This window comes from Rhodnius prolixus, unplaced genomic scaffold, assembly GCF_049639745.1.
Source record: "Rhodnius prolixus isolate KJV_2025 unplaced genomic scaffold, Rpr scaffold_3, whole genome shotgun sequence".
NCBI classification, from domain to species: Eukaryota; Metazoa; Arthropoda; class Insecta; order Hemiptera; family Reduviidae; genus Rhodnius; species Rhodnius prolixus.
The window spans coordinates 10,139,702-10,607,529 of record NW_027411603.1 but is presented as its reverse complement, the minus strand read 5'-3'; the positions used below and the strand labels follow the sequence as shown (position 1 = coordinate 10,607,529).

Sequence of the window (467,828 nt, the reverse complement as noted above, 5' to 3'; positions counted from 1 at the left end):
ATGTCAAAATTAAAAATTTCTTTTTTTTGGCAATAGTAGTTTAATGCAATATATGTTTGGTGCTCAGCACTATAAACTAATTTCTTTTTGGATGTTCTTTTTTCACTAAGTGGGTAATATCTACTATAGCTAATTTAAATAAAAAGTGGCTTAGGTTGTTAGCGACATTTTTGATTTGGCTTGAAACTTGTCTCTGTTTAGTTATGTTTATAATGCTGGTATTATAAACTTCTTTAAGCGTCGTTTCCTTTTTAAGCGAAGTGAATCCTACACCATTACGAATTGTGATATGTATACAAAGGTATTTCCTGCACTGATAAAGTATCAAATATATTTATTGGGGTTTCTCAGTCGTTTGAAAGAATTTGTTTAATGTAATATTTCTTGAACTGCCTTCAGACAGGGCTACTCTCCACACAAGACAATTTGCCAGTTTTAACAATGCCATTTCATAAAAATTTTTGAAAAAGGTGCAAAATATTTCTTTGTGTATTCTTGATAGCCTTTGATCGGCTTATTTGTGAAGTTCTTGTTTTTAGGCTTATGTAAAAATTTATTTTCGTCGTTAATATTTTTGATTGAATAACTTGATGGCTGATAGAACTAAAGATGGAGAAAGTCGGCAGCTAATTGGCAGCCTATACTATGTTTCAGGTTTCTTTCGTAGAAAAATATTCTTTGAACCAAAAACAACCAATGGTTCGCTCTGTCTCTAGATCCATTTCCTGCTGAGCATCCCAAGTGTGGGAATTTCAGCAATTTGATGTTAGTTGTTAAAATAATTAAATATTGTTAATAAAAAAAATCATGTATTCATTTGCTCCAAACTTGCGGTATTTCCGATGACTGTTACGGACTTAATTCATGTTTACTTTCTAGAGTAATCTTTTTGATCAACGCCTTTCTTAATTTTAAGGATTTAATTTTGGTAATTATTAGAAGAAGACCTCATTGGTCCGTACTTCCACAAAAGTATAGTTGTGATTTTGGTTTTTGTAATTATAATTTGTCTTTATGAAAGGTTGAATGCCGTCATTAATAAAGAGAATAGGTTTGGCTCTTCGAGGAGGAAGAGGAGCTGTGAGCAAGAATGTCTTTGCGTTTTACTTTCTATAAGCAAATGACCATTCAGGCTATTCGACTTAAAGAAAGGATCTCGCACTGAGCCTATTTATAAGAAATTGCGTTGTCGAAAGGTGGGCTATGCTATTGTAACTGAAAAATGCCCGATGAATAGTGTGAGATCTATAAAATCTTAGGGCAGTTAAAGACTATTGCTCATGCTATAAGCGTGCCATATATTGGCGAATAGGGATGTCGTTAGTCTCGTTCAGAAATTTAGTTTCTGATTGTCTCATTTTTTTTATTTATTTATTTATCTTGTTTTATTGTACTAATTGGTGTTTTAATTTAATTCAACATTATTATCTCTGTTATAATTGTAATATCTTTTAATTTGTTAATTTATCAAAACTTTTGAAGTAATTTTTTGTAGTATTTGCGAGGTAATTAATTTTTTTTTTTGGTACATTCTATTATCTTTCTTATCTTTTGTCGATGTGTACTACTCCTTTTATCAGATATTTTTTATTAATATAAATTTGTTTTAGCTTTGTGTACTATAAGTTCGTAGTTTGCATGGTAATGTTTTTTTTTTTTTATTTATCTACATTTTGAATTTGTTACATTCAAAATTTATTGCTAAGGCTGACGGAATATCTAAGCATAAAAATTAAAAAATTGCATAAATTCAGATAAAAGAGGCTTATGATTGTTAAAATCAGATATCTTACACCTCGAGAAGGAATTATTCCTTCACCAGAAATATATTTTTAAGGTTTCCAGAACACGAACAGTGGTTTTCACAAATTCTACTCACTCTCACTTTCTCTTTGTTTGTCGTAACCATATGTGCGTTTTAAATCTAATAAAAACGTGAAATTGCAGATAGTTAATATTTTAAATTTCTCTGTTAACAAAGTATAAATTAGAAGTTAATTCTGCCAAAACAAAAATTTGATTAAAAGTAAAAGAGTTCTATTCTAGCGGTATAAACCAGAAGAATGTAGTCGAGTAATAATGCCTGAGAGTCCTATCTATTTTACTAGTTCTACTTTTTGTGCCGCTACTTGCAACGTTATCGCAATTCAAGTGAAATCTAAATATATTTTTTGATTGGTAAAGAATAAGTTTGATTATTCAGTTAAATATAAGGCTGAGGTATGGTCACAACATTTGGACAAAATTGATACTGTCCGTGCAAGATACTCAACATACATGTGTTTCACTCGCTCATGAGTATAACGTACTAATTTTCACATTTTTGGATGCGAAATAGGTTATATGGTAAGTGCCAAATAATGAAACACTAAAATGATTTCGAATGAAATGAACGATTCATTATACTATTAGGCACTCAAATAAAATAGTTGCTCAAATAAAACAACGTTACTGGGTATATTCGGCTAGAGGAGTCATCACATCCTATATTAATAGTACAAAAAGTAGAAAACCAGCTGTAAGTTTAAAAAGATTTGGCTTGAAGTGATTGGGGAGTTATAAAAGCTCTAAGGCTTAATGACTTTAGCAGTCAATGCGAAAAGAAATCTTTAATACGGCCGTCTTTATTTACATTTTGAAACTATACTGGGTAAGTAGCAAGGAATACTTCTATTTAAATGTCCCTAATAAAGTTACATTACTGACTAATCAACTGAAACCAATAACAAATATCTTTCTATATTCATTTGGAAAGTTAGATACTGTTGGTTTGCATATCTAAATTTTCATTCTAGCATCTGGTACGCAAATCTTTTAAGTTTCAGGGATATGAGGGGTTGGCCCACAGTATTTTAGCGTTGTGGAGAGGCTCCCTTTCCGCCCAGATGGATCGCTTTCTGGAGAAAGTAGCCCCAGGTTGTGTACTGTTTTGCAAACCCGTGGGGGGTCGCTAATCGTTACCTGCATGCAACAGGCCCGTCTTGCGGGGCCAATGAAGATTCAAATTAGAAAAATTACCTATAATAATTACAAAGCACAATGGCTAATTTGGATTAGAACGGAAAACCAATAATAAGAAATTAAAAAAAAGCACATCTCACGGGCTTCCAGCTTGTATCTATCATTATACATTAAGTAATAATTAAAATTCAATTATTCTTGAATGATCAGCTTTTTTTAATGTTTTACAGCAAAATATTACTGACTGTAGTTACTTAAAATCTCATTTGCGAAGTTACCTCTCGAAATTAAATAATGAATGCTTAAGCATACTTTATCCACCTTCCGTATTTGCAAAGTTCATTTAAAAGCCTGTGTTTAGTTTAGTTTAGGTGCTGGTACTTTCCGAATAAAATGTTTTATTTTGGTATTGGTACTTTCTGAAGAAAATATTTCTCTTCTTAAATCAAATACACTCTTTATCGATAGTACTATCGAAAAGTATTTCTCTCAAACTATTTAAAGGCACTCCTACCTTTTAGAAAGTTGAGAAAAGAGATTGTGAAACCGAGACTGTGAGTTGTTCTGTGATATCCGTCGAGGAACTAGCATGAACAGAATTAACCTGAACCTAGTTTTCTAATTTTTGTTGCTTTGTAGAATATAATTGTTTAATATTGGTTTTACCAATTTGTGCCTTATTTTTCACTACCATAAGGTAATGAAGCACAGTTTTCTTGTGATTTTTTGTATTAATTTTTCCATCTTGTTTTGATTTGATTTACCCATTTTTATTTACAGATTAATTTTTGTTTCAGTCATGTGTCCTTTATGGCCTCTGCATATAGTACTTTTGTACTTGTTAGCCCTATGCCCTCTATGGTTTGTTGCTTGCAATTTATTGCCGAAAGCTGCCAATCACGTTTGGGGAGTGACATTCACACCTTCAGAGTTAAAAGCACTTGCAATGTATAAAACGAGTACGGTCATCGCTTCGACTTCTGACTGGCAGAATAATTCAGATGCTGTTGTCATCAGAGCTTTAGTTGAGGATCCAGAGATTGCTTCTATAAAACCAGACAAATTAAAGTTTGAGAAGGGTGAAAATTCTACTTGGGTAGCAAAATTTAATGTTACAGGAGAGTTCCTTGGGTACACTTCGGTGAACTTATGCCAGATCGCTAAAGAAGGTGAGTGATTTTCATTGTTATAACTTTGTTTGTTATAATCCTTAATGAAAGCCATCTTTCTCTCTTCTGTTGAATATTTCGCCATTGGTTGAGTTTACGAGTTTAACCAAAAACGCACTCCAGTTTCAGCTTTGGTGAGTTATTTAATTTCTTCTTTATTGTGTAGAACTTTGAAACAATCGGTGGTAGGACGGAGCTCAGTCTTGGCTATAGAGCGAGTATAAAATAAGTTCAGTGATATACAGAAAACGTTCAGTATAGATCAGTGATGGCGAACCTTTTGAGCTCGGCGTGTCAAAATTTTGGAAAACCCTACCTAACCTCTGGTGCCGTGTCAATATAGAAATATTCATAATTTTTTGATATTTGCAATCACAGTAAAAAAAAAGAGAAAATATTTATTAAATGACCCACATTATGGTAATTGATCTGAGGAAAATTTACAAGATACTTATTCTCAATTATTACCGTAATTTCTTCAAATACCCCACTAATCGCTATATTATTTAAAATTATATAATAATTTTTTGTCTCTATTAATGCGTGTTACCCAAAATGAGTTCGCGTGTCATAGGTTCGCCATCACTGGTATAGATTGTTGTTGAAGTGGTTAAGAGATGGCGATCTATTATTTTAGAGTTGCCATTCATTAGTAAGTTAACAATATTCTTTGAAGTCACTAAACTTCCTCCATTACTAATAAGTTTTAGAGGTGTCTGAATTCCTAATGACTGTACTTAACACCTCTTCTTTTTTACCTTTCTCATGATGTGCAAGTAACGTCTTACTCTCTTATTAGTAGCATTTTCTTCTCTAAGCTCATCTTCCTCTAAGATTTGCCATAGAGTAGCTAAACTTTTAAAGTTATACAAGCGTTGGGGGTGGACCTTGTATTTTTACAGGTAAATAGTAATTAACGGTTCTCCGTAGAAGCTGATAATTGAACAGGCTATAAGAGAGTGTATAGAAACTATCTTTTAAAAAAAGTACGGAAGTAGATTTAATATAGTAGATTTTTTGTAAAAATCTTTGAAATGTGAATGATTTAAAAAAATAATAATAATTTGAAAAATGTAATTTATTATATACATTGGATAAAAGTACTTTTAAATTTTACAGGTGTAGTAAACAACAGTGAAAAGTGTTTGAAACAAAGTAATAAGCTGAGTGTCAGTGTTACCCGAGAGAATCGCATTTTAGATAAAATATTTACTGGGAGTGTGATTACATTAGTGTCAATCATTTTCATAAATTTTGGATGTGCCTTAGATATAAGAAGTCTTAAACAGGCTATTATCCGCCCCATAGGTCCTGTAATTGGGCTTGCCAACCATTTCTTACTGTTACCTTTGGTAAGTACATTTTATATTAAATATTAGTGTTAGTAAATTAGATAGAGAAGTGAGAAAGTGGCGATAAGCGAATAAATTTTTTCATTCACGTATTCTGAACGTTGTTACGTGCATGCAAAATTTAAAAATTATGTGTTAAAAGTAAAAGGAGTGTAGAAGAATGGAGATCTCAATATTGTCATTTATTTTAAGTAAGATATTCAATCCAAAATTTAGGAACTGGTCTTCTGGCAAAAAACATTTCCCTTCCAGAGAGAGACAAAAAAATAGTATATCCTCTTAAAAACTTACTAACTTGGCGGCTTTCTGGAGAAGTTTTCAACGCTCTCCCAAGTCTACGTTTAGGGGAAAAAAGTTCTCAATTATTACCTTTGTGGCATTCAAGCTTCAGCGGTGTTGCATGACCCTGAGGGAGATAAAGTTTGCTTATGGGTTTGTTTAAAAGTAGTTCACACATCAATTATATCTGCAGGTCATACGTATGTATAGTGTTGGGCGTCAGTATTAATGCTATTTGTGTGATTACGCTGTTTCCTGATCTTTGAAGAAAAGGAGAATTATCTTGCATTTATACGAGTATTTAAAATCTTAAAATAAAATCGGCAGAATGGTTGTATTAAGCCATATTTGTGATTATTCTTGTAACAGAACTTGTTCTTCGGAATGTTCACTTACCATTTAATAATAATGAATTCCCTGCAATTATTGCTTTAAAAAAAATAAACTTTTTTTGCGGTACAGGTTTTGAAAAGCAGGTACATTTTAAATTTATGTGTCTTATATTCGATGCAATACATACAAAATGGAAAACATTTTTGTTTGAGATAACTATTATAATCTGGCGTTATTTTTAATTAATGAAATGTTTTAATTTTATTCCTCGTTAATCAGATAAGTTATGGATTGGGTCTAATACTTTTTCCTGAAAATCGCCCTCTAAGGCTTGGCTTTTTTTTTGCCGGCGTATCGCCCGCAGGAGGTGCTTCAAATATATGGACTTATGCACTTGGTGGCAATCTTAATTTAAGTGTCACTATGACAGCAGTTTCTACACTTGCCTCATTTGGTGAGTTTATTCGTGTATCAAATGTTCTATTTAACTGCATATAAGGATAAACATAACCTTTCGTTTATTGTGAAATAATTACAGAAACTATAAAATGTGTTTTTATAATAAATTTTCATACGAGATTCTTTTTATGAGGAAGTAAAGTGAAACTGTCGAATATTGGCGAAAACTATTTTCCTAAAGTATCGGAACCATTCTTTAGAAATATTTAAGAAAAGTCTCTATTAAAAAGCTAGTAACGGTTGAAAGATTTTACCCACTAATGATCGGATGGATCAAGTTGAGATATCCAAACGAAATATAAAGCGACTTTCCCAGCAGTGTTTTGATTTTGAAATATTTTGTTCTCAGATATGTACACGTTTCAAGGGATATCAAAACTGTTTGCCTGGGGAAATTCGATACCTAAAAAACTCTGGCCACGATAGTAAAATTTCTTCTTCTAAAAATTGAAAAAAGAAAAAAATGTATTATTAAGTTTACATAAAGTTAAAATAAACCCATTTAAGAGCCAACAATTTGCTCCCTTCTTAAAAGCTCTCTTTGGAGGAATAAAAAACATCCCGTTTCCATCTAATGCGAAATGAATAACTTTGATCCCAACATAAAGAGGATCAGCGATTTTTATTTTTAATGTATTTTGTTTTCACACAGCATTTAAAAAAAAAAAAAAAAATCGTACATACGTTTTATAAGAATTACAAAGACAGATATTGTATGTGAAAACCGTTCTCTAAATCTTTGATACGTTCGCTACTTCCTCTAACTATTGTAAGAAAAAATAAAAAATAGAGTGTAAACATTTATATACTCCAGATTATAGTATTTAATAAAATATTTTGGCCTTACAGCATTCATTCCGATTTGGGTGTTCACCTTGGGTGCTGCAATATTCTCTGGAGGTACTTTAGGTGTACCATATGAAAGAATCATGACATCCACCGTTGGATTGCTTATTCCGCTAGCTATTGGATATGCACTACAGTTATATTGCAAAAGATTAGCAGCAATTATGGTCAGAATATTGAAGCCATTTTCAGCACTACTTATACTTTTTATTGTGGTTTTCGCAATTGTTACCAACTTCTATCTCTTCAGGCTTTTTACGTGGGAGGTTAGTAACTGTTTAACGTTAATGTAAATCCATATTTTTGTAATTAAAATGCAATATGCATTAAACTTTGAAAATTTCACTTCATTTTTTGAAATATTTACTATCTTTTTTAAGACTCAGCAGCTGTGTAGGTAGCTTCTTCAGCTTCTTACTTGGCAGTATACTCATTAAAAGAAAAAGAGCTTATTTATCTAAATATTTCATGCACTTCTACGAACAACAATTTGCCAATTAATAACAATGAAATCCAACTGATTTTGCGAACGAAACAAGATAAAAATCCATTTGTTTACACCTGCAAGTTTTTGTGAAATCATGTAGATATTTCTTCGTAAATGGACTTCTTTAAGAAACCTTCCTTTACAAACAGCAGATTTTAATCATCTTTACCTAAACCTTGAGAATAGAATACAAAAACAAGATGGATGTATTCTTGTACTACTGTAGCGTAAGGAGACCATGCAGTGTGGAGAATCTAAAGCTCCATTGCTCTATACTGGTATGGATATACACCCACATTGAGATGGAACATTTTAAATTTGAACTTTTAAAACTGATGTAATGAATATAAGTTTATAATCACTGCAAGAACCTAAATCGATTGAATTGCTTCTTCCCAGTTATTCTCTTAGAAGCGTCTAAGATTTTTCTGTCTAAATGGTACATACATGATTTTCGCCTATTATTATTTGTTGCCAAGCTTATTCCAGATTTATCTGGGAAAACCACAACAAATTATGATGGGCACATTACTTACAGCGGTAATGGATAGACGTTTTTCTACATGTCGGGAGTAAAACAAGCATACGGGGGCTTGACGCTGAGCAAAACCTGTATGACAGGTTACATTATAAATATTTTACCTCCTTAATCATATTTTTAGGGATTCTATTTTCGTTTGATGGTTTTTATTTTTCTTTAAGTTTCATTTACTTTTTTTCACCTAGCCTACAGAGCGTTATTAAACTTGGTTATGCCTTATTCAATAACAGAACTAAATAATTTTTTTCTGAAAATGTGTTGATATCTAACGTTTAACAAGATAAGTATGCATTTACTTAGATGCGTTGAAAGGATGTTTTTTTTTTATCCTTCACTTTTAAGGAATATAGATTTTCAAGGCAATTGTTTCTTATTTTTTAAAACTTCGTTTTGATAATTTCTAGCAGAAAAATTAACTATTTTTTTTCTTTTATAGATCCTGGTTGCAGGTTTATTACTTCCTTTTATTGGTTATACGATAGGTTGGACATTGGCAAGTTTGTTAAAACAAGTTCCTGAGGATAAACTTGCCATTTGCATAGAGACAGGAGTTCAAAATACAGGTGTTGCTATTTTTCTGCTGAAATTTTGTTTACCGCAACCAGCAGCAGACATTACTACAGGTTTGTATTTTCATTTATTTGTTTAGCTGGGTGTACAGTTATTAAATGAAAATTGTGCTTTCTTAGCTAATTTTTTGAATGACTTACATCCTAAGCTGGAACTATGATTTTTTATTATTTACTATTTCTATCGCCTCTAGTTTATTGAAAACGAGTTTTTTGCCTCAAGTACATATTTAGGAAAAACGTTTATAACGCATAGTCTGAATGTGTACTGTTTTTGTGCTATTAGGGAATAGTAAGGTTTCTGCTGAAATTCTTCAACTGAAAGTGGTATTTTCATTAAAATGGCTCATGTTTAAATTTTTATTCTTTTTTATTTAAATTTAGAATGTTTGTAATCCACCTGGAAATCTATCAGTTTTATTTAAAATATTTTCCAAAAAATAAAAGCTTTTCTGGGAAATGCAAACATTAGCTATATCCATGACATTGTTGAGGAAACAAGTTTGATCGGTTAACAAGAAATGCGGTTTTTGCAGAATATATTTTTGAGTTATTTACTTTTAGCGGAAAATGATCCCAACGCTTTAGACTAAAGAGTCTAAACTGAAGGTAATATTTATAAAAATCTATTGCTTTTAGTTAAAATATTTTCTGGAAAATGCTTATTTTCTGATAGTTCTTTAGTAAAGAATATTAGGTTAATTCGCTAAGAGGAAAACTGAGACTGTTGAGTACAAAGTTAACACTTTTCGCTTAGTCTTGAGAAAATTAGTAAATTAGTATTGTGAAACTAAAGTTGCTATTACAGTTTTAAGTCTTCACGCCTGTATTTTTCTTTTTTTTTCAGTTGCTCCAGTAGCCGTGGCTTTGATGACACCGCTTCCTGTGATAGTCTTTTATTTGGTAAGAATGTGCCGGAAATCAGGTGCTACCATTGAAGAAAAGTTACCTACTTTGGTGGATGAACACATTTACTTATAACACTTTATCAGTATTCAAATGATCGACTTACTGATAGTTTAGTCTGCATTTAGTTTTAGGAATTTTCAGTGGTTTTTCCTACAGTAAATTAGGGAGTTTTCGATTTCATTATATTCCTACAACTGCAAAACTAAAGTTCAATTATTGTTTGGTAAAAATTCCGTCTTGTCTGGTTTATTAAATTTGATGCTAATCTGCAATAGAGTATGAAAAAATAAGTATGAACTTTCCTTTAAACGGCTTTTAAGAAGACATTAATTGCCGATTGATACGATGTACCTTAAACAAACTTTTTTGGACCATTGTTCCTATTGAACTGCCACATCTTAACTTCTCTTAAAATTAATCATATATATTAGTACCTCGTTAAATATGTGCAGATATTAGATAATAGATATTTCTCATGATTTTTTTTTTATATTACTGACTGAATGAACGCTCACCAATTGTGTTTGTATTTTAAAAATATCTGAAAATATTTTTAGGTAGAAATTCTACTGTATGTAAAATAATTACTGCCTTAGGAACCGCAAGTGTAATTTAAGAGAACTTTATATTGTCAAACAAATGGACCAAGATACATTTAATATATTTTTTTTTCTACGTTCGAAGTTTACGACTGCACTTTTTCTCCTTATTTTTCTCTACCAATTGTGATACTTAAAACTATTCTGAAAATTCGGAAGTTTTGTATCCTATGTTGTGAGGTAAGGGAAATTCCTTTTGACCATGACAAAAAAAATATATTCATTTTTCAATACTAATTGTAATTCAAATATTACACTAGTTTTTATACTGAATTTTTTGAGCTTTAAAATAAATTTAAAAAAGTTACTAAATTATATAATACATGCAGATTATTATATATTGAATGTCTATTGGAAAAGTGATTTCCACTGTAATGTGTTCAAAAGACAAAAAACATCAAAACTTTCAATAGTGTAAGTCTAAAATATATTATTTTTGTAATGAAGAGAAATTATGTATTTCCTGATAACTTCAACATGTCATAAATGAAAAATCTTGAAATAAAAAAGTAAGATACATATTGCTTTAAAACTAGGAATTTACACCAAAATTAAAGTGAGAATTTGCCGACGTTTCAGCCACCAGAAGTCATTTCTGCATTTATAGCAAGCAGCCTTATATAATGCAAATCGTAGACTTCTTGTCTTATATTCCACATCAGCCAATTAGCTTTTGGAGGAGATATTTTCGGCTAATCATGGAAGTGATGAGAAGGCTTCTTTTGCGCACTTAGCAAGATCCTAGGGAATCGCTTTCTACAGGAAAACACACCTAATCCACAGATCTGACAGATAATGTTCGCGATTCCGAGGTTAGATTCTTTTCTTCACCTAACGAATTTGAAATGTCACAAGAAGTAAATCTATTTTGTTAACCAACATCTTCCACAACTTAAGATAGTTAGATGGAAAAGTCCACCTGAAAAATAAATAGTTCTTTATTAATACTTTTTCATGACTTTAAGTTGTGAATTTTCATAAACGGTTTCTTCAAAATACATGTTACTTTTTGGCTTTCTTTTATTAACGGGTAGCAATCTAATGCTGCTACTGATAGTGGGTGTAATAACTATGGTCTGAAACTAAATTTACCTTTTTTTACGAAAGAAACAAGTCAACTTACACTGAACTCATAAGATCAGATTTTCAACGTAAACAATACAAATGACTCTCTCTCCGCTAAGTGTAACACTGTTCCATATTTAATAAAAATAAATAAATAAAAAACAACCAAAGAACATTGATTAATAATTCAATTCAGGCTGTAAATCATTTATTTTACATACCTGTACATAACAAATTGGGGCTAATTTGATCCATTTGTTATTATGCCTTTAATCTAGGACCTAACGAAGTTAATTAGCAGAAAAAATGGCACCTTTTACAATTGCTCATTTTCCTAAGAAATGCAGTTTTTTCATGCGGGCCACGCAGTAAACATATCTCTACCATAATTCTCCAAGTTTTATCACTTAAATCGGGTAGGTCGCATCTTACCTTAAGGAATCCAGCGCAGTGCGTGCAGGCCAATCACTGTCTTTAAATAATCTTGCCCTTCGGCACATTACGGACTGCTTTCAGAAAGCTGGCATTTTTGCAGTCCAAGTTAGCTGCCTTTCTTAATTTGCAACAGCGAGGCCCAGTTCAGATAAATTTCCCAGTAAGTTAATGGTACTCCGCATTCCTTGGACACATCTACCCATTCACCGACCTAGAATAGCATCCTTAAGGCCTCTGTGGCTAAGATAAATGGGAGAAGATTTAATGGCATTTCTAAAACGTTTTACTATGTATTCGAAGTGTAATTTGAGCGATCAGAAGTAAATAGGTAGAAAACTCAAAATGAGGTAGGAAGTGAAGCATGGCAAACAGAATTTCTTAAAGAAGTACCAATTTTTTAAACCCCTCACTTGGGCTGCGAATGTTATTATAACACAATAAACTGAATTAAACGCTTCATATTTTACTCCCATCACATATTTTACAAACTGTGTGTCTTGCATATCAAATTGATAAAAATGAAAAGATTGTTTTACATTATTCTCATTTCTTGCACAGACATTTAAAAAGATGCTTTTTTTTTTTTACATTTTTGAGAGGCAAATAATAAATAACATATTATACCATTATAAAATTCATGAACTCCTTATAATACCTATCAGATGGAATTTTAAGTAGTTATATTTTTCATATCCGTGGGATTCTCATCTTCTCCCGAGCTTGGTAGTTTTATGTTGGCTTTCTGTTATTCTTATGTGTTTATAAATTCCATGTTGTGCCTGAAAATTAACCGCAAACTAGTATTATTTTATGGTTTAGGGAGGAGTTATTAAACATTAAAAAAAAGTGAAAATAAAGTATTACCTGCCAATTGAGTATTATTATAGCAACCGGATAGCCCTCAGTGGGAACGTCTCCATATTCCTACTTGATTTTTATATTAAAATTATTTATAAATTTCATTTTATTGACTTGATATAGTGACAAAACAACGAGTTAATAAACCAATTTCCTTCGCTACACAGGTGTCCGTGCCTCCTGTAGGTAATGAAAAACATAAAAACGATCCCCGTCCATCTATGTATGGTGTAAATATCATACTGTAGCTGAGTTGTCGACAATATGAAAGAAATTGTAATCATGAACATTAGGGACAATTGCACTAGTTTAAAAACACGTTGCAATTAAATGGATAGTATAAAATTAAATTTTTGATACAAATAAAGTGCTTATTAACCTTGCTACATCACTGATAACAATGATGAGTAATGCAGGTTACAATCTTTTACTTAGTAGTGATTCTACACTACAGTTTTTATATCGAAAACCTTTCATCGGTCTATTTTTTTATTAAACCTAAAAAATTTGATAATTAGTATGTAAACGTAATATTATAGAAGAATTTTGATTATTAGATCTTCTAAACGTTGAAAAGTCTCTAACTCTTTTTGTTTGCCAATTAGTAAGTGTAATTTTCAGTTTTATCTTTCTGAATTTTGGTAAGAAATAAGTAATTCCTTTTAGCCAGTGAATTAAAAACTACATATTTTCTTTTTTGTAGGGATGTCTTCTAATAAGTTAATAAAACAAGCAGACATTTGCGCTGATTGTGGATCTCTAGGTAATTTTTTAGTTGAATAATTAATGCAATGTAATAATCATAATCTTCATTGTAGCATTAACATATTTTATTATTATTAGATCCACCATGGGCTTTGATAAATAGAGGATTGCTTGTTTGCGACGAGTGTTGCAGTATTCATCGAAGTTTAGGTCGTAACATATCTGTGGTGAAGTCATTAAAAAGATCTCCATGGAGTATATCTCAATTAAAGGTGAATACCAATTTATAAAAAAAAAATGATTTTTGTGGAAGATTAAAAAGTTACTTTAATATACGGTTGCCAATTTCTTACTGATTTGTTTTTTTAATCGTAGATGTTACATGCTCTTAATAATGCTGGGGTTAACAGTATTTGGGAACACTCATTAAGTGAAATGAAATCTAAAAAAAAACCAATACCAAAAGACCCTCTGCTGTAAGGAATTATGCATTTATTTAATCCACCTTCATTTTATTATCATACTCACTTGAAAGATTATTTGGTAACATTGAAATGGTTTTAATTTAAATTTTAGCCCGAACAAAGCCGATTTCATTAGAGCAAAACATCAAGATCTTCAGTTCATTTCAAAAAGTAGCGATACCGAAGAGGAATTAAATCTACAATTACATTCAATTGTTAGGACTGCCAATTTAGAAACTACTTTGCGATTGTTGGCACAAGGTGCTGATCCTAATTTTCTTCATCCCGTAAGTATTTTCTTTATTTTAATTTACTCGCATTGTGTCTGCAATTATTTTCTGTTAGATTTGGAAAAAGTCAAATTAAATTATATAGTTTTGATAAGAGGTTTTAAATTGATTGATAAACTTCCAATATAATTTGTACAAAATCTGTTTCCATAATTGCAGAATATAGATTGTACTACTCTTAATAACAATAAACTGTTGCGCTCAGTTCTTATAATGTTATTTTATGAATGATTACAAAAAAACCTGGTAGAGCCGATCAAAGATTTGGCATATTATGTAGAGTGATATTATGAAGCAATGAAGTACTAGAGAATTAGGGAAGGTTTTTCTTCATGGAGTATTACAATGTACATGAGGGTTTTGCATAAAGCCAATTGACGTAATTGGGGTCGTTACGAAAATTATAGTGTAATCCACCAATCGGGTTATTCTATCTCGGTCCGTTTTGAAGTTATGATTTTTCGGTATTTTTTAAAAATATCCCAATCTTATAAATAACATCAATCCTATTAAGGTTCAAGTGTACAAATTTCCTTTTTAAATCACATTTCGATCTCAAAATTAAATTCTTCTTACATTAATATATTTTCATTTTTATTAAACTTCAAAAGTAATTATTAAATCAGGTGAAATTTGTTTATAAAATTATAAAAATGCCGCTCTTTTAATTAAGAGATTATCAAAATAAGAGTCTCTAGACTAGAGGTTGTCAAATCTCACAAAGGCCTCTGGTTTTAAAAAACACTCATAACGTATATTGGAAGATCAGAAAATTTCCAGCTTTTGACAAAAACATGCACTTGGAAGGTACTAAATGTGGTTGACGAATTCAATTCTGGAATTCAGGTTGAAATTCAGGACTTTGGAATATCGAATATTTGTATCATAAATGTCAGTGATGAATGATATTATGATGATAGTTGTTGATGATTTTTTATTCATAATCACAGTTGTTATACGGTCTATATTTTTAGTTAGGTTTTAAGCTAATTAATTGAAACATTAAAACAATTGCAGCTGAAGAAAGTTTTTTCTTCACCTCATTTTTTACTTCACCATTTTCTTTTTTTTTAAATTAGGATAATTGTTAACTGGATTTGACCATTTTCTATAATACGTTTTTGTTTGGTTCTAACTAGAAATATTGTGTTCAAGGAAAAAGGAAGCCGCGTATTACACGTTGCAGCCAAAGCAGGACAACTGTACCAAGTAGAATTGTTATTTATCAACGGAGCGGATATTATGGGTTGGGATTCCCTTGGTAATACGGCGGCACACGTAGCGAGGTATCTTTTATTTATTTTAATGTTTTAGTGTTATTATTTAGGTATGTTTTGTGGCAGTGGACGGGAATAATTTACCATGAATTTATGAAATTATTCTCTATTAATAAAATTTAATTATAAAGTCTACAATGCTAAGTTCCTAATATAAGTACATTGTTTCATGATCATTCAGAGCCGCTGGTCATCGTGAAGTTATGATGCGAATGGTTGAAATGATGTACACAGTGACAGATAAGTTGTTGTACTTCTTAACTAGGCTAAAACCAGATCATAACGTAGGACAACACTTTATACAGCCAACAGAAAGAGATTGTCTGGTAAATCCAGTTTTCCCACCTGGTGCTGCTAGAGTTTTTCAGGTTAATCTTTTGTCTGATTTAATCAACTATGTATTATACATCATCGATTTTATCCACCTGAGCTAGCATGTTTTTGTATATTATGAATCTTGTTTCAGTTCATAGGTTTTCGCTTTTTGCTTTCTCTTCATGCTGCAAGCCCGGAAGTATGGCTAAAAAATATTTGTCGTTTTTTGCGGTGTTCTTTTAACATTTTAAGTCATGTATTTTACCAATTCCCTCCGAAGAAATTATAAGATCTTGGCGTTTCTTACTAGTATCCTAAACGCACATAAATATTACTGAGGAAAAATCATTTTAATTTTAAATGAGAAAAAAGTTAATAAATGTAATAGATGAAGCAAACCTCATCTGACATAAACGCATAGATTTTATATATTAGATATTTGGCTACAGTAAACATTAGCTCAATTTGAATGTTCGAATTTGCGTTCTTTTATTATTAATATATATATATTTTTTTTTTTGCTTTGTGCAACTTGAACTGGGACTGGTCTGTTAGCCATCATAGGCATATTCCTCAAGTAATTGCTAGGGTGCGAAAATAAAAAAGCCCTTTTTCACATTCCTTTGCGATTGTGTCGGCAATGTATCCGGCTTAATTTGTTATTAAGATTAATCACTCAGCATCGTGGAACTAAAATGTAATAGCCATCAACTTGATAATACGTCTGCTATCACATCAACGTTACTGGTTGAGTTTCCGGGAAGAACATATTTTTTGGCGAACTGTGTACGAAAATAGCTAATTGTAAAATATGAACTCTTCTCAGTAAATCTTCAGATAATTTTTATTAATTTTCAGTTAACTAATGAACAGTTTGAGGAACTCGTAATGGATGTGTACGATGAAGTAGATCGAAGAGAGACTGAAACAAGTAAGATTATATTTTTTTTATTACCGTTTTATTTGTTGATAATTGATTTTAGTAAAGGACCGCTTAATAACACTTGGAAAAATTAGTCCTATCTTGAACTATTTCCACTACTTTAATCAATTTTTTAGTTAAAGTTTACTTTCCAGAAACCAGAAATTATATAAAGTTCATTTATTTCTGCATTTTGTTTAATTCTTTAAATATTTTCAGTATGGTTGTCAAGTGGCGCTTCTTTGGAATATTCTACAGTACCTTTCTTACCAGTTGACCCATATCTCTCTCCTACTAGAAACCAGGGAAGGCAGAAGCTTGCACGCTTAACTCCAAATGAGTTTTCTGCGCTTGTACTGGATGTATTACAAGATGCTTATACCAGGCAATCAGATAATTCTGGTATGGGTGCATTATCTTTAATAAATTTTGATTTGTTTCACCTGGATTATTTATTATTATTTACAAACATTTCTTTAATATTGTACAAAAATTATATTCTTTCTTAGAAAAATTACCTCTTCTCATTGTTGTTTGCTGACACAAAATATATAAATAAAACCCTTGTAAAAACTGATCACAAACGTTTATTTAAAATTTTAAAAGTTTATATCTTTACATCGTTCTTAATTTTTTCGATATCTCTATTTTAACCAAATCTGTATTCTTCGTAATTAGATCTGCATAATTTGAAAAACTTCTTGGTAGCCCTTCTTTCTGAATGAATTCTTCGGGAATACTTTTCCAAAACAATATGCTTAAAAAGCGAAATCAGAATTTGTATTTCCATTTTTTTAGGTTTCTTTATAAAAGAAGTAATCGAATAATCAAATACGACATTGAATCGACTTTAACTCAGTTGATTTGCAAGTTTTACTCAATTAAATGTACGAATGAACCAAAATTTTCAGCTCCTGTTTTTTCAGAAGCCTATAAATTTTTGATATATTAACTTCATTTTTAAATTAATTTAAATTGTAATTAAAACCAATCAGTAAGTGCGTGAGCTTTAAATACAAACTTAAGTTCACAAACACTTAAACTTGTCTATGAAAACTATATAGGTGTTTAATACGTTAACCTTTTCCGATCCTTTATCACACCAGTATTCTGCCTTGATGTTCTCTACCATCTGTAGAACTCTGGAAGTTATGTATGGAGCCCTTCTTTCTAATAAATTCTTCAGGTGCGCTTTGCTTACTATTCACATGCTAGAAAATACCCTTTTTTTTATGTATCGTTAAAATAAAGACTGTTGGTAAAGGTGAACCTGTACACTACTAATATTGATACTTAGACATATCTTTAGCAGAGGCCAAACTCTTGCTATAGAAATGTATCATTTCTTATAAGCAATAAAACGAGTAAATAAATACTTAGACATATCTAATATGACCAATCTTTGAGAAACGTTGTGAAACAAACATTTTTTGTAGGTGTGAGAACTGATGAAGAACCACTTTATGATAGTGTTGCTTCAGATGATGATTACGCCACAGCAGAACAGTTAGCAATAATGGTTTGTAATTTTCATGTTTGCAATAATTTTTATAAATCCTTATAGAATTTGAAACTAAAGCAAAATAATAATGTTTATTGAATAATCATCAAATATAGTTGATTCTGTGAGTTGATCATGAATTATATTAAATTGAAAGTTAAAGCAAAATTTTATAATGAACGGTGTATGGAATATCGATCAACTTTAAAATTTTCTATTTCTCACGTACATGTATTATTTGTCATTTCTCGCTCAACTGAATATTATTTGGCATTTCGGTTAAATTTGCTGGTTAACCAAAAATATTGAGACGATAACTACGTGTAAGAAATGAGACAGAACAAAAAAAAAACAAAAAAAAAACGTTAGTTTTATATTTATTAGATGTATATTTGTTTTTTATATTAAGAACAAATTGTTTGCTTTAAATAATATACAAATCATGATTTATTTTTACTAGAAGGGTAATAAATTAAATTCAAAGCGATGACAGTAGTGTTAAAGAATATTTTTCTCATTATAGTAGTTTATCTTACTTCTGCTTTGTTTTTAGGTCGCTCAGAATTCACGTGGGTTACCACTTATGTTGTCGGAGCCAGCAAAGAGTTCCTCAGCTAAAACTGAAAGTGCAGCTGAAAGAGAGTTACGAGAAAAATTGGTAGCGGCTCAAGCTAGGGAAGCCCAACTTTCAGCTCAAATACAGAGGCTTAATAAAAGGGTAAGAGCTTACGCTTTTTGTAAATCGATAGTCCATAATTTTTATTAATATAATGTCATTAGATTAGATTGCTTAAGACGGGCGGTTCCACCAAAAAGGGGAAGGAACGCAGGCAATCCTAATGCCCATTGTTCCCCGCCCACCCCTCATCTCATGAGAGATACCGGGGTTTAAAAAACAAATCCGGCTAAAAGTTGCCAGATGCTAATATAATAAACTAATAAAGTAGTAACAGGGCACTAGGGAGCATGGCGACTCAATCGCCCAGTGCACTGAATAAACCTAGAAAGTTCGTTAAGATTACCAGATGCCACAGTCTCCGGTAGGGAAACATTTACCCTACCGAAGACGAGAAATCTAGTTTTAGAATAAACTGGACACACCTCAACAAAGTGCCTCACAGTTTCATAATATAATGTCATAATAAAACATCCACCATTTGTCGTTCGAAAATTTCTTCTAGATGTAAATTTATTTTCACCTCTTTTTGTATTGTTTTGAGCAGATTTTCGATTTTGGCGTTTTCATAATAAGTTCAAGTTTAAAATAGTTCGAAAAAGTGATATTTAGAAATTTTATTTGAAAATGTTTAGAAAAATTCATTGTATTCAGTTATGAAAGTGAAGATATTTAGCCCCCTCCAATTATGCCATTTTAGTTTGATGCATATATATGTTCTATCTTGTATAATATTAAAGAGAATTAAATGTATTCTGAAATTCTAAGTTAGACTTAAATTGCTTTACCAGAAGTTTAAATAAAAAAATCAAGTATTAATAAATTAATTAATAAAAATAATTTCTTTCTTTGTTTCTGTAGGTAGATGAAGCCAACATAGAGAATGAAAGATTGAAGAGATCATTGAAGTCCTCAGTTGTTGATTCTTCGTCGCCAGCTGATCCAGTGAGTGAGATGAGAGTTTTGAGCAGTGTAGGAGTTAGTGGTATGCCATCACCGAGCCATGGTCTTCAGCCTGGTCATTCTGGAAGACCGGTTTCAATGTATGAAGCTCGAGACTCTCTAAGAGTTCAGGTACTTTGCTTTACTCTAAGCAATATCTTAAATAGAAGAAATTTAAAGCAAGTTCTCAAGGAGTTGGAAGTTCACGGTCTTAAAAAGATATTTAAAAAAAAAATGGCGTTTTATTGATAGTGTTTTATCCAGATTTGATTTCAATTTCAAATGCATTTATTCATAAAATTTGATTCTTTAAGATTCTGGGAGCAGTTATTGATAAAGTAAACTACTCCGTCAACAATCCCGTTAATATAGGTTCATAAAAATTAATGAAGTAATAAAAATAAAATAAGTGTAAATGCATTATTATTAATTTTTCAGTCAATTTTTAATGAGCTTAGCTTTTTTTTTTAAACCTCAATGATTTTTTAAGGAAATTCATCTTAAAAGTATTAGGTCCTTGTGCTCGTCTGTATCAGCAATTTTACTTTCTAAGAAATGTGTTAAGAAAATAATCTTTTTTTAATGTTTGGTTTTCATTGAAAATTTGACAAAGGTGAAAAAAAAGAGTAAATTGTAATATGACACTTATAGTTTTTAATTTATTCTTATGCTGTTCCATTATATCCAATTTGTATTAGGTTGGAAAATAAGTTGGGTGGGTTTCTTAGTGAGTGCTTTAATGTCGGCAACTCGAAAAATAATTCATTCAAGATAATCGAAATAAGCACCATTAGAATTATTAATATGTCTTCATCAACAAGAAACATGTCGAAATTTCCCACTACCTCAATCTAAATTTATGTCTAAATAAGATACATTAGAAAGTATTGAAAAAGGTCCATTACTTGTCCTGAAAAGTACTAAAAGTTACTCGAACTATTAGGTGTTGTTCTTCTAGATTAAAAACAATAGTCATCGGGATCATGAAATTCGATGTGCAGTTGTTGATTTGTCTTCTATTGTGAAGGGAGTACCTGTAAGTTAGTTATCTAGTTGGTTGGAAAGGTGATTATCCTTCGGGGTGAGGTCCGGATAGTATGGAGGGCAAGTTAGAACTTGAATCTACAATGCATTCCATTTTTGTTGAACATCTGAACGTGTATAGGACCCCTCTGTTGACCAATGCAGGTTGTAAGAGTAATTTCCAGTACATTTCGTCGTTTTCTTGACAATACCCTTTGCATTAATGGTTTTATCGATTTTAACTAATACGTAGTAGATGATACCAATCGCCGACCGTCATACTATTTTTTATGGGCAGTGTTTTTATTGGAAAGTGTTGGTTTGAGGCCAGCTTTCTTTCAAATTTTAAAACATCATCATCGTTAGGTTAAGCGGTACATAGACTGTCTTTGAGTGTAAAACCTACATACCGAAATTTCTGCAATCAACGCAAAGAAACTGCATTAAGTTTTCCAACCCATTCAGCATTGTGGTCGTAGTTTGAACTTTTAAAATAAGATCTTTCAAAATTGCTTCCTAAGAAGTCGCAATGGTTTCGAAAAAATGGAAAAACTGATTTAATTCAGAAAAGGCAAAGTGAACTGAAAAACTTTTCTTCCTACATAATAAAATCAATAAATTTTACCTCAAAAGTAGTACTAAATTGTGTAATTCAAACTAATGTGAAATTTCGTTGCCAAGAATGTATTACCACTCTCCGAAGAAGTAGTGAGGAGGACGAATTTGGTGACGAAGAGAATTCAAGAACTTTGGAGCGCTGTCAAACCACCTGAATCCAATTTTGTTTATGTGCCATGCGCAGAGAGAATAAGGGTCGCAGTGGCAGAGCTTACAGCAATATTTCCTCAGGTATTTAAAAATTTAGTGATTATTAAGAAATTATCAATTATTATTAATTAATTAATTTATTAGGTTAATTTTATACAAATAAAAAAATGTCAAATGAGAAGTAATTTATCATACAGTCATGTATGATTAGTTGATGCTGATATTATTTGGTTTAGAAATAGATGTGTGATTTTGTTAACAGAAACCTCAAGAAGAAATAGTTCGAAATGCCTTATATCAATTGAATACGAGCACAGCACGTCTACAAGTTGAATGTGCTGAACTAGAAAAATGTGCAGAATCTGTTCGTAGTTTAGCATTCAACATTGCAGATGCCAACCGTCAGCTAGTAACCAGATTTAAGTGACATAGGCGTTCTAGGCGGCCTTTGCCACCTGTTCCTCCACCGCAAAGTGATGTTGTTGGAGTATGCAATTCTACGTTACCACTCAGTGCCATCCGCCGTGCTCCATCTTCACGATATTATTATACAAATTAATCGTAGAAACAGTAGGTTCATAATATTTATGAACATTGTAGGCTCGAGGGTTCTTTAAAACTTAAAAATTGCTCCAGACAAATATGAGATTATTAAGTACCAACAATTTGTAGAATTGAGCAGACTTTCAAGTAGTAATAAAAATAAGTCAACTGCCAAAGAACATTTGAAGATTAGAAAGGTATCATACTTCATACTGTTATATTTCAGTGACAACTGAAACACGAAAGAATACTTAAATTTTTGAGACGAGCATATTATATCTTAAAATAATGTAAACGATAAAATATTTTAATCATAAAAGTATTTCAGTCAGAAATACTTATTCAATTAACTAATAGCAATAAGATAACTTTATGATATGAATAAGATGATTCAATTAGATCTTGTTTGTAGGATAGAATGGATTTTAGTACTATTTCCAGGGCTTCACATGCCATTGGAAAACTAGAGAAAAAGAGAAACCCCTAAAAAAGGAGAGATAATAAATACTTCTTCACATTTTAAAGCTCCAGAATCATCTTATTCGGTCATTAGAACAGCAGAGTACTCCAATAGAGCTGATTAACTCTGTTGGCAATAAAAAAGACAGTTTGTATGGTATTATTGTAGAATATTCTAAACGTATATGTTTTATAACTAGCCTATTAGCGCTTTAGATTAAGCAGTTCCTCGTTGTCATACTTTTTTTAAGTAGGCCGCGACATCATCATACATACCAAGAATTTTGTCAGAGCATTGCCAATCTCTGGAAAAGTTCTCTTGTAGCAGGATCCAGTCCATTACCAAGCAGTGAACAGTAGATGCTTCTAAGAAGGCGTTTTACGTTTCATCTGTTCATATTAAACGAGGTATTCGTTTAAAAATTATTTCTTATTGTATTATCTATTATTTGATTATTGTGTAATATAGCTTTATTCAATTAAAACATATTTATTAAGCCATATTAAAAATATAAGAAACATTAACGTGGCATTTTTATAAATTTAGTAGAGGCTAAGTGTCTGGTCAGTGCTAACCTTATAAGACTGAATCGATCATTTGGTTTGTAACCATAAATTGATTACTTCATTGTTACTAAGTTTTATTTAGGTACATTAAATTAAAACGTTTTCTACAGTATTCTCTCCAACAGCATCACTTCTATTTGTAAATGTTCGTTTAAGTAAAAGAGAAAAGTTCAGAGTAAGGTAATACTTTAGCGCACTTTGAAGAGGCCTGGTTTAGACAAAAAAGCACAAAACAATTTTCTTTAGAAAAAAAATTTATAAGCTAATTCCTCTTTTTAACTTTAATTTACTTCAGGAACTTGTGAATAAAATTAGTTGATAATTTTAGATATTACTTCATAAAATATATGCTTTTCTGTACTGGTTATAAAATCGAAATTGACATTCCATTTTAAAACAAAGTTTATTCTGAACGTTATCAGTAAATTTGTTAGATAATCAATAATTTTTTAGGTACCAGGTCCAGAGTGCAATTGCAAATGAATTTTGTTGTTAACATTCAGTATTATTACTTCCTATGATGGAAAAAATGTACATGTTTAATTCTGTTAGTACAAATCGATTCTTCCTTTTCTCTCGCAAAATTTCTCGCGTTTATATTGTATCTCTTAAAAATTAAGATAAGTAATGTAGATAACATATGTGCAGTTATTTTGTCAAGAATTGATTTTGTCAGTTTTAAAAAGCTATACAAATTTCATGTTCTGGAGGCGGATATTAAAGGTCGCTTTGTTCAAATAAATAAATTTGGTCGTGATACATATATTTAACGAAGTAATATAATGAAGACCAATTTAATAATGACAATATATTAAAATATAATTACGGTATTATATCGTTTAATTGCAATAAAATAGAACCTTTGTGATATTAATTTTTATTGTCACTAAGGTAATATAAATGCATGATTAATTTAATACATTTATGTAATTGAAATGATTTTTTTCTTTTATTAAATTTATCCACATCCTCCCCCTTTCTTACAACAGCTCCTCTTTGGTGGTTTGTACCTGCTGCCGGAATCATTCATTAACGGATTATAATCTGTAATGAACAAAGTATCTTCTTTTTAATGTAACATTAAAAATTTAAATCATTTAGATTTTAAAATCTAAATAAATAATAAAAGGCCGCTGTTACTGGCTCTAAACAATTTATCCGTAAAATTGCCAGTAATGTCGTAAACAAAAAAAGGAAAGTTAGGTAAAACTCTATGTCGGGACATTTAAATTTTTCGGTAGTACAAAAGTTTCTAACACATTAATAATTCTAAGTTCACATCAATTTTTCGTTTCGCAACAGTCAGATCTGGAATCCCGCAAAAAGTAATATGTTGTTTATGTATACATGGCTTTAATATTGTACTTTGGGAGACTGATGCTCGAAAAGTAACAGAAAACGTAAGAGTAAGAGAGTAAGAGTTTCACTCATCACAAATAATCACCTGCAACATTTATTAAAACACAAGACCCAAAAACGCAGAATCTAGTCTGCGAATGTAAGGATACGTCTTGCCACAAACAAAATACTTACAAAATTATTAATCAGCACTAAGCACTAAGTAAAAAAATTAAATTTAAATTTAAAAAAAAAAATAGCCACAAAGATTTTTACTGAAGTAAGAAATTATTGTATTCAATAATCAAATGCTTTGAAAGATAAGTGTTGCGAAGAAAATGATATCTTTCTTTAGAGCTGAAATGTAGATATGTATTCATTCATTTTTAATTCCACAAATTAATATAGTTATTCATTTATAGTGCAACTATAAATCATATATTACTACTTTTTTAATTTAAAGTGCTTATCATCTTAATTGTACAATTAAGGTGTTATTACCTGACTTGTAAGTGTTTTTGCTAGTTGAAGCTCCTCCCAAACGATTTCCTTCATTATAGATCGATTTGCTCAACTTTTCTAGACGTTTCTTCTCTTCAAGCTTAACATTATTAATAATTGGAACTAAATATTTGTAGTTTTAATTGATCGAGAAGGAATAAGGCTATTCGTAGCGTAACAAAGCACATTTTAAAACTTTCACTGTTACCCAAGGTTGAATTTTTTCTTTTTAGAAATTGCTCTTTTACGCTACCTCTCAGAATTAAAAAGAACTTTATTTCAAATCCACTGAAAGACTTGGGTTCATATAAGTATTATTAAAGCCGAACAACTAAGAAAAGATTTAAAAACAACGCAATGAAAATTATACTGTTGAATGCAATAAACTAAAATAATATAGGCTGGTCTGCAAACCTCCTAAGGGTATACATCATGATTCAAGAAGATAACAGTTAGAAAAAGAATAAGGCTCGTTACGTCTGTTGTAGTGTCCTTATAAACATAAGGATTTAATTATTTTATTTATATGAGTGGAAGAAAAAATTGAACCTTTTGAAAGAGATAGAATAGTTGCTAGTCACTTCTGTTCAACAATTAATAAAAATACAAACGACAAATACCTCTTTTTTTTTAATTTCAGCTTCCACTGCTTTTTTGTTTATCTCTTCTTGCATCCTCATACGGGCAGCTTCTAAACCATCCAACCTAGCTTTTGCTAGATCTGGATCTATAACAATTGTAAGAATATATTATGTGGAATTATGCAAAACATTTAATAACTATTCTAATTGATTTTAAACTTCTCAAGTGGTTTAAATTATTCTTACTTTTGTGATATTTTGCATCATATTTGCTCTGCTCTCTCTTTTCATACCACTCATCCAATAATTTGTTAATTTTCTCTTTAAATATCAAATAAAATATTCCAAGGCCAACAAAGTACCACCCATAGTTCATCAAAAATGAACTACCTAAAAAAAATATAAATGTCAGATTTCCAAAAGTTTAAAATTGTAAAGAAAAAATTCTACTTACCTTGAAGAAGAATATTAGAAGATTCTTCTAGATCGTTGTCAAGATCAAGAGTGGCCATAGTTTCTCTTAAATTTAACCATAAAAGTCCAATTCCTTCTTCCAAACAAAAAATATTACGTCCTTGTAAACATTGAAATACCTTCCTTGCTTCAACTAACTACTTTAATCAGCTGATCACCATGACCAGCTAAATATATGATTTGTAGTTCACCTTCAAATTTCTGAGAATAAGAATATTTGGAACTAAGTTTTAAATATTTTAGTTTATAATTATGTCCCTTAGAAAATCCTTAAATTTCAGATTTTAGGTAAAAGTCTTTTTTTTTGGTGAATCAAAGGATTATCTCCTACTTCAGTTGTGCCCTAGAAGGCTTAGATCTTTGATCCTGGAGGACCCAGGATTCTAGCTTCTCTGTCTGTGATCAGCAAGTTGACAGTCATGTTTATTCTTAAGGAACGTTATAAAATAACGATATTTATTTGTCTTATTTTTTGAGCAGATATGTGACTTGTGCCATTTTCAAATGGATAACGCGGGTGTAACGAAACATAATAGTTGCGGAGGAATTAAAAGCATGAAGTATACTAAGTTGTGATTGTGTGTAGGCCATAGGCCTAGTATTATTATTAGTGTGTAAAGTGTTTATAAGTCTTGGTGAAAATGGCTGATTTAGAAGCGGTACTTGCAGATGTGAGCTATTTAATGGCCATGGAGAAGAGCAAATGCACTCCAGCTGCTAGAGCCAGTAAGAAGATAATCCTTCCCGATCCGAGGTATGTTGTCACTTTGATCTCATGATGTGTCAGTTTGTGAGAACTAGAAAATTTTATTTCTCAAATATGTATTGATGTTTACTCCTCCAAGATTTTAATTTTCTCTGAACATTATTTGCAAAATTTGTTCTCTGGGAAAATTATTGTTTGCTATCTTATGTAAGGTAGAAACGTATAGTTGTAAACAGAAGTTGTCTTAATTTTGTATTAACAAAATTGGCGACTTGGTGTGTATAGATACATGGTACTTTTTTAAAATAAACAGGTAACTGTGCCTTATTTTACGAAATAAAATTGGTACTCAAGATTCTAAAATGCTTGAAAATTATGCTATTGTGATGATTATAAGGGCTTAAGGCTGGCAATGATATGTTAGCAATTTGGATTGTTTCTAAACCTATCTGGTCTGAATCATGCTGCCTCCTATGTAAATAAACATTTATGTATATGTTTCTGCCTTCTTCGCTCATCGTTTATTGGGATATTTGTGGCAGTGTGTTGTATTCTAAGAAAGACATGTATCTTATTTCTTTTGTTCAACTTACATATTTGCCTTCCAAAATAGATACTAGACCAATCGTCATAAGTTGGTGTTCATTGTTTTAACTCAAGTTTAACTTGGGTGTTATTAATTTTTTCATCACATGAGTTGTTTAATATTTTCAGTTATATTTTTTTGTAACTGCCTATTATAATTGATTTATTTTTTTAAAGAACCTTGTGTTAGGTAACTTGCCGTATTTTGTTCTAGTCTAGAATTGGTTTACTTTGTTGACAAGTACTTATTAACTTAAAACTTAAGTGTAAAGTTTGTTAAGTATAAAAAGAATATTTAGCATTTTGTGAAGCGCAGAAATTCTCTTAGTTTATTAGTAATGTCATTTCAGGGGTGGGTCATTAATGATCTGGCATATTTTTTGTCAATTAGTAATATTAACAGTTGCTTTGCCTTTAGAAATTGAATTTCAAACCAGTCAGTTTTATTGATTGCATAAAGTATTTGTTAATTAGAGTGTTAGATTTATTAAATTTGTTTGCATGAAAATTCATTTACCTAAGTATTGTACTTTATGTAGAAAATCATTTGCGAGTTAGAACAAACTATAAAACAGAACAAAAAATTTAGAGAAAGACATTAGCTCAGTTTAACCTCCCATGAAGAGACGACTTCGCGACCAAAGCTACCTTTCCCACGAGTTTATCTTCGTAGCGGTCGCTTGCAACTCATTGTCCAGTGATGAAAATTGTCTGTAATGTGAGAATCCAACCAGTCCCTGTCCTAAGTCTTTTTATTTCGAGTCGGTTGTATTAGACTAGATGGGATGGCTATAAAGCCTAATCAACTGACTAAAATATCTTTTGTATTGTCTTTAAGTGTCATAGTTTTTGTTTATTTTTTAATGTAGGTCCCTGTTCTGTTCAACAATTGTGTGGGTAGTGGTCGTGAGCTAGAGTATGTGGGTTTTTAATTTCCCTTCGGATTTGTTCTTTTCCATAGTATTCCCAAGGCGACTTCTTACAGATCTTTATTTTGAAAGGCTTGCAACTCGTTCATTGATGTCTTAACTAAACTGGACTATCTTGCCAGTAAAGTTATCATCACAATTAGTTTAATGTAATTAATTGTAAACCAAAATATAAGTATTCATTAGTATTAATCAACATTACTAAGTTGAATTCGTTGAAATTTAAATAAATCACAGGACAAAGTATTTTCTTTCCGACAGTTGAATACAACCACAACGTTGAAAATACTGTGGAAAGGGACAGGGTTAACTTTAGATATCATGGTTGACCTATTGGCTTACGACTTTCGCTCCTTTCAAAAGGATGGATGTTAGTTGTATAAGATGCAGGTTTTCCAAAATACTTCGTACTTCGTATCCCTTTGGGAGTACCACGGTTCTTTTAAAGATAAAAGTAGAAGGTTGACTTCATTAATGAATATGGAGATTTTATATATTGTCCTTTGCGTAAATTTTCAGGCGTCGTCGAACTTTGATAATGTTGACGTGGAGTTTTAATTAAATATTGAAACAATAGGAGATAAACAGAAACAAAAATAAATACAATAAACTATAAAAATAAATAGTGTAAAGTAATAGTGTCTGTGTATAATGTAGATAAACTTTAATTTTATAAAGATAAATGTTGCCTTTGAGGCCCCTTTAAAGGTTAATTTTGTAGCTTTCTTTCTCTTTATTGCTCTACATCATCCTATTACATTTTTGTAGTTTGTGAGCAAATTAAATTGTGAAATTGATTTCATAAGAAATATTTTGAAGTGATCTAAGAACGAAAAATAAAAGTTTAATTTTTTGGACTACTACTAACATGTAACTACATATAAGGCAGCCAACGGTCCAATTTTTGCACTCCATAAACAAATTTGTAAAAAATCATTTTTTCCTTACTCAATTGTTTTTCTAAACGGATACTTTCCGTAAAACTCAGAATAGAAAATCTTCCTGATTTGACATAATCTGGTAATGTTCTCCTACCATTACTATCTCAGCAATATGGCATGTTTAAATACTGGGATCGCAAAGAGTGAGTGCGCCTGTGAATAGTATGAATTGGTGGAAGTCTTCCTATTATAAATAACATACTTTTATTTTTTATTATTTTCTTGTAATTTTTGTTCGTATGAAACAAATCACTTGATTTTTACTGATTCTATCTTACAAGAAATGTAAAAGTAAACATGACCTTTATTGGAAACCAGAAACATGTAAATAATGACATCGTTGGCGATAATATCGATAGTTTCCTCTTTAAAAGGCTAGTCAGTCATAAAGTGCTTTTATATCTACGGTCACCTTTCTTCCCATCTGAGAGATTCAGTCGTAGCACACGATTACCTGTTATAGAAAGGTGGCTCTTATCAAATGATCTACCCTTTATATTGACTACGTTTACATGCAAAATTTCTTCTCTTTACGGTAAGATGTTTGTCAGTAATGAGAAAAACGTGACGAAGATAATGAAAATTATTTGTCTCGTAACGTTTGTTTATTTGAAGTAAAATATACCTTAAAACGTAATGAAGTTATCAGTTTTGGTTTCTGTTACTACAATGCTTGTCAGTACTATTTTCAGTGCCTCTGACGTGATTACAATGCATCTGTTCCGTGCTGAACGGCACAAGCGTGCGACAGCACCAGTCTATGCTTCAGTTTCACCCTCAGAAATGCAAGGCACCTAGATTTCCCTACTAAAACGAATCCAAATAACAATTTTCAACCATTTTTCCTTACAGATTGTACCAACTTGGACCATTTTTTGCTTCCTTTTCCAAGTTATTCAATCCCAAAGGCTATGTTTCATTTTCCAACTCTACAAGTTCAAATCCTCGATCCATTCTCGTAATACTAGATCTCGTTCCTCTGATCTCTATATTCCCTTACACCGTACTTTATCCTTTGAAAATCCTTCAAAATACGCGCTACCATTTCTGGAACTCCTTACCTTCATCTGTCCTCCATTCTCCTACCCTTTCCATCTTTAAATCCCTTTTGTTTATTTATATCCTTTCTACCCAGCTTCCTCGGAAAAAATAATTGAATTTCATTTATTTCTCTAATTTTAATTCTTATTTTTGTAAATACTTACTTATTTTTTATAAATAAATATCTAAATTACAGGGTAAACCAATAGGGCATCCAATTGTACATGTTTTTATTCTTAGGAGACTATAATCCCAGGATTATAAATTAATTTTTTTTTTTTCTTTAACTTTTACCATCATCGTGTTCTATGCTCTGGAATTTCTGCATGATAATAAATGAACGGAGACTCCCATAGAGGAAGTTTACGTTTGCAATACAGAAGTGAATGATTTTTAAATTCATTTTTACTTCCGATTTTCTACTAATCTAACCTTTTTTTTCCAGTTCTGTCAACATTCAATCGAAGAAACATTTCACAGACATTGAGAAGTTTGTAGTTTTTCAATTAAGTTAATAGTGGACTTGGTAGCTCAGATATTTTCGAAAAAGGTGACTGTAAGAATGATGGTTCATAGCTTGTTGCCGTCTGTATGTCCGTAACAGAATCGAGGTAGAGATTTGGCGGAGCAACCCGACGCAGCTTTGCGACAATCTAAAAAATTAATTTTACAATAATTCAGCGTTAAAGAACAAAAGGCTTTTTACTTAATTTATTTACTGGCTAAAATGCAATATATTACCAATTATGCTTCCGAATTATTCCAAACTTGAAGATTTTAATTATGACTGCTTATTTTTTTCTTTTGCTAGTAATTTTGTTTGTTAAGACTGTCAAATAAGAGTAGTACTACAGAACCAGAGATAAATTTACTCATTCAGTACATTAACTAGAACTTGGTAAAGGCCATTCATTTAGGTTGGAAGAAACATTATTGTTCTGCTGTTGATAGAAGAAAGAGAAGGACCACATTTATTTAATCGACTGGAAGTATTTCCATGGTTGCTGGTGTTCTAGGAAATTCTAACTTGTCATGATATTATTTGTACAGTTGATTTCATTAGTTCTGTTTAACCAATAAAATAAAATCTTTGGAATGATTCTCTTGAAATCAACTTTTCCCCACTTAAATTTTAATTTCTACTGAACGATTAAGCGATAAGCAAAGCTGTTAAGGACACTTACATGGTTCATCATACTGACATTCCATGACTGTTTCAATCCACTTCAATTCTTTATCAGCATTTTTCTTACTTAAGTCTATCACTCCATCAGTTTTTTATCAGTACAGTAACACACACCCTCCCTACTAGCTAATTTTCTGAGAGGTTTATTTGATACTAAAAACTTAAAGCTTAGTACATGGCTGAACTTTTAGATTAGAAGAAAATAGAAAGTGAAATTCGCCTTTTGAATAGCCTAAAAAGGAAAATTTTTCAGTGAAAATATAATTACTTATAAGTTTCTACTTTTGGAAATCTTTTGAATTTAATAATATTTCGCTATTTTTTTTGCAAAAGTGAAACGTGAGATTCCTCTCTGAGGGTCTCCGTTCGTACATTATCTAGCAGTAATTTTAGGGCATAGGACATCATGATCTTAGTTTGTTAAAACCGGCTCCAACGATTTCTTTTAAACTTGACACACTCATATTTACAGTACCTACATACATAGGTGGGAGGTGCACGATTATGGTTTTTCTAAAGTTCCATTTTATCTCAAATTATGGTTCTAGAACTTGTGCAATATTTAAAAGGTATTTTGGAAATGCAAATTTTCTGATTTTTTTTTTTTTTCAATTCTCTGTGATTTTCAGCCAAACCAATTTAAATAACTTATTAAATCAGCTGTTGTAAATATTCACGTAAAGAATTTTATCAATTAGACTTTTTTCCAAAAAGGGAAATTAGGAGTATTTCCGAGAATGGGTTGTATTTTTTTATTTCCGCTGAAGGGCTATTTTTGTGAATTTTATTTATTGACAACCTGTTCATCGTAATTTGGATTAAATTTGATTCTGCAGTTTTGCAGAATGTTCGTTAATTATGATTATAAAAATTATAAGTAACTTTTTTGAAGAACTACTTCCCTCTTTCTCATTCTCAATAGCTTTTACCTACCAATGAATGAGGTTAGTCAACATAAAATTCTGGAAGAAAATAGTCGAACAAAGACCACATAAACAATTATGGTGGCGACCTCATCAGTTATAATGATGGGTGTTAATTATTATAATGCATGTTTAAATACTGTTGTTACTGATGTAATAGTGCTGGTAAATTAAATCCATAAGGTCTCTGCTCCCTTTCTTGCAAGGTCGCTAACACCCCATATTCATGCACATCATTTCATACACTTCACTGGTCCATAAAATACCTGAATAAATGAAGGTTCCTGGGGGAAAGTAATTCAAAGAAAGGTGATCGGCTTAGATGTACAAATAAAAAGTTTGGAGAAGATATTGTCTTTGACGAATTACTGATTAAATCGTCTAGTAAAGCCTACATTTCGAATGCCATTGGTGCCCCTTTAGGGATGGAGAGATGTTTTAATTTCCAACAGTGTAAATACTCCTGTTTTTGTCGGAATTCATACCATGTTTTTTTTCCCTAGAATTTTTCTTCCAATCTTCTCAGGTTAAATTGGAGTATTTCCTCGATGCAAGGCCATCTGTAAAAGCGGAAAGTTAGAGGCGGTAAAATGAATTGTATTCTATATCTACATAAGTGTCCACTTATGATAGACTCATTGTTTGTTCTAAAAGGGATGGACGATTGTACATTTCTAAGAACTCAGCAAAAATTCATTTTTTTTTTTTCCTAAGAAAAAGTTAAAAATTCGAAATGATACGCCTTTATGGAGTATTCTTAATGTACGAAGTTGAAATGAAATGTTGAGTCGTTTTCTTGAAAATCATCTTTGTAAACTTGCACTTGCGATTAACAGATTTAAAGTAAAAACCTACGTATCCGAAACTACGTTTAAGTGACCAATTCTCAAAATTTCTGTGGTAAAATTGCGATTATGAAAATTTGACAATCGCAGTACTTGCCTCTTACAAGTGATCAGAGAAAGTAATTAACATTGGCTGTAAAAGAAAGTTGAATTAGGGGTTCTGGACCTATTCAATAATAAAATTCTTCCCACATCTCTAGAGTACAGTTATACCATTTCTACATAAAAACCGATGTTACTGGTTCAGTAGATAAAGAGGAAAAAGAATTTAACATCTAATTAATTCAATAAAAGAAACAATTCAACTGAAAATAATTAGATTGCGAGACAGTCATAATAAAGGAACAATTGGTTTATTATTTGTTTAAAAGTTTCATTATTTCTTTGTTATCCATTATTTTACGTGAATGTAATGATTGTGCTGCGTTGATTACGTAAATTAGCTCTGACGTCACTGTATATCAAGTTTGGCGCTGTGTTTTTGTTCTTGAATTTTTTTTCTGGTCTCAATGATTTCTTATGGTATTCAACCAGGGAATTATTTTTAAAAAAAGTATGGATTTATAACAAGCGTTAAATAAATCATATTGTATGTTTAGTTATTTCTATTGTATAAACTATTATCTTAGCATATATTATATTCAAATCAGTATTTGAGATATATACATACTGTTGCGTAAAGAAAATTTATCTCTCCAGAGAAGAAAGAATATACTTGTCTTCCAAGAGCCCATTATGGTCGTATTGCTTTTAGATTTATGATTATTTGTTTTCGCTTGGATTAGTTGGTCTTATTTATTTATTTTCTCGGTGCTAAATCATTTCTCTCCTCTTTACTGGTCTCATGAAGGCAAATTCAAGTGAATGGAACGCTTGTGAAATTTTATTAGTGGCCTTCATAATTCATATTCCCTCCTCCTAAATTTCAGAACACAAAATCCAAATGGATTAGTAAAGAATTGAGTGGGTGTCAGTCTTAACTATACCAGTCCCCTACGAACTGTAAGATCGTCATTAGGTAATGTTTGTACAAGAAGAAGTTTTTTTTTTTTGAAAATGTTATGAATTCGATGGTCCACATTCTTAAATTATTACTCCATAGGTTTGTACCAAGGTGGAAAAGACCAGATCTTTTGTCAAATAAGTCCAAAAACCACATCTCTGAACTACCAACATATTCACCAGATTTTACTTCTCATTCTTCTCATTTATACGTTGTCACCAAACCTAAAACTGAAAGCGATTTCAGAAGCTTTCCAAGACCGCTCCAAACAATAGAAGTATCGTTGGGACTAGTGAATTTGGTTGGGCAGATGGATTAAGACTAGAGTAAGCTTGCAAATATGTACTCTGTGCTTTAGTAAAGTTCAGTTTGTTGAACAGATCTTCGTTTTGTACAAGCTTGGAAGTAAATTAATAAGAGCAAAGAACAAATTTATGAAGATCAAAGAAAAGGATATCATTAAGAAGAAACGATGGCTATAAGATCGCAAAATAGTATTTAACTTACTTTTGATAGATGCTGCATTTTACAGAATGAAAGGTAATGAAGGAGGAAAAAAGGTTATGGAAAAAGTTATAATTCTGGATAAAAAGAGATAGAAAAGTCACGATTCAATTGTAATGGCCGATTAAAAAATTAAAGTTTTGGCTGTGAAAGAGAATGATGGGATACATGAGAAATTCCATCGCTTGCACCAGGTTCTTTTACCACAGTTTACATGATCGACTCTTAACTAGAATTCATACGAAAAAAATAGCCTGAGATCAATGCATTTAAAAAGTGGCGTTTCAGCCGCGCAGATTTCTATCATTTAATGTTGAATTACTATTAACATTATAAACAATAATGCAGACATAGTGCAGAATTCTTTAAAATAACCTAGCAAATTTTATAAAAAGATTATTTCTAGAAGAAAATTAAAGCGCAAAGTGTTCATTCTAGGAAATCAATTCTAAATTTATGCATTGTAACTTATTTTATCTTTACGCCTGTTTTCTAGCGAGTAAAGAAAGTGACTGATAGACGACTTTCTTGCTTGACAAGTGCTGCTGCCTAACATCACCAGCTTGCTAGCTTATATATAGTTCTATCTTGCTTTGTTTAGCGGCCACAGAGATTAATTTATTTGAGTTTATATGGCTGCAATGTTTGTGTAAAATAAGGGGTGATTAGGCGTACAGCCAGTACTGGTAACCAATAGTTCAGCAATCTACTCGCAAAGAACTGTATTCTTACCAGTTAAACAATTGAAAGTATGCGAAATAAAAAAAGAGAAAAATAAATGTTTAAAAAAAAAAACAAGCAAGCAGTTAAAGAAAACTGAAGTGGACCGTATAATATCAAAAGAATGTTTTAGTGTTCAATTTTACCTGACTTCCAAGTTTTACAATGTAAGATTTAGAGGAGCAGAGTGGACAGAGGCTGTACTGGCTAGGTTCATGGTTGGGCGGGTGGTTTATTTTATCAGAGGTTTGTTTTTCTCCAGTGGTGGGTAAGTTATTTGCACACATACTGCCTGTTCTAGATAAATACAAAGTTTTACTTTGTAAACAACCTAGACTCTCTTTTTTTAGTTCGATCCGCTAAAATCGATAAGTTAATTTAAAGATTCTCGGTGATTTTTCTTCTTTCTCTTTCTCTCTATCTCCCCTCGTTTTGACTTTTCCACTCTCCCACCACAAACATACAAGTATTGCGATTCTGTGACGTTGACTTTTTTTTTTACAGGACAGAGGCCCCTCCAAGAGCTTAAATAACAAAACAAATGACCAGAAACTTTCTATTTCGTTTAGGTAGGAAAAGCTAGTGATCAGAACGCATAACCCTGAAGTACCACTTACCTGAGTTGAATTAGGCTTCAACTCTAAAGTGTGGTATTTCGCTTAAATGTCAGCCTTTAGTCTCCTGTCTAATACAATTTGGATTATGTTTGTTGTACATTCAAATAAAAAGTTTTAAGAAATTGTGATAATCAGATTGGTAAATTTACTTTTTATTTATTTATTTTTTCCTAGATTTTTCTGGCAAACCTTACCAGCAGTTTCTTTAAAAACTCAATAGATTTTGGATGAACTCCAACTATCCAGATAAGGAAATATTAGATTTGCTTGGAAATTCTTTTCGTGGAAAGAGATATTTTTTAAGAGGGTGGCGATGGAGGAAAGATTTTCAGGGATTTCCAGTTTTCTGTAGTTGTTCTTGTAAAATTTACTATTGGAATTGAAAATGGTGCTAACTTCCTGAAGTAAATTTTCACTTAAAACTACGAGAATTATGTTAATAAAATTTATTTAATTTCTGAGGCACTGTTAAAGTGAATAGTACTGAAAGACATGGCAACTTCTTGGATACCACTATGGGGTTTAAAGAATTCTGCTATCTCGTAGTCCATTTTGACTCTTCAGTCGCTTATTACTCTTTCTTAAACAGGAGAATACGAAGGAGGGTAAGTAGAATATTACTCGGCCTGCCAGTAAGAGACTATTTTCTTAGTTCAAATTTGGATTTATTTTTCCATGAAATTCCCTTTTTCTTTAATGCCCTAGCACAGGGGTGGGCAACCTTTTTTAAGTAGAGAGCCATTTCTCCTTAAATAATTTTAATAAATCTTAACAAGAGCCGCAAGGACGATAGAGTAAACAAACTCTGTAGATCATTTGTATTCACAGATTATTATTTTATAATATTCAATAACATTTAATTGTTTTATATATTTATTTCCACATATTGCTAAGTAAATAAAGAATAAATAATAACTAAACCTGTGTTTGAATGAAAATGGCGGCAGTCCTATATATTACGTACTTTATTTTAATATAATTCAATTCAATTTCAAACCTATCACATTTAAAATTCTTTTTGAAAAAATATCTTTAATAAATGAAATTTTCACTTGTCTCAATAAAATCAAAATATACAATTTATTTTGGACAGGCTGAAGAGCCACACAATTTAGAGCTCGCGAGCCACGGGTTGCTGACCCCTGCCCTAGCATTATTAGCTTCACTTGGCCCTAGTTTTTAAAAAAGTCCAGTTTTTGCAGTATTTTGTAGTTTCCAGCAACATGTATTTCTTATTTTAAAAATTGCGAAGAAGAAATCTCGTTAAGTAGCTGGTAGTTTTACACAACTTACATGTTCTCTCTACGTGATCTGGCAATTTAAAAAACTGAATAGCAGTTATTCTCCACCATTATAATGATGTCACTGTTTCTAAGTTCATACTCATTTGGAAATCGTTTCTTGTACCAAACAGTTAATGTTTATGCATATCTAAACATTATTTAAATTAATAAAAGTGTTTGTTAAATGAGTGTTACAGATATTTTAAATGGTAATTTAATAGCATCTTAAGAATCTTTGTAGCTTTTTGAATAGTTTAGACTGGTTATTATAGATATTATTCTTTGTGGGAGTGTCCAATAATAGAAGTTTTCCTAACCTGTTTCTTTTTTAAAGCTGTTTATTTGGTTAGAGAAATAAAGTTAAAAGGTAAACAATGGAATGGTCGGCTCTCTCTTTCATCTAGTTGACCTCATTCCATTTCACAAAAGAACGTAATTGTTGCCTTTACAATTGAATCAATTCTCTCTTATTCCTGTTATCTCCGAACTGAAGTTTCTCTTAATGACGTTTCATGAAACTGATTTATATGTGTTAAACGATTACTCAATAACGTTAACCTTAAGTACAAAAATATTGATTGCAAATTTCAATACTAAATTGGAAATCAATGGTCCCGAAGAAGCGGCTGAAAATAATTATTTCTAATTTAGTAAGCAAGGATGAAGTGTGATGAGGTGTAGAAAAGAAAGTATAAGTTCGCTCGTATAGATCTGCTTTTTAGATTTTCTTTAAATTTTCTAGACAGTTGCTAAGTGTTTTTGGTCTTAGCAACTTATATCCTAAGTCTGTGACTTTGGCTTACATCAAACATCAAATTTCATCATAATATACAATTTTATTATTGAAACCATCATTTTGGTAAAAATTTTAGTATTCTTAGAAGTATAATTGATAGTTAAAGGCAGTCTTGTGTGTGTTTACACCAATTTTAATATTATTATTGTTGTTCAAGTGACCTCATAAAATGTATTTAAGTAAAAATTCAATTTCGTAAATGATCTAACCATTACATCAATACTTCATGTAAGTGAAAGAGAAAAAAAAGGTTTTTAATTTTGCTGTGTGTGTATGGCAACGCATGCAAACTTAATGAGTTACAAGTTTTATTCGTAAAATTCCAAGTGTATTCTGAATGGGTCTATCGCTCATTAATTTACTGGATTCAAGTACTTTTAGAGTTCCCCTGGCGCTGCACGCCATTTTGCAGGTTTCATTAATGTATATCTAAACGGTTGGAAATGTCACATCAATTTTGATTCATTTTATTAAATATTAATTTTCAATTTGGGTGGTTCTCGCTTACTACATTTAGTCTAATTACAGGTATTCAGGTTTAGATTATTTCTCAATTATATTCTCAATATACTCGGGAATGTTCCTAGGGAACGCCATGTGGATGGATGTACATCTGATATATTGGTTTCAAAGTTTTTAAGGAACATTATGGAATAATTTAATGTTATTGAAATTGCTTTCAGATTATGGTTACCACGCTAAGTTGAGCAATAGTGAAGTAAGTCTCCAGAATAGATGACTCCCTGCCGTCTTCTTCATTCTTTCCACTAGAGGTGGCTGAAAGAAATCTTTTCGTCACATTATAGACTAGCAGAATGGTCTACATCTTGGCATAATCGTTAAAAGTCCGCAAATCTTATGCTCCGCATTTTAAAGAGTTACGATTGGCAGCTATCCAAATAGGGTTTAATGAAATTAAAACAGGAGAAGGTGGTCTCCAGTTGAAGCGCCCTTAATAGAGAAAATGTGTTGAGCCCAGGGAAAGTTTTTGCCCTTAGAGTAGATAGCTCGAGAGCCCTTCAGCTATCACAGTCTTATAGGTTGCCTACTGATCAACACTTAAATCACATCGCCCTAATAAAAAATAAAGCTTTCCTCTTATCTCTGGAGTCTTCGTTAGTACTCTTGTCATATCCTCTTAAATGTAGGTCAATTAATTTATATTGTCACATGTTTCTAGCAAACTTTATTGAAAGGGGGTTCATGATGAGGGGTAAAGCTAGGCTCGTTTCCTCTTAGATGTAGATTCCGTCTGGTTATAATAAGTATATATTATTTATAAGTGCTTTTGTACTTAGAAATGTGACTTTTTAGTCACATCTCTTTGGCTCAAGCAGGGAACTGCGCCAGAGAATTCTTAGTCTCATAATTCGACTAAGTTTGGCCCTATGGTCATTTTTGAAAGCTCAAAAACCATACCGCCCAGCACTTACGAGCTTCTTAAACTAACTGACAATTCCAAGTAATCCAAAACTCTTGCGGGGATACCACAAGAAGGAGTTCTAGCTCACCTTCTCTACATAGTGTATACTGTCATTTGCTGACCTCCTGCCATTCCCTTCACATGTCCTGATTATGGATTGCTGTTCCCTCTCAACAATCTCATCGTCTTGCACTGCAACCTTAGCTACAGTAGAGCACATTCAAATTATCGCAGCCAAATCTAAATAGAACATCTTCACTCTGGAACGATAGATTCTTTTCCCGGTCTTCTTGTTCAATAGTTCCTATTCCACCAACTGATTATTTGCGCTACCTAGATGTTTACAGGGTTTAAAGAAAGTATATGTGCTCGCAACATGTAACATTTCACCAAATAAAAAAAATGCTTCTTTAGGATGGACTTGTTATTTTGAAAGAAAGAGTTGGAAAGAATTCGTACATTCAAGTTCCCGAACATAGAGAATCTTATATTAGATGGCTGCTGCTAGAGATTTGATTTATTTCCGTTTAGAAGAGCAAAAAAAGGCTGTGCTCCAATAATATTAGGGCACATCGCCTTCCATTTTTTTTTTGTTTTTTTAAGAAAATATATTATTTTCTTTCTTTCTCTGGTGATTTGTTTGATTCTTAATAAATATATTTTCTAAATATTTTAAATATTAAAAATAAATCCGTAATAAAATATTAAGTTAATTAAATAAAATAATTTAGTCAATATGATTGATCAGAAATCCCAAAGAGTCTGTCTGTTTATGATAAATAATTTCATTTATAAATTATTACAGCCCCTGAGGATGTAAAAAATTATTTTCGAAGCGACGGCAAGAATTTAGTGTATTCTTTATCGTTAGATGATCTATTCTCTAATTGAATAAAATTATCTACATTAGTGAACGTTTATTAAAAACAGCAATTAAGGTATGAACTTTAATTTCAACAAATCTTACTGGCGTTTCTAAAAAAGATTTAGTGTTCCACAATTCGTGGCGAAAATAGTTTATAATCTGTTATCAGAGGATGTGTGAACTTACTAGTTAGTTTGGAATTTCCTTATCAGTTCTACTAATAATGAAAGTAAAACATTTTATTTCCGCTCACATGGTAACTTTGCACTTTTGATAACTTTTATGCGATAATAAATACCAATTTTGACCGATTTATGGTGAACCCTTAATTTCACGCCTCCGGGTGGTACTTCTAAACGTAATATTGTATTTGAACTTGCCGTAACATAATACACAGAAATTTTTAAAGATCACTTTTTAATAAACATGGATCTATAAACGAATATTTTCGGTAGTAATTCAAAATCGAACTTAAGAAGAGTAAAAGACTTCAATGATGAAAAAAGGTTATCTTTGATTATGTTTTTTACCTCAGAAATGGACCTAATTTAAGAATGGGTCACGCTTTCTTAATAACAATTTACTTAAGTCCATTGCTAGAGTATCCTAACAGCTTTCAATCTCAATCCTTCTCACAGAGATGTCGAGTTTAAAATTAAACAAACCTTAAGTACAGAAAAAAAAACAGAAAAGATAAGTGAAAAGTAAAATGTTTAAATGCAGTCAAGATCAATAATAAGTAAGCTGGTCTATTAGAGGCGGCAAGCAGGACGAAGAACAGATTTTCCATTAGTGCTATTAAAGTACCCAATGGGTAGATAGCAAAAAAAGCAAGAAAAAACGGGATAATATTTCTGGTAACTGTAGAAGGAGCTAATATTAACGGTGCCTAATGGGGTCCTAAGAGTGGCAGATAAGAAAGAGCTGTCAATATTAAGAATATTGGACAGATGTTAATTAGTAATTAGTATAGAATTTTAAACATTAATAACGTCTATACTAATAATTTAGTAATTACTATCGTAAAGGCATTTTTTGTGGAGGAAGTAGTTATGGTTTTTAAAAAACTGGTTTGAAACAATGTTATTTTCTTCAGATTGAATTTGTTTTAAATATTTAATTGCTTTTCATGGATTTTTTTTTTCCAGAGAGACGTTTATCATTTTTATAGAGTCATGTAGCTATTAACGGTTAGTTTAGATTCCCGGTAGGTTTATTGTGGTCTGACTGGACTTACACCTCTTAACTATCTCTACCCGATATACCCGATGGGATGATTTAAACAGCATGGAGGAAGCTGTTGGTTCGTTTTGAAATGGGAGATCACTTGGCATTGTGCCTTGGTTTGAAAGAGGTTTCTTAGTTAGGTATACCTCGTATGACCGGGTACGGAACTCGGTAATCTTTTCGGAATGTCACGCTACAATAAATGCTTATTTTACATCTTAAATTAGTGCTGGCATGTTCTACAAGCATGGACATAGCCAATTCAATCAAGAATTTTTGTAGGTGCCAGGGCACCAAAAGATTTTACGATATTGGGAAGGAATCTCAATTGAGATTGATCTCTCAGATGGACAGCTTCTCAGCATTCGTTTCAGTTGATGAGCTCAGTCGAAAATGTCCCTTAAGAAGCTAAAAGTAAGTAAGATTTTTAGAGAGACAAAGAGAGGAATCGCCAATTTACCTCATGATTGATTGGATTATGAGCAAGATTAGATGATGTTCATGATTTATTGTCGGAATACTATCTAAGCCGAAGAATTTCCGCAACGTCCTGGCTATACTTTTGCTTCAACTCAGTGTCACTAAGTTTCAGTATTGATTTTACCCCGTACAGACTCCATTTCATTCAATTATGGGTTTTATATATTCTTGAAATTTCTACTAAGGGGTCCATACACGTTACAATCTATCGGTCAAATCGTTCTTAAAAATCGTCCAATTAGTTGAGCGAACAATCAGAAAGCAGTTATTTGGCTTGAAGGTGAGTTTAGTTCTCTAATTTGAATCAAACAACTCAGTTATTGTCTAAATGAGATCATAGCCGGATTAGAGGCTGAATGTACCACAAGTTTGGCGATGCCTTCAGCACTTAACCCTACGCCTATTTAGAGACTTGTTCTCCTCCTCCTTAATGTTAATCTTCCATCCTTCTACATTATTATTTCTTATCCGGCTTCCATTCGTGATGCAAACATCAGTTCTAAGATCTAAGTAGGACGAGTTTAAAAGACTTTCACCGAGTTCTTATTGCAATCCTGATATCAAATGATTTTAATGAAATCGACTCTTATGCTATATTCTTGTCACTCTAGATCAGATAATAGTTTACAGCTATAGTTTGCTTAGATATTAATGTGCAGTTAACAATTTAATCAACTAATAGATGTGGATGTGAATAGTTTTATGTTAGATGTGGGAGAGAGGAGAGATTGGGACAAGGAGGAGAGCTGATGATTGCCATCATGTCCTGGCGGCCTGCACTCCTTGTTTGCTGCTGCTAAGTCGATAAAACATCTTTATTTTCTATTTTATTTACCGCCCACTGAGAGCTGTTATGGAGCGAACAGTTTGTTTAACCGGCGTCCTATACGTAGTTGTCCTCGTAGTTGTCAAGAAATAAACAGTCAGCGCTCCTTTTCCTTATTTGTCAAAATTCATTTAGTTTTCACTTTTTTTTTTTCTTCTTCTTCTTTTTTCTTGTACAATTCCTTGTCTCTTTACTCAGAGACAAGTTGTTTTTATTTCTTTACATGTACTTTGTTCTATGTTCTATCAAGTAAATTATCTTATTTACTGTTGATGTATTTCTTGATGAAAGAAACAAATAAATCTTTATTTAAGTTCATTTTTATTCATTCTTATGGGAAGGGTGAATATTCTGCTGTAATGAAACCTAGCGTCTTTTTAACATTTAAGATTCTCATTTTTTTATGTTCTATTCACATTTGGATGACGTTAGTTCCGGCTCGAGAATAATGGACGTTTACCAGCCAAGCTATTCGACCACTCGTTATCGAATTGTTTCTCTTGTAATGGAACAAAAAGATATGGATGATGCAGAGGATGAATAAGACAGTTCAAGCCTTACTATCGAGTTTCACAATCTGAATCCACGTGCCATCTAGATCCATTCAGATATTATTTCTATTTAAAAAGATTTAGTCTGTTTGGCGATTCTGTGTACCAGGTGAAATTATCAGAGTGATATGAAATTACAGCGTAAGATTCGTGACGCACACAGTCCATATTTCTATTTCTATTTATTTCTACAGCCCTCAAATCTATTGCTAGGTCCCTAAATATTTATTGTCGATTTCATATTGTCACAAAAACCAGAAGATATTATTGGCTGTTATTTTTTATTCGTCCTTATCAATCATGTCAGTTCAACTAGTTCAATTAGGGTAGTTAAACATTGCATCATAAAATTCTTTCAGTGTAATTTTCAGTAGCATAATATTTAGATCGTATATACAATATATAAATTGTAATTGACATATATTTATTGAATATACATGTGTATATAAAATTAGTAATCTATTTGCAGAAAATACTAGAGTTTAATAATTTTAAGTTCAATAACATTCTCTTCTTTTTTTCAAGTTAAGGCGCGTTAACATGCGAGGGCGTTGAGGACATCCAAGACCTAATTTCAATGCTCTGTCTGGCCCCCTGACCCGTTGCTGACATTATTTTCCATCGTCAGGCAGTGTTTTTGTCTGAAAGAGGAAGAGAAAAAAAATCTAAGGGTAGGCAGCTGATCCGGATCTGGGAACTCCAAGTGGGAATTCTAATATGGTAACTAACCATTCTGTAACTAACCTCTTTTCTTCCTAGAAATCTCAGGTTCTGAGAGAGAGCTCCAGGGATTTCTACAGCTCAGCATCTGATAATTCACAATCTTATTGTCTTATATATTATATATAATTCAATTTAAAAGAAACTGGCTTGAACGTAAACTCACATTACCAGCCCTTATGAGCGGATTCCCATTTTAACAAGTAACTGTATCGCAGTAAGTTAGAAGATTTATTGCCGTTTCCACCAATCTCCTGAAGAACCTGAAATTGCCAACAAGATCCAGGTTTCTAACTTCTTTAAATGTCCTCTGAGTTGACATTGCGCCCTGTAAGGAAACCTCTCAGTTAGTTAGATATTCAGCTTTACACTGAGCACATCAAAGTAGTGTTGAAGGTTTCTTTCTATGTCTAAATCTTGACTTCCTCTCACTGATATTTTGCTTTTCTGTTGCCTCCTGCTATTATAGTAACCGTTGATAAAGCGAAGTCACATTCGTTAAAAGTTGAACAAAACTTTGTCTGTGAATTCACACACATATTTTTTCTTCTTGTTTTATTTTATTATTTCTAACTGCAGTGAAAATATGTTTTTTTTTCTTTTCAAACAAGATTTATGGAGTACAGCTGGACAACCTACAAATGGTACTTGAGGGCGGACATGAATGACGTCACTACAAACCACATCTGTACATACATTACTGGAGCATGTCAAGTTTTATGTTAGCTGCATGTTTGTTGAATATTCGAACCCACTCTACCTGAATTTGCATATAAGCTATAAAGATTAAACAAAATATTAACTAAAAATAACTTCTTCATTTCACTAAACTAATATTATTTTTTAAAAAATAAAACAAATTCAATTCTGAAATGGAAACTTTTTTGGTGTTGATGAATGGGTTAACGATAAGCTATCAAAATGTTTGTTCTGATTATTTTAAGATGTTTCATTTTGTTTTATTTATTCATAAAAATTAGTAATTTCTTAAAATATATTTGTTTAACTTACTCGATGTAATATTTTCATTTTAATTCTTAGTAGAGTCTCTCATGTGATTTAATGATGGAATAGTGTGATTTTGCGAGAAACATTCCGATAGGCGGATGTAGCTGAATTTCCCGTGTAATTTGTTAACATTTCATTCGTTGCTTTAGACCAAAGATAAGCGTTCTCAATTTATCCATCTGTGATCATTCCGTCAATCAATATTCCATCCTAAGCAATCAAATAGGAAAGCTGCTAACAGACTTTGAATGTCTTGTGAGATATGGATTATTTATTCTCCGCGTTGGAATCCAGTTTACGCTAACTGGGCTAATTCCTTTCCCAACAAATGTTATTGTTGTCTAATCGACTTTCACCACTTCTTTGGGTTTTGAAATACCTCAAAACTTATATCCGGTGCGGCGTGAACCCGAAATAGAACCTAAATGTGCACGAATACAAGTACTTCTCCTTACGTTAAGAAAGAGCAAATAATAATTTGGCTCTTTCATTTTATCTTTGCATTATTTATTGAAAACTTCGTAATAATATAATATATAAAACTCCTTTTAAAGTAGATGGATAATTTATTTACTAAAAGGTATAATTTAAAATTAAGGAGCACAAATGTTAAAACTTACAGAAAATTCAGGTACAAAATTGAACTATGACAAGCTAATAAAGTAATTATAAAAAGAAAGAAAGAAATTTTTAAGCGAGAGCCGTCTTCTTGGGCAGAGATTTACCTTTATCTCTAATCTAAATCGCACATTAGAGCGAAGGAGCATCATCCACTTCTAAATCATGGATTATCTCTTATCTTTTATCAAAGTATGTTTATATAATTCAATTTACTGAGGAATTTAGAAGGAACTGACGAAAACGTAGACTCACTCTCTTGTGCGAGGTTTTTTAAAAATTTTATATTCTTTATTAGGCCTTCAAAGATGGAGAATTCATTTCTGAGAGAGGGAATAGATTTAAGCTTCTATTTAAAAGGGTGCTTACTCAACTCAGTAAGGCGCCACGGTAGCCGAGCGGTTAGAGGCGAGACCTGCGACGCTAATATGTATTGTGGTACTGGGTTCGATTCCCCGGTCTCTAGGTCTTGGATTTTATTTAATGGTTAATATAAGGGAATTTACAGTAAAGTATGTTTGCTAGTCGCCTCCGTCCACGACACCTAATTGGTAGTTCGACGTTAAGCCCCGCCTGAAAAAATAGGCGATTACTTTACTTTACTTTACTTTTTTTACTCAACTCAGTATTGAAATGAGTTGAATTCCGAGTTTAAAGGATCAGCTGTTTCAGAAAGCTTTTCCAATTTTCTGCTAATTTTATTTATTTCATTTTTTAACACTAACTGAAGTCTTTAATTTTGGTATTCTAAGAGTGTTCTGATGACGATTTGTTTTTACTTTAGTTTGTGTTCGTTCCAACAGTAACTTTGTTCGTCTGGACAATACTAAAAAAAATCAACACCGAATTCTCATTATGCATGCCCTGTCTATTCACAAATTAGTCCAGATTTTCAATTTGGAAAAAGCTTTGTTTTGATGTACGTACTCTTTATGAAAAGTGATATTAAGCTGTAGTAACTAGACTGTGAGGCAGTTTTATTTTAGTAAATCTATTAAAGCCAACTCTAAAAATTCCAAATTTGGAGATTATGTATAAGTAAGGACGTAGAGAATTCATTTAAAAAGAAGTAGTGTTAGTCAGATTATTTGTTGTGCTGCTTCTTCTAAGAGTATCTAAACAGTGTCAGTCTTCTGTCAACCTTCACTTTAATGTCTGGAAATGTTTGAAAAAGATTCCCCTAACTATTTACTCTATTTTCTATAATGAATTTGGATTTTTATTTTTAAAAAATTGAATTAAATATTGAACGTTTAGCCTCCTTAGATCAGTGGTTTCCACACCTTCTTTTTTGGCCCTCTTGCATCTTTCTAAGAATTAAATTGTATAAATACTATTCTTATGTTACTTTATCAAGTATAACTTATTCATTTCAAAGTTGGCATTATTTGCACTTGTTCAGTCAATTACAGTGTTTTCTGATGCTGTCGTCAGGAGGTAATTGATATCGCTAAGGCTAGTAAGGAAATGGAATTACTGTGGGTTCTGACATATAACTGGATGTATGATTACGAATGAATTATGAATGATTAATTGATAAAGAAAAGAAAATTATTAAAATAGATGATCTAAATATTTGCGCCAAATACACTGATGGACAAAATTAACGCACCACCCTTATTTTTTTATGATTTCCAATTTGTGCAAATTTTGGACTTTCAAAATATTGTTGGCTGAAAAATAAGCCATTTGTAACTACGGCCATCTGAAGAATTTAGGCCTATTCTCACCTCATCTGTGATGAGAACTCTCTTCCAGTTGTCTTAAGTCCAATTCACACGTTCACGTGCAAACTGAAGCCTGGTCATTTTGTGAACTGTGGTAAGGAGAGGGCCACGAGCAGGATGTCGGGCTCTAAGGTTACTTTCATTAAGTCTTCTTCTAACAGTCCTGCTGGAGATGGAAACATTTCGAACTTGCCTTATGAGACTTTTTATCTCATTTCTCGTTATGCTTCTGTTTCGCAAAGCCAGGTGCCGGATGTTCCTATCGTCTCTGTCTCTGCTGTACATCTCTTCTTGAATGACATCTTGTCTCCATAAATCGCTTTAGACAAGTGATGTACGTCCAAAACAAAAGCGGAAAATAATTTATTTAATTTTAACTAAACAAAAACTGAGTGGTGCGCTAATTTTGTCCACCAGTATATTTGGAGCAATACATGAAATTATGTAAAATCAGGAAAATAAATTAAAGTAAAATTTAAAACATTAAATAAGTACTTTGTTCAAAAATAAAAAACAAACGACCACAAGAGAATTTGGTTGAGCATACAATTCCTTCGATTGCCTTATTATCAGAGCGTATTTCAATCAATCAATAACGACCCATTACTTTCACTACCAAGGCAAAGGGGTCACGCTCTGCTCGCTGTTACAGGACCTCTTTTTAACGTTGTTTAATGATCAAAATACAAACTGGAGTATCACTATACCAAATGGAAAACTTAGGGTTCCTTTCAACTTCTCGTAATAATTATTATTTGGTGCTCTGTACCAGTTCTTTTAATTAAGTTGTTTTTTCTAACAGATCACTTTAAAGAACTCCTCTGATCTAATTAATTAGGAAATATTTTGGGCCTTTTTATTTTTGAGAACTTTTGTTTATTCAATTTCTTGAGCTTGTGTAGGTCTGCTTATATTTTTAACAGTTGAACTTAACAGGAATTACAACACCACTAGGGGTTCTTGTACAGAAGCTTTTGTCCAATATTCTCTAATTATTACTTCTAAATTTTTGCAAGAGTTTACTCGCCTGAAATGCATTTTATAGCAACTTCCAAACCATTCTAAATTGAATCTAAAATAATTGAAATATTAAAACTAATATTACAAAATACAATAGGCCGGCACAATTTTGGAACTATTATTTTTCTTAAAAATTCTATAAAATTTTCGGTACTAACAAACTGAAAGAACGATTTCCAAAATAGGAGATTTAACAAGTGCTTCTGTTTTCTTAACAGAAGTAAAAAAAACAAAAAAAAAGCAGAAATTTTATTTCAAAAAACTAGCCTGTGAAAATGCTAAACAGTAACTTATTTATTTGCAGCACTAATTACGGCGATGATGGTGCTAATAATGTTGCAGAATATTTTTTGAATAAACTCTCTGCGAGCAAGATACGTAATGATTAATAAACTGAATAGACGTTTATTAAGTGTACGGTTATTGTGTACGCCTCACAATTATAGTATGATCACATTCTGTAATTAAACTACATTGGATGCTCTTTATTTTGCAGTTATTAAATATATTTGAAAGAATTTTTAGAACAATATTGTGATCAAACTTGCAGATTTCAATAACATTTATTTTATAACAAGTTTAAAAAAACAAAAACAAATTCTCTTTCCCGGAAAAGCAATAAGCAGAGTGTTTTCTCTTTTTGATGTTGAAGATCTTATGGTGTAGCCTCTTAGAGAATAGGTCATTGCCGCTTGGCGTGCTTGCAGGCGTGAATAATCTTGCAGGATTCATCGTTTTGGATGTGAGCAGACTAAGATGTTAATTCGAAGTCTGTCCAGGATTGTTTGTGATATTTTATCTAACAACTAATTCATTTTAGACACCTATTGCTAATTTTACTGGACATTTTATACAGTTTGTGTTAAAACCAATCAATGTGAAGAGGTTAAGTTCAGGTTTTTTTTTTTTTTAGTACAGGTCGAAAAAGTCAAAGTCTATGCTCTAAATCTTAACTAACCTAATAACCGGTTGCAGTTATTATTATTATTATTATTATTCTATGGAGTCCATTTTCATTGAGTTATTTTTCATTGTGGCTATTTTATGTGGACCTAAAAGGCACTTTGGATGACGTACGGTCCCTTTCACTTGCCTAATCAGTATGCTCTTGAGAAGAATTATTTTTGCATAAACCTCCAATTTTTGAACTTGGAATGTGAATGGAAATGATGTGCGATTAGCTAATGAAGGAATGAAAAATCATAGGAATCAATGCTTAAAACAATTTTGTTCTGACAACTAAAGTTAATTGTCGGTTTTCTTAGATGAAACTCTGAAGGTGTGTGTATGTAAACTTGAGTTTTCTGTAACTTTCGCAAACCCTCATAATTTTCAAAAATCCACTTATTTTCTGATACTACTTCAAAATCTGTATTCCCAGTAACATTAAACAGGTAAATAGTGTTTCTCTTAAGTGGAGAGAGGAAGGAAGTAAGTATGAGCAAGTGGATAGATTTTCAGACTGGAAAACTTGAGAAAAGTTACTCAAACACTGAGACATTCTCTCTCTCTCTATAAATAGTGTAAAATTGGAGTGAATACAAAGAACGGCAGTCTAGCGGTGGTAATAGCGACAGCCCATGGTCGGCTGAACACAGGAAATCCATATAGTTCAGTGAAGTGTACAAGTCACCACATCAATCTTCAGTCTACACTTCTTAAACTCGAAACATTTTAACTAGAAAATTGTTATTGTAAACTTGTCAAAATTTTCAATTTATTTAACAAAAATAAAAAAAGAATCTATTGCAGTAACTCAGATCACTTTCTTTCTCTTACAAACAATTTGATCTGGAAGTTAGGTGAAAATTAATGGTTAAGTCTGGGCAAACTTTTTTTTTCTTAGTTGAATTTTAGTTGTAGTGAGGTGAATACTTTTAAAATATAAGAATAAAGTTAAAAACATTTCTTATAAATGTTAAATTCTGGCCAGAAATATTTCTTAGTTGCAAGAAACGAATTATCCAGGACTTGTAGTCACCCTTTTTCTAATTTTGAAGGGAAAAGATGGCTTCAAGCCGAAGTGTTAGTCTCCTAAGGAGCGAGCTCTAAGGAGAAATGATTAAATTGCTTTTAGATATTCCTGCCATCTAGTTTTCCATAAATATCAACCAGAAATAATGTTTTGAGGTCGACTGAATTCGAGCAAATCGAACGGACGTTCCCTATGTTTTTTCTTCTTTTCTTTTTCGCAACTTTCACAAAAACAACTCCATTGACTTACTTTAATCTTGACATATTATTCTTTTCTTCTCCACCGAAGTAGAATGGGAACACTGCAAATAGGCTGTTCTCTCTAATTCACTTCACTTCTCTAGACAGCTTTTATAATTTTATTACATTAGATCATTATTACTGTTATGTTATGAATAATATTATGTTTTTCTTTGTGTTCACAGTGTGCGGAGTGTGATGCACAAGTATTTGGAGAAGAAGAACGAAGTTAATTTTGATAAAATTTTCAATCAAGTTCTTGGTATGTTACAATTTTTTTTAAAAAATAAAAAATTTATCCAAATTTAAATAAAAAAGAAATTGCACTTCGCAGAAGAAATAATGTTACAGGCTAGAAACTTTCACAGATCATTGAATTCAATTTTTGAGAAAGTAGTGGCCGAAGACTGTGGTACTGCAGTTAGCACACTGCGCAGAAAGGGCAAATTGCGAACATTTCCGCATTGTTTGGAATAAAACGTTCTACTGTGCCACAAGAACGCAAAATCTTGGCTAAGCAATGGGCGATTCATTCTGGAAGTTTCCAACTAAATTTGGCCTCCGACAAAACAAATTTTATGGAAGAGATTTTCATAAGAAGTTAATAGACGAAGGAGCTTAACGTCGAATAACAAATTTGTCTTCACTTCTAACTAAAACCATCAATTGTACATAACGTAGTCTTGCTTCAGTGATGCCAAGAGATTCGAACAATAGGACCATGCTTGCTTTATTAACACTTCCTGTTTTGGCTTTTGTCTAAGATTGATCGTGAGAAGATACCGCAGGCCAGCGCTAAGGAAGTGTAGCAAAGGTTCCATTTAACTTCCCCAGCAAAGATTTCTTGTCTTATCTTATATCTTAAAAATGCAAGAAGTAATCACAGCTTTCCTCCAAACAGATGAATGTTTTGCTTGATTTTACCTTTATCAGCTCGAAGTCTCCATTGAATACCAATAGAACAAGTACGCTATAGGTCGGGTTAGCGATTTAATTGACCGCTACATCACCAATAATTTCCCAATAAATTGGATGTAAAACACCCATTGATCTCCTCATTCTGCGTAGTTATACAGAATCAATTGTTAACCATAGTAACGCAGCACAGTATTAAACTATTATCATCCCTTCACCTTTGAAATCGTCACCATCGTAACCAACTGGAGATCTCCGGTTATTGTCAATGTACTGTGAATGTTTTGAGCCTAAATTTAATTTTTGGGCGAACAATGTTTCTTTTTGGACATGCAGTTCAAAACTGTAATTATATTTAGTTTCTTATTTGTGAAATCTTTTGAAATTAAATAATTATTTTTAGGGTATCTCCTTTTTAAAGACTATTGTGAAAACATATCGGAAGAAGCGGTTCCTCAGTTGAAGTTTTACGAAGAGGTAATATTTTTTGTATTTTATTATTTTTATTCATAACTATACTGACGATAATTTTTTTTTTAACTTTATTTTCATAACTGCAGTATATTTCTGCATTAAATGAAGCTGAAACAACATTATACTTAGTATAATCTTGAGGGGAGGATTTACCCATTGGTGAAACTCCCAAAGAAGAACAGTTCACTATTGTGCACTGGCACTTATTTCATTGAGTAGATCATGTGGCCACCCGCGCTTCAACCGATTTAGAGGATTTCCTGGTAATGTAGTAAGTTGGGATACAAGAGGATTAGGATGTGAGATAATTGAAATGTGGAATTTAAAGGGATCTTACAGCTTCTGAAATATATGGAACAAGGAAATCTCGGTGCAAGGTAGAGTTTAATACAAAATAAGGAGCTCGACTGAGTGTTTTTTGACTGTAAAGATTAGTTTCTGTAGATATTGGAAGCTTTGGCTGAGATGCAAAGTTCAATTCTGTAAGTCCAGACAGGTTTCAGTATCATTATATAGATAAGACGTTTGTTGTTTAGTCAAGAAGTCTAGAGAGAAGCTTGAATCGTCCGTTTAGTTCTTTCCGTTTAAGTCTAATTTGTGGATTCCAGGTCAGGCAAGTTCATGGAGAGTCCTAGGTACTTAACACAATCTGTTGTAGAAAGAGGAGTGAGGTTTAGGTAAACGGGTGGAAGGATAGTTCGCCTTACGGAGAATGTAATGTAATTACTTTTGCTTTTGTTTATTTTAATTTTCCATTTCTTTAGCCAAGTATGAAAAGATTCAATATGGGTTGAAGGGAGCGTTAAGCAAGGACCAGGTCTTTATGAGAAGAGCGGATTGCCGATAATTTTTTAATCTCATAAATGAAACCAGCCTGCCCTAACAGGGATCATCCGCGATTTTCTTGACATATTCTTTGTACAAAAAGACCTCAGACATCTTTTTTGTATTCATTGCAACCGAAAACCAGGAAAAACTCAAAATTTTGAAAATGGGATATGATGATAATACCTGTCATTCTGTGCCAGGGCCTCCATAGTGTTTGCCGGGACCGGAGCAAACAGAGATAAAATTGTTAAATTATTCCTAAACAATGCCAGATATCAGATTTAATTCTACACACTAAGTTTATTTCATAGTTGCTACAAAATAATAATAATCATCATAAAATAAGAAAGAATAATTTTTTTAATGCAAAAAAAGTAAAGTAATGCCTATATTTTCAGGCGGAGCTTAGCTAAGTTGTCGTGGACTCATACTTTACTATAATTTGTTTTTCTAACAAATAAAAAGTAGTAATACGCGGGATTCGAACTGGAGATCTCCCAACCCTTTCAATAGCTAATCTTCTACTTTCAGTTTACGCTTAATCAGCCCATGAAAAGATTTTGAAAAATGTTCGAAATTTGGTCGGGATTTTGCGATGACCGCGCACAATTTCTGTAATTGATGAAAAAGAGCCGAAACCTTCTCAGGTCCTGGATTAAAACACTTCAAAAGGGTATTAAGTGTCAACTAGATAAGTAAGCATTATCCAGGCACTTTTTACGGTAGCTATGGAAACTTAGGAGCCTAGGAAAATTGCCAAATAATTAGGCGTGCCTTATTCAGGTTTAAATTGCTTTTATGTCGCCTTTCTTTTTGTGTCCAGAACATTATGATGAACAGCTTGGTTGACCCAAATCATGAGATCCCCCAACCTACCGCTAGAATTATATTGTAAATGTAGTATTATTGTTCCAGAAAGAGGCTTATTGAAAGAAGTAGTATAAAGTTGGGTCATATTTAAGTGTGAATGACAGCCTAAAAGTGAGGAAGAAAAGTGTTTGGTTTATTTTCACTAATGGAGGAGTGAAAATAAAATTTAATGTTAGTAAATGATGACGAACGTTAAAGTGATAGCGTTGAACTAGTTGTTGGTTGGCAAATGGAGTGTGGAGCTTAACTGTTCTGTTTGCTCACTGCCAACTCTTCCAGCATATCTTTATTCATTTATTAAATCTTCTTGACTCCCAGTCCAGCCAATTGACCCTCATTATTGTGTCCAATATTCTCACCAGTTATCATCCTTAGTTAGCAGTATTAATAATCTACAATCTATTTTTAGAAAATCTCATATATCTCAATAAATAATCCATAGATGTACGTTTCTACATACATGATGACGAGCAACGATCACATGCTCTCATTGTATACGTGTCCTGGATCTCTTATTGCATCACACTATTTTAGGGCGCGCCACTTCTTCCACTCACGCACACAGACAAATCTTGCAGAATGTTTTTATTGCGCGCTCTTTTAATCAAATTTAAATTACCAAATCGTGAATTAACCAAAAATATCGAAAGTGTGAACACTCGCCTGACTTTCTCTTACTACTATTATCGATATTATAAGTGAAAAATCTAGTAGAGTTTGTTTCGTTCATTTTTATGGAAAGAATTTTGGAAGGTATGGGAAATTAAAGAGGTCCTCTTTCCTGGAGTTAGGAAGAGAATTTCAACAAGTTCTTAAAGATAGAGCGACCGTAAAGTGTACAGCTATTTCCAGAGTCGTGTCCACTTCCATCTTTATAGAATGTACAGCTTTCAAAATTAAATTTTAAGAAAAAGGAAATTGTAAGCCTTACAAAGTTGCCCAAGGTGTATGATCACATTTGGCAAATAATTCCTCAAGAAACCCAAAATCTGTATTTACACACCCAAAAAAAAAATCAAAATAGAAGAGCTTAACAATTACAAAACTTCTTCCAAAGAGGTTTTTTTTTTTTTAGAGAGAGAGAGATTAAAGAAGTGGTAAAGTATGCTTTGTGAGGATGAGATAGAACTTTAATGTAAGAAGATTGCTAGATAGAAGATGGTATTCCATGAAGCAAACTATGTCAAGGAGCTCTTCAAGTTTTTATTGCGTGTATATTGAAACCTTAAAATGACCACGACCGTACATAAAGTATAAGCGAATCTTCTGCATTCTCAGTGTCTGTTCTAGATGAAGAAGTAGCGTGTGCAGCAGTTAGATCGATAGTTAGAATCTCTTTCTCTGTATTTTATATCTGTGCATACACATGTGTATAGATGGCCGTTCTTTTGGTTAATAGTTTAGTGTCTAGACATGTCGCTTGCATTCAGCCTTCCACAACTAATTACTATATACTTGAGTTCTTAAGTTTTTACTATTTGTATTTTCTTTCTTGTTTATAATTTTAAATTAGAAGCATGAGTAAAATTTATAAACAAAAATTTATATGTATTGGAATGATAATATTGTGCTAAATGGCTTTTAGCTTCCCTTTAGGCTAAGAAAACCAAAATTCAACAGATATTTTAATGCAATTACCATCTTTTATTTAAATAGGGCTGTGCAATGTTGGAATAAAAACAATTGAAATTTGTTGATGAAACAGCAATAGTTACTAAACAATAGTTGTTTATTTCAAGCGGCCATCTACAATCCCATTTCCGTTTCTTTACATAAGTTGTGAGAAAAGAAGAGAAAGTTGTATTCAAAATCTTTCTTTAAGCTTATCGGCAAATTACCATTTACAAAAAAAAGAAAAACGTTACGCGTGTATTTGTGCAAGAAAATTAAAAATAAAACTGGAAATGAACTATTATTGTAATGTTGAAGAGAAATGTTATGGTATTTGCAACGCAGAGAGTTGTGTATATGGTGTACATTTACAGCAGAGAGCTTCATTGTAGCCTCCTTTCTGTATATATGTGTTATCACTTCACCAACTTATCACCGCCAAATCTTGTTTCCTTTCTTCACGTTTCTAGTTCTATTTTCATTCATTTAACTTCCCTGGCATGTATACGCCTTATAAATACCACAAACCTACCCCATTTACAGCGCAGTTCTTGTTATAGTATTTTATAATATTATTTTCATATGAACATATTTTTTTTATTTCTCACGTACTCCAATTTAGCGGAAGCATTGAGATTGTGTCAAATTTCCATAATTTAGTTTTCACCCTTAATTTCATATTTTGTGCCTCATCAGCTGTTTCGTCTGATTGTTAGCACTATATGGATCTAACCTATAAAAATCTGTTTAGTTGTCTATACTCTTAAAAGTGACTAAATGCACAAAAGTTCTCCTCTTCTTCCTTGCTGAATGTGGGCAAATATCTCCAGGATCAACTGGTGCCTTTGGAGATATGGGAATAACAGCAAGATGCATCGGGATGCTGTAAGAGCAAGTCTTTGTATTAACAGAACATCGCTCCCTTTCTCTCACACGCACTCACTCATACCAAAAGAAGTCGCAGCAAGATCAATCTTAGTCATACGATATTGGGCATAATGACGCTTCCAACACTTGAGGGTTTTGACCAATCAGCGAACCGAAAGTGCTACTTTACTGATTTAATTTACAGTTTTTCTTGTCGATTCAATGTATTCTTTTTGTACTACATTCCCCTATATGCATTCCTCTTTCTTTTTCTTTGTTTTCTGTTACTTAGATTTTTTTAGGCATCTCCAGAAAACTACAACCTTAAACACCTTTCTCTAAAGGCATTTTGAGGATTCTAATTTTGAGACTTCTAAAGTTGGTTAACCAAAAATGCAACTGAACAGATTAGGTTTCTGCTTTATATTATTTTTTGTCATTTTCTCATTAATGACGCCGATAGTTACTACTACGAAACTGCCACTTGTATCTACCAATAGGTAAAAGTTAAGGAACTTGAGAAGTTAAGCTTTGTTAAACATAATATAACTCTCTCAGTAAAATTTCTTATTGGTAGATAATTTGCCAGTTGGAATATGGACAAAAATGCAGTTTGAGTGCATTTTTAGTGCTGTGCGTAACCATTAATGATTGTACGCTTTAGTAAGTTATTAATTTAAATAATTTGAATTTTGGTCTACTATTAAAATAATAATTAAACCTGGCATATGCTTACGTCTTTACTTTCATTACGTTTGCAGTGCCCTTGGCTTGCATTTCTAGCACGTTGCATGCTATCATTATTGGTAATAATAAAATTCTTTAATTGTCATTGCTGAATTTTGATTTGTTTAAATTAACCTCTATTTTATTTAGATTTAAACATATTTTTGCTCAAATAAGTAGTGTGAGTCAGGGGGTGCCATCTAGATGGTTGTTTGAGAAGGAAATTCATTACTTCTCCCCCATTCCCAAAAATGAGGATTATCTCCTCCAAAAATTTGTACTTTATTGATACTTCTGTCTTTCTCTCTTTATTCCTTCTTGTCTATCCATTTCAAGATCCAACTAGGCATTCTGTACTCGATCATTCTTAAGGTATGCCCGATCAGATCTAATCTTAGTTCACTCACCTTCAGGAGAATGTCCTTCTTTACTTCCGAAATTTTTCTTAATATTTTTTGTTTTCTATAAGAGATTTTCTACCATCCGGATGGCCAAGTTTTACTAGTTTTTGGCTTATAGAAGTCTCATTTCTCTACCGTTTACCATTATGCTTTAGATTATGGAGTAATATGTACATACGCATTTTTGTGAATGCATTGATTTTTCGTTTAACGTAACTATTCATTCAATTTAGGGAATTATCATATTCTCTAATGAGGCTGTCTCTGAGATTAACTTTAAAAATAATTTAGGCCTAAAGTGGTATAAAACCTTAAAGATATAAATGTTGTTGAGAATGTTTAATAATTAAGTTAGTATTTCCGGTCGATTGCCTTGGTAATATTTCTTTTCTTTCCTGGGTTCTTCTGAGCTCTTTTGTTCTGGAAGCTCCAGAGGGTCAATGGCAGATTTTTAACACCGTTTCTTTTCAGAATCTTCGACGCTCTTTTCCTTTTATAACTTACATACAAAACTTTTGACCTTCATCTATTTCTGTGAAACTGAGTGATATAATTTATAATTGTGATTGTTTATATATTTATTCTATTCTTTTTTCTAATTATTTCAATTATATTCATAAAAATAGCAGTATATTTTTTGCATATTTTTGTAAAATAACCTTATTTAAAAAACAAAAATAAAAACTAGTTATTTATACCTGTATATAAATATAATCACACATATCTGTTATTTAAATAGTACTGCATTTACGTCATTTAAGTGTTTCAGTAAACACTGTTTATTTTTTTAAATGTACTTGAAAACAATTCTTTTTTCCGCTATACATTTATTTATTTTTTAATTATTTGTTGGTGAATGAGGAGTAGTTATCAATTTAAAAAAACTTATTTTTTACCACCTTTTTGATAAATGATTTATGTATCCATATTAGTAAATTTTTATTAATTGATTTATACAGAACCTGAAGAATGCCTTAAGTCTGCCGTTAAGTTAGGTAAAAATGAAAGTGCTTTACATTTATGGCTTCTCAATATCCAAAAAATAATTCCACTATAATAAAAACTATAAAAAATAATATTAAGGTGGATAATAAAAACTCTTGTATTTCTGGTATTATAATTTTATTTAAAATTTATTAGATGGCATTTTATTACAAGTCCTGCTCCAGTCGGTTCAAATTTGATTCTTACCACTTTGTTCTGGAAATTAGGATCATACTATGTGTCACTTTAAGGGGCACCGAGATCACCCTTCTCCAGAACACCTAAAACCATATTGTCCTAATATACGGAGTATCATCACATTAAACTTACTGTGTTCTTATTGTTTTTACACCCTCAGTTTCAGATAGATACCTGAATGAGCCGACATTAAATAAGGCAAAAAATCGTAGTATATAGGATCTGATAGGGAAAGAAATAAATGTCAAAGGTCAAAAAACAGCAATCATTCAATAATAAAAGTGAAAATCCAGTAAAAAGGCCAATGATTAGTGTATGGAGAACTCTGTTACAGTAATCCAAATCAATTAGATAAAATGTCAACCAAAATGATTTGGTTGGTTTGGCTTTAACCATGACAACAAACTAGCATGGGCGGAATCATGGATATCTAGGAAGTCATTGAAAGAACTGCGTTCCAGGAACGGGTCTTCACATAATGGGATCAATGAAAACTTTATTGTTCCCAATGTGGCAACACAGGTGGAATAAAGAACAAAGAGTCCCTGTTAACGTTCTGTCCCTATTTTTAAACTCCTATCTCGGAAAATAGTTATTCATGTTCAGTCTAAATTAATATTAATTAGTGATATATTTTATCCAAAATCATTGTTTATTATTATATTATCAGTTATCGCGTCAAGTTTAATCAATTTATTGTAGTATACAGAATTTTTAAAATCTTTTTTCCTGGGGGGGGAGCACTGTTATTAAAAAGGTGTTTTAGGGCGAACGTTTGCATTATAATCTCAAACGACGCAAAATAAATATTGCTAGCTGACAATGTTGCACAATTGTATCCAACCGGCCTTTGTCGTCTTAAGTTGTACGATTAATGGTTCCGAAATACTAGAAATTCGTTGATTTTGTACGTCATAGTACACATATTTTCCTTGTTTCTGCCAGATTTCCTATTTGCATTCATTATTAGATATTGGTTTATTTAATGGTGGTAGACTATAAAGTTTGACGCTGATTCGCTGATTTGGTGCCGGCTGGTATCTTTTTAAGTGGAAGTCAAACTCTACTAATTCTATTAAATGAACCCGAGATGATGGATGAGAACATAAGTGCTATGATAATGAAACCAAGTAATTATATAATTGTTTAATTACTTAATATTTATATTTGTATACTTGTAAAATACTGAACTAAAAATAAAACGAATTTGTGTTTAAGTATTCAGTTTTATAGATAGGATATTAAATCTTTTGAATAAAAGTACGCGGGTACTTAGCGATGTATTGGTTAATGGATTAAATTTGAAGTTAAATAGTTGTACGGGTTTTTCTATATATTTCTAACCGTAAACATTAGTACAGTTCAACATCAAGTATAATTAAGATATAGCCTGTGATAATGGCTCCATAAAACGCCCATTTACATCTAACCAATTTAGCCTTTCTAAACTTACATATTATAACAAGGCAGTCTGGTATTTATGTACAGTAAACTTTGTGTTTTTAGTGTTCGTACTGTTGACAAATACTTGCCTAGTTTTATAATATTATGTTAATTTTAAATTGATTACACTTTATGATAATTTGAATAGAAATTTTATTATATAAACATTTACCCACCCTTTATTATTTTGAATAAATTTATTAACGATTGTTTTGTAAAGTAAATAATTTTATTGTACAATGAGTAAACTGGAAAGTCATCTTATTGTCCACATTTTGTTGGCACGAGCTTGACAATAACTAGTGAGGGTCGTGAGTCGGTGACCTGGAATAAAATACCATTTAAAAGCTTTGTCACTAAAATAATACATATTACATTTACTTAGTCCTGCGGGAAATCCATTTCTCTATCTTTTTTTGAAGCGAAACTAACCGTAATTGTTCCTAAAAAATTAAAGATTGTTTTTTTTTCTTTTCTTTTCATTTATACTCGATAGTTGTTCCAATGATCTCAAAAATCTAGAATTATCTTCTGAAAGAAGGAAAACAATTTAAAAGGGATAGATTTTGTTCTCACACTTCCTTTACAGGTCATTTGTATAAATCAAAGGGATAAAAAGGAACATTTTCCTGCATGCACTACAGTCATGTACTTATGCCCTTTTGACCTGCTGTGCTTGATTACAATATTCTGCCAGCTCTTATACATTTATTCACGGATTACAAGTACTATTTATATCCACTATATTTTAAAAGGGATTACTTACTTTCAACGATGCAATCTCACAATTCTGTTATTAGATTTATTTCTATTTTTTAAAAAAGTCCGTTTTATTGATTATTATATATTTATATGCAACAAATGTATTTTGTCAATTTGCCGCCATACAAGACGAAGTTACTTATTTTTATTTTTATAGTTTGGGCAGTTAGTAATGTTTAGATAAGATAAAGAAATTATTGCGCCAAATTTCTTCTATTTTACTATATTTTAGTGGATTTAATTCCACACCTACATTTTGCACAATCGTCATATTCAATAACCAAAGGGTTTTTACTTCTTCCTTATCTCTTTTCTAAATTAAAGCGTCTCAACATGTAAATAGCGCCTAACTATGGCGTAGCTAGTTGTTTGGGAGCTAACCCAAAAAGCACGTTATGTGGAGGGATGTTTATAGTAAACAAGCGGCGTTAGATTCAATTCTATGCATAATTTTGACCAAACCGAACATAATATTTTGGATGATGCGCATTAACCGTTTGTTCTTTTTTATTTAACCGGCATGAAAAAACTATCAACATTTTGCATTTTGTTCTCGTTTTACGATTGAATATTTAGAATGACCCTATAAATATTAAGACAAAAAAAATGGTTTAATGTATTATATAAATAAAATATTTTATTCTCAGTTCTAGAAGGCCGATTTGACGGAACGCCGGACGTGGGTCTAAATGATAGGATCTTACAGTATGAGAAAAGAAATAATTGTGGAAGTGGTTCACCCTCAACTCTAGACCAATCCCTTTGTCAGTAATTAATTAATTTCTTTACAAAAAGCAAAGGGATTTTTTTTTTGCTTCCCTTAATGATGTAATAATTAAAGGCGGATATTTTTTTTTTTTTTTTTTTTTATGATTTAAGGCGCGTCAACATCTAAGGTTATTGATCCGGATCTAGTGAGCTGTAAGAAGCTCCTAGGAAGAGAAAATCTAAGGGTCAGCTGCTGGATTCGAACCCGGGACCTCCGCGTGGGAGTCCAGTATGCTAACCTCATAGCTAATCCCTTCCCTCGGATATTATATTAAACTTCTTTCTGATCTATTTGGTCATCTTTTAAAATAACTTATTTATTATAGATGAATATTTTAGTAACAGTAAGTAGTTTGCTACACTTTTGCAGGAAACAGTGAAACAAATTTAAAATCTAATAAGTCATTAATTCATTCCCTTCTGGAGCTGCATTGTCACTTTCTGTAAACCTGGAATGAGTCCACCACAAGAGGACCTAGATTATCTCTAGGAAGTATTAACTCCTGACAAGTTAGTGGCTGTATTGTTAAACACGGTGGTCTAATGAACATTACACGTCTTTAATAGTTTTTCATTCGACCCTAATGGAATCATTAATACCTTAATTTACATCCTTACTGCGAGTGCACCAAATCATTCAAAGTGGTTATTTATTTGTAAATCGATAAAAATTTGAAAAATATTTGTCAATTAAAATTTTGCTAATTAGGGTAAGTAAAAGTCGAATGTATGTTAGGATCAGCCGAACGATTATAGAGACGACAGAGTTAAAATGTATAATAGTACTGGGTTCGATTACTGATTTAAGCCTTAGATTTCATTTATGTCCTGTGAAAGGGTTACATTAAAATATGTTAGCTATCCGTCTCCGTTCATCTCACCTAATCAGCAGGACTGGGACGTAAAGCCCTTCTGAAATAATGTGCGCGCTTTTCTTTATTTATGGCGTTACTGTTACCTGGTTTTTTTTTTTTTTTTTATCAATGAATGACGCAGTTTTGAGTCATCACTGCACTTATATTTTCCGCATTCACGTCAAATGACTCATTTGCTTTCCAGAAACTGTCGCATAATGTTCTTTAATTTCCGCAACCTCTTAATGACATTTTTCCACTTCAGAGACCAATTACAGCCTGTTATTATCGTGTTTGTTTAATGTTTTATTTTTTCCTCAGAATGGAGTCAGTTGAGAAGTGAACATAACATTGAGGGGAAATATATTTTTAGTATAAACTCTTCAGTTTCTAGAGAATTTTAATTACCTCAGATGTGATAAGAGAAAATCGTTTTATATTTAGATTCAGATATTTCTTCATTTATTTTGCGAATGGTAACACAATCTGATTATTGCAATCTAGCAGGAACTAGAGCCTTCTCAGACAAGCTTTTGGGCCTTAGTTGATGTTTCTCTTTGTAGAGAAAACAGTAAATCTGATAGTCTTGTTTTGGTTAGAGTCATTCAGTTGGAAAATCTGTAGATAATGGAGGTAGAGGGATAGGTGGTCGTTATCTGTCAGTCTACAAGACTCATTCTTGTCGGTGGTTTGTTGACTTTTTATTATTCACTTATTCACACGTACGGTAAACTACTTAGTAGTAGATCTATGGCAATATTAGGTATTGTTTGTTTGCCATGTAGGTAACTGTTACTTTTTATTGTGAAATGAACAGCGATTAAGCTAAGAGTAAGAATCTGCTCGAGAAAATCCTCCCCCCCAAAATATAATCAGTAAATTGACGCTTCCACATCCAATTTGTCTAGGAGGAAGTAAAAATGTTTGTTGTAACTGATAACAATACGAGCATCTTTTTTCTGAAATGTATGTTATGTATGCTCCAGGATGATTTTCAATATTACTAGAAACTTGCTTTTCCGCTATTTAGATCGTGCTTACTTAAAGATAGAAAATGGTTCTATTCTGAACCGTATGGTAAACCCAAGTTTCGTTCTGTGGGCAGAGAAAAAATCTGGCTGAAGAATCTATTATTGCGCGTTATTCGTTTAGAGAACTGTGAGAGATTGTTAGAAGGTAACGAAGCACACTTAATGTAGCCATTTAGACCAGCTTGGCAACCTGGATTAGAACCTAGCTAGAACAATGCCTGCTGTTTTGTTCTTAAGGTTTTGTTATCTAAATTATTGTTACAGTTATAACAAATTTTGTGATAAAATAAAAGAAAATGTTAATAACTGGTTATTTGTTTTTATCTTTAGATAAGTTCTATTTCTCTCAACTTGTTCTCTGTTTGGCCACAGCTTTTTCTGGATGCTCTGATTTCTTTCTATTATTTAAGTAAAGTAGTCCATTTGGCTAAAATTTAACGGAAATATTTGTTCTGTGGAATTTTTCTTTAACAGCCACACGATGCTGCAATTACAACAGCTACAGTGATACTGTTCACAGTTTCCAGTAATTAATTACATTTACGGAAGGAATTTAGTAGGAGTTAGTGGTGGAGGAAACGATGGGTTTAATCTTCTTTTGATTTCAATTTTTACGCCTTATCCGAAAGTAAATTTTTCTAGGAAATTTGCGAATAGTTCCGTACAGTATGGTTGTCTTTTTAGATTTTTTGTACTTTCTATTTGGGTATAATCGTGTTTTCTGTTTGGATATTATCTTTCATTTTTATTTAACTTATTTTGCTAATTTTTTTTTTTTACTTATTTTCTAAAATATTTCCCAACCTCCGCTCTTTAATCTGTAACTGCTTTTATGTAATCTTATTTCCTTAAACATTTTTTTAGCGAGATAATTTGTAACAAAATTTCTATCAAAATTCTCTCATATTTTAGAATGGCCTGATGATGAGATCTCATTTCTGTAGATCTGTAGGAAATTAGTAATATCCGGTTCGATATTGCCAAGCTTCCTTATTAATGATTTCAGTTTCATATAAAATAATTTATTCTTAAAAGAAATTAGAACTTATATTTCTGATTTGGGCTCTTTGCAAACAAACATAATTTTAATAATAGTTGTTTTTCCCCCTGTTGGTTATTTGGTAAAACGTTTATTTCCGGTGTAGATAATTTAGAAAATCTGAGAGAAATATCTTGTTTACGTAAGAAGAGCCATTCAATGAGTGAAGAACTAAATGTTTACCGGTCAAATGTGAGATGTATGGAGCATGTTGCCTATTTTTCAGTAGAATCTCCTAATATGTTTACCTATATATCTAATAGTTATTTTCTTTTAAGCTGTCAATAAAAAATTCTTCTTGTAAGCCAGTTTTGTACGCTTGTTTTCACTTCTTACTTCTGTTAAAAGAAACTAGTCGCCATACTAATGACTATATGGAGGAGGTCAATCAAATAGAAATGTGGTCTATGCGATTTACAAACTGTTAGATAGCTTTAGTAGAAGTATCCTGCCTGATTACTTTTCTTATATGTTCCCATATTACTAAAGAAAAACACAACTTAGAAGAAAACTCTCTTTGCTATTTTAAAGTAAATCTTAGTTCACGTAACATATGTAATCATTCAATGTCTTTTAAAAACCACACGTGATTTTCTTCTACATACTATAGGATCCTTACAATTGCGCAATCTGAAAAACTAAACTAAAAACCAATTTATAAAATCAAAATTTACAAGGTGTCTTTAGTGTATGTGCTATCTAAGGTACACTGTAAACACATTTTTAAATCTTAATTTGTGATTTGGTTTTTTACTTAGTTTGATTTATTATTTTTATTGATTTTTTTTTATGATTTATGATTTAAGGCGCGTCAACATCTAAGGTTATTGGCGCCCGTAGCTTTTTTCAGTGCACTGCCGGCCTCCGGACAGTAATCTCTAGTTACAGACAACCACTGTCCATCACCGGACAGTGAGCTGTAAGAAACTCCTAGGAAGAGAAAATCTAAGGGTCAGCAGCTGGATTCGAACCCGGGACCTCCGCGTGGGCGTCCAGTACGCTAACCGCATAGCTAATCCCTTCCCTTATTATTATTATTTTATTTTATTTTTTTTTTTTTGGCGCATCAACAGCTGAGATCATTAGCGCCCGGAGCTTTTTCCAGTGCGCTGCCGGCCTCCGGACAGTGTTCTCTCGTTACAGACAACACTGTCCATCACCGGACAGTGAGCTGTAAGAAATTATTATTATTATTATTATTATTATTAACACCAATCTTAGAATCCCCCTGAAGCTGTGAGACAAAGCTTATCGGAAACTAATTTTTAACTTAAAGAATTTTCAGATTGCTACAGCCTCTGCTGTCAAGGCAAAGCTCTTGTTCCTGTGCTTTCAATATAATGTCAATAATAGTGAGTGATACCTCGGTCAAGAGATGACCTTCTCTACCGCTGCTACTAGAGATGGGGATCACAACTCTTCTGCTGCTCAAGTGTACGCCAGTCTGAGAAGAGGTGTGTACAATGAATCAGTGAAGAGGAAGACATGAGTACTGAAATATCGCAGTGAAATTAGCGAATCGCCAATATTTTCCTATACGGCCATTTCTCTCCTAGTTTTTTGATTCCTCATACCTGAAGTCTTAAACCATGAGAATTTGAACTCTGCTTTAGGCAGAAGATATACCTGATTCTTTTGTGAATAGCCGTTTTATTTAGAAGAGTGTATTTTTTTCGCTATAGTTACGTATATATATTTTTAAAAAAAAATGGTAAGAGGTGGTAAATGCAGAAGAGTAGGCCACAGGGAGTAAGGTCGGTTGATTGGCTCCGGCCGAACCAGTAGAGCTTAAAGCCTGCTGCTGTAGGACGCGGTAGCTGGCCTCAGACTCCTTTGGTAGACAGTCAACAGCGTAGCACAGCCTCTGGCCACTGCGCAGCCTTTAATGCATTTAGCCGTAATAGAATACCTTCAAGCTCTTATCGCACACATCATGTACCCATGTCTGTGTGTTCGTCGGCAAACACAAACTAGCATCGTTCTTCCATACGGCTGGCTTTAATTATCTTTAAAAGATCCTGAAACTGCAGAGAGAGAGAGAGAGAACACTCTTTCAACCAAAATAATCCTTGCTCAGAAATAGCTATTCCATATTTACAACCTCTCACTGCTGGAGGCGATATTAAGTTTGTGTGAGTGCGATCGACTAAGCAGCTCAGAAATGAAATTATCTCTGTAAAGTAAGTCTTCAAAAAGTGTTGTGTCCAAACTGCAAATTAGAGAAAAGAGATTCAGTTCATGTGGCTGGCTCAAAGCAAAGGACAGCCCTTCCAAAACAAGGTCAAAGAGATCTTAATTAATTAGCAGCTAGGTGCAAGAACATTAAGGTTTTCTTTTTCTACTGGCCATCCTTTCCGAGATTGACCCATAGTATAGCCTCGTGATAGTACATCGAACATTGAGAAAACAGTTTCCTGAAGCTAGCAGTTCTGGACGATTGAAGACTACAGGTTTCTTCCTGAAAAGTGTTAGTAGTATGACAAAAGAAAACCTCTTAATTGTGAAATGTTAGACAATTAAATATTCGGGCGATTCTTATGGTATCTTTATCATTATTATGGTAATCAGTTTAATAGCGTAGGAACGTCTGTGAGAAGGTTTAATTAAAAAACGTGACTCACCTTAAGTTTATAACCAACATTCTTGATTAATTCTAACTTAAAACCGACAGGTGACATGAAAATCAATAAAGTAAACAACTTTATACTTACCGTGTAGAGCTGTATAATGTGAAATATACTGGAAAAGAACTTTCCTAGCGAAAAAGCTGGCGTGAAAAACCATATTTCTTTACATCATCATTCTAATTGATTAAAATTAAACAATTTAAAAAAATAAGTGTTGATTTGAAGGAAAAAATGTTTCATGTCCTAAAATGTTAAATACATTGTAAGGATATCTCCAATAAATTTCATGTTTGTAACAGGTTCTTTCGAGACTGACTTATTTTTTTACTTTCTTGATTTTTACGATTTTTTTTTTAATTTTGGACATGTAAGATACTTGTTTACTTGCTAAATATTTAGTCAAGCTCTATTCTGGTTGTTAAGCATCTCATTTTGAGCGTTATTTCCGATAGTCATTTACATAAAAAACTGTTCATTTTGTTCTAAAAAGGAAGGCACTCTATTTCATCAATAATTAAGTCAAAGCAAATAGTAGAGAAGGGATAATTGGTTTGCGAATACTGGATTCGAATTCAGCTGCTGGTCCGTAGATTTTTTTCTTGCTAGGAGCTTCTGTCCGGCGATGAACGTCTGTAACAAGAGGTTACAAATCTATGTGGAGGCCGACAGGGCACAGAAGAACCTCTAGGAGCCAATAATCTGATGCTAAATAAATACAAATAAAAAAAAATAAGAAGTAAAAATTTTGAGCAATCGAAAAAACAAAATTTTGAATTAAAACTGCTAAATGAAGTCATTAATAAGCTGCATTAGATAAAGTCAGGTACGCTGCAGCTTCCATTAGTCCTATAGTCGCTTTTCTCTCTCTCACGTGAAAATGACAGTTGTTTTGTGTAACAATGCGGTTGTTGAAATGACAGTTATTATCTCAACAGATTCATATAAAACTATGGCATTTGACAATTACTAACATCACTGCAAAGCTTTATGTTTTTACTAGAGTGAAATTCCTTTATTATTCAGGGTAAAATAAGTCATTTTTCTACAAAAGTAGCCAATCAAATGAGCAATGGTAAACATTTAAAAGTTTTCCTTGAAATTTGTTGTATAAATTTATAAATTCCAGATTTAAATAATAATAATTTCGACTCTGAAACATTGCGGCATGGATATTTTAGGTACGTAATGGTAAAAGAGTGATTCATGCTCTCTTTTGGGGTCATCAAACGAGGCGGATCTACACTTGGTTCTTTTGCAGCCACTAATATCATCGCATTTCTCAATGATAAGATGTGGTCATCCACAATATTCATCCCTAAGAGTTGGAAGAAACATGTGCTCTGAAATAGAGCGATTTTTTTGTTGATCTTTGGCAGATTTCTGTTGATGCGCATATAGTTAGTACAGACTGATTACCAATGTTAATCCTGCGCTTCTCTCGAACATACCTCTCTTTCTTCGTCATCCCTATCTATCCAGTTATGAAAGCTTTAATTGTTGATTAGCGAAGTCGTTATCCACAGTATGAAGGTCCGCTACAGTACAATTGCATTCCCTTTGTCAATTAAACGCTCATGAAGACACTGGGAGATAAGTCTGATAGCTGAAATTAGTAACAATGTTAAAAAGGTGCCTACTCTTGCCAAAAGGATCCTTCCTACTGTTCTTTTAAAAGCTTGAAGATCTGTATGATTTCAGACTAAATCTATGTAAGTGCCCAAATCAGGGCTGTTCGATTAATGAATCTCTCTTAGCGGCAGAAAAAAAAATATTAGAAGTTTTGGAATCCACCTTTGCTTAGAATTTTTGCGAAATATCGGAGCATCTACAGTCAGATAGAAGGGCTGAGAAGCGAACAAGTAGCATAATCCTCTACACTCCAGAATAACCTGTCCATCGGCTGTGATCTTCTTCACCATCAATCTCGTTTTCTTCTCTTTTTTTCTCCCTCGCTGTGTATTAGTCGCTTCTTTACTTGCTCTCATACATCGTTAGTAAATTCTACTTGTTGTATTTGTAACAATTTTATAAAAAATGAATTCGAATTCATCTTTCATAATATGTAATTTCATATTTATAAGATTTTGCATTAAAAAATAAACATGAGGAACTCTTATTGAAATTCTAATTCTACTCGCAATTGCTGTACGAACATGATTATGTATAAAAATTCGAAATGAATTAATGTAAATTAAAACAAAAAGTATTTCTGCTGGGAAGCTTGATCAGAAATTCATTTAAACGTCATTAACAAATTCTATTTCCCATCTATTGAAATTGAAAATATTATTACCGGTTTGCATAGTGATTTCATATTCTCATGTCCTGTATTTTATGACTATTTCAAATTAGTATTGCGTCTAAAAATAAAAAAAACTGAAGTGTCACCTAGAAATTGGAAATAAATAAATAAATAAACGAAACTGCTACTCAGAAAAGTCGAAAACTCTTTTAAATATCCAGAATAAACTAAATTTGCGCAGTTACCATGTTATATTATGTAACTTAACTTTAATAATCATACTCACATCACTTCAAATTAAGTTTTGCTAATCTTGGACAAGAACAAACCGTTGTGATTTTTAGAATATTTAGTCTAAGGGCTTGAAAATAGTTAAAGAGTGAACTGTTGTTTTATATCATTTTAAAAGAAAATGTTCCAACGAAGGAAAGTTTTTGTTAGTATAACTTCCATTCATCACATTTAATGTGGCAAAAGTGTTTGTCATAATGTTCTACCAGACTTTAAATGAAAATGTAGCAAATGAGATAATTTCTGTGCGAAGCGCCATTAAACTCACATAGAGAAAGAGTAAGGAAACGGGCTGGGGGCAACGTCCTTCTTTTAGTGCGCAAGGACGAAGAGCCCCCAAGTTGGTGCTGAAAGAGGTGGAGGAGGAGGAAACTGTGTAGTACGTAGAGAGTACAGCATCCAGAGCCACGGCAACCTGAATCAATAGAGAGAGTGAGAGAGTGCTGCGGGCGGCCATCGCCAACAAAACGCAGTTACTCACTACTCGCTCTAGTTCTGTACGGAGATCGGACTCCCAGCTTCCAGTTGCCTCCATTCACACAATACCACCTCCACGTGTTGCCTGCCAACCATCTTCGCTTAGGATCTCACCCTTGTCATCATCATTTTTACACTTTTCCACTCCTAGCATTGTGTTCATATATATAATTTTTAAAATAATAAAGGTTTTCACCGAATTTCGTTAAATTGAAATGAGATTTTTTTCGTTGTTTCATCATTTCATGAAAATGGCTTCAATAGGTGAACATAATAAAGAGACCTACCTCTTTTATTTGCAACTTAGACTTCAGAAATGTTTATATTTGATTCGAAAATAGCTTAAAGATATTTATTTTTAGCTGTTTTAATTTAATGGCTACAAGAAATAAGATTATTCTTCACAGTTTTAATTCCTAGTTATCATTTCATCCCATCTTTGTTTCAGTAATTCAATTGCCTCTCAGTAAAATAAAGTTTTGTTGGAAGCAAAGAAGTCACAGCAATCTGCATTCACCTCCTTATCTTTAGTAAAGTTTTACCCTGAAAATTATTAGATGGAAATAAGCTGAAAAAGCTGAGGGTGAGCAAGAAGAACTCCAGCTGTTTAAAGCAGGCTGGCGCGAAGTGAGAGATAGTTGTCTGTATAAAGAGAAGTATTTTTTTTTGTGCCAAAAACAACACCTGGAAACCGTACTTTATAAGGTTCACTTGAATTCTGGAATGTTTAATTCTAATAAATACCATATAATGCAGAGGATGAGAGGATGAGACCGCACGTTGCATGCACAATTGTCAAGCGCACCTCTTGTGCCTTTAGGTGATTATTACTGGTATTGGTTTTCTAATTAAAGTTATAGATCACATGCATTTAATTAGTACTCTAAGTTTAAAGAAAATCATTAGCGCCATCTTCAGAGAAAACCAAAAAACTAACCAGGTCGATTCAGTAAATTAGCATTTCCGGGTAGCAGATTTTGAAGAAAAGCCTACAATGTATTGCCTGACGGGGGGGGGGCATAAGTGAAGTTGAAAGCTCTACATCAAACTGAATAATTTCTATCTCTGATAATGCATGGAAGTTCGAAAAACTAGCCAGCGATACAATAACCATGCATGCTATGACGAATAAAATGAAACAGTAAAAGGTTTCTTGTTGAGTAATGAATCAGTCACTAAAAAAAGATGAACAATACTGTTCAAAGTAAATATTAGATTTATAAAACTAACAAGTCATGATTTTACAGTTCATTACTTCCCCAGCAAGACAGACATTGATCTCAAACAGTTGTTTGGATGAGATGATTTCTATAACAATTATTTATGGTCTTTTTACTAGCTTCCATTTAGTGGAAGGCATTGCCAAAGATCCGTTACCACTTAAGATTCTTCTTTTTTCATTTGTTTGTCTTTTTATAAATATTTGTAGCAAGAGTTAGCATTAACCAGAATGCTATTTGTATTTAAAGAAAAATATTTCTCTCATTGACAGTATTACAATTATTTCTTGGCAGTTGTACTTATTTGAATTAACTTAAGGTTTTGTGCGCTTTTTTTAAAAAGAAAATTGAAGAGTACTTTTAATTTTTAATATTAGATGAATAAAATATTAAAATTCTTCAAATTCCACCACTTTATTCCCACAGTTTATTAAATACACTTACTCAATATTGTTCTCTTTCATTTATTAAGTAAGAGGTAATGTACAATATGAGGGTACGACGAAAAGTTGGTAATTTGGAAAATGTCTATATTTCAGAAAACTTGAAATACAGCCAAAAAATGTCAAAATTCCTCAACCATGAAAGTATTTTACTGAGTGAATTCAATTTGAAAAAGGACAGATAAAGACTTTTCTAAAAACGATTTTTTGTTTAGCAACTCACTGTTTACACATAGATCATCAACTTTTATTTGAAACAGTTTACCAGAAATATCACATCAAAGGCCTTAACCGAAACGAAAAGGGGTGATTCCAGTAGGGCGGCCTTAAAGGTCTGCGCCACCGCGACTTAATGCATTTATCATGGCTCAACAATGAATTGCTATAATTCGGAGTTAGTTAAAAAAAAACTGCTGTAAAAACTGACACTCACAAACTACATCAAAGATTTTTTCCATTCCCAAAAGATCTCAAAAAACATACACATATTCTGGGCGGAGCGTAAACAATTTTTTGAAAATAGAACCACAATATATATTCTCACAAAAGTAAGAGAAATAAGAACAATTTGTTATTTTATTTAATTCTTTGGACTGGCTCTTTCTTTTTCTTCTTTTTAAAAGAGAAACTAATAAATCAGAAATAAAGATTCTCAAGCTTTTGCATAACTAACTTCTGCATCACTTAAAAGGAAAAAAATAAATTAGTAAACTCCTTTGAAAGTAATTGGAAAACTTTAATAAAAACTTGCTTTTTACCTACTAAATTAAACATTAAGCTGCCCGCATAAAAAGTGTAAGAACTTTTTGGAAATGGCAGCCTCTCTTTTGCTTGTTCACTCTGTTCACTATTCCATCTTAAGATCAACTTCTATACGAGTGAGTAACTCTGGTCTAACGCTAACGTTTTCTTCTTAAATTATACAGACATGTTAAGTTTCTCGCTTCTCCATCTTTAATTTATCCTACTCCTATTTTAAGTTGTCTGAAGTAGCGACAGAGGTAGGCTTTGCTTTGAAGTGTCAATTCTGTAATTTTAAAGTATGTTGATTAAAAGGATTCTTTCTACATTATAATTCCTAGTTCCTAAATTATAGTTTCTATGTAATTAATTACCACTTAGTGTAGAATAAATTCAAAAGAAAATGAGAGAAAGCTCTTAGAAAGCAAGTGTTGTGATGAATGGCAGTAGCAATGAGCAGAGGAACATCAACCGAAATTATTTGGAAAATATTTCCACGCCATGCTGCGACTATTTTTGTAAATGGAAAATATTCGATTTTTCTTCAGTACCAAAAATAAAGTATTCTTTTACGCAAAAAAGAAAGGTTCCTTTGTCAGCATTTTTACTTTTTTGTTTTTATTATTATTTTGTTTAGTATGTTTCGATAAGATGGCGACTACATATCTTGTTTTCAGTACTTCTAGTTTAGGATAAGAAAAGTTTCCTCCTAATGTGTAACTTTCAGCCTTGAATATCATGGGATATTGCCTCTTAGGTGCCGAGTTCTAATTCTACAGCCTCAGTCCTCTTATAGCTTCTAAAGCCATTCACACTGCACTTAAATGAACAAGGAGCTTTACTGCTATGTAGTACTTGAAATACTCAATAGTTGTTTCTCTAATTCCTATTGGCTGGAGTATAGATGAGAAAATGCGACATTATTTCATTGTAAATGTAGAGTTTTACAATCTGAAAAATGGTCGTGTGATTTAAATGTTTTAAAATTCGATTTTATAAAAAATGTATAATTCTGGACCACAAAAAAAAAAAAAAAAGAGTAAGAGAAAGTCATATCAAATATCAACATCAGATTTTGTATAATACAAAAAATTTCTTTTACATTTTAATCTAAAAGTTAAAAACTACTTTAGTTCAGCACGATCTCATAATTGTTAACCTAATTTTTTTTAAAACTAAAATTGTGTTATTTGTAAAAGTAGAACATCTAGATATGCAAATAAATTTATTCTTCTTTTTTAGTGTTACTAAGGGATGGAAAAATTCTAAAAGGTTTACTTGCAGTGGGAAGAAAAAAAAAAACACTAAAAAATTAATTTTCTGTTTCAGATAAAAGAATATGAAAAATTGGATAATCCTGAGGACAGGCGAAAGTCGGCCAGACAGATATACGATAAGTTCATCATGAAGGAGCTGTTAGCACATGCACATGTTAGTGTTTATTAAAGATTTACTTGCTCCATCTCCAAAATGTGGAAATTAACGCGATAGTTTCTGGAAATTAGTCTCTCCTGTTGATGATAGTAACCTCAACACTAAAGAGTTTATTGGACAATCTTCATTTACATATTGCATGCATGTCTATGGCATTTAATATTACTCCTTAACACAAAATTAAGAAAACGTTAGAAAAAAAAAAAGGTGGTGACATAAATTAGGACTGATCAGAGTCATTACACGAAGTTGCGAATATCGCTGAGCAAAAAGCGAATTACGCATGCAAAAACTGTGGAATAGCACTGCAGAATTAATTTCCGTGTTTCTGCCAAGCTGATTTTGGCCAGTACTGATGCTCAACAGAGTAAGTACAGTTTCCCGTAGTCCCAGGCAATTGAATCATTCACCATGGAATGTACCTCGTTTAAAAAGAATTTCTAAACCCTACAATAAACGTAACTTTTACAGTTACTCATCCATCTTAGTATGCCAACGAGTATGCCAATTTTTTTCTGCAATCTTCTGCAGTATGGCCTGTACTAACCATCCCAGTACATTTGTATTTTGGTAATCTACGAAAAAAGTGGGCAGAAATAAATCGATAAGAATTTAAAGACGTCGGAGTTAGGCTGTTCAAAATTTTTGGGAGCTCAAAACATGTATTTACGCGTGCCAATTTTCGGTTAATCTAGGAGAAAAGAAAATAAAGAAGTCTAGTTCTTCTGCTGAACTTAAGCACTTGTTGATGTCCGAACCTGAAACCATTTAGAAAGAACGTTTCTGACTCTATGTTATATTCCCGTAAATGTTGCTATTACTCTATATTTGTTATTGTTTAATCTAAAATGTAATAAATATATTTCCAGGATTACCCAAAGGATGCAGTGGCTCATGTGCAAAAGTATCTAATGAAGAATGAAGTTCCAGTTAATTTATTCGAGGTAAATTAAATATTCCTCATTTTTTTAAATTTTATTTGGTCAAAAGGTACACTGCAAAGTGTACAACACAAAAATTATTATTTGTAAAAAGTAACCATTTTTATTCTTTATTCTTCAGCCATATATTCAAGAAATATTCAACCATCTCAGAGGGGAACCATTTAGGAAATTTTTAGAAAGGTGAAAACACTGTTTGAAATTCACTATATTTTCTTTCTTTAAATAATATTTTGGGTTTATTTATATTTATAATATATTCTTGTTCTGTTGTAGTGAAAAGTATACTAGATTTTGTCAATGGAAGAATCTAGAGTTGAATATACAAGTAAATATATTTGGATAATTTTGAATGTTAACGTAACATCAAAAGGAATTTACATTTATGAGCATATTTATTTTTTGTAGCTTACTATGAACGACTTTAGCGTACATCGTATTATTGGCCGGGGTGGTTTCGGAGAGGTGTACGGTTGCAGAAAAGCGGACACTGGCAAGATGTATGCTATGAAATGTCTAGATAAGAAGAGAATCAAGATGAAGCAGGGGGAAACATTGGCTCTTAATGAGAGGATTATGCTTTCTCTAGTCAGCACTGGGGTAATTACCTTTTTTAATGCTTTATTGCAGGTATCCATTGTGTTCATGCTCCCAAAATTTATAGATAAAACACAATAGCTTGTATTAAATCTTATATAAATCATAAAGTACCTGATAAATAATCATAACGTCGATAAGAATTATACTTTCAGAATTCATTACATTACATTCATAGCTTGAATAGAATCTTACAATTCGTGATTTGTTTTTATCACTTTCAATTTATTTTCTTGCCTTATATGGCGGGTATTTCAAAAGTAATTAACTAAGAACCAAATTTTTATTTTAGGTAGATTGTCCCTTCATTGTTTGTATGACCTATGCTTTTCATACACCTGATAAATTATGTTTTATACTGGATCTAATGAACGGCGGAGATCTGCATTATCATCTTTCGCAACATGGTGTCTTCAACGAAGTTGAAATGAAATTTTATGCTGCAGAAGTTATTCTAGGTAAATACTATTTCATACTTTATGAAATAAAATTATTTTTAAAAAAACCAAAACGCTGATATTTCAAGTTAGTTTATAAGAAAATCTGCAATTTTAAACTGAATTTTGAGGCAATCTGATAACACTCCATTTTTCGCCGGAGTTGGCCCGAAGGCAGTAGTTTGCCCATCAATGATTTAGAACATCCTCAACAAAAGTAACCTGAACAAATTTTAATTTTGATGAAATATCAGCTCGTCAACAAACCGTGTGACAGTGCAACAATGGGGAAAATACTGTCTAGTAGTCTGTCTCTCCTCTCCCTCCTTATTAGAGTCTATCTTACCTTCACGTTCCGCCTTTCTGTTGCCATTTCTAAATACATACAAGTATGAGTTTGTGATTAAAAAAAAAAGAAGAAAAGTTTTTCACCTCACAGACAAACAATAATGTACTAAAAGTTCTATCAGCAGTTTTATCTTATGTTTATTGATAATGAGATCTAAATATTTGTGGTGTACCCAACTCACTTCTTCTATAACAAAATAGTATACTTATATATAAAGGGTACATGTTTTTATAAATGTATGTCTAAATATATCAATCATGATTGTTTTTATTTTACAAGTCACTTATTAAAGGAATGAACTTATGCGGCATAACGTGATTTTTCCTCTCACATGCAAACTACATTTTACAAGGAAATTTGGTTCTTTTTATACTTGGTTCAAAAATTATTATTTCATGTTACTATTATATATATTATTTATCGTCTTATTTGACTATATTTCATAAGTTTTATATTTTGGGTTGTGCAGGACTGCCGCTAGGGCCGGGTGCGTTATGCATAACGCTTGAGTAAATCATGGAAGAATCAGGAAGTTTTACTTGAAACAAAATAACCTTTTCCTTGTTGATTACAGGTTTGGAACATATGCACAGGAGATATATCGTTTATAGGGATTTGAAACCTGCAAATATATTGCTTGATGAACATGGACACGTACGAATTTCGGATTTGGGTCTTGCCTGTGATTTTAGTAAAAAGAAACCTCATGCCTCTGTGTAAGTTATCGAAACTATTCAAATACATTGGACTGTTATTACTTCATTATAAATCGCACAGTTTAGTGAAATGCTATACAATTAATTTTCTGTTTTTCTATTTATGGCGATTCGTAGCAAATACGTTAAGCTTACTGTTATTTTAATAGGCCAGCTAGTAGGTCAACTAGTGATTCGTTTGTTTTAACAAATTAATTATACGTTACCAAAATATGATTAGCCAAAATCATATTTCGCAATATGATCTTGCTGATTTTTTCAGTAGTCGGCATCTTTCTCGAGAACCACTTTAAAGTTTTTTGCACAGAGGATAAAGCACGTTGTGATGGGTAAAATCTTAGTTATCTCCCACCATTATGGATCCTACCTCATATTTCTCTTGGCCAAAGGAGACACTCTGGAAGTGCCACTAAACTGAATCGTTTGATACATTTTATGCTATTTTTGTCAAAAACAGTTCCATGGATTTTCTGTAAAGTTTAATAAAGGTAGTTAAACCATTTATTTGAAACATTTTACCCGAAAACATATTCAGGGCACACTTGAAGAAAGCACTGATTGAATCTAAGGTTCCAATTGATTATTATTAATGGATCTGTACTTTGATATAAAATTAAAGAGGATTGAATGAGTCGTTGACTTTAAAGAAAATGGCGTGACAGGAAACGTTAATTTTCTGAAAGGTTTTTGTCAGTTTCCATGCATTTTTGAAATCTGTTTCGAACGCGTTAGATTAGGTGTCTAGTGAAGGGCTCCACTAACTAAAAATATGTAGACTTAAGACGTAAGGACTCCTCTCTCTCTCTCTCTCTCTCTGGTATTTTTTTTTTTTTCACTCTTAGGTTTTGAAGGATCGCAAGGTTAGTAAAAATTCAACTTCGAAGCAGTTTATTAGTAAACTAATTGTACTTCGGTGAGAAAAAATAGAATGTTTTGCATTTTGCCCTATATGATTTTTTGAAAGAAATTGTTCGATCTAGGAACTTGAACCGATAAGAACAACAATTTTCCAAAAAAAAAATAGAAAATATTTAATACTTTTAATTACACTTGTCTCATAGCAATTTTTCCGGGTGCAATAATCCAACATAATTATTTTTCTCATTTATCAGTATACTTATTTAGAAAAGTCTTATAATGAAAACCTTCTCTTTTTAGTGGTACTCATGGGTACATGGCTCCAGAGGTTCTGTCCAAAGGTACTGCCTATGATTCCAGTGCAGATTGGTTCTCATTTGGGTGTATGCTTTACAAATTATTAAAAGGTCACTCACCTTTCAGGCAGCATAAAACAAAAGACAAACATGAAATCGATAGGATGACGTTGACAATGGTAAGTTTTTGTATTTACTTAAAAATAATTAATTTACCATAAAATTTTAATGTTCGTTGTCATGAAGATGAATAAGTAGAAAAAAAGTAATTCATACAGTTAATTACTGGATATGGTTGTAGATACCAATGATCGGATGATAGTTGGATCATAAAGCCCGTATGAAAATATAGGCATTAATTACTGTTCTTAAAATCAGCTATTACAGAGCTTTTGCATCCAACGATCCAGAAGAATGTGATCTAGCCCGTTCAAGGTGATACGTTTGATACCCGTGCGTGCATCTGTTGAAAGTATATGTTGGAGAATGCCGCCTCCACAGTTCCAAAAACATCTACATCGTTGTCTGAGATCAGTTCCTTAAATTCTGTAAAATTTATCGTGCTCAAGCCATCCGCATTCCAAAATAATATAATCTTTAGCAGGGCTTTGTCTAACTGGTATGGTTGTGGCCGATTCATTGTTGCCATTAAAACAAAAAATACTCTTTGGCTACTGGGTTTCAGCGCAGATCGTCTAGCCACAAAATTTGCGTTTCCAGGCAGCACGACGAGGACGCTATCTACTTGACCCCCCTGGTTTGAAATAGTTGAAAAGAAACTTGTAGAAGGGAAGCACCTGGCTTTCCAGTGGATTCTAGCACATTGTGGATTATCAAGGAACGAGCAGGCCGATAAACTTGCGTGGCAGGAGAGTCAATGTGATCAGCCCGACCGCGAAGTGTTATCGGCTAAAAGAGTTATAGGTAGCCACTTTAAGAGGAAATTACTCGCTGAATTTAAGAGCATCGCCGCTGGAAAGAAGAGGGTAACACTGCTAGAAGATAGGATACCTGGCGGCCTCCCAATAAAAGAGTCTGTTGTGCTCACCCGACGAACTACAGGGCACGATATAATAATAATAACAATTGAAGAATTTGGAAATTCCGATAGAAGTTTTTCATCAGTATAAACTGTTCCAATTTACGAAGTTAGGAACAAAAGATCATTAAGAGAAAATATATTCGTAGAGAAAGGCATTGTTAAAGATAACAAGCAAAGAAACAAACAATTTATGTAATCTTTATAACTACATTAGTTGTGAAATTTTTTTCATCTCACTGTGTGAGATAGAACGTAGTAATCCTGCAAAATTTGGAATAACGTATACATAAATTATATTCTTTAAATGTAAGCATTTCAACTTTTATATTCCTAAGCTTCAGTTGTTTTTCTGTAAATCGATTTCCTTAACAGTTGAAATAAATTCAAGTTAACTGTATTATCTTTTCAGATTTTTTTTTTTTTTATCTTATGAGATCCGTTCAATCTTTCAGAATTGAAAGCTTAAAAAACTTGAATATTTATTATATTTGAAAATAGATTTCTCTTTTTACTAGTACCTAATTTTTTTTTTTTTTTTCATTCAAATGATGAGCAGAATGTGGAATTGCCAGATTCCTTCTCACCGGAATTAAGAGATCTGTTGGAAAGGCTGTTGATGAGAGACATAGATAAGCGACTTGGATGTAAAGGAAGAGGGTAATTATATACTAAATGATTATGCTTTAGAATACTTTATTTATTTATTATTTTTATTTGACCACCTTTTGTTTCAACCACATTTTATAATGACTAAGAATGTCATACTATTGATAATTAATCAGTCAGTGTCATGTTTGGAAATGGACGATTTGTTTGCATTTACAAAGCGGATGCCAAATTTTTCTTTATTCAACCAAGTTTTTAACTGAAGTTTCCAGATCTTTGGTTTTATATGTTGTAGTACGAATGCGTATTGTATTCCGGACCGGTTTCGGATTTTCAACCATGATCTGAGGTAGATTAATCTATCTGGTGTAGAAATTTCGACTTTACTTATGTTTTCGAATGATACTACACTTGCTGAGTGAGGAAGGTTACACGATATGTGTGTTATTAGAAATATTACTGAATCGTAAAACATTTTCTTACTTATGCAACATGTTTTATTATTCAGTAACCATTTTACTGTGTTACACTATGTAACCTTCCTCAATCAGTCAGCAAGTGTTGGGCGAGTTGAAACTCTATACCAATCAGATTAATTCTATTTCTGATGATGGGTTAAAGTTAGGAACTGGTCAGGGATACAATAAATATTCGTAGTAGAATAAAAGACATAGGATAAAATCAAAGATATAATCCAGCGTTGCGAACCAACCACATTTTTAAAAGTTTCCAAACAACGTTCAAATAATTTATTACTCTGTTTAAGTACTTTGTATATATTTGGAGGCATTGTGTATACATACTAAATAATCCAAAAATAGGTAAAAATTTACTATGTAAATACAAATTTACATCCTGTGATACAAAAGGATGTACAGTTAATGACAGTCATATTCATACACCAGGTTGTTGTTTCTTTATCTGTTTTTATTTTATTTTTGGTGAGTCAGGGTGAACAAATAACGCACACATATTAAGTAAAATTTTATTTTTCACAATATAACACTTTTTTCAATTCACAAACTGTAAAAATTTAGCCAAAATAGGTAATTGTTTCGAAATAACTTCGTCACCAACGAGACTTTCATATTCATAGATTTGCAACAATAAACATTTCTTGATCATAAAAAAAAAACTCAATATTTCGTTGGGTAGTCTTTTCTCTTAATTACTTCAGATAACCTCCTAGGCATCGACTCAACAAGTTTCTTGGTGGTTTCCGGAGTAATGCTGTACCATTCTTCAATTGCTTTCTCCTTCAGCTGACTTACATTTTGGATCTGATGATTTTTCAATTTTTTTTAAACTCTGCCCACAAATGCTCGATTGGCTTAAAAATGTTAATTTTAGTTTCATCTGTAAATAAAACAATTCTCAATGCGATGGAAACAGTTAAGTTAGGAGGAAAAGACATGAAAGCCTTTCTGTAAAGAATCTTCAACAGACAGTACAGTTTGCAGGTGGTGATGATTTGGAGGTGCTTCTCGGCTTCTGTGGTAGGGAAAATTCAATTTATCAACGGCATTATGAATGCTGAGAAGTAGGTAGATATTTTAAGAAAAAATTTAAAAGAATCGTTCAAAAATTTGGGAATTGAAAGGAATTTTATTTTCTATCAGGATAATGATCCCAACCACAAGGCCCTTAAAACCAGAGAATGGCTATTATATTATTGTCCCAAAGTGATGGCAATACCCCCACAGTCATCAGATCTAAATCCAATCGAGCATTTGTGGGCAGAGTTTAAAAAAAATTGAAAAATCATCAGATCCAAAATGCAAGTCAGCTGAAGGAGAAAGCAATTGAGGAATGGTACAGCATTACTCCGGAAACCACCAAGAAACTTGTTGAGTCGATGCCTAGGAGGTTATCTGAAGTAATTAAGAGAAAAGACTACCCAACAAAATATTGAGTTTTTTTTTTATGATCAAGAAATGTTTATTGTTGCAATTGTATGAATATGAAAGTATCGTTGGTGACGGAGTTATTTCGAAACAATTACCTATTTTGGCTAAATTTTTACAGTTTATGAATTGAAAAAAGTGTTATATTGTGAAAAATAAAATTTTACTTAATATGTGAGTGTTATTTGTTCACCCTGACTCACCAAAAATAAAATAAAGACAGATAAAGAAACAAAACCCTGGTGTATGAATATGACTGTCCTTAACTGTATATATTTGTACTTTTTATTGATGTTCCCTGTCTCTTCTCTTTTTTAGAGCTGACGAAGTTAAAGAACATTCTTTCTTCGCCGGAGTAGATTGGCAACAAGTATACGTGCAGAAATATCCACCTCCTTTGATTCCTCCAAGAGGAGAAGTGAATGCAGCAGATGCTTTCGACATTGGCTCATTCGATGAAGAAGACACAAAAGGGATTAAAGTAAATTTATGAATTAGCTTTGTCTTTAGTGAATCGTTTATGTAATGGTTAGTGTAATTTGGATAATTTCTGTTGGGGTACAAAACATTGCGTTTGTAAAATTCAATATCCGTATAGTCTTCCTTGTACTTACAACCCGCTTTTCTAAGTCCAATCCCAAAGTATTATCTATTTTTGAAATTAAACCCCAAGAATTTAAAGTACTTTTTCATTTTGTTTTCAGTGATTACCCATGCATTTTACATTCATTGCAAACATCTAACTTTAATACTTAAGCATTTTAATTGCAGAATAAGTATAAAAATAAATAAATAGTTACAGAGGCATTCGTTAAACAACTTTGATAACAAAATTCATATTTAAAAAAGGATGTAGGAACTTCCAATAAATGTTAATCCATTGATTTTTTTTGTACAGTTAACAGAAGCAGATCAAGAACTGTATAAGAATTTTCCTTTAGTTATTTCTGAAAGATGGCAAGGTGAAGTTGCTGAAACTGTATTCGAAACCATCAATTTCGAAGCAGATAGGGTAGAACAGAAGAAGAAGGCAAAACAGAAACAGCGTTTTGATACAGATGAAAAAGGTAAAGTATTCTTTGATAACATTCAAAAGAAAAAGCCTCTACAGCGCAGTGTTTGTTGATGGACATTGTTGACTTACAGTGGCACACTTAGAAGCTTCTGAGCTTCAAATACCTTAGATGTTGACGCGCCTTAAGGGATCAACCTGAATAATTGCTTATTTTAAATTGTGGTTGGGTCTGATCAAATTGCTAAATAATCTCGTTTTATCCCTCATTGCACAAATGTTTTTTTCCTGACAGGTTCTGTGTTTCATCCGTCATCAGAGGTCAATTATCAGAGGCCACAAAATTACATATAGTACTACTGAATAATATATTTTATGTAAAAACTCAATTATGAAAATAGAACACGATTGTAATAATTTCCTAACTAGGACTTTTGGTCATGCTTTTTTTTTTACAAATATGTTCATATTTGTGTAATGATAATAAGGAATAATGTAACCATAACTTGTTCACAAGATTTATCTGGTTGTTTACAGAATCTGATTGCATTCTTCATGGATATATAAAGAAGTTAGGTGGTCCATTCGCTTCAGCTTGGCAAACAAGATATGCAAAATTATATCCTAATAGATTAGAACTGCATGCAGAATCTGGATCAGCTAAACCGGAGCTTGTTTTTATGGATCAGGTGGAAGAAGTGTCTCCAGATCTAGTCACCGTCAAAGGGGAACAGTGTATCAATATTAAGACAAGGGATGCCAAGATTGTTCTTACTAATTCGGTAAATATTTTAACTATAGTACGTTTTGTTTTTAGTAAATAAATGAATTAATTAAAAAATCAAAAGTTGTTATTAATAGATAATAAATGAATATACTTGTAGTCAGAGTTGGGCACTGATTAAAAAAAAATTAAATTCTAAATTTAATTCATTAAATTTTTTAATGCATTAATTTATTTTTAATTTTAATCAGAATTTAATCGGCGAATTTAATCGTAATTTTAATCATATGACAATTATTTAATCAATTAAATTTCAGATTTAATCGTTAATCAAACTAATTTAATCAAACTAAAAAAATTATGATTAAATCTAAGAATTAAATTGAACTTTACTTTTAATCACCGAATTAGTTCCATTTCAATCGTTAATCAAACTAATTTAATCATCCGCTTTTATGGCTTTTCAACCAATGGTTCGAACCACGTTTTGGCGAGGCCATTTTTCTAAGCGTCTTCAATAAATACTTTTCGGTTTATTTTTGTAGACTTGGACATCTTCACGAGTCTCTAGACCAGTGGTTCTTAACCGGTGTTCCGCGAATATCGTCCAAGTGTTACGCGAAATTTCAATTTTAAATGTATTGAAATTTAGAAACTTAGGAAAGATACGAAAACAAAAAATTGTTCCTTTTTTTTATTAATTTGAATTTAATTTTACCTTCTTGCTAAATACCTAATTTCAAATTATTTAATGTTAGTGTTCCGCGAGAAAAATATATACGAGTACATATAATTGTGTTCCGCGTCTATGAAAAGGTTAAGAACCACTGATATAAAGGGTTAAAAATTTTTTGGGTCATGAAATTCTGTAAAATTATGGCCGTTCTATATCTCCCGCTATGAACCACGTATTGATATGGAATTTTTTTCTCTTATACACTTCGTTTTTCTCAATTAAAAACTATAGTTATTTTGTGCATAGATCTATAAATGTAGAAGATATAAAGGGTTGAAAATTTTGTGGGTCATGAAATTCTGTAAAATTATAGCCGTTCTATATCTCCCACTGTGAACCACGTATTCGTATAAAATTTTCTTTTCTTGTACACTTTGTTTTTCTCAATTATAAACTACAGTTATTTTGTGCACAGATCTAAAAAGGTAGAAGATATAAAGGGTTGAAAATTTTTTGGGTCATGAAATTCTGTAAAATTGTGGCCATTCTATATCTCCCACTGTGAACCACGTATTCGTATGAAATTTTGTTCTCTTGTACACTTTGTTTTTCTCAATTATAAACTATAGTTATTTTGTGCACAGATCTAAAAAGGTAGAAGATATAAAGGGTTGAAAATTTTTTGGGTCATGAAATTCTGTAAAATTGTGGCCCTTCTATATCTCCCACTGTGAACCACGCATTCATATGAAATTTTGTTCTCTTATACACTTTGTTTTTCTCAATTATAAACTACAGTTCTTTTGTGCACAGATCTAAAAAGGTAGAAGATATAAAGGGTTGAAAATTTTTTGGGTCATGAAATTCTGTAAAATTGTGGCCATTCTATATCTCCCACTGTGAACCACGTATTCGTATGAAATTTTGTTCTCTTATACACTTTGTTTTTCTCAATTATAAACTATAGTTATTTTGTGCACAGATCAATAAATGTAGAAGATATAAAGGGTTGAAAATTTTTTGGGTCATGAAATTCTGTAAAATTATGGCTGTTCTATATCTCCCACTGTGAACCACGTATTCGTATGAAATTTTGTTCTCTTGTACACTTTGTTTTTCTCAATTATAAACTACAGTTATTATGTGCACAGATCAATAAATGTAGAAGATATAAAGGGTTGAAAATTTTGTGGGTCATGAAATTCTGTAAAATTGTGGCCATTCTATATCTCCCACTATGAACCACGTATTCGTATGAAATTTTGTTCTCATATACACTTTGTTTTTCTCAATTTTAAACTATAGTTATTATTTGCACAGATCAATAAATGTAGAAGATATAAAGGGTTGAAAATTTTTTGGGTCATGAAATTCTGTAAAATTATGGCTGTTCTATATCTTTCACTGTGAACCACGTATTCGTATGAAATTTTGTTCTCTTGTACTCTTTGTTTTTCTCAATTATAAACTACAGTTATTTTGTGCACAGATCTAAAAAGGAAGAAGATATAAAGGGTTGAAAATTTATTGGGTCATGAAATTCTGTAAAATTGTGGCCATTCTATATCTCCCACTGTGAACCACGTATTCGTATGAAATTTGGTTCTCTTATACACTTTGTTTTTCTCAATTATAAACTATAGTTATTTTGTGCCTGTGCACAATTTCAACCCTGTATCAATAAATGTAGAAGATATAAAGGGTTGAAAATTTTGTGGGTCATGAAATTCTGTAAAATTGTGGCTGTTCTATATCTTTCACTGTGAACCACGTATTGATATGGAATTTTGTTCTCTTGTACACTTTGTTTTTCTCAATTATAAACTACAGTTATTTTGTGCACAGATCTAAAAAGGTAGAAGATATAAAGGGTTGAATATTTTTTGGGTCATGAAATTCTGTAAAATTATGGCTGTTCTATATCTCCCACTGTGAACCACGTATTGATATGGAATTTTGTTCTCTTGTACACTTTGTTTTTCTCAATTATAAACTATAGTTATTTTGTGCACAGATCAATAAATGTAGAAGATATAAAAGGTTGAAAATTTTTTGGGTCATGAAATTCTGTGAAATTATGGCCGTTCTATATCTCCCACAGTGAACCACGTATTGATATGGAATTTTGTTCTCTTGTACACTTTGTTTTTCTCAATTATAATCTACAGTTATTTTGTGCACAGATCTAAAAAAGTAGAAGATATAAAGGGTTGAATATTTTTTGGGTCATGAAATTCTGTAAAATTATGGCTGTTCTATATCTCCCACTGTGAACCACGTATTCGTATGAAATTTTGTTATCTTATACACTTATTTTTTCTCAATTATAAACTATAGTTATTTTGTGCACAGATCAATAAATGTAGGAGATATAAAGGGTTGAAAATTTTGTGGGTCATGAAATTCTGTAAAATTGTGGCCATTCTATATCTCCCACTATGAACCACGTATTGATATGGAATTTTGTTCTCTTGTACACTTTGTTTTTCTCAATTATAAACGACAGTTATTTTGTGCACAGATCTAAAAAGGTAGAAGATATAAAGGGTTGAATATTTTTTGGGTCATGAAATTCTGTAAAATTATGGCTGTTCTATATCTCCCACTGTGAACCACGTATTGATATGGAATTTTGTTCTCTTGTACACTTTGTTTTGTTAATTATAAACTGTAGTTATTTTGTGCACAGATCTAATAAAGTAGAAGATATAAAGGGTTGAAAATTTTTTGGGTCATGAAATTCTGTAAAATTGTGGCCATTCTATATCTCCCACTGTGAACCACGTATTCGTATGAAATTTGGTTCTCTTATACACTTTGTTTTTCTCAATTATAAACTATAGTTATTTTGTGCACAGATCAATAAATGTAGAAGATATAAAAGGTTGAAAATTTTTTGGGTCATGAAATTCTGTAAAATTGTGGCCATTCTGTATCTCCCACTGTGAACCACGTATTCGTATGAAATTTGGTTCTCTTATACACTTTGTTTTTCTCAATTATAAACTATAGTTATTTTGTGCACAGATCTAAAAAGGTAGAAGATATAAAGGGTTGAAAATTTTTTGGGTCATGAAATTCGGTAAATTGTGGCCATTCTATATCTCCCACTATGAACCACGTATTCGTATGAAATTTTGTTCTCTTATACACTTTGTTTTTCTCAATTATAAACTATAGTTATTTTTTGCACAGATCAATAAATGTAGAAGATATAAAGAGTTGAATATTTATTGGGTCATGAAATTCTGTAAAATTATGGCTGTTCAATATCTCCCACTGTGAACCACGTATTGATATGGAATTTTGTTCTCTTATACACTTTGTTTTTCTCAATTATAAACTATAGTTATTTTGTGCACAGATCAATAAATGTAGAAGATATAAAGGGTTGAATATTTTTTGGGTCATGAAATTCTGTAAAATTATGGCTGTTCTATATCTTTCACTGTGAACCACGTATTGATATGGAATTTTGTTCTCTTGTACACTTTGTTTTTCTCAATTATAAACTACAGTTATTTTGTGCACAGATCTAAAAAGGTAGAAGATATAAAGGGTTGAAAATTTTGTGGGTCATGAAATTCTGTAAAATTGTGGCCATTCTATATCTCCCACTGTGAACCACGCATTCGTATGAAATTTTGTTCTCTTGTACACTTTGTTTTTCTCAATTATAAACTATAGTTATTTTGTGCACAGATCAATAAATGTAGAAGATATAAAAGGTTGAAAATTTTTTGGGTCATGAAATTCTGTAAAATTATGGCCGTTCTATATCTCCCACTGTGAACCACGTATTGATATGGAATTTTGTTCTCTTGTACACTTTGTTTTTCTCAATTATAAACTACAGTTATTTTGTGCACAGATCTAAAAAAGTAGAAGATATAAAGGGTTGAATATTTTTTGGGTCATGAAATTCTGTAAAATTATGGCTGTTCTATATCTCCCACTGTGAACCACGTATTCGTATGAAATTTTGTTATCTTATACACTTATTTTTTCTCAATTATAAACTATAGTTATTTTGTGCACAGATCAATAAATGTAGGAGATATAAAAGGTTGAAAATTTTGTGGGTCATGAAATTCTGTAAAATTGTGGCCATTCTATATCTCCCACTATGAACCACGTATTGATATGGAATTTTGTTCTCTTGTACACTTTGTTTTTCTCAATTATAAACGACAGTTATTTTGTGCACATATCTAAAAAGGTAGAAGATATAAAGGGTTGAATATTTTTTGGGTCATGAAATTCTGTAAAATTATGGCTGTTCTATATCTCCCACTGTGAACCACGTATTCGTATGAAATTTTGTTATCTTATACACTTATTTTTTCTCAATTATAAACTATAGTTATTTTGTGCACAGATCAATAAATGTAGGAGATATAAAGGGTTGAAAATTTTGTGGGTCATGAAATTCTGTAAAATTGTGGCCATTCTATATCTCCCACTATGAACCACGTATTGATATGGAATTTTGTTCTCTTGTACACTTTGTTTTTCTCAATTATAAACGACAGTTATTTTGTGCACAGATCTAAAAAGGTAGAAGATATAAAGGGTTGAATATTTTTTGGGTCATGAAATTCTGTAAAATTATGGCTGTTCTATATCTCCCACTGTGAACCACGTATTGATATGGAATTTTGTTCTCTTGTACTCTTTGTTTTTCTCAATTATAAACTAGAGTTATTTTGTGCACAGATCTAAAAAGGTAGAAGATATAAAGGGTTGAAAATTTTTTGGGTCATGAAATTCTGTAAAATTGTGGCCATTCTGTATCTCCCACTGTGAACCACGTATTCGTATGAAATTTGGTTCTCTTATACACTTTGTTTTTCTCAATTATAAACTATAGTTATTTTTTGCACAGATCAATAAATGTAGAAGATATAAAAGGTTGAAAATTTTGTGGGTCATGAAATTCTGTAAAATTGTGGCCCTTCTATATCTCCCACTGTGAACCACGCATTCGTATGAAATTTTGTTCTCTTGTACACTTTGTTTTTCTCAATTATAAACTATAGTTATTTTGTGCACAGATCAATAAATGTAGAAGATATAAAAGGTTGAAAATTTTTTGGGTCATGAAATTCTGTAAAATTATGGCCGTTCTATATCTCCCACTGTGAACCACGTATTGATATGGAATTTTGTTCTCTTGTACACTTTGTTTTTCTCAATTATAAACTACAGTTATTTTGTGCACAGATCTAAAAAAGTAGAAGATATAAAGGGTTGAATATTTTTTGGGTCATGAAATTCTGTAAAATTATGGCTGTTCTATATCTCCCACTGTGAACCACGCATTCGTATGAAATTTGGTTCTCTTATACACTTTGTTTTTCTCAATTATAAACTATAGTTATTTTGTGCACAGATCAATAAATGTAGAAGATATAAAAGGTTGAAAATTTTTTGGGTCATGAAATTCTGTGAAATTATGGCCGTTCTATATCTCCCACTGTGAACCACGTATTGATATGGAATTTTGTTCTCTTGTACACTTTGTTTTTCTCAATTATAAACTACAGTTATTTTGTGCACAGATCTAAAAAAGTAGAAGATATAAAGGGTTGAATATTTTTTGGGTCATGAAATTCTGTAAAATTATGGCTGTTCTATATCTCCCACTGTGAACCACGTATTCGTATGAAATTTTGTTATCTTATACACTTATTTTTTCTCAATTATAAACTATAGTTATTTTGTGCACAGATCAATAAATGTAGGAGATATAAAGGGTTGAAAATTTTGTGGGTCATGAAATTCTGTAAAATTGTGGCCATTCTATATCTCCCACTGTGAACCACGTATTGATATGGAATTTTGTTCTCTTGTACACTTTGTTTTTCTCAATTATAAACTGTAGTTATTTTGTGCACAGATCTAATAAAGTAGAAGATATAAAGGGTTGAAAATTTTTTGGGTCATGAAATTCTGTAAAATTGTGGCCATTCTATATCTCCCACTGTGAACCACGTATTCGTATGAAATTTGGTTCTCTTATACACTTTGTTTTTCTCAATTATAAACTATAGTTATTTTGTGCACAGATCAATAAATGTAGAAGATATAAAGGGTTGAAAATTTTTTGGGTCATGAAATTCTGTAAAATTATGGCTGTTCTATATCTCCCACTGTGAACCACGTATTGATATGGAATTTTTTTCTCTTGTACACTTTGTTTTTCTCAATTATAAACTACAGTTATTTTGTGCACAGATCAATAAATGTAGAAGATATAAAGGGTTAAAAATTTTTTGGGTCATGAAATTCTGTAAAATTATGGCTGTTCTTTATCTCCCACTGTGAACCACGTATTGATATGGAATTTTGTATTTGTTTGGAATTTGTTTGTGTAAGGTGGTCCTATATAAGTCTTGAGAGTCACCAACATAGTACAGGTGAGACACCAGACTGGTAGAATGATGGTGCCAAGTTTGGGAAAGGTGATAATATTGATAGAGAAGGGGCACCAGCTAGGCGGAATAAAGATGCATTGGTCTGATTCTGGTTTAACCATTGGCAGTGTTTGGTTTTAAAAATTTAATCTCTTAAATTTTGATTAAATTAAAAAATTTAATCGTCTAAAGTGATTAAAACTAAATTTGGAATTTAATTCAATCAATTAAAATTATTATTATTTAATTTTAATTTTAATCTTAATTTTTAGTTATGATTAAAAATTTTAATTGATTAAATTCCGATTAAATTAAAAGTGAATTTAATTTTAATCAACTAATTTTGGCGGATTAAATTTTTTAATTTTAATTATGATTAAAATTAAATTTCGGTTTAATTCAATTGTTTTTTAATTGATTAAATTTTTCCCCAACTCTGCTTAGTAGCCTTTGTAGTGAGTGACCTTTTCTGCGACTTTTTTGATTTTTTTAAAAGATTCCAATAGTTTTCAATCATAGCCTTCGAACTATTTTTAAGTAAATCTATAATTCTAGAATACGTTGTTTGATCCGCAGCATTGGCTATTTATTTGATTTATCCTTCAAAAAATTTTCCCAAACAATATTAACTAGATAAGTCAACATTATATTATGCATTATCACACTATTTTTCAATATTTTATCATGATTGTTATTTTTATTTTCTTAATTATTACATTTTTTTTCATTACGAACATAATGATCCTTATTGTACAGAAGTTTCTCCATAAGTCACTGTGCTCAGGAAGGGTATCCAACTCGTAGTCCTTTGCTGATCATAAAATACATAGAATCATCTTATCAGAGCTTACCGAACTCCAATCAGCCTTTGTTGTGCTGTGCGTCAGTTGATGCACAAGGATGAATGCTGTGAAAGCCAGACAGACGTACGTCAAAGACACGTCTAATGCAGGATCGGAACAATAATGGGAAGAGAGCCACCAATCTAATTTGGCCGACCTCATTACCCCTCCTTCATTTTCCAATCACTTATGTGTTTTCGACACCCAGGCCAGAAGAACATCCTAGTAAAGGATAGTACCTCCAGACCACTGCAAAATTTCAGCCTCAGTTTCAAGATGAAAGCAAAGAACTTAGTGTTTTTATTGCAGTCCATGCTTTCTGAGCAAATGCAAATCTATCCCTATTACGTAAGTTGAATTCCGTACACAATACAATGAGTAGTGTGGAACTCAAGACTGGAAGGCCATTCGCCAAACGGTATGGTCAATTGCTCTCTTCGTAAAGTATGCCGTTGTTCCTGATCTTCTGTCCATGCTCGCAACGATTAACACCTTAAGTGAACATTAGTTGTTATCACTTGGATCTATCCAGTTAATCGGTCTAATCTAAAGCTGTGGATTGATCCACAAACAAATCTCTGTTACTCTAACTCTGTTAAAAAAATAAAAAAAAAACTGTTTCTTACTAACTTATTTTTCTCTCTTTCAGGATGATATTGGCCTAAAGGAATGGTTGCAATCATTAAGATCAACGCATAAATGTTCCTTAGAACTATTAGGCAATATGGCAAAAAAGGCTGGTAAGATCTATGGAACTGAACGTGATAAAGGTGACAAAGTAATTACAACTTCTGCAACAACGGCCGCCACAGCTGGCACAAGAACTACCAATGGCAATTAAATAATATTGGACTTTTAAAAAGAAACAAAGAAAAGCGTGGCACAAGTGAATTAGCACAACGCATACAGGTACAAAAGAAAATTTAGTGCAATATCTTAGGAATTGAAACAAAATTGAAGATTTTAAAAAAGACTTTCAAGAAAAAAAAAATAGTGAATAACATGCTCTTTTTTTTAAATCCTTAGAAAATTTTTCTGGCTTGCTAATTTCGCCAAATATTAGATGGGCCTAAAATAAAACCAAGTTCTTCTAAATTTTCTTTTTTGTTAACAAAAAAAACTTGAAATATTGTTCTCTTTTTTTTAAACTAAGAAAACAATGGTTTTTTTTCATCTTTTCTTTTGTGTTTAAGAAAATTTATTTTTAATCTCCTTTACTGCTTAACTAATAACTACATAATATGTACTGAACTTTTAAGGCCTGCGAAAAAAGAGTTATTTTGTTTGGCAGGTTTCATTTAATAGTAAGCTTTAATTAATGATGTCCTCCATTTGAAAATTAATAAAAATGCCTAGAATAAAAAAAAACTAAAATTAAAAAACAAGAAAAGTAAAATTTAGATAAAGGGCCATTATCTAAATAAATATATATTCAGAAAATAAGGTTGCTAATAAAAAGAATGTCCAATAAATAAATACATAATTTTTTGTATAAATAAATATGTCTTGCCTCACAAAAAATTAATGGATTGAAATAAACCATTTTTGATGAATATAAAAACAAAAAATTGTAAAGAGCTCTCTATTTAAATATTAATTTAGGTAAAATGGACTAGAGGAAAAACAGAAAATGTATTGTATAACGCAGATATAGAAACAAATAACTTTAGCTTCGTTTAAAAGGGTACCTTTTAATCATTTACTAGAGCTATATTATTATTATTCCTTCATTTGGTGTAACATTTCGAATACGCCTCCTTCTTAAAATATATATTTGTTACTTACAGGAAGGAAGTTGTTTAAGTCCCTTTCTTATATTATTGAAAAAAAAAAATCCAAATATTCATATAAAAAATGGAGTGAAAAGAGATCTTAAATCACAGTTGTAAGAAAAAAAAGGACCCATCTAGTCAAAACAGGTATTCTGTTTTTACGTAGTAAATAAAAAGTTCGGATTCCTTATATATTAAAAAATAATTTAAAAAAGTACCATAATGAGTTTTTTTAAAAAAGGTTTTAAATCATACTAGGGAGATTCAAATATAAGCCGGATTTTGACCTGGGGTATAGAACTTTCTTCGTCAGCAGCCAAATATCCGAACAACGGAAAATTATGCGATTTTCTACCATTGAGTGCGTCAATTCATCCAAGCTAATACTTCGGAAACAGTTTGTGAAACCTACCTGCGCTACCTACGCTAACTTTTGTTGATTAGAGTATAAGTCATAAATCTCGTCCTCGGTCCAGCATCAGTTACTGGATGCTGACAACATTCAGGCAATTTCTGAGCTTGTAGAAAAATGGTGAATAAAAAAGGGATGGCAACCAATCGCAACAATCGACGCCTGCAGCCTATCCACGACGTATTGCTTCACCACGATAAGGCGTGCTAGCATAAAACGGTAATTAACTCTCTGAAAGTTTACTGCGGCATTAAACTTATTATACTGCGACAGAACTGCGGTATAAACTGTTCCACCACAATCCCATCGAAGAATTATTTCCTTCCTCGTGAATGTGACATGTGGAAATAGTGCACATGAGGGTTTAAAAAACTTCCCACCCTGGCAAAAATGTATTTTTGTAGAAAAACATTTATTAAAAAAATAAGATCTTTATTTTGTAACTTTATCTGTTACAAATATATTAGCGAAGAAACAAGAAATATGGTTTTTACGTTTGAGTGCCCTCCTTTCTTAAAATTAATAAAATAAAAACTTGAGTTAAGCAACAAATATCACAATTTTAAATGGAAAGGAAAAGAGATTCTATTTATTGTTAACGATGAATTTTGTATATATTTATTATCAAATAACAACTAACCCATCTTGTTTGTGAAGAAGTAAAAAAAAAAAAGAAAGAAAAATTATTGAAACAATAATCTTGACGTCATATATATATATGCTTACAGCTGATGTAAGTCTTAATGGTGCGCCAGTCAATCAACGTTTGTTTTGGTTTTCTATTTAAATTTAACTTTTAAAAGTAAAAAAAAAATACATGTGTATAAATAAATATATAGGAAAGAGATTCACGTCATTTTTTCGTTTCTATTTTTTAATTAGTCTTTACTATTGTGATTGTAATATCATTTTGTACATATTTTTTTTCCAATTAAGTATTTATTATTTAATTTTTAAGGTTTTTCTATTTTTTTTTTTAATTTTCACTGAAAAAAAAATGAAGTGTAATAAAAAAGATTACGGATTGAGAAAGTGTACACTGTTCTGAGCACAGTCATAGAAACAAATCTATTAATCGTTTTAAGAAAATCAACAAGTTCGTTATTCAGAGGGGGTTGTGTGTTACCATGTTTTCGAAAACTCATTAAAAGTTTATTTTTCTGTCAAAAATTAAGATTTTCTCGTACATCATATCTATAAAGATAACTTACTGGTATGTTTGGAAATTAAACTAAATTAATATAATGTTAAAAACTTCAATGATTGTTAAATCAGTCTTTGCTTCATGAGTTGTGAGCGGCAGCTCTCCTACCGTGTAAGAATCATGTCCAAATAGGATCGGGTTCTATGTTTATACTGACGGGGTTCTAGGTTTATACGGGGCATTAAGCCCGTAAGTGGAGAGACTAGTGCTGTGCTGGCTTTTATTAGTTGGCACTTTGAGGGTTAAGCGCTTCTTGATTAAACTTTGATTGATAAATGAGTGGAGTGACTAGTGCCTGTTAAACGATTGTCAGAAATTTATCAGCTGAGTCCTGCTAACCTGGAAGTTGGAAATAGAAACCTACTGTTGGAGATCTCATCTGCATTTTTGCAGAAAAAAAAACTGTCACATCTTGTTAACCAATTGCTTTGAACTAGTTTTTCTGTTTTTTCCCCCAGCCATGTGGGGGAATTGCCAGAAATGATATGGCATTGTGGGATGCATTGGGAAAAAATAGGTATTGTACTACTACAGCCAGTAGTATCTCCAACTCTGAGCACAGCAAAATAAATTGCTGGAGAATTGAATCAATTCTCTGTTAAGTTGCATATATATGAAGGTGATGTTTCTATTTCGAGAACGCACCTTAGTGCGATACTCTTAAGTAACTGAAACAACCATCCATCATTTAATGGACGCACAAAGCAGAACGTCTACTTGCCAAGGGCGGGAGTTAATTTAAAATAAATAAATAAATAAAATACTCTTACAATTTCACGAATCTGGATATTGTCAGTTGACAACAGTACTGGGGAAGTCTCAATATAGAAGAAAAGAAGGCCTTCTCAGCTACAAATATACTTCAAATAAGTTCTTTAAGAACAGTAAAGATTAAGATTATTGTGTTGTTTCAAGAGAGAATAATTTTTATTATTGTTCACTGAAAAATTCAAAGTGTTTCTATAATTGTGCTCTCAATAGAAAAAAAAGAGAACTGTACATGTTAATATTCTTAAGTTTTCTTTAATTACTATTATTTATTTTCCTAAAAATTGGATTTTATATATTTATGTCTGTATAAAAAAAATAAATAAATGTATAAAATCAAAATTCCACAACAAAAACTTGAAATAAAAAAAAAAATTAAAGTTTTAAAAACAAAAAATATACGTATATTGTGTATTGTAGATTATTAAATAAAATAAAATAAAAATTTAGTGTATATAGTGTTAATCGTTGTTGTGAAATACTAATAATAAAAAATACAGACTGCTTTTTGTTTGTGCGCGCTACTTGGAGCTGTGTAAAAATTTACTATTTACAGTATTTTACATAGAAATCAAAGTATTAAAATATAAATAATTCTTTGAAAAATTAAAGAATATAAAATAAGGAATGAGGAATATAACTTTTATAAAATATTATTTCTATTGTTGGCTAAGGTATCCTCAAAATTATGAAGCTTATTTGATGAATTTAAACGAAAAAACTCATACTTGGGTTCTCCTTCAAAGACTAAAAATAAAAGCCAAAATAGGACTTTTTTAGTGTTAAAGCCAAATATATTTCACACAAAGTAATTTAGATGGAAAAAGTAAGAAAAAAACTGTAATAGAAAGTTAGAAAGATAAAATTAAGATAACAGATATGTATAAATATATTATTGTAACACCAGTGTAAGAATTAATTTATATTAATAATAATAATAATTAAAACAAAAAACACGCATACATTATAACAAAAAGAAATTAAAATTTAGATCAAATGGTTGTCTTACCAAGAATAATTTAAATAAATAAACCAAAATTAATTTCATTATTATAAATAACATATATTTAAATATATTAAGCCTTTTATAAGTTTTCGTTGTTATGTGTAACATTTTTTCAAAATGGAACTTCTCATTTTATTTTACTTAAATTGATTTTTTAGTCTACTTCTTGTGAAAAAAAGTTCAAATTTTTGCATTTACGTGAAGAAAGCTTTGTAAAGTATGTGTTGTATATATTTATATATATATATATATATATAAATATATTTATTAAACCAGTTGTTAGTGTAATCTGAATTTTTTTTTCTTTATTCTTTTATTTTAGTTGGCAAAATAATATTTGTTTTTTCCAACTACCTTAAAATATCAGGGGAATCACTTACGTTACCATCTCGCACTAAACTAAAAATTTTATTTCTGATGATGGATGGAAGTCCGAACCGGTCAGGGACTTGAGCAATATGCGCACCACTCCGGATAAACTCAAAGATATTGTCCAACACTGCCGACCTAACTACATTTTCAACAGTATATGTGAGTTCATACACGTTTAAAATAACTATTTCATTCAAATAGAAGCATTCTTCAGACTGATTAACCCACCCTTTTTTTCAAAAGTATTCTATTTTCTATTCTATTTATCTATTATCTATCTATAGGATCTATTTTTTTTTAAATAAATTTCCTTAAAAAAGATACAATTTTTCTGGAAAATGGCAATATTTAAAGCAAATACAAATTAAATTTTACTTTTTAAACTAATTCACCCAATAGAAAATAGTATGGTATATTTATGAAAATAATTCATATATATTAATAAAAATTGTTTAATTTCTTTATTTGTGTACATATCAAATGTATATCTTTTATCATCAAATAAAACTATTACTCACTCAACTTGAGCTTTTTCCCACAATACTGTTTCTGTTTTTAAAGCCATACTTTTTTTTTTAATTTAATGAAAATTTTATTAAATTTCATTTTTACATTCAGAAAAGGTAATATACGAAGGGAAAGGAATATTTTATAGCCAGACTAACCCAATCCTAGCAGTTCCAACGTTGGTAATTTTTTCTAATTTGATAAAAATATTAAACGTAAGATGTTTTAATTTTTGCCTTAAATTCTTGTAAGATAAAACTGTATCTTTAAAAAAGGTTGAGTTTTAATTTGTAGCATCTTTAGATAGAACACTTTTTAATTCAAGATTAACTATAAACATTTTATTTCATTGAATAATACACTTTTCAAATTGAAACTGTTCATCACAAGAAACTAAAGTGAAAAAGACGAGAAAACATCCAATGAAAATATAGAAACAACTTTTGTTAAGACGCAATTACTAATAAACTTATCATGTTAATGACACAATGTAATTAATTGTGAGAATGTTTTATATTTTTAAAAGTTATGTATAGCTTAGAGAAGAAGAAAAAGAAAAACACTCACTATTCACATGTTCTTTACATAGACTTAATATTTATATTCTTTTATTGGATAAAAATATATATAAATTAATAAAATGAAAAAAAAAGTGCTTAAAAAGTTCAAACTTGAAAAAACTTGTAAAAATTTGTATTTAAAACTTGAAAAATGGAAAATTAGTTCTTAAAAATTCCTTCAGAGTGCACAAAATATCGAAAAAGTTAAAAAAGTAATAAATTAGTTCTTGGAAATTCCTTCAGAGCGCACAAAATATCGAAATAGTTAAAAAAGTAAAAATTAGTTCTAAAGAAATCCGTCAGAGAGCACAAAATATAAAAAAGATAAAAAATAAAAAATTAGTTTTAAAAAAATCCGTCAAAGAGCGCCACTATCAGACATGTTAAAAAATAGTTTACATATTTGCCACTAGGTAGCACTAAATCTATTCAACTGTAAACAATTTTTCTTCAGTACGACTTGAGCGACGTAGAGGGGAGGTGGCACTGCTTTTCGTCATTCCAAGTATGACTGACTACCCTTAGCCCTACTCCCTCAAGAATGACGATTAGTTAAGGGTGTGTGTTATTTATTGCTAGCAAATATTCGCACCAGCAGGCTTGTCACTCCAAATATATCTAGCCTTAAATTTCTCTCCCTCAAAAAATGTGTTCGCTTCGTGTTAATTGAAAATAATTAGGTCCGTCACACCAAATATATCTAGTCTTAAATCTCTCTCTCTCCTCAAAAATAATGGTTAGGTGTATGTATGTATTATTGTAAGCAAATATGTTCGCTTCGTGTTAATTGCAAATAATTAGTCCCACCCACCACGCCCTGCGCGCGATACTTACCTAAGTACTCTGATATTACTACTGCTCACTCGAGAAGGTAGATTGCATTTTATGCAATTTTTTCAGCAAAAAAAATTTATATCAGCTTACTTCCATTATAATTATTTAATAATAACCTAATACCACGTAATTATAATATTTTTAATTATAAAAAAAGCTCAAATTGCAAAATAATTAAATAAACAAACTAATAAAAAGAAAATCCAGGTAGCACTAAATGTCTATATACAACTGTAAAAAGAAATTTTTCAACACTACGACTTGAGAGTTAGGTGCTCTGCTGTTCGTCATTCCAAATATGTCTCGTACTCTTTCTCCAATTCTCTCTCCCACAAAAATGATAGGTATGCATTTTAAGCAAACATACGCACCAGCCGTGAGGTAGACATGATCGCCTCAACGGTAGGAAGGCAAATACTCGTTTAACCCTACCCACCCCAACGGCGAGTTCCTTTCTATACCTCTCCGATCCAAGATGGCCGCGCGTAATATCACCATGACAACAGCTTTTAGTTCAATAAACTGCCACTAGATCGCTCGCTCTGCCCTATTTTAACTTGTTATTGCTACTACAAACTCTCACGACTCGGCTGCGATGTTTAACCTTCTTTTTAGGTTTTCCTTTCAATATTTCGTATTTTAATTATTTTTAAAGTCGAATACAATTTCTTTATATTATTATTTTTTTCATTTTAATTAGGAAATTAAAAGAAAAAATAAATACAGTATTAATTAATTCATTTTTTTTTCTTAAAATTTATTCACTTTTTTACATTAAATTTTTTGGAACTCTTTACAAACATTTGAAACAGATTATTTTGTTAATAAATGAACACAAATTATCAAAACTTAGTGGAACATCCTCATTTTACAAAGAAAAAATTTTTAATCATCTTAGCAACTCAGTAGACCTATAAAGAGCTTTTTTTTAATTCTAGTATTTCCACTAATAATATAGCCTCCTTAATAAAAACTTTCATTTTAAAAATTCAAATATAAGGATTGATAACGACAAAAGGTACACAAATCAGCAAATACCAATTCACTTATACCTGACTAGTAATTTCAGCATTAGAAATGTACGAATAAAGCTTGTCTTTTATTCAAGTTTGTTTCTAATATTTTCCCCCATTCATATGACCTGATTTCTCTAAATACTATAGCGTTTACTAAGCATTTAAACATTGTTTTTACGAATCCTTACAATATACATTAAAAACACATCTTAACCCAATGCATTCTTGGAAATTTCAAAACAACTGACATCATTTAAGTAATTTAACTGCATTAAATTTACATTATTTTTTAGAATTTAGTAGATGTCTCAAACTCTTATACTATTCCTTTTCTTAAGTAAAATATTATTAGTTTAGAATAACATTCGCCACTTAATTTAAATTGATGGAAAAACAAGATATCAAAGTTTAAACTCTCTCTCAGTAAACTTAGTTTATGTTCTTATAGAACTCTCAAAGAACAAATTCTTTGAAAAAGTTTTTAACAAAATTGTTAAAACTTTAACAGTTAAAATGTAAAATCATAGATACATGAAATTTCGAATCGAATGTTGCCTGCCTCATTCATTATGATGGGTTCACGCAGTTGGGCACTATGTTGTTTAGAAAGAAGCAAGTAAATTTAAAGGAGCTTCTTCAGCTCACTGTCCGGTGATGGATGGTGTTGTCTGTAACAAGAGAACACTGACCGGAGTCCGGCAGTGCACTGAAAAAAGCTCCGGGCACTAATAACCTCAGATGTTGACGCGCCTTAAAACATTTTAAAAAATACACAGTAAGTACACGTCTTTTGAAGGTTGATCTATTACAGATTAGATAACAAATGAATCATTACTGTAATAATTATTGAATTAGTTAATAAGGAAAATGAATGTTTATAAACGAAAGCCAAAAAATATGTCCGTTCGATTAGTTAAAATAAGAGTAAACCAAGTGAAAACCCATTAGCTTCTTTGATTAATGAATACTTCACGAGATGAATTTTATACAGAAGCATTAATTTAACGATTGGATATTTATAGATAATTTTTTTTCATGTCATAATTTAGTTTTTTTATATAAGATTCCGAACGTTAAATAACCTCCACAATCAAGAACTGTTTCATAATCAGAAAATAACGCAAACATACTAACCGTGTTTAACAGTTCTAATGTCCTAATGTAATCTAAAACGTAATCATTAACTCAAACTTTGGGGCTTAATAATGTAAAAGATTGTTCTAACAATCACCTGCACAAGCCCTGCACCACGCAAGGCTCCATAGAATGTAAAGATTATAGAACACTGCCGGCTTCGCCATCAGGTACAGAAAGCACTGTTATAGTCACTGTTGCCGACCAAGTCAACAGTCGACACTACATTGTCGTAGTGCAAAAGAAGTAGGAAAATGAAAAGTATATAAATTTTGTATTGTAGAGTAATTTGATGTATCGATATTGTATTAATCGTAAATTTTTGGTCAGAGCAGTCTTAAGTTTAAAACTTCAATTAAAACATTATACCATTTCAAACACTTTAAGAACTTACAATTGAAATCTCTCTCTTGGACATACATCTTTGTGATAACTATAACATATACTTAACATCTCAGATGTAGATTATAATTACGAATCGAAGTGGTTTATTTATTATTTTTAAATTTGGTTGTTTATTTTATTCTTTTGAACTAAAGTTATCGCGAAGTTTTACTGGACGTAATAAATAAGTTATTTTTAAGTTAGATTTAAACATTTTTTTTTGCTATGATTATTGTAGCAGTCGCTCTTCTCCAAATTAAATAAGAACTCTTTAGTTGAGTTAGAGCTTATTAAAAAGAAGGTTTAGTTGAATTAGTTATGCTTATCCAAGGTATGGGTATGTGATATTGGAATTAGAAAACTTGGATATTGGGATTTTTATATTAATTTTTTGCTCGTTTTTTTTATCATGTAATAACCTTCCTCTCTTCAGTATCAGTAATTTCATGCTTTTCTTAAAACAAGTGTTGTCAAAAGTAAGAATTGAATCAAAAATTAAAACAATGCTTGCGGCTACGAATAAGTTTATGTTGTCTGATTACGATGCTATTGCTTTAGATTTCGATAACACTTTAGTGCAATATAATCTTACCAATTTGTTCCCCCTTCAGTATTCAACCATGACGAAATATTTGATACAAAAGTACAATTACCAAGGATTACAAACTATGATGAACCTTGATGACATTGATTTTATTAGAAGAGGATTATTTATGGACTTTAAAGGTGGTAATGTGCTAGATATATCCGCGGAAGGACTTATTATGACCGCTAGCCACGGCACCAAAAAACTTAGTAAAGAGGAAATCATCAGTATTTATGGCGAGGAAATGCGTTGGTCTCTTACTGATTTGTTCATTAAAGATAAGTTGGCACTGTGGGAAGGAGAGGCTTCTCTCAAAACACGTACATTTCTAGATTATACTGACATAATTGGTACACTTGTTTTTGCCAAAACCATAGATTTATTCGATGAGAAAATAATAAGTGATTACAGTGATGTCTGGCCGCACCTTTTAAATGCTATAATTGATATGTACAGATTGGATTCAGATTTTACAAGAACAGTTTTCAGTAATGTACCCCATTACGTTCATAAATGTGATTTGAAAGTAACTGAAGTATTAAAAATATTAAAGAAGAATTGTAAATTGCTATTAATTACAGGAAGTCCACCCAATTTGGTCAGTAAAATAGCTGAATATGCGTTGGGCGCTGAGTGGGAAAACTTCTTTCACACTATTGTTTTCAATGCCAAGAAGCCAGCATTCTTCACGACCAACAATGCTCCCTTTCTAGACATAAATGATCACGAAATTAAATTGAGTTTTTCCCAAGGACATTATATGCGTGGTAATTGGTTTGAACTGTATAAAACGTTGGAACAAGAATTGGGAAGACCTGCAAAGTGTGTTTATCTGGGTGATAATGTCATCCAAGATGTTTATGCAACGTTTGTTTCTATAAGTCCGATTGATTCCGTCGCTGTTATAGAGGAAGCTTTAACAGAGTCACTCTTTCCAGGAGAACATCCGCATCAGGATTACTTGAAATCAAATTATTGGGGATCTTATTTTGGTGAAACTAAGAAGAGTACAGTAATGGGGGATATTATTAAAAAATATTCTAAATTGTGTGTTCCATCAGTAACACACTTAGCTGACAAACCTATTGACTATCAACATATACCTTTTTGGATTGCAAATTAAATATTTTATTATGTATTTGTCATATACCTTTATATTTTATTGGTTAATCTTAAATATATGTCGCTACTATAAATTTTAATGTTAAAATGGCGAAAAAATAACAAATATAATTTTGCATGCACTGTGAAAATGATCAAAATCATCCTTTATTTTATTTAAATAATGTTGGCTTTCAAGGGAAAAAACATTAGCTAAAATTTCATTGTCATCATGGACTTCTGATTATATTTCTTTCAAGGTGAGGTAGGGGTTGTCATCTCAAACTTCAGAGCAACGGGACTTGCACGTCAGAACTGCCGTGGTTTAAGTCTTGGTGGTGTCAATATATATATAACTTTTTTATTTCTCTGGAGCCTCTACTAATCACTGTCCGGGCAGAACTGATACAGAGGTGCCACCAATGCACTGAGATCAACATGTTGGCCAATGTTTGCAAGTCTACTTTAAATGCTCAAAGTACATAATACAGATGATAATAAAACGTTCTTTAAAAAAGTGAAGTGAATCATTCAAATACTTCTGTTAGATTCAAGGCATTTCTATTTTAATTTTTTGTTTTGAAAATAAATGGTGTAGACGGTTACGAGACTGAGTGAAATTGGTATACACTTAAGTATACGTTGGATCTACTTTCCTTCCCCTGTTTCCTACGAATTTTGTTCCGAGTTTTTTTTTGCCTGGAACAATATTCCAAATAAAACTATACCATTTTTTTAAAAAAGCTGCGTGAAATTTTCCATTAAATTATCCACAAAACCTTACAAGTGGAATTCGGAATATTTCGTCAACGCCCTTGTAACATTGATAAAAGCAAGCAATTTTGAGCAGTCTTTTAGCAAGGCTAATACTGAACTTCCCATGAACCTAAAATAAATAAATGATCTTGAAAAACTGTTTCTAATAAAAGCGCCCCATGTCAGAATAAATTTAATGAAAACTAAAGAAAATTGTGAGAGCTATTTCGAGCATGTGATGAAGAAATGCGATTCTACAAAGTTGCAATACCGTTTGACGGTTTCCGACCAACACTAAGTATCAGAAGTCGGAATACTGATAATTTTGAATTTTCAGTGTTTTTTGAAGAATACTGCCCCTTCACAATATAACCCTTTTTTTTCAGGGGACCGCAACAACTGGAATTTTAGGAAGAACTCAATTTCGATCGATCATTTGAATAGTCAAAATTTTTAAAACAAGTTTAGTTGAATTGAAAACTTACCAATGATAGGGTTAATAAAAGTATTTCATAATATTGATATTTTATATTTTGCAATTTAAGAAGTGCTTTATACAGATTTTGTTTTCCAACTTTGTATTATATACGTAATTGGTATATTTACATATTAAAACAACTGCAAGTTTTTATAATAAAAAATACTCAAGTATATAATATTACTAAACTTGGAATACATACAATAAAATGAGCATCACTGTTGGTTTCAAACCTCAGGATTCTTACCTAGAGAAGAGGGAGGACAGATCTTAATTAAATTGTACTAAATTTTTGTGTTAGTATTAGATGTTATAAATGCTATTTCTTTCTTTCGACTAACTAAAAACTAGGAGTATAGTAATCACCTACACTTTTAATTGAATTTCTAAAAACTAAATGCTACTTATATCACAAAGTAGCTGGGTCAAAATAAAATACTATCTTAAATGTTGCAATAAAAATAAATTAGATATGCACTCTTCGTATAGAACTTCCTATTTTTATTTTTTAATATATAATTCATTTGATGTATAATTACATTGTTCATAGGTTTCTAAACATGTAGATATATATTATGTATCACAAAGAAAATTTTTTTTGTTCTTAAATTACGTTGGGACATGCAGTAGAATTAATATAAAAATAGAATACATAATGAAGAAATCATTATGCAAATACCCAAAAGATGTTCCCCTCTCTTATAAAATGGAATATTGAAAATATGGTTAGGTCCGCAGTGCTGGATAATATCTTTGATTTTATAAATTTTCGCACTTCTCTTATTCCTGACCACTTTCGGAGTTTCATCCATTATCAGAGGTAGCTTAATCAGTTAGGTTGTAGATATTTTAACTTCACTTTTGGAGTTACCCTCTTGCAAGGGGACTGATTAATCTACCTTCGGATAAAAGTCCGAAACCGGTCAGGGATGCAATAAAAATGGTCACGGATAAAATAAAAACTGTATGTTTTCATAGATATTCGAGCTGTTATTGAAAATTTCATTTTTCCACAAATGTGTCTTGTAGTTTTATTCCATGCAATTCGATTTGCAATTTGTGGCGATCAAGAACCTATCAAGTTTTGGTATTTATATATTTCTATAATTTATAAGTTTACATATATTATATGTATACTATCGGTCAAGTTACCCTAGTATCTTAACCCATCCAATTTGCTTTTCGTTTTAACCCCAATGTTATAATTTTGTTTACCTAATATAATTGTTAATTATTAAAGTTTAATGGAGGTGTCAAAATAAAAAACGCGATTTTCTTGAAAGTAAAAATTATTTAAAAAATGAAACGTAAACTATCAATCTTAATATTAACAAGATATTTTTGGCTAATTTTCAATTGTTTTGACTCCTTTATTTACTGCCACAAAGCCGTTAATCTGAAAAACTATGTTGCCATGAATCCACGTAGCTTATTTTCCTTTTACATGATATAATGCAAGCAACATTGTTTCTTATTTTGTCTAATTTCACCCGGTATCATCATTAAAGAACGTCGCAAAATAAAATAAAATATACATACGAATCGAGAAATGAGAGATCGGTCTTATTGTAACAAAACGAGACCCTTCATAAGCAACGAAACGGGAGGACATATCAGCCTGTTCCTCTTAAAGCAATTTAGTCGTACCATTTCTTACATCTGCGTGAAAAAAAATCGCCAAACAAATGGTTGATTGGTGCCGACGCGTTGCTTTGTACCATATTTTGATGCGGATCGAAGCAAATTTTAAACAACATTTTGCAACAAAATGGAATAAGCCTTTAAAAATAAATAAAAATCAAATAAAAAGTATTTTTGCGTTTATAAATTAAGAAAATATGGTTAATAAAATGAAACACAGATAATTATTTAAAAAACCAAATGTAAACATTTGACTTAACTCTAAAATTGATTGCTTAGTTATTCGATTCATTTGATCACTAAATTTGCGGCACCGAAACTCGTTAGATAAATGAGGATACATTTTCAATAAGGGAGGAGACAGGGACCGACTTATTTTATTATTAATATTAATTACAGGTAACTTCTTTCTCTTTTAATTCCTTTAACAGAGATAAAATTTTTATATTAAAACTAGTTTATTTTCGCATGAAAATGGCGAACTGCAATACCCATTGAGCATTTTTCATTTAAAAAAAAAATCAATAATAATCATATTGAAAAATCTAATTTGTCACTTTTATAACAACCATAAAATATTATGAATGTATTTTTTTCTTGCTTCATCTAAAACTAAATTTACCATACTACTTTATAATATTTATATTCTCTAATTAAATATCTCGACAACAATAAATTTTATAACAATTATGAAAAAAAAAGATTTACAGATCTTTAAACAATCACATAATTTCTATTTTCTTTATTTTGCTTTAAATTTCCGATAATTAATTATTCTAAAAATTGAAGGCCGCATAACATAATTTTAATTCATTTTCTTTAGGACCATCTTTTAAAAATCTTTAAAAAATAAAATTATTTGATAAGTAGTTGGAGCGTTTAACTATGAGAAATAAAAAAAAAAGTGAATGAGCCAATTTTGGGGCGTAATATTTATTTTTTATTCAGCTAAATTCATTACTTTTTGTTTGTAGGACAGGTAATTTCACTGGATAAATATTTGTCTATTCATTTGCAACTTGTCTTTTCATTTTATGTTGGCGAATTTCAAATAATGCGCAGGTATCACTTCTGGCGAAATCAAAATAACATAATTAAAAAAATAAGTACATCTAAAGTACCAAAGATTCGCCAGACAATAAAATAAAATTTCAAGATTATGCAGGACAATTCCTATTTCAGGCTTAAAAATATAAAACACTGCCTATTTTTTTTATATATGTTCTTTTATAATTATTTATGTATAAGAAACTGTACTTTCGTGTTTTCTGTGTTGAAGGGATACCAAATTTAAAAATCACTTCTATAATTATCCAAAACTACACAGATGAAACATTATACTTATAAAGATAATTCCTCTTCTGGTAGTGTGTTGGAAGAGGCCATATCTGCATATCATCTCAAGCTAGATGTAGCTATTGTGCCGGTACAAGAAGTACTTAACGCCGAGAAAGAACTGTTCCCCGACTGCAGACTTGACATTGAACCTCTGAGGCGTAAAATTTGAAAAACAATAATAGAGATAAAATTTATATGTCACTTAAATACTAAGAAAAAGAGAAATTTAGGAAACATTCTTAGTTTGATGATTCTAGGTCTTGGAGCTGGGTTATCATGTCCCGGATGGTAATTTAAAACTAATCTTTCACTTCAGACTATTTATTTTATTTTTACTTTTTCTCTCATAGAAGACTGTTTGCCCTTTATAAGTTCAGTGCAGTCGAGAAAATTTTCGTATTGAGTATGAATACCTGTAATATAAGTCGTGAGGGTTGTCAGAAAAGTGTTGTTAATATTGATAGACTAGATATTCGTGTGGACCCACAGGGAGACTTCAAGTATTAGCATTTTTCTAAGAAATACTTATGAGCTATTTGGATAATCCTAATGAATCCTATGGAAGTCTTTAACTAGAGACGATCGAAAATCTTTAAAAGATTTGATTAATTCATATCACAATGTTAGGAACTTATTAAAAATAGAAAAAAGATTCAATATAAAAAATCAAATTATCAATATAAAGAAAAAAAAACAAAATTTTTCAAATATACTCCTCTCCTTCAACGTTCCAAAACCTTAGGATCTAGAATACAAATAAAAACATAAAACCCATATTGGCTGAGCGTATGATAACAGATTTATTTCTGCACAAAAATTTGTGAAAAAAGATTGAAATGAAATTGTGTTTAAGACCTGTAATCGGCTGAATTCAATATTTCATAGTAGTACATGAGCATAGCCTTGTGGTCGCCGGTTGTATGTGACCAGTTAAGTAGGTAGATGCCTGGCGAAGAGCACACGTGAGATCCCTGGACACTTTCTCCATCTCGACAAGTTATGGGACCTTCAACCTTCTCACGCTCTTCCAATGCGCCTACACCGTTGTCACCTAGAGCAAATTAACTGCAGTTATTTCATAAACTGAAATTTATGTCGGCAATACTATCCGAAATATTTATGCAATATTTTGAGAAAACGTTACAAAATTGAAGGTGAAATTCGTGTAGCATTTAAATATGTTGTTACATAAGCAATTTACGAGTATTGACTAACCTAAATAGACTTCATCCCAACATATTAAATTTCATACACGAATATGAAAATAAAAAACTCTTAACTTCCTTATAACAATTACTATAACAGATATCAACCTAGAAAACGAAATATGAGAAAGCCCACGTTCACTGACAATAATATACTCAGCAGTTATCCAACACAACTTAAACTAGCAGCTTTCAGGCACCTGACAGATTGTAACACTTTTCTCTTGTTACGACCAAATATAAGCGGGAACATTCGCTAAAAAGCCACAATAACGGTTATACTACGAAATTATTAATAAATTAGTAAATATAAAGTAACGTTGCCCAAACCATGACGAAAACAATAACCCATCCAACTTATTCGTCACTTTTACTTACTTTTCAACTAAGTCTCAAAACCACGTTTAAGACCAACAGTAAACTGGAAAGCAGGATACAAGCTCATATTGCATTAAACAATCCTTATGACAACAGTGCATTTACAAACTAGTTATCCAGACTGACTGTGCCAATATTGGCCAGAGCGAGAGATAAATCCAAGAACACAAACGCTCTTACACATTCAACAAAACAGACTCAACTAACTCAAACCATCTTTGCAAACAAATAAAACAAACAAATAAAAATTTGTAAAATTTACATTACGAACTGTTTACTAGGTTAATTATTTTATTACACACATGTCTAATAAAATTTCAAAATTAGAATGAAAACAAGGCACACAATTACCCTGTGACATATGATTCCCTTGTTTTGCAACTCGAAGAACAGAAAACGTAACAGCCTCTCTAATTATATCGAAGTCCCATGTGATTACACATCCTGCATCGGTTATATTCAAATTAACTTCATGACTCTGTGAAAAAATAAAACAGGTTAATTTATTATTGTACACAATTTATTAGTATTAAGAAGAAATTACTTATTTATGTATTTTCATTTATCTACTTTGTTTTCGGTTAAAATAAATTATAATACAGAACTTAAATGCTGAACCAAATATCAGAAAATAACAATCTGTTGGAATGTTTATATACAAAAAAATTTCCGTGTCATTACGAACTAATAATACAACTTAATTTGACGCGTAAAGGAAAACTAAATTACCTGTCCTTTGGCTATACTGACAGAACTGTAAATGGAGTCATCTGTGATATGATGGCCTTCTCGACCCAGCTCTCCTTCAGTCAGATATAAACTCTTAGGAACAAGGCTACCCTCTTTCACTGCAGTCTTTAAAGCAAGAATACGTTAAAATAAAAACTAAAGAGAAATAAAGTAAAATACACGAGTGTGTTGCTTATAAGAAAAATTAATTTAATACTGCAAGGTTTGTACCGTAATAAATATATTATATTTAAATACAATATATAAATAATATATATTTTATAATAATATATTATATTTAAGTACAATATAAATAATATATTTATATACAATAACATAAAAAAAAAATCGTTATTGCAATATCAAGGGAATTTTGAAGTATTTTGGTTTGTCAAAAGCGTCTTTAATAAAGAATGGAAGCTAGAATCCTTATTTTGAATACTCAAAAGAGATGGAGGTGCATAATAATACAAATTTCTTAAGATCGTATGTTTAGTGTTTGCGTGAGCTTTGTTCTTGTATAGACGCCAAGCACCTGACGAAATGATACTTCCCTCTAAGAGCTCAAACACTAACAACTAACTGCAAATTTTGCTTTCCTACGTTTTGATAATCAAATAAAAATTTTAAACACCTTGCACGGTCCTCCAAGAAAATCAGGTACTACTTCCTTTGGAATATAATCAACAAGGCCACCTGGTTCTTGATAATCATTGCCTCCGTAAAAAAGGAACTTCGTACGAGTGATATCATCTATAAAAAAATCAAAAGATAAATAAATATTTTTATTTAAATATTGTCTTTTAGTTCCTTCTCTGGATTATATAACTCGTAGGAGGTGATCATTATTGAAACTTTTCCGTCAATTGTATTTTCCAAGGCTTTTGTTAGGGAGAGCGCCAACTTCTTCAGTGGATTAATAAGTTTTTTTACTTTCTCTTACTAGCTTTGTTAAAGGTTAACTTCTAACTGGACATCAACATAGATTCAAAAATTAGGAATATAAACATGTAATTAGAATTTAAGAAAAAAAAAAATCATTTACCTAACGAAGAAGGTTTGGCTTTGGAACCACCGAAAAAAAGGAGAAATAAAACTTAATAACAATACGGACGGAATAGTTTCGTAATATAGCATTCCCATAATCGTTTATTTTTCTGTACAACTGGTTTAAATTTGTATGCTAACTATAATTAAATTTATAATTTTATAAAACATACCTATAAATGTAGAAACCAAAGTCCATAATATTGGAAAAACTCTAGGGGCTCGAATAATTAAAACCCTACCAAGTGTTTCTGGATAATTTGCTTCCACAATTTCAATTATATGCAACAAGGCCTGTAAGATATTTAAATTGTTAAAAAGAAGATAAAATTAGAATTAACACACAAAATTGAAAAGTATTAGATTTTTATTCATTTAAAATCAAACTGTGATAAATACTTAAAGCACTAAATATATGAAATATCTAAATTATAATTATAACTAAGGTTATAAAGAAAAAGTTACATTGTACGACCCAGTTGAACCTAGAACAGTTCTAAAGTTCTGAAAACGTCCGTTCATGACAAATAATCAATGATTTTAATGAAATTCCTCAAATAATTATCAATATGATGTAAATTATTAGCGCAACACAATAAGTGTTCCCTAACGCTTCTAGTTGTAAAGTATCTCCAAAAATAATAATCTTTTAACTCCAATTTGTTAATTCGAGAAAGGAAAGATAGAAAGAAACTAACATTAACAGAAACTTTACCTTTATTCCAGGACGCCAAAGATGTCGCATATTAAGACCCTCAAGATCTACGAGTAAACACCAAGTAGAAATAGGTTTTCCACAATTTAAGGTTGCCTCTTCGGTTAAACGTAAACCTTCTTCACAAACATGAAGTGTCTAAAGAAAATAAATTTATGCATTTTATTATGCAAAGTAAAAATTCATTTTGTCAAATAATTGTACAAAATATTCAGGTAACCTAACTGGTAAGATTTCAATATCTGGCAACGTGGCAGAGGAATCTTAAATAATTGGAACAAAAAACAATTACACAATTGCTTGAGTTTTTAACGAATATATCCAGATGGATTTTTTTAAATTTCACTTCGCAACAGACGCGAAGTTATTACATGGGATGTAAGGTAAACGGAAAGGTAAATTCAGATTCAATAATGTGTGGAAATATTTCCCTTATGGAAGACCTTACCTTTTTTTATTTTTTGCCAAACTAGTTCATATTTCACAGTGACAGAATTACAAAGTACATTAATTTGATATTAAAAATAGTTCTCAAAGAATGATTTAACTTATGATGTAAACTATTAAAATAATTTTTGCATTGTTAAGGTTGTATCTTCTGCCCTGTATGTTAATATACTCGTATTTGAATTGGCTACATTCTTTCTTCCTTTTGGATTGATGAATCAGTAACAAAAAACAATAACCAATACTCTACAATTGTCCCTTATGTATTATAAAATAGGAGGTTAATTTACAATATTCTGGTTTGTGAACAGGTCAGTGCTGCCAATTTTACATCCGACCTCACTCAAATATCAGATTAAACAAAGAAGACACCTAAATGAAACAATATAAAAATTATTAAAAATGTTAACGTACTTTACAATTCTGTTACTGTGAAATATGTTCCACAACCTTGAAGATGACCTAATCCCTAGGTCAAAAGCTTGAAGAAAATAAATAGAAAAATAATTTAAAAAATTTACAATGTTCTTTCTTCCTTTTGGAATAATGAATCAATCACAGAAAACGATTGCTCTACAATTGTCCCTTATAAAAACAATGAGGTTAATTTAATATAAATAATTGAAATGCTGAGATAATTTTCAGCTTTCTGAATGAATTGGCGTAACCTCAGTTGATTTAACCTAAGGAAATATTTTTCACCAAGGCGCCGAGGTAGCCGAGCGGTTGCAGGCGAGGCCCGCAAAGCTAAGAAGTGTGGTACTTGGTTCGATTCACGGTTTCAGCTTTGAATTTTATTTAATGCGTACTATGAGAAATTAATAGTAAAGTTAAGTTTGCTAGTCTCCTCCGTCGACGACACCTAATTCGATAGTTGGACGAATAGCACAGCTGATTTTTTTTTTTTTTTTTTTAAATTTCTGACCAGATGGGTGCATGAAAGAACTATTATAAAATTTAAAAAAAAATTAAATAAAATCAATTGTTACACATTCCTCATCGGTAGTTGGACGTGAAGCTTCCTGAAAAGTACGCGTCTCAGATTTCTCATAGATCTTAATCAAAACAGAAAAAAGATCTTCCGAATGGAAGTGGTTTGTTTAGTTGCACCTCCTTTGTAAAAGTCCGTCAGAAGGGTACGATCCAATGACCCTGTAATTACTTTTATTCATCATTGAGAAAGTCTCATGGAATTTATTCAAAAATAGAAATTATTTTTTTAAAGAAGTTCAGGAAATATTAGAGCACTTAAATTAAAAAGAAATTTTTTCCATCACATAATTATTCTAGGTCAGACTAACAAGTTTTAGCAGACCGTCTTCTCCAATTGTCTTAAGCAGACCTTTAACATCCATTTGTCCTAATCTGAGGAGGTAGATTGGTCTTCCATCTGTAGAAAAAAAAGGTATTTGATGTAAATCAAAAATTTACAATAATTAAGATTGCCTGAAATTGTTTAAAACAAACGTTACCCTTATCATGGTGATGCCAGCCACCAGGAAAATAGTCTTTCACTATTTGTGGCATTTGGTACTCCGACAGTACTTTATCTACACCATGTTTTTTCCGCCAACTGAGCGATTCAGATAGTAAGTGTCTAGCTTTCTCAACATTAAAATCTCTGGCTCGTAGAAATCGCAGAAGCATGGTATCATTGGGTATCTAGAAAATTCAAAGAACTTTTACATCGTTTTATAAATTACAATGAACTTGCAATAAAAAATTAATTCTTATATGTGTTTGCTTAACACTTATAGCACATCTGGATCTTAAGTTTTTACACCCTGAAAAGTGCTAAACATATAATGATCGTGGTACCGAATCATTAGAGCAGCTATGTTTTTAAGATAGATTCTAGAAGATTTGTAGCTTTAAATGAGATGCTTCCACTTTTCGCGTTTAGTCGCCGCCACCAGCTGACCTAAACTACCGTCTTACCACTTTTCCTAGAAGTGCCTTAAAGTATCGGAATATCTGGTGTTGGAGGAAATATGAAACCTTTCGTAAACCTTCTTAGAACCCGCATATACTCTGAGATTTCTTATACACCTTAATTAGAAAGGTGGTAGGGGCTCAATAGACATATGTTCGGACATATAGACACGGTCGGAGTGCAGTATTTCCTGTTCAGAAAAAAAAAACTTTCTGAACAGAAATCAGTCTTTGTTGAATTACTATCATTAAATTTGCCTATTACAATTAATTATTTTATATTACGGAATTCCTAATATGTAACTAAGGTAAACTTTAAATAAGCGTTCTCATACCTTTCCCTTATGTAACTGAGCAAATGATTTTCTCAACTGGACCAATCTAGATTCTTGCATAAGAGTCAGCTCCCCAAGATACCTTTGGATGTACTCCGTATCCAACTGAGATTGGCATTCTGCAATTAAATTACAAATTTAATTAAAGTAAGAATCAAAATGGAATAAAAAAAATTAGTCCAGCCAAACAAAGTATTTATAACCTTACAATAAACTAGAAGAGAACGACTAAAACTAGGTTCACAAAATAAACTAAACAAAATAAACGCATTTTGTACTTTTCAAAGCTTTAAGTTCAATTTTTGAGTATTATGCAAAAAACATTTCACATAATTCAAAATTATATTTTTATAAACTACATGTTTTCGGTTGAATTAAAGCTCCTTAAAATGAAAACACTAGAAGTTTCATTAATGTACTCATTAACAAAAATAAATAAATAAAATCAAGATTAAAACGATAAATGCAAAAAAACATTATATGTTCTGGGTAATTTGATTTTACCTTTCGATGTCTGTTGCCCAGAATTTCTTCTAGGTTTTGAACAAAGAGAAACAGGACTGACTGTTCCATCAAAAGAAGAATCATTGCTTTCTTCCCTGAAATATTACAAATTTTAAAACTGAAATTTGGAGGAATTAGTCACATTTAGCAAGTAAGTGAATAAGACATACAGTTGGATAGATTCAGGACCATCAGGGGACGGTAACCATCGAGGTACGTGTGTAATGCCTTCAGTTCTTAATTCGGCCATAAAATGCTCTAAAACTTCCTTCCCTTTAGCTATGTTCGCAGAATACTGTTTCATTGCCAACTTTTCTATCGTATTTTCAAAACCGAAAAATGATTTAATATCAACTTCGGCACATTGCTCAAAGCAGGTCCAATCGCTGTTTTCTGGATGTACCTTACATAAAAACGAAAAATAATTTAATAAGATAATAATAACGAAAATTTAATTAAAAAAATACTTGAAAAATTGTAACTCAAAAATTTATAAATGAATATTTTTATTTCTTTCAAATGCTGTAAAAAGAAAAAGGGGTTTATACAAATTATATTTAGGAGAAGAGTATTACATCTCAATAAGACAGGATGATACATTAACTAAGTAGTCAGATTTCTGGAGACAGAAAGCAAAGAATCTTGGAAGAAGCAAAAAAAATTTAAAATCACTATTATATCTCAAAATCGACAATTTTATATATATATATATATAGAATCATTATTAAATATTTATATGATTAATAAAAGGATTATCTTAACACCCAATTCTGCAACAAATAATACGAATTTTTAACTCTATTAATTATTTTACGCAGTTATAATTGCAGCACTTTTAAACTTTTTCTTGAAATAGCCTTTTTAGAACGAGAAAAGTTTTGTGGCTATTTCAAGGATATTTACATTCCTGCGGTCTTTCTATCGATCGTCATTTTCTACACACTTAATACTGACTGATATGCTATACTTCTTGCATTTAACATTCAATTAAATCCAACGCTTTCAAATAAAGGAGAACTGATGAATATGTTGGCGAAATAATAATTACTATTATTAACAATTTGTATAAGTAATAATTACTTTGTCAACCTTTATAAGTAAAATTAAAGTTCTGAATTACTAAATTTGTAAAAATTATTAAAGCTTGGTACGAACAAACAGAAGCAGTAGTACGATTGAAAGACGGCATTTCAGAGACATTCAGTACTTCAATGGGGGTCAGACAGGGTTGTTTACTAAGTCCTACGTTGTTTTCAGTTTACTTAAATGATTTAGCCGATTTCCTGGGTGAAGGTCTCAAAGTAGGAAATGTAACAATTAACACGCTTTTATTTGCAGATGACATAGTTTTAATAACAGATGAACCATTTAAAATGAAAAATATGATAAGGAAGCTAGAAGAGTTTACAGAAATGTGGAACTTGACCGTAAATCTGGAAAAGTCGAAAATAGTGGTTTTTCGAAAAAATAGGGGACGACTAAAAAGAAGTGAAAGATGGTATTATAAGGGACATCCCGTAGAAATTGTGAATAATTACAAATATTTGGGTGTGACCCTAACCGCTCACTTGCAGTTTAACACTCATTTAGATGAAAGATGCAGGGTTGCTAAGAAAAGTATAAACAGTATTTGGTCTAAAGTATTTATGAATGAGCATATCCCTATTTCGTCTAAGTGTCAAATTTTTAATACAATAGTATTGACCTCTTTGTGTTATGGTTGTGAGGTTTGGGGATACAAGTTGTACGAACAGCTAGAAAAGATACAGAGATTTTTTCTAAAGAAGATGCTCCGTATCCCAAAGGTGACGCCAAATTATATACTTTATTTGGAAACCGAGCAGAGTCTGATTTTTTACAGAACTTTAAAGTTACATAGCAATTATATCAGAAAAATTTGTAATTATGACGATAATAGATTTCCAAAAATACTGGCGAAAATAGTAATTGAAAATAAAATTGCTTGGTTTAGAGAGTGGCAGAGATTGGCAAGCACATATAACTGTGAAAGAAAAGCACAGCAATCACAATATCACAGGTTGTACAAAGAACTGTTACCGCTTAATTATAGTTATATTAATGATGACCATAAAATAGATTTCATCAGGACAGTGTTTAAGGTAAGGGGAGAATTATTAGATTTGAATTACAAGCCCTGGATACCCAATCGAATTTACTATTGTGCACTTTGTAATATGAGGGAGGAAGAAGATACTTTGCATTTCATAACCAGATGCCCTGTTTTAGGTTTTATTAGAAAATTATACTTGGGTGAAAAGGTAATCTCAAAAGAGCACTTTATAGAAATATTAAAATCTGGCAATTTACATAATTTATATAAATACGCTAAGCAAGCAGAAGAATACAGGAAATTTTTAGTAGAGCAATTTAATTATAATTAATCTTTTATTGTACATATAAACCCATCAATGATATTAACTGTTTACAATCTTATAATCTTATTACATTAATATTATGTGTCCCGGTATATCTAAATACTTTCTTTTGTACTTTGGTCATTAATAGTTCTGTTTTTCAATGTAGTTAACTCTAGTAACATAACTTTGTTTTATATATTGTATATGTATATATATTTATATTTTTGTGATACATTTATTTATTTTTAGTTAATGAATAAATAAATAAAAAAAAAAAAAAAATAGAGAAAAAGAATTTGTGTTTGCCCTAAAGTAAAGGAACTTTTTTCTGTTTAAGTTAGTTAATTATTATTATTGTTTATTTCCATTTTTACTTGATTAAGACAGACTCCTGGCAGACGGCTGGTAAGCCATTGCCAATTTATGCTTAAGGATAAATTTTCTTTTGTAAACATAATTTGTATAAATAAAGCAATTTTCTATTCTATTCTATTCTATTCTAAAGTTCTGAATTGTGAGAAACATTCACATGAAATACTATCATTGTAAATATTATACCAAATTCTAATAGAACACTTTTCTTCGCATAAGGAAAGTTTAGTAGACACATAAATACAATGCGGTGTTAATATAGGAATCTACGAGTACTGGCTTAGTTAGGATCATTTTCAACAGGAAAATATTTTGGTTAATTTCTATACTTTTAAATACAAAATAGGTTACTTAGAAATATGTTCCCTTCAGTCGTATTATTAACTACCGATTACAGTAATTTCGATGACCAATTTTCTCAAACATGTAATTCCACAAATATAAAATGAACCACAATAATATATGGTTATAGAACAATGATTACAAACCGACTAACACCAAATTGCAATACCATTTTAAAATACAATCACAGTTGCAAATTAAAAAAGGTCCTGTGTTAGACCGGAAATGGCAGTTGGAATATTACTTTGAGAATAATTTAAAGATATTGAAATGAGTGCAAAACAAGTTCTTAAGGTTTGCTAATTTGCGTAAAATACTTACAAAATATCTACATGTTTCCAAGACAACAACTCTGGACTGAAAGCTTTCATTGTAAGCTTCAATATCTAAAGTTCTACTTCTTAAGTTGAGTGAATTTTTTTGTATGAAATAAACATGATCGACTCCAATTATCTGGAAAAAATTAAATAAATAAAATAAATGCATACTCTAATCTTACTTATATCCAAATAAACAAAATTATTTATTGAGGGGTAAATGAGTATGTCTACTTATGTGCACTGACTTTAAGAAGTGGAGAAATCTAAAATTTTAACCATCTTTTAGTCCCGTTCCCCTAACCAAATCCACTAACTTTAAATAGTAGTTGTTTTATAGATTTTAATTTTAATATAGTTTCAGGCAGAATGTATCAAATCTTTCGTGGCTACTCTCTTCACTTCCGTGTTGTAGTGGTAGCAGAAAATGTAGTCAAAAAGAGGTAGCAGTGAATAGATTTTATGTCTATTCTGGTATGCCTACTATGAGTTAGAGCCGATGAAGATATGGTGATTAGACCGCTCCAACACTGACATGTTAACGAAGACTTGATGTGCAGGGAACTAGATCCCCGTTCAGTCGGAAATTTAAAAAAACAGCCCTATAGAGGTAATTAATCAGGCAATCATGCAAGAAAACATTGGTGTAAGAAGTAGAGGTTCCTCTTACTACAAGGAATCTACTCAATAAAACTCTTTTGTCTGCAGTACTTGAGTAACAGGAACGCAAGTGTTCTCTAATCTAATTATATTAGTATATACGATACTCCATTAATTTTTAGTAATAAAGTATTCATTTTCATACTAAATTTACTAACACTTCTAAAAGGACTGAATTACCAGTAGTTACATTCCTTAAAAAAAATAATAAAATAAATAACAAGGCCCGTTGTTTCTCATTAAATTTGACCTCTTTTTATATTGTCATGTAAATAAAAGGAATTTACTGTCCTTGCTATTTCCTTGCGGTGGGAGAATGATGCATATCGACTAACCCTTCTAGGCAGAACTTACGACTGAAATATGTAGCGGAAAAAAGCAATTCTTCTACATTTATGTAACAACTTTTATGTGATATTATATTAAAAAGTTTTTTTGCGATTCTCCTGAAAAAAGAGTGACTAGATGCTATCTCCTAATAAATCAGCATTCCAACATTCAAGTCATGTTTGTAAAAGTAATATATTTACATTTTGAGAAATAAATCCTTCTCATACATTTTTCAAGGACTAAATGACATATTTGATACTTCAGTTTTAGTGCGACATCAAATTTGATCTATTTTTAAGAGGATCCCTTATCAAGTTAACTTAATAATAAAAATTGAAATAAATATTTAACTTTTTTGTTTGTTTTTTGAAACTCCTTTTTTTTAAAATATTTTATTTGAAATTACTTGACACAGGGATTCATGAGAATGAATTATTACGACAATAGAATAGAAGAGAAGATGACTGGGGGATAGAGTGACTATTGCTGATAATAAAGCCGAAAATATCGGGACATTCTAAAGCCTTTAAAAGTTACTCATTCAATGGCCTGATTTCGTGATGTACATTTATTAAAAGAAAGAGTATTTTGCTATTTACTCTGGTGCTACTCTAAAGAAAATAAAAATTGGTAGAAATGGTCAATTAAAATTCTGTAGCTCTGCCTTTTGTGATATAATGCTATTCTTAGACAGCATCGTTGTCTCCTACATTGATTTTAATTAAGTAATTAATTATGTTTAACTCTACGTTACTATATTTCAATTATATTTCATTATAGCGGTCGTTTGCACTGACGAACACTTCCTCTATTAGAATACTTCCTACTAATACGAGGGCAAGGTGAAACGTACCTGGCAGTGAAATACTAGCTTATTTTAATTTAAAAAATGCCTTTACTTTTCCCGTAATCTTCTTTAAGTTGAATGCACTTTGTCATTTCCTTATAAATAATTTTTTTTTTTTCAACGAAAATATTCCATCCCTTAAGTGCATTTCTATAAAATGAACATCATACCCCTGGTAAAGCTGCTTTTGACAATTGACAAACTTTTGATAAATTGACTAATATTTTTTCTTGAAATTAAATTTCGGACAAGGACAAGTGAAGTCAACTTAAGCAAAATATGTGAATGGAGCGGATGTTCCAAAAATTTTGCTCAAATTACTCATTTTTCTAAATATCAGAACTCTGTGTGAGAAGTTATTGAGACCTTGAATTTTGTTTTATTTATCTTTCCTGCTTTAAAGTTTTTCATGCAGTCCAAAAGTCTTGAGTAGTACTCGATGGTTAATATTTTACCATTTGCAAGAGAATCAATAAAACAAAAACTAAAAGCCTTATGCATTCCCGAAAACTGGTTAAGACGATTGCTACAGATGTAAACAAACTTCGCCAATTTTAATGCAGGACCACCGGCTTTGCTCCCTATTTAGTTTTTGGCATTTGACATGTGACAGGGGATTGTCTCATCCAATGAAACAAATGGCTCTCAAATCAATTAATAATTTCTTTAAAACGCCCAAATATACTTTTCGCCTTTGGTTTTATTCGACAAGTAACAAATGCGCATTAATCGAGTACAAAACTGATTCTTCTGATATGCCTACGATATCAGATATCTCATCCTCACACCTTCAACGGCCGATCGTCCTGCACCTTGCACTTATCTGTGGATGTTTTGGACCCTTCTTGAAGAGTAGTACATTATGTAAATTCCGCAACCAATTTCTTCAATCTTTAAAATGAGCAACAAAAGCTCATTAAGAGCCTTCACTAGCAATAAATTTGTCTTTCAGTATTCTTTTCAACGAAATACACATAACTTGACTACTTAAAAAAGATATAAAAAAAAGTTGACCATCATTGACGAACGATACTGCAACTGATAGCAACGCCAACTCTGTGCACAAACAAGAACTTTTCAACTTGCCTCGCTAGCCCTATGATACAATTTTCGAATTTGCTTACTTGGGTATTCACTTCTTAAAAAAAAATTAGTGGTAGTTTTAGATGTATAGTTTCAAGGCCTTATATTTATTTCCTGTATTTAAATACCATAGTACCCATTAGTGCCTACTAATAAAGTAAGTACGCTAAATTGAATTAACACTCTTTGACGCGCCTTAAATCATAAAAAAAAAAAAACCATACTCTTTATATTTACAAATTAATCATGGACCAGCTTATTAGGAGCTTTACACATATTGTTAATATTTCAAATGATATATCTTGGTTTCAGTCTTCTTGAAAGTGTAAGCCTCGTCATGATGGTGATCAGAAATTCACTTACAAGTTTAATATTTTTAAAACCCTAAGTTCTCCAATTGGCCTAGTTCGATGTAAGATAAGTACTAGGGTCTTCTTAAATTCAGTAAATTATAAAATTAACATACTTTGTATTTCTTATAATTTCCTGAACTTTAGATAAATTTTCAAACATGGAAAGCAAATAAATGTATCTTTGTTCAAATTTAGAATATTCGTAACCATTAGTAATTTAATTTTTTTATTTTTGTGGAAATGTAATCAAGGTTCAGATAACAATATTTTCTTATCTATCACTCATTTCCTGATCGACTAACTAGAAATGCTGATAGATCGTTACATTATAATGTTCATTTATTACAAGAGCTGAGGAAAAAAAAAAAATCTAATAATTTATTACAAATCTAAAAAATAACAAGAACTATCCATAAATAATATTTAAACAAACAAAATATAATAATAAACCAATATTTTACCTTTTTCAAAATGTATGGTGCATCTACATGCAGTTTACATCTACGCTCAGTTTTCCTCAGAGTACTGTCTCCAGATGACCAGTCTGAAATTATTTCACAATTGATAACTACAGGTATCTGAGGACAGGATGGAAAACGTCTTTCATAGGCCTGTAACAAAAGACAGTTATTAAAGATATAGTTATATTTTCATCATTATGCCTTTCAATCAAAATTAACATTTTAAAATAACATTCAGACAGGGCTGGTTTACCGAAACTACAGCTCATACATTTAGATGGGACGGTTAATGCGGTGGCAGAACACTAAATGTACAAAATAAAAAATTGAACGTTCATTTTTTCCCCTGAAACAGACAGTTTGTTTTCCAATCGAGGATCGCAAAGGTATCAGAGGAGAAAACATTAGCATAAATTTTCTAACATCATATTTTATTTATTTGGTATCTATTGTGACAAGAGACGATCTGTGGTTTAAAAAAAATAATAATAATAATTTCCACAATTATGATGGGTCGTACATTTAGTTAGTGACGCAAATTCTTGGGACTTTTTAAGTTCTTTCGTTTTAGAGTTTCGCTAAATCACAAAAACATGAATAGGAGAAGAGGAAGGGAGGCCAACTTAAATTACTTGGGTGGGGCAAACTCCCTTCCTTATGAGGCACAGCGTCGAGGCTTTTAAAGTGCAAATCTGTACAAAATTTCGATTCGAATGACACTTCATTCATGAAAATCGGTTCACGTGTCGATAATTTGAAACGATTGTTATACTTCCTCTTAACAAGTGTAAGAGCTGATCGCCGCTTTAATGTTACGTAGGGGAGCCCTAACCCTATCATCCACCAAATTTTATCAAAATCGGGCCAAGATTTACAGAGTAATTAGTAATAATAATTTTGAAGGAGGCCTTACATAAAGGGGGCTAACTCCTCTCCCATTCGATGTACAGCGTCGAGACCCCCAAAAGGCACATCTACATAAAATTCCGAATCGAATGATACCTCATTCATAAAAATCGGCTACGTTGTTTACAAGAAAGGTAACAACAACAACAAGAAGAAGAAGAACAACAACAATTTTTGAAAATGCCGTTTTTGCTCATTTTCGGCAACTTTTTTCTCGAAACCCATAAGATCTAGGTTGTTGCAAAAAAATTACAGTTATAAAGGAGGATTTGCCCTTTATTTTAAAGAAAATAAGAGAATTTTATCTTTTATAGAAAAAGAGAAAAAAATTGTCAAAGTTGGGTGTTTTTCAACGTTACGCTTTTCCGTGCAGTTTTTGATGATCAACCCTTATACAACTGTCCTACCGGACAGTTTTAATAAATTACTTTTTTGCTGATACGAAATACTTATATGCCTGATATTAGTCAAAAATTAAAAAAAAAATGTGAATGTATACTACGCTTTCCTTTACACGGTTTGAAGAAGGAATGGCGATGGCCAATTAGATTTTTTTAATGTACTTTGAACCCAATATGAACAATCACCTGACAGAAAAGTAAGCCAATGGCTTTCTTAAGGATGAAAGTACACTTAAGGTTAGAAATTTTGATTGCAAACAAATCACATTAGCCAGCCAGTATCTTTTAAAAAATGCTATGGCAAGACAGTATTCCTTCCCCAAGGTATTGCAGCAATCTTCAAAAATAGGTTACAAGTCTAATAAACGCAATCCCAAAAAAGAGAAAACTTGGTTTTAAACCTTTTGGCCATGTTTCCAACAAGGTGTCAATCAAATTATTTCACCTTTTGCAAATATTTTCTCTGAAGGAAGGAAACGTTTGGCACACCAGTACAGAAATCCCACATTAATTGACTTTCATACTCAAGGAAAAAATACCTGGTCAGGTTCTCTAAAAATATGGACAACTACAGGTCTCGAAATGCTTTTCCATGGAAGCTATTTTTCAAAGGCGCCACTACTGGAAATTCCAGGATAAAAAAATTTCAATTAAGGATAGTGAACACATTATCTTATTCCTTTTCAAAGTTTTTGACAAATATCTTTAAAGAGGCTGAACCATATCAGAGCTACACGAGCGTTATTAATCTAATAACAAAGTCTAATATGAATTTAATGAAACTGTTGCTCTTTACACTCAATCATTTTGGTTATCTTCTTTGTTTATCTCGTGCGGAAGAAAAAAAATTAGAATAACATTAAACATTAATTTAATAATCTTTAAAAATTTCGGTCATATAATTTTAATTTTATCAAAACATTGACTTTGATTAAAGTAAGCAAAAAAATAGCAGTAATTCAAGAAAATGGAATTTACTGCTACAACAATTTATTGTAATATCTCACAACTATGTCATACAAAATTTTATAAAAAGTGAATAATTATTAAAACAAAATTTCTAGTTTACCAATTATAGTAGTAATTATTTCTATAGTCATTCTTTTTTTTTGCGTTTATTTTTTCTACAATCAGCGCGTTGGCGCTATAAGTAACTGTGATAACAGAAACAACGAAGCATACCCAGTAGTAACACTCCAAAACAGTAGGCTGTTAGTCACTCTCTTCACTTGAGAGGAGATCACGAGGACACTGTCTCTTAAGGCGTCTTGTCGGGTTATCAAGAAGAGTTCTTGAAAAAAGATTTTGAGCTAGAGGATTTATATGAGATTGCAGGTTAAAATGGAGTTTTCTGTATCATGTTTTAGTGACTGGTGCGATAAAAGGAATGTTAAGGTCAGTGTGTATAATCAGGATGGAGACATAAAATAGAGCGTTTACAAACAATAGTTCAACAATATAGTCATTCGAAAAGGCATCCATGTTTGTGGCATCCACGCGATTTTTTGTTTTCGACATTTTGTCCATGCAATAATGCATATAATCTGTAATTCCATATCTGGAATGAAGAGCAAAACGCGATTTCATACAATTTCCAAAAAGTTATTACAATTTTCTGTTAACTTGGCTTTCCTCTAAATATTACATATTAAAAACTCATGGTTGAGAAATTGTGACCAATTTTTGGTCGTAAAATTAATCCTTTTGCAGAGCAACATCACTTTCCATCTGTTATTTTTGCCCTGATGCAAAAATTTCCTTCTTTCTGACATTCATCAGCATTTGAAGCAGTTTTGATAGTTTGAATTATATGTCATCTGTCCTGGTGTTTTACGCTTGTCCAAGTGTCTTGGCTCGTAATCGCAATATTTAAGTTAATTATCATACCCAGAGTTTTTGCAACTTCCTTAACTCTTGCCGCAACTCTTCGAGGTAACACCGCATTTGACCTTGCTGAAAACGCAATATCATCGACATACGCCACAAATTAGGTGATCACCCAACATTTTTCTACCAGGATTTGAGCTTTATAGACTTTTACAAGATCAAGTTGCACAGTCTTGATGTTTAATAGCTAGGCAAAATCTACATTAAAATCTTCAGTTAGGAGGCCTTCTAACTTCACTTTACCAAGAGCCTATTGAGGACATTTTGATTTTTTGTTTTCTTTTTTAGCTTTGGCTATACTAGCCTCTATTAAAAACTATTTTAATAAAAGAAACTGGAAAAAGTAAGAAATAATATGGACGTTTCTCGAAACGCCTAAAGGCCTTAAAAACCTCTAGGAGCTAGTGTCTGACATCGATAACGAAGGCCTTAAAACAATTTTTGTTAGTTTAGGCAAAACAAAACAATAAAAAAAAGTACTTTACTCTCTGATTACATTAACTTTCCTGATTCCTCAAAAACTGGTGTTATATATTGTATATAAAATAATGATAAGCTTTGCCCCATTTCAAGTACATTGGGTTTGCCAATGGTCAGGAAGATAAAATTATTTCAAAATAAAATTTGAAATATTCGACATTAGACAGAGAACATTAACTAATGATTGGTTCGTTAATCGGATAATAAGCCAATTAGCAGGCTGAAATAGTAGCAAAATGAATAAATTATCTACAGTTCCCTATCATTGATGATTTAATTACTCTGAACCTAAACAAACAAGAAACAGTTTCATTTTTACACACATTTTATGTATATTAAAAAAAAATCTTTTATTGTGAAAATTATGCAAACAATATACATTCTTTCATGTATTACAAGGTGTTTGATACAGTCAGTTAGTGCTTCAGTAGATGTAATAAACCTGGCATGATTGGAGTGACCTTCAGACGGCGACAAAACAGGTGCAAGAGGAAATTAGTCTATCATTACCTTATTAAATCAAATCTATCGCTAAGTGAATCAGGAGATGTGCTACATACAAGCAATCTAGTGTGATTTCTTTTTAACTTATTTATGCAAGCGCGGACCTGCAATTTTTTTTTGCAGCACTGAAAGATAGCAACTTTCTCTGATTCTAGTTCAGAACACCTTTCGGAATGATTTTACTTTCACTTAGTATATAAGGATAAAGGAACAATTGAGGTCATGAGGATGTTTTGAAATTGATTTTTCATATGAATACTATTTTTGAGATTCTATAAGAAAAAAATTAATAAAATCCAGTGGGACCCATATCACGATTTTTTCCTTTCTGCAGTTGTATAATATTCATTTCTACAAAATTTACCTTCAATCATCGCAATATAATTAAGTGTTGAATTTGATGTGATTATACTTTCTTATTATTGGTACGAAAAGTCATCAATTTTTTTTTATTTGCATCATACAGCATTTCTTCATGTTCAAATGAAAGGGGCAGACTTCCCTTCAACCTTTATCAACTTTTAGAGATTTCTGAAAAACCTCAGAATTAGGGATGGTTCAAGGGCCCATCCTTCTACAACAACTGGTAATTCTAAGTCTAATCCTAATCAAGAAGACAGAGCCGCAAGCGGCACTCTATATGGTGAGTGCCACAACAGCTCGTTGTGTCGCCGTGGCCTAGGCTGACTGGCCAACCACGAAATCAACTCAAATTCTGTGACCTTACGCTAAAACCAATCAACATTATTTCTTATCCCCTGTACCTGTGAGTTAATTTATTTTATACGTTCAAAAATACTCAAGCAAATTTAAAATTCCATTATAATTACAATAAGATTAGGTTTAGTGAGCCACCAAAGGGGGTAACTTCAATTTCAAGTTAATAAAAAACTAAATAAAAAAGTTGAAGTAGTGTGAATTACACCAAATATGTAGAAATGAACCATCGCATTTTTTGGAAATGTAAATGTACAAAAAGAAAGACACTATCTTCTGATTGAATAAATAAATTCAAAATATTATAAAGTAAATGTTAGACATTTAATTAAAAGATACAATAATTGAAAAAAGAAAGAAGAAAAAACATGTAAAAAAGAAATAGTGTCTATTTCTATTGTACTTCTACTACAATACAATCGATTAAAATATAGGACACTAATAATTCAGTGTGATTAGCTTTTATCTAAAACAATATACAAACATAAAATTAAAGTAGTCCAATTTTTAATAATACTTGAAATATATAAATAATTGAATTTAATTTAGACAAAAATATAGTGTTCACTTTTATAATTTTCAGCATAAAATAAATGTTTCAACACAACAGATCAATATTATTTTATATAAAAATCGAATAAGTTAGACGAGAAATAATAACTATATAACGTGAATAGCAATATTTGTCAGAGAAAAATTGTAAAAGTGAGTTCCGTGAGCTATGACGATTGATAGTTTTTGTAATTTTTCACACGATATCGTTAAATCATTAGTGAAATTCAAGGGAAAGATTAAAATTCTTCAAACACTTTTACAACTAACTTTAGAATAAAAATCTAGAATTTTAGCAACTAATTGTAACAGCTGAAAGACAAATTATTTTTTAATAATTTCTAAAAGAAATGGGAAGAAAATAATGAATTAACTCCAACCAGCAGGACTGGAAACCCAATATAATTTGATACTGGAGCCATTAGCTGTCTAGAAAATTACAACTCAGAAATTGATTATCCTTTTCTTATAATCTCAGTAGCGTAAATGAATTGAAATCAGCTCTGCCTGAAAGACTGATTAGTTCTCCTAGGTTTATCGAGACATCTATTTCAGATACGAGTCTTATGAAAAGGCGAAAATTTTCCTACTAAAAAAGGGTAATCACATTTACAGAGCATCTTTTCTTCACAAGGTAGGATTGATAATCTGGAGTCCTTTTACGCAGTAATAGTTAGATCTTATAGTTAATAATGTAAGATCTTTGAAACCCTCGAGAGAGAGTTTCAAATCACAAAAACTAAAATGGAACTTAGAGGAGGCTTTACCTATCAAACATTCAGTGAGATGATAAGCGTTTTCAAGTGTTGTGCCTTGGGGGACAGGACCAAGGTTCTAATCTAATTTTATTTTGTATGGTTATCTCAAGTCAAGAAATTAAAATCGCAAAACAATCAAATTTAATACTTCCTTTTGTTTTTGCCAAGGGATCTAGCAATAAAAAGTGAAATTATTTATTTGGAAAACATCGATTCAGCTGAAATGATTTATCGAACAAATAGTTGAAAGAAAATATAACGTTACAGCTGCCAGAGAAAATCATGTGAGAGACTTGACACCAGCCATCTAATTTTTGCTGTTAATTAAATACGAATTCCCCACTTGCTACAAGTTTTGTTTGTTACTTCCATATCCATAACCGCTAAAATAATAACTAGCTGTATCCGCTAAATTTTTAATAAATTTGCATCGATTAATGATTTCCTCTTATAAAAGGAACTGTAGTTTTATGTAACACATCGGATCTCAAACTTAACAATTTATTATTTGATTGCAAATTTAATTTCTATATCTCATAACACTTACGCATTATATCTATATAAATAAAAATAAAATTATAAATATCGAAAAAAGCAACAATTAAACAAACGAAACAATCACATGTAAAATAATAAAAAATATTGAGTTACTTTTATACAAGTTTCTGTAACTATAATTAATCGCAAATATATGCTTTGAATTCTTTCACGTGTGAAAGATAATAAAAGGTATTAACAATATCTCTGTTGGTTTTGTGATGGCATAAGAATATTTTAAAATGAAAAATTAATATTGAAAATGTTTAAGTATTGCCACATCATGTAAACTACAGTTTTGGACAACCATTTGAAAACTCGGAAAAGCTAGTTTAACATTTTTTCAATCTCAATTAAATTTCTATTTTGAAGTACACACTAAAAATTTATTATTATTTTATTCTTTGTAACATTTACCTACCTAGAAATAAAAGAAAGGCGTTTTTAAAGAACTGAACTCTTAAAAAACTCTACGATGCAAACATGATTTAAATGTGCGAATGTACTACCAGAAATATGCAAAAAATATACTTCCCTAATGTGCAAGTTTGCGGAATGGATTATCCTGTTTTGAGATTTTCCCGAAAATGGTTTCTAAATTGGAATACTGACTGGACGGTTATTTCTGACACTTTGTCAGGTTATTCTTTTAGGGCAGCTATGTTGAGGAATGGAGGTAAGCTTTCTTATAAGTACTATTTCAGCATTATTAGAGTTTAACTGTCTACGTATGTTCATGGAAATTTGCATGGAGTTAAATTTCCAATTTTACAAAAAATCTTAAGACAATTTTATAACTACAACTGAGGTTGAAAAGTCAATTAATAAAAGTCAAAGTCGAAAATTGGTAATGATTGCACTATTTTCTATTAAGAGCATTAAGAGAAAGTGCACATATCGATTTAAAATTGTAAAATTTAAATTACTATTTTATTCAGACAATGAAAAGTGCAATTTATCCTTTCACACTGATTAAATAATTAATTAACATTCTTATCTAAAAAAAATTGAAGGTACACATGTACATTGCAAAACATAAAACAATAAATAAATACTTAAATAAGATTTATGATCTAAAAAGATAAATAAGATTTAAATGAAGAAAAAATATGAAAAACAAATGACATGATCAACTGTCTGGGTAAGTGGACTCTCACAAGTAAATCCCTATCTGCCCATTTTTCCTCTAGGAGCCTCCTAAAGTCCCTAAAGTAGAGTGTGACACATCATAGGCAAGTGATTGATTATTCACTTAATAAAAGTATTTTGAGAATTAATAGAACAATTCTCGTACACAATAACAAAGTTGAATTTATCTAGCTGAAAAACCATCGCCCACGCTCCAAACTTTTCAAGAACTCAAGTGAAAAAATTGCTGGTTTGAGAGAAGTTCATTCCGTGACAGTAGATAGCTAAAGATTATTAGATTAAAATGACTGACGTCATCAACACCTGCGCAAACTCATCCCAAGAATAGTCATTGTTCTTTCTTGTATTTATCTTATATTTAACAAAACGATGAGGGTATTTCTGTCCTGGATATAAAAATAAATTTTTCAATAAAAACCTAGAGAGCTGGTGTCATTCCAGTCGGAATCTTATCTTAAGTAATAAGTCAAATAATAACTTCAATTAGGGAGGGGATTAGCTATGCGGTTAGCGTATTGAATTCCCACACGGAGGTCCCGGGTTCGAATCCAACTGCTGGCCCTCCCGGCAGTGCACAGAAAAAAGCTCCAGGCGCCAATAACCTCAGATGTTGACGTTATGCCTTAAATCATTAAAAAAGTAATAATAAAATAACTTCAGTTGTTTGTCCTCAAGGGCAACCTGAAAGATGACCGAAACTTGTCGAATAGCCATTGCGGTAAGAACATTTTGTTAAACTCGCAAAGAAGAAAATGGCAGAAAAATGAAATTTAAGTCTTATTGTCATTCGTTGCTTCAACCAACCAAAAATACCAACTTTTTATCACGGTCTTAATATGATTTACATAAAAAGTAAATTCAAGGTACATTCTTATAAAAAAAAACTATTCAAAAATCAATAAATAAAATCTAAAAATGAACGGCACGAAATTTATTACGACTGATGTCAGAATATTTAATTTCTATTTTAAAATATTTTTCTTTATTGCTTTTGGTGAGTTTTATAATTAAGCTTAAGGAATTACATACATTTGACAGATGTAATTCTTATTGAGTAAGAAAATAATATTTACATACATTTGAAAAGCCGTTTTTGTTTTTCACAAGCTTATAGAGTTATCTATATATAACAGATAATTAAAAACCTTCTAACTTTTTAGGTGTTACTTTTCCTCTACAACTGTATAAATGTTTTTATATAACACTTCATATAACAGCGCATTATACAATTCTAGGAAGAATGTGCATTAGATGGTTAAATTATTTTCATTTCAACATTACATTTTGTTTGAAATAATTGTTTGAATGCGATAGAAAAAATTTGAAGTATGAATGAATACAATGACATTATTTACTTCTTTGTTTTATTAGGATGGTCAATATTCTTTATTGATAAGAAAATCTAGAAGAAGAAGAAGAGAGAAAAAAAATGAACATTTCGTAATATCTTGCTGCTGCTTATAGCACACTCAAATTAACTGTATTTTGGTGTGTTAAAAATTGAATTTTGAAATTAGATTTTATGTTTTTACTTCTAAAGGAAAAAAAAAATCTTTTAGTAAATTTGCTGTTTCCCATCACACGTAGCTAAAATGTTTACCAAACGCATTATTTTATTATTCGATTAAAGCTGATATGAAGAAGGAATAGAAATTATTTTTTTAATTATTATTCTACGTGGGCAAGAACCAGTTCTTTGAAAGCTTTTGCAGATGCAACTGTTCAAATTTCAGACAAGTATTAGCAATTAATGAAGATACATATTTGTTTGTTTCAATAAAAGGCAACCGTATTTAGATAAGAAATCAACGTCACTGGCAATTAGTGCCTATCATTTGTACAAATGAGACATCAAATGTGAAACAATTTATTAAAAAGCACAATTAAATGCACTTTTGGTAAATTTTATTAATGAGAAGTGTGTGAACTCACTTATGAAGCTTTTTCCTTCTTACAGGTTGCCATCTGGTCAAATCTCAAAAACTGTCGATAGTTCCAATTTTTGTTTGACTTCTAGCAGCCATTAGTCCTCCGATATCATCCTCTTTTTGAGGGTCTGCTTCCTGTTCGTTTTCAGAACCCACTTCCTAATATTTAACGCAATCTCTAAAAACGTATTCTTCTTAAATGACCGCAACACCTGCACTTCTTTTTTTCAATCTTCTTCGCTGATTCAGTTACTTCCATATCCAGACGGATCGCATTATTTCTTATTTTATCCATTTTTGTATTCTATAGACTACACTTGTTTCCCATTTCCACCACTCTGCAAGGGTTTGTAAGTGGGAGACGAGGTTTCTGAGCCATACATATGGATCGTTCGACAAGTGAGGAAATATACATTTCTTATTTCTTAAGCAAAACCTCTACTCCACAGGCTCGGTGAAGCATTTTTACAGCAGGCGTCGCCAACACTCTTTTTTCTTAACTACAACCTCCTTTACTTTCAAGCACAAAACGAAATATCTGAATCCTTCTACTATTTATTATAACCTTTTCCCATTCACTACCAATCTTCGGCCCTTCACGGCACTTCCAGACATTCAATCTTTTCATAATTACCCATTCCCAAGTATGAATTATGGTCCTTTAGATTCCTCATAATTAATTCTAAGTCATCCTTACCCTGAGCAATCACCACTATATCATCCGCAAAAAAATACTGAAGACAAATCTTAACGTACAAATCTATAATGTAGCTGATTACAAAAAAAAAAAAAAAAAAAAAAAGAAAAAAAAGCAGAGCCAGAGAGAAAATTGAATAAACTCCTAATTCTCCCAAACGATAATTTTAAATAGAAATCAACTTCTATAGTTTGAATGAAAAATCTTAAAAATATATATAATTTTAACAGTTTTATTAAATGTACTGATAAGGGTAATATTATGAAGTCTAAATCACATCTATTCTTTAACAATTATTTAGTTACAACTGAACTTATAACGTTTAAAATAAAGTATGAATGAAAAACAAAGTGGTAGCATATTTTTTTGCAATTTACTTTCTAAATAATTCAAAATCTCGAATAATTAAAGCTAAATCACAAAACACTTATTTACAAAATTTAAGTTACTCGGATTTAAAAAAAAAAAAAAAAGTAGGAATATCATTGTTATATGACGAAAATTATTAACAAAACATAGCAATAAGTAAGTTACGAAAATGGCATAAAGGAAGTTATCAAAGCAAATATAAATTAATAAGTTAGAAAATGGTTAGACATATTATTTGTTTCTTTCAGCTTTAAAAGAAATGGAAATAAATAAACGAACTAGGATCTCTCAAACATGAGGAAAAAAGAAACTCCAAATGTAAAAAATTTTCACTTTCAAGCACTAGTAATAAAAATAACCTGATGAAAGTAACCACAAATTATTTACAAATCGTAACATGTGCTAAATATGTACTATCCTTAACAGTAGTTAAGAAGGTTCCCTAAATGTTTCAAAAATTTGGTAACTTATTAATTTTAAATATTTGCACCTAAAAGTAATTAGAAATTTCAATCTGGAACCTAAGATAGACAGCTCTTTTAAATAACAATTTCAATTTTCTTTATAAATAGGTGACAAAAGAATAATTAACAACTTAAATTCTAAAAACTTTATTTCATATGAGTAGAACTTCTCTTACCTTCATTACGAGTTCAAAAGGGTACTTGTAAACCCTTACTGGAGACTGGTATTTCTGTACCATTGTTAATACCGTACTGAATGCTCAATAAATGCGCACCATATTACAACTGCAAAGATTATAACTTACATTCAAGGATAAATAAAAACTAGAATAAAATACTGATCGTAAGACACCAGGCTACTACTCACAAATTTTTTAAGCATTCAGATAAGAAGCTGTCTGAATGCAGTAATGTCAAATATGTCAATCCCGCCTACACAAGCGCTCCTACCACTGTTTCACACAACTATTGATTACAAATACAAAAAGTACATTGGAATTATTAATTATTAACTTGTTGATCTTTCGTACGTCTTTACATTCATAATTAACAAGCACATTATTAGAAAAGTATAACTACTTCTTGAATTAACATTTCAGAAGATGAAATAAACTACCGAATTTTCTAGTTCAACATGAGAAATGATAACCTTCTTATCTCATCAGCTGATAGTGGTATTGACTTGAGTAAAGTGAGGGGAGATTGTACGCACCTTCTCAGATCTAAAGAATTATAGGCAATTTATTTCTTTTTATTGCCAGATCAGTTAACTCTATGGAAACTCCAACTAAATCTGAAAGTTTTCATAACTTCTCTTCTCCGGAAGGGAGTCCATCTGTACATGTTCCTAGCCCCATTATAACAAGAAGAAACAGAACAGATTCCACGTGAGTGTTTTACAGTTTTATGTTATACATACATTTGTGCTTGTTTCTTTTCTGTATTCAGGTTTGTGTTTCATCAATCATCACAGTTCGGCTAGAGCCTTGCTGAACCCTCAAGAAACTGGCATCGTTCAGTCTTTTAGCAGATCAAAAGGGCATGGTTTTATCCAGAGAAGTGTGAGCAGTGAACCAATTTTTGTACATATCTCTGAGTAAGTAATGGTGTATTTCTTACATAGTTATTTCACACCGTTAATTATAATAACTCTTTAATTTTAAACATGTACTTAAGCATTGAAGGAGAATATGTACCACTACCAGGGGATAAAGTGAAGTACCGACTGTGCCCTATTCCTCCTAAATTTGAAAAGTGCCAAGCTGTTCATGTTGAAATAATAAATTACACACCAGAAGTTCATCTAAGGTGGGACTCTCCTGCTGAAAGTTAAATTGAAAATGCTGTCATAATAAACACCACTTCACCTATTTGGTAATAAAAAGCATTAACTTTATTATGAAAATATGAAAGACTAAAAATTATTTTATAGAAAGCGGCAAAAATAATATTTTTTGAAGTTAGCTCAAATTTCAATATGCAAATATTTTTTCAGAAAATCGCTTACAATATTTTTATAAATATGTTTGTAAAACAGTTTAATAATTATCAACATGAAATCAAATAAGGAATTTCAAACATTAATTAATTATGAGATTTATGCGGGTAAAGCGTTTTTGTTTATTTTTTGTATACTTAAGTGAAGTTTTTGAATTTGTTAGAATAAGATTTACTAATAATAATTTGCATCGTCTGATGCTTTAGAGTAGAAAACTAATTGAAGTTTATTTAAAAAAATTGAGTATTAAAAGTATCATGGATTGTTTTCAATAGAATTTAGCAACAACAGAACTTACTAGAATGACTATTTGTAACAAATTAATATTAGTTGCTTCTCTAAAACTTGCGTCATAACAGTAAGCGTTTCGGTGAATTTAATTTTTTATCGAAATTTAGCTTGTTGAATATTATTGGGGTTCTTGACGATTTTAGCTTTCTTATCCGTTTATGGGTTTTTGTTTCCACACTGGGCACTATGCTAAGGCGACTTCATAATACATGATATTTTACGTACAATCATCCAATTCAAATAATGATTTTTTTAATGAAATACCAGGCAAGAAATAAATATTTTGTTGATATTGTACAGAACTAAGTTTCAGTTTGAAGTAAAAAAAAACAAAAGAAAAGGAAGAATTTCTTTACAAAAACATACTTTTTAAGCCTGTCAGACATACAAGCACGGCAGATGATATGTGTATTCGAATACCAATATTGGCCTATACCATCAACGTGGAATAACAGCCTTTTTTTTTGCCCTGAAGAGTGCTTCCTCTCTCTTTACAAAAAGTAGAAACTTCAACAGGTCTTTTTTAATTCTTTATTTAAGTAATATAGCCCGTTGTGATTGACTGTTAGTAAATCCGTCTAACAGCTGTTGGATCCTTACTCCCGCCACTCCTTGGGTTTGGAATTTAAAAAAATTCAGCACTCTAGTTTGATCTTCAAAAGTCTGGGTATCCAGAACATCCTTTTCCATTTCACATAGAGCATATGTGCTTCGGCTGTTATTCTCTTGGTTTTGTTGGTATGAAGCAAAATTGCTTAAATTAATTAAAAATCTCAGTCGTAAGCTTATGAACAGAAAATATCAACTAAAAGAGGTGAGATTTTGAGCTTTGAAGTAGATAAATAGAAATTTGTTTTATGCAGCCCAATCATTAATAATTTTTATGCAAAGTCTACGTGTTGTTACTAAAAACTTAGTTTTTGGAAAATATGGTCTGAAACATTATATTTTTTAAGAATTTCTTGTTTGAATCTTCACAAAATACACTTTTCTTTAAACAGCTTCAAAGGGTTTTTATCAAATTGTTGAATTTTCTTTTACCATCTTTACCGCAGCATTTATGAAAACAAAAACAAAAAAAATGAATTCTTTTACTATTGGAAACTGAAAAGATGGTTTGTAAAGCCTTTAGATTGAAAAAAGTTCAATCAGATTTTCGAAATATAAACAGGAAATTGTAAAATATTGAATTTACTTAAAGTAAGCTAAAAATGATTGATCTGTAATATACATTATAATTAGATTATTATTTTACTCGGAACTCGTAGCTAATATTAGGGAATGAATTTAATCAGTATAAAGTAGGAAATTAATTAAAACATTAGGCCTATTAAAAAAAAATTATATCACATCTTTAGTTATAATTAATTATTGTTTCACATCACTTCACATAAAGCTCCAGTGCCTTTAACACCCATTTTTAAGTAGAACACCCAATTTGAGAGTTTAAATCAAGATTCAATTTTTTTCAGATACCAAAGTTTTACAATTTTTCATAAAAAGCTCATTTTCCATTGATTTTCTCAATTAAGTTGCTAAATAAAATGCTAATTACAAAGGGCATAATGTTTACTGCTTAAATGAAAATTAAGACTTAACCCGTTCGTTTTTTTTTTAAACATCAATTTTTCTTCCAGTGTTTTTTTATTTACTGTGATTAAATCTATTTGAAGGAATGGATTAGCTGAGTGGCTGGTGCTGCAGTCTCCCATGCCTGTTGCTTGCCCTCACTATGTAGATTTCTTTCTTCCTTGGATTTTTTTTACATCCTACTGTTCAGTAATGAACAGTGTTGTCTGTAGTGTGAGAACACTATGCCGACAGTTCCCTGGGAAAGAAATTCAGTTCCATTGATCTCTGAAAAACTACATTACCACTTCTATCTTTTATGTTTAACAATCCTATATAGGAATCTTCTAAATCTAAAGTAGGTTTTTAATAAATTCGTAATTGTTTTCTTTGGTAAAAAACAGGTTTTTCGCGTTCTTAATTGCAATTCATAATCAACAAAAAACTTGATCACTCATTTTCAGGAAGCTTTGATTCTAACTATATATCTTGTTCGCTTTCCGCGTACTTTCAAGATTTAATTACTTAAATTTATACATTTAGCACCTTTAATTTGTCTTCTCTTTTGGATTAGCCTTTTAAACAATTTTACCCAATTTATAATTTATTTATGTACGTAAGTCTCATGGCTGTAAATGTTCTGTTCAATAAAGTACCTAAGCCTCCGCCAACGTTACTTAGCCGTCTCTGACTATCGCAGACGTTCTTCATATTTACTGATCAAAGGGCTCCAACGAAGTGAGGTTTGTCCACAGCCTTATCACTGCATGATGTTCTTCCTTTTGGAACCTCTCATCCTCTTTCGGGTGCAAGTGTCCCAGCCATCTCAAACCTTTATTACTTAATTTGATGTTGGCTACAACATCCGGTTTTCCAAACGTCTCCTCTATCTGATGTCCCCACTTATAGGGTTGATAAAAATTAAAACTGCTCGCAGAAAAATTTAAAGCTCTGAACTAACTTTTAGAGGTAAAGAGGAGTTCCTTATTAGTATATGAGGAATACCATGTATCACCTATTTTGATCCCAGCACACCCATAGTACTTTAAACAATTTTTTTTTTAATGAATCAGAGAAGTTAATAAATTTTTAGCATAAGTATTTGTAGTAGATCTTATATTCATCGTCTTCACAAAAATTGGTTAATTTTTTATTTTAACATAGCTGACCGATCTTAGTTGAACTGATGAATTAATTGAATATCTTTTATTTTATCCATCACTGTGGACTTAACCACATTTTTAAATAAATGTTTTCGTCTTATTACAACACATGTTTGGTCTTTACAACTAAAACGCATATATTCTAATTTATTGTTCAAATATTACATAATTCACAAATTATAAAAATAATTTGGCCTTTTATAAATTTAAAACGTTTTTGCGGAATTTCTTCAATTTAAAAATTATTTTAGGGAAGGAATTAGATATGAGGTTAGCCCACGCGGAGGTGCCGGATTCGAATCCAGCTGCTGACCCTTAGATTTTCTCTTCCTAGGAGCTTCTTACAGCTCACACTGTACGGAAGCTGGAAGTGTACTGCAAAAAGCTCCGGGCGCTAATAACCTCATATGTTGTCTTAAATAAATAAATTAAAAAAAATAAATAAATTATTTTGGGTACACATTGAGCCTTATTACAATACGTTTGCACAATCTATTTGCAATTAATCCACATTTGGTTATTACAGTGAAAGTAACCGTTAAATAATGAATTTATAGTGAATGGATAAATAATAAGACAATCTTATTTTGGTATGTACACAAACAAAGTGCATTAATTAATATTGTATACTGTAGCTAACCATATTATGACAATGAAGCTTAATGTTATATTAGTTTAAAGTAACTTAATAAATTAAAACTGGCTGGAGTAAAACAATATTTGGAACAAACTTAAAAAGAACACCAACAAATGTTTGTATTGCTTTATTTATTTTGTGTGTCTACTTTAATTTATTGCGATTTAAGAATTAGAAATAATTGTAGGAAATGTTTTATTTTTTAGAAGACCTTCAATTTTTAAAAGAGTAACAAAGAACAGATTATTACGATTTTAGTTTTCTATATATTTAGATTGAAAAAGTTAAGTATTAGATGTTTTGGTAGTATAGTTTATTTTTACTTAGAAAAGTATGTTACTAATTAATAGCAATAACATTCAATTGAATATTAAGAGCGTTAAAATTTGTTACGTACTTTCTTAAAGTGTGCCATTACAGGTTTTAAAAGTCAGTGGAAATTTCATGTGAATTAGTTAAAATTAAAAAAATTTAATCAGCTTTCATTATGTACTTGTTTTCAAACCAGTTGTACTCCTGAACAGATTTATAAGTAAGTGGAAGGGGGGATAAGTAGGTGGAAGAATAAACTCACTGGATTTGAATTTGAGTCTTTTAAGTTTACACTCAAATTTAAAAAATGCTTATTTTATTTCTTTTGTAAGCACTAATGTCAAATTGTACAAAATTTGGAATCAGGAGTAAAAATGAATTTTTAACATATTTTGTTACGCTGTTGTTTAAGAATAAATGATTTAATAAATAACAATATGAATTTATTTATTTGTTTTTTATCACAAAAACAATTCAGCTTTTTAAGTCATCGAAGTAGATTATCACAACGTTTAACATGTCACAAGATTTTTGACTAATATCGCAGCTAGAGACCGTGCGCATTATTGTAATAATGTTGAGAATATAAATAAAGATCGTTTTCCAGATTTCTTATTAAAAAGGTACATTCCCTATTAAGTATTACGAAGCTTAAATGTCTTTTTTACATGAAATAGGTAAATGGAATAGTTAATACACTTTATGAATTCGGTTAAAAACATTTATTTCACATGTTTTATAAAATCTTCCACAAGGCTGAAATGAAATACTGCACATAAAAAAACATGATCAAATAAATATTTCCAGTAATCCACTTAATAAATAAAGGAATTTTCTTTAAAAAACACAAGTAACAATAATGATCACAGACAAATGAATGAAGAAGCAGTCTCAAAATGCTGACAGCCTACGTTCCAAGTAAACTGGAGGAATATGTTATAGTTTACCAAACCCATTCTGGTCGATGTGGCTGGAAATTCCATACATCTACCTGACCGTAGTGTGGTATTTTCTTTAAGTAACTGGTTGACCAACGAAAAGGTTCAACATGGTATGATGCGTTGTACGGTGGTCCAGCGATTCCAATATACCTAATCAGACAATAGATTTATACCAAATCAAGAACTATAAGCTTACATAAGCAGGTAAGAACAAGTAAACGAAAACTTCAAAAAAAAAAAAAAATCGTAAATGCTTTTCACGCAGTGCTTATTTCAAAGACAAATTTTTATTAGGAAATAGCAACTCATTACTTACTCATCATGTCCACTAGACACTTTAAGATCTATTATACCAGCATAATCTTGAACAACAATGTCTCTGACCAGCTCGTCTTGAGGAATTGCACTATGATTCTTGTCCCACATGCGACGATTTTCTAATGACCTTACTCTATCCTTTGTATCTTTTTCATCAGTCATTCCTTTAATGAAATCATGAAAGCCTCCTTGACCGGTAAGCTAGAGTAAAAAAAGTGTAAATGGATGAACAAGTATTTTACTTTGGCAAGATATACAAATAAGAGAAGAAAAAATGCCGTCTATCAGAGGTGTTTTATTGTAATTAAAATCTTTTACCAGATGTTTAAAAAAAAAGTATGGCTAAGCAACAAACTACTCAACTTGTGATATCAGATGTTAAGTAAACCTACTTGATCGGACGAAGGGCCAGTTTTATTGTCTTCTTCACCATTGTATTCGTAATGTACAGAGAAACCATCATCACCCACTATTCTTGGCATGTCACCAGTCCCAGCGGAATTATTGACGTTTATTAATATTACATCACTTCGTCCAAATGCAGTTAATATCGGATGCCGCATAAGAGATATCATAGATTCTGCATCCTTCACTTCAGTTGATCCTAAACATTTCAAAACATTTGATTGATATAACGTTTCAAAAACATTCGAACTAACAGATTTGTTAAATAAATTCAATTTTTTTTTTTTGGTGTGGCGGTCTCTTAGAGAAAATCAAAGGGGTAATATCTGAAATTTGAGCAAATTAAATATTATTCTTCAGCAAGAATTGGCTTAGTTATTGAATATAAATTTTAAATATTTGTGAAACGAAAAGAGACTGCGGGTCTGAAATTTGAACTCCTCACATTTCAGATGGAAGGAGCAGGTCGTGATGGAGATAAGAACAAAATACATTATAGAGAACAAGTGAAAGTTTTATTCAAACTGTCCTATGTAAAAGTTTTATTTTTATTTCTCATTTGACTTCAAATTAGAGATAAAATTAAACGTAACAACTACGATTAAATATGAATTTGGTATATTTCACAAAAAATCAAAATCACCACAGATGATTACGAGAACCTAGTCTCGTTCCAAGTTCAATGCTATCTTCTTTACAATATTCTACAATATGTAAGAAAGATAAAGCAATTTCTGTTCTATTTGATGATAGATAGATAGTGTTTTTATTTACAAATTACAAAATACAAAAAAAAGTTCATATACTCATATACACTGTTATAGACAGTGGACATTTGTCCGTCTGCCATGTTAACCTTATAGAACTTGTTTGCAGAAAATATGTTAAATGTAATTTTAACCTTGTTTTTTGAAAGTCACGTTACGGAGTAATGAATCTTTAACGAAAAAGGGTCACACATTTTTTTTTTTTTCTATTTAAGGAGCATTAACATTTGAGGTTATGGACCCCCGGAGTTTTTTTCAGTGTAACTGTCTGGACAGTAGACAGGGTTCTCTCGTACACAACACTGTCCGTCACTGGACAATGAGCTGTAATAAACTCCTAGGAAGTGAAAATCTAAGAGCCAGCAGCTGTAACTCGAATCCGTGATCTCCACTAACCTGATCTCCGCTAAACCCTTCCCTGAGCTCACATATCATCCTAAATTTGGAATTTCAAGAATGGATGCTATTTCGAATATTTCAGAAAAAACATTGAACACTTAGTAACAGTAAAGTTTGTTGTCAATTATATAAAGAATATTATTTACCTTCAACCAATAAATTGACGATTGGTTTAAGAAATTTTTCTTTATATTCTGCTCCTTCATTCTCTTCAGAATCGTATCCAGATAACTCACGGATTTTCTGTAAATTTTTAAGAATTTAAGCTGGTAACAAAATTACAAATTTTATCTATTTTTATTCCCAAGAAATTGCAGAAACGAAGATGAAAAATAGAGATCATGAATGCTTTAGTCAGTGTTTCAAATTTCTTTCAACTGCGATAGATTAAATAATTTCTATTTGTAATTTTGGAACAAACCTTCTGAACATTACTATTATATAACTAAAGCATATACTATAAAAAACGTCTTTGGTGATTCTTTTAAAAAAAGTTGATTGATTTTATCTACTATAAGTAGAATCAACCAAGCAATATATCAAATATGGAAGTTTTTCTTGATTGTACCCACCTCATCATAAGGAACTCCAACATTAATCCAATAACCCTGATTCTTCAACACATCTGTCTTGTTACTCATTACTGTAAGATGTGGTATTTGTTCGACGATCCAAAGAGTAAGTGGTGTTGACTGTTTGTCCGGTCCCGAAATCACTAACCACTGTTTGTTACCTGTACCACTGTTTTTTAAAGCAACCGTTTTGCCCCATTCCTTTCCATTTGTTGCAAGTCGATTAGCAGCAATAACTCGTGGTGCCATCAAAACCTGCAAAGATTACAATTAACTTTTATTGGTAAAATTTGATGTGAAGAGTATTGATTTACTTAACTGGTGAAAATAACAGCGAAGAACTGATGGGCTTTAAAATTTTCCTTTAAAAAAATAAAAACAAATCATTGTTCTTCTGATCATCAATCTTAGATATTTGATTTCGTTCATAACATAACGGTTCAAGCGTAACTACCTATATAGTATTTGATTTCGTTCATAACATAACGGTTCAAGCGTAACTATCTGTATTTCGGAAAGATAGATGAGACAGGCGAAGATGTTTGTTATTTGGATGTTAAAGTAAATAAATCGTGTAACCATTTTATCCTTACTCTTTATCAAAGATAACGTTGCAAAGAAACAACACTGTAGTAGATACTTATAAGTGGTGGTAAATAAGAAGTTTGTGAGTTTCAAATGAATCTTCATTATCCATTAATGATTTAATTTAATAAAGTTAAGTTAAGTAATGGCCAATTTTTTTACGCAGGACTTTACATCCAACTACCAAATAAAGTGTCTGGAACGGGGGTGGAATCACATACTTTTCTATTAACAATTTTTAATAGAAAGTAACTAAATGCGGGATGGATTCGAGCTAAAGAAGTTATTATGAATGATAGCTCATATCTCAATGCGAATCGTGAATACTTTAATCCCAGCCAGGTAAAAACTTTGCATTTATTATAATTAAACTTAGTTACCTTTTCTGTAAAATTTGTTTCACTCCATAATGACCTATTATAGTCAGTGACTGCCACACCCGCAATTGAAAATTTCACTGATCCAGAAATCTGATAAAAGTCATCTCTGGAATAAAGTGCTGCCGGATAGGAAGTGAATGTCATTCTCTGACCAGGAGTCAGATGACTTTTAAAGTCTCCAGTCATATGATAACCGAAACTGTAGCACTTATGCAACCGCAACATTTCACTGTAACTGCGCACGATTGATTTTTCCAATAAATAAAATTATATCAAGAAAAGCTTAATTAGTAATTTTTGGTATACATATATACTTACAATCCAGCTGATTCATGAGCAAGAAGAAACTGATTTGTAGTGTTGGGTGCATATTTTAGAAAAGCAATATCGATTAGAGGTTTAGCACTGTCTATTATTGCTGTCGCATTGTACTGATACTCCAGATACCGGAGGTCGCTGCCACTGTTCATCCAACTGTTAATTGAATCAATTAAAAATATAAATTTATTTAAGGCATTATAATAAATGGAGAGAATAATAAAGAGCAATTTAAAGCATTAATTCTACTCTTTGCTAATAGAAATTTAATTTTTATCTTATTTTCTAAAAACAGTTTTTCGGCGAAAGATATGCGGGAAGCCAAGAAAGAAGTACAAAAATCAATTAAGACGTCATTAAAATTGATGAATGGGAGTGGTTAAGTAAAGTAAGTAAGTAAAGTAATAGCCTATTTTTTCAGGCGGGCTTTACGTCCAACTACCAATTAGGCGTCGCGGACGTAGGCGACTAGCAAACATACTTTACTGTAAATTTCTGTTATTAACCATTAAATCAAATCCAAGGTCTAAGACCGGGAATCGAATCCAGTACCACAATACATATTTGCTTTACAGGTCTCTCCTCTAACCACTCGGCTACCGTGTTGCCTAGGAAGTGATTATGACTTAAAAACATTTTACTAGTTTAAGCTCTCTGCGACTTTTCGATATAGAGTTGGGCTGTACACAGCACATCTAATCCAATTCGCACTCAAAAAAAAAAAAAAACTTAGACATAAACATAACCCTTATATTGTCCAAATGTTAATTGAAGTTAGCCAATATTTGGATTTAGAGAGCTCAAAATTTGGCATTTTTGAAATTTATAGACTCCAGTTCGTCACTACACACATTTATCCTCTAAACATTTTAGCGTCTATTAAATACTACAATGAAACATTGACATCCAAGGGAACTGCATAAGTTCTTTATTCGCAGAGGCAACCTAATAGCCAATTCCAGAATGCTTCTCCGTTTATGCCTTTCCATTTTCAGCAAAAAATTAATACGAATAAATGTCTTACCTCTTCAACTGAATGTTGCATTGAAAGAAAAAGTAAAATATTATTAATTCATAAATATAAAAAATTAATAAATATTTGATTTACAAGAGACTTCTATTTCACTTACAGAAAGTCTATTCTGGGAATACTTGTAATCTTGGCTTTCCTGCTTCTAATAACCCCGTTGCGCCATCCTGATTCCAATCCATCAAGCTGAGTGTAAAATAAATTGACCTGCAAAAAAAAAATCAAGTAAATAGCCGAAATGTGTTTAGAATCTAAAAGCTTAAAAACAAAAGGAAGTATTTTCTTAATTAACTAAATGCCAAAAATTCTATTTGTGAACAAAAATTGACTATTAGAATGTTAGGAACAAGAGATGCCTAAGTATGTGACAGACTGAGACAAATGAGAAGTGAGTCTAAATTATTGTGTAATATTTTTGACATTGTAAACATAATATATTAGAGTGAAACAGAATTTACTTCTCTAGATATTTACTAAAGTAAATATTTATTCAGCAAAATAGGTCCTAATCTTTGGCAACATATTGAATCATATTGCGTAATGGATACAAGCTATAATGCGTATTGGGCCCACGACAACATTGCCCAGGGAAACGAGACAAATTATTAATGTATTCTTTTAGATTTGTATAGTTTATTGAACAAACTTATTGGCTTATCGTTACATTCAAGTATGAAGGAAATCGAGTAAGTCAAGATATTTAAGAAAGAGATAAGGTAGTAGTAGCAGATAACAATTCAAAACAAATAAATATTAGGGTAAAATAAGTACGCTTAGAACAAAAAATCATACAATGATTAAAATATTCTGCATTATTAGAGAATGCTTATCTTTAATTAAAGAGGAGCTTATAGACCATAACTTGGAAATATCAGATAATGTTTCAAATTCTATGTGCTTTCCAAAAATTTCCATTTTATTATCCTATTTTTAGACCAGGTGAAGCACTTTCATTTTAAACCAACGCTCTCCATCTAAGAAAGCCAACAATGTCTGCCCTGTACATATTTGTATAAATTTGATTGAGAACTATTGATTTGGATGATATATTTCTAATATTAGGGATTTAACGAACCCATAAACAAAGCTCACAACATTCACAAACTCACGTAATGATTATTTTTTGACTTTTCACACACTGCCACAGTGAGAAACTGCAATAGCCCACTTGGAACATTGGGAATCAGAAGAGTTCGAGAGACGTCTAAAGTAAGTAGACAGTAATAGTGTCGGTTGCTCCTGTTTTACTATGCTTGTGGGCATTGCTGAAATCATTACGTTTACAAGAGAAAGGGTCACGGGGCCCTTATTAAATGTTTAAGAGTATTAAATGTTGGTCGAGAGTACTGCAAAACAGAGAACTGTACTGATTAAAAAAAAATTAATACTTAAGTTTTTACTTATCCCTTTTAGAAACTCTACTTTTTCCCATCGGCCATTGGGAATTCGTTCGATACTATATTTTTATTTTAAATATGTAATTAACGAAGAAAATAAGGCCATAATAATGTTATTAAATATTGATAATCTGACCTGATGCCAATATGGGCTAATTTTATCATTTCCTATTGCTTGCTCTCTTGCACGGTTAGAATTCTCTTCCAGTTGTTTCCGTACTTTATCACAGAATTCTTCTTTATGCTTGCAAAGAGTTGCTACAGTGTTTTGCCAATGCCAGTAAATTAACTGCCAACAAAGGCTACCTTCCAGAAGTCCAGCTGCATAAGCTTGCACCCAGTCTGGATAATTTGGCTGAGTTTCAATCTCTAATGTGGACCAACTGGAAGAAACAAAACCCTTGTTAAAGGATATTGAATAAAAATGTTTATTTTTTCCAATTATTAAATTTTTACAAAAATTGACAAATACTGAATTTTATAGATTTCTCCATTAATCAACAAAATACTTATTGGATAAATTATGTTTACATTATAGTAATAAACGTGAGCGTATCCTTTCGACCCCAAATGCCGCCGTCAAATCCCAAGTTTATTTCAATTTATATAAAATGTCTTTGATTAATCAGTTTTTTATTTTTATCCACGCATGTTTATTGTATATCCCTGACTACTTTCATCCATCACCGGAGTTTTTGATTTCATTTCTAACTTAGGAAAAAAAAAATCAGAAACCTATTCTGTAAGTCGCACTACTTATTAATCAATTTTCTTAAAATTTGAAATTACAGCAATGCCTTGGGGATCCTTAAAATTACAAACCGAATAAAACCGTGCACTATTTCGACGTGGCACTTTAAAAGAGGTGCTTGTGACACCTGAATCATTGTTTCGGGGAGAAAAAAAGATTCAAATACAAGAGATAGCTTTTACGTCTGTCAGAAATGGAAGAAGATTAAAGAAAATTTCAAAGCCATCTTAAGATAAAATCTCTCATGACTGAAAAATTGCATTAGTTAAGTCGAACATCTGGGTGCAGTGTTTTCGATTTGAACTAATTTTCAAGTTTTTAAAATAAAGGAGTTTAGGTTTACTGAATCATCAAATTTATTGCTGTGGGAGCGTAAGAGTTATGTAAATAAGTTGCAATTTGTAAAGGTAATAAAATAGGACATTATGAGTAGTTACCATTAATTATTCTTAAGTATCTTAAATAAAACTCAAAATGCCTGAATTTCTTAGTCACCTGGATATTAAAATTGTCCGGTCGACTGTTTTATAAGGGCTGATCGTCAACAGCTGCACGTAAAAGCAGATCATATGTTGAAAAACATATGATCAGTTTAAAATGAAATATTTTCTATGCTCACACACACACACACACACAAACACACGCACCAATTGTTATCTCAAAAAGGTTCTATGTTTATTAAAAATATATTGTGGCTATTACAAGAAAAAGATATACATATATGTAAAGATGTATGATTGATAAAATATAATACCCTGTTTTGATCATATCAGGCTTATAATAAGCACGGGCAACTCCTTTGCTTATAGATTTGGGATCATTGTTCTGTCCCCAGTAGATCTCTCTGAAACCAGTAGTTTTTGTCCAAAGAACAGAAGCTGAATAATAACCATCATTGTCTTCCCTGTTATTAAAAAAACAAAAAACATATTATGTTTTACATCTTAATCTCATTTACTGTATGTTTATCATACTTAATTATTATTGTTTTTTATGTATAGATACAATTATGTAGTTTATGTTTAAATGTTTAAACGTTTAACTTTTAATTTTCCATACTTTTAAACACAAGCATCTTGAAGTATGCAAAAGTATTTTTTTTAGGAAAAAAATTAAATCGTAATTATTCGATACTGAAAGTATAAACATTAAATATTTCGAAATTGAATTTTCATTAATGACTTGAGGTTCCTCAAGTGGAAAAAATAGAAGTACGCTTTTAAGAGCTGTTTTATCAAAGTGGATTTTTTAACGTTTAAATTAATGATAAGGGTCAAGTTTGTTAGAAAAATACTATTATATGATAATACGTTCTTCTTCATATGTATGATAATTTTTTTTTAGACTTTTTATTTTGTTTCACTTTGTTTGTTGATTATAGGAACAGATAGTGCAGGCGATCGAAAAAGAATTAAATGTTTCCATCTGCCAGACTTCGGAATTTTGTTCTAATTATATTCCATAAAATACTGCAACATCCAACTACGGATAGATTGCAATAATGGCCTCCCAAGAAGAAGATGGCTCCAACTATTCTCGTCAAGCAGTAATGAAATGCTGTCATCCATCCAGCTTACCATTTTAACTCTATCAAGCTTTAAGAAGCAAGACTTGCTCTAAAATTCTATTCCACCCTTCTGTATCTTGAGACTCTTTTCTATAATTTCGCACTTCCATCCTCCAGTCCAGAATATCGTCCAATCATCTTTGTCGTCTTCTTGCACTTCCCACTATATTATTCATCATCTTTTTTCTGGTCTCTTATCGGTTCCATCCACTCTTCACGGTCTACTAACCGTCTCATTACACCTTTCTTTACATAAAAGCGAATATTCTCTGTAGTGAGCTTCTGTGGACTCCTTCCGAATTTATAGAGCAGGTAAATACGAATTCAAAGAAGTATTAAAAGTACTGAAAGAATTTTTGCATTTTTGATGTTCAAACGTGAAATTCTAAGTTCAGTTCAGGCACCTCGAAGACATTAATAAAGCATTATTGACTTTGATTTTAGATTAATAAATAGAAGTTTTCACTCACGGCGGTACTTCATAGAAGAAAATAGCAAAAACCGCGATAAGGATTACAGCAACAAGCATGATAGTGGTCCACCTGGTTTGCTGCCAGGAAGCGCCTACCACCTTCAACATTTTTGCAGGTCTCCGTCTCCGCTCAGAAAATGCTAAAATAAGAAGTAATAAAATTAATTACAATTATTTTAAAAGAATTTCAATATGAAGAGCAACATGAAAGGAAAATGAAGAAATTAAGCTGAATATTATCCTAAAGCTCAACAATGTTGCAATAATTAAGGGGAATTTTAGGAGAGATAAGGAGGTCGGTGAAAATTCTGAGAGAAGCAGATAGGAACAATGAGGAGCAACTGAAGGAAAGTTATGGAGGAAAAAGGAAGAGGAATATCAATCATGAAACCTCACACAACTTTCTGTCACTGAATGTATACTTCTTTAGACTTGGATTTTTCATTAAATAATTATTTCATTGCAGTATCATTTCGCCTAAATTGATCCTACGAATAAAACACCTAATACTTAAATTACATTTAAGTGACAGCACTTAATGTCAGTATAACATATTTATGTTACAGCCGATTTGTATGTAAAATGAGAGAGAATTTCAAAATGAGTTACGATATCTCATATTTGTAAATACTAACTAACTAACTAACTCCCTGGCACTACAGGTCTGTCCGACCCTTGGCCTGCCGAATTAAGTCTCTCCATCTATCTATATCCTGCGCCTCACGCTTCCAATTCCTTATTCCCAACTTCCTGGCGTCCCTATCGATTTCATCCTTCCATCTGCCTCTGGGTCTTCCTCTTCTTCTTTTCCCGTACAACCATGCTACACACCCTACACTACAGACAAAGGCATTACCAGTACACACGCTAGGGCTACCGACCCTAGTGAGGCCAATGGCCATGGGGAGTAAACCCCTTAAAATCCTGGTCCTCCAGGTTGGGGGTTGAGCGTTGGGTTGACACCCCACCTTGTAAAAAAAACCTATCGTTACGAAGACCGAATTAAAGAAAAAGCTGGACGAATATAATGGCAATAGTCAAAGGCGAACCCAACGGAAAAGATTACAATGGAAAGCATTTGACGTCTCATTAGCCACATGGAATGTAAATACAATTTTAAGACCGGGTAGAATGAAAGAAATTACCGACGAATTGATTAAGTTTAAAATCGATATTGCTGCGCTGCAAGAGACAAGATGGAAAGGAAATGGAAGGATCGACAAGAAAGAATACTCTATTCTTTACAGTGGCCCGGAAAGCAGAACTGGACAAACTGGAACTGGATTTTTCATTAATCATAAACTAAGAAAGTCAATGCTTAATTTTGAACCAATATCAGACAGACTATGTAAATTAAGGATCAAAGGTAGATTTCGAAACATATCCATATTTGCGATTTATGCCCCAACGCTGAGGACTCTATTAAGGAAGAATTTTATGATTGTCTTGGAAATTGTATAGAAAAAGTTCCCCAGTACGATACTCTGATCCTGATGGGGGATTTTAATGCTAAAATTGGCAAAGAAGAGGCTCTAAAAAGAGTCGCAGGAAAGTATTCGTTGCACGATACAACTAGTGAAAACGGCATGTTAATGGCTCAATGCGCCGAAATGTACAGGTTACATATTAAAAGCACAAGTTTTCCTCATAAAATTATACATAGGGGAACTTGGAGAGCACCTGGGAGAAATATAGTTAACCAGATTGATCATGTGTTGATTTCAGCGAGGCACTCGTCTGATATCATTGATTTTCGAAGTTTGCGCGGACCTTACTGTGACTCGGATCATTATCTGGTGAAGGCTAAACTAAGACAAAAAATAGCCCAAGTTGAAAGACCAGGTACTGTCAAGAGAACAAAATGGTGCACTGATAAATTAAGGATGTCTGAAGTATGTAAAAAGTATCAAGAAAGTATTGACAGGGAAATGGAAAAGGAAATAAGTTTGGAAAATGATATAAGTATGGGAATTGATACAAGATGGAAAGTGGTGAAGGAAGTAATGCGAAGAGCAGCAGAAGAAACTATAGGAGAGACAAAAACTGGAAGAAATGAAGAGTGGTTTAGTGAAAGATGTAAAAACAGTATAGAGAAAAGAAATCAGGCCAGATTGAAACTACTACAAAGATACACTAGGCAGAATTTGGAGGATTATAATGCCAAAAGAAGGGAAGCTAAAAGAATTTGTAGGGAAGAAAAAAGGAAATCGATCAACAAGCGCTTGGAAAATATTGAAAACATGAACGGTGAACATAATACCAGAAAATTCTATAAGGAGCTGGACTGGTTTAGAAAGGGATACCAGCCTAGGATAAATGATTGTAGGAGTAAAACTGGAGAGTTGTAGGAGGGTGAGAAGGAGATGATGGATAGATGGACGGAGTACTTCGCTGAGCTGCTGAATGTGGACCTGGTTGATGTGGACAGTACTGAATTTGATATTAACAATGAGGAATTTTGCTGTCAGCCACAACCTCTGATAGAGGAGCCGGATAAGGATGATGTTTTAATGGCTATCTCAGATTTAAAAAATTGTAAAGCTCCTGGTGAAGACGGGCTGATTGCGGAATTAATAAAAAACTGTTCTAAAAAAATGCAGGATTTTATATATGAGTTGATCAAAGATATCTGGGGGAAAGAGGAAATGCCAACTGATTGGAAGATGGGGCTGATATGCCCTATCTTTAAAAAAGGCAGCAAGAACCAGTGTGAAAATTACAGAGGGATAACTCTGCTTGGGGTACTTTATAAGGTTCTCTCTTGTATAATTCTTAAAAAATTAACAAAGTACGCTGAAGAGATTCTTGGAGATTATCAATGTGGATTTAGAGGTGGACGGAGTACTACTGACCAGATATTTGTGCTTCGACAAACAATGGAAAAATGTTTTGAATTCGATGTCGACTTACACCTCTTATTCATTGATTACAAACAAGCATTTGATAGCGTTAAGAGAACAGCGTTACTAAGGATACTGGCCAGAAACGGCGTGCCTCAAAAGCTGGTGAATTTGGTGAGAATGTCCTTGGAAAATACATCCGCTAAAGTAATTGTTGGTAACAAGGTTGGAGATGCATTTCATGTACAATCTGGAGTGAGGCAGGGGGATGCACTTTCGGCTACCTTATTTAATATCGCTCTGCACGATGCTGTGAAAGATGCAATCAAACATGGCACTGTTGCTGAAAAAACATGGCAAATATGCGCATACGCTGATGACCTTGTTGTTGTGGCCAGAAGCGAAGCAGCATTAAAAGAGGCAGGTGAAATAATAATAAACAGTGGTGCCAAAGTGGGACTTGTTATCAACGAAAACAAAACAAAGTATTTAAAGATGTCATCGGCAGAGCACAGGAGATCCGTTAAGGATATTGAAATTATGAATTTTAGATTTGAAGGTATCCCTGGTGAATAATGAGAATAAGGTTAGTGTTGAGATCGATCGAAGAATAATGGCAGCCAACAGAGCTTACTTTGCAAATCTAAGACTTCTCAAGTCAAAATTGCTCTCTAGGGCAACAAAATTGAGACTTTATAAATCCCATATTTGTAAATATTACAAATAATTCTATTAAATGCAAAAAAGACGAAGAGTCAAATAGAAACTGCACTATAAGTATACCTGAAAGTTTGGAGAAGTGGAGGCATTGGTAATGATTACTTGTTTAGTTTTCCCATGATCGTATTACAGTGTGAAAACCCCTTTTCTTAAATCTAGAAACATCTTATATAACTCTTATCACTTCCTTTTAACCAGAAGTGAGTGAGGTTTTTCCTCACTACTGTCACTGGCCGCAACAAATTTTGTAGACAAATTTGTCAATTCCTCAAACTGCAAAGCAGGAAAAGAAAAAAAGTGTTTCCGTTTTATTTACTTCACCAATATGAGCAATCATCGCTGAGAAGTATAAGAAAAAAAAAAAAATACACTTCAAAAACCAGTAATGTCTCTATTATTTAACAAGGACGATATCAAGACGAAAATGATTATTCATTTAATGAGTACTCTGGGATTTTTGTTTTTTCATTCTTAATAAATAAGAAATATTATCCGACGAGTGTTATCATTTTATACAAAACTGAATTATTTAATTAAATTATTAATCTAAAAAATTAAAAATTTTGTGTCCAACTAAAATGTTATTTAGCCAAAAAAAAAGAAAAGAAAAAAGAATTATTAACAGTGAACAAAAAAATCGTTGATTGCATTGAATCTATATAATGGAGGTGTTGGGGAAAGCGTTAAGATCAGGATGTCTTCTAAAGTTTTATTCATAAGTTATGGTTATTGTTAACATTTCGAATTTGGTGACAAAATTGTTTTGCTGTTCTACTTAACTGATATTTTTTTTTTACTTTCTCTTACCCCAGTAAGAAATTTGTGACTATTTTAGCTTCTAAAAAATAAAATGTTAAAACTGATGCGAGTGTCGTTTTTCATTATTTCTTGAAAATAAAAACATTCTTTAAACTTCGTTAACTATTTACCCCAACCTATTTAATTTGTATCACTTTTATTTGAAACATATTTTCAAAAAATTGATATTTTAAGGAGGTATTTTTTAATGTCTGCTATGTTAAGCTTCTAATCACAAACTGTTTTCTTCAGATTAACTGTCGTAGGTGCTTGTTTTTTTATCATTCTAATACCGTTAGGTTGCTTTCTAGCGTGATCCAGTTGACGATGAGTACGTCTGCTGAAATACCAGGTAATAAATAGAACCCAGCTCAAAGAAAAGATTTTGGAGTCGATCGTTGTTATTTTCCCTGACTTTGATACATCCTGACTCTGTGAATTTGTGCACTTTCATTATACTGGCAAAGGCCTGCAATATGACAACGCGCTGCAACATCACCGTTTGGATCGTAGACCTTGGATCAGTTGATCTTATTATAACAACTAGAACATTAGAACAAGAGACAATACTTTTCATTCTAAGGCAGTAATGTATGAAGAAATAATGAGCAAAATCTTGTTGCTTATCAAATGTAAGCAGTTCTCCGCAAGAAATAAATTTAGTTTAAAAAACTTTACTGTTTTATTTCTCTCTCTAATCTCCTTACCCATGCAAAAAAAAAACAAAACTAAATTTGTCGAAGTATGTGTACAAGATATCTAAAGGGACTTAACAAAACTTAAGAAATATCCGATAATTCAGTTAAGAAGGCGGTCATTTTTTTTCTTTCACAACAGGACCTCAATGCACGTATTAAGTATTTGTATGAATTGCGCCCTGGCCTCAATAACTTTCTCAAAAGGAACGTCAGAACATTTAAACCCAAGGAACAGCTAAACCAAATATTTAAACTTTTGCTAGTTTTATAAAGACCGTTCTAAAGACCATAGTCACACAAGACATCAGATCAATTCTTTAAAACTACTAATTCGTGTTCGAGGGACCTGAAGACGTTTTTCCAGCAAAAACTCAAAATAGAAAATCCGCTGACTTTCTCTTGCAAGAGAAATATGTCCTAACGAATCTAAACTTACAATTTAGTTTGAATCGATTTACGTTTATACTCGATAAAACACTGGAATTTGATGTTTAGAGAAAATTAGATTTCTATTAACGACGCCATTGTGACACCAGACACAGATTGTTATTTCGCTTTTAGTCAAATTTACTCTAAACAAACCAAACTCTGGAGATGGATGAAAATTAGAAACCGGACAGTATGAATGGAAACATGCAGAAATTATTGGCGTTATATTATTGATTTTTTTACGTTACTAATTTGGCTTCCCTACCTTTATCTAACCTCATTTTTTAAGCAATACCTATTATTAAAACACACACACATATTTGTTATCATTTTTATATACAGAAAAACATTAACCTTGATAGCTTCTTGGTTAAACGAAAATTTCATTAACATAGTTTTCATTTTAAAGTTTTTAAAATATCTTTTAGTTTATTTTTTTTTAAATTTATTATTTTAAACAAAGCCAACAACAAATATTAAGAATACTTTCCTTATTGAAAGTAGTGGCACTATTAGTTATTATTAGGTCGGTATTCTAACAGGAATTTGTAGTGTACATTATTTATTACCACTACAGGAATTCACCTTTTTTCGACACTTAATAAATCTTATCTTTAAATAAACGAGTTCATGTTGAAGTACTATCTATTAATTTAGAAATATTTCCCTAAAAAAAATGCGAATAAATGAGAAAACAGTTTTTGGGTAAATTATGTAGGTTTATAAGAAAACTAGCCAATTAATTGGACAAGACACGATACACTCAGCTCTCTCGCCGTATAATGAACTATTAGGAAGTACTTAAAAGGTTCTAAGATCTGTACCCTTTAATTTAACTGATAAAAACAAGCAACAAGTCGAAGGAAAACTACCGCGTGAGGCTTTTCAGTTTTGAGTTTTCATCAGAAAACATGAGTACATGTTTTAAAGGGACTCCCGGAACCGTGGAAAATGTGTGTTTTTTTGTTTTGCAAACGAGTTCACGGTTATAAGACAGCATAATACAATAAAATCAGTGGAGAACATTCAAAAGAATGTCAATATTTAAGGGATTCAGTAAAAAACTTTAAATGTTTGGTTCATTCCTATTTTTAGTTTTCCAGATTGTGATCGCTGGAAAAACCGAATGCTGCTGCTCGCTGGAGAAATGAACTAAGAATATTTTTCAGTCAGACTAAACTGAAGGTGTTAAACATCGCACAGGAGACAGAATCGGCAATATTAGACGTGTTTAGAAGGCCAGACAATATGGGAACAATATGGTACGCAGTTAGTTTCGTTATGAGAAAGTAAACTCTCAACTGAATTAAAATTATTTGAAATTGTTTGCGAACCGTAAGGCTGCTTCTGACGAAGGTTTTTAGGGATTACTTGGCTAATGGGATTAGAAATAATAATTTATAGCATGGTATTAAATGCTTTTTAAAATAACAACTAAGTTTGCAGTCGAAACCTAGATTCTACTCAAAAAGTAAAAAATCCCTTTAATTACAACGAGCAACCCCGGTAGAGAAATTTTAACTACGTATGAAACGAATAAAATTATGAAATAATTAGTCAAGTCATAATATTATAATTAAAACAGACTAAAATAAAGTTTAGAACAAATAAATAAATAAGACAATGAGACAAATGAAAGTGTTTACTTTTTTTTTTTACAAGAAATTGATTATAGAAAAAATCAACATATAAAGTTCAAAAAATAAAAACTTACCAAATTATAAGTACAACGAGTACTTTCCTGTACATTCGCTAGGAAACACGAAAGAATTGGACACGCATTTTTTAATTGCAAAACAAAATATACATTTATTCCGTAATTAAAAACGTCTTATTTTAACTAGCTGTGTCTGCAATTAATGATCAATTGGTAATGAAGAAATCACTCCACAGGAATTTATTAGATAAAGTGTTTATTAATTTTTTTTAACAATTATACAAACAAGATTTCAAAAGATTTCTTTTTGAAGTAGCAATTAGTCTTAATGGGTAAGTTTTCGATTAAATCTTTCAAATAATCATCTTTATTCGACAACTACCTAGAATTGATCGATCATTCGGCAGTACTTATCTAAACTGATTGTGTATTGAAGTCCAAAAAAAACAATCTAGGTTTGAAACCCAAAAAAATCTGAACATAACATTCAGAAAAACTTCTTTTTATTAGTATTTCAGTTTCCAATAAACAGACTGTTCTCTAAATGACTTTCACATCCTATGTAATTCTGCACAATATTAAGAAACCGCGCGTTACTCTTTCTACTTTCGTAGAGGACGTACAAAAAAATAAGCTCATGCAAAATCGCTAGAACAAATGAAAAAAATCGTTGGACTTGTATTTTCAATATGATTAAACTACTTTTTCCACTTTTTGGCTTGACAAGATTGTTTTACAGTAAGCTTCGAATTGTTCGCTGAGGAAATATATCGAGATATAATTTCCTACGATTTTTAGGTTTTAATATAGGAGTAGCTAGGTGAACTGAAGCAACCATGAGTATCAAATAAATTATGAGTCCAAGGATGAAAGTAGTTAAAAAAGAAATGGGTATAAGAAAAGAAGCGATTCAAACATTTATTAAATTCTGGAGCTTTGGAGCAAAAAGCACCAATCATGTTATATGTAGCTACTTTGATAGAGAAGAGATTGTCAGGAACAAAATCAAAATAAGAAACATGGAGTTAAAAGGGACCGAAACATCTTTTAGCCAGAAGAGATTTTATACATTGCATTTGAATTAATAACTTCATAACTAAGTATTAAGAAAATTGTTGGGACCATGTTGGGCCTACTCAAGGAAAATAGTGGGGGACACATGAGGGGCAGAAAAAACAAAAACAAAAATTACCGTAAAGGTTGGCTTAAAATCGCTCCCTCTACAAATTCATATCCCGTGCTGCGATATCATAAAACAAATCATTCGTTAAATTCACTCTTTCATAATTAAGAAAAGTTTCAAAATGATAACGAAAACTAGTTCAAAAATTTAAACAACAAACTTCTCCCGCAAAAGTTTTTCATAAATTTATAAAGCACTATTCACAAAATTTTGCTAAAATGAAAATTAAAAAAAAAACTGGTTGAATTGAAAATAAATCATGACAATTTAAAATCTTTAACGAATTCACACGGCTAAATAATTGTATTTATTTATTTGTTTTATTCTAATAAGATTATTTACTATAAAAGTGCGTTCAAACAAAACACCTAACAAACATAGTATATCATTTAAATAAAGGTGAAAATAAAAAACAAATGGTGTCAAATAATATTAGAAATAGAACTGTTTAAAAAAGAATAAAGGGTTGTGTCAGTTTGAAACAGGTGGGAGGTGTGAGGGTCGCATGTGATACCAAGGTGGCGTACCACCACCAATAAAATGCTGTATCAATACAATTAGATCTACAACCGCTTGTAAATGGTAATGAAAGTACAACGTCATGTCCAAATTCCAATTTTTGACACGAAAGAAATTCCGCAGGAAGTGAAAACATGTGAAGTAAGCCTACTCAGTGCCCAACATCAGGATTAGATGCCATGGGTAGGAGCAGTTTTAGCATACTATTAACATTTTATTAACAAACCACTGCTTAAAAAGTTCATGCTCATTTGAGCTAACGGAGCCTTTTTAAACACATTCAGTATTCATTCATTCATTCAGTGATCAGCACTGACCGCAAGATTTGAGTTCGTCCAATTGCATTGAGTAACTGTGGAGAAGTGCCGCGAAAAATTCACTTTTTTGTTTTACGTATTCATAAAATTGGAATATTGGAACATTTTTCTAGTACCAACTAGCTAATAAATAATTTCAAACAATTAATACTTCAACTTAATTTAATTAACTATTAAGTAAAGCAAAAGAAAAAAAAATGGGAAAGATTACACAAACAAAATGTGCTATTTTTCCATAATTTTTTTTATTTATATTTAAATGAATAATTATTTTGAAAATTTTTGTAATTATGTAAATGCAAACGTAATACGTATTTTAATTAAACTGAAACCTAATAAAAAAATTACCTACCATCAGTTTCCCATTTCAAATCAGTTTTCAAATTCTAAGGAGAATTAACAATAAAAAAAAAAATGGTTTAACCGGTAAACTATTTTCATTTATAATAATAAATATTCGATGTATACGAAACGATTACCTGATTGAATTTGGAACAATAATATATTATATCTCATAATATATGTTTGATTATGAAGACAATTTATTTTTTATATTATTAACTATTGGCAACTATCCTAAGGTCAAGTGATGTGCACCATGTTCTAATAAGATACAATTAGCTAGACAATCACTTTATGTCTAGAATGTTCTCTCTAATTTTACTTTTGTCTGGTTGTCATACTGCTAAATTTTGTAAAAGAGCTGAATGTACATTTTTGAGTCGTCATTTATTATTGATCATTATTGAACATAACAAAGATTTGAGGAAACGACTTACTTAATTGAAAGTCAATAATTAAACCAAAGCTACTGATTATTACATGTAACTGAAATTGTTGACGATCCTACCAGTAATGTTTTGCTGGGTTTCATAAGCATGGGCATTCAATTGTTCTTTAAATTAAAAAAGTGAAATTTATATAAAGCAGTTCTTCTACCCCGTTAACTGATCCGTAACTGGAATTACAAAATTCATTTTAAAAATAAGAATGACTTTACTTTTTTTTGTATTATTCTTTGTGAAATTGAATATATCAAAATTCATAATTAATAAGGAGTAACTTTAGTTCTTTACAAAGTTTGTCAATAAGAAAATTAATCAATAAGTAAAGTAAAACAAATACATTTAAGGCAAATGCAGTTGTTGGAAGTCGAGCAGGAATAATTGGGGTTAGCAGCCACTGCAATTTATAGTTCCAAATAAAAATGAAATATTTCATTTATAAATATTTCTACTTTTATTTTAAAAGTTATGAAATTTCCAAAAGCGATATGCGCTAATAGAAACATGATGTAGACCCTTTAAAAAATATATTTTTAAAATGATCCCCTTCTGTTGGATAAAGTTACGGAACATGTACTGAGATAGGGACTTGCAAACTCACAAACTTGCCCTAACTTGGTGCTCAAATAATTCAAGTAATTGATTACCTAACAATATTTTCATAAATATTTGATTACTGAAAAATACATCGTTTTGGCACAAATTATTGTTGAAAGCGTGGTTTAAACTTGCTAAAACATATTTTTAATTATTAGCTGGGATACGTGAAATGTGCTTAAAAGTAGATCTACCTACTCTCTCTCTTAAAAATCTCTTAAAAAGACTCCTTTACAATTAATTATAAATGCATGAATTTTCTGCAATATTTGCAACAGATATGAACAAGAAAAACGTGCAATATCTCTTCTTTACTCGCCCAAGTTTTCGGTCTTACACTACAAACCTTTTACTTTCCACCTATTTATTTGCTTATGAATTAGACAAAACGCTCGCTCATCAGTTAGGCGCCTGACTATCAGGGGAAAAATTAAATAAAATATTTTAGGTAACTTATCATCTGATCTAACCAACTTTTATTCAAACTTGCAGACATTATCAAGTAAAATTAGAAAGTAAATTAGTGCCTATCATTGCCGGCAGGTTTTATGTTCATCAAGCTTGATGGGCGTCGTGGATGGAACTTCTTATATTAACACATTAATATAATCTAAGACCCGAACCGATCCAGCACCACAATACCAGCTTTATGGTCTTCAAACCACTCAGCTATCGTGGCGCCTGATGTAAACAAGAAAGAAACAAATCATTCCTTAAGTATTTTGTTTCATTAAGATTACATAACAGACTTTGATAATAAATTGTTCAGTTCATAATTGTATACGTCAAATAGATAATACGAGTCCTTATACACTCTTTTTTCTTCGACGGGTTCATCAAATCAGTGATAACTTGTAATTAAGATCTATAACTCTCACCACACTTCCTTATTTGTATTTTTCTTTCTTAAGAGAAAGTATTGCGACCGAGTCAAATTTTATTTTTATTTTTTCCTTCACTAAAACAAGTTTTTTCTGTCCTTTTATAAAGTGCAGCTCAATAATGCTCAACAACAGTGAATGGAATCGTCAGGCTGAATGTATTCCGTAACTCCATCATAATCATAATCTCCACATCCTTACAGAAATGCTGATTTATGAAGACGAAGCTAGAGAAAGTAATGGCCAGGATGCGCCTAAAGCAAGCCTACGACTTCTGTTAGGTTTAATGGGAGTCGCTTTAGGCCTTATAAATATCAGCAAGCTTCTGACAGTAAATTTTTTGTAGGTTTGTTTTTTAGGTTTTCACAAGTGGGGGATAAATTATTTTTTACAACTTCCTTAAAATTCTGTATTTATGTTACATTCAATATTATGGTTGAAAACATTTTTCCCACCCGAGATAATTGATTTTAGAGATTTTCGTGAAACTTCCTAAGCCACAGAATCATTTTTTGTTTCAGTTTCTCAGCCGCCACATTACTACAAGAAATTGTTGCAAATTCTTAATAAACAATCAACTGAGATTGTGAGCCAGAATAATATTTAAAACAATAGATTTCAGCTGAAGAAGGTAACTAAATTTTCAATGCATTGTAACACAAAGAAATTGACAGCTAGCTAGGATTCCTTATTAGGTCAAGGATATTTATAAAAATAGTAATAATTAGTGCTCGGGCCATGACAACCGAACTAATTTATGAATATTTATACATTACAAACTTTTATTTAAATTCAAGTTTTTTTGTTCTTATCAACAGATGAAAAGTATGCGACACTAACGTTAGAGGCCGTTTTAAAAAGTAACCGACTTTCTTTTTCTTTTCAATTAAAAAAGCATTTCAAGATTATTGGTGACTGAAGCTGTGCTGGATTCGACTCCGAGAACACCGCGTTAGAACACCCGTTACACTAACACTGAGCTAATCCCTTCCCTAGTTAAAAAAAGCTGGAGTTCCTGGCAAATTAAATAAACAGAAAGACGTTTTTCTCTTAACGCCATTTGCGGGACCTTCAAAAGTCTTGAGGCTGAAGCGCTTTCCACGACTCTACTAAATTTTAAATAAAAGGCCTTTCACGTAAATGATAGTAAAATTTAACATTCTCTTTCTCAACTTAAATCAACCGCCAGCTGCATTATGTCAATTCCTTTATAGCTGTTTGCAGTTTACAGTACTCGATTTAAGAATTAGTTAAAAGCGTTTGAGGATTAGGAAATTAGAAAGAAAATCCTAGCTAGAAATAAGACATATTTTGCGCTCGCCTGGGTCTTAAAAAGTCACCTTTAAAGTAGCTACACGAAAATAAGGATTTAAAAAACCTTAACAAGATTAGATGTCACTTATGCAATGGAAAGTTGGACGCTAAAGCCCACGAGAACTAATATGTTGGTTGTATTTGAAGCGAATTTTACAGACCCTCTAAGGGAATAAGATATGAGCAAAGGTCTTAAAAAATATACGAAACATTCAAAGATGTTATCGTTTGTAGAAAGTGCGCAGTAACTTAAATGGGTAGGACAAAATAGGTTCCTGAGGATGGAGCATGATAGAAGTGCCAATTGTGGTCAACATATGGAAGAACTTAGTGCGTTAGGATGTGAAACAGCTAAAAATAAGTGTAAATAAGGCATTGTAAGGGACTTAAGGACAGCTTCATGCATCTGCTGAGAGAAAGAGGAAGAAGACTTTTGACAATCTCTCCAGATTGTAAGGTCAGTAGCCAAAACTATGCCACGGAAATGAAGTTTTATTTTATTTTTTGCCACTGTAGCACACATCATAGTTAAAAACTCTAAAAAGTCAATCTAGGTCTTCACCTATATGTATTAATTGGAGCAATTTTTGGAAAAATTCAAAACAGAGCAAACCTTTTTTTGCTTTTACCAAATAGTTCAGTTATTTGATTTGAAATATCAAAAATATTTAAAAAAAAAAAATAAATAAAAACAATTTCACCTTTTAAAATATATTTAGGAGTCGGCGCCACCTGCTGATACTGGAAGTTTCTTATTCCAGACATATTTATCTCAATCCTAATCCCTTTTTTTGCTTTTTTTCTTCAAACTGTTTGCACAATAAGTGACATATTAAAAAAATAAAGAAATAGAATTATTCACCAATTTAATCTAAAATAAAATTGTGCATGCAGTTAGTTTTAAGTCCTTTATTTTATTTTATTTAAAGGTCAAATAATGTAACTTATTACTGGAAATATAAGTGCGCAACCCAAAGTCTATCACCAATGAAATATGGTCAATTGACAAGATTGCGTTTTACCTGAAACTGTATTACGCTAAACCTGCTTTCTTTTGATTATTTCTGGTCGGTCTGGGATATTCAACTTGCTTTAAATTAAAGTTTGATATCAGATCATGAAGTAATTTCAAAGGAATGATTTAGATATCCCGCACATTCTGTTATACCAAACTGCAATGTTGGATGAATAGTATCTTCAACCAGCGAAATAAGAAAATGAAGTCTCATTCTCAGGTTTTGATCAGCACATAGACACTGTGCATAGGAAACATGTTTTTTGTTTCTTTTTTGCATTTTTTTTTTAAAAAAAACATTTTTATGCTTACTGTGTTTCAAGCACCAACTCAGCTCTCAGGATGTTCCGCTTCAGCCCATGTAAACGACGTCCCTTCCAGGATCCTTTGAGTCCCACCACCAGGTTAGGCAGCAATTCACAATTGGAAGCACTCCTATCAGATAAATATATAATTAAAATACTAGGCAAAACAAATGTAATTAATTTCATTTAGTACGAGCAAAGCAGAAAAAGTAATTATTGCCAATAAAATAATTGAGCGTTATTTTATTTTATTCTTATTCATCATTATTTATTGTGCTAAAATCAGAATTTTATTACACCATTCAATTCAGACATTAAAATTTAAAACATTTCTTTCATACAACAATTTAATATAATTAGTTAAGTCAATCAAATTCTGAAATCTACACCGTTAAATCTGAAATCTGAATCTAAGGTAAATCTGCAAAATAGCTCCTATCAGCTTTTTATTCCAAAATAAAATTTATAATAAATAAATACATTTATTTTATTCCAGAATACCAGGACCTAATTGGGAGAGAACCCCTGATGAACTGATCTACCAAGGGAAGAACTAGAATTATACTTCATGAAACCGAAACCCATTAATTACTTACTGTTGGAAGACCACGCGCAAATACTTGCATCTTTTCAAACAGCAAGAAGAATTTGAGATAGAAGTTTAAGAAACAAATAAATCTAATGGATCTATAAACACATCTCTTCTCAATGAGTTCAAATACTTTATTTTTACTTAGCAACAGATATAGCCAAATAAGAAACTCGATATACTAAAGAAAAATATTTACAGGAAGCTGTATTACTGTATTTACAGCTAAAAAAATCCGCTGAAATTGTCTAACCTAATCGTCCAGTTGTTTTATCCCTATATTGATCAATTATTTAGCTACTAAAGTATTGTTTTTGGCTATCAGCCATTCAAAGGAGCCTTAGTTCAGATATCCGATTAGCATTGTAGCAAGGAAGTTCGTGCCTAATTTAAAGTATATGGTTTCCAAATGTAGAGTGAATGACGCACTCAAAGAAGGGTTGATTCTTCCCACTCCTAAATATTGTGAAAATGAATAAACGTTTTCTAATGAGCTTGAAAAATCATCACACATCACTCGCACTGCTGTTTTTTATGTTTGTCCTCTATACTATACGTGCTATACGTTTTAAGACCTATGGAATAAATAAATGCGTTTCCAAGTCTACAGTGATTTGTATGGAGGCCTGTTTGAAACATCCTTCACGATTTTTTGGAGGTTGTTTAGGAAACTGCAACATTAACAACTGACTAAAGAGCCATTTGAGTAAAATGAATAATTCTGCAACATACTTAATACGATTAAATAAACACTAAAATCGCCGGAACTTCAAATTTGAAAAAAAAAACTGATAATCAAGGGCGCAACTTAACTAAACTGGTTTCTCCAGTTCAAAAAACAAAATCCTGAAAACATCACCAATAAATCTATAATCTTGAAGAATTAGCTCTTTGTATTATTAACAATCATTTTTATATGCAAAAGTATTCCAAATACAATTAATAATAATACTTAATAATATAATAATAATAGATTCAGATGAGCAAAGGATCTGGTCTTGAATTGCTTCCAGATTCAATTGTTTTATTATATGCTGTAACACTAATGCTCATATATTTTGAATTGTAATATATAAATTTGCACCGTGTATTACTTAAGCAAACAAATCGTTTACATTATCAGATTCTAATGTAAAATTATTCATACTGTTGACCATTCCTTCTAAAAAATCAGAATCACCTACTTTTAAAGTATCATTATCACTCTATTTCAGTTTTAGCAGTAATGGTGTGTACATTTAATTCTAGATTTAAATCAAATTAATAGATGCATTGTCAGAAAAAACTGGAGGTTCTCTTATTATCTCCCATTAACAAAATAAATAAAAAGTAACTTAAAGAAAGCTCAACCAGCTAAGAATGTAATTAATAACACATGGTCAAAAAGTTAAAATTCAGTATGAGCAAAAAATCTGACAACAAATAACAGTATAATTGCAGTAAATTAAATTCTTGTAAGTGTTTCACAAGGTTTTGTTAAAAGGGTTTAGACTACTATAAAAAGAATCTCTGCATCTCAGCAACCAACTACCGGTATCACAGGTTTCCATCAAAAGGTGCAAAATAATAATATGGTATAAGTTTTTCCATAAAAATTCTGAAATGAGAAGGGCTGACAAAACCATATCTACATGGTAAACACGGTAAGTGCAGTGGGTCTTATCTAATTGTGAACATATTCCACGCTGACAAATCATAAATGGAGTATGCATATACGTTTATACAAAGAGGATAAACTGTTCTCTTATCACTAGCATGCGCTTTTACTTTAGTGTAATCTATTGGAACACAAGACTATTCTATCAAGTACTGCACTACTACTTTTAAAAAAATCTTAGACCACTATCCTAAAAGTACTTATTATTTTGCATTATCTACATGGTTATTTTTTTTATTCTATTTATTTTTGTTGTGCAATTCAATTTTTACATCAATCAATCACATGATTAGTCAATCTGTAGACGTTTATCTCCTCATACATATATTGCGAAATGTTTAACATACGTATAATCATATATATCTTCAAAAAAAAGTTCTTTCAAGGAAAAGTTATAACAATAAAGAATTTCTTTATCAAATTTACCAAATTTTTCCTACTATGACTTGATTTACTCATTTGACTTTCACTAAAACGTTTAATTAAAAACCGTCTTGACAGATCTTCCTGCTCGTTTTTTGGATGCCACACTAGTGATGAATTAAAAAAAAAACTATCCACACAACCATCTCTACAAAAATAAGTTTTTAGTATTTTCAAATATATTTTAAAGAGACTAGAAGCTACTTTTCCTGGAAAGGTTTTTTGGATAAATTATAACTATTTCACCAAATAACGTACCTTAACTTTTTTTAGGATAATTTTTTTTGGATTTATTAAATGTGTTGTGCTAACTTCTATCGATATTAATAAACAGAATACAATGATTCATCAATGTGATCGTTTTGAAGGATTTTTGGTGAAATATAACACCTTTTACATCCCTACTTAATATATAATACCACTTTAATGGGAGATGATTCACGTTGCAGTTACCTAAGACACTGAAAACAATTCTTGTTTTCCTGGGCAAATGGTTAAATAAAAGCATTATCTTACTTGACAGTAAGACCACAAATTAAATTAACAAAAAAAAAGTATAGATATAGAAATGTTTACAATATTTTGTAATCGCCATAAAATAACAAAATAAAAAATAAATAGAAATAGTTTCACTAAGTGTTGACCTAAGGATTACCTTGAGAAATACACAATAATGCATCAATTTCCACTTTCGACTTTAGATAAAATATATTATTTACTTTGTTTTAAGGTTATCAATATATTTTTAGTTTTTAAGAAGTTATGTCCTATTAAATAATTATTACCGTGCCAGATCGATAATTTATTTATAATAGTCTAATAATAATTATGTTGTAATTAAAATAAAATTTAAAATAAGGTGCTTCAAACAAGGCTAACAGATCATACAAAACAGTATGGCTACTTTCTAAGATAATGTGTTTTTCTTTTCTTTTTTTGTTTTGCCTTTTTAAAGAGCGTTTTCCTTTTAAGAGTTTAGTATATTTTTTAAGTTGTCGAATAGATAAGAACTTCCACTTTCTGATAAATTGTTCGGTAAAGTGCTTGTGACTGCATCTTTGCAAATAGAAGTCTTGGAAAGTATTAGTTTTTAGTGTTAGTATTAGTTTTTCAACTTTAGGAGAGGAATGGGAATGTGCATCCCTCTGAAGTGTATTTTCGAGTAATTATGGTCTTATCTCTTATGGATAGTATTACAAATTAATTAACGTTTTAACATAAATAACCAAATTCGAAGAAAATCGACCTAGGAAGTGACAGTTAGATTCAAACTCGAGATCTCCGTTAGGGAGTACAATGCACTAACCACTAAATCAATCTTTCACCTAAGGATGCCTATGACTTTTGTCTAAAACATTTTTCTAGGAAATATTATTTCAGCTTGGTTCCTGGAAAAGTCCAAAAAAAAGAAGCCTTTTATTATCTCTTTAACAAAAACTCACAGTTTAAAATGTTAAGTATAAGGGTTGATTAAACGCCAAAAGGTACACAAATCAGCTAGTACCCAACATTTCATTAATACTTCATTGATATTATTTTAAGTAATTTTACTACATTAATTTTCATTAATATTTTTTTGAATTTATTAGATGTTTCACAGACCTTATACTGGCCATTTTAATCTACAAAATATTTGTTCAAGTAGAACACCTTTTAACTTAGATTGACTGTAATATCTAATCAACAAACTATTAATCACAGGTTAAAAAGAAAAACTTTATTAAAAAAAATAAAAAAAAATATGAGGCTAAAAAATTCAAAAACTTTTTAAAAAAAAATGCTAACACCAATATTCATCAATGATTTCATTTATTTATTTTTATTTTTAAATAAAAATCGTAGGTTTAAGTTCATTCTTCGATTAAAGTGATTGTTATTTTATGTAGTAGTCAAACGTTTATAATAATAGGTAATAATTATCTGGCTTTATCGCAAATAATATAGTTTTCTTCAATTACATTCTCAATCTAGGTATTCTTCCCACAGTGTTATATATTTGGAATATAAGATAAATAAGATATGCATATTTTTATGACAGCTAACATAATTATTCCAGTATTTTACTATAAGTAAAATTAGAGGGACTACATTAAATTACAATTGAGAAATGAATAATTGTTGTTGAATAATTTACTTGATATTACCTACACGTTATTTGTGCTCACAAATACTTCGGTAAGACGAATTCTAGACTGAAATATTGTTTTAAATCCGTGATTCAAATTTAAATAGTAGCCGACTCTGCCTTTGTCTTTTTCTACTTTAACGTGCATGTACGATACATTCATATACACGTATGTGACTACTCAGAATACATATATGTGACTACTCAGAATAAAGAGCATAATAAAGATAAATCAGTAGAATAATTTGGAATAAAGCTAAAATAAAGTACCTATTTAATTACGAAGATATAATACACATTTTATCATAATTATAACAAAAAAATAAAATATTATGAATGAACAAAGGGAAGGGATTAGCTATGCGGTTAGCGTATTGGATTCCCACGTGGAGGTTCCGGGTTTGAATCCAGCTGCAGACCCTTAGATTTTCTCTTTCTAAGAGCTTCTTACAGCTCACTGTGCGGGTGATTGATTAATAGTTGTCTGTAACGAGAGAACACTGTCCGGAGGCCGGCAGTGCACTGAAAAAAGCTCCTGGCGCCAATAACCTTAGATGTTGACGCGACTTAAATCATAAAGAAAAAGAAAATGAATGAACTGGCCAGCATAAGGGTCTGTGAAACATCTAATAAATTCAAAAAAATATTAATGAAAATTAATGTAGTAAAATTACTTAAAATAATATCAATGAAGTACTAATGAAATGTTCGGTACTGCTGATTTGTGTACATTTTGGCGTTTAATCAACCCTTATACTTAACATTTTAAACTGTGAGTTTTTGTTAAAGAGATTTTTGTACCTTTTGGATAGATTTTCCTTTTTGTATGTTTTGCAAAGTTACATATCTGCTTTACAGATTTTATTAAAATTGGGAATAATAAATTTAATTTTATCATTATAACCCGAAAAGGTGTTAAGCCGGAGTTACTACCACTGGAGAGATCTTTTTAAAGAATGATTATAGTTGCGGTCCCCAAACCATCCTCAATTTTTTTGAGAAAGCGTTTTGAATAAAATAGGAAGGTAATTTGTACGTAAATAGCAAAATTAAACTGCGATTTCAGTACTTCCCTTTAAGAGTAAGAAAAATAAACTACGATTACAGTACTTCTCCCTAAAAGGGAAAGAGGCAAAGATTTTGAATCGAACGACAATTCATTGATGTAAATCGGTTTACTCATTGATAATTTTAACGATTGCAGTACTTCCTCTTAGTAGGTGTAAGAGTATGATGGCACTTCACAGCCACGAAGAGGAGCTTTAACCACTTCTTCTTGCTAAATTTTATCAAAATCGGACTAAGCGTTATAGAAATATTGGTAATAATAGTTTTAGAAAGGGCCTTACTTGGGTGGGGCAAACTCCCCTCCTTATGACGCACAGCGTCGAGACTTTTAAAGTGCAAAACTGTACAAAATTTCGATTCGAATGACACTTCATTCATGAAAATCGGTTCACGTTTCGATAATTTGAAACGATTCCTATACTTCCCCTTAACAAGTGTAAGAGCAGATCGTCGCTTTAATGTTACGTAGGGGAGCCCTAACCCTGTCATCCTACCAAATTTTATCAAAATCGGGCTAAGATTTACAGAGTAATTAATGATAATAATTTTGGAGGGGGCCTTACATAAAGGGGGCTAACTCCTCTCCCATTTCATGTACAGCGTCGAGACCCCCAAAAGGCACATCTACATAAAATTCCGACTCGAATGATACCTCATTCATGAAAATCGGTTTACGCGTTTTGGCGCTACGTTGTTTACAAAAAAGGTAACAACAACAACAACAACAACAACAACAACAACAACAAGAACAATTTTTGAAAATGCCGTTTTTGCTCATTTTCGGCAACTTTTTTCTCAAAATCTATCAAATCTGGGTTGTTGCAAAAAAATTACAGTTTTAAGGGAGGATTTGCCCTATATTTTAAAGAAAATTTGATCTTTTATAGAAAAAGAGAAAAAAAATGTCAAAGTTGGGTGTTTTTCAACGTTGCGCTTTTTCGTGCAGTTTTTGATGATCAACCCTTGTACAACTGTCCTACCGGACAGTTTTAATTTATGGGTATGAAATGTGTTATAAAACACAGCTGATATGTGAATGAACCCACACTTTCAATAACTATAACTTCTGAGCGAACTTTAAGGTTTCATTTGATATCGAGGACATAACATATTAGATGTTTAAAAATAAATTTTTATACTTTTCATCTTCTAGGGAAGATGTAGCTTTGATGAACATTCTTTATTAATAAATATGTAATGAAACTATGAGAATCGAGGTAAGAGCCGAGTGAGTGTACAACAGAATTTTTCGAATTATGGAAACCGCTATGAGAAAGTTAAGAACATAAATTCATTGCTAACAATCACACAATCGTTTGCAAGAAATGCTGTATGCGCATAATTCTATCACTTAAACAAGATCATTCACTGGGATGCTCTCCAAGGTACAACACGTGTTAGGTGTTAATAATTTATTACTGGTAGTTAAGCAATAAGCGAAAGTGTTAAATTTTTGAGACTGATACTCTTGTTTCAGTTTATTTATTATTATTTTTTCTATTTTTTTTGCAAACGACACCCAATGAATTTATGGTTGGATCACTAAATAGTGATTAAATTATAATTTAATAGGCGATTAAACAATGTAAATACATGAGAAGTACCTTAATAAACTTGGACTTTCTGCGTTTTTAAATTTTAAGCTGAGTGTTCATATCCACCGATATATTTTCTAAAAAAAGTATTTTCTCTTCAAGCTATCTTAAAACTTGCATTTCCAGTGAAAAATCAAGATCCAAAGTTAAAATAGCAATAATTCCTCTTCCTGGCAGTAAGAGAAAGGGAAAATGTTTGTTTCGAGAGATAAACAAAAGTCTAAAAATCCAAATATTCCCAGAAAGTAAACAAATTTAAATCTGTATCCATTACATAAAACATGAAGGTTAAGAAAAATCCAAGGATAGAAAGTGCAACATAGGAGTTTCCTAAAACTCGCAATTAAATCATTAAATTTCTTAATAAATCTGCGTTTTCCAACTGAATAATTAAATAAAACTTTAACGCGTAACATAAATTATTACACAAATGATGTAAACATACTTATAAGGAAATCAAAAACTAATGAGAAAAAAATCCGCTAAATGTTGTTTAATTTAAATTTTACAAGTAATGAGGAAAAAAAAATCCCATGAACAAAGAACTCTTATATCTCAATCTCTTTCTCAGAATGAACTGAAACGCTGTATGACTCATCGCACAGTTATTCTCATGAAGGTATAAAAGATATGTCTTCCTGGCTAAATGTTCCTGGTTGGTAGTATATGCAGCCTCCAATAAAAACTTGCTTAAAAACTTAAAAAATAATAAAAGCTGGGATTAACAAACAAAGAATATTTATAATTATTCTTCTTCATGGGGAAGCTTTATCCCAATTACTTCTTGATCGGCGGAACACTACTTAATGGTTGGAAAAAATAATTCACCTTTACTTGGTGATAACAGGTATATTCTTTTTCGATGGTTTTTAAAAAAAAAAAGAAGCAACATTTTTCGGTAAAGGTGAAGTAAAAAACATAAATAGAAACTGCAGTGCTAACGCTCTCAAGCAAGGCAAACTAATTCTAAAAGAATATTCCCAGTATTATTTCCTTGCCACTCAAGCGGTGAAAGTTAGAAAGAATCATTTTGGAAAAGAAAATGAATAAAATACACTATACGAAAACCAATGACCCCCCATGAAGAGGGGTCTGACAAAATATAGCTTCGTCTCTTGAAAATCTAACATATATTAAACGTCTCGCAGAGGATGGTCAGGAGTTTAATTTATTAATCAATAACATAGTTTTTTTTTAAAATAAGAGTTTATGATTTTGAAGAGGCTCCATTCAAGCCAAGGGACTATTAAAAAAGGGTTCCCTAACCTAGGTACAGAAAAAATCTAAAGTCCCCTCCAAAAAAAGTTTAATAAACTTTTAATATGGCTATTTTTGGCTTTTCTCTCATATGAATAAAAATAATATCAGTGAAACATCTATTTCAGTAAAGCTGACTCTTTTGAAAATCGGACAAGACCAGGAGGAGAAAGTTAGTGTATTAATAACGCATTTAAAACAAAACAAAAAAATTTAAATCTTCATAAATTTAGTTTTTAGAAAGTTCACTTTCGGCATCCGGACAGTGTTCTCTCTTGCATACAACACTGTCCATCACTGGACATCCATCAGTTTAGTTGCGAACCTTGAAGAAGAAATAGTTTTAACATTCCATTGATGTTAAACAAAAAAAAAATCATCAGGCCCAATAAACTTACACTGTGATGAATAATTGGGCATACAAAGCTCAAGGGCGAAGATACTTAGTGGGCTTTACAAAAGATCGAAACTGATAAAGGGATGCCTAAAATAGGTTGAGCCCAAATCTGGTTACCTTAGATAAAAGAGCAACAATTCGTTTTTTTGAAAGTTGACACTGTCAACCCTTGCTTAAAACGAGGGGTCGCAAAAATAAGAAAAAGATCAGAATAAACTCGATTCATAGGTTCTTATGATAAAAGTTAAATTCTCAAAAGTACTGGATGATGGTGCTCTTCCCCAGTAACAGACTAATTTCACAGTTCACTCTGATGTTTCCAGATGAAACTGAGAAAGTTTCTCGGAATTTCAATACAAACACTTTCAGAATATATGAACTAATGAAAGTAAAAAGGAATAATTCATCAGAAAACCATAAAATCCATTGAACTTTAAATTCACTCTGCTTCCATAAACTTACTACTAACATAAAATGGATAAATTAAATATGAATAACATTTTTTCTACTTTTTTTATTTAAAGGAACTGACAAAAGCTGGAAATACTCATGAATTGTCCTAAACAACGTCAACAAGCTCTCAAAAGAGTGTTTCATTTTCGATAAAAATGTTTGGTGCCAAAGAAGTACACAAAATTAAACGAAAATTCGCTAAGCAATAATATCTCAGTGCGAACTAATTAAATATGAAAAAACTGCGCGCCATACTTGAAGGTAACCAGCCTAACCGTGCGCCTATTAGCACAAGTCAGTTATTGATAATTTCTTAGTAACTTTCACAAAAACTACCCATTAAATTTACCAAGGTGAGGAAATTTGGTTCTAATTAATAATCTAGAGTGGAAATTAACTAATATTCTGGCAGGAAAGGCACACGATTTTCGCTTGCTTTATTTATTAGGTCTGATAAATCTGCTTCAGAAAGCATTCTTACCTAACATTTTTCTAATTTATTTTATTATTAAAATAAAGAAAATTCGTGTTTCAAAAGGTATCAAAAATATCATAAGGAGTTTAATTGACCTAATCACAAGGCTATAGAAAACTTTTTGGTCAATGTAGTGATGTTCATCACACTCAGTTTCTGATAAAAATGTAACTTCTGGGAAGATTGTTATGGGACAATAAGTAAAAGAAATAAAAAAATCAAAGAGAATTTATGTAATACAACATTGATGGTGACCATGAGAATCAATAAGAGCATTTAACCAAAACTAGAAGGCAAATCTGTTCCCAATATACTTTTCTATACAAATTGAATAGCAACACGTGCTCTAATCGGAGGCTGGAATATCACTTTATACAGTTCTTTTCATTTGATAAGGAATTCTGCGAATAATACGCATTATTCCATTAGTCCAGTTTGGTTCATTCAACTTCATAATTTCTGATTTAGTTAACAAACTATGGTTAAATAAGTATGTTTTTCGTGAAATATTAACTCTCTTAAATAAAATTTGAGAAACATGAACGAAATTTTCAATACGTTAAATATCATTTTCTTTCATAATTTCATCCCCGTTAAAATAAACTAAATAATTCTAAAAAAGGAAGGTGTTTTTCTAAGGCACGACTTTAGAAAGTCGACAAGGGAAGTAAACAAGATATACTTTACATTAAATGGATAAAGCGAAGTTAAAACTTAAAAGACGGATAATTTAAAAATCCCTTAGAACCAGTATCAAAAATTCATATAAAAAATAAAATATGAAAAAGATACAATAAAACCACTATAAAACAATAAAACTACATTCTGAAAAACTTAAAACAGATAATAGTAGTGGTAACTTCCATGATGGTTAGAACATTTCCACTAGATCCTAACTTAGATTGATCGAAACTGGTTTACACTAAGAATTCAAGATCATATTTTAATTTTTAAGAACATCTACTAGCTGGTATTTTCAGATTTCATAATTTTCTCAAAAGTTTGTTCTACCGTTTGCATATACTTGCGTAGGCCACCTTTCTAAAAAAAAAAATATTTTTTTGAGTTCTTTTGAGTTACACTAGAAATGACAACTCTTTCATAACGGATTAGAACTTCCAGCTAATTAGTAACAATGCAACTTTTAAAGTATGTCATCTTTTTAATGTTTCTTTTGCAGTAAAAGAAACTCTTTTAAGAGTATTTCACATTAAAAGAAAATATTATTAACTTCTAATATTAAAGCAAGTACGCATTAAATTTCTTTTCTTTTAAAGAAAAATATGATGTGTAACTGAATACTGTACAGATGATCAGCAGTGGCCCACGTGTTAATATGAGAAACACACTGTTGTAAATTTTTTCTTTTATGAACAGCTTTAAAACATTTTTTGCAATTAAAAACAAAATAATACTATAATAATTAAATAATGAAATTATATTAAAATATTGGGATAATAATATTTACATAACTTTCTAATTATTAATTACACTTATTATACACCTATTAATTAATTAATTTTGAAAATAATTATAATCTTATCAACATAATTTTCTTTTATTTAAATTTTTTAATAATTAAGAAAATCTCTTACCAATGATTCCAAAAGCGAATATCTGTTCAAAAATTATCATTACAATAGCACTCCACTATATTGATGTGAACCACTTCAATGCCGAAGTGTTACTGGCTTGGCAAAGGTCTGAGCAGACTGAGGTCTATTACCAAGGCGCCTATCCAACCACCAAGGGAAGTCCCACCACATTTCAACATGCGTCACAACATATTCGCGCTCCCAAAACTATATTTTCTGTAATAAAATATTATTTTTGTTTGTTAGTTTATTTGATTTGTATTATTAAATAGAACTGTAAAATATATATAATACTTATTTTAAGTAATTCAAAGATAATGTAAAAGTTTATTGTTCATTTGATTTTCTCCAAAGAAACTGATCTAACTGATGATATGATTGCACTGTTAGTCTATGTCATTGAATGCTTTTATATGTAGTCGAATTCATTGTGTAATAAAGAAAAAAAAACGCATACATAGGAGTTATAACCACCCCAATCGTTCAGTGCACCTGAAGATAATCAGACGTCGTTAATTTAGAATTTTTGGTGGCAACTTTCCTAAAAAATAACATAATTCTACGATTCTTGAGTTTTAATCAATAGAAAAAAAACTCTTCAACAACGTTTCGATCTATACCTAGTTCTACAACAGGACTACAAAACAGAGAGAGGAAGAGAGAAAAAGAGAGAGAGAGACTCGAGATTTCTACAATGCAACTAAAAAATTAAAACATTATTATTAATCCTTATTGATGAACACTGTTGTTAATTAAAATTTAAATTAATATTTTAGAGTGGTTATTAATGATAAATAATTCTGCAAGGTGGTAACTGATTTTCAGCCTGAATAATGAATTTCTAACGAAACAATACTCAAGAATCGTATAAATTCATTTTTTATAAACTGATCATTATGCTTCTTGCTTATTTTCATAAAATAGCCTGATAAGGAACAAAGTGTTGGCAGGTTGAAGTATTTTGACCCATCAGCTTATGATCAGAAGCTATAATAAAAATGAAAACAGATTACTAATTTTGAGTTACACACATTCTCACTCTATCTCTTTCCGAGAGTGATTTTGCAGACCGTGCGCTTAAAAAAAAATTTCGTGGTCAGGCATTCAGGGGCTTTAAAACATAAACAAATTTTCTGTGGAAACTCAATTTCACAAATTAGACTCTATCAAAATACTCACTATGAGTACGGCATACATAAAAGCAGGTTACATAAGAAACAAAAGAAAATAGTCAAATGAACATAACAATCACTGCATAACGGCACTTAGTTCTTTCAAAAATTGTACAAAGAATCATTGCTTTGTTAATACGAATTTACTATCAAATTCTACAGAAAAATATAAAATAGCTTTATGTTCAATACTGTTTAACGAAACAAGAAATGGCCGATTATTTCAACACAAAGCCATTACTAACAAAATTGATAGTTTTTACAAATTCTCTTCAAACATTCAAAATATAGGTTTTTGTAGGTACAATAAAAAAATGCTATCAAATGCTAAAACATAATTAAATTAAATCAATTTATTGTAACAAGAATTTTTTAAAGAAATATTTAAATGTAATAGACAAATTACAGTCAGAAAGTTGAATTTGTTACGGAAAGTTCACCAGGCAGTGACTTTATTACCCAGAATGCGCTGGTTAATGTGGTACTAAAATTTGAATAGAAATAATAAATTTTGATATTTCATGGGAGAATTACATTCATGTAATTATTTAACAAACTTATCAAGATGGGTATGTTTCAATATTAAATTAATATTTCAACATATTAAATCGAATGCTTTGAACTATGATAAAATATTAATACTATGATTTCAGTGATAAAATTCTACAACATCGACTCAGCTTTCACCCCAGGGGAATGGTACAGCTTTTTTTACAAAGAAAAAAAGAAAAATTCAAAAAAAACACGCCTGTTAAGCGATTGTTTTCAACACTTCGTTCTAAATTATCCATTTCTAGATGAAACACAACAGTGGGGAAAAGTTTATCAATTTTTAGGAATTCCACAGATTTGCGGAAAAATTGACAAGTAAATTTTGATTTTAATTTTTTTAATCAAACATTTTCTCACATAAAACACACGTTGTAATGCTTGAAACATTTTTTATGCATGGTTAGAGGAGTAACTAGGGACAGCACGAAATCCTTAAATAAGTCTATGAAATTAAAATTAAAAGAAAATGACAGCCAGAGCAATCTATTGTATCAATTTAAAATATTAATTAAAAATCTGCATTCTTTCTCAGAATCAAAATCAGAGATGACTATTTAGTAAAAAAATAATTTAGACAATTTCCCTTGCCTAATAGGATAACTTGTGTTCTTGACTTTCCCCAAGGTTCTTTGGCTAAATATCTGTACTTATATTAAATCTAATATTAGAAATTATGCGCATAAAATATTCCTCTCATTTGGTTTCCATTTAAGAATGCCAAGGTCTCATTTTTGAAAATTTCAAGCACAATGCAGTATTGGAAGTGGATCTAATAATGCTTTACTCTCAGAAATAGGCCCAAAAATTTTCTTTACTCTAATTACATTCAATAAATAGTTTATTGCTTTAAAAATATTAAAACTTTCCGGTAAGATAGTTGTACAAGGGTTTATTTTAAGTTTTGACTTCCTCTTGAAGGGAATCGTCTGATTATTTCTATCGTTAGAAAAATGTTATGTCTCCTTGTAATTATTAACTAATCAATGTTAAGTAATAATGTTGATGTAGTGAAAACTGCAGTAAATAAAAGGAATTTCAGAGTGCACCATGGAATTAAGTAATATTGAAAGTTTTGTTACAGAGCGAAGCTGAAAAAATTGTTTGCAGTAGAGAAAAAAGAAAACGCAAGATTAAAGAAACTGAAATTACAAATTACCCAAATAAAAATTCGGGATAACAATCACATCGATAAAAAGGACAGTAAACTGGTTAAGAATGATAAGCAGAATGCTAGGAAACTGCAAAACCTAATACAAGAAACAGAAACAGCAGAAATCCTGGGAAAGCCAAATTCAGTGGGCAACCGTAAACAATTAGCACTTAAGAAGAAAAACATAAATGAGGGTGTTGGCTCTGTGTTAGATTACGTTCGCAAATCAGAAATTCAGTTGAAGAAAAGGGTAAGATTTAAGAATGTACAAGTTCTTTGCTACGATAAATCCAATTCGACAGAATCAGAGATAAGTTCAAGCTCATTACTAATTAATGACAACTCTGAAGAGGTAGTAAACAATAATCACGAAAAAGCAGTTCATAAACCTTATTTTGAGCGTTTAAATGACAGCCTAAGCAGTGAATCAAATATTGACATTGAAGGAAATCATGCACACTTGAAAACTGCTCCTCCCATTAGATTAATAGAAAAAGAAATTGATCTTGCCTTAAATAAAGAAAAATCACTTCCAGAAAATAATAAAGAAATGCGTACACGAGACAATCATTCGAAAGAAGGAGATATTAGAAATATTTTAGACATTTTAGGCAGAGAACAGGACAACAGAGTTAAGTCGCTATGTGATCAAATGTACAATAAAGATTATGATAATTATTCAAGTAGTGACAATGAGATAAGAATAATTCCGCCATTTCCTACTGGCTATGAAGACGACAATTCACAGTCTTCAGATAGTTTAATAAATGACCACGACACAGGTGTCATGTCACCAAGTTATCCTTCTGATGATGAATCAAACCATGATATAGTTATAATAAGGGAACGAGATGGAATGAAAGATGACAATAAACTAAATAATATTAAAATAAAAGCCAAAACATCTTGGGAGATAGGAAATTCTTCAGGCGAAGAATTATCAGAAGCGGGTATTAAAAACACAGTAGAATCAGGAAATGAACCAAATGCAGCTCATGATGAACACCAAATGCAAGTTGAATCTTTGGTTTGCTCTAACCTGGTGCAGAGTGAAGACGACACATCTGCTAATAGACATTTATCAGTACACAGCGCTTCAGGTGACCGCACGTCCAACATGGATTATCAATTTACAGATGAAATAGATATTGCAGAGAAAAATAATGCAGATAATGAATTTTCGGCACTGAAGTCACAAAATTACGACCAAGTGAAACAAAAAGAAAACAATAATAACTCAGGAGGTATATTTGAACCAAATGCAGCTCATGATGAATGTCAAATGCAAGTTGAATCTTTGGTTTGCTCCAACCTGGTGCAGAGTGAACACGACCCATCTGTTAATAGACATTTATCGGAACTAGAAATACAATGCGATGCAATTTCACCGTTATCATCAGATTCTTCAGAAATTGGACATTTAATGCACTTAACACCTTCAGGCAAGCTTCTGACTGCAATTGGTAACATAGAAAAGTTTCGACTAAGCAGTTCGGCTTCTTTTAGTCTTGAAAGTTCTGATATACAACATGAATTCGGTTTTAGTACTGGGACTATTTATAAAAGTTTTGTGTTGGACAAAGATGGTAAAAAAGAACTAACATTCAGTTCTGATAGTTTTAACCAAAACAATACAAAAGAAGAAGCTCGGACGAAAGAAAATAATTTAATTTCACTATCAATTCAAGAAAGACTAAACTCCTCAGATAAGATGAACAGATTAAATACAAAAGAAGAATTGCTAAACGAACATGTTGAGATAAATATGGTTGAAATTGAAAAAGAAAATTATATAAGCAAAAAAGATTATCCAACAATCATTTCTAACAGTGATGCGACTACAGTAACAGGCAGTTCTGAGAACACCGTTCCATCATCAATAATTGTTGAACCTAGGGGAAAAAGAGAACCTTTGAAGTTATTAAGCAATGTTAGGGCTAAAGAAAATCATTCTAAAGCAAGGAACGTAACTAGAAATGGAAATAATAATACAGACAAAGAAAACATGTCTCCCGAAATATCAGATCAAACTTTCCCAAAGAAAAGTATTTCTAGAAAAACTCCAAAGAAGGACATTTTTTTTTCAGAAAGTAGTTCATGTGAACTGGATAAAATTGTAGAATTAATGGACTTATCAAGCCACGATGAAAACAGATTACGTTTATCTAATACTAGTATAATTAAAACACCCAATAAAACAGGGGGAAAGTTATCAGAAAGTGATGCTGGCAAAAAGAATTCTTCTTTAATTTCTGAATTTGGCACGCATAAAAAACACAATAAATTAAAGAAATCCACCGACGAGAATCCAGTCACTGATAAAAGCCAAATAACATTGCCAAGAGAAGCTAACAGCCCTAGAGAAACTGGAGGAAATGATTTTGCAGTTCAAGAAATACATTTTTCTAGAAGTTCAGATGAGTTATCAGAAACTCCAGATGTTTTAAATAATAATGAAGAGTATAAATTGCGTGAAAATTCAAATGAAACCCCCAAAGTTTTTTTTAGTAAGCTAGAAAATATGATTAATAAAAATATAAGTTTAGAAAATAACTCAAAAGAGAGAAACTCTGAGTTTACAACAAGAAAATGTTTTTCGTTTAAATCTCCGTCAACGACAATAAATTCTAGTGATTCCTGGTCAGGAAAAGAATATCTTTTGAAGAATTTTAATGAACGTGCATCTAAAATAAGAAAACAGGATGCACCGAAAAAAACGTTAGATGACGTTCGGAAGACATATTTTAACGTAAACAAAAATTTTACCAAAATCAAATCTAGAGAATCAACAATAAGGAAAGTTAAATCTATATTGAATAATTCCAGTCAGTCATCTCCAGAGTTATTAGATTCAGATAACGAAATGCATGAATCCAATGAATATCATTCAATCAGCGATTTATCAACACAATCTGTAATTACTGACCTTGGCGTAAAGGCATATTTCAATGATCCGGTGATAATTCCTTTTGATTCTTCATCAGACAACAGTATCAACTTAATTCCTGATTATAATTCTAGATCTTCCACAGCTGCTCAACGGATAAAAAATTTAAATTTAATAAGTCCCCACGTTTCTTCTAGACATTATAATGCACATTTAAACTATGATACAGGACTAAGCGTAAAGTTACTTGGTTCAAATGAAGATGCTGAAATGCAAGAAATCGATAACAATACACGAGAAAGTATAACAAATATGAATATTTCTAATCTTAAAGAAGAAGAAATGGAAACTGTTAAACCGCTTAACCAAAATAAGCGGAAAGCATCATCCTCAAGCATCAGGATGACTACTGGTTTAAATAACGATCACGATGCTGATTCTAGTTCAGATGGTTGCATTGCGTTGTCGCATAAAAAAAATAAAAGAAGGCGAAAGAAAGCTAGTAGAGTGGCAGCTAAATTGAAAAATCATCGAAGAGGAGGGAATAACGAGGATCAATTAACATCCTCTGACGAGATGGAAATAATAAATGAAATATTAATGGATCAAAAAAGGGAGAAACGTAAACTAACTGGGAAGAAATCTACTACGACAAACACCATATTAATAAATGCAATCAATGATTTAAGAAACGAGAAAACTACCGACAACTACCAACATTCACAGAAGCTATCAGATGATGATAATAATAAATCTTCATTGGATGAATGTGACACTAGTAAAGAGGCTATCGATTCTATTGGTGGACAGCGCATTACCAACAAAACGTTAAAATTAAGGAAAACCTCTATAGTAAAACAGAAAATTAACAGTTCAGATACGTCGACCACAAGTGAGTTCATAAATTCTGCTCTGGCCAGAAGAATTTATTATTTATAAATGGAACCGGAAGTTTGTACTACAAATTATAATTTAACTTTCTCTTCAATTATTTCATTAATATGTTTTATTTATTTTATATTGAAGGATATTACTACTTCTTTCTTTTATTAAGAAAATATGTTATATTTATATTTAAAATATACATATCTATTTTCTGAAAAAATTTAAATATAAGATAATAGTTGTTAAATAGAAATCTATTATTTATTTTAACTTTACCTGCAATAATTACTCAATTTATTATAAACTAATATTTAACATAAACTTATAAATATAAGAGTAAGAGGCCGAAGCGCTAGGTCCCTCCCTAGATAATAACCATAATTTCACTTAATTTCGAAATAAGTGTAAACAGTGCTAATAGAAACGAATAAAAATCACAGATTACCCCAGGGCACTGAACTAACGAAAGTAAATACAAGACCAATTCAACAGGTAAGTTTTTCAAGAAAACAAAAAGTACAGGAAAATTCCCAAATAATGAACTTAAATAAAGTTCTTTATTGATTAACATTTAAATATTCAATAACAGATCCATTTCTATTAATTTTTCATTTTTTTTGTTATATGTACATCTATTTTTCAAGATCCTTGACATAGATATAATTAAAAGTTGCACCCGGTCTTAATAAGTTTAAAATAAACTGCGATTGAGGCCCACAAGATAGTAGCTATCTCAACTGTATTGCAATTTACCCTCCTTCCTCAAAGATAAAAAAATAAGGGCCTTAATAATGGGTTTTAATTTTTTCTAACAGCCAAATATTTATTATTTACAAACAATCATTTTTTCATTGAGTTTCCTCGCCCCACCAACATTTCCAATAGAGTCAATTTCTTTACCACTTGAAGGGCTTGCAATAAATAAGAAGCGTCTCTCAAGAGCTACAATTTTTTTATTACATCTGCGAGTATTAGAGTAACATTGCATAATAGTTCCATTACTCTTAGTTCTTAAATGAATGGTAGGACTAATCGAAATGCTTGTGAAATCAAAATATTATTTCTCGACTATTTATGGAAATATAATTACTCTTATTTTTAATAAATCTAACAAATGTGCCAAACAATAAAAAACACTCTATAGTGAAGATAAATAATGCCACTAAGAACTTAATAAACCCTAAACTCAAAGCAATTACACGCCTTTAAGCTTCGAACCAGATTATAATATCTCTAGCCATCAATCTTGTGATCCACCATCTTACTCGCCAATGACGCTCTATTACATATCTTGTAATCTCTTCTGTTCTGATTTCCATCAAACTTCCTAACGTCCTCTCTTCTTGATCTGAATTCCTGCCTTCATGATTCGAATAAGGATCTTGAGTTTGTCTTTTTTTTTCTGTGGTTTTAACAATTTTAGAATAAACACGTCAGAAAAAGATTTACTGACATACGATATGATTAAAGTAAAGAAACATGAAGATAAGCCAGTCAAACGGCAATCTGAAAAGTGGTGTTTATTGAGTACTTCTATTACCACAAAGTGGTTTTGCCGAAAATTCTTGAAAAGTAAAGACAATACTCTTAACTCCAGCTGGATTGAGGATGAATTGTTGCCCAAAATACGTAAATATAATCTGTTTTTGTTTGTTTTTTTCATAACGTAAATAAAAACTTGCTTTTTTATATCTGAAGATGCTTTCTTTCCAAGTACAATTAATACAATGCACATAATTTTTTTATATATAATTGTTAGTTGGATGATAAGCCCGCCCGAAAAAATAGACGATTATTTTTACTTTTCTAGATTTAAGAGGAATATATAATTTATGTCAAACGAAATAACATCCGTCACCAATCTTTCACGTAAGCGCTCTAATTTGGCGCAAACCTTCTCTTAACCGATTAAGAAGATGCAATTGGGTTGTTAAGGTGCTATAAAAAATTGGACATACATATTTAAAAAGCATTCTAACAAAACTGAAAGTAGGTCACAAAAAAAAATTGAAAAGAAAAGAAAGGTTTGTTGCTGTTCTCATGAGAGGGGATTGCAACTAGGAAATCTCCAGATCGAAACTCGCATTTAATTGAATTGATGCCAAACTAATTTATTCCATACATTTCATTAATTCGGGTTGAGACAATTTCATAAAACTTTCTTGACTCATTATTTATTTCCGTCCATCATTAAACGTATCTTTTTTATACGTATATGTATTATATTCTAATATAGTTAGGAACTTACATATAATTGTACATTATAAATATAATACTTATTACACTTATTTAATTTGCCCTATACTACTTACAAAATGTAAAGTTTTTCTATCAGAATGAACTAACTTACATACCTTCGGAGCAACATTTAAAATTTCTTATGTTGTTGGTTCAAATACACACCATCTAATCCTCGTTTACAATAAACATCAGTACTTCCCTCTTTCGTGGATATCTTCAACGTGTGTCTTTTAAACTGGAACTTTTCACACTGGCTCTGCAGACCTGTACACAAGTAGTTATATTTGCATATATTTTAAAGGGAGAAGGGCATTGAAACCATTGAGTATTGGGTAAGTTCAATGATTTCAATACGTTAATTAATCAGTGGTGTATAACTACATTTCGGACGTACGCTACAATTGTTGACTGCCTGTCTGTAAACTTCAGAGTATATAAAAACAGAGTTTAAGTCAAATTTTCTAATTAAACTGATGAATTAAACTCCGGTGATTTATATGAAAACCAAAACCGGTGTACGGCGCCAATCTGAGGTATGATACTTTGGTAAGTTTACGAAAACAAGTTTTTCATTCCGAGCTTGTTGCATTTGCGCTGTTTAGATTACAAGAGATCATAAACAATTGCAAAATCATAGTTTTCTCAGACTTCAAGTCGATTCTACTAGATGTTAAGCCTTAACTGATGTAAGGCTATTACTTCATAGTAATACACTTTCATAAGTGTACGGTCATTTAGGATAACACCGTCAAGAGAAGACAGTTTGTGTAGCTTAGGAATCCTCTCCGTGATAACCTCAAAGGATCTCGCCATTTAGGCGAAGGAAAAGGCCCTGGAAAACAGTTATCAAAGCTTTAGAATATACTTAGCGATAGGAGGGTTTTTATTAAAGTTCACAGCCAATGTATGATCATGACAACACTTTCACAAGACCGAAAGGCTATTCGGGCGATCGCAAGCATCTTGAAGGGTAACGCACGCATCGCATTAGCCTGTGAGAACAGGTGGCGTTTGTAGACTTGTTAAAAATAATAAAAAACTATTGAATTTGTCTGTCTATTATGGCACTTTTGAGTAACTCTGGAAGTTGAAACAAATCGAGAGAGCTTCTGAGCACTACAACTACTTTTATTAGTCATGGTGACTCTCATGTTTAGTGATGTAATACTAACCAATAATAGAATGTTTTTCCTGTTATACTTTTTTCAGTTAGGTTTAATGCCCTCGGACATAGATCTAAATATTTTCTTTATTGCATTCTTGACAAACAGATCCCATTTCAAAATTGATGGCATATTCTTTGTAATGAATTTAGCTTTAATCCCTCATTCCGTTTTTCCTTTTCACGTTTAAGGAGTAAGTATCGATATTTACATTCTATTTGAGATCAGATTTTTGAATTTACTGTCGAGAATACATATATTAGCCATCTTTTAAATTATATCACTTACTAGTTAAATTTCAGACTCATGCCCGGACCGGTTTATGAATTCTATAGAAAGAGGGTTTGGGTTATTTTTTTATTAACAAAGCACAATAACCAATCTGTCATTCTACTGATCTGTGATAGTTCTCCGGAAACGATTCTGAAGTCTTACCTGACAAACATCCTTCTACGACCTTTTCTTCCACTGAAAATTCTAAACATCATTCACTTACTACATCAATTAAATTGCATCAATCGAATGACGTACCGTTTCCCATGCAATGTGTGGAATAAGAGTACAGCAGATAACCATAACTGAAGGTTTAACCATTTCGATTTTTCTGTATCTTTAATTTGAATCTATTTTCAAGAAGAGGCTTTATGAAAAAAGATGTAATGCTTCACTTTTAAAAAAATGCCATTTCAATAAATAATGTAATATTAACAACGGCAACATATAATAAAAACTAAAGAAATTACAAAAATTCGGATTTTGAAGAAAATCATTCAATTAAAGTGGATCATTTCTGAATAGGTTTTTCAATTTTCGCAATTTTATACATAGATAATGGCGTAACTTTCTTAAAAAGTAAAAAATTATGTAGATCTTTTAATAAATCGTGCTCTTTTGATCCTTAGAAAGTTCTTTCAGGTGATGCAATCAAATTCTATACCACGCTAGGTTTTTTGTTTTATTATTATTTATGGAGCACTTAAAAAGAATCATCAGCTTAAGAAAGTTACCTTCTTTGGAATACCACTTTGTAAAGCAATGTAAAGTTATAGGGATAACAATGTAAGTGCAGAAATTTTTTGTTTGTGTTGAAAATTCTTAAGAGGATTTTTAAAGTTCACGCAAAACATAAATACTTTTTTGATAGGTTGAAAGTTCTTAAAACTTTCTTCCAATATATTTTGTTGAATATGTAGAGTCTAATCTTCAGACACCTACTCACATTTAAGATAAAACAAAAATTCTTTTTTAACAGGGTACAGTACTTACATCCAATGAAGTTAATCAAGCAGGAATCAGAAAGAATGTCTAGTTAATAATCGTTAGTAATTTTTACATACATTTGTATGTACCATAAGATTTAATTTATTCTAAGGGTTACTAAGGTTCACTAGAAATCTTAATGTGGCCATGCAATTAAAATCTATATCCAGTTAAAAAACTTTTGTACTTTATTTGCCCCATAAGATTTTAATGCATATTATGTGTATTACGCAGTATAAAGTTTTTTATAAAATGTATTAATAGTTATCAATTTATAAATACAACTAAATACGTATTTTTATTAATTTTACAAATAAAAAAATTACTGATTCCTACCAATATTAAACGACTTTATATGAACGAATAATAAAGCAATCGTATAAAAATCACACAAATAATTTATTACTTAACAATTACTGTCATTAGTTTAATTTATTCAATTATTTCTATTTAGAAAAATTCAATATAAAAACTGTATGCACATACCATCTGAACTCAGCATGAGGAATTCAGGAGCAATTTATTTTGAAAACCATTTCTTTTGGACATTTTTCTTATCTAGTTCTATTCATTTGTTACGTGGAATAGTATGCCTGAAAGTTCTTCCACCTTCAACTATCCTCTGATCGAGGATCTTGAATCCTGCCTTCTCACCCTCAAAAAGCCGGCATAAGAAGAATGATTCTGTTTTCCTTCTACCTCACAAACTATAAAAAAAGAAACTGATACAAGTCCCATTATGTTGAGGTGTTTCCTTAAACTTAACTAGTCATCTTAAAAGTCTCCTTTGCAGTTATTCATTGTAGTCGGACAGACATGCTTCCAAAGGCTCGTCAAACAAGGTTTCAAGCCCAATAAAGGGCAGAGAGGAGCGTAATTTGGGTTCAACCGAACTAGTCCACTTCTGAAAATACCTATTTGAGCGAGCACCAGACTAAAAGAGTATCAGGGGGGGGAAGTTTCTTTTTGAAGCTGAGTTCTCTACCCACTCAACCGAAATGCAAGGTGAGAGCACACACCTGAGTACTTAAAAAGTGCATGCTATAAGTCTACTAACCAGCAACTAATGCTGGTTAAACAGTCTTATTGTCAGAATTAAATCCTGTTCAAACGTTTGGCAATCATCGTCCAAATCCTTTAAAAGAAACAAAACGATTTACATTGTTTTCATTCTTCAGAAATATTAATACTTACCCCTTTTGCATTTAAAAAAAAAAGAAGGAAATTATGTGTATTATAGATTTATAAAATCTTACTTTGTATATATTTTATTTCAGTCATTAAATAAGACTATTTTCATCTTAATTTTTTTCATTAATAGATATCACATTACTATAAATTTAGTGCCCATTGTGAACAGGTAAATAAATGAGACTATTCTTCAAAAAAAATAAAACAGAAAAATCACAAAAAGTTGCATAAAAGAAAAGAAGGAAAATACTTTAATAATTTATTATTTGCAAATAGTTTGAAACTGATGTTTGTGCAGATAACTTCACATTTTTATTACAAAAAGAAAATAATTAAAATAAAAATTTATATTTTTTATTGAATAAAAATTAATGATAATCTCGTGCACAACAGGCTCTATTATAGAAATTCGCGCAGTTAACACACTTCTTATAAGTAAAATTAAAAATTTCTTACTTTTTTCTTTACAAAATTTGTGGGTCCTTTATTTATTGTTTGGCTTTTCCTAGTTCTCTTTTATATTAACTTAATAATATAATTTCAATATCTTTAAAAAAAGGGAAACTTAATTCATCTGCAAATTTTCAACTTAAAAAACAAAATTATTTACTCAGTATGTTAGGGCAATAATAAAATAATTTTAAAATTAACGTTTAGGGAAGTTATTTAAGAAATCGTGTGTGTTTTGCAAAATATTCTTATAATTATTATTATTATATTAAAATTAATAATATAAACACAATAAACGAATCTCTTATTCGTTAGAGATAAGAGATTAATAATAAAATAAAAACACACCTATCCCCCGATTTACACGACTTCGGTCTCACACGGTAAAAATGTATGCTGCTCGCGCTTATTCTGCCACTTTTTTGTACCATCCTTTGGTACCAATGACAAAGCTAAAAATTACTAGAGCAAGAATTCACCCAATATATGCCGCCACTGGGCAATGAATTTTCGAAAACTATCTATTGTTAGATACTTTTAAATGTGTGGCGAATGAAAATGTGAATCATTTAATCACTAAGATTCAAATTATGACTAAACCAATCCAAAAAAAGCTATAATTACGAGTTTCATTAACAAACCTGTCCAACATGAAAAAAGTCAATAGGCAACCATCAAACCAGAATTGCTTCCCAAAGGAGTTGAATAAGAAAACCAACTACAAAAATAACAATTATGTAATGGAAATAAGTTCATCTCTAATTTCCTTACAATGATTGCTTGTGTGTAACAGATATTCTCATAAATATTTTTTATTTATTGTATTTAGGGTTATTTTTTGTTATTTGCTATTACGTTGAAATAAATGGATTTTAAACTTGCATTATACTTTCATTTAAAAAGCCAATATTTCAGATTTATAAAGTATTTGAGTAACCACTTTTTCGTGTAAATCGAAGGATAATTGCAAAATATTAATATTCGTTTTAAAAATAAAATATAGTTCTGTTCATATATTCAAAGATTAAATTTGGAAATTGAATTTTTTTTATAAAAGAAAAAAAAAGCATGTCTTGTTATAAAAAGCAAAAACAAAGCACCTACACATACTTTTTTTTGTTATTTTTAAATACAATATATAACTTTATTTTTTAAATTTTTACAAAGTATGCTTAAATATTTTTATACATTTATTTTGGTAATTTTATATATACAACATATAGCATACAAAATAATTATTAATACATAATTTTCTTCATTCACACACACAATTTTAACCAATATTATTAATATTGTTCTTTTACCTTGTAGTATATTTTGAATAGGACACATTTACACACAGCCCATTCCTAATTTAAGCAGAAGTAAAATAAAAAATAAAATAATACAGTCTGCGATAATAATAATAAAAATAATGAATTCGCTCCCTAACATACAAACATTTTTAAGCAACAACATGTGAAAAAACATGTCACCAATCATCAATAATTTAAATAATTTAACCATAAACACCACCATCTCCCAAGATTTTTTTTTTCACTTTTTAAAATTTATGTAAAAATACTGCCTTATAAAAATTACGTTATTCTTTAACCTAGAACAAATTTCTAAAATATTAATAGTATGCTTCATATAAAAAATTGGGGAGAATTGCATGTTTTTTCTTTTTCATGTGCATACCTTAATAAGAGGAATAAAAGTTATATGCACATATTCGTTCAAATATATTGCGACAGACTTCTAACAATTCAAGAGTCCCTAATTGAGCGCTTGAACAACCTGCTGATAAGCAATTTCAACTGGCGACGATTCCTCATTACTGAGACCATTTTCAACATGGCCATTAGTTGTGGTGACGGTCGGTTCTTGTGTCAATGGTTCGATTATTTTCGTCTCGTTTGTTGTTGGTTTTGCTGCTTTAGCTTCCGTGTTTTTTTTAACTGCAGCCGCTTGTTTGGAAGCTGATAACTTATTGTTTGTAGCGTCCTTTATATTTTTTTCGTTGGCTAGAGGTTTTTTCACAGCTGTTGGAGCAGCCGGTTTTGTTTTTGATATTGGTGCCTTAGCTGCAGCACTGCTTGCAGTACCTTGTTTGGCAGCGGTTGTTGTTTTCGTAGTCACCGATGCCTTTGCAGTTGTAGTCCTTGCTGTTGCTGTGGTTGTAGTTTTTGCAGCAGGTTTTGCTGTTGTAGTAGATGTGGCATTCGGTTTCGCGGTTACTGCTGCGGGTGTAGGTGGTTTATTAGCCAGTGATTTTGATCCGGCACCAGCAGAGCCTGGTTTTGTTGCAGAAAATTTGTTAGCTGTTGCAGGTTTTGGTGGTGCAGAAGTTTTAGCTGCAGTAACCGTAGCTTTCACAGTTGTTGTATTAGTTGCCTGCTTTTTGATTGTTGCAGGCTCTGGTTTTTTAGTTGCTGTAATAGGCGCAGGCTTGCTTGAACTTGTTTGTGAGGCTGGTTTTGCAGATTTGGCTGCGGATGCACCTACCAGAGGTTTGGCAGTAGCAGCAGGTGCTGGTTTAGCGCTAGTAGACGTGCGTACCTTTGGAGGTGTCTTGGCTGTGGCAGATATCGAGGAAGTTTTGGTGGTGGGGGTGGATGGTTTAGCTGAAGGAGGTCTGGTAGTTGGAGCAACCTTACTGATTGGAGTGGAATTCTTGCTGGAAGCTAAAGATGGCTTAGCAGCAGTACCAGCTGGCTTGGTCGTTTTCGTTAAAGCAGTTGGCTTTTTGGTGGCAGTAGATGTAGGCGCACCCGATTTAGGAGAAGATTTTGCAGTAACTGAAGAGGGTTTTGTAGGAGTCTTGGATGTATCAATTTTTTTGACAGCAGTCACACCAGTTGTGGCAGAAGTCTTCTTCTGAACGACTGCGACCTTCTCTTCTACCTTTGAAGATTCCGCAGCTGAAACTGCCACAACTGCTGCTCCAGCACCAGCTACTGCAACACCTGGAAGAAAGAAATGAAAATTTGCAATTGTTTTGAATTTGCAAGAAAAATTTCGTGTAAATAATTCACAATCTTAGTAAAAATAATGTATTTATATTATCTTAGGTTAAGGTTCAATTGTACATTTTACTTTACTAATTACTATAAGTGTTATTTCTAAGCAGGACTCAACTTTAAGCCCTTTTGCCCTCATCTAATGTTAAAAATGTAATGTTACAAATAACAACATGAAGAGCCATAACATCTATGTACAAACGAAAAAAATTGATTCAGTGAAGTATTACTTTCAGTCAAGAAATTTCCTTAAAATTCTCAAATTTTGCCACATTTAATCCTTATTAGTTCTTAAATGATGCTAACATACTTAAACGATTCACTCACTCTACTTCACTCTTCCAGAAGTGTCCTGTTACTAGAATATTAGGGAAAATTTGCAGTTAAGTTAAAAAAAAAGAAAAAGTAATGTCTGTTTTTTTTAGACGGGCTTTACTTCTAACTATCAAATTAGGTATCGTGGTCGTAGGCGACTGGCAAACAGCCTTTAATTATAAATTTTCTTATTAACCATATGATAAAATCCAAGCCTAGACAGGAAATCGAACCCAATACCAAAATACATCTTAGCTTTGCGGATCTCGCCTTTAACCGCTCGGTATCATGGCATCCTACAAATAAAAATCGTTTAAGCCGTTTTCGAGAAAATTAAACAAAAAATAAAGATGGTACTTGAATTTGTGATACATTCTTTGCAATATTCCGCGAGGGTACTCAAACAAGAAATAAAGTCTGAGCTTTCAACGATTTTTCGTTTTTGGGCTAGGGTTCACATTTTCTATCTTCTCACTTATGCACGCACCCAAGCTTCTACAATACCCATTTTTCGGATACAGGATAATACCACCTTAAGGTAATTCCGGTGAAAATATGAAACGATCGAATCCTTCCTCTCACCTAGTAAAAAAAAGTAAAAATTAGACGAATTTAAAGTCTCAAGGGTGTCTTACGAACGAAATTTAAAGAACATTCTCTTCCGATAGACGAATTTCGATTAACCTCCCCAAATAAACCAAAATTTGTCAAAATAAAGGTACTAGACTTCGGAAGTAATAAGTAATTTTGATTAAGTTATTAGATCAATATCTAGGCGACTTTTTTTCCCCCTTGAGTGTATTTATTAATGATGTACCTGCAGCGGCTATTGCAGCAGCGATAAGGTCTTGTCCTTCATCCTGTAGTGTTACCCCTGGTGCTGGTGTACTAGGAGGTGTTGGTTGAAGAGGTATCCCTTCCTCATATTTGGCTTTGTCTTCGTCTACTGGTGGTGGTGCATCTTTTACTTCTTCCACAGCTTTGCTTTCATCCTCCAAAAAAGGTTTACTTATATCTTTTAAAACACAAATCTCTTCCCTCTCTGTAGGTACGGCGAATACAGGTTGTTCCTTAATTTCTTCCTTCACAACATCTACGGACAGAAGTTGTTCTTTAATTTCCACTTTTCCAATTTCATTTTCAGCTATCAACGTTTCCGACACAATTTTTTCTTCAATATTATTTGCAAAAATAGGTGATTTGCTGCACAATTCTTCTTCAATGGGCGATTCTCCCATTTCTGTGCTCTTATCTACTTCTACAGAATTAGTTTCCTTTACAACCTCCTTAACTTCATCTACATGATAAAAATCAAGAACTTGTTCCTTAGGAGAGAAAGTTTTTTCAAATTCTTCAAACACAACAGTTTGGGGAGATTCAATAATTTCCTCTTTATTCTCTAACAATGAAATAGGCATTTTGAACATTTCTAATTCGTGAGCGTTTTCTGTCAATGCCGTTTCTGCCAATTCATTTTTATCTGGTTCTGCTGGTAGAGGTGATTTTTTTAAGTCAAGGTGTCCAACTTTGTCTTCTTCGAAGAACAGTGGCGATTTAGTACCTTCCAAATTTTGTTCTGTTATTTCTCTTTCATCAGCTACCAGAGCAGTAACTTCTACCATGGTTTGTTCCATGGGTGGGGTACTATCTAACATAGCTCCTTCGAGATCAGCAATAATATCTCCTGTCCCCGTTCCAATGGGGGATGCTTGTCTATCTGTATCGGTTTCGGAAGGCTGCAGTAAAAGATCTGGAACGGAATTTGATGTAATACAATTTGAGGCTACACTGTCTTCAACAGTTTCCTGCTGTCGATTTAACGGTTCGTTTTCAATTAAATTTGGTTCGTTTGAGGCCTCGCTGGCATTAATTATTTCAAAGCCTGAATCACTCTCCGGTTCTTCTTCTTTAGTTTTATTGACTTGATTGAATTGCAATTCTTGCACTAAGTCAAATAACTGCTGTGGTGAAATACCTTTAATTAATATTTCCCTTTCTGATACCTCAACTTTTTCGTCTTTTGAACCGGACTTTTGAACAGGGAGGTATAAAGGTTCCACAATATTTGCTGCTGGCGTTTCTGTTTCTTCTTCAACGAATTGCAACATTGATTCATTAGCTTTAGAAGTAACCGGTGATTCCAAAGGAGAAGTAATCTTTTCTTCTTGAACGTCCATTTCAACTTGTTCCTTCACTTCTAAATCAGCCTTTAATTCATCAACTTCTTTCTCTTCTAGATCCTCCTTTGCAGTTAAGACAGGCAATGGAGATAACGAAGGGCTTAGAGTTTGTTCAATTTTCTCAATTGGATGAGAATCTTCGATTAAGGACATTGACTTTGTATTATTGACAATATCTTCAATGTTTATGTCCTCACCAAATGAAATACCAACAGCTGCAGCAGCAGCTGCTAGATTACACTGTTCTGCAGGTATATGGTCCCCATCATCTGGCCCACTTTCTGAATCGAAACCAGAACTGGATGTCTGCGCTTCAAGAGCTTCATTAGCTTCTGCCCCACCAATGGGTACTTGATTTGTTTCTGGAGATAATAAATCTGGTTTACCTGAAGACATGAAATCTACATCTGGTGAGGTTTCGTCTTCATGCTGCCCTTCATCTTCCATAACTGATTGAGTCATCGGATCAAAGGGTTTAAATCCTAGACTAAAATGATCTTGAACCATTTGGTCTTGAATGGTATCTGCAGCATTCACAATAACTGGTTCCGCAGGAACGTGAGTTGGTGAAAAAGGATTAGTATCATTCAAAGGCACGGAAATTTCAATGGCTTCGTCATCTTCGTCTCCGGGATTGGGTGCTGCTGAATTAGACAGGAAATTTAATGTATCATCGCCTCCATAAACTGCTTTTGTAGAAATGCCAGTAGTATCCACACCATTCAGAGTTGCCTCACTAAAGGATTTGTTCGAGTCTTCATCTAGAAAAATAAATAATAATAATAATAATAAAAAATAAAAGAGAATAAGTTGATCAATGGATAAGAATAGTCATGAAATAAAATTATAAAAAATGTTTATAAACTACTTCTTAAAGCCATTTGTAGATCTGATTTTGCGCACAATTTGCTTCAGTTCTATGTCAAGAATTTCGATGAATCAAGTTATCAATGAAAAAAGAAGAAGACGAACAAGAAGTATGAGCTCCTTTATAAGGAATGTTGAGATTGTCTTTTTCTAAGACATTGCATTTTTTGGCATGGTGAATCAAGTGTTGTATATTTAGTAGATAATGAGAATAATGAATTATAAAATCGCTAGACATTTCTTTTTTTAAATTTACCTTCAAGCTTAATATAAGTTTATAGAACAATACTTACTTAAACTTTCTAATTCTGAAGGTCTTTTCGAAATTTCGCTATAAAATTCTTTCACACTTGGCACATCAATATTTTCAAGGGATTGTTCAGCTCCCTTAGCTGGGGAAGATGATAAGTCTTTTTCTAATGCGGCTGTACTGCTTGGTGGAATAAATACCGGCACAAATTCGGCAGCGTTGGGATTCAATTGAGATTCCATATCTTCGTCATCAACATTCAACTCCTTGAAATAAAAAAATTATCGATTTTTAAACTTTTATTTATTTTTAATAAAGGCAAAACGTACATTATATATTTGAATATTATATTATAATAATTATATTATATTCTATTTAACTGGGCAAAGAGAATAGAAATGGGTACATGAGCTAAAATGATGAATTAGTGGAAGACAACAAATCGAAATACAAGCTCTGAAAAAACTGTAACTCTGAATGCATTTGGCTGACTACGAAATAATGCAACCGTCTTAGGGAATAATAAATAAAAAACAGATAGTTTAGGAATTGTATAATTCAGATATAAATGAAATTCTGAAATATTAAAAAAATATATAATAAATTATGAAAATGTTATAAAAAGAAGAAACAGCAGTATTTTTAGATAGATAATAAATAGTTAGGACAAGTGGCGCAACCAGAAGTACAAGAAGCTGTAATCTCTCCCGAAAATTTGTAAAAAAGTTTTCTAATATGCTTAAAAAAAAAAAAAAAACCAAAGTAATGCTGGCTTAAGATTTAAGAAATTCAACCACTAATAATAATTTTAACACTCCTGCAATGACTCCAGCCGTTTGATATTTAAAAATAAGGGCAAAAAACAACTAATATTAGATCTGTTTCTGTGACTATTCAGCCTACTTCTGCGCGAGTAACCCAGGGATTCTATCTGGCACCCAATGGGGTTAAGCACCTCTTAGTATGACTTTTTCTCCCCAAGAAGCAGAAGACGTATGCAGTATCTTTTCATTCAAGACGAACCCTACTTAGGCTAGCTGTTTCCATATTTGGGTTTCATTGTCTTAGGCCATGAGCCACAAGGAGATCAGACAGCCATTAATCGAATGCCACTTGGTCTTGTTGAAATGCGTTCTTTAGTAAAACAGCGTACTCGCTAGCTAGCTAGTACCGATAGATTTTTCAACCCATCTCCCTGTACACTGTACACCCATAATTTGTTGACAGATCATTTTGGCATGCGAGGGATCTTGGAAAAAAAACTCCTAGTCTAGGCTTATTATCACACATAGGGCATTGTAGCCTAAATGAAAGGAATTGAAAAAGAAATACTTCACAAGTTATAAACTCTCTCTTCCGATAAACTTCTGGATGCGCCACTGATTTTGTCCCACCTTGAATAAATACTGATTCGGGGGACATCAAAAGCATGCATATAATGATTAAAACTTTATTTAAAAAATATCTTCTTCTTGGACTCTTTTTGTTTGTTTACATTTTTGCCTATGGGAGGATGAAACTTTTAATAATAAATGAGAAACTGATGCAACTAACTTTAAATCTTTCCCGAATAATAACGATTTAACATCAAACTAAATAAAATAAATTCGTTAAATGAAAAACAAAAAATCTGACCTGCATTATCAAAAAATTTTAAAATAATCTCTTTACAGTTTTAGATAAATTATTATCTTTTTTGTTCAATGAAATTGTTGGATGAAAATTAACACTTCCAAGACATTTTCTAACGTTAATTTGGAGTTACACTGTTAACGAAGAAAAAAACATACGCAAATGGTGATGTTACTGGACGCCACGATACTCCACTCTTTAACCAAATGAGCAAACTCAAAGTAATGCAGTACTTAATTGAGAAGTTCTATCTCTGTGAGTTCAAACCACTCTTCGTTCAATGTCCTTCATTCTTTCCATGAATATGGCGAATGGGTTGGAATTATCTTCAAATAATTTTAAAGACTTCAAGCGTCCCAGCTACAGGAAACTTTCTTAGACATCTTTACTTTACCTACTCTTGATCACGAACTTCTGCTGATAATCCTCTCTACTGAGAGTTGCATATCTTTAGTTAGTATGCTACAATGCTTCTAACTGGCAATATATAGGTAACTTCTTGCTTTTCTCTAATATTAACGACTCTTCGTTTTTTCGCTTCTATGTAGGATGCTTAATTCAAATGCAACTCGTACGAAATGACTAAGACCTTTCTCATTCAGAAGTACAAGTTAAGGCCTCATTTCTTCCTTTAAATAAATAATGTTTATTTTGTTCGGCTCTCTCTAAGTAGCGCACATATGTATCTCTAAAACTCCCTGCTAGTTTGAATACCTATTCCACTGGGCGCACGCTTCCCCTCTGCATTTCGCAAGTGTGTTCGCAGAACGGAGCGGCTCGATTTATATCAATATCAGACAATGTTCGGCAGGGATTGGCCAAAATCGGAGCCAAAAGAACGAGTTACAAGGAGCAGTATAGAAGGTTTCACAAACATAACCCCGGGTTATCTACGACTGAACTTAGAAAATATCAGTTACCATAATTATGTTATTTAAAGTTTGCAATTGCTTTACAATTTATTTAGTAAGAATTATTGATATTAAAATTGGATAAATTATAAATTTGGATTTAAATCTTTTAATTGCTCTCCAAAAAACGTTGCTGAAAGGCTCAATATTGAAACTGAACTTTGGAAGTTAGCACAAAAACTATGTTGCCCTTGTTGATTGTTCATTTCAGGATAAACTTTTTATGTGTGAGCCTGTGGGTAGCCATCATGCATCAAATTTTAAAAATACATTTTAAGAGATGTAATCTAAACCAAAGTGTAATAGGTAATTTATCAACACAAACACTGAATATGACCAAACCACTAGATCGTAAGCTTGACAAAAATAATTAATAAGACTGAAATTGGCAATAGTTTTCCTTCCATAAAAAAATAACATTTATTTTTTACAAAAAAAAACAAAACTCAATTTAATGAGGTTTTTCGTGCATCCCTTACTTACTTGAAAAATGTTATCTACACAAATCACAGTTTATGTAAGTCCAATTTAATTAATTTCAATTTCTAGACTTTTATGTGAGTGGATTACGAACAGTAAGAACATAAATATCTTTTCTAAAATTTGAAGTTTAAGACTTCGTGGTGTGTAGGTGTCAACTAAAAACAATTGGAAAACAACTACAAACTTAAGCTGATAAATTTGATTCTCCTATCTTATATATAATATACATTCTAAATTAAGGAAACGGTGTGAGTCATATGTGTATTTTTTCTTTCAACTTTTTTTTTTTTTTTGCAGACTGCATATTTTTTTTCATGGAACTTTTATGGTTCTGAAGCTCCAATTTAGGTATCAGTACAACAATTTAGGTATGTAAGCAAAACAATAATAGGTTTTTCCTAGGCCCCATAAACACAACAATAATAGGTTTATAAATGTTGACTTTTTCGTGTGTGTGAGTCATTCATCGTTGATAAAGATAGATCAATAACAAAATTACATTACAAGATAAGATAAAAAATATTGTAATTTTTAGATTTTGTCAATTTTCTCATACCTTGCCACAAAATCTTCTGATAATTTAATTTCTACCTAAAATTTTAATTTTTAGAAACAATTATTAACTGTCAGTATCAGGTAGTCACAATGGACGGATGCACAGGTAAACAAATAGAAAAGGGTTTTTTGTGCAGGTAACCAAGGGCAGGGTAGCATCTAACTATAGATTAGAAAAAATAAATTAATTCAAAAAAAGAAAAAGGCAATTTTATACCTATTAATCGAGGATTCGTTAATTACGAATGAAAATAAATTCCGCTTATTTTTATTACCATTGGCAGCGTTTTGCTAAAAAAACAACAAAAATTATAATTTTTAAAAAAATTAAAATTATATTTTGTGGTAAACCTATAATACTGATTGTTGAGCATGAAGGTATTATCAGAACGTTATCATTGCCTTAATATCTTCGTTCACTTTTGCATTAGGTGTAATAAAGTAATAAAAATTAGCCATTACAAAAAGAAAAACACCAGGGAGTTTGGTTGATTCTACTGCAAGAAAATGAGGACATAAGTCATATTTACACCAGGTGGAATCCAGTTTCTTTTCTCTAGAAAAGCAGAAAACACAAATTCGTTTTAGATAAGAGTGTCTAAATTAAATTTTCAACTGATGTGTAATAGTTATATATATTTTCCTCTACAATAGTTATATATATTTTTTTCTTTAAAGTATTTTACTATTTTTTATTTATCAAAAAAACATTGCATGACACTCAATTTCATATTGTTACGATGTTAGAATATCGATTGATGTTAGGTATTTGGGTTGAATTACTGGAAACATAAAATTCGTCGGGTTCTTCTCATAATATCTTGCTATTTTTAACAAATAAGATCCCATAGTTTTTGCTAATGTGATTTATTACTAACTGACAAGCATTTAATAATTACGAATTAATTTTTTTTGAAAATTCATTTTAAAGTTTTTTTTAAGGAATTAACAAGTCTTTTCTTCTACCATCATATATTTTAAGCATGACAATAATAATTTTTTCCTGCTTGTAGATAGGTCATTGATTGTATAGCTAAGAGCACCAAAATAAAGGCAAAACTTTTATATGGACACCCGGGGAGGAGGGAGCGCTAGAATTCGTCCCAGGATAAGATGGTTAGATGAAGCAGAAAGTGATCTGCAAAAGGCAGGTATTAGAAGATGGCACCAAAAAGCCGAAGATAGGGAAGAGTGGCACCCTTCTTTGAATGTGGTCTATAGGACTGTAGCACCAAAATAAGAATGTTTACGATAGATTCAATAACAGTCCAGAAATTACCTGGAATCAAAGAGAACTAGGAGTTTTGCGCTATCATAAGGCGTGATCCATGTCCACACGTCAATTCAGGATACAGCAAGCACACATCCGACTGGAATAACATTGACCAAACAGCTGCAGTCTTTTCAAATTAAAGTTTTTCATATTGCACTAAATATCCTTTGATTAATCACCAGAACCCATGAATTTAAAGAGATTTGGACTTAACACCATTCACATTCATGACTCAATTAACCGAATAATTCTTCTTAATCCTTTATATATTATCAAAACATCTAAGACAATCAATTTCATTTACCAACCCACATCTTCAAGAAGCCTAAGACTTGATTTTTCTGAGATACCAGAAAATACCCACACAACATATCTTCTTGTCAAAACGAAAGTTTGGCTGTGGATTTTCCAACCCAGAGAGCATTTACCCTTTGAGGAAACAACCGCATTAAGACCATCTTCTGGCGCACAGACATTAATGTTAGTGTGTCCACAATTTGGAGTCAAACTAAGAGGAAAGGATGAAACCCATGATTGACTTTGCATTTTTGAATGATAAAGCACTGATGTGATTTGTTTTTAAAGGGACAGATATATCAGGCCTTAAGTAAAAGTGTACGTACAATTTTCTTTTTAAAAGAGGCCAGTTAAAAATTGGATGAGAAGAGAATGTAAAAGCGATGAATTTGACGAGGGTATCGCCGAAATAGAATAGTTGAGCTACCTAAGCAGGCCCTCTGTAAGTTGTGTGCTTTTGGTAGTGTTGTTAAGGCCATGATATCCGCAGAAGGTTCCTGAGATATAGTTCCCCTATTGATCTACCTAAGAAAAAAGCCTTCATAAAATACTTCTCTTGAAAAGAAGTTTTTTTGTCCCCGCCCAGGTTTATAATAAAGTTCGAAGTATAAAAGTAAAAAGTTTCAAAGGAAACGTAGATTTTTTAAAAAACGAAAAACTTAGAAATAAGAAAACTTACGATGCACGCACAGCACATATCTTCTTGTCAAAACGAAAGTTTGGCTGTGGATTTTCAAAAAACAATGCGTTTAAATCCCCCTCTCACCCTTTCGTGAGGGAATATTGCAATCGTGCAGAATTCAATTTTGAATTTTTATCGGAAATATCCGTTTTGATGTCCACGTTTGTATCAAAGTATTTTGTTTCAGAGTAAGTAAAAAAATAAAAATCTCAGAAAGTTTCAATTTGATATTTACTAGGATGCCACCAGAGAATGTGACAAAATTTTCAGCAAAATAGCTCGCTAAAAGAGCCACTTCACTACTTCACTAAATTGATATATTGGTGCAATGGATTCCCTTCAAAACTAATGTGACATTTCAGTGAATTTCATGAAGTTGTAGACTTGTGATTGTATAAGTGTTCACAACAGATTTCGAACACAGAAGTCATCATAACTTTTTTTTTGTGTGTAAAATTTATCACATGACTGGGTCTACCTCAAACCTTGCACTATTTCAGGACCATCTAAGCTAATCTGCAGGAAAGTAATTGTTTGTTTACTTTAATTACGTCCAAGTTACAAAGAGAAGAATTACCTGTTGGATTTGTTGAATCTGCTTTTGATTCTCTTTTCCCGGTATATAGTTCCACTCTTCTTCAGATTCTTCACCACTATCTACTACTACGTCGTTATCGCCTACATAATTCTTTATCTCTTCGCCTGTTTATTGACATACAAAAAATCAATGTTACTTAATAAATAAGGTTTATTTATTATTTAAAAATAAATGAACGAAAAATTGGAAATGTTTGAATGTATACAGCTGTAGAAATCATTTGTTTGTAATTTTTTCTACTAGGTTGCCAAAGATAAAATATACGCAGGTAAAAAAAAAGAAGAAGAAAATTCGTAAGTTGGAGGGGAATAGTCGCTTCAGCTCGCTATATAACATAGAGTGGGGTATAAAGGTGAGCGTTAAAGGAACTGATCTATATATAGAGGCGATATATCGAGGTCTGAGGCGAGGTTTGTATTTACGTTCCGCACCAAGAATACACTAATTCCTCTGATCAGTAAATTTCTTTTCTACCTATAAACAAGTATTTAACCACAAATATAAAAAACAATCAAGTCATGTCATTACGTGGAAGGGCGGAGCCTTGAGGATAAATTTTATGTTGCTAGTCCAAAACTAAGTGTATGGTGTATGTAGTAACTGTTAACATGAAAACTATTTTTCCTGTAATTTATTCAACAAAAATAAAATAAAAATAACAGTAAAAAATCGATTCGATGGATAAAATAACTTGTAACAAAGACTCACTTTTTTCTTAAGTTAAAGAACAATTGCATCCGAAACATATAACAGGAAGAAAACCTACACACTACTCAAAACTTGAATGACAACTTACTCAATTATGTCACATTCACGATAAATTTAAATAAAACGTTAATTTTAATCTAAAAAGAAATTCGAATTTCATTCATTTCCGAATTTCATTTTTTTTTTTTCATCTAAAATTAATCGCATATAAGCAAAATTAACAGTAAAGGGATAATTATAATGGAACCAAATAACTATATCAATGACTTGTTATACAATGCACAAAACAGATGATAGAAATAAAGATTTTCATAGTTAGCCAACAAAGGGATTGTCAGTTATGTACAGCTTGCCAAAGTCAACAATCTTAACAAATCTTAGGAGGATGCCAGAACAATATTTTTTGGGCCGGCAGTGAACATGCGACAGATATTTTCTACTTGATTTTTCTCATTTTTCCTACCTTATTCACGTTTTAAAGTGTTCTGTGAATGAATAAATAAGTATATGGTGCAGATATACTAAGAATATCACTCACACATAAGTTTATACTCATAAATATGTAAAAATTAAGTACGACTGTCAACTCACCGAACAAATTTAAAACAACATCCTAACACTTCTAATGCAACTTCCTCCTAACCAATCTACTAAACAACTGAGTTAGATGTTTCGTTTTGTCAAGTGCAGCGCTGTTATCGTTCTCTACAATACTCGTACTTCCCCACCCCCTTTTCTGGCAATTTTTCCTTCACTTTCTCCCCGATTCTGGTCAGCATCTGCACCGATCAGGTGTAGCAGAATGAAAGGACAATTGCAATTTCCACTTGAACATCTAAGTGACCTCATACCTATAACCCAAATATTTTTAGACAACCATTGTTTTCTTCACATTCCTTAACTGTGAACGTTTTAAAGTGTTTTTAGAAAATTGTGGGTAAATGGATAGATGAACATTTTAGCACAAAAAGGGATAGAATCGTGGAAACTTTGCATTTCTCTGGGAAGTCAGAATGTTAATTGAAAATAATAATATGTAGCACTAATTAAAAATTTGAAAAAACTCTTGACCGAAAGTACAAATTACCCGAACCGTCCAATTATTTACATCAAATAATTACTATGATGTATTTTCTATATTTTATATGCGTAGGTCCCTTAATGGGTCAAAAAACTTCGGCGAAAACTGTCTTTTCCTTAAGGAACGCCATAAAATACTCTGTTTTACGAATTAATACTTGGGCGAAAGTTATTAAACACATACACAATTCTTATTTTTATAGTGAATACTTGCAAAACATACCAAATATTTAAAAAATAAATAAATAAAAGAAGAAATGGTGCACGTTTCTCATTGATGGAAATTCCACGTAGGTAGGCTTTCTTTTGGGTATTCAACTGAAACGTGTTTTAATTCAGGTGTTGGGTTACTGAACCGGAAGTACTACTCCGCTGAAAGTGTGTTTTTTAACTATTTTGAAATTTTATAGAAATAATTCCTACTTTAGGTACGAATGAAATACAAGGATCTACTCGTATTACTTTAATTTGAACATTTTTTAAGGTCAGTTTAGAGAAGAAAGAAGGTAGGTTTTCCTCTTGTGTTCTTTTTAGTTTGAATCCTGTTACCAAGAATGAAAACATTCATTCTTTTATACTTTACTTCACTGATTGAAGAAAATTTAAACTTAGAGAACTGTTAATATGAGATGTAAACCACGATACACACTCATTTCCTAACAACTGTGCTGAGTGGATTGGTAGGTAACCATAAATAATTAACAATATACCGGTTGTCAGTTAAAACGTGGACTTCATCATCTAAAGAATGCTGAAGTCCTAACAAGAGAAAATAAATAGCAAAAGAATCACCTGGGCCGATACTTTAGGAGACTAAGTGAACTTAAAGATGAAATGATGAGCGAGCACTACGAGAGAACTTTCTCAAAAAATTATTGTTTTCACTATAAAATTGTTCTAAAAAATATTTACATTCGAAGAAATAGGCTATTAACTTCAAGAGCATCATATAAGTTTGTAAACAATGCCTGATAGCTAGCAAAAAATAAACCTATTTATGAATACTACTGCAAATGCTTGCATAATACTAGTAACTGCTACTATGCAGCGCCAGTGTTTGATACGGCACAAGAATTCCCAAGCGAGTACCTACATTACACAGACTTCACTGCTTTTTATTATATTAATATTTCTATTTTGATATTGCTTACTCATGATATAAACATTTTAATTGAAACATTTACTAGGAAAATTAATTCTTTAATTAATAATAGGGGAAGGAAAGTGCAGGCTTTCCCCAGGTCATGGGAGTGCCATTACAGTTTAATACTCTGCTGTAAAGTATTAGTAGGCTGTCAACATATAAGTCAAATTTACAATTTCAAGCAAATTGGTTGTTCTAAAGTTCAAAAATTGTTTCAATGATTTCTCTAGTACTGTGCTTGTTTTCCCGTCTAAATTAGTCTATAGACTACTAATCTTGAGAATAATATATAACGATTCTGCTCCATAAACATTGTTTGCCCCAATTAAGTAATATTTGGCTGAGTTGCTGTGAGACGAATATCTTTTCCTATCTGGGATATGTGATATGAGGTTTATTACTGAGCATTATTTAACAACTCTAGGGCGTTCGACGGGGCTAAGGGGCTGATTAGATGTATGCATAAGGCTTGTAAACCTTAGCGCGTTTTCTGTAAGGACCTATTTATTTCCTGTCGGTATGATGAGCTGTAGGACCAAAAGTTCTGCTCTCTGAAGAGGAAAAACCTGTGCCTTCAAGCATTATCCAGCAGTCTCTTTCCAAATACTTGTCTTCTTGGTCAACATTGGGCGGATACTTCAACTATAGGCAAATAAAATCTCAGGAGGCGGTCGCGGTGGGAATACTGAATAGGCTACTTTCACCGTATCTGATCTAAATTAGTTTCAATGTTTAAATTAGAAAATTAAGTATAGAATGCAGAGAAACAACATTAGGATTTGTGTTTCTATACAAATATGTAATGCTTTTAGGTATCTGTGTTTCCAATATGTACTTAAATAATAAGAAAATTGAATTTTTAAAATATTACTTATACTTTCGGTGGGAGAAATCGTAAATCAAAGGCAAGGGCTTCAAGAACTTTTTAAGAGGCCAATTAATTTTAATAATATATTAGAATAAAACTAATGATACATATAAAGCAAAATAAGGAAAGTTAAATTAAGGATTAGTTTTAACTATAAAATAATGTAGGAAGCCGTAATAGAGAAAATTGATGCTCCTAAAGACAGCCGTAAGTTAGTGGGGAGACGAACATCTTAACTAAAGGAACTGCTCTTCTAATTCATGGCTTCCAGAAGAATGCCATCACAAATCTAATTTTTTAGGGACACAGGAATAACACAATAAATTTAAATGAATTGAAAGATGAACAAATAGAATATGATTTCTTTATTTGTTAGAAGCAATATTACTAATGTATCAATAGGCAGGAGGAGGACGAACTTCCTAGTAGAGCCACGTGGGAAGTTGTGTGCGGGAGGGCGAAATATAGCGGTCCTAAGATACTTTTATATCAATAACTGTAACTTCCACGTTTTAAATAAAATGTGGCGTGACATTCTACGGATTTATTCTAACTACAATAATTTATACTTAATGGACAAATTTTCTCCCAACATGGATTTTTATCATTTCTTACTCCTATAAAAGAAATGATAGTACAGTATTACGACTGTACAGCTTATAAATTTTGAACTTTCACAGGGAGCGCAGGTTTTGAGATCTAATTAACATGAAAAAGTAGTTTTTACAAGCTGATCTACCTGGCTGCATATGGCCTACTAACTGATAAACAGAAATCGAATGACGGTTGGCAGAAATTTCGTTTAGATAACTCCTTAATAAGGTTTAGATAAAAAAAATGGAGTAGTTGATTTTACAGAATCAATTTTTTAGTTTTCAAAATGTTTTACTGCAGAAAGAAAATTCATTTTACTGCAGCTGTACGGGAAAAGTGTTGAGTAGGCTTCCCATTTTACAAAATTCAAGGTGTTTATCTTCTTTGAACAAGATAAACAGTTCTCGGCCTGGCACTCAAAGCATTTTTTTTAGTTCATATATGCATTTCTCCCTTTCTAACTATAAAATAGGGTCTAACAGAACCTTCGATTTCAAGTTATATCCTTATATAACCTTTTATGAATATCCTAAATAAAACTGCAACCTATTTTATGGATTGTAGAGTTGTGGAAATGATAATAACAACGTCTCGATCAATATTTCTCTAACTCCATCCTACACTGCATTATACTTCTTCATTATTTATGTACTTCACGATAGTATAATGTTTAAACTGCTTATACTAAATACATAACAAAATTAGGTGTAATGTGTTGTGTTGCACGTGTTGTGCAAGCGTTGCCAGAAGCAGAGGGGAGGAAAAACTTCTATTTGGTGGAGAATGGGGCGTGGCAACCAGCTGCATCCGACTTAGGATGCCATAGCAACAGTCTCTGCTTGCGGCATCTCAACACCTTCACTTATCAGTAGGCCAGAAAAGTGTTTTGACTTTAAGAACCAAATGACTAATTTACTGTGGAAACTTGCAACAAAATATGTATACTCAATTTTAATAAAATGACACAACAAAAAGGGCGCCCCTAGATTTCATCGATATTGTACTGAAATCAATATTCCTTGCACAAGCTACACTAGTTACTCAAAAACTATAATGAATAACACACTCTGAAAAAAAAAAAAAAAATACTCAACTTAATTAGAATTTTAATTTTTAAGAAGTGCCACAATTTGGTAGTTTGAATGTTATACAGAGGAAAATAAATCATACAATTGAAATTGTGGCTAGGTCCAAAGAATTGCAAAAAAACAAGCAAAAATTGTATTACGTTCCACAATTAACTAGCGAAAATACTTCTCATTTTCTGACGACTTGACATATTAAGAATTTGAGACACCAGATTCCCACATTCACCACACTGCTCCTATTATAAATATCAAACAATACACAAAACTATAATAAAATAAGCTCATTCACACACATGCAGCTCATGCGCATTGATAAACTGTCTGTGTCATTGAGTTACAAGATGATGTAACTGTTGTATTTCCGTCGCTAATTAGAAACGGAAAAACGTTAAAATGTACCATTTGTAATGAGGAGTGAATCGAACTCATTTTAACATTACAAAATGATTGGGATGGTAACAAAGAAAACCTCATTTCAAATTTCCAATTTTGGGCATTGTCCATTCGCTAATAAAACCAACTAATCGATCAATTCCATCCCTGGTGGTAGATTTTACGATTACTGCCTTCACTAAAACAATGCAACGGGCTGTACTTCAAACAGAAGGCATTGATAGAAGGAAAATGACAGTGCAGTACCCTGAACGTGGTGGAAAGGAAAATTTCAAAGTAAATGCCTAGGAAGAACATTCACACAATAAAGTACTCTGATTATAAAACAAAAAAGTATCATCCAAATTCTTCACGAAAGTTCTAGGAAGAGCTAGGGGAGCACTACTCACACCCTGATGCCAAATTCTTAGGTCCCTTTAAACTTATATGTTTTAGAAAACTATGTCATGATATATTACTAAATTAAATTAAGTAAAGCAATGCCTATTCTTCTGGTAGGCTTTAAATCCATCTCCCAAGCTTTTCGTTGATAAAGGCGACTAGCAAACCGATCAGATAAATATGTCCAATAAGAATGGCACTTGAATATTTTATACATCTACCAGATTCTGCTCTATCCAAATACCATTAGTTAAGAACAATAGCACTTTTTTCCCGCGGGAGGAAATTTATCGAAGTTGAAACGACTGTACTTTTTTTTTTATCTCAAATCTAAGGAATGGTGTCCAATAGCTTCCTGAAAAAAAGATGCCTGAACCAAATTAAGACCTAAAGCGAATATGTTAATTTTTTAAAGAAATTTAAATGTGTGCAACCTTAGTCACATTGAAAGTGGTTGTGTTGTTACCTGATTATTTTGCAGCGTAAATAAAGCGAAAAGAGGTAAAGTAGGGTGAAATGTGGCCAATGTACGTAGGCCAGAGATAGATGGTTTTGAGTGAGACAGGCGGAAAAGTTAGTAATCAGTAAAACCGCACACGAAAACAATTAACAGCGCCGTTAGTAAGGAAAATCAGAAATATGTATACATTTTGCTGAGAAAACTGTCCTATACAAACACGACATTATGTGGGTTTTGGTTCTCGCTTTTCTTTACCTTTTGCAATGACTGCTGGATCCTGCAGCATTGGTTCTTCAGTCGCTACTTGAATATCTTCTACTTGCACCTCCTTCTGTTCATCACCAAATACCATTTCTTGTTCTAAAACAGGCGGTATTGGTGTCTCTGGTTGTGGCAAGACATTAACTTTTATTTCTTCTTGTACGGCTGGTTGTTGTTTCTTTGGAGGACTTTTACGTACAGCATCAGCGTAAGACCAGGGTAATGTCTGCAACCACACCTGCTGCTCCTTTTCCAAGCGCTCTTGAGGCCATACTGTATATAATGGATATTGGGCCTTATCATTTTTGTGTTTATATCTTTTCATCAGAAAATAGAAGTATATTGTTGGAAGAAGACAAAGCAAGCGGTTAGCGAATGAAAAAACAAATGAAGAAATTGGCCAAACTGATGAAGAAGTAGAAAAAATAAGAAGAAAATGCATTTACCGTGAACTTCAGATCATTGAACGCCTGACAAGAAAGATAGAAACAGTCACACCAACCACCACAAATGAAATAGAAAATTAGAAGAAGACAAAGTAGTAACACTAATTAATTTAAGAAAACAGATCAATTCTTCTTATCGGCCAAATTCATCATTAGTACACTTAAAACAAATAAAAATAAAAAATAAAATAATTCCTACAATTACGCAACAAGTACATTCAATTGAAATGAACTAACTTGCCCCAAATATTATTGTTACAACAAATTTTGTGGTTATTAGGTTAAAAACAAAAAGGGATAGGTTTTAACTAAAAATTAAATTGATTAAAATCAAACTTGCCGAGCTTTCAAGAAACATCCGTAAATTATGGATAAAAATCATTTTTGTGCTTTAAGCAAGGAGCTATTGCTGTTCTGAAGAAAGGTAAAGCGAAACCGTCGTTCTGGGAGAACAAAGTTTGAGGGAGAGATTTCGGTCACTCTCCTCATTTGATAATTTACTGCTTGAGTAAAAAAAAGTAAACTGTAAAACTGTCATGTTCGTAACTTCACTCCTTCAGGGTGATGCATTTTTTGGCAAGTAGTTAGGAGATGAGGGCATAGGGAACAAATGAGCCAACCAAGTAACGATAAGCCATCACTCATGTCCAAGAAGTCCCTGCCGATTAGAGAATTACTTGAGATTATTGGGATACCACCACGAACATCTCAGTAGGCTTTTAGGTACTTTTCCCGATTTTAAGTATAGCTATATTTTTGCCGATTCCTTTGCGTCTTATTCTACTAAAGCTCAACAAATTTTCTTCGTATACGTACAAGATGAAGTTTTTCAATGTCTAATTTTTTCAATAATCAGTTTCAGGCTTTATCTACAGCAACTTTTTAACAGTTAATACCTCACAGTTGTACTTTTAATTACATTTGTTGGAAAAATGAAACAAAAAACAGTTTGCTACTGAACTTTTATAAGTGACTTTAAAGTTTAATCTTTTATCGTGATGAGCAGAAGAATAATTAAGGAACACAGAAATGAAATGTAAACGCATGCAAAATATTTGTCCAATTTCTCTTCCCTACTTTAATATTTTAATGATTATTAATTATGGTCCAATATTTAAAACATTGATTTACAATTATGTTAAAATATAAATTAAAAAACATGAATCCCAATAAATAATTAAGAAAAATATTTTCAGGAGTATTGCCAATATTTCTGCTATTATTTGAAATCATAACATGCTACAAAACGTGAATTAGACGCAAATTTTCATAAATGAATAATAGACAACTACTTGAAGAAAAACGAAAAACTGGAAAATACACTGGAAAAAAACTGGAAACTGGTTACTACAAAAAGTGATTTTTAAATTTTTTTTCTCGCATTTATACATACAAGCCATGTATCCACTTGTGGTAAATATTCGTAACATATCAGTACTGATTATATCGTATTATTAGATGGCACAGTAAGCGTTGCTTCGTACCAAATACAGCAATACAAAGTAACGCATCGGTATTGATTGGTAATCGGGCGATAGATGTGATAAGATACATTGGTTTTTTAGCGGAGATGGGTTTGCAATCTCGTTTTGACTGAGTCTAAAGATACATTTTTTGTGTATATCGTATAATATACACACATTTTTGTTCTATTCATTATTATTATTATTATTATTATCATTTATACAATTGTACATTACAAAGTGGAGTCATAAGAAAAAAAAAATGAATGTTAATTTATCAAAAATATGAAACTGTAGAATTCCGAACACTATGAATGAATAACATTAAGAAAAACACAAAATCACTAAGGTGAATTCTTATCAAAACATTTATATGTCCAATAACAGATTGAAAATGCCTGCTAAGCTTATTCTCATCTACGATTTTAATTAAGTCCACGAAGAAAGTACTTCTGTTTCATTATATTTCATGAAATGATGTAAACAAATATTAGGTGGCAGCATCTATTGAGGCCGAGTCAACCTATTGTTCATCCCGATCGTATTACTGTGTCATGCAATGCAGTATTTGACAGAGTCAAATTCGACAAATCAAGACAAACTATTACATAGGATCCTACGATAAACCCTTTTGCGAGAAGTGGATAGATGACTTAGTGGAAAGTTAGTTTAAAAGTAAAATATCGTGCAATTTTATCAATTAAACCAAAATACATGTAAAACACATTTAAAATGATCCATATCTCGCTGCATGTTGTATTTTGTACAATCATAGTGGTTATTACAGCAATATTTAATTTATAGGCTTTACACATTACTTTTCACAATTCACTTGTTTAATTAAATAATTTTTCAAGATTTTAAGTAGGCAAAAGATTAGAACTTGAGCTTAAATAGGCAACTGCCTTTTAAGGACGATTCAGACACTATTTTCTTATGTTATCCAGAAACTACATATTTCCTTCATTAAATAAAGGAATTTTTTAAAAAATGAGCTTTTTGTTTCCTCAAAAAAAGAGTTTTACCATAATTTTTTGAAACTGATTAATGCTGACTAATTATACAATTCAAAAACGGAAAATTGCAGGAGAAATGATGACTTATTACTGCGATTGAGCACTACCATCCCATTTGCAACTAGGATTTATGTCAGTATTAGGTAATAAAAATTTAGAATTTTTTTGATAATTTCGATTTTAAGGTACATGGTGTCAACGATTCATTCAAAATTTGATTATACAATTTTTCTATTAGCGATAAGCAAAAGATTAAGAATGGAATAAGGTGCATTATTTCCATTACCTTTGATGCAAAAATCTAACCATCAAAAAACCTAACGTTAGTTAAAAAAAAAACAGTTCTCAAACGAAATTGGGCCAAATTGTTTTTATTATTATTAAAGAAACTACATAATTGAAAGTTATATATTTTTTAAAAGATAGTTTAACGTTAGTCTCTACTAAACTATAAAAATTGGAACATACTAGGATAGAGTGAAAGGTACAGTAGATAATAAGCAGTTAAGGTTAATATGGAATAGTTGAGAATGGGGCGTCATGCAGCGAGATGGAACCAGGCGTTAAAAGCGTACCTCCTTTACGACCTCTTTCTATTTAAGGATATTTTTCTAAATGGATTAACAGAAATCTAAGTGCTGAGAGATGTACCATTCATTGGTTTATGTAACCGCAACTTTTTGCTATCGGTGGCACAACCAAATTTATATTCCACTCTGCTTAGCAACCACAAAGTTTTCAATTTATTACTGAGATTATTAGTGGGATTTACTGCTTTTAGACCAAAATAGATTTATTAGCGAAACACTGTTGAGATCATACACCCTATCAACCTACAGCACTAAAACCGATGAAACCATTCAGCCAGATTCTCTAGGAAAGTCCAAGAAAAAAACACTAATCACTCACTACCAATCCCTTTCTCTCCAGTGCCTTCCATGATATTCAAAAGAAGATGTCTTCAAATTAAAAGAAACTGGATAGATGCTAAGTCAAATCAAGTTTCTCCACGTAATGTTCAGGAAGGGCGGAGAGCAGCTGCGGTTAAAAAAAACAAACCTCTTTCCCGAGGAAGAATACTAACACCTCCAGCAAGTCGGTCAGGTATTCAACTCGAAAAAAGACAAGGAATGGAAGTCTTGCTAAAGTCAGATTTTTCCGTACCTTGGAAATGAGAATTTAATTTTTCTGTTTAGCAAATTACCAATCTTAAAAAAAATCCCGTTTTCAGTCTTTCAAAAATTAATCTTTCAACATGAAATGACACACTAGTTGCGGAACTCTGCTTTAGAGATCGAAGTATTTCGGTTAGCATGTTTTTCTAACCAGCTGCTGCATCGTGACCATGTGGACACGATAGAAACTGTAACGAAATAGGAAATCTCTCAGAAAATATGACGCTTCTAAGTTAAAATGTTTTTCGTCTCATCTCGTCAGACATCTGTTTTTTTTTTGGAGGGTCCAACATTCAACACAATTTATTTGTTATTTCAAGGTTCAAACAATGAAAGGGTAAAAAAAAAACTATTCATAATGTAACATGACTTAGGTAACTTTTATCTAATCGTTTATTTACTATTTCAATTATTTGAAAGCGTCGTAAAGAGAGGTACGCATTAAAACATAAAGATACAATTTAGAGTAAACAAAGTGAGTATATGAAATTACCAGGTGCCTGTGATACCATTGCCTTAGCAGCGGCAATACTAGGCGATAGTAGAATATCGTCTACAGAGTCCACATCAGTTTCCGGACCCATATCATCGTCATCCATACGACCATTATGTCGTCCACCGCCTACCGCCTCGTTTGGGGATGTGTGATGTCTCATCCACAGCTGATCCACTACGGACGCTGGCTGTTCCAAATCGTGCACCTCCATACTATTACCACTACTGCAAGAAGTCAATTCACTAGGATCACGCAGGAAGATGGTAATACAGGAAATATTGTCTCTTGATAACTGTTTCTTTGCCAATTGTACCAGATGTTTGCTTACCCCTCCGGCCACCCCTGTAACAAAAAATTATTATTTTTATATATGCAATTATTATTTTATAATTATATCATGTCACAGGTAAATTTCAAATTTCCACTACTAATCAGGATGGTGTCAATAATTTGTTGAGTCAGCATGCTAACGTTTTTATTTGGGGACTACGAATTAAGAGCAAGTTTTGGTGAATGTTAGCTTCTATGCATAGCGCAACATTGTTTCTTTTTCTAACTTTTCTTCGTATAAGTGGGAAGTGAGTTATGATTCTTCTCAATGAAACGCCAATTCAACCATTCATTCAATTTAGCTATTGCAAGAATTAGAAAATTTAAAAAATACAGGCGCGTAACTTTTAATCAAAACATATTATGTTCCTTAGTTAGTCATAGAGTACCCATTACTCAAATTTGTTAAGAATATTAGCTGTTGTATGTAACATATTAGTTACAAGAGTTAAGTAACCAAGCTCAATGTATAGGATCATATAACTATGCTACAAGCGGAAATTCCAAGGACAGTTAAATTTAGAAATGGTAATTAATATGCACTAATAACAAAAATGTCCTCGGTAAACATTGTCTAGTCAGTGTGTAGGTAGGTATTTTTCACTATCCCCTGTTGTCTTGGGAATCTGTGCAGTTGAAGGAATTTAAAATTTTTACAAATATTAACTTTACCAACGTCTTGCTTATTTGTATTAAGTACTCTGATTGTATGCTTAGATTTTCTCTTAAAATAACGAATATACAGACATTTAAAAATCCTTTTTACCTACAAATAAAAGCAAAACCGATTTAAGGTTGAGACATTTTTAAGAAAATTTTATAACAATAAAAAAAAAGTTTTATGTTGAACATGTCGCGGGTATTGGGGTATGTGACACAGCTTCCTATGCTCAAGAGAGGAAGGGGGAAATAAGATTTAAAAGAATTCCTCACATCTCTTCATGGTACGGATCTCCTTTCACAACTGTTCTCCTGCTGCAAGAGAAGAGAGGTCAACAGCCCGCCCACCTTAGTAACAGATTTTTAACAACCACAAGAGAAAGGTAGGTTGGAGGAAGCACGACTGCAGGATGTCTCTTATTCTTGTCAGTCCTGAAAGGTCGGCACTATGTATTACTACTTCTTGCGGGAAACTTCTACCTTTTCCTTCTGGGAGAGGTCGTGAACCGTAAGCAACCGTAATAACTCATGGAAATGTCATGAGTGCTTTGATACTGACAAAAAAGAAAACCTGCTATGGAAATATTCACACTATTGGTACAATAAATGGACTCATTTTTTCGAATTACGAATTTCCAACGAATAACTGAACTCCATTGGATTTTATACATACACTTCCTTAATTATCAATCTAGAATAATCAATTGTGCTTCACATTGTTTACTAAAATGAGCATTTATTTTCTCCTTCTTCAGAATGTCAATATTACTCAATTAAGTGTTTGCGCAAGACTTTCGACATACCGTCTGAATGAGGATGGCGAATCATTTTTAATAATTTCCATAACTGGAAATCAATACACTAGAACCTTCTCAGGACACTTATCTTTCCAACGATCTGAGACATGCGAAAGTACTAAGATTAGCTGGTTCTACTTAAAAGAAATTTGCCAAGCGTATTACAGTCAAGAATAAGTTAAATAATACAGTTTTACACAATTTTAAATAAAAACTATTATAGTTAATTACACAATACATTGAATAATGATGCAGGAAAGACCTTTATGGTTATTTTAAGAAAAGGTTAACAACTTTTTCCTTTCTAAAGTGCAGCGAAAAACTGGATCTAGCCCAAACTCTCCTGCGTGAGCTTAATAGACGGGTTTGTTTGACGGTTGGTAATTAATCACGATTTGAAGCTTTAGGACTGAGATATAGTCAAAAATGTGTAGTGTACAATCTCTGAGACATCTAGTACGTCTCTAAAACAGAATGTTAATAAATATTGTGCCTTATAAATATTTTATTAAAATTATTTATGAAAGTAATATTTTATTAAAAATTCATCTTTATTTATGATAAAACTAAGATGAAAATCAAAATAGAGAAAATTATTAATAATCATCATCACATTCATCCTAAGTATCTCTAGAGTTTTTAGCCAATTCATTTAAGGGGCTTCTTCCGTCAACTATTCCTAGAATCCTGGTTTAATTTTTTGTTTCAAGTCTGACCAGTTTCTGTTTTCCTCGCCGCCAGACATTTGACTAAATGAGACGATAAGCTCAGTGGTTAGTGAACTGGACTCCAATGCAAAGATGCCGTTTTTAAGTTCAGTTGCCTGCTCTTAGACAGATTCCAGGAGCCATCAAAAATCAGTACGGTGGCACATTTCCAGTGGATGGATTTGGAATCAAACGTAAAAGGAGATTATAGTTATAAGTTTGAACTATTACTTCTACGTGTGCTTACACAGATTCTTAAATGTAACTTTTTTTTAGCTATTCCTCCAAAGAACTGGCATTTCTCGTAAAAAGTCAACTTCAAAAAACTATCACGAATGCGATAGTTCTCTTAAGAAAAGGAAGTAGAAAATAAAAAGAGGTCTGTAAATCTTCCTATTACAATGTTCTTTCTCTGGACTACTTAAACAGTGTACTATCTGCCCTAGAGGATGCTATTTCTACCAGACGGCTTTCCAAAACAAACATGCTCTCACACACTAGGATTTTTTCATTACTTGGCCAACCCTTTCAAAATAACTTCCCAAAGGTCTACAGCAGTATGCAAGCATTTTTTTTTTTCAGCTTGACTAGAGTGTTACAAATGTTTCTTTCTCTTTAACTTTTAAAAGAAGATGATTACTTGGAAATTCACCGACATATTTTATTATTATAATACACGTAAGTAATGAGGCGCTCTTTAAGCCCAAAAAAAATCTTTAAAAAGATGTGTTACCTATCTCTCACCCAGAATTGAAATGTCTAGTAATGGTAATCTGATAAAGTGCTGCCTGTTAATAAAAAACAAGACAGTCCGAAGATGGGCAGAACACTGAAAAAAGTTCTAGGCGCTATGACCTCAGATAATGCCGTGCTTTAAATTAAAAAGAAAGAAATATGTAAAACCAATTCAATTTTGAACACATGATTGGAAGTGCCATTTTACTGATAGTTGTTTTTTAGCTTTATTCGATAGATTTTTCGAAAATAGTCCCTAATGATTTATTTATTATTATTTTTTTTTAACTAAAAATGATAATCATACGGAATAGATTTTATCTAAATCTATTTCAATTTATTTGCCTTCTAAAATGAATTTCAGGGGTAATTCTGGAGACTGGTTCCACTAGAAATTTTATAAGTTAGAACCTTCAGCATTGTAAGAGAAATTCCTGTGAGAATTCACTTCGAATTTAATTTCCTTTTATAATAATAGCGAGAAAAAATGCTCGGCCAATTGAATTATTTCATCAATGAATGTAAGAATCCAACGCTACTACTTACAACCCATCGGTATTCAAGGCATACAACACACTGAACAATAGAAAGACTGTGAATGTAGGTAATATGTCACATAGGATTTAATTTGCATTGAATGAGGGCAACCAGAAGGGAACAAAAATGTTTCTATTAAAATTCTAAGAGCGAGTTACTGCAGATGGATGACGTCAAAAGAATAAAATCGTCACAAGTTATTTTTAATTACTAGTTAACGGACTTATTATCATTATCTAGAAAAAAAAATGAAAAAATTGTGTCAAGAGTCACTCAAAATTTTCTTTTAACGAAGTTATTTAAATTCTAATTGATTAGTTTTCTTCCAAACTTCGCCAGTATAGTTTTAAAGAACAACTACTGCAAATAATTTAAATTAAGTATATTTATGCTAAACAAAACAAGGCACTAGGAACACCGCAACTTGGTGCATTAGAACTCATTATATCTTTCCAAGTTTTAAAGTTTGAATACGTTTTTTTGGGTATATAGTAGGTCTTTGAAGACTCGTATTCTTACTCTAGTTAATAGACGTTTTAATATGACTTTAATTAAATATCATGTGACTTTAACATTCTCTTTCTTCCCACAATCGTTTCAATACTCTTTTTTGAAATTTTCTGTAAACTCCATATTTATATTTCATGTAAGTAGATTTATAACTTATATTTACTCATTTTGCTGGGCGGATTCTTTTACCTAGTTCAATTCGAAGAGAAGAATTGACACTCGATCCTATCTATACTGCGTAATTATGTACGGTTTGACAAACTATACAGTGAGAGTAAGAATGTAATTGTTTTAAATTATAAAGTTGAAGAAAATGAAAAAGTCAGTACTTCGAGAATTGTAGTAATGCGAAAGTTGAGTGAGAGTTTACCAATCAGTTTTTCTCAATAACCATCCATCATCATTGAGGAAAATCCTTATTGAGGAAAATCGTTAGAGAAAAAACTAAGAATTGATATTATATATACTTATAGCCATTCTGAACATCCGTCAGCGCTTCAACTTAATATCCATTTTCTGAACTTCTGGCAGCTTTTGATTTACAGATACAATTTTTTTTTTCTTCTCAAATTCTAGAAACCATCAATTGAAAAGCCAATATCATAACTCTAACAAATATTACAACCTTCAAACAAACACTATTTACTAAAGTAATCATTCTTTATATGAGAGAGCAAATAAGAATTTAAACTATTGAGAAAATTACCAGAGAAATGCAGAAAATACAAGAGACTTTAGTTCCCCAGTTTTTTTTCTATTGTAAAGTACCTGTGAAGTGACAGAATGGTGGAAGGAGAGACAGCCTGTGGTTTATGTGCTCTTAAAGTTTGGTGCCCTGATGTAACATCAAGAGGTAAACTAAAATTTGTTGTACCACATCTGTGTATATTTAAAATTTACAGAAGGTAGGTTAACAGATATAATGGGCACAAGGGATTTGATAAATTATACTACCTCACAGACTGTACAATTCTTTATACAGACGAAGCGAGATTATAAAATAGATAATATACAACCTACCTCAAGAATCTATATTACGTCGACAATGGGCCTATCGTAAATATTTATAATTTACTACTTCTCAATACAATAAAAATATGGACATTTAAGTCTTAATGTATTTAATATAATAAATGTATAATATGTATATTAATCAAACAAATACCAATAGAAAGGCAGGGAGAAATACATTACATCAACACTATTCTATTGAACATAAGGATCATTCCTTTAGAGAAATGTTCGTCACGTATCTGTATGCAATTGTAAAGAATTTATCTTAGTAGAATTTTATGATAGCGTGCGCTAATAGGATTGGATACATTCCCCGACGTTGGGATTCTATTCTTAAAACAGTCAAGTGTTACTGACCTGCCTTCCCCCATCTCAGTAAATGTGAACAGAAATGTAGGGGAACTTAAGCATCTTTCTGCTTAAGTGATGGTCTTTTGCAGGAGAGTTTTATGCACTTCATCTCTTACAAAATAATAAATAGGCCTCAATTAAAATAAAACCAGTCAAAAGAAACACACACAAATGAAAATAACACTATTTCTATGAATTTTCGAGGCCTAAATTAAAAATGGGTATTTTAGTTGGTTCGTTATCTCCAGATACGGATGAGCGTAGAAAAGGAATGATAAATAGAGTATTCAGGGTTGATTACAAATCAAGAATTGCGGAAGAGAGCCATTGAGGAAAATATTCACAGTGAATACTGCAGATAAATCCAGTTATAAATATCAGACCCAGCAGAACCTCCAAGTAGACGTGGGAAGTTTCGAGAAAATCAAGAAAGTGAAGTCTCTAGAAAAAATGTGTAAGTACTCATTAAATGAGTGGGTACTTACACTTCCTTATTACTCTAAGATTCTCTGGTGTGACTCTACCAAATTATGAAGTCCCAATTATTGCGATTTATCGTTTACGTGTTGTTGAGATAAAATTTTCACCACTCTTTCAGACTCTGAGAATCTCTCAAAACTCGCTATTGAAAATTTATCAAAATCGCAATACTTTTTTTTTACTAATAGTAAAAGAAAGCAATATAATTGGAATAGAAGCAGAGCTTACACTTATTACAATCGACCGAGATACAACCATACATTTGGCTATTTCAAGCCCCGAAATATCCAAACATTGATTTCCATGTTGGAGTAAAAGAGAAAATATGGTTACATAATTTAATGGAAAGCGTGAAGATTTAAGTGGGAGAGATAGCAGCCGACTGGAACCCAAAAAAATTATTTAACAGGCGATGAATAACTTTACATTAATATTAAAAGATTGTTTAAAGTAAACTGGTTAATATATATATATATATATATATATATATATATATTTGTATTCCGCAGTAAACACAAAACAAAATTCTTGTGTTTACTGCGGAATACAAATTTACTAATGATTTTTGTACAGTTACAATGAGGGCAGTACATTAGATCCGCAGTTCGAGTCCTGAGTGTAGGTAATTTTTATTTGCTAGAAAAATTTTAATAAATATATTATAAAGAAAATTTGGGAATTTTATCTTTTATAGAAAAATAGAAAAAAATTGTCAAAGTTGGGTGTTTTTCAACGTTACACTTTTTCGTGCAGTTTTTGATGGTCAACCCTTATACAACTGTCCTACCGGACAGTTTTAATGTGTCTCGGTCCTAGTCCAAGACTTCTAATTTGGTAGCTGGACGTTAAGCATTAAATGTGATGCATGAAAGTCCAAAACCGGTTAGGGATACAATAAACATGCCTGCTACAACGGATAAAAACAAAGATACCTACCCACTTCTATGTATTCTACTGTATTGCATCCTATCCTATGTTACTTCAAATTAAATTTGTAGCAAATTGAAACAGAAAAAAATGAGTATATATTTTAAATTATTTACTAGCGAAGAAGGGAAGAACCAGGCACTTAATGTTTTTCTGCACTAATTCTTTATAAATTTGGGGGCAATTAATTTTCTCTAAATACCGTAATTTTAAAATTGAGACAATTTTTCTCAATGAACCACAAATAATATCTAACTTATAATGGAAGATTTAATCTAGAGAAATAATTTGTACCTAAATTATTTGTATTACACATTCTAAAAAGAAAAGAATGGTGGAAAAAACTGCACGCTGGCAGTAATCTTTGGGAAAGTTTATTGTTATCATAATGTTACTTTTTAGCCTAGGTTAATCACGAATGTTGTAAGCTTACAAAGCTTTATGTGCGATATAATGTAGGGCATTGTTGGCCCACTGCATTTTACTAACCTAAGATAATGCACAGAGCAATGTGTGTAAACGTTTTCTCACGTTGGTGTTTGGATCTGCAATCTCATCATCACTGGCTAGAGTCCGGACTCAAGAAGAAACTGTTCTTTCTTTCTGTCACTATTCCTAACGTCGGTCGAATTAATTAATTAATGAGTGACTTAAAGCCCATGAGTTCAGATAAAGACCTTGAGCTTTTGGTTGACTCCCTTCCATTAAAATTCCTATTGAAATGAATCAAAACAGAAACCAATGTACTTTTTTTTTAATACTTAATTTTAAACCTCTTTTTTTTTTATAAAGTTTTGAGGGAATCTGAGCTCGTTTATTTCCGATAAAACGTTCTTCAAATATCTAATACAATATTTTCTATCATCAAGCAGTTGTAAAAAATTAAACAGAGGAAAAAATAATATAAAAAATTAAATAAAGAAATATATTTCTAGTAAGGTTTACATTCTACTGCCCAGCAATAAAACTTAACTAATGGAATGAAGTGAGCACGTTTAACAGAGATAACGAGTATTTTATTAGTAAATCTAGAATGAGTTTCTAGTAACCACTAACAACTGCTGAAAATAAGATCAGAGTAATTTGGAGGAGGTAACTAGTAAAATCAAAACTGGTTATAGCCATGGTTACATTAAGTTCTACGCCCTTATTACGATAACATTTAGGCATACTGCTTACTGTTAAGTGATGAAAATTTTTATCAGCTTTTTTTATTAAGCACCTTCCATCGCTTTCCTTCGTTCTAAATTCAGTTTTACATTAAAACCAAAATTCTAAGAGTATCTTACATATTTTTATCTTGAAAATATTGGTTAAATAGGTTGATACGAAAAATCACAAAGAAGCTTTGAAAAATCAACTTTTGATGTGATATAGTTACTCGACTTTCCCTTACCCCTTGAAATAGGAGGAGGGTTATTTAGTACTTAAGAACATTAAGTTCTTGGTTTCTTGCTTTATAAAAGAAAATAATTTATTTCAATTTTTCTACTAATTTGTTTTGTACCTTATTTAATTTTCACTAAATTATGCAGGCGATTGCATTAAAAGACAATAAATCGCGGCAAACCTAAGAAACCTTTTCTTCATGAAGTATGACTTCTGTTAAGTGCATTTATTTTTCAGGTCGTCTTCACGTTGTATGAACACTTTTTTCTAAATAACTTCACCTAAACACATCTTGAAAAAAATGTGAAAAAGTTTGTTTTTCTTCTCTTTAACAGGTCCAATATTGTCGATTTTAAGTGCACTAAAGAGAGAGAGAATAAATAAACTGCGCAAGATCTCAAAACAACATCATGTTGACATTTAAAAGTTCAACTCTTGCGCCAACCATTGAAAGATCAATAACATTCAGGAGTAGAGCTTCATTTGTGTGAAGGTGGAGAAGGTCACCGACTTCTGCTCTAACTGAAGTATCAGATCGGGTTTACTGTTATTAAAGTGATTATAATAAAAGCTAGCTCAGTATTTTGCCATGGAAGTAATTTTGTTGGGTAAAAACTTATTTCAAAGTTGAAAGAAATGTGTGTGTCTTGCCATAAGAGGGTGAAAGATGAGGGAACCATCTCCCAAGGGAAATGTGACGGGTTTTCTTCTTCAATAGAAGAATCTTTCCTTTCTCCCCAAATAGAAAAATATCCGCATTACGGTAGATAAAAACAATGGAATAAGAAGAAAACTTGTATCAAGATGATAGTGGAGGTCACAGCGATGTGAAAAGTGAAAAATAATCCAACAGCTTCACTCTTCAATGAAATTCTGCGCACAAATAAACCCAACATTTATTTTCACATTTCTAAACCGCAAGCCTGGTTTTGCGGATCTTATGAAACAAAAATTTTTAAAAAAAATCTTGAGCATGAAAAAATGATAAAATAAAAACAAATTAAGCAGGGAGATAATTTATCGTTACTTGCATGTGGCCACATTTTTCTTTGTAACACTTAGCAGAACTAAAGAGCTTCCACAAAGTGGACGGTTGGATTAAAACAACAAAATAAGTTTTATCCACAAGAAGTACATGGTAAGAGTTCATCTATGTGTATTAGCACTTCATTGATAATGCTGGCTTAGAGGCGTTGAACTAGAATAAAGTATGGAGATCTATCACTGAGCTGGAGACAGTAACAACTGCCCTAAGTATGCAAGCTGGTACCATGTAGTACAAATGCTCTCGTACAAAAAGAGCAATGGAATCCAATTGAGATTGAGTCTATTGGTACTTCCAGGTTGCTGAAACAAAACAAGGCGCTGTAAAATACAAACAGCAATAAAACATAAATCAACGCCACAAATACGAACATCGGCAGGATTAGTTTGTTTAATTAAAACCAGGAAACAAGACCTTGCTCGAAAAAATGACCACTAATTGGGCGTAGTAATTAATTTGGTAGAAGTTGGAATTTTCTACTAAATTTATTAAATTTGTATTTAGTTCTGCAACCTTCAGTGGAAAGTGGAGAGTCTAAGGGGTTATAAAGGTGAGCCTAACGACGCCATTCAGACACAGAACAATCCTAAATCAATATATATAGTATAAGTTTTATTAGAAAAAGATTTATGGAGCTTTAGGTTACGGTTATTAACAATGGAGGCGGACTACTGAAGACACCTTCGTCAAAAACAGTGATTACACTGAGAGCGCATTCTTCGTTACAGAAATTAAAATTTAGGGGTCAGCGTAACTTCGTAGTTCCTTAAAAACCATTTTCCATTTAAAATTGATTACACAGTTATCGCTTTTTATTCGTTTAGTTGCTTAATTTAAGGGGAATCTGTAATAAGTATTAAAAATCTTTCACCTACTACTTGATAATTCATTTTGATTGGAATGAAATTTCATTGAAAGCTTACTGATACCATAGGCCAGAATCATGGACCATAGAAATGGTACCTATTGGACTGTTAAATTTGAATTTTCTGTGATTTACTGTTTAAGAGTTATTCTGTTATATACATATATTATCCTTTTTAGAAAAAGAGAAAACAGAAGAGACTCAGAAGAACTTTACACTGAGATACTACCGTTTTTCAAAACACACAATAAAATATTTTTACGATCGCAATATCTTCTTTTATTAATACCAAGAGAAAGTAATAAATATGAAGAATATTTATTCAATTGTGGAGGAAACCTGGAAACTTGAAAAAACTAAATTTCAATCTTTGACCTAGAATATGACATTTCCTGAATCAAAGCTTTAATTACACCTCATAATTGTTAAGTGCATAAAACAGGCTACCACTCCAGAAAATCCTAGAAGCAATTAAGTTTGCTATAAACTAGGAAGAACTTCATTATAAAGTCATTATAATGGTATAGTAACATAGGTAGGTAAATAGAGAGAGAGACCACATGTTATTTCATGAACCCCTCCACTTCGGGTGAATGCAGCCGGGAGAAATACTCTTAATACACGTGGCTGTGGTAGACAAGCCCCCGTTTAGTTTCCGGTTATTGATTTTTAAAACGGACCAAGTTGAGAGTAGAGCAGACAGCCTCCCATAGTGTCTCGATTACCTCCAGCGCTTCACAACCCAGTCTGCTTGCCCACATTTATAACCAGTACGTGTTCTACTACCAGCCCTCCTTGCAAAGCACTATATCCACAGAGTGCAGTTCAAGCGTATGCAATAAGGGCGAAACATAATCAGTAGACTGAACCAGAATAGTTCTTGTCTAGTAATAGACCACAACTGAACCACCGCCACTTCTCAGGAAACTATTCTAGATTCTAGTATTTCATTGCTACACAAAACTTCAAAGCGACGTACTCACACGACTTATTCAAATCTCTTAAAGTATTTACTAAGCAACTTTAACAGTAATGTAGGTGCTGGCCCTTGGATTTTCCCATCTTAGGATCTTCTTACAGTTTACTGTCCGGTAACGGCAGTGCGCTGAAAAAAAGCTCAGGCGCCAATACACTCTGATGTTGCGCCTTAAATTAAAAATAAAAGAAAGAAACAAAAAAGTTGTATAAGGAACCTCAGACATTTACTTCTTAAAACAATTCAATGCTGAATGTTGTTGACTCAATAACAATATTTATACTCAAAGATTCTGCTTAGACAGAAGAAAAGTATGAAAATAGAAAAACGAAAGGTAAAATCACAATTATATTCCTAAGATATGGGAAAATATACGGATGTATATTGCAAGGTGACTGTCACATAGAACTAGATGGCGTTTGCTTTAAATTGATGAACCTATAGCATGGAGAATCCAATCAATCTTCTGCAACGTCTACACTAAATCATCTCCATTCTTCACACATCTCAAGACACAATGCCAAGTTTACCTGCGAGCTCGAGATAGCTAGCTATCACAATGTCCGCACACAGCTCTACTAAAATACTTTCATCACTATTGACAGCTGGTATTGCCACTCAAGTAATCCTTCCTAAAACCGTAATAATCACAAATGTTTACTTCTATCTCTCTCTCTCTCTCTCTCTCTTAATGGCATCGATTTTAACAATATTTCTAGGATAAAAATTGGTAACATTGATCTACCTTATGTGGATTCTGCTAAGTTTTTGGGAGTTACCTTCAATAGCACCTTAACTTGGCATAATCATGTGGGTGATGTTGTCAATAGAATGAACAAAGCTCTGTATCAACTGAAGTACCATAAAGAAATCTTGCCTGTGTCACTAAGAAAGCAGTTGGTTCAAACACTCATCCTCCCGCATGTAGATTATTGCTGTCTTGTTTATTTGGACCTGACTTCAGAACTGAATACAAGGATACAAAGAGCTCTAAACTCGGGTGTTCGTTTCATTTTTGATGTCAGGAGAGATGAACATATTACTCCTTATTACCATCGTCTGAACTGGCTAAATGTTGAATACAGAAGGCAATATTTTTTAGGTGCCTTTATTTATTTTCTGTTCAAAAATAGAGCACCAGATTATCTGTATTCACTATTTAGTAGCAAAGAACAGTTACACTTGAGGACCACTCGACAAGTGGATACAAAGTTGTACACGCCCACACCTAGGACTGCAACCTATCAAAATTCTTTTTATTTAAAAGCTTGTAGGTTATGGAACTCACTTCCGATTGGTTTGCGTGCAAAGTCTGTCAATACGTTTAAACCTCATTTATACGAACATTTTATCAAAAGTTATCTAAATCAGTGATTTATTATTAAAGTTATTATTATCATTACTATTATTACTTCTTTGTTCCAATTATTATCTTTATTTCGTCATGTTTTCCTCTACTTATTATCACTATCACTATTACTATTATTATTGATATTATTGTTATTAATGTTATTATTATCATTATATAATTATTATATTGTAAGCAGTAGACCTATTCTTTTCTTTTATGTTAACATTTTTATTTATGTATTTATTTGTGTATATATTTAAAACGGAAATGGAATTTTAGTTTTATTTTTTATCTTTTTGTTTTACTCTGTATATATTGTAAATATTAATTTGGCAGCAACTCAGAAGAGAAATTTTAGTTTATTAAATTTATGTATATACTTTTTGTTGTCCTTAAGGGACTAATGTCCCAGGACATTAATAAACGTATTTCTTTCTTTCTTCTTTCTTTCTAACCTTACTCATTGTCACTAGGAAACAACTCTGTACATGCCAACTCTAGTCCACGAATTTGCCAGAAGTCCGGTTGAAGGATTTCATTTTAGTTTTGGAAAAATGTTGTTTAAAGGGTAACAAAAACAAATATAGACTAAGTTTAAGAATTGATTTTACTATTTTATTTAAGATAATAAGAGTTTCCTCAGATTCAAATAAATAGGGGAAGCAATGAAGAAAAAAAACTAAGTAACAAATATATTATGTTAATATGGAACGCAATGAGATACAGCGTTAGGATGAAGCGTTATAGTGCAACTGGCAAGGGATTAATTACAATTATTCAAGATGATGCAACCGTGATAGATAACAGAATCAAATATTCACCACTAAACTGCTTAGAATATCATTAAAAAAATATATAAATAAAACCATTGCCCTCATCTCAAAGTGCGATTATACAAATTTTGTTTAGTTAGAATTTCTGAGAATATTAAAACAAATCATCCACAGCAAAAAAATGCAAACTAATTGGAAAGATAAGTATGGAATTTGTATAGTACACGAGTAGAAATATTCCTTTTATATTTCTCTCTCCACCAAAATTTTTGATCATAATTCCACTCAAAATTTAATAAAATTAGATTGGAAAATATTTAAACACTTAGTTTATGTAAAATTTTATATACTTCTTAAATTATCAATAAAATGTTCAAGATATGACAATCAGAAGTGCAGAACTAACAAAACTGGAAAACTAGAAGCAGAAAAATCTTATATATGTCTCAAAACTAAAAAAAAAATCAAATCAACCAAAGCCAATGCATTTCTATAGTTTACGAGGGGGAAATGTGGCCTTCACATTCATGAACCCCAATTCACTGGTGTTATGTATGGTCAATTGAAGGACGAGGACAGTTCACAATGTGTACCACATATTAGAGCTGTTGCAACGTAATATGGTTACTGTCATAAGTAAGAATTCAGTTTTGATCATCTTAATTTTGACTAGTCAAAAAGAGGTAACTAACGCCCACGATTTTCTCCTTTAACATATTATTTTCATACTAACTGATAAAGGTCAATAAAACTAAAAGAGGGATTAGTGCTTAGAATTAACCTAGTATATTCCCAGGATTCAATTCAATTAGAGGTCCAAATATTATTAGGTTCGCAGGTTGCACAGGCCGGGTTAAAACCATTAACTGATTTATATTAAGACGTTTAGGACCACCACACGCTTATCCACAAGTCTATTAAAACAATTGCAAAAAAAAGTACCAATAATGTATAAAATGTATTTACAAATGCAAGCCAAACTCAAAAATAATAAAAATCAAATCAACAAAAGCCAATGCATTTTTACAGTTTACTAGGTGGGGATATGGCCTTCACAATCATGAACCCCAATTCAATTAAGACAAGAAAAGATATAAGATATCTATATAAAATAAATAAATGAAATGATAGAAAGTAGAGTTCACTAATTGATAAACCATGTGAAAGTTTACAGATTAATCGCAGCATATATGGAGGAAAAAAAATCCAATTCAGATAAATGGCATTCCAGAAAACTTATTTACATCAAATTTAGAATTCTGATTTTATATTTCAGTCTACTAATTTTGTGCCGGCGATAAGACCTTACAAAGCACTAGAATGGCATTTTCTATAGAAAAGGCTGCCCTTGTGCTTACAAAGAAAAGAGAGTATTATCAATATTTGCATTTCAGAGCACACAAAAACAGAAACCGATAAAAATAATTTTCAAAAAACAAACCTCTTTGAAAGCCCAATGCAGAAAGACTGAAACTAGCTCAATATATCTCAATAGTAGGTAAACTTACAAATTATGGTGCTTTTTGATACAAAATTCTTGTAGATAATTTTTTTATTAAAACAAAAATTAAAACTATAAACAAAGGAAAATAGAAAACTATTTGAAATAATTTGGGAAATCGTGCTTATAAATGAGAGTTGTTAATGCAGGAAAAACCCAAAGAAAATAATTTAAAAATATCAATCTATAAAAAACGAAAAATACATCCAATAAAGGTTTCAAAAGTTAATGAACAAAAATTAGACATTAAAAATTAAAGAAAAAAAAAACAAAGAAAATTTGTAACTCACGTATGAGAAATCCAGATAGGAGGTGAATAAAAGAGACGCGATCAAGAGCAGGTCGTATAATGTACAATTTCAATATTTACTTCTATAAATAATATTTCAGTAAAATAATACTTTGTACTTTTACTTAAAACACACTATGAGCTAGAATCTTCAAAAGTTTTTCAAATAAACATTTATAAATACAATGAATTAACAGGGAACTTTAAAAAGAAGTTTTGAATTCAGAATTTTTTTTTTTTTTTTTTTTTTTTATAGAATAATTTATTTTAAGTTAATCATACTATTGTTTTAGAAAAAAATAATTTGTTGAGCATCTTAATTTACTAGTAATGAAAAGTTCTATATGTTCCTAATGACAAAAAAGTACAACTAAAAATTCGACTAATATTAAAAGTAAGGGAAGGGATTAGCTATGAGGTTAGCATACTGGACTCCCACGCGGAGGTCCCGGGTTCGAATCCAGCAGCTGACCCTTAGATTTTCTCTTCCTAGGAGCTTCTTACAGCTCACTGTCCGGTGATGGACAGTGTTGTCTGTGACGAGAGAACACTGTCCGGAGGCCGGCAGTGCACTGGAAAAGCTCCGGGCGCTAATAACCTCAGCTGTTGATGCGCAAAAAAAAAAAAAAAAAAAAAAAAATATTAAAAGTAATGTGGGGAAAAATTCATGCATGGGAAAAAAATAATTGCACATGCCCTAGAATTGAATTTAAAAAACCCTATTTTTTTTCGGAATAGTGTTGCATAAACAAAAAATTGGATGATAACATTACTATGATGCAAAAAAATCTGGAGAAAAACTATTATCAAATCGAATCTCGGTTACAAAATTAAGTGAATTATTAAAAGAAATAAAACATCCTGCAATCAAAAATAATTCTTTAAAATCAAGAAAGCTCTATTAATTTTTGATGACCTTTCCTAAAATCTAAAAAACCCGTAAATTTTTAGAAATAAAATGAAAATAACTTTAAAAAAGCTTGAAATTTCATACAAGATACTTGCGATCAAAAAGTTAACTGCTTAACTAGCAAGTGCTGCAATCTATTGGCTATATCATATAGGAAATCTCCACTATTATTTTCCTAGCAATTTTTGTCAAATACTGTTGTGTTGGTATTGTTTTCTAGTTAATGCTGAGAACCAATAATAGTGAAATTCTGGAAATGTATTCATTAAGCGAGAAAATAAAGCAAATTTGCTTAATGACAAAGCGAAATTACAATTTATATTCATTATTGCTACTGTAAGTGTACGAGTATATCTAAGTATGGTACACATATGTATCTCGTATATCTAAGTGTGGTACACATATATATACACATTTCTAACTATCTTAACAAAAAATATATAAATAAACAAACCTTAAATTAATACAGATTAACTGCCTGCTCTTGTAATAGTTGATTTAAATTCTGAGATAAAAACAGCGCTTTCATATACACCAAGTCTGAAACCTCAATGTAATGTTAAATAAAAAGTAGAGGTGAGACCGATCTCGCGAATCCAGACACTCAGTTTTAGCAGCTCAGTTTTCAGGTACGGAGAGAAGATCCGTCTTTTACTGATGTCTAGTTCTGAATCGAACGTGTTCTTGCCAACTTTTTTTTTTTAAATCGTTCTCTTACTTTTTTAGGGTATTTCTCTGGTGGGTTAATATAGTACGAAGGCTTTCATAATTCTGCACCCACCTATTATTTTAGTGCAGTCGCTATTATAGTTACTCGTCAGTGGAGAGAGAATCCCTACACTATTCAAGGTCGTTTAGTGTCCACATAGCTATACCAAAGAAAAACTGTAACAACTTCACATTATTTGTAGGATGAAAATCGGTTTTCGGACTGGGCCACCTGAAATTCACAGATGTCCGAACAAATCGAGCAATAATTTTCCAAAGATCTAATTACTCCTACTAAAGTTCCTCAATTCCTAAAAAATCCATGCTAGGAAGTTCTCTTCACCGTCTATAAAACTCAACAAAAATGGTTGGACACAATGCCCTGAACCCGTTAAGTAGAGTTGTCTCGTTAACCTGCAAAGTTCAGTAAGAGAACCAGAAACATGAAGAGATTAGTGATAGAACCCACCCATCTCACTAACCACTACGATTGGATGTTATGATGCACTGTCCACTCCTGGTACCCAATATGCATGTACTGGAGTCTATAACTTCCACAAAAAACATTTTTCCCAGGTGTCTTCTTCCAGTTTAGAAGATATCTATCTAACTTTTATTTAAAAAAACTTAAGGACGTTACAAGGTTAAGCCAGTTATAGCATTAAATTTTGATGTGTGTTACTTTATTTACCGTACACTTTACAGGAAGCGCATAGTGAAGGGTAAGTATATAATATTAAATTCAATGTTGCTTTTATTAATGTGCCCAACTTAAGTACATACTCGCATTACAAAGCATTTAAGAGAAGGTTTGTGTGAATGTTCTCAACAGATTTGTTACTTGCTTTGCTAGTTAAATAAATTAATTCTATTTTCAGGATATCAGATTTATGCCATAAATTACTACAATGAACGATGAGACTTGCTCATGAGGCCCAGAGTTAAATGAATAATAACTAACCTCCAATGAAAACCATCATATTAGATACATTATTAATATGACCATATATCCTTTCATGGTCACCGCGTACAGTCAATTACATTATATACTGAGTATATACGTATCTGGTCCTGTTATGCAACGAAATCTAGATGCATACAACTATAATTAAAATTTCATTTTCAAGACTCGATTACATTCTTGCTACTTTGATTCAATTCATGATTGTTTTGCGCTTTATAATAGAAAATTAATTTGAGAATTTTTTTCTATAATTTTTCACAATTCTATTAGAATATATATTTTATTTTAATATTTATCTTTAACTGCATGCTCCAAACGTCGCCAACACAATGCGAACCCTAATTAGCTGATATTGTTAATTATAATTGTTCACTTATTATATATTGTTAATTATTGTTCTCTTGGCTATAAAAAATATAAATAAAAGATAACGATAATTTGTTTCAAATCTTTATTAATTTTAGGTTTATTTATTAATTTATTTTTTGAAAAGATGACTAGAAGTGGTAAATATACACAAACCTGAAACCTCAATGTAATATTTCTTTTGTGCATTTACTAATGAGTGTATAATTTGTGTTGAATTGAATTTCTATTCGATGAAAGAATTTTTTCTGGAACGATATATTTATGTTTTAAAAATAAATTGATAACTGACACGATATTGAGCATAATACACGCCGGAAATTGATTTGGACTTACAGATAAGAACACGGAATGAGCCAAGTAACATTCCTCCATCAATCTTCACAATCTGAAATTCCTCGCCAAATAACAAATATACCAAACTTTAATAAAAGTATTCATGATGATTTAAAAACGTGCTCCCATTCTTCAAATACTTCATCTCAAATCGATACAAAAAATTTCATGTTCACCTCTCCGGAATCCAAATCCTCTTAATTCATCATCACACTCTTTCTTTAAAGAGCACATTCTGGAATCAATTTGGGGATAAAAACGTAAGAATTACTGTCCTTCAAAATACCGACTGAAAACAATTCCATATTGACATTAGACTAGATACAGTGGAACATTCTCGTAAGTGATATCAGGTGACTAAATTAACCGCAGCTCCACACCTACTACAGGTGTCACACTTGACGGATTCAACCCTACCCTACAAAGGAACTTAATACTATAAAAAACTAGAAAAAAAATCTTTGTTATTGTCCAAAATTAACTCCGTAATAGGACTCTATGAGCCATTTCAGGCGAGTATGTTTCCCTTATCAAAATATAGACCTATCAGTAATGATCAAGGTGAGGCAACATAAGGCGTCTTTTCGACATGATCGTTAACTAAGTAAAAGCAAGGGGACGTAAAAACTGAGTAAGTGAAACAAACCTAAACGTTCAGGTCCCATCATATCAGAATAAATATATTTTTTTACTATTTCCATCATTATAATAAATATATTAATACAATAAATAGAATAGCGTTCTGGATCCCCACGTGGAATTCCCGGGATCGCATCTAGGTGATGACCCTTTTTAGATGTTTTTTTTTTTATTTTAGAAGCGGGACCCACGCCCCACGGGACCGCAGCCACAAGAGGCTTATTGTGACTCTCCCTGTAAGTATAATAGATGAAACCTTCCCTTCTAAAAAGGTTGAGGACTTTCCCTACCAGTTCCTTCTGCGCTACAATCTCCCCTGGCCTCAGAGTTCCAAACATATCGTAGCGCAGCCGCTCGATTTCAACGCAATCGAATAAAAGGTGAGAGGAGCTGATGACCCTTAGATTTTCTTTTGCTAGAAGTTTCTTCCAGCTGACTATCCGGTACTAGGCAGTGATTCTTTAACGGATTGAACACTGTTCGAAAGTCGAATGTACACTGAAAAAAGCCACAGTCGCTAATGACCTCAGATGTAAATAAATAAAAATTTACAATAAAAATAATATAATTATTATTATTGTATAAAAACCGAGCGAGACTTTTAACACTTTCTATCTATAAATAGTGCTCTCAGACTGCCTTACTCTCCAAGTGCAATGAACTCACAAACAGTATATCAGATGTAGAACTTTACTTCTTGTTCAAAAAGTGCATGTGATTGTGAAATTTTTAATCAATTTTGTTTTGTCTTCTCTTCTTTCTTCGAAGATGAGTATTTCCTACTTTTAAATGGATATTTCTTTTAACGAAATTTTGTATTAATATGATTTGGTTGAATTTGGAGTAGCGAGATCTAGAAAGCTCAAATACGGATGGGACTAATTTGAAGTAGAAATAGTAGTCCTTTTACTGTTATGAATATGTTATAGTTTTATATATTACATATATGCTATACTTCTAAGGAAAACACTACGATAAAAGGAAACAATGTTTCAAATAGCAAAACATAAAACATCCAATTCCAGTCAGCAAATAGATGAAGGGGCAAATATCTGAAATTGTATTTTATTAACTTTGACCACACCGAGTAAAAAACAAAACAGAAACACGTAAAATTGGTGAACAAAAGGTTTCTGGCTCCAGAACGGCGCCATTTGCAACAACTGAGGGCAACAGTTGCATCAGATGGTTGCTTTGAATTATTGTACATTCTATTGCATTGAGGGTTAGCCTACATGTTTATATTTCTTGAGTTGACATTTCTGCGATAAAATTATGGCACTATTACAATATTAGAGCAAGAGGAATTCTAAGCTCATTATAAATAAAATAATAGGCAGCACCAGGAGGTATCAGCTAAAAGCAAGCCACTTCTAGCAAGCCACTACACAATCTATTAAGGTAATGGAGAGAATAGATTAAAAGTCCATTTTTAGAATAATCATACATCATGACCATCTGCAGTAAGAGAACTTGCACCAAACTGCCCCAGCAGTAAACCGATGTGTTCGATGACAATGTGACAGGGGCCACACTGACATCCCACCAAAAATGTGAAGACGACAGAGTACTGCTGACCTCCTCACAAAATACACATACCACTCAAAGCGAAGAGTGTGTGAGAGAGAAAGGAAATTCTTATTAAAACTTTTACTTTTTCTTACTCAGGGAAGATCAAAACGATCATTTTACTTTCCCTTACTTCTTGTAAGAAAATTTAAACTGAGGATCTGCAGAAAAAAAAAAAATCTATGGATTGCGATGTGAGGTAAAAGAAGTCCAACCAATAGTATTAGTAGAGACAGTCTTAGTGGTTACGAGTCGAAGTTCTCATTATTAGAGTATGCTTTGGGTTTCAATTCCCTAAGAAACCATTAAATCTAATTTTTGTAGAAAAAGGTTTTAAACTAGTAGCCTCATAACTTTAAGTTTATACATAACATTTAAAGAAAAACGGACCTCAACGCCTGCGACTAACCATTACTTGAGGTGCTCCTTTCCTAATTTATCGAGGTTCCTATTCTAGAAGTCTTGTAGGCTAACGATATTCTTCCATTGTTTTTATACGTCTGCGAACCTCTTTAGACATCAAACATCTTTCTCCTTAGTACATTACTTTTCAAATTCTCATTTCCAAACAGCTAACATATGTGAATCGGGAAAACTTTGGTGGAAACTCATTTTGAAAATTTGACACTGACGCAATACTTCCTTAAACATAAACAAGAGAAAGTAAATTTTCATAGCAAACTAAAAAACTTTTTTAAACTTTAAAAGGAAGTTTTAGAAAGGTATAAAGCGGCGAGTTGAAACTGAGCAAATTAAATTAAAGAAACCAATTTCTATTTATTTGTTTTGTTTCCTGAATTAATGGATACTTTCTTATGTAAATAAGCCGATAAGAACAATAAGATAACTGGAAGTTGACCATGCTAGTGGTCCACAATGAAACAGCTGAAACATGGGATATTCTTAACAAGAAATAATCTTGTTATAAAAAGGAATGTAACTTAAAATTTCCAGGCCATTTCCAGTAAACAATTTCTCGTTTCCATCTTTATTTCTTCTTTTTTCTACATGTTATCTCCTCAATAATTCTTCCGTTAATAAAAAAAGTTGTAACTGTAATTAACATTTAAATCTGTCAGTAAATTGATAAAATGAATGTTGCATAAGGAGTGATAAGCAAAAACTGCATGAAAAAGTGTAATATTGAAAAACACCAAACTTAAGACTATCTAATATTAACAGAAATGGATCAAATTAAACGGGACGAATTTAAAAGATACCTTGGTTGGTTATTTACTTATCAAATACAAGGCCTTTATTTACTCAGAATTGCTTACAAAGAGAGAAAGCGCGACAAATTGAACGATAATAATAAAAGTCCAGGAGACTTTGTGTAGCTACTATTATCAAGAATCTTACACCCATTCTTTAAACTCTGATTAAACATATTTACTTCTAACATAATTTAGTTTTGAGAAACAATAGTTTAAATTAGAATGACTCCCCAGTTCTGTTCTAAAAACAATTTCTTCAAAAATGTATTTAAATAGATCTGCTTTGTGTACTAATCTATAAACAAGTTTAGAGAAACTCGGAGAAGCGATTTTTTATTGAGAAGTAAATCCGAAGTGTTTCATTTCAGGACTTTCTCCGGTGAGAATGGTAACAAAGTGAACTTAACCGCTAGGTAATCCCTATAAGCAAGAACAAACTTTCCTTTTATTTCGTCGGGCCAAATCCAAATTTTGTTTTATTTTGAATAAAACCATCTTCGGACTCCTCCCTTCACGAACCACTCTCCCCCCTCTTGTGGTACCTGATACGAAGTTACCCACATTTTCTTTGAGCTTATATTTCTCCTGAAACTGAAGGAGCACTTCTTTGATGTAAGCAAGTTTATTCCTCCAACTATTCAGTAAGGAAAAAGAGAGTAAAGTGCCCCTTATAGTTTTACATAATGAGTCATGTAAACATTGTTCAGAACATTTCTGAATTGAAACATGATTCCTTCCTTCTTAAAAAAAATACAAAAAAATAAATAAAAAACAAAGACACCTTAAGGAAGTATCTTTACCCTTCCTGAATGACTGCGAAGTTATTTCCCTTTAATTTTGTACGTCTTCAACCACTTCCGTTCCTCAAGTTTTATCTTGCACCACATTATCTTCCAGAAAATCAAATTATTTTCTTCTTATCACCCTTAAAAGGGTGTTGAAACCATTAATTGATATGTAATTATTAACTAAAATGAGACGGCCAACGCCATTAGTAAGGTCCAAGGCAATCTGTCCTTCTCTAAAGAGTCTCAATCCAGGTAAAAGCTCACTTCAGACAGGAAGGAAAAGCCTGCAGAGCCTCGTTCTGGGCTAGCCTCCCAGTTTTCTACAAAGATCTCATGGATAATTAACGGATGAGACGATGCATGCGTGGGTCTGAGTAAAAATATTATGCCTTTTATGTAAAAGGTTTTCTTAAGAGGCACTGTAGATTTAAGAATTACCTAGAACTTGATAAGGCACCTATTATTTCAGTGGAATGTTAGAGGAAACCCCAGTAAACTTTCTGATTGACAAAGAAGCTATCATTCAGAGAAGAACCAGGTGACGGTGGAGAAAATGTCTTCATTACATTCCTCCCACATTCTAAGACTTCTAAGATATCTCGAATTGGGGAAAGTGTTATATTCTTTATATTCTTACCTCACAACTTTATCATAGAGAACCCTTTCTCTCAAACCTATTAAGAGTAAATTATGGACAACCTTTAATACCCAAACTGTATTATTGATTACAATTCTAATTGTAGGAATTTGAACGAATAATGAGCAGCCTAATCTCCCCAAAAATATTATGTTTTAAAAGTTCTGAGGACCTTAAACTAAATTGTATTTCTAACCAAAATTAAATCAAACGCCTTTCAAGAGAAGATGATAAATATTAATAAGATTTAGCAATAGTGATTGTAAATTTTGCTCATATTTTGTACAATGCCCTAGAGGGGAGCCTCCCGGCTGACGTAGGCAAAACAATAAATTTAACTTTTTACCGAAAAATAATATTTTCATAACTAACCGGAAACAAAGAGATGGATAGGCTCGAAAGAGAGTTAACTTCAAGCCAAACACCCTAAACTATATATTCCAATTAAGTTTGAAATTACTAGACATGAAAGTTGCCTAGGCTATTAAAATCTATGTCTCCTTTAACACCTTTACTACCATAATATAATAGTAAACTTTCCCAAAGTAGTCAGGGAGTGAGCCAGCCTATTGTTACTGTAAATTAAATTAGCACACTTTTATTTTATGTTTATTGGTGAACTTTCCAGCCAGTGTCTGTTTCATTAATGATACGTACTAGTAGTTCCCTTACAGTATATAATACAAATAAACTAAATAACATTAATTTGAACATAAAATGAATACATCCACAGAATATTAAAAATAGAAAGAGGATATTAAGTTCTTGACGATATGAATATTTAATAACTAACTATTTGAAAACCTGCGTGACATAAATAAAACTGTCACAACTTGTTATTCTAACGTCTGAGTTTGAGTATTGTCAGTCTCTTAGTGCACCGTTCTTATTTTATATTTGTTTATACGTCAATCATAATATCTCGCTATCATTTTTAATAAGAAATACATATTTGTACAACATTATAAGTACACAAAAAATTATTTGAACTTGAATTATATTAAACATTGTACACTTACGGAAAAATTAACCTTTCCTTTACAGTTCAAATCAAGTGGAAACATTCTCACCTGAAAAAAAAAAATCCGAATAAGTCTTAAAAGTTGTAAACTAGAAGGCACATAGTACATGGACATAGAGGGCAGGTTGGTCGCCAGCTAGAGCCTTAGACTAATTAATAATGGCCAATAAAATAAAAAATACAAGAAGAATTTACAAAAGAAATACTTTTATATAAGAAAGGCAATAACAATAAACTCTATGTTTATTTTTAAGTGCTGGACTCGCGCAATATGCGATTAAATTCATATCTGCTAAAACCTTAGATATGACACCAAAATATATAAGCTACTTGTAGTAATTGAATAGGATTTATAATTAAATATGGTCAAAAAATAAAAGTAAGAAGAAAATCTTGGAAGTTAAAACCTTGCAAACCGTAGTAAAAGAAAGCATTGTGAGTTCTCATCAGATATGCTTTATTATACTGACCACACTTCACGTTCGTAAGTAACAAAATTACTAAAAACCACTATTCCCACCGGATTATGGGTCCAGAAAACTTATATTTCTGGTAAAATTGTACTTTAGAGAACAAGGCATTCTAAAAAAAAAAGAAGAAAAAAAAAGAAACACTATTTTTATGGGTGGCAGAGCGTAAAAAGTAAAGCATCACTCCTTACAGATACTAAGCTGATAGAAATTATTCGCCCAACTCTTGAAATATCTTCAGATAAAAATAAAAGAGAGGTGGCAGAGTGAATAGGCGGAATATGGCAGACTGATGGCCATTATTCAAATTCTATAAAAGTAAAGTGTAATGTATAAATGTCTGTAAGCAATAAACTAGAGAAGTAAAGTGGTTGTACAGATATAAAGCTGCCTGAGACAGCTAGCAACATCAATTTTCATATGCGTATGGTACATATGTTATAAAAAGATACAAAAAGAAGAAATGAGATCTCCTATCTAACATTCGAGTTCATACTCAATACTTTATGTAATATAACAATAAACGCTGCTTGTACTTAGAAGTAAGTACAAATGAATTCGAAATAGGTAAATAAAATATCTAGGAGGTTTGAAACGTGTACAATGGAATTTTTGGTGTATTAGTTTGTAAACAACGTTCAGTGGATAATTTGGGAAGAAACATAATTACGGACTTCTACTATGTTAGTAGGATTTTGGATGTGATTGACATTAGAAAGATAGATTGAATCCCACGATTTGATCATAAAGTCTAGAAAGGTTTTATAAGTGATGAGTATAGTAAAGATTCGTTTCATAATGACTATCAACATCCAAACTAGTTTATTGTCCAGTAACATCTCAAGATAGCGGAGAACTCTTCGAAGGGTGAAGTAATGTGACTCACGTTCCACTAAATTCTTCATTTTGTAAACCAAGCAAATTATTGAGTTGGCTCTGAATATTTCTGTGGAAATTAAGTTGATTGGATCCGAGAAGAGTTGAGTAGCATTGTCTGCATAAGCAGAAGGAATGTTTTTTTTTAGTTTGGTTGGGATGTCTGTCGTTTTTATGGTGACTGGAACAATTCTCGCCAGAGATATTTAGAAAAAAAGAAAGACTTTCTGTAGCTTTGAGGATTAGAAAGACCTTTCTGTAGGACTTGAGGATTAGCCCTTGGCTGGAGTCCAAGTATAGACACACTAGAGCGAAGGTTTGTATCACATATAGAAATCATGTGAACTTTCAAAAAAAAGGAAAGCGATTATATCAAGGTACACTCAGAATCTGCCAAACTGATGGTCAGGAACAACACTGGAGACTCTGAGATAATGAAATGTCTGTTTTAAGAAGAGTTTAAAGATGGGTAACAGACCAACAGGATGAGAGAATGAGGGAAGGTAATGTGATTTGTGAAACTTTAGGATCATTTGGATGATGGAAAATTTACCACTGAATAAGAATGAATGTTGTTCTTAGGATAGAAATGAGAAACTGTGGGAATCGTACAGCCTTTTCTGAAATAGAGCTCAAGTGGAAATAGATAAAATCAAAACCAGACGCTTTTTGTTTAAGAAGTTTCTATAAATGTACAGCTCATCAAATTTATATAACTAAATCAAATTTAACCTCTAACAATACTTATTACAAAACACAATTTCACAAACCTAAGAAAATCGGGTAGCCTCGTTCACATTAAATAAAAGAAACTAGAAGTTGCACAATACTATGCACTTCCGGTCGCTCTATTCTTACATGCAAGTTCTCTCCCACTTCTTCACCATTCTATTGTTTAATTTTCTCCCTTGCTTGCTAATTTTTCACACATCAAGAATTCCTTGTTTTATTTCTCTCTTTTTATAGTTCTTGTTTTGTTTAATTGTGCGCAAGCAATTATATATTGTTTTCTAAGTGTTAACTTGGTATTACTATACAATAGTGAACTTCATAAGAATCTACCATGGTAAATTTCTGTTGATGCTGCTTACTATGTCAAATGCGCTGCTGTATCGGACCTTTTTTTTCAACAATTATAGCAATCGTATTAATTTTTTTCATTTAATTTTATTGTTTAACTTAAGGCAGTCAACATTTGAAGGTCATTTGAGTCCAGAATCTTTTTCAGTGTTTTCCCGGCGTCCGGGTAATGTTTTCTCGTAGCAGACAACACAGTCCCTCACCAGACAGTAAGCTATAAGAAGCTCCTGGAAAGAGCAACCATAAGAAAACGAGATTTTTCAGGTTTGCTTGAAAACGGCTGCAAAATTTAGTCCACTACCCGCCCAAATGTGCTTTAGTAGTTTTATTTACAACTAAATTTGACTGTGGGTTTTGAATTTTGAAGCATCTATGGTTTAAAGAGTTACATAGATATGACATTGAACTATCAGACATTCTGAAATATCAGAAACTTTCCTAAGATTAATACCTGCAAGGGATTATCCATATAACATAGGTAATCAATTAAAAAACCGCATTTATTTTAGAGAATCTAAAAAAAACTGCATTTATAATTTTTGTGATAATTAGAGTACAAGGAAGTCGAGTAAGTGTTCAGTCTTGATTTTTTGCTCTAAATTCCACCCCAGATGTATGTAAAGATAACCAAATAACACAGAATGCCTCTTGCAGTTTAGGCTTATGCACCTACCGTTCACTGGCCAAGGTAGTGAACGACGGAATTTATACACGTAAACTGTACGCTGTGGAATGGAAAGCCATGAAGAGATAACGTTCGAACATTAAACGTGAGACGACATCGGCAGGCTTTCACATTACCAAAAACACGTGTTACCAACCGTGTGTTACTTCAGTTTACTACATTCTTTATTTTAAATAATTGTTCAGGTTATTTTAAAATACAGAGATTGTTTTTAACAAACAAATAACTCCTGTTACTTCGTCATCATAGCATGATCCTAAGAATTCTTTTTGCTCAAATTTATCATTTTTGACTATTTAAACAACTTTTCAGAAGGATAATTTTTTCCATCGACTTAAATTTTTCTCGCATACAGCATGTTAGTGATAAAATCGATGAATCATCTACTTTTTTACGAAGTAGGAAAAGCTCGACAAAAATAAAAGAAAATGGTCAGAATACCACTCAATGTACTGAAATAATTTGTAGATTCAGGAGCGTCGAGCCAAGGTTTTCATATTTTGTGATATAAAATCAGTAAAAAAGAGTTGATTGAACTGTGGTACCCCGACACTGTACTTACTCCTTTTAATTTCTGTTTGGATAATTCTTGATCATTACCGATAATATTACCAGACTATAGGATTACTTAAGAATAGAGATACTCGAGGATGAGAGAATCATCCTCATATCGCCCTCATTAGAAAGGAACAATAGACCTTTTTAGGCCGCACTATAACACATTCACAAAATTAGAATTCAAGGTTTCTTTCTATTCAGACTACATGTCAGCTGCTTAAGGATTTGTTTTAACAAATTCAATTGTCATTTAAAAACCAAAACAAAAAATACAAGAAAACAATATTGTCCCCAATTAGTAATTCATTTAGACTCCACCTAAAAATAATAACCAGAAATGTTAACAGTATTAGTCAGCAAACTCAGAACACTAAGTGGTTGGAATGACATTATTATATGTAGATAGTTATAGAGAAAAGTTTAGGTCATTTCCGTTTTGTTAAGATGTAATATAATATATATTTTAGAGGTAACTTATGTGTAAAGCACTGTTATTATGATGATGACAACATGACATTAATATAGATACGTACACAGTTGTTGGTGATGGTAGCAGTCGACCCGTAGTTTTATGATACGGGTAGTGTACTAACACTCTCAGCAGTTATGGCTGTCCTGTTTAGTAACGTCACATACATAACGTTAACTAAGTACTGTTCGTTTACTAGATATATGTATACACTAGTTTCCTTTATATCCAATTCACACTGCAATGCCATGTCCTTAATACTTAATGTTAGAAGAACAAAAAAAGCCAAGTTCAATAACACTGTTGCTAACTGGACTTTAAATTTAAACAACAAAATTTTCAAGTCAACACGCATCTTTTTTTTCTGCAATTTCTAATAGAGGTAATTGACAAAATTTCTTAAAAATAAACATGAATACTAACGATTTTTTAAAATACACAAACAACTGTCGATTTAGCGCTTTAGAAGCCCGAGACTTTATTGACAATTTGAGTATTCTAGAAAAGGAGCTGAATGAGAACACTGAATCTGTGGTGGTGACTCGAAGGACCGAATTATTGTACCTACAAACTGCTCTCTCTACTACCATTATATCCCATGTATTTCTTAACTCTCAAGGGTGTTCTGAATCGTTAGATAAAAAGTCCATCAAGCCAGGAGAAGCAGGCTCTCATGTTTACAAAGAATTGCATATTAGTGAACTAGGTGAAGGAAAACTAGGAGACATGGCGTACATTAGACAAGAACTGAATGAACTTAAGGGGTTACTCTTTGTAAGTGAGGCCTACACCCAGATGCGGAGAGGGGAAGATGACGTAAACGTAATTTAAATCGATAAGTGCTCGGGAGGGGGGATAAATAAATACAAAGAAAATATTTAGTAATGAAAATGGTCAAGAAAACCCTTACCTTTAACGCACCGGAAGCGAGCGCACACAGCATCCGCCAGGCGGTGAAGGATCTCTAATTAAGCGGTAGAAGGGAATAGGAACTATTAAGGAGCTTAGGTAAACTAGTGTGTAAAGATGTGTGTGTGTGTAATGTGTAGCTGAGCTCCTAGAAGCGTAAGAAATATTGGGGTTCAAGCCCAAAGAGGCGTATTAGAATTGGAAGTGAGGTAAGCGGAAGAGGGAAGGGTAATAGTGCACCAAGTGCACTAGATGCGGATGAGGAAGAGGTAATAGTACAATCAATGCACTAGATGCGGATGAAGCGAAGTGCTAGATATCAGCGGAAGTGACTCTTAGCAGGTTGAGGTGCAGTAAGAAGTACACCAGCAGGCAGACTCGAGTGACGTAGGGCCGGAAGCAGCCGATGATGAAGCGTTGCGGAAGTACGAAAAGCTGTACTTGAAGCGTTGGTCCAGCGGACGCGTACTATATCTGATGCAGAGCAGGGCCAGACGTCGACTCGTTATGAAGCGGTGTGGAATTGAGGAGCACTAACTTATTAGCACAGAGTAAGCGGCGTACTGAACTACAGCAGACGGAAAAACTCCACGGGTAAGAGAGGATAGAGAAGGGGAAGGTTGAAACCATGGGAACTGAGAAATAAACAAAACTACAAAATAGCAGAAAAATAAGATATTGGCGGCGACAACAAAGGAAACGATTAAAGAAAAATAACGCGTACTACGAGAATTGGGATAAGGAGAGAGAGAGAGAAATAGAAAAAGGCGAGATGGAGCACTGTCAAACGGTACCGCCGAGATAGGACGGTACGCGGCTTAACACTGTTAATTGCCAAACACGACGATCTTACGAAAAGAGAAAGCTTTATTTTCCCAATCGCAAAAACTTTTGTTCTAGAATAGGTGAAACAAACCACCACAAACAGGCGCATACAACACAGATAAGTGATGGGTGAGAGCGGAATCAATTAAGTGGAACACCGAACTAACATCTGGATTAGCTGGTGGATCAGAGACCTGATGAATTAATTATAGGCGACCTATAGTCATGCCAAGGTCAGACTAGAGTTAAGTTTTAGTCTGGAATGCTGGTTACAATGGAATGCCTGCTACTATGAGGAAAGTCTCTTGGATACTTGTTGGACATCCAGCTCTGAGAGATTCCACTTTTTCGAATCCAAAGACGATGACATAAAGTCTGTTCCTTTGGGAAAACCCATATCTCCTGTTGTGAGGTGAAGTAGTTTTTATGGCCAGTTGTGACTTCCAAATTCGGTGGTAGTAGTAGTAGGTGTACTATCCCCAGCTAGACAAGGCAAATGGTACTCCTCGTAGGAGACCAGCCGTAACTGCCACATTAGTTTAATGATAACAGAACTATTTGTTAAAAATAAATCAAACACAATCTCCTTCCAAAAATAAATATTCGGGAAAATTTTTTCCAATAAAAGTGAGACATTAAGGAGGGTAAACAAAACATGAAGTTCAAATTTATAACTTTGGAATCGAAGAAGTAAAGTGAAGGAAATAAACTATTTTCATTCTTAATTGAAACTGATAACGGTCTATAAGAACCCACATCTGAAAACTATAATACTTGTTTATTTAATTTGTGTAACATGTTAAGATAGCTAGTAGAGGAAAAGGATTAAGGCAGACTAGAAAGGAGGCTAGTTTAGATAGAGAGACGGCCTACACAATTTAAATAAACAAATATGTAGCTGAAGTATTTAGGGAAAGCAATGAGGAGCCATGTGGCCTACTCCTACACGGGGCCTCGACTAGACATTGAAACTCCCAAAACTAGCAAGTTGAATAATAAACTTTGTTCAAACTGTAACAGATTTCGAATAAGTATTACCATTATTAATATCATCATATAAAATTTTAATTTTATTTATCTAATCTCTCACGTCTGATTTGAGGAAAAATGGTGGATCCTTGTTAGTGGCGCCAACTGTTCTATTTAGAAGCTAAGCTTTTTAGCAATGTAGTAGTATCAGCTTAACACTAGCACGAAAGGTCTACCTCTACGGTAAACATCTAGATCGAGAGATATCCATTGAAATCCTCAGAAATTAGTTATAAGTTTGCCGCAGGAAGGGGCAGCGCTGGCAAAACCATCTAGCTTAAAAGATTTAAGCAACTATCAAAGAGGAAAGCCGTGCTTACAGATAAATTTTAATCTCGAGAATATTTTTTACCATTTTCAATTATTATTCTACCACAGCTCCACAGATTTACAGTCAATTCAGTTATTCAAAAAAAAATCCAGTAGACCATACATTAATTATGAAATTCTTTTTAAAGAATTTGAAACCATATAAATAACAAAACAATCTAATTTGAAACAAAACCTTAACATTCTTATTTTTGAAAAGTAATAAAATAAGAAATTGATTTTCAGACATTAAAGAAGATCATTTTAAGCGACTCAGTAGTTTGCGCATCACGCTTGAGAAAATGACTAAGTTGTTCACACAGCCAGGTGTACTCTATCGTTAAATTGGACGTGATCGGCTGGTTTCGTTCTCCAGTAATTTTATAAAACATTTGTGTCCAATCACCATGTTCTTATTGCCAGTTAAAAAAATAGTTATTTAAGAGTTAATTACGTTACAGAAAAATGAATCATTTCTTTTATCTGAAAAAAGATTATTTTTAGTTTTATTATCTGTGTTAATATTTTCATATTTTAACGACCACTCAAAAACATTTAAAAAATTGTCACAATAAATTGATATGTAAAAACTTGTCATTGGTTTTGAGATTAAAATAAATAGTTCAATTTTTGCCATAAACACTTCTCTTTCATACTTCAAATGAATAACTGATAATTACATGTTTTAAATTTTTCCAAATTGAGTTTTCTCCGGTAAGATTAAATAAAGTTTTATTGCTTCAGAATGTGAAGATGTGTATTCTGTATTGGGTAGTTACGAGGCTTTTTCAGAGAACTTGAAAAAACTGTATAAGATTTTATAGAATGAAGTTTAATAAAAATCGATTTAATAGGAGTCATTTCAGAGATTTTTAGAATTTTATGGAAAACGATATAAAGTTTTTAACCTCGTGTACTATTTTATCTTTCAGTAGTGTATTCAGGTGGTTGCTATAGCAAATTGTCTTGATGTAGGGGTGTAAAACTAAAGGACAACCGGGGAGCACATAACAGTTGTGTGTTTAAGAATTTTGAAGTACTAGACTAGAGCAACTAAATTAAGATATTAATTAAGATAATTCCCAAGAGATTAATTAAGTGATTACAATAGGTTCGAGGTAACTATTGCTGTGACCCTCTGGCTTGCAACTTACAATATTTAGTGAAGTAAGATGGTGAGCAAAAGTTATAAGACAGAGTTGTAGATAGATTAAGAAGTGACAAATTGAGTCCATTCTGACTAAGGGGTGTACGTTTGGCTCCCTCTGCGAGGTTCACCCGTTACCAACTTGTCCGCACTTGAGAGTTGACCACTCTCCCTCTACTTTTAAGTGTAAGTTCGGATGTTACGGCTCTACTTCGGCTGCTGAAATAACTAAAAGCTTTATACTTAGATTAGATTCTACAAGGTTGACCAAAAAGCCTACACCACTGTGATCCAGAGGCTCTAAAGAACGCTTATCACTTAATTTGAAAAAAACGTTTTCAGAAAAAGTGGTTTTATACTCCTATACTTGAGGCACATGGTAGGAAAGTATGGTTTTTTCTATACGATGGAATCACTATACACTAAACCCGCTACAGATCAATAATATTTAGTTAGAGAAAGTAAAAATTTTAGTAAGATAAAATTGCATGAGTGTTTCAAATAATTTTATGGTGCAAATCAAGCCATAATTAGCAATCAGAATAAAATTTGTCAAATTCTAAATATTGATAGAACAAGAGTTTTTCAGTTTCGATGTTGGTCATTTTGACGATAGATATGTCACGAAAACTCGTACAGCACTGAAAGCTTGATGAATAAGCAGAACCCTTTACTGTACAAATAACATTCTACAACCTTCCCCACACTCATGAATGAAATACAGACAAACCTAACACATTTCTTCAACAGCATCCCTCCGCCCACTCACATTTATAATAAAAAGTGACCATTAACAGCGTCAGAGCGATACAATAAAAGCTGACGATTTGTAACGTTTAATTGTACAATAACTCTCTATTAGAAAGAACATTCTCTCCCCTCTTAATACCAAATTTCAGATCACCCTTCTCCAATATCTTCCCATACTGCTCTTACAGTAAATGTAGTGGAAAAATTCTATCCAGTTACCATTCAACCACTACAGATCACCCTCTGTTTAAACAAGACACAGCCTTATAGTCCATGTTGTCTCTAGATTTGTGAGTACCATCACAACTCACGTGAGATTATAAGCATATCTACGAAGTTTGATTAATATCTATAAAAGAGTAACAGAAGTCTTAGCGCTATTTGGTTGTTTTATTTTAATGAGTGTAAAAAAAAAAAAAAAAAATCAATGAATAATTAAGTGCCTATTTATGGATGTGTGACAACTATTAGGTAAATAAAATAGTGTTACATGCTAAAAAATGAAAAGCGACACGATATTCGAACGGTTTGAGTTAGTTTAAATGAAGGGGGGAAACTCACACCCCTAAATTTCATGTTCAATCAATCATATGTGCGGCATGCTTCTCTGAGGAGGCGCCGAACTTCCGAAGAAGAATATATAACATATATAGGCACACACAGAGCAGAATCTACACTATTAGAATCTAAAACGAATCTATTATCCACTCTTCTAATCGTAAACGGAATCCATCGCCGTCAAAACACCTTTCAACTTGTCACTATTAGTGACCAAATAAGAGAAAAATAGCTCAGGATAGACCAGCCGTTTGTCATTGAACAATAAATGTAGTAACATAAATTGCAAGTTACATCACATACCGCAGCAAATGAAAAATTGTCATTAAACAATTTAGGACAGGGATATCAATAGCAGAGTTTCGTTATCAACATCTTTATGGCCTTTTATTATCTTTTAGTGACTATAAACTGTTAATATTTAGAATTAAACTAGCGAGGATTCGGTCAAAATGAAGAACAACAACTTATGTCTTTATGCCAACGTTTCGACAAATCTATTGTCTTCCTCAGGACATTGCTATATTAAGTTGGTTGAGTTACAGAAAAAACATGTACAGATTTTTTATCATTTTACAAGAACTTAATAAAATATCTGCACATTTCTTTATACTCTAGATTTATGGATTGATTTTCACGGTTCACTGTTTGATTGAACGAATTCCCTTAACACCTAAAAATCCAAGTCACCCAAGGTTTTGTGGGCGGCACGATTTTTTCGAGGAACATACGAAATGCGTAAATCGAGCGATGGGTGTTAATAGTAAGTTCATGACGTAGCAGCAACATATTGATTGTTTAGCAATCTTGTTTAAACATTGCAAAATATTAATACATTTGTAAACAATAAAAAGCTATTATTTGAAAAATAATATGAAGCAGTGGAGATTCAATTGTTCTTCCAAACATATAAGGTTTAAATAGGCTATTTATATGTTCTGTGAGAAAATATAAATTTCATATGTACTATGTGTAGGAGAGAAATAAGTTTACTGCGAGCATTAAATATGTTTCATAGCATTAAAATTCATATCTATAAATATCGTATAATTTATGGGGAAGGAAAGAATTCAATACCATTAAAGGTATATAATCACATAGGATTACTACTTATGGCAACACATTAAGCTGCGTCTTGCATTTAGGGCTTATAATAATGATATAAATAGAGGAGGTCCGCGTTTGTCTTATGTCCCAAACAGTGTCTAGCAGTAAAACTTAAAAAAGCGATGACTTCATTTTCTTTTTCTGTTTGAGGTGACTAATTATTATTACATGTTTGTTTGGTCTACCACTAGAGAGTGGCAGAGTAAAAGGAAAACAAAACAATACAAAATGATTTTGTAATAAAGCTGTCGCAATGAGTCATTAAAAAGTTATTTAAAAATTATTAACGACAATATTATATAATGTTTCAAAGAAAAAGTTGTTTTCCTTTTTATTATTAAATATAAGAAAATTGTTATCAGTAAATAAAGATTAAGTTAAATTTAACAGTTATTCAGTGTGGTCAGTTATCTTCATTAAACAAATTCATGTTCATGGCTCTCTTGTCTACAAGGCTGAGTGAGTTAAAATGAAATAGTATAGCGGTTCCAGTTTCATTTTAACAATTTAAGATTTTCCGATTAAGTTATTTTAAATTAAGTTCTGGATTTTTTTTTCCAACTTTAAATCACATATTAAAGACATTACAGAAGAACTCCTCAAAAATAATTCCTGTATTACTTTCGCTCTATAAGTTTTCACTATCTGTAACCGAGCAGAGTTCATCTTACTCTGAAATGACCCTCTACAAAAATTGTGACAAAGAGAGAACAAACCTTTGTCTCAATATGTTGTTGAGGATTATCGCAACTCAATCTTTGGAAAAGGTTCTGATGACGTCTCTATTGACGTATAGCTGGAGCAATTGTTTGTATGGGGGGAATCATGACCAATAGGATTTTTGCAAAAACAAATAGCCATAAATAGATAGTTTACTAGAGCAGTAACAAGTAATACTTTTAACTTGTAAAGTGTTACCAGCTCTTGGAAAACTCCGATAAATGAGGAATAAAACACATCCCCTCTATCCGCATTGTGTAACCAATTCGGTTAAAAAAAATGAAAACGTAGGTTACATTAAAAGTAGTATTCGCCTACTTTTATAAATGGTCAATCCAAGTAACAATTTTCAGGTATTTTAAAAACTGAGATTGTCACCATTTGGAGAATTTAATTATGGAAAGTATTATCTAAATAAAAACAAATTACTTAAAACTCACCTCTAAAAGTGCAAGAATAAATGCGTAGTTTATCATTAAGAATGTTTATAAGAAACAAGTAATTACTAAAATTGTACTAATGTAAATATTTACTCGATGTTAAATTTAAGGACTCCACACTAAACTACAATGAAACTTTTATAATAGGACAGAAGACGGGTATTTTCCCACAATATATTGGTATAATGTTCCGGCCGGTCTTTTGGGGGCAGTGCACAAACTGAGGGAAAGCACGTGTAAGCATGATTCACTATATGAATCATCCAAGAGAGACCAATACTGCACGACCCTGTTCAGCGGAAACCTCATTATCAGATGGCCAGCTGACACGAAACTTAAATTCTAACAAGCTCAATGCATTTAATTCGATGATAAAAATTACCACGGCGAAATTGAATGGGACAACAAAGTAAGTAAAGTGGAAAATATGTAGATGAAACATTCATACGGCTATCAGTTAACTCCAAATAGATGGACAAATTTTCTGCAAATTCTGAAATTCACCTACACATTTAATTTTCAGCAACATTACCTACATTTATTTGACCAGACCAGATGTTCTTAGTTTTGAAAGGGCTCCCAAGTTCGAGTTCCGCGTGCAGCTACTTTTTATTTGTAGGAAGTGTAAATAGTAAAGTACGAGCGGCCATGATAATTGCATGTAGGAAATACTCACCTGTAAAATACAGAAAAAATATTGAGATTTTTGTAAAACCAAATTATCTACAATGTACACTATGAGAATTAATTAAAACCAATTAAAATTAAAAAATATGAGGTTGACGTTTTAAGTGCATGTAATAGTTATTTGTATCTACAATCTTTTGTAAAAGAAACAAAATATTTCAAAATTTCCTCTCACTTATACCGGAAATAATAATTATAAAACCAAATGATGCAACAAATAAAATCTGGCGTGATCGACATAGTTTTCTCGTACCGCAGTTTACGAAATTAAATTACTTGATACATAGAATTTGTACTGAAGTGATAGTGCACTTCAGTATTATTCATGTCTTATAAGAAATATTTTTGAAGAAAAACAATTCTGTAAAATGGCCCTTCCGTCAGCTAAATTGTACATCTATAAAAATTTTTAAAAAAGTAAAGTAATGCCTATTTTTAACGCCCAACCACCTACAGGTATCGTGGACGGAGGCAACCAGCAGACATACTTTACTATAAGTCCTCTTATTAAACATTAATTGAAATCCAAGCCAGACTGTGAATGAAAACCAGTACCACAATGCATCATAGCTTGCTCTAAACGCTTGACTAAGTGGTGCCTTGTGAATTGAATATATCACTAAGAAATGTTATAACTATAAGTCTCCTGCATGTTAATAATTTTAATTAAATTAAAAACTATTTTCAGTCATAAAATTAAATAATGAAATATATGTACGTACAGAAATATATTGTGCAATTAACTGCCAAAACTCCAATACACAAGAATGTACAGATCAATTTTTTTCTATTATTTAAACATTTTTATTTATTTTCTCCATTTTTTTGTAAATTTGCCACACACGCTGCACTCAATGTCTATAAAATCCCAAAAATAAAACAGTAAAAAATCTTTTTTAGCCAAGTGTGAAGAAACCGGTTTTTTAAAGACAAAACAATAAATTATTATTAACACAATTTGTAAGAAATGATGAGAACAAAGTTATCTGACAATCTGAATAAAAAGGAACTTCAGCAATGTTTTCTCAATACAGTTTTCAAAAATTAAAATAAATAAATATATATATTCAATATTTATCACTGGCAGAGTCGTACTTCTGTATTTGGTAACACTATTATAATCCGTATTGTTTTCAACCACAATGGAATCAGTCAGATAAGGTATGGTCATTATTTTTTTATGATAAATGATGACATAATCTGTTTTAAAGTTGGTTATACAAAAGTATACCATTATCCATTGCTACATAAATCTGAATTATCGTTTTCACATTTTCTTACTCCTACTAAGAGAAATTATTACGATCGATTCACATTAATAAATGTGCAGCTATTACCTAGGAGTACACGTAAGAGAGTAGATGCAAGAAAAGCCCTCCTTCTGCAGGCTGAAAATCTCAGAACTCTTTCGGCTTATATGAGCTTCTTGTGAACAGATTTTCTTCTTCATCGTACTTCCACCAATGTACTTCACTATTATGAAGCCCTTTGTTGTCCTAAAGTGAAAAAAAGATTACGCATCTTTCTAAGAACAATTAACGCTTTAGTTGAAATAAAACTTGTTTTATACTATAATATGTAATATAGTTAGTATATAATATACTAACGATAATATTATCAAGTAAATAGATTCTGAATCATAATTTATTTGTGGGATTATCTAATGTTGGGAAACAACTATAAGAAAATAAAAAACAAAACAATAAAGAGCTAGTTGATTATTTCAGTGCAGAAATATCTTAAAAAATGATATATTTTTGTTTAGCAATGCTATTAATGCAATGACTTCCTAGTATTGTAAAAAATATCCAGCGTTATTTATTAAAATAAATATTCGCAAAGATAAAGCAGAAATAAGAGGGTAAACAATAATATGAGATGAATTATTAGGTGCAACCATGAGAAACGTATTTTCTTACCGGAATTCTCTGAACTATTAAGTAACAGCACTAAATGTTTTCAATAATGCGGCACATAAATGGTATATATAATGTAGACTTACATAAGAACGTCTAGCCTCTGGGGCTAGATTAAAAGGTTAACCCTTCTGCATTATGCAGAAGTAGGGCTTCCTTTGTTATACTGCATTCTAAATTCTGCATTCTTCACATTCTAAATGTGGCGATGCTTCTTCATCGCAACTCAGAGGGTTCATTGTGGCACCTTTAGTACCGAGAGCATCTTCACTAAGCTTTCTTCCTTCTTTTTATTATAGCTCTGCCAATTGGCTGTTTAGTTAGCCATAATGAAAACCCTGGGAAAAATTTGAAAGTCATGAGTTTTTCTTCTGCAAAAACTCGAACTCTAGGCCGTAAGAACCCTTCACACAATAAATGCATTGTGACATTTTTTTCTGCTCCTTACAAAACCTTCACAGTTATACGGTATCAGCCCCATAAAATTATGTGTTTCCTCAGTGGTCAGTGAGAAAGGCTTACGGTTTGTAGTTGAACCCTAGGGTAGGCGTATCGCCATCCTTTCTTTCTCATAATAATTTAATTATAGTCACTTATAAATATTAATGGCCTGCGCCACCTTCAAACCAGTTCAAATTCTAAGATTTCAGAAAATTTAATTACGTAACTACAAGCAATAAGTAAACAACATCGTGTGGGTGTTTATATCAGATTTCGTTTATAACAGAATGAGGAGCATTCTACCTAAAATATGTTATATACACAAAAATATAATGAGAAATTTGAGTTTTTAAAATATCCTAAAGAAGGGTTTTAAGTGCATTTTTAATAACGGATCGAAAATATTGAACATTTTTCCAATGACTGGAAAATGATATTTAAAATAATAATAATAATAATAATAAAAGAACCAAATGGTTTGAAATTCCTGGACGTTCCATTGTGGGGTGCGACAAAGCGGAAAAATTGGATGGATTTTTTTAAAAGCAAAAGAGAAAAAAAGAAACCACAAAGAAATATGTTTCTATTCCTTTATTTTTAATACTCTCCCAACCTATCTCCAAACTTCCAGTTATGCGGAATGAGCGGCTGTCTCTGACTGCTTTATCATTACATTGTAGGTCCTTTGAGCGTGCCCATTATACCACTAGACTTTCCATACTTGTTACACTTTGCCAGTGAATCGTACAAAACAATGTCTAGAGAACTTATGCTTGTTTAGGCTCTATTTTTTTTTTTTTTTTTTTTTATCAGAAACAGAGGTTTCCAATATTTTTAAATTGAACATATAACACTCCGAATCTTGAAGATGATTCAAGTATTAACTTGAGAACTCTCGGTAAGCGTTGTTCTGCAGAAAGTATACAAAAGTAGAAGGAAATGTCAGCGCTTCCCCATCTCACAGGACATTTCTTTTACCAGATATAAATTACCGCAGACTAATATGACGTAATGTCCCACTAATAAATTAATCCTTATTTATTAGCTATCTAACCGATAGATTGATTAAGAAAGATGATCGAGGTGACTGTGGACGGTTTGGCTCACTCCCAAATTGTGTTCTTTATAATTATGTTATTATATTGTGTTATAACGATACTTCTGCGTTAGTCATGGTACAGAAAACTTCTTTTCACCCAGTAAAGGCTTCGCGGTTTCTTAAGGAAGCATTCTTGGACCATTCTGTTCATAATATTCCCTTCAGACCTTCTAACTTCTAACTCACATCATCATCTTCACATAGTCATCCTCTCTTCCCTCACTCAGACCCAATCAAGTCTACACACTTCTTACAATGACATATAAATTCTCCAGAAAAATGGTTTCAAAAATTGAAAAGCAAAGTAAATGTTCAGAACATAACCTCACAGGCTCAGACGTGCCATCTCCCTCCAATTTACTACAACTAGACTCTATTTCCTTGTACTGAAACTGTACAATATCTCAAGCTATACATTGAGAAACGTTTGACATGGAATTCATGTGCAAGTCTTTAGCGGTCTAAAGAACTCAAAAAACGCTACTACTGGCCAGTAACTTCTTTATAGACGATAAAAACTGACGGAAAAAACAAAGTGAGGTTCAGCCATACGTTCCAACATCTACGGTTCCCAATCACTAAAAAATGTTAAGTGGTACAACAAATAAGCTGTTTTACGCCTCCAACAAAACAATCACTCCGATCTAAAAGGGCATTTTGTTTAAGATTTTTTCGCCCATCTCAAACGCTCCCACTGATCAGCTTTCATTTTATGACCCATTCCAGCCGCTGACTAAGTCCGCGCTGGCCCAGGTGAAGATCAATAATGGACTCATTTGAGAGCCACCTCCGATTGGATAGGAGATAGACATGATTGGTGGTAATTCCTCTCACTTTAGTACATCATTTACCCAAAATAATTATTGATTTGTTTGAAACTGCACCTGCAGTTGTAAATTTCGTTATTTAAAAAATAAATAAATAAAAAAGTTGACACGATAGCAAATAGTTACTATAGTTATAAATATAAACTAGAGCACCTAACCTTGACAATGTTGCAGAGATAACTCATAATAGCAGTCCATGATTATTAATTATCACAGACTGTTGTTAAGTTCAAGGTATTATTTTCTATCATTTCTATGGTATTTACAAATAATTTCTAATTGTTTTACTTATTTCATTTTATATTTAATTATCTGCTTGTTTGGAAAAACAAAGCAATGGTACCAGGATGATTCTTAAAAATTAGAAAATGAAAAAATGTTCAATAATACTTTCTCCCTTAGAATTTCTCTTCCTAAGAGCCTCACATAGCTTATAGAACACTGTTAAGAGGTCGGCAATGCACTGACTCTAGGGCGTCTATGAGCTGAACCATGCCTACGATTTTTGATTTGGATACGAATTTTTTCCGCTTGAATGTGAAATAAATTCGGTAATACCAAAAGCTCGTTTTCAAACTGCAAAGAAGTTCAGATTTTGGCCTAACATAACAACTCTTGAATATAATTTAAAACCGAATTTATTTTATTTTTTCAAATTTCTCATAAGTTTACAAGCGAATAAAGGAGAAACTTAGCGAAATTAGCAGTATAAGTAAAAAGGTTTGGCTTAATTAACAAATGAAATTAAATAGATAGTTAAAAACTAGGGAACCGTAACAACTCTTTTAAAAGTAATATAGAAAACATGCAACTTTAATTAGGAAATATTAATAAAGTCCCTTCATTGAGATAGGTGTTGCACAGTGTGGATTCAAGGGCATTCACATTTCAAACTTTTTTCACAATGCTTTACATTCTATGTGTGAAAACTCACAAGATATTGTAATGCAACGATTACAACTCTAAATTCACAAACATTCATAAAGCTATAATGTGGACCTAGAAAAAATAAGCTAGCATTTGTTTTGCCAAGATTTATGTAAGGTACTCATTGGCAGGAATGACAAAAAAGATTTCTTTCAGAAAAATTATTTGAAGATGATTAGGTTAATAATACTGTTAGTTCGTAACTCAAGTTTAGGAGCAGTCTCATGTTATTCAGGTGGCGCATCAGAAAATAGTAGCGAACGGATACTTCAGAAATAAAATATTAACAACACACAGGGATAGGCTTTAATTTAAACTACCATCTCAAGATAATTTACGGTTTAGTATTTAAATATGACAATGGAAGGCTAAATTTCAGAGCTGAAAATAGATTCCACAACCACGGGAGAAAAACCACTTTACTAACGATTTTTTTTCACTTTTTTATAAAGATCATCCAAAGATTTACTCTAAACTACACATATGCATTACTTACTTCTATATGTTCGGTTTACATAAAGGTTACTAAGAGATTTAAAGCAGGGGTGGCCAACCGGCGGCCCGCCTTGAATAATAATTATGGCCCACGAAATTCATCCTAATTCTGCAAAATTTGTTTATTATCCCAAAATTAAGTGATTGAATTACAATGTAATGCATTAAAACAAATTTTTTAAAACAATCAGAATCAAAATAGATCATTAAAACACTTAAGTCACAAAAAATAATTATTATTATTTGAGAAATATGGCACAAAAAGTTGAGAGCACATTTGGGATCAACTCAGAAGCGATCATTTTTTCGAAAATGAAATTAATCAAACATAAAGTTACGCTATAAACTTTACCAAAATATGTACATTTATATTACCCATTTACCTTTATAATTATGAACGATTCCACCTTTCAAGCTGTATTTTTGAAAGAGATATAAGGTTATAAAGTTAGGGAGGTTTGCATTTCCTTCATATTTCGAATCGCTGTATCTCCTCTCTTATTAGCGTTATCTCTGTTCAAATATGGTCAATTACAGCACTCGAATACTTCAAGAAGTGTGCGTAATTTGAACTTTCTTGGTGCATTTATGAAGGAGATATAAGGTGATAAAGTTTGAGAGCTTTGCATTTCCTTCATATTTCAAATCTCTGTATCTCCTCTCTTATTAGTGTTATCTCTGCGAAAATACGGTCAATTATGGCACTCGGTTACCTCAACAATTGTGCACAATTCCAGCTTTCAAGCGGTACATACAAGGAAGATATAAGGTGATAAAGTTTGTGAGTTTTGCATTTCCTTCGGATTTCGAATTGCTGTATCTCCTCTCTTATTAGCGTTATCTCTGCGAAAATGTAATCAATTATGGCACTCGTTTATCTCTAGAAGTGTGCACAGTTTGAACATTCTGGCTGGATTTATGAGGAAGATATAAAAGGTAATGCAGACCTCTCTTTTTTTCATATTCATTTTCTTCATATTTTGAATTGCTGTATCTCATGACCTTTCAGAGTAAGACCTGCGAAAATAAATACAATTACAGTAATCGTTTAACTCTATAATTGTGCATAATTGCAGCTTTCTAGCAGTATTTTTGAAGGAGATTTAAAGTAATAAAGTTTTCGAGCTTTGCATTTCCTTTATATTTCGAATTGCTGTATCTATTGTTTTATTGATGTAATCTCTGCAAAAATGTGATCAATTATAGTTCTCGTTTACCGCAACCACTGTGCACAAATGCAGCTTTCTAGCTTTACTTTTGTAGAGGTATAAGGTAATAAAGTTTAGGTGCTTTATATTTCCTTCATAATTCGAACTGTGATATCTCCACTCTTAATTATGTTATCTTTGCGCAAATAAGTACTATTACAGTACTCAACTACTTCTCTAATTGCGCAAACCCCTGGTTTAAAGTTTATCTTACCCAGGTCTGTGCTGGTATAGGTTGGTTTCGAACAAGGTTAATGCTGCAATTTATCTGGAGAATAAATTTTCCAAGCACTAAATATCAGAATAAATTACCTGCTTTGTGAAAATAAGTTTAAAACTCCATTGAAGCTTTATCATTTTAAAAAGATTAAAACTTGGCATGTCGGTATACTAAGCAGTGGCAATGACAGTTGCTAATTTCCTTATATGGAAGCAGCTTATCTCAACAAAGCAGTAGCTTAGTGGTATTTAGATAGATGCGGAGTCTGGGTAACTTTCCAGATGTTGATAAAACCGACTTCTCTGAAAAATATACTTTTTTAAATTTATTTATTTAAATACTATCAAGCAGACAAAAAAAAAAAAATTACGGAGATTTGCATTAAATAAAGTTATGAAGCCTCATTGATGGAAGGGATTAACTCAGTGGTAAGCGTACACTGGATTCCAATGCGGAGATCCCAGGTTCGAATCCAACTATTAGCTCTTAGATTTTCTCTTCCTAGAAGCTTCTTACAACTCACTATTCGGTGAAGGACAGCGTTATTTGTAAAGAGAGAACAACTTTTCGGAGGCCGGAAGTGTCCTGAAAAAAGTTCCGGGCACTAATGACCTCAGATATGGGCGCGCCCTAAATTAAATAATAATAATAGGGTTGCAAATGTAATCCAACAATAGCGAATGTAAAAATAACTTCTAAATATTTTTACATATACATATTTATATATAAATAAATGTACACCTTTTTATTCTTTCTTTAATAATCACGTCTGACAGTCAGTCTGTCGCTAACGGTAGATGTGGTAAAGCGGTACTGACTTCCTAAACAGAGCGTCACTACTTATATTTACCGGTACTTTTGCATTCCTCAATTATCTCTACAATGATACATTTTTGTTGAAACAGGACTGTAATGAGGATTTTTTGGTTTTTATTAAAGTGTTTGGTAGGGGACAGTTTGTAAAAAGGTTGCTCGTCAAAAACTGCATGAAAAAGCCTAACATTGAAAAACAATTACCCAACATTAAAAATATCTACAAAGTGAAACTCTACTTTACTAAAATTTATTCCGCCCTTAGGTTTAATACTTCTCTTAGTATCCTGATAGGAAGATCACTTTTAATACTTGAAACTGAGGTTTTTTAGGTAAATATAGATTTGAGATTAAAGTCACGAAACTCAATGCTCTCTCTTCAGTATGTTCAAGTAGAAGAATGCATCATTATCTCAAAAGACACAATCATACTATCAACTTATGAATTACAAGTGTCCAGTGAATACTACAAACAAATTTATGAATTAAAGTGCAAAGTGAAATGTGAGCTCTGGCACGAAAATGAATGAAGAATGCATTATACTGATAGGAACCACAAACTTGAAGTCACGCGATGTCAATTTCGTAGTAATAATGTAAGCACTGACTAAGATATCATTCCGACTATTTGTTCTTTCTATAATTGTAATACATTGTAGCAATTCAATTCTCACACTTAACTCCATTTAGAATTATTGCGAGTTTTACAGGATAGTAAAGAGATAAAAATAATAAAGAATTTACAGAGATGTATGAATTTCTGAAAAGAATGACTTCATCCTCAGATCATGTTTAGTGACCAAAATTATAAATAAACATTAGAGAAAAGATAACAAATTAGGAAACTTTAAAGAGATTCTAAACAATTCATTAACGAATATTAACTAAATTCGAATAAAGAAATCAACTGGACCGTACTGAAAATGGCAATGCATTAGTATAATCCAATATATAGTTCAAACAATTTCTTTGAAGTGTCAAGTTATTATAGAACTTAAAGACAAATTATAGGCACAAAGGTTCCTCTATCTAGAAGATGATCTAAGCAAAAGAAAAATCTGAATTTGAACGCACGATTTTCTGCATTTACTTCTAAACTTTTGACTGAAACATTTTTCTCATTCTATACCTTAGCCCTTAATTTTTTGAACTATTCAACTATTTTTTAAAATTTATTAACAATCTGGAATTAATGTTAAGTTCCTCACTGATTAATTATTTGGATAGCGATAGGCTATGATGGGTTTGCTGTCAATAAAATTGGACTGGAGAAGTTATTAAAATGTACACAACAATAATTGTACGAAATCTGCAACCGACAACGCTTTGACAGAATCGCTTGGCTCAACGATTTACCTACAGCTCCCGCAAACTCCAATTTCTCCTTCAATCCTTTCTTACATAAAACAGATCCCGCAGCATATGGTTAAATTACACTTCGAGGAGATTTAGAGTGCTCTCTGCACCTCATTTCTTACAGAAATTCCTTCTTCTTCGCCCTGTTTTCTACTGTTACTAGTATCTTAATATGTGTACCAAAAAAGTGTAAAGAAAAGCTTGAAAAAAAAATTCTATTTGAGAAAATATTTTAAACCTAAAAGTCTTACATAATCAAATGCAACGGCAGTAATTACAAAAAAAAAGATACCTTCAAAATGAGCCCTTCCTCTGATCTTATTTTATTTAATAGAATTTATTCTCACCTGTAAAGAAAACAAAAATTAAAATTACTACAACTCTAGATAAAAAATTATTTTTGTATGAATACATTTGAACATACAATACATAATATACTTCAAACGAATTTTTTTAAACAAAAACAAGTATCTGCACAAAAAAGGCATATTTATGTTGGACAAATAAATAATTAATTGCCTGGAGGATATTAAGTTAAGGGATACATACATCACTCAGAGAAAAATATCAAACCGGATAGCGATAACAAACTTAAGTCCCGATAACTTGTTATTTATTGACTTGTGAGATTGAGATCAAAGAGAACCGAACGCTTGTTGAAAAAACTAGTCTTTTAAGTTGGTTCTGAGTGATACATAATAAATACAAGTCCATGAACAGACAAGACAGAAGACACACCAACCCTGAAATGTAAAAGTATTACTTTCTAAACTAGCCCTGAAGATGATCTAATCTCTAGGTCGAAAGCTCGGCAAAATAAATTTTACTCGACTGAAATGGCATTTATTTTTTCATCCTATTGAAACTATAAATCAGTCACCAAAAAGAACGAACAATATATTACTATAGTTGTTTGGATACAAATCTGACAAATCATCTATCTCTTCAACACATTCGACTAAAGAAGAAAAAAGCAAGATTAATTTTCTTAAGATTTTTAAAAACCAAAACTTAAGTAGTGTGAATATCACACGATCTGCTCCTACGTCACTGAACGATCTTAAATTGTCTTGAATTTAAAATTTGTATTGAAATAGCAGTATTTGTTTTATCCATGTTCAGTTCTTCACAGTAACAAAATGGTACTCATGAAGGAAGAGTAACGTAACAAGCTCCCGTTAGTACATAACACACAAGTTCAAATAATATCCTTTTGTGACTACAAAAATAGGCAATGTAAAAAGAACCCATTCTGGTCTCACATTACCAGTGATTGTACAGTTTTCCTTCCAACTATGAATTTTGATTCCATATTTCAGTATCATAAATAAAAATTATACAAAAGAAAAAACTTCAATACACTGAAATGGTGGTACTTTAGAGGAGTGCTTAACATAAACTGAGTGGTTCCAATTAAAAAATATAAAGTTCAAGTCACACAAAAAAAGAAAAGAAATAAATCTTTTTGAAGAGAATTGTATACAAATACAAAATTAATGTAATGAAGATGTAAACACAAAACGGATACAAATACACTGATGTTATGATGCAAGGAAAGCTGTTTCACTGCACTAAAATTAGCCATATCGTTCAAACATTTACAGAATTAAAAATATGCGAGAATCATGCGCTAACATTAAACTATTTCAAAAAACATACTGCACTTTACTACTACCATTCTCAACTAAACTAACCTTAGTTTGTGAATACATTTCTATATAATCCAATGTTAAGATTGCACCACTTTTCGTTTATAAGAATGCGTGTTATATTTTTAGTTTCCCTAACTTCATTAGCTTTGATGGCGTTCCTGGGTAACAGTTCAGTCCAGTACCTACTATTTAGACGTCTATGGTAAAAGTAAAATTGTACTACACCAAGGAAGAAGAATTAAAATTGCTTCAACTTCTTATTATTGAGTTGTTTTCACCATAAAAACGTGCTTTGAGGTCCCCTACAAGGTTGTGGAGCATTATCTGAGCTCTCTAGTCCGTAGCCATCATAAATCAAAAACATAATCGCAAACAGATACGATGTTTCGTTTAGGTAGCGCCAGATTCGGGTCCAAATCAAGTTAATTCGTGGTGCCTATTTACTGATTTGATTCTTCATATTTTTACAATGATTTTGAAACGCAATGAAATTTATTTATCATTCTCGGTATATTTATTGCACTCATGTAAATCTACAGCTTTTATTTTGAATACTCTTCCAGAAAACTACAGTCTAAGCTGATCGTGCAGCAAATGGTTTTTATTAAATCTTTGTGGAACGGTTTTTATATCATCTTTACTAGTTACTAAGAAGAAACATTAAGAACAGGGCAAATTTTCAAAATTGAGCTCTGTGGGTGGATCTACTGTAAACCAGTAATTAAAAAAGTTTCAGAAAATATGGGAGCAGTAGAGTTACAATAACCATAATAAGCCTGAAACCTAAGAATTACATAGTCTGGTGTAAGACATCTTACAAGGCTATACATATGAAAACTTTTACATCTCTGACTGAGTATAAACTCTAAAGAAGTTCAGGTAATATTGTTATAGAGGGCAGAAGAACCCTTCTAGACTACAGAACATTATGCGCTGGAACTACCGGCTGTAAATGGGGAGAGGAGTAGAGAACCATAATCAAGAAACATGGCTTCCTAATTTACACCAACCTGGCTGTAATAAAAATGTGCAGGCTATTTAACATTCCAGGGGTCTGCCTGAATGCTTCAGTCTGTAATATACTCCTTTGTAGTTTATTTAATATTTTCTCTAGAGCAAAGACTTTTCATTTCGTAAACTGTGTAAAGACAAAAATTCACCAGCGTGACACAGATATAAGTAACCATCCAAACGCAACATGTGCATTTCACTATTTATACGTTATAAAAATTCAGGTAAAAACAAATTATTTCTGAATCGCAGAAAGTAGGTACAATAAGTAAATGTGCAATTATGTATCACACTTTACTTAAATAATATAAGAAGATACGATAGTGTGACAAGACATGATGATGAACAAGTTCAACAAGAGTTTGCTTACAAATATTACTTCTTTTATGTATATATTCGGCTACAGCAGGAGGCTCCAAGAAGACCAGCTTGCTACACAACAATAGTAAAAGGACTGGTGGTCTTGCTCCAGCACTAACAATAGTGACCTTCCTTTCTGTTAGGACGACAACAATGTTAAATAGTTTGAAACGCCGTGCAGTAATGTAGAAGACACCGGAACGGCTGTAGTAGCTAGGACGAAGTGGTGGGACCGGCACACAATAGCTGCACAGGAGAAAAAGAACAGATTGTGAACGAGATGGAGATCCAGATTAAAGTCAGCATATATATAAGTAAAAGTTTCTGTATAGAATACAATAAAAGTTACAGGTCATTAAGTGTATGAAGAGGGACCATCGTCATAGTTTAATGACATCATAGTTTTTGCATTTATTACCAGTGAAAAGAATGACTGAACAAATGACCGAATAAAATGTTTCAACAGCACTTCCTCTAAAGAAATAAACATATCCTTCCTTTCCAGTCTTCCGCTTTCATTTATATTTTTGATAATAAAGTAAAATTGATGGTTCTGTTATAAAAAGAAAGAATTAGTTTTTGGAACCCATTAAAGTGGTTAAATATTTTTACATACACTTTCACCGAAGTTTCGGCAAGTTACTGCCTTCTTCAGGGTAGAACACTAAATAAACAGATTGTAATCTGGAGAAGGCTATAAATTTGCCACAAAGTCGGTGAAAAAAGAAGTTCATTTAAGCTTTCCTTTGTTCCGCTCCTCAATACTCAAAAAAATAGTCAAATTAAGGGAAATATCTTTTTAATGTTTTAAGTGAAGCACATCAATGAGTTCGCCAATTTAAATCATTGACTTTTTTGTCTGTTCCTCACTCACAAACATCCACACAGAAATACAAGGAATTAACGATCTCTCATCTGACCATAGTCCTGTCTTACTTACTCTAGACGTGCGACCTATACCCATTCCACGTAGACCCACTCTGATTAACGGACCAATTGACTGGGCCCTCTTTCGTTCCAACTTAGAAGAAAAACTTGACTTACATACTTCACTGAAAACACCACAACAACTGGACGACAAAGTAAACGACTTCTCAGTGGCAATACAGCAGAGCATGTGGAATTCTACAATCTACATACGACCTTCTACAACTACTCTACCAACCCACAATCTACCACTTCACATCCGCACGCTAATCACAGCCAAAAGACGAGCTAGAAACCAATGGCAAAATCAAAGGTACCCATCAAACAAACGAACTTTGAACAGACTAACCAGACAACTAAAACTAGAGTTACAGAAATATTACAATGACAGGTACGCCGACTTCACTGAACAACTAACAACTGAAAATAAATCTCTATGGACTGTTACTAGAAGAATATTGAAGTATAAGCAAATATCATCTCCACTTCGCCAGGATAATGGCTCTTGGACCAAGTCCGATGAAGAGAAAACCAACTTATTTGCAACCCACCTTACAAATATATTCTCGCCACATATCGACATACTAGACCAGCGACATGCCGCAGACGTTAACAACAGACTGGACATCCCCCTCCAACTCAGCCTACCACCAAAACCCTTTACACCTGCAGACGTAATGAACGAAATTCGCCGACTACCTAAAAAATCACCTGGCCACGATCTCATAACCTCAACCATCTTAAAGGAACTTCCAAAAAAAGCCATACTATTCCTCACACTGCTTTACAACTCTGTCCTCAGAACGACGCACTTTCCTACTCTGTGGAAATTCTCAATCATCAAAATGATACCAAAACCGACGAAACCCATCACTAGTATTACTTCCTACCGACCAATCTGCTTACTACCACTTCTTTCCAAAATCCTCGAAAAGCTACTTCTTAAAAGACTCTATCCTTTAGTATCAGAACAAAATATGATTCCGGATCATCAATTCGGATTTCGGGGACATCACTCAACTTCTCACCAGATGCTTCGCGTTGTAGACACTATTGCTACCTCCCTCGAGCGAAAGCAGTATTGCCCGAGTGTTTTCCTTGACGTCGCTCAGGCGTTCGACAGGGTGTGGCACGAGGGACTACTGTTTAAGCTGAGGGAGATTCTTCCTCATACTTACTACCTCATCCTCAAATCAATCCTAAAAGATCGATATTTCAGAGTCAACTGTGGAGCAGCAGACTCTGATATCCGTCTAGCTCGAGCTGGTGTTCCTCAGGGCAGTGTCCTAGGTCCTATTCTTTACTCCTTGTATACAGCAGACATACCTCAACATCCAAATACTATCCTCTCCACCTTTGCTGACGATACTGCTATCTTATCTTCACATTCCGATCCCCTTATTGCTACACGAACTCTACAAACACACATCAACCACTTACAGGACTGGCTTTTCAAATGGAGAATCAAAACCAACGTTACGAAGTCTAAGTTTATAGTATTTACTCTCAGACGGAAAATCCTACCTCCTGTCATCTTGAACCAAACTCCTATACCAGCTGTGGACAAAGTACGTTACCTTGGACTGCACCTAGACAAACGGCTGACATGGAATCCCCATACTAGACTGAAAAGACAAGAAACTAACCAACGCTACAAACTTCTCGCCAGACTACTTGACAAACGTTCGAAACTTAACCTACATAACAAAAGACTCTTATATCTAATGTTACTGCGACCCATTTGGTCATACGGCATCGAAGTATGGGGATCGACTAAGCGTTCCAACTCACTACGCCTCCAGACATTACAGTCAAAAATACTTCGAAAACTTCTTAACGCTCCGTTCTATGTATCTAACCTCACTATCCATAATGACCTCAAAATTCCTTTCATTACAGATCTTGCTAACACTCGTTTCTTCAAACTTCATTCCTCTACAGCAGCTCATCCTAACCCTCTCATAGAACATCTATCTTCCTCCACATTACCAGGTAATCCTCTAAGGAGATTGAAGAGAAGATGGCCTCGTGATCTTCTCTTATCTTAAGCACGTTACTGGAGTGACACCACTGGGTGCCTTCTCCAATCATGATTTCCCGTTATTTCTTTTCTCTTTCACCGTATTTGCTTGTTGCAACAACTGTTGCAGTGGTAAATTGCAATAAAAGATTAAAAAAAAAAAAAAAAAAAAAAAAAAAAAAATCATTATTTGGGACCATTTACTAATCAAGAACAATAAATGCCCAAGCTTACGCAAGTTGTTGGCTTTATTATGCCAAATCTGCACTAACCCAGGAGAAATTTGGACATTAAGCTAGGAAACAACGACTTCAAGTAAATTTTCTAAAGCCTTGAAAACGGCCAGGAACCAAAAACACGGCAGTGGTGAGCAAAAAATATTTCCACGCTGGAACAAGTTAATTTATTTACTCGGTCAAAACTCGGTGGAATTTGAAATCGAAGTCAGTTTTGCACATTTCTCTTCGCGCGATCGAAGGTTATGGCTTTCAGAGTTTATCTTTTGACACAAATATGACACTTCTCTTCTCTACAAAGCAGTAATAATAATAAGACCAGTAAACATGGGTTAACGAGTTATAAGTGTTGTCTAAGAAAGTTTTAATTGGTTGGGATCTAGAAAATATATATAAAAGAATGGTCGGAGATCAGTGACAATGGACAAGTGAAATGGCAAGCAGTACAAACAAAGGAAGAGCTAGAAAGGCCAAGATATCTTCATAACTGTAAGGAAAGGTTACGTAGAACTATTGGTCGAAGAGGGATGTCCTAACCAATTGGGATGGCTAACTGGTTGGTTCAGGACCGCAAATGCAATAGCTAGGAATGTCCAAATGGCCTATGCACCAGGAAATTGGAAGGTAGCCAGCCAAAATCTCCAGATAGAGTGGAATAGGGATAGCTTTGAATGAGACCTGAGTTCTACAGAAATTTAGAACTAATAAAATAAAAAGTGGCCCATGTAGAGTCTATCACGTCACACTTCTGTTGAAAGGACTACTTTATTCTGATAAGCAATGGAGACTAATCAAATAAAATGTCTTGAGAGTGATGGACGCCAGAATTTTTTTAAGAGCATATGAGTAAACATGCTCCAGACAAACAATTCGACGAACCTCAAAGCTTAAACAATAGATGAACTTGTAAAAGTGAACTTTTCTCTCAATAAATGAAACAGGTGATAGTCCTCAAGGAACTATGCTGGGGGTATTCTCCTTTTAAACAGGAAGTCACAAAGTGATGGATTATTATTTTTTCTTTTCATTCATTTTTGGCTAAACATATATGTTTATTTAAATTGGCCAAATGCTAAATTATTTGTTTCAAAATGCTCGAAGGTAAAGTAATTTTTGGGTACATTGAAATTTTCTAGTCAATTTCCTATTTGTTACATACAGATCTAGTAGAAAGTTAAGAATATTTGAATCTAGAAAGGTAGATTTCGTCTAATGCATTTAGATTATATCTCTATCGTATAATGGTTCCAGATATGGTTAAAATGCAGAATGCTGATTATCTATACAATTTTCTTATACAAAAGTTAAAATGCCATTTCGGAACTAAATCTACAAATGAAAGGAAATTTACATCCCATGAAATTGACCTACTAACTTTATAAAACCTGTTGTTAGGCACTCACAAGACTTCCGTTCACCGTAAATATTATAACTCAAACAGGAGAATTTTTCTCCTGTTGTTTTTAACCTGTTATTTTTCATAGAAGGAAAAATTTCAATCTTGCTGATACTCTGAAAACAGAAGGAATATTCCTGAGATGATGCACACCATTCTTTTCCTACAGAATAATTGGGAGGTTTCATCTACGCGAAACCATTCTTCTGCTCATTAAACTAGGTTCAGAACCTGTTGAACGAACTGTTCACGATCTCGTGGCATCATTTGGAAAGGGAGAGAGACTGAATCACTTACTTAAAGGACTATGGTTTTACTGCATCCTCCTGGTGACGGTTCTGACGTACTATACCATTCAATGGGAAAAAGGTCAAAACAGAAGCTAAGATCTAACAATCAGTAGTCTGGCTTCTTATATGTGGCTGCCTACATCACTTCAGTGTAACTGAGTATGACTGGCTACAAACAATATGCCCGCCAAGTGCGACGCCATCCAGCGAATTATAGTTTCACATGAACCAATACTTCTGGGACAATATTTACATAAGCACATAAATACAAATAGTTGGAGTTTTTTTTTCCTGTAAAATTGTACTTCTAGCAGAGAGATTTTTTTGAAAATTTGAAGTAGGTGTATTGTACAATCCACAGAACCGTAATATGTGCCATGAAGGTAAGTTTTGGAGGGTACCTTAATATGATTTTAATTTTTTGAGAAATAAAAGTTTCCAATAAAAGTATAATACTTTACTTATTAGGAGTTATTAATTAAAGAAAGTAAAGATCACAAATTACAGAAAGACTAAAATTGGTGGATAAATCATTGTTTCTTCCTTTAAGAACTTAAAGACATAATAAATTAATGCCTGGATGTAAATATATAGTAGATACATATGTATACAATTATATAACAGAGACAGGAAACAATACATATAATTATGTAGGCACAAAAAATGTCAAGGTTAGAAGAAAGTCGGGAACTATGTCTACTATCACGGCTAGGCAATTGGAAGACAAACTGAAAACCGGTTTACTCTGTTGGCGTTTAGCGAAAGTGAATCTGCCACCTATATTAGAAGGAGTAGAGGGTACCATCGTCTGAGAGCAGTAGGCCAGTAGGAACTTCAGTAAGACTCTTATTAATCGATTTTTAAACTCATTACTAACGCTCACTTTCGTAAACTATTTTTGCATAACCTTCAACTTTTAACGTGGGAGAAAGTGATGCAATATTTCAGATTTTGGATTCGGTCTTTACACATTTTGAGGCCCCTGAATCAGAAAAAGAGACTTTAGTAACAAGTGGACTACGTGTAGGTTAAGTAACGTCATAATTAATAAAAGAAGAACAATCCCATTTTCAAATTAGCTTATTCTATGGCGTTAACTTTAAACAACCCTAGCCTGACCAACAAGGAACACTCCCCTAATATTTTAATGCACACCCCTTCGTAAGGAGATTATCGCTGCCACCAATAGTTTGATGCATCCACGTCTTAGCTTGGATGAGAATTGAAAGAAGACGCTAAACACGGATCTTTTTATTTATTGCGTTTCAACTTCAAGGATTATTGGAGTCAGAACTTTTTCAGCGCACTGATAGCCTCCAGAAAAGTTCTCTCGTGATAGACAACACTGCTCAGTGAGCAGCAGTGATTCGTAGAAAGTTAAAGTCAAAAAGTTGCAAACTGAAGAACCCTATAACTGAGCGTTTGAATTTATAATCATTCTTACATTTCAGAGATACCCCCTTTTATGTACATACTTTGTCAAAAAATTTTCAGTACAGACGCCACAGTTTTATCTGCGGTCGGTTCAGAAAATTCTGCGTTTTACTTCTTTTTTATTTTAGGCGCATCTTCATCTTCGATGGCGCTTTTCTATTTTCAGTTCACTGTTGGTCTCTGGAGAAGTCTTTCATTTCATCCGCAAAGCCGGCCTATTAAACCAATTTTTCTAACCAATGATAAACAGGAGTTCAAACTAATAAACCCCACACCAAACCACTCACCCCTACGAGAGTTATGCCATTAGAGATCCCGTAAATTCCAAATTTCTTTAATACTTTAGTAAGAATAAAGAGACTTTTTTCTATTTCTACACAAAATTTGTGTTCTAATTCATGAAAATGAAATGAATAATCAAAAAAGAGATCAAATTTGCTATTAATAAAAATTACATTTGATATTATCTAAATTATTATTTTTATTAATGTTACTGAACGCATAATCATTAAGGATATTAGAGAAAATGCACTTTATTTGTGGTCATTTGCACTACTTCCTTCAAGATTACACTTCATGCTCAGAACACTGACAAGTCATCATTCAGTGAAGAATGCTGTCATCATGTCGTCATTCAAGCAAATTACTATTTCCAAGACCATGAATTTAACATAAACACTGAAATGAACAGAGATACAAAAAAAGGCGGTCATCTGATTTCTAATGTACGGTAATCAACTCAAAGAAATGCAATCTCCTCTCTAGCAAGTGAGAATTTTCTGCGCTCGTTAATGTCTTAACATAATGAGCAACAGATGACCTTTTTTAGTAAAAAAAAAAGAATAATAAAAAGAAAAAAAAATTGTATAAAAATATACATCTATATAAGTTTTTAGAAATAGGGTGGTTCGAAACCGTTTAATGAAAGTTTCAGAATATTTTACGTGAGTAACGCTACCAAATTCTCAACTTATACTTCACGTGTGCAATTCTTTAGAGGATATTAAAGGAGACAACGTAAACATAAAAAAAAAGATGTCTTACTCACTTGCGAATACATGCAAAATTTCATCCTACCTTTTGCTAATCTTAAAAAACTGAAGTTTTCTTTGCAATAACATTTCAGCACTAAAAACAGTACCCATTGAGTGAAAAGAATTTCTTTTAACTCCATTCCACTGTTCCCCCTAAATAAAGGCTTATAGCATGATTCACAGATATTAATGGGGCATAACAACGTTACCAGTAAAAATAGACCATGGAACAATTGTACTTCCACGAACAGGCAAGAACTATATGAATATAACATTTGTTTGGCCATATGGCAGTATCCAGCATGTGGTCAGTGCTTTCCTGCCAAAGGATTACTAAAACACCACTGGTCCCTTCTCTTTTGGACCACAATCCGTAGCCCAAATGGGCTTTAAAAATCTTACAAAACTTTTAGAAATTTAGAAAGATTCTCCATGAGATTACCGCTTTGAATAAATATTGGAAAAAACAGCGTCAACTATTTGAGCGAATAGCTACCATGCGAAAAAATCCGTCACTACAAATACCTGCTGAAAAATTTGAAACTGAGCATTTAAATGAATTACTTAATAAGTATTTTATTAATGAAATTAACTCATTAATAGTTTTATTCAAGATTGTGACGTTGATTTGGAAAATATGTACTACAAAGTGACGATCCCATTTTTTAAAAAAATGATTTCATTTAATATTTAGTACGAAACCACCTAATTTTTGTAGGGAGTGGTTCTTATCCATCAACAGACGGCTCTGAGTTTCCGCTAAAACCAATTCCGGTTGGTTCTTTCAATGCTTTTCTCCCATATAATCTTCTGCCTGCAGATAAATTTATGAAAGAATAAAAGTAACTGTCGGCAAAAGGAATGACGCCTTATTTGTTCAGATTCGCTTCGAACTGCAACATTGGTCTAGTGGGACAAAATACCCAGGCTATAATAAAACACATCCATTGTTTTATTACGGTGTTACAAACCATAACGTTCCAAGACATCATCATATCCATTTCTGTCTTTTACTATAGCTGTTCATATTCTTTAGACATTTTACTAAAAGCTACATTTTCTTAGTTTAAATACTTTACCGACTTAAAGAACAGATTATGTTTACACCTGACCCGACAATAAAGATACGGAATAGTGAACGCTCTCTTAATAGAGCTGCTATACAGAATAAGTTAATTAAAAAAATAACGGCACAGAAAGGATTCCGTTGCACAGTATGTGTACCGATTGCTAAATAAAATTATCCGTTCTTCCATCCTTCGTTAATTTCACCTAACACTAGAAAGAGGAAGTCGTGCAATCCATTCATATTTTTGAAATCCAAGTTCTGCACCAGGTATAACCATTTTAAAGTCTCCTCATTTTGAAAAAGTGAGTTTTTTTGTCTGCATGAGGTATGAATTCGTTTTCAGGAAGAAAAGAAACTACAACAGCCCTCTTACTTCGGTCGTTTGATATCCCCGCTAAGAATTATTGACCTTATATTGCAAAATGGAACTAATTAATCTGTTACAGAAATTTTTACGGTATAATGGAAAGAAGGATACCCTTGAAAACGGAATATGGTTTAAAAGGAGGCGCCAAGGAGTCGCTGCCCCCGGGAAATAACAGAAGGCCGGGAAGGGAATGAGTGAATGAGCTTAGTGTGTAGTAACGAAATTAATTTTCCTCACTTAAGTATTACAAAGCTTTCCAACAAAGAATGTATGCTGAACATCAATCCGACAGATGCCAGAGAATGGAGACATTAAATAAGTTTTTCATTCGTAAGTTTCCTTTGCAATTAGTAGAACTTTCAAGAATTTTTAGTTTTTGTGTTTACATGACGGCCTGTTATAATACAAGATTAAATTTTTTAGTAAGAAAAGTAATAATATATTATTAAGGTAGAAGATCAGATTGAAGACGGCCGCCACTTATGTTATGGTGTACCGCTGCGCTACATAGAAAGTATTGAGCTATATAAAGCTACAGTAACTTTACTGGCCTTTACCTATCAACCCCACAGCAAGTAATTTTCAAGTAATGAGAAAATCTAGCTGCTGCAAGTAATTTAACAGAAATAAACTTAAATAGAATCTAATTAAACGTAATGTTCAATGTAGCAGCAAATAGAGATTTAGAACAACAGATTTTATCCAACTCGTGTGTACGTTATCAATAATTATTAACTACCATAAGTGGCTATTTATCTTACCGAAGAAAGCGTACAACATCATAGTAATTCCGCATTCTTCTGCCTGATACAGTGGCGATCTGACCACGCTTTGCAACAACATTCATAGACATAGACGAATAGAAAGAAAAGTACAACTAAACACCATCTGCCAAAATACACTTCATAATATTTGTAAACTTTCCCACACCCAAACGCTGGCAAATGTACCAATTAATTTGATTCTTAATTAATTCATCTTCAAACAATCCATTTTCTTCAAATTTGGAATTTTTCTAAATAATTAATCCCTATATATTATGCAAGAGATAAAACTATTTAGTAAACAGAAAGAAAACTTTACAAGTTTAACCATCCCGTTCCACAGAATTACCCATCATTAATTTTACTAGGAAAATTTTCAAATTAACATTAAAGGCCTACATAATATTCGAAATTAGAACACATAGGAAATAAATAGTGCAATCTTCGAGAAAACACCAAAAAAAACGGGCAAAATTCAGAAAAGTGCCACCCAGTCCAATTGGTAGTTCCTAAAACCAAATATAGAATTTGAATTTTGTTTTTGCGACTTTTAATTAATGTTTTCTGTTTGATCCACACAAAACACACAGACTGATATGTAAAAACAAAGTTTTCATTCTTAGGGTTCAATAAAATGGATATATTAGTTGAAAATGCAAATGCTTTCTTAACGAACTGAAATAAATTGTTGTAAAATACATATGAGTGAAGGTTCTGTAAATATATAACTAACTAAAAAGTGAACTGAACTAGTTGGCAGAAAGTTGCTGCACTAATTCAGCACACCAGTAGACTTAAATCATTTGAATGATTGCTAATAAATCAATATGTTTGAAACAAAAAAATTATAATGACCCATTATAAAATACTGGTTGGTCAAATGACAACTTAAGAGATCTGGATGATTTTCTATTACTTTCCAAAAGTGGAACCAGAACCAGACTGCATCCCAAACATGGAAAGGGCCGATGTAACGAAACAGAATAATTAATGACTTAAAGAAAGCCGCTTAGTTTTTTGCATGAACTTTCTGCGCAAAAAATTGTATTTAATTTTAAAATTTGACAATGATCAAGAAAACTACTTAGAAATAATTAAACAAAAAAAATGCATGCTTTCAACTTACAATTACTATTCAATAAAAATTTACAATGAAAACGTAACATTTCAGAATTGGAACTTCATTTTCAGATACAGCTACAAAACAAAAAATTCTAAGTAGACAAAACTTTCCCTTCTTGCAATTTTCACAATATTTACGACAGGTTTTCTTAAATTCGTTGGTAATAAATATTTAGTTGCCTTCTAGATAAACTGATGAGAGTGCCTAAACAATAAGTCACAACTTTTAAGAGAACGACATTTAGAGGAGGATAACACTAAGATTTTTCTTTTAAGTAAAAGTAACAGCTGCGGTTAACCAGTCTTCAATAATTAATTTCTCAAATAACTACACAAGGATAGTACTGCTTATCATTCAGGAATTTTCCATCTTTATTTCCACTAGAAAGATTCTGTTTTGAAAGAGTGGTTTTTAGAAACTGTCAAAAATTGTGTAAGTCAGTCAGTATAGCTATACATGCGCTCACTATAGTTAAAAAAAAAATGGAAAGATAAGGACAATGGTTTAGGAGCCTTCACGAAATGACGTGCCCTAAATACCTTGATCAAAAACGTAACTTAATTTATGTTGTTTTTTTCAGAGAGGGGGGAAGTTAAGCTCTTCCTTAAAAACATATTTCAATAAATTTTACGGTACTAACTCATATATAATTCTCATGGGTACGTATAAAAGGCCCAACCAAATTTCTAGTTAGAAGAATATCAGTCTGACAGAAATGCTTAAACAAATTATTATTCTGAACAAAATGGTGAAGTTAAGTAGATCGCAATGTTTTCTAACAGCCACGAGTTAGAAATAAAGCGATGGAAATTTTAATTAATAGCAACATTGCTCACATTATTAAATTTATAATTAAAAGGAATTTACTTCACGCTTTTAACATATGAATCCTGTTGTAAATTATAATTCCCTTCCTGCCTCAAAACATTTCCTTTTCTATAAGTACAACGCAATTAATAAGGCAGTAAGCTGTATGTAGTGTTATTAAATTTAATACTTCACTCACTCAACTGTGAAGAATATTTTTCAAAAGCCACTCACCTGAAACAAAAACAAAAACTGTTAATACTAAACCTGTGTACAAATATAAATAAATAACTTGATATTAATTGAACAAATAAATTTCTATAATACCACTACTACTGGAGGAGCCCTAAATTCGAGAGCAGCTTGACATTGGATTACTCTGAATTGTGTGTAAATTTATAAACATCTTTTTTTTAAATTATTTTTGTAAAGAGTGATGAAATAAATTATTGACATAATTTCAGAATTATATTGTGCAGAATTGGACTTCGCATTTGATGGATCTTCTCTATTTATTAAAGATACCGCAAATAAGATGATGTATCTCAAACATTATAAACATTTGAAAAGAACTTTTTCAAAAAAGCCACGGTAATCAAAAGTTTAAAGGGGATTATGCACAAAGAAGTGAATTATAAGATTAATTTGAAACCATCGTATAAAAGGTAATACTACTGTTAATAAATGACTGTGGAAATCGTTACCGGTAAAATTGTTATACAATCATAATAATGCGGTTGGCTAATGATGGGTAATAATGTTAGAAGATAAACTTACACTGCGGTAATGAAACAAAAAAAAAAAAAAAAACAAATATCAAAAGAGAGTAAGGAGTAAAAAAGAATATCTAGTTTTATAATGTGGTGTGTAATTAATGATGAAGTTCAGCATACTATTAGCTGAAGAAAAGAAATATGAGGCAAAGAAGAAAAACTAGAATGTGAAGATGAAGAATGGATTTGCTAGCCAAGAAATGTAGATGCCCCGACATCTGCCTATAGAAGGAGAAGATCTTGATCTGAAGATAGTTCTCACGATTCTCCCTCACAACCTACAACTTTCTTCTACAGTCTCACCTCGTGGAACCTTAGCTCTCCCATGGGAACAGTCTCATATCAGTTTAGACGGGACGCGTGTGTGAACATGCCAGTAAAAACAAACAAAGATAGTTAACACCTACAAACAGGAAATACGATTTTCACTAAATAAGAAAAAGTACGTACAATGAACCCACTAACGCCCAACATTTGCAAAATGAATTCTTATTCATCCAGAAAGCGCTGCCCTAAGCAACTCCCAAAGTGCACTTACATTAATTTTCATAGGAAAAGTCTTCAAACAAAAGTTACAGATTTACATTTAGTGTATTAAATTTAAAAGCAATCATTAAGGCCGTTTTTAAGAACTCCTAAAAAAGACTGAGAAATCGACAACGTAAAATGGAACTTCTAGTCTTTTGTCGTAAAGCTTGCAGTCAGCTAGAAAGGCACAAAATCAACTTGAGAACTAAATGTCATCCAGATTTGAGATAAACAGATCAGCACACATCAACACATCAACTGACTGACTATCACCACACTGCAGACCAATTAGAAATTGTATCTTCATACTTGAGGGTCAAAATGACATTGTAATATTATTTATTTTTTTGAAATTTATTATACATCTTTTAAATACAATAAAAAAAAAGTTGCAACAAATTAATTGTAATGAAAATGCTCAAGTCCACATGGTTGACTGGGTTCAGCAATCTACCAATGCTGAAACTTTTGCACTGGGTTTCATATTGTAGTAGGAGATGTCTCGGTCATTTCCACTTCAAATAGCGAGAAAGAGTGACTGGAAGTTGAGTAGAGAAGAGATGATGACTAGGAATGAGAGTTTGGAGGCTGTGAAATTAGCAGCAGCGAGACTTCATTAATTAATTGGGGATGATCGTGGCGGATGATATGATGATATGGTTAATGCATTTGAAGTTGCGAATGTTTTGATGAGCTTAATGAGATAATATTTTCATTCGGATGAAAATGAGCATAGAAAGATCTCAAAAAGTGCATGTTACATAAACAGGTTTCTGTTCCGTGTTAACTCAAAAGCGGACATCTGCAAGATTTCCTTTTACGTAACGTTAAAGAGAAGGTAAAAAAGTGCCGACCAAATCATTTTAGAGCTTTTCGATGGCAGATAAAAATGGAGCAATCACATATCACTGATGAAAATGAAAAATTTTAGAAACATTAAAAATTACAATTATTTTACGAGCACAATTCCTTAGTAAGCTACAGCAATAATAAATAACCACAATGGTCTAATAAACATGAACAATAACAGAATCTAATTGCATAAAGCAACTAAAATATCAAACAATGGAAAAATTCATGATGTTCCTTTACTTGCAACATTCAGTGAATAAAACAGAATTCTCCAATTCTTAAATGGAATAACTCAAACGACAAAGGTTTCTAAATAAAAAAATATCTTTTTAGGAATTGCAAACAGATAATCCTGCAATCAGTTTTAAGCAGCAGTTAATTCAAAAAATATTAAATTTTTTTAGTCCAGGAAGAAACAACACTGATGCCCATTATAACTAATTTATTATATAAACTGGCAGAGAGACAGAAGGTTTGTTACAGGAGAGGATAAACACAATGAAGTGAAGGAATGTGTAGCCGTCTCAACAGACACAATGATCTTCAGAGTTCCCCAGAACAACGCGATACAGTTGATCACCCGCATTCTTGCTTCTTTGGGTGTTACCAAACACAGAGAAAAATCTTGAAACAATTGTCTTAACAGTTACAGTTGAAATAAACTTCTACTTGCTTTAGCTTATCACTTACATTCATTAATAAGAGGATAAGGACACGGGATCTAGAGAGCTCTACTGGGTCTTTTCGGCCAAGGTAAGATATACATACGATAACTACTGCATCACCGTACTCACTCTAAGGAACCAGTTGTTTCTCAGCTCAACACTTATGTCAAACATATTATAGACTCCTAATGTCCATCACCATAATATAGCAAAGACAAGGAAGTGGTGGACATCTATTCATGTTCAGCTTTGAATTCAGAAAGGTTGACCATTGAGTGGTACACATGCTGCCTCAAGGCCGTCGCTTTATACGAAGCTCTTGGGAGTTTTGGGTAACATATAGCTGGACGAATAATTCAATAACATTCAGATAATAAAGGAAATACATTAAAATTATATTTTCCGAAATATTATCAATTATTCATAAAGATATAATTATTCTTTTAAAAAAAACTTCTTAAAATGATCGAGAGAAGAAACCTAAAACTTCCTCTCTGTCTTTATGACCATGTCACAGAAGAGTGCACCTATTGTTTCTTTATTTTTCAGGTGCTCATTGTTTTATAGCCAGGTGATAGCAACCATAATAAATAGAAACATTCTTCATTCTATCACATTTTGATAAAGGCATCACAATTCTAAGCAGGTTATTTATTGACAGCATTAATGTTTTTAAAAATCTTGTTGTGTTTAAAGTGTACAGTAAACAATCTAAACTAATCTCAACTATCACACGTACATGTAATTATTCTACATTTACTGCATTTCATGCACAGTTAGGTATTAAGTGTATTATTGAACAGAAACCGAGAAGATATTTTAAATAAAATAAAATAAAAAATCGGCTGTGAAATCTTTCACCTCTTTCACCCACTGCTAAGGATTCAAAAAATTTAAATGATAGCTTTTGCTAACTACATAATAATAAAATTATAACGGGCTACTTTCTTAGCGCCTCGGCAAGTACCTCAGTCAAACAAATGCACATCCATATTAACCAGAAACACACAAACATCAGCAGTAATTGGAGTGAATTTAGCGAATATCCTTTAGCTCTTTAAAACATTCACTTAATAATCTACACTTCAGCACAAATTCCTCCCCACCTACTTGTAGTGGAAAACTCAACTTCGAAAATTTACATTAACATAAGCATCCACTTAATGAGTAAGTAAAAGTTTCAGCGGGGTTGCCACAAAACAGAAATCGCTTCAATTATTAAATAATATAATCAACTGAAGTACAATCCTTTAACTTCTATAGTTCTGAAGATCTTTCTTCTGCTGATGAAAGGACGAGAATTCTTTTCCAGCTTGTAATATAATTGGAGAAGAAATAAATGAAAGTAGAACGATAAAAGAAAATTTAACTTCAGATAAAATAAAAAAAGGAAAGTGAAAACAATAAAAGAGAAATAGAACAATCACCCCGCTTATACAAGAAGCATATTAGATGTATACGAAAGATTATAATCAGTTCCAATGCTTCTTTCTAGGTCTGTATATATAGGTTATCCCTCGGAACGGCCGCCGGCTTTGCTTTGTTACAGAAATGCCGAACGATAGTACTTGTGCACTCCCTTTTGTCGGGTTGATAATCAGGCTGCATACTCTAAAAGCTAGTGCCTGACACCTCTTCGTGATACCTCACGTGGCAGGAAAGGCTAGCCATCTACTACTTCCAACTCTCTTGCCGAAATTCCGATAAAGTAGATTGATAAAAACCCGAGAAAATAATATATTGGAGAAATGAGAATGATTTGTTTTTGTTTTCTACTAAGTGAAGCCTTTCTTGGTGGTGATGAAGTGGGGAAGCCGGTCAGTCGAGGGAATCAGAGCATTATCCTCGGACTATCTTCTAATTGCAGTACTTTTACCATTAATTGGCTCGCTCCTCCATACACCAGGCCGTTCTTACATGGCGACGGGATTATTCACATGTACATTTTAATCAGAAAGTTTTACGCAAAATTCAACTTCACTGTTTACACAGTTTATTATTTTACCTACTTTCCCAAAATAATAACTCCAACAGTGAAGTTCAGTGATACAATGGTAGAAAATATTGCCTTGTTCTTTTTTTTTTATTAATATTATTACCTATTTCTTCAAAAAATATTTAAATAAATAATAAAATCAATAGTAATTGCCCCAAATTCTTTTACATCCACAAAGAACAAAATAAATTAAAAATAAGTATTATTTACTTAATGAGTAAACAAAATAATCTAGTGTAATCACTTGCATAACTTTCTCTTTCCAGAAATTGCACTTTAAAATTCTACAAATATACAGATGGTAGTGGTGCTCTTCAACCCTCTGTTAAAGAAGTCACCCTAAAGTTCACAAATAGCCACACCCCCAAATTCTAAGACTCTAAGATTATCCTGAAATCCAATCCCATTTAAAATTGCTTTTATTGGATGAATTTTTCCAAATAAAAGTAGCAATAGATGTATTATATATTAATAATTATCAATTCAACTTTTAGATTAATGAAATAGTTACAATTAGGACAATTTAATTAAATGTTTACATAAACCCTCCCACGTCAATAGTCAAATAATGTATATGCCTTACAAATGACCTTCAGATAAAATACTGCTATCATCTTGAGGCACGAAGATAAGACGCGTATCTATCTAGCTTGATATATTCAGTCTCACCCTTAGCAAGTTTTATTCACAAGGGACAAAAAACTCGAATGAATTTATATGAATAGAAAAACGTTTTTTTTCTTATCAATGGAGAGGAGCAGAATGAATAGATAAAAAAAAGATACCCACTGAACTGACCTAGGAATAGACACAAGAAAGAGATGTAGTATAAAAAATGATAAGATAAATAGGAAATATTACTTAAAATATCTTCATCTAAATAGCGGAATCCAGTGTAAAAATTCGATCAAGAGATATGTTCAGATATAAGATGTTCTGAAGTTGACTTCCTCAAATAAAAGTACCATACTACCAGGGAAGTTCCAGGAAGAGAGGCATCGGTTTCTAAGCACCTTCCCCGATACCCACCACGGATAATCCTAAGATCAAGACATTGGTTGTCGGCACTCCGAAAGGAGGTACCCAATCCTTCAACCTTGGTAACCACCAAGGCTCTCGGGGAGGGTAGGGAACCGAAGAATTAAAAAGACTGCCGCTTTAGGGTAAACACTTCTTGGAGCCAGGCACCCGCACTCCAAAGAGATGGTAATTACTCTTTCACCACTAGGTAACCTCAGGCGCTCTTTAGGGATGTCACACTGTCCTAACAACCTAGTTCGTTACCTACCATGAGAATGCAGCAGGATGTTTCGCTTGTTTGGTTCTTGACCTATTCTTCCCTTCCTGTGCTACCAATCCTTCGGCGCGGTAGTAAAAAGACACCTTGAATAAGACTGAGCAAACGAGTTGGCCAAGCTCAAATAGTTGTACATACTACTACTACTTCTAAGTCTCTATTTATATTGAGTGAGTGCTAGGGGGCGTCGATATTGTTTGTTAGCAGTGCCTGCAGTGGCGACTAAATCCATTAAGATGTGGCTACAATACTTCCTCCAACGAGCACGGGGCATACATACACAATACCCTTAAAATATATATATATATTTGTTAGATAGAGCCTTGGTGATATCAAACTCTAAAAATACAAATAAGAAAACTTCGCATTTTCGTCTCACTACTTTCTCTAAGAATAAATTACAAAATTATGTAACAGTGTCCCAACGCAGAAATCTAGATGAAGGAGCCACCACCCAACACACACAGAGAGAGAGAATACAATACAAAAATTGCGTCAGTATTTTATGAGTCACAATATAGTGGTGGGGATAACGGTGGAATATAGAAGAGCATCCCAACAAAAGAGAACATACTAAGCAGTAATTCTAACTAATCATCATCAGGCTCACGAAGAGACGGTCCAAGAGAAAAAACAAGTTTGCCAAATTAAACTAACATTCAAGCAGGTAAAAATTAGATCAACAAATACAAAGGAGTATCGCAACTGTTTGAAGTAGGTTGACTGACATTAAGCTAATGTTATTAGCGTAATAGCAGACTCAAACTTAATTTAGAAATATATATAAATTTTGGGACACAGCTTATAATTTGTATTAGTCACAGAATATGGTTACACCTCCGAGACGAGCTTTATATTTTGCAAGTAGCTGGTAAAAATAAACTAAATTTCTACAAGAACAACATAGAAGGAAACACATAGTAGTTTGCCCTTACTCAGATAATCCATTTTTCTGAAAAAAACCTAAATAAAATCAGGGAACTTAAAATTCCTGAAGTTCTGATTCTTAACATACAAATTAATTAAAACTCCAATTTTCAGAATACATTAATTCTTACTAAACTTATGTATTCAAAAAATTGTATATGAAGAAAAACTTGAGTTTTTTGAGAAAATTTAAGTAATCCCCTTGTCCTCCAAGTATCGGACGGGTTCCAAGATGGTACCAAAACGACAAGAATAAAGCAAGAGGGATGTTGGAACTGAGTTTTCAGATAATGCCTCATACAAACACACACATACGAAAGACCATTTTAAAAAATACAAACTCAGTTGATGGAAATAGCCAACGTATTGAAAATTAATGATACCAAGTTTAGTAACTTAAGATTTGACCGTATGTTCTGGAAAGGCATTAAATAATGAATACTAGCGTTCGACTGCCTTAAAACCATATTTAATTGACGATTGCAAGGAACAACTGGAAGATTGTTAGACAAGTGTGCTACAGATGGTCTCGTTCCTGCCTATTCACAGTGAATCCCTCTAGGAGGACATCCCAAATAAATAATGAAGCAAAAAAATATTATAGGCTTGGCCATCTGCCTAACTATCTTTTATTCTTTGGGCACTATTTCACCCTTTTATATTTTGCATTTTTTTTTAAATTTTATAAACTTCTATTATTGGATTTCTTATTCATAATGTTTGGCTTAAGTTTAAGCAATATAATAAAAATTGATAAAACTAACCCGTATACTTTAATAAATATGGATTTTCGTAAAAATAAAAAATCAAACGATACGATAACTCTAAAAAATTACTTAAATTATTGGGAATTTGCAATTTTATTTAACTTATAAAAATCGCAGGAATATCATAACTTGCTAGATTGCGAACCATCTAGGTTTCCCAAACAAAGAATTCAGTAGTCCCGTTAGACCACTTTAGCCACTTTTTCTATGCAATTATGACATTTTGTTTGTTAGCTTCATCTCAAAACGAAGTTTACTAGTCGCGTAGTTATAAAGTAACGTTAGAAGCATTGCTAGTACACTAAAATTGCTGAAATCCAGATTAATCGACTAGCTTAAGTGAATATTTTAAATTTTTTCCTTTTTTTTTTTAAATCTTGAAAACGATCCAATGAATTTTGGATTCTTAACCTATGATGAATTGTAAATGCATATTACAGATACTGTCACAAAAATTTTATTATTGGGAACTAAGGGACATTTTTGAACAAAATAATTTAACGAGAACTTATTGCAATAAATAGAGTTCATTGCCTAATCAAAGATATGTATGATTATCTTTAATTATGTGATTATTTTTAACGCACTTACTGGAATTAATAAAGTTGTGAGTGGAGCACGTTGACTGAGTAGACATGGGCCCCTCCCTAGAGGACTGTAGTCCCAACCACGAAGAAAGAAAAAAAGGTTATATTAATTAACATGGTCATGTCGACGAGGTTTTTAGCTGGTGTGTGTTCTCATCAGATTAACGTACTACATAAAAACAGCATTTAGTTCAAAATTCTCAATTCGTATAAATTAATAAAATAATTCTTAGAAATTATAAAGTGATTTTAGTATCCGTTCGCGATGATGAAATTCAAATCAAACTTGGAATTCTTAAGATTATTTCTTGGTACGTTGTAATTCATTATATTTTGGCAATTTCTTTGATTTCTCCCTCCAATATGAAAGATATGACGGATTTGAAGGTCAAAAAGACCGGCAACATTGGCTCTATTAGGCGGGAAGGAAAAATGATGCAGTTAAATTTCTTTTCTTTTTTATACTATTCGAAACTAGAAAACAAATTTTTTCTTTACTATTCTGGCCATCATAAAGTCTGATTCGATAATTAATAACCACAGAAAAAGGAAGCCCAATAAAACCTGAAATCAGATAAAATTGGGTAACTCAGGTAGTAAAAAAACATGGGAAGAAACCTTATTTGAAACCAGTACATGCTAGTCCAGAAAAGGGACTCATCTCTTAATACCTTGGAGGGGATGCAATAGTGAAGATGACAATAGAGACAGATAGCACCGGCGCTGCTATTATGAACTGAAAACTAATAATAAATATTTTATTTTCCTGTTTATTACTTTTTTCTAGTTAAAATGTTCAAAGTGGTTTTAAAATAGCATTTTATATAAATAATAACTAACCTTAAGCGATTTTCCTTATAAAAGTTTTTGTAAGTTAACTATCGGCGTCGTTTCGTTCGAACACAAACTTTTTTTCTATTTATAGAAAGAACACTAAAACAAATCTATTTTTTTTAATTTTTTATTTAAATTCAAAAACCTCAACTTTAAAAAAAACAAAAAGGAATTTTTTGCTTCCTTTGCCAAAACACTTGTAAATCAATAAGTACTATAAAAAATAAATTAAATTATGAATTGCTGGTTAAACACTCCGATGTAGTATGTAGGCGTTATGAGAACTGTTTGGTCTGTGAATTGAAGAGTACCCGAAGCTCTCCCCTAGGGGCGAATACACCACACCATTGGAGGGGGACCAGTGCATAGAGTAATGTGGAGGGGGATATACACAACGCTCACCGGCAACAACTCTGACTCATAATCTCCCCGAAGTTTCCCCCCTTTGCCCCGCAGTTCACTCTCCACTGCATTTCAAATCCTTTCTTTCCAATGCACTTGGATTTCTACCACAATCTCCTTTCTTTCACCTTTCATATTTAGCAGTCTAATTCCTTCCTTTCCTTTAAATGTAAATATAAATTAATAATTTTTTCCAAATCAATGAACCTCTACTAAGCACTTAGCTGTGGTTGATTTTTCATTATTTTCAAAACTTACATCCCTATTTTTCGCCTTTCCCTCTAAATCTAATATGGCTACACTGTTGCAATGAACCATTAGGATTCTTGAAAGCCGTTAGATTTGCATTTGACCTTTCTCTTAAATCGATTGCTTGTTTAGAAGCATTTAAAATACATTCTTTAGACCGAACATTCTAGTAGTATTTAAAAATTGCGTGTTTTCAGTGGTAAATCATCATCCATGGTATTCTGAATTTGATTTAAGAAATTAACTTTTAAAGATTGAAATGAACATCCACGTTTGAGAAAATCGTAAAAACTACGGCACTAATTAAGAAAAATCGCATAAATAGAACCTCCAATATGTACAAAATCCAACCCTTCCAATCAAAAACGCTCCGTCAAATCGCTAATGAATCTTACTTTCTTTCTAACACTACCGAGATCTCCTTGCTCTCTTTGTTTCTGAAGCTGCAAGCTCTCGCTGTGCCAAGTTTCATGCCTCAGTTTTGTATTATCCTAACTCACTAGAAGTGATTTTAAGTGACTTATTCATGAAAACTATGATTATTATGGGCTTGGCTTACAGCTGGAGTTGCAAAAGTTCAGTGAGTTCACTTTTTTTGTACCTGAGAGAGTAGTACTGTTCCCTCTACCTGCTATCAAATATATTAAAAGGATCATTACTTATCAATTATAAATGGAGGAACAGAAAGTCGTACCCAAATTTATAAAGTAAGTCTGTAATGAGTTGAATGTCCCCCATCGTCCTTCTGTGAAAAGATCCACTTCTTAAACATAGCAGATTTTAGTATAAAAGTTTTTGTTAAAAAATATTGCGCAATGTGAAAGTGATTAGTCCCTAAATTTAGGTCACAAAGTGCTATAAATGAGTTATCTATTTTAGGAAAGATGATGCAACTGCCGTTAATTTATTTTCAAATTTAGGATTAATTTTTATTGTCTAAAATTTAACAGAAATGTTAAGTGACAACACGATTAATGTTTAAAAAAACTAGTTTGAATTATGAAAAAACACAAATGACCGCCCACACACTTACTACATCAATCTATTAGTGGATGACTGCGCTAGATTAGTAGGTCTTAATTCCAAGCAATATCCTTTTTTTTCCATCTGTACTTTTACAATCATAATTTTTATTGGACTCTGTTTAAACAACTTTAGAGGAAATTACGATGAATCAGATCTACAACTTTAGTAAAAATATAAGTGCCTCTCTGGATCGCTAATTAATCAAAGGCCAAGAAAAGAAATGACATGAGTAGGGTTCTCTCCTCCACAAGATTCTAAATTCTTTTCACAATGCCAGCAAATAAGATCAATTATTTTGGGATTTGGGGGAGTACATACTGAGTTTACCCTATAAAAGTATCTATGACAGCATACTCTATTAATCAGAAGTCTCTGAAGAAAACAAGCGATTATCCGAAATATATCAAGTCCAAAATAGTTGCAACAGGAGTAAAATGCCGTTGTCAAGAAACATTATATTTTTTAATTAACATTTTTTATGATTCAGATGTAAGAGTTCTCCAAAAAGTAACAATAACGTTTTCTTCCCTAGCTGTTCTTTTAAATAGAATATTTCAGTAATAGTTCAGATATCGTAAGACTCTACACGGTAGAAGAGAAAAGAACAGTGGACTTCCACTATCAAGCATTAATCTTCAATTGATCACGCCTGGTGTGCTTCCTGGATCGTCATTGCCCGGTGACCATGACTCTGAAAGCCCCCCCCCCTAAAGGCGCTGGATAAGTGAGTTGCTGTTGCGCCTACCTTAGTAAGATCTACCTATCTTCCTTAATAAAGTGAGCTTTGTAGTTGCTTACCTCATTATTGTAATGATGACAATCCCATATAATTCTGAAACTGACTTGGTACACCTGATAGCCTTAATAGCCACCTGACACTCCGATTAATCCTCCTGACGTGGATATTTGTGGCTTACTTCACACCAGATAAGACATAGATTCTTCTGCAACGATGTCGGTAATTTAAACAAAGAAATCTTATATTATTTTTATTTTTTGTATTGATATCCTTCGGATAGAATAGTACATAGCACAGGTATAACTTAAGTTTTAATTTCTGCAGGGTTGCAATAATTTATCAAATAAATGTTCTATCTAGCCTTGAAAGTGGGGGGAGGCAGTCCTCTATAAATTAAGACAGAAACGAGTTGAATGTTCCCCATTGTCCTTCTGTCTGAAGATCTTAAACTATGAGAATGTCGTCACAAAGCACACTACTATTTCTACTGTTGTCCTAAAAGATAGTTACATCTTTCACACCAGTACACCAGAACACTGCAGCGAAATGAGCTACATTCTGATTGTTATGGCCATTCTAATGGATTCATTGTTTGTAAACAAAAAAAAGTCTTCTGTTAACAAATGCTAAACCATAAGCGGTGAAAATCCTCTAAAGTTCGGCAACTTTTACACTAAATTTTATTTTTTTATTTTTGCACTGAACACATACTTTTGGGTTTCTGATTGAGAGTGCCCTTGAAAGAAGAATATAGGCCTGAAGAATGTACAGAACGGATCCAGGATAATGTCCTAACGACATATGGAGAAGTTTTCATAGGTATTTTTTTGAGAAGTCCCATTCATTAGAAGGCATTCGTGCATCCCTAAATATATATATATATATATATATATATATATATATATATATATGTATATATATATATATATATAAAAGATGAAATAGATTTATACGATTTACAGAAAGAGCCAACATTTTATAAACTGGCATTCGTTCAATATTCTTTTCGTTGCAGAGCAATGAAGATATTTAAAGGATTGCAGTAAAAGAAGTGGCTATTGAAGCAACAATATAAGGGAAAAATACTGTTTTAACTATACTGGTATTTCCCCCCTAAGATAGTAAACTCAAATATAAATAAAAGAGCAAAAAAAAAAAATTACTTCATCTCTATATATTACTATAGCAAAAAGAACACTGGAAAGACCCAAGATGGCTGCTTGACAAAATAAAGAACCACCTTTAACTGGTCAAACTTGAATTCTCCTGAGAAAGCTCCTTCAGTGCACTCTAATAAATATTGCATGCGCACTCTTTGGCTTGTTTTAGCACAACGATTTCATCCCCCGGTAGTTCATTCAGATGCAGAGATTTTTTATAGAAAATACTAAATGCACATTATGAAAGACACGTAAAGGAAAGCGTTTATTAGAAATTCCAGCCTCTAAATATTTTAAATAGCATTTTTTGAAGAAGGGTTTGAATATAAATAGAAATCTCAATCGCTTCGAACATTGACCGATTAAAATTAAAAGAAATGAGGGCTTAACGACTAATAACAGCATTCATGAAATATCAAAATAAAATATCTAATAGGAATTTTAAAAAGTTAATTGAAATTTTTTACACACAAAAAACTTAATCTCATTTGAGATTCCCACTAGAATTAGAAGATTAACACTTTGCTTTTTGTACTAATTGAAATATTTATAATTGAATTAACAGCAAACTGATCTCAGGATATCCGCTTAGTAGAAGGTTAATCCTAAAACCTCCTAAATTAGTTTTTGGTGGGTACACAAAATAATTCGCAGAAAGTTGAAAACCTCAATGGTAAAAGCACTGGTTCATAAAACGCGACCTGTCGCGGCGGGCAGCGATCGTCATGGATGAGGACAATTAGCCCACATTTATTGCGCAATATCTCTGACAGAAATACAAAAATTTAGGTGGCCAACTAGAAAGGAAATGCTTCCTTTAATGATTCAGTGTTCTTATTGGTTGGTGGTATTATTATTAGTAAAAAACACCATCAGTTGGTAGTCCTCCAATTCTGTAAGACCGCCAATAAACATTTGCCGATTTAATATTAAAAAAAATTTAAATAATACAATTTATTGAAGCAAGCAAATTTCAGAAGTGCAACCTTTAATAACTTGCACTGAAACAAAGCTGCTTTGTTAGCCCTTAAGCTAAACTTTCTAGAGTTTATACTTGCCAGCTTGCACCTGAGTAATCACAAATCTGGCGGGACCTCACGACAGATAATTTTCCAAGGAATATAAGTACGGTTTAAATTTAACTTGAAAAAAAAATAAGTATAAAGAAGAATGATTAAGCAAATTCTAATTTTACAAATAAAATAAATGCTGAATTAAAAAAGACCAACAAAAACAGCAAAAATAGACAAAGGTAAGGAGAAGTGATGAAAGGACAGTTAAGGCAGTCGACTGTGCCCATATTTAGAGAAGAAAAAGGGGAAAAATATTTGTTTTATGTGGAGAAACCGGAGTCAAACAGACACATTCTTGGCTAGACGACCATTTCTTCAACAACTTCTAATATTAGTTTCTGCATAATTCTTAAGAGTTCAGGGAGACTTTACCATCTATAGTTATCGTCCGTACATATAAAATAAAAACCAGCAGCTTTTTGAAATACTTTTAAATGAAATTAAGCAATAAATTTTAACTGAACGAGGGAATGTTAAAGGTACCCCTACACATACATACACACACACTGACTGAAAGAGAAATGAAGGAATAAAACTCTGAAGAAGAAAAGTTCTCTGTGTGTTATTTGTTCAAGGTTAAAGTAAATACGTGCATGAACAGAACAACAGACTGGCTGCAGCACAGATGTCCCTGCTATCCACCGTGTTGTCAGACCGCAGATATTTATCTGATGCTATCCTCTCTTTCTCAGTAACTTCTCTCCCCAGACATCGCCCCTAGCTACAAGAATAGAATCCCACCAAAGGGATTACAGCTGCAAATCTACCTTGCTTATCTGCTCGAACCAGACACACAAGTACACCTACAATTAGTTTAATTTAAACTAAGTAAAGTCTACAAGCCTTTCTCTTATTTACTGCACTTTTTTAAAAAAATTTATTTTGAATGTGTGACACTACTTTCTCTTATTCTGATTACAACACTTGACGGATAAATTTTCTTCGAATGTCTAGTTTTCCTCACAAAAATTATTCTGGGGTATACACTTTTCCCCACTTATTTCTCTGACTACTCGTAAGAGTCAAGTATAATTGCAAGTTACCGATATTGATTTTTCATTGTAAATGTCCGTAATGAAGTTAAGGGGGCCGAAGTTGTGATTCAGCTAGTAAAGCTGCAGAAAGATGTGGCATAGCATACGAGTATTACCAGAATTTATAAAATACAAAAAATGTATTGTATTATACATATTTGTATAATTTGCAAAAAAAAAAAAACCTGCACAATTCATGTTAGTAAGTATATAAGTACTAAATACTTAATAAGAAAAGGAACTAATCTGGTTGTAAAGAAAATCTAAAAGTGACTGCGGCAACTACTGACCAATAAGACTTTATTCTGTGGAGTAAAACTAAACACGTTAGATCTAGAAACGCACGCTATACTGTCAAAAAAGAAGAAGCAGCTGCTTTCACCCCAGGTGATCAAAGTCAGAAATATGTATTCTTTTGCAGAACCATTTTAAAAAGAAATAAGAGCGGCATTTATAAGAAGACTCTGGAACTCTCAGACTTTACAGAATATTACGGAAGAGCTCTTAAAAAATATATAATTTACATTCTTACTCAACCTTAAGTGCGTATCAATGGAACGGAGTAAAAACCGGAAAAAGAGGTCAAATAGGGAAAGCATATTAACTAGTTTCTGTAAAAAGGAAAGCATTTTAGGTTTCAAGGGCCAAATTCGAATTCTCCTGGAGACGAATTGCAATAACATAAGTAACAATATTCAAGGCAGATGACATCGTGCTAATTTATATTTTTGTTGAAAATTCGCAACAATTCGGTTGACGAATGAGGAGCAGAACTGGAGAGAAAAAGAAAGCGACAAATTTCAAAAAACCAAGATTCTGCAGGTAGGCGGGAGCTAGAAAGTCCATGTAACTAATAATGGAGAAGTAATGGAATTAGGGGAAGACTGCGTGCATCATCCTAAGAGCGGTTATAAGTGGAATGTACACAGGACCAGAAGAATGTCAAAGGATAAAAACCTCCCTAATAATATAGGTAAAAGGGATTAACCTGGAATGTTGCAGGGTACCATTATAGGTACACAAGAGAAAAATATTTCTATAGACCGTGAAAAGCAATTTTAAATATATATCACGATCGCAATGCTTCCTCTCTGGAAGAGAAAGAACAAGTAAAAAGCAGAAAACAATAAATAAGCAGATAACATCTCTCTGGTGTGGAAGGCACGTGTAAAATTAAACTTTGGCAAAAGGAGGGCAAATACACGAGATCAATAAATAAGGTAAGTCCAAATTGGTGCCGACACTCCCACTGGGCAAGAAACTGAAAGATGGAGAGAGTTACTTCCTTATTACTCGGAGAAGGGCTAGCTGCAGACTGATCTAGTGTAGCAATGTCAAGAATCGTGACAATGCCCCATTACGTAGAGATGTGCATACTGGCTGGCGGCATGACTAGGCTGAACACATTTCGTTCTATGGACTAGCATGACTGTAAATCTACAAATTGAACTAGATAGTAGAGTGTATGTCCGTTACATCTTTCACAACCTATATGAAGATTAAAAAACACAAACTAAGTGCTGAGATAAAAGCATTTTACCTTATTTTTATTCTTTTGTTCATTTAACTAATGAAACAATTTCACTAAAAGTCAAAACATTTATCATATTTGTCATTATTTGCCTTGAAAATGAATCACTCATGGTATTGTTTCTTAAGTCCTGTAACGACTTCTTCGAAATTAGGTTAGAAAACAGAAAAAAAGAATTGGTCAGGAAGTGAATGCAATAATTAGTTTCAAAACCAGACAGCAATTTGTGTAATCTTCTTATGGGAACCTAATCGAATCGTCTTTGAGTCTGATAGTCTTTGAATCGCTGTTTAAAATCGTTCGAAGCAAAAGAAGTTACTTTATCGTTGGATTCATAAACAATTATTGAGTCAATGTTCCAAGAATGAAACTCTTCCCTAGTTACCACCACTTACGAGTTCTCGAAACATTTAAAACCTATCATCTTCAAAAGATCGGTGATTACGTGTTTCACTTACGATGGCTGCGAATGATAAACGGCATGTTATAAGAACTAGAAACTAAGCACATGTGCTGGTATTTCAGGCATCAACGAGGTCCAACATCCCCCAAGACTGGCCAAAAATTCAAGTTTAATTTAACTGTATTGATTCATTCAGATCTGAAAGAATTTTTTTATCTTAAATAAAAGAATTTATTTTGGATAACCGGGGAAATGGCAAACCCCGATTCCCTGCCAATACCAGCTGACCCATTCTTCAAACGAGCCCTCGTAAAGTACCCGCCTCAATTTCTTAATGCCCTACTAATGATAAATAAATCGCTGCCAAAATTTTTCTTTATTAGGAAAGTTTATAGTTTTCCTTTGAGTAGTTAACGTAAATTGTCTTAATTATCAAAGTAATGACCCCAATACTTCTTATTATAAATGTGCATATTAATTACAAAATTTGTATAGATTAAAATACATTTTAAATTGCTTAGAAAAAAACTTTAAAAATAAATGTTTAATTGGCTTTCTGATTTCTCTTGACTTCCAAATCTATACATTCTTTCATTTTATATAATTAGATTAATCATTGAAGGACAACAAATTAAGACCGTAAGTGAGTACAAGTTTGTACCATTGAACATATCCATCGCAAGTTTTTGCTATTTCTTGACGGTTTCGGATTATCACATGCCACAAGATATTCATTAGTTCGGTACAGAGAATTTTACCAACGGAATTAAGATTTATACTTTTGTGAAACCAAAAGCTCAAATTTATCTATAACAAATACAAAATCAGTATGATTTTGGTATAAGTAGCAATGTCAATACTGGCATCTTTTTTAAAAAACATCTGTACAACTTTTTCATGAGAGATAAAAAAGAAGATAACATAAGATATTGTACCTTAAAGATTGTTCATTGATGACTTAGGATATCCTTCTCATTTCATTTTTATTGCAAGATTATCCTGAATTTGTAGTAGCTATGGATTATAACTTTATGTGAATTAATTGTAGTAGCTATGTGCATGATTGAATTTTAGTTCTTAAAACATTACCTATGGATTATTGTTAAATGCAAACAGAATGTTTAAGAAGCAACCAAGTTGAAATAAAAAATTAGTATTAGCAGAACTTGTGGCACTTACCTCATTTCAGTTTTGAAGCTGTTTACTCAGTCAAAGAATGTTAAACAAATGTTTAACTTCAAATAGAAAATAGTGTTAATAATACTTAAATTTATACTAACAAATTAATTAATATCAATAACCACAAGCAAGTAGAAACTGGGAACCATTTTGTCTCTCACTTCCAATTGAAATCCCGCCAATTTAGTTGTGACAAGTGCTGAGCTCTCCCTGGTAACTTATTTTAGAAACTCTTTGTTTTTAATCCTTAGCAACATAAACACTTCCTTTCAATCTAAGCATTGCATACTGCTGCTAAAATTTGTTCATGTCATAATGTTTAGTCATTATTAAATTATTTTACTGTGTTAATAAATTTAAGAATACTTTCATTAAGTTTATGTCCGAACTAAAAGGTGGGTAATAAATAGGTTAAAGCTGGTTATATTAACCAATGGATGAAAATTTGAAATTAGACTTCAAGATCCTTTTTGTTTTTGCCGTTATATTTGAGAAAAGTTTTCCTATGATATTAAGAGAGGTTTAAATCATATTTGAGACACTGCTCATTTCATTCATGATCAAGCCGCGCATAATAAAAAAGAAGCGGGAAATGCAACATGTTTTCCTTCCAATAAAAAATGCATATCCTATCTAATGAAAAATGTATTATAATTACATTGTATAAGAGATATGTAGTATAATATTGGAAAGTATAAGTTTACATGGAAATTAACAGAACTATGAGGAATAAAGAAACTGACAGAAAACTTATTGTAATTTTTCTATGACTTAAAGAAAACATTTTTTTTATCACAATGTGAATGAGGTATTGAATATATAACTAGATGAAATCGTAAGAGAAAAATAGCTGTTAAATTTAAACTATTACTAAAAAATCTTTGTTTTCTACTTTGGTAAGGGAACTATCCACTTTCTTTATGGTTCTTGGCATTCCTGAGGGTAACCCAGTCTCAGATAATACATTGAAACACTGAAGAGAGGCAACAAACACAAAAAGCCTGCAGAGATAGTTGATGAGAGCAACTCTTTAGGTTTAGGGTACCCACTGGCGAATTATAGCTCATTATCATGCGAAGTACAAGTTCCCTTGTACAACCTTTGTAGGCAGTCACATTCTCTGCACAAATCGTTCAGGTCGCAGTGGAATTGGCCAGTAGCCACTCTCTTTACAATTACAAAGAGATCTTTCTTTCACCCTTAGCTCTAAACAAATATTTGTTGCTACTAATACAAAATTATTCTTAAAGCTACTTAGAGATCAACATTCTTTCTACCAACTTTACTGCTAAATGTCTAAAACTGAATTATTCTGACATCATATACACAAGTTATTTAGATTTAGTACTTTATTTGAGAGTATTATTATTCTAGTATATTTAACCAGTTTTTATATTCCACCTTTTCTTTGTATTTAGCTTAGTCTTAATTTTTATCTTCAAAATTGTTCATGTATGTTACAATTAAGATATAGTAAAATAAATTACATTAACACAAAGTTCTGACTTAATTTGTACTATCTAATTTTAGTGTAAACGAATGGCTAGTGAAGACACTTCTTTAGGAATTTTGGCCCTAAAACTATTTTCTTTGAACTTAGTGTATCGCTATCAATATGCGATATTGTTCAATATTGAAAATTAAGTTTTCGAATAAAAAATGATTAATTCAGTGCATCTTATTAATTCATCTTCACGCCCACGATTATGGTGTCAAATTTCTTCCAGCAGAATGAGGATACTTTTCTGTTCATCTTCTTCTATTCCCTCACAACTACCAGTATTCGGAAACTTCTGAAAATTCTTCATTTATTTATTTTTTTTGTACATAATTTTGTCTACCATCTTTCCATCTTGATCTCAGCATGCTTTCTCTTTTTGCTTAAGACTTCGAAACTGGCTAGCCGCCTTTTCTGATCCAAAAATAACATAAAGAATAGATTTCCTCTTCATTTCAATTAGTTGTATACAACTGTCGGACCGAACAGTTTTAATGTACACCCATGCTGACTCTTAGCATGAAAGAAGTCTACTTCTTAAAATTCTTCGACCAGACTATTTTGGCCTTCAGTATTGACTGTGCAGGACCCCCTTACTATATTACTAAATACCCCGCTATCTTAGAAGATTCGCCTCCCCCATCGGATGTTTTGGATCTTCCTTACTTACACTGACACTCCTAACGTACACAATGGATAAATAGTCTCTAAAGAAGTTTAAATAGGAAAGTTATAAGTTTGTAAGAGGAGTTGTAAGTAAGCAGACGCGATAACAACCCACAGACGACAACATAACATTTAGTAAAGCGAGGAAATTACAAACGAAAGGGAAACATGACCAAGGGAGTTGCCTGCTGGCTGGCTCTCTTCACCGTCCCCAAGTACCAGGTTTATTTATATTCCCTCCAAACTGAGCTAGTCTACAACCAAGAATGTGAACTAAGAATTTTGTCTATTTCTGTCATGTTCAGTCCAATGCCCACTTTAACTTCAACTAACATTTTGAACTTGTTTGAAACTTGGTATTTAACTTTATTCTACTTATTTCAGTAAACAACTCTAGTTAAACAGGAAATAATAAACGAGCAGTAATTTATTTTTATTTATTGTTTTATATTATATCTGCTATTTTAACACTTTTTTTTTTTAGTTTCTGAAAAGACAAAGTTTTTAACTCACTCTATGCCATTAATTTTTTTGGATATCTTCATTTCTACTCCACTCTCTAACAGCTTGCAACTACCTCAACCGTAGCCTTCGTCCAGGCCTCCGACCTTCTTGGTGGCTTCATGAATCCTGGACCTGGGATCGTTCTTCCTGCATCAAAGTTCCGACAATCACAATCTGGTTGTTTGTACTAATGGCTGCTCTACCTCTTCCTCATTTCTCGCAATGGACTCTTCAAACTTTCAGACCTACTTCTTGCCACCAGAAAGTGGCATCTACTGCTGTAAGTGGTTATCTGTATGTAGTGGTTATCTACTGCTGTAAGTTTCTCAGGTAGCCAAAAGTACTTTTCTGCGACTTCCCTTATGGTTGTTCTGGTGTCGGAACTAAAGACAGACCTCTCTTTTAAGTACTATTTAAGTGATTGTAATGTTTTACAAAGTATATAACGTTAATACAAATTTAATTTGTTACGAAAATTTGCTCAGGGGTGGAAGAAAACGTAAAATTTAGAACTTTGAGTGTTGTAATAAAATAGAATTTTAATAAAATAGATCAATTTTACTTTTTAATTTCTCTAATCACCCTCAAGAACATCTTTTATTGTGAATCTTATATGTTTTGACCATGCAAATATATCTCAAAGTATGCACTCAAAGAATATTAGTAGTGAAATCCTTTAAGCAGATTTGTGGAATATGAAAACAGAAAATTGAAGTAAAGTAATCAAACGGAACGCTATTAAGCCATTTCAAAATAATTGCTAATAGAAAAAGGGGGATATATTGGCAGCTGTACTACAATCTAAGGTTGCTTTAATTGCGCACATAAGAAAATACAATTACTAGTTCTAGATTAATTTCTTTTCTTTTTCTTGATTATGTACAATTTTGGTATGTCCAAGTTGTACTTCCAATTTGTAAATGATTTATTACAGATGTGAGAAGGACCACAGGGTCCATAGATTTTATCCATCGTGGCACGAATATTTATTGTATACCTGAACGGTTTTGGATTTTAATCAATAATCACATCAGTCTGGTGTAGAGCGAGAAGGAAACAGTTTGAAGATGAAATTGTTTGCACCAAACTGATTAATAATCTACATCTGATGGTGGACGACAGACCGAAAATAGTTAGGGAAACAATAAATATAAATAAGAGAAATTTATTATAATTTAAGTTGTAATTATATTCTAACGTTTGTATTGGTTTAATAAATTTTGCTTTCTACAGTCTGTAATTTTAAACCATTCTCCTTGCAAAAAATATTTGCTTCTACAAAGAAATTTAAAAAAAAAGTCTAAATTGAGTCTTGTCTTAGTTATACTCCATCCAATAGCTATTAAATAACTCATTAATGAAATATTATTACTGATTTTGTTCTATTAAATTTAGTATTATTTGATAAATGAGAAAAGTAGCGTTTATTAGTACCTTGAATGAGGCAAGTATTATTGAACCGTTTAATAAGGTCGTACCAATTTTATTCAAACTCTGGATATTGTCAACTTGCAAAATGTTAACAATGTTTTCAAAATAGTGCTCTACACTTTAGAGGGAGTCTAATCTCCCTCCTAAACTGAATTTTCTCTCTCAAGAAAATTGTTTCAAATAAAGCAAACAGGGACTGCGAGTGCTATGTATGTTTCCCAGTTTTCGAGAAAATCTAATAAGTAATGTGGTTTTTCCGGCTGGTTGTCGTCAACAAAATCTTAAATATTTTTCTAAATCATAAGACAGCTCCCTGGAAATAGAGAGGAAGTAATTCATTTACCCCTTTCCTACCTCAGTTTTTTTCCTTTTCTAAATAAAAATTAATCTCCCCGCCATTATTTATCTTAATTGACCTCTGAATTTATTATTATCATTCTGACCCCCTCCTCAATAATTATTCATTTTTCATTATATTTCGCAGTTACATGTTACGTTTAAGCAATTTATCTCTGTGACCTTTTATTATATTTATCTTATGAATCATACGAAAAGATTATTCATTATTTACTGACCATGAAATCGCCTTGAATGTAAATTTATATAACTAAATGTATTATTAATACAAAAAACCAAAGCAGTAATTGCTTTTTCACTCTAATTTTCCAAGCTAAGTTCTCAAACCATTTGTAAATGTGAACCATACTGATGAAATATCTAGACCAAAAATTTATTCTAGGACTGGTTCACTTTAAATCATCATTATTACCCAATTTATTTTCAACTATAATGCTAGTTCAACGACAAGTAAAGATCCTTATTTAACAACCAAAAACTAGTATTCTGAATGTAGTTTCTTTCTGATATAAAGGTTTCGACCGAAACTTTTCAACTTCAAATGTAATGTAAGCAAGTTTATTATATGAGGATCACCATTGATAACCAGAGATCTCTGGGTGCTTAAGTAATTTCTTAGAAGTAAATAATTGTCTTGGATGGCAAAAGCAAGAATCTACAAAATCAAAAGCGTATGTGTAAACCGAAAAGTGTTTGGTGTGATGGATACTGTAACTATTAACAAAGCATGTAGATTTGCGACGGATGGAAGAGATTAAAGAGATCCTAAAAGATCGTAATGGATATGCTGGCTAGAAAAGACCACGGGGCAGCCTTGACTGTAATGACTGCAGGATTTGAAATCCCTTGGTCAATAGAAATGGAGAATCTGTGGAAAAGAACGAGAAAGTAGAAGAGAAACTGTGGTTGAGGTCTGGGTCTTGCTAAGACCACCAATGCCCTAGTGTAAGCGAGACCAAGATTTTTTTCTATTTTTTTATGTATCATTATTATTTTTTGTTTAAAAGGATGGAACCTTATTCTGTATAACTGTTTCTTGTTGTAATCTAAAAGTACTTCTCATGGATTTTTGTTGTTCTTGTCTAATCTGTTAAACACAAATGAGCATCACTGTAAAGCCAATCAAAGATAAATCAAAGTTTCTTTACGATTATCTAGAAATTAAATTTGAACTTGCAGACCAATTCAAGAGAATACTTAAGAAGTCAGACAACTTTTTCATTCCCACACATACGCTTTCTACTTCTCTAAATAGCTGAAATAAGAAACTTGCTTAAAGTTGGGTAATGATGTTACATTTAGCACTGCAGGATGTTTGTAACAATTAAACATTATAGTAAGTAAGAATGTAATTTGGGATCTCGTTGTGTTGGTTTGCCTTTTAGACTAACAGCAAGTCTGTGTGTAATTAAACAATGCGTCATCAAGAACCCCCTACTAGTTAGGACATTGGGGGCAGTAGTTTTGCACAAACTTTACAACTTTTCTTTAGATATCTTCATGAAAAGCTATTTGATGTTAAACTGTTTCCTAGGAATCGCAAAAAAAATAGATTATATAAGCAAATTGATTCGTTATTTTGTAGAAATAATGTCAACTGTTTGGATTGGATGAGCTCTGTAAATGTTGTTGGCTCGGCAACCATCAGGGGTCGGTTGTCAGGTGTTACAAAGACCTCTCTCGGACCCAGATTGGTTCCCTCACTGGACATTCTTGCTCGATACCTGTTGTAGAGTTTGTAAAAGGAGGAGGAAACAGTCACATACCTGAGGATTGTTTAAGATGTGAGGAGGTTTGGGATCTTTGATTAGAATAGATTGACATATTACTAATGAAATTCCGAATAATTTAAACCAATCATCAGTGAGGCTGTACAAAACCTTTTCTGCATTTCATTAATTTTTTAGACACACAAAAATGGTTTTATTTGAACTTGGACATATATTTGGCATGTTAATTTGGTCTGAAACTTTTCTGAGGGAACACTGATTATGGTGGGTTACTGGGGAATCTGTGGCCTTGTTTCTTTTTCAAAGGTACCTTTAATTTTGGTGAAGATGTTTAACTCTGAAGTCTTTTCTGTAAATTTCAGGTTTCAAGAAAATTTAATTAGATCCACTGTGGATCTTAAAAGTCTAACAATTTTAAATTTCTTAATTATTTGTTCAATATTAGCACCAATAAGGAAAGTTTTATAACCGGTTATTTACTCATGGTGCAAGTTTGCAATTTAAAACCTGTCACTAAAATATCTCCACATTTGCGCTTTATTAACGTTCATATTTAAAGTATATTCAATATAGATCTTATTTTCTCTTTACTGTTTAATATGCAGTCAATAACAATATTAGGCAAAACCGAGCAATAAAGCTTCCTTAACTTTTGTGGTCAAAATTAAAGAACCAATATTACACAAAATATTAGGTAATAATCTATATCACCCTTGCATTGCTCAATCTTATTTTAAAATAGTGCATTATTGGAGTTAATGCCGATCAAACTCACTATCCATGTTTAATTATATATTATCAGTTCGTTAATACGAAGGAAGTAACTTTTTGTATCGAAAAAGCATAAATATTGCTTTCACAAAGTTCAGCTACATCTTCCAGAACAATGATTACATTGAAGGTGATTGATTAATTCTTAAAATTATAATATTCTAAGTCAATTTAATTATCAACAATCAATTAAACGAAAAAGGAGAGGCAAGAAAGAGAAAAGATGAAATGGATGAAGTTAGACACTTTCAAAAAGAACTGCATTGGCTGGTTCGCCGGGGAGTGTCGGCAGCCTGACGTCCGAGAACGTCGTCGGACCATGTAAGTGTGCCACTACGACCGTGCATGCTCTGTTAACTGATATATCGCTATTAAACATATGTTTCCTCCGTAGTAATAACGATTTCTCTTTATCTAAATACAAATCCTTTTTAAAGATACACTTTTCTTTTGTTCGCCTTCTACTGCAGTGCGCACGCTCTAGCAATATTCTTCAAACATGTAACTGTTACTAATTCTTAAGTTTGCTTAGGTCTTAAAATCCAAGCTCTATCAGAAATTAGCATTTATTTCAAATAACATTTTTTTTTTTTTGACGGCGACTTACAGGAGCTCTCCCCCAATTAAGAACCCCTACCTAAGGCTTAAACATAGTAAGACAATAAAATATACGTTTCGCACGTTTCTCTAAACTGTTCTGAACTACACTAGACTAAACTAGACTCGCCACCTAATAGTACAACTCCTTATAGAGATCTCTATGGACTCACGCACTAACATGTTAATCGTTCTAATGTGAACTCTAATCCTCTACCACATTCTAACACCCCATTTTGTGAACCGATTCTTACCCTTCATAATATATCTTTCATCACAACCGTTCAAAATAAAAAAATAAATCTGTTTAACACAGATTACACAATAGGTTCCAACTCTGCGAAAATCTTTCAATCGAATCCGTCGCGACAGCCTTTCTGCTTGGCTATCTGGCCACCTCTTACATAATTAATGACACTGCATGATTACCATCTTTATGTAATTAACCAAATCAACAAACTTGCTTGTAACTGTTTTACAATTCAACTAATATATACTTAGAAAAACCAAATGTTTCCATTACACTTTTGATGGTTTGCTAAAATGAGCAGTCAAGTTAAATAGAAGATATTAGATGGAATCAGCATTCCTGAAGATCTTGGTTTTCCATGGTTACTCATTAAACCTGTCCTAGTTCTACTTAAGAATAAAGCCCAATCCTTAGTTTTTGAATTAAATTGGGGAAAAAAACTTTTTTAAATTTGTCTTCTGCAACATAGAACAAATAAACAATAAATAAATAAGAGATCTAATGTAATGTTTCTACAGCAAAAAATAAGTATTTAAATATCACTATTAGGTTTATCAACGTAACAAAGACTGCGTGGTTGTTCCACTTCCCATGAGAGAGTTTTAAAAGGAGGAAGTCAATGTGGTTTTCCTCATTGTTTTGTTCTTTTAAAGTTCTGCGGTCTTACTATTGCGCCGAGCATAAAATATATAACTTAAACTTATTTTTGTTAAATTTCAACACCATCATTATCTCTATTTTCATTTAATTTGAATTTCACTGCTTTTAACTAAAAAATATGACAGTACTTTTAAACATTCAGATAAAGTTTCCTCTTTATTCTATTAAAAATAAGTAAGATGTAAGATTAAACAAACTAATCATTTTTTTAAATAAAGTTTTAGAAGTTCCAAGGAAGCAAAAATCTAGAGACATTTGGAAGCGAACCCGAGACCTCCGCGTGCGGAGTATGTGATCAAAAGTTCTAGAGAAGTTTGGTTGTAGTTTTTCTTTTTTAAAAATAAATTAATCAGTTTTTCCAGCAAAACCTTTTCAATAAGAGTAATAAATATACTGCAATACACTTGAGAAAGTTCATCAAAAAGAATTGCAAGGAATACAGTGAGAGCAAGTAACATGAGAAGAACTGCAAGCTATTAATAAGAAACTTACAAACCAGTTCCTTCCTATCATGTGCAGTAAACGCTAGTAAATACCTAAAGAAATATATGTAAATATTAATTTGAATAGGGAAACAAAACAGCGGGACATGATCAGCGTAAAGAGCATGAGGAGAACCGAGCCGGAGACAGACGAAAGGGTGAAAGGTCATGAGAAGATGGTATTACCTCTTCAATAATTCAAATGTTATCTTGGTGGTCGGTAGTAGATAGGTTAGTTGTAATTCTAACAACTCCGACAGCGGTGTTGATCTCTAGGTAGTGTGTCTGTCCGCATAATGTGGTTATTGTAAACAGGAAATATTTAAAAATCTACAATTTGTAATTCCTTTAGAATTACCCGAGTATATTTTTAGCACTTAAAGCTATCCATTGCTAGAATTCTATTCTTGTTTCAATTAAGAATAAATATAAAATTGAATCGAAAATATCATTTTGGAACCCACATTCACAGGTCCTCACAGTGTTGGTGTTCTCAGTTTACAGTTTAGTTCGATTTCTTTTTAGAGAAAATCGCAGAACTGAGAACTTTTTTAAAAAGAAATTCACACTTTGGAAAATGCCATTTTTCTATTTTTTAGAAACTCTTTTAATCGTCAAAAGTAACAAATAAAACTTATACGCGTCTTCGTTGAGGGGCAATGTATTTGTTTTTAAAAAAGAAGGAGAGCAGTGGTGATGTCAGCCCAAGTGGCTAATAGTACACTAAATAAATTCACGAACTCGAAGGTGATCTATGTTCCCAAGCCACATCTGATGGAAAATTTCTACAAAGACAAGAAACCTGCACCTTCGGCAGACGTTACATTATGAAAACTCGCTGGCCTCCCCTTTCTTTGTCATCGGTAAAGATACTCCTTGAATTCACTTCACAAAATAAAAATTTAATTTAAAATGAATACCAGGGCAAAATGAAACATTATGAAAATTTACTCCCTCTTTTTTGTAATAGTAATTTTCCTTGTATTTTCTCTTACCTATTTTTTTTTTTTTTATTACATAATACATAAGTAAGGGAACCAAGATCTTGAAGGAAGAAAAGTGATGGTACTTACTAATATAGCAGTTTGAAATAAATAATCAGTCTTGCAGAAACTTACCTGTAAACAAAAATAATCTTCAATTAGATTTATTATCATTTTTATCAGATTTTAAGCACCCTTTTGCTAGGAAATTTCTATGCTAGAATAAAAAAAAAATGTATAATGCAAAATATTACTCATTATATTCTATCATTTTAAGGCTGGCAAGAAAATTTTTGTGAGTTTTGATAAGTGCACCTTTAAAAACACTTTTCTTGGTGAAATATTTCCTTAAAGAAAAGCATCTTGGAGCAAATATTCTACTCTTTACGCGATCTGTGAAAAGTCTATATAGGAAATGTGACATAAACATAATTCATTCGCTTTTGGCTAGTCAATCGTTTATCTGATAAGAAAATGAATAGCAGCGCGTTTATTAATGTAAATTGATTGCCCAAGATTTTTAATCCGATAATACTAAAATGCAGTGGTAACTGAGACAGTAGCCTCACTTTCCTCACAAACTAACTAAACATTAATGTTCAATGAAGTCCTCAAATAAAACAGCCGAGCTACGAATCGATTAAGAATCTTTTATTCTGAAATCTGAACTTTTTACCATAAGCATGAAACTGACAAAGTCATTATTGCTATAAACTTATGATTGCTTGATCTGCGCAATGATAAGATAAAAAACGACAACAAAATTAGGAATGGAGAAAGAAAGAGTAGAATGCGATTGGTTTGAAAAGATGAATGAGGTAATCTTTAATAAGTGCTGCATCTTACATGTGGGAGAATTCTGACATATAACCGAGACTGTTGGAATGTAAACTTTCACGAGCGTGTCTTGCCGGCGCAAATTTTCTGTATTATCTCTTTTCAGATAATAGAAATTTTCCTGTATTAATTAACTTTATTAATAATTAGACCTGATCTCCCTGTCAAAGAAGCCTCATCTCCAAACATCCTTTTAAATAGAAGGAAATTGTTAGTAATATTTACCTTTTTTCATGCAAATTGTTGGAAGTAAAGTGTAAAGTAAAATAATTGATTAAAATTTAAATTTATTTCACTCACGTGTTACGTGATATGACAATAAAATTGTCAATCCAAATCAATCCACCAAAGAACCTTTTACAGTTTTATTCAGATTTTATAGAAATAAGCTACTACGATTTCCCGTCAACTTGGTATACCTTTGAGCCTCAGGCGATCATTCACATCATCCAAAGGGACCATTCAACAAGTTGTTTGTAGGAGAGCGATGTGTAATAAGAAGCAATTACACTGAAACATGTAGTTTAGGGACAAACCCAAAATATCTGTTGGGTAGTTCTGCAGAACAAAACTTTAAAAAGACAAACAGTTTTAGAAAAATAAAAGTAGTGATCTAGAAGTTCTCTCTTGAAAGCTTTAAGTGAAGCTGCAGAGAATGTTTCAAGATAGTTAGTTTTTTTATGAAGATTACAAGAGAGACAGTTAATTTTATGTCTGATAAAATCTCTCTCCCAATACGGAATTAAATGAGTTTGTAAGCATTTGCTAAAGTGATTGGTTCATTAGCGATTAATAGAACTATTAAGATGGTAATAATTAAAATCCTTCTTCAGAGAACACTTCATGTAACATACTCGGGTATTTAAAAACTGTTTTGTAATTTATTACTCATCCGGAACAAAATTTTATTTTAATACCTTATGGGTTATTGAACTTAATGGTTCATTGGAGGAGTTAAACTTTCTTTTAAGTGCACTTTTGAAGAGATATGTATTTCTTTTTTTATATTAGTGAAGTTTTTATCTCAAGACATTTGTAATTTACAACGGAATAGTCTAATCATTAGGAAGCAATTCGACTTCCTCTTAGAGTAAAATATGACTCAACAGGAAGTCTCAAAATTGCGAAAAGACAAAAAGCAGGTAGCTTAAACTTGACATTCTTAGTTTAGCTTCCGTCCTCTGGATAGTGAGCACTACTGACAACTCAATGGAAAGAAAAGCAAGAGGCGGCTAGATCCCGGACTTTAGCCGCTATCAAAACGCCCCCAAAATCACTTCCCTCCCAGCTTAGTTAACATAAAAGAGAATCGCATAGAGAAAATAGACAGACGCCTGCCAGTTATAATTGTTGTAAAAGTAAGCGTTTTAATAACACAAAATATTTACAAATTAAGAGAGATCAAATTGATGATAAATATATCCTTAAGAAAAGCGATGAGGGGGCGTACCTTGGAAATATGTTTGGAGGAAGAGAGGCCTTAAACGAAAAAGAAAATAAATAAACTAATATTTATAAGAACAAATAGCATGGTTTTTTATAAAGCAAAGATTGCTGTTGGTGTTGGCACTTAAACCAGCACCTAGCACGACCGCAACCACACATTCCTGTACGAGACTCTTTTGTCATCTGTATCGCCGTATTACCATTTATAAGCTGGCACTCTCCTAGCATTGACATTCTTAAATCCCCCTCTATCACGTCTCTGAGTCAGGATGTACCATGAAATCACTAAATCAATTACATCATTAAGTAATGCGATTGAAAGAAATTTTTGAAATTAAGATTCCAAGGGAAATATTTAGCTTAGAAAAGTGGAAATCCTCAAAAAGAAAGCTGAAAATCTATTTCTAGATTGAGGCCCACGAAGTGATCTGACGTTGCAGATCAAACTCCTCAATTGGAATTACACTTAATTTAAAAGAATTTTTTGAGATATTCTCCAAAATGGCTTCTATAATTTTATTCGCACTTTAAACCCAAGGAAATTTTCTTGGACTTCAGCAATTTGCACAGCAATCAGACAGGACTCAGGGATTCCAGTTCAAAATCTAATGTAAAAACTTGAACAAAATGCACGCAATTAAGAGAACTTTTATCGGAGAATTTAAACGTACAATCATTGTTTAAAAATGGGTGAAAGATTGTAAAGTTCGCCCGATGTTCATTTACGCAGAAGATATTTACTCGATGTATTTTTTGTGCCTTTAAAGTTTTTTTATTCCGTTATAATGATTCCTTTTCTATTTACTGTCAATAAAAAGAAGAAAGAAGAATCCAAAGAGAACAGGATAGCACTAGGAACTGTAGAAAAGTGGACATTATTTTCTAACCAATCAGACAAAGATAGTTTTGACAAGTCATGCGTAGAAAATTGTTCACGAATGATTGCTTAACTGTCGTTGAAAAACAAACATTTTTCGTGAAGAAATGTTCTACAAATTGTTAATAATAATATCTTGGCCTAGGAAACTTGATCATTAAAACTATGTGAACTAAGTTAATGATCGTAGAAATGGGGAATTGATTTATCTCCTCCAGAAGATAAATATAATCAATCACTTCAAACAGATTCCAGGTTACGATCGCTATATTCTGTCTTATTCATAATGATTCAGATTAAAGCAAGGGGTTGATCCTGTACCCCAGTTTTCAAGATAGGAAGAAGCTTATTGGGTTTGTACCCTTGTTAAGGAGAAACCTCTTCTTGAATGATCCGGGGTTTTCTTAACTGACATTTTTGCCTATCAACTCCTATGTCGTAAGAAATCAAACTTTCTTATTGCACACTAATGATAGCGGTGCTGGCTGATAAGCTATAAGATGGCCAATTCCTTCTCTCCCTCCCACTGAATGGCCTGCATAGGCACTGAGGGGAAAAATATTGTCACACCCTGTGGAGATGCTTTCTGACCCCACAGAACCTTTTAAAAAGGCACATTTTCCAGATAATAACACATCATAAAGTAAGTAAAGTAATGCTTTTCTGAGTGCACTGATACTGACCACAATAGCAAACTTTTACCACCTTTTGGCGTTTAATCAACCCTTATACTTAACATTTTAAACTGTAAGTTTTTGTTAAAGAGATATTTACATTAATATGGATTTTTTCTGAATGTTCAATTGTCTTTGACCATTGGTGATATGATTTGCCATAAATTAGTGCTAATAATTAGTGAATTTGTCTTTTTACACTAACCAGCCACATGCATAGCCACCATAAAACCCAGGAAGTACGATTTCAATAGTAGAGTTGAGTCCATGTCCCTACAAACCCCCTGTTCATCCTAAAAAATGTTGCTAGCAAAAACCAAGCAATTAGCATTCCAGATTTAATAAAAATCGCTGGAGCTTTTTTCCAGAAAAATGTCAAAAACTGGTTAAGCAAAGTCGATTCAAAAACCTTTCGGTTTATAGTTTTACAGAGGATCATAAGCTACATAGAACCAAATTCTTCTAATTTCCAGCGTAGTGCAGATAATGCTCGCTTCTGGAATGAGATAATAGAAAATAAGGGGTGCACCTACTCACTACTTCAGGGTTTAAGCCCATTTCACACTGATTAAGATTAAATAGAATAAACCGATTTACATAATCAGACCTAGAGCTAAAGTCTTACAGATTATACGTAACTTCTGCAAAATTCTGTCTTATTCACAAAGCTCCAGATTAAAACCCGGGGTTGATCCTGTTACCCAGCTTCAAGTATCAAACACTCCAAACTAGTAACTAATGCTCAATAACATTTTTAATCATTGGTGCGCAATTATGCATAATTAGAGGAATTATTGAAATGGTTAATGCACTTCATTTCTAGCTTGAACATAAAGAGCGATAATAAATTATGTTTTATGATTATTATCTAAGTAAATAAATCTTTTAATAATGTGAAGAGACTGATATGAGGCTAAGTACAGTGCAGTTAATGGTGTCACTCAACAATACCACTTTCAGAATTGATGTTCCAACTTCTTTCACATTTCAACAATTAATATTTAATGACTATACTGTCTCGTTTAGCTTTTCTGCTAAAGTTGTTAAGTAAAAACCTAACAACGCAATAGGGCTCCTTAAGTTCTGTCGAAGAGCCTTCAGTAAACAAACTGAGTTCTTTTGGTTCCGATTTTTCCTATAAGATAAAAGCAACAATTCTATATTATGTGAAATATGTAGAATATTATGTACATACATGTGCAGTTGAACTTATAATTTTTTCTCAGATTTATCCGTTACCCAACCTGCACATACAATAAAAATTCAATACCCAAAATCTGCGAAAACAATACTTCTTTTTTAGGCGAAGAGTAAAAGTTCAAATATGTAATACTAGTAATTTGTTGAACAGAGCCTTCTTAGATTACCAAAACAATAAAAAACTTACAGTTGTGGAAATCAATTTTTCTTAAGATTCTTGATGGAAATCAAAATGAAAATATATATAGGTGGGGACAGTTCTATTGCAATACTAAAACTGTGACCATTTAATCAATATGCACTTCATTTACTACGGGCATAACAACCGGATGCAAGTTGTCAGAGATGTGAAAATGAAGAAGGCCAATAGGAAGCGAAGAGAGATGACCAATTGGTCCAGGATAGATAATTACACTTCATTTTGTCGTCTGGTATCTCTCACGGGTGGAGTCTGGCTGGCATGCCCACTGCCTCAGGCTGATTTCATCTCCGGTGTCATATTATTGCAATTACCTTACACTATATATACGTCAGCTCTCATCTACTACTATCTCTGCTATTCTGACAACTAATTACTTTCCTTCCTATCAAAAAGCGACAAACCTACCAACAGGAGTTGTACTATTAAAAAAAAAAAAAAACTATTTTAATTAAACACGACTGGACTGTAGACTTCTATTGCAAAGCTTATAATCTAGCATGACTGACGCCTGCGTTGTGGAGTTAATAAAAGTGAATAGTTTTATTGGCGAAGTATTTATTTTGGAGGAAAAGTTTTTACGGATTTCAGAGAGTATACTTTAAAATTTTAACAAAACTAATTTTCAATCTAAACGAATTAATTACCATCAGCATCAGCATTACCATCATTTATCATAATAATAAATAATTGAGGCCTCATGTAAAATAATTCAGAATTTAATTTTTAAAATAGATTAACTAATTATAGAATAATTATATTTTTTCGCCAATGCATTTCCTAAAAACATTAACTCCACAGTATGTCTGAACTTTACAGAACTTATTATAAATTAGATGAAAAAAAAAGTAACTTCAAATAAATAGGAGATACAGGAAGATTGATAGGGCGGGGCTTAACACTTCCGGGTTCAGCAGGAAATTGATTAGACTTACTCCAATTAGGATCACTCCTTCACGGACACAGTTGTCTGTCAAAGTGAAAGACTTGGCGCCAATCAATCACTTGAAGTTCTAGACACAAAAAAGACACTCTTTTCGATATTTTCTTTTTAAGAATAGTTGAAAGTTAATTGATTAAATAATAGAGAATATATATATTCTTTTAATTACTATTGAATCGTCAAGATGTTGTGATAGAACTTCCAATCCAGCCTTATAGAAATAATAAATCCAAAATATTATTTAAGATACGGGGGCACGAACTACAAAATGCAATTATTTTGAAACTTGTTGAGATGGCTCAAACAATTGACACCCATCTTTGATCTTTTTGCTTACGTTGGCAGCTCAAAATTAACATTAAACTGATCTCCTGTATTATCTGTAATCTTCCCAATAGGTCCAGATTTTTAGGAGTTATGGTCTTCAAAAACGTTTCGAAGTAAGCAAGAAATACAAACAAATTTAGTTCCCAATGCGGTGAAAAAGAAATTGCCTTGCCAGCAAGAACAACTTCGCGTCTTATATCTTCTCCTTTCCTTTCGATTAGTGAGGACACATTCTTCGGAGATCATCCAGACTGAGTGATCTCCTAGGTTCCCTCGCGTCCTGAAACAACATGCTGAGCAGAATTAACCTTTCAAGCTCGATCCAGATCCAGATTTCAGATCCATACGTCTATCACCATCACCACAAGATCATATCCATCATTTTCGTCCAGACGGAGTAAAAGTTTATTAGACCTAAACCTTGGTGTATTTAAAAGAGAACTAAATCAACCACCAATATTCTGTAAAACAAATGTAATAAATAGACTCCAACTTACAAGTATGATTACAAAAGTAAGAGTTTGTAGAAAGATTTCCAAAGCTACATAACGACAATAATCACAAAGCACGCTTCAAAATTCATTACCCTGTTTTTTATCATTATTATTTGTTGTTGTAGGCTATAACGATTAATGCCCAAAAACAGGTGTCGTTTTGACATAATTTACTTTTAAAAGCTCTTTCAACAGAGATGGTACTTATGTTAATGGATGTTATGATGGTAAAACAGTTTCATTTCTATGGTAAAACTGTATTTACCATTATTAAGTGGTTCATTATACATTCAAAGAAAAGATTTATGAGCTTACTGCAGAGCCAGGAGAGAGGGTTTTACTCCAACATACAAGCCTGTGCTCTTATTATAGTGGTTACACTGTGAATGTAAATGCTGCAGCAGTAAGTTCGCTATGGGCCCATTTCAACATTCTGATTTATTGATTATAATGCACAACTGGGCTTAATATTCTAATAGCAGTCTGCAGGCTCACCATCGACTAGAGTGGAGTGGAAATCTGAACAAGAGGGTCGACATCTTCAGACCAAGGTTCGGCTGGGTAACTAAACCATGGACCACCCCAGCCAGAAGAAATACTTCCTCACGTCGATTTATTAAAATAATAAATCGATGATCTGAATCTAATTTTTATGTAGTTCACACACAATACTGGTTGAATATGAATTAAACTGAATCATTCTTCTAAGAATTTATCTAAGGGTGAAGATATTCTTTCAAAAAGTGCTTCACACAGTTAATCACAAGTAGGAGTTCCTGAATTACGCAGAACGTGAACCTACAGGGGCTTTTGATCTCATCCCGAGTCCACAGAAACCTTAAAGAGCCCCACCCAGCTTGGGTTCCTTAAAATATAGGAAAACATTCCCGAACTCCTAATCTCCTAAGCATACCCGTCCTCGTGTATGTCTCTCCCAAATTCAATGAACATAGCCTTGGCGAAACGGGATCACTGACCTATATAAGCAATTCAAATGGGTATTTCCGGAGACTAACTCCAAATCGAAAATTGGACTTAATCACAATATTGTTTTAACTAATAACAGAAAATAACAGTCGCAATAGATATTACAGGAATACAGATGGTTTACTCTTTAAGTACTAATAAAATATATATGAAACTGTTATACTTTTTGTTAACCCTTTTGTATTTAGTGTTATAGACAGTGTGATGACAAAGCATTAAAGCTTTTTCTAATTGATGACTTTATATTTTGGAACATCAAAATCATCCATCAATCATTTCCAATTTCTCGCATGGTCAAAGTTTTGACGTTTTATCGTATCTGATCTAATTACGTGACTATATTCCTGCAAGAGAATCGTACAAAAGAGTTATATTTATAAAATAAATTTTTATCAAACTGAAGCAGTAGAGGCACGGTAAAAGTAGAAGCGTCATAGGCTGTACTGAGAGAGCTATAGATTAATTTTGATAGTGTCAAATGTAAGGCTCTATTGTACATTATAAAACTTATTATTATGTCCATCAGAAAGAATATTAAATAAATAACGAATTAGATAATATTAAGATTCAAATATTTTCAATTTTTGATTGATTTGAATGAATTCCCTACTTTTTTATTTCTAACATTGTATTTTTATGCCAAGAGTAAATCATACACATCAGGTTGTCTACTTTTGGATGTAGAGGTTTAGAAAAAAGAGAAAAATACGAAATCTACCACAGTTTAGCTGGAATTTCCTTAATTCCTGTTTCCTACATTGTATTTTAATGCCAAGAGTAAATCATACACATCAGGTTGTCTACTTTTGGATGTAGAGGTTTAGAAAAAAGAGAAAAATACGAAATCTACCACAGTTTAGCTGGAATTTCCTTAATTCCTGTTTCCTACATTGTATTTTAATGCCAAGAGTAAATCATACACATCAGGTTGTCTACTTTTGGATGTAGAGGTTTAGAAAAAAGAGAAAAATACGAAATCTACCACAGTTTAGCTGGAATTTCCTTAATTCCTGTTCCCTACATTGTATTTTTATGCCAAGAGTAAATCATACACATCAGGTTGTCTACTTTTGGATGTAGAGGTTTAGAAAAAAGAGAAAAATACGAAATCTACCACAGTTTAGCTGGAATTTCCTTAATTCCTGTTTCCTACATTGTATTTTAATGCCAAGAGTAAATCATACACATCAGGTCGTCTACTTTTGGATGCAGAGGTTTCGAAAAAAGAGAAAAATACGAAATCTACCACAGTTTAGCTGGAATTTCCTTAATTCCTGTTTCCTACATTGTATTTTAATGCCAAGAGTAAATCATACACATCAGGTCGTCTACTTTTGGATGTAGAGGTTTCGAAAAAAGAGAAAAATACGAAATCTACCACAGTTTAGCTGGAATTTCCTTAATTCCTGTTTCCTACATTGTATTTTAATGCCAAGAGTAAATCATACACACTAGGTCGTCTACTTTTGGATGTAGAGGTTTAGAAAAAAGAGAAAAATACGAAATCTACCACAGTTTAGCTGGAATTTCCTTAATTCCTGTTTCCTACATTGTATTTTTATGCCAAGAGTAAATCATACACATCAGGTCGTCTACTTTTGGATGTAGAGGTTTCGAAAAAAGAGAAAAATACGAAATCTACCACAGTTTAGCTGGAATTTCCTTAATTCCTGTTTCCTACATTGTACTTTAATGCCAAGAGTAAATCATACACACTAGGTCGTCTACTTTTGGATGTAGAGGTTTAGAAAAAAGAGAAAAATACGAAATCTACCACAGTTTAGCTGGAATTTCCGTAATTCCTGTTTCCTACATTGTACTTTTATGCCAATATGTATGTTATATACATGTCCTCAATAGTTTCACTTGAAATTCCTTATTTTGATTACTATCTTTGCAATACGACTGATTGTAATGAATGGTATTAAACCATTTATCCACAGCTTTTTAAAGAGTGATAACAAAAAAATTGTAATTATGACGTTAATTACAATAAAATAAACAATGCATATGCAAGCATACTTTACTGTCTTGTTTTTTTATATATTGATTTAAGTGTTCATATTTTGTATCTTACTGAAATATTGGCCGTCAGTTTCTTGCTTATAATGTTCATTTTAGCATGAAAAATAAATAAATAAGTAATTAAAGTTAAGGGCTTGAAACTTTCATTTCATTTTCATAAACCTTGTCTTGTAATCAAGCGGAATAAGCCTAGAATTTTCTGACAATCCAAATTTGAATAAAATGAATGTGATTTCAACGAGTACCATGTCATAAACAAGATTTTTTTCTCCAAAATTGCTTAATTTATGGAAGATAATGAATTGGATACTTATACAATATACTAAATTAGCATTCAAATAAAATTAGAAAATATCGAATTCATACTGAAGATGTTCAATTTTCGTTGACTAATTTTTCAATAAAAACGATCTGATAAACTGTGATAGTGTTTTCCTTAATGTTTTTTCTGATAAATGGTAGCTACCAGCTGGTCTGAGCATTTCTGAAGTAATCTCAATAACCACTTGGTTAATTTCATCCCTATTAATTAACCTAATACATGAACACAATTTAAGATATTTGTTAATAAAATTGAGTGATTATAAAAGAACCAAGAAAGTATTTCAAGTCATACTCTGTTAATATCGTGTTCAGTTAACTTTCACACTGTCTACAGTAGTTGGAATATAGAATTAGTTCGGAGCACGAAACAATTTTAGAAGGTGATAATTAGTAGCCTTGGGAATAATTAGTAACAATTAGTTTAACATATAGTGAAGCCCTGAGGTAATTGCAGTTTTTTCTACACCCTCCTTCTCTTAACAAAAGGTGAGTGAACAATGAAGGGCAACCAGAAACTTCTTCTTCAAATTTAGTCTTACAATGACGTGTTAGCCAAAGAAGTTTGGTGGGGATGGTCAGTGTGAAGTGGTTATGTTTCTTACAAAGAGATTGCCAAATGAAGTAATAAAAAGGGGGTCCCGCTGCAGTAAAGGGAAGATATTAGTATTCTGTACGAATGACTGCACAGGGAAATCACGTTCCATCCCAGAGGAAAGAGCTATAGAGTCGGCGCGGAATGGAACAAAACTTCTGACACTAGCTACACAACATACTAAACACACAAAAGATGGTTTGCCAACTGTCAACATTGCAAAGTATTAAAAAAAATTATTGGTCACCAAATCGAAAGGGAAGAATAACAAACTGTTTGAGAGATTAATGAAATATATCTTGAAGTTTGCAAAGTTTCTACTTAGTCCCATTATGAAGAACACGTAGAACCCTAGAATATCTTTTTGGGATACTCTCTTTAATATAGGACACAGTTTTGTCTCCTTTTCAGAAGACAGAGGTTTGCGATCTTCCCCAAAAATTAGACTTATCTTTAAAAATAGCACTTGCTCTAGATGCTTTATAGTTCGAAAAACTATGTTCACCAGTTTTCTAGTATGAAGTAAAAACAAGTTATGCTGAAGGCTTAAGTTTTTTCTGTATTTTTCCTTTTATCTAGTTCGAAGTTTGCAGCCCATCTCAACTGCCTCGATCTGATCTGTTCGCAACTCCTGACTTTCGTAACTAGGGCATCCAGACATTATAGAATTAAAGTAAAGGATGAATGAATCAAACTTGGAAAAACTAACTAATATCTACAATACAGTTTTCACCACACTCCAAAGAAAAGTTTATAAAAGAAAATAAAATAAATTTGATCCGAGTCTAATGCGTAGTTTTTCTCTGCACTTTTCCAACTTTAAATTCAAATTCAATTCCTCTGACCAACAGTTGCTTTCCTAAGCAATTAAAGTTTAAAACGATTCAAGCAATCCGATTTAAGTTCATCTAGCTATGCAACACAGTATTCATTGATTAACTAATCACCTAGCTAATAGTTAAAACGGAAATTAGATCTGTTTGCTATTTATTTTACAAAACCAAACCTCGATAACAACAATGACGAATAAATCAATACGTCAACAATATCAATAAATTAACAAAAACAGCTGAAACATAACAATAAAAGAAAAAGGGGGAAGCAAGAATGTCCAGGACGTTGAAGGGAGTACTAACACAAGATATACATTTAGACAAATGGAGAAGGGGAAATTTAGGAAATCCACTTGCTCTTTCCTGTCAGTAAAGGGAGATAAGGGACTCGGATAGGGTGATGTTGGAATAATTGTTTTAATTAACACCTATCTTCTTGTCTATTTAACTGTCACAACAGAATGTGACAATACTGCCAGCCATTCTAATTTTACTAGAATTAGGGATCTACCACTTGAGTCCTTTATCACTGTTCTACATAAACAAAGGATCGAGAGAATTCTAGTGAAGATAGAAAGGGATAATTGTTACAGATTAAGGGCTCTAATTGTCAATCTGTTAGAGCGAATGGCCGGCCATTGATCTTTAAAGTAATCGTAAGTAACTTTTCTCGTTTCTGGTCACATATTTTTAAGAAACTCCGAGGAAACATCTGTGATGTCACCATTTCACGTTAATTAGATTAAGTCGCAGGATCAACGGCGCGCTTTAGTCTTCTAAGAGCATAATACTCGTAGCTGAAGAAATGAGGGTCGGATGCTAAATTTATAAGGTGTTTAGATTTAACAGTCAATCAGAATTCACTCTCCAATAATGTATGAATTTTCTTCATCCAATTTAAGAACGGGTTGTTTAATGCAGATCCCGCTGCAAAGCCCTTTACCAGGAACTTTTATTTAATCCAGAGATATCGTCTTCACTTTGAATTTTCTTCTCAACTCAGTCAGTCTTCTCTAGTCATATCGCTGGACAGCAAGTTGGAACTTGCAAAAAATAATGCGGGAGCACAATCATCCACGGGCAGTTAAAATTATGGTTCTTTTTAGTCATCTTTACGGCAGTCGATGGAATCCTTGGGACTATTCTAGCCCAACTAAACATTGCATAAGATATCCTTGTAGATAAAGAGATTATCACCACAATGTAGGCCACTTTTTTTTCTTACTTACCAACTTTTCCTTCACCTGTAAGTGAAAACACACAATGGTAACGTTTCCTTTTACTTTTTACACTACACGAACTTCAGGAAAAGGTCTATTGCGATGGCTAGTGCCAGTCAATAAAGATACTACCAAAGGGGATACAAACAAAAGATTAGTTAAATAAATTTACAGGAGACAAAAGATCGAGAGAGTTGAGAAGTTTCTTAACGTGAACCTCTGCTAGCGTGAGAGATTCCCAGACAGGAAGTGTCCAACACCAACCACGAAACTACATTAATAGTAAAAGAAAAAAAGAAAAAGAAAAGTAATTTATCGCATTATATATTCACCGAGTGAGTGCGAAGACATTTAATTCTGACTGTCTGCTTTTTTAATAAAGCAGATTCACGTTGCAAGGTTGCATTTTTTTATTGTTTATTAGTTGAACCGTGGAATTTATAAATAACTCAGCGCCTGCGTACTTTTATATATTAAATACGCCAAAGAGATTCAGTCAGCCACTTTCTCCCCTAAAATCCACTGGGAATAACGTCCCTCTAAATCGTATTATCTCACTTTCAGTTAATCAATCAATAGAGCTAGCCCTAAGCGTCACTAAGTTTTGGTCAAATAGTGAAGCAGGAGTATGGATGGAAGAATGCTAGTAGCTTGATTCAATCAATTGTTATCAACAAATTTTTATAAAGATTTAAAACCGGTAGTGTTACTACCTCTACCTCTACAGTAAACTAAGTCAATAATTACTGTAGAAGTCCTCAGCTGAACCTTTTTATATGTTTTCTGGCAGTGAGGTGACAGAACTTTCTGCACTTTAGATGCCTGACCGCTAAAAGTAATGTTGTTTTCTCGCTTCTAAGCTGATCAATTCTTGTTCCTCCGAAAAAGCAAATGAAACGACCAGTATGTGGGAAAATTGATCTGTTTATAAATTAAAGAATTTCTGAATGATTCAATTAAATCATTTTTGATTTGTGATAAAACTTCGACTCTCTGTTTCAACAAGTATTTTATTCTATTTACACAAATTAAATAAGATTTTAAAAAACTGCCAGCTGTTAATAAAATCATTTTTTTTCCCCCAAACTAAGACATTTCTGTAAAAAATACTTTTATATTATTAGAATCCATATTTAATAATCAGGGGCGGGTGTTGGTCTAGTAGTCAAGAGAGTGGCTTTGTAAGTGGGGAGATCCCGAGTTCGAATCCCGCGTATGACTAGTTTTTATTTGGATAAAAAAAAATTGTTTATAGTAAAATACGAGCTTCCGCCCCCTTCCACGGCACTTAATTGGTAGTTGGGACGTTCAGCCCTGCCTGAAAAAATAGGCGATTACTTTATTTAATAATCAATTTAACTTTTATCTTAAAAAAGTTTATGCTTTCTATAGATCCCTCTTTCTAGAGGCAACCCCAAATTCTTTTCAACCATCTCTTTCTAATTCTTCCGTTTAATTATAGGCTCATACCTTTCAAGAATACACAACTCTCTCTTTCTCTGCCAGTCAGCTAACAAGGAGATATAGGAGTTTCCCATGTGACAGCTATACATTTCTATAATATATTTATCTCAGGTGAATTGACTAAATTAAATATCTTTACACGCTGTACAGATTTAAAGTGAACTTGTGTATGTTACTCCCAGTTAGGTCACAGTTTAAAAAATATATGGTCAACGTTTTTATAAAATATTTTTTTACATTTCCGAATCTAGTGCTCTTTGAAAGAGGACAGCAATCATAAAGTACAACACTAGAAAATCTATACATAGGAAAAGTGTACAATAAAGAATGGTGAATATTTTTATCTATAAATCTCAAATAAAAAATGTATAAATATAAAATAATGAATAACGTATCACCTAACATTATTATTCCACACCTCCTGAACGGAAATCAACTTATAAATTTTGGAACAGAGTGAAAGGAAGTCGTGTTGTGATACTTAGATTCCCACCACTAAATTCACAGGAAATATATTTTTAACTCTCCATAATTTTTTACTTCCTCTCTGGATATCAAAAAGTAGAATCAAAGTGAAAGATATGGTTAATGAGAACAATTAATTTATGTTATTAGATCTTCTTAGAAGTTAATTATTCGATAAGATTTTATTATTAGCCTCCTTCAACATCATCAATTCCACTTCTAATTAAGAACAAAATATAATCATGTTATTAATTAATGAAATCTGTTTTAAACGCAATTTATATGGCCGGGTGAATGAAATTTCAACAGATAATTAATAAGCGGAGAACATCATTAGAATAAAAGTTGCCAAGGTAGATTTTCGTTCAGTGCTAAGAATAGAAGTTCCCAGCCGTTAAGCTGTTACAAGAATAAGGAAAAAGTAATACATCAAAGTCCGTCAAGGTGAACAAACAGTTACAAGTGATATTTAACGACAAATTTAACTAAAGAATGCAGTTAAGTACATCTGCACTATTCTACTGGAGTTTAGATTCATGAGTCCTAACAAGGAGGATGAGTTTAAATAGGTGAAGACTGTACTATTATGGAAAACCAGTAAATGACCACGTCTGACGCTTTATTTATTGGTTCCAGGCACGAGCTGTATACATTAGTTAAGATTAAAAAAAGTAGGTTCTTTCCTTCTTAAATATTTAGTCCAACATATTTCATTATTTATTAATTATATGTTTAGTTTAAAAATTAAAGTAAAATTAAACAATTTTTACGAAATAGAACTTTCCAAAGATAATAAGGTGGAAAAAAATCATCTACATCCTGAATTACCCGGAAGAAATACTAAAAAAAACAAACATTTAGAACGAATACATGGCTTTTTGGAAGGAAATATCGAGCGATTCAAAAATACATTTATTTGACATAATATATAGGTGTATATATATAAACATAACGTAGCTTTAACTAGCCATGATCTTCTTTTGAAAATTAATTGACTTTCCTTGAGGAATTGATTAGATCATAGACGCACCGAAGGGAATTTTTATGGGATAAATACTCCCTCGAAAATATATTTAATGTGATGTAGACTACAAATGTTTCAATAGAAAATTCTAGCTCTTTGACAAAATTAAATGGTTTATCTCTTCTTCATCTGAATAGAAACATTAGTTACCATCACAGTACCCTAGAACTTCTAGATACCTCATTTTGTGCAACTATATGGATTTCGTGTACCCAACATAATCTAGGAATATTTTGTCAAACTCTAGGGAAACCATTCAAGACCCAATTTCAAGAATTCAAGAATTTTCTAGTACAGCTATTTTTAACAAAACCACTTGAGGAATCATTTGGCAGCAAAACAAGAAATTAAATAAAATATCAGCTATGTTTTCCACTTTTCTTTTTTGGGTTAGTACATTTCGATTAGCAAAGGAAATTTTGGGAAGTTTTATTATGATACATTATCATAATAAAAAAAGTAAGGAAAGTAAAGAGCCTATTTTTCTAGGCAGGCTTTACGTCCAACTCCAGCATCGAGGACGGAGCCAGATAGTCGACATACTTTAATATAAATTCATTTCATTACCACTAAATAAAAAATCTAAGCTCTAGACGGGAATCAAAATCAACACCTAAACGCACATTAGCTTTTCAGGCCTAGTTTCCAACTGCTTGACTAACGTGGCCTTCCTACTTTTTTCCAAAAATGATTTGTTTCTGCAAAGTAACTTTGAATTATAGGGAATGCTTTACAATTAAAGTAAATTAATCGCCTCTTTTTTCAGGCGGGGCTTAACGCCCAACTGCCAATTAGGTGTCGTGGACGGAGATGGTAGCACATACTTTCCAGTAACATTTCTTCTTCTAAGTGCAGCCATACGCGGAATTCAAACTGAGGAACTTCCACTTACACAGCCACGCTCGTAACCAGTAGACCAACAACTAACTGCCCCTTGCTTTACAACTATAGTTCTAAGAAAATTACAAATTTACAAAAAGTAAAGGAAAACTTGAATAATAATACTGAAGAAAACGCTACACTTCTTTTAATACGATCCCCAAAATCTATACAAGCTGGAAATACCATTAAGATAATTTGATTTAGGGTTAAGGGTCAGCAAGAAGGGCGCATAAAAACAGAGAGAAGGGTAAGACTGAGAGAGCAGAAGATAGAACAACAACACTATATATTATAGTTGTGTTGAGATTATCTTGGCTTGGAATATAACAACCAGGGAGCCTGAGATGAGCCCAATAAAGGGCTGGCAGTTCGCGGAGACATTGTTATAGTCGTAAAGAGAGGAGTGGTGAATAGTTTCCCAGAGTGCAACATATTTCTCTTGCATCATTTTATCATATATTTCTTAATTTTAATTAGTTTGCTAATAAATTATTGGATTTTTTCCACATTTCTAACAGTGTAGATCGATTTGTAGATCGAAGATGGGATAGCTTCATAAAAGCCAAATCTCCTCTTAATAAGGGCTAAATAAGGACAACTAAACTCAAGTCGACAATGTACATTGTTAAAAGTAAGTTTGCCAAGTAAAATGAAATTATTATAGCAGGAGAAAGTTGTGCGAGTTACACCAGATATTTTCCGGATTCTTTAGATTTTAGATTCTAATCTACGGATTCTTCCTCCATTCTCCAACATATATCTGTTCACTCTTCTATAGCTCTTCCATATTTCTGTCCACTGAATTAATCTGGGAATGAGCAACGTAGTTCAAACAATTCACTTTATGCTGAAAATGTGGTCGGACCTGCTGTAGTGCGCAGTGCTAGGTAGTATTCAGATGATTTAACCGTCCTAGTATAATTTTTGTCATTTCCTGACCGATTTCGGATTATCCTCTATTAAAGGAAATTTACGTGTCTTAAATTAGCAAATCCTAAATTTTAAGATTCTTAAACATACACAAAAAATATAAGAACACTTTAATAAACATAATTCTTATAATCTACCTCATTCAGAGTTGTAATGGCTGACCAATCAATCAACAAAAGATCCAATTTTTATACATCCAGTAAATAAATTACCGTTCAGTAATGAATGAACATTCGAAACCGATCAATAAAAACAAAAAATATATGCACGCTCTCCTAATACTTCATTGTTAGTCTCGCATAGTTTGCATATCTTTCAATAACTGCAGTATTGTAAATGAATGCACTCTTTTGCACTGCATTCAATGTTTACCCAGTGCGTGCTCTGTTGAACATTTAGATATTTAAAGGCCATGTTTTATAAACAGAGCTAGCTGGCTTCTGGCCAAGGCACACTCTGCTTTGCTCTCTCTCATTTGATTCACACTCATTACTCATCATTCCGGTACAGTAAGATATGTATTCTTATTATTGTCTGGAACTATGTTCACATCAGTTTTATAGTAATGTTTTGTCTAGAGGGAAGCTTATTTCAGTATTCGCCATTGCTCCTTTATTATTATTGTTATTACTGATGGTAATTGATGGCTAGTTATCATTTAATGAACGCACCATGAAGTAATTGCTTTCAGATGAAGGCGACAACTTTAAACTTTATCCTCTTCCTTTGATTTCGCATGGTACACCTCACCATTTCTGTTCGTAATATGTTATCTTTTAACTTTACTTAATCGGTTAATGGTATAATATGGTAACAATCAGTGATCAAACGTTTACATTTAGAGATAATTATTTTGTATTATTTATGTTACATTTGAAAATTAATGAAGAGAAACGCCTAGATGATAATAAATCATACCGTTTCGGTTACTTTTGAATTCCAACAAGATTTTTGAAAGAAAATTAACTATAAAAACGAACAGAGATTGGCTAGGCGACTAATTTCTGATGATAAACAACGAGCTTGTGATACTGATCTAATTTCCTTGAGACGCAAGGATAATCTTGTCCAATTCCCCCTCCAAAAAAACTTCTCCACTTCCTTACTGAACAAGGATATTTAGCCATCTCTGACTTTCACTTATAAATTTAGAACTCCAGCTGATTTCAAATCTTGAACGCACTCGGACAATCCACAAATATTATAATATTCTTTAATAATTATCTTTTCTTTCTAATATTTCCTTGATTGCTCCAACTAGCAATATAATTAAAGCATGTCAGTGGCCTCAGCTTAGAAACCTTCTAAAACCACAGATTTTTTTTGTCCAAAACATGTTACCAAGTTTCAAAGAGTTCACCTTCCTGAAACTACCTTAATAACAAGGTAAAAGTGTTCCCTGGTTGCAGTGTTGGATAGCAGAGTGAGTGTATTTATTCAAATTTGACATTTTTTTAACAAAAAAGAAGATTTTTTCATTCTCTTCTGAAGGCAATGTTGCAAACACTATTGTAATGGTTGTCTAACCAATTGTCATTAGTTTCATTTTATGAAAACTTCATTAATAGACAATAGGTAGTCAGTCTAACTGAAAACTGGGTGTGAAAGTTAAAAGTAAATTACATATTTATATTTACAACATAAAACACGTTCACTGTTGTGAGTGTATCTTTGTATTTGAAAGAGTAGAAACTATAATACTTATATGTAACCAAAAAAAAACAAAAAAAGCACATGTGATTATATGAAGTAGAGTTAGATGACAAGATGGTACAATAGACGACGCGTTGAGCGCCTCAACTTGGCCGTGTGCAAACAGACCTCACACTAAGCGCTTACACACTAATTTATGATTACCGAACACTTTTTGCCCCTGCCTATTTATAGCGAATGATGTCATGCTTGCAGTTTACACTAGCAGAGAAGTCATCATCAGATGACCTAAAAGATTGGCCATACTAAGATAATGTCAATAAAAAAAATTGCGCCGAGTTATATGCAATCTTTTCCTTTTACTTTCCCTACTTCTCTAACTTGTAGTGATTAAAACAGCTCACTGAGATCGTGGAAATGATCAAAGTTGATTTCAAACCCAAAATAATCGTTTGAGCTGGACATCCTCCTACACGACAGACGGATAGACATTGCCCTTATAACAGAGACCCACTTCACTGAGAAAACACGCTTCTACATCACTGGCTACCAAACCTACAGAACTGACCATCCTGATGGTACTGCACATGGCGGTTCTGCTATTCTCATAAAAAATTCATTATCTCACTTTCCCATTCCATACAATGCCTCAAACTACATACAACCTACTGTGATCTCTCTCCAAAGTGAACCCTTCCACTACAACATTGCTTCAGTGTACTGTCCACCTAATCACACAATCCTTCAAAACCAATTTCTATCCTTCTTCCAGTCTCTGGGTCCCAGGTTCATAAGCGGTGGGGACTACAACGCGAAGCATCCTCGCTGGGGTAGTCGGGTGGCAAACCCAAGAGGACGCCTACTCTACAATGCACTCTCTCTAACTAGCTTCTCATACATATCACCTTCTCAACCAACTTACTGGCCGACTGCTCCCAATAAACTCCCTGACTTGCTTGACTTTTTCATCTGCTCTAACATCTCATCATTTCATACTCACTCATTCACCTTAAATGAACTCTCCTCTGATCATAGTCCAGTCATCCTCACAATAGACATCCACCACAAACTTAGACCACCAAAACCAACGCTAATAAACGGACCTTTAGACTGGGACTTCTTCAGAGACTTACTTGAGAAGAAAATTGACCTCAAAATACCTCTCAAAACACCCCAAGAATTAGACAATACCGTTGATCACTTCACTGCCGCCATCCAGCAGAGTATCTGGCAAGCGACGACTAACTGCACCGCTAAACAACCTGCTCGCATACCTTACAACTTACCCCTCTATTTGCGCACACTCATAACTAACAAACGACGAACGAGATCTCTCTGGCAACGTACAAAATACCCATCTCATAAACAACAACTTAATCACCTGACAAACCAACTTAAAAAAGAACTCCGCAAATACTACAACAAACAATACACCGAATATACCGAATCTCTGACTACTGAAGACAACTCCCTTTGGGCTGCCACTAGACGTATTCTAAAATTTCAACCTACCTCCTCTCCTCTTCGTACTACTGACGGTTCCTGGGCTAAATGTGACTCGGAAAAAGCTGAACTATTTGCAACGCACCTTTCAACTGTCTTCATTCCGCATCCTGACGTTCTCAACTCACAACATACTCAAGACGTTATTAGGGACTTAGACATACCTTTACCTCTTTCTATGCCTCCAAAACCGTTCACACCCTCCCAAGTCAAGCAAGTCATTATTAATCTCAATAAAAAAAAGAGCCCTGGTTACGATCTAATTACTGCCAACATCCTACTCCAACTACCCAAAAAAGCAATAGTCTTCCTCACTACCATTTACAACTCTATTCTCAGAACTACTTACTACCCTATACTCTGGAAATTTTCTACAGTTCGAATGATACCCAAGCCCAACAAACCGACTCAACTACCTTCTTCCTATCGACCGATAAGCCTACTGCCTCTCTTGGGCAAAATATTCGAGAGACTTCTGTTACCACGCCTCTACGAAATTACAGAATCTCTCGAAATTATACCGGACCATCAGTTTGGTTTCAGAAGCTGCCACTCGACGATCCAGCAGGCCCATCGTGTTGTAGACACCATCGCTTCTTCACTCGAGCGAAAACAGTACTGCGCTGGAGTATTCCTCGATGTTTCGCAAGCCTTTGACCGAGTCTGGCACGAAGGTCTACTGTGGAAACTAAAACGCATCCTGCCTAGCACTTATTACCTCATACTCAGCTCTTACCTCTCTGACAGATTCTTTCAAGTTCTTCAAGGCACTACTCACTCTTCCATCTATCCCGTCCTTGCTGGTGTGCCACAGGGAAGTGTCTTAGCTCCTCTTCTTTACACAATCTACACTGCCGACTTACCTTCTAACCTTAATACCTCTATTTACACCTTCGCTGACGACACTGCCATTCTCTCCACACACTCTGACCCTATCCTCGCAGTACGCTCACTACAGTCCCACCTTCACTCAATAGAACATTGGTTAGAAAACTGGCGTATAAAAATTAACCCAACTAAATCTAAATACATAGTCTTCACACTCAAACGTCAAACTCCGCCACCTGTCTTCTTACATCACACACCTATCCCACCAGCCGACCATGTGCGGTACCTTGGACTGTACCTAGACAAGAGACTTACCTGGAACCCCCATACGAGACTTAAACGTACCGAACTAAACAAACGATACAAACTTCTAGCCAGGCTACTCGACAAACGCTCAAAACTCTCACTACAGAACAAACGACGACTCTATACAGCCCTTCTCACACCAATATGGACTTACGGACTCGAACTTTACGGTACAGCTAAAAAATCCAACCTCAATAGACTACAAACACTGCAATCCAAAATTCTCCGCCGCATACTAGACGCTCCATTCTATGTAAGCAACCACACTATACATACAGATCTCCAAATTCCACTTATCTCCGAACTTGCCAAAATTCGATACAAAAATTTTCACCAAAAACTCTCACTGCATCCCAACCCTTTAGCTGCAAACCTGTCTACAACTACGCTACCCTCCAATCCTAGAAGACGGCTGAGGCGCCGTTGGCCCCGTGACCAACTGGGTGACTAACGGCGGCCATCAATGGATGACCGTCATTCACGTCTGCCACGCTATCCACATATATTCATCGCATTTACCTATTGTACCTGTAGGTACAGGTGTAAATTTCATTAAAAGGATAATAAAAAAAAAAAAAAAAATTTAATATTTTAACAAAGAACTTAATTTTTTGTTCAAACTTTTGTTCATTTAAAATTTAACTGACTTAATTATCACAACAAATCATGATGGTGTGATTTCAATCAACCGAAGTCAAGTTGTTCATGGAGTCTCAGGCGTTTTAAGAGTCTTTGAAAGTTTCCAAGGAGGCACTTTGAAGCGAACACTTGAGCAGAACGATTTGGGTGAAACAGGACCTAAAATTTGGGATATTTGGTAATAGGTTTGGCCAGAAAGGTATGCAAGGTAGGTAAAACTGGATACATAGAATGGGGAGTAAGTTAATACAGCAAAGAATTTTGGATTGAATAGCATGGATATGGTTTAGATTAGAATTATTAGCAGCCTCTTAATCTTCCAGTTCTAACGTCCACAGTAGTCTCAGTAAGGAGATGTAAAGCAGCCGTAAGCAACTGATAACTTAGAAGAGGTCACCAAGCAGTCTTCAGAGGATTCTGAAAAGTGTTTTAACTTTTCGTTACGTTTGAGACGGGTATGACGGTTCCATACTAGTCTCTTGTCGGGGTACAGCCCAAGGTAAAGCAGATATCGACTACAGTGATAGGGATTTCGCATTGAGGTAAAAATGGGTGGAAGCAGTTTTACTATTTCAAGTGATCATTACATATTTACGTAACATGTTTGCATGGCTTTTAATACACTTGATATTCTGAAGACGATGAGGCTGTTTTATTTAATGAATAGGTATATCTTGCATTCTTATGCTGATGAAGCACTTGGAGTGCCAAACTTAAAGTTATGGATTCCTCCCCAAAAAAACCACCTCGCAATGCTCTGTGCAATTCATTCTGTTCTGTGAATCTACATTGAAATATCTACTAAAAATTGAAATTTTGAAGTATGAAAAGTGTGTTGAAGAAATATTACAGACGGTCAGCTAAACAAAACCAAAGAGAAACTGCTTCAATCTGGATGCCCTCACCAGAAACAATCTACAGAAATAAACTCCACCAGGCTTGAGGGCCACCGAACTCATGTATTTGCTGAGAGCATTTGACTCCCATTACCAGCACATTCTCATCACAGTTGAAAGAAAATATAACTAGAGAAAAGAAGCAAATAACGCCATTACTTTATTGCTGAACAATCAATGCACATCGACTTATATCATGAATAAAAATAAAAACATTCCTTATCAATGTTCACATACTTTCGACTAATTTTTCTCAGTAAGTAGATGCACTTGTCCATCTAATTTTGTTTTAAATATTCACGCATCAGTAGTTTTTCTTTCACGATGAAAGCAATATTTTCATAGTTAGTTAAGTGTGTGGAATGTTTGGTATTTATTGTAGAAAGTATTTATTAACAGTTTCCACGAAAAATAAACTATATTATTTAAATACTCCCACGACTTTCTGTCGTTGCAACTCAGATAGCTCTGCACTGTGTTTAGACAACGAAATGTAGCTTTAAAAAAATTGCTGCATCAATGTACAATCGGATGGAAGCTGATATTTATATAGAATCTTATTTTTATAGTGATATGATGACCAAAACTTCCCTATAACATTGATAAAACAAATTTTCATGAAAAAAAGTACAAAAAAAAAGTTTAGATTCCTTGATGACTATGAGGAAATAATCAACGATTTCATCCTGTTATTCTCCTTAAATTCGGTACATTAGCAAAATGTTATATTTGAGCTCTCTATACACAATAATTGCTCTCTATACACTATAATTGCTCTCTATACACTATAATTACTTAGGAGTACCAACTACGCCTCTTTCTGCCAAGAGAGAGACCAAGTCTCATTGACAAATAGTACTAATGTTCTAAAATTAAACTAACATACATACGTATTTGCCCAATGGACTACATTTCTTTTGTAGAAAATTACAGCGATTAGAGATATGCTATATCGCTTTGCCCGTAGTGTATGGTCTCATTGACATCAAGTCGCATAAATCTCAAGTCGCTCTAAATCTCTACAACCGAAGTTAAACCATGCGAAAAAGCTGGAACTGTCTCCTACTTTGAGCAGAATGTTACTATTTCTGTCAATGTAACCCAGAAAAACAGTCAGGGCTAAATAGTACATCCCAAGTCGCTCTAATTCTCTACTTCAGAAGTTAAAACCATTCGAAAAAGCTGGAATTGTCTCTTACTTTAAGCAGAATGGTACTATTTCTGTCAATGTAACCCAGAACAACAGCCAGGGCTAACTAGTACATCTCAAGTCGCTCTAATTCTTTGAAACAAAAGTTAAAACCATTGGAAAAAGCTAGAATTGTCTCCTAGTTTGAGCAGAATGTTACTATTTCTGTCAATGTAACCGAGAACAACAGTCAGGGCTAAATAATACATCTCAAGTCTCTCTAATTCTCTACTTCAGAAGTTAAAACCATTCGAAAAAGCTGGAATTGTCTCCTAGTTTGAGCAGATTGTTACTATTTCCTTCAATGAAATCTAGTGTTACGGCTAGGGCTAAATAGTAAATCACAAGTCGCTCCTATTCTCTACAACCGAAGTTAAAACTATTGGAAAAAGCTAGAACTCTCTCCTAGTTTGAGCAGATTATTGTATTTCGGTCAATGAAATCTAGTTTTACGGTCAGGGCTAACTAGAAAATCTCAGGTCGCTCTCATTCACCACTTCAGAAGTTAAAACCATTCGAAAATGCTGGAATTGTCTCCTACTTTGAGCAGAATGTTACTACTGCTGTCCATGTAACCCAGAACAAGAGCCTGGGCTAAATAGTACATCTCAAGTCACTCTAATTCCCTACTTCACAAGTTAAAACCATTCGAAAAAGCTGGAATTGTCCCTTACTTTGAGCAGAATGTTACTATTTCTGGCAATGTAACACAGAACTACAGCCAGGGCTAAATAGAACATCTCAGGTCGCTCTCATTCTCTACTTCAGAAGTTAAAACCATTCGAAAAAGCTGGAATTGTCTCTTACTTTAAGCAGAATGGTACTATTTCTGTCAATGTAACCCAGAACAACAGCCAGGGCTAACTAGTAAATCTCAAGTCGCTCTAATTCTTTGAAACAAAAGTTAAAACCATTGGAAAAAGCTAGAATTGTCTCCTAGTTTGAGCAGAATGTTACTATTTCTGTCAATGTAACCGAGAACAACAGTCAGGGCTAAATAATACATCTCAAGTCTCTCTAATTCTCTACTTCAGAAGTTAAAACCATTCGAAAAAGCTGGAATTGTCTCCTACTTTGAGCAGAATGTTACTACGATACATCTGTCAATGTAACCCAGAACCACGGCCAAAGTTAAATAGTACACCTCAAGTCGCTCTAATTCTCTATTTAAGAAGATAAAACCATCGGAAAAAGCTGGAATTGTCTCCTAGTTTGAGCAGAATGTTACTATTTCCTTCAATGAAATCTAGTGTTAAGGTCGGGGCTAAAAAGTACATCTCAAGTCGCTCTAATTCTCTACTTCAGAAGTTAAAACCATTAGAAAAAGCTGGAATTGTCTCCTACTTTGAGCAGAATGTTACTATTTCCTTCAATGAAATCTAGTGTTAAGGTCGGAACTAAATAGTACATCTGACATCACTCTAATTCTCCACTTCAGAAGTTGAAACCATTCGAAAAAGCTGCAATTGTCTCTTACTTTGAGCAGAATGTTACTATATCTGTCAAAGTAACACAGAAGAACAGCCAGGGCTAAATAGAACATCTCAGGTCGCGCTCATTCTCTACTTCAGAAGTTAAACCATCAGAAAAAGCTGGAATTGTCTGCTACTTTGAGCAGAATGTTACTACTTCTGTCAATGTAACCCAGAACAACAGCCAGGGCTAAACAGTACATCTCAGGTCGCTCTAATTCTCTACTTCAGAAGTTATAACCATTGGAAAAAACTGGAATTCTCTCTTACTTTAATCAGAATGTTACTATTTCTGTCAATGTAACCGAGAACAACAGCCAGGGCTAAATAGTACATCTCAGGTCGCTCTCATTCTCTACTTCAGAAGTTAAAACCATTCGAAAACGCTGGAATTGTCTCCTAGTTTGAGCAGACTGTCACTATTTCGTTCAATGAAATCTAGTGTACTGCCAGGGCTAAATAGTACATCACTAGTCGCTCTAATTCTCTACTTCACAAGTTAAAACCATTCGAAAAAGCAGGAATTCTCTCTTACTTTAATCAGAATGTTACTATTTCTGTCAATGTAACCGAGAACAACAGCCAGGGCTAACTAGTACGTCTCAAGTCGCTCTAAATCTTTGAAACAGAAGTTAAAACCATTGGAAAAAGCTAGAATTGTCTCCTAATTTGAGTAGAATGTTACTATTTCTGTGAATGTAACCGAGAACAACAGTCAGGGCTAAATAGTACATCTCAAGTCCCTCCAATTTTCTACTTCAGAAGTTAAAACCATTCGAAAAAGCTGGAATTGTATCTTACTTTGAGCAGAATGTTACTATTTCCTGCAATGAAATCTAGTGTTACGGCCAGGGCTAAATAGTACATCTCAGGTCGCTCTCATTCTCTACTTCAGAAGTTAAAACCATTCGAAAACGCTGGAATTGTCTCCTACTTTGAGCAGAATGTTACTACATCTGTCAATGTAACCCAGAACAACGGCCAAAGTTAAATAGTATATCTCAGGTCGCTCTAATTCTCTACTTCAGAAGTTAAAATCATTGGAAAAAGCTGGAATTGTCTCCTAGTTTGAGCAGATTGTTACTATTTCCTTCAATGAAATCTAGTGTTACGGCTAGGGCTAAATAGTAAATCACAAGTCGCTCCTATTCTCTACAACCGAAGTTAAAACTATTGGAAAAAGCTAGAATTGCCTCCTACTTTGAGCAGAATGTTACTATTTCCTTCAATGAAATCTAGTGTTAAGGTCGGGGCTAAAAAGTACATCTCATGTCGCTCTAATTCTCTACTTCAGAAGTTAAAACCATTAGAAAAAGCTGGAATTGTCTCCTAGTTTGAGCAGACTGTCACTATTTCGTTCAATGAAATCTAGTGTACTGCCAGGGCTAAATAGTACATCTCAAGTCGCTCTAATTCTCTACTTCAGAAGTTAAAACCATTCGAAAATGCTGGAATTGTCTCCTAGTTTGAGCAGATTGTTACTATTTCCTTCAATGAAATCTAGTGTTACGGCTAGGGCTAAATAGTAAATCACAAGTCGCTCCTATTCTCTACAACCGAAGTTAAAACTATTGGAAAAAGCTAGAATTTCCTCCTACTTTGAGCAGAATGTTACTATTTCCTTCAATGAAATCTAGTGTTAAGGTCGGGGCTAAAAAGTACATCTCATGTCGCTCTAATTCTCTACTTCAGAAGTTAAAACCATTAGAAAAAGCTGGAATTGTCTCCTAGTTTGAGCAGACTGTCACTATTTCGTTCAATGAAATCTAGTGTACTGCCAGGGCTAAATAGTACATCTCAAGTCGCTCTAATTCTCTACTTCAGAAGTTAAAACCATTCGAAAATGCTGGAATTGTCTCCTAGTTTGAGCAGATTGTTACTATTTCCTTCAATGAAATCTAGTGTTACGGCTAGGGCTAAATAGTAAATCACAAGTCGCTCCTATTCTCTACAACCGAAGTTAAAACTATTGGAAAAAGCTAGAACTCTCTCCTAGTTTGCGCAGATTATTATATTACTGTCAATGAAATCTACTTTTACGGTCAGGGCTAGCTAGAAATTCTCAGGTAGCTCTCATTCTCTACTTCAGAAGTTAAAACCATTCGAAAATACTGGAATTGTCTCCTACTTTGAGCAGAATGTTACTACTGCTGTCCATGTAACCCAGAACAAGAGCCAGGGCTAAATAGTACATCTCAAGTCACTCTAATTCCTTACTTCAGAAGTTAAAACCATTAGAAAAAGCTGGAATTGTCTCCTAATTTGAGCAGAATGTTACTTTTTCTGTCAATATAACCCAGAACAACGGCCAGGGCTAAGTAGTACATCTCAGGTCGCTCTAATTCTCTACTTCAAAAGTTAAAACTATTGGAAAAAGCTGGAATTGTCTCCTAGTTTGAGCCAACTAGTACATCTCAAGTCGCTCTAATTCTCTACTTCAGAAGTTAAAACCATTCGAAAAAGCTGGAATTGTCTCTTACTTTAATCAGAATGTTACTATTTCTGTCAATGTAACCGAGAACAACAGCCAGGGCTAACTAGTACGTCTCAAGTCGCTCTAAATCTTTGAAACAAAAGTTAAAACCATTGGAAAAAGCTAGAATTGTCTCCTAGTTGGAGTAGAATGTTACTATTTCTGTCAATGTAACCGAGAACAACAGTCAGGGCTAAATAGTACATCTCAAGTCTATCCAATTTTCTACATCAGAAGTTAAAACCATTTGAAAAAGCTGGAATTGTTTCTTACTTTGAGCAGAATGTTACTACATCTGTCAATGTAACCCAGAACAACGGCCAAAGTTAAATAGTATATCTCAGGTCGCTCTCATTCTCTACTTCAGAAGTTAAAACCATTGGAAAAAGCTGGAATTTTCCCCTAGTTTGAGCAGAATGTTACTACTGCTGTCCATGTAACCCAGAACAACAGCCAGGGCTAACTAGTACGTCTCAAGTCGCTCTAATTCTTTGAAACAAAAGTTAAAACTATTGGAAAGAGCTAGAATTGTCTCCTAGTTTGAGCAGAATGTTACTATTTCTGTCAATGTAACCCAGAACAACAGTCAGGGCTAAATATTACATCTAAAATCGCTCTAATTCTCTACTTCAGAAGTTAAAACCATTCGAAAAAGCTGGAATTGTCTCCTAGTTTGAGCAGACTGTCACTATTTCGTTCAATGAAATCTAGTGTACTGCCAGGGCTAAATAGTACATCTCAAGTCGCTCTAATTCTTTGAAACAAAAGTTAAAACCATTGGAAAATGCTAGAACTCTCTCCTAGTTTGGGCAGATTATTGTATTTCTGTCAATGAAATCTAGTTTTACGGTCAGGGCTAACTAGAAAATCTCAGGTCGCTCTCATTCTCCACTTCAGAAGTTAAAACCATTCGAAAATGCTGGAATTGTCTCCTACTTTGAGCAGAATGTTACTATTTCCTTCAATGAAATCTAGTGTTAAGGTCGGAACTAAATAGTACATCTGACATCACTCTAATTCTCCACTTCAGAAGCTGAAACCATTCGAAAAAGCTGCAATTGTCTCTTACTTTGAGCAGAATGTTACTATATCTGTCAATGTAACACAGAAGAACAGCCAGGGCTAAATAGAACATCTCAGGTCGCGCTCATTCTCTACTTCAGAAGTTAAACCATCAGAAAAAGCTAGAATTGTCTCCTAATTTGAGTAGAATGTTACTATTTCTGTCAATGTAACCGAGAACAACAGTCAGGGCTAAATAGTACATCTCAAGTCCCTCCAATTTTCTACTTCAGAAGTTAAAACCATTCGAAAAAGCTGGAATTGTATCTTACTTTGAGCAGAATGTTACTATTTCCTGGAATGAAATCTAGTGTTACGGCCAGGGCTAAATAGTACATCTCAGGTCGCTCTCATTCTCTACTTCAGAAGTTAAAACCATTCGAAAACGCTGGAATTGTCTCCTACTTTGAGCAGAATGTTACTACATCTGTCAATGTAACCCAGAACAACGGCCAAAGTTAAATAGTATATCTCAGGTCGCTCTAATTCTCTACTTCAGAAGTTAAAATCATTGGAAAAAGCTGGAATTGTCTCCTAGTTTGAGCAGAATGTTAGTGTTCCTGTGAATGTAACCCAGAACAACAGCCAGGGCTAAATAGTACATCTCAAGTCGCTCTAATTCTCTATTTCAGAAGTTAAAACCACTAAAAAAAGCTGGAATTGTCTCCTAGTTTGAGCAGATTGTTACTATTTCCTTCAATGAAATCTAGTGTTACGGCTAGGGCTAAATAGTACAACACAATTCGCTCCAATTCATTGAAACAAAAGTTAAAACCATTGGAAAAAGCTAGAACTCTCTCGTAGTTTGAGCAGATTATTGTATTTCTGTCAATGAAATCTAGTTTTACGGTCAGGGCTAAATAGTACATCTCAAGTCGCTGTAATTCTCTACTTCAGAAGTTAAAACCATTCGAAAATGCTGGAATTGTATCCTCGTTTGAGCAGATTGTTACTATTTCCTTCAATGAAATCTAGTGTTACGGCTAGGGCTAAATAGTAAATCACAAGTCGCTCCTATTCTCTACAACCGAAGTTAAAACTATTGGAAAAAGCTAGAACTCTCTCCTAGTTTGAGCAGATTATTGTATTTTTGTCAATGAAATCTAGTTTTACGGTCAGGGCTAACTAGAAAATCTCAGGTCGCTCTCATTCTCCACTTCAGAAGTTAAAACCATTCGAAAATGCTGGAATTGTCTCCTACTTTGAGCAGAATGTTACTATTTCCTTCAATGAAATCTAGTGTTAAGGTCGGAACTAAATAGTACATCTGACATCACTCTAATTCTCCACTTCAGAAGTTGAAACCATTCGAAAAAGCTGCAATTGTCTCTTACTTTGAGCAGAATGTTACTATATCTGTCAAAGTAACACAGAAGAACAGCCAGGGCTAAATAGAACATCTCAGGTCGCGCTCATTCTCTACTTCAGAAGTTAAACCATCAGAAAAAGCTGGAATTGTCTGCTACTTTGAGCAGAATGTTACTACTTCTGTCAATGTAACCCAGAACAACAGCCAGGGCTAAACAGTACATCTCAGGTCGCTCTAATTCTCTACTTCAGAAGTTATAACCATTGGAAAAAACTGGAATTCTCTCTTACTTTAATCAGAATGTTACTATTTCTGTCAATGTAACCGAGAACAACAGCCAGGGCTAAATAGTACATCTCAGGTCGCTCTCATTCTCTACTTCAGAAGTTAAAACCATTCGAAAACGCTGGAATTGTCTCCTAGTTTGAGCAGACTGTCACTATTTCGTTCAATGAAATCTAGTGTACTGCCAGGGCTAAATAGTACATCACTAGTCGCTCTAATTCTCTACTTCACAAGTTAAAACCATTCGAAAAAGCAGGAATTCTCTCTTACTTTAATCAGAATGTTACTATTTCTGTCAATGTAACCGAGAACAACAGCCAGGGCTAACTAGTACGTCTCAAGTCGCTCTAAATCTTTGAAACAGAAGTTAAAACCATTGGAAAAAGCTAGAATTGTCTCCTAATTTGAGTAGAATGTTACTATTTCTGTGAATGTAACCGAGAACAACAGTCAGGGCTAAATAGTACATCTCAAGTCCCTCCAATTTTCTACTTCAGAAGTTAAAACCATTCGAAAAAGCTGGAATTGTATCTTACTTTGAGCAGAATGTTACTATTTCCTGCAATGAAATCTAGTGTTACGGCCAGGGCTAAATAGTACATCTCAGGTCGCTCTCATTCTCTACTTCAGAAGTTAAAACCATTCGAAAACGCTGGAATTGTCTCCTACTTTGAGCAGAATGTTACTACATCTGTCAATGTAACCCAGAACAACGGCCAAAGTTAAATAGTATATCTCAGGTCGCTCTAATTCTCTACTTCAGAAGTTAAAATCATTGGAAAAAGCTGGAATTGTCTCCTAGTTTGAGCAGATTGTTACTATTTCCTTCAATGAAATCTAGTGTTACGGCTAGGGCTAAATAGTAAATCACAAGTCGCTCCTATTCTCTACAACCGAAGTTAAAACTATTGGAAAAAGCTAGAATTGCCTCCTACTTTGAGCAGAATGTTACTATTTCCTTCAATGAAATCTAGTGTTAAGGTCGGGGCTAAAAAGTACATCTCATGTCGCTCTAATTCTCTACTTCAGAAGTTAAAACCATTAGAAAAAGCTGGAATTGTCTCCTAGTTTGAGCAGACTGTCACTATTTCGTTCAATGAAATCTAGTGTACTGCCAGGGCTAAATAGTACATCTCAAGTCGCTCTAATTCTCTACTTCAGAAGTTAAAACCATTCGAAAATGCTGGAATTGTCTCCTAGTTTGAGCAGATTGTTACTATTTCCTTCAATGAAATCTAGTGTTACGGCTAGGGCTAAATAGTAAATCACAAGTCGCTCCTATTCTCTACAACCGAAGTTAAAACTATTGGAAAAAGCTAGAATTTCCTCCTACTTTGAGCAGAATGTTACTATTTCCTTCAATGAAATCTAGTGTTAAGGTCGGGGCTAAAAAGTACATCTCATGTCGCTCTAATTCTCTACTTCAGAAGTTAAAACCATTAGAAAAAGCTGGAATTGTCTCCTAGTTTGAGCAGACTGTCACTATTTCGTTCAATGAAATCTAGTGTACTGCCAGGGCTAAATAGTACATCTCAAGTCGCTCTAATTCTCTACTTCAGAAGTTAAAACCATTCGAAAATGCTGGAATTGTCTCCTAGTTTGAGCAGATTGTTACTATTTCCTTCAATGAAATCTAGTGTTACGGCTAGGGCTAAATAGTAAATCACAAGTCGCTCCTATTCTCTACAACCGAAGTTAAAACTATTGGAAAAAGCTAGAACTCTCTCCTAGTTTGCGCAGATTATTATATTACTGTCAATGAAATCTACTTTTACGGTCAGGGCTAGCTAGAAATTCTCAGGTAGCTCTCATTCTCTACTTCAGAAGTTAAAACCATTCGAAAATACTGGAATTGTCTCCTACTTTGAGCAGAATGTTACTACTGCTGTCCATGTAACCCAGAACAAGAGCCAGGGCTAAATAGTACATCTCAAGTCACTCTAATTCCTTACTTCAGAAGTTAAAACCATTAGAAAAAGCTGGAATTGTCTCCTAATTTGAGCAGAATGTTACTTTTTCTGTCAATATAACCCAGAACAACGGCCAGGGCTAAGTAGTACATCTCAGGTCGCTCTAATTCTCTACTTCAAAAGTTAAAACTATTGGAAAAAGCTGGAATTGTCTCCTAGTTTGAGCCAACTAGTACATCTCAAGTCGCTCTAATTCTCTACTTCAGAAGTTAAAACCATTCGAAAAAGCTGGAATTGTCTCTTACTTTAATCAGAATATTACTATTTCTGTCAATGTAACCGAGAACAACAGCCAGGGCTAACTAGTACGTCTCAAGTCGCTCTAAATCTTTGAAACAAAAGTTAAAACCATTGGAAAAAGCTAGAATTGTCTCCTAGTTGGAGTAGAATGTTACTATTTCTGTCAATGTAACCGAGAACAACAGTCAGGGCTAAATAGTACATCTCAAGTCTATCCAATTTTCTACATCAGAAGTTAAAACCATTTGAAAAAGCTGGAATTGTTTCTTACTTTGAGCAGAATGTTACTACATCTGTCAATGTAACCCAGAACAACGGCCAAAGTTAAATAGTATATCTCAGGTCGCTCTCATTCTCTACTTCAGAAGTTAAAACCATTGGAAAAAGCTGGAATTTTCCCCTAGTTTGAGCAGAATGTTACTACTGCTGTCCATGTAACCCAGAACAACAGCCAGGGCTAACTAGTACGTCTCAAGTCGCTCTAATTCTTTGAAACAAAAGTTAAAACTATTGGAAAGAGCTAGAATTGTCTCCTAGTTTGAGCAGAATGTTACTATTTCTGTCAATGTAACCCAGAACAACAGTCAGGGCTAAATATTACATCTAAAATCGCTCTAATTCTCTACTTCAGAAGTTAAAACCATTCGAAAAAGCTGGAATTGTCTCCTAGTTTGAGCAGACTGTCACTATTTCGTTCAATGAAATCTAGTGTACTGCCAGGGCTAAATAGTACATCTCAAGTCGCTCTAATTCTTTGAAACAAAAGTTAAAACCATTGGAAAATGCTAGAACTCTCTCCTAGTTTGGGCAGATTATTGTATTTCTGTCAATGAAATCTAGTTTTACGGTCAGGGCTAACTAGAAAATCTCAGGTCGCTCTCATTCTCCACTTCAGAAGTTAAAACCATTCGAAAATGCTGGAATTGTCTCCTACTTTGAGCAGAATGTTACTATTTCCTTCAATGAAATCTAGTGTTAAGGTCGGAACTAAATAGTACATCTGACATCACTCTAATTCTCCACTTCAGAAGCTGAAACCATTCGAAAAAGCTGCAATTGTCTCTTACTTTGAGCAGAATGTTACTATATCTGTCAATGTAACACAGAAGAACAGCCAGGGCTAAATAGAACATCTCAGGTCGCGCTCATTCTCTACTTCAGAAGTTAAACCATCAGAAAAAGCTAGAATTGTCTCCTAATTTGAGTAGAATGTTACTATTTCTGTCAATGTAACCGAGAACAACAGTCAGGGCTAAATAGTACATCTCAAGTCCCTCCAATTTTCTACTTCAGAAGTTAAAACCATTCGAAAAAGCTGGAATTGTATCTTACTTTGAGCAGAATGTTACTATTTCCTGGAATGAAATCTAGTGTTACGGCCAGGGCTAAATAGTACATCTCAGGTCGCTCTCATTCTCTACTTCAGAAGTTAAAACCATTCGAAAACGCTGGAATTGTCTCCTACTTTGAGCAGAATGTTACTACATCTGTCAATGTAACCCAGAACAACGGCCAAAGTTAAATAGTATATCTCAGGTCGCTCTAATTCTCTACTTCAGAAGTTAAAATCATTGGAAAAAGCTGGAATTGTCTCCTAGTTTGAGCAGAATGTTAGTGTTCCTGTGAATGTAACCCAGAACAACAGCCAGGGCTAAATAGTACATCTCAAGTCGCTCTAATTCTCTATTTCAGAAGTTAAAACCACTAAAAAAAGCTGGAATTGTCTCCTAGTTTGAGCAGATTGTTACTATTTCCTTCAATGAAATCTAGTGTTACGGCTAGGGCTAAATAGTACAACACAATTCGCTCCAATTCATTGAAACAAAAGTTAAAACCATTGGAAAAAGCTAGAACTCTCTCGTAGTTTGAGCAGATTATTGTATTTCTGTCAATGAAATCTAGTTTTACGGTCAGGGCTAAATAGTACATCTCAAGTCGCTGTAATTCTCTACTTCAGAAGTTAAAACCATTCGAAAATGCTGGAATTGTATCCTCGTTTGAGCAGATTGTTACTATTTCCTTCAATGAAATCTAGTGTTACGGCTAGGGCTAAATAGTAAATCACAAGTCGCTCCTATTCTCTACAACCGAAGTTAAAACTATTGGAAAAAGCTAGAACTCTCTCCTAGTTTGAGCAGATTATTGTATTTCTGTCAATGAAATCTAGTTTTACGGTCAGGGCTGACTAGAAAATCTCTGGTCGCTCTCATTCTCTACTTCAGAAGTTGAAACCATTCGAAAATGCTGGAATTGTCTCCTACTTTGAGCAGAATGTTACTACTGCTGTCCATGTAACCCAGAACAAGAGCCAGGTCTAAAATAGTACATCTCAAGTCACTCTAATTCCCTACTTCAGAAGTTAAAACCATTGGAAAAAGCTGGAATTGTCTCCTACATCGAGCAGAATGTTACTATTTCTGTCAATGTACCACAGAACAATAGCCAGGCCTAAATAGAACATCTCAGGTCGCTCTCATTCTCTACATCAAAAGTTAAAACCATTGGAAAAAGCTGGAATTGCCTCCTACTTTGAGCAGATTATTGTATTTCTGACAATGAAATTTAGTTTTACGATCAGGGCTAAACAGTACATCTAAGGTCGCTCTAATTCTCTACTTCAGAAGTTATAACCATTGGAAAAAACTGGAATTCTCTCTTACTTTAATCAGAATGTTACTATTTCTGTCAATGTAACCGAGAACAACAGCCAGGGCTAACTAGTACGTCTCAAGTCGCTCTAAATCTTTGAAACAAAAGTTAAAACCAATGGAAAAAGCTAAAATTCTCTCCTAGTTTGAGTAGAATGTTACTATTTCTGTCAATGTAACCGAGAACAACAGTCAGGGCTAAATAGTACATCTCAGGTCGCTCTCATTCTCTACTTCAGAAGTTAAAACCATTCGAAAACGCTGGAATTGTCTCCTAGTTTGAGCAGACTGTCACTATTTCGTTCAATGAAATCTAGTGTACTGCCAGGGCTAAATAGTACATCACTAGTCGCTCTAATTGTCTACTTCACAAGTTATAACCATTCGAAAAAGCTGGAATTCTCTCTTACTTTAATCAGAATGTTACTATTTCTGTCAATGTAACCGAGAACAACAGCCAGGGCTAAATAGTACATCTCAAGTCCCTCCAATTTTCTACTTCAGAAGTTAAAACCATTCGAAAAAGCTGGAATTGTATCTTACTTTGAGCAGAATGTTACTATTTCCTGCAATGAAATCTAGTGTTACGGCCAGGGCTAAATAGTACATCTCAGGTCGCTCTCATTCTCTACTTCAGAAGTTAAAACCATTCGAAAACGCTGGAATTGTCTCCTACTTTGAGCAGAATGTTACTACATCTGTCAATGTAACCCAGAACAACGGCCAAAGTTAAATAGTATATCTCAGGTCGCTCTAATTCTCTACTTCAGAAGTTAAAATCATTGGAAAAAGCTGGAATTGTCTCCTAGTTTGAGCAGATTGTTACTATTTCCTTCAATGAAATCTAGTGTTAAGGTCGGGGCTAAAAAGTACATCTCATGTCGCTCTAATTCTCTACTTCAGAAGTTAAAACCATTAGAAAAAGCTGGAATTGTCTCCTAGTTTGAGCAGTCTGTCACTATTTCGTTCAATGAAATCTAGTGTACTGCCAGGGCTAAATAGTACATCTCAAGTCGCTCTAATTCTCTACTTCAGAAGTTAAAACCATTCGAAAATGCTGGAATTGTCTCCTAGTTTGAGCAGATTGTTACTATTTCCTTCAATGAAATCTAGTGTTACGGCTAGGGCTAAATAGTAAATCACAAGTCGCTCCTATTCTCTACAACCGAAGTTAAAACTATTGGAAAAAGCTAGGACTCTCTCCTAGTTTGCGCAGATTATTATATTTCTGTCAATGAAATCTAGTTTTACGCCAGGGCTAACTAGAAAATCTCAGGTTGCTCTCATTCTCTACTTCAGAAGTTAAAACCATTCGAAAATGCTGGAATTGTCTCCTACTTTGAGCAGAATGTTACTACTGCTGTCCATGTAACCCAGAACAAGAGCCAGGGCTAAATAGTACATCTCAAGTCACTCTAATTCCTTACTTCAGAAGTTAAAACCATTAGAAAAAGCTAGAATTGTCTCCTAGTTTGAGCAGAATGTTACTGTTTCTGTGAATGTAACCCAGAACAACAGCCAGGGCTAAATAGTACATCTCAAGTCGCTCTAATTCTCTACTTCAGAAGTTAAAACCATTGGAAAAAGCTGGAATTGTCTCCTAGTTTGAACAGAATGTTACTGTTTCTGTGAATGTAACCCAGAACAACCGCCAGGGCTAAATAGTACATCTCAAGTCGCTCTAATTCTCTACTTCAGAAGTTAAAACCATTCGAAAATGCTGGAATTGTCTCCTAGTTTGAGCAGAATGTTACTGTTTCTGTGAATGTAACCCAGAACAACCGCCAGGGCTAAATAGTACATCTCAAGTCGCTCTAATTCTCTACTTCAGAAGTTAAAACCATTCGAAAATGCTGGAATTGTCTACTAGTTTGAGTAGATTGTTACTATTTCCTTCAATGAAATCTAGTGTTACGGCTAGGGCTAAATAGTAAATCACAAGTCGCTCCTATTCTCTACAACCGAAGTTAAAACTATTGGAAATAGCTAGAACTCTCTCCTTGTTTGCGTAGATTATTGTATTTCTGTCAATGAAATCTAGTTTTATGGTCAGGGCTAAATAGTACATCTCAAGACACTGTAATTCTCTACTTCAGAAGTTAAAACCATTGGAAAAAGCTGGAATTGTCTCCTAGTTTGAGCAGAATGTTACTGTTTCTGTGAATGTAACCCAGAACAACAGCCAGGGCTAAATAGTACATCTCAAGTCGCTCTAATTCTCTACTTCAGTAGTTAAAACCATTGGAAAAAGCTGGAATTGTCTCCTAGTTTGAGCAGAATGTTACTGTTTCTGTGAATGTAACCCAGAACAACCGCCAGGGCTAAATAGTACATCTCAAGTCGCTCTAATTCTCTACTTCAGAAGTTAAAACCATTCGAAAATGCTGGAATTGTCTCCTAGTTTGAGTAGATTGTTACTATTTCCTTCAATGAAATCTAGTGTTACGGCTAGGGCTAAATAGTAAATCACAAGTCGCTCCTATTCTCTACAACCGAAGTTAAAACTATTGAAAAAAGCTAGAACTCTCTCCTTGTTTGCGTAGATTATTGTATTTCTGTCAATGAAATCTAGTTTTATGGTCAGGGCTAAATAGTACATCTCAAGACACTGTAATTCTCTACTTCAGAAGTTAAAACCATTAGAAAAAGCTGGAATTGTTTCCTAGTTTGAGCAGAATGTTACTGTTTCTGTGAATGTAACCCAGAACAACAGCCAGGGCTAAATAGTACATCTCAAGTCGCTCTAATTCTCTACTTCAGAAGTTAAAACCATTGGAAAAAGCTGGAATTGTCTCCTAGTTTGAGCAGAATGTTACTGTTTCTGTGAATGTAACCCAGAACAACAGCCAGGGCTAAATAGTACATCTCAAGTCGCTCTAATTCTCTACTTCAGAAGTTAAAACCATTGGAAAAAGCTGGAATTGTCTCCTAGTTTGAGCAGAATGTTACTGTTTCTGTGAATGTAACCCAGAACAACAGCCAGGGCTAAATAGTACATCTCAAGTCGCTCTAATTCTCTACTTCAGAAGTTAAAACCATTGGAAAAAGCTGGAATTGTCTCCTAGTTTGAGCAGAATGTTACTGTTTCTGTGAATGTAACCCAGAACAACCGCCAGGGCTAAATAGTACATCTCAAGTCGCTCTAATTCTCTACTTCAGAAGTTAAAACCATTCGAAAATGCTGGAATTGTCTCCTAGTTTGAGTAGATTGTTACTATTTCCTTCAATGAAATCTAGTGTTACGGCTAGGGCTAAATAGTAAATCACAAGTCGCTCCTATTCTCTACAACCGAAGTTAAAACTATTGGAAATAGCTAGAACTCTCTCCTTGTTTGCGTAGATTATTGTATTTCTGTCAATGAAATCTAGTTTTATGGTCAGGGCTAAATAGTACATCTCAAGACACTGTAATTCTCTACTTCAGAAGTTAAAACCATTGGAAAAAGCTGGAATTGTCTCCTAGTTTGAGCAGAATGTTACTGTTTCTGTGAATGTAACCCAGAACAACAGCCAGGGCTAAATAGTACATCTCAAGTCGCTCTAATTCTCTACTTCAGTAGTTAAAACCATTAGAAAAAGCTGGAATTGTCTCCTAGTTTGAGCAGAATGTTACTGTTTCTGTGAATGTAACCCAGAACAACCGCCAGGGCTAAATAGTACATCTCAAGTCGCTCTAATTCTCTACTTCAGAAGTTAAAACCATTCGAAAATGCTGGAATTGTCTCCTAGTTTGAGTAGATTGTTACTATTTCCTTCAATGAAATCTAGTGTTACGGCTAGGGCTAAATAGTAAATCACAAGTCGCTCCTATTCTCTACAACCGAAGTTAAAACTATTGAAAAAAGCTAGAACTCTCTCCTTGTTTGCGTAGATTATTGTATTTCTGTCAATGAAATCTAGTTTTATGGTCAGGGCTAAATAGTACATCTCAAGACACTGTAATTCTCTACTTCAGAAGTTAAAACCATTAGAAAAAGCTGGAATTGTCTCCTAGTTTGAGCAGAATGTTACTGTTTCTGTGAATGTAACCCAGAACAACAGCCAGGGCTAAATAGTACATCTCAAATCGCTCTAATTCTCTACTTCAGAAGTTAAAACCATTGGAAAAAGCTGGAATTGTCTCCTAGTTTGAGCAGAATGTTACTGTTTCTGTGAATGTAACCCAGAACAACCGCCAGGGCTAAATAGTACATCTCAAGTCGCTCTAATTCTCTACTTCAGAAGTTAAAACCATTCGAAAATGCTGGAATTGTCTCCTAGTTTGAGTAGATTGTTACTATTTCCTTCAATGAAATCTAGTGTTACGGCTAGGGCTAAATAGTAAATCACAAGTCGCTCCTATTCTCTACAACCGAAGTTAAAACTATTGAAAAAAGCTAGAACTCTCTCCTTGTTTGCGTAGATTATTGTATTTCTGTCAATGAAATCTAGTTTTATGGTCAGGGCTAAATAGTACATCTCAAGACACTGTAATTCTCTACTTCAGAAGTTAAAACCATTAGAAAAAGCTGGAATTGTCTCCAAGTTTGAGCAGAATGTTACTGTTTCTGTGAATGTAACCCAGAACAACAGCCAGGGCTAAATAGTACATCTCAAGTCGCTCTAATTCTCTACTTCAGAAGTTAAAACCATTGGAAAAAGCTGGAATTGTCTCCTAGTTTGAGCAGAATGTTACTGTTTCTGTGAATGTAACCCAGAACAACCGCCAGGGCTAAATAGTACATCTCAAGTCGCTCTAATTCTCTACTTCAGAAGTTAAAACCATTCGAAAATGCTGGAATTGTCTCCTAGTTTGAGTAGATTGTTACTATTTCCTTCAATGAAATCTAGTGTTACGGCTAGGGCTAAATAGTAAATCACAAGTCGCTCCTATTCTCTACAACCGAAGTTAAAACTATTGAAAAAAGCTAGAACTCTCTCCTTGTTTGCGTAGATTATTGTATTTCTGTCAATGAAATCTAGTTTTATGGTCAGGGCTAAATAGTACATCTCAAGACACTGTAATTCTCTACTTCAGAAGTTAAAACCATTGGAAAAAGCTGGAACTGTCTCTTATTTTGAGCAGAATGTTACTATTTCTGTCAATGTAACCCAGAACCACAGCCAGGGCTAAAGAGTAAATCTCAAGTCGCTCTAATTCTTTGAAACTGAAGTTAAAACCATTGGAAAAACTGGAATTGTCTCCTAGTTTGAGCAGATTGTTACTCTTTCCTTCAATGAAATCTAGTGTTACGGCTAGGGCTAAATAGTAAATCACAAGTCGCTCCTATTCTCTACAACCGAAGTTAAAACTATTGGAGAAAGCTAGAACTCTCTCTTAGTTTGAGCAGATTATTGTATTTCTGTCAATGAAATCTAGTTTTACGGTCAGGGCTAACCAGAAAATCTCAGGTCGCTCTCATTCTCCACTTCAGAAGTTAAAACCATTGGAAAAAGCTAGAACTTTCTCCTAGTTTGAGCAGAATGTTACCATTTCTGTTACTATCGCTCTAATTCTCTACTTCAGAAGTTAAAACGATTGGAAAAATCTGAGAATTGTTTCCTAGTTTGAACATATTGTCACTATTTCTGTCAATGTGACCTAGTGCTATAGCTAGGGCTAAACATACATCTTTGTAAGTTCTAGTTGTGTAAATGAGAAGTGAAATTGATGTAAGAAAACGGATTTGCTGATTTTTTGGACTGCTTTTCCTGCTAGTCTCTAGATCTACTGATTTTAATCTAATTTCCCGTTTTTCTTCTTCAATTTGTCTGATTTTTTGCGTAGTTTATAGCACGACATTGTCTGTCACTACTGGTCCCTTTTTTAGTGAACGTACATTCTACGGTTACGGTTGAAAATCTTCAGGTACGCTGGACACGGGATTTCGGTGTGGGAAATAGGAGTCCAGTACTCGAACTCCTCTAGCTATTCCTTTCATTTATTTGGCCTTTTCAGTATCGTAATGTTGTAATTGTATTTAAGAAAGAAATCTATTATTTGGCACTCTACTTCTCTTTAATATATTCTCTATAATATATTCTCTCTATAATATATTCTCTCTATAATATATTCTCTCTATAATATATTCTTCAGAAAAAATATTTGAAATAATAGTGGTGGGCAAATAACTTTATTGCATTGATGATTTTACATTAAATTATAATAGCATTTCTTCAATGAACTAATGAAGAGCGAAAAGGCTCTTGCAGTTTGCTAGTTCTAACCAATATCTTATTGTATGGTCGTAAGGAGTTACCAAATCCAAACTTTAGATTTAAAGTGAATAATCTAGTCTGTTACTTACAGAGCCATTTATAAAAATTACTTAGTTCTTCTTAAAAGTTCTTAAAATGTTTTTGGTGATTTTTTTTATTCCCTCTAATAAGAAATAAGAAAAAGGAAAAACATTGTGATGACTAGATTTCCTAATATTTAAAAAGTTACTACCATAAATACACTAATCGCAATAAATGAGTTGTCCAAACTGTTAAGTGATAAAGGGATTTACTGGATTCTTGGAGTTGACAGTGGCGAAAGGAAGCGGAGAGCATGAGTCAGAGTTTCCTGTGCTAGGGAAACAGTTATTTCACTAGTTATAGATGTTAGAGGAAACGGTCAATGAAATATATTGTATGAGCTGTTAAAACGAGGGAAGTGAGGGACTTGAACACAAGACGCAAGAATAGGGAACACAAAAAATCAGTGTGGGAAGAAATAAGAAGTTAAGAAGAGCAGTGCCAAAAATCCTAGTGATATAGTTTGTCCACGCTGACTTGTAGCACACGAATATAACTAACCAGACTGAATGAGTCACACCACTACAGTACTAGCCAGGGACTGCCAGTTGGATATGGTAGCATTTTACACAAAGTGACAGGAACGGACGTAATAAGTGAGTAAACAACAACAGCGGACTCACAAACAAACCCGTTCTTGCCAGTCTATATGACTCATGTAAATACAACTTTCACCTGGATCGACATGTCGCTGGCTCTGATAATGTCACTAAATAACCTTCCATTTTCCTCTCTCACACGATCTATCTATCTATCTCTCTCACTCACAGAATAAAACTGCTGCGTTCACCGCATTTGCATTCACACTGCACGCATTCTCACCTTTACGGAATGTTGCTGAGAAATGTGGTGTGAACAATCATGATTTTCTCTTTCTGTTTTTTCTCTAGTCAGCACAGTTTACGAAAATGAATTTTCTTGTAACTTTTTGTACGAAAAAGACTCTTGTTAAGTAATATACAACACATGCCCACAACCAAAAAATGATTCAGTTCAGAAGAGTCATGTACACCGTTTCCTCCACAGCGCCCCCAAGAACCCTTGAATTCAATAATCTCTGAAGAAGTTTCAGATCTTTTGTCCAAGTCAACAGAAAACTCTTTAGCGAATGTCTAAAAAATAGAGAAAATTGGATAAAGCCGATCTGCGTAGTTGTACTTTTGAAAAACTTTTGTGACAATGTTATTTTCATGACATTTCTTCCTCAAACAATAGTAAAAGCAAATATTCATGGAAAGAACATTATGAAAAAAGAAAGAATAAAATAAACCCCCAATAATTATGGGTTATTAAAAATGTAGCAGAATATTCCACGCACGAACAGTCACCTTATTCGCAAATGAAAATTACATTACTTTAAGCTCATTCCTGATTTCATGATTTAGACTTTTTTTAAAAAAAATGGTTATTTTATTTAACCATTTAAATGCTTACAACTAGAATGGTTCATAATTAATTGCAAAGCATAATCTTGTATGAACATTCATAAGACTTTCAAAATTTACATAATTAAATTTTCTTGGAGAAAGATAGTTTGCTTCATTGTTATGATTGTTTGAAATACTACAATGATTCTATTGACTTTTTCCAAAACTAGAAAATCCAGATATTTACTGAAGAAAACTAAAAAAAAAAAAACATTCTACCTAGCAATAGCAGAACTTCCCACTGGGAATTGCGGCTATAAATTTAGTATATCAATCCAGGCTTTAGCAAATTTAAGTAAAAGTAAGTTCAGTAATCGCTTAAGTTTTTAGGCCGGAAAGCGCTAAACTACCAAAGGTGATCTGAGCAGGAGGCTGAAATTATACAAGCACTTTTCTAACTAATATTCAAACTTTGTTTTATCACTTATAAGTTTGCAGCCACAACCACTACGCAAAACTTCATTCACAATTTCATAAGTAATTAAACGTAATAGTGATAATGATAAGTTTAAGCTTGCACCCTTTCCATCTAAAAAAAGAAGAAGGGAAAAGGGTAAAAAACCTCAAAGAAAAAACCATATTAAGTGGAACTACAACCTAATGTATCCAAATTTGGAATTTCGCTGAAACAACTATAGTTCCTATTTACAATAAACTTGTGATGAAGTTGTACATAAAGCTGAAGAAGGATTTTGTTGGGAATACTCTCTCCCTGTCATTGCCTTTCCGGTAGATGAAATCGACTTCGCCTTTTTTGGCGTACAACAACCGGCTCTCACTTGCATAACTGTTGTTTGGTTTGTGACTTAGGGCAGGAGAATCCACTCTCACCACAAAGAAATTCGGCGAACAGAATACATATTTTTTATAATGGTCAGCATTTAACAAATGGATTTTCCGGCTTGAGCATAACTTGCTCACATCTATTCTTGATATCCCTACGCATTCCAGAATCTTATACATACACCATAATTGCCAATTGCTCAATACTGTGCTCCCCTTCAGCGTATTATCTTCACCTTCTGTGATGAAGATTTTAGTCTGTCCTTCAAGAGCAACACTTTAAAAAAGAACGACCACTATTATTTCTATCGGCGATAAACGTCCAAACCAAGAAAATTATTAGGCGAAACATTATTCTAGATTATTCGTAACCAACAATACATTTACTTTAGGAAGAAAACCGTTGACTGATCAAGTTTTCTATTGTCGTTACGTTTAACTGACGTACAAATTCCAAAATGAATTTCATTATTATCCACGTCATTTCCTGTGCAAGGCTGAAAACTTTTTCACCTTGCCTAATACATCAAACATTTTACATTCTAAACATTATTAAACCTTTTCTTTGGCCTCAATACATTTTCTTTTAGCGAACTAAACTTAAAAAAATGTTTCTCTAGATCGCTCTATCCTCTTTTAAGTAAAAATAGAAATTCAAGAAAGAAAATGGTTTAAAACAAAATTGCTGGTATAATCAAAAGCGAACACTAAATCGTCAGAAAATCGTACACACCCCATTCCTTTATCCCATTTATTTGAGCAGGGAATTCTCAGCAGAACCGAATCAATGCAGGGGCGAGAGAATCAAAACTTTAATTCAATTATATCATTCACGATTAAACAGATTATTTGATTGTCTTTGAAACCTGTTTCTGATTCATTAATAAAGATTTACACACCATTACTAGAACGCATTGCACCTATCGTTTGAAGTTTGGGAGAATTGTGTTTGATGTTCTAGTGTGTTGATTAAAGAAGCAACTCTTGTGTGTGCAGGTTTTGCTCAATGGGTGGCCAGCCTAATCACAATCAATGAATGATCTTAATTCAAAGAGATGATTCTGTTCAGTTCATTGTATTCTATAGCATTCCTATTATGAAACTGATTTATCTTTCATTTTAATATCGTTCTTGTGTAGTAGATAATATTTTAATAGTATAAAATCATTTTTAATATAGATGTATTTTTTTGTTTAATGTAGGATTATGTTTAATAAAGTTGTGTATATTTAGCCAGGTGAAAGCAATAGCAATCACAGACATACAGACAAAATTTCAGCTGTTGAAACTAAACAGACGTGACTCAGACAAATAGCGTCTAATTAAGATTACTTTTTATTTAAATAAAAACACAAAAACTTAATCAATAATGGGCTATTAAAACTAGAGACCTCCAATTTTTATTCTCAAAATAGTACACTTGTATGTTTATCTTATTTAAATTGTCTAGTTTTGTAATTATAAAATCTTGAAACAATCAAGCGCCTGCTTATTATTTTTAATATCTGTGATATTGTCACTATGAAATTTAATTATAACTTCACTCTCAAGCTCAACCGCTGGTCTGAATGGCTCAATTTGAAGGATTTGAAGGCACGTTGGTATTTTTCCTTTATTCACCTACCTTGTTTGGTGTAATTTATAGTGTAACTTCAAACAAAATTATAAATATTTTAATTACTAAAGGAATTACTTGAGCTTTAGGAGGGCGGATAGTAACTACTCCCTCTCTCTCTCCATGCTCAACTTTCTTTTTTCTTTGCGCACAAAGAAGCAGGCCCTAGTTTTTAGAGTTAGGTTTCTAATCTGGGATGCCTAGACTACCTAAATTTGGGCCTACGTAGGAAATCCTGAAAGATGGTCCATCCTGATGGATGAACGTTCAGTATGGGCGCGGACATGCTTTCGAGGGGCATCCCTCCAACTATGCCCCTAGGAATTGTTTAACTTGAGTGGTACGTTACTTAGGACCAACATCCACTAACCGCTGGAAGTTTGAAGGGAAGTTAGAAACATCTTGCCTCAATCAGAACCTATTAATCATTCCAGAATAATTGCTGACAATTACAGACCCTTAAAAAGTCTGAAAATACCCATTTCTTCCAAAGAACTACTTCTTAATTAATTAAATTTATAAAATGGTTAGGCTGCTGTTGTAGAAGATAACACAGCTGTGCTGGAATGACTAGGAATGTATGATGACGTAGGTAAATTGTATAGAAAAGAAAAAAAGAAAAGATTCTAATGCTTTCAAATGTGTTAGATCCGTATGTCTAGGTTTGGCTCTTCTAAGACATGAGACGAAGAGAGCTAACTGAACAAAATAAAAGATAATAGAAGATATAAGTGTAGCCATATTTAAAGAAGTTGAATATAAAACATGTAGCCAAGATGTCGCCTTTACAATCTGGACTCGCCTAACACACCCACTAACTTATATATTATAATATTACTTTCTTTAGTTCTTTATTTGGTTTTGTTTTTAATAATTTTACATTTGAATAGAACTTGACAGAGACACTAAATAAAATCAAGTTATTACTGTAGCCATAGCCATATGGTCGCTTGGAAACTACTCATCATCTCAGATTTTCTTCTAATAAATAAAGTGAATGTCTCCAAAGTTTAAAGATTGTTTATTTTACTGAAATTTATCATCTTCTGTTATAGCTTTCCTGGAGATTGTGCGACAGGAAACTGATGAAACAGATCTAGACTAAATCTATTATGAAACATAATTAAGACTCTCGATTCAAGTCTCGTACTTGAGTCAATCTTAGAAGAATAAAATCTTCAAAAGACTTTTGAGAACTTCAAAAAACATTTCACCCACAAATCAGAAATCAGGTAACAAACACAAAATAATTATTTGCATTGAATTTTATGAACAGAAATTTATCACAATTTTGCCAGTATCTAAACTAAATATTATTCAGTCCATAAAGAAACCGCAAAGCTCGACTTAACTACCACTATGTCCATCAGGTGAAGGAAACTGGTAATAAATACTAGAGTTCCTATACTATGTATTGTCAGACTTTGCCACTAATCATGAAATATTAGTAATGTGGACCCACATAACTTCCATTACATAGCTAACAACTAACAAATACTAATATATATTTATGCATAAGTACATTAATCTAATTTTTCTTATGGCAAAGAAAAAATGAACTAAAAATTATGTTTTAGTACTCCGTAGCATTGAATACCCCGTAGAATAAGTGAATAATTGTCAATGAACAAGCTCTTCATGTTGTCCTTAACATCCTCCTCCCCGATAAGAGAAAGTCTTAAGAGTATTTCTTACAACTTTCTTGAAGGCTCACACAAATGAATGCATCTTAGCGATTTAATGCTTCTTAGGGGTCAAAAGACGAACTAAACTCTATTTGATAAAGTAAGATAAAGCTTAGTTACGACTAAGAAGTAGTCCCAAGGGATCGAAGAATCATTCGGAAGTGCTAACAAACTTAGAAGACGTATGATCCGATATAGTCTCTACAACAGTGATCTCTGCAAGTTATGCTTAACTAAAAAGAAAAAAGTTCTTGTGGGCGTTAAATCTAGCGCAGCAGCGATTTACTTTAAGCCTGTAATATCGTAGCGACATTCCTTTTTAATTTATGATAAGTGGAGCATTCATAAGACTTAACAGATATCAAAGTATGGCTACAGGAAGCATGACTATTTCAAGAAAATATTAGAACTGACAAAAAGAATAGAATTTGATACTTTCAGAGGAAGTACAAGAGAGAGAGAAAGGATATCAGCGAAATATCTAACCTCTAAAATACGTAATAGATTCCAGCACGTACTCGTACTTTTCATCAGTTCAAAAAAAGGAAACATGATATCATGCAGGAAACCCTAAAAATATAATAAAAAAAAAATATGCAAGCCTGAAGTATGGCTTCAAGCTGGAGGAAATGCATCCTTATGAACATGTACAGGAGTGTGTCAGTCTAGACATGTTTACGAATCTAATGTCTCCAACACTCTGTACATATAAAGCAATATTAATGTCAATACTAAATTATTTATAATCATTGAAACGAAAGTAACACTAACACCAGGGTGTTTATTGATACGTGTTCCTTAATTATATTAAGGGTTATAATATACAAATAATATAATACAATATAGACAAATATATCTAAAAGCTATACCAACTTATAGTCTGAAATTGTCAAACTTTTTTTTTTACAGTGTGTTTTTTCGGGCACTAGGTTTTAATACCACTAGGTAATTCTAGAACAAAATTATGGAAAATAAAAACCTAAACCGGGAATCCTCATACTGGACTGAAAAGACAAGAGACAGATGAAATAAACTTAAAACTACAGGACGGACGATCCTAACGATGAATAAATAATAAAATACTAAGATAGAAAACCGTAAAATCACCTATCTGAACTTAAGGAATTGAGCTAGCGGGCTCAATCAAATGCTCCAATTCCAAAAGAATCCTAAATTCTCCCAATTACCCTGTTATGTCTAATTTAATCCTCCACTCTGACCTGAATATTCCTAACATCAAAGATCCTAGTCCTTTTTCGTTACAAACGTTTCCATAAATCACTATCACCTTACACAAATCCTTTTGTCGTGCAGGTAAACTTAGTGTTGTTCAGGAGCTGTGAGCTATAAGGCTGTAAGGCTGTAAGGTCAGCTGGTGGCTCGAGCTGAAGCTTCACAGAGAGCTCGGTGGTGAGCCTCCAAGGCTCGGCTCAAAAGGCTCGAGCTTTTTTTTTTGTTTTTTATATGAAGCACTTTATTTGTACTATTAATAAATTCATTTCTTCAAATAAAATCAACTTATAGCAGCTAATGAATTTTTCTAACATATTTTTGTATAAATGAATACAATAATTTCTAAAATGTTCGTTGTTCATTGATTACTCGTATTCCCTTAAGAATTTAAAAAGGCTTGCACTTTTTGAGCCTTTAACTCCAGGTTTGTGAGCCTCTAACTTGAGCTTCATGGCTCAAGCCGTAAAGGCTCAAGTCGAAGCTCGACCCGGTTGGGCCTTCAGCTCGAACCTCAACTGAACAATACTAGGTAAACTCCCCTCACATCTCAGGAAATCGTAGACTAAAAGTCTGCTGAAACTCCAGTGGCCTCAAGACCTCCTCACTTGACAGTTGTCAAATTATAGAAGTATCATTGGATCTCATGCTCACTCTTAGCCTGAAATCCTGCCTGGTAAGTGGGCATGTACTCTGATTAATTTATTATACTAAACAAACATTCATTTGAGTAAATCTGGATAAATTTGTTTACATGATCGATACCCTGTAGAAAAAACTCATTATTATTATGCAACTTAGTATGCACTCTACATTCTATCTCTCTCTCTCTCCACACCCTCAATGAGAGATGGCCGATAGATCCAGTTAGCCACTAGTAAAATATAAATAATAGCCACTATAGTTAATTAAACCAATTAATCAACAACAAACTGGAAATATAATTGGAATACATTTTCACTGGAATAATTTATTGTCTGCACCAACGTGCCGCTCTACAAAAGCTGATGCACAAAACAGTTCCAGGATTATTTGAATGCACCACACTGCTCCAATATTCTAGGTTAAGCGAACAGTGGTAATAAATTAAGAACAAAACTACGACTGAAATTGTAATTTCTTTGCGATGGGCGCCTTTCTGGATGTTTATATAATTTGTTTCTTTTGTTACTTTTCCAAGATCTTTCTCTTGTTTTAACTTGCAGCAAATAGTAACGGACATCTTAGTAAATGATGGTTAAAACAAAACCAATCTTAACTACATGACTGCCAAGCTCGTAGAAGGCACTGATTTAAAAATTGAAAAAATAAAATTGTTCCATGGTTCTCCACTGGGGTTTATATTGTGCTGATGCCTTTCAGTAGTGGCAATTTCTGCTTTAAAATATTTCTCGTCACAAGATGTTATTTATCTATTGATTAACCACAAAATGGAACGTACGCCAATCAATTTTCAAAAGTCATAAGAGGTCTGCAGAAGTAGTTGAAGGTACAAATATTTGGGTTTAGTGTACCCACCGGTCGGCAACATCTAATCAACATTAAACATACGCTTTGAGTCACATAAATACTATAAACTTGCAAAGACACTTGAGAAATCCATAACAGATCTCTTAAGATGCTGTGGGATTGGACTTTGAACAAAATATAATTAAAAAAAAAGAAGAAGAAGAAAAGTTGAAACTTCATACTCTATCAAGCGATACACAAAAATTAAAACTAAAAGACTTGTTCATAATTTCTCTTAAACTTGGAAAAACGGTTTTCTATGAATTCCTGTTATTTATATTGTCTGCAAATACATTGGTGAAGCATTTTTTATAGTATTATTGATCTGTACTTTATAAACACGGTACAAGATGTCTAGATTTTGTAAGAGCTATACTAACTTAAAATTAAAGAGTCATCCTGGGCAAAGTCTGCCAAGAAAAGAATAATACCCAAGCTTTCCTAATGATTATAACAGTTGTTCTGTGTTTTGATATACCTACAACATTTGGAAAAGCATAATGTTTCAAAACAGATATGACGAAGTGATCAAATAACCACGAAGGCCGTCGTCAAAATCATGACTCATTGTTGGTAAAATTGATTAAACATTTATTGCCACTGGAAATACAATCCATATTTAGACAAAGATTAATTTAACGGTTGGCTGTAGCGGCAATTCATTATATTAAACCATAATAATTGCCAACTTTGTGTCTGATACTACATCATCCATCATTTTGAAATCTCCGACGTGTAAACATAGATTTATAAATTTAAATTTCAAAATGTAAAGTTAATCAAATACGGAAGATATCCATCTACATTGTGGAAATATTTAATTACTTCAATTCCAGATTTTCACCCATGATTTTGTGTGCAGAATACTATTAACTGTAATGAATAAACAAAAAAATTTATTTCGACAGTCCACTCTAAAAACAACAAATTTATATCCGTCTCCGAAGAGCAAGAATGGAGAGAAAAAATAATTTTTATGCGTTTTGTGTATCTACGGTGAGGTTGTTTACTTCGAGGTATTCTTGGTTGCCACAGGATTATATCCTTGCCGTAATGCATTCAGCTAGAAAACTACGTTCAATGATGTCATGTTGAGAGAAGCATATTTCTGTATTCAAGGTTCAACGGCACATTCAGCCCATGGTCTTGGTGATGCGGGCCGTTGCGCACAAAAAAAAAATGCATATTAATGTTTTATAGATTATTATTGCAATTGCGTTAGCATTATTTAAGAAGGATATGCTAATGCACATCTGTAATAATGGTTGTAGCTTTTGATTTGAGCATTGTACAACCAATGTTGAAGCCCATAAGTTTTCCTATTGGGAAAAGTATGTACGTACATATGTAAGTACATAGAATAAGTAAATAAGTTTGCAGGTGGATTTACCATTCTTTAAAACAAGCTTCTAGTGCTGGTGCTTTCACTCGCCAAAAAATAATAATGTTCGCTACAAAACTAACGATCGGATCGTTTCAGATGAGAATGTAACCAAACCGAACCTCACCAACCAGTGGAGTGAGTGTCATGGAAACGGTTGAAAATAATAATAACCAGAAGAATTGTAAAATTTATTTTAAAAACTTAGCCACTTTAAATAAATAGCAGCCTGTATTACAATTTAAAAATCTACCCTCTAGAAAGCTGCTAATTAAAATGGTAATTAAGAGTTAATTAATTAAAAATAAAAGAGTAGACTCAAATTTCCATAGAAAACTAAAAACCTATTTTATACGAATTAGATCTTTAGCACAGTTACCAGTTAAAATGAGGGACCTATAGAGGATACGTACAACTCATGGAATGTTATATTGCTGAAGTTAGCCACTACCCTAATCACTTGTACTGAAAGTGTCAAACATACCTCAGGATCCCAAATACACCCAAAATTGTTTCTTCTGGACAAATATTTCAAGTTAAAATAATAAATGAGATGTAATATTGTACAGGTGCGGAAATACAGTGAAACGGTGCGTTTCAAAGAGCGGTTCAAGTATCTTTTCTCTGAACTCTAATCATTTTCCTGGAGGATTGCTGTAATCTTAACATCTTCCAGAAATCTGAGGTAAAGTAGATGAACTTTTCACTCTGTATCATTATTTTTGACCCCCAAAGTTTTACCTAAAAGTTATTTTGTGCCTCAGTTTTGTACCTCACAGACAACAACAAAAAATGTCAATGAGAAATAAAATAATGATATAATAATAATTAAAAACACAGACACAAGAATTATGAATATATAAAATTATATTTACAAGATTATATATTGTATTACATATAGATTAGCTCAGTGATTGGCGTACTGGATTCCCACGCGGAGAATCCCGGGTTCGAATCCAGCTGCTGGCCCATAGATTTTCTTTTCCTAGAAGCTTCTTACGGCTCACTGTCCGGTGATGGACAGTGTTGTCTTTAATAAGAGAACACTGTCCGGAGGCCGGCAGTGCACAGAAAAAAGCTCCGGGTGCCAGTGACATCAATGTTGACACGCCTTGAATTAAAAAAATAATAATAACAAATATATATTCTCATAAACATATATGCATCCAAATAATAATAATAATAATAACAATAATAATGATAATAATAATAATAATGATAATAATAGGGAAGGGATTAGCTGTGAGGTTAGCATACTGGACTCCCGGGGTCTGATACTACAGAGGTCCCGGGTTCGAATCCAGCTGCTGACCCTTAGATTTTCTCTTCCTAGGAGCTTCTTACAGCTCACTGTCCGGTGATGGACAGTGTTGTCTGTAACGAGAGAACACTGTCCGGAGGCCGGCGCACTGAAAAAAGCTTCGGGCGCAAATAACCTTAGATGTTGACGCGCCTTAAATCATGAAAAATAATAATAATAATAATAATAATAAAAGTCACAAGGATTTAAGAACAGGACAATTTCCAACGTTTGTGACTTCTATAACTCTCCTTTAAGTGTAATATACTCGTATATATTTTCCTACTTGCCTGATCACAATGTATCTGGCAGACTTTTCTTATTGGACTCTTTTTATTATATATACACACATTGTACTTTTAACTAAAGAGTGGCAGATATGTTGATAAACCAGTTTAATCTGTTTTACACTCAGTCGATCAATAAAATAACACAGGTGAAAGTAATCTGCACAATAAACCTGCACCAGGACCAGGGCAGACAGAGCGATAAAACATATAAAATTAGTATGTACAAATAGTAAAGTAATAAGCAGTAACCCTCCGCTATTTTATTACTCTGAACATGATGATTATTAATTTTAATAGTTATTATTTTAAATAGAAAAAACATTGCTTAACTTTCGTGATATAAAATCTAAAATTACGGTGTTTTCATTTAATGTAATATGTCCATTTATTACAAACATCAGATTAGTTCACAGATTATGAAAGTTAAGGCAATGAAAAATATATTATTTTTCCTAAAAGAGGAAACCGGAAATAAGAATGAAAAAAACAAACTAAAATACAAAACTGATGTTCATGAAAAAGGAAATATGATTAGGCAAGCGGAAAGATAAGATAAACATCGGAAAAATAAGGAATTATGAAACATGAGAAAATAGTAAATAACAGCCCAGCTAGTTCCTTCTACTATTTGACAGAATACAGATTACTTTACTATTGATGTTTAGATTAATCTGCTAACACACTTCACATGATCTTCTAAATGTCATACTAGCAAACAGCAACACTCTCATATTGTCTTTCTCATATTACACATTCACAATGCATGTAAGTAGAGAGAGCAAAATTTGTATCCACTTTTTCTCGCTCTCGTGGACCCTAAAGCCTGTTGCCAGTGAAAATTCAAAACAGAAAACATGCACGATTGCAGCATCACTTCTTAAAAGGGTAAGTAAACAAGATTCCATATGGGAACAATATTAAGATGACATGAATGAAATCGCTGGCAAGAGTAATGTCAGAACTGAAAGTTGAAGGGAGAAAATATAGCTAGTCATTTTACAGCTAAAAACAAATTAAAGGAACTATAAAATCTAAAAATAAAAATCAATACGAGTTGTGCAAAAAACAGCGGAAGCAGAAAATCTGCAACTGTTAACTGCATGAAGATAAATTATGCAAAATAAATAGAGATTTATCAAGTGCAGTGAAACTAGTTTATTGCGAAACAAGTTGGTGCAAAAACAAGGAAGTACTAGGCCTCTTAAGTTGCCTTTAAGGTAATGTAGACGTTCCGTATACTAGAAGAGACGTACAGTAAGGTCTACCTGATTCTTTTTATCTAAAGACTAAGAGGAAAGAATTATTGAACAGAACTTGATAATTAAATACAGTAAATCATAAATAAAGTTTTCAAAGAAACATAAACAATTTTTTTTATTGTATGCTATAAAACCATAAGCCGTCAAAGATCTTTCCGAATATAAAAAGACTAAAATCTCTATACATTCGAATGGACCTTCGCCAAATTACACGTGCTAAATACATTAAACAATCACTTCAATCGCTGAAAATTGTATTCGAAGGGTCTTGTTGGGATTAAATGAATGATAATACTAAGTTTGCCTTTGATTAGTACTTTACTATGAGACTACTTGAGATCTTTCTGGCCTGTAGTATTTGCCCCCATAAAATAAACCTTCAGCAACTCAAGCAGAGTTAGACAAAAATCCATCTGAGGCATCTATGATTCAAAACAATCCACACAAACTGGACGATGAACTTAAAGAAAAACAACGTAAACTTCTCTACCGTCAACTTGTTCCAACCAAGACGCAGATCTTACATCTCCTTACAACTCTAAAAAAAAAACCTATCATACGAAGAGTAGATGTCATCCGCAATTCTACAGATCTGCGGATCTGATATGACTCCTTATGTAAAGGTGTACATTGAATCCAGTGTCCAGAAAAGGAAAAGGCAACCAGACTTCTAAGAGATGTCACCAAAAAACGAGATCTACTTTTCTATCAGTAATAAGTATTTTAGGCTGCTTAAAATATACTCTCCGAGCTGTACACGTAATACCAACAGAAGGTTCAGAAACAATGAATAAGAAAGACGCTCCTAAATTAGTCAACCAATCCTAAACCTCACTTCCTGAAATACCCGCATTACCCTTATTCCAGTACAGGAAGAACATCTTTGTCAGTAGAAACTTCTACCACCAATTTCGTGGTGAAGACCCATGGAATTTAGTGCCATCAGCGCAGATTTTGAGGGGTAATTTAACCTTTCTAGATCTACTGAGTCCTTCAGCATCCCTTCCAAGTCACGATATTTGAGAAAGTTATAGACATTAAAGTCTTTTAAAATTTGTCAGTCAGGACTGAAATAACTGCAAAAGGAAAGAAACATGGGAGTGTCGCCAGATTTTCTTTTGGTATTCAAGTGACTCTACAAACATACTAAAGTATTTCAGGCGTAGCTAGTCGAATACGATTATGTGGCAATGCAAAATGCCTTGTTATTGCAGTAGCCATCAAAGAATGGGCCACTAAGGACTAAGGAAATAAGCACTGCAAGTGCCTGGTAGTGTAAAATTTTTCATAGTTTTTGTTAAGAACAAGATAAAGATAAACATTTACACGTGTTATATTTGTGCCAAGGAGATAGTTTACCTCACATTTAGGCTCTTAGGAGAAAGAAAACTACGATTATTCTCTGTCCAGGAGTCCCTCTAAACTCCCATAAGACAAATAAACCAGCAAGACTAGAGACACCCTAACTACGGGGTGCGGTGTCGAAATCTTTTATTGTGGCCAATGCCTGTGGAATTAATCTAAGAGAAAGTAATGTACAATTAGAATTAGTTCTACTAATTTACACATTGCAAATTAAATGTTTGCATTAATTTAAATACCACCCAATTAATTGCGTAGCGTTTGTACCAATTAAAGCTTGCAAATGAGAACGGTTCATTCTTGACTAATGTTTAAAAGAAGTGCATGTTTTATTTTTAAATATGACCAAACTGTCTGTTGAAAATAGCTGCACCATTCCAAAATAAGCCAAAGCGGCTTGTACTCCAAAATAAACTCTTTTGCCAAACTGACTTCAACGACACGGAAAATTCTATTAGTTACAAATTTTATTTCTCTTGCCCTTGTAGGAAAAAGTACTGAAACCAGACAGCACTTCGATTTTGAGTTATTAACTTTTAATGTGTACGAAAACGTGTTGTCCTATAGAGGTCTGTGAGTCAGTCTTCACTAGAAGAAAATAATTTAATGTTAAGATTTATTTCACTCAAGAGACTTGAGAACCATTGGACACAAACTCACACTAACTGACAAAGCAGATAAAGTTCAGTACACTCTTCATACAATAACTACACTTTCTTCATAACAAGTAATTCGTGTCTTGCATGATTCACCATTTTAAAAAGTGAAACAACAAGTACACTTGCACGCAAATTGGACACTTTAAGTGGAGAGATATCTGGACGATCTCAATATCACGAGACGATGATAAGTTCAATTTTAAATCTAAGACCATTCTTTAAAATAGGAAGATGTGCTCAATAAAGACAATAAGTTCCCTAATTTTAGTGAAAATGTTCCTTTCTATATTATCCAAGTAAGTTTATGAACAATCTGCCGAATAAAATATCTCATAAACTCATTTATGCCAGGTCTATCGATTATTCAGAAGATTTCAGGGTTGGAACATTTTGAAACTTTCTTTGAAGATTTTTTTTCACTATCGAATGAATTTTATTTCCATGTAATCATTAATAAACGGAAGAAGCATTTACAGACATGTAGAAAATGAAAACGTACTTATATACAAAAAAAAACTTACCTATCTTGAAACAGTGCAATAAAAAATAGTCAGAGTTACGCACCTAAACAGAAAAAATTAATTAAAAAATCATTATATTACTAAAATTATGATAACTTTAATTAAAGAATATTATTTGTAATTAAAACATGTAATAGATTTATCTTAGATAGGAAGTATTTTTACTTTCAACTACAATAAAACGAAACTTCTCGACGAAATCCAAGGTTAACATCTCTTTTATTAACTTGTCAAACGGTTATTATGAAAAACAGAAAAACTGAAAGAATCTATTCAATGGATTCAAAATCTTGAATAAAATCTTATTCAAGGAACAAATACAAAATTTTAAGTTTTTTTTTTAAGGTTACGAAACATTTTTGTATGAATTATTGATTTAAAATTTAACCATATTGGAAATAAAAAATTAAATGATGAGTTATTGGAACGATTCAGTCAGTGTTGGGAAAGCAGATGATAGAAGAAGGCTTTACAAGGAGAGAGCGAAGCAAACGGCCGTTTGAGCACGACCCACATGCTCTCTCATCCGAGATAGCAACTATTATACTGCACTTCATTGCACCACTGCACTTCTAAAAGACAATGAGTATATAATAATAATACTGGTACAAAATTAGTGGTTCCATTTTTAACTGCAATAATATTTTTTTAGCCAGAAAGTAGTTTTTCCAAATTTAAACTCACTTTACAGGAAAGCTGTCGAGTCAAATTCATCCTCGAGAACTTTCAAGTTGTTCAGAAATGGCAGTGTCTTAACACAAAAAAAAAAAACATGAAACGAGTAGTATTATTGGCCAAACCTTGACAATGGTAAGATCGCTGTCAACAGCACTTCCAGTTGGTGCAAGAAGGCAATAGTAAAAAAAGACAAATTCATCAAGAGAGATTATCAGAAATAAGCTGTTGCTGGAAAGCGATGGAACCAGCAGCCATCTCACAACAAAAGAGATTTACTAAAACTGCCAAGGAGCATAGTACTGGACTGTGCGATGCCCGTCAACAATCGATCGTTGGATGAAGTAAGTAAAATACGAGTACTCCTCCAAGTTAAACCGGTCTTACAAATCAGGAGAAGAAAGGATAAAGAAAGTGTAACATTTACAAAATAATTTCAAGAAGAATACAATAAATTATGTAACAATTTATTTTAAATCAACCAACAAAAAAGTACAATACAAAACCAAAATAATAATTCGTGCACAGTAATATTGACACTGTTGTTGTCTTCAGATAAATTAACCACCACCAGTTCCTTCAGAGTATCTGAAAAGTAAATTTAAAAATTACGTAATAATAATGCTATGATTTTAATAACTACTTGATATAGTTTCTAGTATAGTAAAATGTATTCTTACTGTTTTTATTAATAATAATAATTATTATTATAAAATGACTGTATAGTTTGTTAATAAAGAAGCTAGTTTCATTGAAGAAAGTCCATTGAAAGAGAAAATTAATGTACGAGTTGCAATATAATAAAAAAATCAGACATAAGACCATCACTTTGACTACCATATTTGCCATTACTTTCTACTTATGTTTAAAAAAATATGTATGTATCACAGACAAGGAACGACTTTCGCAATAACTGTTTATAGTTGTTATTAATTAGGGCCGGTGAGATTAGAAAAAATTATTTCTCTTCAGTTGAAATCAATACAAATTCAATAGCTTCTTCCACCCGAGGTAATAAGGTAAGAAATCTGGCCTTCTTCGCAACCTTGGAGCTGGCGTGGCTAAACCACTAGAGATATTAAGGAGTTTTTAACGCAATGTTGTTAGCCCCGTGTGAATAAGTTCGGATCGGTTTCGGAACTTCGAATTCCCTGACTAATCTATGTATAATATAAAGAGAAAAAAATCTTCAAAGTTGAGTGTTTTTCAACGTAACGCTTTTGCTAACAGTTTCTTAACCCTTGTATAACCTACCGGTCAGTTATATACAAAAAGAGAAAAGATTATTACCAAAATCGTATTCCTCTGATTGAAAATTTTGGCTCAGTACTTCTTGAGCGAATTTCCATAATTCAAACCCAGATGCTGAGATTCTGCATTTCTCCTTTAAGGATGATGGCTCAGTTTTAATTCTCGCCAAAAATTATTGTCCTAAATAAAAAAATAATATTACTCGAGAACTTTATAGGTCCTATCTTTCTTGAATTTTATCTGATCTTGGCTCCAACCTAGTATGTTGTTATCAGTTCGCATCTCCTGCTTTCTACAGTATTTATGGCTATTTCACTTAATACTCTCCAACTAACTCTACACCATCAGAACCGTGCGGAATAACTAGGAAATGACTAAGCTGGGTCGATTTGGCTTTTGGCCAACATAAAGATGTCACACCAACTGCAGGGTATCCCACCCTTCTTTAATGAATAAAAACTCACGTTCTCTGCACAATGCTTGGCATGATTGAAGACACTTGTCGCTTATATTGAGTTTTTAAATATTCTTTCTAAACTGAAACCATGCAATAAAGCCCAATGAGCTGACCTTATCTTGTGCCAACCAAGAAGGACGCTTCTATTGTGCAATCTAAACTTTAGATGTGGCAAATGCTAGTAGTTACCTTTTTTTTTCTTTGATATGAAAAAAAATAAATGAAACAAAGCCCAAGAGTATTTTTCACAGTCTTAGGTAGCCAAACACCCTAAGAGTTCTTCCTATCTTCCGTCAAGTTGACAGAAACGACCTTCTTTCAATATTGCTTTACTAGTTTTCTAATTTTCATCAATTTTTCGTTGCTTAGTTCCTACAGCTCTCTTTCACTGCAACTAGTCCTACTAAGTAGGCTAGAGCTACAGCTCCCCACGGCAAATATAATATCTTCTTAGCGAATCCGCCCTACTCATAGCTACAAACGGCGTTAAATACCTTACTCTCTGAAAAGGCTAATCTGGATTCTTTTTCGACCAATCTAATTTCGAGGCCATTTAATACTAGAAGACACTTTTTACTCCTGGGGGTGAGCTAATGGGAAGAGCAGCATTTTTAAAATATAAGATAAAAAAAACTGATTTTTTTAAAGGATCCCACGAAAAGATCATGACTTATGCGTTGTAATTCGGTAAACCCCACAGGAAGCTTGTCAAGGCTCATTTCTCAATCAATCTGAAAAAAGAAAAAATAAGAATTACTGAGTCTAAAAAAAAAAAAAAAATGATAATTTAAATTATAAAAAAAAGTATATATACCATTATTTAGTACCTGCCAGCAGAGGAAATCATTCTTTCACTGATTATGGATTCTCTTCTGAGATGAGTAAATTATCTAATGAACTTTTAATTTTTTATTTGAAAAAGCACAATTACTTCTACATTCATTCCGGACTTATTTTAGAAGAACTTAACAGCTACAAACTGTTAAATTTAGATTTTATTTGTATATTAATAATAATTAGATCAGTGAATAATTTTTTTGAATAATCTTTTACATGTTTAAATAACGCTGAATTACAATTGATGTAAAAGTTAACATAATCTGAAACAGTCAATTTAGGGAACACTAATCTTGTATAATATTACGCTCATGGGCGGACTACATAAACATCCCTCTAACAAGTTCCAAACCTGGAAGAGATTGTGGAACAGGTAATCATGAACTGCACAACATAGTAGACAAAAATACCATATATTTACGCGTGATAACTGAAAATGAATTACTTCTTTGTATGAAATAGCATCCCCGCATACCCCTTCTTCAAAATAACAGTTTCAAACAGACGTGGATCAAGTGAATCTGTCTGTCCTATGTAACATCACACTATCCTTTCAAACTCCCTCACTAATGGATGTTTGTTGGATGAAGAGGGCATCAAGTGGACACAATGGGCGTGTAACTAGAGCCGAAATGGCACCACCCCCATTTTTAAACACATCCATCAAACTTCGCACGATGCTTATGTTTTAGAAAAATAGAAGAATCAACGAAACTAATTTTTGTATCATGCAAAAACAATTTTATTTTTTATGCCAAAATAAATAATCTCTTAACATTTTTTCATTAGAAACATTTGCACATACTTCCTACTCTCTGAGAATGGACAAACGCTATGAACCAGGAGAGGAAAAACAAAGAAGCGAGTTCAGAAGAAGTTTAGAATAGACTTTTCTTACCGAGGATCATTACTATAATTTTCAATCTTTTAGTCTCAAGTAACTTTCCTTTCAGAAAATTAGCCCTAGGCTCGGCCCTCATTATGGGTGGTCTTAGCTAAACATTTAAATACATTTAAATTACGGCCTTTTTATCTTTAGGTTTACTTAACAGAAGCAACTGGCTACAGATTTCTATGTAACAGAGTTACAAGGAACTTCTGAAGTGACTAAACTTTAAAGACTTCTTTCTACATCCTCTTTACACTTATTTATTGTTATGATCGAATGTGGTTTCTTCATCTCTAATCATTAATAATTTTCTGTTCCTTTTGCCTACAAAGGTAATGTTCTCTTTATGTTTGCCTGTGATTAACTTTATTATGTCTAGTCTAGTTGGTGTCATTATTTTTTTTATACAGTATTCACAATTTGCATTTATCGCCAATGACATTCAATTATATTGCTTTATGTTACTTTAAAACTATCGTTGATGTAATCGCGATATTAACGCAATTTTATTGGCTATTAACACACTATTTGCTGGCAATATTCCATTAATATCAGTTTTTTATTTTATTATTAGTCATTTCATCTTTACTATTGCTAATATCCACTAGGCCTGAAGGTAAATCCCGCCAAACACATTTTAGGCAGTTCAAATAGGTTAAAAAAAATTTTTCAGAATTCTTTCCTCTGAAATAAGAAATAAATGGTTATCTCGTAAGAAACGTCTTAACACAGCAACTTACTCTGCAATTCTTTCATTGATTATAAGTTTCAGGGAGGCTTTATGTCTCAATCCCTAAACTTTTGAATCTGTTCTGTTTTCAAGTTCATTAAATTGGAATTGGTGAAAATAAGAAAAATTCCTAAACAATTGGATGGCCAGGTAAAGCACTTCAATTCAACAACAATTTAACTCCTTTTGCGAATCAGACAGTCATTTACTGGGCGAGTGAGAAGATGATGATTATAAGTAAACAGTTACAAAGAGTGATGATGGATGAAGATATACTGTCCATATCAGAGACCACGAGTTATGTATGCCTTTTACGATTACCAATGGACCTTGCGTATGGTAGTCCAGAGAAAGAAGAATCTCCTTAGCATTGCATGTCTATGAAACAATAGCAAGATCAACAAACACAAATGCCAGATTTGGTCAATCGCAACCGGTGTCAGAGCTGCTCTGCCGCACGCACATGACCTCAATTATTCAAGCCTTTAAATTAAAACAATATCAACACTTCAATAATCTCAGAGATAGAAATACTTCGTTTTATGCACATAAAAAGTATTTTCAGCCTGGCATTATCCGTCTTTAGACGCTTGGAGGTTGGTAAATAATTTTTTAGAGCGAAAATATAAACAATAAGAAAATAAGACAGAATTCAACTGCTTTATGTTATCGTCAAAAGAGCAATAACGTATTATTAAATAATCCAATAAAGGGTGGTTAAATGGAAAATGTAATTTAATAAGCCCTTAACTTTTTTTGTACTCGAGCAAAAAATAAGTTTTAAAAATCTTTTATAATCCCACTGAAAAACAAAGCAAAAAATTATGCTCCTATCATATTTCTGATGAAAAAGATAACGTAAATGTTGAAATGTAAAATAATCAATAATAATCAGTTAGAGGCATAATAATCAATGCCTCTTACAGATAATTAACTTTCATTATCAAATACTTATAACATTACCCTTCAGCTACAAGGGAGAGCATTTATTCACAATCACAATGCAATTAAATCTCCATCACATTTAAATGTAATAAATAAATACAGAATAATCCCATAAGTACACACTAAAGGGAAAGAGCGGTTGAAAGTGTTCATTATGTGTGGAGGGCGGCCAATCACCCCAGTGAAGTTTGGAGACAGCCATCAAGCCTACTACTGCAACTGGGTGTACTGTTCAATATGAACCTTTATAAATTCAACTCCCGACGGATTAGAATGAGTCCATAGCATACATAATCAAACTATGAGTCACACAAATATTAAATACTGTTTAGCACGGTTCAAAGTTTGTGTCCACAAAGTTTGTACACCCTTATGGATCTTGAAAGTACAAGGAAACTGTTTTAAATAAATACGAACGACAAACAGCTAGATCAATGTAGAAGGACATCAAGTATTTAGCTGAATTCAAAATTCGCTAACGCATTATTATGAAAATAAATTAGTACCAATAAGATTCACCCCATTTTCTATTACTACAATCCACTAAGTTTCATCGAACCATTTTTTTTAAATTACGTATAACATTTACAGTTAGTTTTGAAAGTATAATACAATCAGTTAAGTGACGTCTTTATTTTCCTCTTCTACAGCTTTTTATAAGAATTACATATGAACAGATCCGACTTTACACTAACATTTCATAATAATATAAAGGCGAACATTATTTCAATAAACTATTTCTTATTTGATGGTTATAGTTAGTTTCTAGAAACATTACGTGATTGCCGCAGATCTCACGAGAGATTGCGTTAAAATCTAAGAAAACTCGTGACAACAGCCCATTCTATCTTAAAATGGTACATTATCATTGGTTGCATCTTCTGGGATGACTATATCGTCGTGATAAATTGAAAAGAGAACAGATAGTATTATTAAGAAAGACCTCCTTAAAAACCATAAATGAACAACATAAATAAACAAGTGCATTTTTCTGGGATGCAAAGGTTTGCGCGCGTTTTTTACTTTAAAATTGGTTGTTCACGTGTAGAGTTAACTTGGACCTGTGCTTGTGGTTCTAAATTTCGATGTGACCAAAACTCCAAACATTTCGTTGCCACCTGTACTCACCAAAGCGTGAGAATTTCCATTTTCTTAAAAATAGCTCCAAGGATTTTCCCTCAACATTGTAAGCTTAATTAGTTTATCTGGGAAGGTTATCCGGGATGAATCGTCAATTTTATACCAGTAATCAATTTTAATTTCCCTCGAAATTTGTAATTTATTAGACAAATTTAAAACATCTCTAGGAAGACAAGCCGGTAGGTTGGGTTGACCTCTCTCAGGCCTTATATTCACGTTTTGACTGAAGGTCTTATTCCCTCCAAGCTCACAACTAGGAAAGGCTGAAACTACGAGAAAGCGTCCGTTCCTCGTTTTCGTCACAGTTATCCCTGTGCCATCCATACTTCAGAATGGATCTTAAAACGCTTTGGATTGGGCTAGGGAAGTGATGGTAAGAGGGGGAAGCAGCAGTATGGGGTATCTTCTTCCCACACAAGACTTTCTCTTACAAACACAAACTTTCTCTCAGATGTTTTGAGGATGAATACCTTTAACCATCTGTCAGCTCTTTGGAGAGTTGGAAAACTGAAGATAACCTCAACCCTGGCAATGAGATGATAGGTCCTCTTACTTCTCTATTGCCTGCTCCTAAGAACAGTGGTTCACCACGAGCAGGCAGAAATTGGATTTTGCCCCTCCCCCACCATAAAGAGTAGATAGATCTATTTCTATTATTATTATTTTTTATGAATGATAAATTTTCATGTTTCAATTAAAGCCATAGTCTCTATCATTAGTAAATAGTATAAGCATTCATTAAAAACTTATTTTAATTTCTAAACTAATGCAACTATTAAATTTGAATCTCAAACAGTATGACACGCTTGCCATGAACTAGCGAACGAATTTCCTGACTGGCTAATGAAGTTTTTCAATACAAAGTGTGATTAAACTCAATGCACGTCTAGTCTTTACAAGAACTTTCGGGCTTGCTAGGGGCTGGGAGGGCCTTTAAATCCTCAAGATTATTCGAAAGCACATAAAATGATGTCTTAATAAATTTGCTGAAAATAAGGTAAGATAAGATGCTTAAAAAAATAAAAGTTCTATTTTTGAAAAATATTTTGGGAAAGCTCAGTTTTGAAGCCAAATAGAAAGTTGCACCACTGATTACATAGATGCAGAACTATAAGCGAAGGGGATAGGTCTCTTTCTAAGGAGGAATTTTAGTATAATGAACATTTTTACAAAATGTTTGTAAAAAAAATTTGATGCAAATTGAAAAAAAAAAATGTTTAAGTTATTCTCTGGTCAATTGCAGTAAAAGAAAGGAACATTGTGTGTCTCCGAAAGATTTTATTTTCAACCGCAAAGGAATAAAAACATTTCAATGAAAACTCACTTCAAAATTTGTCACGATTGCAATGTACTTTTTTTGCAATCTTACAGTTACAAAACGAGATAATGCACCGAGTAAACGTTGAATGGATTACAAAAGACAATGAACTAGTAGGCAACTCTCAATATAGAAGTTTCTGATCTGATAATTACATTTGCACTCAGTTCTACCTAATATTTAGGGCCTAGTTAAGTTACCACAAGAAAAGTGTATTTAATAAAATAAGTTTTTATAATGCATTATTATAGAATAGCATCATTTCAGTCATAAAAAAAAAAAAAAACAAACAGAAAAAATAACATGAATCATTTATTGTTAATAAATTTTAATAAATATTTCTATTTATTAAATTTTCTAAGTGATTAGAAAACATTTCGTGTGTAATGTAATACAAACAATTCTCTCAGTCATAGACATACATGCTCGTAGACTATTTGTTAAAAAGATTATTTTTATTAATATTGTTATTATTTTCGGAAACCTTAAGACATTCATTGCTAATAAAAAAAACTCCAGTTTCAAATTCAATAAGATCGCATTGCTCAGTTAATGAAGATGCGAGCCTCCTAAAATATAATAACAATCATTTGGATACATGCAATCATCATTTCCAAACACTTTATCCCAACAGTTTGAGTATTTTCACCACTTTTGCATTTTATGGCTTAAACGATTACTTTTCATAGAATATAATTGACAATAAAATAAGGCAAAAGTGGTAAGTCAATCCGCATAAACTTGATTGTAGTCGCTATTAACCGAAGCATAACGACCACTTTATCGGAATTCCGCTATTCTAACAGTGGAACGGCTACAGGAGAAAGGTGCACAAGTGCACAATTGTTTCTAACTTTATTTACAACAGAATTAAAACGGCTTCTGGTGTTTTTAAATCACACTGAGTTTATAATTTTTAATTACTATTATTGAAAAGCTGGACAACTAAACTTTCCTTTTGTTCATTCACTTGTAAGTCAAGTACAGAACCTATTAACTTTATAAGGTAACCAATTAAAGAGACTTTATGATTTCTTAATCATTTGTGTAATGACAATGTTTAATATTTCTGACAAATAAAAACATTATTCACGTTCGTATTGTAACACTTTCAAGTCATAGAAGTTACAATTATAATAAGAAAATAGTTAGTTAATGTGTAAGCAATCTGAGAATACCTAACAACCATTCTTACATTCAGTCTTCGCCACAATCAAGAAAAAACTATTTCGGTCCCCTCCTGCGCCCCTATAATCAGGAACTCCCTCTCCTGGCATCTGGGTCCACTTGATCTAACAATTATTGGTGTAATATTGACGAATTTTTCGGGCTTAATATTTCTCTGGATCTCTATAATCTATCTAGGCCGAAGTAATTTTCTTATTTTTATCTGTTTGGTTGGCGACTAGCGTACCTAGTCGACTTTATAACACTTTATTTTGCCCTCCTCCTTAAATCTTAATCCTCTCATTCACAGTAATTACCTTACCAGACATGTTAAAGAACTTTAATCCGTTAAAGACCACTTCAAAAAAACATCCCTCCGAATCACTTCCACTACAAAGATCTTCATTCTGAAGATTACAAAAAGCTCAAGGTTATTATGCCACAGACTCTACGGGTCCCGACTCCACAGACTCCCCAATCTTGAATTGTTGAAGCTGTGCCTGCCGAATTTTCCTTCATATTAAACAAGTAACGAGCCAAAGTGCATGCATGTCCGGTAATATGCGCACCTTTGGGTCATTCCTACTCCATTTAATAATCTCAAAAAGAGTTCATAGACTTAAAATTTTGTTTAAATCTCATTGACTAGGCACAAGAATTAAGCTGGACATCATCTCATTACGTCCAATTCTTTTTATCTCCACCCTTTGATTCTGACAATCCAATGTCTGGCAGAAACAAGTAGCTTGTGCTCTGAGTCTAAGAAAAGTTTAGAAGAGTTCGCCTTTGTTAAGTAAACAGCTTTTTCATTACCAAAGAATTTTTGATGTCCAAGAATCCTAAAACAAGGCCAATACTTTTTTATTTTCTAGTTCATTGAGTCTCTTCTTCTACATTTCCTCATCTCTCATCTCTTTTATGTTACAAATATAATAACTGCAGAGTTGAATTTTTTTACATACTTGCTACATAGGGCAATACGTAATGCCATTTTGCATTGAATTCGATCACACTTTAGCAAAAGACTGGAAAAACTAATTCAGTAAAATCGGTCTTCCGTTTGACCAATTTTGGTTGAAAACTTTGAATTGGATGCTACTAGTATTTAAAGTAACAAATACTATCTTTGAACTTGCTTCGACTACCAACTGCTAGTTTCTGTTTCTTGCATTACTGCTTTATAAACATTTTTTTCAATTCAGGGAACTTCAAATCGCAAATCCGAAGATAACTTGAAAAATTGATCAGATAGAAAAGTTACAAAAAGTAAGTTAAAGTAAAAAAATGAAAATATATAGTAATGAACTACAAAATAACTTCTTAGTTAAATGCTATTAGTTCTCTACTTTAATTGTTACAACGTTATTAAATGACGCACCCAGTAATTGCTTCAGTTAATGAATAAACGTAATTTACTTCCTAATAAGTAATTAACTGTCTCCATATGTGAATACATTTGACGATAATCGCTTTCGTTAAAGTAATTAGGACCTTTTAAATTACCAATAAGACTAAACTGTTGTCTTTTTTTTTTACAGAAAATCAGTATTTCAATTCTCTCTAATTATTTTAGCCACCTCATAATAATACAAATTTATTTAATGATTTATTTTTCTGCTAAGAATTTAAAAAAATACGCGGGAAGAAACGTAAGAACAATATTTTTAAATATGGCTGAGCCCGCCTATAGGGTGCTACGTATCGGTCACGCCCTAAGAAACCCAGGACTTGTCAGCATATTAAGCAATAACCGACAAGTATATGTGGTTTTTTTCCACACGCGTTTCACGCCATCTCACTTTCTCTCTCTCAGTTTATGTATCTGTGTGCGAACTTTATGAAGTCACCTGAAGGAATTTAGGGATATAGGTGTTAGGGCTGTAGTTCAAGGACAGAGCTTGTCTTTGAACAAGCTTTAGTCATACTAGTAGTAAACATCAACTACATCTGCAGGCCCTATGTTCATCACTTTGTTTATCCATTTATTTGAATCCTCCAGATCTTTGTATCCCTGGGATCCCCTATGCCCATTTCTTTAGATTTGTTCTCCTTTTAATAAATTAATAAATTTTTTTATGTATTTCTTTGCTTAATAGGACCTTATTTTTTATAATACTTAAGTGTAGAATAATTAACGACAAAAATTTGTTATAAGGTACCGCAAAAAAAAAAAACAAAAAAACGAACAGATTATGAGATTGTTCGTTTTGAGCAAGATCCTGGCATCTAGCGTAAATTGAAAGAACTACCACTCCCCGGGCCGTTCAGACTGTTCTGAATGTTTAACTATCTTCAAATATTTTCTAGGATAAAAAACCCCATTCAAACAAATTTTTTATGGAAATATTAAACTTTCAAATAAAAGAGATATATTCTAAAATGTTGTACTTTTGTTAACCGTTATTTCTCAGACGTGGATTTCCAACTTCGCTTTTAAGTTCATTGACATTACATATGAAGCGCGAACATTAAGTTTTTCTATAGAAGTACATTAAAAGGATGCTCAACATACAGTTTCTCAAGACCTTGAAAAAGAATCTGGTTGTGTACACTCACATTACTTTGTTCTACACTATAAGTACAATTCTAATTATAGCTCATACGATTTATGAAAATTGTTGGAGCCGATGCCGAAAAAAATTCTAACAAATTCAAAACCTATTTTATGAAGTAACACTTCCGTTTGAACGAATTTTTCGAAATACGGAATTCTACAATAGCAATGCACTGAGTAAGGTTACGGTAGAGCGGTTTTTATTCCTGACTACCGATAAGATCACATGGCCTGGCCTAACGAAACGAAATTAAAAGTGTGAATTCCTCTTATTTTTCGTTTTTTGCTATGTTCAAAGACCCGCAGATAATTTTCTAAAAACTTTTTTGGGGGGGACCTCTGGGAACCTCAAAACAAGTATTTTTTGTGATAACTCAAAATCGAACAGTGGGCACAATATCAGGCAGAATACGAGTATAATCCATGTACACTTTTTTTTTTCTTTTCTTTATTGGCATTACTTCCCTTTGCAAATTGCAATAATTAAAAATTATATTTCATCAAAATCATTTATAAATGCAAACTTGTGGCCAATTATTTATTAAATGTTCCGCTGGGGATAAAAAAAAAGTTCGCATTATATTAACGAGCAATTGTGTTTATTCTGTTCTTAATTTTTCCTTTTCTTTTTTGTATCTACAAGGTTCACAATGATTCATGCAATGATATTAAACAAAAACCAAAAATAAAAAAAAGTTGTATTACTCATATATCGTTTCACCTTGATGTTTAATGCGGCACTACGACCTAATTTTACGCAATATTGTAAGAATTATTTATTTGATAAGTGAATAGAGTAGCGCTTACTTTCACTTTCTTTTTACTTGAAAGAGATTGTATCAAAGTTAAATTGCGATGGTATCAAATTTTACTAATAGAGATATCTCAGGAAATATCCATTTTTACATTCCTAAGACTGAAAAGAGGTTTTCAGAAAAGACTGTGTAGGTGACATATTATGAATGTGAACATTTGCTCAAAAAAAGGAAAATCAAAGAAAGATCGAACTTTATATTTCGTTTCACAACTCCTAAGGGACCTGAGAACAATTAACGATCAAAACGTGTTCCCTGAAGGGACTACTTCAATAATTTAATATTTATTTTTTGAAATTTTTTGTTGTCAATAATGCCTAATCATTAAAAGCGTATTTTAAAAATGCGTTTTCTCTTTAAAACAATCACTGAAAGAATTTTTGATTTTATGAATTACTCCTACAACTTAAAAGCTTTAGGTGTAATCTGCACTACGAATGATGCCTACAATTCTATACCGAAATTACAAAAGAATCTATAAATTGTTTACTATTTAAGAAACAAACACCTTTATGTTAAGTAAATGCTTATTTTTTCAGGTAGGCTTCGGTTTAACGCTCCTAATGGCCACATTAAATATAATTGTTTTTTCAGTTTGCACATACAAAATCTTCGTATATGTAATCGTACAAAATATCGTAATTATTGAATAAAACGTTAAATTATTTTTGAATTTATATTTATGCATAATTTTACTTTATGAAGGTAAATCTATCACTATCTATGAAGGTAAATTCATTTCGTGAATCTCTTTTAGAACTTCATGAAAACTTTTCTCTTTATGCGATAACTTTTTAAATTTCACACACAGTACTAGAATGGACTAATCCAAACGTTATCCAAGGCCCTAATGGACATTCGCATCGTTTGCGGCTAGGGTGACAGTGAATGTGGGTGCATGAACGTGTGGTTATACCTTCTATTTAAATTTCAATGCCTAATAAACTTGTTCTGTAATTCTTTCCAAAATGAGCGTAATTAAGAATGATCGCATTAAACTTTATTTAAACAGAAGTCAAATAATAAATCAATAATTAACAAAAGATAATTTTACAATTATTGATTAGCTATATTTCCTAGTCTATTAACGCTGAATACATCCGTTTTTTAAAAGTACAAAAGAAAGTTCTTTCCATAAATAAGTAAATCAAACATATAAGTAACTAAAATGGTAAATTACGCACTTATTCTGAATTAATAAAAATATTTCATTCTATATCGCCTTCGACAAAAATTAAAAACCATAACTTACCTTTATTCTCAGCCAGGTAAGAGTCAACTGCGTTAACAATCATTTTTTCACTTAGAAAATCCCATAGACCGTCTGATGCAAGAATTAAATAATCTTCTTTACCAGTAAGAGGTACAACTCTAATGTCTGGCTCGGATACAATGTATGGCTTATACATCCTATCACCTGGAAGAAATTATGCTGATTTAATACAACTTATAGAAAGATCCAAAGAAATTAAGCTATCAATTTTATATACAATTAGTTTTCAGAAATCAGCTTTTTCTTCTCTTCTAATAAGGTTGAGCGACCGTTTCCTTTACTGGGGCAGCTAGATGACTAGTGTGTGCCCGCGTCGAGCGCAGCAACAACTTCATTATCTCCATTCTCAAAACTGACTTACACTTATCAGAATTCCATTAAATACCCAATCCCACACACATTCTTCTTTCTTTACATCGTGTGAGTTACTTTTTTTTCTATAACTAGCGCATATAGCGGCTCTTAGCGTTACCAACAAGTGCCAACACCAGTTCATTCTTTCATTACATTTATTCTTAGATTTCTCATATCCTGTCGCACATTGTCTTCCATTCAGGTCTTGGGCCAACTTAGGTCTCTCATAGTCAGAGAAGTTACAAATATTTCCATAGTGACCCTAATCATCTTCCATAAACATTTAAGTTGCTTAGCAATACTAACGAGCTTAAGTTAACTTCTTCAAAAGGCTCTTACAGTCCCCAACTTTTCTTCACCAGAATCCAATTTCCCTTACAGAGCCTAAAAAACTTTTTGTATCTTTCGTTCAAATCTAACAAGCATTTTTATTAACAGTCGTATTTTAGCGTCCAAGTTTCCTATACGTTTCCATTAGATGATGTCTAGTCATTAAGATTTAATAAATTCTTATTTATTGCAGCGACTAATAACGCGATTCCTCTGTACCCTGGCAAGAGCAAAAACGCCCTTCAAGATTTTCTATTTTTCTTCACATAATGAACCTTTTTTTTTATTGATTACAAAACGTGGAAGGAAACAGAAAGCTAAACGAGGATCTTCGTTTGCCCTGTAATAACAGTCATCCAGTTTGTAACCTAAATTTCCTTCTCAGAGTTATTGATTTGAATATATTTTCAAATTAAATGTGGGTCAGCTCACTGAGAGCGTAACACATAGTTTGTTTGGAAAAGTATAACTATTTAAACTAAATGTAAGTGTAACTGAATAGTTATGATTAATTCTCAATTTAATTTAATAGATTTTAACAAGACTTTTAAAAGTAATATACTTATAATCAAGGCAAGTGCGATTTGTTTGACTGACCTATCGCTCTCGATACTGCTAGATTTCCATCAACTCTCCAAGTACCAATAAAAAAAACTGAACCACCCATCTCTTTTATTCGTTTCATTTCGTCCTGAAACAATACGAAAAAATTAAACCATTACATACTTAAATTTTTTTAATTTTCTATAATGGGTTCCAAATAGTTGAAGATAGATTTCTTGCTTTAACATTGAAATAAATAGTGTAATTTTTTTTTTGCATTTCGTAAGAGTTAAAGAAAGAAAAGGATTGCTGCCGGTAATATCGCATATGTTCAGTCTGATCATTTTGGCCAGTGCTGATTGTTTTAAATCATTATTTTCTGTAGCGACTGAACATTATGGAAAAATTTACTAAGATGCGGCTAAAAGAAAAAATGTTTAAAATGAGAAATATTAGTTTCTGCTTTTCTTAATTAGGTGCTACTTTCCTTACTTTATCTCCAAATAATTTATTCAACGCTTCTACAGAACACACGTAAATGATTAGACAGATCAGCATGATTTTATTCTTTATCGACATAATTCTTTCTCTTATTCCTATAGGTTCTGTATTACATTCTCTTCGAATAAGACTTCATGACAAGGTAGGATATTTGATTTCCTCTTACTAAGCTGTCAAGTACATCAGCAAATGATTTTATAGTTCTTAATGAAGCATTGATTAAACATTTTTTAACTTATTTTTCTTTGAATTTTTGTCAATATCTAAAAATTACAAATATTTAATTATAAATTATTTATTTCAATTCTTGAACATATCATTAATATTTATTCAATTTTTTTTTATTTGGATAAATACATTCATTTGTATTCTAGCTATTTATTACCTCATACACTCAGTATAAAACTAAATAAGTAGATTAAACTTCTTTTCTTAAATAATAAATATGCATTTTATTCCTGAAAATGATTGAAAATCCGAAACCATGAGCATGAAAACCTGATTACCCTCCATTACGACAAGGAGAGAGAGAACAGTTCAAAGAAATGCATTAGAAGAAACAACAAAACCTTTAATTTATATCATCATCAGTTCATAAAGTTTTTTTGGAAGAATAAAATCTTTTAATAAAAACAGGAAGAGAAAATCAAAGAGAATTTCCTGCAGTGGCCCTCATATTCTAGTTTTGCCCCGAAGGCGCCTTTGGACGTCTTTTTTAGGCGTCTAAATGGACTATAAGAACTTACATTGTAAAACGTTCGCTTAAGCAGGAAATTCAGGGGCATTTACTGAGATCTCCTAGAAGAGGAATAAAAATAAAATTACCGGTTGATCTGGACGATGAGGTTTGACTAGTTGATAGGTTCCATTTCTTGATACAAGAATAGCTTGAGAATCACCAAGCCAAGCCAAGTACAAAACACTTTCTTCAGGTCTAATTAACGCGCATACAGCAGTAGTTCCACTCTCACCACTCTGGAAAAAATTAGGTTTAATCAGGAACCCTGTTTATATAAGCACATACAATTTGATTTATAATTATGTTTTACATTACAAATTTTCTCAAATTACATTATTATTAATTAAATGTACGAACAATCGAAAATAAGTGTCATTTTTGAATTGACTTATCGAGGCCTGCATCGTTCTATCAACCTCTAAAAATAATAAAATATTAATTTAGCTTACGGTCAACTTGGAATTGAATTTTTCTTTAAAACCAATAAAATTCAATTTAAGTAATTTATATTTGTGGCAGAAAATAAATAGCACGTTTTATAGAACATTTTACACACTCACACATCGAAACTATTTTCTTAAAATACAATTTTTTCTTTTCATGCTGCCATTTAGGTAATTTAGGAATTCGCTTTCAGTAAAAATGAATCTCTTTTTAAAAACCTATCAGCTATGACCAACTTACAAATCGCAAGTCCAATCTGAAAAGGCTTAGGATCCTGCAATTATTGTTCGTTATTTTTTGGTGACTTATGAATGTTTTTAAAAACACTTAGAATTGAAAACTCTGAGACATATATTTTTATTTCTAAAATACAATTTCGAATACTCACGCCTTTGGCAGTTTTTTCAATAAAACGTTTGTCCGTAGTTGTAAATGCCTCTCTTAAAGCTGCTTCAGGATTGTGAGGATAGTGTACTGACTGTACAAGATAATGATGTAAATGACAATTTGCATAAGTTGCAGCATCGCAACCATTATGACCATCGAACACACCGTAGTAACTGGCAGGACCATTTGCGTTCTGAAATAAATAAATAAAAGCGAACTTTAGTAAGTATGGAAGGAATATCAATCCTTCAGTTTCAGTTAGGTCCACAGTTTTAGATACTAGCATTGTTCTATCTACAATAGCCAGCTGGTTTACTTTAATCCTGATCGGTTTGAATTTGCATCCGTCATCAGAGATTATTGGTTCATCATATTGATGTGGGAATCAAACTTTTAAAAAATTGCTTCTATCAAACGCTATGTACTGACTGTGTGAGGATGGTTGTTTTAATATATTAATGAATATAATGAAATGGCTTCTTTACAGTTAGTTCGTAGAGCATAGGCATCTATAATGCGTTAAAACTGCAAACTTGTAAATATGTGCAATGTGGGTTCTGTAAAATACATGTTATACAATTGTGTTTCTCTAACGTAATGTATGTGCGAGATGAAGATGAAATTCGCATATGTGTGTTATACTTAAGCAGTTGCACACGTTATCTACCTCTGCAGGTGAGTTATGAGTGATGCATAGCCAGACAGGAACGCTCGCAGGGAAGCAAAGCCAAGAACAATAAAGAAGTGGATAATCAAGTTCGACATAATACTTTGGCTCGCATTGTGCCATACAAGTATAACTTCTCGCACCCGCGAAACAACTCAGCGACACTATCACTAAATAGTTCATTTTTAAATAACCTTTGTTTAATAGAAAATAAACCTGTTCAGGAGACAATAATTGTTTCATAAAGTTTTAACGAATTCGAATAAAGGAGTACTTAAAGGTCATGAAAGCGTCAATTAATTGGTACTTTTGTACAAGGGGGAGTTTTTAAAAAATTAAGAAAAATGAACTTTTTTTTTGGAGCATCGACTACCCCGGTCATTAGCTCCAAAAATGAACTTAGTTATGTTCTATTAAGCCCATTGGACATTTTAAGTAGTAAAAATATTATTGTTCATAAAAATTTCATACAGTTATGAAATAAAACATTAAATAAAAATCAATACCTTAACATTGAATAGGTGATGCAAGTCTTGTATTGCAATGTGTCTATCTTCCATTGTCCTACGACCATTTTTTATACCATACATGGAAATTATCGGATCATGGAGAATGTACGTCGGAGGTGGTGGCAATTCGGATAGGCGAGCATTGTCTGTATAAAGCGCGCATAATTCAGCCAATTTCCTGATGGTCTCTTGCATTAATTTCAGTGGGTGGTATACTACAAAGCATAAACATAGAATGTATATCTAAAAAGTAATATTACTCTTGGATAAAATCTTAATAAAAAAACCAATTCCTAATATTAAATATAATCTTTAATTTCCACTTTTATGACGAGATTTACTAAGGGGGGATCTGCTTGTTAGACAACACGTGGTTAAGACCACCATCTAATGTGGGTCTCATCATGTTCTAGACCCAGCTTTTTCAAATGTCTTCTGAGTGGCAATTTCCTGAGAGGAAACTTGCCAATTTACGGAATTTATCTGAGGCACGCCTCAGATCAGTTACATAAATAATGTGTAACTGTTATAATAACCAGACAGAGCTTCGCCTGTCTTTTAGTTTTTGTTTGGAAAATGTGTGAGGAAAGATAGATTGAAGAGCAAATCGTCCAGTTTTTTGGGAGATACATTCAACTAGAACCGTTTTCGCTTTCTGACTAAGACCAGGAAGGCTGGCCAGGGAGTACCACTGAGGAGCTCTTCCTCCCTCTTTAGCTTCTTGTGGAGAAAACCTTCCCCAAAAAAGGGGTTTACCCCGTGAAGAGAGTTTGGGCGCCTTGCCCCACTAGGGCATAGGCGTCTCATTCCGTTCCACGCCAAAGACCGCGGCAAGCAACCCACTGTCTTTCATTTAAAAAAAAAAAAATTAAAAAATGCACAAGTACTATTTTGGATAAAAAGTAATTTTTTAAATTAAATTTCATAATGAAAATATAGAACTCTAAATTCTATTCTAAGATAATTAAAATACTTTTTTCTAATGATGTATATTAAGCATTTGCATAGTTTTACAGGAGCACTGATATCCAAATAGACAGATAAAAACGAGAGTTAATTTGTGAATTGTGAGCAAAAGTTCATAATGGATCTTAGTGATGGTCACCTATACTCAAATGATTGATTTAAAAATACAGTATAATTGTTTTTGAATGGGAAAATTTACTGGCAGCAAGGGCACCCAAATCCATATTATTTCTTCCCGTAGAACCAGATTTAAAAACACATACATTTATTTACTCTCGCAGTTTCATGATTTAATTTGGTTAGCACGGTTGTAGCAACAGCTCTCACAACATTGCATTTTTGATATCAGAGGCCACACCTTGAAGAATCATAGCGATTTGTGCAAACTACTGATAAGGCATATAAGACTTATCGGATACCTCAGTATATTTAGCCGAGAACAAACAGGCGCAAACTTTTTGGTTTATCGCATCTACTCTCCCCAAAATGAAACTGTACCTCTCTACATATCATTACTACGTAATTACACTACACAACAACAATATTTCATGACACCATTAATATCAAAAGAATCAATGGTTAAATATCTTTAACGTCACAAAAGATTTATTGTTACAATCATTGACCATCATCATTTTTGTCAAAATAATATTTGCATCCACCACAAAAATTAATTTACAAAAAGTGAATTTAAATGAATTACCTTGTTCTTGAGGGCGATAACCACATAATTCTGGTTCAAGTCGAGAAATTTCCTCAAGTACTCTTCTGCATAGAATGCTGGCCAAACTTGTGGGGCAATCTCTGAAATGATTAAATATAAAGAAATTACTTATTTTGTTGTCCTATTTGTCCTTACGGAAACACGCAAAAAAAAAAAATCTTTAAAGTTACATCTTTTATCTTTTGCTTTCCTATTTCAAATTTTATTCAATCCAAGTTTTTCGAATAATCGAATCAAAAATCTTAACGTCATCCAATTGAATACTAATAATTACAAATAAAAACAACCTGTGGACCAGTTGGTTCTGTAGACCTTGCAGTAACATTGTAGTGCTTAAATAATTTATAATCTTCGGAATTTTTTTAGAAGCAAATTGTAAAAATACATTTTCTTCATAGATAGAAAAGTTGAGAGAAAATTCATGAACAAAAGAGTGCATTAAATTATTCAGAATTAGCTTTTCTAATTCAGTACGTAAATTGCTGAATTAAGTTCGCCTTCCTTGGTGTGAATTAAAGATACACATATAAACCACTAATAATTACTCTTTCATGCAATCAATAAAGATTTGTATCTTTAAATTCCATAAAATTGTTAAGAGAAGCCGTTAGTGTTTAAAATGGTATAAAATAACTACTAAGAGCATCTGCTGATGTATCCGTTTATTCATTAGAAAAAAAAAGGATTAAATGTTGACAAAGACAAAATATTTAAGAAACATTCAGAAATTTAAAATAAATGTCAATTAAAAAATTTATTGGAATAAAAATGCATTATTTCTTAGTTCGAAAGTTTCAAAAGAAAATTTATCAAATCTAATCAGTAGTTCACTGATAAAAGCAAATCAACAAAATCAAATAACATTAAGAAGCTGTCCCGATACGAAAATAGAATTGTTCACAGCATCGTAATAACAAGTTTTCCAGATTATAGTCTACGAACAAAGACAGAAATGTGCTTTAACAACTAAAACTACATCATAAAGCATAATCGTCAGTTTAAATAGAATTGGATTAAGACATTTATTGAGCAAAACAAATAATTTTCTTCATTTACCTTTCATTTAGATACTGAAGGCACCAAGTGGTAATTTCTCCTGCAATCTCTTGTTCAGTTAAATTATAATTAGCTACTTTTACTGGTAGTGGATAATCTAAATCGACGGATTTCAGAAGAGAGTCAAAAAATGAACGATAATGCGAAAGATAATCTTTATTTGGATCATCCATTGCAGCTCACTTAACAAAATAACTTGAAACGAAGACTTGTGCAAACAAAGGTAGAAAAACACTCACACATTCGAACCCGTATCTAACAAATGCAAACAAACACCTCGCCCCCTTAATCTCGAGCTGAATCAAAAATTCTTGCTTCTAGACAATCGATTGCATACACTTTTATCGAATAAGTTGAATAACTTTATCTAACATTTCTCATTAAACAGAAAAATCATATTGTATTAAATTATTAGGCTTGTTCTTTGTTTAAATATGTTGTTGCTAAAAATACTACGGACAGAATTTATTTTCTACGCAGGATAACTTTAGAAAAAGGTATATATAAAACATATTACTCACTCACACAACAGATATTAGCAGATGTTACAGAAGGCAGTTAGAGTTTGCTCCAAAGCATCAAAAAAATTAAAATTTTCCTTTAAAAAAAAGTCGGAATAAACTTTCTCGAGAATCTAGGTCCAGGTTAAGCTTCTAAGCTATTTCTAATAAATATTAAGAAAAAAGAAAATGGATAACGCTTTCTTATCGCTTGATCGTTTTTAATTTATTTGATACTGCTTCAGATTTTGGAAAAATAAAATCATTCTCATTTCTTCATTAGTTGGCTAATTTTATGATAAACTGTATAAAACTGAATTCCAAGCAGGTAGTCACTTATTTAACAAGGAATCATCCATTTCAAGAGTGGGAATTCTTCGAAACTGTCGAATAATAAATAAATTTCTATGAGTGACCTTTTAATCAAATTAATGATAGCCAATAAATATTCATTCGTTACTCTTGTTCATTGCCTAACGAATACATTTATTTTTACTATCACTGGCGCCCTCAAGATTTTTTCCAAGAGGGGCAAAATAAAAATTTAATAACTAAAAACGAAAATTGTAAAAGAAATTAATTTTATTATTCACATTCTATACAGTTTAGCACCTTCTATTTATTTCTACAAGTACAGCTTCAACACTTTAAGGGAAAATTGAAAAATGTACACAAGGATTACATATTTTTACTTTGATGGACGAGTAATTAAAGGTATTATCATAAATTTCTAAAAACTTTTTATATATTTTTAGAAGTACAAAGGTAAATTAAGTGAATATTAGTAAATAAATCTTTGTAACAAAAACTTATTATTTTCCTTAAATTTTCAAAAACTGAAAGATCTTAATTATATTCGGCAAAAATCTACATTAACACACAAAACGATTTTTCTGTTTCATTACTAACTTTTACAGATTTTTCTTTAAGATAAGAATACTTTAATTTTTCTTCCATCCATTCTGGCAGAGGATCATTCCAAGTGGTCGGTGGAGATGTGCGTTTCTCCCATGTATCATTGTCATTGTGAGCTTTTAACCTCTCTATTCTTCTTAAAACTTCACTTTCCACCAAATCTTTCTGTAAAAACAAAAAGTAATAATATGGTAATTTATTAAAATAATAATGCAAAAGAATGAATCCAATGAAAACCTGTTTAACAATTTTACATTGAGCGAGTGAATACATTATTGTTTTTTTTGCAACTTTTTAAGGGTAGAGTTTGTTCGTTATTAACTTCATTGCCGCTACGGACCACCTTTCCATCAGAGAAAGCTGAAGAAACTGCAAGGTATGAGCAGATAGAATGTTATCAGATATAGCACCTTTTCTAGCATCAATTTCAGATAAGTTATCAGTCACTTCATTAATAGTGATTTCTAATGTGGGACGATGTAATTTAATCTTTTTAAGAATGAAAATCCAAATGACAAGCCTATAATGAATCGAAAGTAACTTAACTTAATGCTTATTCTTGAAGGTTTTTTGTCTTTTGACAAAGTAATAGTGTTTTCTCTCAATAACGAAATAGAGTTGTCCCTTCTTGAGAAAACGTTCCTTCGAGTCCCCAATCAACACGACAACCTTGCAATGTACATAAGTCCTGAAGAAATAGACAGTTGATGTTTTTTTTTTGCAAACTCTAGCTCAATATCACTCACAAACACTTCACAACGTTTACTAGACACACTTTCAGGCCCACCGGTATAATACTAATAATAGGTATAAATACTACATACTAAAAACCGTAAATCATAATTTAAGTAGCAATGAATTTTACTTAAATCCACTTTCCTTACTCTTCTAAACTACTATGGCTCAGCAATATTCGCCGAGTAAAATCTCGTAAATCGTACCTACGGACTTATTATCCGAATCCTCCCATTTTGAAGAATCATACTTGTTTAACATTTCTAATTTCTGAAGGTTTTTGAAATGAACTGTTGAATCTGTAAATAACAATGCAGAAATTTTCATATGACTGAAAGCAAATTGAAACTATTTAGGCAAACTTACACACGCTTTTTGGTTGTTATCTTCGGTCCATTTAAGGCAATTATCATAATCAGTTTTCCATTGGTTACAGTCTAGAAACGTCCCATACACGAATCTTTGGTGGAATCTTGATCTTATTGACTTACAATCTTTATACTCTTCGGCGTAGAGAACACATGGTCTGATCTTAAATAAAAAAAGTAGGTTAAGTATTTAAAATTTGCATTTTAAGCTTCAAAACTGTAAGTAAGCCTACCATCCATGCATTCTCAGTAACGATCTGGTCTATGTTCTTTCTGTCACTTTCCATTTATTAGATATTATATGGATAGCTTTAATAATATCTGTTTAAGTTCAAATTTTTTTGGCTCTCTTTAAGTTTCATATCCACCTGAAAAATAAAAAATTAATTAAATTAAAAATATAAGAACAACATATTTACAGGAATAAATTTTTATTAAACCTTTAATGAAGGTTATAGAATTAAGAGGAAGAGCTTTTTTTTCTTCGTGACACATTACTCATTATAATTACATCTCCAATAAATAAAAGGTCTAGAATCGGGATAAACGAAAATAATTAATTAAATTTTAACGCTCCGAATAATAAGAATCAAATAATTAGGAGTTTACTTGATCTGATATAACCTGCAATTAGCCTTTTTAGTATTATCACATACTCAGATCCCTTCATTTTTCACGGCACCGTGTTCGCGTTTACACAGTTACAACAGTCCTGAAGTATCTAGTGACAATAAATCTGAACGCAATGTTATCCCGTTCACAGAACTTAATCGCATTCGGTAAAAGCGGACTCTCAGTGCGTAAAGTATCTACTTCCACGGTAAGAAATGTCAAAGTAGCAGTTTGTGGAGCTAGTGGTGGAATTGGACAACCTTTAGCTCTCTTATTAAAGCAGTCCTCTTTAGTTACAAAACTTTCATTGTACGACATTGTCCATACCCCTGGAGTAGCCGCAGATTTAAGTCACATTGATACAGCATCTGTCACCACTGGTTTTAACGGACCAGAAAATTTGAAGGCTGCATTAGAAGGTATGGAAGTTGTGATTATTCCTGCAGGAGTACCAAGAAAACCTGGTATGACAAGAGATGATCTGTTTAATACTAATGCTTCTATTGTAAGGGATTTAGCTGAAGCTTGCGGGAAATACTGCCCAAAAGCTATTATTGGTATCATATCCAATCCTGTAAATAGTACAGTACCAATTGCTTCAGAAGTTCTGAAAAAACTAGGTGTATATGACCCAAAGAGGGTTTTTGGAGTTACCACATTGGACGTCGTAAGAGCTAGCGCTTTCATTGGACACGCAAAAAAACTTAATCCTCAGGATGTTAACGTGCCAGTTATAGGAGGCCATTCTGGTGTCACTATTATACCGTTGGTATCTCAGACGAAACCTTCAGTACAATTTCCTCCTGCAGAACTATCTGCACTTACTGCCAGGATTCAGGATGCAGGAACTGAAGTGGTGAAAGCTAAAGCAGGAGCAGGTTCTGCTACGCTGTCCATGGCTTATGCGGGAGCACGTTTTACTTTTTCGGTCTGCAGAGCTCTAAAAGGAGAATCAAACATAGTAGAGTGTTCGTATGTAGCTTCAGACGTAACTGACGCACCATATTTTTCAACACCTCTTGTTCTGGGGAAAAATGGGGTCGAGAAGAATCTTGGAATCGGAAAAGTTACTGACTATGAGAAGGAACTTATTAAAGCTGCCCTTCCAGAATTAAAGAAAAATATTCAAAAAGGTATCGACTTTGTTAATAAAAAGTAAGTTAAATTAAATGGAAGAAAACCAATTTATAGCTAATAGAAACAAAAAAAAATCTCTTTTGCATAAAATGTTTGAATAACCAAGACACAATCGGAAATTATCTTAAATAAAATAGTGATTATCATCATACTACTTGAAACTTCTTTAAATTAACAGTAATGAATATTTTGTAGATTTTTTTTTAATTATTTTATTTTTATTTTTGACAAATACTTGGGTGATTAATTTTAATTTGTTTTGCTGTGCTAAAGATAAAGTAGAAATCCACACCCATTTTATAAATAATGTCAGGTTTGTTATATAAGAGGCCAAAGGGGCTAATATTAGATATCACTTAAAGGTCAGATATTTCCATTGATAATCAAATAAATCCTTTATAAGGTTAAGTGGAAATTTATTTAGAAGATTTTCCGAACAAAAATCGTTTGCATTTTTAAGACGAATTATTTTGGAAGCATATTCTAGTTTTACAATTTCAGTATTTTTTCTAAGCATTTCAGAAAATTTTAGTCACGTAGGTGATATTTTTAAAAATAATATCTTACCAGCTAAAACAAATTAGTAAGTTGATTATTATTGTTAATTTTATGCGTAATGTGAAAATTAACCCTCCAGCCAAATTCTTAAATTATATATTTATACAGACATTTTTGTTTTTGTTTTAACCTTTTTCTCAGACTACGATTTTCTACGTTAATTCTACAAAAAAAAAAAAAATCCCCGAATATTATAATTCATTAATGCTTCTACCAGTAACGAAATATTTTGTATATTACAGCTGGTAAAAAGGAATATCGGTAAATTGTTTTTACCTACATTTAATTCATTTATATAGCTATTGCAACATGTGAAAACTACAAAAATAAGTGATAACATTCGATCAGGTTAAAAAGGGAATAATATAAAAAATTTTGTTTGAGTTAAAGAGTGTAACCAGCAGTGTTAGAGAGCCATGTGATTATTATTCTATGCTAAAATACAAGAATATGAGGGACCTGGCACGCGCGGAGGGAAAAATGCAACTTAACATTCTAATTCTCTTCTGTTCCCAATACACAAACTTCGAACCCTTGATTGAGATGTACACTTACGCAGAATTTATAAAGCCCACATCCTTATTAGAGAGAGTGTCACATAGCTTTCTCGTAATGGCCAGAGGCTCTGTACGAACAATGTGAGCCACTCTCTCATAGCGATATTATACAGTACTTTTTTTTACATATGTGCCACACAAGATTTGTTTATCTTTAAAACTTAACTTTCAAGAAGACCCGTAATGCTGATAACTACTACAATAGTTACACTTTATCTAAGTCAACCCTTCGTCATGGATAGGCTTGCCATTATCAATCAAATATTCTGAACGGGTAATTTTACTTGTTTTTTTTTTCATAAATCTCTAAATTTTGAGGAAAGTTAGCCGCTTACATTTGTTACCCTCTAGTTGGCTAAACTAGTGATAGTATCATCGCCAAGCGAAAAAGTATCCTAAAGTTATGGAAGCTATTACTAATATATGGACGTAACGATGCAAAATAAAAAACCGAGAAACATATTCTAAACTAATGACCTTTTGAGGCCTCCTTTTTTAAAAATTTCAAACGTAATTCTTTGTAACACTTCTGAACAATGATTCTAAAACGTACAATTAAAAATATTAAATACAAATTTTAAATAAATATGTTAACCAGACAGGAGATTTCGCTGATATACATACAATTTCCATTTGGATACCTGGGGTAACGTCACGCTTCTTTTAACTTTTAACAGTTATTATTTTCGCGAAACATTTCATCTCAATAATTTTTTTTTTTTCATTAACAGAATTGGTATGCAAAAATTCGCTAAAAAAATAAAAATTCAACAAAATAAAATAACTTATTTAGAAAAGTGAGCAGAAGCAGGAATGAAACCAAACGAAAAATTGACACAAATTTTATTAAGTTCAATGAGTACATTTTTTTGTTTTTTTTTTTAGAAATGATATTATTTGCCAATTCTTTCACTATTTGTTTAAACGAACCAATGTTCGTTAAAACATGTTCTGCGACAAGAAAATATTGATGTTTACATAAAAAAGTAAATGATTTAAAACACAAAGAGAGAAAAGAAGAAAAATGATCATCAGAGCAATATTACATGAATAATAATATGCATTTGAAACATGGCTAATAGTTCATTGTGTAAATTCTCCAATCAAGTAAGAGAAATTGGAAAGTCTTTATTTAACTCAATCTAACATTAAATTAGTAGTACGTACATTTATTATGTATTATTAGTACTTTTTTTCACAATGTTTATATAACTTTTTTCTTCATAATTTTTCTAAATACCCACTTACTGCTTGCTAAAACTACTTAAGCTATTCAAAACTATAACATGAAAATAACCATAGCAGCAAAAAATGTGTCATTGTTAGGTTTTTGATTGATACATCTATTCTTCTATATGACTGCTCAGAAAAATACAATACCAGAAACCCATTATTAATGATTTTCAAATAAAATCGACAATAAAAAGAAAAAAAGAAGCTTTTAATCCATAACAGAACTTCAGAACATATTTTAAAAAAATCCCTTTATTTTTCAATATAGATCATTACAATATTGCTTAAAATATTCTATGGGAGGAAAAAAATCTTGTAAAGGCAAAGCACAAATTAAAAATAATAATATTGATCAAAGCCGTTTATGAACAACCATCTTTATTTTTCAAATAGAGAGACAGCGTAAAAACTAAATTTAAAAAAAAGAAAAGTACCCAAAAAATTGTCTGGCATTTATGTATGATTTTTATCTGGAGAATACATGTATATTTAAAAAAAAAAAAATTGTTAATTCCTGTCTTAATTGCTACCGTTAGCGCACGGCATTCCCGTCGTAAACAGTAAAACTTTTTGTTGTTTTTTCTTCTTTTTGCGGCCTCCAGCTTCTAGTCCTCTTTCTGCAAAGTAAATGAAATCGTTGAAACAGCTAATAAAACAATTTCTTGTTACATAAAATACATTTTTTGAAAATCTATACCAGGAGTGCACACACACTTTTGAAGTGTAAAGGCCGGAATAATAACTTACTTTTCAAACATTTTCAAAAAATTGGAACTTTTTTAGCGACTTAGATTTTCAAGGAAACCATATTAAGAAAAATGATATGGGAAAATTGTAGATTTTTATGGTCCCCCAGTACTTTTTAGAATCTAAGAACATTTACAGTCTATAAATTGAAAGAGTGGAAATTTAATGTTAAACTGCAAAAACAGTAACATACTTGTATAAATTTCGTTGTATACAAGAAATTACAATAATTAAATAGTTCTTTTATTCAATATTCAAATAGAAGAAACTTTTTAATTAAGACAAGTATGTTATTCATGTAGCATAAAATGTGTGCAAGTAAAAACAAATGCATTTGGAAAATTCGAAAATGTTCAAGAGAGAACAGTGGAAAATAATATAAAACGAACGATAAAAATCACTGACCACATAATAAAGCATATACTATTATAATTTAAGCCAAAACGAAAATAATTACGGATTTGCTTGATATGATTTAACTTAAATAACAATAACAACCTGATGCAGACGCTGCAGCACGTAAAGCATCTGCTATTGAGAACGAAGGTTTTGCTGGTGGTGAGAAGGAGCAGTCATCACTGTCGGTCACTGTAGGAAGACTGGGCTGTCTTTGTCTGCTGCGAGATTGACCAGGAATTTGAAAGTGCTGACTCCACTTGGCGTCGTTCCCACTGTTGGATACCGAAGGCCAACCGTTATCTTCGCTTCGCATTGATTTCCCTTCCCTTAACATCTATTATCAAGAAATTTATAAATAAAAATCGTGGGGAAAGAAAAATGAATGAATAAATTGTGTTTTTAAGAAACACCTCTTCTAAACATGATTTGAAGTTAACTCTTATGAATGGAGAGATGTCCTGCCGCTGTTGAATGGATTAATTCCGCTTAGGCTAATCCAAATTAGTCTGTAATAATCGACCTACAATCCACGTGGTTGTAGCAAATAAGCGTAACGAATCAATGTGTCATATCATCAGTGGAATCATTCAGGTGGTTCAACCCAGTCTCACCCTGTTACTAGATGATATGATACCCAAAAAATTGTTGAGGGCAGTGCTATGCACAATAAATATACATATAAATTTAAAATAATAAATAATATTAAATTTATATATATTTTCCGTTTGACGAAGTTTTGCCAAAATCTTAAGAGTAAGAAGCGACAGGCACACAGAAAAACTTAATTCTGTGAGTTATCTGCAACTTTCTTTATTGCTCTAGATCTAGACACATAGAAACAAATACCTCACGCTAAAACATTTTTTAATAATCTGCAATGTAAATTAAGTACGTACAAGATTTTAAAATTCGTCACGTTCACAAAAAATACTTTCCTTAACGTACGCAAAATTAAAAAGTAATTATGTTTATTTTTTCTTCTCTTTAAGTTTTAGACTTAAAACATTAATTCAGTTTTTTAAGATTAGCGAAATAGAGTTAGCTTGAAGTGATATCTATCTCTTTAAGGAAATAAATGAAGTATTCATGAAATAAGAAATAAAGGAAGTAACCAAATACCTGGGCAAAAGAAACTCCACTGCCAGACGGTACTTCTTGACTGGGTTCCAGTGTCAATGCGGCAACTGCAGCTAAAGTTGGATCTTTAGACATTAACGAAGGACTTACCGAACGGCTTGAATTAGCGGACTCTACTGGATTGCTAAATTAGAAAAGTAAATTATATAAATGTAAATAATCCATAATTAAAATCAGTGTTCAAAAAAAAAACCTCATAAAACTATACTAAACAGAATCAATAATATGTGAAAATCTCTAAAACTTAAGTTATAATTTTTTAATAAAATCCAAACAAAATAATTACCTTTGTTCTGAGTTAGAACTTGCAATTTCGATTTTTGATTCTTCTGCTACAACTTCGCTGCCACACTCAGGAAAATGAAAGTGAGACTCAATTCTAAGATTCACAGGTGCCTCACCACTTCTACCATATTTCCTTCTTTCTGCTTCTTCAATCATACGTTCCCGTTTTTTTTCAGCTCTTTCCAATCTTTGCCGTCTCCTTCGCCGACTTTCAATCTGGTCTAAAATTCAAGTGATTTTAAAAACTATTGAAAAAGATTTTAAAAAAATCGAATTGTGAAGTAGTCTAGCAAAAAGTTAGTAAAAAAAAAAATATAGTACGAATCCGTTTACCTTGGAATAATGTAAGCGCATTTAGGGAAATCACTGGAGGTTTAAGGTCTAATTCCACAACATCAAATTGGCAAGTGATTGGAACGTGTTGCATGTACCTAATTGAAAAATAAATCAATTACTACTTCAAAATAACTTTTATTCCATAAAATAATAACGTGTAACTGTGATAGGTTAAAACTTATTCTTATAAGTATAAAGAAGTTCCTGATGAAGAGGATTTTTCAAGTACTTTTTCATACCATAGCCGAAGAACCCTCTTATTATTTTGTAACTACTATTGTACAATCACTTTTTTTAATTTAAGATGAATCAACATCTAAGTTCATTAGAATATTTTTCAGAGAACTGCCAACCCCAGGATTGTGTTAATCTCGTTACAGAGAATAATGTTCAGGAATAGAACCCGAGATCTCCGAGAATCCAGGACATTAAACCATTGAGCTAATCATTTATTTGATTACCATTACAATTATTGTTATTTTTATTTTAAGTAACATACCTTAGTCGATGTCTAAGTTCGCTAGTCATTGATCCAGTTTCCTTTTCAACTATTTTGCCAACAATTAACGATGGACAATCTTCCAAGTTGCCAAATGTAGATTGCAACATGTGGACATTAATTGAATGAAGATAAATTTGCTGGCCATCAGTACCTGCGCCAAAATAAAATAATAATAATAATAATATAGAGTATTTTTTAATTATTAGACATAACTAAACGAAAAAGAATCACTGACATCTTCTGGATAGAAAAAACGTCTAGGAGACGTCAACAAAAACAAGCGAATTTACTCGTCCTACAAATCGAACTTACTTTGATAGAAGTAAAAATATTTCACAGGTTGACAAGAGGTGTTACTGCTGGTGTTTATGTATAAATCTGCTACTGTAATTTCCTCAATACTTGAGCTGGAGTTTTCTGATTGTTTTCTATTAGCAAGATATTCATTAACTTAAAACAAACCAATACAACTACTTTAAGCAAATAAAGCGACAGCTTACCCAGGAATCAAAAAGATAGATTCACTTTCTTCACTTGAACTTTCTCTTTTGATTGGCTCTTCCATTGGATCAAAACTTTCCTGCATTTATTTTAAACCAAGTTTAAGAAAAACACATGCGAATATCTTTACTATTTCTATATGTATCAAAATATGTATGTGATGTATCAAAAAGAATGCCGACATTGTGTAGTGGTGAGAGTGCAATACAAAGAAGTGAGGGAAGTGTAAAAGCCGGAAGAATAGGATATAGCTGTTCTGTATACTGCTAAACAGAATTGTAGCTTTTTGAGTCTAAATACCTGGTGGAAATCTGTTAAATTGAATAAACTCAATTTTGATTGTTCTTATTATTTTATTAATTGATAAAAAATGTTTCGGTTTGTAGAATTTTTGTTAAATACATTTATTACCTGGCTTTCTGAATGGTTGGTATCGTTAACAGACTCACTGATAGCATTATCTTCTAGTTTGACATCACTGGCACCAACCTGCTCAATCTAAGCAAATTAAATTATATATATTATATATACCTTTGTTCTGTTCCATAGATATCAAGTGACATTTAAAAATATGGATATCATGGGCTCGGAAAACTGAAAACCACTTAGTAAATACCGCCCCTATCCCCAAACCTAAGTACAAGGTAAAAAAAAATTGCTAGTTCTGCCGCTGAATACAGAGATGTCCTGTCTCAATATGCCTTCAACATTTGCTTTTTTTTTTAATGTTTTCTTCATCACTAACTAAGGTATAAGCTATACATCTGATGACGAACTATTAAATAATACTTTCAGCTTATTAAAAATAAATTGACTAACGGGTTGCTAATAAAAGATTGAAGTTATTCCGTCAGTTTGCAATGTTAATGGGACAAGGCAATAAACGACACTTACTTTAATTTCAATGACCATTAAATAAAACAAATAAAAAAATCAGGTTTTATGCAGAGCAGAATAGACATTTTAATTTAAGAATTACAATATATGGATCCACAAATTGAAATAGTATTATATATCACTTACATTTTGTTCTTTACGGCTCCTGCGAATCATCAGAGCCTCAAGAGCTTGTTCTACAAAACATAACTCTGGGCAGCCAGTGAATTCAATCACTTGTTCTTGTAGTTGTAAATATTCATTATCAAGTATCTTATCAATCTGTAATGAATGCCAAAAATGAATTTTGTATCTGTGACAAAAACATGAGGTTACCATTGAAGAAAAAAACGGGAAAGACTTTTTTATTTACTTATGGTAAAAAAATAATAATAAAAAATAAGAAAATAACCGCGAGAAACACTGGAACAAACAAATTTGTGTTGTTGTTGGTCAAATCAAGTGTAGCAAAAACTGTTAATCTATATCAAAGACTTGTATTATCAAGCGTATTTGTTTTAAACTGAGAAATTCCATCAATAGCTGAATCCCAAGACCTAATTAAGAGCAAATCTTTAGATTTATCACTCTTTTTTGCTTCGAATTCAGGCGAACAGCTTTCACATCACCAATAAGGGCTCCCTTCTCTTAAGCACTCCCTTCTCTTAAGCACTCCCTTCAAGTTATCGAAGTATTCACAAATTCGAATTCTAAAAGGAAGGATTGATTATCCCGTTTCTGTTATCGTAAGCGAAGAGTGCAGTAAAAAAAAAACTTACATCAGACTGTTGAGCCAACAGTAATTTTGAATAAACCGTGTCCAGCTCTGTTTCTGACATATTCAAAATGGGTCCTCTTGTTGATCTTGACCCACACTGATGAGCTGGAGTAACAATTAAAGATCCCTTTTCTCTCTTCATTAACTGTAAAGTTATTTCCTGGCCAACTGAATATTGGATTTTCTCTACGCATTCAACACTGTAAAATAAAACCTCCTTTAATACTCAAAACAATCTCAATTAGCTGATTAAAGACAGAAATTCAAATATTATCTCAAGGTTTACGTTAATATTCGTTATAAACAAATTTAAGTACATGTTATAGCCAGCAACAGAATCAAGGAAATGAAAATACTTGAGAAACAAAATAATTGACAATATTAGAAAACATTAGCTAAAAGTTGTTAGTTCTTGAACAGCTACATGGAGCTCCCGGGTTCGAGTCCTGCTTGTCCTTATGTTTATTCTTTCAAGAAGCCTCTTTTAGCTTATTTTCAGTACTATCTGTAATAAGAAAACACTGTCCGAAAGCCGGCAGTTTTAGGGCGCTAATTTCCTCAGATGTCAACGCGTCTAAAATAAAATATAGAACGCTAATTAAAAAAATTAAATTGGTTTTAAAGAACTTGAAAAGTGCAAACCATAAATATTCACCCAAATACTTGAGCATTCTATAAAATAGGAATTTATTACTGTTCGGACTGAGTTCACCGAACACTGAGCTGTGGAGGCTTCTAGAAAGAGAAAATATATTACAACAAGCGCTAAAAAGATGGTAAGGAAACATTCTATGCAGTGAGCTGTAGAAATAAATGATTTTTGAAAAGAAGACGAAGATCTGGGACCCACAAACCGTCGAGGCTTCGACCTTAAAGTTCGTTACCATTTGAGAACCTTAACAAAGACTGTTTTAAAAAATCGACATACTAAAGCAACATTTAGGTCAAGGAGAATTAAAATATTTGATTTTGCCCATTAAAGAAACTTACTTTTATTGTGTAGAGGATAAGGGGGAATATGATAATCCTGACTACGTAGTAAAAAATATGTGGTACTAAGAATTGATATTTTTTGATTCTCTTCTTCGAGGATGTTCAAGATATGAAACGAAATATGATAATCCTGACTACGTAGTAAAAAATATGTGGTACTAAGAATTGATATTTTTTGATTCTCTTCTTCGAGGATGTTCAAGATATGAAACGAAATACACTTAATGTTACAGAGGAATGATTACCTTTTCAAATCATGAATATGAACCGCTTCATAACAAATAGGACATTTGCGCCACGTCTTGTCAGAGAGAGCCAAATAATGCAAAGCACAGGTCCAACAAAAAACATGGCCACAACGGGTAATTTTTGCAGCCACTGGGGGATAGAGGCAGATAGGGCAGGTTGTTGTGGCCCCATCACCGCTCCAAACCCTCTGTTCAGAAAACATTTTAATTTAAAATGGTATAAAATATTAAATATTGACACTATTTTTATAAACGCAACGAAAATCAATTTCTTTCAAAAATATTTAACTTAAGAAAATAATATGCATTTGTTTTCTTACAATAAGCTCAACTTGTTCCCAATCGACAAGCAGATCAGGATCTGCCAGGTTTAGAGTATAATCCCCACTGGCTCTTACCACAAATTGACAGCTGAAAAATAAAATAACTTTTTTAAAAAAAATCAATTGCATATTATTTAGAATTGGAAAATAATTTGTTATCGTAGAGACATCAGACATTGCTGGGTAGGCAAGAAACGTTGTCCTCAATAACTTAGCTTAAACCAATACCAAGTTTTGTAAGATCAGGAAAACTGAAAAATTGTTCCTTGAAAAGAACCGTTTGTTTTGGAATGTATTGGAATTGTGCGGTTCGTTTAATTGATATTTAGCGGATTATTTTCTAGGTTGCTCCTAAGTTTTTACTAATTTCGTGGAATGAAATAACCGAATTTGGCATGGGAGTATAAAAATAAAATAGTTGAAAAAATAAAAAACAAAACATGTGAAACCATTAAAATTTAAGACAACCTTGAATAAAAATTATTATTTACGATTTAAACCTATCTGTAGATCAACCATACAGCTAGCTTTAGGGGTGAAGAACTTCAAACATCAAGTTTTCACCTCATTCCTTAGGTCTAATAAATCGAATTGCTGGCCTGATTAATCCTTCTTATTTCGGGATTACTGAAATAAGTTTTTCATAAAACGCGATTCACTCAGAATTTTTACGGAGCCTTTTTGTGCCCCACTAATTAGGCCTTAAATTGATGCTGAACATCTCAATAGCTCAACAGATTAAACTGCTGGTAACCCAAAGGGCAGTTTATGAATGGCAACTTCCAGCTATATAAGTATTACCTAGCAGTGAGACCACTAAGTGATAAAAATACTGTTCTATCGAAAGTAAATCGAAGTTAAGCATTCCTCCAGCCATAGAGTGAAGCACAACAGATATCTAGCTGAACGGTCATACAATGAAATCTTGCTAATAAAGGTGCAAGAGATTCTGTGTTATCCAGAATATTATATATTTTACATTTTATTTTGAAAACATTTTTTTACATAGGTTTAATTTTAAATAAACGGTTATAAATCCCACTCTTTGTTAAGCTAGAAGCATGAATGTCTAGGTTTCTAGATTCTAATATTAAAAAATACAATTAAAATAAATAAAAATAAATAAAAAAATAGAAAATATGAAAATTTACTTGGCCTGAAGAAACTGTTCCTTATTGTATTTATGGGCATGCGTAGACATAAGGGACTTGGTTGTATATTGCTTATACGTTTGCCTCATGGCGGTTGAACCACTTCCTATAAAGGCGGCTCCACCTCCACCTCGCAACGCCCGACCACCACAATTCTGCAGTGAATAACTATGAAAGTTTAGCAGATGGTTTAAACTTTGCTTTTTGCTTCCACCATCGAAATCATGGGGTGAGAACAATTGGCCAAACTCAGATTCCAAGTCCTCTTCATCATTTATCTAAAAATAAATAAACAATAAAAATAAATAAAATTATATAATATAAAGAATATTTTCAGCTATATATGGATATAATAAATATTTTTCAAAGAAATTGAATTATTGAATGAACCACAATTTGTGGCTTGGAACCACTAAAGTGTGGTTCGACTTATCATTTCAATTTCCTTGGAACAAAGGAATTGATGCCAAATCAGTCAAACCTCAATTTTATTAAATATATTTTGCGCAATAAATAAACTTATTTATTAAGATGCCAAAAACTCCAACGTGATGTATTCACAACAACCAGTAGTACCCAACAACTATTTGAAGTAAGCAAAAAGTAACGTTACTTTAGCAAAGGTCAATAAAAGAGTGGTTTGGAGAATTCTCTTTGAAGCTTTTAGAAAGAGAAAGGAATCCTTAAAGGTTTCCTTAAAACTTGACTAAAATAATTAAGGTTGCAACTATGCTTGTGCGCTTTCAAACAGATGAACTTGGTTAAATAATTTTGTTTACCAAACTGACTAGAAAATTGTTCCGTATTTTTGTTTAAAAAAGTTAAGTCGTAAGAACAAATATAGCTTACCAAGTTAATATATAACGATGCGATTGATATCCAAGAGGACGGTCCCTTATCACTTAAAAGCGGACAATGTTTAATATAGATGTACAACACTACGTTTGTTACTATTATTAAGTAAGACAAAAATCCTAATCTTAAAAAAAGATACATGATTTGCTCTGATTGCTGCTTGAACACTACCTACTATGCTTTTGAACCTAAGAGGGTTCTCCTACAGGCAACGAACCCAACTACAGAATAGCAAGAGAGCTTTCGTACCCTCTTGATCACCTCTTGGAGTGGGGGTGATTAATTTATGAAAGTTTAGAAGAAAAATTATAGGATAAGTATAATTTTGATAACTTCTTTTCCCCTGAACTTCATTGTCTAAGTCTAGATAATCGAAAATTTAATTTTGGCTGATTTTAATCTTAGTTCAGCGACTTTATATTAGCTAAGTGGTTATTTTGATCTTATTATACACTCAAGATAATTTTCTCAAACTTAAGTTTTGCCACTCACTACTTCATATTGATGTCAACCAATATATCAACTGATTTTTGTTTTGTTTATAAATAAAGTTCTTATCTGCTGTTTTCTTTCATTATTTCCGAAAGAATTTTAACGCTTACATCAGAATTTACATTACAATTATTTATTTTTTTAAATACATTTACAAACATATTTAGAAAAAAGAAACAAATTTTATGATTGACTTTCCCATGTTAAATTTATATGAATCCATACCTGGGTACCCTCCTTTCTACTGCTATAGTAAAGTCCTCTAGGTTTTGGTCTCTTATCGCATGTTTTACTTTTCTGTGAAGGTGGCCTCCGACTTTGATCATATTTGGAAGCATTATTTCCTGGTGGTTCCCGTTTGCGGTTACTTCGAGGAAACAATTTTGAATTTTGAGCATCTGAAATTACAAAGTTAAGTAATGTTCAAATGATGAGAGTTTACCTTTATTTTGTTAGCTAAATATTCATTCATTTTTTAGTCACAATTTCAATTTCTACCATAAAATTAACCTACTTTCAAATAACAACATGATGACTCTAGAATTAGAAGGAATGACGTCACAAAGTACTATCACTTTACCTGGATTTTTCTTCACCTCAGTTGCAGTCCCCTTCGTAGGGGGTTGCAAGCGACTTAAATTCTTTTTTTCCATTGTATGTTCCTCTAACATCTACAGTATCACAGTGGGAGAAACCCTCTCCGTTTGGAGAAATAATGTGCTGCTTCAAAACCGACATTTTTCAGCAAGCCATGATTACAAATTATCAATTATAAAAAATATACAGCTTTATACTAGAGACAATATGCACACGATATAAAAAAAAGAACTTCAAAAAAATTTGCTTGATGGGGAAAACTCCCCTGGTCGTCGTTAACGACGAATTCAATAAGAAACAAACGTCTTCGTCGCAGCCGAAGCAACGACCTTGATGCACTAACTAAAATGGCGAAAACATCTATCCACTGGGTAATCAATCAAAGCCTTCTAAATCTAAATAAAATTAAATTTATTGACAAATTCTTGGAGAATTAAAGTAATCTCCGTTTACCCATGATTAATATGTTAGTATTTTTTCTGAAACAAATAATTAAATTTACATTTCATTAAGTGTAAAATATTTTTTTTATTAATCGGAATAAATCATTTTTAAAACTTTTAACATGTAAATCATAAACATCCTAATTAGAAATTAAAGTAAAATGATTCATCATAATGTGTGTTTCGTTATTGTAGGCAATCTTTTAGTCATTTCTTTTGAAAATCAACCTTCTACCTTATTCAGCAATAAATTTACCCATTAAAAGTTTACGTATTTTCATTTTAGATAAATTGATTATTTAACAAACAAATAATCACAACTTTTTCATATACGTAAATTCAACTTCCTTTAAAAGGAAAGTTGTTCATTAAAAACTACAAAAAATTATTTCAGATTTAATGAAAGAATTTGGAATTAAGACTTACTGTGGAATTTTGACCTCAGAAAATGTATTTTCTGTACACGTTCGATTAGTAAAAAATATTATTAATTTGACCTTGTCTTGTACATATATGAATTAGGCTCATTTCTTTAAGCTGCACAGATGAATTTGAAATATCTGACGTGGAGGTGGTACTATTTTTTTATTATTTTTAAATACATAAGTCGCATGGTATTTTCAATTTGTAGTTAATTTTCCATTAAATTACAGATCGTCTCTCCCTAAATCCTAATGGGCACCTTATGTTACATAGACAATCGGACTAAACATTCTTTGATTCAATCCCACATCAGTTTCTTTTTTTCACTATCATTCCACCCATCAGTAAAATATCTAGGGTCAACTACTTGTTTTTTTAATTAAAACGCATTTAAAATGAGTGAAGGAGAAAAAGCCAGTATTACAATTAATTTAAGCAGCATGCTCAAAACATTTAAATAGTTGAAGTTTCTACCTTTAAAAATCTTCTTAATAAAAATATATAATTACTGTTTTGCGAACTGAGGTTCTTCTTCTAGCAGTGCCCCGGACATTCAATATGTTCTCATGCGTTTTTAAATTGTAATTCTTTATTAAATTAAGCAATTCTAATTAAGTAACTTATTATAAACATTTTGCTAGGAAAACTGAAAAAAAACGCGTACCTTTCATGACAAATTGGTGATGCTGAGGCCAAGGATGAAGTGAAGACACTGCACGATCGTTCAATCAGTCCCCTTTCCATTCGGCAAGATTGAACTAGATATTTTCAAAATATCTAGAAATCCCTCAGTCTCATTCATCAGTCTTGAATATTTTATGTTCGATCAAACTGACATTCCTTAGTGTGACTTTCAGTCCGATTGATCTTGTAAGATGCTCATGCTCCAGACAGATGAACAAGAAACTTGTGCAAAGCAACATAGGCTATTTTCTTCCAAAACATTATTTATGCTGTTGTACCTATCACATAATTTAAGTCCTGTGGAGTTACAAACCAGTTCATAAATAACACCTCCCTCCCACCCTTCGAAGTTCTAAATTCGGGTTACGTATAAAATCTGAGGAAAGGTTTGGGGAAGTTAATGACGGTTAGAATTTAAAGTTTGTCTGTTTATGAATATTTACTGAACTGGACTAGCCACTTTTTCAAGGATCTCGGAGTCACTGAGAATATCCCAGCCGAAGTACTCACATCATCACAACGGAGAGAGCAGAGACAGAAGATATGTGCAACTTCTTCAGCTTACATTCAGGCTCATTATCACTCACTCATGCTCTCTCTTTCTCATATCCAGATTTAAGCTAGAATTTCAATTTACAATTTGTGAACAAATGATACTAAGAAAGCTAAAATAGATTTCTAAGGTCGCAGTGGATTTCGTTTTTGTTAAGCCAATCAATCTACTATCAATCTACAATCTATAGTTAAATATTAGTTATTAAAATCAAGCTGTGTGTAGCCATCCTATATTACTAATATATTACTCCTACATTACTAATCTTTGAAATAATGGTAAATATAAATAAATAAAGTGAGTAATTATTAAAAATGCAATATTTGTTTTCCATAAAGAAGTAATTTCGTTTTTATTCAATACAGCAGAAACTTTGCATTCAATAACGCAATGTTCACTTTCAATAAATTAATTATAGCATAATATGTATCACACAAAAAAAGTATTGTACATTTATATATTTATATATATATAGCTTTTGTAAATATGTATTTATTTTGAGTACAAAAGGGAGCAGTTTATAAATATTTCAACAATTTCTAGTAAGGATAGTAATTTTTTTATTACTAAGAGAAACATTTTTCACTTGTCAATACAGGCAACGTGAAGACAAAATTCCTCATTACGCCAAAATTTGCTAACTGCATTTATATTTCGTAGCAACTAACTTGAATTAATAATAATTTTAAACACTATTCTATATGCATATTCAAAAAACGTTATAGTAAAAAACATTTTTGCCAGCATTTTTTATTTTGGTATTGCTCTTTTATGCACTTCTGTAAGATGCAAAGATTTCATTTTAACTTAAATCATTAGATTCAATTAGAGGACCTGAATTTTAAACATTTTTTCTACATATTTATGTCTCCTAGGTAGATTATTGTTAACACTTCTAGAGAAAATTTGTATTAATTTTTTTCTCATTCTTTCTCTCCGCATGAGTATTGAAGAGAAGAAAGTTCTAAATTAGGGCTTAAAATTCAGACTTCTACAACTAGGTCCCCTCAAAGAAAAAAATATAGAGATAACACGAATAAAATTCTCTCATTTCAAAAAATTAAATTGAAGATGCAAAGCAGCACCAACAACTTACAACACAAATAAAAGCTGATTGGTATTTATTATTTCTCCTTCTTAAAAATGACAAAAAATTTAGATTAAATTTTATGTCCTCAGAATAGGACATAAAAGAGTAGTGGTTTTGAACAAGAAATAAATGAAACCAAACCAATGTACAATGAATTGTGCTTATTTAGCTAACGTAACAGCTTGAAACAGTTTTTCCATTTTGGAGCTCTCGTGCACTTCAATGCATTTGTCAGAAAGGCTGTAACTTTGTACATCGATGGAGAGTACAAGTCTTCCATTGATTTATCACAACATGGCACCAGGACTTGGTACGTTGCGATGTTTTTCAGTGGCAGTCTTAAAAAAACATTATTTCTTAAAATAGGAAACCTTAATGTTGTTAAACCCTGCTAAAAAATAGATAAATAATGATCCTTGTCTCTGAGGGTATATTCGACAGTTTTGGGCAGAAATGAGCATTGCCTGGAAGTTTGTCAAGCGACAAATGGTGAGCTTTTTGAAATTTGTATATAATGGAAACTAAATTGTCTGAGGTGACACGTTTGATAAATAAACACAGTTCATTATACTTTTTTCTTTTTTTTTAAATTTAATTAACGTTCAAAACCTTATCTTTTTTTATGATAATCCTACACATTAAATATTTCTCTTCGAGAAATTTTATCCTGAAGGCAACGTTTCAAACAGTTAAATGCATCAATACAGATTAATATTCAACTTTCGAGTTAGTGTCATTGGCCAAGAAAATATGTCTCTTATTCTCTCTTCAGTCACCAATGTTTCCAATATTTAAAAAAAAAAATTGCAGCGAAGAATAGATGAGATAAAACCGTAGGATTGATACTTAATGAGCTGTACCTGTGAGCTGTGAAAATAAGCAGAGGTATGTTTCAAAGCTGCTGACGAGCATAACCATTATAAAAACTTGAAATAAGATAGAAGTAAGAAAATTTCAAGCGATCAGTGTAGAAAATGCATTAAGGAGGAAGAGTTGCAAACAAATCCACCAAATAAAAATTTGTGTCTGATTCATTTAGTTTCAAACTACTCCAATATTTCCTCATGTATGTTATTAACGCCAACATAAACTGTACGCTAAAAAAATAATTGCTTACATTATATCCTTAGTTAGGAACATCCATTGAAGAAGTTCTTGTTATACGATTATGACAAGGTTGGCAAACTGGCACCACACCTAAATACAAATGACCCGGCAATTTAATATTTTTATCTATGCACCTTGTACACAGAACTTCTCCACATTCCCAGCAATGATACTTCCAAGTAGAATGATCAAAACGAGTAGCACAAGAGCATTCTTTTACGTTCCTAAAAGACTTCCAATCAAGAGCTAGTGATGTAACATCTAACCCTGGAGGTTCCATTGGGCTGTGTTTCTTATCAGTAACGTTTGTCGCTTTCATTTTGAAAGTGTCATCCAAAGAATTTTTCAAAGTGCCGTCTTCATTATCAGGTAAAAAGCTTACGGAAACTTTTTCACATTTGTCTTCTTTTTTTGCACCTCGTTCTGAAAGCAAGCCTTTCAAAGAAGTAATCCTTTTTTGTAGAAGCTTTATATGATCTTCAAGAGAAGAACTATGGTCATTTGCTACCCGTAGTAATTCGCTAACACTCTCTCTTGGATGAACACCTTCTTCAAACCTGCAATACATTCCTCTCCAGAATTTAATAGTTTGTGGGGCCAAAGAGGGTTTCAATATTTCATCACAAGCTTCAGGGTTGTATAAACAATTGTAATATTCTTTTGTATGATTAGCCATGTAACCCCAAAGGGAAAAAGTTCTATCATTTAAACAAAGATCGCGGCGTTCCTTTTCTGAATTGCCAATAAATGTGCCAAACTGACAAGAGCTTACATGATCATGCAACAGCAACAAGAACCTTTCGTTAAATTGAAAAGCTGCTGGAGCCTGTTGGTTTAGTTGCCATATGCAATCTATAAACTGAGTAAATACAGGGGAAATCTCCTTTGGATCCCCGGCCATGTGTCCCACTCGATCAGTAAACTTGTGGCCAAAACTTAACCAATCTTTTTCAACTAAAGCTTGAATGCCTTGAATAGTACGGTAGTATGGATCAAGGAAAAGTGCGGCCAATGAACATACTTGAGCAGTCCTGTCCCAGCCATCACTGCAATGTACAAGTACAGTCACACCGGATTGAACTGCCTGAGCAATGAACCAGCTTGTATCCAGAATTGATTTAATATGTTTAAGCCATCCACTCGCTTCTAAACCACTTAAAAATGCTGACATCGTTGGATTTTTTAATTCGCAAGTATCTATTAATTTAGTAAGGCTACTTCGCATTACATGTATATTTTCAACTCCTAAGAAGTGAAACTTGATATTTTCATAAAAACTTTCATTTTCATAACCTTTACCAGTAGCTCTATTGGCCATTGCATTTATTCTTGGTCTAGTATCTACAACGATCATATTCTGGGAACGAGGGTTGGTAGCAACAATACAATTTAACATCTGTTCATCTTCTAAACATCTTGCACTAAAGCCCGAGAGTGGTTGACTACAACGACAAATGGCAGCTTTATTTTTATGAAGGTACGTTAAAACGGGTAATCTTCCTTTGCTGCGAAATTTTGAGCTTCCGATCAAAATTGCCTGAGTAGCAGCTGCAGGTACATAAAGAAACGTAGGGTATGTATCACAAAGTTCATAATCTTGATTTAATAGAGTAAGACACCAATGCTCGTTTGGAACCTTCATTCTTTGGTATTCCGCCTGAAGATCAAAAAAATTCCAACCAGCTATCTTTGGTATTGCTTCAGAACTAGAAGTATAGCGGAAACAATAAAGCTCTTGAATATCGGTAGGTTGTGATAATTGAAGAAGTGTAGTATAAACCTCGTGGCAATCTCTTTCTCGAGGTATTACAAATGTTACTGACCTAAAAGTTTTACAACGAACTAGTAGCGGTGAACCTGTAGTTGTCAAAGGCAGTTTTTCCACTGCAGCTATCTGCATATGTAATATCCATGTTTCTTTATTATTTACAGGATCAACGAATATTAAATGTGTTGCTGTAATGTAAAGGGTCCCCTCAAAGTTCTTTCTAGAGTTGTAACGATCCAGCATACGAACATTTTCAATTTTCGGTGTTTTAATGAGATCCATTTTTCTGTAAAACACAAATAAACATTCAAATTTTTTTAAGACGAAGCATTCTTTTCAAAAAATATTAATAACAATAAACTATTAATCAATTAACCATGAAACAGCTTGTTTAAACAAAATAGATCGTTTTATTAAAGAAAGAGAAAGATACGAATATAAATCCACACATAGCTGTAACAAATAAACGAACAAGATATATCCATTAATATAAAAAAGCGGAAAATGTTAGTTTTCTAGAACCTCAGGTAAAACAGACTAACAAGGCTAATGAACACGTATGTTTAGAATGCCAGTTAAGCAACGGCTTTACTTATCCAGGTAAACTTTTTCTAGAAATAGAATATTACAATTTCTTTTAAGAGGTCCTCCACAAAATGAAGCTGCTTATTACGAACAATATTCCTATAAGTCTACTTTGGTTGATCTCCTTCGCGAAGTGCTCCCTCTCTACGATCTAAATACAATCTAAATTTAGTTAGCGTTCATCTCTTTGCAAAGAAGTAAGTCCTTCTTTACAGTCAGGAAAAATGTTCAGTTTGTAAACGAGTTGTGCTATATTTGAAACTGTTCAACTAAAAAATGGTTCCTGGACAACGAATTTATGGATTTAAAGAAAAAAAGCTCCACGAAACCAGAAGTATTTTTGAATGTTCACCTTGCTTCCATTGCTTTGATATCCTAGCACCATTTTTTAAGAGTTAAGTTGAAATCAAAGTGGGTCAATCTATCAGTAATGTTTTTAATTACATTCGTGATAGCTGCACATTCGTTTTTCCTCAATTTTCAGTATTTTATTTATCAAAGCGACAGAGTAAGACAGTTAAACCAAATCACTATAATGTTGAATTCAGAGTCTAGGATTAACGAAAAGAGTTTCTAAGATCAATAAATCTTAAACGCTATCAACGCAGACCGAAGCATGGTCTCACAACACTGGTCCAACGATTACACTCGACTTTTGGAGTAGTAATATGTTATAATAAGAAAGCTTACATTTTCTTGTTTGAATCAAATGTAATTCATCACTTCTCAAATGTGTCAAGTGATCTTAGGAAAAACTCTCTGCAAAATAAACACAAACTACGTGAGGTACATAATATCCATATATAATGGAAATAATGATTTAATTAAATACTTACCAAAGCTTTGTACAAGATTAAAATAAATCACAACGAATGGTAACTTTAATTATTCTAAAAGAATTTCAACTACAACTGCAATCTACAATTGAAATATCTCTAAGCACTCACAAACCTTTCAATGGAAAACATTTCCTTGATTAGCAATTGATTAACTGATAAGATGTATCACTAGAGGTGCTATTGATTTATTTGGCATATTTTTTTCATGAAATATCTGGAGAACGTTATATTAGCATCTTGGGCATTCGTTCAAAAAATTCGCTATTCGCTGAAATTACAAACAAATATAACATTCTGTAGGTTACATTCAACCCGTAACTACTCTGTTGGTGGTAGGTTAGAAGCGGTTTCATTACGGAGTACAGACTACAGACCTAGACAACGTTCGTTAATTCTACAAAGATAAACAAGAAAGCCAGGCAAGTTGCAGCCTTGTTTCTTCATTCTTATCCTTAATTAGTCTCATTAACACCTCCAAAGAGGTTGATAGCGTATTTATTTGTGCGAATATAAAAAATGCCTTCATCTAGTTGCTATCTTACTCCTGTATTATGATTGGAAAGACATAGTGTAAGCTTTATTTTGAGTTTGTAAATCATATAATTTTTAGAAGATTAATTGCTACTACACCTTGAATGAAGTTGCGTCCTTAAGTGTAAGTATAGTAAAGCCTAAAGTAATACTAAGAATACCCAGTAACATCTATTTCTATATACTCTTATATTTTCATCTATTGTGTGGAAGTTTCTGACAAAATGGGCGAATGATTTGAGTTTAATACACTAACACCTTGATTTCTGATATTAAGTTTTGGTGATTAAAATTCTTTTTGTTGTTCCAGAAAAATCAAACCCACGATGAAGAAACGGCTAAAATTAGAAAACAATGGATATAGAAAGGAAGAACAGTACAGCAGCCAAAAAAAAGAAATTTTTCAATCGTGGAAATAGATTTCTGAATGTTAGGTGATGAATACCTCAGGTATGTATATCTTTAGCTTAGGAACCCACTCCTATTCATTACAGGTGCCCACAATCTACACGCTAACTCTGTGATCTAACGGAGCCAGAATTGCTCTTATTTTGGTCGCATTTTTTGTTGGTATATGTTAGTTTTGTATCTTAAAAATATTGAAGATTTTATTTTTACGTATATCTTCAATAGGAAACTAAGAAAAATGCGGACAAGCACCGCTTTAATCTTTAAAGGCGAAGAATTTACGTCGACATTAACAAACATTGACATCAAGATCATAATCATTCAAATTCCCCAAACATGTTTTAGATAAGAGTTGGTTAATTTTGGAAATCAGTACGTCATAAAACCTTTCGTTGAGAAGAAACGAATAATATCCTAAGAAAGGAATGAAACAGAGGCATTGTAATAAAAATTATTGAAGGCAAGGAATGATATCTATAGATAAAGTTCAAGTAAGTAGATACACATTTATTAAAAAAAAAGAAAGAAATTTGTCATTTGATTTCTTATCTTATATTTGTAATTTTATGGTAAACACTTGCCGTTGATTGTTTCGGGTATCCACCCATTGCTAATAAAATTCGTTAAACATACTAAGTCCATACACACATTTGGTTTTGTATTACAAAATTTCTGATGTAATTCTTGGAAAACGGTGAAATTTTCCAAAGTTTAATAAACAAGTTGAATGCAAATACTTCCATCAGAAAGATATTGAATATCAGATAACCACTTATTTTAACTGCTGGTTTCCTATGCCAATTTTATGCCCATGGTACAGTGTAAACACATTTTAGAGGGGGGAAAAAATACAAAGCTGAGCATTGGGCATTCAAAAATGTTACTTTAATGGATATAATACATGTGTCTTTATAGTAGATAGTATTCTTTAAAGTACACATTTGAACAGTTCTTTGGAATGAGTACTTCGAAATCATCGGGATTAATTCTTTTAAAATTTCGAATTTCAGACTCATCGTTTTTCACACCATTTTGATAAATATTGCGGCCCACAAATTTCTTCATTTTCATTGCAAAATATTAGTAGCTTGTCCCAGAGCTGCTTTTCTTCCAGACATTTTGTGTGGTACAAACCTTTGCCAAAACATTCATTTAGGGCAAAAACAATATATTTTCAATACTCATGAGTGTGAGTTTAAGCTTTTGTTTCAGAAAATGCGCAAATGTCCACTAACAATAATATTTGAACCAGTGTGTATTGTATAGTATAAGTGAGGGCAGGAATAAATCTTACACCTCTGTTAGCATCAAATTCTTACATATTTTTAATCCATAATAATTGTTAATTTGCCGCACCAAAATCTCAGTACTGGGTCAAATGTCATGTAAAAATAACTAAATTATTACATAATTAAAATTAAATTGGAAGCGAATCCTTGGAGAATTAAAGGATCATTCCTCGCCTAGGTGGGATAATAAATATATGTGTTACAGCTTATGGAATGATATTGCTCTTACGATAGCTAAAAAAAGGGAATTGGCTTTGTTAATTAACTACCTCGAAAAATGAACCTCTTTATTTACTGTAATCATACAGGAGTAATTCCTATAAAATAATGAATTTGTTGCAATCTTTGGATTTTTTTTTTAAAGAGAAAACAAAAAACAGTTACTGATATTAAAAGAAAAAAGAACTGAGGTGATCTTCTCTCAGTGAAAGACATAAAACAAGAATAAATGCAAATGCTTATTCCAAATTGTGGAATTCATTTTTCTTTTTTATAGGTATAGTCTGTGGAAGCGGCGTTTCTATCAGTTCCATTAACTCTCTTTCGGCATATACATAGGCTTTGTAGGTCCTACTTAATTCCCAAGGGACTTGATCTTCCATGCAAGTCAGTTGTACACCTAAATCTTCAAGAGTACCAAGTTTTTCATCTACTTTATCAGAATGAGCTTCCTGTAAAAATGATTGGTAACATTAATATTTCTTAGTACTTCTAAGAATGTTTTGCGATTTATGCGATATTTGGTACTATAAATAGTACCTGAAACAAATGAGGTGTAAAGGAAGAAAATAACTGTTTTCTTAAAGTTTATAATTTGTATCTTCGCTTTAATGAAAATATTTTCGGAAAAACCTATTCAGTAAAGTGACACTGCTGGTCAGCCGATTTTCTACAAATGTTTGAATTTTGGTTATATATATAACCTTATTTCAAATTAAAATCCTTACACTACCATAGCACTTTTCAGAGATGCACAACCACCCCTTAGTCCAGACTTACTATTATTATTTATTTATTTATTTATTTAAGACGCGTCAGCATCTGAGGTCATTGGCGCCTGAAACGTTTTTTACTGCATCGCCGGTATCTGGGTAGTGTTCTCTCGTTACAGATAACATTGCATATCACCGGACAGTGAACTTGTTAAAACCACTTTTTCTGGTATCTCAACAAGTTATTTTGGTGTAAACTCAAGATCAATAATCTGTGAAAGACTGCGTATCATATTTTCTTTTTGTACTATTCATCAATTCTCTTGAAATTTCAAACTTAAATTTATTAGAGGAGGCTTTTTCATTACTCTAATAAATAACCTTATAGTTAAATATAATATAGAATCTATTACTATCCAAAAGCTTTATCTCTATACTAACCCTCTCTACACGTTCCCAATGTAGATTACCAAGTGGAGCTCCAGTAGTCAGTTTTGGCAATAGAGTAATTCGCATTTTAAAAAGTGGATCATATCTCAAGTCATAGCGCATGAAGCCCCAATCATCGGCTTTCAATATTAAACGATGAAACCAATCAACCAGTTCAGAAAGTAGATATCTCCTTGGACTGAAATAATCCAAATATTATACATTATTCTTTGTTTTCTAATATTATAAATTCATTATTATTGCCTAAAATAGTTACCCTACTGCTTGAAATATTTTACCACGACATTTACGATCTCTGCATGCAGCCACTATACCGGCAGCCACATCAGATACATAAACTGGTTGCTTTTCAGTTTCAGTACCACTCTTATAAAGAGGCATCCACTTGTGGTTATGTCGCCAGCCACTGCAGTAGTATCTAAGGCAAATTGTATATGGTACATATTTAGATGAAGCTAGAGTACAAGAAAGAAAGAGAGAAAATCAGATGTTAACATGTTACCTAAACAGGTCCGCGCGGCCTAGCTAAGTGGTGGCAGGGAGGGTCAAAAAGTGAAAAGTAATAAATGTAATTTGATGAGATCCTCTCCCCTTGTCGATCTTTTACTGAGTAAGAGAGCAGGATAACACTTTAATGTCACGTAAAGAAACCCCAACTCTCTGCCAACCTTTATCAAAATCAGGCTAAAATTTACAGAGTAATTAGTAATTGAAGAGGCCTTACATACGTGGGGCAAACGTCTCTCTTTAACTGTCTTAAGACCGATAACAGCCATATATTTTTTTAAAATTTAACCATCTATATCTAATTACCTATCATAACTGAAACATTGCTACTTACACCAGTTATAGAGCTAAGGTTTCTCTACAATTCGCCAAAGAATTCATTGAAATCTGATAAATACGAAAAGAGATTAACGTTTGAATTTTAAACGAATTTCAAATCATCTAAAATTTAACCTTCTATATCTTATTAACTATAATCACTAAAACACTTTTGAGTTGCGTAGGGAAGCTTAAACTACTTCTTTGTGCTAAATATGATCAAAAGATGCTAAATATGATGACAGTTGTAGGAGAAATAACGAAGATAACTTGGAATACTTCCGGTAGTTTTTTATTTTCTATTTGTAAACCATTCTCAAGCCATAATCTTATTTTCATTAGATTTATTGTTAATTCGTATGTGTAGAATATTTCATTTCATTTTTTTTTTTTAAGACATTTCTATAAGCAAGCATTTAAAAACTCGTTGAAAATAGTTTAGTTGGTCCCAAGATAATTAAAAGATTTATTCTTCCAAAAAGTAAATTGTAAATCAAACTATGTTTTTCACCCAGTTCGAGATGAGAATTAAATTTGATAAAATAAAACCTGATACTATTACCTTAGAAATCTGTCTTCTTGTCCATAAATGTCTGATGGTCTAAAAATAATTGCATCTGGAAATTCCTCCAACACAGCGGCTTCTCCATCATATTTACTGATCAGCCAGCTTGATCCCCCTGTCATCATATACGGCTAAAACATGACAGAATGTAAAATATAAGAACCTATTTTTACGTCTGGTCATTATTTTTTAGTATTCTGTGTATAAAATGAAAAGAGCGCTCTTTTTTTGAAGAGTTCAAAGAAGATAAAATGAAGTCTCTTCTGGAGTAGCCAGGAGGTATTTTTAAAAACATTCATTCTTGGGAAAAGTAGACAACACACAGTAGAGGACTGATCAAAACTAGAGATGCAGAGAAGAGATCGGAAGCTTTAGTACTTCGGGATGTTAGCTGAAAATCCTTTTATGTGAAGCGGAATTGACTGAAATACCAAATACCTTACCACCAGCTTTGCGAGTACTGTAGCCTATATGAAGAGTAAGATGGAAATGTTTGAGCAATCTCTTCTCTAAGACACCACACGCTATGCTCATATCTCACAATTCTCTCAGTTCTTATAATGTTCTCGTAGAGGTCTGCTTTGAAGAAGCGAATAGTGTAATTGTATCAGCGTAGACTTTTAAGAGGTAGTGCTCCAGTTCGAGTCCTGCGAGTAACCTAAGTTCTTATATGTTACAAAACGTTTCTACCCCACCTCCTATATATCTAATTTAAAACTGGGATCGCTACCTGAAAATATTATGCATGCTTAGTGAGCGATACGTGACATAAGATACATGTACTTTTCATGTGGCACATCTCTGAGTCTCATCTCTAAGCGCTGATAAATACCCAATAGAACGATTGGCAGATAGAGAAAGACGAGTTTTAAAAACCAATGTCTTAAAAAAATTAATAATAATAAAGAAAAGTTCAAAAAATAAGCAAGGCAAATTCTTGATTTTGATGTTGACACAAAAAGTACCTACAGATATTCTAAATTAAAGAATTTACTGTCTCAAAATTATTGGTGCACATGCAATAAATAATTAAATAAATGAATGCAAAAAAATATAGCTATAAATATTAAGACTCGTACTTTGTTTATAACAGTAACAATAACTTACAATTGGAAATGGATCTACATTTAGTGAAGATACATGTATTAATGTATCTACACAAGCTTTTTTTGCTATTCTAGCAATACGACTGGCTCCTTCAACATGTACATCCTGAAATTTATAATTTTTTGTTTCCCAATCTCGTCCAATTAAATTGATTACCACATTTGAATATTTTACGCATTTGTAAATAGAGTCTTCATCTTTAAGATTATAATGTTGGAATAAAACTTGTCCAAGATCTCCAACTAATTTTAACCTCAATACTTCGGACGAATCCCCTCTATATGGTATAATTAGCTGCAAGAAATAATGAGTATAATTACTATTAGAAAATTATTTACGCACCGTGAAAAACCTTGTTGCCTGCAGTTAATTTTTTTTCCTCATTACATTTTATCTTAAGACGCTTCGAAGAAACAAAGTTCATAGTAAATCAATAAAATGTTCCAAAAGAGATTAGATACATAAAAACAAAATTTGCATCAATTGTTGCATTACGGTAATATAACATCAATCTGAAGATGAATTAAGTTTAAAAGGTTTCGGCTAAAGATGCAAATAAATAGGTTGGGAGAAGTACAATGTAAGGTGGCATTACTCTCTATTGATTCTCCTCGTACATTTATATGCTTTCTTGCACTGCCGGCAAATTCTGTAATCAATGTTTTATGTAACCAACGGCGTTTCAGGTCAGTTATTAAAAATGAAATATATTAAGTTTGAGGATTAGGTAAGCAAAGATAGAAAAAAAAAGGATTTTTTGAGGCAAATCTGTAGACCTTATAGACGGTTTTGAAATTGTAAGTGTACTTCTAATTCAGACTGAATGTAGAAAATTGGTCACGTGGAGAATTATTTTAAATGAAATTATTGGAGGTGAAACTGGTTTGGAAACAAATACCATTGTTTAAAAGTGGTTTATTTTCGTTTCTCGACTTAATCTGCGGAGAAGTGGGGCCTGTTTTAGCTCATTTTTAAGTACTTTTAGTTCAATTTAGCAAATCCGGTTTTTATTTAATTTTAATATTTAATCGTAACGTTATTCAACTGTACCAATTAGATTTTGTTGAATAAAATTATTTATTTCAATATTTAGCTGCTTCGTACGTTAATCCTCGCAAAAAAAAAAGTCTATTTTAAATTTGTTCAGAAGAAAAGTACCTGAGTTCCGATCTTCCCTAGCTTGTTGGCTACATATCGACCAAGAAATCCGGTAGCACCAAAGAGTGTACATACTATTCCACTAAAAGATGATCGACCACCAGCTCCCCGTTTTAAATCCGACGGAGAAACACTTCGAAGGGGATTAAATTGACTCGTACATCCTCGATAACTGTATTGAAGTAAAAGAATCTGCGAGGATCCTGAAAGACAATTCAATAATATAATATGACGCTGTAAGAAATTCATAGTGATTTAAGTACCCAATTTTTACATAATAGCATAGATTAATTAGTTTTCGAGGAATACAATTCCAAAATTTATTTTGTAACTGTAATTTATTACAATTAGCAAAAGAGGTTAGGAACTGGTGCAAATACATGCGCACACACAGGTATATGCATTTACATACAGCACGCGCACATGCATGGGAACCTAGAGACATGAGTGGAGTGAACGACGACCATTCAGTAATGGAAGCCGTTAGTAAGTTAGAAGCGAATTTAAAACCAAACCTACTAAAAAAAAATTATCAAAGCAGATCAAAACATTTTCAAATAACAGTTTGTCGTACATTTAAAAGGAAATTAACAATTAAAGAATCTTGGGAGACATTTAAACTGAACTCACACTCCAATAAAGTAGAAAATTCAATGTTAACAATTAGTTTAATATTTACTAGACTATGTACGTACGAAGTAATTGCGGAGGCTTCATATTATCACATTGCCTATCATTTCAAATACCATTGACACTGACAAATGCAACAATGTACATTATGAAACCTCCAGCTGATTGTTTTATGTTAACAAGTTTTGATTTTTATATATATAATATAATAAAGTAACCGTGTATTATTTCAGAAAGATTTTATTAAGCAGGAAAATAGAAAATGAGTTAGTAAAGATTTGATTTTTATAAGTGTAGAACCAATTAATAACGTAATCTGGTATACAGTTTTCGAAACAAAGCAATAGATTAATTCCGAAATTGATCCTATTAAAATGAACAGTCTGTAATAAAAAAAAAATCAATTTAAATTTACGAAAACAAGATTCCATACGAGGTGGCATATGAGTTGTAAATTTAATTTTATTTACACACCTTGCTTGTACTTAACAAAATTCAAATTTCTATGTTTGCAAAAAATAATCCTACTTCTTATTAATAAATTTTCTTGCAAATAAATAAAATCTAAAGAAACGTACAAAAGAGAGAGTTTGTTGCGAATAATAAAAAATAAAAACAAGTTTTCACTAAGATAATGATGGGAAAGTGAATTTCAGAAAATTATTTTTGCTATTCTTCCTTATCTGAAAATGCATTGTAGGACTCTTCTATAATATAAATGCAATTATTAATATGCTGATATATTAGAACACAACAGGGTAACAATTAGATTATACTGTTTTAAGTTCTGAGAAGAGATCGTCTTAAAGTGAATTTCAATTTATTCATCTGCTACATCCTTTAAGGCGTTACAGCTTCAGACCTTGAGCTCTGAATTTGGTTCTCGTTTCTGGTAATGTGCTTCCTCTCCCAAGTGTCCACGTATGCCCCTTAGAAGAACAACAACCCGGTCTTCCTCTTGGAAGCTTTCTGTAAATCTGCCTTCGAAAAGCCATCTTTTTTGCCCGTCCTTACAATAAAAATACCGAAACTATTTTATCCGCCCTTGGTCTAGTGGTCAAGAGCGTTGGCTTTGTAAGCGGGAGATCCCCAGTTCGAATCCCGCGTATGACTACTTTTTATTTGATAGAAAAAATTGTTTATAGTGAAGTATGAGCTTCCACCCCCGTCCACGACACCTAATTGATAGTTGGACATTAAGCCCCGCCTGAAAAAATAGGCGAGTACTTTACTTCTTGTCTCAGTAATTGCTATTTTGAGACGGGTCCTTTGGCATAGAACCCAGGCCTCAAATTGGACCCTTACCTATCTATAATATGGAAATTCTTGCTAGGGATGAAATCAAGTAATCACTCAAATTGGGCAGTTGCACAATATGCAGCAGGTAGCACAATCTCTGTCTCCTTTTCGGTCAGCAATCTCTGGATTTGGCCTCCATCTGTCATCTTATTTGCTTCTCTTCTTCTTCTGGCGTAACCAAATCATTTCAACTGCTGAGTCGCCAACTTAGACACAAAGGGTCTAATTTCAACTTGTTCCTACCGTTTCTTTTTATTGTATTGCACATTATTTTCTTTTCAATCCGACCAGAAATCTCATTTCGGCCGCCAAACTGCGCCTCGCATGATCATTGAGCAAGGGCCACGATTTCGCCCCGTATTGAAGTAGTAGTAAAAAATATTAGTGGAACCAGCGTTAATAAATGGCTCAGGCTCGCGATCCTAATGCTCTTCCTTTGGTTACTCGTTTCAAGAGACAATTCAGGATTCACTGTTGCCTCGCTCATAGCAAGGCACTTTCAACGGAGTCTCTTTTTCAGTTTAGTAAACCTGCACCCTCTTTCCGCATATAGGTAGGCCCTATTTCTTCTGAGCAAACAGTGACCCGCTACAACATTCCGCAGGTCTTTTATGGTCATTTCGTTGTACTTCAGATCCATTTCTTTTTTATCTGCTTATAACAGTAATGATTTTTTTATTTTTTAATTATTCTAGATCTTTGATTCTAACCTATTTTTGTTTGATTTCAGGGAGAGTATGTGTCAATAATGTAATTGAAGTGGTAAAAATTAACTAAAAAGACAAATGTAGAGAAAATTCGCATTTATAGAGTTTTTTAGTCACTTAAAAGAATTGTTTGAAAATTTGTTTTACAGCAGGACGTGGCACAATGTGGAATGTAAGGTATGATTCTAATACAGTAACATTTATGGTATGTCTTACATTAGTATTTCTAAAACATCCCGTCATTGTCAATAAAAGGTATACAGAAATTAGTGATATGTTTTATTCATCAATTTGGTGTTATTCTTCTGATTTTGGTAAGAGATGTTCATTAAGCAATTTGTGTTATGATCCAGTGGTAAACACCTTTCTATTTATCTTAAATACAAGATCAGTAATGTCTGGAATGAAATCTAGACGTGATTTTGAAACAATTAGTTCAACCTGGCTAAATCATTCTCATTTCTTTTTAAAGATAGCTCTCGTTAATAACATTGGTGATTATAAATTAATAAAAAATAGGGCAATAATTATGTCCAAATTCAAGCCAGACAATATAATGCATGTTATACATGATGACATTCTTCCTTTGTATGTGACTTATAAAAGGATTTGCCTTGGAAAAGTTGAAAAGTGTTCTTCAGAAACCCTAATAGCGTTTGTGGATAATCCTTGTGATAATTATACTCAACTTTATGAAGCTTTTACTTTTGAAAAACCGCTTATACTGCAGACACTTAAAGAGGTTACTTGTTTTTCTGAAGTACATGTTGGCTTGGATTCTGATAGTATTTTTTATCAATATGGTTATAAAAAACCTCAAGGCTTTGTAACTCCAAAAATTAATGGTGAAATTGTATTCGAATTTACTGAGTATATCTTAAAACATCTAAGAATTGAGAGGAATCCAGTAATGACAAAAAGTACTTTTATTGGTAGACTTGTTAATCGTAAGATACTTAATGAAAAATTTCTTGTTGAGTTGATAAAAGATTTACATTTTAAAAATACTGGTCAAACTATATTGGTGAATAACATTGATATTAATGCTCAACCAATTGAAGAAGTAATTGTATCAGTGGCAAATTCTAAACTAATTATAGGTATGCACGGAGCTGGAATGATGTTGGCCATGTTTATGCCACTTGGATCAATAGCTCTCGAACTTTTTCCTTATGGGATAGTTAAGGAACACGTTTCTGCTCTCTACTCTTTGTCAAGAGTCAGAGATGTCCACTTTGGATATCTATCCTGGACGAATATCAAAAAAGAAAATTCATTACGCCATCCTGAATACCCTCGCCTTCTAGGAGGATTCGATGGAATTTCAGACGCGGAGAAAATAAGGATTACTAATGCATCGCATGTGCAAGCAGTTCATTGTTGCAATGATCCTTTATATTTACATTTTATGTACCAGGACACGTATGTTGATGATACTATTATACCAATAGTTTTAGAATCTTTTAAAAATAAAAAAATAATCGATAGTAAGAAACTAATGCTAGAGAGTTGGTATTTTCCTAGTCAAGTTAGAAATATTGAGTGTTATTTAAATGATAATCACTTGACGGTTATGTGGGACCCTCCTATAAACGTGGGCAATTTATCAGGTACTTACTACAAGGTATTCTTATCTTGGCCAGAACAAAATTCTACCTATGTTACAAAATCTTCCTTATTGAGAATAGACCTTTCTTTGAAAGATAAACATTTGTTAGTATGGATCTTGTGTGTGAGAAATGGAATACAAGGGACTGACAGTTATTTTATGTGCCGTTTCTAGATGATGTTTTCATTAAATTCATGTACTATTCGCTTATTTTATGTTCTGCTATACAGTAGTATGGGTACAGAAAGATAAGAGGTCTATGAAAGAGTGTAAGACCTTTCAAAGGAAAGAAGCAGTTTCATATTTATTTACGAGTACAAAAGACGCAAATCTTGGTCAAACTTAATGGATGAGTTTCTAAAGTAAAAAAGTAACCTAGAAGATAATTTGGATACACGTCCCTAAAGTAAAATACTGGAATTAAAAAAAAAACATGAATAACTGGAGATAAATCTTGCTTTTTTATTTATATTTTGAAAGGAAACATAATCTTCAACTACTCGTATATTTGAAAAGCAATAAATAAAATACAATTCAAAAGATTCGTTCAGAAACACAAAGTTAAATGATTTATCTCTCGAATTAAAGGATGGCTGTAAATAGGGGGACATGTTTTATATTTCGCTGACATTTAGTTATAAGATCTCTTCTAACTATATGTTAATTGATGTAAAAGTGTATCTGAATATTCCAAATAACATAAGCTGTTACTATTTGTAATCTGTATCCAAGAATTAGAAAAATAAAAACATATCTTTTGTATATTAGTTTTTTTTTTTTTTTAATTTCAAGAAAAAGCAGAAGTGGATCCTGTCTGCTTTTTGAATAAATATTTTGAGGACCCTAAAATGAGAAGGAAATGTTTAAGAGCAATGCTTAGTTGCTTGATCTGCCTCATAATAAAGACCACCATCTGAAAATGAATCAGGTTTTGATATATGCACGAATTCATGCAATCATTGCATATTCTGTGTCCAGTAGCTGCACATAATGGATTATCTATCATCACAATTGCAATGTGCATACTGTGTGTGTGTGAAAAGAGAACACTAAATAAGAAAACAAAAAAATCGCGAAGAATTAATGGTTGGTTTTAATTCTGTTTTGGCATTGTCATTGCTTGTGAAATTTGCTAACTGGAATACGAAATTAAGGAGCGATTTAGTTGCCAAAAGTGGGCGTGTCTTATCTCAAGTTCTTTTCTAATTACGTTTAATTATCCCATAATCTACTTTGAAAAGTTGAACGCTCTGTTTAAAACAAACAATGCTATGAAAGTTTTTTTTTATCTAAACTAGAAGTTATGCCCTTTTAAAAAAATATTATTATTTAAAAAAAAATAACTTAAGGTCGTAACAATAATTTGACACAATTTATTAATAATGTACTGATGTTATTAAGTCAATGTTAGATCAGAAAATTTGCGATTGTTATGATTAAAACAAAACTTTTACAAAACAAAGTATTTTTATTTTCGAAAACTTCCAGTGAAAATAAAACGTATCAAACGTTTTAAGAGTAAAGCGTTGCCAAAGGTTAGTGTAAAATTTAGAACGTTTAATAACCGTAATATGGGAAATATTGTGAAAATTAAAGGGAAAAGGTATTATTGTAAGTAGTTAGTTAAGAATTCTGTTTTAATCAAGGTTACAGAAATAAGCTTAACGGAAGAAGAAAAGTAGGAATGCGATGAAGAGGAGTGTTGGTGGCGATAAAATCGAATTTGGAACTTCTTTAGAAAATCAGCAAATAGATTGTAGGTTAATTAGAACACTCCTGAAATTTCGTGGTTTCGGTAGAACAACCTTGGAATATCTGGAAGGACTAATCAAGAAGGATGAGCTATCACCGGTTGCCTCTGTGTCTTTCGGCTTCACTTTCTTCATCAAAGAGCCAGAGGAGAAGGACATATAATCATCGGGTAGAGCTGAATTCGCAACATGGGTGCTTATCCCAAACCAAAGACTCTCTCTTCTGTGAGTTTCCGCTTACAGTTTGGGTTATCAAGCATCTCTTAAATATAAACGTTATTTAATTATCAACAGTTAATTCTGTTCTCGTTTAAAAATAGATTTGTGTGTGTGTATGTGTAGATGTCCACAATTGCTTCCTTTTTATAAGTTTTTTGAAGTTAAGTGTATCAGCACTTGAGACGCCCAGTTATTCAGTCATTTTTCAGTGCACAACCGGCTACCGAATTGTTCTCTTGTTTTTATGTTTGTATTTCTAGGCCTTAAGTGAGGATCTTTATTCACAAGTCCCCGTCTTTTAAAAGACACACGATGTTATTAGTATTTTTATACTGAATTTTTGAATTTCCTGGTTCTGGCTGATCATGGATGGATTTTAATAAATTTTCATTTCACGAGGATGACATCTCACTAAGTCATTGGCATGGTCTTCGATCTATACATGTTCACCGAGACTTTTTCAGAAAAACCCAGCTCTTGACTGGAGTTATTTTAGAGAATTCTAAAGTTAGACTATCACCATCTCGATATGTGTAATATTTTTCTATACACAAATACGCTTATCGATAGTGCAGTCCGTAAATTATACTAGAAATACGAACTTCCTTTTTTTTAGGCCATTTAAAAAAAATCAGGTAAATACTAGTTAATTAAGGCAGCCCCTTCTTCATTATTGTACATAAGATAACGCTTTTCCTATTGCTTAATTTACAATTTAAAAACTACATATTTTTTATTTGCCATATTAGATGAGTCAGTTTATCATTTAGAGCAAAATTTTAAGTTTGCAGTTATTTTATTACATTTCAATTTCAGAGTGAAAAATGTATTTCCGATTATTGTTTCACTTAAGGGTATTTACACTTCTTTATTGTGTTGCAGGTATTTGCGTTTTCCTTCTTTTTTTTAACTGACTTTGAAACTGAGTCTTGAGTGCAATGTGTTTGATATAATTTTTTTGTTTTTTCTGTAATTAGTTTTTTAAGAAAATGACTGACTTCTCAATATCCTCATTCAATTCCAGTTAGTTATGTATGTTAGTAATATATGTACGTATATTATGTTACCTGCCAGAGGAAGAATCATCAGCGTCTTTTATTAAGAAACTTTTATTTTTTACCGGAAAAGTTTGATTAAGAACATTTCTAGGGGAGAGTTTTTCTTTTTATGTGCTACCATTTCCGTTAATGAAAATACACGGGTCTGTACTGTTTGTATATTTAAAAAGGATTACATGCGGAGTTAAATTCGGTGTTTGAAGGAAATTCCATAAAAAAAATTCTTTTTTCAGAGTTCACTTTCAGATTTTTCACTTTTCTCAGTTTTTCGAAAATGGCTGCGGATTTAATTGATCAATGGGTAGAGCCACAATACTAGATACTGTAAGTGATTTCACCTGCCATTGTGTGCTTTTTTGAAAATTTTAACCGACTTGGTCATTCATCCATCTTCAGAGATTGATATCGTTTTCGAAAAGAACTTCCAAAGCTTCTTTCCGTTTTCAATACACCAAGAGGTTACGTGTGATTCCTGATTTTACAACTTAAAAAATATTCAAAAAAGGTAAGCACATTGCTAAATGTATTGTCTAAAGTAAATTGCAGTAATTGCCAAAAATTTAGATTTGATTCCTTAATTCTACATTCAACAATACATAGGAAAGATAATAGAACTAAAGGTTATAAAACACCAGTCGCAGTGTACCATCTTTGACGTGACAACTAATTACTGAGATAAGTAGTAATAATTATTGGTTAAATTATTTATGGAGTAATTTCGGTAATGTTAAAAAAAAAGAAGTGTGTTTTTTTTTAGTTTTAAGCATCTGCACAAAATGGTTCAACTTATTTTTTTATGTAAGAATTCCTGGATTCGATTCGTAGGAGTAATCAACTTAAGCAGTCTTTACAAATAAAAGCGAGCATTACAGAATTAATGATGACAGTTTTTCCAAAACGAACATGAACTGGCTTTTTTCTAAATCGATTTTTAAGCTTTTGAATTTCTTAAAAAACGACTCAAACGATTTTGTTTAAGTTTAAATGATCATGGCTCACATTACAGGATAGTTCTATTTTGAATTACAATACTAAAATTTACACCGCTCTTTACATTTGAGGATGTCATCTTGGATAAAGAGCTACTAGACCAGCTGAGGAAAAGCTATTCAACAATAGATTAATTTTTGTTAAATTAAAGTGGAAACAGTCTAAGTAAAAAGTGTAAGCTCTATTCGTAGGATTTGAAGAAGCAACGTTTTAATTTAAAATTATATACATTATGAATTATCACGCTACAGGTGGTCCACTAAAAAAAAACTTATGAGTTGCATATTATAACAAGTTAAAATAAAATTGTCGGTACCGCTTTCGTGAAAATCACAAAGCTGTATAGTCGATGCAGCAATATGAAACTGCCGATAGAATATAAAACGCGTTTTTCATGAATAAGTTTAAAGACCGTTTTTGATTGGAGCGGTGTTCGTTCTGCAGTATGTGAAATTTGCAGGTCTAAACAAACTAGGGTGATAATTTTTTCTACGGTTCCATCCGGAAGATTGAAGTAAGGGTAATTTAAAAATAATTACCATCATCGCTAATCGTGGGACGCTCAGGCTTACGTACCTATGGGTACGCTCAGCTATATTCTGAGGTGTCTTTGTAAAAACTTAACTTGTACATAAGTATCCATTTTATTCCTAAATTTACAAATAATAATAATAATAATAAATTCATACTCTGATTACAGGATTGGTTAATGGAAATGTGGCGGAATTATATTGGAGTGTGCAACCGTTGGAATCTTTATCCAATATGTCTCATAGTCGCAGCTCTGATTCAAATGACAAACTTTGCCTTCGTAAGTGTGATGGTGTACCAAGACTGTGTTACTACAAGTTTAAATTTCTCCATTATACAACTATGAGTCTGTGAGTATTATTAATTTTAGGTTTGCTTCTTTAATTTCTCAATTCACAACTTTTATGAAGAGTTTTGTTGTCATAAAGAGGAATCCTTAATGCAGAAACGTGTATTGAAGGCGGGAAGCAGCGTTACTTTCGTGTGCAGCTCTCTTTTTATTTTTCGATAGTATAATTTATGTATTAGATTTTGGACTTAGCAAGCCTTTATCAATGATTTATTTAGTTATTTATGGTCCTGAGGTCTCTTTAATAACATTTCTCGCTTTTCCTGTGGTATTTATTCACTAGGAGGCCTTTATGAAGTGGCTACCTACAAAGACCTAGAGTTGGGTTGAAGGCACTGCAATCTAAGTTGTTACTGGAGGCCATGTAACTTTCAACAGATTATTCCTTCTTAGCTTATAAAAAAAGAATAAATAGGAGTATTGTCATAGTTATTGCAGGATTTTTTTTTTTTTAATGATTTAAGGCGCGTCAACATCTAAGGTTATTGGCGCCCGGAGCATTTTCAGTGCAAAAAAATAATAATAAGCGGCCTATTTTAACAAAAAAATAGGACATGTGGTATGCATTAGTTTTCACAATTTCTCCAAAATTTGACAGCTATTTATTCATCTTTGGTGTGATCGATTCCTGCAGCAAATATTTATACACGTAGCCATCGTAGATGTAATCTTGGTCCTCAAATCTATTGAGCTTATAAGCACATAACTATTTTACAAGTTTGTTCCTTCTTTTTTACGGAATCAGTCCAGTAATAGAAGAAAGGTCCTCAATTCAACTGTCATAGTTGATTCTTGCAGTTCTAACTGTACAAAATTGTGCCCTATTTCGTGCAAAATTCGTTGCTTGTTAATCCTCAATGGCGAAACAATTTAAATTAGGCAAAGTGGTTATATTAATAATGGTTAATTCTTAAAACCTTTTTGTGTGTATTTCTGTTGAAATAAATAAGTCAAATTTAACTAAATAGATGGGGAGAGGTACTTGTTCAAAATATTTCTTAAAGATTTTTTGAAATAAACTTTAATTATGACTTTCTTTCAGATTCTTTCCAATTTCTAGCTTAATTTTATTTATAAAATGCGACTGAGGGAGCATAAAAAAAAGTTTTCTGCTATATAAATAAAAGAATAAAAGAATTTTCAGTGTTAAAGTTGATGAAGTTTATTTTAAAGGGACCTGAAGATCATGATTTTCGTCCAGAGTAAAAAATCTTTATCCCAATTATTTAGTAATTTTATTTCATTTTTTGGTTGATTCACAGAGCATGTGGTAAATGCCCTAAAGTGAAGAGCGATTGTTACCTTCCACATTGTGTGGCAGCAAACGGTGTTCCTAGAGGAATTACTGCAATTAATAGGATGATACCCGGACCTAGTATTCAGGTTCAGCTTTATAATTCTAAAAGTTATAAATTGATTGCCGATTTGCAGTTACATTTATAATTATTAATCTGCAATCAATTTAGCATTGTAGTCGATTAAAAAGTTATAATAATAATTATAAAGTTATTATAATTATTTTATTACAGTTGTCTATGAGAAAGCTTTAGCTCATTTTTAATTTTGATGAAATCAAAATGTGTTGCAGTTTAATAATTACTTTACTTTTTCTTTGTCTGATATTAAGAAGGAAATACGTATTTTTTATAGCAAATTATTTTGTGGTATATGTTTGCGTGAACTGAATATCTCAAAGAATAAAATTCACAAATTTTATTTATTTATTTAATTTTTTAAAAATTGGTATTTCGTATTTTACAATGCGTTTGGGATGTTAACCTTTTTGGTCGAAAAGTCCAATTTTACAAAAGGATGAAAAATTACTCCAATTTCAGTCATATTTTGTATTTTTTCTTATTTTTATTGTGCTGAGCTTTCGACCTAGGGACAAGGTCATCTTCAGGGCAAATTGACAATGTAATATTTTACATTATTAAAGGTTAGTGTTTCTTCTGTCTTGTGTGCTCGTGGACTTGAAACAATGAATCAGTCACCAAAAATAATGAACAATCCTATTTTACTTTAACTTTTATAGGTCAAAAAGGCTTCAGCGTTTTATCAGTTAATCACAACTCTTTTTGAAAAGGGCTTCTACACTTTCTTTAAAACTTCCATCCTATTTGCCATTTACTGCTGGAATATCGAGTGTACAGACAGAGCCCTCTTTATACCTATGAGGAAGCAAGCTTTTCTTTTCATTCCTTATTTATACGGGGGAAAGAGAACGTTTTCATTAGAGAACTATAATTCAATCAGTTCAGTTCTCTCTGTTTAAAGGCGATTGCAAATAGTTTATACAAAGGATTGGGAATTTTGGCGAACACAAAAAATCATAATTATGTAGACACTCATAAATAAATTTGTATTAGCTTTTAGTGACCGTCAACTATTTATATTTAGGGTTCAAATAGTGAGGAATCGGTCAAAAATAAAATAACTACTCCATCTTTCCACCACCAATGTAAAGTATTCCCTATTTTTTCTGGTGGGCTTTACGTCCAACTACCAATTCCTTTCCGCCAATGTTTCGACAAATTAATTGTCTTCTTCAGGGCGTGGTTATTGAGGGATGATTGTACAAGCTGTCAGTTTTTTTTGTTTAACTTCTTTATAAAGTTGTAAGCCTGTGCGTATAAATAAAAATTAATAACTACAGTATGAGAAAGTCGCATTACTGCTTCCCATAAGAGATTTTGTATTTTATATTTCTATATATGTCTGAATAAATGTAGAATTTTCACTTAATGTTCCTTTCAGGTATGTCAAGGTGATAAAATCGTGGTGGATCTTGAAAATCATTTGCCGAGTGATTCCGCGTCAATTCATTGGCACGGAATGCGACAAAAGGGCACTCAATATTATGATGGGGTTCCACAGATTACTCAGTGCCCAGTAGGGCCAGGAGAGACCTTCAGATATCAATTTTTTGCTGAAGAGGCAGGAACATTTTTTTATCATAGCCATTCAGGTACTTATTCTCTTAATTTGGATTTTCACTCTATAGGTTCATATAGGTTACCCCCTGCTTCCTAAACTCTCTGTTATATCAGTCTCTCTCATACCCTCTCTCATACTTCGTCGATTTTCTTCTCCATCTTTGCTGGTCTTCCTCTATCTCTGTTTCTCGTTGGTTTCCTTTTACTTACTTCCTCTGGCCATATCGCAGGAGTCCATAAGCATTCTCTTCATAAATTTTTCCGTCATTCTTTTCTGTTATACGTACTTGGAATTTTCGAGATAATAGATTTCTTGTAATTTTTTTTTTTTTAATTTTTTTTTATCATTTATTTAGTTACAATCAAAGCATATTGCATTATAAGCAACAATGATAACTATAAATAACAGAATAACAGAGTGGAGAAGTTACCCAGTGGTAACACTCCAAAAACAATTTACTTTCTACTGACTCTCTTCATCAGAGAGGAGATCGCGAGGCCACTGTCTTTTAAGACGTCTGGAAGTGTTGTCTGGAAATGTTCTTGAAGATAGATGTTGTACCAGTGGATTGTGATGTGTTTGAATGTTAAGATGGAAATTTCTGTAACGTGTTTTTGCAACTTGTGTGACGAAAGGAATGTTCAAGTCTGTGTGAATAGTTTGATTGGTGACGTAGAAAGGAGCGTTTACTATAGAGCGAAGAATTTTAGATTGCAAGGACTGGATCCTTTGCACATTTGAGCGTTTGGTTGAACCCCACAGATCGATGCCATAAGCCCAGACTGGCTTTAGTATACTTACATATATAAGTCTTTTGTTGTCCAGAGTGAGTTTTGATCTGTTGTCGAGTAGTCTTTTCAGTTGTCGGAAGCGTCTGTTGAGTTCTGTTCTCTTAAATCGAGTATGAGGGTTCCATGTGAGTCTTCTGTCAAGGTAAAGCCCAAGGTAGCGGACTACGTTGACAGCTGGTAAAGGAATAAGATTGTAAAAGACAGGAGGAAGAGTGATGCGTCGAAGAGTGAAGGTAATATTTTGAGATTTAGTTTCGTTCAGTTTGATAGCCCATTTTTTGAACCAATTTTCTAAGGAGGTGAGGTGAGACTGAAGGTTTCTATGAGCTATTATTGGGTCTTTGTCAGTAGATAAGATGGCAGTATCGTCGGCATAGGTGAGAAGAGTAGTTTGAGGATGAGTAGGTACGTCTGAGGAGTAGATTGTGTACAGAATGGGGCCTAGTATGCTCCCTTGCGGAACTCCAGCGTCAGCATGGCTGAATGGAGAAAGAATAGTTCCTACCTTTACTCTAAAATGTCTGTCAGTCAAGTACGATTTCAAAATGAGGAAATAGGTGGCTGGAAGGATGGTCTTGAGCTTCCAGAGAAGTCCAGTGTGCCACACCCGATCGAAAGCCTGCTTCACATCATGGAACACCCCAGAACAACACCTTCTTCTCAAGGGAGGTGGAGATTACATCTACAACTCGATGGCACTGCTGTGTGGTGGAGTGCTGTCGCCTGAATCCAAATTGGTGATCTGGGAGAATGCCAGTAGATTCAATTATTGGAAGAATACGTTTTAGCAGGAGTTTTTCAAGAATCTTTCCTAGCCCTGACAGTAAGCTAATGGGACGATGTGACGTCGGGAGTTGTGAAGGTTTATTTGGTTTAGGTATCGGAAGTATAATGGAAAATTTCCAAAGTAGCGGAAAGTAGGTGGTGCGGAGAGTGGCGTTGTAGATTGAGGTGAGTAAAACTAGAGCTTTTTTAGGAAGTTTTCGAAGGATGGTTGGAGTAACAAGATCAAAACCGGGTGCTTTTTTTAAAGGAAGGTATCTAAGAATATGTTTAACCTCTGAAGGGGTGAATGGCGTTGGAGGAAGCGAGAGAGGAAGAGGAGTATCAAGATCTTTTAAGAGCGATTCTTGGAACTGAGGATTGACTAATTCAGAGTGAGGAAGTTAGATAAGATGCAAATAGGGAAGCTTTATCTTCGTCAGAGGAGGCCCACAAGCCGTCATCACGACGAAGTGGAGATGCTACTGACTTGTATGAAAGGATCCTTTTTGTGGCTGCCCATAGAGACTTGTCTTCAGTCGATAGAGATGAAGTGTATTCTTCAAAGCGTTCTTCTCTTAGTTGTCTAAGTTGGTTTCTAAGTAGGTGAGTCAGTCTGTTAAATTCTCGTTCGTCAGATGGATAGCGGGTGCGTTGCCATTTGGCTCTCGCACGCCTCTTATCCGTGATGAGTGTCCGAATGTATAATGGTATGTTAGTCATGTGAGTTCGTTGTGCTACAGAATGAGTCGAGGATTCCCAGATAGAAGTCTGTATAGAAGTGGTTAAATGTTCCACTGTTAAATGTTCTAATGTCCAACTCTTCAGCCGTTTTAAGAGAAATCCGTAAGTTCAACTTGTCTTCCAGTTTTGATTGGAATTGCTCCCAATCTACTTGTCCACATATAAGAGAAGGTTTAGGTATGGTAGGAAATGGCCTTACGTCAAGTGTAAGAAGGACAGGACTGTGGTCTGAGGAGAGTTCAGTAAGTGTAGAGATGTCAAAGTGATGAGATATATGAGAATTTACGAAGAAATCGAGAATATCAGGAAGTTTAGATAAAGAAGTCGGCCAATATGTAGGTTGATTAGGTGAGATGCTGCTGTAGTTTTTGGATAATAGGACATTAAGGAGAACCTGACCTCTTGGATTCGTAGTGCGACATCCCCACTTCTGGTGCTTTGCATTGTAATCTCCCCCGGAGAGGAACCTTGGACCGAGGGTGCCAAAATAGGAAGCAAATTGCTCTCGGGATATTGATTTGTTTGGTGGGCAGTATACAGCTGCAATACTGAACTTGTATGGAAGAGCAGTTAAGGAAATTACAGAGCATTGGAGGTAGTCAGTTGCTGTTGAAGGAAGGCTATAGTGTGAAAGGCTGTTTCGAATTAGGATCGCCGCACCTCCGTGGGCTGTGTCGTCCGGATGGTCAGTCCTGTACGTTTTGTAGTCAGTGATGTAAAAGTGAGATCTACTAGTGAAGTGAGTTTCTGTGAGTAAAGCTATGTCAATACGTTTGTCGTGTAGCAGAGTGTCTAGTTCGTCTCTGTGGGAGTTCAACCCATTGGCGTTCCAGAGAAGAATAGTTAATGAATGTTGAGAAAGGATATTTAAGGTTTGAGGCATGGTAGAAGTTGAGTTATAAGAGTGTTTAGTAAGCTAACTAGAGGAGTAAGAAGTGATTCAAATCTTTGGAAAAATGAGTTTAGCACTGTTGTTATGTTGTCAGGCTGTGAGTTTGGAAGTTGAGAAAGAAGTGAATTTTGATGAGTATGAAGTGAATGTTGATGTGAAGGATGTGACCTCACGACCTCCGAGTAGGGTAGTCCTCGAATAGTAGGTTGGTTAGAACGGCGCTGCTGAGGTAGCTGTTGTTGTAGGGGTGGCCCTTGCACTGTAGTCTGCTGGAGTGTAGGAAAATCCCTTTGTGTTGGTATTTTCGAGATCGGAGCAGGTGCCCTTGAGGAAGTCTTTTGGCCACGAGCAATCTGCCTTTCACGCTGGATTCGTTGAAGTTCTTTGTGTACCTCACAACCACGAAAGCTAGCGGAGTGCGGCCCAAAGCAGAGAGCGCATGTTGGAGCAGTATCTGGTGGCTTGTTGCATTGATCCCAGAGGTGAGGTCCTGCACACTTAACGCATCTGGGCGCCACATGGCAGTAAGCCCGCGTGTGCCCGTACTGCTGGCATCTTTTACATTGTACTATCTCCTTCGTTTTGTGCGGTTCTTCTACTTTAACCACGGTGTTCAGCATTAAATATATTTTTGTTGTTGGAGTCTGGCTCCAAGTCAACAAAGAACAAAGGTAATGGTTTTTTATTTAATGGGTGACGAACGTTGGTGATGTTCCTAACGTTAAATCCTATGTCTTGTAGTTCTTGTTGAATTTCCTGTGGGGGAACAGAATGATGAATATGTCTCAGGACTACTCTGTATGCTTTATCTTTCTTTAATTGGTAGGTGTGATATTCTATGTTATTTTGGTTCAGATAGTGAACGACTGCCCTATAGGCTTCAGATGTATTTGTCGATACCAAAATGCTTTCAAGCCTCAATTTGCAAGAGTAATTGTCAGAACCTATTAGGTTTCTGAGGTCGTTGTTCAGACCAATATAATTATTGATTTTATTGATTTTATAGATATATAAAGGCGGTGGCTTGTGGTCACTCATAGATGAGTCACCAACCTCAGGCAAAACACTAAACTTATTATGGGTAGCGAAATCGGAGACAAATTCTACTTCCTGTTGTTGGGGCTGGCCTTGTTGTTGATGTTGTAAGGGGCTTTGTTGTTGCTGAACCTGTTGGTGCTGATGCTGTAACTGAAGATGTTGTTCTTGTTGTGGCGGTACTAATTGTTGCTGCGAAGTTGAAGCTTGAGTGGGGTGTGAGCTTCGAAGACGAGTTTGAGCTGATGAAGCTACTAGAGAGCTCTTCTTACCCTGCTTTTTTGATTTACCTTTCCCAGGAGATAAATTCGCCATTTGTGACGATTTTTAGTTTTATTAAGTGAGGAAGCGGCCGATTCGTCTCCTGAGGTAGAAAACCCTGTCATATCAGTATCACTTTCACGTAGTCTAAGCTCTACTGTAATCACTTTCTTTCCCTCTTCTGCGAGAGTAGGTATTAAAAAAAAAAAAAAAGTTTAAATTCAAAATAACTTACCTAACCTAAGAAAAAAGTAAATTAGTTAAAGCTAAACTATTTACAAAATTGTCAAATTTTCATCTCACTTCAATGTCAAACAAAAGATCCAATAACAATAAATAAAATAAAAACAATTTAACATTAATTAGTCACTTAAAACACTTCAAAATAATTAATAGTTTAAAGAGCAAAAATTAAACACACTGACGCGAACAATAGCGAACCAGCTGATCTTGTAAAAATTGAAGTTCAAAATTGTTCCAACTGCAGCAGAAAACGAAACCTAATAAAATAATAATGCTTTTCGCATAAAATTCTTCTAAAACGCCATTAAATTGCACGTAATATTGAGGACAATTAGAAAAATTTAATGTTTCAATTATTGATTGATTATAGGTTTAGAAATGCATTAAAGAAGTGTAAAAACTGTTTTAAAATTTGTTAACTACTGTACTTTATATAGAGAACAATCTTTATAAAACGGTTCATTCTTTTACAGGACTCCAAAAACAAGATGGCCCAACGGGACCCTTAATAATTAGAGAAAACCCTAATAAGGAATTTAATTTCCATTTTGATGAAGATCTTCCAGAACATGTTATGCTCATCCAAGACTGGTTAAATTTCCTGGCGGGAGAAAGTTTCCCAGGAGATGGTGCCGATCGTTTGAAGGGATTCAGAGCACCTTCCTATTTAATTAATGGAAGAGGAATATTTATTGTGAGTATTATGATTTTAAAATGAAAGCTAGCTCATGTATTTGTTTTTTTGGAAACATTTAAAACAGGCGTTATGAATGTTTTATTGTGTATGTTTAATGTTTATAACCAACGATATTTTGGCCCCACATCGCATTCATCTTTCATTTTCATGGGAGTTTTCTAGGATAAAGATTAAATTATTAGTGATTTTTTTAATTTAGAAGCAGTCAGCATGCACAGTTTAGAGAAAAAACTGCAACTTAATCAATAAAGTAGCATTTTCTGTTTCATTTCCTTTAGATTCGAGATCCTAGCAATGCTTTGTATGCACCTTTATACTGTAAGGTGCAAATAAATTTTCTCGAAATGTTGTAATCCTTTAAGTAGGCAAATAATATTAGAAGTTTAAAACAAAACATAAAAGCTATTTTTGAAAACATCGTGGAATACTAGAAAAAAAAATCATTTAAGACTTGGAGTGAGTAGGTTTCTGACAAATGATTAGTACAGTGATAAGGTGCTCTGTCTTTTTTAAATAAAAATTGTAACTGAGGAAACTCCTTTTTCGCTTTTGAGAGTGAGTTATTTTAGAAATTATTTGGTTGCACATAAGAAAGTAGGAACTAAGGAAAAATGAGAAGTATAAAGACCCAAATTCTATTTGGGGAATTCTGTATGTACTTTTTTTTTATTTAACCAGAATACCTATCTAAGAATGTGGTCAATTAGGCGAATACTTAACTTCAAAAACTTCGTTAGGGAAAGCGTTCTCCGTTTTATGCCACTACCATTTCCGATATCTAAGGTTGCAGCCGTAATCCATCTGCCAGAAGTTTACTAAAAGATATTATTCAGTTATGTGAGGTTTTCTGGAAAACTACTGAACAATTATCTTTAAATGATCATATACTAATAACTCCCCTAAAAGCTTGTCACATTCATTTGAATTTTTGGCATTAAAAGAAACCATGACAATTTTAGACCTTTTTTAAGTTAATGTGTCGTGGCGTTTATTTTCTCAGGCCCCTTGTGATTTGCGGCTCTGACAGTGAACTGTTTTTAGTTCAAAATTTCACTTATTTTTTTATATAGTCCTCTTTTACTTCAATTCACTTATTTCAGCCCTTTTCCAATAAAGTTCTATTCGTGAAGATGCAAAAAATCATCCACCTATGGATGATTACCTCTTTATTTACCCAAAAACTTTTTCTAGCCACAAATTTCTTTAGATTTGAGAAAGGATGGAAGTCAGAGGATACCAAATCTGGTGATCTGATATGAATCCAATTGTAGTGGATCTACATCTTTTAAACTGAAACTAACTTTCACATTGAAAACGACCGTCAATGTTTCATTAAGCTTTCTAACATCTAATTCTTTTATCAAGTGTACTATACAGTTTCTTCTGATAAATGTACCTGTCAATTTTCTCGCACAATTTTAAGTGCCGATCGTCCAATACTGCACTGAACATGTTCTCGACGTTTTTATCTGTATTTTTAGTTTTGGGCGGCCCTTAATGTGGAGCATCTTCAAGATAACTATGACCACATTTAAAATTGGGCAGCACTTCTTCAATATGGAAAATGATGAAGCATTCTCCTTTAAAAACCTTCACTAACTTAGAATGAATTTCTATCGTCGATTAACCATTAAAAATGAAGAATTGTGTGATGGTAGTATATTCCAGGTTATCTATTTCAATGATATACTCATTTCCTGTCTACTTTGTGTAAACAAAACAACTCGAATGATCAAGTTACCTTTGACGACGTACGTTATTGCTATACGTATAGCTTAGCAAAAATAATATTTATTGCTAGCAACACCTTCTGTGGATAGAGAACATTTTAGCTGTCCTAATACTCTTTCTTTTACATATCTTTTTTTTTTACCAAGAGGTTAGGTCAGCTTTTATTTATTTTTTTTATGAAAGACCGTACTTTTATTGAAACAAGCCCAACTGATAGTTTGTTTCTTGATTATGTAGTACCATATGACTAAATTTTATTAGTTCACTAGCTTTAAATTCTTAATCTTGCTTAGATTTTCTGGCCATTCCAGCAAAACATTCCTATTTGGAACTAAGTCCCTAAAGTTGTTGGATGAACAGATTAGAACATTTTAATAATAAGATGTATTGTTATTATTCTGTATTATTTGTACCTTTTTGTAACTCAAGCTTTGGAAAAGCGGCAAAAAGCAGGAGTTATTTTAGGGCTTAAGTAAAATTCACAGTGAGTTTATTAATTTAAGAAAAAATAAAATAAATTGAAATAACAATAATTTTTAGTGAAAGGTATCATTTATTTTTGTTTATGTTTATATTATTATTTTATTTTATTTTTATTTTTTACATTATATTCATTTAATGTAGTACACTGAAGTTTATTTATGTTTAACCAACTCATTGCAAAAAGTTGTAAACTTATAAGCAATAAAGTTATTTATTTATTTATTATTCTCTATTGTTTAATATTTCAGGAAAGTAGCAGTTCTTGGAATCAGTTAGCTGCCCAAGTTGGAAGCAAAAATCAACCGCCTGTCACAACCTTCAATGTAGAACAAGGCAAAACATACAGATTTAGAGTGATCAATGCAGGAAGTGTTGCATGCCATATGTCAGTTTTCATACAAAGTCACCGACTTACGGTTGTCGGTGGAGAAGGTGATAGAGATATTGAGCCTACTACCGTGGACATCATTAATGTTAACAGTGGTTAGAAATCTCACTTAATATCAATATATTTTAAATTTCCAATTCACTCTCATTTTTTTGTAGATAAATCACGGCACATTGAATCATTTAATTAAAAACTGTTATTAGCTTCGGTATTTTATTTTCGTTATGATCTATTCCAGACTTAAACATTATCTTTAAAACTCATTGAGAAATAGAAATTGAAGACGAGGTAGAACCAGACGTAAAAAAGTAAGACTAGAATGAATACTGTAAACCTCATTGAATCCTATTCTTTAAATCCGCAATTTTTCTAAAAATTCTATTGAAAATGTAGAATACTTGTAACTTAAAAAATGTATTAACAACTTATTTGTATAACATTTTTTTCTATAATCACGAATCGTATGAATCGTTTATAATACAACATTCTTCTTGGTTGATTAATCTATTACTGTATCTGAAATAATATTATATTATTTAAATTTTATGATTTAGGTATATTCTAAAATGTAAAATTGATAAATGTGTGTCTTAATATCAGGTGAGAAGTTCGACATACTTTTAAATGCAAGTCAAACAGTTGGATCTTACTGGATAGCTGTAAAAGGTGCAGGTAATTGCAACGTTTCCAAACAGTTAGCAATATTAAGATATGTAGGAGCTCCTCCAATGCCTGCAGCAAACAGCAACATAACTCCGCCAGGACCTGTGGTGAGTTGCTTGTTTAGAGATCTGTTGTGAATCAGTAACTTTAGTATTAATCAAATCGTTTTTGAAATGTAAAAACAATATACAGTTGGCCACCGATCTGTGAACTTATGAACTTCGCAAAAATTGTTCCTCTTACCTTTTTGTAAACATCTTGGCGCCCAAACGTGTGAACCGATTTTCATGAATGAGGTGTTATTCGATTCGTAATTTCTTATAAATGTACGTTTAGGGATCTCGAGCTGAATATCCTATTGGAAAGAAGTTCGCCCTTATGTATGTAAGGCCCCCTTTTAAATTATTATTACTATTATTATTTAAGGTACGACAACACGGGATTTTTAACAGTGCACTCCCTGCCTCCGAACAATGAACTAAGAAGTTCCTAAGAAGAGAAATTCTAAACGGATGCGGATTCGAAACCAGATCTCCGCGTTGGAATCCAATATACTCTAACCACTGAGTAATCCCTTCCATATTAAACAATTATTACTAATAACTCTGTAAGTTGGAATCCAATATACTCTAACCACTGAGTAATCCCTTCCATATTAAACAATTATTACTAATAACTCTGTAAGTTTTAGTCCAATTTTAATAAAATTTGGCAGGATGAAGGGGTTAGATCATTAATGTTATGTAAATGTACCATCCTGCTCTTACACATACGAAGGCGAAGTATTACAATCGTTTCAAATAATCAACGCGTGAACCGATTTTTATGAATAAATGGTCATTCAATTAGAAATTTTATGTAGGTATGGCTTTTGGACGTATCGACCTTGTACATTTTTTAAGTGGGGAATTTGCCCCACGTTAGTAAAGTCCGTTAAAAACTATTACTACTGACTGTAAATCTTTGTCAAATTTTGATAAAATCTTCTAAGAGCTTCCAAAAGTATTATATGTTTTTAATATCTTCTAGAGGATTCATGAGAACATTGCTGTAAGCCGAAGTTAATGTACTTAAAAAGCCCCAACAGTAAGAAGAGAAATTAACTTCAGAAAAAGGGGAAAATTAACTTCTTTTTCTTTTTTTTAAAGAAAAAGTCTTACTTTACAATAATCACGTCTTTTTTATGAATAATATACTTGATCTTTTTGTTTTTTCATCAGATATTTTGGTTATTTAATATTAGTTTGTGAATTTTTTTTTTTTTCAAATTAAAAGGTAGCTTGCGTTTTGTTTTTCCTCAAGTTAAGGAGAATTTCTGTCATATTTCATTTACTTTTTTCATAAGTATGTGTGTATTTGCGATTACCTTTTTTCCTTTTTGAATATACTTCTTTTTTTTCAACCGGTTGGTACAAAAAGACAATTTGAAAAAACATAGTCCAATTCATTATTGGAAATTCCTCTATAATATACTTCTTTCTAGTATATTCGTAGCAATTGATACAAAACATATACGTACTAAAGAGACGTAAACTATTTTTGTTCACTTTTTAAAGAAATATTTTTGTTGTCTTGCACAAGCATGGGCTATTTAAAAGAGAGAAATGATTAAGTTTCCTCATATTTTAAGTATACCCATAAAGTAGAAAGTGTGGTTTTTGAATAATAAGATTGAATTTATCGGGATGATTTTCGTTCTTGTCAAGCTAGAGAAATATAACCAAGGTTCTTTCCAAAAATCAACCAAATGTAACAAAAATACGTCATAAATAAATTAATCCGTTGTTCTTCTTCATATCTTCTACCGTTTAGAGAGAACGTGTCATTCTTCGCCACTTTTTTGAGGTCTATATGGTTTCTTTTTTATTATCGATTGTTTGAGAAACTGGGTAATAAGAGTAAGGACTGATCTTAGACAGTTTTCAGTCAATAATGTGTTTTTTTTTAATCAAAATTGATAGTTTTGTAATTTATCAAGTTTTACTTATTTTGAATTACGATCGCAGCCCTCGACTAGGTATATACCACACTATTTGTAATCTATTTATAGATATGGCCAATTATGGTTCTGAAATTTTTTCGATCTTATTAGTTTAATATGTATTTTATTCCAGTGCCTCAATCCTGAATTTTCGTACTGCAATGGCTCAGCACCGAATCAGCTTTGTGTATTCCAATTAAGAACGGTTCAGCCACCTACGAAAGAGCTGTCAATGCCTCAAGGTCATTTGAGGATACCATTAATAATTGATGAGTATAACTATGACGTCCAAGAATTATTTGTACCTGGCAAATACAAGACTTATTTTTATGGTATCTATTCCTATAAAAATTAAATAATTTTTTTTAAATTTTTACTTTCTTTTAGCTCACATAACAAGAAGTACATGGAAGTCGCCCTTCTGATTCCAAAAACGTTATTTTTAAAAATGCTATGTGTGAGTGTATATTAACGCAAATACAATCTGGAAAAAAATATTCTAATTTACATATCGTTTGGATCCGACAAAACGTTAGCGATCAAAATCTCTCAACTGATGTAACTATTTTTCCGAATAGTTTTTTCCCTGTATAGAAATTTTCTCGAAGGCAGCTCCAATTATTTTCTTTAAATTGGTACAGTCATAGTGTATTTACATTTTTTATTGTATCCGTCGTAGCAGGCATATTTCTTTTATCCCTGACCTGTTTCGGGTTTTCATCCACCATCTGAAGTAGATCAGTCAGTTTAGCGTAGAGATTTTGACTTCACTTACGTTACCGTCTCGCACTACACTTGCAGACTAAAAGTGATGTTTCTAAAGAAAGAATTGAATCAAGTATGCAAGTAGTATTTATCAAGTAATATTTTTTGTGTTTCAATCCATAATTTTAAAGGTGAATCAGCTAAAGTTTTTCTTGTCCCATGTGTTTCAGTAAGGTTGCATTCTCATTATTTTTAATGGTAATAAAATATTACTAATTTTTTAAGGTTCTTGAGTTTTGGTCAATATTTAAGGTTCTTCATCAGGACTACAATAGAAAGAATTTTAGAGAACATTAGGGAGAAACTTTATGTAAAAAGAAGCGACTATTTAAGTAAGAGTTTCGAACTTGATTTAGTTCTTAATCAGGGCTGCATACTATACCGAAAGATCTGGTTTTATAAAAACATAGAATTGGGTACAATGTATAAATATAACTTTGACTGTAAACTAAAAGTTTAATTTTTATGTTTTGTAGCAATGATGAAGTACTAAATATAGTTTGAATCGTTTTCATAGAGAGTTGTTTCTTTTTACTGTCAAATACTCAAGGATTCAAGAAAAATATGTTTAATAATGTGATCCAGAACTGCCTACCATCGGATATAGTATTGGTGCAATATGAGTTCACAGCATGTGTATATAAAATCAAAAGAAACGATGTCGCTGATTCCTAACCTTGGATTTAGCTCTAATTTTGTTTAAATAAATAACCTAATGAAGTTTTTTTTTTTTTTTTATAGCTGCTAATCAAAAGGTTTTATTAAGAGGAACGGTCAACAATATATCGTTTGCGTCACCCTCTTCTTCACTTATTAGCCAGTATAACGATATCCCTGAGGACGAATTCTGCCAGCCACAATGTACTCGAGCTCCCGCATGCACTTGTACACATATAGTGAAGATTCCACTCAACTCTGTGGTGGATGTTGTACTAGCTGAACTAACACCAGGTATTACTTGTTTATTTACTTTTTTTACCTTTTTAAATTCAGCATGTAAATGATATTCCATATTTTAGGAGATCGGCTTAACGGAAGTGCAATTTCACTAATTAATTTTTCGAAAACTTTTTGTATTTTTTTGTACAGAATAATGTACTTAATATTGATATAAAAAAAAGATTATGCCACTTGTAAATCGTAACCAATTTCAGAATTAAATTTGCAATAATTTGATTTACCGTCCGTAATTTCAGTTAAATAAAAAACTGTAGATGTTTGCAAAAACTTTTGTGCTTTCAATGAAGTTGACACGTCTTTTTACACTGTTAGGAAAAAATAAGATTTTTAGATAGAGATGAGAATAAAATAAATGTAATAATTTCTTGCCTTTTATTTTTCTTTTCCTAGGCAAGGAGACAATTTTATTTCAGTAATAACCATAATACAAATAAGTTCAACAATAATTATTTTAATAGCAGACATAAAATAATTAAAACATTACTTACAGGGTTAATGTGAGTGTTAAAAAGTGCTATGTTGGCTAGAGTCAGTGCAACGATTGTATTCTTCAAAAGACTAAACGGAATCTTCTAGTTGCAAACAAGAAATCTTATCTATTTTTTACTTAATAGTTATTAGTTTTGATTTTACGGTGCTCATTTAGAGATGATTTTTAACTAAAGTAAGGTAGAAAACCCGTCAGTCTCCTGACACTGTAGGAAGGTTGATGTATAGAAATGTGGAGGCCAGACCATTTCAGGGACTGAGGAAAGCTCTAATTCACTCAAAAGCGTTTCATGAATTCACTCGATTTTGTAAATGCAACCAATTATCAATTCTCATATGGCACAAAACATGGTTTCTCTCATAAAGTTAGGGAGAAATAGAATTAGAGTTGAATGCAGGAACGTAATTGGCGCAAATAAACTAGTGAGGTTAACACAAGGGGCGACAGTAGAATCCCAGAGATCGGAAACTATTAAGGGATACAAAAATATGATGCAGTTCATGCCAATACAATATATTAGGATGGTATTTGAGCGCAAAACGTAAAGATACAGTCATTTTCAGGACCAATGTAGATGGTCTGCGAGATACGATAAGAGTGGTTGCTTCATTATGAGATTATCATTATGTCAGAATACAGAAAGGAATTGTGTAAATTGTGCTGCAAGTGCCATTTCGCTTCAAACCACATATTCCGACCGTAACATTAAAAAGAGCTAATTATAAGCAAATTATGGCAAATGAAGTTTCTTACTGACGTGCGAAGGATTTAGTTTTTGTCAATAAAATCCAGCGAATGTCCACATCTAATGGATTGCAAATGTTTTCGGTCATCGATAAAAACAAATTGACATCCACCTATCTTTTTTGAGAGAATTAATCAATAAGCGGTATCTCCTTTCCGATTCAAAATAGAGAAGATTATAGGATAGACAAAGATTAACTGTTTGATGAAATAATAATCCTCGAAATTCAATTCAATGAAAATCATTTCCAATTTAAGTTATGAACGCTATATTCTACTTATTCAGATGCAAATGGCACTTTAGTTTGGGAGCTGGGACGATCATTTGAGAATACTAATAAATTCCGAGAAAAGAATGTAAGGGATATTTCGTAATTCGATATTTATAAAGGAAGCATCAATAAATAAGAATAAATCGTGCATAAATCTTTTTCATATTTTATTCTTGTTGTAAAATCAACTGTAATCTTTCTCTTGATATTCCTGCGGTATCACCAATTTTATTTACCTTCTAATAGTCCAAAATATCCACCAACTGTGTTTTGAATTAAAACCCAACTTTTCATCTGTTATAAATTTGGGCTGTTTTTATCGTGTATCTTCGTAAAAAGTTGAACTACCTTTAAATTCGGCTGCACGTCTTTTCAATGTAGTAAATTAAAACCCAAACCCCATAAAAACCTTTACGAATTGGGATAAATTTCTTTTGACGATAATCAATGTGATATGAAGAATTTCGTGACTGCATGATAATTTATTGGCAAGAATTACCATTTCTACGACTGTTTACTGCCATCATTAATCTATTTTGTTGTGGTATAATTAATTACCAGCTTAACCAAAACAATATTCATTGACAAAGAGCCTTCGCTTTCTTTCAAGGTCGGAAACTTTTATCCTTGCCTTACCAATTTGCCAGAATTTCTCTAAAACTTTTTCACACTCATCTAGAAACACAATATTTGTTTTTAAATACGAAAAAAGAATAGAATTTACTTAAATTGGAAACACTCGAGGTGGTTTTTAGTAGTACGAATTCACTGGAATTCACACGAGTAAGTAATTATTAAGGTTATTGGCTCGTCAAAAATGTTGAAAGGTGATACCTGCGCTGCTTTGTTTAGGACCAGTGGGTGACGGACCTCCTCCACATCCATTCCATTTGCACGGCTACCATTTCTACGTTCTGGAACAAGGTATATTTAGCTCTGATCCTGCTGCTGGTCTAAAAGAGTTAAATAGGCGTCTAGATAATGGTGAAGTTAGAAATCCTACTGCGCCTATGAAAGATACAATATCATTATCTGTCGGAGGATATGCTGTTATTCGTTTTGTTGCTGATAATCCAGGTAAGTGGGAAATTTGGTGAGGTATACTTAAACATAATGATTATGGCATACTTAAGCCATGCGATCTATCTCGCAGCATTAGTTACTATAATTTTGCAAAGGTATACCAGTATACTTGTTATGGACCTAGTGGTGTTGCGCCTTACTACACCTTAAAGCTTTCATTACTTCGGAACTCATATTCATCGCTTTAGTCTTATAATTTTTAAGAAAGCGTTTACGTTCGAAACGAAATCCGAATGTTCAAGAGGTGCTTCATACGAAATAAACAATAATATTAAAACAGATATATATTAATTTTAAATGAAAATAAAAAGACAATCTTACGGTCTATCTCACGGTTAATTTTTATCTTACGTTGGAAATTACCATAGTAAAATATTCCTTATAATCTATAGGAATGTAGAGAAAATGAATCATAACAATTTCTTCCTGTTGAAGAAATTATTAAAGAAGTTGCTCATTGCTAAAGAAACATTGATTAGTTGAAATGATTCATGATTTAAATTAGGATTTTTTTAAAATCATTTTTACTGCAATAGTTATTTCAAATAAAAAATGAGTTCTGTACTTAAAATATTTGTTCATTTTAAATATTTTTGAAGCTGCGCTTCCTCCGTTTTTAGACTGAACTCTTGTGTCAACTTTTTCGTTCTTAGATAGAAATGAATAAAAACGAAACACGAGCCCGTACTGTTGACTTTTTTAATGATCTTATTGCAATTAAAACAGACTACACACACAACATCTAGATAATTTTTTTAAAAATAGTAATAATTCTAATAACTTTTCCAGGTTTTTGGTTTATGCATTGTCATTTTACGTTACATCAGGATACTGGTATGGCCCTTGTATTTCAAGTTGGAGAACTTTCCGATCTTCCGCCTGTTCCACCAGGATTTCCTAGATGTGGGAACTTTCTGCCGACTGTGGAGTGGGATTAATATAAACCAATTTTTTATTTAATAAATGCCAAAACTGTAAAAGACAGGCATATTTATTTTTACGACTTTCGATTAAAATGATGCCTTTGCATAAATTTATTAAATTGAAGATCCAAGAATCTCTGTAGCGTCTAAATTGGACTTATGAGGTCTGTAATTTTTTTATATACGAGTACTATATGTAAGTTTGAATGCTCTTATAACTATACTCTATTGGGTTTAGTATCGTCAGTGAAACATTTGTGTGTAATGTTTTACTATAAATTAGATTGTGTGAAACGTATTTTCAGGATAGTAACCAAACTGTTGCAAATCTTGGATTTGTCTTCAGAAACACCAGGAATTTCTCAGACAATCGTTCTTATGTTGCTTTGTGTAAATATCTCTGAAAGACTTCAATAAATTAATCATTCTAACTCGTTACTTTAGAGTGAATTTTGCCAGGAACATCTAACTGGTGATTCAGCAAGTGCAGTGCAAGTAAGTCGAAATCTCGGCACCAACTGATGATGTCCGAAACCGGTGAGGGATATAATAAACATGTTTTGCGACTGATAAAATCCAAGATATTATCCAGCACTGCGAACCTATCCACATTTTCATTTTTAGTATCTTGGTTGAACTTTCAATTGCAGTTCTAGCTCTCACACAGCATAGGCGTGCAATTTGGTTCAACTTTTTAATGAGAAGTAATGATTTTATTGTTGTTTGTCATTGAGGATAATAAAGATTTTTAAAATACTTTTTTTTTTGTCCGTTTATATGGATACATTAGGTTAGTCTTAACTTGAAGACATTTTTTTTTTCTTAAAATTGGGCAAATTCAAGAAATATAATACTTGTATCACACTAAGGGTACACACTACCTACCCCCATGAAATTATTTTGAATTCACGCGATATGATTATGTAAGATGTAACTATGTGTACTATTATATAAGGTGTCCCAATGTATTTGGTCATTGACTTTCTCGGGAACTGAGTTAGCTAAAAAAAAAAGAAAAAGCTTTTCGTTAGAAATCCAAATTTAACGAGCAAAAGTTATTTTTTATTTTAAAGTCGAGGTACAAGCATCAAACATTCATTTTTTGAAATGAAGAAGTGTAGTTTTGATTTCATAAATAGATTCTTCTATTTTTATAAAGTAAAATTTAGTTAATCAATATACTATAAGATACGATTACAAATATACGTTTTTTTAATATAAATCCACAAATGATTATTATAATTTTGTTTTATTAATAAGAAGAAAAAGTTCCATTTTTTAATGAACTTAATCCTCATTAAAAATATTAGAGATGTGGCTCAAACTGGCGGGCGTCCTCCATAGACTTGCCCTTATCAGCCATTTGTGTGTTACGACCAAAAAATAGATTCAATTTCAACCGAGTTACAGACATCTATTATTCTCTGCCTTAGTACAGCTATGGATGCAATTTCGGCACGATTGTCATAAACGTAAGTGTATAAAAATGGTTATAGTTGAGAGAAATAAAAAAAGAAAAAAGTTATGAAGAATTTTGCTTGGTTTTTTAGGAGATAGTCATCAGGAAATAGTCCTGGGGGTGTCAAATCTGGGAATCGATATAACACGATCATCAATTTTTGTTTTTAGATGTCTTGTTATATTCCTGACATTATGAGCAGGACAGCCATTATGCTAATACCATACCATATTCTTTGTCTACGCTCAAGAGTTTCGACTTCTAAGCGAAGAGAAAGAATATTGGCGAGGAACCGAAGATAAAATTCTACATTCATGCTTCCTTTACAAATGTATAGTCCAATAAGTTGATTACCAACCAGGCGACACCTTACATGTTCCTAAGAAAGACTAATGTCCGGTTACATATGTAACTCACGTTCCATGCCCTGAAATTTCTGCGGTTAATGATGCCGTCGTTGATAAATTTTCTTTCGTCCGTCCAAAAAAATTCCTTAACAAGTCATTCTTCAGGGCGCAAGCCTTGTAGCACCTGGGCTTCATAAGATCGTATGTTTTTAGTATTAAGATCTTCCACACAGTACATTTAGAGATGTCTAATGCGTGACTGATACTACAATGTGAATGAATTATGATGTTCTCGCACCCAGAGAAGTATATCCAGTCCATTATTAAACGAACGGACAGGGGTTGGAAGACTTAGGTGCATTAAGTCTGGCACAACAGATCTAGTTTCCCGAAAAATATGTGGCGCACGTAAAATTGTGCGGTAATCTGGTGTCTTTTGCGTTCGGGCAAAAGATTAATAATATTGAATTTATTTTAAGAAACGTTTTTTATCATAACTTGAAAAATATTGCTCACAAAAAAAAGTAAATCTTATTTTAAAAAAGCAGAGAAATCTATTTTTGAAATAAAAACTTTACCTCCGCTTTGAAAAAAAATAAAGTTAAGGTCTGTCTGTATCTCGCTTCTGGCAGCACAAAATGTATACTGTATACAGTATATATATATGTATGTACTGTATATAGTACATATGTATCTTCTGATATAGATAGAAATCTGTCTAAAGTATTTGAGGCTGTGTCGAAAAATTCCAAAAAGTTAAGGTTAATTAAAATAGAACTTAAAACATTGTTTCCTAATTAAAGAAAATCACCATGTAACTCTCGATTACCCATTGGTTAAGGAAAACAATTACGAATATATATCTTAACCATTTCCTTACTTTCATTATCTTGCTTTCTTCCTATAGGTTAGTTGTTTGTAATTTACCTTTGTTAGTTGTCAACAGTAGGCGTCTCTTATCTCAAGTTCTCTTCTAATTACGTTTGGTTATCTCATGAGCTATTTTAAAAAAGTTATCGCTATATTTAAAAGAAAGAATTTTATCGTAGGCTTTTTTTTCTTCTTCTAATTGTTTTTAATCTAGTCTGAAGGGTTAGCCTGTTGAAAAAATAAAATAAAATACTGTTCAGTTATTAATAATAATTTGACATAATTTATTAATAAAATGAAAATAAATTTATAATTCTAGGACTAATGCCCCCTTAGAATAAATACATGTACAGTTTGTATATTTACATACAAAAAATAGGCAAGTATTTACAGAAATAAAACTAAAAATGAAAGAAATAAATGCATTCAATTATTATTTCGGAGGGAGCTGAGTAGAAAGGAGGTAATTGAACAGAAGGAATTTACAAATAGAAAGGGTAAGAGCATTGCAGACAGATGATGGTAAGGAATTCCAGAGAGAGGTAGCGCGAATTAGGAAAGATTTGTCAAAGGATGAAGTAGGTGTGAGGGAATATAGAGATCAGAGGGACGAGATCTAGTATTGAGAGAATGGATCAAGGATGAATGGAATGAATCGAACTTGAAGAGTTGAAAAATATAAGACGGTTTTTGAGATTGGGTAACTTGGAAAAGGAATGAAGCAAAAAAGTACTGGCGGTAGTAGACAGGGAAAAGCCATTTTAACTCATGGTAGTAGTGCGAACTGCTAATAATGTTAATAATGTACTCATTTTGATTAAGTCAATATTAGATCAGAAATTTTCTGGTTGTTATAAAATTAAAATTATACAAAACAAACACTTTTTATTTTTGAAAACTACAAGTGAAAATAAGTTAGAGAAATCTTTTATTCAAGAGTAAAACATTTGTTCAATGTTACACTAAAACTTGGATTGTTTAATAACCGTCAGGTGAGAACTACTCGTGGAAGTTAAAGAAGAATGTGTATATTTAAGAATTCGGTTTTTATCAAAGTAACAGCCATAAATAAGGTTTTTAGTAGCGATAGAATCGACTTCAAAAATTGCTTAGAGAGCCAGTGAATCGAACATACCCTAGCCAGAACACTCCTGATAACACATGATGGGGCAACCATGGAACATGTGGAAATAAGAAGGGTGTACTATCACTAAGTTATCTCTGACTATCGGCTCCCCTGTTCTTCTTCGAACTTCTCAAGAGACCCAAGAGAGGAGGAGGATATATGTTCTTATGTTCCCGCTAGAAGTAGCGGGTATAATTGGTACCAGACCAAACCACTGCTTCTCTCCTTTCTTCTATTCTGAGCTTTCAAGACAGCTTTGATAGTTCCAAGGTTTTGGAGGGGTAAGGTTTTTGAGAATTTTAAAGTTAAACTATAGCCATTACGAAATGTTCGTCATTTTCTAAGCAACACCGGAAAGCTTCTAGTAATGCTAACTTAATTTTTTATTGAAGTAACTGTGAATACTAATGTGTTGTTTTTCCCAGGCCCCCTAAACAATTATGGTTAATGTGCCAAGAAAACCAATAACAATAAATAATAAATTTTTTCAGGTAATTTAAAAAATCAGGTAAGCACTAATTAATTAAGGCAGCCCCTTCCTTTTTATTGGTTATAAGATAGCGCCTTTCTTATTGCCTAATTTACAACATAAAAATGTGTATTTTTTATTTGGCCCTTTTAGATAGAGCCAGTTTATCGGTAAGAGCAAAATTTAACGTTTGCAACTTATTTATTACATTTCAGTTTACGAAGTGAAAAATGTTTTTCCGATTAATGTTTCATTTGCATGTATTTGCAGTTTTTTATGGTGTTGCAGGTATTTTAATTTATTTTTCTTCTTCTTCTTCTTTTATGAGATATGGAAATTTAGAGTGGTTAGAAATTATTGGAGTTTAAAAAAAATAAAATATTTGGTTGGTTGCTTAAAGAAAATGGCCCAATAGAATCCATATCCACCTCGAATAGTTTGAGATCGAGACCCCTCAAACAGCAGTACCAATTTACTGATAAATTTTCCCTATGTTTTGGTTTTAACTTTGTATTTTCATTGTACTCTCGATTGTATACAACTTCGTACAGAAGAGCACACTAAATGAAAACTCACGGTTCTGTATCTTTTGTATTTTTAAAGAGGATTAGTTAAAATTCGGTGTTTGAAGAAAATTCCATAAAAGGAAGTTTCGAAAATGGCCACGAGGATTTTCTCTAAACATTTGAATGCAATGTGTACACATAGATATATAACTTTTATTTGGGGAATGTCCTTACAACTGCCAAACCTTACTAAAAGTCAGTAAGTGTTCACTCCAAATTCTTTTCTTTTCTTTTTTTATACATGGCTAGAGTCACTAACAGTGATTTCATCCGTCATAGTATGTTTTTATTTTGTAAATTATTACGGTTTGGACTTTTATCAATCTTCAGAAATTAAATTATCAGTTTATGGCAAGAAAGTTATTAAATATTTTGTAAAATATAGGTAAACATACTGATAAATGTATTTCCAAACATAAATTGTTACAATTGCATAAAATTTAGTTTTGATAGCTTCGTACTTCATTGAACAATACATTCAGGAAGATAATATGTAGAACTAACTGCTGTAAAATACCAATCGCAATGGGCGATCTAAGTTACTAATCAGAATAGTAATAATAATTTAAGATCTTTAATTATTAAAAGGGTAATTTTAGAAAAGTTATGCTGTGCAATTAAATTAATGAATTATATGCTAATAATTTATAGAAATATTAGTGAACCAACAAAACAGTTTGACGAGATTATTTTATAACGAGGTTACATCTTCATTAACTCTTTGGTATACTGTAAAATACATTGTGGATATAATATACCTAATGCCGTCATCCCAACGCTCCGAAAATAAAACCGATCTAGAAATACTGTAGGAACTAAATTTATTAAAGGACTTGTTAATTCCAGAATGCGCACCTAAGCGAGACGCACCGCCATAATCTGGGGTGGCTGGTCATCATACTCGTAGTATAAACTTAACTTGGACTTAAGAACCTATTTTAATAATAAATTTGCTTTTAATAAAAAAAAAAAAATTTATTCTCTGATTACAGGATTGGTTAATGGAAATGTGGCGGAATTAGATTGGAGTGTGCAACCGTTGGAATCTTTGTCTAATAAGTCTCATAGTCGCAGCTCTGATTCAAATGGCAAACTTTGCCTTCGTAAGTGTGATGGTGTACCAAGACTGTGTTACTATAAGTTTAAATTACTCCATTATACGACTATGAGTCTGTAAGTATTATTAATTTTAGGTTTGCTTTTTCTAATTTCTTAATTTACAACTTTTATGAAGTGTTTTGTAGTCATAACTATTTGAATTTAGATAGTAATTTATCATTTTTTACTTTGAGAATTATGTAAAAAGAAAATGTCTTAGAACCGTTATATTTTATTTACTGGAAATTTGAAAATTGGGAGTAGTTCATTTTCGCAAAATAATAGGACTGTGTATGCATTAGTTTTCCCAATTTCGCCAAATTTGACGCCTACTTATTCATCATTGGTGTTGATATATCCACATATTTTAAGACATTTCCATTGTATCCCACAAAACTATTGAGTTTTTTTACGGAATCAGGCTACAAAAATTTGAAAGGTCCACAATTCTAAGGTTATGGTTGGGGGTTGATGACAGTTGCCTCCTCGCTTGTGCACTCTGGCTAACGCTAAACAACTGTCCCCGACGCCAAACAAATAACCCATTACAAATAATTTGTGTACTTGGAAGCCTGAGGTCGGATGGCAGAACTGCCGTGATTTAACGAAATGAGTCCTTTCGCGCAAGTACATTTTCAGCCCGTAACTATATGGCGAAGAGGGTTTTTCTGCACAGCAATTGGGAAAATACTTGTTTCAACTTGTGGAAAATACTTTTTAAAGATTTATCCATATAGAATTTAATTATGACTTTCGAATCTTTCCAATTTCTAGCTTAATTTTATTTATAAAATGCAACTAAGGGAGCATAAAAAAATGTTTTCTACTATATAAATAAAAGAATAAAAGAATTTTCAGTGTTAAAGTTGGTGAAGTTTATTTTAAAGGGACTTAAAGATGATTTTCGTCCAGAGTAAAAAATCTTTACCCCAATTATTTAGTAATTTTATTTCATTTTTTGGTTGATTCACAGAGCATGTGGTAAATGCCCTAAAGTGAAGAGCGATTGTTACCTTCCACATTGTGTGGCAGCAAACGGTGTTCCTAGAGGAATTACTACAATTAATAGGATGATACCCGGACCTAGTATTCAGGTTCAGCTTTATAATTCTAAAAGTTATAAACTGGTTGCAGATTAGTAGTTCCATTTATAATTATTAATCTGTAATCTATTTAGCATTGCATTGGATTAAAAATGTCGTTCAATTATTTTTCAATGAAAATAAATTATTATAACAGTTGTCCATTATTAATACCAAAAACTATGAGAAAGCTTTAACTCATTTTTAATTATGATGAAATGAAGCATTTTAATAATTACTTTACTTTTTCTTTGTCTGATATTAAGAAGGATATGATGCAATCTGAGATAATTTTCTACATTTAGTTTATTAGGAAATAAGTATTTTTTATTGGAAAATATTTTATGGTATTAGTTTGCGTGTTCTGAATATCTCAAAGAATAGACCGGGGGAAAGAGCCTGTGCGTATAAATAAAATTTAATAATTACAGTATGAGAAGGTCGCATTACTGCTTCCCATAAGAGATTTTGTATTTTATTTTCTTTCTGTAACTCTAAATATGTCTGAATAAATGTAGAATTTTCACTTAATGTTCCTTTCAGGTATGTCAAGGTGATAAAATCGTGGTGGATCTTAAAAATCATTTGCCGAGTGATTCCGCATCAATTCATTGGCACGGAATGCGACAAAAGGGCACTCAATATTACGATGGTATTCCGCTAATTACTCAGTGCCCAATAGGGCCAGGAGAGACCTTCAGATATCAGTTTTATGCAGAAGATGCAGGGACATTTTTTTATCATAGCCATTCAGGTAAGTCTTAAAAAGATTGTTTTAAGTTACAAGCATGCAAATTTTATGAGAAAATGTATAAACCAAACGTTAGATTTAACAAATATTCATTGATGAAATAATCTGAACTACTCATGCAGTTCGTGTTCTAAGGAGCGTGCAAAATAAAAAATGCCTCCTTATTCCTCTTTTTTATCTGTGGCGAAACGACCGTTGATGACTGTGAAAGTTTGAAGGCGTAAATGACATTTTACTGATGGAGGAGAAGCGTTACAGCAGATATGACCCAAGTAAGCAAAGGTACTAAGGCTTTGGTCATTAATCAAAGTTGAATCAATGCTCGTTGGTACATCGACGAGAATTTAGACCAGTTTGTATACCTTGTTCATGCTGTAGCCATCTTCCAACAATTAAATTTCTCTGTCTTACACAGCAAGAATTAGTCATCTTTTCCACTTAAAGATCAGGTAGAAATTTTGGCATTGCCAAATTTTTCTCTCGATTTAAAATCAATTTTAAATGGGTGGGATAAGATGGGTCGGCGCTTAACACGGTCGCCATAATCAGCTAATAAGATAGATCCATGCCTATACACTCAGCTAACTTGGGATGAGTGAACACATATTACAATACGAGGACATCGATCAAATCATTCATTGCGTTTTAGAGAATATTTTCCAAACAATGATGATTATAAACCTTTGTGAAGTAATAAGACGAGAAATAATTAATTGCATGGTCAACTTCTCGGACAGCAAACCTAACACGCTACCAGTACCAAAGAATTCAGCTTAACGCTAGTGTGGGGTGTTGGAAATTTTAAATAGCATTAGTAGCCCGGACAATCGGTTTTTTAGGGCAATGAGGCGGCAGTTTTTTTGGCCCAGCTGTGTTTCTGAGGAGCCCTCATAGGACTCGATCTTTTAAGTGGCATTGCAAAATGCCTTGACGTTAGCATTAAAGAATGTTACTCCAACGTACTGGACAATGTCAGGCGGCTATTAGGAATTTACGGATCATTGTAAATTGAAAAACACATGCATCGCGGGAGCTTGGCTAAGGATGTACATGTTCTGTCAGAAAGAAGGCAGCAAACCTCTCTCGAACGCGGTTGCATCGGTTATCTTGCCATCCATTCTGCAATCTAACCTGTATAATATATTGCAGTATTCCCGCATTTATTATTAAATATATATTTTTTTTATATACAACATTTTAAAACACTAATTCATATGATCGGCAGAGTTGCACTTGAACTTCAAACTTCAATTTCTAGAGATCATAGATTTCTTGTAAACATTTAAATTAAAAATTCGTTCCAACTGCAGCTGATAAACAAATCTAATAAAATAATATTAACCCTTTTGTTACAAAATACTTACAAATTGCTATTAAGGTCAAATTTTACATAACATTGAAAATAATTAGAAAAATTTCATGTATGAAAAAAAGAATTGATTGATCAAGGTTTATAAATGCAATAAAAAAGTGTTAAGCCTGTTTGTTAACTACATACTGCTATTTAGAGTGAACAATCTCGATAAAACGGTTCATTCTGTTACAGGATTCCAAAAACAGGATGGCCCAATGGGACCCTTAATAATTAGAGAAAACCCTAATAAGGAATTTAATTTCCATTTTGATGAAGATCTTCCAGAACATGTTATGCTGATCCAAGACTGGTTAAATTTCCTCGTCGAAGAAAGTTTTCCAGGAGATGGTGCCGATCGTTTAAAGGGTTTTAGAGCTCCTTCTTATTTAATTAATGGAAGAGGAATATTTACTGTGAGTATTATGATTTTAAAATGAAAGCTAGCTCATGTATTTCGTTTTTTTCATACATCAGGTTTAAAACCAAGGCATTATGAATGTTTTATTATGTTCGTTTAATTTGAATAACCAACTAACATATATTTGGGCCCTACGCAGCTTTCATCTTTCGTTTTCGTTGGATTTTTCTTGGAAAGAGATCCAATTACTAGTGATTTTCTAATGTTAAAGCAGTCAGCATCACAATTTAGAAAAAAAAAACTGCAACCTAATCAATAAAGTTGCATATCCTGTTTGTTTTTCTTCATATTCGAGTTTCTGTTTTTCTTCATATTCGAGATTCTAGCAATATTAATACTATAAGGCCCCTTAATAATATACGAAGTTTAAAAAATGAGCTATGTTTGAAAATATGGCGAAATAATAAAAAAAACATCATTTAAGCTCCACTTGGTTTAGATAGATTTCTGCCGATGATTAGTTTAGTATCAGTAGTACACACATTTTTTTAGTCACAATAATAACTGCGAGAGAACTTATCTTCTTCGCTTTTGAGAGTGAGTTGATTTGGAAATTATTTGGTTGCACATAAGAAAGTGGGAGGAACTAAGGAAAAATGAGAAGTATATAGACCCAAATTCTATTTGGAGAATTCTATGTGGACTTTTTTATTTAACTAGAATTCGTATTTAAGAGTATGGTCAATTAGCGAAAAAATTTCTCCGTTTTATGCCAGTATCATTTCCGATATCTAAGGTTGCAGCCATAATCCATCAGCCGGAAGTTTACTAAAGATATTCAGTTATGTGAGGTTTTCTGGAAAACTGTTTAACAATTATCTTTAAATGGTGATAACTACCCAAATTCTTGACAAATTTATTTGCATTTTCAGTTTCAGAAAATGTTATTTTAGGTGGATTTTGATTTAAACAAAACCACGACGAATATAAAATTTTTAAGGTATGTGTCATGCCTTTGGTTCCTCAGTTTTGAGACTCTGGCTGTGCAATAATCTGTTTTTAGTTTCATATGTTTCATAAAATTATGTATCTTTTCTTATGTAGTACTCTTTCAGTTAAGTGCACTTATTCCAACGCTTTTCCAATAATGTTAAAGTTGCAAAAAAATACTCACCTGTGGATGATATCAACTCTTCATTTTGCCAAGAGGTATTCTAGCCACAAATTCTTTAAATTAGGGAAAAGAGGAAAGTCACTTGGAAATCTGGTGATCTGATTGATGTATACCCTGCAGTGGTGGAACTGCATCTCATTAATACATCGCGCACAAGGACTTGAATTCTTTTTAAATGGAAATTGAACTTATTTATGTTTGCAGCAGTTAATTAATACGGGCATCTATGTTTCATTAAACTTTCTCTCATCAAAATCACTTATAAAACGTAAAATCTTCTTCTGATTTTTTTTTTATGTCAATTTTTTTGTCTCGGAAGAATTTATCGTTGGCGCTGATAATTAACGGAAGTGTCCTGCATAAAGTTATTGCCGATCGTCCAATACTGCATAGTAGAACTCGATTTTTTAATCTGCATTTGTAGTTTTAGATTGGTCATAATGTGAAACATCTTCTAGATAAGAATGATCACGTTTAAATTTATCTATCACTTCTTCAATATTATAATTAAATAAGCAGTTTATTTTAAAAAACATTCACCAACTTTGGATTCCGTTGGCGATTAACCATCCAAAACGATGAATTTTATGACGGTACTATATTCCAGTTTATCTAGTGGATGAAATTGGATGAGAAAAATTTGTAAACAGAATATTTTAATAAGATATACTTAATATTTCAGAAAAAGAAGAAGTCTTGGAATAAGTTTGCTACCTATGTCGGTAGCAAAAATCAACCTCCTGTCACAACCTTCAATGTAAAGCAAAACAAAACATACAGATTTAGAGTGATCAATGGAGGAAGTATTGCATGCCATGTGTCAGTTTTCATACAAAGTCACCGACTTACGCTTGTCGGTGGAGAAGGTGATAGAGATATTGAGCCTACTACCGTGGACACCATTAATGTTAACAGTGGTTAGAAACCTCAATATCTAAATACTCTGCATTTTCTAATTTACTTAAATCTCGCTTGTTTCGTACAAAAATCACTATAAATATTATCATTTATTTAAAAGCCTACAGTAATGTTATTTCAGGTGTTTGCTACGATGAACCACCTTTTTTTTTGCTAAACCAAAATTAGCATGACTGAGTAGAATATAGTATATACCTAGGTTTTTTCCGTGCTCGCAGGAAATCACCTGAAACAATCGATTAACAGAAAGGAAGTAAGCAGCATTGGCGGGGCACTGGACAAATAAAAACACTAAAAGTAAAAAGAAATTGTAACAAAATTTTTATACTAGTAAATACAGTTTTAATGTGCTGCCAATATTAATAACAAAATTAAATCTAAGCAAATCAAACCATTACTTTAGTAACAGAGCTGTACATTCAAAAAAAATGGCACTAGATATGAAATTTTCTTTAAAAAACGTTTCAAAAAGAAGTAGTTGTGTTTGGTTTTAATCCCTTTGATAATGTGATTATTATTATTATAAATTAAAGTCTATTATTATAAGACAGTGGACTTACATGTAAATCTCAAGCTGATTCCAAGAGGTTGTGTCATTCCAATGGAGTTATTTTAGCATTACTCTTACAACATACATTCAATACCACATTGTCTCAATTAAACAAGTAGTTATAATCATTTGAATAAAAACATTTTTTGGAGGAGTGCTAATTTTGGGAGACATAGTGCTTCATCCAATCTATGTTGGTAATGTTTCCCTCTTTTTAATTTTTAGATATAATATTGGTTAGACCAACAAAAAAATATATTTTTAATATTATCTTTTGAAATTTGCAGTGTATATTTACCACGTTCGTCCGTCAAATAAAATACAATCCAAAACTCTTTATTTTCTTAGTTCATATTGGAGGATGTAATTATTACAAACGCTTAATAATTTTCCTGAACGGGCTCTTTCATTTAAACTTCTTCCATATATTATTCTTGTAATGACTTTTTCCTAACTTAAACATTTATAAAAAACCATGGGAAACAGAAATTGAAGACGTGCTAGTATTAGAAGTAAAAGAAAGGATAGAGTAAATACTGTAAAACACAGAACAGATTTCTACTCTTCAAATCCACAATTTTTCTAAAATTTCTAATGAAAATGTAGAAAACTCGTAACTGAACAAAATATTGAAAAATTATTTTTAAGATGCCACGAATCGCAAATTTTGACAGTATATTCTTTTTCGGTTAATTAATCTGTTGCACTATTTGAAATATGTTATATTTTAAATTATAGATTGTAATAAGTCCTAAAATCTGATATAGAATAATTCATGTATGTGTAATTAGGTGAAAAATACGACGTGCTTTTAAATGCAAGTCAAGCAGTTGGATCTTACTGGATAGCTGTTGAAGGTTCAGGAAATTGCAAGGATTCGAAACAATTAGCAATATTAAGATATGCAGGAGCTCCTTCAATACCTGCAGCAGACGGCAACATAACTGCACCAGGACCTGTGGTGAGTTGCTTGTTTATTGATTTGTAATGAGTCAGTAACTTTCGTATTTATCAAACATTTTTGCAACTTAAAGAACTGTTTGCAATGTGCCCTCCATTTACGAATTTTATTCGTTCGCAGTTCATTATATGATTTTTTTTTACGTATAGAAAATCGATCTGTTTCCAATGACTTCTTTTTTACTTTTGAAGATCACAAAAAAAAATTATTTTTTGATGATTGATTCTTGTTTGTTTACCACTTTTTAAAATGATGAATGAAATCAATGAAGATTGTTTTGGTTCTAGAAACTGCAGCTTGGTTTTAATGTCAGTTTTTTTATTTTAAGGCTTCCATTTTTGTTGATGCTCTAAAGAAATTTTCTCTTTCTTTTGTTTGTCCTGTTTCTTTGTTTACTTCTGTTTAACCAAGTATAACAGTGGCCAGCACAGCGTTGTGTTCATTTACTATCTCTTAACTCTTGTCAGTTTTCAAATGCATTAACTTGGAAACTTCAAGGAAACTAAGTGTGGTACAGTTTAGTTCTCGTTCTTCACAAGTTTTTGCAAAACTGTTTTTTGTACAAAGTCGGGCTATAGCTTTTTTCACAAGTACTTGTTGCAGTAAGTGGTCGAGTATTGGGCCGGACCGTGCAACAAGAAGATGCAATCTTTCTTCAGTATCCTAAGTTTTGCGAAGATAATTTAAACGGTCAGAAATTCAGTGTCTGTGTGCTTATAAAATCTGTTAAAATAAAAGATTTAAATTAAATTCTTGTGAAGAGTCAGAATTTAGCATTCTAGGCCTCTCTTTATTTGGCATTCAACCAAAATTCGCGTAATTTGCCCCTTCTCTTAATGCGGAGACATCACCTTTAGAATAAATATATCAACGCTCCTCGGGAGAAGCTGCATTTGCAACAAGAAGAGACAATCTTTCTTACATTTCATTGTTTTCATTTCAAATCTTTTCATTCTCCTAAGTTTTGCAAAAACATTTTAAAAGGTTATAATAGCGTTCTACGAAACAATTGTGATATTTGATGAAATGTGGATTTATCGGCGAAATCATGAAATAGATTTTTAATGTTTGGATCAAAGACACAACGATTCTCGCTTGGTACAAGAGGAAAACGTCTGAGCTTTCAAAAAATATTTCAATAAAAGAAGATTTAAATTAAATTCTTACAAAGAGTGAAAGATTCGGTCCCGACATTCGATCGATCGTAATAGTTTTTTTAAAATCAAAATTAATAGTTTTTTAATTCATCCAGTTTACTTATTTCACTTTGAATTATGATCTCAGCCCTCACCAAGGTATGCAATGCTGTTTGAAATCTATAGATATAGCTATTATTGTTCAAAAAAATGTTTGCGAATTCAATATGTATTTTATTCCAGAGCCTCAATCCTGAATTTTCATACTGCAATGGCTCAGCACCGAATCAGCTTTGTGTATTTCAATTAAGAACGGTTCAGCCACCTACGAAAGAGCTGTCAATGCCTCAAGGTGATTTGAGGATACCATTAATAATCGATGAGTATAACTATGACGTCCAAGAATTATTTGTACCTGGCAAATTCAAGACTTATTTTTATGGTATTTATTCCTAAATTAATTAAAATAAATAATTAAAACATTTTTAATTAATTTTAACAAATTAATTAAAAATGTTTCAATTTTTACTTTCTTTTAACTCACGTAACATGAAGTGTGTAGAAGTCACGTTTTCGGAAACACTAGTTTTGTTCCCAGCTAGGGCTTACAATACCGAAGTAAAATCTGAATGCCGGTATTTGATATTTGAAATATCGGGATACCGGTATTAAAACCGGTATTATTAATAAAAAATTTACTAGTTATATTTTTACTTACATCAGATATTATATTGACTTGTTAACAAATAATTGCTGAAATCTAATAAATATTGTTCTGAAATGAGTAGATATTATTAATTTTATTACATAGAGAGTAGGAATAGATAGATAAAAAAATCGTGCAAATAAAAAAAGTACATATTAAATTTTATGTTTTATTTTTTTACATATAATAGGCTCGCATGGCATTATGTAATTAAAGAAGCGAAAAATATAATTAATTGAAAGTATTTATGAAACAATATTAATAACTTGCGTTTTGTTTATTAAAGTATGCTCTTAAAAAACATAAACAATCAATCGTTTCATCATCAAGCGAGGACCGAATTTTCGTACAAATATAACCAGCCGCTGAAAAAGCTCTTTCTGATTCTACACTTGTCGGCACTATTGTCATTAAGAAATCATACACATTTTGTAAATACGTTCCTTTGGTTCCTGTTTTTTCAAAAAAAGTAATTTCATCTTTTATTTTTTGTTCCAGACTTGGAATTTTTTTAAACGCAGGCACGGGTGAAGTATTTAGTGTTTCGTCTATTGCTGCCTGTAGTTTTCTCTTTAATGCGTTTACGTTTACCTTGTCAGATTCTAATATTGTTTCGTTACTAATTTGAAAAGATATTGGAAGGGATGTTTCTTGCACAACTTCCATATCTTCTGTATCTTCTAGATTTTCATGTGTGAGCCGTTTTGTTAAGCTTACAATTTTTTTAATGATTGTAAATTTGGATATGCGTTTAAATACTTCTACAACATCTTGTGAGCCTTTTTTCAGATACTGAAGTATTTGTGATAATTCAGTTCGTCACAGTGAAATTCGAGATTTTAATGCTTCCAATAATTCTAATGCAATTGTAGATTTTTGCTGGGAAAGAGTATTTAACATAAATGTCAAAGAAGCGTCAGCCGTCAAAAGATTTGCATCTTTTCGGCATAATGCATCTACTGTTAATTTTACAGGAGTAAGAGCAGCAATAATTGAAGATAATAAATTAAATTCTTTATCTGAAAAATGATAAATTGTGTATAAATTCAATTTTTATCAACCAATGTAATACAAAAATACCGGTATTTTTACAAAAATACCGGTTTTTAATTATGGACAAAAATCGTCCGGGATTCCGGCCTATTCCCAGCTGATTCCAAAAATGCAGGTTTTAAAAATGTTCTGTGTGTGAGTGCATATGTATGAAAACACTATCTCGAAAAAAAAACGTTCTAACGTTACATATCATTTGGATAGGCACGGTACCCGACAGAACGTTAGCGATCAAAATTCCTCAACAATTTATATCTATTTACCATTTTTCTGATTAGTTTTTTCACTCAATTGCGACTTTATCGAAAACAGCATGAACGAGTTTCTTTAAGAATGGTAAACTCTTGATATAATGTATCCTAATAATATATATAGATTATTAGGTAGGATCCTATCGTATATTACTAGGTTCCTTGAGTTTTTACAAGTAAAAAGAAAAAATTGTCCTGCCACCGTTTACGCTGTATTTAGTTCTTTATCAGAGCAACACAATAAAAAGAGAGATATACATAAAAACTTGAATGATATATATCTATAATTAAAACGTTTTTCCTAAGAAATTCGTTTTAAGGTTTCAGATTGTCAGGAAGGGTTTCCAGCAGGGGAGGGCTTCAGTACATTACTATAAATACGTTGTTGATGTGTTTTTGAAAATTCTAAGTAGGCAAGTCTGTTTCATAGCATATTTTTAAAGATCTATCTGCTAAAGTTTTTAATGTCTGGACTGTTTCAATGAAGTTGCCTTCGAAATATTAGATTGTAATACATATTTATTATAATACTAGTAATATTACTAGTATTTTTTTAAGATTCTTGAACTTTGGTCAGTAGAAAGAAACGATTGTATGTCAGTGTTTCGGACTTTATTTAGTTCTTCATCAGAGCTAAAAAAACTTTAGGGAAAAATTCTGGTTCTTCAGAAAGTAGAATTTAGATTATCATTCACGTTTTTATGTATATCTCTCTTTTTATTGTGTAGCCCTGATAAAGAACTAAATACAGCTGTGAACGTTGGCGGATGTGTTGTTCAACGAGTTTAACTGAATATAAGAATCTAAGAAACGTAAATGTGTTAAGGCCTAAAGAGACGTTTCGGCCCTGCAGATCTCCTCCTGCTCCAGTGAACATATACTTGGTCTTGGCAACATTGATTGTGAGGCCCATACTTAGTGCTGCACTCTGTAGGGCCACAAATACACTTATTAAGGACGACGAAGATCGCGCTATGATATCAAGGTCGTCCGCATCGCCTAGCAATTGAACTGACTTTGAAAATATTGTCCCTGTCGTCTGGATGCGCGAGTCCCCTATGACTTTTTCAGGGGGTGAATTAGATAGTAGGCATGCCAGTGCAGCTCCTTGTCTTTTTCTTGACCTTTCTTGGCTCTAAAGTCAGTTTAATACTCAGCTTACACACGCACTGTTCACTTGACTTCTTACATAGTCATTTTGATTAGTCGTCTACCATCTAATATACAATATTATTAAATATTTGTTTATAGCATAAGTGTGTAAAATCAAAAGAAAAGCTGTCGCTGATTCTTAATTTTGGAATTAAAAGAATTATCTAATAAAGGATTTTTTTTTTTAGCTCCTACTCTAAAGGTTCCATTTAGAGCGATGGTCAACAATATATCGTATGCGTCACCCTCTTCTCCACTTATTAGCCAGTATAACGATATCCCTGAGGACGACTTCTGCCAGCCACAATGTACGCGAGCTCCCACATGTATTTGTACATACATTGTGAAGGTTCCTCTCAACTTTGTGGTGGATGTTGTACTAGCTGAACTAGCACCAGGTATTACTTATTTATTTACTTTTCTTACCTATCATAAAAAGTATTATACTTACGTAATTTTCATCCGGTTCAAGTTTTAAACCATCTGAGAATTCGAAAACGTGATTTTTACAAACTGGACTTTGTAGTGTGTATCTGTGGGGTCAGCATAAATAAAAAACGGAAATAAGCAGAAATGATATTTTTAATTTACTGCCCATCCCTTAACTATTAAGGTTCTGTTCAAATTCATCCTAACAAAAGTGTTAGTTCACTAAATCGAATTGTTAGATTTTGGGAATTTTCTCGTAAACGATTTCTTTAAAATAAACGTTTTTCTAACAAAGATCACCTTTAAAATTTAAACGCCTATTGCACACATCTGCATCCATAACTTTTATTTGAAACTTTTTCTCAGAAAAATCGGAAGGGAGTTTTGGGGAAGTTGTGGGGTAAAGCTTTACCCTATCTGTCATTTAAATGTGACAAGCCGATTAGGTAAAAAATAGTGTACCACTATAATAGTGTAACCAATAGGTTCTTATCTTTCATTACATCCCTCGCAGCTCGCATGTTTATTGTATCCCTCCGACGGATAAAATGTAAGATATAATCCAGCACTGTGGACCTATCCACATTTTTAGCACTAATAAAAATTCAGTATGTAAATGATATTCCATATTTTAGGAGATCGGCTGAAAGGAAGTATAATTTTACTATTTTTTGTACAGAATAATGTACTTAATGTTGATATTAAAAAAAGTTTATGCCATTTGTTGTAAATCTTAACCAATTTCAGAAATAAATTTGCAATAATTTGGTTTGCCGTGGTAATTTCAGTTAAATAAAAAACTGTACATGTTTGCAAAAACTTTTGTGCTTTCAATGAAGCTGATACTTCTTTTTATACTGTTCAGATAAAATAAGATTTGGATAGAGATGGGAATAAAATAAATTTAATAATTTCTTGACTTTTATTTTCCTTTTCCAAGGCAAGGGGACAGTTTTATTGCAGTAATAACCAAAATTCAAAAAAGTTTAACAATTATTATATTCTTCAAGAGACAAAACGAAATCTTCACATAGCATACAGAAGAAATCTTCAGTAGTTTTTTACGTTATAATTATTAGTTTTCCGTTTATTGTGCTTGTCTGGTGGAGCTTTAAACTAGCGTAAGGGGCATTTTGACCGTCAGTTTCCTGACATCGTGGAGCGGGAGATAGATATAAATAAGGACGCCATACTTTTTCAGATAATGATGGAAAACCCTAATAAGGATAGAGTCGGCGATACAACTTTCATCTGTGTTTACATTTTGGGCTTTTTATTTAGAGTACTTTTGAAAAATGTACAACTATATTTAAATTCAGCTGCCATTAAATAAAGATACAGATTCTTAAAAAGCTTTACCATCTTAGGATGAATATTTCTTGAGGATAAACCATATGTTGTGAAGAATTTCATTATTGCATGATAGTTCATTTATGTAGTATAGCATTTCTACGTGAAGCTCACTACCGTCTAAAAGACAGTAAAGAGTCATAAAAAAAAAAGTGATCCGACAAATCATAAACTATTTTTTCTGCAGAATATATATATAAATACAATATTGGTTTTTTAATAGGAAAGAAGATTATAATTTACTTAAATTGGAAATACTTACGGTTGTTTTGAAGTACGAATTCACTGGTATGCATGAAGTCATTAATTTTAAAGATTTTTAGCTCATCAAAATTGTTGTAAGGTGAAACCTGCTCTACTTTGTTTAGGACCAGTGGGTGACGGACCTCCTCCACATCCATTCCATTTGCACGGCTACCATTTCTACGTTCTGGAACAAGGTATATTTAGCTCTGATCCTGCTGCTGGTCTAAAAGAACTAAATAGGCGTCTAGATAATGGTGAAGTGAGGAATCCTACTGCACCGATGAAGGATACAATTACATTATCTCTCGGAGGATATGCTGTTATTCGTTTTGTTGCTGATAATCCAGGTAAGTGGGAAGTTTTGTGAGGTATATTTAAACATAATGATTATGTCTAAAGTCATGCGATCTCACAGCAACAATTACCATGATTTTGCAAAAGTATACTTGTTATGGACCTAGTGGTGTTGCGCTTTATTGCTCTTTAAGGAATTACTATGGAACTCGTATATTTATGTGTGTGTGTATTTGTGGGTGTATGTGTGTGGGTATGTATATATGTATACATTCAGCATAAGACTACCGTCACTGGACATCATTTGCAACAAAAAAAATGACTCGATTCGGCTCCTTTCCTTTTAAATAAGCAAATTTATATTTCAAAACAAAAATATCAAGTATTTAAGAAATAGCAAGTTTCTAATTTTTTCTTAAAACTTTGACTTTATTTTTCTCAAAAATATTTTATTTTATTTTATAATTTATAATGTAAACTTTATATTTTTGATTATAGTTCTTAAATTAATTAATTATTAAATTACACGTTTGTAAAAAATGGTTCTGGATTTGATGTTTCTTTTCAATTATATTCTTATGGTAGGTGAATTCCTTTCATAATGCCGACGCTGTTTTGACGCCACTATTCGTGATATACCTTTCAAAAGGTGTTTGTATGTAGATGTATTTCATGAGTAGTGCACGTTTTAAACTTATACAATATTTTTGAGAAAAATGAATCAAAAATCAGTTTTTGGTAAAAATTAGAAAATTGCTATTTCTTATGTTTGGGCCACAAAGTGAAATACTTGATATTTTTGTTTTAAAATATAAATTTGCTTATTTAAAAGGAAATTTAATCTTCTTTCTAGTATTTATTACTGGCACTCCAATGGATGTATGTATGTTTATATTTTCATTTAATAAATAAAAATCTTTCTTTCTAATGTGCTTGTTGAAATTGCTGTAGCATGTGAAATATAGGCAACTGTTTGCTAAAAAGTTGTAATACCTTGAAAAAACATAGAATTAAAAATACCAATAAAACGGAGCGGAACCGAGCCATAGTTTATATGGATTTTTTTTTGTTGCAAATGATGCCCAGAATCGCCTCCCGAAGTAACGGTAGTCTTTTGCTGAACACCCTGTATATATTGTATATATTAAAAGTAATTTTTAAGTAAGCATTTACATTCGAATCGAAGACTGAATGTTCACGAGGTGACCTGAGAATCGGTATTGGTTCAGCCTCAACATTCAGATTAACATATTTTTGTTTAGCAACTGTTTTTGAATAAATGTTAATCCTCTCAAAATAATAGAAAATAGTTATTATAATAATAATGTGGAGTATGTTAGCTCAGTAGTTATTGCATTAATTTCTACATGGGGATTCGGTATCGAGTGTAGCTACCTTCCCCTAAGTTTTCTCTTCTTACGATGTCACTGGGAAATGAAAAGCATTGCCTGTAAGGAAAGGGCCCTTTAGAGCCTTAGATGGATTCTTGGAGAATACGGCAAACATGAAATTGTATTCACTGTATCTTAAGGTTTAAGGTTAGACAGAGCATACCATGAGAATGATGGAAAACCATTCGCCAAGGAGATGCTAGAGTGTAAACCCTTCAGAGCGCAGTAAGTGGGAAGATAGAGATGTAGGTGGGTCGGAGAAATAAAAAATGACGCGTGGTCAGACAACTTGAGAAGAGCTTACGAGTTATTACAAGTGGAGGAACATCTTTCTAGAGATTACGAGTCCGTACTTTCACTTATGATTTTATAGTAATTATAACAGTCTGCCCACCCGACATTTATGTGTAATTTTTTTAAAGTGTATTAATTATTCAATAATTTTTTCAGGTTTCTGGTACATGCATTGTCATTTTACGTTTCATTTGGAAACTGGTATGGCCCTTGTATTTCAAGTTGGAGAACTTTCCGATCTTCCGCCTGTTCCACCAGGATTTCCTAGATGTGGGAATTTTCTGCCGTCTGTGGAGTGGAATTAATGCAAACCGCTGTTACATTTTAAAAAATACTGAAACTGTATGTAAGAGGCAGACATATCTGCTTTTAAGACTTTTGTTAGAAAAGATGCCTTTGCAAATAACACATAAATTAATTAAATTGAAGCTCCAGGAATCGTAGCGTCTAAATTAAACCTTTGAGGTTAGATAGATATAAGTTTGAGCATTAATGCTCTTGTTCCTATACGCTAAATAGTTCTATATTGGGTATGGTAACGTCAAACATTTGTGTGTAACTTTTTTACTATAAATTACATTTTCTTAAACTTATCTTCATGGTAGGAAGTAAACTATTGAAAATGCTTGGATTTGTGTTCAGAAACACCAGGAATTTATGTGACAGTCCTTCTTATGTTGCTTTGTAAAAGTATCTTTGTAAGGCCTCAATGATTGATTTATTCAAATTAGTTAATTAATTTAATTTGGAGTGAATTTTTCTAGTACATGGGGCTTCTATTAAGGTTGTTCAGAACAAGTACTTTCGGTGGTCGGTTAGCCGCATACGAATTCCTTAAGGTAAAATTACCAATTATGATCGAAGTTATTATTCTCTCTTTTTCCTCTGCAATCATCCTCTCGTACCCGTGGGGTTTTTCCGTCTGCTGTAGTTGAGTACGCCGCTGACTCTGTGCAAATAAGTTAGTGCTCCTCAATTCCATACCGCTTCATAACGAGTCGACGTCTGGCCCTGCTCTGCATTAAAACTGTCCGGTAGGACAGTTGTATAAGGGTTGATCGACAAAAAGTGCACGAAAAAGCGTAACGTTGAAAAACACCCAACTTTGACAATTCAGATATAGTACGCGTCCGCTGGACCAACGCTTCAAGTACAGCTTTTCGTACTTCCGCAACGCTTCATCATCGGCTGCTTCCAGCCCTACGTCACTCGAGTCTGCCTGCTGGTGTACATCTTACTGCATCTCAGCCTGCTAAGAGACACTTCCGCTGATATCTAGCACTTCGCTTCATCCGCATCTAGTGCATTGATTGTACTATTACTTCTTCCTCATCCGCATCTAGTGCACTTGGTGCACTATTACCCTTCCCTGTTCCGCTTACCTCACTTCCAATTCTAATACGCCTCTTTGGGCTTGAACCCCAATATTCCTACACATTACACACACACATCTTTACACACTTGTTTACCTAAGCTCTTTAATAGTTCCTATTCCCTTCTACCGCTTAATTAGAGATCCTTCACCGCCTGGCGGATATTGTGTGCGCTCGCTTCCGGTGCGTTAAAGGTAAGTGTTTTCTTGACCATTTTCATTACTAAATATTTTCTTTGTATTTATTTATCCCCCCCCCCCCGAGCACGTATCGATTTAAATTACGATTACGTCATCTTCCCCTCTCCGCATTTGGGTGTAAGCCTCACGCGCTACAGCCATTTTTAACTATTTTTTTATGCTTTCTTTTTTCGTATTTTTTTCATTATTTTTAATTCCTTAATATTTAAGAGATTAAAAGAAAAAATAAATATAATATTATTATTCAACTATTTTTTTATTATTTAAAAATAATTTATAAACTTTTTTACAATAAGTTTAATAAAATCTTTACAGAGTTTGTGAAAACTTCAATGGACTGTGATTCATGAGACTTATACAGGACCTCCCTTCACTCACATTTAACCATGTTGGTGACTTTCAAGACTTAAATAGGACCTTCTTTCACTCACATTTATCTTGTTAGTGACTCATAAGACTTATATAGCCTTACATTCGCTCACATTTAACCAATTAAGTTAAATAATAGTGAATGAAATGAGTCGTCAATACGACTGATCCCAAATCAAATCTGTAGGTATATTTTCTTAGGTAATGGATTTACGTCTTTACCACCTGGTCTTCTATTGATGAACAGTTTTGCAGACAGTACTATAGTATCAGCAATGTATCTGAAAATCTAAAATGTTTAATTAAATTACAGTGCATTTTGAATTTTACCTTGAATTAAGAAACTAACTAACATCTATAACAATTAATAAACCTTTTCATTCAATAAATGAAAAAAAAGATCAAAAAATACACTTATTAGTTATTAATAAAATTAATTTGATTGAAAATACAATTAAATTAATTCAGGTTTTTAAAATAGATCGACCTAGCATACGCAATCTAGCACTGGTCTTAATAATTATTATCAAATACAGAAGCGTTCAAGTGTAATTAGGAGAAAAATTAAAGGTATTACTCATTTCGCTTTTATTATTAGATTTGACTAACATATTCATCCATATTTTATTTAACAATAATTACTTCGCAGTGAGAATGCCATATTTTAAATTTCGTTCCCCCTCCCCGCATAAAATACATTTCTAACAGTTCTAAAATTTTACTCGCACAGAATTAAAAAAAAAAATCCTTTTAACAAGCACTAGATTTCAATTATTTTAATTGATAATTTTTACAAATGTATGACAATTCGTTAATATTTTGGATAACACCACGTAACCTCCCTTACTCAGTCTGCTCAGTTAAAAGTGTAGTGCCGCCCGGGAAGAGCAGGGAAGTTGTAATCCTTACCCTAATCTGGTTATTCTACCTCTGAGGTGGTTGAAAGGCCGAAACTGATAAGGGGTATAATAAAAATACGTCCTACTACGGACAAAATGACAAATATTATCACGCACTGCAGACGTAACCTCATTTTCGTAAGACTAATTAATTCTGAAGCCTTTACGAAGACCTATGTATAAAAAGTAAGGTTCGAGAAGTGTTAGTTCAATATGGAAGTGAAGTAACGAAAACCACGAGTCAAGATTCTAAGATGAGTACGGTAAGCTTAAATCACTTCTAGAACGAGTTAGACCTGTACATGAAATTGACTACTAATATTACATTAACAGTGTAACTGAGGAGACATTAAAGCAACAGATATAGATTTAATAAAACGAAACCTTATTTAATGATAATAAATAACCTAAGTACGTATTACATACAATTGTTTATGTATTTTGGGAGAATCGTTTCATCTTTTTGTTATTGTTATAATATAGCCAGTATAAGAAAAAAATAACACGATGACAATGTGAATATATCATAAATTTTAGGGCTTGAAAAAGGTGTGAAATATATCGAAACTTTGGTATTTATACATGATGGTGATTTCGGCAATTCAGATGAAAAATCATATATGGCTTCGCAGATAGGACTGATAAGAAGTTACTAGCTCTGTGTTTCGCTGGTAATGGTTTTTGACTATTTCGTAACAAGAATGAAGAGGGTAGTAGTGCCACAAGCAGGAGGAGAATGAGAAGTACTTGCTGGAGCAGTGTTGTGTGAGCAAGACCTTTCCTTTTGTATCGGCTTCATAAGGTATTTTGCTTATCTTTTTCACTTGACCCTTTAACTTTTCAGCACTCGTTACAATTCAATTACTTTTTCTTGCCCATAATAGTTACAAGATGTTACGATTAAGTAGAATGTTATTCAGTTTTCAACGAATATATTTGTTTTCGATAAATGTTTTTACGAATCGTCAAGTTGCGTGAGTGATGAAAATCAATAATGGAAATATCAAATTTTATATTTAGTTCAATAGCTTCTTTAAGCGAAAATCTGTCAATCTTAGTACAAATTTACTGAATGTAATTTTTCTTATTTTCTCTTGAACAGCATTTTACGATTTCCTGTAAACAGCGTACTTTCATTATGTTATTATGATCTAGAGCATGTATTGAAACATTTCCCTCAAAAAATTGATAAAAACTAAAAACTCTTCGTAATAAATAAAAGACTGCTATTACAGCTGGTATGGAGCAATAATCTGTACTTTGACAGAAATCATGGGGTACTTACTACCTTTCCAATTGTCAAAGAATTCAGTCTCCCCAATCAAAAATTTTTAGAAAAATAGTAAATGCTCTTCGATTCGCATTTATCTTACCATTCATAATGATCTCAGAATCTTTTATCCTCCATCTAGCGAAATCATTTCTTGGCAAAATTATTGTTATGTGCATATCATTTTGTTAGTTTAATTACAGTCACATTTATTTAATTTTATGGATAATATTTCATCAGTAGTTATAGATATTAAATGTTTCTTTACTTTTATGAATTAAATGAAACAATTTTGAACAAAATTGAACTTGAAAAATCGTTTATTTTGGTTGCCAAACTTAATAAACTAATAATTTAAATTTATGGCAGAGTGTAACTTGACTAAAACAAGTTTAGTACAACGTTAAATTGCAAAATAGGAGTAATTCATATTAAAATAATTTAATTTTTTTACAGTGCTACGAATGCGTTTTAAAAGATTGATCTGTTTAAAAGATTTAAACTAAAATTTCAGCATTCAAATTTTATTTATTTCTTAAATTCCTGAAAGCTTACTCATATTAAATCTGTTTTATAACATTTCAATTTCAATGAGATAAATATATCTTCCAAATTGGTTATTCTGTTGCAATGTTAATTGTTTATTTTGAAGTCCTGGGTTAGTGGACTGTTTTAGAGGCTATGCCTCAACTTCATCTTATGTTCCAATATCAAAATTACATTAAAAAGGTTTCAATATAAAAGTTATGTGTTTTAAAATGTAGTATGCATTTCTCTTCCTCCAGTGCCTTTGCTCAAGGACCCTTTCTGCCGTTCGCTGGCTATTCTTGATCATGGTCCTTTACATCCAGCAGCACTCCTACATAAGTTGAGATAATTCGCAACTATTTATACATTCCATTAAATAAATCAATGATGATATCTCCATACTTACCATGTTACATTATGGAGCTGATCTTCATATTAACTTATCTATTATTGAATCCATCATAGCATTTTAACATCAATTAAACCTTTATTCTGATAAATTAAATATTTTCCTTTGAATCTGAATAAAAAGTTATTTTGTGTAATAGAAGGTTTAAATTAGATTTTCCGAGTTAGTTGCACAATGGTTTAATTTGTTATAAACAGAATTAACTAAGATTTTGTTAGTAAAATGCTACCGTAGTACAATAAGTGTGAATGAAATTCAAATCATTTACTAAGGTTTTAATACTTTCAGCCCTTGGCCGACTCACAGCCCAGTAAAGCTGAGACATAATCTAAAATGATTACTTTTGAGGGAATTTCTTTTAATGCTGTAGCACTTCCGTAAATAAGAGGTGATTCCCATCCATCTCCATTCCTACAATATTCAAATAAGGAAATCTACCTACCACTCTGTGGTGTTATCTTCCAGGTAATCTTATCCATTATTTATTAAAACTTCAGCATTTTTACGTGATTAAACCTTTTTGTTCATATATTCCTGTAGAATCGGAATGAGTATAGTAAAAGATTCTGTGTTAAAGAAAGTTTAATTTGATTGTAAAATTGAAAGGTACAAGAAAAAAAAATGACGAGTGTTTATTTAAAAAATGTTTATTTCACTTAAAAGAGTACTAGTGCTGCACGAGACCGAGCGAGGCGAGACTTTATGCAGATCTCGCCTTGGTCTCGGTCTCGGTCGCTCTAGTCTCGGTCTCGTCGAGATATCTCGTTTTTTTTTGAATTTTTGTTTAAGTATTAAAAATGAAAAAAAAAAAAATGAACCCAATATCTGAGGCAATCAAAATGAATAAAAAAATGGTTTGTTATTATACAAACAATTCAGAGGATGAGTAATGTAGAAAATCAGTTAACAAAATTAACAATTAACACAAAACATCGGAAAAACCTAACTTCTGTGGCGGTATGTGTGTGTATTGTTTTATACTGTTCCATTTTTTGGGCAATTATGTTGACTACTAATTCTGTATCTAGATAAGGGTTCATAAGGGCTTTTGGTTTTTCCGATGTGTTGTGTTTAATGTATTTGTATTAAAAGAAATTTCCCGATATCTACTGTATTTACTCTTTTGTCAAAGTTTAACATTGTATTTAGTCTATTGTATCTGCCCCGTCTCTTTATATTCATTACCGACATTTCCGTGTAAATCCCGCTATATCTGTATATATATACACCAGAAGGCCCTGGCTTTACCTGAGCCGGAGAAGAAAGGGCTAGATTGTTCTGGGAGTTTAGTGACCGAAGCCTATAACGGTCCGCTGTATAAAAGCCAAGGGAGCGGCCCCAGTTGGGGTGGGGGCAGTGTGTGTTTTCCCAGTCAGTAAGTCTCAGGTCTCTAAAAATTAATATTTGAAAAACCAAGACGAGACCAAGATTTGTCTCGTTACTCGTGCAGCACTAAAGAGTACAGTAAACTGCTATTTTGAAAATGAATTAAGTTCATATAATTACTAACACTCAGTTTTACTTTCTTGCGTTTTCTTTCTAAAAGATTGATCTATTTTTATTTAAACGTATACAAAAAATTAACATTGATTTTCAAGGAAGTGGAGTTTGATTTGTAGGACGATTCAGTAAACGAACAGTTTATCTCATTGTATAATGTTATTTTACAGAGTTGAAACAGGCGAAACTGGAGTGCTTCCTGCGAAAGAGGTACATCGAATTAAGCCAAAATGAAAAAGACGTTGGAAAACATCTATCCAACTGCAACTCTTCCAATTCTTTTATTATTTAGTCGATTATTTGTAAAAAAAATATATTTGAAGTTTGAAAATCTAATGTAAATTTTAATTTTATTATGTAGGTAATTTTAAGAATCATTACCTAAAAGATGTAATTGAATTTAAAATGTTTTTGTAATACAAAAGAAAAAAAAATATAATTGGTAGCAAAATAAAGAATTATCTACAAATCATTAGAATAGCCATTATGTATTTTCTCTTATCCCATAGTCTTGTTATTTTTATTATATTTGCAAAGTTACAACTAAAAACAAAGTTAAAAAAGACTAAAAATGATAAGAGGCAAATAAAGTAATGTAAAACTAAAAATTCCGTTTACATTAAACAAAAAAAATAAAATTAAGTAATAGTAGTACGATAAAATGGCGTCAGAGAGCGTTAAAAAGCAGAAAAAGTAAAAAAAAGTTGAAAAAATTGCAACAGAAAGACGTAAAACAAAAAAAAAGGAAAATTAGTTTACATATTTGCCATCAGGTTGCAGCACTGACCGGACTTGTTTACTATGTAGACAAAATTTAGTTTACGTATTTGCCACCAGGTTGCAGCACTTACTGGATTTGTTTA

General features: G+C 32.5%; 19 protein-coding genes and 5 long non-coding RNA genes across 41 annotated transcripts; 13 read left to right on the top strand and 11 right to left on the bottom strand.

Moving 5' to 3' along the window:
* The first annotated feature begins 3,329 nt into the window (after positions 1-3,329).
* LOC141453524 (hepatic sodium/bile acid cotransporter-like) lies at positions 3,330-10,588 on the top strand. The gene is made up of 7 exons (XM_074126877.1): positions 3,330-3,658; positions 3,759-4,130; positions 5,250-5,482; positions 6,374-6,548; positions 7,403-7,665; positions 8,864-9,050; positions 9,844-10,588. Exons 2-7 carry the CDS (start codon positions 3,761-3,763, stop codon positions 9,975-9,977), a joined length of 1,362 nt encoding a protein of 453 aa, XP_073982978.1. The 5' UTR covers positions 3,330-3,658; positions 3,759-3,760; the 3' UTR covers positions 9,978-10,588.
* Positions 10,589-12,446: 1,858 nt separating this feature from the next.
* Positions 12,447-13,248, bottom strand: LOC141453526 (uncharacterized). Its single transcript, XR_012458045.1, has 2 exons — positions 12,869-13,248; positions 12,447-12,783 (listed from the first exon to the last, which is right to left on the bottom strand). It is a non-coding gene; the product is annotated as an uncharacterized lncRNA (long non-coding RNA).
* A 77-nt stretch (positions 13,249-13,325) lies between these two features.
* Positions 13,326-23,068, top strand: Git (ARF GTPase-activating protein GIT1). Its single transcript, XM_074126876.1, has 14 exons — positions 13,326-13,466; positions 13,566-13,625; positions 13,706-13,839; positions 13,943-14,043; positions 14,144-14,318; positions 15,477-15,607; positions 15,780-15,966; positions 16,772-16,844; positions 17,055-17,237; positions 18,272-18,354; positions 18,890-19,054; positions 19,874-20,086; positions 21,659-21,826; positions 22,008-23,068. Exons 2-14 carry the CDS (start codon positions 13,568-13,570, stop codon positions 22,170-22,172), a joined length of 1,836 nt encoding a protein of 611 aa, XP_073982977.1. The 5' UTR covers positions 13,326-13,466; positions 13,566-13,567; the 3' UTR covers positions 22,173-23,068.
* A 992-nt stretch (positions 23,069-24,060) lies between these two features.
* On the bottom strand, positions 24,061-26,352 carry LOC141453525 (uncharacterized). The gene is made up of 5 exons (XM_074126879.1): positions 26,189-26,352; positions 25,981-26,124; positions 25,774-25,880; positions 25,154-25,253; positions 24,061-24,358 (listed from the first exon to the last, which is right to left on the bottom strand). Exons 1-5 carry the CDS (start codon positions 26,244-26,246, stop codon positions 24,273-24,275), a joined length of 495 nt encoding a protein of 164 aa, XP_073982980.1. The 5' UTR covers positions 26,247-26,352; the 3' UTR covers positions 24,061-24,272.
* A 253-nt stretch (positions 26,353-26,605) lies between these two features.
* Gprk1 (G protein-coupled receptor kinase 1) lies at positions 26,606-93,383 on the top strand. The gene is made up of 16 exons (XM_074126875.1): positions 26,606-26,962; positions 51,152-51,228; positions 52,285-52,358; positions 74,108-74,209; positions 75,082-75,156; positions 75,275-75,336; positions 75,430-75,481; positions 75,562-75,753; positions 76,043-76,208; positions 77,111-77,252; positions 78,411-78,585; positions 80,005-80,105; positions 82,277-82,439; positions 82,857-83,025; positions 83,508-83,752; positions 92,278-93,383. The coding sequence occupies exons 1-16, from the start codon at positions 26,850-26,852 to the stop codon at positions 92,467-92,469; spliced, it is 2,100 nt and encodes a 699-aa protein (XP_073982976.1). The 5' UTR covers positions 26,606-26,849; the 3' UTR covers positions 92,470-93,383.
* An 8,439-nt stretch (positions 93,384-101,822) lies between these two features.
* LOC141453513 (5'-nucleotidase domain-containing protein 1-like) lies at positions 101,823-103,436 on the top strand. The gene has a single exon (XM_074126867.1). The coding sequence runs from the start codon at positions 102,044-102,046 to the stop codon at positions 103,304-103,306; it is 1,263 nt and encodes a 420-aa protein (XP_073982968.1). The 5' UTR covers positions 101,823-102,043; the 3' UTR covers positions 103,307-103,436.
* Positions 103,437-104,548: 1,112 nt separating this feature from the next.
* Positions 104,549-133,787, bottom strand: retm (real-time). The gene is made up of 16 exons (XM_074126866.1): positions 133,649-133,787; positions 133,458-133,566; positions 121,933-122,082; positions 118,203-118,334; positions 114,960-115,192; positions 114,790-114,884; positions 114,286-114,404; positions 113,491-113,680; positions 113,320-113,408; positions 111,572-111,709; positions 111,030-111,150; positions 110,444-110,562; positions 109,810-109,935; positions 109,432-109,558; positions 108,353-108,548; positions 104,549-107,648 (listed from the first exon to the last, which is right to left on the bottom strand). Exons 2-16 carry the CDS (start codon positions 133,518-133,520, stop codon positions 107,555-107,557), a joined length of 1,992 nt encoding a protein of 663 aa, XP_073982967.1. The 5' UTR covers positions 133,521-133,566; positions 133,649-133,787; the 3' UTR covers positions 104,549-107,554.
* Positions 133,788-133,905: 118 nt separating this feature from the next.
* On the top strand, positions 133,906-139,197 carry LOC141453517 (cold shock domain-containing protein CG9705). 3 transcript variants are annotated; one of them, XM_074126873.1, is made up of 4 exons: positions 133,906-134,168; positions 134,255-134,377; positions 134,458-134,655; positions 138,054-139,197. In XM_074126873.1, exons 1-3 carry the CDS (start codon positions 134,056-134,058, stop codon positions 134,612-134,614), a joined length of 393 nt encoding a protein of 130 aa, XP_073982974.1. In that variant the 5' UTR covers positions 133,906-134,055; the 3' UTR covers positions 134,615-134,655; positions 138,054-139,197. The 3 variants fall into 3 exon arrangements, with proteins under 3 accessions (XP_073982974.1, XP_073982973.1, XP_073982972.1); XM_074126872.1 differs by having other exon boundaries at positions 134,777-139,197; XM_074126871.1 differs by having other exon boundaries at positions 134,458-139,197.
* Positions 139,198-139,458: 261 nt separating this feature from the next.
* lama (phospholipase B domain containing lamina ancestor) lies at positions 139,459-184,954 on the bottom strand. 5 transcript variants are annotated; one of them, XM_074126862.1, is made up of 17 exons: positions 184,831-184,954; positions 183,346-183,496; positions 174,346-174,561; positions 162,719-162,841; positions 162,414-162,647; positions 162,093-162,200; positions 148,652-148,793; positions 147,369-147,518; positions 146,000-146,246; positions 144,567-144,673; positions 143,437-143,592; positions 143,119-143,353; positions 142,154-142,408; positions 141,728-141,824; positions 140,403-140,614; positions 140,009-140,211; positions 139,459-139,842 (listed from the first exon to the last, which is right to left on the bottom strand). In XM_074126862.1, exons 6-17 carry the CDS (start codon positions 162,154-162,156, stop codon positions 139,695-139,697), a joined length of 2,016 nt encoding a protein of 671 aa, XP_073982963.1. In that variant the 5' UTR covers positions 162,157-162,200; positions 162,414-162,647; positions 162,719-162,841; positions 174,346-174,561; positions 183,346-183,496; positions 184,831-184,954; the 3' UTR covers positions 139,459-139,694. The 5 variants fall into 5 exon arrangements, with proteins under 5 accessions (XP_073982963.1, XP_073982961.1, XP_073982964.1 ...); XM_074126860.1 differs by lacking the exon at positions 162,414-162,647 and having other exon boundaries at positions 184,831-184,953; XM_074126863.1 differs by lacking the exons at positions 162,093-162,200; positions 162,414-162,647 and having other exon boundaries at positions 184,831-184,953.
* On the top strand, positions 150,100-151,013 carry LOC141453515 (uncharacterized). The gene has a single exon (XM_074126869.1). It carries the CDS (start codon positions 150,147-150,149, stop codon positions 150,999-151,001), a length of 855 nt encoding a protein of 284 aa, XP_073982970.1. The 5' UTR covers positions 150,100-150,146; the 3' UTR covers positions 151,002-151,013.
* LOC141453508 (uncharacterized) lies at positions 175,929-181,169 on the top strand. Its single transcript, XM_074126857.1, has 3 exons — positions 175,929-176,086; positions 176,171-176,384; positions 177,151-181,169. Exons 1-3 carry the CDS (start codon positions 176,083-176,085, stop codon positions 181,043-181,045), a joined length of 4,113 nt encoding a protein of 1,370 aa, XP_073982958.1. The 5' UTR covers positions 175,929-176,082; the 3' UTR covers positions 181,046-181,169.
* A 48-nt stretch (positions 184,955-185,002) lies between the features above and the next one.
* Positions 185,003-187,841, top strand: LOC141453519 (uncharacterized). Its single transcript, XR_012458041.1, has 2 exons — positions 185,003-185,454; positions 185,648-187,841. It is a non-coding gene; the product is annotated as an uncharacterized lncRNA (long non-coding RNA).
* Positions 186,908-379,747, bottom strand: LOC141453507 (uncharacterized). Of its 3 annotated transcripts, XM_074126853.1 has the most exons (13): positions 379,453-379,747; positions 378,376-378,476; positions 376,704-376,921; positions 375,532-375,723; positions 374,786-374,935; positions 373,514-373,607; positions 372,212-372,376; positions 211,912-212,256; positions 207,313-207,591; positions 200,321-200,445; positions 193,954-194,176; positions 191,431-193,554; positions 186,908-190,244 (listed from the first exon to the last, which is right to left on the bottom strand). In XM_074126853.1, exons 1-13 carry the CDS (start codon positions 379,623-379,625, stop codon positions 189,055-189,057), a joined length of 5,379 nt encoding a protein of 1,792 aa, XP_073982954.1. In that variant the 5' UTR covers positions 379,626-379,747; the 3' UTR covers positions 186,908-189,054. The 3 variants fall into 3 exon arrangements, with proteins under 3 accessions (XP_073982954.1, XP_073982955.1, XP_073982956.1); XM_074126854.1 differs by lacking the exon at positions 207,313-207,591; XM_074126855.1 differs by lacking the exons at positions 372,212-372,376; positions 373,514-373,607; positions 374,786-374,935; ... (2 more) ...; positions 378,376-378,476; positions 379,453-379,747 and adding an exon at positions 216,658-216,682.
* LOC141453521 (uncharacterized) lies at positions 284,366-291,267 on the bottom strand. Of its 2 annotated transcripts, none has more exons than XR_012458043.1 (3): positions 290,737-291,267; positions 290,493-290,646; positions 284,366-284,561 (listed from the first exon to the last, which is right to left on the bottom strand). It is a non-coding gene; the product is annotated as an uncharacterized lncRNA (long non-coding RNA). The 2 variants fall into 2 exon arrangements; XR_012458044.1 differs by lacking the exon at positions 284,366-284,561 and adding an exon at positions 290,117-290,364.
* Positions 359,308-371,617, bottom strand: LOC141453520 (uncharacterized). Its single transcript, XR_012458042.1, has 4 exons — positions 361,379-371,617; positions 360,365-361,295; positions 360,147-360,287; positions 359,308-359,444 (listed from the first exon to the last, which is right to left on the bottom strand). It is a non-coding gene; the product is annotated as an uncharacterized lncRNA (long non-coding RNA).
* Positions 379,748-380,516: 769 nt separating the features above from the next.
* LOC141453516 (synaptic plasticity regulator PANTS) lies at positions 380,517-382,548 on the bottom strand. Its single transcript, XM_074126870.1, has 4 exons — positions 382,411-382,548; positions 382,204-382,338; positions 381,969-382,133; positions 380,517-381,032 (listed from the first exon to the last, which is right to left on the bottom strand). The coding sequence occupies exons 2-4, from the start codon at positions 382,255-382,257 to the stop codon at positions 380,820-380,822; spliced, it is 432 nt and encodes a 143-aa protein (XP_073982971.1). The 5' UTR covers positions 382,258-382,338; positions 382,411-382,548; the 3' UTR covers positions 380,517-380,819.
* A 48-nt stretch (positions 382,549-382,596) lies between these two features.
* Mdh2 (malate dehydrogenase 2) lies at positions 382,597-384,386 on the top strand. The gene has a single exon (XM_074126868.1). It carries the CDS (start codon positions 382,716-382,718, stop codon positions 383,739-383,741), a length of 1,026 nt encoding a protein of 341 aa, XP_073982969.1. The 5' UTR covers positions 382,597-382,715; the 3' UTR covers positions 383,742-384,386.
* A 728-nt stretch (positions 384,387-385,114) lies between these two features.
* LOC141453518 (uncharacterized) lies at positions 385,115-389,901 on the top strand. The gene is made up of 2 exons (XR_012458040.1): positions 385,115-385,480; positions 385,566-389,901. It is a non-coding gene; the product is annotated as an uncharacterized lncRNA (long non-coding RNA).
* LOC141453509 (E3 ubiquitin-protein ligase RNF10) lies at positions 385,661-396,651 on the bottom strand. Of its 2 annotated transcripts, none has more exons than XM_074126858.1 (16): positions 396,205-396,651; positions 395,916-396,088; positions 394,344-394,621; positions 393,190-393,280; positions 392,867-393,057; positions 391,630-391,828; positions 390,998-391,132; positions 390,386-390,472; positions 389,974-390,053; positions 389,786-389,901; positions 389,471-389,624; positions 388,969-389,066; positions 388,637-388,856; positions 388,333-388,474; positions 387,313-387,547; positions 385,661-386,684 (listed from the first exon to the last, which is right to left on the bottom strand). In XM_074126858.1, the coding sequence occupies exons 1-16, from the start codon at positions 396,359-396,361 to the stop codon at positions 386,587-386,589; spliced, it is 2,454 nt and encodes an 817-aa protein (XP_073982959.1). In that variant the 5' UTR covers positions 396,362-396,651; the 3' UTR covers positions 385,661-386,586. The 2 variants fall into 2 exon arrangements, with proteins under 2 accessions (XP_073982959.1, XP_073982960.1); XM_074126859.1 differs by having other exon boundaries at positions 396,271-396,651.
* Positions 396,652-398,704: 2,053 nt separating this feature from the next.
* Positions 398,705-403,959, bottom strand: Mtmr6 (Myotubularin related protein 6). 2 transcript variants are annotated; one of them, XM_074124496.1, is made up of 4 exons: positions 403,777-403,959; positions 403,631-403,699; positions 402,411-402,641; positions 398,705-402,293 (listed from the first exon to the last, which is right to left on the bottom strand). In XM_074124496.1, exons 3-4 carry the CDS (start codon positions 402,635-402,637, stop codon positions 400,607-400,609), a joined length of 1,914 nt encoding a protein of 637 aa, XP_073980597.1. In that variant the 5' UTR covers positions 402,638-402,641; positions 403,631-403,699; positions 403,777-403,959; the 3' UTR covers positions 398,705-400,606. The 2 variants fall into 2 exon arrangements, with proteins under 2 accessions (XP_073980597.1, XP_073980596.1); XM_074124495.1 differs by having other exon boundaries at positions 398,706-402,641.
* Positions 403,960-404,067: 108 nt separating this feature from the next.
* On the top strand, positions 404,068-439,794 carry LOC141452393 (uncharacterized). Of its 6 annotated transcripts, XM_074124500.1 has the most exons (15): positions 404,085-404,198; positions 404,390-404,434; positions 404,621-404,760; positions 405,064-405,209; positions 413,704-413,857; positions 420,008-420,188; positions 421,450-421,570; positions 422,945-423,155; positions 428,326-428,546; positions 431,012-431,246; positions 431,752-431,921; positions 433,929-434,127; positions 435,302-435,511; positions 437,879-438,103; positions 438,899-439,794. In XM_074124500.1, the coding sequence occupies exons 6-15, from the start codon at positions 420,073-420,075 to the stop codon at positions 439,045-439,047; spliced, it is 1,857 nt and encodes a 618-aa protein (XP_073980601.1). In that variant the 5' UTR covers positions 404,085-404,198; positions 404,390-404,434; positions 404,621-404,760; positions 405,064-405,209; positions 413,704-413,857; positions 420,008-420,072; the 3' UTR covers positions 439,048-439,794. The 6 variants fall into 6 exon arrangements, with proteins under 6 accessions (XP_073980600.1, XP_073980601.1, XP_073980599.1 ...); XM_074124499.1 differs by lacking the exon at positions 404,390-404,434 and having other exon boundaries at positions 404,068-404,198; XM_074124498.1 differs by lacking the exons at positions 404,085-404,198; positions 404,390-404,434; positions 404,621-404,760; positions 405,064-405,209 and adding an exon at positions 406,555-406,693.
* Positions 406,281-411,873, bottom strand: LOC141452397 (NADH dehydrogenase [ubiquinone] 1 alpha subcomplex subunit 9, mitochondrial-like). Of its 2 annotated transcripts, XM_074124511.1 has the most exons (7): positions 411,740-411,873; positions 411,045-411,247; positions 409,887-410,180; positions 408,777-408,910; positions 407,646-407,807; positions 407,381-407,567; positions 406,281-406,678 (listed from the first exon to the last, which is right to left on the bottom strand). In XM_074124511.1, the coding sequence occupies exons 1-7, from the start codon at positions 411,759-411,761 to the stop codon at positions 406,466-406,468; spliced, it is 1,215 nt and encodes a 404-aa protein (XP_073980612.1). In that variant the 5' UTR covers positions 411,762-411,873; the 3' UTR covers positions 406,281-406,465. The 2 variants fall into 2 exon arrangements, with proteins under 2 accessions (XP_073980612.1, XP_073980611.1); XM_074124510.1 differs by lacking the exon at positions 411,740-411,873 and having other exon boundaries at positions 411,045-411,383.
* On the top strand, positions 414,210-415,463 carry LOC141452219 (protein O-linked-mannose beta-1,4-N-acetylglucosaminyltransferase 2-like). The gene has a single exon (XM_074124144.1). It carries the CDS (start codon positions 414,210-414,212, stop codon positions 415,461-415,463), a length of 1,254 nt encoding a protein of 417 aa, XP_073980245.1.
* On the top strand, positions 439,058-462,314 carry LOC141452394 (uncharacterized). The gene is made up of 11 exons (XM_074124503.1): positions 439,058-439,196; positions 444,862-445,042; positions 445,941-446,061; positions 446,593-446,803; positions 448,347-448,567; positions 450,369-450,603; positions 451,946-452,115; positions 453,495-453,693; positions 456,602-456,811; positions 458,561-458,785; positions 460,574-462,314. Exons 2-11 carry the CDS (start codon positions 445,035-445,037, stop codon positions 460,720-460,722), a joined length of 1,749 nt encoding a protein of 582 aa, XP_073980604.1. The 5' UTR covers positions 439,058-439,196; positions 444,862-445,034; the 3' UTR covers positions 460,723-462,314.
* Positions 462,315-467,828: the final 5,514 nt, after the last annotated feature.

Coding starts and splice junctions, on each gene's coding strand:
- LOC141453524 (XM_074126877.1), top strand. CDS start 3,761: ATGTGTCCTTTATGGCCTCTGCATATAGTACTTTTGTACTTGTTAGCC. Junction 5,483..6,373: donor ATTTCTTACTGTTACCTTTG/GTAAGTACATTT, acceptor CTCGTTAATCAG/ATAAGTTATGGATTGGGTCT. Junction 7,666..8,863: donor TCAGGCTTTTTACGTGGGAG/GTTAGTAACTGT, acceptor TTTCTTTTATAG/ATCCTGGTTGCAGGTTTATT.
- Git (XM_074126876.1), top strand. CDS start 13,568: ATGTCTTCTAATAAGTTAATAAAACAAGCAGACATTTGCGCTGATTGT. Junction 13,626..13,705: donor CGCTGATTGTGGATCTCTAG/GTAATTTTTTAG, acceptor TATTATTATTAG/ATCCACCATGGGCTTTGATA. Junction 21,827..22,007: donor TTACAGCAATATTTCCTCAG/GTATTTAAAAAT, acceptor TTTTGTTAACAG/AAACCTCAAGAAGAAATAGT.
- LOC141453525 (XM_074126879.1), bottom strand. CDS start 26,246: ATGGCCACTCTTGATCTTGACAACGATCTAGAAGAATCTTCTAATATT. Junction 25,254..25,773: donor CTGAAATTAAAAAAAAAGAG/GTATTTGTCGTT, acceptor AATAATGTTAAG/CTTGAAGAGAAGAAACGTCT. Junction 24,359..25,153: donor CAAAAACACTTACAAGTCAG/GTAATAACACCT, acceptor TGTTCATTACAG/ATTATAATCCGTTAATGAAT.
- Gprk1 (XM_074126875.1), top strand. CDS start 26,850: ATGGCTGATTTAGAAGCGGTACTTGCAGATGTGAGCTATTTAATGGCC. Junction 52,359..74,107: donor AGTTGAAGTTTTACGAAGAG/GTAATATTTTTT, acceptor TTTCTGTTTCAG/ATAAAAGAATATGAAAAATT. Junction 76,209..77,110: donor TGCTGCAGAAGTTATTCTAG/GTAAATACTATT, acceptor TGTTGATTACAG/GTTTGGAACATATGCACAGG.
- LOC141453513 (XM_074126867.1), top strand. CDS start 102,044: ATGCTTTTCTTAAAACAAGTGTTGTCAAAAGTAAGAATTGAATCAAAA.
- retm (XM_074126866.1), bottom strand. CDS start 133,520: ATGGTACAGAAATACCAGTCTCCAGTAAGGGTTTACAAGTACCCTTTT. Junction 109,559..109,809: donor TCAGTATAGCCAAAGGACAG/GTAATTTAGTTT, acceptor ATTTTTTCACAG/AGTCATGAAGTTAATTTGAA. Junction 107,649..108,352: donor TTGAATTCAGCCGATTACAG/GTCTTAAACACA, acceptor TTTACGCCTCAG/AGGTTCAATGTCAAGTCTGC.
- LOC141453517 (XM_074126873.1), top strand. CDS start 134,056: ATGGAAACTCCAACTAAATCTGAAAGTTTTCATAACTTCTCTTCTCCG. Junction 134,169..134,254: donor AGAAACAGAACAGATTCCAC/GTGAGTGTTTTA, acceptor CAATCATCACAG/TTCGGCTAGAGCCTTGCTGA. Junction 134,378..134,457: donor ATTTTTGTACATATCTCTGA/GTAAGTAATGGT, acceptor CATGTACTTAAG/CATTGAAGGAGAATATGTAC.
- LOC141453515 (XM_074126869.1), top strand. CDS start 150,147: ATGGGGGATTTTAATGCTAAAATTGGCAAAGAAGAGGCTCTAAAAAGA.
- lama (XM_074126862.1), bottom strand. CDS start 162,156: ATGTCTGGAATAAGAAACTTCCAGTATCAGCAGGTGGCGCCGACTCCT. Junction 144,674..145,999: donor TTAGCCCATATTGGCATCAG/GTCAGATTATCA, acceptor TTTTTTTTGCAG/GTCAATTTATTTTACACTCA. Junction 139,843..140,008: donor GTGTCTAGTGGACATGATGA/GTAAGTAATGAG, acceptor TTGTCTGATTAG/GTATATTGGAATCGCTGGAC.
- LOC141453508 (XM_074126857.1), top strand. Junction 176,385..177,150: donor ATTTGCGGAAAAATTGACAA/GTAAATTTTGAT, acceptor GTTTTGTTACAG/AGCGAAGCTGAAAAAATTGT.
- LOC141453507 (XM_074126853.1), bottom strand. CDS start 379,625: ATGGATGATCCAAATAAAGATTATCTTTCGCATTATCGTTCATTTTTT. Junction 376,922..378,375: donor TTATCGCCCTCAAGAACAAG/GTAATTCATTTA, acceptor TATGCTTTGTAG/TATACCACCCACTGAAATTA. Junction 200,446..207,312: donor TCCAGCAGTCATTGCAAAAG/GTAAAGAAAAGC, acceptor GTCAATAAACAG/GCGAAGAGATAAAGAATTAT.
- LOC141453516 (XM_074126870.1), bottom strand. CDS start 382,257: ATGGAAAGTGACAGAAAGAACATAGACCAGATCGTTACTGAGAATGCA. Junction 382,134..382,203: donor TTACTGAGAATGCATGGATG/GTAGGCTTACTT, acceptor TTTTTATTTAAG/ATCAGACCATGTGTTCTCTA. Junction 381,033..381,968: donor ATAACAACCAAAAAGCGTGT/GTAAGTTTGCCT, acceptor TTGTTTTTACAG/AAAGATTTGGTGGAAAGTGA.
- Mdh2 (XM_074126868.1), top strand. CDS start 382,716: ATGTTATCCCGTTCACAGAACTTAATCGCATTCGGTAAAAGCGGACTC.
- LOC141453509 (XM_074126858.1), bottom strand. CDS start 396,361: ATGTTAGAGGAACATACAATGGAAAAAAAGAATTTAAGTCGCTTGCAA. Junction 396,089..396,204: donor CATCATGTTGTTATTTGAAA/GTAGGTTAATTT, acceptor TTGTAATTTCAG/ATGCTCAAAATTCAAAATTG. Junction 394,622..395,915: donor GTAGAAAGGAGGGTACCCAG/GTATGGATTCAT, acceptor ATTTATTTTTAG/ATAAATGATGAAGAGGACTT.
- Mtmr6 (XM_074124495.1), bottom strand. CDS start 402,637: ATGGATCTCATTAAAACACCGAAAATTGAAAATGTTCGTATGCTGGAT.
- LOC141452397 (XM_074124510.1), bottom strand. CDS start 411,293: ATGAATTTCTTACAGCGTCATATTATATTATTGAATTGTCTTTCAGGA. Junction 407,808..408,776: donor CAAGAAGACAGATTTCTAAG/GTAATAGTATCA, acceptor AATTTGCCTTAG/ATACTACTGCAGTGGCTGGC. Junction 407,568..407,645: donor AAAATATTTCAAGCAGTAGG/GTAACTATTTTA, acceptor GGATTATTTCAG/TCCAAGGAGATATCTACTTT.
- LOC141452219 (XM_074124144.1), top strand. CDS start 414,210: ATGTCCAAATTCAAGCCAGACAATATAATGCATGTTATACATGATGAC.
- LOC141452393 (XM_074124499.1), top strand. CDS start 420,073: ATGTCTCATAGTCGCAGCTCTGATTCAAATGACAAACTTTGCCTTCGT. Junction 421,571..422,944: donor TACCCGGACCTAGTATTCAG/GTTCAGCTTTAT, acceptor TGTTCCTTTCAG/GTATGTCAAGGTGATAAAAT. Junction 431,247..431,751: donor CATCATTAATGTTAACAGTG/GTTAGAAATCTC, acceptor TCTTAATATCAG/GTGAGAAGTTCGACATACTT.
- LOC141452394 (XM_074124503.1), top strand. Junction 448,568..450,368: donor ATGGAAGAGGAATATTTACT/GTGAGTATTATG, acceptor TTAATATTTCAG/AAAAAGAAGAAGTCTTGGAA. Junction 458,786..460,573: donor TTTTGTTGCTGATAATCCAG/GTAAGTGGGAAG, acceptor TAATTTTTTCAG/GTTTCTGGTACATGCATTGT.